Source organism: Hypanus sabinus, chromosome 2, assembly GCF_030144855.1.
Source record: "Hypanus sabinus isolate sHypSab1 chromosome 2, sHypSab1.hap1, whole genome shotgun sequence".
NCBI lineage: Eukaryota > Metazoa > Chordata > Chondrichthyes > Myliobatiformes > Dasyatidae > Hypanus > Hypanus sabinus.
In genome coordinates, this window is record NC_082707.1 from 179,218,342 (window position 1) to 179,705,928 (window position 487,587).

Here is a 487,587-nt window from a genome sequence, read left to right on the forward strand (position 1 = left end):
AATAGACAATAGGTGCAGGAGTAGGCCATTCAGCCTTTCAAACCAGCACCACCATTCACTGTGATCATGGCTGATCATCCACAATTAGTACCCCGTTCCTGCCTTCCCCCCATATCCCTTGAATCCACTCTCTTTAAGAACTCTGTCTAACTCTCAGAGGTTGGCTTTTATTACACAGAGAATGATGGGTATGTAGAATGTGCTGCCAGAGGTGGTAGAGGCAGATGCATTAGGGGCATTGAAGAACTTCTTGGATAGGTACATGGATGATAGAAAAATGGAGGGCTATGTGGGAGAAAAGGGTTAGATTGATCTCAAAGTTAAAAAGGTCGGCAAAATATTGTGGACTGTATTGTGCTGTAATGTTTTATGTTCTAAAACATTCACAGTATTTCATGATTCCAGATTCACACAGTTCTGCTCTTCAACTCAGATGTAAGCAAACATCCGTTACCCAAAGATGTACTCTCGAGTTCTAAATGTTCCAGCCACAGCTATAAACCTAACAAATCTGTGACACTTCACATGCTCTTAGTCTTTTCAATAATTTTAGTTCCTGACCCTGATCATCTTATTTTCACTATGGATGTCCAGTCCCAATATGCCTCCATTCCTCATCAGGAAGGCCTCAAAGCTCTGTTTCTTTCTGGACACCAAACCCAACCGGTTTCCCTCCATCACCACTCTCCTCCATTTGGTGGAACTGGTCCTCATTCTCAATAAATTTCTCCTTCAGTTCCTCACACTTCCTTCAAACGAAAGGTGTAGCCATAGGCACTCGTACGGGTCCCAGCTATGCCTGTCTTTTTGTCAGCCATGTGGAACAGTCTATGTTCCAAGCCTACACTGGTATCAGTCCCTTAACTTTTCTTATGCTATATCAACAACTGCATTGGTGCTGCTTCCTGCACTCATGTGGAACTCATCGACTCTGTCAACTTTGCCTCCAACTTTCAGCCTGCCCTCATATTTGCCTGGTCTATGTCTGACACCTCCCTCCACTTTCTCAATTTCTCTGTCTCAATCTCTGGAGAGAGCTTATCTGCTGATTTTTTTCATATATAAACCCACTGATTCCCACAATACCTGGCCTATACCTCTTTACAACCTGTTACTTGTGAAAAATGCCATCCCCTTCTCTCAATTACTCCATTTCTGCCACATCTGCTCTCAGAGGAAGGCTTTTCATTCCAGAACTATGGAGAGATTCCCCTTCTTGAAAGAAAAAGGTTTCCCTTCCTTCACCTTTAATGCTGCCCTCACCTGCATCTCTTCCATTTTGTGCATGTCTGCCCTCACTACATCCTCCTGGCACTCCACCAAGGATAGGGTTCCTTTTGTCCTCACCTACCACCCCACCAGCCTCCACATCCAGCATAGAATTCTCTGTAATTTTTGCCATCTCAAACAGGATCCCACCACCAAGCACCTTTCCCTCCCGCCCACTTTCTGCTATCTGCGGGGATCACTCCCTATGCGACCCCCTTGTCCATCCGTCCCTCCCCACTGATCTCCCTCCTGGCACTTATCCTTGCAAGTGGAAGTACTACACCACCTCCCTTGCTACCATTCAGGGCTCCAAACAGCCCTTTCAGGTGAAGCGACACTTTACCTGTGAGTTTGTTGGGGTCATCTTACTGCATGCGATACAACCAGTGTAGCCTCCTGTATATCAGTGAGACCTGATGTAGATTTGGAGACTGCTTTGCCAAGCACCTAAACACCATCCGCCAGAAAAAGTGGCAATCCTGGTGGCCAACCATTTCAATTCTACTTCCCATTCCCACTGCGACATGTCAGTTCATGGCCTCCTCTGCTGCCTTGATGAAGCCACACTTGGGTTGGAGGAGCAACACCACTATATTACATCTGGGTAGCCTCCGATCTGATGGCACGAATGTCGATTTCTCAAACTTCCAGTAATGCCCCCCCACCACTCCTTCACCATTCCAATTTCCCTCTCTCACCTCATCTTCTTACCTGTCCATCATCTCCCTCATGCTCTTCCCCCATCCCTTTCTTTCAAGGCTTGCTGTCCTCTCCTATCAGATTTCCCCATCTCCAGCCCATTATCCCTTACTAATTGACTTCCCAGCTCTTTATTTCACCCCTCCCCCACTCCCAGTTCCATCTATCACTTACTACCTTGTAATTCTTCTCAATTCCCTACCTTCTTACACTGACTTCTTTTTTCATCTTTTTTTCTCATCTTTTTTCTCTAGTCCTGATGAAGGGTCTCAGACCAAAACATCAACTGTTTACTCTTTTTCATAGATGCTCCCTGGTCTGCTGAGTTCCCTGAGCATTTTGTGTGCATTGCTTACAAATCTGATTGAGTTTTTATTGAAGAGGTAACAAAGATTATTGATGAGGGTATGTCAATGGACGTTATATACATCAATCTTAGTAAAATCTTCAACAAGATCCCTCTTGGTAAGCTGACCTAAAAGATTGTGGCACTCAAGATTTGTTGAGACTTGGCAGACTGAATTCAGAATTGGCTTGGTCATCGAAGACAGAAGTTAGTGGTGGAGGGATATTATTCTAGCTGGAGGCCTGTGACTAGTGGTGTTCCACAAACAATCAGTGCTGGGACTCAGACGTTTGTAATTTGGAAAAAAGTATAGCTAAGTTTATTACTAAGTTTGCAAAATAAGATAAAAATTGGCAGAGTTGGGGAAGGCTACTAAAGATGCAACAGGATATTAAACTGCTAGAAATGTCAGATGGATGTAATCTGGACAAGTATGAGATGGTGAACTTTTGGAGGTCAAATAAATAAAACATGGAATAAAACAGCATGTCCACACCAAACATGACAAATTAAACTAAACCACTTCTGCCTGTACATGATTCATATCCTTCTGTTGCCTGAGGTGATGGATTTTGGGAGATTAAATACAAGAGGAAAGTATGCAGGACATAGCAGATCCATTGAGAGCTCTGATACAGAGAGATTTTGGGATACAAGATCATAGCTCTCTGAATGTGGCAACATAAGTAGATAGGGTAGTTTAAAGGTGGCTTACAGCATGCATGCCTTTATCATGTGCTGTATAAATTGGCTTCATGGACTGAAAGGCCTATTCCTGCACTGCACTACCCTATATCACATTTTGTTAGAAACACAGAGTCATTCTGGAAACAGTTAGTAAATTAAATCTACACTCAGTGGCCATAGGTACCTCCATTGATTGTATGTTCATGGTTTTCTGCTGCTATAGCCCATCCACTTCAAGATTCGTCATGTTGTATATTCAGAGTTGCTCTTCTGCACACCACTGTTAGTTATTTGAATTAGCTTGAACTAATTTGGCCATTCTCTTCTGTCCTCTCTCATTTAACAAGGCTTTTTTCCCCACACAGGACTACCATTGACTGGATGTCTGTTTTTCACACTATTCTCAATAAACTCTGGAGACATGCAAACTCTAGAGGCTATTGTACATGAAAATCTCAGGAGATCAACAGTTTCTGAGATACTCAAACTACACTATCTGGCACCAATAATTATTCCATGGTCAAAATCACTTAGGTCACTTTTCTTCACCATTCTAATGTTTGGTCTGAACAATAACTGAACCTCTTGACCATGTCTGCATGCTTTTATGTATTGAATTGCTGTCACATGATTAACTAATTATACATTTGCAATAATAAGGTATACAGATGTAGCTAATAACCTGGCCACTGAATACATTCCATTTTTAGAATTCTAAGAAGAATATGGCCATCCTACTCAAAATCTTTGCACACTATGACTATTTTATCCCAGGAATCAGTCTAATCAATCTATTCTGCACCAAATCTAAGGTAAGACTTCCTTTAGAAGTCCAAAATTGTATACCAAATGAATTGATCAACAGGTGGAATTGTTGACAGTAAATAAAGTAAATAAGGATATAGTGAGACATATATCCGCTGGAAAATGAAGCAGGGTGGTGTCAGTTCAAATTTCATCTGGACAAGTATGTGGTAATTAACTTTGAGAAGCCAAATTTTGGTAGGACAAAGAGAGTAAATGGCAGGGCCATTAGAAGATTTGAGGTGCAGTGGGACCTTAGAGTGCAAAGTACATTGCTCACTGAAAGCAGAGACATGGGAGAATAGCGAAGTAAAAATTATGTGGGGTATAGACGGGGTAGATTGCAGGAAACATTTCCCCAATATCAGAGGTGAATAAAACCAGAGCATATAGATTTAGTGGAAGAGAGAATAAATTTAGATGGGATCTTGGGTGGGGCGGGTGTGAGAGTGGGATGGGAGAGTGATGAGTACCTGGAATACTTTGCCAAAGTAAGTTTTAGAGGAAGATTGACTGGGCATTGAATGCTACAGACCAAAATGGCTGCAATAATTGAATTAATGTAGACTTATGCTTGCTAGAGGGGACATGATGGACCAATACAACAAAATCTATAACTGGACACAAGGTTTACAATCCCCAAAACAACTCTCCACTATAATTTTCTGCCTCTTATTCCCAAGCCATTGTAGGATCTAATTTCCTGGATGGCATGGGCTCTACTTCTTGAATCAAGTTTCCACATGGAAACTTGTCAAAGACCATGCTGAAGTTTTGGCTGAATAAATGCAATAATATTTTTTGACTTCTCTACTTCAATTCCCTTGCAAAATGCACCAATTAGAACACTTACCTTCAAAATTGCTTCCGGTACCTGCAGGTTAATTTTCTCTATTCTAATTCCAGAACATCAAAATCTGATGTAAAACAGTTCTGAAGCTTTAAAAAAAGTTACCAGTTTTTCTGATAAAGTGAATAACCTTACAATGTCCACCCATCGAAATCTATCCTGTAATCCCTTATCCCACTACAAATTCTCTGCACTTCCCAATTAGCTCTATTTCAAGGCAATATGTTAGTGTTGTGCTTAGCATAATGCTATTACAGGGCACCAGTAACCCAGGTTCAATTCCCGCCGCTGTCTGTTAGGAGTGTGTACGTTCTTCCCATTACTGTGCAAGATTCCTGTGGGTACTCCAGTTTTCTCCCACACTCCAATGACTACAGATTAGCAGGTTAATTCATCATTTGTGTGTAATTGAGGTGGTTTGGGCTCATTGAGCCTAAAGGGCCTGTTACTGTGTTGTATCTCAACATAAATTTCTAGAAATTGATTTCTGAATGCCCAGGAGATGGCTTTTTTGAGCAACTCATGATTGAGCCCACGAGGGGATCGGCAACCCTGGATTAGGTATTGTGCAATAAACGGATTTGATTAAAAAGCTTAAGGTAAAAGAACCCTTAGGGGCAAGTGAACATAATATGATTGAATTCACAAGAAATTGTAGATTCTGGGAACTAGAGTAACACAGAAAAATTGCTGAAGAAACACAACAGATCATCTGTGGATGCAAAGACATAGATAAAATTGCAAACTGAAACTTCTGACTATACCAAGCAACACGCACAAAACTCTTTGGCCCAAAACATCAACTGTACTTTTTCTTCTCCATCGACGCTACCTGACCTGCTGAGTTCCTCCAGCATTCTTTGTGTGTTGCTCAGATTTCCAGCATCTGCAGATTTTCTCTTGTTTGTTTTTTGACTATACCTATATAAATGCTGCCTGACCCACTGAATTCCTATCAGTATGTTAACTGCTCATCATATGACTGTAAGAATCTGCAGAGTTGTGGACACAGCTGAGCACATCACAAGAACCTGCATCCCTTCCACGACTCTGTCCATAAGACCATAAGACATAGGAGTAGAATTAGGCCATTTGGCCCATCAAGTCTGTTCCGCCATTTAGAAATGGCTGATCATTTTTTGCCCCCTCCTCAGCCCTACTCCCTGGCCCTTTCCCCGTAACCTTTGATGCCGCGTCCAATCAAGAACCACTCTTTGGCTAAAGAAATTTATCTGCATCTCTGTTTTAAATGGATGGCCCTCTATCTTGAGGCTGTGCCCTCTTGTCCTAGACTCCCCAACAATGGGAAACATCCTTTCCACATCTACTCTGTTTCAGCCTTTCAACATTTGAAAGGCTTCAATGAAATCCCCCCTCATCCTGCTAAATTCCAATGAGTACAGACCCAGAACTATCAAACGTTACTCGTATGATAACCCTTTCATTCCCAGAATCTTCCTTGTGAAGCTTCAATGAGTCTTCTCCAATGCCAGCTAATCTTTACTGAAATGAGAAGCCCAGAATACAATATTCAAGGTGAGCTCTCACCAGTGCCTTATAAAGCCTTAGCATCACATCCTTGCTCTTGTATTCTGGACCTCTTGAAATGAATGCTAATATTGCATTTGCCTTCCTTGCCACCGACTCTACATACAAGCAAATCTTTAAGGTATTCTGCAAGAGGACTCCTAGGTCCCATTGCATCTCAGATTTTTTGATTTTCTTCCCATTTAGAAACTAGTCTGCACATTTATTTCATCTACCAAAGTGCACAACCATGTATTTTCCAAAATTGTATTTAATTTGCCACTTTCTTGCCCATTCTCCTAATCTGTCCAAGTCCTTCTGCAGCCTACCTATTTCCTCAAACCTACCTGCACCTCCAACAATCTTCATATCATCTGCAAACCTGGCAACAAAGCCAACTATTCCATCATCTAAATCATCGATATACAGCATAAAAAGAAGCGGTCCCAATACCAACCCCTGCTGAACGAGTCACTGGCAGTCAACCAGTCAAGGTTCATTTTATTCCCACTCGCTGTTTCCCACCAATTAGTTAATGCTTGAACCATGTTAGTAACTTTCCTGTAAAACCATGGGCTCTTAACTTGGTAAGCAGCCTCATGCATAGCACCTTGTCAAAGGCCTTCTAAAAGTCCAAATATACAACATCCACTGCATCCCCTTTATCTTATCCTACTTGTAATCTCCTCAAAAAATTCCAATAGGTCTGTCAGGCAAGATTTTTCCATAAGAAAACCATGCTGATTTTGTCCTATCTTGTCCCGTGTCACCGAGTACTCCATAACCTCATCCTTGACAATTGACTCTAACATCTTCCCTCCCGCTGAGGTCTGGCTAACTGGACTATAATTTCCTTTCTGCTGCCTTCCTCCTTTCTTAAAGAGTAGAGTAACACTTGCAATTTTTCAGTCCTCTGGCATGGTGCAATAAACTGGCAGAGATACAATAGATTAAATAGCCCTCCATATTTTCATGATCTTTAAGCTTAAGAAACGAGAACTTGGAGCTTGAAGCACATCATCAAAACTCCATGATGCACACCTGGAGCACACAAGGACAATCACATGAAACATGAAACGCAGGATGTGCCATTCAACTTTAGCTTGGCATATGTGAACTCAAGCTGAGGCCTGTAGGTTGTTCAATCTTTATCATGTGGTCTCAGATTCCGGTGCCAAATGAACCATTTCAAATAGGCCTGATAAGAAACATCCAAGTGCTGAGGGGAGAAAGCAACTGAACATACACTGTTCTTTTAACCCAGAACTTACCTCATGGAAGCCATGGGCTGTCAAAATGCTGCGCACCAGTCTACTCTCAGTGCGCACAATCTTATATGCCAAGTGATAACGCTCTACATCAAGGAAGGGAAAAAAAGACATGATATAGACTGTACTGGTATAATTGTAATTATAATATCCATAAAACAATCTTCCTCATTACCCACTATGTATTATATGGATTTATATTTTATATATAAAACAGGAACTAGATCATCTGGGTGAGTGGGCATTGGAATAGCAGATGGAATTTAATTCAGACAAGTAGTGATGCATTTTGAGAAGTCAAACCAGAGGTGGAGGGGTGGGTGAAGGTGTGGAGTTTTGGTACTATTGATCAGTGTGACCTTGCGATACAGGTACACATTTCCCTGAAAGTGGTCACACACACACGGAAACAGGGCAATGAAGGCAGCCAAAGACACATTTGCCTGTATCAGCAATGACAATGAGTGTGAAAGTTGTTGCAACATGTTACAATTGTATAGAACATTGGTTAAAGCACACAGAGCACTCTGCATATTTTTGGTAACCCAGCTACAGGATGGCTATGATTAAGCTAGGGAGGGTGCAAAAAATAGTCTCACAAGGATGTTGCCAAGATTAGAGCTTTAGTTATGAGGAGAGAATGTATTGGCTGGGTCTGTTTTCACTGGTGTAGGAAGCTGAGGAGTAGCCTTATAGAGATTTATAACATAATGAGGGAGATATATAGGGTAGACAGTCACAGTTTTATATCTTCCACAGGGATGGAAGCCTAATCCAGAAGGCAGAGTGAGGGGAAGTGGCAGAGTCAAGATAGAACTACAATGTTTAAAGAACATTTGGACAGGTGCATGAATAGGAATGTTTTAGAGGGATAGGTTCAAAGGAACCTGTCTGTGGAAGCTCAGGAGCATCCTAGGGGACTGAATGAAATAGCTGGGATTGCTTCATACAGCAGCCCACCCTGGTATAAATTTCTGTTCTGAGATAAATCTAGAAAAAGGAATTATTTTCAACATAAATGAACCATTTAACTCTAAAATTTATAATCAATAGAAAGATGTCTCTATGAAAATAATATGACTCACAACCTGTAATGTTGTTCATTTGGTTTGACAGATAAAAAAGTCTACACTCACACTGTCAATAGAACATAGCAAAAAGTGAACGCACAACTCTAGAGCTTCCTCTGAAGAAATGTTTATACTCAAGACAGGTGGAGCTGGATGAAAGCAGCCTCTGACACTATTCTGCACTGTTCTGAATTCTGGATTGAAAAATGGTCCTCACGGAAATGTTTACATACCTCCAATTAACCGCAAGCTGCTGTCTTTGGTCACAATACCATCTGCATAGAAAACCAAGGTAGGTACCATTCCATTGGTGCCTGCCCACCGAAGACACGGGTGCTCCCTGCAACATGAATGTCACTTTAGAAATGTATCATGGAACAGCTTCAATTCTGCTCCTTAGGCCCTCAACAAAATAGATTTTTATTTTTAATATCATCCATCCTTTCTTCATAATCTTTAAACTTCTGTGATGGATATTCATTGTCCTGGGGGCCTTTCTTTTTTGCCAAGCTCAGCTTTCTAAACACAGCAGCTGACACTTCTAAAGATCAAGGTTTTGTTTTTGAATAAGTTGAATTTTCAACTAGTATTCTTTGTTTAACTTCTTGTCATATATGGGAGCCAGTCTTCAGTTCATGATGCAAATGGAAAGCAGTGATCAGTTTGAAGTTAAAGACAGCATTGCAAACAAATACCTTCTATAGAGCAGACTCATTAGTGCCACAGTGCTTGGCTTATTGCTCAAGTTGTAGTGGAATATTTTTAAAAATTGAATATTTTAATTTGGCTTGTTTCAAACTAGAACATGTTGGTTAAGTCATTTAGTTAAATTAAGCTTGCAGACAAGAATATTATCATTTAGCATATCAAATTGCTAATCTGTTAATAGTAGGAAGGACAAAAGAGTCAGCTTCACTGCATTAATTGTCAGTACTTGGGACCTCTGTCTCCAGATGCTTTGAGACCACTAAAAGGCATCTGAAAAAATATTACATCAGCAGAGAAACAGTTTAAATGTAGAGAGCAGTTCAGATTTTTTAGGAATGGTCCTTGAACATCAAAATGAATGATAGAAACATGAGGTAAACTAGAATCTATCCTTTGGCCTTCGATTTCTGTGACAGATGATTGGTTTGTCTCTGGCTTGTGGGTATGTCTTTTCAGCTCATTGGAACTGTACCTTTGTTTTGAAAATCCTTTATGTTTTAAAAATGATTCATAATTTGGAAGTCTTTTATAAGACACAAATCCAATCTGAGTTTTAAACGTGTCTTAAGAATATTGTCTGGATTTTAATATGTATCACTAAAAATAAATGAATGAAATGTGTTTAAGCTACATTGTTGACTAGAAGTATCTCCATGGAAGTAAGCTCAAATAGTGGGCAAAGGCAGCTAAGCTCACTGTGGAGGATAAAGAGGGAAGTAAACTTCTTTTTAAAGATTGGGTAGTTACAGTATAATTTCCCCTTCGTGAGGGCACCCGTAGCTATCTATACCAATTAGGGCTTAAGATCTTCATACAAGTTTAAAACTTTGCAGTCAGCAAACCCAATATAATCACACTTCAGCAGACCAGAGCTTATAGCAATGGAAACAGCAATTTATCCCTCAGAGTCTTCTGGTTAGCATAATTTAAATGCAAGGAAAGAGTTAAATTTCATTCTCCTTGGCATATGCCTAAATGTATAATACAACATGGAAGTCTGTAAAACCAAATGGTATCACCTTGATAGCCTGCATAGATGCACATCCTTGAGATTAGCTATTGGTGAAGAATGCTTTCCTCCTTAGAGACATGTTGTCTCTGTTTCTATGTACCTTGGCCATACATTGCAAAATATTAGAAGGTACAGGCTGGTAGCACTAGGGGATGAAAAAGTAGTGGGGTAAAAGTTGTTAGATTTTTGAAGGAATCTTGAAACTTATTAACTCCTCAATAGTTGTTAAAATTTAGCAAATTTAGAAAGAACATTAAGGCTGTTTCAATTTTCTTTCTGTGACTTATTTCATATTGTACTGAGGTGAACATTGCAAAAGAAATCTTACATATTACTGCATTCTTCTAATACCCAAGTTACTGCAATCATTTTACTGCACCACCTAATCAATAGGGGTTCAATTCCTGCCATTGCCTGTAAGGAGTTTGTATGGTTTCCCCATATCCACATAGTTTTTCTCCAGATGCCCTAGTTTCCTCCCACAACCCAAAGAGATACAGGTTAGGATTGGTGTGTTGCAGGCATGCTACGTTGGTGCCCAAAGCATGGTGACACTTGCAGCCAGCACCCAGCACAATCCTTAGACTGTGTTGGTCACTGATGCAAACTGATGCATTTCACTGAATGTGCGGAGTTTCATTGTTGCACACTGTGCACAAACCTGAATTGATTAGAGAGCGTAAGGTAAAAGAACTCTAAGGGACAAGTGATCATACTATGATTGAATTCAGCCTGAATTTTGAGAAGGAGATTCTAAAGTCAGATGTATCAGTATTACAGAGTAAAGGGAATTACAGATACATGAGAGAGGAGTTGGCCAGAATTGATTGGAACACAACAGTGGCAGGGATAACAGCAGAACAGCAATGGCTGAAATCTCTGGAAGCAATTTGGAAGGCACATGATATATACATCCCAAAGAGGAAGATGTATTCTAAAGGCAAGATGACACAACCATAGCTAACAAGGAAAGTCAAAGCCAACATAAAAGCCAAAATGAAGGCATAAAATAGAACAAAAATTAGTGGAAAGTTAAAGGATTGGTAATTTTTTCAATATCAACATAAAGCAACAAAAAAGTCATTAAGAAGGTGTAGGTGTGGAGAGGATGTTTCCTCTGGTGGGAGCATCTAAGGCCAAAGGACACAGCCTCAAAATAGAGGGGTGTCCTTTAGAACAGAGATCATGAGGAATTTCTTTAGCCAGAGAGTAGTGAATCTGTGGAATTCATTGCCATAGTCTGCTGTGGAGGCCAAGTCTTAAATATATATAAGGTAGAAGTTAATAGATTCTCGATTGGCCAGGGCATGAAAGGATATGGGGAGAAGGCAGGAGATTGGAGCTCAGAGGAAAAATGGATCAGCCATAAAGAAATGGCAAAGCAGACTTGATTGGCCAAATGGCCTAATTCTGCTCCTACATCTTTTGGTCTTATGTGACAAATAAACTCCTCCACAACTGCATTATTAGGATAGTCCTCTTAAAATGGTGCACTGATGGGTGAGATATAAAAATGTCTATTATGCACAGTAGATTACAAGAGCAGATTAAATTGTCATGCAATGTCTCAGACTTCCCTTATACTGTGATGTATGCCAAAGGTTCATCCAAGTTACACGAACTGGAAAATAACAGAACAACATTTGTTCATAGAGTCATAGAAAACTACAGCACAGAAATAGGCCCTTTGGCCTACCTAGTCTGTGCCGAACCATTTAAACTGTCTAATCCCATTGACCTGCACCCAGACCATAGCCCTCCATACCTCTTAAATGAGAACCAGAAGATTCATCGTCTGCAAAGGGCTAGATCTGTGGCATTTAAGCCTGGTGAACCAGGACTACACAAGAAGGTTAAGTATGACTGACAATCTCAAGAGCAAAAAAAACAATTCTGATTGAAATCAGAGGTGAAATTGGAGACACATCAACTGTGGTAGTGTTTGTAGGCCATTACTTCCGACGAAGTGAAACCTAATATGTCGGACTTCCAGATGAGCTCAAAGCCTTTTATGCACACTTTGAAAGGGAGAATAAAACTACAGCCGAAGCATCTGGTGACTATGTTGTCTCGGAAGCCAATGTCAAAACGTCTTTCAAGAAGGTGAACATTTGCAAGGCGACAGGACACAATGGTAGGGTTCTGAAAACCTGTGCCAACCAACTGATGTGTGTGTTTAAGGACATCTTCAATCTCTCATTGCTACAGTCAGAAGTTCCCACTTGCTTCAAAAGGGCAACAATCATACCAAGAAGAGCAGGGTGAAGTGCTTTAACAACTAAGATCCAGTAGCACTCACATCTACGGTGATGAAATGCTTTGAGAGGTTGGTTATGCTACAATCAACTCCTGGCTCAGCAAGGACCTGGACCACAATCACCACAATCGGTCTACAGCAGATGAGATCTCTTTGGCTCTTAATGTAGCCTTGGATCACTGGATAATACAAATATGTCAGGCTGCTTAACTACAGCTCAGTGTTTAACATAATCATTCTTACAGTTTCTGATCAAAAAGCTCCAAAGCCTGGGCCTCTGTACCTCCTCTGCAACAGGATCCTCGATTTCCTCAGTGGAAAACCACAGTCTGTGCAGATCGGAAATAACATTTGAAGCTTGCTGATAATCAACACTGGCACATCTCAAGGATGTGTGCTTAGCCCACTACGCTACTCTTTCTATACTCATGAGTGCGTGGCTAAACACAGCTCAAATGCCAGCTTCAAACTTTCTGATGACAACTATTGTTGGCAGAATTTCAGATGATGAGGAGAAGGCGTACAGGAGTGAGACTGGTCAGCTAGTTGAGTGGGGTCACACCAACAACCTTGCACTCAACGTCAGTAAGACTAAAGAATTGATTGTGGACTTCAGAAAGGGGAACAAACACCAGTCCTCATTGAGGAATCAGATGTGGAAAGGGTGAGCAATTTTAAATTCCTGAGTGTCAACATCTCTGAGAATCCTTCCTGGGCACAACATATCTGTGCAGTTACAAAGAAGGCATGACAGCAGCTATATTCATTACAAGTTTGAGGAGATTCGTATGTTACCAAAGACACTCACAGTTCTCTACGGAAGTACTGTGGAGTGCATTCTAACTGGCTGTATCACTGTCTGGTACGGGGGTGGGCACACAGCAAAGAATCAAAATAAGCTGCAGAAAGTTGTAAACTCAGTCAGCTCAATCATGGGCACTAGCCTTCCCAGCATCCAGGACATCGTCAAGGAATGATGCTGTTAAAAAGATGGCATCCATCATTAGGGACCCCCATCACCCAGGACACACCCTTTTCTCATTGCTACCATCACCAAGAAGATACACGAGCCTAAAAGTAAACACTCAACGATTCAAGATTAGCTTCTTCCCTTTTGCCATCAGATTTCTCAGTGACATTGAACCCATAAACACCACCTCACTAGTTATTTTTTCTCTTTTTGTACTGCTTAACTTTTTAAATATACTTACTGTTAGTTAGTTTTTAGTATGCATTGCAATCCACTGATGCCAAAAAACAACAAATTTCACAACACGTGCCAGTGATATTAAACCTGATTCTAATTCTACTGCCTTGCCTTTATCAACTTTATGGTAACTCCTCAAAAAAATCTGAGATTGTTAGACACAACCAGCAAAGCCATACTGATTATCCCTAATCAGTCCCTGTCTATCCAAATACTCATATATCCAGTCCCTTACAATACTTTTGAATAACTTTCCCACTACTGACCTCAGGCTCACCGGCCTGTCATTTCCTGGATTATTCTTAGAGCCTTTCTTAAACAACAGATCAATTTAGCTATCCTCCAATCCTCTGGTCCCTTACTTGTTGCTAAGAATGATTTAAATACATATCTCTAGTATGGCCCCTGCAATTTCTGAACATGCCTCCCATAAGGTCTAAAGTAACACTTGGTCAGGCCTTGGGGGTCCACCCTGATTTGCCTCATCCTTTGTAATCTGTATAGGGTCCATGACCTCGCAGCTGCTTTGCTTCACTTCTATAGACACTGTGTCTGTAGCCCATTCCTTTTGACTCCATGCATAAATCACCATTCTGACCTCCCAGGGGACTTGGCCTTGTAACCATTTTGCTTTTCACATATCTGAGAATCTTTGGATTCCCTTTCACCTTGTTTCTAGACCAATCCCATTCTTTCTTTTAACCCTCCTGATTTTTTCTCAAGCATTCTTTTGCATTTCTTTTTCACTTCAAGTACTCCATTTGTCCCCACCTGCTTATACCTGCAATGCAACTCCATTTTTTTTTCTTAACCACGGCTTCAATATCTTTTGAAAATGAAGGTACCCTAAACCTGTTATCCTTGCCTTATATTCTGACAGGCACGTACAAGCATTATACTCTCAAATTTTCACTTTTGAATGCCTCACATTTACTAAGTACATCATTGCCAGAAAACAGCCTGTCCCAATTCACACTTGCCAGATCCTTTCTGATACCGTCAAAATTGGCCTTTCTCCAATTTAGAATTTCAGACCTATCCTTTTCCACAATTACCTTGAAACTAATAGTATTATGATCACTAAATGCAAAGTGCTCCCCTACTCAAACTTCTGTCATTTGCCCTGTCTCATTCCCCAATGGGGGATCTGGTATCACACACACTCTTGTTGGAACTTCTACATATTGATGATGGAAAACTTTCCTGAAAACATTTGACAAACTCTATCCCATCTAGTCCTTTATTAGTATGGGAGTCCCAGTCAAAATGTGTAAAGTTATAATCATCTAGCATCACAACCTCATGTTTCTTGCAACAGTCTGCAATCTCTCTACAGATTTGTTCCTCTAAATCTCAAGGACTGTTGGGTCATCTATAATATAGCTTCATTAATGTAGTCATACCTTTCTTATTTCTCAGTTCCACCCATGAAGCCTCACTAGACAAGTTATCCAGTCTGTCCAGACTGAGCACTTCTGTGACATTTTCCCTGTCTAGAAATGCCACCATTCTCCCCTTAATCCCTCTCACACTACCATATATAAAATAACGGAATCTCAGAATATTGAACTGCCAATCCTGATCCTCCTGCAACCAAGTCTCACTCATTGCTACAATATCATAAATCCAGGTGTTGATCCATGCCTGAGTTGATCTGCCTTTCCTACAATACTTCTTGTACTGAAGAATGCACAACTCATAACAATTGTCCCACCATTCTCAACCTTTAGCTTCATGACTTATCCTGAGCTTTTAACAACCTACTCCACACCTACTATATGTTCTCTGATTTCCATCCCCCTGCACCCCCACCCCATGTAGTATGAACAAACCTTCCTGCTAGAATACCAGTACCCCCTCCAGAGTAGGTGTAAACCATCTCTTCTGTACAAGTCCCACCTTCCCTGGAAGAAATCCAAATGATCCAAAAATCTAAAGCCCTATCTCCTGCACCATCTCCTGAGCTATGTGTTAAACTTTCTATTTCTGGCCTCACTAGTGTATGACACAGGTAATAATCCTGAGATCACAATCCTGGAGGTCCTGCCCTTAAATTTGGCACTTAACTCCCTGAACTCAATTTGTAGAACTTTGTCTCTCTTCCTACCTATGTCATTGGTACCACCCAACAGTCCAAGAGATTAGGGGAACAAATTTGTAGAGATTACAGACTGTTGCAAGAAACATTGGTTGTTATAGTAGATGATTTTAACTTTCCACATTTTGATTGGGATTCCCATACTATAAAAGGAGTGATAGGATATAGTTTGTCAAGTATGTTCAGGAAAGTTTCCTTAAACAGTATGTAGAAGTCCCAACAAGTGAGTGTGGGATACTTGATCTACTATTAGGGAATGAGACAGGCAGGTGACAGAAGTTTGTGTAGGACAGCAATTTGCATCTAGTGATCAGAATGCCATTAGTTCCAAACTAAATATGCAAAAAGACCTGCGGGTTCAGATTCTAAATTGGAGGAAGGCTAATTTTCGTGATACCAAGAAGGATCTGGCAAATGTACACTGGAAAAGGCTGTTCTCAGGGAAAAGTATACTTGGTAAATAGGAGACCTCCGAAAGTGAATTTTTTGAGAGTACAAAGATTTTATGTGCCTGTCAGAATAAACAGTAGAGATAACACATGCAGGGAACCTTGGTTTTCAAGAGATATTGAGGACCTGGTTAAGAAAAAAAAATAGAAGTTCTTTGCAAGTATTGGCAGGTAAGAGCAAATGAAGTGCTTATGGGGTAGAAGAAATGAAAGAAAACACTCAAAAGAAATCAGGAGGGCTAAAAGAAGGCATGAAGCTGCCCTAGCAGACAAGGTGAAGGAGAAGGGATTCTACTGATATGTTAAGAACAAAAGGATTACACGGGACAAAACTGGTCCTCTGGAAGATCAGAATGGTCAACCATGCTTGGAGCCAAAAGAGATAGTGGAAATCTTCAATGAAGTTTTTGCATCAGTATTTACTCAGGGGATGGACACAGAGTCTAAAGAAGTAAGGTAAAGTGCATCAATGTAGGGCCTCATACAGATTACAGAGGAGGAGATGTTTGCTTCCTGAGGCAAATTAGGGTGAGTAATTCACAGGAACCTGACAAGGTATTCCCTCAGACCCTGCGGGAGGCAAGTGCAGAGATGATTGGGGCCCTAACAGAGATAAGTAAATAATCCTTAGCGAGAGGTGAGCTACCAGAGGATTGGAAGGTAGCCAATGTTGTTCCAACATTAAAGAAAGGTTTTAAAGATAAACAGGAAATTATAAGCCTCCGAGTCCGACATCAGTAGTGAGAAAGTTATTGGAAGGTATTCTAATAGACCAGATATTTAAGTATTTGGATAGACATGGATTGATTAAGGGTAATTAGCATGGCTTCTTGTGTGGTAGGTCATGTCTAACCAAACAAAATTTTTTGAGGAAGTTACCAGGAAAGTGAATGAAGTAGTGGATGTTGTATACAAGGACTTTAGCAAGGCATTTGACAAAGTCCCACATAGGAGGTTGGCCAAAAAGGTTCAGTAGCTCGTCATTCAAGATGAGGTAGTACATTGGATTAGACAGTGGCTTTGTGGGAGAAACCAGAGAGTGGTGGTAGATGGTTGCATCTCTGACTGAAAGCCTGTGACTAGTGGAATGTCACAGGGATTGGTGCTGGGTCTGTTGTTGTTTGTCATCTATACCAATGATCTGGATGATAATGTGGTTAACTGGATCAGCATATTGGCAAATTAGGGTGTAGTGGACGGCAAGGAAGGCTATCATAGCTATCAAGGATCTGGACCACCTGAAAAAATGGGCTAAAAATGGCAGACAGAATTTAATGCAGACAAATGTGAGGTATTGCACTTTGGTAAGACCAACCAGGATAGGTCTTACACAGTGAACAGTAGGGAATTGAGGAGTGTGGTAGAACAAAGGGAAAGGGGAATACAGATCCAAAATTCATTGCAAGTGGAGTCACAGGTAGTAAAGAAAGCTTTTGGCACATTGACATTCATAAATCAAAGTACTGAGTACAGGAAATGGGATGTTACGTTGAAGTTGTGAAGCCGAATTTGGAGTATTGCATGCAGTTTTGGTCACCTACCTACAGAAAAGATAAGAAAAAGGTTGAAAGAGTACAGAGAAAATATACAAAGATGTTGCTGGGACTGGAGGACCCAAATCATAAGGAAAGATTGAGTAGTTTAGGACTTTATTCCTTAGAATGTAGAAGATTGAGAGGAGATTTGATCAAGGTACACAAAATTATGAGGGGTATAGATACAGTAAATGCAAGCAGGTTTCTTTCCACTGAGATTGGGTGAGGGTACAGCCAGAGGTTATGGGTTAAGTGTGAAAGGTGAAAAACCTAAGGGAAACACCAAGGGAAACTTCTTCACTCAGAGGGTCCTAAGAGTGTGGAATGAACTACCAGCACAAGTGGTTAAAACAAGTTCAATTTCAATGTTTACCAGGTGTAGATAGATACATGAATGGTAGGGGTATGGAGGGCTATAGTCGGTGCAGGTTGATTAGAGTAGGCAGTTTAAATAGTTTGGGACAGATTAGAAGGGCTGAGGGGCTTCTGTGCCAAACATTTCTATGACTATATGGACCACCACATCTAACTGCTCACTCTCCCACTTAAGAATGCTGAGGGCTCAATCCGAGATGTCCTGGACTATGGCACCTGGACCTGTCTATTTCGGGATTTTTCAGATCACGGCAGAAAGGTAGAGCAAATGTAACACAATGCAGAGTTCTTTCAAAAACCAAAAATATGGCATAAAACTGCAGGAAACAAGAAGTGTTGGGACTGAATCCACCAGCAAAACAACTGCAAATGAATTCCTACAAATTCCTCTGGAGCAACTGAAGTTCTCTTCACCAGTACTTTACGAGGGATGATTGATAAGTTCGTGGCCTAAGGTTGGAGTCAATTTTAGAAAACCTAGCACATTCATTTTTCAACATAGTCCCCTCCTACATTTACACACAGTGCAGTGGTCTGGAGCATATGGATCTTGGACCTCTAGAAAGTGTCCACAGATGGGTGATTGATAAGTTTGTGGCCTAAAGTAGAAGTAGATTAGTTATACAGCACATGCACATGCAGATCAACTCTTGAGTGATTATGGGGTGACTGCAAATGAATCAGAGAAGTTTGAAAGCAGCAGAATGTTAGTCAGACACAGAGAAATAAAATCATGAAGGGATTTAACCTGACTTACTCATGCTCCTCCCCGTCAGAGGAAGTGGGAGAATCCTCTGGAATGTGACTTACAGCAGGCATTTCTCCTTAGCTTGGCTCCAGACCAATCGGCAATATACGATGCACAAGCGCAAGTGAAGATGTTACCTTCTTAGCCAGATGAACACGTCCATCCTGCACCACTTCAGACCATTGGACCATCTTCACTGGAAAAACATTGAATTCAGATGAAGAATGAACACAAGGACAATGGCTTGGTTTTTATAGCACTTGCAGACCCATTCTCTACAAATTCCTCTGGAGCAACTGAAGTTCTCTTCACCAGTACTCTACAAGGGGTGATTGATAAGTTTGTGGCCTAAGGTAGAAGGAGATGAGTTATACAGCTCTCATTCCATTCACATGCAGATCAACTCTTGACTGATTATGCAGAAAGTTTGAAGTTAATAACTCATCTCCTTCTACCTTAGCCACAAACTTATCAATCACCCCTCGTACTACAAATCCTGACTGACCTCCTGTACATTTTTAAGAACTCAACTTTTGTGAATTTCTTTTTAGATTCGATTTCACATTCTCTTCTGGCCACCCCATTATAGGAAGGATGTCAAGACTTTGGACACGGTACAAGAGAGGTTTCTTAAAATGCTGCTGGTTTAGAAGGGCTAGGCTATAAGGAGAGGTTGAACAACTTGGGTTGTTTTCTCTGGAGTGGTGACAGCTGAGGGGAGATAGAGGTTTATAAGATTATGAGTAGACAGTTGGTTACCTTTATCATCAAGGTCAAAATGTCTAATACTAGAGGGTATACATTTAAGGTGACAGGAGAAAGTTCAAAGCAGAAATGCAGGGCAGACTTTTTTTTCCTCTGCACGGAGAGTGTTGGGTGCCTGGAATCAATGTTCCCTCTAATTTTTAATGACCGTGCATGCAAAAATCTTGTGCTGTGCAACTTTTTGCCCAGTGATAACGATATGTGTGCACTGAATGTTTAAATGGAAGTAAACCTGAAGCTATTTGAACGATAATATGCTATTCCACTTTAAATGAACTAGCAGTTCTTTTGTGCTTCATGCCCCTTGCTTCTTTGGAATTTGACACGGTGAATCAATAACTTCTTCAATAAAAACAGTATAAATAAGCTAGTTCTAAAAATCTGCAAATCATTGTAAGCTCCACCTTGTCAACACCTTTCACATCAGAAACAGGAAAAGGAAATGTGATTGTGTACAATCGTGAAATACACTTAACATGCCAACAAGGTAGAGGGTGATAACCTTTTGTGCACAGTTTAAATTCCTTTGTGTGCTAGTGGCAAAAGATGTGTGTGTGCATACATGTGCACACCTTGGAGGAAACACTGCCTAGAATGTGCTGTCAAGGGTGGGATTGGAGAGAAATTCAATAGAGATGTCTAAAAGGCTCCTTGTTAAGCACATAAACATGCAGTGAATGGAGGGATATGAACATTGTGTGAGCCGAAGAGATTAGCTTAGTTAGCTATGTAACTACCCTTTTAATTAGTTCCGCACAACATCGTGCACCGAAAAGCCTGTTCCTGTATAGTACTGTTCTATGTTCGATAAACAAGATAACTAATTGCTCCCTTAAAGTTGTCATAGCCGGGGTTTAGTTGGGGGGGGGGGGTGGGGCTAGAGAGGATAAGCTCTCACTGTCTCTTAACTGCTCACAATGGCATGCGTCTCAAACATCCTCTGACAATCAAGTCCAGCTCCTGGCCTTCACATGTAGCTTAGCATCTAAGCCTGGTGGAACTGTTTCTACTGATAAGAGAAGGAGCAAAGATGGGTTACTCATACCTTAAATCCAGTTGCTTCAGGCAGATGGGGCTCATCAGCTATGGTTGGCAGCCCAAACAAGAGAAGGAAAACCTCTGCTGCCTTGTGGCTATACCCACTCATGGGAAAAGCTTTGGAAATAAGCCCCGAGTAAAATTCAGAGCTGAATTCCAAAAGTTCAATGCTGACTGGCACCTCCTGTGACGCTGTTGGTACCAAACTGTATTGGTCTCTGCCATTCCTTTGGATACACCAGTTGAGCGGAGAGCAGCACGGGCAACAGCTTACTCTCTATATCAACTGTCCTGGCTTACGTAGTGGCTTGTGTATCAACACAGAAAGCTAGAAAACAACATCTGCAGTTGACCCTCACAAATGGAGGGCCTCAATGATAACTAATAGAGTCACAGAACGTGTCAACACAGACACAGGCTGTTCAGCACCCTAGTCAGTGCTGAACCATTAATCTTCCATCAATTATTTTCCCTTTCAGGGTTCTTTTGAAGATCCTGACCTGGAGTTACACGCTGACTTCTGTGCTTTGCGGGAATGGGACCCATTCTCAGGGTCTTGCAACTGTCTGCTATTTGATATACCAAGGACGCAGCCGAGAACACTAGCACATCTTCAGGGTTCCGGGATTTCATGGCTCTGGAGGCGAGTGGACTCGAGGTCAGTGCCTCTACAGGAATCTGATGTGTTGTGGGAGATGGAAGATCAAAAGCAGCAAGCTGGCTGCTGGCTTTGTGCCCAGAGACCTGAGTTCTTTGGGCACAGAGCTCAGAAAAAGCGATGCAACAGACTTTTAACATCATAAATCAGCGAGTTGTTTTGTTATGTCTCTCCTCTCGCTGTGAAATGAGGATACCCCTTTTCCTTTTATTAAGGAGAGAGAGCGCCTGCAGTATGTTGAATTACCAGGTGAACAAGTAGTCTTTGGGGTACTGCATCTTTAATGATGCTTTGTTGAACACTCGAGTGCCTGGTGTGATGTGCTGATGCCATATGCTGGTGGGGGAGAAGGACACCATCACTTTGCAGCTGCTTATTTGTGGGAGGGGCGCTGGGGGCGTTTAGGGGTTCTAACATTTAACTGTCATTCATTCTTTGGGACACTCCGTTTTTGCGGATGGTTGTGAAGAAAAAGAATTTCAGGATGCATGTTGTATACATTTCTCTGATATTAAATGTACCTTTGAAACCTGCACCCAGACCACAGCGCACCATCCCCCTCCCATCCATTTACTATCCAAATTTCTCTTAAATGTTAAAATCAAACCTGCATCCACCTGGCAGCTTGTTCCATACTCTCACCGCGTTCTGAGTGAAAATATTCCCCTTAAACATTTCACCTTTCACCCTTAATCCATGAACTCTAATTGTAGTCTCACCCAATCTCAGTGGAAAAACCAGCTTGCATTTACCCTATCTATACCTCTCATAGTTATGTATACCTCTATCAAGTTTCCCCTCAGTCTTCTATATCCTGGGAAAAAAAATCCTAACCTATTCAACCTTTCCCTATCGCTCAGGTCCTTAAGTCCCAAAAACATCCTTGTAAATTTTCTCAGCACTCTTTCAATCTTCTACTAAGTTGAACACGATTGGAACCTGTGATTTACAGAACATTTTGATGGTGTGTTTTTGGGCTGATTGAGCAATCCACCACTTTGTTGTGTCTGAGGAAGTTCAAGGAGTTTGGGAGCAGAGTGCAGCCTGGTGGCCTGGAAGCCTGGACGTGAGGCATGAGGCAATGATTTGCTCTATTGCTTCACTCTAAATGTGCAAGGTTGAAGTCAACGAAGACGAGAGCGGAGTGCAGGTGGGTGTTCGATGTTGCCTGCCTATGTTTGACCAGTCTTCCTCTCCTCTTGCTGGCTGCCGTTTTCCACGTTGCAAGCATTAATCAGCAAAGCTCGTGGCTGTGGACTTGTTTTGGGGACTTTGATATTCATGTTTCATGTATTTCTGGATTCTGGTCACTCTTTTTTGCTGCTTTTGAGTGGTTTGATTGGGGCAATTTGGGTGGAGTGGGCCACTCGGCGAAGACTGGCTCTGTGGTTCAGTGTTGTCCATTCGCTTTATGCTGTTTGCACAATTTTTTGTGCTTTTGATGTTTGATGTTTTCTTTGAACAGGTTCCATGGTGTTTCTATTTCATTGCTGCCTATGGGAGGACAAATCTCTGAGTTGTATACTGTATACATACAGTACTTCGAAAATAAATGTACTTCAAATCTTCATTGACATCTTTCCCGTAGGTAGGTAACCAAAACTGCACACAGTACTCCAAATTAAGCCTCACCAAAGTCTTAAACTATTTCAACATAACATCCCAACTCCTGGGCTTAATACATTGACTAATGAAAGCCAATGGGCCAATAACCCTCTTCATGACCCTATCTACCTGTGAAGCCACTTTCAAAGAACTATGGATCTGTATTTCCAGATCTCCTTTCTATCACACTCCTCAGTGTCCTACCGCTCACCATGTAAAACTTATCTTACTCTTGCAATATCTCACTGTTGTCTGCAGTAAATTCCGTCTTCCATTTTTCAGCCCATTTTCTGCTGCACTTTGATAGTCTTCCTCATATTTCACTACACCCCCAATCTTGGTGTCATCTGCAAATTTGCTGATCCAGTTTGCTACATTATCATCCAAATCATTGATATAGATGACAAACAACAATGGACCAAGCACTACTCCCTGCAGCATACCACTAGCCATGGGCCATTAGAATACCTTCAAATAATTTCTCCACTGTATCCGAGGGAACACCTTGTCAGGTCATGGATATTTATCCACCCTATTTTGTCACAAGACAGTAATCAACTCCTCCTCTGTAATCAGTATAGGGTCCATGACATCCCTGCAGCTTTGCTTCAATTCTGTAGACACTGCGTCTGTCCCTGAGTAAGTACAGATACAAAAAATCTATTTAAAATCTCCCCATTTCTATCAACTCCGGGCCTAGATTACCACTTTAATCTTTCAGAGGAGTAATTTTATCCCTTGCTATCTTTTCGCTCTTAATATATCTGTAGGAGCCCTTAGGATTCTCCTTCACTAGAGCAACCTCATGCCTTCATTTAATTCTCCTGATTTCTTTCTTAAGTGTTCTCTTGCATTTCTTATACTTCAAATACCTCATTTGTTCCTACCTGCTAAGTTCCTCCTTTTTCATAACCAGGGACTCAACATCTCTCGAAAAGCAAGGTTCCATAAACATGTTGTCCTTGCCTTTTATTCTGACAGGCACATGTAAACTCAGTACTCACTAAATTTCACTTTTGAAGGCCACCCACTTACCAAGTACACTTTTGCCAGAAAACAGCCTGTTCTATCCACACTTGCCAGATCCTTTCTGATTCCATCAAAATTGGCCTTTTTCCAAACTAGAATCTCAACCCAAGGACCAGACCTATCCTTTTCCATAATTACCTTGAAACTAATGGCATTACGATCACTAAATGCAAAGTATTCCCCTACACAAACTTCTGTCACCTGCCCTGTCTCATTCCCTAATATGAAATCTAGTATCATGCTCTCTCAAGTTGCGACTTTTGTATACTGATCAAGGAAATTTTCCTGAACACATTTGACAAACTCTATCCCATCTAGTTCTTTTACAGTATGGGAGTCCTAGTCAATATGTGGAGAATTAAAATCACCTACTATAACAACCTCATGTTTCTTGCAACAGTCTGCAATCTCTCTACAAATTTGTTCATCTAAATCCCTCAGACCATAAGGTGGTCTATAATAAGCCTCTTAACATGGCCATGTAGCGCCTCATTTCCTAGCGTATCCGAACCGACTCACAATTAGATAGCCTACGGGGGTTTGCGAGCACAGAGCTTTGGAGCCTCTTCGCCATGGGGGGCCGGTTGACAGAGGCTTAAAAGTGAGGCTGAAGTTTTCGAATAAAGTTTTTCCTTCGACTGCAGTTACCGACTCCGTGTCGTAATTTTAGCGCTGCTTGTAGCACACCGCTACAATTGGTGACCCCGACGGTCCAAACGATTTTTGGACCAGAAATGACCGACGCCGCCTCTGTTCATGCGGTTTCGTTGAAACTGCCGGGTTTCTGGACACAGCGCCCGGACCTATGGTTCCAGCAAGCCGAAGCCCAATTCCACGTTCGCCGGATCACCACAGAAGACACCCGCTACTACTACGTGGTGGGCTCCCTCGACCAGGACACAGCTGCCCAGGTCGCGGAGTTCGTACAGTCGCCCCCGGCAGACGGCAAGTACACGGAATTCAAAGCCCTGCTCCTCAGGACTTTCGGACTCTCACGGCGCGAGCGGGCTGCCCGTTTACTGCACCTGGATGGCTTGGGCGACAGACCTCCATCGGCTTTAATGAATGAGATGTTGTCTCTGGCCGAGGGACACACAGGCCTCATGTTTGAGCAGGCATTCCTGGAGCAGCTGCCCGAGGACATACGCCTGCTGCTGTCCGACGCGGATTTCAGTGACCCCCGGAAGGTGGCAGCCCGGGCGGACTTGCTGTGGAACGCCAAAAAGGTGAGCGGGGCGTCCATCGCACAGATCTCCCAGCCACGCTCCCGGCAGCAAACCAGTCCAGGCCCGGCCGCAGAGCCCACTAACCCCCGGCCCAATGACCACTGGTGCTTCTACCACCAGCGGTGGGGCGCAGAAGCCCGCCGTTGCCGCCCGCCCTGCAAGTTCCCGGGAAACGCCAGGGCCAGCCGCCGCTGATGGCTACGGCGGCTGGCCATCGGGATAGCCTCCTGTATGTGTGGGATAGAAGGTCGGGACGCCGGTTTTTGGTCGATACTGGGGCTGAGATCAGCGTTTTACCTCCGACGAGTTACGACACCCGCAGCAGGGCACCGGGTCCCCCCCTGAGGGCCGTGAATGGCAGCACAGTAAGGACCTATGGCACCCGTCAGGTGCAGCTACTGTTCGGCCCCAGCCAGTTCACGTGGGACTTCACACTGGCCGCCGTAGCCCAACCGCTTCTGGGTGCGGATTTTTTGCGAGCTCACAGCCTGCTGGTTGACCTGCCCAGGAAGAGACTGGTACACGCCGAGACCTTTCAGACGTTCTCCCTGGGCGCGGCCCAGTTGCCAGCCCCTCACCTCGGCTCCATCACGCTGTCCGACAACGATTTCACCAGGGTCCTGGCGGAGTTCCCATCGGTTCTGGCACCGCAGTTCACAGCAGCCATGCCCAGGCACGGCGTACAGCACCACATCCCGACACAGGGACCACCCCTCCATGCCCGTGCTCGGCGGCTTCCCCCGGACAAGCTCCGACTGGCGAAGGAGGAGTTCCAGAGAATGGAGGAATTGGGGATCATCCGGCGGTCCGACAGCCCCTGGGCTTCCCCCCTGCACATGGTGCCCAAAGCGACGGGGGGCTGGAGACCGTGCGGCGACTACCGCAGGCTGAACGAGGCTACCACACCGGACCGCTACCCTGTGCCGCACATTCAGGACTTTGCGGCAAACCTGCACGGCGCCCGGATCTTCTCCAAGGTCGACCTTGTCTGAGGGTACCATCAAATCCCGATGCATCCTGACGACGTCCCCAAAACGGCTCTCATCACCCCGTTTGGCCTCTTCGAGTTCCTCCGCATGCCGTTCGGCCTGAAGAATGCCGCACAGACGTTCCAGCGGTTAATGGACGCGGTGGGACGGGACCTGGACTTCGCGTTCATCTATTTGGATGACATCCTCATAGCCAGCGGCAGTCGTCAGGAGCATCTGTCCCACCTCCGTCAACTCTGCGCCCGACTGAGTGAGTACGGTCTTACAATCAACCCTGCCAAATGCCAGTTCGGACTTGATACCATTGACTTCCTGGGCCACAGGATTACTAAAGACGGGGCAACCCCTCTGCCCGCTAAGGTAGATGCGGTCCGCCACTTCCCCCGACCCACCACGATCAAAGGCCTTCAGGAATTCGTAGGTATGGTCAATTTCTACCGCCGCTTCCTCCCTTCAGCTGCCCGGATCATGCGCCCCCTGTTCGCCCTGATGTCGGGTCCGAGCAAGAACATTACCTGGGACGAGGAGTCCGCCGCCGCTTTCGTTCAAACGAAGGAAGCTTTGGCTGACGCCGCAATGCTAGTACATCCCAGAATGGACACCCCTACCGCCCTCACAGTGGACGCATCAAACACGGCAGTCGGTGGGGTGCTGGAGCAGCTCATCGCAGGTCGCTGGCAACCCCTGGCGTTTTTCAGCAAACACCTGCGGCCACCCGAGCTCAAGTACAGTGCTTTTGACCGGGAACTGTTGGCGCTCTACCTGGCAATCCGGCATTTCAGGTACTTCCTAGAAGGTCGGCCCTTCACCGCGTTCACGGACCACAAACCGCTTACCTTTGCGTTTACGAAAGCATCCGACCCCTGGTCATCCCGCCAGCAACGCCACCTGTCCTACATCTCTGAATACACAACGGATGTCCGGCACGTCTCGGGTAAGGACAATGTCGTGGCGGATGCGCTCTCTCGCCCTACCGTTCATGCCCTTTCCCAAGGGGTAGACTTTGAGGCACTGGCAGAGGCACAGCAGGTAGATGAGGAGATTCCGAGTTACAGGACTGCAGTCTCTGGTTTGCAGCTCCAGGACTTCCCCGTGGGCCCAGGTGAGAGGACCCTACTCTGTGACGTCGCCACCGGCCAGCCCCGTCCGGTCGTCCCCGCAGCCTGGCGGCGACGTGTTTTCGACTCCATTCATAACTTGGCGCATCCCTCCATCCGGACAACTGTCCGGCTGGTTTCCAGCAGGTTCGTTTGGCACGGTCTCCGCAAACAGGTCAGTGAATGGGCCAGAACGTGCATGCACTGCCAGACGGCCAAGGTTCAGCGGCACACCAAAGCCCCACCGCAGCAGTTCCATCCCGCCCACCGGCGTTTCGACCACATTCATGTGGATATCGTGGGCCCCCTGCCAGTGTCGCGCGGAGCGCGTTACCTCCTGACTATCGTGGACCGGTTCACAAGATGGCCAGAGGCGGTCCCGCTCACCGACACCACCTCCGAATCTTGCGCCCGAGCCCTGCTCGCCACCTGGATATCCCGCTTTGGTGTACCAGCCCACATTACCTCCGACAGAGGCGCCCAGTTCACCTCCAGCCTGTGGTCAGCTATGGCCAGCCTTTTGGGGACTCAGCTGCACCACACCACTGCCTACCACCCACAGTCGAACGGGCTAGTGGAGCGTTTCCACCGTCACCTGAAGTCGGCCCTCATGGCCCGCCTGCGAGGAGCCAACTGGGCGGACGAGCTTCCCTGGGTCCTTCTCGGCATCCGCACAGCGCCCAAGGACGACCTGCACGCCTCGTCGGCCGAGTTGGTATACGGCGCGCCCCTGGCCGTCCCCGGGGAGTTCCTACCAGCCCCGAGGGGGCAAGAGGAAGAACCCGCTGCAGTCCTGGGCAGACTTCGCGAGAAGCTCGGTAACCTGGCCCCCATACCCACTTCACAGCATGGGCGGCACCCGACCTGCGTACCCAAAGACCTACGGAACTGTAAGTTTGTGTTTGTGCGAAGGGGCGGGCATCGGCCACCGCTGCAGCGGCCATACGAGGGGCCGTTTACGGTGCTCCGGAACAACGGGTCCACGTTCGTGCTGGACGTTGGGGGGAAGGAGGAGGTTTTCACGGTGGACCGCCTCAAGCCGGCCCATGTGGACCTGGCGCAACCGGCCGAGTTTCCGGCGCCTCGGCGCAGAGGCCGACCTCCCAAGCAGGTTCTGGCCCAGGCTGTGGACATTGGGGGGTGTATCGCCGGTTCTGGGGGGGGGTTATGTAGCGCCTCATTTCCTAGCGTATCCGAACCGACTCACAATTAGATAGCCTACGGGGGTTTGCGAGCACAGAGCTTTGGAGCCTCTTCGCCATGGGGGGCCGGTTGACAGAGGCTTAAAAGTGAGGCTGAAGTTTTCGAATAAAGTTTTTCCTTCGACTGCAGTTACCGACTCCGTGTCGTAATTTTAGCGCTGCTTGTAGCACACCGCTACAGCCATATCTTTCTTATTCCTTAGTTCAACCAATAAAGCATCACTAGACAACATCTCGTATGCAGATCACAATTTAGGTGCAATGTGGGGAAATTAATAATATTTTGTAGGCCCTAATTTGGATAACAATGGCTGACATCAATTTCAAAGGATATTAGCACTCATTGCGCAGCAACAATGGAAGTAGTAGGTGCAGAAGACTATACAGCCCATTATCTTTGCTTCATCAATCAATAAAGTCATAGCTGATCTTCCTCAACACCATTTTCCTACAATATCTCTGTATTCCTTGCTTCTTCTAAAACCCAGAAATACATCAAGCACCATTTAACACAATCAATTGCCAAATTGCTGCACATATCAGAAGGCATTTACTTCAGACAATAAGGCAATGCATTTTGGGTTGTCTAATACAAACATGTGACATCCAATCCTGAGTAGTACATACACAGTAAACATCAGAAACCTTAGACACAGATCAATTGATTGAAAAACAGAGAAATATGGGCCAAATGCAGGGAAATAAAATTAACATAGGTATCCCGATTGGCAGAGATTGAATAGGCAGTGGTGTATAACTCTGACTCTATCTTCACCAGCATAAAACATTCCAAGGTGACCTACAGGGAATTAGTCTTCTCTCTGACACAGTGGTGTCAAGAAAACAAGCTCTCCCTCAATGTTGCAAAAATAATGAGCTGGGTCTGGATTACAGGAGAAATGGAGACATGCTAACCCTTATTGACATCAATGGATCTGGGGTTAAGAGGATAAACAGCTTTAAATTCCTCAGCATCCATATCATCCAGGACCTCAAGTGGTCTGTACGCACCAGCTGTGTGGTGAAAAAGGCACAGCAGCACCTCATTCACCTCAGATGGTTGAGGAAGTTTGGTATGGACCTCCAAATCCTAAGAATTTTCTACAGGGGTGCAATTGAGAGCATCCTGACTGGCTGCATCACTGCCTGGTATGGGAACGGTATCTCCCTTAATCGCAGGATTCTGCACAGAGTAGTGCAAACAGCCCAGCTCATTCGTAGTTGTGAACTTCCCAATATTCAGGACATTTACAAAGACGAGTGTGAAAAAAGAGCCCAAAGGATCATTGGAGACCCGAGTCCCCCCCAGCCACGATCTATTCCAGCTGCTATCACCCAGGAAATGCTATTGCAGCATAAAAGCCAGAACCAACATGCTCCAGGACAGCTTCTTCCACCAGGCCATCAGACTGATTAACTCATAATGATTTGAGTGTATTCTAGGTTACATTGACTGTTTTATTTATTATAAATTAGTATGATTGCACATTGCACATTTAGATGGAGATGTAATGTAGAGATTTTTACTCATATATGTGAAAGATGTAAAAAATAAAGTCAATTCAATTCAATACTCTGAGGAAACAATTTCTCCTCTCATCAATGCCAAATGGCCTATCCCTTATTTTAAGACTGTAACCCATGGTTCCTGACTCCACTGCAAGGGTAACATAATCCCTTTGTCTATCCTAACAGCTTTCTAACAACTTTGTTTTGTGACATCAGCTCTCTTTTTCTTCTAAATTCTAATGATAGATTGTACATAGATTTAAGACAATTGGTTGAAGGATTAGGAGAGTTTAGAAGGGGGGGGTCTGTATTATCTGTTTGAAATAGTGATGAAGGCAGAAATCCACATCACACTTACAAAGAATCTCAATGTCAAAACCTTAAAGGCTACACACCATGTAATGGGTTATGGGAATATCTTTTTTGGCTGGCATTACTGTGATGAGCTGAAGATCATCTGTGCTGGTCATTTAAAAGTTGCAGTAATAACTGAAGAGAATTTGCCTTTAAGGTATGTTGCTTTCTGCAATATTGCTTTCTACAATATACTTGAGAGAATTTGTCTGCGCTAAGCAGATGGTTCATTCTACATTCCAAAGCATTTTCAGTCTGGAGTGTTTTGGATACTTTGCAATAAGCCTATTTTTGTATTTATTGTCTATATCCAATCAGCATTCAGTATGACGAACACAGAAATATGTGGGAAGTTTGATGGTTTCAAACATTGTAGCAGCTAAAGTATCCAGTAACATCATATGATGAGCGATAAATAATAAATTATTACTTTAAAGACTTTAATCACAGAACTTAGAACAGCCCAACTGGTCCACGCCAACCAAGTTTCCTGCAATGCATGGATCTATTTCTTTTAGAACAGTAATTCCCTCCTCCCATCACCTTAGCACAGGCATGGGCAAACTACGGCCCGGGGGCCATATGTGGCCCGTTAAGCTTTTTAATCCGGCCCGCAGAACTTGATGAAATTATATTAATAAACCTTGTTAACGTTTTTTCCCTGCAATTCTGGCGTTTTCCCAATAGATGACACACTCTATATACATTTGTGGTGACCCATTTCCTGGCACATCCGAACCGGCTCACAATTAGCCAGCGTTCCGGCTAAGGGAGATAGCCTACGGGGGTTTGCGAGCACAGAGCTTCGGAGCCTCTGCGCCACGGGGGGCAGGTTGAGGGAGGCTTAAAAGTGAGGCTGGGCATTTCGAATAAAGTTTTTTTCTTCGACTGCAGTTACCGACTCCGTGTCGTAATTTTAGCGCTGCATGTAGCACACCGCTACACATTGACCTTTGAGGTGCAGCGTATTACTCCACATTTGCGCTTTACTCTTTGTTCGGCTCGACCTATTTGTGTGAACAGGTGTTCAGCGTCATGAACATCAACAAAGCCAGCCACAGATCCAAGTTAACTGACCAACACCTCAGATCCATCCTGAGAATCACCAAAACAAAACTAAATCCAGACTTTGATGCGCTGGCTAAAAAGGGAGACCAACAACACTGTTCCCACTGAAATTAAAAATAAGTTTCTTCGTTGTGTTATGTAAAAAATGCATTTGAAAATATTTTTTTCAATAAGCCTTACATGTTACATGTCATTTCTGTTAAGTGATGGACATGAGTAGTGCGCAGGTGCACGTATGTTCTCAAAATAAAAAATGCGCTCCAGATCAAATAACGTGCTCCCCATACTGGCACGTTGTCACTGTTCTGTCCTTGTGCTGGTCGTTGTTGAGTTTTGGCACAGGGGACAATTGAATAAGAAGGAGCAGGACAAGTAGACCTGCATCTCCTACCGTTTTTGAAATAAAGACAGGCAGGAGGAGAGTGATGATGATAATATCTTGAAGGATAACAGAATTTTCAGTGCTTTAAAATAATAACTGTTACTATTAAAAAAAGCTGTATTTTATTCATTTAATTTTCAGTGTTTTAAAAGTCATTTCAATAAATAGCTAAATACCATGGGACTTCAAAGACAGATATTTTGTTGTAATGCATTTGTTCATTTTCAATTGAAATTAAAGCACATGTTTTCTACATATCCCATGATATTTTATTTTCTCTTATGAGGTGTATTACCAAAACACTCCGTCCATCTGCTCCTGGTCCGGCCCCCCCTGTCAAATTTTAGAACCCTTTGTGGCCCACAAGTCAAAAAGTTTGCCCACCCCTGCCTTAGCACTACATATTGATCTGTTGTCTACGTATTAGCATCGTTCTCTTTTCTTCCTCTCTCACACTGCAATGTGAATACACGAGTTAAAGCTATCTCACGCAATCATGCTTTTAATTTATATGTAATTGTGCACAGATACAATAAACTGGCAACAAGTACAAACCTGAACGTCAAAAAACATCACAAACTGCACCCATACTTATGGAACAAAAAAGCACGAGAAAGCTGAAGGACACGTGAGTAACAGTGAAAGGCACGCTGAAATTAAAGTGAAAATAACGTGATGATGGCTTCAGTCAGGATAGTTGAAGAATTTGATAGCGCTAATGAAGACTAGGAGTCTTATATTGAGAGGGCTAAACTATATTGTAATGCGAACAATATAGAGGAGCAAAAGAAAGCCCTGCACTTCTCAACTTAATAGGCCAAGAACAATAATAGCAAGACCTTTGACGAAATTGTTACAATTTTACAAAGATGAAAGCCTTTCTGAATACATTGCAGAAATGTGCAAACATTCCCAGTACAGGCAGTCCCTAGGTTACATACGAGTTCCGTTCCTGAATCCGTCTTTAAGTCGGATTTGAACGTAAGGCGGAACAAGTACATCCGGTATTATTTAGTGTCAGTAAGTCAAACATTTGTCTTAGTATATAGTATATATTTTACCTTTCTATGCATATAAAACACTTAAGAAATGTATGTATTCCAATAATTAAACCACTGCGTTGCTTAGTAATAATTGTAGCTTTCATCGGGGCAGGGCCTTTCACATGCTCCATTAATATTAGTAATATGCTCCATACACTTCATCCTTTAAAATTGTTCCGATCGTTGACCGACTACAGCCTAACGATTTTCCAATGACCGATGACGTTTCACCTCTTTCCAAACGCTTTATTATTTCTACTTTATTTTCAATCGTGATCGCTTCCCGTCAATGGAACAGAAACACTGCTGATGGCGGGTCCCGAGCTCCACTGGCTCCCAAGGTCCGCTGGGTCCTAAGGACCACCGCACTGAATTCCCCGGGTCTGAAACTCCATCGCACTGAGACAGATTAAATGGGACAAGTGGGGGTTGTGCTGGGTTTGGGTATTTGATCCTCCATAATATTTCCTGTGAGAATTTAAACTGGAGGTGGCAGTGTTTTTTTTAAGAGGTTGAGTTGCAAGCTCGACATCAACCTGGCACGGATGGTACGGGAGTCACTGGACCGACATCAACCCGGCACGGGAGCAGTCTCTCACTGGATTGAACTCGAGAACCTCCATTCTCCAGCCTGGCACTGATCTCTTTGCGCCACCAGCCAACCGGAACGGGTGGGGGTGGGGGGGGGGGTGGGAGCCAGGTCAGGATGAATCTAACTAAGAAAAATTTAAATCAAATACAAAGTTAAACACTCAACAGCATCAATTGCGGATGGCGTCGCGATCCAACTTAAAATGGCAGACGGTGTTCTCCTTCCTCGGTTCGTAAGTACGAGGTGTCCATAAGTCGGACATTCTTAACTCGGGGACTACCTGTACTGTAACTTTAGAGATGGACTTTTTGATGATTAAGGGACAGGCTTCTATGTGGCATGCATTGTCAAAGCACTTAAACAAGGCTACTGGTAGAAAGAGACCTAAACTTAGAACAGGCAGAATCATTAGAGGCTCCAGTAAAGGATGCAGCCGGACCACAGAAAAGGAGTTTAGAATGTGAATTGCACAAAATGTCCCTCAATGGTGCAAAAAGCCAAAGAAAATTTATCAATGTGGCAGATCCTCCCATGATGCAGATGATTGTTGGTTCAAGGAAAAATCTGCAGTAAGTGTCACAGACAAGGTCACATAGAGAGAGTGCAAGGCAGACCAAAAGCACAACCGAGTGTAAAGTCTCAAACACAAAAATTAGCAAATGCATAAAGTTACCAAGAATCAGACAACACAGAGTCTGACAAAGGTGAACTGTTATGCCTAGAACTGCATAGTATTACTGAAGCAGATCACAAAACCCTTAGGATTATAATAAAGGTGAAAATGGAGCTAGATACAGGGTCAGCTTTGTCCATAATTCCGGAGTTTGACTACAATAGACTGTTTTCTAAGATACCATTAGAGAAGACCTCAGTGGTGCTAAAGACTCCCAAAGGCAAAGTGAAATTAAATGTGACATATGGAGGCCAAACACAACATTTAGAGCTTTATGTATTTAAAAAATGGAGAGCCAGCACTTTTCAGATGTGAATAGTTGTGAAAACTCAATCAAAGCTATCAGCGTGACATCAACAGGCAATGGCACCCCAAATAGCACTAATGAGACTAATATAGCTGCTTAATGCTAATGAGAAGGTGTTTGAGAAGGGGATTGATAAACTCAAAGGCATAAGGCCAGAATTGAACTGGATGAAACAGCAACACCAAGATTCCATAAAGCGCTTTCTAAAGTTTATTTAAAAGGCAAACACGAGAAAATCTGCAGATGCTGGAAATTCAAGCAACACACACAAAATGCTGGTGGATTTCTTTACTATCTTTCCTTTCAGTTAGTCCTGACGAAGGGTCTCAGCCCAAAACGTCGACAGTGCTTCTCCCTATCGATGCTGCCTGACCTGTTGCGTTCCACCAGCATTTTGTGTGTTTTTCTAAAGTTTATGTTCAACTGCAGAACGTCAGAAATTCTCTCAAAGGTTGAGTGGATGATTGGGCCACGCCTATTGTCCCAGTCATCAAAAAAAGGAAGGCTGGAGCCGTTCGCTTATGTGGGGATTTCAAGGTGAGTATCCCCTGCCACAAATAGAAGACATTTTTGCATCTTTATCAGGTGGGGAGAGGTTTCCAAAGACTGACTTGTCACAAGCCTACCTGCAAATGGAGATTGAGGAGACAAGCAGGAAGTTCCTCACAATCAACACTCACAAGGGGCTATTCCAGTATAATCATCTCGTCTTTGGTGTCACATCAGCTCCAGCAATTAGGCAAAAAGCAATGGACCAAGTGCTTCAAATTATCCCAGGAACTCAACATTACCTTGATTACATAATTGTGACTGGGAAAAATGATGAAGAGCACCTCCAGAACCTTGGTAAACTGCTTAAAAGACTGAGTGAGTACAATCTGTGTACAAAGAGAGAGAAGTGAGTTTTTCAAGAATGAAATCTCATATTGTGGACACATCATTGACAAGCATAGCTTACATAAGACACACGAGAAGACTGAAGCTGTGCTACAGGCACCCAAACCAGAAAACCAGTCACAACTCGGGTCTTTCTTGGGCCTTGTAAACTACTACCACTCAGTTTCTCCTAACATTGCTACAGCGCTGCATCTATTGAATGTACTGTTACAGACAGAAGCAAAGTAGGAATAGTTAGAAAAATGTGAGAATTCAAGGAAACAAAGAAACTAATAACATCTGATGAACTGCTCATCCATTATGACTCATCCCTGCCCATCAGACTGACATGCGATGCATCCCCTTGTGGCACTGGAGCATTTTGTCACTGACGAGTGCCAAATGCAACTAGGCCCAGGTTGACTGAGAAGCCCTTAATCGAGCATGGGGAATAAAGTAGTACCACCACTAGCACTACCAAGATTTTACATTAGTGACAGATTACCAGCCTCTTGTGTCCGTTTTCAATCCTAGAAAAGGAATTCCAGTGATGACTGCTACCCAGTTACAATGTTAGGCACCATCCTCAGAGCCCATTCTTATGACATAGAGTTCAAGGGTACCAGACGACACAACAACATTGATAGCTTGTCCAGTCTTACACTACTGCCAACTGAAGGAAAGTCTGAACACTGTAACCCAGCAGAGGTGTTCCACACCACATTGTTGGACCAGTTGCCAGTAAAAAACTCTGAGAAACAAGGAATGACCCAAGTTTCAAAAGTCTATGAAATCACCATGCAAGGATGACCAGCTCATGGTAACCTTATGTTTCCATAGTTCTCAGCGAGATGAGACCACTGTCAGTATGTCAAAGAACTCTGATGTGTGGATCTCATATTTTGGTTCCCTCTAAACTGCACACCAAGTGTAAGAACATCTGCACGAAGGATACAGTGTAAAAAATCTGCCGTGTATCATCTTTACCTTTCAGCTGTTGCTGATTTGTTTTTAATCTCACTTTGAATTGGATGGTGTTTCAACACACCTTGGGTAGTTCAACGCTAAGTTTACCTGCCACCATGATCACAAACGAAATACAAACTCTTGTAGCTGATTAAACTGGACACTTCATTAAAAACAGAAATAAGATGCATGGAAGGATTGCAATCAGAAATTCTAAAGCAAGGGTAATTGATGGTTAAACACTTCATCATCTGGAAGCTGGCCATCATGGGGCCTAAGGATGAGAATGTAAGACCAAAGCCAACCTGTAACACACTATTCAGTACTGGATCATTACACAAATGTGCAGTGCCCCAGGACGACTTCAATACAAACCAGTCTGCTGTAGTTGCAGCAAGGTCACAGCTGCATCTTTAATGACATATTACAAGTAAGCACCAAATTTTATCCTGCAAAACACATTATTTACCCATTAGTACAGGCTTCCAATATCCAAAATGACTTCTACATTTGAAAGCCTAGGCACTTGTGAAAACTTAATGATACAACAAATTAGATTTAAATAGAACATGCAGTAAAAACTTCTTCTATTTGGAGAGCCTATTTAACATAGTAATGCAAAACTAATTAGTCCATTTTGAAAATAAAGAGGTGAGAGGTGACTACAATTGTCCAAAGAAAACAATCAACATGATAAGATTCTTCAGCATCAGAATAAGGTCCTAAACTACAGCAAGGCTAATCTGCGAAACTTTAGGCAGGATCTTATAGTGGTCAAACGGGTGATATTGTTTGGTAGCAAAGAGGCAACTGGCAAGTGGGAAAATTTTAAAGGTGTGATATCAAGAGTCCAGAAGCATTTTCCTCTAAGGTGAAGAGTAAAACTGGCAAGTTTAGGGAACCCTGGCTGACAAGATACATTGTGGCTTGGGTCAGGAAAAAAAGGGAAGCATACATTGCATTTACGTATTTGTGATCATCCAAATCCATCGAAGCACTAAGTGCGGGAGTATGCTTTAGAGGGAAATAAAGGGAGCAAAACAAGGGGATGAGATGAATCTAGAAGTCAGGGTTAAAGAAAATCCAAAGAAATTCTACGGTATATTAAAAGTGTAGCTTGGGAAAGAATAGGTCCCCTTGAAGATCAGTATAGCCGTCCATATGTGGAGTTACAGATGACGGGCAAGAATTTCAATGAATATTTCTCTTCAGTTTTTCTTGTGGAGAAAACGATGGATGCCAAAGGAAAGAGGGAAATGAGTGATGGTGTTTTGGACCATATTTGAGTTACTAATGAGGAGATACTGGTAAAGTTATGGCCCATTACAAAGGATAGATCCTCAGGGCCTGACTGACTGCACCCTTGGACCTTGGAATCCAGGGAAGAAATCGAGAAGGCCTTTTCAGAGTTACTTGATGTGTTTATTTTAATGCGAAGAGTACTATGAATAAAGCCAATGAGCTTAGAGTGTGGATCAGCATATGGAGCTATGATGTTGTGGCCATTACAGAGACTTGGATTGTGCAGGGACAGGAATGGCTACTTCAAGTGCCAGGCTTTAGATGTTTCTGAAAGGACAGGGAGAGAAGCAAAAGAGGCGGAGATGTGGCACTGTTGATCAGAGATAGTGTCACAGCTGCAGAAAAGGAGGAAGTCATGGAGGGGTTGTCTACGGAGTCTCTGTGGTGGAAGTTAGGAATAGGAAGAGGTCAATAACTCTACTGGATGTTTTTTATAGACCAACCAATAGTAACAGGGCCATCAAGGAACAGATAGGAAGACAGATTCTGCGAAGGCATAATAATAACAGGGTTGTTGTGGTGGGAGATTTTAATTTTCCAACTATTGATTGGCATCTCCCCAGAGTGAGGGGTTTAGATGGGGTGGTTTTTTTTTAAAGATGTGTTCAGAAAGGTTTCTTGACAAAATATGTAAATAAGTCTATAAGCTTACAAGAGGAGAGGCTGTACTTGACCTGGTATTGGAAAATGAACCTGGTCAGGTGTCAGGTCTCTCAGAGAAAGAGCATTTTGGAGATAGTGATCACAATTCTAGCATTGGAGAGGGATAGGAACAGACAAGTTAGGTCAACATTTAATTGGAGTAAGAGGAACTATGAGGCTATCAGGCAGGAACTTGGAAGCATAAATTGGAAACAGATGTTCTCAGGAAAATGTATGGAAGAAGTGTAGCAAATGTTCAGAGTATATTTGGGTGGAGTTCTGCATAGGTATGTTCCAATGAGACAGGGAAGTTATGGTAGGGTACAGGAACTGTGGTGTACAAAGGCTGTTGTAAATCTAGTCAAGAAGAAAAGAGCTTATGAAAGGTTCAAAAAACTAGGTAATGATAGAAATCTAGAAGATTATAAGGCTAGCAGGAAGGAGCTTAAGAATGAAATTAGGAGAGCCAGAAGGGGCCATGACAAGGTTTTGGCTGACAGGATTAAGGAAAACCCCAAGGCATTCTACAAGTATGTGAAGAGCAAGAGGATAAGACATGAGAGAATAGGTCCAATCAAGTGTGACTTTGGAAAAGTGTGTATGGAACTGGAGGAGATGGCTGAGGTACTTAATGAATACTTTGCCTCAGTATTCACTACCAAAAAGGATCTTGGCAATTGTAGTGATGACTTGCAATGGACTGAACAGCTTCAACATGTAGATATTAAGGAAGCGGATGTGCTGGAGCTTTTGGAAAGCATCACGTTGGATAAGTTACCGGGACCGAACAGAATGTACCCAGGCTACTGTGGGAGGCGAGGGAGGAGATTGCTGAGCCTCTGGAGATGATCTTTGCATCATCAATGAAGACAGGAAAGGTTCTGGAGGATTGGAGGGTTGCTGATGTTGTTCCCTTATTCAAGAAAGGGGAGTAGAGATAGCCCAGGAAATTATAGGCGAGTGAGTCTTACTTCAGTGGTTGGTAAGCTGATGAAGATCCTAAGAGGTAGGATTTATGAACATTTGGATAGGCATAATATGATTAGGAATAGTCCGTATGGCTTTGTCAAAGGCAGGTCATGCCTTACGAACCTGATTAAAGTTTTTGAGGATGTGACTAAACACATTGATGAAGGTAGAGTCATAGATGTAGTGTATATGAACTTCAGCAAGGCATTTGATAAAGTACCCCATGCAAGGGTTATTGAGAAAGTAAGGAGGCATGGGATCCAAGGGGTCATTGCTTTGTGGATCCAGAACTGGTTTGCTCACAGAGGGCAGAGTGGTTGTAGATGGGTCATATTCTGCATGGAGGTCAGTGACCAATGGTGTGCCTCAGGGATCTGTTCTGGGACCCCTACTCTTTGTGATTTTTATAAATGACCTGAATGAGGAAGTGGAGGGATGAATTAGTAAATTTGCTGATGACACAAAGGTTGGGGGTGTTGTGGATAGTGTAGAGGGCTGTTAGAGGTCACAGCAGGACATTGATAGGATGCAATACTGGCCTGAGAAGTGGCAAATGGAACTCAACCCAGATAAGTGTGAAGTGGTTCATTTTGGTAGTTCAAATATGATGGCAGAATATAGCATTAATGGCAAGACTCTTGGCAGTGTGGAGGATCAGAGGGATCTTGGGGTCCAAGTCCATAGGACCTCAAAACTGCTATGCAGCTATATAGGACCCTGGTCAGACCCCACTTGGAGTACTCTGCTCAATTCTGGTTGCCTCACTGCAGGAAGGACATGGAAACCACAGAAAGGATGCAGAGGAGATTTACAAGGATGTTGCTTTGATTGGGGTGCAAGCCTTATAAGAATAGGTTGAGTGAACTCGGCCTCTTCTCCTTGGAGTGACAGAGGGTGAGAGGTGACCTGATAGAGGTATACAAGATAATGAGAGGCATTGATCATGTGGATAGTCAGAGGCTTTTTCCCAGCGTTGAAATGGCTAGCACAAGGGTGCATAGTTTTAAGGTGCTTGGAAGTAGGTACAGAGAAGATGTCAGGGTTAAGTTATTTTTATGCAGAGCGTGGTGAGTGCATGAAATGGGTTAACTGTGGCGGTCGTGGAGGCAGAAATGATAGGGTCTTTTAAGAGGCTCCTGGATAGGTACATGGAGCTTAGAAAAATAGGCTATGTAGTTCTAAGGTAAGGACATGTTCAGCACAGCTTTGTGGGTTGAAGGTCTTCTATATTCTAATACAATTTATTGCCTTTCTTAAAAAAACAGTTCAATCAGATTAGTCATTCTGGATCAGTCTTTAACAAAGCTATCAGACTCTGATCAGGCCCATGCCTCGTCTCATTGGGAACTTTGAAATCATTGGTGAGATTCTTGAGAGAACCACCCAATGATCTACACAGGCTACGCGGGTTTTGCTGTCTGGGACATGGCGTGCACAGCTTCAAGATCATCAATAATAAGCTGTAAGAAAAGAGTTAAATGTGATTTGTCCTTAATAATATGCTAAAATAAAATGGATGTCTGTAGGCAAAATGGTGTTAGCTTGGAATGGGATTGTTTTGAGAAAGTACAAGATAAGCAATGTTTTGATAAAGTTAAGGGAGTACAACTCTACAGCCATAATAGTGGATAATGGTTAAAAAACATGTTTGTCCGGGAAAGGTGCGGTCATTGTGCAGGTGCACGTACCAAATGCAAGGGCATTTCAAGAGAAAGTACTTGTGTAAAGGGTTTTGAAGAGAATAAAAATGGCAATTCCTTTGTGCAGGGGAGAGAGAGGAGGGAGGAGAGAGGGAAACCCTCTCTTAGTATAGTGTTAGTGATAGAGTTGGAGAAAATAGGGACAAGTATGTCGAGAGGGCAAGAATAAGTCAAAGAGAGAAAAACGGTTGCAATGAGTATAGATCAGCTCATTTAGTAGAAGTATTAAGCACCTCTGCTCCATCACCAAAAACACCATTTTAAAATGGCAAACCATATTAATTCCTATCACCATTCCTGTTTTGACATAGTGGCCCATAGCCTCTTCTTCTAAAATGATAAGACCATATTCAAGGTGGAGGAGCAACATCTCATGCCTCACTAATAGAAGCAAGCATTCCATAAGCCTAACTATCTTATCAACTTGAGTAGCCACTTTAAAGGAGCAATGAACTTGGATCCTGAGTTCTCTGCTCAGCTGCACTATTAAGGATCTTGTCCATAATAGTGTACTGTCTATGAATTGAATGACTGAACTGACTTTATTTCTTACATCCATGAATAAAAATCTTTACATTACATTTCCATCTAAATGTGCAATTTATAGTAATTTTCAATAAATAGTATGTACAACTGTCAATATAGCATAGAAATACAATTGTCATAGAAATACTATTAAATTAATCAGTCTGATTATCTGGTGCAAGAAGCTGTCCTGGAGCCTACTGGTCCTAGCTTTTAAGCTGAGGTACCATTTCCTGGATGGTAGCAGCTGTAACAGTTGTGGTTGGGGTGACGTGGGTCCCCAATGATGCTTCAGGCCCCTCTTATGCACCTGTCTCTGTAAATGTCCTAAATCATGGTAAGCTGGCATCTACAGATGTGCTGGGCTGTCCACACCAGTCTCTGCAGAGTCATGCGATTGAAAGAAGTACAGTTCCCATACCAGGCAGTGATGCAGCCAGTCAAGATGCTCTCAATTGTACCCCTGTAGTTAGTCCTTAGGATTTGGGAACTCATACCAAACCTCTTCAACAGTTTGAGGTGAAAGAGGCACTGTTGTGCTCTTTTCAGCACACAACCAGTATGCACAGACCACGTACATATCGCATCATATACATAAGCATCACTCAGTGATGCCTATGCCAAGGAACTTAAAGCTGTTCAACCTCTCAATTCCAGATCCATTGATGTCAATAGGGTGAGCCTGTCTCCACTCCTCCTGTAGTGCACAACCAGTACCTTTGTTTTTCCAACATTGTTTTCTTGATACCACTTTGCCAGGGTGATTACTTCTTCTCTGTAGGTTGCCTCATTATTATTTGAGATGAGGCCAATGTACTATCATCAGCAAATTTAATTAGCAGATTGAAACTGACAAAGGCAACACAGTCATGGGTCCTTGCACTTGCCCTATCGAGATGCAACACCTCACATTTATCTGGGTTAAACTCCATCTGACATTTCTGAGCCCATATCTGCAACTGATCTATACCATGCTGTATTCCTTGTCAGTTTTCTACACTATCCACAACTCCACCAATCTTGGTATCGTTCACAAATGTATTCACCATTTTCATCCAGGTCATTTATATACGTCACAAATAGAAAAGGTCCCAGCACAGATCCCTATGGAACTCCACTAATTACAGACCTTCAGTCCGTTCAACCACCACCCTGTCTCCTATGTGCAAGCCAGTTCTGAATCCAAGCAGACAATTTGCTCCGGACCCCATGCATCCTAATCTTCTGGATTAGCCTCCCATGAGAAACTTTGTCAAATGCCTTATTGTAATCAATGTACACAACAATTTACTGTCCTACCCTCATCACCTTGTCAAAAAACTCAATCAAGTTGCTAATGCATGACTTGACATACACAAAGCCAGGCTGGCTCTCCCTCATTAGGATATGGGTTTCCAAATGTTCATATATAACATCCCTAAGAAACTTCACCAGCAATTTCGCTACAATTGATGTGAGACTCACCAGTCTTTCATTCCCAGGTTTTTCCCTTCTTCAATAGAGGTATAACATTAGCCACTCCCCAGTCCTCTAGGACCTCATCTGTGGCTAGAGAGGACATAAAGAGACTGGCCAAGGGCCCAGCAATCTCATCTCTTGCCTCCTTCAATAACATGGGGTAAATCCAATGAGGCTCTGGGGACTTATCCACCTTAGTACTCATTAGGAAACTCAACACTTCCCCCTCCTTGACCTCTAAATGCCCTAATGTATTTATACAGTGTTATGAATGTACCACAGCTCTGAGGGGCCGAAGGGGCGGGAGCAGCCCCCTCCTTCCGGAGAATCGCAAGAGCACTATTAATTCGGGTCTCGGACCCAGGAAAATGAGAGACAATGTAACGGTTTTGGCCATTGCTATTAGAGACACCTGTGCGAAGTGCATGACCCTGCTACGTGACAGCTACCACGGATATGGACACCCCCGGGCAATGTGGGGGTGGGGATTGCATCACCCTACTTTGATGGGAATCTACAACTCTGCAAGCCAAGATAAAAGGGGACTGCAGGAGGCGGTACCCCAGCGACGCACCAGAAGGACTCCATCGCTCAGCTCCCGTGATAGCTGGAAGCCAGTCAAAAGCCACGTGCGCTCCGTAACTTCTTTGCCTGGGGAGCGGGTGGCTGATAATATCGAGAAGGACTTCGAACTAATAACAGGGAAACAACACTCCACTGATTCAACGGAGTTGCTTCATCAAAGACCCGGGCAAGTTTTTCCGTTTCTCCTCAATCTCTCTAAAACACGTGAAACCCAGCGATTCCCCAAAAAGACTGAAGCCTGCAGACTTCTGAGTGACTTTTATATCTCCAACGGACCTCTCTATCTTTGCTGGTAAGTTATCCAGTTACAGGATACATAACAACAGTCAACATTGATCTCCTGGTCCTGCATATCCTTTTCCTTGATAAATACTGAAGCAAAATATTCATTAAGTACCTCATTCACATTCTCTGCATCCAAGCAAATGTTCCCCTCTTTATTCTTGAATGGTCCCACCCTCTCCCTCGTTATCCTCTTGCTCTTGATGCATGTGTAGAATGCCTTGGGATTCACCTTAATCCTTCTTGCCACAGACTTTTCATGGCCCCTCCTGGCTTTCCTATTTCCCTTCATTAGTTCTTTTCTGGCTTCTTTATACTCCTCGTGTGCTCCGTTTGATCCCAACTCCTGAAGCTTTATATATTTTTCCTTTTTTTCTTTTAAACAGTATCTCCTTTATTTGCAAATAGAAAAGTGAATGCCTATTGCCAAATCAGGAAAGAACACAGTCCGAATTTTAAAATAATTTTTGTTACAGAAGCTGTGCTCTTTAGCCAACTGTCAAACCATCCACGGCTCAACAAGGGAAAAAGCATCACTACAGAAAAAAGGTGGAGCAACATTACAAGGCATTCAGCATGCCTACAGATGATAGGGGAACCTTGGAGCCTTACAGAGCCACCAGACTGATGCAAAAAGGCAGACCAGAACCATAAACAGTGAAAACCTGAAATTCTGGAAATAATGTCATGTCAGGTAACATGAGTTTGGTCATTTTGATGACTAGGTGCAACGTGAATGGAGGACTGTGCAACGGAAGGGGGTGAGATTAGAATAGGTGAATGGATTAGAGAAGTTGAGGCAGTTGATGTAATTCATGATTCAGGGTTTTAACCCAAAATGTTGACGACTCCTTTGAGAGTCATGGTTATTATTGATGACATAAACCATAAAATATATTTGGCAGCAGCAGTACAGTGCAATGTATTTTTTAAAATAACTAAGTTACAAGATACAATAAAAAGTATATAAAAATAAATTAGTATAAAAAAGAGCAAAATAGTGAAGTAGTGTTCATGAACCATTCAGAAATCCAATGGCAGAAGGTAAGAAACTAAAATAACTTTGAAACTTTTGCTCATGTTTCCTCCACAGTTGCTGTTCAACCTGCTGAGTTTCTCCAGTAGCTTGTTTGTTGCTATAAATTGAAGGAGGCTGAACAAGGGGCAAAAAAAAAGTGAACAATGAAGTAGGGTAGCATAGAATAATAACAGGCTGAGACAGGTGTGGAATTCTTTGTGTATGGAATGCCAAGGATTGGATATGAACACAGAGAGTTGTTAAGAAAGATAATGGAATGCTGGTCTTTATTACAAGAAGTGTGGAAGTAGAAAGTTTTGAAATAACCTTAGAGGGTGCTGATGAAATTATATTAGAAGTACTGCAAACAGTTTTGAACTTCATATTTAAGGAAGGTTAAGCTTGCTTTGGAGGAAAGGCAGAGAGAGTTCATTTGGTTGCTTCCTGGTGTGAGTCTGCTAGGGAAGTCAAAGCTCCGAACTCTGCTGGAATGCATACAAGCACAGGTGGGAGAGAGGAACAGGGCTCATTTTGCTTTTGCTGTATTGTTCTGCCAAGCATTCTGGGGATGCTATGTTGACACCAGAATGGGTGGCAACACTTTCAGGCTCCCCCAGCACAACATTGGATGCTGTTGGCTGTTAACGCCATCTATACACTTCACTGTATGTTTCAATGTAAGCTTGATAAATAAACCTGAAGCTTGGGATGAAGTGGTTGACATATGAAGAGAGGTTGACCAGATTGGGCTTACATCATCATATGCCAGCATTGAAGCATGGTCTCAAACCAGAAGTTGAACCGTCTCTTTACCCTCTACAAATGCTGCCTGGCCCGCAGTTTCCTCCAGCATTCTGATTATTTCTCCAAATTTCAGCCTCTGCAGTCGCTACGAAGTCCCAAAGACTAACTGACTATTCCGTTTCCTCATACAGTAAACGTCCCAAACAGTTTTGCAGACACAATTGTCAAAACAAAATTTAATGAAATGTCACGGCAGGTGACAAGCTGGACATTGCCCTGCATTCGGCGTTCCAGATTAAATTTGCCCCCGTTTATCGTGGCGAAAGATAATATGCGTGGTGGTTTAATGTGACCTACTTACATATTTAAAGCTGTAATTGACGTCCCTTGCCAGGGCATTCTTCATTGCGGAATACTCTGGTGGCAGCAGGCGGAATCCCCCGTCCTCTCGGATCTTGGGCACTGCGTGGAAGCAGGATGGAGTCGGAGCACGGTGTGGGTAACGGAGAGTCGTCTCACACACATACACCCTCACCCCTTACCCTCTACAGTGTCCCCCTCCCCGCCCGCTACCGAGGCCTAAGGCACTCCCCACCTGCCGAAACTTCAGCAGGAACTCAGAAGCAGTTTCAAATACAGTAGGCAGAGTGAGGGTATGCTGCCATCCTCCCCTACCTGCACGGGCCACCTTCCTTGTTGTCGCCACCGCTATCTGAAAGGGTGATCCATCGGGAACCTCTCGCCCCTCCAGAGCTTCGTCCGTCTCCCTTGGTAACTGCAACAGCCTCAGCCCGCCCGCCAATCGCAGCGCGCCTGCGCCGCGGCTGGGACGCCCCGCCCCTCTCCACACCGCGCCTGCGCCGAAGCAGCTCCGCGACTCGGCGAAGCACTTTGACACGCACGCGTCGAGGTGAACGTCAAAATCCTGGGCGTGCGAAACGTTTATTGTGTGCTCTAAAATTGTGTTATAAACTGGGAATGAGACGCGCTTTATTCAATAAAGTCTTTAGTCTGAATACATTTCCCATCGTGCATTGGAATTGATGATGCATTAATGAAGACGTGTAAAACTTCGAGCGTCGCGGATGTTGACAATCCGCAAATTTCCCCCCCCCCCAACAAAGTGGGAGTGCGCCGTTGTTTGTTGAATAAATGCCTAAGAATCAGCGGTGGGGGTGGGGGTGGGGTCCCGGCACTTCAGGCTCAGAGAGAGAGAGACTCTCGTTCAGGGTGAAATGGGACAGTGAGGGCAAGCTCTGGCGTCATCAGCGGCGCCAGCGACTGCGCATGCGCCGCTGAGGCTCCGCCTCCTGCCTTCGCCAGTCCAATGGGCGGGGCCAGGGCCCGGGCGCGGTTGCCGGGTGGATACAATGGGCCAGTAGTGATAGGCATGGAGGGGCTTTGCATCTTTCGCTCACCCGCTCCCTTAGATTTGTAATTGAACCACTAGCTTCTGTGGCATTTTATAAAAATTGCTTGGCCTAGTCGAGTGACCTTTAAATTGTTTTAAGCTATTTTGTAAGGAATATTTCAATGACAGTATTTTTAAAACTCTTTTCTGGGCAACTTCTTTTTTGGTTTACTTAATTTTATACAATTTAGTACCGTTGCACTGAATCATGATAGTCTTCTGTTGTAAGGCTATTATTTAAATAAGTGAAGGTTAGACAGTATTTTTCTTACGCTTCAATTTGTAACCATGCCCGGGGGAAACGGAGATGGTTCCTTTGTTAGGCGGAGGTCAGCCAGTGTGGGTCCTGTCAGCGTGGAAAGACATTCAGTGAGAGAAGTGGATCAGGATGAAGACGGTGACGAGGAATTCCACGACGGAGTCCCTTTCTATATAAACCGAGGGGGGCTCCCTGTCAATGAGGCCACCTGGGATAGGATGTGGAAGCACGTCGCTAAGATCCACCCCGAAGGAGAGAAGATGGTGCAAAGAATTCGAGGCATGCCTTACCTACCCAAGGTGACTCCATCGTCCCACCTTTACAAATCATATTCGTTGCTAAACAGCTTAAACCGCCAGTCCATTTGTAAATCGGTTTGGTCAGTGGAGTTATCTACGTAGTCAATGAAACACCGCACGTTATTTCGGTAGGATGAATGTTTTGAATGCCAAACGTAAGAGTTCTTACCAGGTTTAAGCTGTTTGGGGCTGAAGCCAAGCTTTCTCGTTGGTTTTAAATATTATCTGATTCTTTGCAGTTCGGTTGGTTCACGTTACTGTTCGAAAATGTATCAATGAAGCATGTCTTAAAATAACAAGCAGTAAATCAGAGGCAACGTAACGCTCCTGTGTTGTAAGTCTGGAGTGCAGCCTATTTGATGCCTAATGTATTTTCTCTATATTGAGTTTTATCCATTTTGTATCTCTTGTGGTATAGCAATGCAGTAAACTGTTTCCAGCTGTCTTGATGATCTGAAAGTAGCTTCTACCGGGAGAAGTCTCGATCTGTTTTTGATGTTTTCTTGATTTTGCAAAGTGCATCACTTTTGACGGTTACCGCACCCCCGCTGAACTAAAAGGTCGATAGTATGCAGAATGGCCGAACCTCGCTTTTTTCGTGTCCTCTTAATTTCTGGGTTCTGATACAGTGTCCTACAAAACTAAAGATGAGTTCTATAGCAAAATGGAATGTTGGATTATTTTCGTTAATGTTGTTCACTGAAGACTGAGTTCTCGTGCAAGGTCGCGCGTGTAGACACACACTCGATGTTTTAAAAAAGAGTGAACTTTTTATTTTACTCCTCGCTTAACGTTGCTTTCTGTGGTACTTAATGTTGATGGTGAAATGTTTAATTCTGCAACTTAATGAAGTTGTTTTAGAATGGTATTTGCTCTGTATCTATTTGCAATAAATCTGTCAAAAGAGCACTTCAGATTCTTAGAGCTGCTTGTGTAGTTGCAATTCTTTTCTGAATAATGAGACTAATTTTTCTTTTGGTATAATAATGAGTCCTATTTTACCTCGCTCTTTTGCTTTTCTCAGGCATGGTTTCTGTAGTGAGGGAGTCCAAGACCAGACAGTACAGCATCAGAATACAAGGATGTGCTTTTAGAACAAATAAGGGGGAACTATTTAGCTAGATGGTGGTGAACTTGTAGAATTTATTGTCACAGGCAGCTGTGGAGGCCAAGTCTTTAGGTATATTTAAAGTAGAGGTTGATAGAGACAGTAGATTGCCAACTAATTTGAATAGGTTGTAATTTCTAAAATTCAGGTAAAACACTCAACTATTGTGTTCATTTCTGGTTCCCTCATTATAGGAAGGATGTGAACGCTTTAGAGGAGATTTACCAGGTTGCTGTCTGGATGAGAGAGCATGCTTTATGCAGATAGGCAACCTTTAAGGTCTCCTACATTCCAATGAGGAGGAAAGGAAAGAGAATAATGAGGTGAAAACAGAAAACGTTGAATCTACGCATCAAGCCGAGCAGCATCTGTGGAAGGAGATGCTGAACAGTTCAGCTCCAGGACACCATCAGGTTTTAAGTGCGTTTAAGAATTTGTTTCTTCTGGCAGCAGCACGTTGTGATTGTAGTATGTATCCTTCACAAAGTGCAGGGCTGTCACCTCTAACAGCACCTTCCAAACCCCACAACCTCTGCCATCGGGAAACATAACAAAATCAGTCATACGGGAATGGCTTGTCAGCGAGTTCCCCTCTGTCACACATTTAATCACTGTTCTTTCCTTGCCCCTGATTTACCCTCCCCAGCAGCACTGCGGCGGCACCTTCACCATGAAGGCCACAATGGCTCAACCCTCACCCTTTCCCGGGGAAGTCTATATACCAGCTTTTCCAGTGCACTTGGATCCCAGGAAACATAATCATAATCAGGTTTATTATCACTGGCAAATGGCATGTAATTTGCAGCAGCAGTACGGTGAAAGACATTAAAAATTACTGTACGTTACAATAAGAAATGTATTAAAAATATAATTGGTGCACAGAGAGCAAATTAACAAGGTAGTGTTCATAGACCATTAATCTTTCAGCAGTGGAAAGAAGCTATTTCAAAAATGTTGTGTCTTCAGACTCCTGTATCACTTCCCTGGTGGTAGCAATGAGAAGATGTCAAGCCTCGATGATAAGGTGGTTAATGTGCAGTATGGGGAAACTTGCATTGTAATTTTTAAAAAATCTTAGAGTGGTGATAGAAGAGTTCAATAAAACATTGGTGAATATTACAGGGAGCTAATAGCTCAGGAGGAAATTGGGGAAAAAACTGGGAAAACTAGTGGTTGTAGAAACTGAGGTGATTGCAGGGTTAAAAGTGGACAGGAAGGGCTCATTTAAGTTACAAAAATATATCATGTAGAAGAGGAATAGAGGGGTAGTGTTGGTGGACTGTTCAGGAATCTGATGACAGAGGGGAAGAAATTGTTCCCAAAGATGCTGACTGGTTTATTTGTCACGAGGATTGATGTGTATGCATTCAGACTGAGAGTGTAGAGGGAAGGATGGTGGGCAGGTAGGGGCGGGGGAGGAATGGAATGGGTAGAACAAACTCAGGTAGGTGGATATGTGAGTGAGCAGGTGTGGAGGGAGAAGAGAGGGAACCAGCACAGTTTGGAGGATATGTAAATAATGGTAGATGAGACCAGATTAGGGAGAAAATGGCACAGGTAGATGAGCATCAGGGTGATGGCTATGGGTAAAAGGTGGGTGGAGAGGGAGAGTATGTTGGTGGAACACAGCTGAATTTGGAAAACTCTGTTCATTAAATTGGTCTCTAGGCTATGAGATATTGTAGTTGATGTTTGGCCTCTCTGTGGCTGTGCTGAAGGCTGATGACAGACAGGTTAGTGAGGGAATAATGAGTGTTGGAATGGTATGCATCAGAGTGCTTGAATTGGTGGTTGTGGACAGAGAAGAGTGCAGGTACCTTGTGCTTGGTCTCACTGACGTACGTTGTTATTTCAACTCTCCTTTGCTGTCTTTTAGATGCTGGAAAAGATCTTAAAAAAAATCATCATGATGATCATCCAGCATCATGAAAGATGCTGGAGTCAATTATAAAAGAGGAAATTACAACACATTTGGATAGCAGTAGAAGGATCAGTCCGCATCAGCATGGATTTATGAAGGGAAAATCATGCTTGACTAATCTTGAGTTTTTTGAGGATGTAACTATGAAAATGGACAAGGGAGAGCCAGCGAATGTAGTGTACCTGGACTTCCAGAAAGCTTTTGATAAAGTCCCACATAGGAGATTAGTGGGCAAAATTAGGGCACATGGTATTGGGGGCAGAGTACTGACATGGATTGAAAATTTTCTGGCTGACAGGAAACAAAAAGTAGTGATTAATGGGCCCCTTTCGGAATGGCAGGCTGTGACCAGTGGGGTACCACAAGGTTCAGTGCTAGGACCGCAGCTGTTTACAATATACATTAAATGATTTAGGTGAAGGGATTAAAAGTAACATTAGCAAATTTGCTGATGACACAAAGCTGGGGTGGCAGTGTGAAATGTCAGGAGGATGTTATGAGAATGCAGGGTGACTTGGACAGGTTGGGTGAGTGGACAAATGTATGGCAGTTGCAGTTTAATGTGGATAAATGTGAGGTTATCCACTTTGGTGGCAAGAACAGGAAGGCAGATTACTATCTAAATGGAGTCAAGTTAAGAAAAGGGGAAGTACAACAAAATCTAGGTGTTCTTGTACATCAGTCAATGAAAGCAAGCATGCAGGTACAGCAGGCAGTGAAGAAAGCTAATGGCATGTTGGCCTTTATAACAAGAGGAATTGAGTATAGGAGTAAAGAGGTCCTTCTGCAGTTGTACAGGGCCCTGGTGAGACCCCACCTGGAGTATTGTGTGCAGTTTTGGTCTCCAAATTTGAGGAAGGGCATTCTTGCTATTGAGGGAGTGCAGCGTAGGTTCACAAGGTTAATTCCCGGAATGGCGGGACTGTCATATGTTGAAAGATTGGAACGACTGGGCTTGTATACACTGGAATTTAGAAGGATGAGAGGGGATCTGATTGAAACATATCATTATTAAGGGATTGGACACGCTGGAGGCAGGAAGCATGTTCCCGCTGATGGGTGAGTCCAGAACTAGAGGCCACAGTTTAAGAATAAGGGGTAGGCCATTTAGAACAGAGATGCGGAAAAACTTTTTCACCCAGAGAGTGGTGGATATGTGGAATGCTCTGCCCCAGAAGGCAGTGGAGGCCTTTCAAGAGAGAGTTAGATAGTCTTATAGATAGCAGTGTCAAGGGATATGGGGAGAGGGCAGGAACGGGGTACTGATTGTGTATGATCAGTCATGATCACAGTGAATGTTGTTGCTGGTTAGAAGGGCTGAATGGCCTACTGCACCTACTGTCTATTGTCTTTGCTGGGGGACAGTGACACTTAGAAAGGAAGGTTTGTCCTGTCAAGGATCAACTTTATTTGCCATATACGTTCACATGAAGTAGAAATGTGATGTGTTGATGCGACGTGCAACAATAAACAACATTCAACTGTTGCAGGATTTTTAAAAAATGTATAAAACTGAGTTAGTACTAATGTGGAACAAAATGTGCATAATACAAGTATGTGCTTACAGTATTAAAAAGTGATCTAAAGTTTTTGCAGTGTGGTCACAGTGGTAATGGGGGTGGTGGAAATAACTAGAGTGGTTGATTAGGTTATCTGACTGGCAGAAGAAACTTTTAAGACGGCATGAAGTTTTTATTTTAATAGCCTTATTCTGGAAGGGAGCATTTGGAAAAGACAGTTTGCAGGGTGGGTAGTGCCTGTATTGATTTTTCCTGCCCACTACTTTGCCTTGGACACATACACGTCCTGCAGTGGTGGTAGACTGCAGCCAATGACCTTTCCTGCTGACCTGGCAGTTCGCTGTAGTTTTTCTATGTTCAAACACAGCTCAGAGTATGAAAAGTGCGATCACTGTGCTGAGGTTATTGTACAGGCCTCCCGATAGCCAGCAGGAGACAGAGGCGCAGATACATAGACTGTGGCAAGATGTAACAATATCAGAGTAATTGCAGTGGATGACTTTTTATTTTCCCTGGTGTTGACTGGGGCTTTGCAGAATTTGGTGCATTTTTATTTAGAGAAGGCGGCTGCAGAGATTAGTTGTGATCTTTCGAGAATAATTAGTTTCTGGAATGGTTCCAGAGGACTGGAAAATCAGAAATGTCATTCTGTAGCGGTGTGCTACATGCAGCGCTAAAATTACGACACGGAGTCGGTAACTGCAGTCAAAGGAAAAAACTTTATTCGAAATCCTCAGCCTCACTTTTAAGCCTCCCTCAACCTGCCCCCTGTGGCGCAGAGGCTCCAAAGCTCTGTGCTCGCAAACCCCCGTAGGCTATCTAATTGTGAGTCGGTTCGGATGCGCCAGGAAATGGGTCGCCACATAACCCCCCCCCCCCCCCAGAACCGGCGATACACCCCCCAATGTCCACAGTCTGGGCCAGAACCTGCTTGGGAGGTCGGCCTCTGCGCCGAGGTGCCGGAAACTCGGCCGGTTGTGCCAGGTCCACATGGGCCGGTTTGACCTCCTCTTTCCCCCCAACGTCCAGCACGAACGTGGACCCGTTGTTCCGGAGCACCATAAACGGCCCCTCGTATGGCCGCTGCCCGCCCCTTCGTACAAACACAAACTTACAGTTCTGCAGGTCTTTGGGTACGCAGGTCGGGTTCCGCCCGTGCTGTGAAGTGGGTATGGGGGCCAGGTTACCGAGCTTCTCGCGTAGTCTGCCCAGGACTGCTGCGGGATCTTCCCCCTTGCCCCCGTGGGGCTGGTAGGAACTCCCCAGGGACGACCAGGGGCGCGCCGTATACCAACTCGGCTGACGAGGCGTGCAGGTCGTCCTTGGGCGCTGTGCGGATGCCGAGTAGGACCCAGGGAAGCTCGTCCGCCCAGTTGGCTCCTCGCAGGCAGGCCATGAGGGCCGACTTCAGGTGACGGTGGAAACGCTCCGCTAGCCCGTTCAACTGTGGGTGGTAGGCAGTTGTGTGGTGCAGCTGAGTCCCCAAAAGGCTGGCCATAGCTGACCACAGACTGGAGGTGAACTGGGCGCCTCTGTCGGAGGTAATGTGGGCCGGTACACCAAAGTGAGATATCCAGGTGGTGATCAGGGCTCGGGCGCAAGATTCGGAGGTGGTGTCGGTGAGCGGGACCGCCTCTGGCCATCTTGTGAACCGGTCCACGATAGTCAGGAGGTGTCGCGCTCCGCGCGACACTGGCAGGGGGCCCACGATATCCACGTGAATGTGGTCGAAACGCCGGTGGGCGGGATGGAACTGCTGTGGTGGGGCTTTGGTGTGCCGCTGCACCTTGGCCGTCTGGCAGTGCATGCACGTTTTGGCCCATTCACTGACCTGTTTGCGGAGTCCGTGCCAAACGAACCTGCTGGAAATCATAGGTTCGGTTGCTGTGTCCAGAAACCCAGCAGTTTCAACGAAACCGCATGAACAGAGGCGGCGTCGGTCATTTCTGGTCCAAAAATCGTTTGGACCTTCGGGGTCACCAATTGTAGCAGTGTGCTACACGCAGCACTAAAATTACGACACAGAGTCGGTAACTGCAGTCGAAGGAAAAAACTTTATTCGAAATCCTCAGCCTCACTTTTAAGCCTCCCTCAACCTGCCCCCCGTGGCGCAGAGGCTGCAAAGCTCTGTGCTGGCAAACCCCTGTAGGCTATCTAATTGTGAGCCGGTTCGGATGTGCCAGGAAATGGGTCGCCACAATTCCACTCTTTCAGCAGGGGCAGAGGCAAAAGACAAACTATAAATTAGTTAGCCTGACTTTGGTGGTTAGCAAGATGTTAGTCCGTCATTAAGGATGAGGTTTCAGAGTACTTGGAGGTACATGAGGTGGCATGCTTACAATAATGGTTAACGCAATGCTTTCCAATATGATAGCTATAAGATCTGGGGTCAATTCCCATTGCAGTCTGTAAGGAGTTTGTACTTTCTCCCAGTGACACACGGATTTACTGAGTGCTCCAGTTTCCTCCCGCATTCCAAAGACTTGCGGATTAAGGTTAGTAAGTTGTCAGCATGCTATGTTAGCGCCAGAAGCCTGGCAGCAACTTGTGAAGTATCCCAGCATAATCCTTGGACAGTGTTGGTTGTTGATGCAAATAACACATTTCACTATATGTTTTGATGTACATGTGACATTAAGATCTTTATTTTTACGGTAAAATAGGTTTGTTCCTTTAAGGGAAAATCTGTTGAAATTCTTAGAGTAAATACCAGGCAGGATAGACAAAGGAGGGTCTGTGGATGTTGTTTACTTGGATTTTCAGAAGGCCTTTGATAAGGTGCTGCACATGAGGTTGCTAAATAAGAGCCCTGTAGTATTACAGGAAAGATACTTGCTTCAGCAGAGACGAGAAAATCTGCAGGTCCTGGCAGTCCAAGCAATGCGCACAAAATAACTGGAGGAACTTGGCAGGTCAGGCGGCACCTATGGAAAAGAATAAACAATCGACATTTCAGGTCAAGACCCTTCGTCAGGATTGGAGAACAAAATGAGAAGTCAGTATAAGAAAGTGGAGGGGGAAGTTGAGGAAGAATTACAAGGTAGTAGGCGCTAGGTAAAACTGGGAGAGGTGGAAGGGGTGAAGTAAAGAGCTAGGAAGTCCATTGGTGAAAGAGATAAAGGACTGGAGAAAGGAATATCCGATAGGAGAGGACAGAAAGCCATAGAAGAACGGGAAGGGGAGGAGCACCAGAGGGAGATGATGAGGTGAGAGGGAATGGTGAAGGGAGAGAGCATTACGGGAAGCTCGAGAAATCGACTTATGCCATCAGGTTGGAGGCTACCCTTTTGGAATATAAGGTTTTACTCCTCCAATCTGAGTGTGGCCTCATCGAGGCAGTAGAGGAGGCCATGTACTGACATGTCGCAGTGGGAAGAGTCTAGGCACAAAATGTCGACTGTTTACACTTTTCTAAGGATGCTACCTGACCTGCTGAGTTCCTCCAGCATTTTGTGTGTGTGTGTAGCATTAAGTGATTGGCTGACTGGCAGGAGGCAAAAAGTTAGAGTAAAGAGGGCCTTTTGAGGATGGCTGCTGGCTGACTAATGGTGTTCTGCAGGGGCTGATGTTGGGACTGCTACTTTCCAAGCTGTATGTCAATAATCTGGATGATGGAATTGATGGCTTTGTGACCAGGTTTAGGTGGAAGAGCAGGGGGAGACTGCAGCAGAATTCAGATAGATTAAGATAATGAGCAAAGAAGTGGCAGAATATAGTGTTCGGGAAGTGTATGTCATGCGCTTTGGTAGGAATAAAGGGCTTGTTGCTCGTTGTATGACTCTGCAATAAGGATAGGGCAGAACATGAGCAGTGGTGCACCAACTAAAATAAACTGGGACTTGTAAGCCAATGTCAGCTGTACGGTTAAGCCCCAGCTATCAAAGGGGGCTAGCTTCAGCTTGAGCAAGGAGGTGCAAAAATAAAGTTTTGCTGCTGATCTCTTTTTCAATGTGACATCAGGCTACAATGAAAATATTTCTACATTAATTCCTTGTTCTTTTCTGAATCATTAAGGGTATCAGCAAACTAAGGTGACACCACTACATGTGTTAAAAGTTATAAGAAATTACTTTATTATTTAAATAATACAGAATGAAAGAAAAATGGTAAATAAAGTAGAAGACAAAATAATACTTATAAGCCAACCACTAAGCCATGCCGCACGAACTGCAGGTACCTGATGGCTGTTAGAGTCAGTATCTCTCTCCCTAAGTATTTTTGTCTCTATCGCCAGCTTTTAGCACGAGTTGTAATCCAGCCTAAGAGTCCTCCCCTTGCACAAAGAAATTGCTCCTTATACCCTTCGAGAATCTTAACAACTTTTACCTCAGTAATTTTCCATCCCCTAGTTATGCCAGCCTCTATCTCTTGCGACTTCCAGTCTCCACACAAATTAGAAACCAAGATCTCATATCTGTAATGAAGAAATCATCCTTCACCAGTATTTAATCTACGGGCTGTGTCCACGCACAGCTGTAGGCCATTGCCACATTCCAAGCTGACACCATTTTGTTCTACAAAAGTACATTTTGTGTTACATGCTTTAGCATATACCAAGGAAGAATCGATTTTTAACTCTTTCCTTGCAACGGCAGAAAAAAGTGAGATTCATATCATTTGAGAGAATCAAGCAATGGGTTGTTGATGTTGAGTGCTGACTTGGACTGCACTGTGTGGACCACACTTTGGTAGAAGAAATAAAATAGTCGACTATTTTCTAAATGGGGAGCCAAAGGGACTTGGGAGTCCTTGAGTAGGATTCCTTAAAGGTTAACCTGCGGGTTGAGTCAGTGGAGAGGAAGTAAAAGGAAATGTAGGCACTTAATTTCAAGAGAACTTGAATATGAAAGCAAGGATGTAATACTGAGTCTTTATAAAACATTGGTCAGACCACACTTAGAATATTGTGACCAGTTTAGGCACCCTTATGCATGAAAGAATATACTGACATTGGACAGGAATGAAAGGAAGGTCGTGAGAATCAACTCTGTAATGAAAGGGTTAACGTAGGAAGGGCATTTGATGGTTCTGGCCCTATACGATGGAGTTGAGAAGAATGAGGGGGGAATCTTCACTGAAATCTATTGGATATTGAAAGATGGGGAGGATGGTTCCCATAGTGGGAGAATCTAGGCCCAGAATAGAATAGCGTCCTTTTAAAACAGAAGAGGAGTTTCTTCAGCCAGAGCATGGTGAATGTGGAATCCTTTGCTACTGACGGCTGTGGAGGCCAAGTCATTGGGTATATTTAAAGTGTTATGAATGTACCACAGCTCTGAGGGGCCGAAGGGGCAGGAGCAGCCCCCTCCTTCCGGAGAATCACAAGATCGCTATTAATTCGGGTCTCAGACCCAGGAAGTGAGATACGTAACAAAAGCATAAGTTGATAAGCTGAACTCGGGCCAGGTAGCATCTATGGGGGCGGGGGGAGTACATTCGACGTTCAGGCTGAGATCCTTTGGTAAGATTGGAGAAAAAAAGATGAGTAGATATAAAAGTTGGGGGAGGGAGAGTGAAACACACAGTGATGGGTGAAACCAGGAGGGGGAGGGATGAAGTAAAGAGCTGGGAAGTTGATTGCTAAGAAGAGCTGGCGAAGGTGAAGTCTGATAGAGAACAGAAGGCCATGGAAGAAAGAAAGGGGGAGGTGATGGGCAGGCAAGGGGGTAAGGTGAAAGAGGGAAAAGGTAATGGTGAGGGGAGAAGGGGAAGGCTATTACCAGAAGTTGCAATGAGATCATTCCCATTCCAATATGTCAGTCCATGGCTCCTCCACTGCGACAGTGAAATCTACTCATCTTTTTTTTCCTCCAGTCCTCCTGAAGGGTCTAGGCCCGAAACATCGACTGCACTCTTCTCCTTACGTGCTGCCTGGCCTGATGAGTTCCTCCAGCATTTTGTGTGTCGCTTGGATTTCCAGCATCTGCAGATGTTCTCTAGTTTATAAGTTGATATGCTCTTGATTTGTAAGGGTGTCAAAGGTTACAGGGAGAAGGAAGGAGAATGGTGTTGAGAGGGAAAATAATTCAGCCATAATGGAATGGAGAAGCAGACTCGATGGGTCAAATAGCTCTCCTATCTTAGCCACTCTGAGATTTACCTGGTGAGCTGAATGTCACTGGTAAATGTGTCGAAAGTGACTCGGAACTTGTATATTGTGCTGAGGGTGTAATGGGCAGGTGGTTCCAGTATAAGAGCAAGAAGGTGTTGCAGTGCTATCTCCGGAGAGGGATGACTGGATCCACACAAAGGGATGTGGATCCGGAGGGAGCAGATTGTGGCCTTCAGGAAGGTTACACACACCGGTCCTCATTGAGGGGTCAGTGGTGGAAAGGGTGAGCAGCTTCAGGTTCCTGGGAATCAGCATCTGCTAGGACCTATGCCGGGCTCAGCACATTGATACAATCATGAAGAAAGCTCGCCAGTGACTATGCTTCATTAGGAGTTTGAGGAGATGTCACCAAAGATTCTTGAATGTTTCTTCAAATGTAGCATGGAGAGCATTCTGACTGGTGCATCACAGTTTGGTATGGAGGTTCCAATGCAGGGGATCACAAGACACTGCAGAGTGTTGTGCATCAGCTATGTGCACAATCCTCCCCACCATTCAAGAGGTAGTGCCTCAAGAAGGCACAAACAAGACGGTCTGGCTATTTGGGCATTTCCTCTTCCCGTTACGTCCATTGGGGAACAGGTACAGGAGTCCTGAAGACCCACACTCAATCATTCTGGAACTGTTTCTCCACCTCCACTATCACATTTCTGAATGGCCCGTGAGCACTACCTTATTATTCCATTTTTGCATGGTTCGTTTATTGTGTAGCTTGTTTTTGTCTTGCACTATACTACAAAAAGATGCATTTGACAGCATACATCAGTGATAAATATGATTCTGATACCGGAACAGAGATGTGGGAGAGGTCATGGAAATTTATGGCATGGTCCAGCATAGCAACTACTGAGCAGCAGGTGTAACTGTGAGTTGAGCAAAGTAGGAGGTTTAGTGCCTCCAAGGAGTTTTAGAAAGGTAAGTTGTGATGGGATTAAAAGAGGGAGGGTTATCTGTTTGGGTGTAATGTCACTGTGCAAAGGAAGGTGAGCATTAACCTGGCAAGGGGATTTGTTTGTTGCTACATGGCACAGGCAGAATGAAGGATTTGTATCGTAGTAAGAAAGGATGTGGGTGAGGATTGGTACTTGTTGTATGAGCAGCTAGGGTTTCCAGAACATTGATCCAGAAATGAGTTCTAATGCCGCCACAGCTGCTGGGAAACATAAATTCAACTCGATCAAATCTGAGTAGTGGTAAATGTAAAATGAACAGATTATCGAGAGCACCCATCTGATTTGCTGGCGTCCATCAGAGTGCAAAGTGTGCTGTCCTTTTCTGATCTGGGCAGTAAATGCTGGCATTCACATCCCATAATTGACAAGCCAAGGTGCCAAGGGAGAGGGATGAATGAGGAAGGTGAATAAAGGCCATGGGATAGAAACCAGTCAGTAAGGTGGTGCAAGTAGAAAATTGCTGGGAGCAACAAATTAAACAGGAGATATTAGATCTGAAGTGGGCTTGCCTCTCTGCTTTCACTGCTGTCAGTTATGCAAGTCATGGATGAGGGGCTCAGGAATAGCGTCGCAATCAGATGTAGAAGGATTCTTCATCGCTGTTTCTGTAACAATTTTGTTTTACCAGTCGGTTGTTATTCCTGAGCTGATCCCCCAGACCTGGAGGATCCATGGACCACTCTTGGTCTGGCCTCTGCTGTTTGGTGTGGGTGACTCTACCAGGAGCCAAAGCAAAAGGCCCTGACGCCAGCCAACATAGCTCACCAGGTCATTGAGGCACACAAGCCTCCCAACCACAACAAGGTTGTGGTCCTCTTAGAGGTGGAGAGGGTTTGACCTGTACAAAAAGGACTGGTTACATATGAACTCGGGGACCAATATCTTTGCAGGCAGGTTTCCTAGAGTTGTTGGGGAAAGTTTAAAGTGATTTGGCAGGGAGGATGGAAGCTAAGTGATAGGGCTGAGGATGGGGCAGCTGATATACAACTAGATGCAGTGTGTAGTTAGACTGAGGAAGAACAGGCAGATGATAGGACAAAATTGTAGTCAATAAGATGAGTTAAAGTGTAACAAACACGGGCCGACATCAAGAAGTGTAGTGAATACAGGTCTGAAGGTGTTATCTTTGAATGTACACAGTATACAGAATAAAGTAGATGATCTTGTAGTGCAGTTAGAGATTGCTAGGTATGACATTGTGAAAATCGCTGAGTCATAGCTGAAAGAAGATCAAAGCTGGGAGCTTAACATCCAAGGATTCATGTTGTATCGAAAGGCAGGTAGGCAGAGAGGATGAGTGACTGTTGTTTTTATTTTTAAAAAATCAAATCCTTAGAGGCGATGTAGGATCGAAAGATGTAGAATCCTTGTGTGTGAAGTTAAGAAACTGCAAGACTACAAAGACCCTAATGGGAGTTTTGTGTAGGCCTCTGAACAGTTGCCAGGATATGGAATTCTAATTACACCAGAAGAGCGACTATAAGACATAAGAATATAATTGGGCCATTCGGCCCATTGGTTTTTCTCTGCTATTCTATCAGTGCAGATTTATTATCCACTTCAAACCCATTCTCCTGCTTTCTCCCTGTAACCTTTGATACCTCTACTAATCAAGAACCTATCAATCTTTGCTTTAAATACACCCAATGACTTAGCCTCCACAGCTATCTATGGCAATGAATTCTACATATTCACCACCCTTTGGCTAAAGAAATTCCTCCTTGCCTCTGTTCTAATGGGACATCCCTGATTCTGAGGCTATGCCTTCTGGTCCTGGACTCCCTCACTTTTGTAAGCATCCCCTCCACATCCAATCTATCGAGGTATTTCAATATTGGATAGGTTTCAGTGAAATTTTCTTCTTCCCCCCCCCCCCCACCCTCCAAATTCTTCTAAACTCCAATGAGAGTAGGCCCAGAGCCATCAAATGTTCCTCATATGTTAACCCTTTCATTCCTGGAGTCATTCTTGTGAACCTTCTCTGGACCCTCTCCAAAGTCAGCATGTCTTTTCTCAGACAAGAGGCCCAAAGCTGGTCACAATACTCCAAGAGCAGTCTGACCAATGCTTTATAAAGCCTCAGCATTACATCTTTTTATATCCTAGTCCTCTCAAAATGAGTGCTTACATTGCATTTGCCTGCCTTACCACTGACTCAACCTGCAAGTTAATCTTTAGGCAATCCTGCCCAAGTTGTTTTTCACCTCTGATTTCTGATGTTTTCTCCCCGTTTAGAAAAGTCTACGCATTTACACTTTTATCATTTCTACCAAATTGCATGAGCATGCACCTCCCTATATTGCATTCCATCAGCCACTTCTTTGCCCATTCTCCTAATCTGTTTAAGTCCTTCTGCAGACTCCCTGCTTCTTCAACACTACCTGCCCTTCACCTATCTTTGTATTGTCCGCAAACCTGGCCACAAAGCCATCAATTTTCTCATCCAAATCATCAACATGTTCGATAATGTGAAAAGACGCAGTCCCAACACAGACCCCTGTGGAACACCAGTAGTCACCAGCAGCCAAGCAGAAAAACCCCAGAATTTACCAGGGTGCTGCCTGGATTAGAGAGAATTTCTTATGAGGAAAGATTACATGAACTGGAGTGAAGGAGGGTGAGCGGTGACTTGGTAGAGGCATAGATTGAGTGGATGGCCAGTGTTCTTTTTCCCAGGGTGGAAATAGCTTATACCGGGGTATCATTTTAATGTCATCGGAGGAAGGCGGGGGGGGGGGGGGGGAATGTGACAGTTTTTTTTCACAGGTATGTGGATGATGGTAGAGGCAAGTACATTAGGGATATTTAAGAAACTCTTGAGTAGCCTTCTGTATATTTTTCTGTCATCCATTTACCTATTAGGAGGGAAGTGATCTTCGAGCAAGTTAAAAGATTGGCACATCATTTTGGGCTGAAGGGCTTGTACTGTGCTATAACGCTCTATGAAACTTGACTGCCGTGGGAGACGAGGGAGAAGATTGCTGGGAAAATTTAAAAATCCTCTATGGCCACAGATGACAAGAAAAGAAAAATAAATTTGCACTCCTGATGGCAGGATTTAATCATTAGTAACTGGCATGGCATTGTTTAGGGGAAGTCAGTTCTGTTCAATTAGATTAACTCTTTAAGGAGATGAAGAAGTGAGCAATGCTTCATTGACATAGTCCATATGGACTTCAGTAAGATCCCAGATTGAAACTGGTTCAGACGAATCCACAATCAGCTTGATGCAGGCAGAGCAAGGTGCTGGAGTGTTGTATTTGTGCAGGGAAGCTTGCGACCAGAGGTATTGTGCAGGGATTGGTGCTGGATCCCCTGCTGTTTGCTATTCACCTTGACAGGATACGAACATAGGGAGTGTCAGTATGTTCGCAGGTGTCACAAGCCTTATTAAAGGTCGTCTGAGTTGGAGAATGATACCGATCACTTGGAAGACAAGGGGAGATGGAATTTATTTTTTATTTAGAGTTGCAGCATTGTAACAGGCTCATTCGCCCAACAAGCCCACTGTGTCTCAATGCACTCGGGACCTATTAACCTCGTAACCAATGCACTTTTGGACTGTGGGAGGGAGCCAGAGCACCCACAAATCCCCCTTTATTATGGGGAAAATGTACTAACCCCTTAGAGATGGCGCTGGGCACGGAACACAGGTCACTGGTACTATGGTAGCATTAGGCTAACTGCTATGCTGCCGTGCTCCAAAGCATTCCAGACATGGATCAGGAAGAGAACTAGGGAGTGCGTAGAACCACGCAAGGATAACGGTCCTCCTGGGATGGCGGGGGTCACAGGTCGTGTGGTCTTGGCATCAGGATGCATCAGGTCAGGTTGCAGGGTTTGACTATAAGATGTAAGGAGGATGAGCAGGGATGTGACATGCACAATGAGCCGTGGAGCCCAGGGAGCGCTGAGGACCAGCGGGACCTCAGTGGGCACGTGCAAAGATCTGAAGGTGAAAACACAGGAAGGTCAGGTATTTAAGAAGGCGTGCCATATACTTCATTTACCCAGGTGTGTATATAAGAGCACAGAAATTATGATACAACTTTGCTGCGACCACAGCCAGAGTGCTGGGTACAGTTCTGGTCACTACAGAATTGAAGGGACATGTTCGAACTGGAGAGGGTTCTGAGGCTTTTCAGTTAAAAGGGGTTGCAGAGGTTGGGTTTGTTTTCCATGGAGCAGAGAAGGCTGAGGGGGTCGTAGTAGAGGGGCACAGAAGGAATAAGTCATGGGGACCATTCCCTATAGGCTGGGGGCATAGGTTTCAAGTTCCTGGCAGGAGGTTGGAGGGATCTGATAAGATTAACATTTGTGAAAGACTGGGTCGTCAGTATAACCATTTGCCTGATGCAAAGAACACAAGAACTAGGAGCAGGAGTCTTTCGTTCGGCTCGTCCAGACTGCCGTTGAATAAGATCGTGGCTGGTCTGGCTATGGACTCAACTCCACCCACCTGCCTTTTCCCCATTACCCTTAATTCCCCTGTGGTGCAAAAATCACTGTAACCATGTCATAAATATATTTAATGAAGTAGCCTGTACTGCTTCCCTGGGCAGAGAATTCCACAGATTTACCACTCTCTGGGAAAAGCAATTTCTCCTCATCTCCGTCCTCAATTTTTTCCCTTGAGTCTTGAGGTTATGTCCCCTAATTCTAGTCTCACTATCAGTAGAAACAACTTTTTTGCCTATTCCTTTCATAATTTTGTTTCCATAAAATCTTCTCATTCTGAATTCCATTGACTGTAGTCTCCCTGGTGATTCAATCTCTCCTCATTGGCTAGCCATTCATCTCCAGAATCAACCTGGTGAATCTCCTCTGTGCAGCCTCCAAAGTGGTTATATCTTTCATGAAGGAAGGGGACCAGACCTGCATACAATACGGGAGATCCAACCTCAACCGTACCCTGTACAGATGAAGCATTATATCCCTGTACTTCAGTTTAATCCCTCTAGCAATGAAGGTCGTTGTTCCATTTGCCTTGATAACCAGTTGCATCTGCAAGCCAACCTTTTGCAATTCATACACAAGTGTTCCCAAGACCTTTAGTCAGGATAAAACCCCTTGGCCACTATGCTTGGGAGACATTTAGTCAGGTAATTAGTCAAGTCACAAAAGGATAAGGAGCTAATGTGCTCAAATGGGATTGGTGTTGATGGGCAGTAACATAAGCAAAGGCATGGTGGATTGACTGGCCTGTTCCTGTGCTGTACAACTCTGACAACAGCAAGTGGAACATCTGCAAGAAGGCTGAGAGGGACAGGATCACAGTGGCGATTTCTGCTGTTCCAGTTTATAAACAAAGGGGTGCTTCTCAGCTTACCATGCAGGAGACAATCTAGTAGTTGCAGTGACGATGAAAGTTGCGTTGGTGAGGTTATTAAAGCAATTGTGGTTCTGTAGCCTGTGATCCTGTAGCCTGTGATCCATTCACAGCATTAAGCTCATTGTTTCTGTCTTTATATCATTTTATTTTTGCCCCCAGGGCTAAACAGCCCCATTTAATGAGTGTGCCAGCTCACCCACTTCCCCACTGCAGACTCTTTGGTTGGTTGTGTGTAACTGAACTTAATTCTGCACGTTTCCTGTGCTTTCAGATTCCGATACCATGTGTGCCTACATTTCAGCTGTCCACGCTTGTTCCTGACCGCCTGGAAGCCATACAGAGATACACCAGGGAGTTGCAGTATCCTTTCAGCCCCAGGGATGGGGGTGATGCAGAAGCACAGAGTAATACAGCAGAGCACCACGGATGCTAGAAATCAGAATTACCTTCTGGGAATGCAGGTCTTAATGTTTCTCATCAAAATCATGAAGTATAAATTCAGCCCTGTTGCAGATCTGTGTTGAGCCATGTAGAACATAAAACACTACAGCACAGTATAGACCCTTCAGCCCACAATGTTGTGCTGACTCAAACTGACTCCTCCCTCCCATATAACCCTCCATTTTTCTTTCCATATGCCTACCTCAGGCTCTTAAATGTCACTAATGTGTGTGCCTCCACCCCAAGCCCTGGCAGCACATTCCATGCACCCACCACTCTGTTTTTTTAAAACTAATTCCTTGTACTTATCCCCCAAACATCTTAAAGGTATGCTCTCTCGTATTCCGCATTTCCACCCTGGGGAGAAAGACTCTGGCTATCCACTTGATCTATGCTGCCTCATTTTGAATGTCTATCAAGTCATCTCTCATTGTCCTTTGCTCCAAAGAGAAAAACCCTAGCTCACTCAACCATTCCTCATAAGACATGCTCTCTAATTGAGGCAGCGGCCTGGTAAATCTCCTCTGCACCCCTTATAAAGCTTCTTTCCTATAATGAGACGAGCAAATTTAAGCACAGTATTTTAAGAGTGGCTAAGCAAGGGTTTTATAAAGCCATGATACAACATTGCTGCCCTAGAGCTCAATCCCTTGACTAATACAGGCCACCACACTCAACACCTTCTTACAACCTTATAAGATGGTTTCCTTCAGACATACTGTTTAGTAGGATAATTGGTCATTGTAAATTCTAGGGTTAAATGGGTGGGTTGTTGGGCTGAAAGGGCTTGTGTCCACTCTGTATCTCTAAATAACTAAACTTTGAGGGATCTATAAATATAGACTCTTAAGATCTCTGTTCTTCAACACTGCTAGGAATCCTGCCATTAACCCTGTATTCTACCTTCCAAAGTGAAACACTTCACATTTTTCCAGGTTTAGCTCCATCTGCCACTTCTCAGCCCAAATGCGCATCCTATCAATGTCCTGTTGTAATCTACGATAACAACACCACCACCAGCCTCCTAACACTGAGGAGTTGGCGCCTAACCTGAGTGGTCTAATTTTATTAGGGTTGACTCTCATGTCTTCATAATGTGACCCAGACCAGGTCACACGAATGTACCAAAGAGAAGCCACAGAGGGGCTCCTGAAAGCCCTCTGGGTACTTCTTGCAAGCAGACCAAGTGCCACACCTGCCCCTACACCACCTCCCTCACTACCACTCAGGGCCTCAGAGGCAACTCTTCACCTGTGAGTTTGGGGTCATCCACTGTAAGCAGTGCTCCGGATGTGGCCTCTTGTATATCAATGAGACCCGGCGGAGACTGGGCGATTGCTTCGCCAAACACCTACACTCCATCCACCGGGGGGACAAAAGGGATCTCCTGGAGGCCACTCATTTCATTCCTACTTCCCATTCACATTCCGACATGTCAGTCCAAGCCCACCTGCTGCTGCGATGGGCCCACACTCGGGTTGGAGAAGCAACACCTTGTATTCCATCTGGGTAGCCTCCAATGTGATGGCATGAACATTGACTTTTTGAACTTCCAGTAATTGCCCCCTTCACCATTCCCCATTCCTATTTCTCCCTCTCACTTTATCTCCTTACCTACCCATTGCCTCCCCCTTCCCTTCTTTCCATGATGTTCTACCCTCTCAAATTTCCTCTTCTCCAGCCCTTTATCTCTTTCACCATTTAGTTCCCAGTTCTTTACTCCCCCTCTCTTGTTTTCTCCTATCAGCTACCAACTTGTACCACATCTTCCCCGTACCTTCTTACTCCAATTCTCACATTTTTTTCCCAGTTCTGATGAAGAGTCTCAGCCCAAAACATTGACTGTTTACTCTTTTCGATAGATGCTGCCTGACCTAAGTTCCACCAGCATTGAGTGTGGGTTACTTGGATTTGTAGCCTCTGCAGACTACTTCCGTGTTTGAGCCACTGTGAGGCATGTCCAAACCATCGTGGCTGATATTAGAGTAACCTCGACTCACCGCTCCCATCCACCAATGGAAATCTTGTATTTTCTTGCTTCTCAACAATCCCTCCAGCTTTAAAACAAATTCAGACCCTCCCTCTCTGCGCTGAGAAGCAAATTTGTGTAAAGATTAGCTTTACTTGTCACACGCTCATTGAAACGTACAGTGAAAATTTGTATCAAAGGCCAACACAGTCCGAGGATGTGCTGGGATCAGCCCGTAAGTCTCACTTCTGGCGCCAGTGTAGCATGCCCACAGCTTACTGACCCTAATGCACCTGCCTTTGTAAAGTGGGAGGATACCAGAGCACCAGGAAGAAATCCACGTGGTCACAGGGAGAATGTACAAACTACTTGCAGACAGTGGCTGGAATTGAACCCCATATTGCTGGTGCTGTAAACGTTACGCTATCTGCTGCGCTACCTTGCTGCACTGGGTTATTTGCACAGCATGGGAAAAAGGGCCCTTCACCCTATTTTGTCCATGCTGGCTAAAATATCCATCTGAGCCTGTCTGTCTGCATGCATCTGGCCCACATCTATCTAAAACTATCCTGTCCAAGTGTCTTTTAAAAGTCTTTAACGTTATCAGCCTCAATCACTTCTCTGGCAGCTCATTCCACATACTGACCACACCCTGGTGAAAAGCTTGCCCCTTAGGTTCCTATTGAACCTCTCCCCTCTCATCCTAATCCTGTGTCTTGTCTCCTTGCAAAGACTCGCCACCCTTGCAGAAAAACAATCATCCCACAAGTGACCATTTTCAGACAGTGACCTTGGTCCTCTATTCTTCCAATGCAGGAAGCTCCCTCTGCACTTTACCATCATGAGTCCTTGCACCATTGCAATTGTACCTACCTCTGCATCTTCCTCCAGCAGCTTATTCCACATATCCAGCACCCTCCATGTGGGGAGGGGATGGAAACACTCCTAAAGTTTCCTTTAAAACTTTCCCCTCTCAACCTGAGATGTTTTGATGTATGTACATATGATAAATAAATCAGAATCTGCCCTAGCTTTATCTTCTGCTACATTGGGGAAAACAGTTACCATTCATATTGTCTATATTCCGAATGATTTGGTATACTTCCTGCTCATTAACACTCCTTGAGGCCCCACCATTTACTGCATACATTTTTTCTCTTATTTGATTTACTAAATGCAATGCCTGAATAACAAATATAACCTCTCTGCTTTTGTAATCAATTCCCCGAGCATTGTACAATAATGTTCTAAACACAAGAGATTGTGCAGATGATTGACATCGAGTGTTGGAGGAACATGGCATCAAGCAGCAATAATGTTCTGTTAACTCTCCTATTAATAGAGAAAACTAACTGATTCTTAAACCTCCATTAATTTTGAGGTAAAGCTTTGGGGATTGCATTGCTTTTCTCGGTTTGTCAGCTGCTTTTTCTGCATTTGGCAAAATGCACTAAACTCCTGAGCGAGCACAGTCAGTGTTAGTTCTGTTCATATGCAAAGCTGGAAATCAGTGTACCTTGACTTGCGTAAGTCTTCCTCCTTCCTGATTCCCAGAGATGAAGAGTTTTTTAAATTGAAGGGCAAACAGAGGGGAAATGAAGGCATCTCCATCTCTTTCCCCCTCACCCTGCTCTGCTCCCGGACGTTGTCCGTGACGTGATGTTACCAGGGTGCAGTTCAGTCCTTCCTGATGGACGAGGGAATGCAGATATCCTTCATACTACCTGTAGTCACGGGCACTCTCAGTTCCGTGAACACCCTAATGGAATATAAAGAAGGACGTGCGGTTTCCCTTTGTAGTTGGTTGAAAGGCCATTCACCTGCAGGCTTCAACTTCACCAAAAGCTGCCTGTTGAGTGGTGAGAACACCTCAGCATCTTACTCGACAGAAGATGCATCGAATATGGAGCAATACAGCACAGGCGCTTCGACCATTATGTTTTGCTGACCATTAAACCTACTGTTAAGATCAATCTTGCTGGCTGGTGGTGTTGTGGTATCAGCGCCAGACTTTGGAGCAAAGGCTCCCAAGTTTGAATCCAGCCGGCTTCTTTGCACGCTTTCCATCCGTGCTGGGTGAAGCGTCGAGCTAGCAACTCGGCCTCGTAAAAGTAAAGAAAGCCGGCTAAAAAATGCCATCATGACGGCGTCCCGATGACTCCACTCGGAGTTAAGGGCTTCTTCATTTCATCTAAGATTAATCTAATCCTTCCCTCAACAAAGTCCAATATTTTCTCTTTTATCCATGTGCTAACCAAGAGTCTCTCAAATGCCCTCAATGTATCTGTCTCTACCACCACCCCGTAGTGTGTTCCACACACCCACCATTCTTGGGGGTGGGGGGGGGGGAATATACAGCTGACTGACATACCCCCATACTTCCCTGCAATCACCTTAAAGTTATGCCCCCTTGTATTACCTAAGTGCAACTACAGTTAAAGCAAGGTTTATGTGTGGATTACACCAGCCTCTTTGCAAACAGCTACCTCATGTCAGGGCTCAGTGTATACTTCATGGATTGGATTGGGACGGGTGTCATGGGGTTAAATGAGCTTTCAGGTCCCGAGTCTGTACATCCAGTACTGTTGAGTTATTGAAGAATATTCACATGCACACCTTTCCCAACGTTGGGAGTAGTTGGGCCCAGTACGCTACAGTGTATCATCACTAGAGCGATTTTTGCCTCAGACATGTTGAAGTACATTGCTTAACTGTGCAATCCAGGTACAATCACACTGGGACCCAGTTCTTTGAGATTAAGAAGAATCGACCTCTAACTGGGTAAGTAGCACTGATCTGTTCATGTTCATCAATACACACCCACTTGGGCAATATTGTGTTGATTCAAAGAACCAGTTTATGCCACTTTTGTTATTAACCCATGCAAGCCAGTCATATGGTCCTTCTCCTGTGCCATGCTCAGTTTGGCCTCCTTCATGTGGCAAGCATTTCCCTCAATGGTATGTGCTGTGCTGTAATGTTCTGTTTGTTCTGAATGGAGAACTATAAAGCTAGTATAAGTATACTATTTTATATTCTGTGTCACTGCATCTCAAGCTCAAAATCTTCAGCTGCAGCTATTTTTTCCAGCCACGTTTGGGTCTTCCAAACATTGCACAAGAAAAGACACACCTCAATTAAAATAAACCTGCTGTTAAATAGACAATAATATAAACTCACAGAAGAATCACAATTAGGGTGACTGGTGTACTGCATAAATATTCAAGATTTGGGTAATCGTTGCCTTTTATTCTGCTTAACACAAAGGGGGCAAAAACTGATTTCAGAACTGATGTCCTGTCTTGTGTTGACGTAACTGTGAGCCGATGACATAATCTCGCGTCCCAAGCTAGTGAAACTTGTGACAGAAGCATCACATTACTGCCGAGTGAGAATTCATTTCTACCATAGATGACTGCCACAGAAATTTAGATGCCTTTATGTTGCTAGGGATACTGAAGTCCAAAAGATTCATCACAGGCAGTTGCTCTGAAAGTGTTTGAGTAAAGTGAAAGGGTATAGGAAGAGCATCTCAGAGCCTCTGGTTTGGGAACTAAAACTATGACATTATTCCTACTGTAGTGTCAAAGGCAGAATGTGTTTGAACTCAACAGTCCACCTTACAGAATTGGGATATTTTGTTGCAGTTGTACAAGTCATTGAGGTAGTGTACAGTTCTGGTCACCCTGTTACAGAAAAGATGTTAAACTGGAAACGTGCAGAAAACATTTCAGGATGCTGCCAGGAATAGAGGGTCTGAGTTTCATGAAGAGGTTGGCCAGGCCAGGCCTTTATTCCTTGTAGGAAGCAAGTGCAGAAATTGCAGGGGCCCGAGCAGAGATATTGAAATCATCCTTAATGACAATAAGGTGAGATGCCAGAGGATTGGAGGATAGCTAATGCTCTGTATAAGAAAGGCTTTTAAAAATAAACCAGGAAATTCTAGGCTGGTGAGCCTGACATGTGGATTAGGAGAGTCATTGGAAGATATTCTAAGGGACCAGATATGTATATTTGGGTAGACAGGGACTGATTTGGTATAGTCAACATGGCTTTGTGCATGTTAGATTGTGTCTAAACAGTTTTTCGAGTGAGTTACCGGGAAAGTTGATGAAGGCAAAGCTATGGATGTTGTCTACATGGACTTCCAAGACATTTGACAAGGTCCTACATGGGAGGTTGGTCAAGAAGGTTCAGTCACTTGGCTTTCAAGATGAGATAAATTGGATTGGATATTGGCTTTGTGGGAGAAGCCTGAGAGTGGTAGTAGGTGGTTGCCTCTCTGGCTGGAGGCCGGTGACTCATGATGTGCCGCAGGGATGGGTGTTGGATCTGCTTACAATGTACATCAACAATTTGGATGTTAATGTGGTTAACTGGATCAGCAAATTTGAGGATGACGCCCAGGTTGCGGTATAGTGGACAGTGAGGAAGGCTATTAGAGCTTGCAGTGGGATCTGGACCAGCTGGAAAAATGAGCTGAAAAATGGCAGATGGAATTTAATGCAGACATATGCAAGGTATTGCATTTCAGTAGGACCATCCAGGGTAGGTCTTAAACAATGAATGGTGGGGCACGAGGGGTGTGGTAGAACAAAGGGATCTGCGAATACAGATCCATACTTCATTGAAAGTGTCAGCTCAGTTAGATAGGGTTGTAAAGAAAGTTTTTGGTACATTGGCCTTTATAAATCAAAGTATGAAGTACAGGAGATGAGATGTTCTATTGAAGTTGGTACAAGATATTGGTGATGTCTAATTTGCAGTATCATGTGCAGTTTTGGTCACCTACTTAAAGGGAAGAGGAAAATAAGCTTGAAAGAATACGGAGAAAATTTACAAGTATGTCGCAAGACTGGAGGACCTAGATTATAAAGAAAGATGGAATAGGTTAGGACTTCATTCCTTGGAACATAGAAAATTGAGAGGAGATTGAGGTATAGATAGGGTAAATGCAAATGGATTTTTTCCATTGATTGGGTGGGACTACAAGTAGAATTATGGGTTAAGGGTGAAAGGTGAAATGTTTAAGGGGAAGATGAGGGGAAAGTTTTTTCGCACAGTGGATCGTTAGTGTGGAATGAGCACAGTCCAGGTGCAGGTCAATGGAAGTAGGCAATTTAAATGGTTTGGCACAGACTAGATGGGCCAAAAAACCTATTTCTGTGCTGTACTTTTCTTTTATTCTGTAAGAGAATGAGGGGGTGGCCTTGCAGAAATGTTGGAAATTCTGAGGAGCATAGATAAGGTGGGTGGTAACAGTCTTTTCCCCAGGGAAGGGGTGTCTAAAACTAGGGGGCATAGATTTAGGGTGGGAAGGGAAGGATTTAAAAAAGACCTGAGAGCTATGTTCCCTCTAAGCTGTGCGTGTGTGCACACACACATTTTTCAGTCAGCGCACAAGGAAATTAATGTGCACACAAAAGGTTAAATGCCTAAAATGTAGTAATTAGTAATTATACTTATTGAAAATAATCTTTGAGCTAAATGTTTCTGTTAACTAGTTAGTCGGTTTTTCAAATACTACAATGTTATTCTGTGCAGTTTTATGTCAAATATTTTGTAAACCTATGTAAACTCTGCTATGTGTGCATTCAGTGCACACATACTTTTGTCACAGAAAAAAAATTTGCACAATGTAAGATTTTTGTGCACACTGACTGCTAAAAATTAGAGGGAACATTGGCTGAGTGTCAGTTTTTCTTGCCCCACACAAAGTTCTGAGTACATCAAACAAGCTACCAGAGGAAGTGGTTGAGGCAGGTTCAATAGCATCATTTCAGAAAGTCTTGGATGGATACATGGCGGGATATGGGCTGAATGCAGGAAATTGGGACTAGCTGGATGGGGTACCATTAATGCTGGCATGGACCAGATAGACTGAAAGGCCTTTGTCCGTGATATTTTGCTCAATGACTCATTGTATTTAAGGGATCTTAAATCAGACTGGGCTTGGAGTATTGCATGCATTTCTGATCACTCCTTCACTAGACAGATGTGAAGATTGTGAAGAGGGTACAAAAGAGGTTCACCACCATGTTGCCTGAATTAGAGGATATGTGTTACAAGGTGAGGTTGGACAAACTTGAGTTTTTCTCCTTAGTGTGTTGCAAGTTAAGAGAAGACCTGACAGGTTTATAAATTTAGGAAGGCTTAGATAGACAATTTTTTTTTTCCCCAGAATAGAAATATCAGACACCAGAAGACATGCTCTTCAGACAGTTTGGTGGAGTTCAGAAGGCCTTTAGAAAGACTCATGAATATAAAGGGAGTGGATACTACACAGGAGGACAGTTAGTATAATTAGCATCAAGATTAGCACAACATTATGGGCCAAATGGCCTGTTCATTGCTGAACTGTTTGATATTTACTAAAACTTTAAAGTTATTATAGAGTTGAAGTCAGGAAGACAGTCGATGCAGTTAATAAAGGAATACCTGTATGTTGGATTTCTGCAAACATCATGTTATTTCCAAAACGTCGTCACTACCTCCTCCCATAGATGCTGTCTGGCCTGCTGAGTTCTGCCAGCATTTTGTGTTTATATGATTTCTATCAGATGGTTTAGGATTTGAATTAAAGGAAAAGAGTTGTCCAGTCTGGAAGGTGCTTCCCGTAAGAACATTGGAAGCTGTTGTCAGGTCCTTTGAATAGGGACTGGACATGCATGAGGAGAAATTATTTGTGTGGGTGCAGGGAATGTGTAGCATGGTGGGACTGAAGAGTTTGCTTTACTGGCAAACAACTAGGCATGTACTCAGGGACCTGTTGGCTTCCTGCTGCCATAATGAACAACCTGGTCTCCTAAACCAATTCCCTAGACTCCTGTTGGGGGAGAGAGAAAGGTGTGGCAGTCATCTGCTCTCACAAGGTAGCTTAAAGATTAAAGTGTCACAACCAAGGTGACAAAAGAGGTCATCCTATAACAGACCCAAACAAAAGTTCAAAAGAAATTTATTATCAAACAATGTGTATGTCTCCATATACTATCTTGAGATTCATTTTCTTGTGGGCATTTAAAGGAAATTAAAGAGATGCAATAGAATTTATGAAAAACTATAAATAATACTGATAAGTTGTGAAGTCATTGAATGTGAGTTGATGGTTTGTGGTGTCAGTTCAGCATTGAGGTGAGTAAAGTTATCATGCTAGTTCAGGAGCCTGATAGTTAGTTATAGTAAAGTCATAGTCATAGAATATTACAGCACAGAAATAGGCCCTTTGGCCCATCAAGACCATGCTAAACTATTATTCTGCCCAGTCTCATTGCCCTCCATTCTCCTCAGTACATTCTAAAGCTTTTGTTTCTTAGTTGTTTCTTGTCTTGCAGCCTAATGGATCTTGCACGGGAAATGATTCGGGAATCTCTGCCAATAAAGTGCTTGGAAGCTGTGATACTCGGGATGTATCCTTTTCCTTCTATGGAGAAAATTGGGAACAGGCTGGTAAACACTGGACCTCACTGTCCACTCCCTCTTCTTCACCCCCCCTCCCCCCCCCCCAGGCAGAAGGATCCCGTGTTTGTGTTTTCAGTGGAAAGGCCATTCTGCTCTCTAGCCCACTCCTCCGTTCAGTAGCTTAGAGGAACAACACTTGGTATGTGACAGTCTCCAACCTGCGAACTTCAATTTCTCCAGCTTCTGGTACTCTCTTTCCCCACCACCACCACCACCACCTTTTTTCCTTATCCCTCTGATCCCATAACCCCTTCTCTTCCACTCTCCCACCATTTCTATCTGCCCCATCTCCCCCACATTCCTCCCTCCAGTTCCTTTATTCTGTGGTCCACTGTCCGCTCCTATCAGATTCCATCTTCTTCAGCCCTTTGTCACTTCAATCTATCACCTCCCAGCTCCTGACATCATTCCCACTTCCCCCTCCCTGCTCACCTGTATCTGCCCATCAGCTCTTGCTCCAGCCCCTCCTCCCGCCATAGTTTGCCAACTGTCTCTCCTTTTGCCAATCCAAAATGGTGACTGTTCATTCCCCTCCACAGATGCTGCCTGATCTGCTGAGATCCTTCAGCACCTTGAGTGTTTCTCCTCAGTTCAGTAACTGACCAAATCTGGAGTTGACATCACACTGCTGGGAGAAATCAGCAGGTCAGGCAGAGTCTGTGGAGGGAGGTGGGCAGTCTGTTTCGGGTCAGGTCCCTTCATCTAGGGTCACTTGGCTATCCGTTACCCTCCACAGATGCTACCTGACCCATTGAGTTCCAGCAGCCTTGTCTTTTATTTCCTTTATTTGTCCTGCGTGCATCAAAACATACAATGAAATGCATCACTTGCGTCACTGACCAGTGCTGTCCGAGGCTGTGCAGAGGGGGCAGCCCGCAAATGTCACCACGCCTCTGGCTCCAACATAGACTGTGGGCGCCCACTACTTGCTAATTCTAACCCAGTCCTGCTGAAGGGTCTCGACCCAAAACGTCAACTGTAATTTCTTCCATGGATTCTTCCTGACCTGCTGAGTTCTTCCAGCATTTTGTGTCTGTTGCTAATTCTAACCCATATGTCTTTGGAATGTGGGAAGAAATTAACGAACTCCTTACAGACGGCAGCAGCAATGGCGCTGTACTAGTGTTACAAGGGGACATCTGTTTTAAGCTGATTGGAGGGAAGTACTGTATAGGGAGGAAGTCAAAAGTAGAGTTTTCTTTACACTAAATGGTGCGTGCATGGAACGCACTACAAGGGTGGAGATAGAGGAAGATACATTAGGGACATTTAAGAGACATGGATGAAAGAAAAATGGAGAGAAAGGTTTGATTGATTTTGCAGTAGGCTTTAAAAAGCCTGCACAACATCATGGGCAGGAAGGCTTTCGCTGTGCTATCCTATTTTCTATGTTACGTTAGCTGCTAAACTACTGTGCCCCAGAATTTGACAGATTCAAACTTGTGTGCCTCCAGTCGTCTCTGTAAGCAACGTGTGTTTTTTCCTTCATGACTGCGATCAGTTACCTCACCAACAGTATGCCGGATGTAGAGAGGTTCCCCATCAGTTTCAAAACGCAGTTCTCAGGGAATTACTTCCGTCACATAGTGCTGGGGATCCACTATGCTGGCCGCTTCGGCACGCTGGGCATGAGCCGGCGTGAGGAGCTCATGTTCAAGCCTCCCGTGAGCCGGACCTTGCTTGACCTGGTGCTGGAGTTCGAGGAGTCCTACAGAAAGTGCTGGCACACGCTGAAGAAAGTGAAGATCGGGCAGTATGTGTCCCACGACCCGCACAGCGTGGAGCAGATAGAGTGGCAGCACTCTGTGATCGACGTGGAGAGACTGAGCCGTGAGCAGCTACGCAGGGAACTGGAGCGTCACACCCGCGACATGCGGCTGAAGGCAAGGCTGGGGCAGGCCCCTCCCCTCCCCGTCGATCTAAAGCGGCACACCCACCGTGTGTTGCACAAGTAATACCAGAATATGCCTCTATGTTCCCTTCACCATAGACCACAGTGAGCTGTGGTCACATCTCAGCTGATCACCAGAAACAGTCTCACCTCCGTGGACTCTGTCTAAACATTTCACTGGCTCAGTAAAGCAGCCAGCACAATCAAAGACCCCACCCACCCAGGATGTTTCCCCTCTTCCGTTGGCCAAAACCCTGAAAGCACATACCAGCAGGCTCAAGGACTGCTTCTATCCCGCTGTTACGTCTATTGAATGGTTCTGCAATACAATAATATTAAAGATGAGCCTTATTTGTCACATGTACATTGAAACATACCGTGAAATGTGTCAACGTTGACCACAGTCCGAGGATGTCAGCGACGGAGGATGAGAGGTGACCTGATAGAGGTGTATAAGATAATGAGAGTAATTGATCGTGTGGATAGTCGGAGGCTGAAATAGCTAGCACGAGAGGGCATAGTTTTAGTGTTTGGAAGTAGGTACAGAGGAGATGTCGGATAAGTTTTTTACGCAGAGAGTGGTGAGTGCATGGAATGGGCTGCTGTCGATGGTGGTGGAGGAGGGTCTTATAAGAGACTCCTGGATGGCTACATGGAGCTTAGAGAAATAGAGGGCTGTTGTTAAAGGCTAGGTAGTTCTAAGGTAGGGACATGTTCGACACAGCTTTATGGGCCGAAGGGCCTGTTTTGTGCTGGGGGCAGGCTGCAAGGTTGCCATGTTTCATATCCACCACTTGCTAATCCTAACCTGTAAACCTTCAGAACATGGGAGGGACCTGGAGCAGAAATCCGTGTGGCCACAGGGAGAACGTGCAAGCTCCTTACAGGCAGCAGCGGGAATTGAACCCAAGTTGCTGGTGCTATAAAACGTTATACTAATTGCTGCGCTACTGTGCTGCTCTGTAAACTTGACTTTCCAAACTGCTTCTATGATGCACTTTGTTTCCTGCGCAGCATTTTCTCTGTAGCTACTGCACTTTGATTCTATATTCCGTTACTGATTTCCCTTGTTCTGCCTCAATGAAGTGATCTGTGTGTACAGCATGCATGGCCAGCTTTTCACTGCATCTTGGCGCGTGTGACAATAATAAACCCATTCCAGTTTGCTGGTGCTGCTGCCACAGTTTATCGGCCAACCCTTGTTACCCAGAGAAGGAAAGTTACTCTGGTTCCAGGGTGTAAATTGATGTCAGGGGCTGAGGAGCCACGTGCTGTTTAACAGCTGATTACTGGTAATTAGTTTGTGGTTGTCACACATCCGCAGATACGGGCCCCACCTGGAGCACCATGTGTAGTTATGATCTCCTCACTTGAAGGATATACAGGCTTCGGAGTTGGTGCGGAGGAGGTTCACCAGATAGATTCTGGAGATGAGGGAGTTAATCTAAGAGGAGATTGAGTCACCTGGGACTGTACTCACTGGAATCCAGAAGAATGAGAGGGGATATTACAGAAACATACAGAATTATGAAAGGAATAGATAAGATAGAGACAGGAAAGTTGTTTCCACTGGTGAGTAAGACTAGCACAAGGGGACATAGCCTCAAGATTTGGGGAGGAATAGACTTGGAATAGAGATGAGAAACTGCTTTCCTCAGAGTAGGGAATCCATGGAATTCTCGACCCAGGGAAGCAGTAGAGACAATCTCATGAAATATATTTAATACATAGATTTTTGCACAGCAGAGGAATTCAGGGTTTTGAGAAAAAAGGTAAGTGGAGCTGAGTTTGCAGCTAGATCAGCCACGATCTCACTGAATGACAGCGTAGTCTTAATGGATCAGATGGCTGGCTCCTGTTCTTATGTGCAGTGCAGGGCTTTTGTCTGCCTTCCACATGGATCATTCTATATCAAGGTATCAATATCATACCTACAGGAAAGATGTAAAAAAAAAGTGCAGAGAAAATTTACAGCGTTGTTTGCGATTTGAGGATTAATTAAAGGGCCTGTTCCTGAGCTGTTGTGTTCGGTGGCTCTACACAAAACAATGAAGTGTTACAGTAACAGAGGAAATGCAGGCCGACAAGAAGGTGCAGGGGCCATGGTGAGGTAGAATGTGATGATCAAGAGTTCATATTTATTGTACGAGAGAGCCTGATAACAGCGGGGTAGAAGCTGACCTTGAACCTGGTGGTGCACGGTCGCAGGCTTTTTGTAAGTTTCCCCGATGTTTAAAGCATTTCCTTGTGCATGGTGTGTGCAGTGCTGAGGGAAAGGGGCACAAGAGGTGAGGCTGTCCCTTTCCCTTTGCACGTTCCCTGGGGAACCATCAGTGCAATCGGATACAGATTGATTTATCGTGCACTGCAACGGTGAAATAGCTCGTTTGTGCTGGGGGGGTGCAGCTCACAAACGCCACCAGGTTCTGGAACCAACATAACATGCTCACACAGAATTCAACAAAACAGAACAAGCGAAGCAGCAACAACAAACCAAGCGCCGTTCTTCCCTCCCTCCTTTCTGGATTCCGGCCCAGGCCTGTGGTCGGCCCTTTGGCTGCGATCTGGACTCCGTGTTTCATTCTAGCAAGTGACGACGAAGATGTTGGCAGGTTGGGTTCGGGATGGGTAGCAGGTTAGTTCCTGTCGTGGTTTCTCGTGCCCCACAAATGACTAGGAGACACAAAAGATTCTTCAAGAAGGGTGAAACTTTCATTTGCAAATCAAAGCTGAGACAGTCATTGAGCTAGTCGCTGATTGCCCACCGATCCTTGGACATAGCATGTTTTATAGCAATCTCCTGGTTTAGTTGTATTAGCATCTGCAATCGGTCTATAGTTGTGTATCGCACGTACATCCGCCACTATTGTTTCTACCCATTGACTTAATCATGTTCTCATCTACATCTCTTAGCTACCTCTTATTAACACACCATTGTCTTCTACATTCTTAATATTTCATTCTCCTACTAAATTGGGTACATGCATAGCAAATTCAGACTACATAATTTACATCTCTTAGCTTCCTCTTATTAACACACCATTGTCTTCTACATTCTTAGGATTTCGTGACTTAATCATGTTCTAATCTATATCTCTTAGCTACCTCTCATTAAGACACCATTGTCTTCTACATTCCTAAGATCTCATTCTCCTACTAAATTGGGTACATGCATAGCAAATAGCAAACTCAGACTACATAATTTTGGTTACACAGCAAACAATCTCAACTTTTATACTCCAATATATCTCACACTAGAGATGTGGGCAATGAACTAGTTTTCTCCATGCAAATACTGACCCGCTCTCCTTCCCCTGATCCACTGCAGGTTGTGAAGGGAACAACTGTGCCCTCGTCTCCAACCCGTGAGAGGAAGAAAGACACCTCATCGCCCCAGCGGAGCCAGTCAAGCCCTCATCGCAGGAACGGCCGCAGCGAGAGACGGTAAGTTACTGCGACACAGGAAATTACCTGGGATGTCTTAGCCCCTTCCCATTCCTGGGTTAACTACACTCTCAAATACACCACCAACCCGTGTCATCAACTGTGTTTTATGTGCAGTTCTGGTCGTCCCAGAGTATTGTGGGGGGGGGTGGGGTGAGCTGTTGACGGGTGCCAGGAAGCTGGCTGGATTAACGTTTCAGCTATCAGGCAAGGGCAAACTTGGATTGGTTCCTCTGCAGTGTCAGAAGTGAGAGGAGATATGATAGAATTTTATAAATTTGTGAACTGTAAATAGAATTATTTTAGTCCTCGAACACTACTACACAGAAACAAGCCCTTCAGCCCATCTCGTCCATGCCAGCCTGGTCTTCTCGCTCGTCCCACCAATCTGCACCTGTACCATACCCCTCTTCTCCATGTACTTATCCAAACTTCTGTCTGCCTCTTCAGCTGGCTGCCCATTCCATACTCACACCACCTGTTTCCCTGGGTGGTATTGTCAGATACGAGGGGGCATAGGTTTCAGGTGAGAGGGGGGAAATTTAAAGGAGACATATGGGGCAACTTTTGTGTTTTTGCACACAGTAGGAGCAGCCTGGAGCACACCACCAGGGAAAGTGTTGGAAGCAGAAACAACAGTAACTTTTAAGAGGCATTAAGACGGATACATGAACGGCACAAAATGGAGGGATATATGCCACATACAGGCAGAAGGGATTTGGTTTGATTGAGCATCGTAGTCAGCGCAGATGTGGTAGGCCAAAGGGATGGTTCCTGTGCTGTACTGTTCAGTGTTCTATTAAAAGCCACGTCCCCAGACCCGCCATCAGACACAGGCTGTGCCCTGGTCTCCAGACACAGTACTGTGTGAGGAGTATTTTGTTTCCCTGACAGGCGTTCTATTGATTGCTACAAATGTGCTGACTGCTTTCAAAACGGCAGCTCTCAGTGGAGAATCGTTACTCAGAGATAACCAATCCTGAAGGTCAATCAGACACTGTCTCTCATTCTTTCAAACTAATTTGTTGCTTAATGCTCAAACAAGTCAGTTGTTTAAACATAAAACATAGAATATTACAGCACCGTGCAGGCTCTTCAGCCCACAATGTTGTGCCAGCCTTTTAACTTGCAACCATATCAATCTAACCTTTCCTCTCCTAAAGTCCTCCTTTTTTTGTTTCATCCATGTGCCTATCTGAGAGTTTGCGTCACTAACACATCTACTTCAAACACCAGCCTGGCAGGATGTTCCACGCACCCACTACTGTGTTTTTTTTTAAAAGGACTTACTTTGACATCCCAGCCCCCTATACTTTACTCCAATCACCTTAAAATTCTGTCCCCTCATATTAGTTATTTCCACTCGGGTGGGGGGGGGGAGGGGGAGATATCCCTGGCTATATGCCTTTCCTCATCTTGAAATCTTCTTTCAAGTTACCTTTCTTTCTTCTTCACTTCAAAGAGAGAAGCTGTCAATCATTCATCCTTGGCTGTCCTTGGCAGTATCCTGGTAAATCTCCTCTTCACTCTTTTACATCCTTCTTATAATGAAGCAACCAGAACTGAACACAGCATTCTAAGTGTAGTCTAACTAGGGTTTTATAGAGCTGTTTTGGGCCTTTTGAACTCAATCTCCTGAACACTGAAGGCCAACATGCCATATGCCTCAACAATCCTAAGAGCTTCTGCAGCAACTTTGAGGGAGTATGGATGTAGACCACAAGATCTCTGTTCCTCCAAACTGCCAAAAATTCTGCCATTAACCTTGAATTCTGCCTTCAAATTTGACCTTCCAAAATGAATCACTTTGCACTTTTTCAGGGTGAACTCCCATCTGTCACTCCTTAGCCCAGCTTTGCAATCTGTTAATGTCCTGTTGTAACCGATAGCAATCTACTGCTCTTTACACAACTCTGACGTGTATCATCTGCAAAATTTGTTACACCCCACTTAACCATTAGTTCCTTGAAAGTGACGTAGTTAGGATGGTGAAGAAAGCAATTTAGAGCACCGGCCTTCATCAGGCGGGACATTGAGTTCAGAAGTTGGGACATCATGTTACAGCTGTAAAAGTCACTGGTGAGACTGTACTTGGAGTACTGTCTACAGCTCTAGTCATCCAGCTATAGGAAGGATGTCATTAAGCTGGAGAGGGTGCAGAAAATATAGAGGATAATAAACACAAAGTACACTGCAGATGCTCTGGTCAAATCAACATGTACAGCAGGTCGGGCAGCATCCATTGAAATGAGCCGTCAACGTTTCGGGCCGAGACCCTTCGTCATAAAAAGAAGCGATCAACACGGACAAACAAGCTGGATGAACGTACAGCAGGTCGGGCAGCATCCGTGGAAACGAGCCGTCAACGTTTCGGGCCGAGACCCTTCGTCAAAAAAAGAAGCGATCAACACGTACAAACAAGCTGGATGAACTCAGCAGGTCGGGCAGCATCCGTGGAAACGAGCCGTCAACGTTTCAGGCCGAGACCCTTCGTCATAAAAAGAAGCGATCAACACGGACAAACAAGCTGGATGAACTCAGCAGGTCGGGCAGCATCCGTGGAAACGAGCCGTCAACGTTTCGGGCCGAGACCCTCCGTCAGGAGCAGATGGCTTGAATTACAAGGAGAAACTGGACAATTTTCTGGGGAGTGAAGAAGCTGAAGGGTTTATTAAATTAGGTACAAGGATAAAGTGGATGGTCATATTCCCTTCCTCCCCCCCCCTGCCCCCGCCCCAGGGGAGGGGAGTCTAAAACTAGAGGGCATAAGTTTAAAGTGTGAGGGGAAAGATTTAAAGGGGACTTGGGGCAACTTCCGCCTGCAGAGGGTGTTGGATATATGGAGCAAGCTGCCAGAGGCAGGGTACAATTACAACTTTAAAAGGTACTTGCTTGGACAGGTACACGGATAGGAGAGGTTTCGATACAGGCTCAGTGCGGGAATGTGGGGTTAGCTCAGTTTAGGCCGCTTGGTTGAAGTGACTGTTAATTGACAGAATCGGTTTTATTATCACTGACGTGTGTCATGAAGTTTGTTGTTCTGCAGTGGCAGCACAGTGCGATACATCAGAAATTACAATAAATTACAAGAAGAAATATAAAATCCTAAATTAGTAGTGCAAAAAGAGAAGAGTGAATAGAAGGGGTTTGATTGAAGATGATCGCAGGAGTAAGTAAGTTGCTCAGAGTTGTGGATTCATGGAGCACCCTGCTAGGGGTGATGGTAGATGCAGATACATTCAGGTCTTTTAAGTAACTTAGATGAACTCGTGGATCATAGAAGAATGGATGGCTGTGTAGCAGGGAAGGGTTAGACGGATTCTAGAGTAGGTTAAAAGGTTGGCACATCTTGGGCTGAAAGGCCTGTACTGTGCTGTAACATCCTTGTTCTGTCTGTTTCATTTAGTCTGTTTGGACTATTGTGCTGTTTGTGAATTATGGACAAGTTTTTTTTTTCCCCCCCTCTCTGTAGGTCTTCAGGAGAGAAGAAGTCCACAGAGCAGAAGAACCTCAATGACGTGGGTTATCAGATCCGTGTGTGAGCGCCCTGCTGTGGGACCGGACCGGTGTGGCCGGACTGCAGTGATTTCCACCATCTCGTGGAAGGCACCTGGTGTGCATGGAACTTCAGTGGACACGCGCAGAGGATGCCGTACAGTATTTCATAGTAGCAGTTATCAGTATTATATCAATTGTAACTTTTTTTAGATTTTTATTTTATTTTCTAACTTTCAAAGAAATGCTGTACAGTCAGTGTGATGGAAGCTCTTCAGTAAGGCTGTGAGTCACGGGATGGCAATTTTTATTGGCAGTCATCCCTTTTCTGTGTGAGCATTTGAGATCCTCACTTGGCCAGTGCTGATATTGTAGCCTCTCCAGCAGGTCCAGGGAATGCTGAGACTTACACAGGCTAGGAAGGTCCCGAACCCGTACACAGCTTTAGCTGATTGGAACTGGGGCATTGTCGGTATGCTACGATTACAATTAAGGTTTGATTTCAATGATCAATGTCCAGTGAAGGCTTGGTTGAAATCAATATCCAGCTGTAATGTTCAGTGGAAAATTCATCAGAGAATCACTGCAGGCCATGTGGTGCTGATCCTTTAACATACTCTAAGGTCAATCTACTCCCACACAACCCTCCATTTATTTATGACCCATGTGCCTATTAAATGTCCCTAATGTATCTGCCTCTCCCACCACCCATGGGAGTGTGTTCCATGCACCCATCACTCCCTCTTTTTTAAAAAAAAAACACACCTACCTCTGACATTTTCTACCTATACATCCTCCAATCACTTCAAAGTTATGCCCCTAGTTTGCAGGTGACGTTTGAATTATGGCCACTGGTCGATGCCCACACAGACTGTGTTTGTGTACAACACATTGTTTCTGTGTTTAAATTAGCATTGGAACAAGACGGATGCCTGAAATTCGCATTGCCCTGCCAAGCCTCTCATGGGTGAGCAGGCACCAGTACCTGCACGATGAGGTGACCTGACTGCCTGCAATCTTCCCCCCACAACTGTCCACATTGCAGGAACATTTCAGAAGACATCTTTATTCCCGATCCCAGTTTAACTTGAGAGACTGCACTGCATTTCTTTTGAGAAACATGTATTTAATTTGGGTATATTTAAAGCAGATGTTGATAGTTCGCTGATTAGTGAGGGCATCAAAGGTTACGGGGAGAATGGGGTTGGGAGGGAAAATAAATCATCCTTGGTGAAATGGCGGAGCAGACTCTGGGCCTAATTCTGCTCTTGTGTCTTGTGGTCTAAATTAGTTTGCTGCTTGTCATCCACTAAATAAGGCAACTAGGGAATTGGAAAGATTAAGTTTCCCCATATGTCAGAGGATCTGTGTAAAGATTTGTTGCGCATGCTGACCTTGTCTCTAGGGATGAGTGCAGTTTAAAGGGAAATGGAGCTTCCTTTCAATCAATATTCTGTAATTAGTCATAGAGCTATACAGGCCAGAAACAGGCCCTTCGGCCCATGTGGTCCATGCTCAACTATTAATCTGTTTGGTCCCATCGACCTGCAAGCAGACCATAACCCTTCATACCCGAAACATCCAAACTTCTCTTAAAAGTTGAAATCAATCCTGCATCCACCACTTCTGCTGGTAGCTTGTTCCACACTCTGACTGCCCATTAAAGTGAAGACGTTCCTCGTTGTGTTCCGCTGCTGCAGCTCCCTTCCCAAGTGTGGCTGTAGGTTGGTCAGTTTACTGATGTGCAAGAGATTTGCTGGTAATGCTCATTGTCCCTTTTGTCTCACTACCTTTTCTCTTCGGGGGGTAATTGTAGCATTATACAGCATGTACACAGGCTCTTTGGCCCATCTGGTTCATGCTGACCACAACATCCTCCCTGCTAGTCCCAGTTGCCTGCATTTGGCAACTGCAAGCTCCTTCCCTCCATGTACCTATCCACCTCTTAAATGTGGTGCTTGTATCCACCTGGACCACCTCCTGTGACAGCTCATTCAAAGTACAGAAGTTACCTCTCAGGGTAACACACAAAATGCTGGAGGAACCCTTCAGGTCAAGCAGCATCTTTAGAGAGGAATAAGAAGTCGCTTCATCAGAATCACGGTTATGAGCTTGGGCATGGGTCATGAAATTTGTTGTTTTGCAGCAGTAGTCCAGTGCAATACTTAATTTAAAAAATACTAAATTACAATAAAAATGTGTGTATAAAAGAATTAAATTAAATCAGTTCAAAACGAGGAGAAAAAATGGTGAGGTAATACACACAAAATGCTGGAGGAACTGAACGGCTCAGGCAGCATCTATGGAAATGAATAAACAGTTGACGTTTCACGCCGAGACCCTTCTTCAGCACTATAAACGAAAGAGGAAGGCACCAGAATGAAAAGAATGAGAGGGGTAGGAGGATAGACAGAAGGCGATGGGTGAAGCCAGGTTGGTTGGGAGGATAAAGGGCTGGAGAAGGAATCTGTTGGGAGAGGAGAGTGGACCAAAGGAGAAAGGGAAGGAAGAGGGGATGCAGGGAACATGATAGCCAGGTGAGGAAGAGGGGCTAGAGGTTAGAGTGGGGAATGAGAGAAGGAGATGTTTTTTACTGGAAGGAGAAATCGATATTTGTTTAATCAGATTGGAGCTACCCAAAGAGAGTATAAGGTGTTGCTTCTCCACCCTGAGGGTGGCCTCATCTTGGCACAAGAGGAGGCCATCGACCAACCTGTTGGAATGGGAATTCTATTAAACGGTTTATCCACTGGGAAGTTCCACTTTTGGCGGACGGAGCAGAGGTGCTCAACGAAGCGGCCTCTCAATTTACAACAGGTCTCATCAATGTAGAGGGGGCTACATTGGGAGCACCAGATGCAATAGATGACTTCAGCACATTCACAGATGAAGTGTTGCCTCACTTGGAAGGAATGTTTGGGAGATGAGTGAGCAGGTGTGGCATTTAGACCACTTGCAGGGATAAGTACCAGGAAGGACAAAGGAAATCAAGGAGGAAGTGATCCTTGCAGAAATCGGAGCTAAGGAGGTAAAGTTGTTTAGTGGTTGGATCCCTTTGGAGATGGCAACAATTGCGATGGATGATGTGCTGGATGTGGAGGCTGATGGGTAAGGACCAGATAGGATGGGTAGGTAAGGAGAAGAGGAACTCTGTCACTGTTAAGGCAGCAAGAAGATGAGGTGAGCACTGACGCGCGGGAAATGGAGAAGATGCAGGTGAAAGCAGCATCGATTTTGGAGGAAGGGAAACCCTGTTCTTTGAAGCAAAACGACATCTCTGATGTCCTGGAAAAGAACGCCATATCCTGAGGACAGATGCAGCAGAGCCGAAAGGACTGAGAAAAGGGGATTTTTACAGGAGATTGGGATAGTATGAAGTTTAGTCGAGGGGGCCATGAGAATCAGTAGGTTTATAAAGATGTCCGCTGATAGTTTGTCTCCAGAGAGGGAGGTGCCAGAGATGGGCCAAAGGGCAGGGTGTAAGTTAGAGACAATGTTGATGAAATTGACGAGCTTGGCATTGGTGCATGAGGCATGTAGCAGAGGAAGAACTGAGGAGCATAACTGGAGAAGACTTGGAACATGGGCTGTTCTACATAGCCATTGAAGAGTCGGGCATAACTGGGGACCAGTCGGGTACCCATGGCAACCCCTCGAGTCTGGAGAAAGTAGTCGGTGCTGAGGGAAAAATTATTGATGGTGAGGACCAGTTCTGCCAGATGGAGGAGGGTGGTGGTGGAGGGGAACTAGTTGTTTTTTTATTATTATTATTTGGGGGCGGGGGAGTAGAGAGTTTTGAGGCCTTGATGGGGGACAGAAGTGTACAGTCAGTCAAGTCAAGCTTTTTGTCATTTAGCTATATAGATGTATACCGCCAAACGAGACAATGTTTCTCTGGACCAAGGTGTAGAGCACAGTGGTAGACATAACACACCATAAGTTAGGAAAGCAAAAGCTAAATCAACAAATTAATTATACGTAAGTAAACAGTGAATAAATTAAATGTAGGGTACAGTACAAATTATCTGGTGGCACTTTGAATGCGATGTGGCAGAGAGTTTAAAAGCCTAATGGCATGAGGGAAGAAGTTGTTTCCCATCCTGACCGTTCTTGTTTTTATGCATTGGGGTCTCCTGCCTGGTGGTAGAACGTCAGACGATGTTGGATGGATGAGTGGGATCCTTAAGGGCCCTGTGTATGCAGTGCTCAGAGATGTCTCTGATGTATGGTAGGGAGATCCTATGATCCTCTCAGCCGTTCTCACAGTCCTTTGTAGGGACTTCTGGTCCAATGCTCGACTGCTCCCTTACCAGATGGAGATGCAGCTTGTCTGGATGCTCTCAGTGGTGCTCTAAATTCAGCTAAGGTGGAGTGGGGAAGCCTTGCTTTGCTCAATCTCCTGCACTGCCTGATATTGACCATGGTGTGACCTCGTCAGGAACTTGGTGTATTTAACTCTTTCTATGGAGGAGCCATGTAGGCACGAGGGGATGATTCATCTGCACCTTCCGAAAGTCCACAATCATTTCCTTGATCTTCTCCATGTTCAGACTTGGGTGGTTGTTCTCACACCAGCTGCTCCACTTCCTCTCTGTACTCCGTCTCATCACTGTTGATGAGACCAATCACTTGTGTCATCCGCAAACTTGATGGCGCGGTTTCAGCTGACTCTTGTGACGCAGTCGTGTGTCAGCGGTGGGCTGAGCCCAGGGGAGCACCAGTGCTCAGCGTAATGGGACAAGTGATGTTGCTGCCCACACAAACCGACTGTGGACTTTATGTTAAGAAGCTCAGGATCCAGTTCCAGAGGGAGATGTTGGGACTCAGTAAAGACTGTTTCCCTGCCAGTTTCCGGGGTATGATGATGTTAAATGCCAAAATGAAGTCTATAAACAGCAACCTGGCACATGAGACTCCATTTTCCAGGTGAGTCAAAACAGAGTGGAAGGTAGAGTTTATGGTATTGTCAGTGGATCGATTTAAGAGATAAGCAAACTGGAAAGGGTCCAGTGTAGCTGGGAGAAAGGCTTTAATGTGCTCCATGACCAGCTGCTCAATGACATTTCATAATGGTTGACGTTAATGCTGCAAGACGACGATCATTTAGGCAGGTGGTGCCGCCTTTGGCACTGGAATGATGGTTGCTGCCTTGAAAACCAAGGGGACAGTGGATTGTTCTAGAGAGATGTTGAATATATCTGTCAGCTCCTCAGTTAGCTGGACTACACAGTTTGGCAGAACCCGACCTGTATGTTATCGAGCCCCACAGCTTTTCATGGGTTGACCCTGGCCAGGGTCGTCTTGACCTCTGCTTCAGCCAGACAAGGTGTCTGCTCCCCTGGGGGAGGGATACTAACCTCACCAGCATCAAAACAGGCAAACAAGATATTTGGCCTGTCGGAGAGTGAGGTGTCATGGTCCCCTGCCACATACACCTCATGTCTCTGGTATCACTTACTGCCCGTTACGTCACTAGCATTTAGGGCAGCAGTGACGGTCCTATATCCCAGATGCAAACAGTTAGTGAACCCTTTGCAGTTACCTGGTTTTCTGCAATAACTACTCATAAAGTGTTGTCTGATCTTCATCTAAGTCACAATAATAGACAAACACAATCTGCCTAAACTAATAACACACAAACAACTGTACTTCTCATGTCTTTATTGAGCACATTGTTTAATCAGTCAGTCCAGACTGGAAAACACGGGTGAAACCTTGTATTTAATAACTGATCGAACCTCCTTTAGCAGCAATAACCTCCCCCAAACATTTCCTGTAGCTGCTGATCAGACTTGCAGAACAGCAAGGAGATATTTCAGACCATTCTTCCATACAAGGCTGTTACAGTGCATCAATATTTCTGGGATACTTTACATGAGCAGACCTCTTAAGGTCATGCCACAGCATCTCAATTAGGCTAAGGTCCGGACTCCAACTTGGCCATTCCAAAACATAAGTATTCTTCTGTGAACAGTCCATATTTCACAGCGGTAAATGAGACTGCTAACAACCACAATGGTGTACGTATTCACTTTGTGGATAGTGGAATTTCATCAAGCGTGACTGGCTTTCCAAATCTTGACATTGATTTCCTTGTCCAGGGAGCTATCTTTTTTTCTCATTTTCGGTCTTTTTTTATAGATTTTTTTAAAAATGAGATACACATCAGAGGAGAAGTTATATCAAATACATAATGCAATAAACGTACAAACAACAAAAGGGATGTATACTGTCAAAGTCATATAAATGTAATATTAGGCTATTGTGTATAAATGAAGAACCACAACTCCTCTTGGCAATTCATACAAAAAAAAGACGAAATTTTTTTATAGTAAAGAGGGAAAAAATCCACTAAACTAACCTGAAACAAAAATAAGGGACTGGGCAATCCACCTGAGGATAAAATTACAAAAGAAAACATCCTTCTGGTCAGGTCTGAACCTTCGCGGAGAAAGAGGGGAGAAAAAAGAAAAATATTTTACCCAAGAAAAGAGAAAGAAAAAAAAATTAAATCAGATGAAGATATTGAATAAAAGGTCCCCAGTTTTGCTCATATTTAAAAGATGTATCAAATGTCCGACTTCTAATTTTCTCCAAACTTGAACAGGACCCCTCTAACTTTATTAGTCGATAAAGAATGATATAAAGGTTCTTTCCAGAATTTGAAAAAGCGATCTTCATCCCGTCTCTATACATGAGTTTCTTGCGCAAAAATAGTATCTGTGTTGTGTTTTTAATTTCTTTAAAATCTTACTGCTGTTAGGTACTCCGTAACTGGGTGTCTAACCAGCACAGATAGAAGAATCCATTGGAGCCTGGTGGTACTATTTTCAAACAGTGTTTATTAGTAAAACATACAAATCAATATCAATAATGCACATATATAGGTAATGCACGTTAGCAATAATAAACCTAAAAGTGTGGGTATAATAATAAGCAATAATAAACAAGCTCTATCGATGTCTAGGGGATAATGAATTGTCATATGTGAATATAAAGTTCAGTTTAGTTCATACATGCTGAGGTAGATGTTGGTTGTTGTGTTGTAATCGTTGGGGAGAGAGCGAGCGAGCAGTAACAGCTACAGGCGGGCAAACCTTCCTTTACATTCTTGATCAGTCGTTCTGTTGTGGCCATTCAGGTATGACCCCTCTGTCCTTCAGCTAGACCATTCTTCTGTGGTGGACTCGTCACCTAGGCAAGGGTGGACACACACACAAGTCCCCACCGACCCTGCTATAACACTGAGTTTAACTGACCGATCCCTTGTTCGGTCTCCGATGCCCCACACCTTCCCGTGGGTTCCAACACTCAATCAATGCTCAATAGTGTCACTGAGGGGTGTCTCCCCAGACCTGACTTTTATCCCTACTCACGGGGTCTCAATTGTCAATCAATTTTGTATGGCTGTGTCCATCAGACCAGCCCACTCCAGCTGTCCACTGAGGAATGTTAATGAACAGAATGGTTTAAGATAAACAACCCTCTCAGAAGCCACAAGTCTTTCAGAAGTCATAATATGGTGAATCAACAAGTCTCTATCTCCCGTTTTATCTCTCTCTTATCTGTAGCAGATGTTCCAATTCCAGCATGTTTTCTTTTACATCTCTCTCTCTCTCTCATTAGCAGCATAGCAACAGTAACGTTTTGTGATCTCCTGGGGGGGGGACACATGGGCATTCTGCACCCTTCTGCCCATCAGAGCTGTTCATCCTTCATAACACCCCCATCCTTCCGAGAATTTTCACCAAGGTGAAAATTAACTAATACAGCGTCTTACAGAATCTAACAGAATACTTAACTACAAAGATAATACAGATATACATTCAACTTAGCATCTAGTCAAACAGTCAGTGATTACATTGTCACTCCCCTTAATATGTTGTATCTTAATATCAAATTCTTGTGGCATCAGACTCCAACTTAGTAACCTCCTGTTTTTATTTTTCATGTTAGCCAAGAATACCAAAGAGTTGTGATCAGTATAAACAAGAGTCTTTGTGCTGAACAAATGTAGACTTCAAAATGCTGTATTGCCAAGATAAGTGCTAACAATTCTTTTCCTGCAGTAGAGTAGTTCCTCTGGTGCCCATTGAACTTCCGAGAGAAATACGCTGCTGGGTGTTCCACCCCATCCCCTGCTTTCTGCAATAGGACTGCCCCTGCAGCCTCATCACTTGCATCAGTCGCCAGGGAGAAAGGTTGTAACAAGTCAGGTGCTTTTAACACAGGGCTATGGCACAGTATGGTTTTCAACTTTTCAAAAGCTTCCTGACAAGAATTGCTCCACACAAACTTTTTGTCCTTCCGTAGGAGTTTTGTAAGCGGGAGGGCGATATCAACAAAATTCCTACAAAATTTTCGATAGTACCCCACCATGCCCAAAAACCTCCTTGAGGCTCTTTTATTTGTTGGTACAGGAACCTCAGAAATAGCCTGTACTTTTGCCTGCACAGGAACCAATTGCCCCTGTCCTACCACATACCCCAAGTATGTGATCGTGGCATGGCCTAATTCACTCTTTGCGAGGTTCACTGTAAGATGGGCTGCAGACATTCTTCTAAACAGGTTTTCTACAGCCTCAATGTGCTCATCCCAGGTGTCACTCTGAACTACTCCGTCGTCAATATAAGCCTCAGTGTTTGTTAACCCTTTTATCACCATGTCAATCATCCTCTGAAATGTCCCTGGTGCATTTTTCATTCCGAACGGCAAGACATTGTATTCGTAAAACCCGGATGCGGTGACAAAGGCTGAAATTTCTCGAGCCCTGTCCGTTAAAGGAACGCACCAGTACCCCTTTAACAAGTCAATCTTAGTGATGTATCTCACTTTCCCCAGTTTATCAATACAATCGTCCACCCTCGGGATAGGGTAAACATCTGCGTGACAGCATTCACCTTTCTGTAATTGGTACAGAATCTTATGGTACCGTCCGGTTTCGGTACTACCACACAGGGAGAGGCCCACGCAGAAGAGGATTCATGAATTACACCAGCAGCTAGCATATGCTCAATTACTTTTTCCACTAGCTTGCTCTTTTCCAAATTCATCCGCTAAGGGGATTGTTTAATAGGTTGGGCCGAGATCCATTGGAAGTGTTGGCTTTGCTGTCCAGATCCTGAAATTACTGGTGATACATTGATTATTAAGGCCACTGTTCCTCTTTTCTCTGTAAGGGTTCATATACCAGATCTATATTGATGTGTGTTGATGGATCTTTCTGTAGAAAACCACGCTTTCAGAAGCTCGTGTTTTTGCTTGAGTCAAGAATCTGGCTGTTCTCCCGTTGAAATTCATATTAAGGCTTGCAGTGGTAAACTTCATGACAGGAGCACACTCTGCCTCTGAACCAGTACCTCAGAAATAGAGAGAGCAGTGAGAGCAGAGCTGCTCTTCCCTCTGCAGTCCCCCAAAGAAGTGAGAATGCTCTTTTCCCTCTTGGTTCAAGTGGCACCAGAGCCACCTTGTGTCCCGCTGTCCCCTGATGTACTCACCAAGTCATCCACAAAAGCTTTAAGCTGTCACCTATCATTCCCAGGCACAGCCTTCCCCTTCTACTTCCATCTGAGGATGACACAGTTGTAGAATACACCTTCTGGTGCTACTTGGACACTTTAATCCGGTCTTCCCAGGGGACAGTAAGTTCCAGCAGGACTACTTGCCTTGTAGACTCTGATGTCCGGGCACAGTGGAGTAGCTGCGATGATCTCTGGGAACTTGAGCTGCCTCCCTAGTCGACTTGGAGCTGCCAGTCTCGTGCAGTGGCAAGAAGCCCTCCCGTGGAGCTAGGCCAATGTTGAGCCTTCCCCCCTGCTCTAATAAAGGTGATGGACTGTTTGAGAGCATGCTGATTTTCGCTGTCTTGAATCACTGTGCTGATTGCGTCCGCCATAGACTTTAGGACTTGGTTACGGCGCCAGCGGTATCGCCTTTCCCCCAATGCCTTCGGGCAGCAACTGTGGATATGTGTCCTGGCACAATTGGCATGCTGAAGTGTTTGCCATGTCCCACCTGTGCAAAGATCCCATCAGCCTTGGCATACTTGGGAGACCAGTTTCAGACTATGTTTCACACTCTCAGAGATGAGAATAAAGTACTATGCAAATGTTATAGGCACATGTCAAAAAAATTACATAGAAAAATCAAATTTCAGACAATATACAAGAGAAAAATCACACAACAAATAGATGTGATAAATAGAAGTTACAGTGAAGGAGATTCTAATTCAAAGCTACAGCAAAGAAACGGTTTAAGCCTCAATTTAAAAGCTTAAAGTTCGGGCAGACTTCAGATCCCCTGGACGGTTATTCCAGATATGTGGAGCGTGGTAACTAAAAGCTGCTTCACCATGTTTAGTTTTGACCCAGGGGACAGCAGACAAACCTGCCCCAGACAACGGAGAGCTCGGGAAGGTTCATAATGCAGCAGGAGATCGGAGACGTATTTTAGTCCTGGACCATTCAGTGCTTTATAAACCAGTAGTAATGTTTTAAAATCAATCCTCCGATGGACAGGAGGCCAGTGTAGCGATCTGAGAACTGGAGCGATATGCTCTGCTTTCTTGGTCTTAGTGAAGACTCTAGCAGCAGTGTTCTGAATGAGCTGCAGCTATCTGAGGGTTTTCTTAACCTGTGAAAACACCATTACAGTCATCAAACCTACTAAAAATTAATGTATGGATGAGTTGTTTCAGATTTTGCACTAAATCAAATCAATATTTGGTGTGACCTCTATTTGCCTTTAAAACTGCATCAATTCTCTTGTGCAGTTTTAAGAAAATCAGCTGGTAGGTTGTTCCAAGAACCTTAGAGAACTTGCCACAATTTTTGCAGAATTTGGCTGTCTTTCTTGCTTCTGTCTCTCCAGGTAATCCCAGATGGCCTCAATGATGTTGACATCAGGGTTCTGGGAGGCCGTACCATCTGTTGCAGAACTCCTTGTTTTTTGTTTCGCTGAAGGTTGTTTCTTTTAAGACCTTGGCCACATGTATGGGGCAGAATGAAGTTGGGGCAGATCAGACGCCTCCCTGATGGTTTGCGTGATGGATGAGAATCTGCTTATACTTCTCACACTGAGGATTCCATTAATTCTGACCTGACCAATTTCATTTGCAGAAGTATTGCCCCAAACCTGCAGGGAACCTCCATCGTGCTTCACAGTTGGCTGCAGACACTCATCTATGTAATGTTTTCCAACTCTTCTACAGATAAACTGCATTCTGTTTGAGCCAAAAATTTCAGATTTCGACGAGTCCATCCAGAGCACTTGCTGCCATTGTTCAACACCCCAGTCCTTGTGTTTCTTATGCATGCGTGAGTCTCCTGGCTTTGTTTCCACTTTGGCTTTTTAGCACCAGTTCTCCCATGAAGACCATGTCTGCCAAGACTTGTCCAACTGTAGAGGGGTGCACTTGCATTCCAGTGGTCTCTGAGAGTTCTGAACTGATAGCAGTGCTGGACGTCAGATTGATGTATCTCTCACCTGCTGCATTCAGTTTCCATGGGTCAACCACTGCATTTCTAGTCCTCACCCTTGCCCGTTTCTCTGTGCCTCTTCAGAATCTCGTGGACAGTACATCTTGAAATTCCTGTCTACTGTGAAATTTCTGCCTGGGAGAGACTTGCTGATGCAGGATGACCACCTTGTGTCTTGCTATGTTCACGCTTGCCATGGTGTTAGAACTGATTATTTAAAGGTTAAATTGTCACATTTGCTACACCCTCATCTTTTAGTTTGGTTGTCCTTCTCCCAATTTAATTGCTTCTACTTTTGTTCTAATTGTGGCTTGCAGCTGTCAGGGAGGGGCATTATTATGGAGTATGACAGGAATCGGATCCTGCCTCCCAAACTTGTTTTAATTTTAAAAAGTTCACCAGATCTACCCAGTAATGGCCTGAACAGCTTCCAATATTCTAACGGATATCTGTGGCACACCATGATCACATGTTGCACTGTCTCTGGTCACACCACTCATCGAGGGCCAAAGTGGAGTATAAATCCAGATGTCCAAACCACAGTCCCGCCAACCACACATCTCCCTGCCTATTCTTTCCCCAAAGGAATGATGCAAACGAATTGTAAATACCACCTCCCTATCCCACTCCTATCCCAGAATTTCTGCCATGTCCTGATCTCAGCCAACCTAATACAAGATTTGACTTCACACTTTCCCATATAAACTATAATACCTACCTTAGTCTTAGTAAGTGCCTAATTTGCTTTAAGCAGCTGCCCTTTCATTAACAGATGCACCCACATGTTCAGGTACCCAACAAAACTGCACAACTATTCCCACACTCTCCAGAACATGTAGATGATAATACATTTCCATCAGCAGATCAGGTCTCCTTGAATGTTTCAATTCCAATTTCTGCAGTACCGAAGCAGAGTCTGGGCAGATCGCTACCCAGTGTAGCTTAACTTGATAGACCCATTGCAGACTAAAGATAATGGCCATAAATTCTGCTGTACAGACAGTCAACCCATCTCTCTGCCTTTTCCCCACCTCAACAATAACCAGGAGATAAATATCCCATAATTCACCCCATTACTAACAGGGTCTTTAGATAGGCAAAAGGAAGAATACTCTGCTGTAGATGATCAGACACCCTCTCATCACCCACAAGGCTCTGTCTATCCTCCAATAATGTCAAATCTTCCCACATCTGGAAATATCCACGGTGGAACTCTTGGCCAGGCCACGGTTGGGCTAATCCACAAATCCACAAGACCATACTCTTGCACATATTCCCTAATTTTCTGCCCAAAACATTTACCAATGTATATTCCCAACAATCCATTAAAGCAGCATACTTCAAATGGGATACCCCCACCACTAAGGAAATTCAGTATGCAAAGCTCAGTTTTTCTCTCCACAGATCAAAGCATCTCACCTCGTTCAACCCCAGTGCATCTCTAGGTGTGGTCTGAAATGCTCCTTTTCAGATTCTGTTCTGCCATGTAGAGCATCCAACCTATATAAAACTGAACGAGCTGCCTCCCCATAAATCATGCAACCATAATCCAGACAGGAGTGTACGAAAGCACAATAATTTGTCAATAGAACACCCCGAGAAGCACTTCGGTCATACCCAGCCACACAGCACATGGTGACCTGCTCACGTTCATCCTCCAAAAACAGTTTCTCCAAGTGAGTCTCACATCCAACCATAGCCCCAAATATTTAAACCCGAAAGAGTAAACACCCAGACAGAGTAAGGTGAAATATAGTTCACACTGTTTCCAAGGCCTGCTCTGTGGTGCTTTGACTCAGACTGCAGGAAGTGGTTCGGATAGTGGTATCCAACTTTCTTTAACAGTTGACTCTTCTCTCCTCAACTGATCGATGTGTTGTCTCCTGATGATATCAGATCCAGTGTGTAGGAGAATGGTCTACTTCTGTCCTTAATCTTGCCTAGTACCCACTTTTGATCACCTCTGTAGTCCCTCGCCAGGACTGCTTATCCAGGAGTGAAACCGAACCTCCTTGTTTGAGGAGCCTTCAGTTTGTCTCAACTGTTTGTCCTGCATCCTCCTGAGAAGATCCAAGCGTGAACACAAGGGACGACCCAGGAACAGCATGGCTGGTGAGTTGTTGGTTGTTGAGTGTGTTGTATTTTGATATGCAAGGAGGAAATGACAAGCTTCTGTCAGTGTAGTGTGTTCTGCTGACATTGCTTGCAGAGTGTTCTTTAGACTCTGGACAAACCTTTCCACCAACCAATTTGTAGCTGGGCTGATGATATCACAGATGGTATAGGGAATCTGGATGTGGCATTTTCATTTAACACTTTTGCCTTTGGCATGTTTGTTTTCCCGATGCCATCGTTGAGCATTGCTGTGGTGTCATCCTGTATCTTAATTTGCTTTCATATGGCTTCATTGCAGGGGTGTGGCATGCAAATTGTGGACGGATCTGCAATTAAATTGTAGTAGTCTCAGCCAATCATGCCTTCACAATGCTGGTCCTTCTGTTTTTACCACACACATTATCAATGTGCCTTGTTGGTTGTTGTATTTCACTGTTATGAAAGTTATCCCCACAGGAGTTATGTTTTTTCCAGTACAAGTTCTTAGCTGAATATCTGCAGGCTTCAGTTTGGTATCTTTGAAATGCCATTCAAACTCATTTTGTGGAATGACTGAAATAGCTGAACCAGTGTCCAATTCAATTTTAATTAATTTGCTGTTCGTTTCTGGTGTAAGCTGTGTTGCTTGTCTAGTGTTAGTTTTTACTTGGCAAATCTCAAGGCTGCACAGTCCTGTATCACTCTGATTATATTTTTCATCAACAGTATGCAGATTAGTGCTCTTTTTGAAACTGCAGCTTGACTTTTTGTCTTCCCTGTGCGGTCAGTTTATTTTGCCTGCCCAACGTACTCTTTGTATGTTTCCTACTTTGTTACATTTTCTGCAAGTTTCGCCTTTAAATCTGCATTTGTTTAGTATATTCAAGATTCAAGATTCAAAAACTTTATTGTCATTCCAACCATACATCAGCTCTGCAGGGCAGAATGAGACAGTGTTTCCCAGGGGCAAATGCAATCATAACATAACAAATGCAACAATAAATAGTAAACATAACAATAAATAGTAAAACACAACAGCCACATGTCGATTAAAATCAAGTTATAAGAGTCCAGTGGAAGTTAAAAGTGTCCAAAGCAGAGTCAGGTAGAGCAGCTATTTAGTGGTCTGACTACCTGTGGGAGGAAGTTGTTTAGTAGCCTTATGGTTTTTGTTTTGATGCTCCTGTAACGTTTGCCTGATGGCAGAAGAACAAACAGTTTATGGAGAGGGTGTGAGGGGTCTTTAATGATGTACTGTGTCTTCTGAAGGCATCGCCTCTGAAAGAGGTCTTGGACAGAAGGTAGGGAGACCCCAATAACCTTCTCTGCTCCCTAACCACCCTCTGCAAGGCTTTTTTGTTGGCAGCACTGCAGCTGGAGTACCAGGTTGTGATGCAAAAGTTCAGCACACTCTCAACCACGCCTCTGTAGAATGTAGTTAAGATGTTAGTGGGGAGTGATGCTTGTTTAAGTTTCCTCAGAAAGTGCAATCTCTCCTGGGCCCATTTCACAATCCCAGTGGTGTTTCTGGACCAGGTGAGATTGTCTGAGATCTGCACCCGAAGGAACTTGATGTTTTCCACTCTCTCCACTGTGGAGCCGCTGATGTTGAGGGGTGTGTGCTCAGGCTGAGACCATCTAAAATCAACGGTCATCTCCTTGGTTTTGGTGACATTAAGCATCAAGTTGTTGTCACTGCACCAGCTCTCTCGGTGTTTGACGTCCTCCCTGTACATTGTTTCATCATTTTTGCTGTAGAGCCCCACCACTGTGGTATCATCAGCAAATTTAATGATCAGGTTCCCCTTGAATCTGGCTGCACAGTCATGTGTTAGCAGTGTAAACAGCAGTGGCTGAGCACACAGCCTTGTGGGGAATCCAGTGCTCAGTGTGATGGAGCCAGAGATGTTCCTGCCAACACGGACTGACTGTGGTCTCTCTGTCAAAAAATCCAGAATCCAGCGTCACATGGCAGTGTTAAGGCCAAGCAGCAACAGTTTCTCCACTAGTCTCTGCGGGATGATGGTATTGAACGCTGAACTGAAATCAATATACAGGATTCTGGCATAAATGTCTTTATTATCCAAGTAAGAGAGAACTGTGTGCAGTGTGGTGGATATTGCATCCTCCGTAGAGCGGTTGGGACGATAAGCAAACTGTAGAGGATCCAGCGATGAGGGGAGGCTGGCTGTGATATGAGGCTTGACAAGCCGTTCAAAACATTTCATCACTATGGGGGTCAGGGCGACAGGACGGTAATCATTCAGACAGGCTGCAACTGATTTCTTTGCTACAGGGATGATTGTGGAGGTTTTGAAGCATCTGGGGACAATGGCTTGACTAAGGGAGATGTTGAAAATGTCTGTCAGGACATCTGCTAATACATCAGCACATTCCTTGAGCACACGTCCAGGGATGTTGTCGGGACCTCCCGCTTTTCGTGGGTTGACCCTGGCAAGGGTCCTCCGTGTTTGCTCTGAATCAATGATTGGAGCCGGCTGGTCAGATGGTAAGAAGGGACTGGCTCTCCCCCTTGCTGCAGTGTTTGATGCTTCGAAGCATGCAAAGAAATTGTTGAGCTTGTCTGGAAGAGAGCCATCACTGTGATCAGTTTTCTGCCTAATCTTGTAGTCTGTCAGAGCTTGAATTCCCTGCCACATCCGTCTGGTGTCACCTGTGTCACAGAAGTGTCCATGTATTTTGCCCGCGTAGGCCCTTTTCACTTTCCTGATCTCTAGTGAAAGTGCAGTCCTGGCTGAGCGAAGTGCACTCCTGTCCCCCGATCTGTAGGCTGTGTCACGGGCCTTCAGTAGTGAACACACCTCTGTTGTCATCCATGGCTTTTTATAACCACGTGCGGTGAAGATTTTCATCACAGTGACATCCTCCGTACATTTGGCTATGTAGCTGATTACTGCCTCCGCATACTCAATGTCTGTATGGTCATCATAGGAGGCTGCTGTCTTGAATATGTCCCAGTCTGTGTGCAAAGAACAGTCTTGTAGTGCTGAGGCTGCTCCTTTTGGCCAGACCTTTATCTGTCTTTTCTCTGCTCTCACACGTTTAAGCAGTGGTTTATATGCGGGTGTTAACAAGACAGATATGTGGTCAGAGTGGCCAAGATGGGGGCAGGGGCTGCTTTGTATGCCTGTGGTGTGTTTGTATAAACCAAGTCCAGTGTGTTGTCTCCCCTGGTTTTGAAATCCACATATTGCAGGAATTTGGGGAACACAGTCTTTAAGCTGGTGTGGTTAAAGTCCCCAGCAATCACCACAAAGCTGTCAGGATGTGTAGTCAGTAGCTCACTGATGGCTTCATGTAGGCCTCCCAGTGCTTTGTTAGCATTAGCCTTAGCATTGGCACTGGGAGCTACGTAAACAGCTGCCATGATGGTGAATTCCCTCAGCAGACAGAACGGCCGGCATTGCACAATGAGAAATTCAGCCAGAGATGAGCAGTGTTTAGCAGCTACTGTAGCGTTCGCACACCAGTCTTTGTTGATGCAGATACACAGACCCCCTCCCCGGCTCTTACTGGAGCTAGCTGCCTCTCAATGCAAACAAAGTCATTCCCTCTAGCTGCATCGCCGTGTCCGGTACATTGTCATGGAGCCAGGATTCCGTTAAGACATACACACAGCAGTCTTTAAACTCCTTGCGTGTTTCTCGCAGCAGACGCAGCTCATCCAGCTTGTTGTCGATGGAGCGGTCATTTGAGAGCAGGAGGGACGGTACCCCTGGCCCGGTGGGGTTAGCTTTTAGCCTGGCATGGATGCCGGCCCTCTTACCCCTCCCGTCTTCCCTCACAGCGCTTTCACTTCCTCCTCCCTCGGGAAGCAGCCGGCTGGGTAGCGGATAGTAGTCCGTAGCGGCGTAAACTGTCCATGTCATGCCAGAACCCGTCAGTTTCTCTGACATAGTATACCCTGATGTTAACGAGCATATTCCGACTGTATGTTATGCGTCCAGGACGAACAGAACAAACACCAGGTACACTTACTGGTTCCTGACGGGCCGCTGAGTCCATGCGAGCCACCATCTTTCTTCCTCGTCAAGGTGTGAGTCCTGACTATCTAAGTCCTGCCACAATAATGACACAGTTTGTTCATTCGGGCCAGTTGCTGTTTTGACGCTACAACTTTGTTCACACTATTTCGTTCCTGCCCGCAATTCAATTGTATCTGTCTGTGATTTCCATTGAAACAGCGATTTCAACTCTTTTCAATGTAAGTTGTGCTTCAATATGGAGTTGTTTTTGAATGCTTTGTCAGATTCCACAAAGTAAATTATCTCTCAGTGCATCGGTAAGACTATTGTTGAACTGACAATACTCAGACAACTTCAATTCCGTCACATATGCTGAAATAGACTCACTTTATTTTTGATTCTGCTTGTGAAACCTAAGGCATTCTTGTAGTCAACAGTGGTTTCTGTTCTAAATGTTCCTGTGTTACTATCACATTATCAGCAAAGCTTGTTTCAATAGCTTTTAATAGGTACATTTAATGCCAGAGAAATGTATACAATATGCATGCTGAAATTCTTTTTCTTCACATTGTTACGTACCCCGTAACTGGGTGTCTGACCAGCAGAGAAAGAAGAATCAGTTGGAATCTGGTGGTACCAAAATAAAGGTGTTTATTAGTAAAAATAAGCAAAACCATATCAATAATGCAAATATACATATAACACAAGGTAGCAGTAATAAACCTAAAAGTGTAGGAATAATAATAAGCAATACTAAACAAACTCTATCGATGTCTAGGGATAATGAACTGTCATATAAAAGTATAAAGTTCAGTTCATACGTGCTGAGGTAGATATGGTTGTTGTGTTGTAATCGTTGGGGAGAGAGAGAGAGCAAGCGAGATGTAACAGCTACAGTCAGGCAAACCTTCCTTTGCGTTCTTGATGCTTCGTGTTGTTGTGACCATTCAGTTATGACCCCTCTGTCCTTCAGCGAGACCATTCTTCTGTGCTGGACTTGTCACTCTGGCCTGAGTGGACACACACACAAGTCCCCACCGACCCTGCTATAACACTGTGAGTTTAACTGACCGATCCCTTGTTCGGTCTCCGATGCCCCACACTTTCCCGTGGGTTCCAACACTCAATCAGTGCTCAATGGTGTGTCTGAAGGGTGTCTCTCCAGACCTGACTTTTATCCCTACTCACGGGGTCTCAATTGTCAATCAATTTTGAATGGCTGTGTCCATCAAACCAGCCCACTCCAGCTGTCCACTGAGGAATGTTAATGAACAGAATGGTACAAGACAAGTAACCCTCTCAGAAGTCATAATACGGTGAATCAACAAGTCTCTCTCCCCTCTCCTATCTGTAGCAGATGTTCTTGTATGTTTTCTTTTCCATCTCTCTCTCTCATGAACAGCATAGCAACAGTAACGGTTTGTGATTCTCCCGGGGGGGGGGGGGGAGGACATGGGCAACTCTGCACCCTTCTGCCCATCAGAGTGGTTCATCCTTCATAACAGTGGTCATTCAGCTATGACCCCTCTGTCCTTCTGCTAGACCGTTCTTCTGTGGTGGACTCGTCACTGGCATGAGTGGACACACGCGCAAGTCCCCACCAGCCCTGCTGTAACACTGTGAGCTTTACTGACCGATCTCCTGGTTCGGTCGCTGAAGCCCCCACCTTTCTGTGGGTTCCAACCCTCAATCAGTGTCCACTGGCGTGTCTGAAGGGTGTCTCTCCAGACCTGTCTTTTTATCCCTACTAATGGGGTCTCAGCTATCCATCAATTCTGAATGACTGTGTCCATCAAATCAGGCCACTCCTGCAGTCCACTGAGGAATGTTAATGAGCAAACTATTGCCCTTGCAGCAAAACAGTAAATAATTCAAAAGGAGTCACAATACAGTTAATCAGCAATCTCCCTCTCTCTCTTGTCTGTCGCAGATGATCTTGCCTGTTTTTTATCTCTCTTTCTCATGGTCAGCATAGCAACAGTAATAGTTTGTGGTTCTCGGGGGGGGGGGGATGTTCCCCATTGTCCATCAGGTCTGTTCATCACTCATAACAGCAGACATCCACAAAAACAGAGGAGTGCCCCAAAGAATGAATGACAGTTAGTGTTGGAACCCCAAACCCCCCCCCCACCAGCTCTCCCCTCCATGTACAAGCAGCCGCAAGGCAACGACTCACCCCCACCAGCAAAAAAGCATCTGCACCCCCCCACCAACCACTCAAACGAGCAGCAAAGCATCAGCAAAGACATAGACTTGCAGTACTCCATACACTACTCATTCACCCAGTAATTCAACATACCACACACAGGCTCTCTCCCTCCCTAATAAGTGAAAAAGTGGTGTCACCATTTCACAGTGAGAGGGGGGACATAACAAACAACTCGTGGATTTACGATGCCTAAAGCCTGTTGCATTGCTTTTTCCGAGCTCTGTTCAGTTCAGTTTCAGTTTATTGTCATTTAGAAACCACTAATGCAATGCAGTTAAAAAATGAGACAACGTTCCTCCAGAAAGATATCACAAAAACATAACAAAACAGACTACACCGGAAAATCCACATAAAGTTTGGCAATCCCCAATCCAGAGTCTGGAGAGACTGCTGCATATTAATATCGCACTACCATCTTAGCGTGTTCCCCGGAAAGGAGCTCCAAATCCACCAAACAAAACAAGACCAAAATCTAAGGCTACAAGACCTGCACAAAACCATATAGTTACAACAGTGCAAACAATAGCATAATTGATTTAAAAAAAACAGACTATGGGCACAGTAAAAATAGTCCAAAGATGTTAAAAGACCATAAGTTCAAAAGAAACCACCACACAATTTCCAGAGGTCCTCAGGGTCCCGATAGACTCGTCATCCCACACAGGCGGCAGAAGGGAATACCCCTGCTATGGACTTCCACGGCGCCGCCGGACTCAGCCTCGCAGAACACAATGAAAGCTCCGTCGAACCCAGCCTCACAGACGCAGCACACAGTGAAAGCGACCTGACCACAGCGGACTCAGAGTCCGTCGAACCTCCAAGCCGCCGACCATCCCCTCCGGCACAGTTTCTCCAAGCACCATTCTCTGCCGAGCGCACTTCAACGCCCCCACCAACGGCCATCGGCAACGCGACCCCGAGAACTGGGGGCCTGTTCTTCTCAGCAGAGACCTGGACTTTGCAGCGGCAGCAGCAACGGAGAGGGCCTTCCTGGAGTTTTCCAGATGTTCCTCTGTGCTCCCACGTCCGTTTCTCATCAGATTAGGATTGTACATGGCACCCCGCTTAACAAATAACAGATATCGGCTCCGGAGTGGCCGCTGCAAGCTGCGTCGCGCCGCCATCTTGGCTAGAAATATTGCCCAGAGAGTCAGCATCAAAAAGGCGCAGCTCTCTGGGCACACAACCCCGGCAGCTAACCCGCTGCTCCCATATATTCCGTGTTCTCCTGCGATGCTTCAGTCAGGGGCACCGGCCTAGAATCAGCACGTCCCCAGAGCCAGGAAATTCTGGGACCCTGAAGTCATGATCATCTTCCAGACCGCGTCCTTGGGATATCAGAAAACGGCTGGACGTGAGGCCTTGAGAGCGGGTCCCATTCCCGCAGAGAACCGAAGTCAGAGAATAACTCCAGGTCAGGGTCTTCAAAAGAACCTTGAAAAGGGGGAGAAAAAGTTTCAAAAATAGAGATAGAGCTGTTTCCAAAGATGCAAGCAAAGGAATCGTCGTTTAGCACCATCTTGCCTTTGCCCCGCCTCTAGTCAGCTAGCTTGTTTGGAACAGACAAAACTTGGAAGCAAACTCTGTGCTTTTGGGCCCAATGAGTTCAGTAAAATTGGTACTAGTTTCTCAATGGCCTCAAAATATCACTGAATTCGGCTACCCAGTATATAATCAAACTCAATTTTTCCAATGCAGCCAGCCATTTCTGCTTTTTCATGATTATTATCATCCAGTACTCACGGTTTATGAATTCATGAATTATTGTATTTTGACTTTTTGAAAAAAAAAACTCTATTGTGTCTTCCCTTCCAAATGTTATGTGCTGAATAATTTTACCCACTGTTATCCCTAATCCTTCTGCAGTCAGTTCCTGGCCTGGATTATAAAAGTTCACAATTATGATTCCATCCTGTGGATGTACTAATTTAATAATTACACATTCTGTGTTCTCTGGAGAAGGCAGAATTCTGTACAATAAGCCCTCCTTCACAAAGGTGGCAGTCTCCCCCCACAGCTATACATCTATCACAGCTCACAGCCTCATAACCTGGAATCTTAAACAATAAATATGATCACAACTAAGTTTCTTACACAAATAACAGTCAAGGGAACACCAAAACCTAAAACATATGCTTTAAATTCTTGTCCTTTGGCAAAGTCTTCTCGCATTCCAATGAAGAACAGAAGAGTTGATTGGAGAAGATCAATGTGTACAATTGCCCTCCACCACCAGCCCATTCCTTCAACTATCATTCCCCAAAACTTCTCTCTGAAGTACATCATGTACCTGTTATGCTGTAATTCCCACTAAACCCAAATACCTTGATACTGCATCCACTACTATTCTGAATCTATCAGATCTCTTTCCCACCTGTACTGTTCCATTTACCATTGCACATAGAAATGCAAAATCTAAATTTTTTTTTAAGAATCAATATCTCACTAGATGCTCGCCTCCCACACTCTACCCGTGCAACCTTCCTCCATCTCTAGTCCTGTGTCTGTTTTAAGCTGATACCCATCAGATGTAGAGGAATCGGATCTCACAGCTTCAGCATAAGAAATATGTGTTATCATCATTTTCTGAATTTCCCAAGCATTTTGTGATATAAGCCTACCTAAAGCTGCTCCAAGCACCCACAGTTACAGCATCTTGCCTCTGTACCAACTTCACAAATCCCACAATCATGTTCACTTCGGCATCTTGCACACTGCAGCTCCCCCACCCCCCCCCCCCCAATAAGAAGCAGCAACATGTCCCACTCGTTGGCACTTAAAACAGTCACATTACAGGTGGTGCGAACCACCGAAACTTCACCCCTCCTTGTTGCCCTCGCAGATTTGCCTTGTACCCACAGATCCTCTAACTTTGCACCATGGCTCCAACTCGGAATCCTTGATGGAAGAAGTCTGTCCACCTCTCCCAGATTTGATTCCTTCTACATCCATTTCTGTTTCAGTTAATCAGTTTAGTTCATTCAGCTCTCTGCCATTGATCATTAGTATTCTGTTAATTATTTTTTAATTCAGATTTTTATTATTATTTATTCTTATTTTACAAAGCAGCACAGCATATCATAGAGCAGATACAGTACAGCATATTTATACAGCCCTCCCATGACAGGAAAACAAATAAGACTTAGAAACAGGAAAAAAGTTCCAATTTAAGTTTAAATTAACATACAACCAAAATTGATCCCACGTATCTTGCACTTTTCCCTCACTCTTAATTCTTCCCAACATGTGTTCATATGATGAAATCTTAATCATTTCATCCTAAACTTCATGCACACGTGCAAAAATATACATTTTCCAGGATGGCTGAGTCTGGAATGAAATAAAATGAAAACTCCAAAAAAAACCTGCTGTACTCCATCCCCATGCTCAATTATTACCAACAAACACTGCAGTGCTGCACTCTGAAATAACTAATAAACAACCAACATAACCCAAAAACATAGAGATAATATATTCCCGCCAGATTAACTAACAAATAAAAGCAAACAGGCAGGATAAACTCCACAAAGAAACAGAAAAGAAAAAGATGCCTGATATGTTCCGCAAGGTGCCGAGCCGGCTAGTAAGCCTCACCCTAATCAGACCGCTTTATCCAGCTCCCCACCCACACCCAAAAAGTTCTCTCCACCTATGACTGTGATCGTATCTTGTCTCTCAGTCAGTGCCAGCACCGCAGTTTTCCTGAATGAATTTCTCTGCTTCTGCAGAGGAACTTGTTTTTTCCTTTCCAAGCGAAGTGCAGAACTGCTGGATAAGCGAGTGTAAACCTCACGTTGACTTTTTACAGCATTTTCTGAGCTGTAGTAAATGCCCTCCGATTCTCAGCCAATTCTCTGGAAAGAAGGAAACTTTGCATCCATTCCACTCAACTCTTCTCTTTGCTTTGCCAGCTTGCAGCACTTTCTCTCTGGCCGAAGAGCACAAGAATCATATTAGGACCAGCCGTTGGGGGGGCGGGGGGGGTGATCCTCGCCCGGCCTAGGAGTCAGGGCCACGATGCGCCCTCTCAATCTCAAACTCTGCGTTCAGTTCGTTGCCAAATCCTTCGGACATGATTCTTTGCACACACTTAATCAGACCGCCCATTTCCACACCCTCCTTTAGACAGATCAGCCTGATGTTGCGTCTGCTCCTGCTCTCAAGCTCTTCAACACGGTTCCACAGCAGGTCCAAGTGTTTATTATTCTGCTCACTGGCACCCACCAGTTGCACAGTGATGTCCTCCACACTGGAGAGGTGGCCCTTGGTTTCCATCAGCCTCTCTTGAATGGTATCAATGGAGTTCTTCAACTCTGTTGTCGTTTTCTTAATCGTAGATACATCAGCAGCCTCCACGAGTAAAGTGGAACTCATACAACTAACCTCAGCCAGTAAATTCTCCATGTTGAAGCCTTGGTCCATCTGTGTCATTAGTGTGGCTTGAACTTCGGATTGTGGGCTCTGTCTTCTAGCCACGCAGCTCATTGTAGCACACTTAGGAGGTCTTGCCATCATACAGAGTTATCTCACAAAGTTGCTATTAGCACTTTTAGTGAAGAAAACAAACAGTTTCTAACTGCGGGACAGCTGTATCTGGACAAGGCGGGATAAATATTCTCTAATTAATAGAATTTCATGGTGGGTTGTCAGTGCTCTGCTAACGTTCAGCCGTCTTGCCTAGCACCCATGTGACTCCCAGTTATCATTTTTTAATCATGCATTGAGCACGTTTCTTGAGCATTCAGTGGCATGCAAAAGTTTCAGCACCCTGGTAAAAATTTCTGTTATTGGGAATAGCTAAGTGAGTAAAAGATGACCTGATTTCCAAAAGGCATAAAGTTAAAGATGACACATTTCTTTAATATTTTAAGCAGGATTACTTTTTTATTTCCATCTTTTACAGTTTCAAAATAACAAAAAAGGAAAAGGGCCCGAAGCAAAAGTTTGGGTAGTCTGCATGGTCAGTACTCAGTAACACCCCCTTTGGCAAGTATCACAGCTTGTAAAGGCTTTCTGTAGCCAGCTAAGAGTCTTTCAGTTCTTGTTTAGGGGATTTTCGCCCATTCTTCCTTGCAAAAGGCTTCTAGTTCTGTGGGATTCTTGGGCTGTCTTGCATGCACTGCTCTTTTGAGGTCTATCCACAGATTTTCGATGATGTTTAGGTCAGGGGACTGTGAGGGCCACGGCAAAGTCTTCAGCTTACGCCTCTTGATGTAGTCCATTGTGGATTTTGAGGAGTGTTTAGGATCATTATCCTGTTGTAGAAGCCATCCTCTTTTCATCTTCAGCTTTTTTACAGACAGTGTGATGTTTTCTTCCAGAATTTGCTGGCATTTAATTGAATTCATTCTTCCCTTTACCAGTGAAATGTTCCCCTTGGCACTGGCTGCAACACAAGCACAAACTATGATCGCTCCACCCCCGTGCTTAACAGTTGGAGAGGTGTTCTTTTCATGAAATACTGCACCCTTTTTTTTCTCCAAACATACCTTTGCTCATTGCGGCCAAAAAGTTCTATCTTAACTTCATCTTGTGTTGTCCATTCTGCACCAACTGCCACCGCTGGACTCTAAACGTGCAGTCCCTCACGCATGCAGTTGTAGATTAAATCGCGGTGTTTAAGAGCAGCGACTTGGAAGTTTTACTATCAGCAGCAGATTTAACATGTGGCGGCAGGGAGTTCCAAACTGGAATGGTCCTCGGGTACAGTGAGTAGCGGTAGCAGTCCTTGTTGGTCTGGATGGTCTTGTAGTTCAGGGATTGGTTTTGTCGGGTTGCTAGTCTGTTATTCTGGTTACACAAAAGGTGACTAATATTGGATGGAGTTAATGAATGAGTTTCCTTGTAAACTGTAGTAAGCCTGGCTATTGTGCAGCGTCTTTGGAGGGTATCCCATTTGAGATCGAGAAGCATATCTGTAACACTACTGGTCTTACTATAATCACTGGTTACAAACCTGGCAGCTCTTCTCTGGACTTTCTCAAGGTTATTGATGTGAATGGTTTGGTAGGGATCCCAAACGGCGCTACAGTATTCAAGTCTTGGACGGACGAGTTTTATAAGCAATTTCTTTTGTGGTTTTTGGGCAATTCTAAAAGTTATGCCATAGAAGGCCAAGGATTTTGTTGGAACTTGAAATGTTTTGTTGATGTGTTTTGCCCAGCTAAGGTTATCTGAAAGTTCAATGAAAGTGATGTTTTACTTCCAGGAGTGCAGCATTTCCTGTGAAGTACTGATGATGGTAAAAGTTTTTCTTGTGGGTCATTCTCATAATGTAACACTTTGAGATGTTAAATTTCATCTGCCAGGAGGACTGCCACTTGCACAGCGAGTTAATGTCTTGTTGAAGGGTATTGCAGTCATTTGGAGAATTTATGGGTCTGTACAGAATCAGGTCATCTGCAATCAGTCCACGAAACTTGTTTCCAAAATACATCAGGCTTGTTTATATGTTCCTTTGCAAACTTCTGACGCTGAATTTTGCAGTGAGGATGCAGGAAAGGTTTTCTCCTGATGACTCTTCCATGAAGGTCATATTTGTGTGGGTGTCACTGCACTGTAGAACAGTGCACCACCACTCCAGAGTCTGCTAAATCTTCCTGAAGGTCTTTTGCAGTCAAATGGGGGTTTTGATTTGCCTTTCTAGCAATCTTATGAGCAGTTCTCTCGGAAAGTTTTCTTGGTCTTCCAGACCTCAACTTGACCTCCACCGTTCCTGCTAACTGCCATTTCTTAATTACATTACGAACCGAGGAAACCTGAAAATGCTTTGCTATCTTCTTATAGCCTTCTGCTTTGTGATGCTTCTCATTTTCCCACAAGTCTTGCCATTACCCCCAATTCTTAACCCTATCAACCCCTTAGCTTCTGATTGGCTCAGTGGAAGGTCTATATCCACTGCTGAACTCCTAAATTTTCTTAGCTAAACAATCAGCTTCCCCATTCCCATCAGCACCTCTATGTGCTGGGACTCATAAACTATAAATATATAGTTGTCTATCGGGGTCTGAGGAAGACTACATTGTGCAGGGTGGCAGTGTTTTTTTTTACGAGGCCAAGTTGCGAGCTCAACATCAACCCGGCACAAATGAAGAGCACGCTTGAGGGAGGCCTGTCACTGGATCGAACTCAGGGACCTCAATGTTGCACAATGTAACCAGTGCGTAAAAGATATTAAAGTGGAAAAGCCTTGCACAGAGACGATCCCACTCTCTCGGCCTCAGAAGTCGGGATTCAGTTGCACAAAAAATCGTTACGTCTGGCAATTTCCTTTGCTGCATTGGACGGCCGCATCTTCTTAAACGCTCTGCTGCGCCCTAAGCACGCCAGTGCACTGCTGTGATGCCTCCTCAGCTGTTGAACCCCCAGAGTTTCTTCTGCCTGATCCACCAAAGCAGTCTTAGCGTGCTGGGATGAGCAAATTCCCATCTCACCAAGGGTTTCAGACCCGTCGGCTACCCTCACCTGGTTTAGCCAGCCTGTCGAAGCCGTTGCCCGGGGTGTGGCCACTGTCACATGCAAACAGCTACCAGGAGCCATGGGTGAGAGCTGGGCGTTGGTGGGGACCAATAGACACTCCAAGGAGTCTGACAAGCCCCCCCATCTAGAGGTGCCACCCCCCCCCCCATGCACCCTGGACATATAAACCAGTACTTTACATACAAAATAATGTTTGAGCTTCCAACAGTTTAACAGTCACATACTTGAAGATACTAGTTGCAACATTTCAACGGGAAACCCCACCGTCTTCCTCAGGCACAAGTTAGTCAAATGACTAGTCCCTTAAATAGAACCGAAGAACCATAGACCACCACAGAAACAGGCCTTTTGGCCCTTCTTGGCGGTGCCGAACCATTTTTCTGCCTAGTCCCCCCTGACCTGCATCTGGACCATATCCCTCCAAACCCCTCTCATCCATATACCTGTCCAAGTTTTTCTTAAATGCTAAAAGTGAGCCTACATTTACCACTTCATCTGACAGCTTATTCCACACTCCCACCCCTCGCTGTGTGAAGAAGCCCCTCCCAATGTTCCCTTTAAACTTTTTCCCCTTCACCCATGTCCTCTGGTTTTTTCCTCCTCTAGCTTCAGTGGAAAAAGCCTGCTTGCATTCACTCTATCTATACCCATCATAATTTTATACACCTCTATCAAATCACCCCTCATTCTCCTACGCTCCAGGGAATAAAGTCCTAACCTATTCAACCTTTCTCTGTAACTCAGTTTCTCAAGTCCCGGCAACATCCTTGTAAACCTTCTCTGAGCTCTTTCAACCTTATTAATATCCTTCCTGTAATTTGGTGACCAAAACCACAATATACCGATACTGGCATTTTAAATATATCTGCCAGGGCCCCTGCAATTTCAACACTAGTCTCCTTCAGGGTCTGAGGGAATACCCTGTCATGTCCTGCGGATTTATCTACTCTGATTTGCCTCAAGACAGCAAGCACCTCCTCCTCTTCAATCTGTATAGGTTCCATGACCTCACTACCTGTTTGCTTTATTTCCATTGACTCCATGCCAGTTTCCTTAGTAAATACAGATGCAAAAAACCCATTTAAGATCTCCCCCATTTCTTTTGGTTCCATACATAGCCGACCACTCTGATCTTCAAAAGGACCAATTTTATCCCTTACTATTCTTTTGCTCTTAATATACCTATAGAAGCTCTTTAGATTATCCTTCACCCTGACTGCCAAAGCAACCTCATGTCTTCTTTTAGCCCACCTGATTTCTTTCTTAAGTATTTTCTTGCAGTTTTTATACTCCTCAAGCACCTTATTTGCTCCGTTTCCTATACGTCATACATCTCTCTTCTTCATCAGAGTTCCAATATCCCTTGAGAACCAAGGTTCCTTATTCTTATTCACTTTGCCTTTAATCCTGACAGGAACATACAAACTCTGCACTCTCAAAATTTCTCCTTTCAAGGTCTCCCACTTACCAATCACATCATTGCCAGAGAAGAACCTGTCCCAATCCACACTTTTTTAAAATATATTTTTTATTCTTTTTTTCTACAAACAACAAAAATACAGCACATCCACAAAAACCATGACCATAACAGAATCAAATTAAATATTGAGCAGCAAAAGGGAGAATAATATAAAGTACCGTAAATTCCAGACTACAGAGCGCACCTGATTAAAAGCCGCACACTCTAATTTTAGAAAGAAAATCAATTTTGTACTTTTACAGGCCGCACCGGATTTTAAGCCGCAGGTGTCCCACGATGTAATATGAGATATTTACACAAAGATATTACACATGAGGATTTTTTAACTTTTAATTAAATCCGTATGGTAACATAAACAAATACATATTGCAAATGCTTTTTTTCAAACAGTGCCTGTAACACAGCTATTTTTAAATATACATACGTATCAGTAACACATAAATTACGTTGCGTATACTTTTTTACTGAACAGTGCATGAACAACATTCCAATATCTCCTAACGACTGGTAAAAAATATATATACTGCAGCCTACCAGGAAAAGTTATTGATCGCCTTCTTCATCTTCCTCCTGCGCACTAAAACCATCAAAGTCCTCTTCTTCAGTGTTCGAATTGAACAATCTCAGGATCTCGTCACTCACTTCAGTCTCTTCGTTGTCGCTCTCACTTGAGCGCACGCGGTCCTCTTCATCATGCAGCAGACCAGCCTTTCGAAACCCGTTGGTGATGGTGGATGTTGTGACACGGCTCCAGGCATTTAGGATCCACTGGCAGACTTGAGTTAAAGATGCTCTTCGCATGCGTCCTGTTTTGGTAAAGGATTTCTCACTGCTCGTCATCAAGCCTCCCACTCAACGCGCAGCGCCACTTTAAATGCCCGGTTCACGCTGATGTCCAGTGGCTGCAAATACTTCATGGTGCCCCCAGGAATCACAGCTGGAATTGAGTTTGTACTCTTGATGGCAGCTTTCACTGAATCTGTTATATGGGCCCTCATGCTCGAGCCCTCGAGCAATGCTTTTTTTCTGTGAAAAAATCCCCCTGGTCGCTTGGCGTGGCACTCTCTCAGCCAATCCTTCATTAGACTCTCCATCATCCAACCTTTCTTATTGACTTTCACCATGATTTCTTTTGGGAATTTTTCCTTTGGCATTGTCAGCCGCTTAAAAACTACCATCGGTGGAAGCTTTAGTCCGGATGCTGTGCAGCTCAGAACACAAGTAAAATGCGTTCTCTCATGGCCACTTGTTTTCAGTGTGATGGACGAGTCACCTTTTTTATTAACAGTCCGAGTGAGAGGTAGGTCAAACGTCAAAGGTACTTCATCCATATTTATGATATCATCTGGCCCAATGGAATTCTCCGCTATCTTTGTTTGAGTGAATGTGCGGAAGTTAGCAAGTTTTTCCTCGTGGTCGGGAGGGAGCTGCTGACACAGAGTCATGCGTACCCTGATGGACAGGCCTTTTCGTCTCATAAATCTAAAACACCACGATGGCCCACCTCTAAAGTCTTCGATTTTCATTTTGGTGGCGACTGCTTTAGCCTTCAGTCTGATCTGCACGGTGGAAACACTGCGGCCGCCTGCTCTCTGTGTGTTAACCCAGTCTTCAAGAAAGTTTTCAAGTTCGGGCCATCTGCTATGATTACCTCTGAAAGCTTTTGTCGTCTTTTTGCATTGACTCAGTTCTTCACGCTGGCGTCTCCACCATCTCACCATCGATTCATTTATGCCAAGATTATGTGCAGCAGCTCGATTTCCTTCTTCAACTGCCAGATTGATCGCCTTTAACTTAAAAGCTGCATCATATGCTTTTCTTCGAGTGTTTTCCATGTTGATGAGGGTGAGTACAAATGACTGATTTACAATAATTTAATTGTGAAAGTGCGCTTGATTTATTGTACAATTTCATTGGACCTCTGTGAACTACTCATCGATTTTATTGGTCTACTGTTACGAGGCAAAATGTTTTTGGCGGCATGAAAAAAAAACATGCATTAGCCGCACCGTAGTATAGGCCGCAGTGTTCAAAGCATGGGAAAAAAGTAGCGTCTTATAGTCCGGAATTTACGGTAAACATACACACCAGAGGTGCATCGCACCAAAAAAATCTCAGTCCTCACCCCATAAGAAAGTCCAATACAGGGCCCCATATCCTTTCAAAGATGTCCCCTGTGTCCTCATTACAGTCTTGGTCTCTCCAATCCACGCTTTTTAGATCCTTTCTCATTTCTTGAATTGAATGATCTTTATTGTCATTATACATAGATACAATGGAACTCTGTTTGGCTTCCTCTCAGGCAATTAAACAAAGCGGTAGATAAAAACAAGACAGTAATAGAAAAACAGTATTAAATAGATAAGTAGCAGAAAATAAGTTTCAGCAGCACCAGAATATCACAGAAATGCACAAAGTGCCATTAGTGCAAGTATTTGAGTCCTTGTGTGTGCTCACAGTTTCAGTCACTGTTCTGTGGGAGTGGTGTGATGGAGGCCACAGCTCTGGGGTAGAAGCTGTTCCTCAGTCTATTTGTTCTGGCTTTTAGTGTCCTGAACCTTTTGCTGGACGGCAGTGGATCAAACAGGGAGTGGCCGGGGTGTGTGGTGTCTCTGGTTACGTTGATTGCTTTCCTTCTGAGTCTGCTGGAATAGATGGTGTCCAGTCCTGGTTGCTCCATCCTGCCAATTCGCTGGGCTGCCTTCACCACGCGATGCAGGTCTTGTCGCTCAGCGGATGTGCAGCTGGCATACCGCACTGTGGCGCTGTCGGTCAGGATGGTTTCAGTTGTGCTTCTGTAGAAGTTAAGCAACAGCTTTTGTGGGAGTTTGGCCTGTTTCAACTTTCTGAGGAAGAGGAGTCTTTGTTGTGTCTTTTTTACAAGCAGCGAGGTGTTGGTGGTCCATGTCAGCGAGGTGTTGGTGGTCCATGTCAGCGAGGTGTTGGTGGTCCACGTCAGCGAGGTGTCATTTGGTCGTCCACGTCAGCGAGGCGTCGGTGGTCCACGTCAGCGAGGCGTCGGTGGTCCATGTCAGCGAGGCGTCGGTGGTCCACGTCAGCTGTTTTGACAACATAACTCCAAGGAACTTCAGGTTTTCCACACTTCCCACTACCTCTCCATGTTTATGGAGGGGAGTGTGTTCTCTGATCTCCTGAAGTCAATGATCATATGTTTTGTTTTAGAAGTGTTAAGGACCAGGTCATTGTTCTTACACCACTCCGCCAGATGATCCACTTCGAGCCTGTAGGCTGTTTCATCCTCGTCAGAGATCAGGCCAACCACTGTGGTATCGTCCGCAAATTTAATTATGGAGTTGGAGGTGTAGATGGGGGTGTAGTCACATGTGAAGAGTGTGTAGAGCATAGAGCTCAGCACACAGCCCTGCCGGGTGCCTGTTTTTAAGATGAGGGTGGTGGAGGTCTGCTGACCAACTCTGACTTGCTGTGGTCGGTCTGTGAGAAAGTCCATGACCCACGAGCACAGGGAGGAACCCAGGCCAAGAGTGTTCAGTTTGCTGACCAGTTAATGGGGGATGACTGTGTTAAATGCAGAACTGAAGTCCGCAAATAACATCCTCACATAAGTGTTCGGTTCCTCGAAGTGAGTCAGAGCAATATGGAGGGCTGTTGCGATTGCATCCTCTGTGGAGCGGTTTGCCCGGTAGGCAAACTGGTGTTTGTCCAGATCAGGTGGGATTGTAGCCTTGATGTGTGAGAGCCCCAGTCTCTCAAAGCACTTCATGGCAACGGGTGTCAGTGCTACAGGGCGATAGTCATTCAGGCACTTCACAGCTGATTATTTACACACTGGGATGATGGTAGAGGTTTTAAGGCATGTAGGAACAGCAGCACGTTGCAGTGAGAGGTTAAATATACTTGTAAACACCTCAGCAAGCTGGTCGGCACATGCTTTCAGTACCCAGCCGGGCACTCTGTCTGGGCCAGCTCGCGTTCACTTTCCTCAGGGTGGATCTCACCTGATGTTGCTTAAGGACCAGTGTGGACTCATCGCCAGGTGGGTTGATGAGTGGAGCAGCCTCCTCCCTCTGAGTATCAAAGTGGGCAAAGAACTGGTTTAGGACATCAGGCAGTGTGGCGTCATCATCTGGCAGCAGATTATTGGTTTTGTAGTCTGCCAGCGCCTTGGTGCCTTCCCACGTACTGTGGGGGTTGTTATCAAACTGACTTTTAATGAGCAATTTGTATTTGCGCTTTGCATCCCTGATGCCCCTGCGGAGATTCCCCCGTGCTTCGTTGCAGACTTGTTTGTCTCCTGACCTGAAGGCAGCATCGCGCTCCCTGAGTAGTGCCCTCACATTGCTGTTAATCCATGGCTTTTGACTGGGAAGCACCTTAATTGTCTTTGGTGTTATTACATTTTCTGTGCAAAACAATATATCCTAGGGCTGAACCAACATATTCCTCCAGGTCTGCTCCTTTTGCAAACAAGCCCCAATCTGTGTTGTCAGAACAGTCCTGTAGCATTGGGGTGGCTTCCTCAGACCACACATGTACTGTCTTGATAGTTAGTTTTCCTCTGCAGATCTGTGGTCTGTAAGCTGGGCTCAGTGTGAGGGAGATATGGTCTGATTCTCCTAGGTGTGCAGATAGGGTCACTTTGAAAGCTCCTGGAATATTTGTGTAGACTTGGTCTAGTATGTTATTTTCTTGTGTCGGGAAATTCACATTTTTGTAAAATTTGGGCATCACCAGTTCTGTGTGTTTGAAGTCCCCTGCTACAATGATCACTCCGTCTGGGTGAGCAATTAGCTGTTAGCGCAATCATGTAGCTTTTCCAATGCTAACTGGGCTTTAGCTTGTGGGGGAATGTATACAGCCATAATTATTATTGTTGTGAATTCCCTCGAGAGAAAGAACGGTCTACACCTTACCGCGAAGAGCTCCAAGTCCATGCAGCAGTGTTTATCCACAATGTTCACGGCTGTGCACCAGTTATTGTTTACATTGACACACAGTCCTCCCCTGCTGTTCCCGGAGTCCTCCGTGCAGTCGGCCCTGTAAACAGAGCAGCCAGCGAGCTCGATAACGGCGTCAGGTATGTTTGGGTTCAGCCAGTTCTTCGTGATGATAGTTGCACAGTGAGGAATGGTTCTTACTCTAATCTCATCCATCTTGTTGGTGAGGGATCTGGTGCTAGCGAGAAACAGGCTTGGTAGTGCTGGTCTGTAGGGGTTAGCCTTTAGCCTAGCCCCGTAGCCCGGCCCACTTTCCCCGCTTCTGTTTCCTGTCCCTCTGCCACCTCGCCATTAGGATGGCAATTCAGAAGGGCATCGGGGTGCGTAGAATCTCTGGCAGGAAGAGAGTTGTGTTAACTCTGGGATTTGTGTAGTGTCTCCAATAAACAGCAGCTGGAATCAATTGTAACTGGTGAGAGCTGCTACTATACTTAGGGTACTTAGCAGAACTAAGAAAAACACAAAGCCAAGAGTGAGCCGAGCCACTGCTGCGTCTGCAAGCACCGCCATCTTGGAGTCCCAAATTTCTTCAAATTTGGCCTTATTCCAGGTTAGAACCTCAAACTGAGGACCAGATCTGTCTTTATCCATCATCAAGTTGAAACTAATGGCATTATGATCACTGGAACTAAAGTGTTCCCCTACACACACTTCCGTCACTTGTCCTAACTCGTTTCCTAATAGGAGATCTAATATTGCATCCTCTCTAGTCGGTACCTCTATATATTGATTTAGAAAACTTTCCTGAACACATTTTACAAACTCTAACCCATCTAGACCCTTAACAGTATGGGAATCCCAATCAATATGTGGAAAATTAAAATCCCCTACTATCACAACTTTATGTTTCTTGCTGTTGTCTGCTATCTCTCTGCAGATTTGCTCCTCCAATTCACACTGACTGTTGGTTGGTCTATAATACAACCCTGTTAAGGTGGCCATACCTTTCCTGTTTCTCAGGTCCACCCATATGGCTTTGGTAGACAAGCCCTCTAATCTGGCCAGCCTGAGCACTGCTGTAATATTTTCCCTGACTAGCAATGCCACCCCCCCCCCCCCCACCCTTCACCCCTCTGCCTCTATCACATCTGAAACATTGGAACCCTGGAACATTAAGCTGCCAGTCATGCCCTCCTGTAGCCAAGTTTCACTAATGGCTACAATGTCATAATTCCATGTGTCAATCCACGCCCTCAGCTTGTCAGCCTTCCCCACAATACTCCTCGCAGTGAAATAGACACTCCTCAGAAGATTATTACCACCACACGCAACTCTTTTATTTTTGACTTTGCATGAACCTTTGACATCATTTATTTTCACCCCTGCTCCACTATCTGCTCTGGCACTCTGGTTCCCATCTCCCTGCAAATCTAGTTTAAACCCTCCCCAACAGCACTAACAAACCTCCCTGCAAGGATATTGGTCCTCCTGTAGTTCAGGTGTAACCCATCTCTCTTGTACAGGTCCCACCTGCCCCAGAAGAGGTCCCAATGATCCTGAAATCTGAAACCCTGCCCCCTACACCAGTTCCTCAGCCACGTGTTCATCCTCCAGAGCATCCTATTCTTACCCTCACTGGCACGTGGCGCAGGTAGCAATCCTGAGATTACCACCCTTGAGGTCCTGCGTTTTAACTTCCTACCAAGCTCTCTATACTCACTCTTCAGGACCTCCTCACTCTTTCTTCCTATGTCATTGGTACCGATGTGGACCATGACATCTGGCTGCTCACCCTCCCACTTCAGAATGCTGTGCACACGATCAGAGACACCCCTGACGCTGGCACCTGGGAGGCAACAAACCATCCAGGAGTTTCTTGTCATGACCACAGAAACTCCTGTCTATACCTCTAACTATCGAGTCCCCTATCACTACCGCTCTCCTCTTCTTTCCCCCTCCCTTCTGCACTGCAGAACCAGACTCAGTGCCAGAGATCAGGCTTCCACAGCTTGTCCCGGGTAAGTCACCCCCGAACAATATCCAAATCGGTATACTTGTTGTTGAGGGGAGTGGTCGCTGGGGAGCCCTGCTCTGCCTGCCCTTTCCCCTTCAGTCACCTGATGGTAACTCAATTACCTGTGCCCTGCTCCTTTGGCATAACTACCTCCCTGAAACCACTATTTATAATCTCCTCATTCTCCCGAATGATCCAGAGGTCATAAAGCTCCTGCTCCAGTTCCCTAACGCGGTTTGTTAGGAGCTGCAGCTGGATGCACTTCTTGCAGGTGTCATTTGTCGAGGACACTGGAGGCCTCCCTGACCTACCACATCCTGCAAGAGGAGCGTTCCAACATCCTGCCTCGCATTCTCTCCACTCTAAACGAACAGAACAAAACTTACCGGAACCTACCCTCACCTCTGCCTGTTCACACCGAAGCCTGTTGAGCCAAAGCCGTCCCACTCTGCTGCCCGCTGGATATGGTGGTCGCCCTATTAAACCTTTGGTGCTCTACGTCACGCGCCTACGCAGTCTTGCCTCTTTTCCCCGAGCAGTAAAATAAATGCCTTTTCTCCAAGATTTCTTTACTCCTTCACTCTCTGCCTCTTGCATTTCCTGTACCAGACAGTCATCAGTCATAGCTTGTCACACCAGACAGTCAGCCATTCTTGTCTGGCACATAGAGTCAGGATTGGTCTCCTTTCGGATTAACCTGGTCATGGTATGAATGTTCCTGACTCGACCCTTGTTTTTTACGAGGCCGCGTGGCTAGCTTGATGCCCAACCCGACACGGATGGAAAGCGTGCCCGTCAGTGAGGCAGCTGGTCAGGACAACTCCTGTAAAATTAGTTAGAGGGGGTGCACCTCACTTTCTTCAGTCTGCTCAGGAAATGGAGACGCTGCTTTGCTTTCTTGACCAAAGAGATGGTGTTGAGGGACCAGCTGAGATTGTTACGTGGATTCCTATGAACTCCCAGCTCTCCATGGAGGACCCATTTATGTGCAGTGAGGAGTGGTCAACCTGCACCTTCCTAAAAGCTACAATCATCACTATCATCATGTCCAAGTTGAGACTCGAGTTGTTGTGCTTGCACCATTCTACCAGCCGTTGTACCTCCTGTCTGTATGTGTTTTGACATCGTTTGTTGATGAGGCCAACCACTGTTGTGTTAGCAGTGGACTTGATGATCCAATTTGAACTGGATCTAGCAGTCCAGTCATACATCAGCAGCGTGAACAGCAGCAGGGTGAGCACACAGCTCTGGAGAGGTCCAGTGCTCAGCGAGATGGAGATGTTTCTGCCAAAGCAGACTGACTGTGGCCTTTCTGTCCAGAAGTCCAGGATCCAGTTACAGAGAGAGGTGTTGAAACCCAACGAGGACGGTTTACCCACCAGTTTCTGAGGAATGATCATATTAAACCCCAAGCTGAAGTCAATGAACAGCTTTTTATGAGGCAGCATTTTTCAGGTGGGACAGGATGGAGCAGAGTGAAGATGGTATGTGGTCATCATGGTCTGGACATGGAATGAAAGGCATTCCCTTATCTTAATATAACAATGGTCTAGTGTGTTGGGACCTCCGGTGCTACAGATTATATGCTGATGGTAATTGGGCAGGGTTTTCTTCAGACAAGCCTGGTTAAAGTTCCCAACTATGATTTGAAATGCTTTAGGATGAACTGTTTCTTGTTTGGAGACGGCATCATGCAGTATCTCAAGTGCTTGATTATAGTTATACTGTCAGTATGTGAACTGTGGTGTGGATTATGGAGGAGAACTCCCTTGGTAAGTAGAGCAGACAGCACGAGTTTGACATAATCGCCCCATGGGAGCGCCACCAAGAGTTAATTATAAAATGCCTTTTTGCCTTTTCCGAGTCAGTAGTTAGGTACATTCTGTGAACTGAGAAGACTTCAGGTTTGATCGCTGTATCTGGCATGCTTGGAGTAAGCCATGTCTTATTCAAACATGGAACAATAATCTCTCATTTCCCTCTAATACAGCAATTCCCTCAGGTCCTCATTTTTGTTCTCAGAACTACTGCACATTTACTAACAAAAGTGCTGGATAGAGGGGACCTCATGCCGCTTCATTTCAGCCTGGCTTGGAGTTCCCCTTTCCCTACTTCTGGCTGTGGTGATAAACCTTCGTCTACCTGCCTGGTCCGCTGAGCCCTTCATAAGGTTGTGAAATCTATAGATAATGTTGATTTTAAGGCAAGTTTATTTGTAGAGCACTTTTCAAACACTAGGCAGCTCAAAGTGCTTTACATAGAACTGTTACAAGGACGTTGGAAGCAAACCCAAGTGCAGGACACCAACACATAGGTAGTATTAACAGAAGTGTGTTAATTAATAGTTGCAAGGAAGGCCAGGGAACGAGGATTAGGCCAAGGGGAACCAAGGAATGAGCGAAACTGGACTGGGTGTCGAACCCGGGTCACTACAGCAAGACTCCGGTGTTTAGTGGCAGGACTTAGGCAGAGCGGGGATGTGGACCAGGGGATGAGTGTGGCTGGGAAAGAACAGAGGGCGAAATGCCCTACTATTAACACAGACAACTGGTGCGGGAATGGAACTTGGAATATAGAGCAGTCAGCGGTCGAGAGACAGTGCGGCTGGACAGAGGAGCAGTAGGCAGGCCAAACTCTTCTTGACCCTGGCCATTGGTGGAGCTGGACTTCTAACTGGAGACAGGCAGCAGGCAACACTCCTCTTGCCATGGAGCAATAACTGGAAAGGTAAATGGCTGGTAATCCTTATCTCGACACAGAATGGCACAGACAGACAGCAGGCAATTCTTATCTTGACACGGAGTAGCACGTGAAGCTGCAAATGGCTGGCAATCACTTAGCTGGACACAGAGAGACAGAGTTCCCAAAGCAACCTAGAATCCACCATTCTCGGTGGCCCGGCACGTGCATTGCCGCCTTTGGCTGAGGTGACAGTCCAGCTCTGAGTAGATGTAAGCTGGAGTTTTTATGCTGCCAGTTTGGATGAAAATCAGGTGCCTCAATCAAGGAGCCCGGTAGAACACAAGAAAAGGGAATTAAAAGTAGTAAGGAGTCACCAGACTGGACCGTGACAAGAACAAAATTTTTAAAAATCGACATCAAATTTCAGACAGTACAAAAGAGAATAAAATCACACAAAAAGAGATGATAAATAGATTAAGTAAAGGAATAAAAGTTACAGTGCAGGAAATTGTAATTACAAGCTGAAGTGAAAAGAAAAGTTTTAAGACTCTGTTTTTAAGAAGTTTGAAGTTGGGCAGACTTCAGATCCTCTGGAAGGTTATTCCAGATATGTAGAGTAAGGCAACTAAAAGCTGTTTCACCATGTGTAGTTTTGACCCTGGGGACAATAGGCAGACCGACCCAGATGACCTGAGAGCTCGGGAAGGTTTATAATGCAGCAAGATATCGGAGATGTATTTTGGCCCTAGACCAGGGGTGGGCAAACTTTTTGACTTGTGGGCCACAAAGGGTTCTAAAATTTGACAGTGGGGCCGGACCAGGAGCAGATGGACGGAGTGTTTTGGTAATACACCTTACAAGAGAAAATAAAATATCATGGGATATGTAGAAAACATGTGCTTTAATTTCAATTGAAAATGAACAAATGCATTACAACAAAATATCTGTCTTTGAAGTCCCATGGTATTTAGCTATTTATTGAAATGACTTTTAAAACACTGAAAATTAAATGAATAAAATATAGCTTTTTTTAATAGTAACAGTTATTATTTTAAAGCACTGAAAATTCTGTTATCCTTCAAGATATTATCATCATCACTCTCCTCCTGACTGTCTTTATTTCAAAAACGGTAGGAGATGCAGGTCTACTTGTCCTGCTCCTTCTTATTCAATTGTCCCCTGTGCCAAAACTCAACAACGACCAGCACAAAGACAGAACAGTGACAGCGCGCCAGTATGCGGAGCGCGTTATTTGATCTGGAGCGCATTTTTTATTTTGAGAACGTACGTGCACCTGCGCACTACTCATGTCCATCACTTAACAGAAATGACATGTAACATGTAAGGCTTATTGAAAAAAATATTTTCAAATGCATTTTTTACATAACACAACGAAGAAACTTATTTTTAATTTCAGTGGGAACAGTGTTGTTGGTCTCCCTTTTTAGCCAGCGCATCAAAGTCTGGATTTAGTTTTGTTTTGGCGATTCTCAGGATGGATCTGAGGTGTTGGTCAGTTAACTTGGATCTGTGGCTGGCTTTGTTGATGTTCATGACGCTGAACACCTGTTCACACAAATAGGTCGAGCCGAACAAAGAGTAAAGCGCAAATGTGGAGTAATACGCTGCACCTCAACAAAGGTCAATGTGTAGCGGTGTGCTACATGCAACGCTAAAATTACAACACGGAGTCGGTAACTGCAGTCGAAGAAAAAAACTTTATTCGAAATCCCCAGCCTCACTTTTAAGCCTCCCTCAACCTGCCCCCCGTGGCGCAGAGGCTCCAAAGCTCTGTGCTCGCAAATCCCCGCAGGCTATCTCCCTTAGCTGGAACGCTGGCTAATTGTGAGCCGGTTCGGATGTGCCAGGAAATGGGTCGCCACAAATGTATATAGAGTGTGTCATCAATTGGGAAAACGCCAGAATTGCGGGGAAAAAACGTTAACAAGGTTTATTAATATAATTTCATCAAGTTCTGCGGGCCGGATTAAAAAGCTTAACGGGCCGCATATGGCCCGCGGGCTGTAGTTTGCCCATGCCTGCCCTAGACCATTATAAATCAGTAGTAAGATTTTAAAGTCAGTCCTTTGATGAACAACAAGCTAGTGTAGTGATCTGAGAACTGGGGTGATGTGCTCTACTTTCTTGATCTTAGTAAAGACTCTAGTAGCAGCATTCTGAAAGAGCTACAGCTGTCTGAGGGATTTTTTACAGAGACCTGTGAAAACGCTATTACAGTAGTCAAGCCTCCTAAAAATAAATGCATGGACAAGTTTTTCTAGAACTTGCTGAGACATAAAGCCCTTTAACTCTTGCTATATTTTAAAGATGGTAATAGGCTGACTTTGGAATGGTCTTAATGTGACAATTTAGATGTAATTCAGAGTCCACCACAACACCAAGGTTTTTGGCTTGGTTTTGGTCTGTAACAACAGAGATTCCAAGTGAACATTGACTTTTAATTGTTCCTTTCAGGCACCAAAAGCAATTATCTCAGTTTTCTCTTAGTTTAACTTTAGGAACTTTTGCCTCATTCAATCAGTGATTTGTTCAATTTAGTTTTTCATTGTTTGTATGGGACCGTAGTCACTTGATGACACTGTTGCATAAATCTGAGTGTCTTCAGCATATTGAGTTTAAAAGTGCATTGCCTAAAGGAGATTTTCATGCTGCAGGTTGCAGTGAGAGTATTTCAAAAAGAGGTATAGTTAGAAGTATTGTACATAACCTGCGGAACGCTTGCTGCATGGGCAACAGCTTGATCTCCATATTGTACTGCGCTGGCCTGTGTTGAAAGCTGGGATGCAACATCCATGGTTTATGCTGATCAATGGAGATACATGCATCTCCTCTGTGGTTATCACCCTGGATCCTGGGAATTCTGTTGACCTGAAAAGAGATGACCATGTTACCATCAGGAGGAGCATGCAGTTGTTCTTCATCTCTTGCTGATTCCGTCTCAGAAGCAGGTAGTCTTGTTTACTTTCTAGCGATCAAATGTTTGAAAGCAGACTCGACGTGAGAGCTGGCCCGCAGGGTTTCACATTTCAGTCTTGCACGAATACCAGCGTGCTCTCCGCAATTCTGTTTGCTGGGGCACTGCCTCTGACAGTGTCTCCCCTGTAGCAGTTGACAACACGGTATGCAATGAATGAACCCGTGCAGCACTAGTGAGGTAGACCTGCAGTACATGGTGTTCTTGATATCCAGCAGTGTCTTATGATTGTCAGAAAGATGTAAGGAATGACAACTACACACGTTGGAGCTGGAGGGGTCACCCATGACGAGACATGCCATCATTTTGAAGAAGTCCCATGTTGCATTATTGAATGAGTCTTCCGCGCTGCGCAGCTCACACCTGCCAACTCCACCTCGGCCATATCCCCAGGAACAAAAAGAGGAGGGATTTCCCCCAGGAATATCAGCATGGTGAGTATATCTCTCACCTCAGGAGTCAGTCAAGAGGGAGCTAACCATTAAGCCCTGGGTACAGGGCTCCAGCACCATCTCAGTTGCCAGACCAAGAGCAACACCACCTTTGGTAACACCTTCCCCTATACACTCACTGGGTCCATTACTACCCACCACAGGGCTTGTGATTGGGACTGACCCCCACTGGGATTCCTATGACTCCTGCATATCTGTGTTCGCTCTTCTATTAGTAAAAGGGCTCCTTCTCTTCAGGCCAGAGAAGCACGCGGGTACCCTCTGCTTCCGTTACCCCATCCACCTGCATGCTTCCCTTAGTCTCCCAGTCATCTTCAGGGCAAGCGTGTTTCCCAGTACAAGGTGCAGGAGCAGGGATGAGCTACACATTGTCGAAGGCCTTCTCCCCAAGGTGCTTGTTCTTCTTCCTCACCTTCTTGTGCCACAGTGTATCCTCCCAGTCCCCGGGTATCCCCAACCTGAACCTTGTGCAGAGTTATTGGTGTTAGAGGTGAAATCCTTGGACCAGGAGTTGAACATATACTTGTACATCCAAAAGTGCCCCACCTCACTGGGGGCACTCAGAGCTCCAGTACACCTGGTGGCTTACCCCTTAGTAACCAACCCTCATCTCCCTCCTTGTGGCGGCTGCATAAACAAGCTGTCTGGCACTGGGAAGAGAATTCGCTGTGCGGGCTGCATGTCATGAAATTATGCCTGATGGTGGTTGTTATGGTTTGTAACTCCAGAGAAACACAGGATCCAAAATACTTGTTTACCTGGTTTTTCTTCCCTTGTTTTTGTTAGTGAGGTGTTCACATGTGACATAGCATAATGAACAGCCTTTTTCAAGTCCTGCCTCATATTCTCAATTGGGATTGAGGTCTGAGCTCTGACCTGGCCACTCTAGGACATTAACTTTGTTGTTTTTAGGCCATTCCTGTGTAGCTTTGGCTTATGCTTGGGGTCATTGTCTTGCCAGAAAACAAATCTCCCAAGCTGCAGTTCTCTCTGCAGACTGCATCAGGCTTTCCTTCAGAAATTCCCTGTATTTTGCTGCAATCATTTTACCCTTCACAAGCCTTCCAGCGCCTGTTGCAGTGAAGCAGCCACGGTCATGCTTCATGGTAGGGATGATGTGTTTTTGATGATGTGTGATGTTTGGGCTTTACACCAAACATAACACTTAGTCTGATGGCCAGAAAGCTCAATTTTGGCTTCATCAGACCACAGAATTTTCTCCGAGTCTCCCAGTTGCCTTCTGGCAAACTCTAGCCAAGATTTCATGAGGTGGTATTTTTTCCAACAATGGGTTTCTCTTTGCCATTACCCCATAAAGCTGGGACTAGTGAAGCACCCAGGCAACAGTTGCTGTACGCGCAGTCTCTCCCATCTCAGCCACAGAAGATTCTAACTCCTCCAGAGTTGTCATAGGTCGCTTGGTTGCCTTCCTCACTAGTCACCTTGCACGGTCACTCAGTTTTTGAAGATGTCCTGCTCAAGGCAGATTTACAGCTGTGTCATATTCTTTCCATTTCTTTATGATTGACTTAACTGTACTCCAAGAGATATTCAGAGACTTGGAAGTTTTCTTGGATTGTTCATTTGTCTTCATGCTGTAGTTTTTGCCAGGATACTGACTCACCAGCAGTTGGACCTTCCAGATACAGTTGTATTTTTACTACAATCTATTGAACCACTTTGACTGCACATGGTGATCTCCATTTAACTAATTATGTGACTTCTAAAACCAATTAGCAGCACCGATGATGAGTTGATGTGTCATATTCAAGGGGAGTGAATACTTATGCAATCATTTATTTTGTATTTTATATTTGTAATTCATTTAGATCAGTTTGCAGAGATCTGCTTTCACTTTGACATGGAGTTTTTTCTGTTGGTCAGTGTCAAAATGCCAAATTAAATCCACTGTGAATCAATGTTGTAAAGCAATAAAACATGAAAATTCCAAGGAGCTGAATACACAGTATATTATATATTACAGCTACTACATCGACATCCACAGCATAGTAAATTTTAAATAGTCCCATTAAGGTCTAAAGATTTAATTGCTATGGAGGATTTGATCTTTTCTCCAGTTCAAGTTCTTAGTTTTATATCTGCAAGCTTCAGTTCAGTCTCTTTGAAATGTCATTCAAACTCCTTTTGTGGAATAACTGAAACAGCTGAGCCAATGTCCAGTTCACTTTTAATTTGCTGTCACTTCCAGTCCGATATCACTCTCATCAGATTTTTCATCAACAGCATGCAGATTAGTGCTTGACTTGACTTTTTCTCTCTTCCTATGTAGTCTTGTTTAATTTTGTCTGCCCGAATTGTTTTTTGTTGGTGTCCTACTTGGTTGCATTTTTTACAAGTTTCTCCTTTGAACCTGCATTGGCCTGTATGTGAGCCCCGCCACAATTGTAACACAATTTGTTCAGCCAAGCACGTTTCTGTTTAGATGTTATAATTTTATTCATACTCACGTTCATTCCTTACTGCAACTCAATTGTGTCTTTGTTGTTTCCATTGATACAACAATTTCAATTGTTCTTTTAAATGTGAGGTGTGCTCAATTAGGAGCAATTTTTGAATGCTTTCTTGTAAGTGTAACACCTACCCAACAGGCTGGTATATGTCTAGGGGACAAGGAGATCCAGCCACTCACCAACCCCACCTCCCGTACATGCAGGTGCTGTGGGAATCAAGTTTATGCCGCGCGCACACACCAGATACCGTTATGAAATACACTTTAAAGATTTTACTAAAACTAAAAGAGTACTCTGCAATACAATATATATGAAAGAAAAGAAAAAGTAAAAGGCGCCAACTTATCAAAGTTCAGTCAGTTTAGTGCACATCGTTGGAGCTCAACCATCGAACCATTCGACCCCTCATCATTTTCCTCCGACCTCCACGTCCTCGCACCTGGGACCACCCCCGGTGGTCAACCAAGCAGTGCAGCGCACGTCCACCTTCCTCGGCGTCTTCTTCCTGACTTCCCTGAAAAAACCATGAAAACCCCCAAGCTCCCAGCCTCACCAGACAAAATAACATTCCCCATTGGTTAACAAATGAATAAAATCCCCATATCAGCAAGTCTAAAGCTAAACAACTGCGAGAGAAACACTTAGCAGGTAATGAAGCATTCCTACTCTTAACAAACCAAAGAAGCCATTTTGAGTAACATACACAGGACATTGTACATAAGATACCACAAACAAAACAATCTCTGTGTATCTATAGGCAGCCTTAAGCACCTGGGGGCCCGTTTCAAGAGTTAATGTGGGGCCCTACCCCTGCTTTCCAAAAAAAAGAAAGAAAAAAAGTGAATATTCAAGTTGGTTTGCATCAATAATGGTATAATTTCGGACTTAAAAGTTGATTCATTATATGCACTTTAAGTATAATGGACAGACAGCTCAACATAATCCAAACAATTCTCTTAATTAAAAACAGAAACAATGACATTTTTGCTTTGGAGTGAGAAGCTGCGCCCTTTTCAGCAACTAGTCTGCATTGAATGGCACTATATGTTCGGTATCAGCTGACATAAGAACAACTTAAACAATTTCCCTCTAATTAAATTAATAACAAAAACAACATCATATTTAATGAAAATTCACACTTTAGTTATTCAATGAACAGTGTCTGAAAGTTAACTACTGGAAGTTTACACCAAAATGCGTCTTGCGCTCTTTCAGCACCACAGACAGCTCATGTAAGGCCTTGAGAGCGAACAGGAGGAGAGGGAGAGAGAGAGGGGGGGGGATGCAAGTGGTAGAGAGAAATTACAATTTGTGGAAATTCCACCTAATCGCCTGTACACATTTTTAGTGAAATACGTGGATTATTTTAATTATAAACTTTATTTCTGCTAAAAATGTGTTAAAGACTTACCACTGGAACTTCGCCACCCTCCTGTGCTTGAGTGCTGAGAATGCTTTAATGAGCTCATCTTTGTCCAGTAATCTTGTTACTTCATGCTCAATTGATACCTGAGTAATAGCTGACACGCTCCTGGAGCATAGTTGTCCTCGGATGCATTTTGATGAGCTTTAGCCTCGCAAAACTTCTCTCTCCACTCACTACAGTCACAGGCACTGTCAGCATGAGTCTTAGAGCAATGGTGAGGTTAGGATGCAGCTCAACCAGATTGTTGCTGTAAATGTAGCTCAGAATCTGCAGGCCAGTGGTTTCTTTTGCAGGCACAGCACTGATAGCAGCCGACACTTCACGCAAAAGATCCTCAGCATCCACATCACCAAGTGTCCTCTCCATGTTTACGAAGCTGTTTTTCAGTGTGCGACTTTGGGAGGCTTTTTTAATTTCCTCTCTTCCATAAATGAAGCCAAACAGACTGTAAAATGACTCCATCAGCTTGAAGTGCTCAGTAAAGCCTGTGATGGCAGAGTCCGCTAGTGGAGGGAAAATTACTCTCTTGTACTGTTCCTCGGGTGCCACTGTCAGGGAAGGATCTGCACCTTGGGACTCGGACTGGAACTGGCATTTTGGTTTTCTGATTTGTGCAGTAGGAAAGACCATTGGCATCCCTATCTCTTCAGCTATGTCTCTGGCCTCTGTTTGGGTGGATGAAAGGCCGTTCTCTCTGTATTCCTTGAGAAATTTCGGAACACATTCCACCTCGCGCTGTAGCACGTCGATTCCCTCTTGTGGGCTCTGGAGCTGCTTGCTGACACGAATCACCTCGTAAAACGTTGTACCAGATGATAACAGTCAGAAAATTTCCATGACATGATCTCCTGTTCTAGGTCTCTGGCTGCAGATGTGGTTTCACTGTCACCTTTCTGTGTGGCATGTTCAATCAGTCAGAGGAGCGCATTACCACATAGGAGACTGGTGAGGAAAATCAGAGCTCATGGAATTGGGGGCAGGTTTCAACATGGATAGAAAACTGGTTGGCAGATAGAAAGCAAAGGGTAGCAGTGAATGGGTGTTTCTCGGACTGGCTGGAGGTGAATAGTGGGGTACCACAGGGCTCTGTATTGAGACCACAGCTCTTTACGATTTATGTCAACGATTTAGATGAGGGCATTGAAAACTATATCAGCAAGTTTGCTGATGATACTAAACTGGGTGGCAGTGTGACATGCGAAGAGGACGTTTGGAAAATACAGGGAGACTTGGATAGGCTGAGTGACTGGGCAGATATTTGGCAGATGTCATTCAATGTGAATAAATGTGAAGTTATCCACTTTGGAAGCAGGAACAAGAGGGCAGAGTATTGTCTGAACGGTGTAGAGTTAGGTAAGGGAGAAATGCAAAGAGACCTAGGAGTCCTAGTTCACCAGTCAATGAAGGTGAATGAGCAAGTGCAACAGGCAGTGAAGAGGGCAAATGGAATGTTGGCCTTTGTTACAAGGGGAATTGAATACAAGAGCAAGGATGTTCTTTTGCATTTGTACAGGGCCCTGGTGAGACCACACCTGGAAAATTGTGTACAGTTTTGGTCTCCAGGTTTAAGGAAGGACATTCTGGCAATTGAGGAAGTGCAGCGTAGATTCACTAGGTTGATTCCTGGGATGGCAGGGCTGTCTTACACAGAGAGATTGGAGAGATTGGGCTTGTACACGCTGGAATTGAGGAGATTGAGAGGGGATCTGATTGAAACGTTTAAGATAATTAAAGGATTTGATAGGATTGAGGCAGGAAATATGTTCCAGATGTTGGGAGAGTCCAGTACCAGAGGGCATGGATTGAGAATAAGAGGTCAGTTATTTAAAACAGAGTTGAGGAAGAGCTTCTTCTCCCAGAGAGCTGTGGAGGTGTGGAATGCACTGCCTCAGAAGATGGTGGAGGCCAATTCTCTGGATGCTTTCAAGAAGGAGCTAGATAGATATCTGATGGATAGGGGAATCAAGGGATATGGGGACAAGGCAGGGACTGGGTATTGATAGTGAATGATCAGCCATGATCTCAGAATGGCAGTGCAGACTCGAGGGGCTGAATGGTCTACTTCTGCACCTATTGTCTATTACCAACATCAGGAAGCTGGTAGTGCAGGACTTTCACACTTTCCATGTGGCACTCCCACCATGTGTTGGATATGGCCTTGAGGGTCATCTGTGGCACGTTCTCCTTGAAAAGCTCCCATGTCTATGTCGATGAGCTGAATAGTGTGTATAGACATTGCAGCACCCCAAAGAAGCTCACAGACTCCACTGTTGATTTTGCAGCATCGACAATGACTAGGTTTAGGCGGTGGCTGGCGCATGGCCTGAACATTGCTTTTTTGTTAATATCTAGCACCCTCTTCTGCACCCCGCTATTTTTCCCCCGCATATTGCTCCCATTATCATATGCCTGCCCCCTGAATTTTGAGATACCTAATCCTAACTTCTCCATTAAGAAAACGTCGGTTGGGGAGACGTCACGTGATGATGTAGGATCAAGACACTGGAACCCAGCCCACCCGTAAAAAATCAGTAAATTAATGTTTAAGTGAAGAAAAGTTAGTTAATACTTTCTAAAAGTTACTTATAAACTACTCCAGATTGTTTCAAGCTATGCCTTATAAACAGAAGATGAAGAAAACTACTACCGTGAAGACAATGCAAGTTGGAACAGAATCAAGGCCCACCTCTGCCAAAGAACCACGGGCTCAGGTACATTATACCACCAGCAATATAGAACAGGAAACTGCGGCAGCATCGACCATTTCTAAAGAAAAAGACCAACGAGAACTGCGCAAACGTGAAGGAAGGAGCATGCGCAAACGAGAACAACCTGAACTACAAATCCCAGTTATGACTGAAACCGAAAGTGAAAGTGAATCCGAGGGAGAGACAGATTCTCTGGAAAAATCAGATGAAGATGGAGGTAAAAGGTCTTCTGAAAATATAGAAAAGACCTTGATGCAAATAATGCGTAAATTAGGTGCATTAAAAGTAATCAAAAAATGATAAATGTGGAGATTGTGTTTGAGAAAATGACAAAAAGACAGGAAAAAATGGAAAAGAGAATTATAGATTTGGAAGCTACAATGGAAGACATGGTTGAAAGAATGAATAAAATGGAAGATGATATTACTGCCTGGACATCAGAAAGAAAACAAATATTGGAAAAAGTTGATAAGCTTGAAAATTCTAGTAGACGAAACAATATTAAAATTGTTGGACTTAAAGAAGATATAGAAGGAGAAGATCCAATAAATTTTTTTCAAAAATGGATTCCTGAAAAATTGGAAATGGAAGGAGAAACTCTAATTGAAATTGAAAGGGCTCATAGAGCCTTAAGGTCAAGACCTCAAGCTGATCAAAATCCACGATCAATTTTGATAAAATGCTTAAGATACCAAGATAAAGAAAAGATCCTGAAGGCGGCCGCCCAATGTGCCAAAAAGAGAAACTGGCCATTGATGATTGATGATAGCAGGGAAGGCAGTTCTTTTCTATCCTGCTATAAGTTATAACCTTTTGAAGAGAAAGAAGGAATTTAACCCAGCGAAAAGAATTTTTATGGGAAAAGCATTATATATTTATAATGCGTCACCCAGCAACACTGATAATTTTTTTGGAGGAGGGAAAAAGAAGATTTTTTACGGATTATCGAGAAGCAGAGGAGTTCGCACAAAAACTTCCAAATACTTCCTAATTACACATAGAGATTTCCAAGTGGCTGAAGACAGAGACAGTGAATGGAAGTGATGGACATTTAAGGATGACATAGGGGAGAAAGGCAAAATTTCAGATATACTAATTGAGAATAGTATTTTTTTTCTTTTATATACTTTTTTATGTTGCAGGGGGGCTGGGGAGCTTTGGATCGATTACTGCGGGATTCACGTGTGTAATCATGGCGATCACCATGACCCGTACAACAGAGGGGGGTAATGTTGTGTTTTTTTTCACAACATTAGTAGGGGGGTATTTTATTTTTTTCTTTACACTCTATTTTTCTTCTATCTTTCTGCCTGGATGATCGGTGGGAACACACATAGCAACATGGAGAATTTTAGGAAGATTTCCCAAGATACCACGAAAGTTGAAAGATTAGGTATTATTATAGATCGGAGTAGCATAATTGAAAATAATGACTAATTCACTGAATTTTTAAAGTTTTAATTTTAATGGGCTTAATGGACCGGTGAAAAGAAAAAGAATTTTAACATACATTAAAAAAATGAAAATAGATATAGCTTTGTTACAAGAAACACACTTAACGGAGATAGAACATCAGAAATTAAAAAGAGACTGGGTTGGAAATGTTATTGCAGCTTCATTTAATTCAAAGGCGAGAGGAGTTGCAGTTTTGGTTAATAAAAATTTACCAATTAAAATACAAAACGTATTAATTGATTTGGTGGGGAGATATGTAATAATACATTATCAATTTTTTTCAGAATTATGGACATGAATATTTATGCACCAAACGAAAATGATGTAACATTTATTCAAGTGGTCTTTTTGAATTTGGCTAACGCACATGACAAAATATTAATAGGTGGAGATTTTAACTTTTGTTTAGATCCAGTTTTAGATAGATCAACAAAGGTTGTCACAAAATCAAAAGTAGCAAAATTAACTATCATTGATGAAAGACTTCAATTTGATTGATAAATGGAGAAGAATTAACCCAAAAGAAAGAGATTATTCATTTTATTCAAATAGACATAAAACATATTCAAGGATAGATTTTTTCTTATTATCAACGAATATGCAAGATAGAGTGAAAAACATGGAATATAAAGCGAGAATATTGTCAAATCATTCTCCTTTGATAATGACAATGATAATGATAGATAAAGAGGAATCAATTTATAGATGGAGATTTAATTCAATGTTACTAAAACGTCAAGATTTTTGTGATTTTATGAGAAAGCAGATTCAGTTTTTCTTAGATACAAATTCACATTCAGTTGATAAATTTATATTGTGAGAAGCAATGAAGGCATATTTGAGAGGTCAGATAAGTTATACTTCTAAAATTAAGAAGGAATATATGATAGAATAGATCAATTGGAAAAAGAGATTACAAAATTAGAAAAAGAATCTCAAAGATATATGACAGAAGAAAAACGAAGACAACTTATTAATAAGAAGCTACAATATAATACACTTAAGACATATCGAACAGAAAAAGCAATAATGAGAACTAAACAGAGATATTATGAACTAGGTGAAAGATCACATAAGGTCCTTGCATGGCAGTTAAAAACAGACCAGACTTCTAAAACAATAAATGCAATTCGAACAAGAGTAAATAAAATTACTTATAAACCTTTAAAAATTAATGAAACTTTCAAGAATTTTTATTCTGAATTGAATCAGAATCACAAAATGATAATGTCAAGATAGAAAGGTTTTTATCATAACTCTTCCAAAATTAAATGCGGAAGAACAGAAGAGATTAGATATGCCTTTTACATTAAAAGAGGTTGAAGAAGCTTTAGGATCATTTCAAAGTAATAAATCTCCAGGAGAAGATGGTTTTCCGCCTGAATTTTATAAAAAGTTTAAAGATTTATTAATTCCTCCTTTTATGGAGTTAATGCATCAAGCGGAAAGAACGCATAAACTTCCAGAATCTTTTTCGACAGCTATTTTAATAGTATTGCCAAAAAAAGATAGAGATCTTTTAAAGCCAACATCATATAGACCTATTTCTTTGTTAAATACTGATTATAAAATAATAGCAAAAATCTTATCTAACAGACTATCTAAATACTTACCAAAATTAATACATACGGATCAAACAGGATTTATTAAAAATAGACAACCGGCAGATAATGTAACTCGGTTATTTAGTATAATTCATTTGGCTCAAAAGAGGGAGGAAATGAGTGTGGTAGTTGCTTTAGATGCAGAAAAAGCACTTGATAGATTGCAGTGGGATTTTTTATTTAAGGTATTGGAAAAATATGGATTTAGGGGTACCTTTTATAAAATGGATCAAAACCTTAAATATTAATACCAAAGCTAAGGTAGTGACAAATGGTCAAATTTCAACATCATTTCAGTTAACAAGGTCAACTAGGCAAGGTTGTCCATTATCACCTGCTTTATTTGTGTTGGCGATAGAACCATTAGCTGAATTAATTAGAATGGATCCAGATATTAAGGGTTTCAGAGTTAATCAGAAAGAATACAAGATTAACTTATTTGCTGATGATGTTCAGCTTTATTTAACAAACCCATTGCACTCATTGCGTAAATTATCCTATAGGTTAGAAGAATATGGGAAAATATCAGGTTACAAAATAAATTGGGATAAAAGTGAAATTTTACCTCTTACTAAAGGAGATTATAGTCAATGTTGATTAATAACTCAATTTAGATGGCTGGCAAATGGTATAAAATATTTAGGTATAAGAGTCGATAATGATATAAAGAACTTAAACAAATTAAATTACTTACCGTTATTGAAAAAAATTCAAGAAGATCTTGATAAATGGATGATATTACCAATAACATTAGTAGGTAGAGTAAATACCGTAAAAATGAATATAATCCCTAGACTACAATAATTATTTCAATCACTACCAATACAATTCCCCCAGAAGTTTTTTCAAGAGTTAAATAAATATGAGGAAGTTTCTTTGGAAAGGTAAGATGTCAAGAATATCGTTGGAAAAATTGACATGGAAATTTGACCTCGGAGGGCTACAACTTCCAAACTTTAAAAATTATTACAAAGCAAATCAACTTAGATTTATTGCATCTTTTTTTGATGAAGATAAACCGGCATGGATTAGAATAGAACTAGATAAAATGGGAGAAAATATACCAGAAGATTTTATATATAAGTGGGAATCTAAATGGATACGGGAAAAGAAAGAATCTCCAATATTAAAACATTTGATTGATTTATGGAATAAGATAAATATTGATGATGAGATAAAGAAATCTTTATTAGCAAAGAGATCTTAATTTCAAAATAAACTTATTCCTTTTACAATGGATAACCAACTTTTATATAACTGGCTTCAAAAAGGGATTAGATATATTGGAGATTGTTTTGAAGGAGGTATATTAATGTCATTTGATCAATTAAAAAATAAATATAAAGAATCAAACAACAGTCTTTTTTGTTACTTCCAACTAAGGGCTTATTTAAGAGAAAAATTAGGTCAAACAATGTTATTGCTGAAATCTAGTGAAATAGAAACTTTACTCCAAAAAGGAAAAACTAAAAAATTTATTTCTTGTATTTATAGCTTGATTCAAAAACAGGCAACTAAACAAGGAGTCCATAAGTCAAGACAAAAATGGGAAAGTGACTTGAATATTAAAATTGAAGAAACAAATTGGTCAAGACTATGTCTTGATAGTATGACAAATACAATAAATGTCCTGTTAAGATTCGTGCAGTATAATTTTTTACATCAATTATATATTACACCACAAAAAATAAATAAATTAAATCCAAATTTATCTGATCAGTGTTTCCGATGAAACCAAGAAATTGGTACTTTTTTACATTCTACTTGGTCTTGTTCTAAAATTCAACCTTTTTGGACAAATTTAAGAGTTTTATTGGAACAAATTATTGGAACACAACTTCCACATAATCCAATATTATTTTTATTAGGCGAAATTAAAGGGATAAAATCAAAACCCAAATTGAATAAATATCAGAAAGAATTTATAAAAATTGCACTGGCAGTAGCCAAAAAGGCTATTGCAGTTACTTGGAAATCGGATGCATATTTAAGTATAGATCGTTGGAAGAATGAAATTTCCAGCTGTATCTCACTTGAAAAAATTATTTATAATTTAAGAGATAAATACGAAACATTTTTGAAAATTTTGCGCCCTTATTTACAAAAGACAGGATGAAATATATAGGTGCTCTGAAGATAAAATAATTGTTACTTGGGGAAAGAAATAAATATATATACTAAAGTTATTACGAACTCCGTGGAGTAAGTGGGGATCTTCTGATATCCAGGCACTCTTTCTTTCTTTCCTTCTTTCTTTTTTACTTTTTTCTATAGGGATGTTAGGGGGGAGGGGGGAAGGGTATTATTTTCTTTCTTTCTGTAATCATCTGAAAACTTAATAAAAAAAATAGTTTTAAAAAAAACCAAAAAAAACGTCGGTTAGGCCTGCACCTGTTGTGTCAAGCACTGGTAGGAAACCGACAAAATGCTCACTAACAGTAGCTCCGACATTTACTTGGCATGTGACAATATACAGTGTCACAGAGAGCTGCTCTATGTGTGCAGCGTCAGTGGCGCAGTCCATTATCACCAAGTAGTAACGTGATTGTTTTACTCTCTCTTATTGCTTCTAGTGTCTTGTCACCAATAAGTGTGATTAACTCATTTTGTATGGTTTTCCCCATGTAGTGGTCAGCAATCTCTTTTTTCCTCTGCTCGTCTGACATGTTTGCTCATCACTGGGTCGAACTCGGCAAGCAGCTCCACCAGACCTAGAAACTTCCCATTATTTGGTTCATGTAGGGTGGAATTGTGGCCACGGAAAGCAAGGTTTTGTTCTGCAAGGTGACTGACTATGGCAATGAACCTCTTCATGACATCATTCCAGTGTTTTTTTTCCAGCATTTGCATTTCTTGGCACGTGTTGTTAATGGCACTGTGCGTTCTTAAGCGCATTTCCAGCTCGCGCCAGCTATCCATGTTGGCACGGCGCGCATTTGACTTCTCATGATCCTCGAGTGTGAGAGTGAGTGGCTCCCACACTCGGAAACTCTCAAGTGAGACTGTGATTTTGCTTGCCAAATAGGGTACAGCAGAAACAGAAGATTCTATCAGATGATTCTGACTATACTAACCATGACCTACGAATGGTTTCTCCATTTTTCATCTGCATAAGATATCTGTTCTTGGTAAAATGATGGCGTGATTGGTTCTGTGGAAAGTTAATGTCCTCTAACTGAACGGGACCTCTCCTAACAATGTCGATCCGTTGGTCAGTGGTAATATGCGTTGGCCAACGTGCCGGATCGGTCTCTGTGAATGTTAGCAGGGCTTTCTCTCTGTCTGGTGTGCTGGTGGTGGCATCTCCTTCACCTGTCTCAGTTGTAGAACTGTCATCATGCTGTGGTGCTTGTTCATCAAACAAAGTTTGGCCATCATTGTCACCATCTGTTTGAGTAGAATTGTTCCTCTCATTTTCATTGCTCTGATTATCAACATCTCCTGTACTGCTTAGACTGTCACTTGGCACTGCAGCCCCATGCTGCAGCAGCAACTGCAGTCGGTGGGCCTCAACATAGATGCTGGACCAAAGATGTAACTTTTGGGAGACTACTTAGATGTTTTGTTATGTTTTCTAATATTTTCAGTTTTTCAGCACCACTCGGATAGGAGCGTTTCATTTTCCTCTCATTGAAAAGTAGCCTTCTTAGCTAGGAGCAATGTTTACAGTATTTTCTCAGATGTCAGTCAGCGAGCGCACACTGGTGTTTCGGCTGACCAGAAGAATATTGTGGTGTCTGGGAGCTGTGCATTAAATTTTTGCATGTTAGTCGGGGGCCCCTGGGAGGGCGGGGCCCGTTTCAGTTGAAATGGGTGTGTTACATTCCCTGTAACTGTGTTAATAGACCAGCAGAAATGGATTAATACGTTGGAGTCTGGTGGTACTGTAACTAAAGGTGTTTATTAGTAAACTAAGCAATACAGTATCAAAAATGCAAATATACATATAAAACAGGTTAACAATGATAAATACAGAAGTGTAGGAATAAGAATCAAAACCAAGCTCTATCCAAGTAAATGAATTGTCATAAGAGAATATAGAGTTCAGTTCAGTTCGTGCTGAGGTCGTTGTTGTTGTGTTGCAATGTTGGAGAGAGGGAGCGAGCAAGAGATGAGCAGCTGCAGCAGGCAAACCTTACGTCGTATTCTTGTTCCATTGTACCGTTGGGGTCATCGGTTATGACCCTTCTGTTCCAGGCTAGACCATTCTTCAGTGATGGACTCGTCACCCAGGCAAGGGCGGACACACACACACAAGTCCCCACCGGTCTGCCTTCATCCACCTAGCTCCGGACCGATTCTCCTGAACTGATCCTCCAGGCCCCCACCTCCCTGTGGGTGCTCAACACTCTTTCAGTGTCCACTGGTGTGTCTGAGGGTGTCTCCCCAGACCCGTCTTTTATCCCCACTGACGGGGTATCAGCCATCCGTCAACTCAACATGTCCATGTCCATCAAACTAGGCCACTCCCTGCAGTCTCAGCAAGAATGTTAAGGAGCAAAGAAGTGTCCTTGTAGCAAGTCCCCAGGGTCGGAGCTTAGCGAGAATGGACACCTGATGGAATAAGCATGGATGCAACGCCCGCACTACGGGGTGTATGCATTGATGAAGTGCAGTGGCACAGTCAGGTGGAGTCAGTGGCTAAAACGATATCCTGGACTTTTATGACTTCCAGCTGGAAGGTTGGGGGCAACAGGATTGCCGCCCTGCTGGAGTGCAAGTAGCTCATGTCGACCCCTCCCTGCCACTCCTGGAACCAAGTGGACTCATTTCCTGAGATCTCACTGCATATCTCCCATCTTTAAGGTCTGAGAGATTATTAAACCTGTGGAGAGGACCCATGCTACCATTCACATTGAGAGTGGCTATGGTGAGCTTCATTTCAGGAGTAAACTTGTCCTCTGCACCAGCACCCTTCTTGGAGGGAGCAGAGCTGCCCTGTACCCTACTCTCCCCAAAGAGAGCAAAATTGCTCTTTGCTGTGCGGACTCAAGTGGTGCCAATGCCACCTTGTGACTCGCTGTCCCCCAAAGGAGTAAGGCTGATGTCTCTCACCAGGTCATCCAGAAAGGATTTAAGCTGTTACCTATCATTCCCAGACACAGCGTTCCACTTCCCCTTCTGTCTGAGGATGACATGCAAGGACTTAACCAGTTTTAGCATGCAAGACCAGTTTAGTAAGGTTTGCTTTAACCGATATTTCACACCCTCAGAGGTAAGAATAATCTCTTTGATCTCCTCGACGGGTATCAACAGGGACTTCTCAAGGGGTAAGGATGTTTATTGTCTAATTATCAAATGAGTCTCCCTCCACCCCCTCACTACACATGGAGCCTCGACCTTCCTCCCCATGCATAGTAGCAGATGGGAGCGCTTCCAACTTTTACCTGCAGACTCCATCTTCGCCTCAGCCCTACCCCAAGGAGCAACAATGGAGGGATCATCCCTTGGTGAACCAAGGGTTGATAGGGTTAGCACGGAGAATACTTTCCTCACCTTGGGAGCCAGGCCCACTCTAGCTCTCGGGGTCCACCAGGAGCCTGATTGGGAGTAAGAGAAGCTGGCTGCTGCTTTGCGATCATTATCCAGAGTACTTGCCTTTAGGGAGGCACTACTGATAAGTCCCGGGTGGAGGACTCCAGGGCTGTCTCAGTTGCCAGATCAGGGGCAACTACACTTTCCTGCGCGCACACTCCACCCACCATGTCTAAGGATTCAGATTTGGGGCTGACCTCCACCTGCATTCCCACCCTCTCCAATGACTCCCCGCTCCCCCCCCCCCCCCCCCCACATCTACACTTTCTTGGGAGGAGAGCCCTCTTCAGGCCAGAGGAGCACACAGGTAGACGGGTCACCGATGAAGTGGCACTCTCTGCTTCTGTCGCCCAGTCCACCTGTGCTCTTCCCTGAACTTCAGGCCAATTGGGTTCCTTGGTACAGGACACAGGAGCGGGTGTGATCTCTGCGTTCTCGGTGGCTTTCTTCCTGGGCTGTTTGGACCCCCGGAATCTCCTCCCCATCCCCTGCTGCACCCTATGCACATCATCAGCAATCACTCATAGTCGAGTATGATTCTTCTCTTGGTGCTCGATCTGGTCATTTGTGGCTCTTGAGATGACGGAGGAGGCCGATCCATGATCCACAAGCCCTTGCAGTGTTGGCAGGTGTAGGTCATTGAAGTGGTGGATGCAGCTGGTTGGGCCTTCCCAGTCTCTCCTTACATTGAAGCCATTTAGGCACAGTGGAGGTATTCTTCAAGCTGTGCAGACCCCTCACAGTCAGTCCTTCTCCAGCTTTTCCTGTCTTGTGCTAATTTCTCCCATCCATTTAGGTTGATGATCCAGTTAGGTTCCTCAGATGGGTCTTGATACTGTCCTTGAACTGTTTTTTCTGCCCTCCAGGAATGTGCTTTGCATCCTTGAGTTGGCCAAACAGGAGTTGTTTAGGGAGGTGGGAGATGGGCATAGAGATGACGTGGCCAACCCATCACAATTGGTGTTGAATCACAATTGTGGCAATGGAGTTAATGTTAGCTTCCTCCAGGATGCTGGAGTTAGTACACCTGTTCTTCCAGCTAACTCTCAATCTTCTGGAGGCATCTTTGATGGTAAGTTTCTAGGGAGTTTACCTGCCTGCTGTATGTTGTCCATGACTCCAGTCCATATAGCAAAGGAGGACTATACAGTGGCAAGCAAAAGTTTGGGCACCCTGCATGGTCAGTACTTAGTAACACCCCCTTTGGCAAGTATCACAGATTGTAAATGCTTTCTGCAGCCAGCTAAGTCTTTCAAGTCTATCCACCGATTTTCGATGTTTAGTTCAGGGAACTGTGAGGGCCATGGCAAAACCTTCAGCTTGTGCCTCTTGAGGTAGTCCATTGTGGATTTTGAGGTGTGTTTAGGATCATTATCCTGTGTCACGTAACCCGTGACCGGGTTACCAACCCAGCTGAAATGGAATGATACATTGGAGTCTGGTGGTACTGTAACTAAAAGTGCTTATTAGTAAACTAAGTAATACAGTACAATAAAATGCAAATACATATAAAACAGGTTAGCAATGATATATACAGAAGTGTGGAAATAGGAATCAAAACCAAGCTCTTTCAAAGTCTAGGGGTAAATGGATAGTCTTATGATGGTGCAGAGTTCAGTTCAGTTTAGGTCGAGGTGGTTGCTGTTGTACCATTGGGGGGGAGAGAGAGAGGAAGAGAGAGCGAGCGAGAGGTGAGCAGTTGCAGCAGGCAAACCTTCTGTTGTCGTCTTGTTGTGCTGTTGTGATCACCAACTGCGACCCCTCCATTCCCGGCCAGACCGTTCTTCAGTAGTGAGCTTGTCACCCAGGCGAGGGTGGACACACACACAAGCCCCCACCGTTCTGCCTTCACACACCGTGAGCCTCTGATGGATTCCCCCGAATCGATCCTCCAAGCCCCCGCCTTCCTGTGGGTGGACAACGCTCTTTCAGTGTCCCGTGGCATGTCTGTCTGTGTCTCAGCAGTCTCGCTTTTTATCCCCCCTGCCGGGGTACCAGCCATCCATCAACTGATCATGTCCATGTCCATCCCCTGGCCCCGACTTGCTGTGTCAGCAAGGATTCACACAAGCAGGCAAAAGTGTCCTTGGAGCAAAAGTAAACAGTTATCGAAGAAGCCATAATACTAAATCATTCTCTCTCTTCCTCATTATCAGCATCTGCAGCAGGAGGTCTTCCCCCTCTTCTTCTTCTTCTTCTTCTCCTCTCTCTCTCGTTAGCAGTATATTCACAGGGGGGTCAACTTTGGACCCCATCTTCGCTTAGTTTGCTCATCACACATCACACCTGTTGCAGAAGCCATCTTCTTTTCATCTTCAGCTTTTTTACAGACAGTGTGATGTTTTCTTCCAGAATTTTAATTGAATTCATTCTTCCCTCTTCCAGTGAAATGTTCCCTGTGCCACTGGCTGCAACACAAGCCCAAAGCATGATCGATCCACCCCCGTGCTTAACAGTTGGAGAGGTGTTTTTTTCATGAAATTCTGTAACCTTTTTTCTCCAAACATATCTTTGCTCATTGCGGCTAAAAAGTTCTATTTTAATTTCATCAGTCAACAGGACTTGTTTCCAAAATACATGAGGTTTGTTGAGATGTTCCTTGCAAACTTCTGATGCTGAATTTTGTGGTGAGGATGCAGGAAAGGTGATGACTCATCCATGAGGGTCATATTTGTGCGGGTGTCGCTGCACAGTAGAACAGTGCGCCACCACTCCAGAGTCTGCTAAATCTTCCTGAAGGTCTTTTACAGTCAAACAGGGGTTTTGATTTGCCTTTCTAGCAATCCTACAAGCAGTTATCTCGGAAAGTTTTCTTGGTCTTCCAGACCTCAACTTGACTTCCACGTTCCTGTTAACTACCATTTCTTAATTACATTACGAACTGGAGATCCACCATGGAAGTATTTGACACCCTGCTCTTTGTCTTGAACCTGTTAAGGTTAAAGATCCCCTCCCCACCCCCACCATCCGTCCTGTAGAGAATCTGGACTCCTTGTGGGAGGTCTTGGCCTGTGAGCTGAAGAATGGTTGTGTTGTGTATGCGGCCGTTTACACAACAATATCATTAATAAAAACATTGGAGACTGGAGCTATGTTAACAGGGTTCTTTACTAACTAAAAAATTGAACTGAACACAGATCAATATGCGCCCAATACCGCATGCTCAATAACATGTTACTACAACATAAAATAGTCTAGTATTATACAGTAGGGTATATGGTACACTCCTCCCCTTTTATTTAAAAAATGTATCAACTTTTTTAACGCTAAGTAAATGCTGTATGTGCCTTCATCGGTTGTCCATCGGAATCTGATGACGACGTCCACTCCTTTAACGGTGAGATCTTTGACTATACAGTCCTATCCTGGACCTGCAAGTTCTGATGCAGGTGGGACATGTGTTAGTGGTGGTGGGAGTGATGGCAACCCTGGCTGCATTTCTCCTGGCTCTCTTCTGTTGTCTTCTGATTGTTCTTTCCATCTCCAGAATGTGAACCCCATCCCTACACAGCTGTCGCCAAGTGGTACAGTCAGAGGCAACATCCTCCAGGTCCTCAGGTCTGATCTTGCACTTCCTTAAAGCATTCTTCATCTGATCCTTATAGCACTTCTTTGGCCCTCCAGCTGAGTGTCGACCATGATGTATCTGGCCATATAACACTCTGTGGGGTAGCCGACATGGGGGCATCCTTATCACATGCCCCAGCCACTGCAGCTGACGCTGGGTGATCATGGCCTCAATACTTCTACAGTTGGTCTTCACAAGTATTTCAGTGTGAAGCACCCATCACACCAAGTAATTCCCAGGATGCGCTGAAGGCAGCTTATGTGGAAGTGCTCCAAAGACTTGATGTGACGGCTGTAGGTTACCCAAGCTTCACAGCTATAAAGGAGGGTGGTGACACAGACCGCTTGGTATACAGCGACCTTTGTGGAGGGACGAAGGCTCCTGTTCTGAAAGACTCTACGCCGAAGTCTCCCAAAGGCAGCTGATGCCTGTTTAATGCGGCTCTGGATGTCGTTGTCAATGCTGCTCTCCTCAGAGAGAATGCTCCCCAGGTATTTGAAAGATGGCACCACTGACAGCTTTTCATCACCAACACTGAAGGCAGGTAGGGTGGGTGGGACTCTGGTACTCCATTGGCAAACCACTTCTGTCTTGGTGGTATTGACAATCAGCTCCATCCTGCTGTACGCTCTCACCGTCACCGCAAGGACAGTCTGAAGGTCCAGAGTATGGGCCACAAGAGCACAGTCATCTGCATACTGCAGCTCAAGGACCCGTTCTCTATGGAGTTTAGTGGTTGCGTGGAGCCTCCTGATGTTAAAGAGGTGCCATCTAATCTGATGTCCACTGCCACACCGCAGCTGTCTTCAATCTTGTTGTGGAGAAGCTTGGTAACACACAAGAGGAAGATGTTGAACAGCATTGGTGCTCGCACACACCCCTGCCTCACCCCTGTGCATACAAGGAAGGGCTCAGACTCTTTCCCTCCTATGGTCACCCGAGCAGTCATCCCATCCTGGAACTGGCGGAGGATGTTAACAAATTTATTGGGACAGCCAAACCTGAGGAGGACATCCCATAGGAGCTCTCTTTGCACAGTGTCGAATGTTTTGGAGAAGTTGACAAAGGCCGTAAACAGGTCCTGATGTTGCTCCCGGCACTTTTCCTGAAGCTGCCGGGCTGTGAAGATCATGCCGATCGTGCTCCTGTTCTTCCTAAATCCACACTGAGATTCAGGCAGCATTGACTCGGTGATGTTGCTGATGAGCCTCTGAAGCATCACCTTAGCCAGGACTTTTCCAGCAACAGAAAGGAGTGAGATGCCCCTACTACTGCCACAGGTGGCCTTGTCACCCTTGTTCTTACAAATTACAACGATGTTCGCATTTCTCCATTGCTGTGGGATGTTCTCGTCAGTCCAGACCTTGGTGATGTACTGGTAGAGGGTGCGCATACACATGTACCCTCCGTTCTTCAGTAACTCAGCAGGGATATTGTCGGTGCCAGGGGACTTAATGTTCTTGAGGGAATGGACAGCTGATAGAACCTCCTGGAAGGTTGGTGGTGGACTAAGGTCGTGGATAGGAGGAAGTTCGGGCAGTTCGTCCAGGATGGTGGGGTCTGCGTCAGAATCCTGATTCAGCAGGGTGTTAAAAATGCTCAGCCCACCTCAGCAGAATGGTATTCTGATTCTTCAGAAGTGTTTGACCATCTGCTGTTTTTAGGGGAGTAACACTTCGATTTATTGGGCCGTAGATGTTTTTTTATTATTAATTTATTTATTAAATTTTAGGAATTACAAAGAATAAATTTAATAGTAAAAAAGTAAGAAAGATAATACTAACCCTCCCCCCTCCCCTTAACCCTCCCGCCCTTAACCCTTATCTAAAGAAAAGAAGAGAAGGATTGCCTGGATATCGGAGGATCCCCACATGCTCCATGGAGTTCAAAATAATTTTGATATTTATTTTTTACTTTCCCCAATTACTATAATTTTATCTTCAAAGGACCTATGTATTTAATCCTATCTTTTGTAAGTATGGGAGCCAAATTTTCAAAAATATATCATATTCATTTCTTAAATTATACGTAATTTTTTCAAATGGAATACAACTATGTATTTCATTATTCCAACGATCCATAGTTAAATATAAATCAGATTTCCAACTAACTGCGATAACTTTTTTGGCTACTGCCAATGCAATTTTTATATATTTTTTCTGATACTTGTTCAATTTAAGTTTCGGTATTGTCCCTTCAATGTCTCCTAATAAAAATAATAGTGGACTATGTGGGAGTTGTACTCCAGTAATTTGTTGCAATAAAGGTCTTAAGTTTATCCAAAATGGTTGAATTTTAAAACAAGATCAAGTAGAATGTAAAAAGGTACCAATTTCTTGATTACATCAAAAACACTGGTCAGACATATTTGAATTTAATCTATTTATTTTCTGTGGTGTTATATATAATTGATGTAAAAAATTATATTGTATTAATCTAAGTCGAACATTTATTGTATTTCTCATACTATCTAAACATAATCTTGACCAGTTTTTCCCATCAATTTTAACATTCAAATCAGATTCCCATTTTTGTCTTGATTTATGAATTCCTAATTTAATTATTTGCTTTTGACTCAAATTATACTTACAAGATGTAAATTTTTAATTCTTCCTTTCTGAATCAATATTTCTATTTCACTAGGTTTTGGTATCAACATTGTTTGTCCCAGCTTTTCTCGTAAATAGGCTCTTAATTGAAAATAACAGAAAAGAGTGTTATTTGATATTTTATATTTATTTTTTAATTGATCAAACAACATCAATAGATAGAGATAGATAGATAGATACTTTATTCATCCCCAAGGGGAAATTCAACATTTTCCAGTGTCCCATACACTTATTGTAGCAAAACTAATTACATACAGTATTTAACTCAGTATAAATATGATATGCATATCACCCTCCCAAGAAGCATTGATAAATAGCTTTTAAAAAGTTCTTAAATAGTTTACTAAAGTGCATTGAGTGGTAACTTAAGCTCAGTCCTAACCCCGGCACTTTAACATGTCTTGCCCCTGGTGGTTGATTTGTAGAGCCGAATGGCGTTGGGGAGTAATGATCTCTTCATCCTGTCTGAGGAGTATTGCATTGACAGCATCCTGCTGCTGAAGCTGCTTCTCTGTCTCTGGATGGTGCTGTGCAGAGGATGTTCAGGGTTTTCCATGATTGACCGTAGCCTACTCAGTGCCCTCCGCTCTGCCACCAATGTCATACTCTCCAGTTCTGTGCCCACGACAGAGCCCGCCTTCCTTACCAGCTTATTAGGACGCTTAATATACCTCCTTCGAAACAATCACCTATATATTTAATCCCTTTTTGGAACCAATTATGTAAAAGTTTATTGTCCATCGTAAAAGGAATAAGCCTATTTTGAATTAAAGTGCTTTTTGCTAATAAAGATTTCTTTATCTCATCGTCCATATTTACCTTATTCCATAAATCAATCAAGTGTCTTAATATAGGAGATTCTTTTTTTTCCCCGTATCCATTTGGATTCCCATTTATATATAAAATCTTCTGGTATATTTTCTCTTATCTTATCCAATTCTATTTTAATCCATGCCGGTTTTTCTTCATCAAAAAAAGACGCAATAAATCTAAGTTGATTTGCTTTATAATAATTCTTAAAATTTGGAAGTTGTAACCCTCCTAAATCAAATTTACATGTCAATTTTTCCAATGATATTCTTGACATCTTTCCTTTCCAAAGAAATTTCCTTACATATTTATTCAGTTCTTGAAAAAACTTCTGAGATAATTGTATTGGTAAAGTTTGGAATAAATATTGCAATCTAGGAAATATATTCATTTTTACAGCGTTAACTCTACCTATTAATGTTATTGGTAACATCATCCATTTATCAAGATCCTCTTACTTTTTTTAATAATGGCAAATAATTTTGTTTATATAAATTTTTTACATCATTATCAACTCTAATACCTAAATATTTTATCCCATTCATTGACCATCTAAATTGAGTTGCTAATCGACATTGATTATAATTTCCTTTGGTGAGGGGTAAAATTTCACTTTTATCCCAATTTACTTTATAGCCTGATATTTTCCCATATTCTTCCAATCTAAAAGATAATCTTTGCAACGATTGCAATGGGTTTGTTAAATAAATCAAAACATCATCAGCAAATAAATTAATCTTATATTCTTCTTGATTAACTCTAAAGCCCCCAATATCTGAATCTGTTCTAATTAATTCTGCTAATGGTTCTATTGCCAATACAAATAAAGCAGGTGATAATGGGCAGCCTTGTCTCGTTGACCTCGTTAAGCAAAATGGTGTTGAAATCTGACAATTTGTAACTACTTTAGCTTGAGGATTAGTATTTAAAGTTTTAATCCACTGTATAAAAGATTTTCCTAACTCATATTTTTCCAATACCTTAAATAAAAAATCCCATTCCAATCTATCAACTGCTTTTTCTGCATCTAAAGCAACTGCCACACTCATTTCCTCTTTTTTTGTGCCAGATGAATAATACTAAGTAACCAAGTTATATTATCCATTGATTGTCTATTTTTAATAAAACCTGTTTGATCCATATGTATTAATTTTGGTAAATATGTAGATATTCTATTAGATAAAATTTTTGCTAGTATTTTATAATCTGTATTCAACAAAGAAATAGGCCTGTATGATGTTGGTTTTAAAGGGTCTCTATCTTTTTTTGGCAATACAGTTATGATCGCTGTTAAAAAAAGATTGCGGAAGTTTATGCATTCTTTCCACTTGGTATATTAATTCCATAAAAGGAGGAATTAATAAATCTTTAAATTTTTTATAAAACTCAGGAGGAAAACCATCTTCTCCTGGGGGTTTATTACTCTGAAGTGATCCTAAAGCTTCTTCAACCTCTTTTAATGTAAAGGGCTTATCTAATCCTTTCTGTTCTTCCAAATTTAATTTTGGAAGGGTTATTTGTGATAAAAATTTATCTATCTCAGCAGTCTTATTTTGTGATTCTGATTGATATAGTTCAGTATAAAAATTTTTGAAAGTTTCATTAATTTCTAAAGGCTTATCAGTAACCTTATTTACACTTGTTCTAATTGCATTTATTGTTTTAGAAACCTGTTCTGTTTTCAACTGCCAAGCAAGAATTTTATGCGATCTTTCACCTAATTCATAATATTTCTGTTTAGTTCTCATAATTACTTTTTCTGTACGATATGTCTGGAGTGTATTATATTGTAGTTTTTTATTAACAAGTTGTCTTCGTTTTTCTTCTGTCATATATCTTTGAGATTCTTTTTCTAACTTTATATCTTTTTCCAATTGATCTATTTCTGCTGCATATTCCTTTTTAATTTTAGATGTATAACTTATAATCTGACCCCTTAAATATGCTTTCATCGCTTCCCATAATACAATTTTATCCTCAACTGAATGTAGATTTGTATCCAAAAAAAATTGAATTTGTTTTTTCATAAAATCACAAAAATCTTGATGTTTTAATAGAGTTGAATTAAATCTCCATCTATAAATCGATTCCCCTTTATCCATCATTATCATTGTCATTATCAAGGGGGAATGATCTGACAATATTCTTGCTTTATATTCCACACTTTTCACTCTTATCTTGAATATTTTTTGATAATAAAAAAAATCAATCCTTGAGTAAGTTTTATGTCTGAATAAAATGAGTAATCTCTTTCTCTTGGATTAATTTTTCTCCATATATCAATCAGATTTAAATCTTTCATTAATGATAAAGTTAGTTTTGTTACTTTTAATTTTATAGCACCTTTAGTTGATCTATCCAGAACTGGATCTAAACAAAAATTAAAATCTCCACCTATTAATATTTTATCATGTGCATCAGCCAAATTCAAAAAAACTTTTTGTATAAATTTTGCATCATTTTCATTTGGTGCATAAATGTTCATAAAAGTCCATAATTCTGAAAACATTTGACAATGTATAATCACATATCTCCCCCCAGAATCAATTATTACATTTTGTATTTTAATTGGTAAAGATATATTAACCAGAATTACAACTCCTCTCGATTTTGAATTAAATGAAGCTTCAATGACATTTTCAACCCAATCTCTCTTTAATTTCTTATGTTCTTATTTCTTATGTTAAATGTGTTTCTTGTAAAAAAAAAGCTATCTCCTTTCATTTTCTTAATATATGTTAAAACTCTTTTTCTTTTCACAGGTCCATTAATTCTATTAACATTAAAACTTAAAAAAATAAGTAAATTAATCATTCATAGTACCTTGGGAATTCTTTAAAATTCTCCATATTGATATGAGTCTCTCCCCAATCATCCAGGCAAAGAAGAAGAAAAATAGAAGAAAGATAACTAATATATAAAAAAAACAAACCCCCCCCCACTAATGTTGCGAATAAAAAGAACACAACCTTACCCCCCCCCCCCCCATTTTACAGGTCATGGCAATCGCCATGATTGTACACGTGAAACTCGCAGCTATTGATCAGGAGCTTGCCCAGCTCCCCCGCAAAAAAAAAAGAAAAATATATCAATAAAGAAAAGAAAAAAAAATGAATGTCTCTACTCTCAATTAATACTCCTCGACTGTTTTTTTTTCTTTTAAATGTCCATCAGGTCCAACCTTGTTTCAGTCTTCATCATTAGTCCATTTCATTTCTATAACTCTTTAGTCCTCTTCATGGACATCAGGTAATTCTTGTACAAATTCCTCCGCTTTCCGGTAGTCAACGAAGAATCCTCTTTCTCCATTATCCAGGAAAATTATCAATTTTGCTGGGTAGCTCATTAATTTATAGCTCAAAAATTTATAGCCCTTTTCCCATAAAGATTTTTTCATGGGATTAAATTCCTTCCTCCTCTTCAACAGATCGTAGCTTATGTCTGGATAAAAAAAACTCTTTTCCCTTCTACTATCAATGGCCCATTTCTCTTTTTAGCACCTTGAGTAGCTGCCTTCAAGATCATTTCTTTATCTTGGTACCTTAAACATTTTATCAAAATTGATCTCGGATTTTGATCTTGTTGAGGTCGTGGTCTTAAAGCTCTGTGTGCTCTTTCAATTTCAATTACTTGACTTCCTTCTTTCATTTCCAAAATTTCCAGAATCCATCCTTGAAAGAATTTTATTGGATTTTCTCCCTCTGTACCTTCCATAAGACCAACAATTTTGATATTATTTCGTCTACTAGAGTTCTCAAGTGCATCCATTTTTTCCGTCATCCGTTTTCTCTCTGTTGTCCAGGCAAGATTATCGTATTCTATCTTATCTATTCTTTCCATGATTTCTTCTATTTTTACTTCCATCTCTTTAACTTTATTGTCCATCTTCTTTTGTTCTTCCACCACATTATCAAGTGTATTCTGTATGCTTCTTATATCTGTTCTTATAGCTTTTAATTCATTCATTTTATATATCAGGATATCTTTTATGTCTCCTTTAATCTCTTCCTTCTTTTCTTCTGGATTTCCCAAAGAGTCTGTTTCAACTTCCGACTCACTTTCAATTTCACTTCCAACCGTAGTTGAAGCTTGTAGTTTTGTGAACATCTGTTCATGCATACTTTTGCGCATGCATTGTTCTTGCCGTTTCTTCTTAGAGACCGCCGACATTGCTGCAACTTCTGTTCCCGCATCATCAGAAGTGCCATGCACTTTGTCGGGAGAAGATCCAACTTGAGTCCGAGGCTTCGCCTAGACGGCTAGGCCTTTTCCCCCGCCGATTTGCGCAGTCTTCGAAGTAGTAACTTCTGTTTCAGTTTAGGAGCCATATCAAAAGATAATCCTGAGTTGCTTATAAATAGTTTCTAATAGATATTTGTTAACTCTTCATTTAAACCCTATTTCATTACTTTTTGCGAGGGAGCTGGATTCCCAAAGTCTCGACCCTACGTCATCACGCAGCGCCCCCCTGTCGGCCGTAGATGGTTTTGACAGCATTGTGAGAATTGTGCATGTCATTATTATCGGCGAAGGACTGGATTTCATTTGCCTTTTCAGTCCACCACTCATTTTGTATGACCTGCATTGCCTTTTGCACTTTCCTCCGAGCTGCCTGCCAATGCTGCCTGATGCTGATGGATGATGGTTATCTAAACTTTGTGCTTTGTGCATGTCCGTAAGCAAGTTGTGGATGGTATCTGAGTTATCGTCAAACCAGTCTTGGTGGTTCCTGCTCTTACGGCCGATGGATTGGGCTGCTGCCTCAGAGAGCACAGAGCTGATATAGGTCCACTGTTGTTCCATGGTATCTTCTCAACTCAGATGAGGTTCCAGCTCCCTTAGTTTCTCATCTAGGATGCGTTGAAACTCACTCCTTGCTTCTGTGTTACTCAGGCGGTTGCAATTTAGCCACTTTTTATTGGTCTTTTGCAGCCACAAGAGGGGGGGATACACTTTCATATGGAGCTTGGCCACAATCATACGATGGTCAGTCCAGCACTCTGCACCTCTCATGGTATGGGTGATGAGAACATCCTTGATGTTACTATGTTTCACAATGATGAAGTCGATCATGTGCCAATGTTTAGAGCGAGGGTGCATCCACGAGGTCTTTTATTTTACCTTCTGCTGGAAGATGGTGTTGGTTATGGTAAGGTTATGCTCAGAGCAAAGAGTAAGTAGAATAATACAGCATAGTACAGGCCCTTCAGCCCACAATGTTGTGCCGACCCTTAAATCCTTCCTCCCATATAACCCCCCACCTTAAATTCCTCCATATACCTGTCTCGTAGTCTCTTAAATTTCACTAGTGTATCTGCCTCCACCACTGACTCAGTCAATGGCAGAAATTATATCCAGCTGCCACTTTTCAGTCCAGTAATCCCGTGCAAGAACTGACTGTCCCACACTGAAGCTCCGTGTGGATTTAGCATTCAAGTGTTTGAACTGTCTGTTCTCCACACCCCACTGTACATTTGGTTTGAGAAGATCCATGTGGAACCTCCGGTTCCTGTTCAGAAACATTGTTGCTGGAGTCTGGTTAGTGTGGTTGCATGTACTGCATTGCAGTAGGCAAGGAGGAAGTTGTCTATCCTGTGTTGCAGTGGTTGATTTTCACGGTCCCTTGCCTTGATGGCTTTCTTGAATGTCTGTACAAATCTTTCTGCCAAGTCATTTGTGGATGGATGGTAAGGAGCCAATTTAAAGTGTTTGATTCCAATGTTCTTCACAAAACTTTTGAATTCTTCAGAGTTAAATTGTCGTCCATTGTCTGTGCAGATTTGTTCTGGTATGCCATTGCTGGCAAACATGGCCCTCAGAACTGTGATGGTCTTTTCCAATGTGGTTGTCTTCATTTTGATGACCTATTGCCATTTGGAATGTGCACCCACAGCAATTAAAACGATAGAGTCCATGAATGGTCCAGCAAAGTTGATATGTACTCATTGCCGTGGAGATGAGGGCCACTCCCACGGATGGAGAAGGGCTTGTGGTGGTGTGTTCTGGATCTTTTGACATCCAGAGCACTTCTTGGTCAAGTCCGCAATCTGTTTATCGATTCCTGGCCACCACACGTAAGCACGGGCAAGACCTTTCATCTTCACAGTACCCAGGTGCCCCTCGTGCAGTTCCTCCAGCACTCTGCTGCATAGCTTGGAAGGAATCACAACTTGTGAACCACACATTAGTGTTCCCCGACACACTGACAACTGCTCCTTGCTCACTGCGAAGGCTGGAAACTGTTACCACGCGCTGGCCATCCCTTTACCGTGATGTCATACACTTTTGACAACATAGGGTCATTCTGCATTTCCCTCTAAATGTGACGACACGCAGACAGTGAGTTGAAGTGGCGTTAAAGATCTATTCAAACTTTGCGACCTCGCTTTTAAGCCTTCCTGTTTCTGCCCTCCCCGGGCGGGAATACTGTAGGGGGTGCGTATTCACAGTCCCTTCCCGCGCGTGGGCTTTTCCCCTTGCTGGTGAAGAAGGCCTGGCGCCCTTTTTGAGGCCGGCCTCCCTGCTGGTGCGCACCGTTTTGTGAGCTGGTTCAAGTGCACTGGAAAGTGGGTCACCACATAACCCCCCCCCCCCCACCCCGCCAGAACCAGTGATACACCCCCAGTGCCCAGTGTCCACAGTCTGAGTTGGTCTCTGTTTGGGAGGTCTGCCTCTGCGCCGCGGTGCCTGAGCCCCGACCGGCTGTGCCAAGTCCACATGGGCCGGTTTGAGTCGGTCCACCGTGAAAACCTCCTCTTTCCCCCCAATGTCCAGAATGTACGTGGACCTGTTGTTCCTAATCACCTTAAATGGCCCCTCATAGGGCCGCTGTAGCGGTGCCCGATGTCCACCCCGGCATACAAAAAACAAGTTTACAGATCTGCAGGTCTTCGGGTACACAGGTCGGGTTCTGTCCCTGCTGTGAAGTGGGTATGGGGGCCAGGTTACCAAGCCTCTCACGTAGTCTGTCCAGGACTGCTGCGGGTTCTTCCTCCTGCCCCCTTGGGGCTGGTATGAACTCTCCTGGGACGACCAGGGGTGCGCCGTACACCAACTCGGCCGACGAGGTGTGTAGATCCTCTTTCGGTGCCATGCGGATTCTGAGCAGGACCCAGGGAAGTTTGTCCACCCAGTCAGGCCCTCAGGCGGGCCTGAGAGGCTCCACTATGATATCCACATGAATGTGGTCGAAACGCCGGTGGGTGGGGTGGAACTGCTGCAGCAGGTCTTTGGTGTGCCGCTGCTCCTTGGCTGTTTGGCACTGCATGCACATTTTGGCCTATTCTCTGACCTGCTTGCGGTCCGTGCCAAATGAACCTGTTGGAGACCATCTGGACAGTTGTCCTGATGGAGGGGTGCACTAAGTTGTGAATGGAGTTGAAAACGCGCCGCCGCCAGGCTGCCGGAACGATGGGGCGGGGTTGGCCGGTGGTGACGTCACACAGTAGGGTCCTCTCACCTGGGCCTACGGGGAGGTCCTGGAGCTGCAAACTGAAGACTGCAGTCCTGTAACTAGGGATCTCCTCGTCTGCCTGCTGCGCCTCCACCAGCGCTGCATTGTCCACCCCCTGGGACGGCCTGTATGGTAGGTCTGGTGAGTGCGTCCGCCATGACGTCGTCCTTTCCCGAGACATGCCGGATGTCTGTCGTGTATTCGGAGATGTAGGACAGATGTCACTGCTGGCAGGACGACCAGGGATCGGACGCCTTCGTGAATGCAAAGGTGAGCGGTTTGTGGTCCGTGAACGCGGTGAAGGGCCTACCTTTCAAGAAGTACCTTAAATGCTGAATTGCCAGGTATAGCGCCAACAGCTCCTGGTCGAAAGCACTGTATTTGAGCTCGGGTGGTCGTAGGTGTTTGCTGGAGAGCACCAGGGGTTGCCAGCGACCCTCGATGAGTTGTTCCAGCACTCCACCGACTGCTGTGTTGGATGCATCCACTGTGAGGGCAGTAGGGATGTCTGCTCTGGGGTGCACGAGCATCGCGGCGTTCGCCAAGGCTTCTTTCATTTTAATGAAAGCGGCTGCAGCCTCTTCGTCCCAGGTAATGTCCTTGCCCGGACCCGACATCAGGGTGAACAGGGGGCGCATGATTCAGGCAGCTGAGGGGAGGAAGCAGTGGTAGAAATTCACCATACCCATGAATTCCTGAAGACCTTTGATTGTGTTGGGTCAGGGGAAATGGCGGACTGCGTCTACCTTAGCAGGCAGAGGGGTTGCCCTGTCCTTAGTAACCCTGTGGCCCAGGAAGTCAATGGTATTGAGCCCGAACTGGCATTTGGCCAGGTTGATTGTCAGGCCGTATTCACTCAGTCGGGCGTAGAGTTGACGGAGGTGGGACAGATGCTCCTGACGACTTCTGCTGGCTATGAGGATGTCGTCCAAATAGATGTACACAAAGTCCAGGTTGCGTCCCACCGCATCCACGAGCTGCTGGAACGTCTGTACGGCATTCTTCAGGCCGAACAGCAATCGGAGGAATTCGAACAGGCTGAACGGGGTGATGAGTGCTGTTTTGGGGATGTTGTCCGGATGCATTGGGATTTGATGGTATCCCCGGATGAGGTCTACCTTGGAAAAGATCCTTGCACTGTGCAGGTTTGCTGCAAAGTCCTGAATGTGTGGCACAGGGTAGTGGTCCAGTGTTGTAGCCTCGTTCAGCCTACGGTAGTCGCCGCATGGGCTCTCGGACCGCCGTATGATCCCCAATTCCTCCATCCTCTTGAACTCCTCCTTCGCCAGTTGGAGCTTGTCCGGGGGATGCTGCCGAGCACGGGCGTGGAGGGGTGGTCCTTGGGTTGGGATGTGGTGCTGTACGCCGTGTCGGGGCATGGCTGCCGTGAACTGCGGTGCCAGAACTGATGGGAAATCTGCCAGGACTCTGGTGAATTCGTTGTCCGACAGCGTGATGGAGTCCAGGTGTGGGGCTGGCAACTTGGCTTCACCCATGGAGAACGTTTGAAAAGTCTTGGCGTGGACCAGTCTGTTCCCTTGCAGGTCGACCGGCAGGCTGTGAGCCCGCAAAAAGTCTGCCCCCAGGAGTGGTTGAGCCATGGCGGCCAGTGTGAAGTCCCACATGAACCGCCTGGAGCCGAACTGTAGCCGCACTGTACGGGTGCCATAGGTCCGTATTGTGCTGCCATTTGCGGCCCGCAGGGTGGGTCCCATTTCTCTGTTGCGGATGTTGTAACTTATCGGAGTTAAGACGCTGATCTCGACCCCGGTGTCAACCAAAAAGCGGTGTCCCGACTGTTTGTCCCAGACATACAGGAGGCTGTCCTGATGGCCAGCCGCTGTAGCCATCAGCAGCAGCTGTCCCTGGTGTTTCCCGGGAAGTTGCAAGACGGGCTACCACTGCTGGTGGTAGAAGCACCATTGTTCGCTGGCCTCCGCACTCCTGCCTCTGGGTTACAGAAGAACATAAGGATAGGAGCAGGAGTAGGCCAATCGGCCCCTCAAGCCTGCTCCACCATTCAACAAGGTCATGGCTGATCCAATCTTAACTCTAGTTTTCACCGAATCCCACAAGGCAACAGTGCCAACCAACAGGGCACCATGCCACCCATTTTATTTTATTATTCATCCCGCCCAAACCCATGTGATCGCCCGGGGAAAAAAAAAACGATTTGCCACTTGAGAAAAAATCTGGAAAATTCCTCTCCGACCCATCCAGGCTATCGAAAACTGGTCCAGGAGATCACATGGCTGATCTAAACCTAGCCTCATGTCCACTTACCTGCTCGCTCACCGTATCCCCCAATGCCATTTTTATCCAGGAAAATGTCTATCTCCGTTTTGAATTTATTGAGTGTAGTAGCTTCCACAGCTCTCTGGGGCAGTAAATTCCACAGCCCCACTACCCTCTGAGTGAAGAAATTTCTCCTCATCTCAGTCCTGGAACGGCATCCCCTTATTTTAAGATTATGCCCCCTAGTCCTAGTTTCACCCATCATTGGGAACATTCTCCCCGCATCCACCCGATCAAGCCCCTTCACAATCTTATGTTTCAATAAGATCGCCTCTCATTCTTCGGAACTCCAATGAGTGGAGTCCCAATCTACTCAACCTCTCATCATACATCAACCCACCCATCCCCGGAATTAACCTAGTGAACCTTCTCTGCACTGCCTCGAGAGCCAGTATGTCCTTTCTTAAATATGGACACCAGAACTGCATGCAGTACTCTAGGGTGCATGTAGTACCCGGTACAACTGCAGTAAGACCTCCCTGTTCTTATACTCTATCCCCCTAGCAATAAAAGCCAGCATTCCATTGGCCTTCTTGACCACCTGCTGCACTTGCATACTAACTTTTTGTGTTTCCTGCACCAGGACCCCCAGATCCCTTTGCACAGAAGCACTTTCCAGTTTCTCTCCATTTAGATAATAACTTGCTCTATTATTTTTCCTGCCAAAGTGCAAGACCTCACACTTGTCAGTACTATATTTCATCTGCCAAATGTCTGCCCAATCACTCAGCCTATCTATGTCCCCCTGCAGGGTTTCAATGTCCTCCACACTCATTACACTCCCTCCCATCTTTGTGTCATCAGCAAACTTTGATACGTTGCACTTAGTCCCTTTCTCCAAATCATTAATATGGATTGTAAAGAGTTGGGGTCCCAACACCGACCCCTGCGGAACACCACTAGTCACCAACTGCCAGTCTGAGAATAAACCATTTATCCCAACTCTCTGTTTTCTGTTAGAAAGCCAATCCTCCACCCATGCCAGAATATTATCCCCAATCCCATGATTTTTTACTTTAAGTAATAATCTTTGGTGTGGCACCTTGTCAAATGCCTTTTGGAAGTCCAAATACACCACATCCACTGGTTCCCCTTTATCTACCCTATATGTTATATCCTCAAAGAACTCCAACAAATTTGTCAAACATGACTTCCCTTTTGTAAAACCATGCTGACTTTGTCCTATTAAGCTATGTTTATCCAAATGCCCTGTTACTGTTTCCTTAATTATCGATTCCAACATTTTGCCAACCACAGATGTTAGGCTAACTGGCCTATAATTCCCAGCCTTCTGTCTATTGCCCTTTTTAAATAAAGGAGTTACATTAGCATTTTTCCAATCTGCCGGGACCATTGCCGAGTCCAGCGAGTTTTGAAAAATTATCACTAATGCATCCACAATCCCGACCGCCACTTCCCTTAAGACCCTAGGATGCAAGCCATCCAGTCCAGGGGATTTATCCACCTTCAGTCCCATTAATTTATCAAGTACCATTTCCTTGGTGATTTAAATCGTAGTTAGCTTCTCTCCCCCTAGAGCCCCCTGTTTATCCAGTGTTGGGATATTTTGAGTGTCCTCTACTGTAAAAACTGATACAAAATATTTGTTCAGCATTTCCGCCATTTCCATGTCCCCTACCATTAATTTACCAGTCTCATCTTCTAGGGGACCAACATTTACTTTAGCCACCCTTTTTCTTTTTATGTAACTATAAAAACTCTTACTATCTGCTTTTATGTTTTCTGCCAATTTACTTTCATAATCTATCTTCCCCTTCTTAATCAATCTTTTTGTTATTTGCTGCTGATCTTTAAAAGCTTCTCAATCTTCAATCTTCCCACTAGACTTAGCTACCTTATATAACTTTATTTTTAGTCGTATACTTTGCTTTATTTCTTTACTTAGCCACGGATAACTATTTTTTCTTTTAAACCCTTTTTTCTTAAGTGGAATATATTTTTCTTGATAGTTGTAAAATAACTCCTTAAATATACACCACTGATCAAGTACCGCTCTACCCTTTAATCTATTTTCCCAATCCATCTTAAGCAATTCTGCTCTCATACCATCATAGTCTCCTTTATTTAAGCTCAGTATGCTTGTTTGAGATCCAACCCTCTCATCCTCTAATTGAATATGGAATTCGACCATGTTATGGTCACTCATTCCAAGGGGATCCTTTACTAGGACATTTTTTATTAGTCCTGTCTCATTACACAGGACCAGATCTAAGAATGCTTGCCCCCTTGTCGGCTCAGTAACGTATTGTTCAAGGAACCCATCCCGAATGCACTCAATAAACTCTTCTTCAAGGCTGCCATGTCCGACTTGATTAGTCCAGTCAATATGAAAGTTAAAATCCCCCATAATTATAGCTGTTCCCTTATTACAAGCCCCAACTATTTCCTGATTTATGCTCCGACCAACTGAGTTACAGCTGTTTGGAGGCCTATAGACTACTCCCACCACTGTTTTTTTCCCTTTACTATTTCTTATTTCTACCCAAATTGTTTCGTTATCCTGATCTTTTGAGCCAATATCATTTCACTTTATTGCAGTGATTTCTTGCTTTATTAACATAGCCACCCCACCTCCTTTTCCTTCTTGCCTGTCTCTCCTAATTGTCGAATACCCTTGTATGTTTAATTCCCAGTCCTGGTCATCCTGCAGCCATGTTTCCGTAATTGCCACAATATCATAACCATACGTAATTATTTGTACCGTCAACTCATCAATTTTATTCCTAATACTACGTGCATTCAAATAAAGGACTTTCAAATATGTTTGACAATTATTTCCTACCTTTTCCTTTTGTACAACTTTACGCTTATCTCTGTACATTCTTTCCCCCCCGACACAGTCTGTCTTTTTATTCCTCCACTTTTACCTACATCTATTACCTTCTCCATTGTCTTTTTAATTATTTGCTCTCTAGAATCCTCCCCCCCCCCCACACTAGTTAGTTTAAAGACCTCTCTGCAGCACTAGTTATATGATTCGCCAGGACACTAACCCCAGCCCGGTTCAGGTGAAGCCCGTCCCTCCGGAACAGTTCTCTCCTGTCCCAGTACTGGTGCCAGTGTCCCAAGAAGCAAAACCCACTTCTCCCACACCAGTCTTTGAGCCACGCATTTAACTCTCTAATTTTATTTAACCTAGCCAAATTTGCTCGTGGCTCAGGTAATCATCCAGAGATTATTACCCTTGAGGTTCTGTTTTTTAATTTGACCCCTAGCTGCTCATATTCCTGTAACAGAACCTTCTTCCTTGTCCTATCTATGTCATTAGTACTGACGTGTACTAAGACAACTGGATCCTCGCCCTCCCACTGCAAGTTTCTCTCCAGCCCAGAAGAGACGTCCTTAACCCTGGCACCAGGCAGGCAACATAGCCTTCGGGACTCTCGCTCTCGGTTGCAGAGAACCCTATCTATCCCCCTGACGATACTGTCCCCTATTACTACAACATTTCTATTGACTCCCCCCTCTGGAATGGCCCCCCACTCCATGGTGCTATGGGCAGGTTGCTCATCCTCCCCACAGTCCCCGCTCCTGCCCTCACAGGGAGTTAAAGCCTCAAATCTGTTGGACAAGAGCAAGGCCTGCATCTCCTCCAGCCCTACCTCCTGGATTCCCCTACTTTCCTCACTCATAGCCACACCATCCTGTGCCTGACTGCAATCTACATTAGTTAATCTATTAGGTGTGGCTATCTCCTGGTACACAGAGTCCAGGTAACTCTCCCCCTCCCTGATGTGTCGCAGTGTCTGAAGCTCGGACTGCAGCTCATCAATATGAAGCTGGAGTTCCTCGAGCAACAAACACTTGCTGCAAATGTAGTCGTCGTGTCCCTCAATGGGGTCTACCGGTTCCCACATCTCGCAGCAGTAACACATCACCTGCTGCATGCTATATAGTTAATTTAACGTACTAGTATTAGTTGTGCAAGAACCCTTTGCCCCAATACAGCTAACTATCACACTATTTAACAATACTTTTAAAGTTATAAGTGTAAAAGCAAGCAGGACGACTTACCAAGCAGCTAGCTGTGAGAGCTCTGCAGCTCCAGTCTTCCTCGCCTCACCCGGTTCCGCCGAAGCCCGTTGAGCCAAAGCCCTTAGGTCTCCACTCTACTCCCGGCTCACTTCACTGCCCGCTGTATCAGGCTGTGTTCCTTTTAAGTCTCCCGCACTTCACTGCCCGATGTCACACGCCTGCGCAGTCCCACCTCTCTCAACTCCGATGAAAACCGGTAAAATTCAAAATGGCTTCCGCCTCACTCTTGCTCCGATTCTCAGAAGTCCTTCTCCGAAATAAAGCTTCTGAGCTCTGCTGCCGGGCCTGGTCTGGTCTGCTATCGGGCGCATGGTCTGGTGATCTGTGCAACAGACGCCCCACTCTCCTTCTTGGCTTTTCACAGCACATCTTCCCGGGCCTCCACCTTCCGGGGGTCGCTGAAATCTGTGTCGGACAGCAGCAGGTGTACGTCCTCAGGCAGTTGCTCTAGGAACACCTGCTCAAAAATGAGGCAGGGCTGTGTCCTTCAGCCAGGGCCAGCATCTCGTTCATTAATGCTTACAGCGGCCTGTCTCCCAACCCATCCAGGAGCAGTAAGCGGGCAGCTCGCTCACGACGTGAGAGTCCAAAAGTCCTTATGAGCAAGGCTTTGAATTCAGTGTATTTGCCATCCGCTGGGGGCAACTGGATGAACTCCTCAACCTGGGCGGCTGTCTCCTGGTCGAGGGAGCTCACCACGTAGTAGTAATGTGTGGCATCTGAGGTTATCTGCTGAATGTGGAATTGGGCTTCTGCTTGTTGGAACCATAGGTGAGGTTGCAGCGTCCAGAAGCTTGGCAGTTTTAATGAAACTGCATGAACAGATGCGGTGTCGTTCATCTTTGGTCCAAATATCGTTTGGGCCGTCGGGGTCAGCAATTGTAGCGGTGTGCTACACAGAGCACTGGAATAATGACACGCAGACAGACGGTGAGTTGCAGTTGCGTTAAAAAATTTATTCAAACTTCGCGGCCTCGCTTTTAAGCCTTCCCGTTTCCGCCCTCCCCGGGTGGGAATACTACATATTCACAGTCCCTTCCCGCGCGTGGGCTTTTCCCCTTGCTGGTGAAGAAGGCCTGGCGCCCTTTTTGGGGCCGGCCTCCCTGCCGGCGCGCACCGTTTTGTGAGCCGGTTCGAGTGCGCTGTTTGTTACTGGTAATTGTTCAACTATTATCGTGTGAAAGATCTCTGTTGAGTCCAGTTGTGTCAGTTACCTCGGAAGTGGGCAGTGGCAAACATGACAAACCATCTGCGTTGCCATGTTGCTTGGTCCCCTTGTGTTCAACGTCATACCTGTGACGACCTAAGCGACCATCGCTGCAGCCTTTGTGCTGTCTGGAACACCTTTCCTTGGGTTGAAGATTGACACATTAGAGAGGCTGATGGTCCATCAACAGAGTAAACTTTTGGCCATACAGGTAGTGACTGAATTTCTTGACTCCCCACACGAGGCGTAGTGTCAATCTGTGCGTAGTTATGTTCAGCTGAAGTTAGCATTCTTGAGGCAAAGCCTGTTGGTCTTTCGGAGCCACCTGGAAACTTGTGCGATAACACAGCTCCTATCCCTTGGGGCGAGGCATCACAAGCTAATCAGATAGGTAAGGAGGGGTCAAAGTGTGCGAGCACCCCATCTGAAGTTATGAGTCTTTTAGTTTCCTGAAACACTTTCTCACTGCTCTCAGTCCACTTCCATTGTGTCCCTGTCTGTAAGAGTGGGTGTAGGACTGTGGATAGGTTAGGCAAGAACTTGTGGTAATAGTTCATTAGACCAAGATATGCTCTCAGCTGAGACTCATTCAAAGAGTCAATTTTCTTAATTATCTGATCCTGGACGAGCCCTCAGTACACTAAATTTTGCTTGAAGGAGGTTGGTCGGGAGGGGGATCAGCACCAGAACCTTATCTCCAACATGATACATCTGTTCTCTAGCTTTTCTGTCATACCAGACCTTCATTTTTCTCTGAGAGTTCTGCAAATTCTGCTTTGCAAAGTAACAAACCTTGTTAAGTCTATCTCTAAATTCCAAAACTTAATTGAGCATGCTTACACACACTTCCTGATTAGACCACTGTTCCCTGAGTAAAGTTAAGGGTCCTCTGGCCCTGTGACTGAAAACAAGTTCAAATGGGCTAAACCTTAATGATTCTTGAATCGAGTCTCTGACAGCAAACAAAAGTAAATACACACCTTCATCCCAGTCTTTTCCATTTTCCACATAATATGTTTTAATCATGGTCTTAAGAGTGGAATGGAACCTTTCCAAAGCTCCCTGGGACTCTGGGTGATATGCTGACAATACAATGTGCTTAGCTCCCAGTTCACCGACTATCTGCTGGAACGTTCTCAAAATAAAGTTACGACCTTGATCAGATTGAATCCCTTTGGGCAGACCAACCAGTGTGAAAAGCTTGATGAGAGCTTCTACCACAGTCTTAGCTTGGCTTCAGGGAACCTAGACGCAGCACACAGTTAACAAGTACTGATGGCCAGCTGCAGTCTTTGGCAATGGGCCAACACAATCCACTATGACCCTAGAAAAAGGTTCACCAAAAGCAGGTATTGGCCTAAGTGGTGCAACTGGGATGGCCTGATTAGGTTTCCCCACAACTTGGCAGGTGTGACAGGCCCTGCAAAAACTCACAACATCGTTTCTTAAATTAGGCCAGTAAGATTCCTTCATAATCCGGTGCACTGTCTTCCTCACTCCAAAATGTCCACCTAAAGGCATATTATGAGCCATGTTTAAAATTTCAGCCCTGTAAGCTTTCGGAACCACAACTTGGTGCTCAGTGGCCCAATCCTCACTTGCAGGCATAGTAGGTGATCTCCGCTTCCTCATTAACACCCTGTCCTTAAGATAATAACCTACTGACTCCATCTGAACCTCATCCTCGGAGACAGCTGTCTCCCTTTTCTTTTTTCCCTTTTCAGAGCAAAACAATTAGCCGCCACATGACCAGGCTTCTTACAAAAGTGACATGTAAAGCTGGAAAACTTTCCTTTTGTCTGGTTTCCTTCCTCCTTTTGTCACTAGTTCCCGACTTACTTTCCAGTTTAACCTGTTGGTTATCCTTGTTATCTCTGTTACTCTTTTGGTAGCTCTTACATGAGAAAAACTTAACCTTATGGGTTAAGGCATACTCGTCTGCTAACCTAGCAGACATAGAAAGGGTCATAGCCTCTTCCTCCTCTATGTCCTTATGTTAACAGGGACGCAGCTTTTTTTTTCTTTTTTATTAATGTATACAAGAATATATAAGAAATACAGAGTATATATATATATATATATATAAAAAAATTACTAACAGAATACAGACAATAGAAAAATTGAACTGTATAGGACTGAGTAACATATGTGTATATCGTACTCCAGTAATGATTATTAATACTGCAAATTTATAAAGAGTATACATTAGGAATTTTATATATATTTTAAAAAATCTAGCCCCTACCAAGGAAGCCAATGGGTAAGAACAAGGAAAAAAATTTTTTTTTAAAGTGTTGCTAAGTTGTTAACAAAGAATAACATAATTAATAACATCTACGTAGAAAAAAAAACCTTTCTCAAGTTGGAGTAGTAGTTCATAAAAGGACCCCATGTTGTATAAAAGTACTGTACTGAATTAGAAATATAACACCGAATCTTCTCCAAACTAAGTTGAGTCATAATGTCTTCTAACCACTGCATTTGAGTAGGAGAGACTGCTTCTTTCCATTTAAGCAAAATCCGTCTTCTCGCCATAAGTGAGATAAAAGCTAGAACATACAAGTCTGAGGGAGTTAAAGTTATATCTTGAGTTCTGAGAATACCAAAGAGAGCAGTAAGAGGATTAGGTTCAAAGTTAGTGTTAAAAAAGTTGAGAAAAAGTAGAAAATAAATCTTTCCAAAATTTTTCTAAGCTGGGACATAACCAAAACACATTAATTACCGAAGCATTGGCTATATTATATTTGTCACAAGTTGGAGAAATATTAGAATAAAAATGGGATAATTTCTCTTTAGACAAATAGGCTCTATGTACCACTTTAAATTGTACCAAAGAATGGCGAGCACTAAAAGATGACTTATTCACTAATTTCAAAATAGCATTCCAATCTTCATCAGAGATCTGCATATTCAGATCATGCTCCCAAGCTTGCCTACTATTCTGTAAAGAAAGCTGCTTAAACATAAGCAGTTTATTATATATATTAGACATTGATCCATCAAAAAAAGGTTTCAAATTTAAAATATCATCTAAGAGATTCTTATCTGAACTTGAAGGAAAGCTAGCCAATTCAGAATGCAGAAAATCTCTCATTTGAAGGTAACCATAAAAATGAGTTTGGGGTAAACCAAATTTGATGGACAACTGTTCAAATGACGCTAAGTTCCCATCAACAAATAAATCCAAAAATTGTTGAATACCCAATCTATTCCATTCTATAAAAACTTTATCAGTAGTAGAGGGTAGAAAAAAATAATTACAAAGAATGGGACTAGAAAGGGAAAAATGAGACAAACCAAAAAACTTCCTAAATTGCGACCAGATTCTCAAAGTATGTTTAAGAGCTGGGTTATCAGTGATTTTACTGAAGGGTAAAGGAAGAGAAGATCCAAGAAGAGAAATAATTGAGGCATTTTTAACCGATTGAGCTTCTATTAAAGTCCATGGTGGACAGTCGTCCCTCTTGATATAATATGACCAGAATGTGATATTCCTTATATTAGTTGCCCAGTAGTAGAATCTGAAATTAGGTAAAGCTAGACCACCATCTTTATTTTTCCACTCTTTCTTTATTCTCTCAATTTAGTCGATTCTCAGGTTATAAGTTGAATTTATATAAAAGTGAATTATTTCCTTTAAACAACCTGATACCAATAAACACCAATCTTCTGCTTAAAATTATGACTAATCAATTTACTTATCTTGGAATAACTATTACTAAAAATTTTAAACATTTGTATAAAGCTAATTTTATTCCACTACTGAGTTACCTTAAAAGGCTATTTAGTAAATGGTCTCCTCTTTCTTTATCCTTGTTAGGCCATATTAATTCTATTAAAATGAATGTGGTACCTAAATTCTTGTATCTTTTCCAAGCATTGCCTATTTTTATTCTGAAGAGTTTTTTCGACTCTTTGGACTCAATTCTCTCTTCTTGGAATAATAAACAACCCCGGCTGAACAAAGTCTTTCTTCGAAGGGACGCAGCTTTTAAGCTCTTCAACCAAGATCAACTCTTTTAAGTTGTTAATATCCTCATCTGCCCCTTTCGAGGTACACCTGTTTTTCGTGGGCAAACTCCACATTTGTTTGGTTCCAAGACTTCCTCAAATCTCGAAACTTTTGTCTGTACACCTCCGGAACCAACTCATAAACCTTAAGCACAGCATCTTTCACTGTGTTATAATTGTTTGCCTCTACCAGAGTCAGGGCAGAATACGCTTGCTGAGCCTTCCCCTTGATCACACTTTGTAACAGAACAGCCCACTGATCCCTTGGCCATTTCTGGTTCTGGGCCACCTTTTCAAAATGCAGAAAAAACCTTGGTTTCATCAAATGGAGGTACCAACTTACTATCTCATCTTTTCTAGCTCTCTTCAAAGCCACAGTGTCTGGCGATGCCAGAAAAACCCTAACATCCATTTCTGCTGTTTTCCACACACAGGCCAATCAAAGAGAAAGCAGCCAATAAGATTGATAATCACTCAATCAACGAGCCCCCAATTTTGTTCATATACCGGACATAAATTTGTTATATACCCCGTAACGGGTTAAAAGAACCAGCAGAAATGGAACACACCTTGGAGTCTGGTTTTGCTACTAGTTTATTAGTATCTACATAATATAGTAAATATAAAACCAGATAAATCAAACAGGTTAGCAGAGTTTATGCATATATAAAATATAAAACCCCAAAGTACTTCAAGCTCAGGTGGTAAATGATAAAGTCTTACGATGGTATAGGAACGAAGTCAGTTCAGTTCGTGATATTGAGTTGAGTAGAATTGGGGGGGAGAGAGAAGTGATTTGTTTTCCAAGTAAGCTGATGCTGTCGATCTTCCATGTTGTCCTCCGGAGTCCATTTAACGTCACCGACTGTGACCACACTATCAACCCAGGCAAGGGTTAAACACACCGATAGCTTTCCGCCAGTCACCCCTTTTCCACACTGCAAGCAAAACCCACCCTTTTGTGGGCACTCAAAGCTCATCCAGGGCTATTTCTTCTGTGTGTCTGTTGGAAAGTCAGCTGACTTTGTGTGTATATATGCTGAACACCAGCAGTCTATTATATAGCTCCGCCCTTCCATCACCATAGCGACTCGCCAGCTGCTCGGTGCTCTCTCTGAATCAGTGGCACACATTCTCTCTCTTTTTGAAGGCACAGTCCATAATGAATAAACCTTAGGATCTCGTCACAATAGGTTAGGCAAGAACTTGTGGTAGTGGTTCACTCAACCAAGATATGCTCTCAGCTGAGACACAGTTTCAGGTGGTGGTGCCTTAAGCACTACTTCTATCTTGTTGATCACAGACCCACAGTATGAGATTTCCGTTTTGGAAAAGCTCACATTTCTGTCAGTGAGCTCTGAGTCCATATTCTCGCAACCTGGTGAGCACTTGTTTTAGGTTAGAAAGATGTTCGTCATCATTCTTGCCAGTGACTAAATGATGTCATCCAGGTAACACTGAGTCCCTGGAATCCCCTGCAGGACCTGGTCCATTGCCCTTTGCCAGATTGCAAGAACTGATGCTATCCCAAACACCAACCTGTTGTACTGGTAAAGTCCTTTGTGTGTATTTATTGTCAGGTATTCCTCGATTTCCATTTGGAGGTAAGCCTAGGTCCAATCAATTTTTGTGAAATGTTCCCCTCCTGACAGGGAAGCAAAAATGTCCTCAGTATGGGGTAGGGATATCGTACTGTGCAGAGCAATGGGTTGACAGTCACTTTAAAGTCTCCACATATGCGCACCTTGCTTGGTTTTCCTGGTTTTGTGCTGGAAGTTTTCTTCATCACTGGAACAATGGACGTGGCCCATTCACTCCAATCCACCTTTGACAGGATCCCAGTCTGCTCCGGATTTTTCAGCTCTGCCTCTACTGTAGGACAGATTGCATATGGCACCAGCCTGGCTTTGTGAAATTTTGGACATGCATTTTCCTCAATCTCAATCTTTGCCTTCCTGCCCTGAAGTGTTCCTGTTCCTTTCTTGAACACTTGAGTCAGCAACTATTTGTGAGTCTCTCAGATGTAGCCTTGCTGCCCTCCTTTGCTGACACAACTATTGCCTTGATGGTGTGCCAATCCAACTGGATTTTCCTGGGTCATTCACGTCCCAGCAACGGTGGCCCTCCATTTTTCAGTACATAGAGGTTCAGCTGCTGTGTTTTGTCTCCGTGGGTCACTGTCACATTAATTTTACCTTTGGGACGCACTTTCTGTCCTGTGTAAGTCTTTAGCAGTAATTTAGTTCGTTTCAGAGGTATGTGAGAAAACAGTCGATTGTAGTCGTGTACAGAGATCACTGTTGAAGTTGAGCCTGTGTCCAACTCCATTTTCAGTGTCACACCTGCCACTTGCAGAGTGATCCATATTACTCTTCGATCATGTCTCCTTCACGCTGTGAAGTTGCAGACAAGACGATTCACTTTTGTCTAAGTAGTTTTCATCAGAACTGCTTGCTTTCATTTTGTGTACCTTGTTGTGTTTTCCTTTCTGGGGTTTCTTGTTTCTCTGTATTTTGTCCTTTTCCTGCTTTGCATACTCTGCCAGTGTGGCCCTGCTTACCACAGTTTCAGCATCCCTTGTCTTTAAACCAACAAACATCAGGGTCATGGAACCTGTTCCCATAACAGTAATATTTCTTCATTTCTGTGCAGTGACATTTTATTCATAGCATATTCCTGAGTTTTTCGTTGTATCTGTGAAGCACCTCATGCGGCTATTTCTAATGATATTGAGATGTTTAGCACTTTCTCAAATGAAAGGTCTTTTTCCCACAGGAACTACTTCTGTGTGGTTTTCACAGTACATGCCACACACTAACCTGTCCCTCAATGTGTCTGATAGACCAGCTCCAAATTGACAATGTTCTGATAATTTGCGCAATTCAGCATAATATTCAGAAATGATATCACCTTTGCTCTGATTTGATTTATGGAATTTCAATCTTTCAGCAATGACCAGTGGTTTGGGGTTTAAATGCTGTTAGAGAGTGTCTACTATTTGCTTGAACGTTTTGTCAGCTGGCTTTTCAGGGGTTAACAAGCTCCTTTGCAGCCCATATGTTTTCGCGCCCATTTCACTAAGTAAGACGCTGGCTTTCTTTTCTTCATTAACATCGTTAGCATCACAATATAACTATTCTTTCAATGTAAGTTGCCCAGTCTTCAATGCCACTATCAAATACTGTAATGGTTCCAATTAATGCCATGCTTGTTATGTGAATTTAGCCTCAGTCCCTTGTATTCTTACTGACTCACGTGACCTTTTTTTGCTAGCATCACGAGTGTACTCTGGCTAGATGCATGTGTCGCTTCTTTTCCTTTTCTCTCTCCTGGGGCTTGCGGACCCTCAGCCCTGAGGTCAGTGTCAGGTGGTCTCTTTCGGTCTCCCAACGTTCCCAACTCCGGCTGAACTCCCGCTTCTTTTCCAGGCTCGCGGCCTCACTCTGCCTCTTCTGAGTGCCGTTATCAATTAAAACATGGCATTCCAATATGATGCACGTTCATTAACCTTGTCGCCAATTTGTTGTGTATGTGGCTGTTTACACAACAATATCATTAATAAAAACGCTAGAGACTGGAGCTACGTTAACAGGGCTCTTTACTAACTAAAATTGAAATGAACACATATATACAGATCAATACGCATGCTCAATAACGTGTTACTACGACATAAAATAGTCCCATATTATACAGTAAGCTATATGGTACCGGTTGCAATGAAAACGGCAAACGGATTTGAGGTTGTTATGTATCCCATAACTGGGTGTTTGACCAGCAGAGAAAGAAGAATCCGTTAGAGTCTGCTGGTACTATATTTAAAGGTGTTTATTAATAAAAATAAGCAAAACCATATCAATAATGCAAATATACATATAACACAAGGTAGCAGTAATAAATCTTAAAGTGTAGGAATAATAATAAGCAATACTAAACAAACTCTATCGATGTCTAGGGGTAAATGAATTGTCATAGAATATAAAGTTCAGTTCATGAGTGCTGAGGTAGTTATGCTTGTTGAGTTGTAATCATTGGGGAGAGAGAGAGCGAGAGATTAAGCAGTTGCAGTCAGCAAACCTCCCTGTTGCCTTTTGATTCTGTTGCACCGTTGTTGTGGTGGTCATTCAGATATGACCCCTCGGTCCTTCTGCTAGACCGTTCTACTGTGGTGGACTCGTCACTGGCATGAGTGGACACACACACGTCCCCACCGGCCCTGCTGTAACACTGAATTTTACTGACCGATCTCCTGGTTCGTTCTCTGAAGCCCCCACCTTTCTGTGGGTTCCAACCCTCAATCAGTGTCCACTGGCATGTCTGAAGGGTGTCTCTCCAGACCTGTCTTTTTATCCCTACTAATGGGGTCTCAGCTATCCATCAATTCTGAATGACTGTGTCCATCAAATCAGGCCACTCCTGCAGTCCACTGAGGAATGTTAACGAGCAAACTATTGCCCTTGCAGCAAAACAGTAAATAATTCAAAAGGAGTCACAATGCAGTTAATCAGCAATCTCCCTCTCTGTCTTGTCTGTCGCAAATGTTCTTGCCTGTTTTTTGTCTCTCTTTCTCATGGTCAGCATAGCAACAGTAATAGTTCGTGGTTCTCAGGGGGATGGTTAACTCTGTACCCCATTGTCCATCAGGTCTGTTCATCACTCATAACAGGGTATTGATGCACCCCTATTTGACCCCCGTCTCAACCTTAAAAGGTGCTGTTTCAGAGCTGCTGTTGCTGATGACTGTACCACTTATGTCACGGTATAAGAGCTGCAGGATCTTGAGGTAGTTTTCCGGGCACCCGACTTTGGACAGTACCTGCCATAGGGCAGAACGATTTATAGAGTCAAATGGTTTTGTAAAGTCTATGAAGGCCTTATAAAGTGGGAGATTTTGTTCCCAGACTTTCTCTTGCAATTGACATGCTGTAAAAATCATGTCAGATGTTCCTCTGGCTGGATGGAAGCCACTCTGAGTCTTGGTTAGGAGATCTGTTGCCGGAGGTGAAAGTCAGTCACATAAAATTCAGGTGAGTAGCTTTCCTGTTGTAGAGAAGAGGGAGATGCCTCTGTAGTTTCCACAGTCAGCTTTGTCACCCTCTCTGAAGAGTGTGAAATTGGCATCCCCGAGTTCAGCTGGAATTTTCTGATCCCAGATCTTGATGGCAAGTCATGAATATGTAGTTCTGTGCCACCTGCTTTGAGTATTTCTGCTGGAATTCCTTTAGGCCCAGTGGCCTTGTGTTCCTCACTTTCTTCCAAGCCATCTACAGCTCCTTGATACTAGCAGACTTACTCATGTCCTCCTTCATGGGCAATTGTGGGAGCTGATTGATGACTTCAATGTCAACAGTGGTGTAAATGTCAGTTTGGAGCAAAGGGGGTTTGGGCCATATACTGCCTTGGTGACAATAAAGAAACCCCTGATATCACCAGAGTCACAAAGCTGCTGTATTTCCAGGGCCTTCTCAGTCCACCACTGATTCTTTTTTTGCCTTGTAGTTGATGTCCTCCCAGGCACAGAAAGCTTACTTTGTTGTTGATTTAAGTTCTATTTCATTGTCATATTCATCAAACCAATTTTGTTTTTCCTGGTCTTGTATCCAATTAAGTTTTTACAAGCATCAGGAATGGTGGTCTTCAGTGTTGTCCAGTATGCTTCAGTGTCCACTGGTTACTGCTTTGGGGGTCTTTTAGGAAGGGCCACGAGTTCTCCCACCTAAACTGTGGGCAGGAGTAGGCACAGGGATAGGGGCACTGGTGCCAGAGGTGGACTGCTTGGGCTGTGAGTTGGGACAGTCCCTCTGAAAGTGCCCCACTTCACCGCGGGCACTCTCAACTCCAGTATACTTGGTAGTTTTCCCCTTTGCACCACATGGTAAATCGAACCTCTACATCCTCCTCCCGGGCCAACTGTATGAACACCTGGCGCTGAAGGGAGATAACACTGCGGAGGGTGTGTCTCTTCAATTTGTGCTTTCTGGTGGGGATCTCACACCTTATTTGAGCCAAGCTGGCAAGTCGGGGAAGGAGGACCTCATTGGAGATGGAGGGCTTGAGCCCGAGGACAATCCGCTGAGTGGGAGCGGTCGCTAGCTCCAACTGTAGGAAGGTCTCCCCCCTCTGCTGCGAACCCGATGCGGCAACTCGACAGTTCTCATGTAGAACACCACCTTTCCATACTCCTCAGGCCAGCGTGCTGCTGACACCCACCAGGTCCTCCATGGCCTCCAACCTTTTAAGAGTCACTCCAAAAGGCAAAGCTCATTGCACCCCGCATTTAATCGATGACCAAAACAGAGCAATGTTTGAGATCTTAGAGGCAACAGCGTTAGGATACAACTGTTTAAAAAAATTGTGAAGCCTTTTTTTAAAAAAAGATGTGGTCTGATCTTCATCTAAATCACAATTAAAGACAAACACAATTTGCCTAAACAAATAACACATAAACAATTGTACTTTTCATGTCCTCATTGAACCCATTGTTTAATCATTCAGAGTCCAAGCTGGAGGAGCATTTGTTTAGACAGCGAGAGGAAGGTGTATCAGAATCTTCAAAGTTGGGGTGGGAGCAAAAACCCCCACACACCTGACAGTCCTTTTGGCAGAACACCAGTGAATTCCCACTCCAGGTAATGCTTTCAGTCCTGGAAAAAAATCCCCAATTCTCAAGGGGTCCAGGAAACACTCTTCCATTCACGCCGACCGAGATTCACGACTCGGCAGAGGGAAGGGATTCGTTCCAATGTTGGAAAACAAATGATGTATTTCTCCCTCCCTTAGGTGGCAATTTGCCAGCCACTGTGGCGAGAAATTGCATAGTTAGCAGCCACCAACAAGCGCCATGCTGACAGGAAAACTCCAGAAGAAGCTCCCATAGTGGAACAGTTACTCACTATGATATTCAGAAGTTCCACCACATCTTCTCCGATGCCTCAGGATAACTTTATCCAATAGCTTTTCCTTCTGTTTCTCTAGCTCAATCAGAACTGCTCCACAGTGTGTCTGACCCTGGGAGTGTGAGATGGGATGGTGCAGAGGGAGCTTAACTCTGTGTCTGACTACAGCAGTGTGTGATGGGCCAGTGTACTCTTCGTCTGACCGTGTGTTTGTGTGATAGGACAGTGCAGACACCTTGTGTCTGACCCTGGATGTGTGTGATGGGGCGGTGAGGAGGAAGCTTCACTCTGACTGACTGTTCCCAGGACTGTGTCATAGGGCAATGTAGTGAGAGCTTCACCTTGTCTCTGACTCATGCTGTCTCTTTTGTTTTCAATTAATTTTCCTTCCGCTCCATTTCACTTCTGCACTGACCTGCAAAGAGCTGTGCTGGAAACTTCTGTTTGGTGATGTACACAACAGCTGGATACGAATAGGCATTAAGGTTTGAGAGAATCTTTCTGATACAAGCTGGAGACTGGTCTTAGACGGTGGGAAAATGAATGAAGTTGAGAGTTAGAATTAATTAGGATTTGTGTAGTCTACCTCACCTAAGTTAGTTGAGCAAAATATTTGATGTTCCTGGGTGGGCTTGAAAGGAAAGAGGATCTGGGACCCTGTTTCAAGTTGAACCGCTCCATTGGTTCAGAAATCAAACTGGGGAAAGTACGTATGCAGTTATATACAAAGAAAATATGTTGGGGAGGAGGAGCTGGAGGAATGAGTTACGGTGTGAGAGGAAAGAAAATGAAATGCTGTGGGAGCAGGGGTGGGCATATTTGATGCACAAGTCTCCTTCAGGTTCAGTGTGAGTGTGACAAGGAAAAAGAGTGAAGAAGAGAGCCAAAAGGTGGGTATGGAAGTAGAGAGGTGGCAAAGTTAGTGTCTGTGTTTATGGATTTCAGTGAATGTGGCGCTGTACTTGGCACGGGATAGGAGAAGAATCCTTGCTGATCTCACCCAGTGTTTGAAACGGGCAGCGAAGCTGCAAGATTAACCCTCAGCTGAGTGGCAGGAGTCTGTCAAAGAGCTGAAGAAACTTGGTAAAACTGCTGCTCATGATTCCCAGCACTTGCAGATTCTCTCATTTATCAATCAGAATCATTGTGCTGCCAGTATGTGAAACATACCAGAATTGTGTTCGGTGCCAAGCATAAATCACAGGACAGAACCATCACACGCAACACAACAGCAACCAGCAATTTACAGGACAATAGGGCAAACAGCCTTGTGCAACCAACAATCAGCAGAACAGTCACGGGTTCAAATGTCAATAATCAAACATAAGTAAATGTGAACAGACTAAACGATTATCAACAGAACAAGGAGAGCAGGAGACACTATTTAATGGATGTTGTGTAGAGAGAGTTAGGGTATTACACTGGAGTGAGTTGTGTTGAGAAGCTGGATAGCTACAGGAAAGGAGATTCAGAGATGACGTGTAGTCCTGGTGGTGATGGACCTGTCGTGTTTCCCTGATGGATGGGTGACCACAGGATGGGTGGAGTCAGAAGTAATTTTTCAGCTCTCTTCTTCACTCTGACGATGAACAGATGTTTTATTGTCAGCAGCTGACAGCCAAGGATTTTCTTCACTGAGTCGACCACTCACTGCAACCTGGACTCGGAGAAGGAGGCGGCGGCCGAAAACCAAACGGTCACAGCACTCAATGGCTGAGTAAAACATTATCAGGATGGGTGCTGAGATGTTGAGTTTCCTAAGCTGCCACAGGAAGAACGATCTGCGCTGGTTTTCCTAGTGAGAGTCATGTGCCAGTCCCACTTCAATATTTTGGTAATGGTTGTCCCCAGGAGTTTGAATGGCTCAACTACAAGACATAGCCTGAACGTTAATTTCTAAGGGAGCGGGCAGGCTTTTTTTTATTACAAAATCCTTTATTACAAATATCGGTGCTATACAATATATACAAAACAGTGGCAAACACAATTACTGCACTACAAATAGACAATAGACATTACACCAGAATGTTGCCATCCCTATCCACGATGGCATTTACACCCCGCGGAGCCCAACGATCTCGAAACTCCTCCAAGGCCGCGTGTTCTTTATCAATAGTTACCCGGGCATGAACATACCCCCTAAACATTGCCAGGCAGTCTGCCCGGGGAGATCCTCCCGCCACCCGTTTCCAAGACCCACGGATGGCGGATTTCGCCAGCCCCAGGCTGGGGGTTGTCAGCGGAAGTCAGACCTCATTCCCACTGTCTTAATAGCATTGAGCTCTGAGTTATTACGTACATGCTGCAAGACAGTCTGCCTCTCTTTAGATAGTAGGTCACATCATTATTAGAGGTGAGACAGTCATGTCATCTGTGAACTTCAGGATTTAAATGTGTTTTGTCTGTGGAGGTCCAGTCATTTGTATCAAGTGAGAACAGGAGGGGTGAAAGAACACACCCCAGGGAGAGACTGTGCTTCTAGACATTGGATCGGACAAATGGGAGCCCTGCTTTATATACTGCTCCCTTCTTGTCAGGAAGCTTGTAATCCACTGGCAGATGCTGTAGTGGTTACGAACTTGTAGCACTGTAGGGATGTGTGCAGTTGGGGAGAGGACTAACCATGATGGTGATGTTCTGTGGAGATAGAGCCTATCTCCTACACCCCCCCCCCCCACCTGGACTGTTATAATGGCCAGAGTCAGGGACTCTGTACCAGTTGTAGCATGACTTTCTTCCCCTTTTAACGTGGCCCAGTTAAGTATTTATAACTTCAAACACAGCACCATTGGAAGATAGGGTTCATTTCCCACCGCTGCCTGTGAGGAGTTTGTACGTTCGCCCCGTGACTGCGTGGCTTTCCTCCCACGTTCCAAAGATGTACTGGTCAGGTTTAGTGAGTTGTGGACATGCGATGTTGGTGCCGGAATCATAGCGACAATTGCAGGTTGCCCCCAGCCCACCCTCAGATTGTGTTGGTTGATGATGCAAACGATGCATTTCACTGAAGCGATACTGATGAAGAGTCCCAGCTCAAAATGTCGACTGTTAACTCCCTTCATAAATGCTGCCTGACCTGCTGAGTTCCTCCAGTATTTTGTGTATGTTGCTAGGATTTCCAGCATCTGAAGAATTTTTTTTGTGTTGACGGTTCATTGTATGTATCAATGTAAATGTGACAAGTAAAGCTAACCTGACAAGCTGAGCTGTTAGCCCCCTCACCCCGGGTGGAAGAGGCTGCCCTGTGAAACTCTGGAGCATTAAACTTTAAATTTATAACATTTACTTAAAAAAATAAAAGAAAATTTGAAGTACCAGTTTGGGAAATGCGAAGTACCCATCTTTTTAACCGGACATTCATAAATTGGGAGCTTAACCCAACAGCAGAACATGTAGTTAGGGCAACTGAGTCAGCACCATTGTCATCCCAATCAACTTTTCAGTTACTGAGTCTAGGACATGTTTTGAGAAGAGATTTCATGAGGAAAAGAATTTTGGTCTGATTAAGTGTAAGATTTGGCAGTTTGATATGGATGGAGTGTAAGTGCTTTTAGACACTGGTCCGAACAAAGTGAGGAGAGGGTATTTACCACTGGGGAAATGAGGGTGAAGGTGGAGGATGGGTATTTGCTAAACACAAGTGTGACTGTCAGGATGCAGGGAGAGGTGTGTGTGTGTACGGCTAATCAGCCCTAATCCAAATTCCCAGAGGCAGTGTGGGTTTCTGAAACAGGCAGAGGCTAATGTAGAGAAAATTGTTCAGAGCTTGTTACTTATAGGGGGTTCTGTGAAAAATAACACCTATGAATAATTCACCAGCTGTTGGCCTGAAGAAAGTGAAACTTTGCAACACAGCTGCTGGAACAAATCAAGGGCAGGGGACACATAGACACAAAAAATGTCTTTGTTCCCCCCCCCAGTTGGTGGAAGAGTGGGGGGCGTTGTTATTGTGACCAACATTTTGAGAACTGGTTTCCCAAATTAACTCTGACAAAAGTGGACATAATAGAGGCTCTACTGACCGTCCACTAAACAAGTGTTTATTTCTAGATTTAAAAAGTTATTTTTGAGAGGTTCTTCCATATGGTAGATGAATCAACACAGGTTTGTAAGAAGAGTCTGTGAACCAGAATATCCTGAGCCCAGTGTCTGGCCCTAACTGGTATTAATAGAACAGTCAAGTTGCGAGATGTTTGAATTAATCAGGATTTGTGCGATTACCTACCCTAAAATAAGATTCTGCAGTAAGGGTTAAGAAAGGTAACCTGGTGTAAAAGTGTCCACTTTCTTTTGAATTCTCCAGGTATCTGCATGATGGTAGAACCAGACATTGATTTCTGAATCAATGTTGTGGCAGAGTGAGTCTGCTAAAGTAAGGCTCTTAACCCTTCTGATATATCCTGCCTCTGGCAAAAGCCACAGACAGGCCTTTCAGTCTGGACTAGACGTTGCTGTCCTCGCTGAGGTCAAGCCCATGGTACTGATAAGCAACAGATGTGACTGAGGATGGTCCCATTTAACTCTTAATCCATACCCACCCCCTTTGCCTTGACTCCTGCTATAATGGAATGTTAATTTGTATTTTCCTTCAATTTCATATTTACTTATGACAATGAAAGAGGACATTGGGGCTCATCGATTCCTCGCCAGCTCTGTGCTGTCCCTGTCCCCTACTTGCCTGCCTGCAATCTGTTCTCCATCACGTACCCATTAGCTTGTCCCTGATTCTCCTGCGCCCACCTACACTCAGGGACAACTAACCGTGCACACCTTTGGAATGGAGGAGGAATCCAGAACACGTGGGACTCCACCAAGTTGCAGAGCCAGATCAGCTGTTATCTTGTTGAATTGCAGAGCAAACTTGATGGACCAAATGGCTGATTACTTCATCCTGTCCCGTTTCCCCATGGCCTTTGGGTCTCCTCAACCGCAAGGGAACCCAACGCAGATCAAGTGACACTTCAATTCCCTCTAATTTGTAATGACCAGTGTGCACGTAAATCTTGTGTTGTGCAATTGTTGGCCCAGTGACAACAACATGTGCGCACTGAATTTTTCAGTGGAAGTAAACCTGAAGATATTCTACGGATAAAAATCCATCCAATTTAAATAAACTAGCAGTTCTTTTGTGCTTCATACCCTTTGCATCTATGGAATTCTTCAAAAAAAAACAGTATAAATAAGCCAGTTCTAAAATCTGCAGACAAGTCCTCACAAACTCTACCCTGTCAACATCGTCTGCTTTGGAAACAGGAAAAGGAAATGTAATTGTGAAATACTTAACATGCCAACGAGTTGGAGGGTGACAACCTTTTGTGTGCAGTTTAAATTCCTTTGTGCATTAGTGGCAAGATGTGTGCGCGCGCATACCTTAGAGGGAACATTGGCTCTAAGTTGTAGTTGGCTGTCATTTGACACTGTCCAGTTCACACTGATCCCTCTGATCTTTCTGTGTTTGGCCTCCTCAACTATTCTATGCAGCTGAACATGGGCTCAAGAAACATCACCCACTCTTCTGATGGGGTATGTTACCGCTTGTAGAGCCTCACCTTCGGAATCAACTCTTTCAGATAACCAGCCACTCCAGTTTGTTACCTCACAGATTCAAATTTTTTTACATTTTTTTCAGATTCCAATCCTAGCATGTTCTTCCAGTAAACTCCTTCCCACCCTCCAGTGTGTGTAGCTCCACAACCTATCCCTCTGTTCTGTCTGACTAGCCTCCCATTATTTCTCTGCTACTTGTTTTTCCACTCATCAGCTCCGAAATGTTGACTGCTTTACATTACTGTTGACTGACCCACCGAATAGACCCTGTGTTTCATTTTTGGGTTGATCAAAACCTCCTCAATTGTCCTTCCGGAAATGAACTCCTGTTGTAGTTTGGTTAACCCCTGCCAATGGTCTTATGTAGTGTGCGCAGCAGATCAGTAATGTTCCCGAGAGCGTGGGAGCCTGGACCAGTAACCCATTGGCAAGTAGTGCTGAGACACTGGCAAATTGGTGTTAATAGTTCAGCTTGGACTAAATGGGCTGAAGGACCTGTCTCTGAGCTGTAGTGCTCTAAGACTCTATGACTATGACACTCTATATTTTATTGTCCAAAATAATAATCATGTATTGATGTATAGTGAAAAATTGTCTTGTGTACAGGTCTGTTCATTCCAACAAAAAATGATATTGAAACAGAATGCAGAAAAAAGTGACAGTTGCAGACGGTGAGGTGCACGGCCATTACAAAGTAGACTGTGAGGTGTTACGTATCCCGTAACTGGATAACTTACCAGCAAAGATAGAGAGGTCTGTTTAAGTCTGATGTCACTATTTTCAAACGTTTTTATTTATAAAGGGGCACAAAAGTAAGGTTAATGCAAACATTCAGATAATGCACATTACCAATACGCAATCTAAAGCCCGGGTATAGTCATAATCATCATTAATCTCGGCTGTTGTCTAGGGGATAATATTTTTCTGTCCATTGGATATCTAAAGAGTCATTCAAAAGTCTTTCGAGGAATTGCTGGGTGTCATGTGTCTTAGAGGAATCGGTGAGAACGAAAAGAAGACTTGCGCGTATCTTTTTGACCACTCCGTTAAAATCCGGGGAGCGTTGGTCTCCCCGTTGTTAGTTCGAAGTCCTTCTCGGTAGTATCAGCCACCCGCTCCCCAGGCAAAGGAATTAGGAGCACACGTGGCGTTGAGTGGCTTCCAGCTCTCCCGGGAGCGTTGAGCGAGCAAGTTCCTCTGGTGCATCGCTAGGGTACTGCCTCCTGCAGTCCGCTTTTATCTTTACTTGCAGAGTTGTAGCTGTCCATCAAAGTAGGGGGATGCAATCTCCACCCCCACATGGCCCGAGGGTGTTCAGGTTCATGGTAGTTGTCACGTAGCCGGGACTTGCACGTGACATAGGTGCCTCTAAGAACAAATGGTCAAAACCGCCGCATTGTCTCTCACTTCCGAGTCCTGAATTAATAGCAATCTTGCGATTCTCCAGAAGGAGGGGGCTGCTCCCGCTCCTTCGGCCCCTCAGAGCTGTGGTACCTTCATAACAGAGGTCAAGAAACTATCTTATTGTTTCAGTGGTCCGTTCAAGAATCTGATAACTGGGATCGAAGCTGTCCTCGAGCCTGGTGGTATGTGCTGTCAGGCTTTTCTATATTCTGCCTGATTGTTGGGGAGAGAAGAGAGGACATCTAGGGTGGATGAGGTCTTTAATTATGTTGGCGGAGGCATTTAAAGAGTGCAGACGGTCAATGGAGGAGAGGCTGGTTTTGGCGATGTGTGAGCTCTGTCCACAACTCCCTGCAGTTTCCTATGGTCATACCAGCTGTGGTGCATCTGGATAGCATCGTGCTCCTGTCTGTGGTGCATCTGGATAGCATCGTGCTCCTGTCTGTGGTGCATTGTTAAAAATTGGGGAGGGTCAAAGTGCACATGCCAACTTTCTTTAGCTTGCTGAGGATGCAAACTGAATCTGGGCTGGAGTGAAATGTATCAGCTTCGAGTTGCCTGTGTGTACCGCACATTAGCATGTCTTCTGAACTTAGCACGAGCATGGTTGTCAGTCTCCCAGGAGAACCTATTTAAAAGGAAACTGTGTCTATTTTAGAAGCCAAGAGTTCTATACTCGAGCTGCTTTGTATGCAAGTAGTCTGGTCTTGGAGTTCCTCCAGCATTTTGTGTGTGTTCAGCATCTGCAGAATCTCTTGTGATAATAATTCATTGCCCCTTATTATTTCTAAGTTTACCCATATCATCTCACCCCTAAGATATCCTCTGTGACCTGCTGTGATTTTATTCCTCGTCAATAGTGCATTTGGAAATTCTGGAAAGTTTCTGTTGTGGCTAAGCCCTCCCAAAAACTGTGTTAAAATGCTTGGGACTGTCGTCAAAGCATTCTGACATCCTCCTTATCCTGCGCAGTTCAGGGACTGAAATCCCCAAAAAACAAACGCCAGTGCATTCTGGAAATGCCCTGCCTGCATGAAAGAATATCAGAAGCCCACCAGACCCACAGGATTAACCCCAGGATCTAGGTAAATCTCTCTCATCTTTATAATTGCTAAAACCTAATGCACAGCACCGTGAGCCACCCCCCTTTTGTGATTTCTTGAAGTGTACAAAATAGATGCCATTTTCCTTGTGTGTAGCTCAGCTCTACACTGTGGGAATACTCTGAGGAGGAATTTTATTTTATTATAGAGCACAGGAGCAGGCCCTTTGGCCCATCTAGTCCATACTGAACTGTTATTCTGCTTACTTCCTTTCGCCCAACATTCCCCTCACATCCATGTACTTATCCAAACTTGTCTTAAATGTTGCAGTAAATACTCCCCCTCAGAGCAGTGAGTGAGAACTCAGCTTGTTGTATCAGACCTGTCTAACTCCTCTGCCAACTAACACAGTGCATAAGAGTCTGGTGGACAATGTGCTCTGTTACAATTGTACTGATTGGCAGGAGAAAAGGCCCTTGTGTCTGTTCTATGCTCAGTCCACACAGAATACTTTATAATGTCTCCAACAGGCAGTGTGCTTTTTGCAGAGATTTTTAACTGGAACTGGCTCCTGCTTGGTCAGTGAGCCTAGCTTACCAGCAGATGCCTCACCCAATGAGCAAGTCAAGTCCTGAGTTCACAGGTTTGGGACATTATCGGGTCAGTGCAGAGTGAGTGCCCCTGGGTTTACCAGCAGTCTCCTCACAGAGTGAAACCCTGCGGACAGGGAAACTGCCAGGGTGGAACAGGGGAATGTTTCACAGATAGTCCTCTGGTTTGTTAATGTTTCTCACCTTTGCTCCTGTGGTGAGTCTGCCCATATGGAGGGCGAGGAGGTTTTTGTAGGAGCAGGATGTATTGACTGCATCTGTTACGTACAAACTCTGAGATTTCCAAAGTCCAGCACGGGCTGAGTTTTTTTTTGATGAATGGTTTGTATTTCCATTTTGTATGATTTTAATTGTACAAATAAATACCTGAATCAATGCTGACCTTGGTGTCTGACTCTTCTATCAGCTTCCAACCTTCCTGGGAGTCTCGCAGGGCCTTGTCTTTCCATGGAGTGATGGAGCTGCCTTCAGTGTGGGTAGATCACAAGGAACTCCCCTCCAACCCCACCCCTCACTGCAGGGGCAGGAGGAGAAGTTTAGCCCTTGGTGCTCAGTATACAAGCAGTCTCACACCATGGGCGAAGAACAGGTGTGTGTCTACAGTCACCTAGAAACCAGCGACGTCCAAAGTCAAAGTTGGGTTTATTGTAGGCACAGGAGGTGTAAAACTTTCCTGCAGCAGTACCATGGCATTGAATCTTAGAAATGCTATGTTCACAAGATAAACATAAATTATACAAAATTCTACAAGACAAAACACAGTTAGAACAAAATAAAGTCTGTTATATTGCAAAACAGTTGTAGTGATTAGGGTTTTGCCAGTTGACTTGAGCTGACTGGTTGAAGGGAAGTCACTGTTCCTGAACCTGTTGATGTGGGATTTCAGGCTTCGATGCCTCCTGATTGATGGTAGTGGCAAGAAGATGGCAAGGCCTGAATGGTGGGGATCTTTGATGAACATCATCTCCCTGAGGCAGAGAATAGTGATGGTGGGGGAGGAAGGTGCCCATGATATACTGGACAGAGCCCACTACTCTCTGTAGCTGCTTGTGCATTTGATTTGCTGGACAAGACCATGATGGAGACATTACCTGACACAGACACTGCAACACGCCCTCTCATACACAGGTGGAGCCACATGCAGACAGCTCCATGCCTGTGGGGCAGGAAGTGTGGGAGGGATGGAGGAGTTGTGGAGAGCAGTGGGATGGGAGGGAGGGAGTGAGGCAGCAGTTATGGATATCTCCTCCACCTTGTGTCCCTACAGATGTTTCGCTAGCTGAGCCACAACCCCAGAAATCTCAAAGATCTCTGCCGCCCACCATCCTCTGAACCCAGTCTCCCGGATTCTGCCGGTGGCTGAGGGACGCAGAGTGGTGGAGGTATGCCCAACTGTGGCAGTGGGATGCTCGCATGTGGACACCAGCATTCCAAACCCCAGGGCCTCTGACCCCACAGAGCTATGCACCAAACGCACAAGACCTGCGACCCAACCCACTGAGGACAGTTATCATCGCATAAAACTACACACTCCCTAGTTTTACCACTTGCTCCTGACATGGTGTGGAGACTATCCTGGGATTTGTTAATCCTGTTTTCAAAGGACTTGTCATGGCCCGTCTGCACTCTCTGAATTCTCTCTTCCAGCCTCATTACAGTTGTCAAGGGCTCCTTTTGATTGTTGTTTCCTCGCACTAAATTCACCATCTCCCCAATCATCCAAGAATTCCTCACCTTGGCATCCTTGTCCTGCCTGTTCAAGACTCTGCAAAAGGTGTCAACTATGGTGTCCCATCCTGGGCTGACCCCCCCAGCCTGAGAACCCGAGCTGATCAAGCCACATCTCACATCCCAGCCCCAGACTCATCAAGCCGAACATCTATTGCAAACCCCAATACAGGCAGGGATTTACAGAGGGGCAAAATCAAAGATTCAAGGATCTGCTCAAAGCTGCCTTGAAGAACTAAACTTCCCAAGACTCCTGGGAATCTCTGCCAGCACCTCTCACAATTGTGGAGGAGCGTTCGGGACAGGGCTGGGTCCAAGTGTCAAGAGCTCATGGAGACCCTGCATGAGTGGTGGACACCCACCTATCCCACCTCTTCACTGGAGTCTGCATGACCCAGATCAGCGGGAAAAAGCACAAAATAATATTAATGAGAATCTTGCCAGGACTTTAAAGACTCTTGAGTTAAACACGGAAAACCTACAGCACGATACAGGCCCTTCAGCCCACAAAGTTGTGCCAAACATGTCCCTACCTTAGAAATTACTAGGCTTAACTATAGCCCTTTATTTTACTATGCTCCATGTACCTATCTAAAAGACTCTATTGTATCCACCTCCACCACTGTTACCGGCAGCCCATTCCATGCACTCGACACTCTCTGAGTAAAACAACTTACCCCTGACATCTCTGTACCAACTCCTCAGCACCTTAAACCTGTGTCCTCTTGTGGCAACCATTTCAGCCCTGGGAAAAAGCCACACGAACAATGCCTCTCATCATCTTGTACACCTCTATCAGGTCACTTCCCATTCTCTGTTGCTCCAAGGAGAAAAGGCCAAGTTCACTCAACCTATTCTCTTAAGGCATGCTCCCCAATCCAGGCAACATCCTTGTAAATCTCCTCTGCACCCCTTCTATGGCTTCCACATCCTTTCTCTAGTATGGCGACCAGAACTGAGCACAGTCCTCTAAGTGTGGTCTGACCAGGGTCCTATACAGCTGCAACATTACCTCTTGGCTCCTAAATTCAATTCCATGATTCATGAAGGCCAATGCACCATACGCCTTCTTAACCACAGAGTCAACCTGCGCAGCTGCTTTGAGCATCCTGTGGACATGGACCCCAAGATCACTCTGATCCTCCACACTGCCAAGAATCTTACCATTAATAGTATATTCTGCCATCATATTTGACCTACCAAGATGAACCACCTCACACTTATCTGGGTTGAACGCCATCTGCCACTTCTCAGCCCAGTTTTGCATCTTACCAGTGTCCCACTGTAACCTTGACAGCCCTCCACACTATACACAACATCTCCAACCTTTGTGTCATCAGCAGACTTACTAACCCATCCCTCCACTTCCTCAGGAGATGTTGAGCAGACTTTATTCTCGGGAGTCTAGGAAATTGAGGGGGTATCTTATCGACGCACCATTGAGAGCAGCCTATCTGATGCATCCTGGCTTGATACGGCAAGCACTCTGTCCGTGTCCACGAGAAACTGCAGGGAGCTGTGAGCGCAGCTCAGGCCATCCCAGAAACCAGCCTCCCCTCCGTGCTGAGCAGGAGAGAGTGAGGAAGAGATTAGCGTCGTAGTTAGCACAATGCGTTACAGCACCAGTGACCTGCCGCTGCCTGTGAGGAGTTTGTACGTTCTCTCTGTGACCGTGTAAGTTTCCTTCGGGTGCTCCCGATTTCCGATCTACCAGTCAGGGTAATTGGTCATTGTTAGTTGTCCTGTGATTCGGCTCGGCTTAAATCAGTGGGTTGCTGGGTGGTGCGGTTCAAAGAGCTGGAAGACCCTGTTCCAGGTTGTATCTCCGGAAATAAACCCGAGATACTGCCTGGACTAAGGGCTTGAGTAACAGGGACAGCTTGGCCACTCCTTGGAGTTCAGAAGAATAAGATAAGTTCAAAGAAGTTTCTAAAACCACGCGGGTGTGGATAAGATGGACAGTCATAGGCTTTTCCTCCGGATTGGTGAGTCCAAACCAGAGGACACAAATATTTAGACAGAGGATAATGAGAACTGGAATGAGCTGTCAGAGGAAGTGGTGGAGGTGGACACAATTGCAACACCTATGAGGCATTTGGATAAGTACACAGAGGGCTTGGGGGTCCGTTATGGGTCAAACACAGGCAACTGGCACGAATGTAGGATGAATGGGTTGGCATGGACCATTTGGGCCGAATGGCTTTTTTCCATGCTGTGTTGTTCTATGACCCAAAGAGTTCTTCAAGCATTTTATTTCCCACTTAAAACATAGAGTCATGGGGGTGGGGGGCAAAAAAAGAGTCATAGAAAACTAAAGCACACAAACAGGCCCTTTGACCCATCTAGTCCATGCTGAACTGTTTAAACTGCCTAGTCCCACCAACTTGCACCCAGACCATAGCCCTCTATTATACCCTTCCCATCTATGTACCTATCCAAACTTCTCTCAAATGCTGTAACTGAAATTACAGCACTTGTGCTGGCAGCTTGTTTCACACTGGCATCACCCTCTGAGTGAAGAACTTTCCCCTCACATTTCCCTTAAACATTTCACCTTCCACCCTTAACCCATGACCTCTAGTTGGAGTCTCACCTCAGTGGAGAAAGGCTGCTTGTATTTCTCCTATCCATACCCCGCATAATTTTGTAAATCTCTATCAAATCAGTCTTCTGTGTTCTGGGGAATAAAGTCTGAACGAATTCGATCTTCTCTTCTAACTCGCATCCTCCAGACCAGGCAACATCATTGTAAATTTTCTCTGTAGTCTTGCAATCTTATTATCTTTCTTTTAGGTCAGTGACAGAACTGCAAACAATATTCTAAATAAGACCTCACCAACATCTTGTACAACTTCAACATCCCAACTCCTGCACCAATACTCTGATTTATGAATGCCAATGTGCCAAAAGCTTTTTTTACGACCCTATCTACCTGTGACACCACTTTCAACAAATTATGGACCTGTATTCCCAGATCTCTATGCTTTACCACACTTCTCACTGTATAAGCCCTACCCTGGTCAGAGTGCAATACCTCACACTTGCCTGCATTAAATTCCATCTGCCATTTTCAGCCCATTTTTCCAGCTGGTCCAGAGCCCGTTGCAAGAACTGTTTGTCTTTCTCGCTGTCTACTACACACCATTGTCATCTGCAAGTTTGCTGATCCAGTTAACCATATTATCCAGATCATCGATATAAATGACAAACAACGGACCCAGCACCGATCCCTGAGGCACACCACTAGTCACAGGCCTCTACTACCACTCTCTGACTTCTCCTACAAAGCCAATATATAATCCAATTTACCACCTCACCTTGAATGAGTGGCTGATGAATTCTTGACCAACCTTCCATGCATGACTTCGTCAAATGCCTTGATAAAGTCCATGTAGAGAATACTCTTATCGGCTTTCCTGGTAACTTCCTCAAAAACTCTAAGATTAGTTTTAGATACGACCCACCACACATAAAACTATGTTTCCTTAATTAGTGCATATAAATCCCAACAAGAGAGAGTGCAATACCTGATCTACTAGGGAATGAGACAGGACAGGTGACGGAAGTTTGTATAGGGGAACCCTTTGCATCTCGTGATCATAACGCCATTAGTTTCAAGGTAATTATGGAAAAGGACAGGTCTGGTCCTCAGGTTGAGATTCTAAATTGGAGAAAGGCCAATTTTCATGATCCAGCAAGTGTGGATTGGGTCAGACTGTTTTCTGACAAAGTTGCATTTGGTAAGTGGGAGGCCTTCAAAAGTGAAATTTTGAAAGTACAAAGTCAATATGTCCTATAAGAATAAAAGGGGAGGTTAACAGGTTCAGAGAACCTTGGTTTTTGAGGCCCTGGTTAAGAAGAAGGAGGTCCATTGAAGATAGGAGCAAATGAGGTAATTGATGAGTATAAGAAATGCAAGAGAACACAAATCAGGAGGGTAAAAGATGGCATGAGGTTGCCCCAGCAGACAAGGCAAAGGAGAATCCTAAGGGATTCTACAGATTTGTTACGAGCAAAAGGTACCATCAGGTAGGAGGTACAGAAGCCTAAAGGCACACACTCAGCGATTCAGGAACAGCTTCTTCCCCTCTGCCATCCCATTCCTGAATGGACTTTGACAGCTTTGGACACTACCTCACTTTTTTTAATATACAGTATTTATGTTTTTGCACATTTTAAAAAATAATCTATTCAATAAACCTAATTAATTTACTTGTTTATTTATTATGTTTTATTTTATTTATTATTTTCTCTCTCTCTCTCTGCTAGACTATGTACTGGATTGAACTGCTGCTGCTAAGTTAACAAATTTCACATCACATGCTGGTGATAATAAACCTGATTTCGATTCTGAATTCTTTGCATCTGTACTTTCTCAGGAGATGAACAGAGTTTCTTTAAAAGTGGGCAAAGTGGCATCTACTTCATGGATCCTATTCAGATCATGGAGGAGGAAGTATTTGCTGTCTTGAGGCAAATCGGGGTGGATAAATCCCCAGGGCCTGACAAGGTATTCCCTCAGACCCTGTGGGAGGCAAATGCAGAAATTGCTGAGGCCATAGCAGAAATATTTAAATCATCCTTCATGACAGGTGTGTGACCAGATGATTGGAGAATTGCCAATGTAGTTCTGCTGATAAAGAAAGACTGTAAGGATAAACCAGGAAATTATAGGCTGGTGAGCCTGACACCAGTAGTGGGAAAGTTATTGGATGGTATTCTAAGGGACCAAACATATGAGTATTTGGATTGACAGGGACTGATTCAGGATAGTCAGCATGGCTTTGTGCATGGTAGGTTGTGTTTAGCCAATCTTGTAGTTTTTTGAGGAAGTTACCAGGAGAGTTGATGAAGGCAAGACCGTGGATGTTGTCTACATGGACTTTAGCAAGGCATTTGACGAGATCCCACATGGGAGGTTGGTCAAGAAGGTTCAGTCGCCCGGCGTTCAAGATGAGATAGAAAATTAGATTAAACATTGGCTTTCTGGGAGAAGCCAGAGAGTGGTCGTAGATGGTTGCCTCTCTGACTGAAGGCCTGTGACTATTGGCGTGTCGCAGGGATCAGTGCACAGTCCGTTGTTGTTTGTCATCTATACCAATGATCTAGATGATAATGTGGTCAACTGCATTAGCAAATGTGCAGATGACACCAGGATTGGGGGGTTAGTGGACAGCAAGGAAGGCTGTGTTGGCTTATGCGGGATCCGGACTAGCTGGCGAAATGGGCTGAAAAGTGGCAGAGGTAATATAGTACGAGGTATTGCACATCAGTAGAACCATCCAGGGTAGGTCTTACACAGTGAACGGTAGGGCACTGAGGAGCGTGGTAGAACAAAGGGATCTGGGAGTACAGGTCCATGATCCATTGAAAGTGATGACACAGGTAGATAGGGTCATAATGAAAGGTTTTGGCACTTCACAAATTAAAGCACTGAGTACAGGAGATGGGATGTTATGTGGAAGTTGTCTAAGACATTGGTAATGCCTAATTTGGAGTATTGCCTGCAGTTTTGGGCACCTTTCTAAGGAAAGATGCAAATAAGATTCAAAGTGTACAGAGTAAATTTACAAAGATATTGCTGGGTCTGGAGGACCTGGGTTATAAGGAAAGATTGAATAGGTTAGGACTTGATCTTTTGAAACATAGTAGACTGAAAATAGATTTGATAGATGTGTACAAAGTTATGAGGGATATGCATACAGTAAATGCAAGCAAGCTTTATCCACTGAGGTTAAGTGGGACTGCAATCAGAGGTCAAGGGTTATGGGTTAAGTGTTAAAAATAAAAAGTTTAAGGGGACGATGAGGAGAAACTTCTTCACTCAGAGGGTTGTGAAAGTGTGGAATGAGCTGCCAGCACAAATGCAAGCTCGATTTCAACAATTAAGAGAAGTTTGGATAGGCGCATGGATGGGTGGGGTACAGTCTTGGTGCAGGTCAATGAGAGTAGGCACATTAAATAGTTTGGCATGGATGGGCTGAAGGGCCTATTTCTGTGCTGTACTTTTCTATGACTATCTACAAGGAGCGATGTTGCAGGAGTGCAGCACCCATCATGAAGAACTCCCACCATCCAGGCCATGCTCTCTTCTTGCTGCTGCCATCAGGAAGGAGGTAGAGGTGCCTCAAGTCCCAGTCCACCAGGTTCAGGAACAACGATTGCCCCTCATCCCTCAGGCTCCAAATCAAAGTGGATGACTTCACTCAACTCAACTCTGAACTGATTCCACAATCTATGTACTCACTTTCAATGTCCCAACAACTCATGTTTTCAATATTTTTTATTATTAACTTTTATATTTTGTATTTCCACTATTTGTTGCCTTTTGCACGTTGATTGTCCCTCTTTGTCTGCAGTTTTTCATTGATTCAGTGTGGTTTCTTTGTACTTACAGTTAAAGCCCACAAGAAACTGAATTTCAGGGGAGTATATGGTCACATATATGGGCTCTGATAATTGTGGTAACTTCTACTTTACAAAAAGACCACTCGACAACTTGATGGCCAAAAGAGCATCTTTATCTGGGACGGCAAATGATATTTACAATACAGAGGCTTCCAGGTACCTCGTGCAGCATGGGTAGAGGAACTATATACAATGCGTACTGGGAGTAAAACCCCACCAACCCCGGATCCCGCCTCTTGCTACCAACAGCTCCCCGATTAGTATTAACTTACTTTTAATAATGCTGACATTACAATACTTCTCCCCCTTTAAAATCCAACGTTCCCCAAATATAGAAGAACTGGGAAATAAAAACAGTGGTATCATTAGTAACAGGTTACCAATACAAAAACACCTAAAAAAACATGGCAAATTCAACATTCAATTTAACAACAAAAGCAACTATCCAATCAGAGATTCAGTCTGTCAGGAGGTTTGCGAGGGCGCTGCGATCTGCGCACTACCCCCGGTGAGCCAGCAGGCGTCGCTGGTGAGTGTTTTGGGTGGATCTACTGTTGGGGACACGAAAGGGGTGTGTGTCTGCATGAGAATCTCCATCCTCTTCAGGGGACTCTGCCCCCTCTGCCAGTGTGTCTCCCTCTAGCAAAGTCACTGGTGGACATGCTTTCCTGGTATGCATTATGTGGTCATTGCTCTTTTACTGTTTTGGATTACTGAGCTTCTTTGAAATCGGTGGCAAGCTATTCTCAGCATTATTGGGATAAACGGCATCTGCAGGTTTGCCACCTGGCTTGGAACGCACTGAAGAAGGAATTTTCGTTTGTGAACCATCGTCACGATGGTTTTGTGGCTCAGAATGGACCCAATTGCAAATTTCTCATAGAGTTCCTTGTTATAACTTGGAACTATCTGGAGTTCAACAGCAGGAAATCGCAATGCGTTTCGGAAAACCTCTTGTGCTTGAACAAAGGTCTTGTCTGTTAAATCACAGTCATCGATTTTGATGATACATTCATTCTCCTGGAGCAGGTTCTCTTTTCCTGAATGGCTGTTCTCTTCAATACCACGAATACTCAGGCCAAGGAATCTTCCACTCAGCGTAGAGTTAAAAGGCACCATGTGGATTCCCAGGGGGCCACCATCTCCGGAAAATTCTACCTTCATTGTCAATTCACTTAGAGTGCTTTCTGAATGCTTGTCTGGTGGTCCTGGAGGCTCTGTTCTTACATCGTCTGTGGGCGATGTTTGCTATTGTTATGATTGGGTTCCTGTTAGTGGGATCATCAGGCTGAGATGCACCTTGCTGTAACTGGGCAGGCGGTACAAGAGCTGGGTCACTGCTTCGCCGTACTAGAAGTGGCGTGCTGGCTTTCAGTGCCGAGGGGGTAACTTCAATTGCCCCTGTAATAGAGCTCACTCTCAAGTGTGTCCGGACTTTGTCTGTCACTCACATTGCCATCAGTGACTTCATCTGCACGCTGCACCTCACGCTCTTCCATCACGTGTGCATACTTAAATTCATGCCAGTTGAGCTGGATTTTGCGAAGCCAATCGCAGCCCAGAAGACTGGGTCCACTGCCCTTGGCTACCATCAGCCTGGCTTCAGCCTTCTGGCCCCCGGCCGAAATATCCACATATAACACCCCTAAATGAGGTATGGGCTGCCCCGTATAGGTCCTGAGTTGGAGCTTAGATGGTCAGATGGGAGGCAGGTTGGATCCCCATGTCCTCCTGTAGGTCTCTTCATTAATGACCGATGCAGTAGCCCCTGAATCAATCTCGAACTTAATGTCCTTTCCCTTGACAGTGACTGTGGCATAATATGGCTCAGGTGGTCCCTCATCCGCTTCCACCCCAAACATGTTGTAGGCACACGCTGTCTCCTCGTCTGCTTCCCCTCGGTGGTGTGTGGCTGCCCGAGTCTGTTGAGCTTTCCCCTGCCCAGGCTTAACCTCACCCTTTATGCTCCTGCACTTTTTAACCAAATGTCCCTTCCTGCCACAGCATGACAGACAGTACCTTTGAATTTACAAACATTTGCATTGTGCGTTCCTCCACACCGAAAACATTCCACCAGCTTTTCCTGTCCACCAGTCTCCCTCCTGACTTGGAGCACCGCTGCCGACTGCGAACCCCCATGTCCTTTCTGTATACCTTTGGCATTATTAGCATCCATCTCCATGCCTTGAGCAATCTCTAGGGCTGTCTTGAAAGTCAACGGTGGGGTTTCCCCCAACAAGCGGCGTTGTACGGCATCATTATTAATGCCGCATATTAATCTATCACGGAACATGTCATCCAACACGGCTCCGAAATCACAATGTTGTCGAAGCTCGGCCACAAAATCACCCACAGACTGACCTGGCTTCCGGACATGGCTGAGAAACTTGAACCACTGAACTATCACCGAAGGCTTCGGATTGTGGTGGTTCCACACGAGCTTGACCAGTTCATCGTATGGAATTTCTCCCGGTTTCCGCGGTGTAGCTAAGTTCCGTATCGGCTTGTACATCTTTGCCCCACACACACTCAGGAGAACAGAGCGCTTCTTAGCCTCCTCGGTAATTCCATTAGCACAGAAGAAGTGGCCCAACCTTTCCTTGTACACCGGCTACTCCTCGATTTGTTCGTCGAACACACCGACCGTTCCAAACGCAGCCATCCGAACACGAGGCTCCTCGCCCGCTCACTGCTCCTGATCGAAAACGGGGCCGACCCGTCCACAAAACCAGTCTACCTCGTCGCCAAAAATATGTGGTAACTTCTACTTTACAAAAAGACCACTTGACAACTTGATGGCCAAAAGAGCATCTTTATCTGGGATGGCAAATGATATTTACAAGTACCTCGTGCGGCCTGGGTGGAGGAACTATATACAATGCATACTGGGAGTAAAAAGAGCGGAAGTAAAGACCCCGCCAACCCCGGATCCCGCCTCTTGCTACCAGCAGCTCCCCGACTAGTATTAACTTACTTTTAATAATACTCACATTACAACAATAATAAATTTCCCTTTGAAGGTAAATAGGGCTTCTGTACCTCCTGCCCCATGGTAGCTGTGGTTGATGGAGAGGTCAGTAGTGACTGGCGGAGGGGGAGTGGGAGTAGGAAGTTATGTGATGTGGGGGTGTGGAGTGGCCAGACATGTGCCCGGTTGAGGAGTTACCCAAGGATGTTCCCAGTCAGCGTCAAAGAATTGAGGAGAGGCGTACCCGGAGGGCTATCTGAATGAGGGTGATGGCAGGAAGTGGTCCGGGTCGCGAACTGTGAGACCACTCTCCCCTTGCAGAGGGTAAAATGTTGCCCCCACCCGGGGTAAAAGTCAGGAGGCCCCAGCGAGGATCGAACTCGCGACCCCTGGTTTACAAGACCAGTGCTCTAACCACTGAGCTATGGAGCCACAGTCATAAAGAAGGCCTCCGCCCGCCTTCCTAACTCCGCTAACCGTCAGTTTGACTCGCCGGGGTCCATTCCCAATGCATTCTGTTGTCCGTGCCCTTCCTGCCCGATCGCTTCCCATCCCTGTCCGTGGTCCACAGGCCGCGGCCCTGGCCCCGCGCCGCCACTACCGACCACAGCCGGTTCCGCATTGGTTCAACGAAGGAAGCAGCATTTGCCTGTCGCCGCCCGCAGAGGGCGCGCCCGAGCCGCACTCAACCCCCAAAATCAAAGTCAAATTAAATATCAAAGTTTGTATACGCAGTATATTACCATATACTACTTTAGATTAATTTCCTTGCAGGCATTTATAGGAAAAATAAAGAAATACAACAGACTTTATGAAAAATATACATAAACAAAGACTGAATGACAACAAATGTGAAAAGAAGACAAACTGCGAAATAAAAATAATACTGTGAACGAGTTGAGGATCTGTACTCGCTGGAATTTAGAAGGACAAAAGGGGAAGATCTCATTGAAACCTACCGAATATTGAAAGGCTGCGTCAGAGTAGTTGTGTGACCAGGGAGGTGTCTTGCCGGTGAGGTCAAGAGTGACCGGGGAAACGGCGTGGGAGTGTCCGGGGAAGTAATGTGAAGGGTTGGGGGAGGTTCTAAGGATGTGCCCAATAGAAAAGTTACGGGGGTGGGGGCTAGGATGCTTTTGTAGTGGGAAAGTCTGGGGCTAGAGGGGATAGCCTCAGAATAGAAGGACGGCCCTTTAGAACAAGGATACGAATGAATTTCTTGAGCCAGAGGGTGGTGAATTCATTGTGTTATGAACGTACCACAGCTCTGAGGGGCCGAAGGGTGCGGGGTAGCCCCCTCCTTTGTGAGAATCGCAAGATCACTATTGATTTGGGTCAGGAGACCCAGGAAATGAGAGAGAGACGTGCGGAATGTCTTGTTCCCCCCCCCCCCCCACCCCGGCGATATAAAGCTACGGGAAACGGCCATTATCTCTTGAGGACGAACTTGTGTATTACAATGCTGTGCTTCGTGGAAGCCCTCAGGCAAAGTGGGCTGGTTGGTGGAGGGATTGCATCACCCCCAACCTGACTGACATCTGAGACCCTGTGAGTCAGGATAAAAGAGGGTCTGGGGAACAGCCCCTCCAGACGCACCAGAAGAAATGCTAGCGATCCCGTAATAGCGGAAGCCGGTGGGGAGGCCACTTGTGTTCGGTTCCATTTGCCCTGGAACCGGTGCCCTTTACCACAGAAAAACAGCTTTTAGCTAACAACGGGGAAATTAACTCCCAACGACTCGAAGGATTGACATCATAAAAGGATTGGGCAAGTTTTAAACCCGTCTTTCTCTCAAACCAAAACGCTGCAGCTTGAACGAACTAACAGTGACTTTTATATTTCCATCGGACAATACATTACCCCCTAGACAACGATAGAGCTATTTCTTATTGATTATTATTATACCCACGTGTTTAGATTTAGTATTGACGACGTATATTATCTGTTTGTTTGCATTGATATTATTTTGTGCATTTTTATGTTAAAATAGTACCATCAGACTTCAACGGACCTCTCTATCTTTGCTGGTAAGTGACCCAGTTACGGGGTTCGTAACAATTGCCACAGATGGCGGTGCAGGCCAAGTCATTGGGCATATTTAAAGTGAAGCTTGATAGGTTCTTAATTAATGAGGTTGCCAAAGATTACGGGAGAAGGCTGGAGAATGGTATTGCAAGAGAAAGTAAATCAGACAAGATGAAATGGCAGAGCAGACTAGTTGGGGTGAATAAGCTAATTCGGTTCCTATATTTTATAGTCTTATTGTAAAGAAGCCTTGAAAATGAGACTGTGAGTTGCAGTGAGTGACGTTATCCATGTTCCTGACCTGGTGGTATGGGACCTAAGGGTCCTGTACCTCCTCCCTGATGGTCATAGCCAAAAGAGAGCATGACCTGTATGGTGTCTTTGATGACCACCGTCCTCTGTTTAACCACAGAGGCAACTCCCACAGAATCAGGATCAGGTTTATATGACAAATGTTATTTTGTGGCAGTGGTTCAGTGCAAGGCATTGAGATTACCCTAAGTTACAAAATAAATAGTGTGAGAGAGGAATAAAAAGGTGGTGTTCAAAAGTTCATTGTCCATCCAGAAATCTGATGGTGGTGGGGGCGGGGGGAAGAAGCTGTACCTGAGTCATTGAGGTTGGGTCTTCAGGCACGTGTACCCCTTTCCTGGTCATGTTAACAGCATGTCCTGGATGGTGAGGGTCCTTAGTGATGCCTGCTGCCTGCCTTTTTGAGGCACTGGCTCTTGAAGATGTCCTTGTGGGTTGTGTCCAGGATGGAGTTGGCTGAGTCTTAATGAAAATGTTTTCTTTCTAGTTCTGATGAAGGGTCTCAGCTAGAAATGCTTTCTGTTTATTCCCCCTCCATAGATGCTGCCTGACCTGCTGCGTTCCTCCAGCATTTTGTGTGTGTTCTTCTAGATTCTGAGTATCTGCAGAATCTCATCTATCTCCTGTTCACCAAAGGACCACTCTGTCTTTGCCTCCCAGGCCCTTCTCTGTTTGGGGGCACTTTCCCTTACAACCTTAGGAGGTGCAGCACTGTCCCTACACTTCTGTGTCCCTGTGATCAAGTTTCAATTAAGTCCTTCATTGTACCTAAGCACACATGCATGTGACGATAAACTTCAATTTGATTTTCCTCCATCACTGTCATCAAATGACCTACACAGCTGTGTCAGGTGAGGCAGAGATTTGACATTACACTTTCTCCATTTGGTTCTGGCAATGTGGCCTCCTCTGCATCCAGAACAAATGCAGATTGTATGACTGGTTAGTGCAGGGACTCCCAACATTTTTATGCCATGGACCCCAACCATTAACTGGGTGTCTGTGGACCTGGGTTAACAGAGCCCACATGCTCTATCTGTATCGGCTATCTTAAGTTTCCGGCTGCACCTCATTTCAACTCATTATTGCAAACCAACCTGTCTGCACTGGCCCCTCCACTGCCACAGTGTGGCCTATACAAATTATAAGTAATGCTGCCTCATATTTGGCCTTTGTCAGATGATAACCATTTCATCTACAATCCAAATCACCAGGTAGTTGGGATTTATGTTTCAGGATTCTCTAGTTTTCTGATTCCTTTTACTTCTTCATCTGCACTGGAAACTTGAAGGTTTCTTTCTTCCTCTGTATATATGTGTAATCTCTCTGCTATTATAAATTCTCCCATCTCCTAATCTAAGGCAGTTCCATTTTGTCCTCACTAAACCAGGTGAGGGGCTACATTCTCATCCCTTTTCTTCTCCTTACCTGACCATCACCTCTTTCTGGTGCCCCTCCTCCTTCCCTTTCTCCCATGGTCCACTCTCCTCTTCTATCAGATAACTCTTTCTTCAGCCCATTATCTTTTCCACCAATTACCTCCCAGGTTCTTACCTCATCTCTCTTCCCCCACCCACAACCTTTCCCCTCACCAAGTTTCCACTATTACCTGCTAGCTTCCTCTCCTCCCATCTTCTTATTCTGGCTTCTGCCCTCTTCCATTCAAGTCCTAATGAAGGGTCTTGGCCCGAAACATAAACTGTTTATTCCTCTCTGTAGAAACTGCCTGACCTGCTGAGATCCTCCAGCATTTTGTGTGTGGTGTCCAATATTTCCAGCTTCTGCAGAATCTCTGTATTTATTTCATATTTTACTTTCCTTTCCACATACAATATTGACTGGATGGGATAGAGTTTGTCAAAGGTGTTCAGGAAAGTATCCTTCATCAGTACGTAAAAGTCCCAAGAGAGCGTGTGCGGTACTGGATTTGCAATGAGGCAAACAGAAGGTTTGTAAAGGTGAACACTTTACATCCAGTGGCCATTAGTTTCAAAGTAAATATACAAAGGGATAGGTCTGATCTGCAGTTTGAGATTCTAACTGGAGAAAGGCCAATTTTGATGGTATCATAAATGATCTGGCAAGTGAGGATTGGGGCAAGCTGTTTTCTGGCAAGGGTGTACTTGGTAAGTGGGGGGGCCTTCAAAAATGAAATTTTGAGAGTACAAAGCTTGTATGTGCCAGTCAGAATAAAAAGTAAAGATAACAAGTGTAGGGAGCTTTGGTTTTCAAAAGATATTGAGGCCCTGGTTCAGGAAAAAAAAGGTGCATAGCAAGTATAGGCATGAAGGGTCTTGGCCTGAAACGGTGCCTATAAAAATACAAGAAATGCAAGAGAACACTTAAGAAAGAAATCAGGAAGGCTTAAAGAAGGCATAAGGTTGCCCTGCCTAGCTGATAAGGTGAAGGAGAATCCTAAGGGATTCTACAGATATGTTAGGAGCAAATTAATTTTAAAGGACAAAATTGGTCCTCTGGAAGACCAGGATGGTAATCCTTGCATAGAGCCAAAAGAGATGGGGAGATCTTAAATGTGTACTTTGCATCTGTATTTACTTGGGAGACAGATACAGTCTATAGAAGTGAGACAAAGAGGCATCAACTTCATAGACCCTGTACAGATTACAGAGGTGTTTGCTATCCCAAGGCAAATTAGGTTCGATAAGTCCCCAGGGCCTGAAAAGGTCCTCAGATCCTATGAGAGGCAAGCACAGAAATTGCTGGGGCCTAGCAGAGATTTAAAACATCCTTAGTGACAGGAGAGGTACTAGAGGATTGGAGGAAAGCCAGTGTTGTTCTGCTGTTTAAAAAAGGCTCTGAACAGGAACCACAAAATGAAAAGCGAGTCTAACATCAGTTGTGGGAAAATTATTGGAAGGTGTTCTAAGGGACCGTATATATAAGTATTTGTATAGATATTGATTAAGGATTTTAAAAAACCTTTTCTTGGAAATTACTATTTTTAATTTCACTGGTAAAGCAGGATTGGAAGTTTGGACCACAATCCGGCCCTCTGCTGGTGCTGATGAGTATTGCAATATTGTGAAGGTTGCTGGAATAACTGTGTTCAAGCATCGGATTGATAATGCGGCTGGGGTTGGGGTGGGGGGTGGCGGTGGAGCATTGAGAGTACAGGTGGCTAGAATATGGAGGTGCAGGGAAGATGTAGGACAGGAATTGGTGGTGATGGGCAGAATCATCTGAGGGGGAAGAGAGGAAGTCGAAGGCTGAAGACAGTGAGTCCGTAAGTCAGAGTCCTGATGCCTGCAAGGCTGGTCCAGGGATTGGAGGCTGAAGGCCTGTGCATACCAGGGAGTCCCAGAGAGAGTGGTCCCTGCAGAAGGCAGGAAGGGGAGAGGAGGTGGTCATGTGACTGGTGGTGGAAGCCCTAAGCAGCTGGCAGAGGTGACTAACAATGATGTCCTGGATGTGGATTATGCAAGATCAGGGCAAAGGGAGCTCTGTCCCTATCCTATAAAGGAGGTTAATGAGTAAAGGACTATGGATGTTGCCAGAACTTGAGGACCTGAATTATAGGGAAAGATTGAATAGGTTAAGATTTTATTAGCATAGAAGATTGAGGGGAGATTTTATAGAGTTATACAAAATTAAGAGGGGTGTAGAGTAAATGCAAGCAGGCTTTTTCCACTAAGGTTGTCATAGTTAAGGGTGAAAGGTTTAAAGGAAACCTGAGGGGGATCTTCTTCGGAGGGTGCTGAACGAGTTGCCAGTGAAAATGGTGGATGTGGATTTCATTTCAACTTTTAAGGAAAATTTGGATAGGAACATGGATGGGAGGAGTATGGAGGGCTATGGTCCAGGTGCAGGTTGATGGAGTTTAATTCAACCAAGTGTAAGATGTTGCACCTTCGGAGATCAAATGTAGAGAGACAGTACACAATTAATAGCAAGACCCTTAACAGTGTTGATGTGGAGAAGGATCTTGGGCCCCAAAAGCATAACATGTTTAAAGTTGCTGCATGAATTGATAGGGTAGGGTGGTAGAGAAAGTGTACAGCATGCTTGTCTTTATTAATTGAGGAACTGAGTTCAAGAGTTGGAAAGTTATGCTGCAGCTTTATAAAACTTGTTAGGCCACATTTGAATTATTGCATTAGTTCTCACTGCTCCATCATAGGAAGGGTGTAGAGATTTTGTTGGTTTATCAGGATGCTGCTGTCTGAGGCTGTGCGCTCTGGTCCTAGACTCCCCACTATAGGAAACATCCTCTCCACATCCACTCCAGGTCTTCCAATATTCAATAGCTTTCAATGAGATCCCCTTTTATTTTTCTAAATTCCAGCAAGTACAGGCCCAAGGCCATCAAACACTCCTCATGTCAACCCTTTCATTCCCAAAATCATTCTACTGAACCTCTTCTGGGCTCTCTTCAATGTCAGCACTTCTTTTCTTAGATAAGGGGCCCAAAACTGCTCACCATACTCTAAATGCATTCTAACCAATACCTTATAAAGCTTCAGCATTACATCCTTGCTCTTATATTCAGGTCCTTTCAAAATGAATGCTAACATTCCATTTGCCTTCCTCATCACCAACACAACCTGCAAGTTAATTGTTAGTGAATCCTGCACAAGAACACCAAAGTCCCTTTGCAGCTCTGATTTTTAAAATTTTCACCATTTAGAAAACAGTCTATGCCTTTATTCCTTCCGTCAAAGTGCATGACTATATACTTCCCTAGGATATATTCCATCTATCATTTTTTTGCCCATTCTCCCAATTTGTCTGTGCTTCTGCAGACTGCCTTTTTCCTCAACATTACATGCCAGTCCACCTTTCTTTGTATCGTCTACAACCGTGCTCACAAAGCCATCAACCCCATCATTCAAATCATTGACGTATAATGTGAAAAGAATTGATTCCAACACCAACCCCTGCAGACTACCACTAGTCACCTTATTCCCAGTCTTTGTCTCCTGCCTGACAGCCAACCTACCCATGTCAGTTTCTTTCCCGAAATACCATGGGCTCTTATGTTGTTAAAGCAGCTTCATGTGCAGTACCTTGTCACAAGCCTTCTGAAGATCCAAGTATACATCATCTACCGTGCTGCTCGTTATTTTCTCAGAGAATTCCAACAGACAAGATTACCCTCAAGGAAACCATGCTGACTTTGCCCTATTTTATCACGTACCTTCAAGTACCCCAAAACCTCATCCTTCATTATGGACTCCAACATCTTCCCAATCACTCAAATCAGGCTAAATAGCCTATTATTTTCTTCCTTCTGCCTTCTTCCCTTCTTATAGTGGAATGTAATATGCAATTTTCCAGTCTTCCAGAACCATTTCACAATCTAGTGATTCTTGAAAGATTCTAGTGCCTCCACAATCTCTTAGTTACCTCTTTCAGAGCTGTGGTGTGTAGTCCATCTGGTCCAAGTGACATGTACCTTCATTCAGATCTTTCAGCATCTTAAGTACCTTCCCCTTGGTTATAGCAACTATACTTGCTTCTGCCCCGACACTCTCAAATTTCTAGCATGCTCCTGGGTGCTTTCCAGTGAAGCCTGACGCAAAAAACTTATTTAGTTTGTCTTCCATTTCTGTCTCCCATTAATATCTCTATAGGCAAACATGAGTAAATCTGCAGGTGCTGAAAATTCAAGCAACACACACAAAATGCTGGTGGAACGCAGCAGGCCAGGCAGCATCTATAGGGAGAAGCGCTGTCGACGTTTTTGGCTGAGGCCCTTTGTCAGGACTGCATTCCACCAGCATTTTGTGTGTTTTACTACCTCTATAGCGTCATTTTCCAGTGGCCTAATATTGCCTTATTTTTATTCTTTATATGGCAGAAGAAACTTTTGATATTTATATTATTGACTAATCTTCATATTTCATCTTTTCTCTCCTTACAGCTTTTTAGTTACCTTCTTATGGTCTTTGAAAGCTTCCCAATCCTTGAACTTTCCACTAACTTTTGCTATTTATGTCCTCCCTTTTACTTTTATGCTTTCTTTGATTTCGCTTGTCAGCCACGGTTGCCTCAATCTCCATTTGGAATACTTCTTCATCTTTGGTATATATCTATCCTGCACCTTCTGAATTGCCTTCAGAAACTCCAGCCATTTCTGCTCTGCACATCTTCAGACTATGTTGGTCATTGACCCAAACACATTTCACTGTATGCTTCAATGTAGCTGTGACAAAGAAAGCTAATCTTTATCTTTAATCTTGCAGTTGACTGTGTGACAGGTTACTGTTCGCTGTTTGCACTTCCATTGGCGACCACTGCAAGCTTCACTTATGTTCAAGGCCAGTGTCTCTGGGAGACGGTTGCCGCAGACTTCCTAGGTGCAAAAAAGTCAGAATCTTCAAACACCCACATCATTGGTAATTTCTGTGTGGTGTTCGGAGAATTGTCAGTTGACATTTTCCGAAGACCTGGGGTCAGTTACTTTCCTTGTTTGGTGGTGAATGGAGTGGACTCAAGAACATTAATCTAAAAAAAATTCACTATTGGTTCATGTCGGTTCAGCACAGGAAACAGCAAGGCCATGGCCAAAATATTTTATTTTATTTTGTGCACATTAACAATTGAAGTTGGATTTTTTCCATCAACTTGGAATCCGCAATAAACAATCACAGGATTTACTTCAAGCTCAGTAATTAAAACATGTTAACAACTCAAAAGACTACATGAAAATTTAAACTAGATTTTAATAACAAAATTGGGAGATGAGAAAGGCTATCAAATGCTTGGTGATGTAACTAAATACTTGTCATTGGTTTCTGTTCAACTTTATAACTTTGAAACTCCCCACTGCTCTTTTCTCTTTAATCATTGCTTGCATAGCAATCACAAAGAACAACCCATCCTTAAAGGATCTGTTCCATTTTCCAGCTGATTCAACAAGAGCACTTACAGAGACTGTAAGTAACTAACAGTAACACTGCATGAGCACAGAAGGGAACAAAGCACTTGTAAACTTTCTGCAGATTTCATGCAGCCTTTGGTTATGAGTTTGTGTATCTAAAGAAAGCACAGTGAGAAACGGGTAGTCAAAACGAGCTGTATACAGGGTTGCTTACTCCTGTGCATTTTTTAATGCTTCTAGTCTCTGGAGAAGTGCATTCCCAAAGGCATCACGATACGCAGGGCTGAGTGACTCTAAGAGGGAGTATATTGTCTCATGATACTGCATCGACAATGACTCATCAACCTGGTCAAAGCCATGAGCTACCACCTGGAAAACAAAAAGCAGGTCAGTAGTAAGTCAAGAATCACCATCTACCCACCAGTGCTGAAGGATGTCGCAAATGTAAAAAGTTACATACATTCTTCCAATGAAAAACCAAACCTCCCAGAAAAAGACAACACGCTTCTAAGCATCACCATAGATTATAATCTTACATTTAGCTGTAAAGCAAAATTGTTCAATCTGAGTTTAAAGTTTAAATGAATAAAACTAGATACAAGGGTCAAGGTGGCCATGGTTAACTTAGAAAATGCATTAAATATATTAGAAAGCAGGCAATGAATAACAAATAAACACACAATTTGCAATATAAAAAAGCTAACTTGAGATTTTAGGATACAGAATCTTCGGGTGCGATAGGAGATACAAGATATGGTTTTGCAATATCAAAGAATCTATAACTGCATAGGATATTCTAGAAAGTTCTCCCAATGAGAGCACAAGGGTGGAATACTGAAACAAAGAAAGTACAATCACTTGGAGATGCAAGAGACTGCAGATGCTAGAATCTGGAGCAGAACAAAAACAAACTACTAGAGGAACTTACTGGGTCAAGCAGCAATTGTGATGGGAAAGGAATGGTTGAGCTTTCAAACCAAGACAATGGAGAGGGAAGATAGCTGGATAGGGAGGGGAACGGATAAGATAGAAGGTAGTAGGTAATAATGTACCAAGAAGGGGTGGAATGATGGAAGGAAGTAGCAAAGTGGGTGAAGTAGAGTTAGAACACAGAGGCAGATGGGCGATAGGTGGAATCATACAGGCAAAAAAAAATGGAGTCACTTGGAGGGAGTGGATGGCAAAGGTGGAGATAAAGGCTGGAGGATGATAAGTAGGCATAGAGGCTGCAGGTATTGGAATCTGTTTAGGACCGAGATAATGGAAACCAATGGAGCAGATAAAGGGCAAATGGAACCAGGAGCGGAGGGAATTCTTTGGGTGGAGGATGGTTGGAACGAGGGTGGGGAAGGGGAACAAAAATAGGAGGATCACGGATGCATCAGAAGGAAAGGGGAGCACAGGAAGCAGGAATTAAATGAATTGAAAAAGTCAATGTTCATGCTATTGGGCTGTAGGCCACCCACGAGAAACATGAGGTACAGTATTGTTCTTCTTGTTTCATTCGGGCCTCATTCTGGCAGTGGAGACAGCCAAGGCCAGACAGGTCTGTGTGGAAAATGGTATGCAGTTGGGTTGACCATTACAGAGCTGATTTATTGGCAGAATGCAGGGATGTAAAATAGTAGGGTAATAATAGGGATTCCAACTTCCCATATATAAACAGGCTTTGAGTGGGCAGAAATTTTTAGCATTTTGATCCAGTGTATGAATAGTCCTGCAAGTCCTTTCCAGGGGGGTGGAGTTTCAAGATGGCGACGTAAGCATCTGCCTTTTAGGCGCTCTTTATTTTTTTAACTATAATCACCCTTTAATTAGATCTTTTCGAACTTAATCATATGAGTTGCTACCTTTGATTGACCCTTTTTTCCTAAAATAATAGTTGATCTAATCTTGTCAAACCTAAAATGGCTACAAGTAAGAAATCGGCTAAGGATCCTGTATCCATCGACGCAATTTCTGGTCTTTTGGACATTAAACTGGATGTTAAATTTGCGGGTATGGAAGGTAAATTGGACAATAAACTGGATGCTAAATTTGCGGGTCTGGAAGGCAGACTAGAAGGTAAATTGGACAGTAAACTGTTAAGTTTGGAAAGGAGGATTACTACGAAAATATCCGATTTTGAAGGAGTTGTTAAATCGCTTGAAACTAAGTTTCAGTCGCAGGCGTTAGTGGTTCAGCAGCTTGGAAATAAGATCACGACTCTTGAACAATCAATTTGTGAAAAAGCACGTACAATTGAAGTGTTAGAGAAGAAGATAGAGTCGATTGCTAAAACTTTAGATCAGTATAAGTTTAAAATTACTGATCTTGAAAATCGCTCTCGCAGACAGAATTTGCGCATCATCAGAATTCCCGAAAAAGTTGAGTCCGGTGATTTAACTGAATTTTTCTCTAAATTACTGTGGGAAATTTTCGGTGGTGAAGGTTTGAAAAATGAACCTGTTATCGACCGCGCTCACAGAGTTGCGAGGCTTTCGTCTGTGTCTGATAAAACCACGAGCGGTGATTGTTCGCCTTCATTATCCTCGTGAGAAAGAGCTTCTAATTCGGTTAGCTCGTAAAAAAGGTATGATCTCCTACAAAAATTACTCATTTCGAATTGTTGAGGACTATTCGTATGAAGTAATGAAAGCCAGGATCGCTTTTAAACCAGTGATGGCAGAGATTCATTCGATTGGATTTAAACAAGCTTTAATGTATCCAGCGAAGCTTAGAATTGTGCTGCCCGACAACAGTCTACACTTTTTTAACACTCCTGAAGAAGCGAAGAAATTTGTTGAAGAATATCGATCCTCTAGTGCAACTTGAACTATGAGTTACATTAAGATTTTTTTTTGGAGAGAGGATGCCATTTCATTTTAAGTTTTAACCCTGGAAGTTGGGTTATAACTTTTTATTTTGAACTAGGGGTCTGGGTCTTTTTTTTTACTACTATTATTATTGCTTATAGATGCTGTTTTAATTTTTATAATATCCTTTTTTATACACGTTTGTATTTTGTAATAATGAATTATTTTTTCAAAATGTCGTTTCTTCTTCCCATAAGTCTTTACTTTTTATAAGCGTTTATTTGCTTGCCTGTATTTAGAAATGGAACAAAGGTTTTGAATTCTTTTTTTTAGTCTTTTTTTTATATATGTTGTAGTATCTATTAAATCTTTTTTTTTTAAAAAAATTCTATTTTGATAACTTTTTTTTACTAAATTTTCTTATTAGATTGCTGAATTTATATTCATATTTTGTAATATGGCTTTCTCAAAATGTCGTTTCTTCTTCCCATAAGTCTTGGCTTGTGAAACGTCATCTTTGTATCTGAATATGGAATTTCTTTTTTAAAGGTGTATCACATTTTTAAACTTTAATGTTCATTTTTTTTTATTAATGATTTTTCTGGTTTTACTATTTTAGTTTTTTTTGACTTGTCTGATATGTGTGTGTATGTGTATGTATATATATATATATATATGTAGGTATATATATATATATATTTTTTTTGCAACTCTATATTTTAATTAGGGTGTTATATAGTTTTTTCTTAAAAAATTTTCTTATGGAGCTGCCATCTTGAAATGGGGGTAATATTAGTATTAGTTTATGCGCCTGCCGCTTGGCTTTCTTTCAAAGGGTGGGGGGAGGGGGGAGGGATCTTTTTTCATGCTTTTGCTTTTTATTTTTTTGCTTTTAGTTTATGGGCTGACTTTAAATTGTTAATATTGTTGAGGTGTCAGGATCTCCGGTTGCTCCTGAATCAATTTTCCTCCTTCCTAAATTGTGGGTTATGTGTCTTTTTAACCTTTTATGATACACACAATTAATATTGGTATGATGGATAAATCTATTAACTTTATCTCGTGGAATACTAATGGTTTAAATCATCCGATTAAACGTAAAAAAATATTTAAAGTATTCCTTAGATTGAACGCTAATCTTATTTTTGCACAGGAGACCCATATTAGGAGGGAGGATAATCAACGTTTTTTTAGGTTCTGGAAAGGACAACAATTTCACTCAAATTGTACCGCTAAAATTAGGGGTGTGTCTATTTTTATAGACGCCTCAATTTCGTTTACACATTATGAAATTATTTCTGATCCACAGGGTAGATTTTTGTTGATAACTGGTTCACTTTTTAATCGGAAAGTTGTTTTAGTTAATATTTATGCTCCAAACTTTGATTGTCCTGAATTTTTTAAGCGTTTATTTACTTCTCTTCCTAATTTGAATGAATATATGTTGATTATGGGTGGAGACTTTAATTGTTGTTTGAATCCTTCGATGGATAGATCTAAACCTATTCGAACTCTTCCGAATAGATCAGCTTTACTTATTAATTCTTTTATGGTTGATTCTGGAATTACTGAAATATGGCGGTTTTTGAACCCTAAAGATAAAGAATTTTCATTTTTTTCACATGTATATCATAGTTATTCTAGAATTGATTATTTCCTTATTGATCATCGTTTATTAGCAGATGTTATTGATTGTAAATACGATTCTATTGCTATTTCGGATCATGCGCCTTTGAAGTTATCTATTAAGATTCCGGACTCTTCTATCAATACTAGATCTTGGAGACTTAATGCTACTTTGCTTCAAGATCCAGAATTTATTACCTTCATAAAACAACAAATTGACTTATTTTTTTCAACAAACTATAATGAAGAGATTGACAAAGGAATACTTTGGGACTCTTTCAAGGCTTTTATTCGTGGACAAATTATTTCATATTCCGCTGGTAAAAGAAAACAAAGATATTCAGATATAGCTTTATTGGTGGATAAAATTAAAGAAATTGATAAGATTTATTCCGTTACTTCTACCAAAGAACTTTATAAGAAGAGAGTTGAGCTTCAAATGGAACATAGTTTATTATTATCTTCTTCAATTGAGAATCAATTAATTAAGACTAGGGCTCAATTTTATATTCATAGTGATCGAACTGGTAAATTGTTAGCTAATCAATTAAAAGCTATTTCGACTAAGCGACAAATTATTAAAATTCGTAAACAAGACGGTAATTTAACTACTGATTATAAAGAAATCAATAACACTTTTCAAGATTTTTATAAATCTTTATATCAATCAGAATTTGACGGTGACCGGTTTACGATGGATAATTTTTTTAATAACTTGAATATTCCTAAACTGATAGATGAAGATTGTAGCTTGCTTGATGCTCCTATTTCTATGGATGAAATAAGAGAGGCTATCTCATCAATGAATTCAGGGAAAGCTCCTGGTCCTGATGGTTTTATTGTAGAATTTTTTAAAACTTTTTCTTTATTGCTTTCTCCTTGGCTATGTGAAATCTTTAATGATGCGTTTGTTAAGAAGAGATTACCTCAATCGTTTTATGAAGCTACTATCTCTCTAATTCTTAAAAAAGATAAAGATCCTACTTTATGTGCATCTTATCGCCCTATTGTAGCGGTGTGCTACAAGCAGCGCTAAAATTACGACATGGAGTCGGTAACTGCAGTCGAAGGAAAAAACTTTATTCGAAAACTTCAGCCTCACTTTTAAGCCTCTGTCAACCGGCCCCCCATGGCGAAGAGGCTCCAAAGCTCTGTGCTCGCAAACCCCCGTAGGCTATCTAATTGTGAGTTGGTTCGGATGCGCTAGGAAATGAGGCGCTACATAACCCCCCCCCAGAACCGGCGATACACCCCCCAATGTCCACAGCCTGGGCCAGAACCTGCTTGGGAGGTCGGCCTCTGCGCCGAGGCGCCGGAAACTCGGCCGGTTGCGCCAGGTCCACATGGGCCGGCTTGAGGCGGTCCACCGTGAAAACCTCCTCCTTCCCCCCAACGTCCAGCACGAACGTGGACCCGTTGTTCCGGAGCACCGTAAACGGCCCCTCGTATGGCCGCTGCAGCGGTGGCCGATGCCCGCCCCTTCGTACAAACACAAACTTACAGTTCCGTAGGTCTTTGGGTACGCAGGTCAGGTGCCGCCCATGCTGTGAAGTGGGTATGGGGGCCAGGTTACCGAGCTTCTCGCGAAGTCTGCCCAGGACTGCAGCGGGTTCTTCCTCTTGCCCCCTCGGGGCTGGTAGGAACTCCCCGGGGACGGCCAGGGGCGCGCCGTATACCAACTCGGCCGACGAGGCGTGCAGGTCGTCCTTGGGCGCTGTGCGGATGCCGAGAAGGACCCAGGGAAGCTCGTCCGCCCAGTTGGCTCCTCGCAGGCGGGCCATGAGGGCCGACTTCAGGTGACGGTGGAAACGCTCCACTAGCCCGTTCGACTGTGGGTGGTAGGCAGTGGTGTGGTGCAGCTGAGTCCCCAAAAGGCTGGCCATAGCTGACCACAGGCTGGAGGTGAACTGGGCGCCTCTGTCGGAGGTAATGTGGGCTGGTACACCAAAGCGGGATATCCAGGTGGCGAGCAGGGCTCGGGCGCAAGATTCGGAGGTGGTGTCGGTGAGCGGGACCGCCTCTGGCCATCTTGTGAACCGGTCCACGATAGTCAGGAGGTAACGCGCTCCGCGCGACACTGGCAGGGGGCCCACGATATCCACATGAATGTGGTCGAAACGCCGGTGGGCGGGATGGAACTGCTGCGGTGGGGCTTTGGTGTGCCGCTGAACCTTGGCCGTCTGGCAGTGCATGCACGTTCTGGCCCATTCACTGACCTGTTTGCGGAGACCGTGCCAAACGAACCTGCTGGAAACCAGCCGGACAGTTGTCCGGATGGAGGGATGCGCCAAGTTATGAATGGAGTCGAAAACACGTCGCCGCCAGGCTGCGGGGACGACCGGACGGGGCTGGCCGGTGGCGACGTCACAGAGTAGGGTCCTCTCACCTGGGCCCACGGGGAAGTCCTGGAGCTGCAAACCAGAGACTGCAGTCCTGTAACTCGGAATCTCCTCATCTACCTGCTGTGCCTCTGCCAGTGCCTCAAAGTCTACCCCTTGGGAAAGGGCATGAACGGTAGGGCGAGAGAGCGCATCCGCCACGACATTGTCCTTACCCGAGACGTGCCGGACATCCGTTGTGTATTCAGAGATGTAGGACAGGTGGCGTTGCTGGCGGGATGACCAGGGGTCGGATGCTTTCGTAAACGCAAAGGTAAGCGGTTTGTGGTCCGTGAACGCGGTGAAGGGCCGACCTTCTAGGAAGTACCTGAAATGCCGGATTGCCAGGTAGAGCGCCAACAGTTCCCGGTCAAAAGCACTGTACTTGAGCTCGGGTGGCCGCAGGTGTTTGCTGAAAAACGCCAGGGGTTGCCAGCGACCTGCGATGAGCTGCTCCAGCACCCCACCGACTGCCGTGTTTGATGCGTCCACTGTGAGGGCGGTAGGGGTGTCCATTCTGGGATGTACTAGCATTGCGGCGTCAGCCAAAGCTTCCTTCATTTGAACGAAAGCGGCGGCGGACTCCTCGTCCCAGGTAATGTTCTTGCTCGGACCCGACATCAGGGCGAACAGGGGGCGCATGATCCGGGCAGCTGAAGGGAGGAAGCGGTGGTAGAAATTGACCATACCTACGAATTCCTGAAGGCCTTTGATCGTGGTGGGTCGGGGGAAGTGGCGGACCGCATCTACCTTAGCGGGCAGAGGGGCTGCCCCGTCTTTAGTAATCCTGTGGCCCAGGAAGTCAATGGTATCAAGTCCGAACTGGCATTTGGCAGGGTTGATTGTAAGACCGTACTCACTCAGTCGGGCGCAGAGTTGACGGAGGTGGGACAGATGCTCCTGACGACTGCCGCTGGCTATGAGGATGTCATCCAAGTAGATGAACGCGAAGTCCAGGTCCCGTCCCACCGCGTCCATTAACCGCTGGAACGTCTGTGCGGCATTCTTCAGGCCGAACGGCATGCGGAGGAACTCGAAGAGGCCAAACGGGGTGATGAGAGCCGTTTTGGGGACGTCGTCAGGATGCATCGGGATTTGATGGTACCCTCGGACAAGGTCGACCTTGGAGAAGATCCGGGCGCCGTGCAGGTTTGCCGCAAAGTCCTGAATGTGCGGCACAGGGTAGCGGTCCGGTGTGGTAGCCTCGTTCAGCCTGCGGTAGTCGCCGCACGGTCTCCAGCCCCCCGTCGCTTTGGGCACCATGTGCAGGGGGGAAGCCCAGGGGCTGTCGGACCGCCGGATGATCCCCAATTCCTCCATTCTCTGGAACTCCTCCTTCGCCAGTGGGAGCTTGTCCGGGGGAAGCCGCCGAGCACGGGCATGGAGGGGTGGTCCCTGTGTCGGGATGTGGTGCTGTACGCCGTGCCTGGGCATGGCTGCTGTGAACTGCGGTGCCAGAACCGATGGGAACTCCGCCAGGACCCTGGTGAAGTCGTTGTCGGACAGCGTGATGGAGCCGAGGTGAGGGGCTGGCAACTGGGCCGCGCCCAGGGAGAACGTCTGAAAGGTCTCGGCGTGTACCAGTCTCTTCCTGGGCAGGTCAACCAGCAGGCTGTGAGCTCGCAAAAAATCCGCACCCAGAAGCGGTTGGGCTACGGCGGCCAGTGTGAAGTCCCACGTGAACTGGCTGGGGCCGAACAGTAGCTGCACCTGACGGGTGCCATAGGTCCTTACTGTGCTGCCATTCGCGGCCCTCAGGGGGGGACCCGGTGCCCTGCTGCGGGTGTCGTAACTCGTCGGAGGTAAAACGCTGATCTCAGCCCCAGTATCGACCAAAAACCGGCGTCCCGACCTTCTATCCCACACATACAGGAGGCTATCCCGATGGCCAGCCGCCGGAGCCATCAGCGGCGGCTGGCCCTGGCATTTCCCGGGAACTTGCAGGGCGGGCGGCAACGGCGGGCTACTGCGCCCCACCGCTGGTGGTAGAAGCACCAGTGGTCATTGGGCCGGGGGTTAGTGGGCTCTGCGGCCGGGCCTGGACTGGTTTGCTGCCGGGAGCGTGGCTGGGAGATCTGTGCGATGGACGCCCCGCTCACCTTTTTGGCGTTCCACAGCAAGTCCGCCCGGGCTGCCACCTTCCGGGGGTCACTGAAATCCGCGTCGGACAGCAGCAGGCGTATGTCCTCGGGCAGCTGCTCCAGGAATGCCTGCTCAAACATGAGGCCTGTGTGTCCCTCGGCCAGAGACAACATCTCATTCATTAAAGCCGATGGAGGTCTGTCTCCCAAGCCATCCAGGTGCAGTAAACGGGCAGCCCGCTCGCGCCGTGAGAGTCCGAAAGTCCTGAGGAGCAGGGCTTTGAATTCCGTGTACTTGCCGTCTGCCGGGGGCGACTGTACGAACTCCGCGACCTGGGCAGCTGTGTCCTGGTCGAGGGAGCCCACCACGTAGTAGTAGCGGGTGTCTTCTGAGGTGATCCGGCGAACGTGGAATTGGGCTTCGGCTTGCTGGAACCATAGGTCCGGGCGCTGTGTCCAGAAACCCGGCAGTTTCAACGAAACTGCATGAACAGAGGCGGCGTCGGTCATTTCTGGTCCAAAAATCATTTGGACCGTCGGGGTCACCAATTGTAGCGGTGTGCTACAAGCAGCGCTAAAATTACGACACGGAGTCGGTAACTGCAGTCGAAGGAAAAAACTTTATTCGAAAACTTCAGCCTCACTTTTAAGCCTCTGTCAACCGGCCCCCCATGGCGAAGAGGCTCCAAAGCTCTGTGCTCGCAAACCCCCGTAGGCTATCTAATTGTGAGTCGGTTCGGATACGCTAGGAAATGAGGCGCTACACTATATCATTATTAAATGTAGACTCTAAGATTCTTACAAAAATTTTAGCCATTAGATTAGAAAAGGTATTACCACAGATTATTTCAGAAGATCAAACTGGTTTTATTAGGAATCGGTATTCCTTTTTTAATATTAGAAAATTGATTAACATAATTTATACTTCATCACCTACAACCCCAGAATGTGTTATCTCATTAGATGCTGAAAAAGCCTTTGATAGAGTTGAATGGACATATTTATTTAATGCATTGAGAAACTTTAACTTTAGTCCTAATTTTATATCATGGATTAAATTAATATATTATAAACCTGTTGCTTCTGTTCTTACAAATAATTATAGATCCTCTTTTTTTCAATTATCTCATGGTACGAGACAAGGTTGTCCTTTAAGTCCTTTATTATTTAATATTGCATTAGAACCTTTAGCTATTGCTATTCGTGAGTCTCCTAATATTTTTGGTATTACCCGTAATGAGAAGTTATACAAATTATCGCTTTATGCTGATGATTTGTTGTTATATATTTCTAATCCTAGTAGGTCTATTCCTGCTATTTTATCCTTGTTGGCTCAATTTGGTAGCTTTTCTGGTTATAAGTTAAACTTAGATAAGAGTGAGTTATTCCCTTTAAACGCGCAAACTTTATTGAGTGATAGGATGCCATTTAAAGTTGTTACTGATAACTTTATCTATTTAGGTATAAAAATCACCAAGAAATATAAAGATTTATTTGGACTGAATTTTTTACCTATGCTTCATCAAATTCAGCAACTTACTACTAGATGGTCTCCCTTATTTTTATCATTAGTTGGTCGGATTAATGCTATTAAAATGATGATTTTACCGAAATTTTTATATTTATTCCAAGCTTTACCAATTTTTATTCCTAAATCTTTTTTTGATAATATTGATTCAAAAATTTCCTCATTTGTGTGGCAAAATAAAAATCCTAGGTTAAGCAAAAGGCAATTACAAAAGTCTAAAAAAGATGGTGGTCTAGCTTTACCTAACTTTAGATTTTATTATTGGGCGAATAATATTCGTAACCTAATGTACTGGAAACTAGATTTGGATTCACCTGTGTGCCCACAGTGGGTAAATTTGGAATGTAGTGAGGTTAAGGGATATTCTATATTTTCCGTTCTTGGTTCTTTTCTTCCTATTGATTTAGCCAAATTCAATAAACAGATATCTAACCCTAAATGGTTAATTCCTCCTCTATTTGTGCTAAACATGCTTTAATACAATTTAAAATTGTACATAGAGCTTATATGTCTAAAGATAAACTTGCCCGATTTTATTCGCATATTAATCCTCAATGTGACAGATGTCACTTAGAAGTGGCTTCATTGACTCACATGTTTTGGACATGTCCCACTTTACATAACTATTGGAAGGACATTTTTGATGTCATTTCCTCAGTATGGAATATCGATTTACAACCCCATTTTATTACTGCAATTTTCGGTATACCAAATGAAGATGGCAATCAGCTTTCCCCTTCAATCAGACGAATGATTGCCTTTGTAACATTAATGGCCAGAAGGTCTATATTACAAAACTGGAAAGAAGTAAATCCTCCTACTACATTTCAGTGGTTCTCCCAAACTATTTCTTATTTGAGTTTGGAAAAAATCAGAAGCACTATCTTTGATTCTTCAATTAAATTTGAAGAAACCTGGGGACCATTTATTCGACACTTTCATATGAATTAATTTGGCCTATTTCAGATCCTTTTCTCTACTTATCCTTGTTCAGGTATGGAGTTCTGGAGTTCTTTTCTTGACACCTTCATATATTTATAAAGTACTATTATTGCCCATGTTAGTTATAGTTTAGTATTTTTTTTTCAATATATATTTTTTCTCATATATAATCTCAATTTTTTTTTTCTTTTTTTGATGATTATTTTTGTTTTTTTTTCATATATATTTATATAGACTTGATTGATTTATGTACCTTTTGTTGATGGATGTTTTAATAGGATATTATTATCCTATTACTAATGTAATTTCAAGTTTATTGAATCTGTAATCTATTCATTATTATGTGTTGTTTTTTTTATATATGAAATTTAATAAAAAGATTGAAAAAGAAAAAGAAAGAAGTCCTTTCCAGCTTACAGATGCCCAGAGAACAGCCTATATATGCAGATGAGCACATGGAAGACTGGCAGTGTGCACTTGTCAGCTGACACGGGGCTACAGTTTTAGGCATCGTATGCCACCTGGGAACTTAGTTTGTGTCATAGCTCCAACATGAACTGTGTGGGTTACTAACTTGTGAACTGGTCTGGGAGCAGCTACTTTCAAGCTAAGTCTGCAGGCAATCAGTGAGAGGCATTCAAGAAAATGGTGGAACTGTGGGGAGAGAGAAGGATACAGCAAGATACCGATCACCAGGAGAAACAGCAGATAGTGTTTGTTCTAGACAAGTGACAGGTATAGTACTTTGTGAAGTCAAATGTAAGGGAAAATTGCACAATAAATGGCAGGACTGTTACATTAATGTACAGAAATCTTATGGTGCATGACTATTGCACTTTAAGGAACAAGACAAGGCACATGACAGAAGTATGCGTCGAACAACTTGGATCCAGTGATCGTAATTCAAGATAATTATGGAAAAGGATAGGGTTGGTCCTCTGGCTGAGATTCTAAGGCTACGTCCACACTAGACCGGATAATTTTGAAAACGCTGGTTTCTTGTAAAAACGATAGGCGTCCACACCAAGCATTTTTGAAAATACTTCCGTCCACATTAAAACGGGTATTTGGGCAAATCTCCTCCTCCTCCTGGGCATGCGCAGGACAGATCTACAGAAATCAAGCGGCATGTTTGGTGTCGAATCTCACTGTGAAAGTGCGCGTTTGTCCATTTACAGACTAGAAAAAACAAAACTGGAGCGTATAGAGCCAACCGACAGGGAGTTCACGGACAGTATGCCCCAGCTGACGACAAACATTGAAAAAGTGACTAACTCTGTTGCATTAATAAAGCACCTTGTTAAATGTATAAAACATGTCTGCATCAGTGTTATTTTGTATTTCTAAACAATGTTACATTAGGCTGTTACATATCTATTGTCAGATAAGTACTCGCATAAATGGGTAAACCCCCTTCATACAAGCAAGGACAGAAAACAGGGCAAAGTGAGTATACTTATTTATTCAGTAAGTTATGGGTCAAAGTATTTGATGAGTACATTTCTAACTCTGCTGGCTTCAGTCTCGTTGCTATCTGTTCTGAAATTGTTAGGTTGTGTCGGGGGGGGGGGGGGGGGGTTGCATTCAAGAAAACAATGAAATGCCGCTATCTGTTCCGGCATGTCATGACAGCGTTTCTAGGTATCTCCAGTTACCCTGTCCACACTACTCTTGCCCAAGCGGCGTTTTCAAATTTACACACTCTGGAGAGCATTTTAGAAAAGCTCTGTTTTCGGGGACGGAAAACACCGTTTCAGTGTGGATGGAGGGTCAAAACGAAGAGAAAAAACCTTGTTTATGGATTTATCTGGTCTAGTGTGGACGTAGCCTAAATTGAACAAAGGCCAATTTTGACTGCATCATAAAAAAAAAATTGGGTAGGGGTGGATAGGATAGGTTGTTTCTGGGAAAGTGATGCTCGGTAAGTGGCATTCTTTCAAAAGTGAAATAGAAACATAGAAAACCTACAGCACAATACAGGCCCTTTCGCTCACAAAGTTGTGCCAAACACATCCCTACCTTAGAAATTACTAGGCTTACCTATAGCCCTCTATTTTACTAAGCTCCATGTACCTATCTAAAAGACCCTATCGTATCCTCAATATCATAAATATTGAGATTACAAAGTTTGTTTACTTGTAGTAGAATAAAAGGCAAGGCTAACAGGTTTAGGGATATTGAGGCCCAGGTAAAGAAACAAGGTGATGCATATCAAGGTAGTTGAGATTAAATGAGGCACTTGAAGAATATAAAAATATGCAAGAGAACACTTAAGAGGGAAATCAGGAGAGCTAAATGAGGACACAAGATTGCTTTGGCAGACAAGGTGAAAGAGAATTCCAAGGGCTTCTACACATATATTAAAAGCAAAAGAATAGCTAGGGACAAAATTGGTCCTCTTGAAGATCAGCATGGTAATCTATACATAGAGCCAAAAGTGATGTGGGAGATCTTGAAAGGAATTTTGCATCTGTATTAACTCAGGACGCAGACTATATAGAACTAAGGCAGAAGAGTGGCAGGTTCATGGACTGTCTCCAGATTACAGAGGAGATGATTGTTTTCATGGGTGAATAGGGGCAAATAAGTCTCTGGGGCCTGATGAGATGTCCTCTCAAACCTTGCGGGAGGCTCATGCAGAAATTGCAGAGGCCCTGGCAGAGGCATTTAAAGTGTCCTTCACCAGGTGAAGTGTCAGAGAATTGGAGGATAGCCAATATTGTTACACCGTTTAAGAAAAGCCCCAAGAGTAAGCCAGGAAATTATAGGCCAGTGAGTCAGATGCCAGTAGTGAGTAAATTATTGGAAGGGATTCTAAGGGAGCGGATACGTAAGTATTTGCACAGACTGGGCCTAATTAGAGATAGTCAACGTGGCTTCGTCCGTGACAGATCATGTCAAACCAATCTTATAATTTTGAGGTCATCAAGAAAATGGATATTGTCTATATGGACTTTAGCAAGATCTTTGAGAAAGATCTTGGAAGGCTGATCCTGTGGCTTGGTATTTAAGATAAAGTAGTCAATTAAATTCAATGTTGGCTTAGTTGGAGAAGCCAGAATGGTAATGGATGGCTGTCTCTCTGACTAGAGGCTTGTGATTAGTGGTGTGCTGCAGGGATCAATGTTGAGTCCATTATTGTTTATCATCTTTATTAATGACTTAGATGATAATCTGGTTAACTGGATCAGCAAATTTGCAGAAACAGCAAGGAAGGCTATCAAAGCTTGTGGGGGGGGGGGGGCTGAAAAATGACAGATGGACTTTAATGCAGCCGAGTGTGAAGTAATACACTCTAAGAGGACAAACCAGAGTAGAACTCACACTAAGTGGTAGGGCACAGAGGGATCTGGGAATACAGATCCATATTTCCTTGCAAGTGTCATCATAGGTAGATATGGTCATAAAGGAAGCTTTTGGGCTTCATACAGTAGTTGTGATGTAATGTTGAAGCTGTACAAGATATTGGCGAGGTTGAATTTAGTGTATTATGTACCTTTCTGGTCACCTACTATTGGAGTATAAAAGTTGCATTGTTTGCTGTGTAACCAAAACTATGTAGTCAGCTTTGTGTTTGCTATTTGCTATGCATGTATCCAATTTAGTAAGAGAATGAAATCTCTGTATTGTCTCTGTACTATTGAACACACCAGTGACTTAAGAATGTAGCCAAATAAGATAATGGTGTGTTAATGAGAGGCTAGCTAAGAGATGTAGATTATGTAGTCAGCTTTGTATTTGCTATGTATCCAATTTAGTAGAATGAAATCTCTGTATTGTCTCTGTACTATTGAACACACCAGTGACTTAAGAATGTAGCCAAATAAGATAATGGTGGGTTAATGAAAGGCTAGCTAAGAGATTAGATTATGTAGTCAGCTTTGTGTTTGCTATTTGCTATGTATGTATCCAATTTAGTAGGAGAATGAAATCTCTGTATTGTCTCTGTACTATTGAACACATCAGTGACTTAAGAAAAACAACCACACACAAAATGCTGGTAGCAGGCCCGGCAGCATCTATAGGGAGAAGAGATGTAAGAATGTAGCCAAATAAGAAGATAATGGTGTGTTAATGAGAGGTAGTTAGGAGATGCAGATTAGAACTTGATTAAGTTAATGGGTAGAAACAATAGTGGCTGATTACCAGTGATATGCAACTGTAGTGATATGCTAATACAACTAAACCAGGAGATTGCTATAAAAAATGCTATGTACAAGGATCGGTGGGCAATCAGTGACTAGCTCAATGACTGTCTCAGCTTTGGTTTGCAAATTAAAGTTTAATACTTGAAGAATCTTCTGCGTCTCCTGGTCGTTTGTGGGGCACGAGAAACCACGACACTACCTACAGGAAAGATACCAGTAAGACTGAAAGAATTCAGAGAAATTTTACAGGGATACGGAGAGGATGTTTCTTAATAGTGCGGAGTCTCAGATCAGAGGGCACAGCCTCAAAATACAAGGACATCCCTTTAGAACAGAGATTCTAAGAAAAAATTACTTTAGCCAGAGGATGGCAAATCTGTGGAAATCATTGCCACAGACAGTTATGGAGACCAAGTCACTGGGTATATTTAAAACAGAGTTCTTGATTAATAAGGGTGTCAAAGGTTACTGGGAGAAGGCACGAGACTAGGGTTGAGGGAATAATAAAACAGCCATGATAGAATGGCGGTGCAGATTCGATGAGCCGAATAACCTAATTCTGCTTCTGTCTTATGGTATTCACCATAATCATGTCATTACCCAATGTCTTCTCCACAACCAGCTCACCACTCACATTTTCTTTACCTTTCTTCAGCTACAATATGTTTAGCAATCATGATACACTTTCACACTTTTTTGCAAAGCACTCCAACATTTTTCTCTTAATAAATGGTTTACAGCAGAGGAATAGAATTACATAGCTTAGTTACTCTAGTTATTGACTTCAACACCAAATCCAAGTGCCAGTTACATTTTCTACCTCTAATTTTAAACTTACAGCCAAGAGCTGGGGAAAGAGATTAATGCTTCAGTAATCCAACATCACACATTCAATCTCAGAAGCCAAGACAACAAGAGCAACCAGCACTTCAGGATCTTTTAGCATAGGAGTCCGTCAGTTTTGTGTTGACTCTTTGAAAATTGCTGCTCAATTAGTCCCACTGCCTCAACCTTCATTTCACATTCTTCACGTTGCTAAATGCCAATGCACTAACTTGCTAAAATTATTAAACAGACTCCTTCAACTTGGAGGACATACAACATAGGAGTACAACACAGAAAGCAGTCCTTGAGCTGATGAAGTTATGCCAAACTAATTAAGATAATGATGCTTAATTACACTAATCCCACCTGCCTGCACATGGTCCATCATCCCTCCATTTTAACGTGCCTATTCAAGAGCCTCATAAATGCCTCTATTTTATCTGACTCCCATCACCTCTGGCAATGTGCTCCTGGCACCCATCACTGTGTTTAAAAAATTGTCCCATACATTACCTTTGAACTTTCTTCCCTCACCTTAAAAACATGCCCTCTAGTATTTGACATTTCAACCCAGGGAAAAGATAATGGTTGTCTGCTCTATACCCCTTATGAACCTCTATCAGGTCTCGTTCCAGCCTTCAATGCTCCAGGGAAAATAACTTCAGTTTGTCCAACCTCCCCTCTAATTCACAGTAATATGGTAAACCTCTTCTGCATCCTCTCCAAAGCTTCCATTGCACTAAAATTAAGTGAACAGAATTGAGTGCATTACTCTAGATGTGGCCTAACCAGAGTTTAAAAAGCTGCAACACCAACTTTGTACTCATTTCCTAGATCTAATACTTTTTCATGAATATACTCTTAAATACAATAATTATTCTCTCCCCTTGACCTACAAAATTCTCCCCATTTTAGTATTTATTCAAGTCTTTGCTATTAGATCTGATTTTATTGCCTTTCTGGTGATATATAAAATATGGTTTGATCACTCAAGAGGACTGTATGCATTTCTGATTGTCATGATACGAAGATGTGATGAAGCTAGTAAGGGTGCAGAAAACCTTCATAAGGATATTGCCTGGTCTAGAGGACTCAAGTTAAGAGATTGGATAGGCTCAGATAGAGTGAAAAAGGTCAAGGATTCACTTTGCAGACGTTTATAAAAATACAGTCATAAACAGGCTAGATAGTCACAGTCTTTTTCTCAGACTAGAGTTCAAAATTAGAGAGCAATGCTGAAAGATTTAAAAGGGGTCTGTGGGACAAGATTTTCCACACAGAGATTAGTGGGAGCATGTTCTGCAATATCTTGAAATCACTTGTAATGTGTCCAGAAATTAGCCACAACATACAACCTGGAGCCCAGATTGTAAAACTCTGCTTCACTAGACTAATAATGCAGTCATTACTTACAAGAGACAAGAGTTCAAATCCCTCCAGAACTGTGGAATTTAAATTCATTTAATAATCTGGAACTAATGATTAGATGATTTTAAAAAAATAGTCATTAGCAACAATGACCAGAAAATCACCTGATGATCGAAGGTAATAAAGCAATGCCTTTAATCTCAAAATAAAATAAATGTTACACTTACTCCCACCTTATACCCCTAAATTGACCTGTTGTGATTCCCCAGCCTAACTCCCTATTTTTATTGACTCTGAAGAATCTAACCAAACCACCAATGTGGTATATAAACTTAACTGATCTCTTCTCAAAGATTCCAGCCAGAAAGCAGTTGACATTTATTATGCAGTAATTTTCTGCAGAAGAATTTTCTTGGGCCGCAGGGAACATCTTTAACATAATAAAGCATGTTAAGAAAAGTCATCCACCTAAGGAGTTATTAGAGCAAATGGCCAAAACCAAATGGCAAAAAATATAGATTTTAATAAGTGTGCTTATTTTAAAAAGAGCTTTGAAGAGGAAAACTTGGAGATTAGATCCTTAAAAACTGAATAATTGGCATGATTGCTGATGATTGACTCCAAACAATAAGACGTGTTTAGGCCAGAGTGTAAGTGTGCATTGACTTCAGAGGGTTATATTACTGCAGACAGCCAGCTTCAGGAAGGGGCAACAGAGGGAATTGAAAATAACAATGAAAATCTAGTTATCACAGCACTACAAGATTGGAAGCCAATGCAGTTCAACAAGCACAGTCGGTGAAGGGTGAACTAGACCTGGACTGATTTAGGATAACTGCAACATGGTTTTGCTCTTCAAGTAAACTGGGGAGAGTTTTTGAGTCAGGGAACATTGACAACTCTTCTCAGCTCATTCTGAGAGACTGTGGAGGAAAACCTTGATCCTAGATTGTTTCACAAAAAAGCAGATAAAATTTACCCATGCCAATCTCAACAGTAATGGGAAGGTCCCTCATGTGCTTTTTGCCAACAAGTCAAAATAAAGAAAGCCATTGTTAAAGGTACCGGGGTGGGGGGGGGGGTAATTAAAATGTATGTAACAGGAAAGAATCTTTGCTCAGGTGAAGACTGTTTTATCATGATCTGGAATTAGTCGCTGCTCTCACCCGAAGTCCTGCTTCTGTCAGCTCAAGGCAGTATCGGTTTCTTTCTTTTGTTTCTACGTTAATGAAGGCAACATCTTCTCTTATTGGAAGCATTTTTGAGACAGCCATGTGGTTAACAGCAAAGTTGACATCATTGACCACTGCCTCAGCTTCCACTCTCATATCCTTCACGTCTGCCCCCTCCAAGTCTCTCTCTTCCCAATCTTCAAACTTGCTGAAATCATTAAACATTGACCCGTTCAACACCTGGGGATCACAGTCCATTTCCTGGTTGTAATACTTTGTTCCTCGTGATGAGACTGTAAATCAAATACAAGTGCAATGCACAATCATTTCAAAGGTAAGCTAACCAGTTAATATTGCCTCCTGACATGGAAAGCAACCGACAAACCCCACAAAACCACCCTGTTCCCCCATAATAAACTCTGGATCACTCTGTAAGACTGTTTACTATTAATGCAAGTTGGCTGGGGGGGGGGGGGGGGGAAGAACAGGGAAAAAATAACAACTCCCAGATATTCTGAGGAAATCTGATGATACAATAACTTGTCCAATAGGACAGAAATACTGCTAATTTGCAGAATTAATTTGTGGATTCAAATAAAAGATGTCATACTACAGAATTTTTCATCATCAAAACCTAGCTTTGCACAGTAGCTGTTCAATCCTAGCTGTGCTTCATTAAGTGATAATCGAAGTCGAGCAATGTAGAATCCATCTAGAATTAAAGAGTCAGAGAATGGCAGCCCAGTGACAAACAAATCTACTGTTCAGTTTATGCCAACTAACATATCAAACTCCCATGTCAGATTTTGAAATAAACTCTGAATTTGTATGCAGCATACATTCAGTGGCAAGTGTTTTCCAGAGATACTGTTGAAGCTTCAGATACCAACAGTCTGCATTCCAGGGTTTTAAGAGAAATGGTTGCTGAGAAACCAGATACATTGGTAGTCGATATTCTAAAATTTGCTTCATTCTAGAATTCCAGAAGACAGAAAGGGAGCAAATACAGCAACACTATTTAAGAATAGGGTAATGGAAAAGACAACAATTCAGGAGCTTTAAAAGATTTCAACTAACACACACAAAGGAGGAAAACAACAGGTCAGACAGCAACTATGGAGGGAAATGACGGTATGACAGTTGACATTTTGGACTAAAAGCCTTCATCAGGACTGGAAAGAGACAGGGCAGAAGCTAGAGTGGTGTGAGGGTGAGGAGTATGACCTGGTGGGCAATGGTAAATCCAGGTGAGAGGGGGAAGGTAGGTAGGTGATGGTGGGGGGGGGGAGAGAATGGAGGGTAAGTAGGTGAAGGGAATGAGGAAATGATTAAAAAAGCTGAAGGAAACAGGTGGAAGAGATGGATGAAGATGGGAGTCTGACAGTAGAGCAGGAGTGAAGTAAGGAGGTGCCTGCTAGCTCAGGCACCTCCTCCTCCTTCCACCATCTTTTTAAATTCTGTCTTTTGCTCTTTTACTTTTCAGTCCCGATGTAAGGTTTGTGACTGAAATGTCAAGAGATCATTTTCCTCCATAGAAGTTGCCTAACCTTTTGAGTTCCTCCAGCATTTCTTTGTGCGTTGCTCCAGATTTCCAACATCTGCAGTATTTCTTATATAACCATTTAACCTAAAATCATTTATTTTTACAAAATTCAGAATAGGATTAAATGGATAAGTTCTTGACAGCTGACACACCCACACAGTACTCATTTGCATTATGACTCCACTCTCCCAATTCCTTCCATATTCAGAAATTTGCTTTGAAAAGCAAAATACAACTGTTGGAGGAACTTTGGCAGAATCTATGAAGGGAAATGGATAGTCAACATTTCAGATCCAGATGCCAGAGCCTCAATTATCCACTTCTTCCCCAGATGCTGCCTGACCCACTGAAGGGGAGTGGCTAACCTAACACTTTGCAGTGCCAGTGATCTGGGTTCAATTCCTGTCACTGAACATACTGTAAGGAGTTTGTACATTCTCCCCGTAACCACATGGGTTTCCACCAAATGCTCTGGTTTCCTCCCATACCAAAGAATTTTAGGTTAGGGTTAGTAAGTTGTGGACGTGCTATGTTCGCACTGGAAGCATGGCTGCCCCCAGCACATCCTAGAACTATGTTGGTTGTAGACATAAACAACACACTTCTCTGCAGTGCAATTAATCTTAGACTCTTGAGCAGTTTCTTTTAAACTGCAACAGGTCTCAACATCTGCAAAATCAAGCGCCTCCAGTAATTTTGAACGAACTCACTATTTGAGCCGCACTCAGTCTCCGGGGCAGAGAACGGCCCAGATTCACCACCCACTAAGTGGAGCCATTTCCCCTTATCTCAGTCCCTCGCTGGAGTGACAGCGGCCCCAGAGCCTGGCCTGCCAAGGCGGGGGACGCGTCTTCCAGCCTCCCGTACCGCGCAGACCCCGAGTTTCAATGAGACCGTCATCGGTACCGGGAAGGTGGGGCCAAAAGGCCTACTATTGTTACCCATCTATGAGTCAAGAGTCCAGGCCGGCCGAACCCCGAGCCCGTCAGTCTGCCGGTCAGGATAGGGTTTTATCCCCCACCTTCACGGAGCATTACAGGGTTTTTGCTGTGTCCCGACTGGATACGACCATCAACGACTAAGACCAGGCACGGTAGTACATATCAGAGCAGGTCACTGGACACTTCTTCACCCGTCACCCTCGGTGCCACCCTACCGGATCGGACCGGCTAGTTCACCGGACATCTCCCCGTCCCTACCCGGAACCTGCAGTCCGGTGCTGGGTTTAACCCAACCTAGGACTCTCCTATCAAAGCGGCACATCGCTTTATCTGTTAAGGCCATCGTATCACATTGATTTTACCTCAGGGCGCCTCCAACACGGCTAGCGGATCGCCGCCATAACGGAAAACAGGGACCCCGCGCCCTCGCGATTCAAACCTAAACGGTTAATGGCCTGGTCGCGCCGCCGACGCTGCGCGTCACCACCATGCGACAAACGCGCCCACCATCTTTGTGACGGGCAGGTAGGCGGGGTTTGCGTCCGTTTGAAAGATGGCGGTGTGTTGTCAAGCGTGACGGTGCGCAGGGGACGTCAACGCCGGAGCCAGGCCTGGGCAGTGGGAGCGCGGTGTAAACAGAGACCGCTGACCGACCGTCGGCTCCGCTTCTCGCTTTCACTCCGGTAGAAGCAGTCAGCTGACTGAGGCCCGTCGCCTGCACTCTCTGTCGCCGTTGCGCGAGGGATGACAGAGATTGAGGGGTGCTGGACAGCGGCAGACCAATAGCTGGGAATGTAAAATCGGGGTAATTACTGTGAAGGGGTGAATATTTCAGGGTAGCGTAAGTATTAAGAGAGGAGGGGGAACTGGATAGAAAGAAGGGTGAGAAAAGTACTGAGGTCAGTGTGGAGGGGTCGTGGATAAGGCCAATAAATTTTGAGGGAAAAACATCAAGATAAAGATAAATCCTTTGCGTGAAGACAAAAGGGTGGATTCGGGAATAACAATATAACGGGGAATACTACTAATACTAAAATATTAAGGGAACAGGCCGTTGACATGTTCATGAATGTTAAAACTAAAAAGGGTAAACATTGTAAATAGGGGTTAGCGGGTGTAGTGATGAATCATTGTGGATTGGAGAATAAGTGTTAAAGGGAACCAGGATAAAATAGGAAAAATTATATTCCTCGGGAAAACACAAGTGGTGAAACCAAGGGGATTTGGTTGCACGTGGAAAAAAATGGGTATATTTTAAAAATACGATTTGGGCAAAGTGGAGACGGAAAGGGAGAGGATGCAAATTTTTTGTTAGGGTTTCTTTTATTACTGGGTCTGAGGTAATTCAACCAGGGTGCCTAGCATAGTTTATGGGTTGAAGTCAAGATGCCTTGGCCATTCTCTGAGTCGATTAAGAAGCGGGCTTGCAGGTACCTGCTGCACCGATACCTGGACCACTTCCTGGAGGAGAAGTTGAGCCTGGAGCAGCTGAGTGTGGATCTTTACCAAGGAACAGGCTCTCTCACACAGGTTCCATTGGACAAATCGGTAAGGGTTTGAGGCACTCTCTACACAAGTAACTGCAATAAAGAGGCAGCAAATGTTACCCAGTACAAATACAAATTAATTGGGGAGGGAGTTGAGGAAGCTGTAGCAGGCTGTAGACTGTTGGCAGGACCAACTTGAAGAGATGAGTAAGCAACTTGTAACAAGATGCTGCATATATTAATGAAATGCAGCATTGATCAGGTAAATTGTAATTTTGAAGCAGCATCTTCACAGGCTTTTAGAATCAGCTTATTGTCACTGACGTGTGAAATTTATTTGTGGCTGCAGTACAGTGCAAGCATAAAAGATTAAGTTATAAAATAAAAAAACTTAAAAATTCATACAAAAGAGGGCCATTCAGAAATCTGATGGTGGAGGGGAAGAAGCTGCTCCTGAAGTGTTGAGTTTGGGTCTTCAGGCTCCTGGTACCTCCTCCCAGATGGTAGTAATGAGGAGGAGGCACGTCCTGCATGGTGACAGTCTTCGTGATGGATGCTACCTTCTCAGTCATTGCCTTTTGAGGATGTCCTCAATGGCAGGGAGGCTTGTGTTCATAATGCAGCTGGCAGAGTTTATAACCCTTTGCGGCTTTTTCCAATCCTGTGCATTGGCATTTCTGAACCAGGTGGTGATGCAGCCAGTTAGAATGCTTTCTGTGGTGCATATGGAGTATGGTGACCTGCTTTCTCATCAAAGAGGTAATTTCGTAAAAGTTATTATTGTGAGATTTGTGGCCTCCCAGAGGAGGTGGTGAAGGCAACAACAGTAACAGGATTATTAGGCATCTACAGGTATTTGAATGAGCAGGACATTAAGGAATATTGAATTAATGCAGACAAATTGGACTTGTGTAAATAGGCACAATCAAGTTCAAGTTCAAACTTATTACTCATCCGTGTCCTTGGAAAGAACATTCCTCAAACCAAGGTCCATGCAACTCACACACAACAGATAAAGTAATATTACCAAAATAAGTTAAAAAGTAAACAGTATAACACTACTGGCGCTTCATACGTGATGAGACCTGTGTGGTGGTAGGGTGTTCAGTAGTCTCATGGCTTGGGGAAAAAAAGTCATTTCCCATCCTAGCACTTCTTGTCGTAATGCTACAGTACCTCCTGCCTGACGGTAGGGGTTCAAAGAGATTGTTGGATGGCTGGGAGGGATCATTGACAAAATACGAGCGGCCTTGCATATGCAGCTGTCCTGGTAAATATCATTGATGGGTGGAAGAGAGACCCCAGTGATCCACTCAGCAGTCCTCAGAATTCTTTGTAGGGACTTGTAGCCAGAGGCCTTGCAATTCCCATGCAAGACAACGATGCAGCACTCAATGGCATAGACACAGTGGGCTGAAAGGCCTGTTTTTGTGCTGTATACCTCCATGATTTTATTACAGCCAGCTGGTGCACAGCAAAGTTTCACAAAAGGCAATGAAATTAATCAAGTATTTATAATAAATGTTGGCTAGGACAACTGAACATTCCTGAAAAGAGTGTAGTGAGTTTTCTTCCATTAATCAGAATTGGTTTATTATTATTGCATGTATTGGGGTACTGTGAAAACTTTGTCTTGCATGCTGTTCATACGGATCAAATCATGCAGTGCGTTGAGGTAGAACCAGGTAAAACAACAGAATGCAGAATAAAGTAACAGGTACAGGGAACGTGCAGTGCAGCGAGGTAGATTGTGAGGTTAAAAGGCTATCTTGCTGTGCTAAGGAACTGTTCAGTCATCTTTTAACAGCCTTTTAGAAGCTGTCCTTGAGCCTGGTGGTATGTGCTTTCAGGCTTTTATATCTTCTGCTAGATGGGAGGGTGGAGAAGAGAGAATGTTAAGGTTTTGAGAGTGCCCAACCTTCCCTTAACACAGCCCTGACAATGTACTCCTCCCTCAGTACTGCCCTACAATTGTGTACATTCCTTCAGTGCTGCCCTGCTTATGGGGTAGAGTACCTATAGTGCTGACCCCTGACTGCTGGGCTCTGTTGCTGTTACTGTTGCTCTGTCAAGCCCACATCTCCCCATGTTATAAATGAAGAATCAGTCTAAATTTTGTTTCATGTCCACTAATACACATTTTAATCTAAGAATTTGAATTGCTGATGACACTTACTTATTATTAAGGTGTGAAAATTCTGTTGAAGGTATGTTGAATAATTAATAGGATAACATTTGTAACAGAGTTACACACACAAAACATTGGAGGAATTCAGCAGGTCAGGCAGCATCTTTGGAGAGGAATAAGCTGTCAGGAGTCACTTATGTGTCGGGCCGAGATCCTTTAACAGGACTGACCAGTGCTGCCTAACCTACTGACTTCCTCCAGCATTTTGGGTGCATTGCTCTTGATTTCCAGCATCTATTTTTTAACTTGCAAAATCAGTCCTGTTCTCATCAGCATTTTATCATTAGATCAGTTGTGAAATAAGCCCCTGATCCTAATCCTGGTTTCTGTTTCCATTGTCATTAGTTCCTAGATCATCTGGGAGTTTTTGCTAATCAAACCTACAGACTCACCTACTTACCACTGCGTCTAAGTGATTTATTAATTCTTGGCTACCCCACTGAGGCCTTTTTAATTAATTTGCTGAATCCTTCAGATTTATTCTTCCAAAATTACTTTTGCTGGAAAATATTTCTCTTCTTAATTTCATAAATAGCATTTGGATACTTTATAAGTATGAGATTTTGTAGATGCTGGAAATCCAGAGCAACACAGACAAAATGGTGGAGGAACTCAGCAGATCAGGCAACATCTATGGAGAGTAATAAATAGTTGATGTTCCTATTGGAAATATATTGCTTTTATTCTGGTTCATTGGAACATTATGTGATGGAATATAATAGGGTGGCACAGTGACAAAGCTAACTTGCTGTTTCAGCTCTGGTGACCAGGGATCAATCCCAACCTCTGGTGCTGTCTTTGTAGAGTTAACATATGCTCCCTGTTTTCATGTGGGTATCCCCCAGGTATTCCAGTTTCCTTCTATCTCTCAGATGCATGGATTGTTAGGTTAATTGGCCGCTGTCTACTGTTCCTGCCATGTAGGTGAGTGGTTGGCACAAGGGAATACAGATATGGAAATGTAGAGCAAAACAGAAACTGCTGGAATATCTCAGCAGGTTGGGCAGAATCTATGGGAGTAGTAAAATGGAGACTCAAACTGATATGCTTGAGGAGTAGATTCTAGTCACAGTTGATGGGGAATGTGAGAATAATAAGAATGGATTAGTGTAAAGGAGTGTTCGATGGCCAAGTCTGATGGACTGAAGTGCTTCTTTCTATGTTGTATAACTCCAACCATGAGAATTAACTTTGAACCAATTACAGCATTACAGTAGGTGACTCAAAGCTTAGTCAAAAAGGCAAGATTTAAGCATCTTAAATTGGAGGAAGGAGAAACAGTTGTAGAGTGATTAAATTTGGGTGTGGATCAAGGAGCCAGAATTGGAAGAACTTGGAACTATCATATTCACCCAGCTAGGAGAGACGAAGAGTGCCAAGGAAGAATATTTTAGTAAGGTGTTGGTGAACTAGGATGTGGGTTGACTCAGAATGAGAATGCTGTAGGGTTTTGCCAGTCCTTAAGATTATAGAAATAAGAATTAGGGAGACTAGCCAGACATGAAGTGTAATCATCAAATCCAGCGGAGAGAGGGCTTTGAAAGAAGGTTTCAACAGCTGAAGGAGAGACAGAATGGAGCAGTGTTTTCATTGTGGAAATGGGTACTCTTCATGATGGAATAAATACCTGTATGTTGGCAGAATGGTGGTAGAGAAAGGGGACCAGCATGTGTGATGGAGACTGAAGACTGTCCCAGTAGTATTCCTGACTTAAAAACTGACAGCTTTTTCCACCAGGAAGAACAAGGGCAGCAGGTGCATGAGGTCCACCACATGCAGTTCCGTTTTTAAGTTGCATACCATCCTGACTTGGAAAGCTATCACAGCTTCTCCAGTTTCACTGAGTATGCATCCTGCAACATTCCAGTCAGGATGGGCATTGGTCCTGTACCTGACATCTGCACTCTGAAAAATAAGTTTAAAAAAAAGTTGGAGACATGTCCTATGGAGACGCTAAAGTTTTCATTGCATTGAAATTATTTGGCTAAAACTATGGCTCTACCAAGGAGAGCACAGCTGGCTAGCATGCCTTACACTTTTGTACTGAAGTGTTGGTTCACCTTGAAGATGGGGTTTCTTTCTCTTAAGTCAAAAAATTATTGTGTAAGTATGTTTGTCCAGTTTCAGTTTTTTTGATGAGAGCTAATACCAAAATGAGAAGATATGCGTTTAAAATGAGAGGGAGTAAGTTCAAAGGAGATGTGCAGTGCAAGTTTCCTACACATAGTAATGTATGCCAGAGGTAGCAGGTCCCCAACCCATTGTTCACATAAATGAGTATTACAACCAGGGAGTAATTAATTTTAACTGAGAGTTTTTATTTGTGTATCACATGCTTTTTTTCCACAGTTGAGCCCCATAAAGGGAAGAATGTGAGGTATAAAAAAAACTACAAATTCAAAAACTGGAATGTCAGCACTTTAAAAGTATTAAACCCCCTTTGTTCAATACTTAGTTGAACCATCTCTCACAGCTATTACAACCAGTACTGTTTTTGGATAAGCCTCTATTAGCTTCGCACAATGTGATGGGGCAAGATTCGCCCTTTCCTCCTTGCAAAATTGCTCAAGTTGTGCCTTGTTTGTTGGAGAGCAGCAGTATATTGAGGTCTTGCTGGAGATGTTCAATTAGGTTAAGATCAGCTTCTCAAAGGCAACAATTTTCTTCATTTGAAGCCATTCCATGGTTGCCCTGGGGGTGTGCTTTTAGTTGTCTTCCTGCTGAAAGATGAACTTCCTCCCCACTTTAAGATTTCTGGCAGAGGCTAGCAGTTTGTTTTATCAAGGCTCGCTCTGTATTTTGCAGCCTTCATCTTCCCATCAATCCTTACCAGATTTCTAGTCCCTGTTGTTGAAAAGCATTCCCGTAGCATAAAGCTACCTCCACCATACTTTACAGTAGGGATGGTGTTACCTGGCTGACTCACCAAAGATGGCACCACGTATGGCAGCTGTGTTGCGAGCTCTGTACAAACTTTACAGTGTATTGCTAATTTCTGCAATTTCCTTCACATTTCTTGTCAAGAAGCTGATAGTCACATCAGATATGATGGACTGACTCTTCTGAACATCAGGAAGATAACCTTTACCCACAACGTGCCGCCTTTTCTACACTGAAACCCTAGCTGACCCGATCCATGGGAAGCTCATCTATCTCAGAAGTGGCACCGGAGGTGAGGGAGAAGGGCCAGCATGTAAACCTTTCTGGCTGCCTAGAGAGTTTGCGGCTGTTATTATCACAGCTGTGTATATTCTGCCGCAGGCTGATACTGACCTGGCTCTCGAACTGTAAGAAACCATCAGCACCCTGGAGACTGTACACCAGGAGGCTGTTTCCATTGTCGCCGGCAGGTACTCAGAGGGTGCGTGGCACAACTAGCTGGTGTGTTTGCAGACATTTTTAATCTCCCCTTCTACCAGTGTAGAGTGCCCTCCTGCTTCAAACCATCCATCATTGTCCCTGTACCAAAAAAAAATGTCCTCTCGCACGCTCGCCTTAGTAATAAGTATTGGAGTATAAAGTTGCATTGTTTGATGTGTAACCAAAACTATGTAGTCAGCTTTGTATTTGCTATTTGCTATGTATGTATCCAATTTAGTAGGAGAATGAAATCTTTGTATTGTCTCTGTACTATTGAACACATCAGTGACTTAAGAATGTAGCCAAATAAGAAGATAATGGTGTGTTAATGAGAGGCTAGCTAAGAGATAACTGTGGCCAGGGATGAGGTAACAAAGCTGTGCCAAACATGTCCTTACCTTAGAACTACCTAGGCTTACCCATAGCCCTCTATTTTTCTAAGCTCCATGTACCTAGGAGCCTCTTTTAAAAAAAACCCTGTTTCCGTCTCCACCACCGCTACCAGCAGTCCACTCCATGCACTCACCATTCTCTCTGTGTTTTTAAAAAAAATCTTGCCCCTGGCATCTCCTCTGTACCTACTTCCAAGCACCTTAAAACTATGGCCTCTCGTGCTAGCCATTTCAGCCCTGGGAAAAAGCCTCTGGTTATCCACATGATCAATGCCTCTCATCATTTTATACACCACTATCAGGTCACCTCTCATCCTCTGTTGCTCCACATTTCTCTCTCTTTGCATCTTTGCATGTGGACCGTACTCACTCAGCCTGATTAGCACTTTACCAAGCTTCTGGAGATGCTCATTTTTCCCAGTCATGATGATGTCATCAAGGTAACGTTGTGTTCCTGGGATAATTTGGAGCACTTGGTCCATTGCTGTTCGCCAAATTGCTGGAGCTGATGTGATGCCAAAGACAATTATACTGAAACAGTCAACAGTGTTGATTTTGAGGAACTTCCTGCTTGATTCCACTATCTCTATTTACAGATAGGCTTATGACAAGTCAATCTTTGAAAACCTCTCCCCGCCAGAAAAGATGCAAAATTGTCTTCTATTCGTGTCAGGGGATACTGCACAGTATGTAGCACCAGGTTGATACCTTGAAATCTCCCAATGCAATGGGAAAATGGCTGTGGCGCAATTGTACCACTCAACTGGAGAGAATTCAGACACCTACAAGCTCTACTGTTCACCATCCATTCTGAGACGTATTGTGTAAAGCACTGGATGTGCTTTTATGGAATCTTGGTGTTGCTGTTTCATCCAGTTCAGTTCTGGCCTTCATGCCTTTGAGTTTACAAATCCCCTTCTCAAACACCTTTTCATTAGCATTAAGCAGCTGTGCCAGTCTCTGGTTAGTGCTACCATTTGGCTGCTGTTGCCTGTCACACACAGCTTTGAGTGACAGTTTAGTTAGACTTTTCTCAGCCATTCCCGTCAGAGAAGTACTGGTCCTCGACTTTTCAATACGTAAAGCTCTAGCTGTTGTGTTTGGCCTTTATACGCCACATTTACTTTCAGTTTGTCTTTGGGGGGCACTTTTTCACCTGTGTAAGGTATCTTAGAAAACAGTCTGTTGTAGTCAGCCTCTGGAATTATGGACAAAGTTGACCCTGTATCCAGCTCCATTTTCAGTTTTACACCAGACGCGTTTATTGTGATCTGCTTCAGTAATACTAAGCAGTTCTAGGCTTGACAGTTCACCTTTGTCAGACTCTATGTTGTCTGATTCTTGGTAACTTTATGCATTTGCTTGGATTTGTGTTTGAGGCTTTTCACTTGGTTATGCTTTCTCTGCACACTCTCTATGTGACCTTGTCTGTGATACTTTTTTGAACCAACAGTTATTTGCATCATGGCAGGATTTGCCATATCGATAACATGTTTCGCTTTTTGCACCATTTAGGGACATTTCACATCCTAATCTCCTTTTCTGTCATTCTGCTGCATCCTTTGCTGCAGTCTCTAATGATATTGCAATAGTCAATGCCCTCTCTAAGGTTATGTCTCTTACAAGTTTGTACAGTCAGCCCTCCTTATCCACAAATTCCGCGTGCGCAAATTCAACCAATCGCAAAAACCCAGAAGTGCTCTTCCAGCACTTGTTGTTCGAGCATGTACACTTTTTTTTTCTTGTCATTATTCCCTAAACAATGCAGTATAACAACTATTTTACATAGCATTTACATTCTATTGGGTATTATAAGTAATCTAGGGATGATTTAAAGTGTACGGGAGGATGTGCGTGGGTTATTGTGGATCAGGATCGAAAAAATCAGAAGTTCTCTTACTCAGTAAGTGGAAAATGGTACATCCAGTATTATTTAGCGTCAGTTAGTCAAACATTTGTTTTAGTATATAGTATATTTTACCTTTCTATGCATATAAAACACTTAAGAACGTATGTTTCAGCGCCGGGCTTGGGAACTTCTTCCCGAGTTTGATTCAGTGACAGATGGCTATTGAGTGCGCTCTCCACCATGCCGGGTTGATGTGAGGATCAAAACCCCAAAACCCAGTAATTAAACCACTGCGTTGCTTAGTAATAATTTTAACTTTCATTGGGGCACAGCCTTTCTCACTTTATCCTTTAAAATTGTTCCGATCGTTGACCGACGTAGCCTAACGCTTTTCCAATAACCGATGGCGTTTCACCTCTTTCCGATCGCTTTATTATTTCCACTTTGTTTTCAATCGCGATCGTGATTATTTTCGTGAACAGAATCACTGCGGATTCAGATCTCTGCTGCTAGGTCCTAATACCCACCGCACTGAGGCAGGTTAAATAAGGTAGTGGTGGGGGGGGGGGGGGGGTATCATTGCTCTAAAGGAAATAGATCCATATATTACACTTAACTTCAGAACTGAGCATAACCTTTGTAAAATGGACATAAGAGGTATTTCAGAATCTTCGATGAAACAGACCTCTGCTGCAATCATTATGGTATTGGAGAGGAGTTGATTTACATAATTTTCATGAAATGACAATAAAGATTTACCATATACCTTAAGGAAAATTATTTAACTGTGTTCTCAGAACTGGTGTTGAAACTATTTCTTTTGTATTTCCAGTCCCTAAATGAAATCCTAGATTCACTTGATGCACCTTTGGAAATAACTGAAGGATTTATCCAAAACATTTCAGTTTCCATCCCTTGGTCTTCACTCTTACAAGACAACTGTGCAGTGGAGGTGCAAGGACTGGAGATAGTCTTTCGACCAAGGCCTCGTGTCAGTGAGTGTTCACCTTTTTCACAACATAAATTGGTTATTTAGTTATGGTCACATGTACCAAGGTACAGTGAAAAACTTAATTTTGTATGCCATTCATATAGATCATTTCATCACATCAGTATAACAGAATGGCAGAATAAAGTGTTACATAGAAACTGAAGTGCAAGCCATGATGGGGTTGATTATGAGGTCAAGAGTCCATCTTATCCTATTATCCTATTCAATAATTATGATCTTCTAACAGTGGGATAGAAGCTATCCTTGAACCTGGTGGTACATGTTTTCTTCTGCTCATTGTAGGGGTTGGCGGAGTTAGTAGGAAGAGAGTAGGAAGTCCAGGGTGAAGGGTAGACGGGGTCTGATGGCTGCTTAGTTGAGGCAGCAAGAAGTGTATGTAGAGTCTCTGGAGAGGAGGCTGGTTCCTGTGATGTGCAAGCTGTATCCACCACTATCCCCAGTACTTTGCAGTCTTGGGCAGAGCAGTTACCATACCAAGGTATTTGCCCATCAGCATATAAATGGTTAGAGGCCATTCAGCCCCTCAAAGGTGTTTTGGCATTCAAGCTGAACTAATATCTGGAGTTCAGTTTTTGATTGTCTGTTGTCTTGCAATTACAGCAACTACCTTAACCCGTAGTTATATTCCACTTAAGTATTCAATGACATTTTATAGAAGTATTATCAAATAAAATTTAACAGGTAAGTATAACATGAACAGATATTAGTGCAGCTAAAATAGGTTTTAATGTCTTTAAAGCGAATAGATAGAGAAGAAGATGCTTGAGTAGGGAACTTGAGGTTTGGTTAAGAAACAAGTTATAGCCTGGCCATCAAATTATCGGCCAGTTGGCCTGACCTCTGGTTGGGAAGATGTTGGAGTCCATTATTTAGGATGCGGTTTTGGGCTGCTTGGAGGTTCTTGATTAAAATAGGCCAAAGACAGCATGGTTTTCTGAAGAGGAAATCTTGTCTGACAAATGCGTTGGAATTCTTTGAGGAAATAACAGGGTGGATAGACAAAGGAGAGTTAGTGAATGTTGTTTACTTGGATCCTCAGAAGGCCTTTGACAAGGTGTTGCACCTGGGGCTACTAAACAACACAAGAGCCCCTGGTATTACAGGAGAGATACTAGCATGGATAGAATATCATCTGACTAGCTGGAGGCAAAGAGTGGAATGAAGGGGGCTTTTCCCAATTGACTGCTGATGACTGCAGGGGTCAGTGTTGGGATGATTTCTTTTCAAGTTGTATATCAATAATTTGGATGATGGAATTGATGGTTTTGTGGCTAAATTTGCAGACAATGCGAAGCTAAGTGGAGGGGCTGGAGGTGTTGAGGAAGCAGGGAGTCTAGAAGAACTTAAACATATGAGGAGAATAGTCAAAGATGTATCAGATGAAATATAGTGTAGGGAAGTGTGTGATCGTGCACTTTGGTAGAAGGAATAAAAGCATAGATTAATTTCTAAGTGGGAGAAACTTCAGAAATGAGAGGTCAAAAGGGATGGCAGTCCTCCTGCAAAATTCCCTAAAGATGAGCTTGCATGTTGAGTCGATAGTGAGGAAGGCAAATGCCATGTTAACCTTCATTTTGCGTGGACTAGAATGTAAAATCAAGGATAAAATACTGAGGCTTGGTGAGGTATTGGTCAGACCACACCTGGTCTGATAATGTGAGCAGTTTTGAGCATTTAATGATTGGAGAGATATGAGAGGAGGTTCAAGAGAATAATCCTGGGAATAAAAGGTTAACATAGGAGAAGTGTTTGATGGATCTGGGCCTGTAGTTACTGGAGTTTGGAAGAATTTGCGTGGGGGGTGGGGAATCACATTGAAACATCAAATATTGAAAGGCCTAGATAGAGTGAATCTGGAGAGGATGTTTCCTATAATGAGGGAGTCTAGAACTAGAGGGAAAAACCTCAAAATAGAGCAGGAGTTCCTCGCCCTTTTTATACCATGAATTAATAGCATTAATCAAGGGGTCCATGGACCCTGGGTTGGGAACCCATGGAGTAGAGGGATGTTCTTTCAGAAGAGGTTTTTCTTCAGCCATGGGGTGGAGAATCTTTGTAATTCATTGCCAGAAATGGCTGTGGAGGCCAAGTCACTGGGTATATTTAAAGTCGAGGTTGATAAGTTTCTTGTAAGGATGTTTCTAGTAAGGATGTCAAAGGTTACAGTCATAATGGAATGGTGAAGCAGATTCAATGGGCCAACTGGTTATATTCTCTTATGGTCATATGATGAGCTTGAAAGAGATTTTCAAGATGATATTTGAGAAGTTTTTGGAGCGATGGAGTTAGTGACTGGATAGAGATGTGCAAGATAAGAGGCATAGATCGAGTAGATAGCCAGAGATTTTTTCCTCAGGGCAGAAATGGCTAATACAAGGGGGTCTAATTTTAAAATTATTGGAGGAAAGAATAAGGGATGGATGCCGAAAGTAAGTTTTTTTTTACACAGAGAGTGGTGGGTGCGTTGAATCTACTGCCAAGAGTGGTGGCAGAGACAGATAAATTAGGGACATTGAAGAAACTCATAGATGAGCTCATGGATTATAGAAAAATGGAGGGCTATATGGAAGGGAAAAGTTAGAGTGATCTTAGAGTAGCTTAAAAGGCTAGCGCATCATTGGCCAAAGGACCTGTACTGTAATGTTTTATTTTCTATGTAAGATGAGAAGCATTAATAGAATAGATGAAGAAGACTACTCACTCTGTGAGTGTCAGTAATCAAAGGTTAGATAATCAGTTGTAGAAGATCCTGTAGGGAGCAGAAAGTTGTCGGGACATTGAAGTCTGGATGTCACTGTGACTCATTGTGCTGGGGTACTGTTCCAATGATCTGACATGTGGCTGTTCTCTGGCAGTGTCAGGCTCAGAACCCATGTACTGGTCCAGCTTTATGACGGACAGTATGCAGCTGGCCAAGGAATGCCTAAGCCAGAGACTGACGGATGATCAGGCTGAAGGGCCACAGCCACTCGAGGGGCTCGAGAAGTTTGCAGAGACCATCGAAACAGGTCAGTAATGGGTTGACATGTTTAATTGTGGGTGTTTTCCTTAAGGCAACTCTTATAGTGTCATAGAACTACACCACAGAAATGGGCCCTTTGAGATCATGTCAAACAGTTACTCTGTCTTGTCCCATCAACCTGCACCTGGACCATAACCCTCTATCCCTCCCATTCATGTACTTATCCAAACCTCTCTTAAAGTTGCAATTGAACCTGCATCCACCACTTTCACTGCTTGTTCCACACATTTATCACTGAAGTTGTCCTTCAGGTTCCCCTTAAATATTTCACTCTTCACCCTTAACCTATGGATTCCAGTTCTAGTCTCACCCAACCTTAGTGGAAAAAGCCTGCTTGCATCTACCATATTGTACCCTTCTATACTCTTATCTATAAATAACCATATAACAATCACAGCATGGAAACAGGCCATCTCGGCCCTCCTAGTCCGTGCCAAACTCTTAATCTCACCTAGTCCCACCTACCCACACTCAGCCCATAACCCTCCACTCCTTTCCTGTCCATATACCTATCCAATTTTACCTTAAATTACACAATTGAACTGGCCTCTACTACTTCTACAGGAAGCTCATTCCACACAGCTATCACTCTCTGAGTAAAGAAATACCCCCTCGTGTTTCCCTTAAACTTCTGCCCCCTAACTCTCAAATCATGTCCTCTCATTTGAATCTCCCCTACTCTCAATGGAAACAGCCTATTCACGTCAACTCTATCTATCCCTCTCAAAATTTTAAATACCTCGATCAAATCCCCCCTCAACCTTCTACACTCCAATGAATAGAGACCTAGCTTGTTCAACCTTTCTCTGTAACTTAAGTGCTGAAACCCAGGTAACATCCTAGTAAATTGTCTCTGCACTCTCTAATTTATTGATATCTTTCCTATAATTCGGTGACCAGAACTGCACACAATATTCTAAATTTGGCCTTACCAATGCCTTGTACAATTTTAACATTACATTCCAACTTCTGTACTCAATGCTTTGATTTATAAAGGCCAGCGTTCCAAAAGCCTTCTTCACCACCCTATCTACATGAGACTCCACCTTCAGGGAACTATGCACTGTAATTCCTAGATCTCTCTGTTCCTCTGCATTCCTCAATGCCCTACCATTTACCCTGTATGTTCTATTTGGATTATTCCTGCCAAAATGTAGAACCTCACACTTATCAGCATTAAACTCCATCTGCCAACGTTCAGCCCATTCTTCTAACCGGCATAAATCTCCCTGCAAGCTTTAAAAACCCACCTCATTATCCACAACACCTCCTACCTTAGTATCATCGGCATACTTACTAATCCAATTTACCACCCTATCATCCAGATCATTTATGTATATTACAAACAACATTGGGCCCAAAACAGATCCCTGAGGCACACCACTAGTCACCGGCCTCCATCCCGATAAACAATTATCCACCACTACTCTCTGGCATCTCCCATCTAGCCACTGTTGAATCCATTTTATTACTCCAGCATTAATACCTAACGACTGAACCTTCTTAACTAACCTTCCATGTGGAACTTTGTCAAAGGCTTTGCTGAAGTCCATATAGACTACATCCACTGCCTTACCCTCGTCAACATTCCTCGTAACTTCTTCAAAAAATTCAATAAGGTTTGTCAAACATGACCTTCCACGCACAAATCCATGCTGGCTACTCCTAATCAGATCCTGTCTATCCAGATAATTATTAATACTATCTCTAAGAATACTTTCCATTAATTTACCCACCACTGATGTCAAACTGACAGGTCTATAATTGCTAGGCTTACTTCTAGAACCCTTTTTAAACAATGGAACCACATGAGCAATACGTCAATCCTCCGGCACAATCCCCATTTCTAATGACATCTTAAAGATCTCCATCAGAGCTCCTGCTATTTCTACACAAACTTCCCTCAAGGTCCTTGGGAATATCCTGTCAGGATCCGGAGATTTATCCACTTTTAAATTTCTTAAAAGCGCCAGTACTTCCACCTCTTTAATTGTCATAGGTTCCATAACTTCCTTACTTGTTTCCCACACCTTACACAATTCAATATCCTTCTCCTTGGTGAATACCGAAGAGAAGAAATCGTTCAAAATCTCTCCCATCTCACTTGGCTCCACACATAGCTGACCACTCTGATTCTCTAAGGGGCCAATTTTATCCCTCACTATCCTCGTGCTTTTAATATAACTGTAGAAACCTTTCGGATTTACTTTCACCTTATTTGCCAAACCAACCTCGTATCTTCTTTTAGCTTTTCTAATCTCTTTCTTAAGATTCCTTTTACATTCTTTATATTCCTCGAGCAATTCCTTTACTCCATGCTGCCTATATCTATTGTAGACATCCCTCTTTTTCCGAACCAAATTTCTAATATCCCTTGAAAACCATGGTGCTTTCAAACCTTTAACCTTTCCTTTCAACCTAACAGAAACGTAAAGATTCTGTACCCTCATAATTTCACCCTTTAAATGACCTCCATTTCTCTATTACATCCTTCCCATAAAACAACTTGACCCAATCCACTCTCTCTAAATCCCTTCGCATCTCCTCAAAGTTAGCCTTTCTCCAATCAAAAATCTCAACTCTAGGTCCTGTCCTGTCCTTCTCCATAATTATATTGAAGCTAATGCTATTGTGATCACTGGACCCGAAGTGCTCCCCAACACATACATCTGTCAGCTGACCTATCGCATTCCCTAACAGGAGATCCAACACTGCCCCATCTCTAGTCGGTACTTCTATGTATTGTTGCAAAAAACTATCCTGCACACATTTCACAAACTCTAAACCATTCAGCCCTTTTACAGAATGATCTTCCCAGTCTACGTGTGGAAAATTAAAATCTCCCACAATCACCACCTTGTGTTTACTACAAATATCTGCTATCTCCTTACACATTTGCTCTTCCAACTCACGCTCCCCATTAGGTGGCCTATAATACACTCCTATCAGTGTTACTACACCCTTCCCATTCCTCAGTTCCACCCAAATAGCCCCCCTAGAGGAGCTCTCTAATCTATCCTTCCAAAGCACCGCCATAAGATTTTCTCGGACAAGCAATGCAACACCTCCTCCTCTGGCCCCTCCTACTCTATCACACCTGAAGCAACTAAATCCAGGAATATTTAGTTGCCAATCACACCCTTCCTGCAACCATGTTCCACTAATAGCTACAATATCATAATTCCAGGTATCAATCCACACTTTAAGCTCATCCACCTTTCTTACAATGCTCCTAGCATTAAAATAGATACATTTAAGATACTCTCCACCCCTCCTCTCTTTTCATCCCTAACAATGCTTTCAAATTTATTATCCTTTTCTTTCTTCTCCCCTACATCTTCGGGCTGAGCGCATCCCTTCTCCATCACCTGCCTTTCCTCCCTCACACACTGTCTATTTACTTGCTCTACTGGTGAACTAACCTCCTCTCCCATGGTTTCCACAAATTGATTCCCGCCCCCCCATCTTACTAGTTTAAAGTCTGCCCTGTAGCCCTAGCAAACCTCCCCGCTAGGATATTGGTCCCCCCAGGATTCAAGTGTAACCCGTCCTTCTTGAACAGGTCACGCCTGCCCCAGAAGAGGTCCCAATGATCCAGAAACTTGAATCCCTGCCCCCTGCTCCAATCCCACAGCCACACATTCATCCTCCACCTAATTCCATTTCTACTCTCACTGTCGCGTGGCACAGGCAGTAATCCCGAGATTACTACCTTTGCAGTCCTTCTTCTTAACTGCCTTCCTAACTCCCTATACTCTTGTTTCAGGACCTCTTCCCCTTTCCTACCTATGTCATTGGTACCTACATGTACCACGACCTCTGGCTCCTCACCCTCCCACTTCAGGATATCTTGGATGCGATCAGAAACGTCCCGAACCCTGGCACCAGGGAGGCAAATTACCATCCAGGACTCCGGATCACCTCCACAGAACCGCCTATCTGAACCCCTGACTATCGAGTCCCCTATTACTATGGTCCTCTTTCTTCTATCCCTTTGTAATAAACCATTCATAATTTTATATACCTCTATCAAATCTCCCCTCAATCTTCTACACTGTGGAGAATGAAGTCCTAACAGAATCTTACCCTATATTCAGGTCCTTTTCACAGCAATCCTTGTAAATTTTCTTGTAGTTATTCAATCTTATTGATATCTTTCCTATAGGTATAGTAGGTGACCAGACCTGCACATGATACTCCAAATTAGCCCTCACCAATGCCGTGTACAACTGCAACATAACATCCCAATTCCTGTACAGAATCCTGAGTAAGAGTTTTGCCCCAAAACATCCACTTTAATTTCTTTCTTTTCAAAGAATGCTGCTTGACCTGCTACATTGCTCCAGCATTGTGTGTGTGTATGTGATCCATAAGATATAGGAGCAGAATTAGGCCATCTGGCCCATGGAGTCTGCTCTGCCATTTCATCATGGCTAATCCAATTTATCTCTCAGACTTGAGTCCTCCTGCCTTCTCCCCTGTGTCCCTTCATGCCCTGACCAATCAAGAATCTATCAACCTCTGCCTTAAATATACATAAAGACTTTGTCTCCACAGATGCCTGTTGCAAAGAATTCTACTAATTCACCACTCTATGGCCAAAGAAATTCATCTTCATCTCCATTCTAAAAGGACACCCCTCTATTCTGAAGCTGTGCCTAAGCAAATCTTGTTGTGGTTCTTCTGCCTCAGGGTGCAGTGAGGTGGACAATGTTGCCTTCCTGCTGTGATGGAAGTAAAAATAGTAACTTTAAATTCCCTCTGGAGTGAAACCAGTCAGGGCTAACGCCTCTTGATCAAGCTTGTGACATCTGCTTCAGAGTGCTTACGTTTGGGCAAGAGATCGCTTCACTGTGCCTATCCTGAAATTTGAAATCTTTCATCACTGAAATGTAAAGTATAGCTGTAAACTGGATATTTTTCATTTAGCTGTATCTTTGTACCTAAAAGTCTTGGCAAAGAAATGCGTATTAATCTAATTGTAAACAGGAGATTCTGCAGATTCTGGAAATCCAAAGCACAGACCCGAAATGCTGCAGGAACTCAGGAGGTCAGGCAGCACCTATAGAAAGGAATAAACAGTCACTATTTCAAGCCAAAACTCTTCATCAGGACAGGCAGAAGCCAGACTAAGAAGGTGGGAGGGGAGGGGAAAGAGTACAAGTAGGCAGGTAATAGGTGAGACCAGGTGAAGGGGAAGTTAGGTGGGTAGGGGAAGCAAGATGCTGAGTGGGAATAGGTGTAAGAGATAAAGGGGCTGAAGAACAAGGAATTCGATAAGGGAAGAGCGTGGACCATGGGAGAAAGGGAAGAAGAAGAGTAACCAGAGGAAGTAGCTGGGAAGTATGGAGAAGAGAATGAGTGAGAGGGGAACTAGAATGGTGAATGGATAAATGGGGAGGGGGGGAGAAATTATCAGTAATAATAGAAATCAATGCCATCAGATTGGAGGGTACCCAGATGGAATACAAGGTATTGCTTCTCCAACTTGAGTGTGGCCACATTGTGGCAGTGCAAGAGGCCATGGACCAACATGTCAGTATGGAAATAAAATTGCAACGAATGGCCATCAGTAAATTGTTTCTTTTACGGTAGACTGAATGAAGGTGCTCATCAAAGCGGTCCCCTAATCTACAGTGGGTCTCACTGATGTAAAGGAGGCCACCCCAGGAGCACTGGATACTGTAAGTGTCTGCAGCAAACTTTCAGCTGAAGTGTTGCCTCACCTGGAAGGACTATTTAGGTTCCTGAATGAATTGTAATTGCTGGATGAATTGTACTTGCAACTGTAATTGTGTCATATTGGTGGTGACCTTAGTGAAGAAACAGGCAACAGATTGAGCTTGACTTTGCTCATACCAATGGAGATGTTATGATAGGTATTGTAACTCTATATTAACGGTTACCCATTACCAACTTCACTTTTCAACCAGTGCTCCGTTTGTGGTTGGAATAGATTTAGCACTAAGTAAATCTCTGACTGCCTTTACTTGCTGACTATGTTGGGTAGCTTCCGAGCTGCCCTTTGGTTAGAGAGGGAAATCCTTTAGTTAGGAATCCTTAACCTTCTGAAGCTAACATAAAATATTCCTTTTCTGTTGTTCAGTTCTAAGAAGAGTCAAGCTTACATTTCTAGACAGCGTTCTCAGGATTGAGCATGTTCCAGAGAATTCAAAAACTGGGGTCGCACTGGAGATTCATATCCAGAGGTAAATAATATGGCTTCTTTCTCCCACCACCCCTACCCCCGCAAACACCCTGCCCACTTTTTGTCTGTAACACCTTTGGCTGTTAGTGACTGAGGTTTCCAGCAGCTAGAGCTTGTCACCAGTATGTTCCAGACTTTTCTCATTGGTTTATAGGGCTGTGATTGCATAAAACAACAGCTAACGGATTTACCAGCTTCCTCATTTGCAGTGTGAATACCACAAGTCAGGAGGTATGCCAACACCTGTCTTAGGACAGATGGACTGGAGAGACATTATTATAACAAGATGGGTTAGAAAGGCCAATATTTGCTTCTGCTCTACTTTTCAAATCACTTTATGTTTGTAGATAAAAGCTATCTCTTCATACCAGTGTAATTTCTCAGTGCCACTGTCCTTACAGAATCGAATATTGTGATGAGTCTGCAGCAGAGTGTCCAGACATCAGCATTCATCATCCCACAGCTTTTGCCCACAAGAACTTGCAGCTAAGTGGGATCTCATTATTCTGGTTTGAGTTCTCTGAAAGTGCAAAAACTTCACCTAGGATTTCTCCGATGCAGGTGAGAACCTTATGGGATGATGTTCAAAGTGACACATGGATGACAGTAACTCACGATTCAGTCAGTACCTTACTGTAGAAATGTAGTAGACTATATTGACCTCACCTCTTTAAACAGTCCTGCATAGGAATTCTTCATTAAGGAAATCTACCCTAACATGCCAGTAATGTATATCCCGGATTGGCCTCTATAGCTACTGAGGACAACTCTTTTGGAGAACGTCATACTGTATTCGAGTAATCGCACTGTTGCTACTATTAGACTACATTTTATAAAAGTGTTATAGGACAACCCAACTAAAGAAAATATTTAAAGAAAGACAATGGTGCAGCAGTTAGCAGTGTAACAGTGCCCTTGACCTGGGTTCAGTTCCTACCATTGTCTGTAAGTAGTTTGTACATTCTTCCCATAATCATATGGGTTTCCTCTGGGTGCTCCAGTTTCCTCCCAAATTCCAAAGATATACAAGTCAGTAGGTTAATTGTTCACATGGGTCTAATTGGGCGGCACGGGCTCATAGGGCCAGAAAGGCCTGTTATTAACTCTAAAAATAAATAGATTTGAGATAAGCAGTTTGGTTAAAGATAGGAGGAATTCCAGAGTTCAGCTTTAGGGAACTGACTGAATGTATCTGTATTTCTTGGAATTTGCTTTTTTGGTTCTTTCTTCAGCTCACTGTTACTGCCTACATGTGGAATTCTTCTCAATTTCCACCTAAATTTGCTCCCTCACCTAAAATACAGCTCCTTTATCAAACACTTTTTATCACTGTTTCAATTACTTCCATTATTTCTGACTACATTTCTTTGAAGCACTGTGTAGCACTTTTACTTTATGTTAATAGAACTTTTCAAATACAGTCAGTACGGTCATCTCGCAGGCACAGTGTCTCAGTGCTTAAGCCCCTTTATTATAAGGGCATGATGGTCATTTTTGTTAAGTCTTCCTTGTTATTGGATTTTTGATTTGGACAATATCTGCACGGCTGCAAAGTGGCAATTCTGGACCAAACTGAATCACTGAAAGATGTTCAACAACTGTGGCATTTACCTCATGCTAAGTGAAACCAACAACAACAACAAGGCTTCACTCCCAGATGAGCTCAATGCCTTCTGTGCTCGCTTTGACCGTCAAAACATGGAGGAACCTTCACAAAATTCCAACAGCCCTGATGGCCCCAGAGACTGAAGTCACAGAGTCAATGTGAGAGCATCCTCCAGGAGGGTGAACCCATGGAAAACATTTGGTACAAAAGGGTACCTGGCTAAGTACTAAAGACCTGTGCTGATCAACTGGCTGAAGTGTTCAGCAATATCTTTAACCCCTCACTTCGGTAGTCTGAGGTACCCACCTGCTCCAAGCAGGCTTCAGTTACACTGGTGTTTAAGAAGAGCATGGTATCCTGCCTTAATGCCTATCATTCAGTAACACTTGCATCTAGTGTGATGAACTGCTTTGAGAGATTGGTGATGAAACATACCAACTCCTGCCTAAGAAGTGACGTAGATCTGCTCCAATTTGCTTACTGTCACAGCAGATGCTATTTCATTGGCTCTTCACTCAACTCTGGAACATCAGGACAGCAAAGATACATGCATCAAGATGCTCTTTATTGACTATAGTTCATCATTCAGTACTATAATTCCCTCAAAACCAATCAATAGCATGTGAGACCTTGACCTAATTATTCCTTGTGCAGTTGGATCCTCGGTTTCCTCACTTGCAGAACCCAGTCAGTTTGGATTGGCAACAAGATCTCCACAATCTCCCATCAGCACAGGTGCATCACAAGGCTGTGTGCTTGGCTCCCAACTCAGCTTTACCTGATTTATACTTGTGACTGTGAAGCTAAGTACAGCCCCAATGCCATGCTTAAGTTTGCTAAGGACACCACTGCCATTGGCTGAGCGAAAGGTGATAAAAATCAGCGTCAAGGAGGGAAATTGAAAATCTGGCTGAGTGGTGCCACAGCAACAACCTCTCACATGATGTCAGCAAGAGCAAGAAGCTGATCATTGACTTCAACTGGAGGAAACCAGAGGTCCATGAATGAGCCAGTCTTCACTGGAGAGAGTCATCAACCTTAAATTGCTTGGTGTTATCATTTCAGAAGATCTGAAGATCTGCCCTGGGCCCAGCATGTTAGAGCCATTATAAAGAAAGCAGACAGTGCCTCTGCTTAGCATTTTGCAAAGATTCTGCATGACATCTAAAATTTAAAAACTTCTATAGATGTGTACTTAGTTACAAGTTGGGCCTTTGGCTCCCAAGTGTAGTATAAGTCATTGATGACCTTGCATCTCCATTGTCCTCTGAAGTCATTGGTGTGGTCGGAGTTCATCAGTGCTTCTGCAATCCGTTACATCCACTGTACACGGGATTGGCCTGTACAGCTTCACCAGAGCCCTGTTGCCAGCTTGGCCCATTTCCACCTCTCATGATGAGGACATAGGGCTGTACTTTGAGAGGCCTATTAATGTGTGGTAGAGAGTATGTTGACTGGTTGCATTACAGCCTGTTATGGAATCACCAATGCACTTGAATGGAAAATCCTACAAAAAGTAGTGGACATGGCCCAGCCCTCCCCACCATTGAGCACTGTTCAGAAAGGCAGCAAACATTATCGACCCCCACCACCCAAACCATACTCGCTTCTTGCTTCTGCCATCAGGAAGAAGGTACAGGAGCCTCAGGGCCCAAACCAGGTTCAGGAGCAGTTATTACCCTCAACTGTCAGGCTTTTGAGAGCCAGAGGGATAACTTTATTTGCCTTAACAGTGAACTTTTCCACCACATGCTGATCCCACTACAAACAATAGACCGGCTTTAAAGAACTCTTCATTTCATGTTTTCTGTATTTATTGCTAATGTCTTATTATTTTCTTTTGCATTTGCACAATCTGTTGTCTTTTGTGCACTAACAATTTGTTCATCCTGTTTGGTGTGGTCTTTCATTGATTCTGTTGTGTTTTTTGGATTTATTGAGTATGCCCATGAGAAGGCTAATCTCAGAGTTGTGCACAGTGACATAAACTTACTTTGAACCTTAGTCTTTACTGATTCATCCTTCCTTGATAGCTGTTGCCTTAGTTATCCTGCTTGCATTATACTTTGGTGCTGAAAACCCCTATAGAGGAAAAGATAATGATTCGCTTTACATGCATCATTTGCATCAATGACTAATACAGTCTGAGGATATGCTGGGGGCAGTCCTGGAGTGTCGCCATGCTTCCATCACCAACATAGCATGCCCGCAACTTACTAACCTGAGTGCATGTGCCTTTTAGGAATGTGGGAGGATACTGTTGTGGTTTTTCGTGCCTCACAAATGACCAGGAGACTCAGAAGATTCTTCAAGAAGGGTTAAACTTTAATTTGCAAATCAAAGCTGAGACGGTCATTGAGCTAGTTGCTGATTGCCCACCATCGACACACACAGGCATTTTTTATAGCAAAATCCTGGTCTAGTTTCACACGTACAGTTCTAATCTACATCTCTTTAGCTACCTTCCATTAACACACCATTGTCTTTTACATTCCTAAGATTTTATTCTCTTGCTAAATTGGGTACATGCATAGCAAATAGCAAGTTTCAAAGCTGACTACATCTCCTTGCTACCTCTCATTAACATATATTAACACACCATTTGTCTTCTACATTCCTAGGATTTCATCTTGGGTACATGCATAGCAAGCTGACTACATAGTTTTGGTTACACAGCAAATAATACAAGTTTTATACTCCAATAATACCAGAGTACCTGGAGGAATCCCACGCGATCGGGGGGAGATTATACAGGCTTCCTAAAGACAGCAACATCAATTGAACCCCGATCAATTCAACTAATGTTGTAGAGCATTACACAAGTTGTTGTACTACTGTGTTCAACTCTAGGAAATCCAAGCAAACCCTATAAGCAACCTATTGTTAGTTGCAGAGCTCTGAATGATTGATTGCTTTCTTCCCACTGTTCAGTTTTATTCCTGGTTGAGGATCCACTGTAAGTCCAGCTCAGTTGCTTCTGGCTGCAGGGTGGCCACAGTGGCATAACGTTAGTGTAACTCATCACAGTGCCAGCGATCAGTGATTTTCCCACTGCTGTCTGTGAGGAGATTGTATGTTCTTCCAGTGACGACATGGGTTTCCTCCAGGTGCTCCTGTTTCCTCCCACATTTCAAAAATGTACAAGTTAGGGTTAGTAAATTGTGGGCATCCTATATTAGTGCCAGAAGCCTGACGACACTTTTGGGCTGCCCCCAGCACATCCTTGGACTGTGTAGTGGTTGATGCAAACACCACATTTTACTGTATTGATGATTCAATGCACATGTGAGAAATAAAGCTAATCCAATCTTAATCTGATCTACTTTAAAAATTGGCAGTTAATTTGTAGATTCTTTGTGTTGGTGGTCTATACTCACAAAGATAGTAACAATATGAGCAACAGTCTGATAACATGTATCCCATCTACGCAGAGAATTTATGTTGCCTTTTTGCTATGTTGCTGATGGGAGGCCAGTGGATTCAGATGATTTATCATAATAGTGGTCAGTGGTTCTGTGATAATGATCCACATGCCTTGCATTTAAATGGTGAGGACAAAGCCCACAGTAGCTGCTGAATTGTCATTCCGGCAGTGCAGCAATGGCAGAATTTGCTGGAACAATTTGGAAGGCACAGGATATATGCATCCCAAAGAGGAAAAAGTATCCTAAATGCAAGATGACTCAACTTAGGCTAACAAGAGAAGTCAAAGCCAAAGAGAGGGCATATAATAGAGCAAAAATTAGTGGGAAGCTAGAGGGTTTGGAAGCTTTTAAATGCCAACAGAAAGCCACTAAAAAGTCATTAAGGTAAAGATGGAATATGAAAGTAAGCTAGCCAATAATGTTAAAGAAGATACCAAAAGTTTCTTCAAATATGTAAAGTGCAAAAAAGAGGCAAGAGTGGATATTGGACTGCTGGAAAATGATGCTGGAGAAGTCACACTGGGGGACAATGAGATAGTGAACAAACAAAATAAGTATTTGCATCAGTCTTCACTGTGGAAGTCTTGCCGTATGGTGGAAATTTGAGGTATTATGAGTCATAAAGAGTGTGAAGACACACACTGGACATTTCATAAGGCAAGACTGAAGGATTACCATGACCTTAGAAGGGTCACAGAAACCGGCCTTTTGGCCCACTATGTCCATGCTAACTGTCAAGGGTAGAAAGTACTTATTTTCCCCAGGCTGGAAATATCAAATACTTTAGGACTTAGATTTATGGTGAGAGGGTAGAAGTTCAGAAATGATTTGCATGGCAAAGAGAGTGGTGGTTGCTTGATGAAGTCATGATAACAGACACAATAGCAACATTTTAGGGTCACCTTTTGACACATGTGCAAGATAAGGTCAAATGAATTTATTATCAAAGTGTGTGTGTGTGTCAGTCATCGTATATGAGATTCATTTTCTTGCAAGCCCTTACAGGAAAAGATGCAATAGAATTTATGGAAAGTTGTGCATAAATAAAAATCGACAAACAACCAATGTGCAAAAGCATGGAATTTATTAAAATTGGCATTGTGGTCTGTGAGGGTCTATTTCTTTGCTGTACTGTTTTAGGTAGCTACTTGTATCTACACTCATCCCATTAACAGCACTTGATTGGTGCTCAAAATGTCTTTGATCTGAGATGTTACCTCTTCTGATTCTGCAGATGCTGTCTAATTTCCCGAGTGTTTTATGGCACTCCATGCTTTTATTTCTGAATTCACCAACTTCAGTTCCTGATTTGGATTTCATTAGCCAATACTCACTGGCTAAGGAAAATGAGAGGTGATTACATTGAAGCATGTAGATAGATAGGTACTTTATTGATCCCAAAGGAAGTTACAATGCAACAGTCATATTACAAGTGCACACATATACAAATATTAGAAGAGAAGTAGAAAGAATAAAAAATAAGTTACCACAACCAATCTAACAGGAAGGGGTCATCACTTCCCCAGCTATAGGTTGACTCATTATGGAACCTAATGGCCGAGAGTAAGAATGTCCTCATATAGCGCTCTTTGGAACAGTGCAGTTGCCTTAGTCTATTACTAAAAGCGCTCCTGTTCAGCCAAGGTGGCATGTAGAGGGTAAGAAACATTGTCCAGATTTGCCAAGATTTTCTGTAGGGTTCTTTGTTGTACCACAGCCTCCGCTGTGTCCAGTTTGACTCCTATAACAGCCAGCCTTTCTAATCAATTTATTGAGCCTGTTGGCATCACCCTTGTTGATGCCATTGCCCCAGCACACCACCACATAGAAGGTTGTACTGGCAACAAAAGACTGGTAGAGTATGTGAAGGAGAAGACTGCATACTCCAAAGGATCTCAGTCTCCTCAGGAATTAGAGGTGACTTTGGTCCTTCTTGTACACAGCCTCTGTGTTGGTGCTTCACTCGTCTGTCACCCAGGTGAACCCCAGCTAGTAGTAGGTCCTCACCACATCCATGTCCTCACCATCAATAGTAGTAGGGAGCAGTGTAGGCTTAGTCTTCCTAAAGTCCATCAGTATCTCCTTTGTCATACTGATGTTGAGCTGCAAATGATTCAGCTTGCACCATTTGATAAAATCCACCACCAGGACTCTGTACCCATCTTCCCTTTTTACACCCAACTATTGTCGAGTCATCAGAGAATTTCTGTAGATGTCATGACTCAGATACTTTGTATCTAAAGTCTGAAGTATACAGGGTAAACAGGAAGGGAGCCAATACAATCTCCTTTGGGGCCTATTGCTGCTTATAGCCATGTCTGATACACAGCTCTGAAACCATACTAACTGTACTCTGCCAGTTGGGCAGTCCAGTATCCAGAAAACAATGGAGGTGCCAACCTGCACTGAATGGAGCTTTTCCCCCAGCAATGAGAGCTGCATAGTATTGAAGGCACTTGAGAAATCAAAAAACATGATTTCTGCAATGCTGCCCTGCTTATCCAAATGGGAGTAGGCTCTGTTCAGCAAGTAGATGACAGCATCATCAACTCCAATTGTGCTCTAATAGGCAAACTACAGGGGATCAAGAGCTGATCTGACCAGGGGTCAGAGGTGAACCAGGCCCAGTCTCTCGAGTCTTAATGATGTGTGATGTCAGGGCCATGTGCTTTAGTGAAAGGAAATGATGGGGTAAATTTTGAGAATTATTTCCTCAAGTTTCAGAGGCTGTAATTAAGGTACATGGTCTCAGGATAAGGGATTGAGCATTTAGGCCTGAGACTAAAGAAAATAATTTTCTCAAGAGGTTTGTATATATAGGAGTTTCTACTTTTAGGATATTTAGTCATTAAGTATTAACAGAACAGAAATTTGTAGATTTTTGGACACTTCCAAGTGAATAGGATCAATTGCAATTTTATTAAATGAGAAACAAGGGAGCCAAATGATCTATTGCTGATTCAGTCTCTGAAGTTCTAATGCAATCATCTTGGTAGTTAGGTTTTCTCAAAATATCTCAAAAGAAAAGTTTAAGTTTAATTTTTGAAGAACCCATTCAAAGGCATTATTAGGGCAGTTGGCTACCCTTGAATTGTTTTTTTTCTCCGAGTTAAAAGAAAGATAAAGGTTAGATTTATTTGTCATGTGTGCATTGAAGCGGTGAAAAGTACAGTGAAATGCATCATTTGCGTCAATGACCAACACAGTCCAAGATGTGCGAGTGAGGGGAGCCAAAAGTGTGGCGTTGCTTCTGATGTCATGCCCACAATTTACTAACCCCTACTAAGCCATACGTCTTTGAAATGAAGGAGGAAACTGGAGGAAACATATGCAGTCATGGGGAGAACTTATAAACTCCCTGTAGACAACTTCAATCACTGGCACTGTAAAATGTTATGCTAACCATGGTGCTACCATGCTACACTTAGACTGTATTAATCCCTATTTCAAATTTATTTGATGTTTTCTTTGTCTCAGTGAAATCTATTAATCTCAGTCTGGGGAATTATTTGACCCCCCCCCCCCCCCTCCAGATCCATAGATTTTTGTTTTGACAGTTGTGTATTTTCACAGAATCAGAATCAGGTTTAATATCACTGGCATATGTTGTGAAATTTGTTGTTTTGTGGAAGCAGTACATTGCAATACATAACTAATACTATGAGTTGCAGTTTTATTTATATATATATATATACACATACACACACACACACACACACACAAAATTAGTGCAGACAGCGACTTTAAAAAAAAGTAAGGTAGTGTACAGGGGGTTCATTGTCCATTCAGAAATCTGATGGCAAAGGGGAGTGGGAAGAAGCTGTTCTTAAAAGACTGAGCATATGTCTTCAGGTACCTGAACCATCTCCTTTGAGGGCAGCAGTGTGAAGTGGGTATGTCCTGGGTGATGGGGGTCTTTAATTTCAGTTGATGCCTTTTTGAAGTATCACCTTTTGAAGATGTTCTTGAACCCGGGGAAGCTAGTACCCATGATGGAGCTGGCTGAGTTTTCAGCTTTGTGCAGCTTTTACCGATTCTATGCAGTGGCCTCTTCAGACCAGACAGTGATGCAACCAATTAGAATGCTTTCCATGTTATATCTGTAGAACTTTGTGAGTCTTTGGTGACGTACAAAGTCTCCTTAAACTCCAAATGAAATATAGCCGTTGTGGTGCTTTCTTTGCAATTGCATCAGTATGTTGGGCCCAGGATAGATCATCAGAGATGTTGATACCCAGGAACTTGAAACTGCTCATCCTTTCCACTGAAGATTCCTTGATAATGACTGGTGTGTGTTCCCTTGATTTCCCCTTCCTGAAGCCCACAATCAATTCCTTGGTCTTATTGACATTGAGTGCAAGGCTGTTGTTGCACCATCACTCAATCAGCTAATCTATCTCATTCCTATATGCCTCCTCATTACCATTTGAAATTCTGCCAACAATCGTTGTGTCATCTGCAAATTTATTGATGGCACTTAAGCTGGTGTGGGTGTAGAGAGCTCTCTGTGTCCAAGAATTTAAGTGGAATGAGGCCATTTGGCCTCTTGTGCTTGTTCCAATGTTCAGATCAAGCTTTTAACTCAATGCCACTTATTGGTATTAACTCCGTATCTTTTGATTCTCTTATTATATTTTTGCGTGAAAATGTCCTTTCTGAACAGCCTGACTCTAATTTTCAGGTTATACTTCTGCTAAAACAAAAATGAGTTTTCTTTATTAAAGTTAGGAACTGTGTAATTATATTGACCTTGATGAGATAACTTTTCAGGCTTCCATATTCAGATCACAGAATGGTTGCAGTGTGGAAAAAAGCCATTCTGTTCACAAAGCTCTAAAGATTATCATCTTCCTCACAATTTATTACACCCCAACCCCAAGTATTGTGTTATCTAAAAGTTTTAAAATTAATTATTAAGAAAACAATGGTCTGGCAGCACCACTATTCATTAGCAAAGCAACTATTCACCACAGAAAATGCTATTCTTGGCCTGGCACCTCTTTTCTCACCATGCAGGGTCCCTAGCAGTCCTAAGAGAAGCAGTGATCCACCTGTACTACATCCAGCTGGTTTTGGGGTTTGTGATGTGGGTGGCATGGTAGCATAGTGATTAGTGTCAGCTGTAAGATTGGGGTTCAATTCCTGCTGCTGACTGTAAGGATTTTGTACCTTCTCCATGTGATCACTTTCCGGGTGCTCCAGTTTCCTCCAACATTCCAAAGACATACAGGTTAGGGTTAGTAAGTTGTGGGTATGCTACGTTGACGCTAGAAGCATGGTGTCACTTGTGGACTGGCCAACACAATCCTTACCGATTTGAATTGACACAAAAGACATCTTTCAATAAGTGTTTCAATGTAAATGTGACAAATAAAGCTGATCTCATTTCATCTCATCTCTCCACTGGAGAAACCAAAGAAAATTGATAATATTTCTTTAGGATCACCTGTGTTCAGCTTAAGAGGCACTTTGAAGCTCCTGCCACTTTAATTCTCTGTCCCACTACCAATCTAACCTTTCTGTCTGTGGCAGCCATAGCTGCAGGAGTCTCTTCCCATGTCTCCAAATGAAACCTGGGAGAAGCTTTGTGTAGTCTTGGGTTACTTAGTTCAAAGTAAAGTTTATTATCCAAGTATGTATGTTAACATACATGATCTTGAGATTCATTTTCTTGTAGGCATTTGCATGGAGGATAAAAGAAATACAATAAAATTCGTGAAAAGCTATGTATAAATGAAGACTGACAAATACCTTTATCCACCTTTAAGCCTGCTAACTATTAGGGAGGATCAAGGATCAGCTTTATTTGCTAGAAACATTTATATGTATTAGGAATTTGCTGTGGTGTGTTGGTGCAACTTCAACAAAACTAACATTCAACAATGACAAAAAAATGATATAAAAATAAACTGGTTAAAGCATGAATATAGAATAAATTGTGTATAAATACATAAATAACAGCATATATACATTGAGTATAGTTTCTATTTGTAAAAACATGCTCTTGAATTTCATCTTTGTCTTCCCTGAGTTCTCCAACAACAAAGAATGGTTCTTTTGTGAATACCAATGAAAAGTATTCATTTAGAACCTTGGCCAATAACTTCTGGCTCCATGCTCATATTGCTGCTTTTGTCCCTAACATGTCTTGCTCTTGGTTGGGTTATTTGTTTGTCTTCCATATGTTTGCAATTTTTGCAGTTTTCAGTCTTGCAGTAGCATGAATGTATGGACCACCCAGGACTTCAGTCAATTTTCTCCCTTTGTTCCCTCATTTATCTAGGGTACATGCCATCTGGGCCAGGTGATTTATTCACTGCAAGTGCAGCTAGGCTTTCTGGAACCAACTATTGATGCATTTTTAGCCCATCCAAAACCCAGCCACAGTTTGCTTTACTGAGCCTCCAGCAGTGTCACTCTTCTCAGTGAAAACAGATGTAAATTACTCATTACTGCAGCCTTGTCTTTTGCCTCTGTGAGTAAAATTCCCTTATGGTCTGCTTATCCCCACTTCTATTCTTACAATTCTTTCCTGTTCCCATTTACTAAATATTTTTGGATTCCTGTTGCTGGTCTGTGGTGTCTCTTCACTTCTCTTATAACCTGTCTCACTTCCTCTCTGAACTTCCTGCAATGAGCCTCGATTTCATTTGTGTTAACAATCTGTAGCCTGTTGAGCTGTTTTGCCCAAATCTACAATTTCCCTTTAAGTTTGCCCCTTAATATCCTTTCTGTTAGTTGGAATAGTTTTGGTAGTGTATTCACAACTATTTTTTCATAACTTTACACAAATAATGGCCCTCCTCGTGCAGGCCATTAGTATCTATAAAGTTCATCCAGTCCACAGGTTTACTCCCGACAGCATCTCCACCCGACAAAACCTTACCATCATTAGGAGTGAGGTGGGATTACGGCATGTGATCTGGGAGGGGTATCCTGCGGGTGATGGTGTACTTTTGTCCTTCTGGGTGAAAAAGGTGGTGGGTTGGAAGATTCTGTTGGGAGTTTACAAGGATGCTACCAGGAATTAATGACTGAGTTATAGGGAGAGATTGGACAAGCTAGGACTTTATTCCTGGGAGTGTAGGAGATGGAGGTGATCAGTGTTTTTTACTTTTCAGTCTTTTTCTCAGGGTTGGGGGAATCAAGCAGGGAGGGGAAGGATTTAGCAGAGACTTAAAGGGCAACTTTTTTTTTACACAAGAGTGGTGTTATGTGGAATGAGCTGTCAGAGGTTGGAGCAGCTAGAATATCAGCATTTAGACATTTACATGGACAGGAAAGGTTTAGAGCAGGTATTCCCAACCTTTTTAATGCCATGGACCAATACCATTAAGCAAGGGGTTCATGGACCCCCGGTTGGGATCCCCTGGCTTAGAGGGATGTGGTCTAAATGTGGACAAATGGGACTAGTTTAGATGGGCATCTTGGTTGGCATGGACCAATTGGGTTGACTGGCCTGTTTTGATACTGTATGGCTCAGTGACATTCTCTTTCCCCTGCACAGCAATATTCTCATTAATCAATGCTGCCATTTCTCCTCGTTTCTTCTCACCTGAGGCCTTAACAATGTCCTGTACAGATACACTAAGTGCACCCTCATTTGTGTAGTGTGCAAGCAAAACTAATATAATCAAATATCATGACTGAACCTATAAAATCCTGGTAGAATCTATAATACCCAAAAAATTGACTGAGAATAATCTTACCAGAAATATAACTCATCTATAGATGGCGCAGTTGTGTAGGGGTTAGTGCAATGCTTTATAGCACCGGTGATTGGGGTTCAATTCCTGTCACTGTCTGTAAGGAGTTTATAAGTTCACTCTGTGACTGGGTAGGTTTCTTCCAGGTGTTCTGATTCCCTCCCACATGTAAAATAAAAAGACAAATAGTTAAGATTAGTAAGTGTGGGCAGTGCTATGTTGGTGGCCAAAGTGCTGTGACATTTGTGGGCTGTACCCAGGAAATCCTAAAACTGTGTTGGTCATTTGCAGAAGTAATGCATTTCACTGTGTTTCGGTATTTTGAAGTATGGTACATGTGACAAATAAAGCAAAGGTTATCTAATCCAGTCTGTGCAGGTAACACACTTGTGCTATAAATTGGACACAGAACATCTGTCAGCCAACTCATATTGAGGCCATTACTAAGCAAGCTAAGGCTAACTAACCTGAGGGACAGCACAGTAGTGTAGCAGATAGTGCACACTTTATGGTGTTACCTGTAAAATCGGTTCAATTCCTGCTGCTGTCAGTAAGGAGGTTGTATGTCCTCGCCTTGACACATGGCTTTTCTCCTTCATTCCAAAGGCATATGGGTTAGAGTTAATAAATTGTGGCCATGCTGTTGGTGCAAAAAAATCCTGCGGGCTGCTCAGCACAATCCTGTGTTTGCTGTTGACACCCAATGACTCATGTTACTGCATGTTTCAACGTACTTACATGGGACAATTATTATCTTGTGATTCTTTTACAATAGCTCATTCTGCTAATGGTGTCTTTTTTCACAGGAAATGGAGCCAAAACTTTCTCCAAGCTGGAATCCAAAGATAGTTTCTGAACCGCACCCCCAGTTCACAAGGAAAGCATCTGATGCCATTCACTTTGATCCAGTCCAGATTGGGAGCTGTGAAGGGAAGATGGAGCTGGAATTCACCTTAAAGCAGAATGAAGCACTTCCGGTTGCCAAGGTCAGAAGCTGCCAAGTACCCCTATCCTTCTTGAACAAATAGAATGCACACAGAAAAATTGAATGCCTAATTGCCATCAATAGCATAAGCATTCCTCAAAGATCAGAACTTGAGCAATCTGTAACCCCATATAAAATAATGTCTACAAACATCTTCTCCAGTATTATAGTTAAGGACTATAATAGAAGTTTTGACAAAAAATAACCCTTCAGTGGGATATACAGTATTATATTTTATCACTTAGGCTCTGTTAGAAACTGCCCATCCCCAATGGGATCCTACTTATAAGCACATCTTTATGTCCCCACCACCACCACCATTCTCTGCTTTCCTTAGGAATTGCTATCTATGTGACCCCATGGTCCATCCATCTCTCCCCAATGATCTCCCTCTTGGCACTTATTCCTACAAGCTGGACAAGTGTTACACTTCCCCCACCAAGTCCTTCCTCTCCCTTATTCAGGGCCCCAAACAGTCTTTCCAAGTGAGGTGACATTTTACCTACAAGTCTTTCAGGGTCATCTAATGTTTCTGGTGCTTCCAGTATGAACTTGTCCACTGCCACATTTGGCCATATACAGGTTGGAGGAGCAACACCTCATATACCATCTGGGTAGCCTCCAACCTGATGGCATGAATATTGATTTCTCTAACTTGCAGAAATTTTTTGCCCCTGTATTCATTCTCCATTCTGGTTCCCCTCCTTCTTTCCTTTCTCCTCTGCTATTTGATTTCTTCTTCTTTACCTCTTCCATCTATCCCTTCCCAGCTTCTTACTCCCTCACGTCCCATCTTCCCCCTCACCTGGTCTCACCTACCATTGCCAATTTGTACTTCTCCCCTTCCCCCTCCCCCCAGTGCTGATGAAAATTTACTCCTCTCCATAGACCTTGCCTGATCTGCTGAATTTTTCCAGTGTTTTGTTTGTCTAGCATTTTTACTGCCTCCAGGTCTGTGGTACAAAGTTGTAGGATTGAGGCAGTCACCTGCCCTGCCAATGATAGTGTAGAAATCCCAAGTTTGCTAAGTCATGGCCAAAAAAAATTGCTTGACTCACCAAAGTCAATAACTGCATATAGATGTTGTATAAATTATTCTGCCATGGCCTCTAGCCATTTAGAGATAAATAACGTTAATTTAAATGACTTGGATTGCAAATATTTGGGAGTAATTCCCAAAAATTACTCAATGTACATTCCAGAATAATTCAGTGGCAGTGAAAGAAATTTTTGATTTTATATCATAATGAATATAATCTCCAACTTCAAAGAGGAGGGTGCAGAAGGTTAATCAGGGGCACTTTTCATTTGTAAATGTAGAACTGAGGGGTTGCTTTAGAGGGCATGTTAATTTGATGGAGGGGGGTAACAGTAGCATAACACTATATTACACCGCCAGTGACCTGGGTTCAATTCTGTTGTTGACTGTAAGGTGTTTGTATATTCTAACTGTGACTGTGTGCATTTCCTCTGGGTGCTCCAGTTTCCTTCCCAAATTTCAGGTTACTTGTTTAATTGGTCACACGTGTGTAATTGGGTGATGCAGGCTCATTGGGCTGGAAGCGCTTGTTACTATGCTCTATCTCTTAATTAATTACAATAAATAAAAATGTAAGTTATTTTCGCTAGTTAAAATAGGTGTTTCCAACCTTTTTTTATGCCATGGACCAATATCATTAAGCTAGAGGTCTCTCAATCCCAGGTTGGGAACTCCCGAGTTGGAATGTTAGTTACTAACAACAGATGTGTTTGCAGGTGTATTTTTATCCAGATAATTATGAGCACATTGAATCCTCACCAGCAATCCATAGGACCAAAATCATGTGCACCTTAATTTTGGAAGATAGTTAAGTATTTGAAAAAGCAAACCTTTAATGAGTAAGGAAAAGTTAAGCAGATTGGGACACTGCTTCATAAATGTTGTAAATAAATTTCCTTGTGAGATCCAGTGGGCCAAGGCTTTGCATGCATGTGCCTACACAGAAGGTTAGAGATCTGCTCTTGATCATATCTCATTAGCTGGGGTTAGTTGAGGTACCTCTATTGCCTTCTCATTGCCTTGATCTGTGGGGTGGGGGATGAGAATAATTCTTCACACGGGCTTGCTAATGTTTTTCATGCCTCACAAATGACAGGAGACCAGAAGATTCTTCAAGAAGGGTTAAACTTTAATTTGCAAATCAAAGCTGAGACAGTCATTGAGCTAGTCGCTGATTGCCCACCGATCCTCGGGACATGGCATTTTTTATAGCAAAATCCTGGTCTAGTTTCACATGTACCACATGTACAGTTCTAATCTACATCTCTTTAGCTACCTTCCATTAACACACCATTGCCTTTTACATTCCTAAGATTTCATTCTCTAGCAAATAGCAAGTTTACATTCTTATTACTTCCTGACTTAATCACGTTCTAATCTATATCTCTTTAGCTACCTTCCATTAACACAACATTGACTTCTACATTCTTAATATATCATTGTCTTGCTAAATTGGGTACATGCATAGCAAATAGCAAGTTTCAAAGTTGACTACATCTCTTTGCTACCTCTCATTAACATATATTAACACACCATTGTCTTCTACATTCCTAGGATTTCATCTTGGGTACATGCATAGCAAGCTGACTACATAGTTTTGGTTACACAGCAAATAATACAACTTTTATACTCCATAATATTATACTCCAATACTAATCAATTCTGGTATCTGTAGATGTTCTGGACGAACAGGAATGGTACTGATAATTGAATCTTCTGCCTACATTTGCTTATCATTACTGGTGAAAGGTAATTAATAACACTAAGTGAAACACAAAGGACCATGTATCCTGGGTTCCCACCATTGCAGACTCCCAACACCCAGAAAGAACCAACTCAGGAAAATCAAAATTAAACCCTGCAGATGATGGAAGTCTAAAACACAAAACAAAAATGCTAGAAGCAGTGAGCAGGGAAGTGGGAAGTGAAATAGATAATGTTTCAGTTTGGAGACCTTTCATCAGACCTGAAGAAGAGACAAAAAGAATCTTGTAAACCTGCTACATTACCATTAGAGAGGGAGAACCTAGACAAAACCTGACCTTAGCCTAAGGTTAATGGCAGTGTGGAGGAACAAGAGATCTTGGGGTTCACATCCATTGATCCCTCAAAGTTGCAACACAAGTGGATTGAGTGGTTAAGAAGTGTATGTTTGGTCTTCATTATTTGGGGGATTGAGTTCAAGAGCTGATATGTGATGTTGCAGCTCTATAAAATTCTGGTCAGACTACTCAGAGTGTTGTGTTCAGTTCTAGTTGCCTCATTATAGAAAGGATGTGAAAGCTTTAGGTAGGATGCAGAAAAGGTTTACCAGAATGCTGTCTGGATTATGTGGAATAGAGCAGGAGAACATGTCTTATGCGGAAAGGTTGAGTGAGCTGTGCCTTTCCCCTTTGGAAAGAAGGTGGATATCAGTTGATGTACAGTAATCGAGGTTTTTATTTCATCCATGTGCCTATCTTTTAAATGTCCCTAAAGCTTCTGCCAGCACTCCGGCAGGTTGTTCCATGCACCCACCGATCTGTATGTAAAAACAGAAAACTGCTTCTGCCATTCCCCCTCTACTTGCCTTCAATTACCTTAAAATTATGCGTCCTTGTATTAGTGATTTCCACCCTGGAAAAAGTCTCTGGCTGGCCACTCGATCTATACTTATTATTTTTACACCTCTAAAATGAGAAGAAGGACCTTTATCCAAGGAGTTGTGAGTTTTGGAAGTCTCTATACTGAAAAGTTGAAACTTAGTCGCTGACTGTGTTTAGGAAAGTGATTGTTGTTTTAAATTAAATCTAGTGATATAAAAATAAGGAAATAACACTGAGGTAAAAGAATATCCGTGACCTTATTGCATTGCGTGTTCAGGAGGCTGAATGGCTTCCCCTTGCTTCTGATATTCTTGTGTTTAAGAGAATGTGTCTGAACTGTTTTTATCTTCTACAGCTGGATGTGGAGGGACAGTTAGAATGCATCAAATTCTTCCTGTCTCCACGACAGGTCCACCTGCTCCTGGATATGTTTGGAACCATCCTACTGCCAGGTCAGTCCTTGAGGAATTTTTTGTTTGTACTTGGATTGTATGAATTTCTCTTCCTGATTTTCATCTTTCCTTCATGTGTTAACCATTGCATCATTCATTCTCAGGCTGTCTGCTCTGTGACTACTTGCCTGGCGATCAGTCTGTAGTTACCAAAAGGGTGACTTACCCACATTCCATCCCACTCTCGTTCACTCTCCTCACACCCACCACTTAGTAAGTTGTGAGCTTGCTCTTCTGGCGCATGAAGCATGGCAACACTGGCACATTCTCAGACTGTGTTGGTTGTTGACACAGAATGTACATGTGACAAATAAAGCTAATCTTTAATCTGATATGTTTTTCCCACAAAGTTAATTCAAATTATTTAACAGGCCATGACAAGATTTTATTTTCTCTTATTTCCAAGATTTAAGATTAGTAAACTAATAAAATACTCAATTTCATTCTTTAGCCTGTTGTATTTTACGTTTTATAAAGTATTTTATTCCAATGTGGAGACTTACTGTCTTAATTCAAGTCAGGCAGATGAGAGCAGATCAGTCAAGGAAAGCAGCATATGCTTTGCCTTCCAGAGACCCAGCACTGTCACTTGAGTTGTTATCTTCCTGAACTTGTGTGTTGCTGCTTTCTCATTTCCAGTATTAGCTTCTGATGGTGAAAGAGCTGAAAAATACAACATAGTAAATGCTGGAAGCTGATAGCTGATGGGTTGCAGAATGATATTGATGTGCTGGGCTCTTGGATGAAATCTACCAAATATTGAAAGACCTAGATAAGGTTGGATGTAGTAAGGATTTTTCCTATTGGGGGTGGGGGGGGGTAAGTCTAGGACCAGAGTGCACAACCTCAGAATAAAAGGAGATCCCTTCAGAACAGAGATGAGGAGGAATTTCTTTAGCCAAAAGAGGTGAATTTGTGGTATTCATTGCCAATGACAACTGTGGAGACAGTCATTGGATATATTTAAAGTGGAGATTGTTAGGTCCTTAATTAGTATGAACATCAAAGATTACATGGAGAATGGGGTTGAGAGGGAAAATAAATCAGCCATGGTCAAATGCAGAACAGACTCAATGGACCAAATGACCTAATTCTACTCCTAAATCTTATGGAAACAATGGCAGATAGAACTAAGTTCCAATGTATGCAAGATGGTAAGTACTGTCATGACATTTAAAAAATATCCAGATGAGATCTTGAATCATTTTGACCAAATGCTCAAGTCAATTCAAGTTTATTGTCAAATGCATAAGTATGGTAAAGTACAGGTACAATCTAGCTTGCAGTAGCATCATAGACACTTGGATTCCTACAATGTAAATTATTCAAGATGGTGGAGAAAAAGGACTGTAGATTGTTTAATTTTGCACCAAAACTCCCCCACAGTCACAGACAGATCCATGGCAATGGTAGGACTTCAGACTTCTATACGTCCTGCTCGGCAGTAACAATGAGAAAATCTGAATATGCTGGTAAATGGGATTATTATAGATGAGTAATGGATAATTCAAGTGGACTGAAGGCTCTGTTTATATGTTGTATGATTCTATGACTATAACATTTCAAATGGGCAGGTAGCAAGGCAGGGATGGTATCACGATCCTTTTGTAGAATTTCAGTGCTATCACATCTGCTAAAATGATCTATCATCATGTAAGCTTCCATGATCCTTTACATTGTTACCTCTTGAAGTTAACATGGGTTCTCTTGATCCATTCAGCTGAATATCAAAGATTACACGGCAATCTCAAGATAGGCACAACATTTTCCTGAGGTCCTCTAACATGTTTGACTTAAACTTATTGCAGTTATGCACAAAGTAAAATAATTGTCTTCTGGAAATTTGAAGTATAAAAACAAAATAATGGAAATACTCAGGAAGACTCTGATGAAAGATCTTTGTCTTGTCATATTTCTATCTCCACAGATGCTGCTTGATCTGTTGGAGTATTTCTAACATCTTATGATGTTATTGCATTTTCAGAGTGACTTCAATGTGGCAATATCCCAAAGGTTATCAGATGCTTAAATAGAGAATTTGACATCCAAGCCATGCAGGAGGATGGTAGAAGTGATTTGATTACTTCAGAAGGAAGGTTTTCTGAAGGAATAAAAAGGAACAGAGGGTTGTTGAGATTTGGAGGTTTGAGATGGTGTTCAGGAGCTGTTGGCACAGCCAGCAACAGTAAGCAATAAAGGGCAGGGATGCAGAAGAGTCAGAAATGGAGGCGTGCAGAGATCTAAAATTGAGCTGCCCGACTGTACCTAAGGCACACAAACTGATCATTCAGGATAAGGTGCTGTATATATGTAGGTGATTTTTGTCTTTAGTTGGTTGAAATTAATAGTCTGTTGAAGATGGATCAATTATATAGCTGTCTGTGGCTTGTTCAGGATGTACAGAGGCAACAGCTCTCCAGTTGAAAAGCCCGAAGAATCGGCCGATGCAGCAGGAGGACCAATATCTCATTCAGATGGAACTCAATCGATACCTGCAGAAGGAGACGGTTTCCACTGGTATTACAGCAGAACAGAGCTATTACGAGACTGAAACAGTTCGAACAACTTCAAGTCGTGGTATGGAACACACTCAGAGATGCAGCTTCAAAGCAAAAGCTGATCCATTTTCAAATGCACAGCTTGTTTCGAGTTCTGGTCCTCGCAATCTTTTCACACTGGCTTTTCATACATATATGACTGCCATCTTTTAAAGAAAGAGCAGTGAGATCTCATACCCTGTTGATCAGTGGCTTGAGTTTCAGATTCATTTATCTATCACATGTACATTGCAACATACAATGAAATGTGTCATTTGCGCTAGCACCTAGGGATGTGCTGCAGGCAGCTTGCAAGTGTCACCACACATTCTGGCGCAAACATACCACACTCAAAATGCTTGCAAAATAACACAGAACACTACAAACCAGGCCACAGCAGGCAACAGAATATCAGCAAAGCTAGCCCCATTTCTCCCTCCCACCCACACACCTACCCATCTACATGCAAGGACAGTCATCCAACTCAATGATAGGCCTCCAGTCTCAACTCCAAACTTGTGACTTCTAGACTACCAATTGATCTTCAGGCTCGTATCTTCAGTGTTGACCCCTGGATTAGCAAAATATGGATCGACAGTTTGAATCCCACTTTGCCAATTGAGGAATTTGAATAATTAAAATGAAAGTAATTAAATTTGGAGTTTTTTTAAAAAGTTGCTCATCACAGTGGTGCCATGTAACTATTGCACAGTCAGAAGCCCACCTGGTTCACTAATTCAATCCAGTCTATATGTACTCCAGACGTACAACAATGTGGTGGAATTTTAATAGCCTTCTAAAATGGCTTGTTGAGCCACCCAGTGTGGGGGCAAGTAGGAATGGACCTGCCTAAACCCGCAACCTCCAAGTCACATAGATGAATTAAACATGGAAGACAAATCACACTAATCCCTCAAATTCACTCGCAGCCACACTCAAACAAAACACCACACTGAAGCAACCATCTCGGCTGTTATTCTTCCTGGCCTGTTGCGAATCTGAGTAAGTAGATGGGTTCTCAGTTATATTTCTGCTGTTTGACTAAACAGGCTGTGCTGCTGTGGCTTTGGTTGATGAAGCCAGTCTCAAGTGATCAGAAAAAAGTTGAGCCATTACCCATTCACAAACTCAAGAGACTCTGCAGATGCTGGAAATCTAGAGCACCATGCACACATTAGTTTCAATCAATAGTTTCATTTAATTTCAAAGAAATGTATACAGTATACATCCTGAAACTTGTCCTTCGCAGACATCCGTGAAGAGTGACAGTAAAAACATTAGAACCCCAAAGATGCCCGCTCCCACACACAAGCAGCAGCAAAGCAGTGACCCTCCCCCTCCCCCACTTACTTCAGCAAAAAAGCATCAGCACCAACACCCACCAAGCATTTAAAGGCAAAGACCACAATCTGCAGATCAACAAAATCTAATTGTTCACCTGACAATTCGATATACCGTAGGTGCTCTTGCTCCCAATAAAGGAAAAAAGAGGTGTCCCCTTCCACAGTGAGAGGGGAGACATAACAAAATAACTCACTGATTTATGATGATAAAGTCTGTCGCGCCACTCCCTCCCCCCCCCCCCCCCCCGCCACATTCTCCGACTGGAGAATCAGAAATGAGAGAGGGTGGAGAGCAGGAGAGACCCCAGAGGGCTGTGAAACCTGAGAACCTTGAAGACAATACTGGAGGAATTCAGCAGGTCAGGCAGAACCTAGGGAGGGAAATAAACAGCTGATGTTTCAGGTCAAGGCCCTTCATCAGGACTTATCAAATGTTTATTCCTTTCCATAGATGCTGCTTAACCTGCTGAGTTCCTTCACCAATCTGTGAGTGTTCCATTGTTATCACTCAACTCACATATTGAGGCAAATCCTTCTGGATGTGATTGGAGAACAGTTGTTGGATAGCTGACATTAGCATCTCACTCAGATGCCTAACGCATTCTGCTCTCTTGATTAGTTGAGCAGTAGGTCTAGTGATTTGAAGCTGAAAAGCTTAGGGAGACTGCACCTCATCTAAAGTTTACTTTCTGACTATAGGGCCAGTTTTATGCCTTAAACAGAGGCACATTGGGGGGTGGGGGAAGTAAATATTTAATAATATGTTTGTCAAATATATAAGGAAAGACAGAAGAGTAGAAGTATGTGAGTGACACCTCCGATTTCTTGCCTTGATGGCAGGTTACCTCCTGAAGTGTTTGGACGATGTTGGATTTACAAATTTGATATAACAGTAAAATTTCCAAGCTTGATATGGCAATCAATGAACAGACACATTTCTGTGATTGTGATTTTGCAATGGTATATGAAAAGAATGAACTGGGGGAGATAAAGCAAAACTGTTAGAGGAACTCAGTGGGTTGGGCAGCATCTGTGGAGGGAAATGAACAGTTAACCTTTGGGTTGAAGCATTTCACCTCTTCTGGATAGGTTGAATAATTGGGTGAAAACCTGGCAAATGATAGATAGATTGATTGATAGATAGGCAAAACAAGACAGACAGATTGGGCAAACAATAGATTGAGTGATTGGTTGAGTCTTCACAAAATGTGTTGAATGTAGGGGTGTGTAAGGTCATGCACCTTAGAGAGAGGAATTAAAGCCAGATTATTATCTAAAAGGAGAGACACTGCAAGTGAGTGAAGTTCAGAGGGATCTTGGTGCTCTTGTTGATGAATCACAAAAAGTTATCTGGCAGGTCTAACAGCTAGTTACTAAGGCAAACAACATGTTGGCCTTTATCATGAAGCGATTGGAGTTTAAGAATAGGGAAGTTTTGTTACAATTGTATAGGGTGTTGGTGAGGCCGCACCTGAATATGTGAACAGTTTTGGTCTTGGTCTCCTTATTCATAAAGAAGATAATGACATTGAAGACAGTTCAATGGAGATTCTCCAGGTTATTTCCTGGAATATGTGGGTTGTCATTACCAAGGAGGAATGACCACTTTGGTTTTGTATTCATTGTAGTTCCAAGGAATGGATGATGACCTTATCCAAATATTTAAGATCCAAAAGGAGCTTAAAAGGGAGAGATGTAGTGATATTTCCACTGGTGAAAGAGACCTGAACAAGATGAGCCATATACATTTAAAGTAGTTGTGTAATTATTTTTTTTCTCTCAGATTGTAGTAACTCAATGAAATTCTCCACTCCTAAGGGGTGGTGGAGGACAGGTCATTATATTTAAGCTGAAGATAGATAATTATTTTAGAGATCGAGAAATTAAAAGTTATGGGGAACTGGAACATTAGATGTAGACAGGTTAGGTCATCCATTATCATGTTGAATAGTGGGGTAAGCTTGTGGAACCTAATAGCCTATTTTTTTAAAATTTTAAGAATCAGACCCTTTAAAATAGGATGAGTAGTCCTGTTCTTGATAAGACCAAAATGTGTAGTGATTAAATGGGCAATGAGGAAAACAACTAATCTATGAGTAATACTTTATTCCCATCCCTTGTACCTCTTCACCACCACATTCCAACCTTCACAAGTTTGCATTCTACTCTTCCTATTCCAACTGAGGTTGAATGAATGCCGCTGCTGTTCATCCATGACCTTTAAACAGTGAGAACTGGCCATATGTAACAAGATAGCTTCAATATTACTGAATCCAAACTGAACTCTATTTAGCAGCAATATTTGCTGGATATTGTTCCAGAGCAGATTCTGAGATTGTCCATCCCAGTGTGGCAGCACTCACCCCAATTGCTTTTTTCACCCAGACTGAGAGTGTGGGGGTGGAGGGTTAATACTCATCCTCATCTAATATCCCTTGACAATTTCAGCAATGTGCTAGATACTGTACATAGTTTGTCATTTAGCTTTTCATTTCTCTCAGCAGAAGATGACGTCTTTTTCTCAATGGCAGACATGGAAATGTCAAACAGTGTGGCATCCCTTCCACCTCTGGGAGAACCATCTGTAGATATGGAATTATCACTGAGCAGTACACATATCAACTCAACAGACAGCTCGCCACAGAGCGCCACAGGGGTAAGCAGAGTGTTTATGATAAATCCAGAAATGTTCATGCTGAATGTTCATATTGGGAATGAAAGGGTTAATGGATAAGGAGCATTTGATGGTTCTAGACCTGTACTTGCTCGAGTTTAGAAGAATGAGAGGGAGGATCTCATTGAAAACTATTGAATATTGAAAGGCCTAGGTATTTCCTATAGTGGATGAGTCTAAAACTAGAGAAAAACAGCCACAGAGCAGAAGGATGTCATTTTAGAACAGAGATGAGGAGGGCGGTGAATCTATGGAATTCATTGCCACAGATGTCATAGGGTGTATTTAAAACTGAGTTTGATAGACTCTTAATTAGTAAGGGCATCTGGGGTAAGGGGAAAAAGCAGGAGAATAAGTTGAGAGAGATAATCAACCATGATGCACTGGCAGAAGAGAATTGATGGGCTGAATGGCCTAATTCTGCTTCTATGTCTTATGGATTTATGCTTTTATGCTTTTGGCCATCATTTCATCCACAGCCATGTTGAGAAATATGTAGTACAAGGTTATAATGCAGTGTATTACATGTCACATTCCTAATCATGCTGACAAAGTATCCTCACCATCTACAGATGGTTCTCCCAGAGGTGGAAGGGATGCCACACTGTTTGACATTTCCACCTTTTATCCTCACCTGTTTCTGATACCCTTCGTCCTTTCTTCCATGGTTCACTCTCCTCTCCTATCAGATACCTTCTTCAGCCTTTATCCTCTGCCATATATCACCCCTCAACTCCTTGCATCATATCCCCTCTCCCAAACACCTACTTTTCTCCTGTACCTGGTTTCACTTTTTGCTTGCTAGTTTGTACTCCTTCTCCTCCCTCCCTCCCCCCGCCCCCCAATCATCTTCTGACTTTTGCCCTTTTCCCATTCAGTCCTGATGAATGGTCTTGGCCTGAAATGTTGACCGCTTATTCTCTTCCATAGATGCTGCCTGATCTGCTGAGCATTTTGTATGTGTTGCTGTGGATTTCCAGCATCTGCAGACTCTCTTATGTTTATAATTATACTGTTATAAATCAGCAGCGCTTTGTTCATAACTCCAGGCTCGGAATAGTGTTGTATGTGTTGTGTTGTAATGTTAAGAACTAGAACTCTAATGTCAGAAGTTCAGCTCCACAATGGCAAAGCTATAAAATGAACCAGTAAATTTGCTCACTCGTTGCTGGTATCAGAAAGATTGATGGTCTGTCATGAACTTCCAACTTGTTATTAATGTGCATCTTGTACTCCTCTGAGCAATAACTCATTCAAGTCTCACACTTAAAAGATTTTTTTTATTGACTATAGAAAGGTGAGTCTTGGAGTGGGAAACACTGATAATAAAGGAGGCCTTTTCTGGTTGGCTGCTAGTGACTAGTGGTGTTCTGTGCAGTTCAGGTTATATGCTAGTGATGGCTTTTTGGCCAAGTTTGCAGCTGAAATGATAGGTAGAGAGGCAGGTAGGGTGAAGGAATCAGGGAGTCTGCAGAAGGACCAGGGCAGATTAGGAGAATGGGGAAAGAAGTGGAAGTTGGAATACAGTATAGGGAAGTGCTTAGTCATGAACTTTGGTAGAAGGAATAAAGGCATAGATTATTTTCCTAACCCTAAGTAAGTACAGAAGGCAAAGGTGCAGAGGGACTTGGGAGCCCTCATGATTCCTCAAGGTTACCTTGCAGTTTGAGTCAATTGTAAAAAGGAAAATACAATATTAGCATTCATTTTCAAAGGACTAGAATATAAATGCAAGGATGTAATGCTGAGCCATTATAAGGCATTTATCATATTGCATTTGGAGTATTGTGAGCCGCATTTTGTCCCATATCTAAGAAAGGATGTGCTTACATTAAAGTGGACCTGGAGGAAGATTACAAGAATGAACCTGGGAATTAAAGAGTTAAAATATGAGGAGTGTTTGATGACTCTGGGTTGGTACTCACTGGAGTTTACAAGAATGAATTCTTATTGAAGTCTACTGTATATTTAAAGACCTAAATAGAGTGGATGTGAAGTGGATGTTTCTAATAGTGACTGAGTCAGGACCAGAGGACACAGCCTTCAAATACAAGGATGTCCCTTAAGAACAGAGCTGAGGAGGAAATTCTTTAGCAAGTAGGTAGTAAATCTGTGGAATTCATTTATGGGAGAAGACTGGAGAATGGGGTTGAGAGGGATAATAGATCAGCCATGATTGAATGGTGGAGCAGACTCAATGGGCCAGATGGCCTAAGTCTGCTGCTATGTTTTATTAGCTTATTATGATGGACAAAAGGGTCAACATGGATGTGGTAGACTGAAGGACCTGTTTCTGTGCTACACAACTCTATTTGACTTCAGACCAGAAATGATTCCAGAAGTGAAGCAACTTCTTCACAAGTCAGATAATAAAGTCCACAATGTTCAAGTTCTCTATCAAGCTTTGTTGTTTTGGAGAATGCAGTTTTGTCTTGTTCAGTCTTTCTGGACAGGTATAATATCTCAATGGGAGCATCAGTCTGTTTTTTTTTGCTACTTCTCCGTTGTTTATGGTTTTTATAGCTTGGAGCCTCAACTGTTAACTCTTTCCAAGATTTTATGCAGGTTTTGCAAAACCTTGTCACTTTTCATTTGTAGCTCTCTAGAAGTCAACCCTAGTGTTGGTTGCTGCTTGATGTAATTATGTGTAACCTTGTCAATGTCCCTTGTGTTCCAATATCAAGCAAAAGTCCCTTTTAATTTTAAGCATGATACAGAAAGAATATATAAAATTAATCTTTCTATATTTCAGTTTTCGACACCATGGGATGATTACGTGGATCGTTCTGGACCAGGAAGCCAAACCATACGGGAGTCACCATTTAACTCCAAAGAGTTACCAATAATGCAGAGGCCACTCCGACCAAGCAGTAGGTTGAACAGTGAACTGTCAAATCGGACTGTGCCTCCATTCATTTTAATGGAAATTGAGTCACATTTAAACTATTGCGAAAATTTTAACAGACTTTTGCAGACAGCAATCAGAATCAGGTTTATTCTCAGACAAATTTGTGAAATTTGTTGTTTTGCGGTGCAGTACAGTTAAATAATAAATTCCATAAGTTATAATGGAACATATAAGATGTAGTACAAAATGAGAGCAGAGTAGTGAGATGATTTTCATGGGTCCTTGGACTGTTCAGAAATCTGATAGTGGAGGGAAAGAAGCTGTTCCTAAACATTTAGTGTGTGTCATTAGGCTCCTATACGTCCCTCCTAATGGTAGTAATGAGAAGTGGATGTGTCCAAGGTGGTGGGGTTCCCTGACTATGGATGCTGTCTTCTTGAAACATCAGACAGAAAATGATGAAGGAACTCAGCAGGTCAGACAGCATCTAAGGAAATGAATAAACAGTCAACGTTTTGGGTTGAGATTGAAAAAGCAGGGAAAAGTTGCCAGAATACGGAGGTTTGGAGAGGAGGCAGAGGACAAGCTTAGAAGGTGATAGATGAAGCCAGGTGGGTGGACGAGGGGGTGGAGTAAGAAGCTGAGAGGTGATAAGCAGGAAAGGCAAAGGGCTGAAGAAAAAGGAATCTATTATGAGAGGAGAAAGGGAAAGAGGAGGGAGACCAGGGAGAGGTGATAGACAGGAGAAGAGAAGTATGAAGCCAGAGTAGAGAAATGAAGCGGGACAGGGAGGGGAAAAGTTGGAGGCTACCAGAAGAAATATGAGGTGTTATTCCTTGAACCTGAGAGTGGCCTCATCATGACAGAGAGGAGGCTGTGGGCCAACATGTCAGAGGAATAGGAATTGAAATGGTTGGCCACCGTGAAATTCTGCTTTTTGCAGACTGAGCTGAGGTGCTCAACGAAGTGGACCCCACCTTCTTATTCTGGCATCTTCTCCCTTCTTCACCAGTCCTGATAAGGGTCTTGATCCAAAATATCAGCTGTTCATTCATTTCCATAGATGGTGACCAAACTGCTGTGCTCCTCCCACATTTTGTGTGTGTTGCTCTGGATTTCCAGCACATGCAGGATCTTTTGTGTTCTTGACATATCACCTTTAGAAGATGTCCTCGAAAGTGGGGCGGCCAGTGCCCATGGTGGAGCTGGCTGAGTTTACAACCCTTTGCAGTTTTTTTTTACAATACTTTGCAGTGGCCCATTCATACCAGACACTGATGTAACCAGTCAGATTGCTCTCCATGCTACATCTGTAGAAATTTGTAAGAATCTGTAGTGACATACCAAATCTCAAATGCCTAATGAAATATAGTCATTGGCATGCCTTCTTCATAATGGCCTCAATATGTTGGGCCCTGGATAGATCTTCTGAGAGCAAAATAATTGTGTGAGTGTCACCATCAATGATGAATATTTAATAGATAGGCCACACTTGAAATATTTCATACAGTGTTGTCTAATCAGTCTTACAGGTTTTCAAGGAAGTTAATAGGAAAGTTGATAAAGGCAAGGCAGTGGATGTTTTATACGTGGACTTTAACAAGGCCTTTGACATCCCACATGGGAAGTTAGTCAAGAAGGTTCAGTTGCTTGGCATTCAGGATGAGGTATAAATTGGATTAGACATTGGCATTGCAGGAGAAGCCATAGAGTGATAGTAGATGGTGGCCTCTTTGACAAGAGGCCTGTGACTAGTGGTATGATGCAGGGATTGATGCTGCATCTGCTGTTGTTTGCCGTCTATATCAACGATCTGGATGATAATGTAATAAAATTGATCAGCAAATTTTGTGGATGACACCAAGATTGGGGGGTGCAGTGGACAGTGAGGAAGGCTATCAAAGTTTGCAATGAGATCTGCAAGTGGTGAAAAAATGTTCAGAAAAATGGCAGATGGAATTTAATGTAGACAAGTGAGGTGTTGCACTTTGGGAGGACAAACCAGGATAGGACTAAGGGTACCGAGGAATGCGGTAGATCAGAAGGATCTGGGAATACAGGTCTCTAATAACTTGAAAATGCCATGGGTTAAGGGTGAAAAGTGAAATATTTAATGGGAACTTAAAAGAGACCTTCACTCAAAGGGTAGTAAGAGAATGGAATGAGCTACCAGCAGAAGTGATGGATGTAGGTTTGATTTCAAATTTTAAGGGAAATTGGATAACTACATGGATGGGATGGGAATGGAGGGCTGGGTCCGGGTGCAGGCAGATGGGACTAGGTAGACTAATAATTCAGCGCAGTGTAGATGGGGCGATGGGCCTGTTTCTGTTCTGTAGTACTCTCTGAGACAATTTCATTCCAGGATGTGCGTGGTTGTGCTGCAGAGAATATTCACCAGGATGCTGTCTGACCTGGAATATTTTGGTTATGGGGATGGGGGGGTGGGGGGGAGGTTGGATAGGCTGGGATTGTTTTTCCTTGTGGTGAAGGAAGCTGAGGGGTGACCTGAGCGGGGTATTTAAGATTTTGGGAAACATAGATAGAATAGTTATTTTTTTTCTTATTTTAAGGTTATCAGAAACAAGAGGACATTGATTTAAGGTGAGAGAAAGGAGTTTTAAAGTGGAGCTGAGGGGTAATTTTCTTTTTTTGAACACTGAGTGTTTGATATCTGGAACTTACTGCCAGAGGAGGTGGTAGAATCAGATGTAATCATTATGTTTAAGACACTCTTAAGACAGTCTGCATCTGCCATCTATTTTCCCACTCACACAGTTTATCTAAATCACCATGAAGCCTGTTTGCATCTCTATCCCACCCAGTATAATGTTATCAACAAGCTTAGAAATGTTTTTCCAAATCATTGATATGGAATGTAAATAGTTTAGGCCCAAGCACTGATTCCACACCATACCCTATTAATCATTGCCAGTTCTAGCCTCAAGAAGGAGATTGGCTGTTCCATTTCTGTTTCTTGTCCTTTGAAACCAATTCTCATCCAGAATATTGCAACGTCCCCATCCCATTGTATTAATTTAATGGAATCCTAAAGCACTACAACACAGAATCAGGCCAATTGGCCCGTCTAGCTCATGCTGTAATATTCTGCCTTATCTCTTCAACCAGCACCTGGACCACAGCCCTCCATCACCCAATCATTCATATACTTATCCAAATTTGTCTTAAATGTTGAAATCACACCTGCATCCATCACATCTTTTCATACTCACATCACCCTCTGAATGAAGAAGTTCCCCTTCAGGTTTCCCTTAACCATTTCACCTTTCACCCTTAACCTTGAATTCAAGTCTTGCCAAACCTCAGTGTAAAAACCCTGCTTGCATTAACCTTGTATATACCTCTCATAAAGTTGTATACCTCATACCAAATTTTGTACAATGAGTTAGATCATAAGACAGGAGAAGAATTATCACAATTGACCCAGCGAATCTGCTGTCCCATTCCATCATGGCTGATTTATTATCCCTCTCAATCTCATTGTCCTGTCTTCTCCCCATAACCTTTGACAGCCTTACTAACCAAGAAACTATCGACTTTAAATATACTCAATGACTTGGCCTCCACAGCTGTCTGTGGCAATGAATTTCACAGATTTAACACTCTCTGGCTAAATAAATTCCTACTCTAAAGGGATGTCCTTCTGTTCTGAAGCTGAACCCTCTGGTCCTAGAGTCCCCCCACGATATGAAATACCCTGTCCATGTCTACTCTATGTATGTCTTTCAATATGCCATAGATTTCAATGAGATAACACCCCGCTCCTGTTCTTTTAAACTCAAGTGAGTACAGCCCAAAGCCATCAAATGTTCCTCATGCATTAACCCTTTCATTCCAAGGATCATTATCATGAACTCCCATTGACCTTCTCCAATGCCAGCATATCCCTTCTTAGATAAGGGTCACAATGCTCCAAATGCGGTCTGACCAATCCCTTACAAAGCCACAGCGTTACATGCTTTTTTAATATTCTAGTCCTCTTGATGTGAATGCTAAAGTTCTTGCATGGGATTTTATGAAGTGCCTTCTGAAAATCCAAGTGCACCACATCCACAGTTCTCCCTTGTCCATTCTTACAGTAACATTCTCAAAGAAATTCCAGTAAGTTTATCAGTCTGTGGCCAGGAGTGAGGAAGGAAGTATTGGTTTTACATTCTGTTGGAAATAGTGCAAAAAACAAGTTTTAGTTTGGAAATAACACAGGCCTTAAGAGAGCTCATCTGCATCTCCTCGTTTTAACTCTGTCACACTAGGAGAGGCATGTTGCTTGGTCAGATTAATGAGGTGTGAGGTAAGAGATCCTGGGAAGCTCACTAGGTATACTGAACGTGATGAGCCTTGGTTCCGACAGAAGGGATACCAGGGACGATCAAGTCTAGGAGTAATAATAAGAAAGACTAGTAGTTGGATGTAGTTTTGATAAACTAAAGTCTGGGGTAATTTGGAAGAGTGTGATTACCTTATGGTGTTTTGTTGCTTGCTCTGTCCAATATTAAGGTTCAGAAATTACCAGCAAAGTTTCCCTTCCTTGTTTTTCAGGTCTACCTTCCAAACCACACTCTATTGATGAATCCCGACCTGAGGTTGTTCTACGGCTGGCAATTGGCAGTCTCTCTGTATCAGTGCTGCACATCGATCCACTGCCGCCACCTGAAAGCCCATTGCACCTTGAACCCCTGACAAGGATGGCGTCCCATTTCTTTGAGCATTTGAAGACCATCAATCTCTCTCAGTTCCCAGTGAGAGATTTCCACATTCTCCGAACCAAGTTGGCCACAGCCTGTCCCCATGACCACCTACGGTTTGTACAGCATTTCACATTAATCTACATTACTCTCTTCAGAAAACCGCTTCACTTTAAAGTCAAAGTTAAGTTTATTGTATGTACAGGTGCAGTGGAAAAATTTACTTACAGCAGCATGACAGGCACATCACATCTGATAAACAGCATTTACAAGAAAAAAACTTTTTACAAGAAAGGACGCAATTGGAACAAAAAAGCAAAATTGATTTTAATGCAAACTAAGTCTTTGAGCAATATTAATTCACCTCTACTTGCAATTTGATCATAATCATAGAGAAGTAGACCAGAGAAGCAGCCCCTTTGGCCCATCTAGTCCATGCCAAAACCATTTAAACTGCCCATTCTCGTCGACCTGCATGAGAACAATAGCCTTCCATACCCCTACCATCCATGTAGATAACCAAATTTCTCTTAAACTTTGAAATCGAGCTCACGTGCATCACTTGTGCTGGCAGCTCATTCTCCACTCATGACCTTCTGAGTGAAAAGTTTCCCCTCATGTTTCCCTAAACTTCTCATGTTTCACCCTTAACCCATGACCTCTTTTTGTAGTTCCACCTAATCTCAGTGGGAAAAACATGCTTGCATTAACCCTGTCTATACCCTTCATAATTTTGTATACCTCTATCAAATCTCTCAATCTTCTACATTCTAAGGAATACAGTCCTAACATATTCAATCGTTTCTTATAACTCGGGTCCTTCAGACCTGGCAACATCCTTGTAAATTTTCTCTGTACTTTTTCAACCTTGTTTACATCTTTCCTGTAGGCAGGTGACCAAAACTGTACACAGTACTCCAAATTAGGCCTCACCAATGTCTTCTACAACTTCAACATAACATCCCATATCCTGAACTCAGTGCATTGATTTATCAAGGCCAGTGTGCCAAAAGCTTTCTTTACAACCCTATTTACCTGTGATGCAATTTTCAACGAATTATGGACCTATATTGCCAGCTCCTTTTGTTCCGTCACACTCCTCAGTGTCCTACTGTATAAGACCTACCCTGGTAGGTCCTCCTAAAGTGAAAACCTTGCACTTGGCTATATTAAATTCTGTCTGCCATTTTTCCAGTTGATGCAGATCCCTCTGCAAGCCATGATAGCCTTCCTCGCTCTCCACTACACTCCCAGTCTTGGTGTCATTTGCAAAGTTGCTGATCCAGTTGATCATCTTATCAACCAGATCATTGATATAGATGACCTACGACAAAGGACCCAACACTGATCCCTGCAGCACACCGCTAGTCACCAACCTCGAGCCAGAGAGGAAACCATCAGCTACCATTCTGTATTTTCTCCCAAAAAGCCAATGTCTAATCTAATTTATTACCTCATCTTGAATGCCGGGCAACTGAACCTTCTTGACCAACCTCCCATGCAGGCCTTTGTGAAGTGCCTTGCTAAAGTCCATCCACTGCTTTGTCTTCATCCACTTTCCTGGTAGCTTACCATAGAGGTTCATGCACCAGTTCTCAGTGGTGCAGAAGGTCAGCAAATTTAAGTTCCTCTGTTATTTTTCAGAGGACCTGTTCCTGGGCCCAGCATAGTAGTGCAATTACAAATAACGCACACAGTGCCTCTACTTCCTGAGGAAGCATCAGCATGACATCTGAAACTTTGACAAACTTCAGTATATGTGTGGTGGAGAATATGTTGGTTACATCACGGCCCTTCAACAGAAAACACTACAAAAAGGAGTGGATACAGCCTAGTCCATCATGGCTAGAGCCCTCTCCACCATCTACAGGAAAGCTACATCCATCATCAGGGGCCCCCACCACCCAAAACATGCTCTCTTCTCACTGCTGCCATCAGGATGAAGGTACACAAGCCTCAGGATTCACACCACCAGGTTCGGGAACAGTTACTACCTTTCAACCATCAGGCTCTTGAACCAAAGAGGATAACGTCATGCCCTATCGTTGAAATGTTCATGCAACCAGTGGACTTGCCTTCAAGGACTCTTCATCTCATGTTCTCAATACTTACTGCTTACTTAAATATCATTCTTTTTCCATTTGCATGGTGTTTTGTCTTCTATAATCTGGTTGAACACCCAAGTAGTTGCGGTCTTTCATTGATTCTGTAATGGTTATTATTCTATAGATTTATTGAATATCCCCTTAAGAAAATTAATCTCAGGGTTGTATATGGTAACATATATGTACTTCAATAATAAATTTTCTTTGAACTTTGAGTGTAAATACAACTTACTCCCCACAATCTAGATTTTGAACCTCGGGCTAACTGCCCCATTGCTCTTTCATAGACTGTTTGCAACCGATGTGAAGCTGAACTGTGAACAGCGACGGAGCACCAGCTCACGGAGCCTGAATACTGATATCTGCATTAATTGGATGGAACTATTGGAATGTCTGTTCCCTATGGATTCACCCACTGTCATACCCCAGTATACAGAGGTACGAGTTGCAGATACATGGTTGTTAGCATAGGCAGGAGGTAACGTCCTTACACTCTTGAGGCACTGCCTAATACACATGACCATTTACTTCCCCCTCTGTATTCATCTTTGTCCCTTAAATTGGTTCATAAGGTAGAAAGCATTTCTTTCGATGCTTTCTCCTATCATTGGGATACTTAAATAGAAGGCAAACACAAGGAAATCTTCAGATGCTGGAAACTCAAGCAACACACACAAATTGCTGGTGGAATGCAGCAGGCCAGTCAGCATCTATAGGAAGAAGCACTGTCAACGTTTTGGGCCAAGACCCTTCGTCAGGACTAACTGAAAGGAAAGATAGTAAGAGATTTGAAAGTAGGAGGGGGAAGGGGAAAATGCGAAATGATAGAAGACCGGAGGGGTGGGATGAGACTGAGAGCCAGACAGGTGATTGACAAAAGGGGTACAGAGCTAGGGAAGGGAAAGGATCATGGGACGGGAGGCTTAGGGAGAAAGAAAGGGGGAGGGGAGCACCAAAGGGAGATGGAGAACAGGCAGAGTGATGGACAGAGAGAGAAAAAACACTAAATATATCCGGGATGAGGTAAGAAGGGGAGGGGCATTAACAGAAGTTAGAGAAGTCAATGTTCATGCCATCAGATTGGAGGCTAACCAGCCGGTATATAAGGTGTTGTTCCTCCAACCTGAGTGTGGATTCATCTTGGCAGTAGAGGAGGCCATGGATAGACGTAACAGAATGGCTTTCCCTGGCAGACAGAGCATAGGTGTTCAGCAAAACGCTCTCCCAGTCTGCGTCGGGTCTCACCAATATATAAAAGGCCACACTGGGAGCATTGGACGCAGTATACCACACCAGCTGACTCACAGGTTAAGTGTCGCCTTACCTGGAAGGACTGTCTGGGACCCTGAATGGTGGTGAGGGAGGAAGTGTAAGGGCAGGTGTAGCACTTGTTCCGCTAGCAAGGATAAGTGCCAGGAGGGAGATCAGTGAGAAGGGATGGGGGGGATGAATGGACAAAGGAGCCGCATAGGGAGCAATCCCTGCGGGAAGCAGAAATGGGGGTGGGGGGGGGGGAGAGATGTGCTTGGTAGTGGGATCCTGTTGGAGGTGGCGGACCACCCCACTAGCCTCCGGATCCAATGTATAATTCTCCGTAACTTCTGCCACCTCCAATGGGATCCCATTACCAAGCACATCTTTCCCTCCCTCATTCTTCTATGCTTCAATGAGAAAGGTCCCAACCTAAGACCATAAGACATAGGAGCAGAATTAAGCCATTTGGCCCTTTGAGTTTGTTCACCATTATATCATGGTTGATATATTGTCCCTTTCAACCCCAATCTTCTACCTTCTCCCTGTAACCTGCTCAACCTCTTTCTATAACTCAGTCTCTCATCTCCTGGCAACATCCTCGTAAATTCCTTCTGTACTCTTTACAGTTCAATGACATCTTTCCTATAGCAGGGTGACCAGAACTGAAGCCAGTATTCCAAATGCTGTCTCACCAATGTCTTGTCCAACTGTAACATAGCACTTCAACTGCTATACTCAATGATCTCACCAAAATTCATGTATACAGGAGTCATTGATACATCAGTATTGACTAGCTTTCAGCTTGTATTTCCTCTTGTCAAGAATGCATCTTCTAAAGCTCCTTATATGGTGATGATGCTACCAGCATTAAAGGAGGAAAAGTTAGTCTTTGGATTGGCACAACTAATTACATAATGCAATGTCATCATGCCCATGAAATTGGGGTCCAGTACCTTCAGGATAACTAGTTTCAGTAGAGGATGTCTTATAAAATGTTTGTGGCACGAGTGATCCAAGGAGAACATCGCTTTGGGATGTTTAATTTTTTTTATTTAGAAATGTAGTGTGGAAAGGGCCCTTCCAGTCCAGTGAGCCACACAGCCCAGCAATCCACCTGCTTAACCCTAGGCTAATCACAGAACAATTTACAATGACTACTTAACTTACTAACTGGTGTGTTTTTGGAATGTGGGAGGAAATTGGAGCACCAGGAGGAAACCCACATGGTCCTAGGAAGGATGTACAAACTTCTTATAGATGGTATTGGAATTGATCTCCAAGCTCCAATGCCCTGACCTATAAAGGCATTGCGCTAACTGCTGCACTATCGCGGTATCCAAATTTTATCTGAAACTCAATAGTTCAAGGCAGCTACTTTCTGTCTACCATCAGATTTCTGAACAGTCCATGAACCCACAAAAAATACTTCGTTATTCCTTTCCTGAACACTATATATTTTTGTAATTTATGGACTTTTATTTCTTCTGCTGCCACAAAACAACAAATGTGATGTCATGTGTCAGTGATAATAAACCCGATTCTGATTTGCTGCTTTTTGTTTTCGCAGCTGATTACCTTTCAATCTATGTATGAGACGGAAGCTCATCCTGCACCTTCTGTGCAAATTCATTACAAGCACATTGACCGAAGAGGAGTCCAGGTATGAAAAGGAGGAAGGATTTCTGCTGCACTTGACACAGCCTTATGTTGCTGAAACACCCTACAGCTAGTGAAGTGTAAAGCAAGGAAAGCCTCATCTAATTTATCTACAACAGACTCAAACGAACGACAGTCCGATAATTACCAGAATCTAATTAATTGTTGCTAATTGAGGAATTACAAAGTGGACCCAAGACAGTGGAAGCCTTCTCCAGTTTTTTTAGCATTGTGGAGGAACAGAGGGATCTTGGGGTACATGTCCATAGATCCCTCAAAGTTGCTGCGCATGTTGTTAGTGTTGTTAAGAAGTTGTGCTGGCCTTCATTAGTAGTGGGTTTGAATTCAAGAGCTGTGAGGTAATGTTGCCAGTGGTGTGACTTTTAAACCCTGGTTTGACTAAGCTTGGAGTATTGTGTTTGGTTCTGCTCACCTCATTATAAGAAGGTTGTGGAAGCTCCAGGGGGTGTGCAGAGGATGCTGTCTGGTTTAGAGAGTACATCTTATGAGGAAAGGTTGAGTGAGCTGGGCTTTTCTCTTTGGAGTGATGAGGGGTTACTTGATAAGGATGTTATAGATGATAGAACGGTCAAAATTTATTTTTAATCCAGGGCGGAAATGGCTAATACAAGGGAGCCTAATTTAGAAGTGACAGAGTGGTGGGTACTTGAAACAGACTAGCAACGGTGGTGATGGTAGCAGATACATTAGGGGCATTTAAGTAGCTAAGAGCTAATGTGTTCTTAGGTGAATGGAATAAAGAATGGAGGGCTATGTGGGAGGAAAAGTTTAAAGTAGGTTAAAAGGTCAACGCAACATCATGTGCTGGAAGGCCTGTACTGTACTGTTCTATGTTCTACACCCAGGACATCTTTTGATTCCCTCTGGGAGAGTGAACAAAGTTCGTATTATTGTCTGATTTGAAAGCTGTCGTGTTCAACATGGCAGCAGAATGGCTCAGTTAGTCGAGCAGCTGCCTCTCAGCTTCAGAGACCTAGGTTCAGTCTTCCCCTTGTGTGCCTTCGTTGTGGAGTTCGCAAATTCCCCTGGTACTGTTTTCCCCAGGTCTACTGGATTCTTCTCACATCCCAAAGGCATTGTGAGCATGCTGTATTGGTGATGGAATGTGTGATGACACTTGTGGGCTGTCCCCTTGGGTGTGAACACAAAGTACACTGCAGATGCTGTGGTCAAATCAAGACGTACAAAAAAGCTGGATGAACTCAGCTTTTTTGTACACCCTTGGGTGTGTTGGTTATTAACACAAGTATGCATTTCAATGTATTTTTGCCATACATGTGATAAATAAATAAATTTGAATGTAATTCTGATTGGCCAGTATAAGTTGGCCCTAATGTGTGGCAGAATCAGGAGGGAAACTAAAACAGGATTAGAGTAAATGGGTGCTAATATCTGCATGGATGTTGGGCTTGAAGGACCTATTTCTATGCAGTGTGACTGTCCTAACACTATGGCATCCTGTCAGTGGTGCACTTGATGTTGCCCTTGATTGTTGTGCCTGAATCTCTAGTGTGAGATACCAACCGATGTCCATGTTCTTTCCCTTGTTCTGAGACTAATGTTCCACTGCCTTAAGTTTGCTCCTATCCTCTGGCAGGAAGCTGAAAATCTACCTCAATGTCTCCAAAGTGTAAACCTGTCATTAGAAAATAAATGAAAATTGGAATTGTACAAATTTTGAGTGCTGTTTTCCAATTCAAAATTTTCACCTACACATCAAATTGAACATGTACTCAGAGTATAGAAATTTCTGTTGCCATAAGACTATAACAGGTAGGAGTAGAATTGGGCTATTTGGCCCATCAAGCCTTTTTTGCCATTTCATCATGGCTGGTCAAATTTTCCTCAGTCCCTATCTCCTGTCTTCTCCCCATATCCCTTCATGTCCTGACCAATCAAGAATCTGTCAACCTCTCCCTTAAGTATATGAAAAGACTTGGCTTCCATAGCTGCCTGTGGCAAAGAATTCCACAGATTTGCTGCTCTCTGGCTAAAGAAATTCCTCCTCATCTCCATTCTAAAAGGAAGCCCCTCTATTCTGAGGCTGTGTCCTCTGGTCTTAGACCCTTCCACCATAGGAAACACCCTCTCCACAGTCACTCTGTCAAGGCCTTTCACCATTCGACAGATTTCAATTAGGTCACCCCTCATTCTTCAGAACTCTAGTGAAGGTAGCAAATAAGGACATGGGTTTTGCCAATAGAAAGACAGGCAAGCCAAGCCATGTTAGAATTAGGTGGACTTGACTGGAGGATACAGTCCTAAGCTCAGCTTGGGGTCACCACTATTGCAAGGAATGAGGATAAGAAAGGTTTCTCTGTTCTGGACAAATTCCAGATTGGTAAGAGGAGAATGAGGCCCCCAGAGCCTTGTTATCTAGGTAGATTTAGTATTAGATGTCTGCACCACAGCTCAGAGGGCAGATGTACTCAAATATGTGAAAACTAAGCAAACTTTCATAAATTCTATTTTTTTTTTAATTTTCCCTTGAATGCCTGCAAGAAAATGAATCTCATTGTAATATATGGTAATATATATCATACGTTGATGATAAATTTACTTTGAACTTTGAGCATTATTGTGTTCAGGTCACAGTAAAGTATTTTAACCGAGTAAACCAGTGAAAAGATTTTTTTAAAATATTTGGTATGACAGTTAAAGTGTTGTCTGTTTTCAGGGCAGTCAAGGAAGATTAGCATCAGTACCACAGAAGGCGGAACTACAGATTGAGCTTGGCCCCATCCAGTCGGAATTAGACATCAGTATCGTGGACAGACTTAACTCATTGCTGCAGCCGCAAAAGCTCGGGACAACAGAAATGATGGCATCACACATGTACACATCTTTTAACAAGCACATTAGTCTGGTGAGTTTGTGAGAAAACTACGTTTCAGCACATAAGATCAATGTCCTGGTGATATTGGTATTGGTTTATAATTACCTCTACCGAGATACAGTGAAAGGCTTTTGTTTGCCTGTCGCGCAGACAGGTCATTCCAAATATTCTATGCTCGATTTGATCACCAGAACAGGGAGGAACCATTGTGCACCCCCATATCTCCCAATGACCCTTTGGCCTCAGTATCTGAAGCTGACATACAGTCTGCCTTCAAGAGAGTGACTCCAAGGAAAGCATCTGGTCCAGGCAGATTACCTGGCCTAGTACACTGGCTGGTGTATTCACGGGTATCTTCAACCTCTCTCTCCTACAGTGTGTGTTAGTCACCTGTTTCAAGCCATCTTCAAACACACTGGTATCCAAGAAGAGCATGGTAACCTGCCTCAATGACTATCACCCAGTGGCACTTACATCCACAGTGATGAAATGTTTTGAGAATCTGGTGTTGAAGCATATCAGCTGCTGTCTGAGAGGTAACTTGGATCCGCTCCAATTTGCCCACTGAAGAAAAAGGTCTACAGTAGGTGCTATCTCATCGGCTCTTCATACAACCCTGGAGCATCTGGACAGGCAGCAAAGATGCATACATCAGGATACTCTTTATCGATTACAACTTGGCATTTAACACCATCATCCCCTCAAAACTGATTAGTAAACTCCAAGACCTGAGCCTCAGTACCACCTTGTACAATTGGATCCCAGATTTCCTCACTTGTAGACTCCAGTCAGTTCGGATTGGCTAAAATGTCTCCTCCACAATCTTCATCAGCTTTGGAGCACCACAGGCATGTGTACTTAGTCTCATGCTCTACTTGCTTTACACCTATGACTGTGTGACTAAGGACAGCTCCAACACCATATACAAGTTTGCTGATGACACCACTGTTGTGGGCTATATCAAAGGTGGCAATGAATTAAAGAGCAAATGGGAGATTGAAAATTTGGCTGAGTGGTGTAATAACAACGGCCTCTCACTCAATGTCAATAAGTCTAAGGAACTGATAGTAGACTTAAGGAGAGGGAAACCAGAGGTGTATGAGTCAATAGTCCTTGGAGGATCAGAGGTGGAGAGTGTCAGTAACTTTAAATTCCTGTGTGTCGGTATCTCAAAGGACCTGTCCTGGACCTATCATATAAATATAATTGCAAAGAAAACACAACAGTGCCTCTACTTCCTTGGGAGTCTGTGGAGATTGGGCATGTCATCAAAAATTTTGGCAAACTTCTATCGATGTGTGCTGACTGGCTGCATTACACTCTGGTATGGGAACAACAACGCCTTTGAGTGGAAAATCCTACAAAAAGTAGTGGATTCAGTCCAGTATATCATGTGTAAAACCCTCCCAACCATTGAGCACATCTACATGAAATATAGCCAGAGAAAATAAGCATCAGCATCTATTATCAAAGATCCTCATCACTTAGGCCATGCTCTTTTCTCATTGCTTCCATCAGATAGAAAGTACAAGTGCCTCAGGACTCATACCACCAGGTTCAAGAACAGTTACTACCCCTCAACCATCAGCCCCTTGATTAAAAGGGATAATTGCATTCATTCTTTTTTTATCCTGTTATTTAATGCTCATTATTTATTGCTACTTATTTATTAACTGCATTGCAGTTCATTTAGTTTACAGTTCCTGATGTTAACAGATCCTGTGTACAGTTACTGTTCTATAGGTTTGCTAAGAATGCCCACAGAAAAAGAATCTCAGGGTTTTATGTGGTGACATGTATGTACTCTGATAATAAATTTTACTTTGAACTTTGAATACATAAGTAGATTAAGGGAGTAAAAAGGTAAAACAAAGCGTAGTATATACTATAACAATTACAGAGAAAGTGTAGTGCATGGAGACAAAGTGCAAGGGTCAAGACAAGGTACTTTGGGAGACTGGGTTTCATATTTTAATATGCAAATTCAGGAGTCAAAAGTTCAAAGTACATTTATTATCAAGTTATGTATACCATACACAACCTTGAGATTTGTCTCCTTACAGGCAGCCACAAAACACAAACCCAAAAGAACCCATTAAAAAGGACTGTCAAACACAATGCACAGAAAGAAAAGCAAAATCGTGCAACTCATAAAATAAGCAATGGCATTCAGAACTGAAGTTCACAAAGCCAGTCATCACTGCAGCTGATCCTAGTTGCAAGCCACAGCCTCAGTTCAGTGCAAAGACGAGTAAACCTTGCAGAGCAGTGATCTGATCCTCTCCTCTAGCCCTGGTGCATATCAGCTAAACCTTGGGTCATTCCTCGCTCTCAGACCCAAGCCCTGCCGTTCCAATATGCACTTGGGCTTGGACACCACAGCCTCAACTCAGTCCATACTTGATATTTTCGATATGGCCTGATGCTGGGTCATTCTTTGCTCTTGGGATTGGGCCCTGCTGCTTCAGCATTCACAGGAATCTGATAACAGTGGAATAGAAGTTGTCATTGAGCCTGGTGGTACAGAAGCCTTAGGTGCCACGCCACCAGGTTCAGGAACAGTTATTACCCTACGACCATCAGGCTCCTGAACCAGCATGAATGACATTGCTCACCGTAACAGTGAACTGATTCTATGACATGCACAATTCCCTTAAACTTTCCCCCCTCACTTTAAAGCAATTTCCTATTTATTTGACATCCACTCTACCTAGGCCTTTCAATATTTGATAGATTTCAATGACATCCCCCGTCATTCTTCTAAACTCTAGCAAGTACAGGCTCAGAGCCATCAAATACTCCTCATACGTTAGCCCTTTCATTCTCAGGATAATTCTAGTGAGATTTCTACCCTGGAGAAAGAAACGACTACCTGACCTATCAATGCCTCTCATAATTTTATATACTTCTTTCAGATCATGCCTCAGCCTCTGAGGTTTAAGAGAAAACAATTGGAACATAAAACATTATAGCATAGAAGAGGCCCTTTGGCCCATGAAGTGTCAACCTTTTAACCTACTTTAAGATCAATCTAACTCTTCCTTCCTACATAGCCCTCCATTTAGCTATCATCCATGTGCCTAAGTGTTTCTTAAATGCTCCTAATATATCTGTCTCTACCATCACCTCTAGCAAAAAAAACTTCTGACGTTCCCAATATTTTCTATCAATCAACTTCAATTATGCCTCCTCATATTAGCCATAATTGTCCAACTTCCCCTTATAGCTCATGCTCTCCAATCCATGTAGTATCTCAGTGAACAACTTCTGTACCCTTTCCAAAACCTTCAAATTCATTCTATAATGCGGTTACCAGCATCTTATTTAATATGCTAAGATGTCGCAAAGCATTTCACAGGGTATCATTTAGCAAGTTTGAAAGCAGGGAAGCAGGTGCTGTCCAAAATAAAACAATGTTAGAAGTGCTCAGGCAGATTGGGGGGGGGGGGGGGGGGGGCAAAGATTTGTGTGCACTATCTCTAGCGGAGCACTGTTCATACTGTCAGCACTGCTTTTTAACCCCGTATGATGACATTGTTTCTGCTTCCTTTTGCAGCAGAGAGCTTTTACTGAAGTTTTCCGGGATGATTCTGGCTCACCTGCCAACTACCGAACATCCGTGCAGCTCACCACACCTATTTTCAAGCTGGCCATCCGCTTCCCAATCCCAGACCTTCGATCTGACCAGGAAAGAGGGCCCTGGTTCAAGAAGTCGCTTCAGAAGGAAATTTTACACTTGGAGTTCAGCGAGATGGAATTTAAGACCGAGTTCTGTGGGAGTTTATCTCACGAGCAGCTCAAACTTGAGCTAACTTTTAAGGAGCTCCTTGGTGAGCTAAGTGGCTTTTATTACACCTTTTCTCTGGCAAGTCCACATCAAACATATGGAGGGTATTTAAAGCTCAATTACAGAGTACAGGGAAGGTATGTTCCTGTTAGAAGAAAGGACAGGGATGGAAAGATAAGAGAACCTTGGAGGTCTAAAGAGGTGATGAATTTAGTCAAGAAGAAAAAAAGAAAATTACGTAAACCTTCAGAAGTCAGGATCAAATGGAGTACAAGGAAGCCAGAAAAGAATTAAAGGAGGGGCCATGAAAAATCCTTGGCAAGTAGGATTAACGTGAATCCCAAGGCATTCTATACATTAAGAGCAAAAGAATAAATAGGGAGAGGGTAGGACCACTCATGGATAAAGGGGGGAACATTTGCTTGGATGCAGAGAATGTGACTGAGGTACTTAATGAGTACTTTGCTTCAATCCTTTACCGAGGGAAAGGATATGGAGGACCAGGAGATCAGTGCTGACTATATAAATACATTAGGGTGTGTAGAGGTCAAGGAGGAGGAAGTGTTGGGCCTCCTAGTGAGTATTAAGGTGGATAGGTCTCCAGAACTTCATGGGATTTACCCCATGTTATTGAAGGAAGCAAGAGACGGGATTGCTGGGGCCTTGACCAGAATCTTTGTATCCTCTCTAGCCACAGGCAAGCTCCCGGATGACTGGCAAGTGGCCAATGTTGGACTTCTATTTAAGAAGGGAACAAAGGAAAATCCTGGGAACTATAGACCAATGAGTTTCACATCAGTTGTAGATTAAGATGACATGCATCATAATCCAGAAGATTAAGCTGCATGGGCTCCACGGCAAATTGGCTGTTTGGATTCAGAACTCACTTGCGCATAGAGGACAGAAGGTAGTAGTTGAAAGGACTTATTCAAGCTGGGGGTCTGTGATTAGTGGAGTTCCATAGGGATCTGTGCTGGGACATCTGTTTGCAATGTACAGTTGCAAGAAAAAGTTTGTGAACCCTTTGCAATTACCTGGTTTTCTGCATTAATCGCTTAAACACAATCTGCCTAAACTAATAACACATAAACAATTGTACTTTTCCTGTCTTTATTGAACGCATTGTTTAATCATTCACAGTTCAGGCTGGGAAAAAGTATGTGAACCTTTGTATTTAATATCTGGTAGAACCTCTTTTAGGTTCTCCACCAAACATTTCCTGCAGCTGCTGATGAGACTTACATAACAGTGAAGAAGAATTTTAGATCATTCCTCCATACAAAGCTGTTTCTGTTTATCAATATTTCTGGGATACTTTGCATGAACAGTTCTCTTCAGGTCGTGCTACAGCCTCTCAATTGGGTTAAGATCTTGACTCAAAACATGAATTTTCTTATTTTTAAATCATCATTTGATGGTTTACTGTTGTGTTTCAGATCATTGTCTTGTTGCATCATCCAACTATAATTAAACTTTAGGTAACAGACTGCTCCCCTGACATTCTCCTGTAAAATATCTTGATGCAATTTTGAATTCATTATTCCCTCAATGATTGAATGCTGTCCATTTCTTGAGGCAGCAAAGCAGCCCCAAACCATGATGTTCCTTCTACCTTGCTTCACAGTTGGGATGAGGTTTTGCTGTTGGTGTGCAGTGTTCCTTTTCCTCCAAACATAGCAGTGCATATTTTGACCAAAAAGTTCAACTTTTGTCTCAAGTGTCCACAGAACATTGTCCCAGAAGCTTTGTGGAATATCCAGGTGGTCTTTTGTAAACTTCAGAAGTTTGTTTTAGAGAGCAATGGTTCCTTCTAGGAACACCATTCCTGTTCAGTGTTTTTCTTACAGTGAAAAGAGCTTTTAGCAAGTTATAGAGATTTCTGCAGGTTTCTGCTGTTATCCTTGGGTTCTTCTCACCCCCTTCAGCATTGCACGTTGTGCTCTTGGTGTGATCTTCGCAGGACCTCACTCCTAGGGAGAGTAGCAACAGTTTCCTCCACTTGTAGACAGTTACTCTTACTGTAGACTGATGAACACTCAGGTCTTCAGAAATGCTTTTCTAGCCTTTTCCAGCTTCACGCATCTCTACAATTCTTCTAAAGGTGCTCAGAAAGTTTTAATCGAGGCATGATACACATAAGCAGATCTTTCTTGAGAAGAGCAGGCTCTGTCAGAAACTTGACTTTGTGTGTCTCATTTTTTACAGGGCAGGGCACCACTGCAACTCACAGTTCCAATCTCATCTCATTGAATGGAACACTTGACTCCTTGATTGTTTAAGTATTCTCCTCAGTATTGCCAAGAAAAACCATTTCAGGATGTATATTTTATACATTTCTCTTACATTAAATGTACCTTTGAAACCTTGAAGAAATACAAATATGTTGTTAGGTTAGGCAGATTGTGTCTATTATTATGACTTAGATTTAGACCACATTTTATGAGTATTAATGCAGAAAACCAGGTAATTGCAAAGGGTTCACAAACTTTTTCTTGCAACTGTATATCAATGACCTGTATGAAAATGTAGATGGGTGAGTTTGCAGATGATACCAAAATTTTTAGAGTTGTTGATAGTGTAGAAGACCAGCAAAGAATACAGCAGGATGTAGGCCATTTGGGGATAATGGCTGAGATATGGCAGATGGATTTTAATCCCGATTAATATGAGGTGTTACCCCTCCGTAGGGCAAATACAAGGAGACAGTACACTGTTAAGGACCAGTTCTCTAACAGTGTTGCTGAGCAGAGAGATCTTGGGACCCAAGTTCACAGCTCTTTGAAAGTGGTTACACAAGTAGATAAGGTGGTCAAGAAGGCTTATGTGATGCTTGCTTTTATTAGTTGAGGCAATGAGTTCAAAAGTCAAGAGGTTATGTTGCAACTTTATAAAACTGGTTAAACCACACCTGGAGTATTGTATGCAGTTCTGGCTGCCCCACTACAGGAAAGATGTTGAGGTTTTGGAGTGGGTGCAGAAAAGGTTGACCAGGATACTACCTGGTTTAGAGGACGTGTGCTATGATGAGAGGCTGAATAATCTTGGGTTGTTTTTTCTGGAGTAAGGAGGCTGAGGGGAGCTCTGACAGAGGTTTACAAGATTATGAAAAGCATGAATAAGAGTAGACAGAGCATCTTTCTCCCAGGGTTGAAATGTCTAATACCACAGGACGAGCATTGAAATTGAGATGGGGTATGTTAAAGGGGGTGTGAGGAGTAAGTTGTTTTACTCGGGAGAGTTGTGGATTCCTGGAATACACTGTTTGATATGGTGGTAGAGGCTTTTAAGAGATGTTTGGATAGACACGTGGTATAAGGAAGATGGAGAGGTTAGTGTTAGAGTGCTTTTGATTTACTTAGCTGATTCAGCACAACTTTATGGTCCAACTGGCCTGTTCCTGTGTTGTACTGCTCTATGTTCTAGTTATATCTATATTGCTGTAGAGTAATAATTGTGTTTGGATACGAGGGGACAGTACTGAGTACTGAGTCACCCAGTGAGTTCAAATCTCACTATGGTGAGCTGGTAGTTTGTCTAATTTTCTGGTGTTTGCAGCTTCTCTGCAAGCTCTGTCCACTACTTATAGAGTCATAGAGCATGTCAGCATAGAAACAGACCCTTCAGCCCATCTAGTCTATGCCATGCTGTTATCCTGTCTAGTACCATCCACCCGCCCTTGGACTATAGCCTCCATTCTCTTCCTATCAATGTACTTATCCAAACTTCTCTTCAATGTTGCAATTGAACCTGCACCCATCACTTCAACTGGCATTTTGTACCCCTATGATAATAATTTTATATACCTCAATCAAATCTCCCCTGGCTCTCCTATGCTCCAGGGAACCACAGTGTGGTGGGCCAGCTGAGTCATATTTTCACTGGGCACTTACTGGTGTTTGCTTTACATTAGGTAAATTTCAGGAAGATCTGGGGACTCCATCATTCACCTTTCTTAAAGTTTCACATGGTGCTGATGGAGACATGTCTACCTCTGACAGTGGGAAGTTTGATTGGCCAAGGTACGTGTAAATATATTTGGGTATATTACAAAAATGCGCTTTTTTTCAAGCTCTTTGGGATTAAAGGTATTTTGGAATATACTAAGGTTGTGAACAGTGTGGTATTTTAAAGAACAGATTAAAGATTAGCTTTATTTGTCACATGTACATCAAAATATTTAGTGACATGCATGCTTGCGTTAATGACCAAAAAGGTCTGAAGATGCGCTGGAGGCAGCCTGGTGCCAGCAGTGCATGCCCATGACTCAGTAAGCCTAACCTGTACATCTTTGGAATGAGAGAGGAAACTGGAGTACTTTGGGGAAACCCATGCAGTCACAGTGAGAACAAACGATCTCCTTATAGACAGTGGTAGGAATTGAATCCCAATAGTTGGTGCTGTAAAGTAATACACTAACCCTTACGCGACCATACCACCCTAGTTCCTGATGATGTTGTGTGCGAATCTTGAACACCTAGTCTGAATTGCAGTACATAGGAAAGTTCAAGTCTACAGTTTTGAATTACAAACTTAAACTTACTGTAACCTGTATTTTCACAGCGATACAAAAAACGCCAGGAAGTAAAAAGCTGTGATTTGGTTTTAGATTGCAGTCAGTTTGGAATGTGTACAAGCTGTAAGTGTTTAGAGCTTGGGGGAAATTAAATGTTTGGAAGTGTGTAAACATTGCAGAGTTCAGCTGTGTTCAACCAAACAATATTGCGAGGTAACCAATGGAGATGCTGGTTATCAAATTTACATATCGTATGGTCCTGTTGTTCTATCCCACTGTTTATATTTCACACTCATTTTCCCCAAAGCTACTTCATCTAACTTTTCTATCTAGAAAGATTATATTTTGGTTTTTATTTATCATCATGAAAAGACTTATTGCTTCAGAGGCAATATCTTGCATTTGTTTTGTATCTTTTAATATAGTCGAACATCCTACATCTCTTCACAGGATCATAATTGGGCAAAGTTTGACACTCAGCCTTGTAAGGTAAAAGGACAAGAAACCAAACAACTGATCAATGAAGTAGGTTTTAATATGCTCCTCATGAAGAAAGCAAGGCAGAAAGGGCAATTCCAGAATTTGTTGAGTTCCTAGCTCTCTGCCAACTAAGCTCCAGAGTGCTGAGAAATCTTCCCACCTCTTTCTGCTCCAGAAAATATCCTGTCCATGTTCACTCTAGATCTTTCAATGAGTTTCCACCTTATTCTTCTAAACTCCATGAGTACAGGTCCAGAGCCATCAAATGCTCAGCATACGTTAACCCTTCCATTCCTGAGATCATTCTAGTGAAACACCTCTGGACCTTCTCCAATGCTGGCACAGCCTTTCTTACGTGCTTGACTGGTATGGTGATTATGTTCCCTTTGTACTAATTACAAGGAGGTTTTGTCTCTCTAGGGTTGTGCTAAAGGTTAATCCAACAGCCGTGCATTCTATCTTGGAACGGGTAACGAGTGAAGATGAAGAGCCTGGAAATCACTTGTTGGAGGATGAAGAAGGTGGAGGCCATTCACTAAAAGATGTCTGTGATTTAGGAAAGCATGAACCCTCACCTTTCTCCTCCCGCCGAGTCATGTATGAAAATGAGGAGGTAAAATCAATTCTTTTACACATTAAAGAAATTGCTAAGTTTTCATTTTTGAATTGCCAGAGCAATAGGAAAGAAACCGTTTATATATCATTATTGCCATGTTATTATTCTGCATGATGAATTGGAAAGAGTGACACTGTTGGTTCTCATTTCTTTGTTTAATCAAGGCAAAGGAGGTTTTTTAAATTTTATTTCAGGTATCCAAGTTAATGTTCGTTGTTTCTAGGGTAAAGCTCTCTCAGATTCAGATTTATTTATTTATCAAAACATACAGTGAAATGAGTCATTAGCATTAACAACTAACACAGCCTAAGGGTGTGCTGGAGGCCATTCTGGTGCCAACACAGCATGTCACAGTGCTCAACAGAAGAACACAGAACACAATAAAAAAAACAGCAAAACAACCCACTTTCCTCCCTCTCTCCCACCCATGCAGTCAGTCCTCCAGCCCCGGTACAGGCCACTGGGTCTCCAGTCCCAAGGCTTTGGACATCAGGTTTTCACTTCTGCATTTCCATTCGACCTTCAGGCTTCGATTGTTGGTATTGATGCCTGGACTTGCTGATACTGGGACCCCAAACTTCAGGCTCACCAACTCAACGGCCCTTGTTCCTTCTACTTGCACAGTCTTCAGACTTTATCAGGGCAGGTATAGCAGGACAGGTTTGATACAAAGAAAGTATAGAAGGGCTCAGTAGTTCTGAAGTTCTTTGATTTCCCACATTTACCTGCATGTATACTTTCTAAATGAATCTGGCAGTTAGGTGTTGACTTTCATCGGAGTAGGTACATAGACAAAAACGAAACTAAATCACAGGAGCACACACAAAATACTGGAGGAACTCAGCAAGTCTGGCAGCGTCTATGGAAAGAAATAAAGAGTCGATGCTTTAGTCAAAGACCCTTTATTAGGATTGGAAAGGAAGGGGAAACAAGCTAGAATAAGAAGGCAGAGGAGAGGATGGAGTACAAGTTAGCAGATGATAGTGAGACCAGGTGAATTGAACCCCAATTAGTGATCTCTGGCATGGTAAAGCATTATGCTGACTTCTACGCTACCTTACCACCCTTAGAACTGTGATTGTGCATAAGGTCATAGGTGTCTGTAAAATTTTTAATTGTGTGGCAAATTTATTCGTTATGCACAGAAATTGTGGCATCAACTCAATACTTGTAAACTTGTAACATATGAAGACAGGCAAATCTTTTGCCATCATCTTGCTCAAGGCAGCTATCATCTGTAACTTGAAAACTGGTATAGTTCCCTGGTGCCATGATGCTGTGTAATTTACTTGATCTCTGTGCTCTCTACAGATGGTGATGCCAGGGGATCAACTGGAAATGGGTCAGTTCCAGGATAAAACCATGAGCACCTCCCATTACGTACTAGAGCTTACGTTACCAAATCTCAACCTTGCATTGCCAAACAAGGCATTCTATGAGAAAGTGTATAACAGGTAAGTCTTAAGTCATTACTGCTGTAAGCATAGAATAACTTCTGGTTATTTCTCCCTCCCCTCTCTTTTTTCCATTCCCCATTCAGTCTCTCTACTTGCCCTTTCTCTTTTCCTTACCTGCCTGTCACTCCTCCTGGTACCCCGCCTCCTTCCCTTTCTCCCACAGGTCCATTTTCCTCTCTTATCAGATTGATCCTTTTTCAGCCCTTTACTTCTTCCACCTTCTAGCATCTCAATTCATCTCCCCACCCCCCCACCCCGCCCACCCATCTACCTTCCCATTCACCTGGTCTCACTGTCACCTTTCTGCTTGTACTCCGTCCCCTCCTCTGCCTTCTTATTCTGGCTTTTTATCCCTTCCTTTCCAATCCTAATAAAGGGTCTTTGACCAAAGCGTCGACTCTTTATTCCTTTCCATAGATGCTGCCAGACTTGCTGAGTTCCTCCAGCATTTTGTGTGTGTTACTGTGATTTAGTTTTGTTTTTGTTTATATACCCTGATGTTAGTATTGAGGTATAGCAGTGTTTTCCAACTTTTTTTTAAGCCCAATGTCCCCTAAAGCATCTTCATACTTGCCAATGTCTCTCTTAGGCCGAATATATATTTCGGTGCCATATTTACCTTTAATATATTTTATTCCTTATTTTTAAAATGAAGTCTTTTAACAATGCCTCTTCTTGCATTTTACTCTGCAAGTTCAAGTTCATTGTCATTCAACCATATGCATGTAAAGATAGATATATAGACACTTTATTGATCCCGAAGTAAATTACAGTGTCACAGTAGCATTACAAATACAAAATAATACAAAAATATTAGATAATACAAATATTTGAAGTGAAGAAGAAAGAATAAAAATAAGTTGCTACAAACTGTCCGGGGGGGGGGGGGGGGTGGAATTATCACAATCTACAGCCGGAGAAGAGCCTAGTAGCCAAGGGTATGAATGACCTTACATGGGGCTCTTTGGAGCAGCACATTTGTCCCGGTCTCAGTCTATTACTGAAAGTGCTCCTCTGTTCAGCCAAGGTGACATGCAGAGGGTGAGAAACATTGTCCAGAACTGCCAGGATTTTCCTGAGGGTTCTTTGTCCTACCTCAGCCTACAGTGTGTCCAGTTAGACTCCTATAACAGAGCCAGCCTTTCTGATCAGTTTAATGAGCCTGTGTTGATGCCATTGCCCCAGCACACCACTGCATAGAAGATTGTACTGGCAACAACAGACTGGTAGAACATATGAAGAAGAGACCTCTGGACCAAGGTGCACAGCCCAGTACCTATAACTCACATACAACACATAAATTAATATTACCACAAATAAGTTCAAGAACATAGAATAGTACAGCACATTAAAGGCCCTTCGGCCCACAATGTTGTGCCCCTCAAACCCTGCCTCCCATATAACCCCCCACCTTAAATTCCTCCATATACCTGTCTAGTAGTCTCTTAAACTTCACTAGTGTATCTGCCTCCACCACTGACTCAGGCAGTGCATTCCACGCACCAACCACTCTGAGTGAAAAACCTTCCTCTAATATCCCCCTTGAACTTCCCTTACCCTTAAAGCCATGTCCTCTTGTACTGAGCAGTGGTGCCCTGGAGAAGAGGTGCTGGCTGTCCACTCTGTCTATTCCTCTTAATATCTTGTACACCTCTATCATGTCTCCTCTCATCTTCCTTCTCTCCAAAGAGTAAAGCCCTAGCTCCCTTAATCTCTGATCATAATCCATTCTCTCTAAACCAGGCAGCATCCTGGTAAATCTCCTCTGTACCTTTTCCAATGCTTCCACATCCTTCCTATACTGAGGCGACCAGAACTGGACACAGTACTCCCAAGTGTGGCCTAACTAGTTAACAAATAATAAAACATATTCCAGAAGATTAACATTTAGCATACGACACATGATAAAAAGTAAACAGTATAACGTTACTGGTACTTCATAGCAATGAGACTTGGTGGTGTCAGGGAGTTCAGTTGTCTTGCGGCCTGGGGGAGAAGCTATTTCCCATCCTAACAGTACTTGTCCTAATGCTATGGTACCTCCTGCCTGATGATAGGAGTTCAAAGAGACTGTGTGACAGATGGGAGGGATTCTTGACAATACTAAGGGTCCTGCATACACAGTGGTTCTGATAAATATCTTGGATCAGTGGAAGAAGGTCCCCAATGATCCTCTCAGCAGGCTTCACAAGCCTTTGTAGGGTCTTGCAGTCAGATGCCTTGCAATTCCCATGCTAGACCGTGATGCAGCAAGTCAGGACATTCTTGACGGTGGTCCTATAAAAAAAAATAGGTTAGAATAGGAAGGGGGGTTGTTGAGGAGGAAGCTCGTGCCCATCTCCCCAAGAAGTGGAGATGCTGCTGTACTTTCTTGTCTACGGGGGTGGTGTTGTTCATCTGTTATGTGAAACTTGGTGCATCTCTTTCCATGGAGGAGCTGTTTATGTGCAGTGAGGAGTGGTCAGCCTGCACTGTCCTAAAGTCCACAATCATCTCTTTAGTTTTGTCCACCTTAAGACTCGAGTTGTTGTGCTCGCACCATTCTACAAGCTGCTCTACCTCTCATTGACTGTCTCATTGATATTGTTGATGAGGGTTATCTCTGTTGTGTCATCAGTGAATGTCATTCAGTTTGACCTGGATCTAGCAGTCTAGTCATGCTTCAGCAAAGTGAACAGCCCAGCAGGCTGACCATGCAGCACAGGGGGATGCTGATGCTCAGCATGATGGAGCTAGAGATGTTGCTGCCAACGCAGACTGACTATCTTCCTGTCAAGAAGTCCTTGATCCAGTTGTGTAGAGGTTTCAAGACCTAATGAGGACAGTTTACCCATAAGTTTCTGAGGGATGATCATATTAAATGCCGAGTTGAAGTTAATAAACTGCATCTTGACATATGAAGCACCATTTTGCAGGTGGGACAGGACAGCACATGGTATAGTATTGTCAGTGGTCCGATTTGAGCAATAAACCAACTGGAAAGGGTCCAATTTATCAAGAAGATGGTACTTAATGCGGTCTATACCAGCCATTCAAAGCATTTCATTACTGATAAGGTTAGTGCCACTGGACAGTAGTTGTTAAAGTAGCTTACTGTCGCCCTCTTGGACACCGAGATAATAGTGGCTGCCTTGAAATTTGTGGGAACAGTGGACTGCTCCAGAGAGATGTTGAAGATGTCTGTTAGAACCTCTGTTAACTAGGCTACACAATCCCTTAACACCCGAGCAGTTATGTTATCAGGCCCCATAGCTTTACGTGAGTTGACTAGGGTCTTCCTCACATTTGCTGTGTCCAGACAGAATGCAAGCTCCCCAGTGTGAAGGGGGTCTTTTCTTGCAGGCATGTTGTTCTGTGCATCAAACCATATGTAAAAGACATTTAGCCTATCAAGAAGAGGGGCATCACTGTTGTTGTCGCACAGTGCGTGGGGCTTGGAGCTCATGCAGTGCTTCCCTAACATAACATTGGCGGGGTGTGGGGTGGGTGGTGTATACAGCCACAATCAGAATGGCAGTGAAGTCCTTCAGTAAATAGAAGGGCCTGCACTTCACTGTTTTAAAAACTCTACCAGTGAGTTGTCACTACTGAAGTGTTCACATCTTGCCAGAGACTGCGGGATTTCTATCTGCCCAAAAAGAGATAAAGCCCTTTAGCTGGAGGACCACTTCGGGATGGTATCCCGGAGCCATATTTCCATCATGATGAGTTGCACCAGTCCTCCATCTCACGCTGATTCAGTTACGATCACTAATTAATAGTTTATTTTCTTGCAATTGAATGTTTGAAAGCTGTATCAATGAGAGAGCCAGCCTGCAGGGTTTCACACAAATGCCAGATCACTCACTGTGCTTCTGTTTCCTCACGCACCACTTCAAACCCTTTCTTCCCTCAGTGGCTGTAGCAGGCAGTGACATTGTATGCAATAAGCGTATGCTGTGCAGTTCCTCTGCTATCCAGCAACTCACTAGTGAGGTAGACTTGCAGTAGTTGGTGTTCTTAATATCCAGCACTATCTTGCAATCATAAGAAGTAGCAACAGAATTAGGCCCATTGAGCCTGCTCCACCATTTAATCATGGCTGGTCCACTTTCCCTCTCAACCCCATTTTCCTGCCTTCTCTCCACAACCTCTCAAGTCCTGACTAATCAAGAGCCCATTAACCTCTGCCTTAAATACACCCAATGACCCGGCCTCCACAGCCACCTGTGGCAATCATAAGAAAGACATAGAGGATGAATAATTACACCATTAGCTGAAGCCAGATTGGCTGCTGTGACTGGGTGTGTCACTGTCTTTGGAATTTGTCTGTTATCTTGAGAATTTGAGAATACTGTTTACTTAACTGTTTTGCTACCATTCCACCTTGAGGAAATATTGAAGCTGTTACAGGTTTACTAAGTACACTTTTTTTGGCTACAAAGTCCTATGTGTTAGGTGGGTAAGGTAAGGGATTTTATTAATTCAAGTATGCTTTTTCTATTAAATAATTGTTAATGTGTGGTTCATTACTCTTACTACAGAATAAACAATGACTTGTTGCTGTGGGAGCCCACTGCACCATCTCCAGTTGAGACAGTGGAAAACATTACCTACGGAGTTGGATTGTCTGTGGCCAGCCAAATGATCAATGCATTCAGCAAAGAAAGTCTCACTCCATTCAAGTCTGCCCTCCTCCAAGATGGTATAGTATCATTTTGATATTTTGTCTATTGTCACTGAACCTGTTTAACTCCCAACTTGTTCTAGGTTTGAAGTCTGAGAGTTGAACAGCTAAGTGCTTAATATATTGAATGTTTCCTATCACTTCACCACTATCCCCTCTCCACAGAACCAAGATTAGCAGAGGCTGACTGTTGTGTCTGCTTTCCAATCCTGCACATTGAATATAAGTGGATAATATACTGTTGTATGGCCTTAGTCATAAATCATACAACACAGAAACAAGCCCTTCACCCAAATTGTTCATATTGACCAAAATTCCCATCTAAGCTAGTCCCATTTGGCCCATGTTCCTCCAAGCCTTCCATATCTATGTACCTTTCCAAGTACCTTTTAAAATGTTATTAATATACCTATCTCAGCCACTTTCTCTGGCAGCTCATTCCATATATGGACCGTCCTCTGGATGGAAAGGTTGCCCTTCAGGTTCCTCTCTTTCTCTTTAAACCTGTGCTCTCCAGTTCTTGGTTCCCCAGCCCTGAGGAAGTAAGATTGTACGCATTGACCATATCTATAACCCTTGTGATTTTATGCCCTTTTCTAAGATCATCCCTTCTTATTCTACATCCAATAATAAAAGTCCCAACCCTGCTCAACTTCTCAATAATTTAGTTCCTCAAGTCCCACCAACAGCTTCATTAATCTCCTCTGCACTCTTTCCAATAATGGCATCTGTCCTATAACAGGTGACCAAGCCTGAACCCAATATTCCAAATGCGGCCTCATCAGCTTCTTTTCTAACTGTAATATTATATCTCAACTGCTATATTCAAGAGGTGTGCTTGATGAATACAGCATGCAAAAAGCCTTCTTTGCCACCCAGTCTACCTGTGATATCACTTTCAGTGAATCATGTACTTATACTCTTAGGTTGCTCTGTTCTACAAGACATTCCAGGACCCTACCGTTCACTGTGGAAGTCTTGTTCTCATTTGTTTTCCCAAAATGCAACACCTCATACTTAACAAAATTAAACTCCATTTGCCATTCCTTAGGCCACTACTCAGCTGATCAAAATGCCTTGGTATATCCTGATTACCATCTGCACTGGTCATCTGCCTACCCGCCAGTAATATCATGAAGGATCCCACCCCACCCTGCTTATGGACTGTTTGTCCCACTCCCATCAGGAAGGACGCTATGTTGCATCTATGCCAGGACTACTAGACTCAAAAATAGTTATTTTCTCAAGCAGTAAGGCTGATCAACACCTCCACCCACTAGTACACCCCTCGACACCCCCAACCACTAGTCACCTTACTTCTATCACTCCTATGCCTAATGTCACTTTATGGACATACAATCAATCTATGTATATAATCTATTTTATGTATTTATATTTATGGAATTTTTAAATTGTATTCCTCATTATTTTTTTTGTGCTGCATCAGGTCTGGAGTAACAATTATTTCATTTTCCTTTATATTTGTGTACTGGAAATGACATTAAATGATCTTGAATTCTAGGGTTAGTTCCTTTAGAACAGTGGTTCCAAAAATTTTGGCTTACCACACCCTTGTCTCCCAGACCACATCCCCAGCACCTCCTCTCTGTTTCCAGCCATTACATAAAAGCTATAAAGATTTTTGATTTATTATACACAGTGAAGGATAATAGGAATGACAAATTCAAAGCAACAACAAATAATTGCAAAATTTAATCAAATCTATTGAAAGCTACAAATAAAATTATTTAATTACAGTAAAAACAAATCTCATCAACAATTTTAGAGCATACATTGGTAGTCCAACTATTCATTACTTAATTGCTTTTTCACCTTTCAATGAAATCGATTAGCTTGGTGCAGTTATATCAGCTTCTCAACATCAGGCTAAATGTCACTGAGAAGGAGTCTCAGTTCCCCTTGTTCAGTAATTTGCAGTCTGTTGTGTTGCTTTGAATAAAACTGCACCAAAACCACGCTCCACTAAATATGATGTTGACAAGGCAATAAAGAACATCTTGACTTTTTCCACAGTTCAAGATAGCGTTCAGTGATTTCTTTCTGTACTCTGTTTTTCTATATCGCACAATATGTCTTCCACATTTTCACATATTTCATCTTTTTGTATTTGAACAGAGTTGTCTGCTGAACAGAATTGCTTTTCTTTGTTTCGTGGCTATCTAGAGAAGAATAATCTCAAGAGTTGTGTACTGCATACATCAATAATAAATGAAACTTTGCAGATAGCTACAAAGACCTTAGTCGGCAGTGCAGCCTAAAGCCTGTTGATATAGAGGTTTAATGAGGGGTACAGATTGGGAAACTGAAAGCATTCTGAGGTTGGGTGAGGTTAAGACTAGAGGTCATAAATTAAGGGTGAAAGGTGAATTGTTTCAGAGAAACCTGAGGGGGAGCTACTTCATTCAGTGGGTGGTGAGAGTGTGGAACCAGCTGCCAGCAGAAATGGTGGATGCGGGGTTGATTTCAACATGTTTGGATAGGTACATGGATGGGAAGGATACGGAGGGTTATGGTCCAAGGTGTGGGTCAATGGTTTGGCGTGGACTAGATGAGCCAAAGGGTTTGTTTCCATATGCAGTGCTTTATGAGTATAGAAGTCATTAAATGTTATAAGATATCCTTGACAGGGAGGAGAAACATTTTCTAATGCCAGATGTAATGGTAACCAGAAAGGGTCCATTTAAGAAAATCTAAAAGATGAGAAGTTTAACAGTGCGTGAGTTATCATTGGGTTTATGCACTCTGAAAGCTGGTGAAAGCAGATTGAATAACAATAGACACCACAGGGGCCAATTTGTAAGGATAAAGGAAAAGAGCAGGGGGTTGGGAACAACTGGAATTGTTCTTTTAATGGTAAAAAGGGCTGCAGGCCATATTACATGATGTAAAGATTTTTTTATAGCTGGCAGTGTGGTAAACAAACGAAAGAAATAACTGGGTATTGAGATGAGAAATAAAGTAGTGGGCGATGGTGCATAATTCTTTGTTGTCTTTCACCTTCTGTTTAAGTGCTGTGCACCTGGGCTTTCTACCCATCACGCGGACAGCCAGGGTGTTTGGATGAGTGCCTTTGCGACTGCCAGGCATGATTCCTTTCCTGTGTTTCTACAGATGACGAGAGTGGATCTGACGAAGAGTCTCTGCAGTTCCAGTCCACCACTGATCCGGCACACAGGTCACGGCGCAAGAAGAAGGTTGAACAGCTGAGCAAGACTTGTCAAAGTTTCCTATCGATACTCCTGAATGTGTCTCATGGGTTGGTGTCAGTGCATACAGATACCAAGGTGAGTTGATTAGGAACACTGTTGGTTCACGTGTGTGTCAGGTGAGTATGGGTACCAGAGTGGGCGGCATCTCAAATAACGATGAGTTGAAATACAGAAAGGAGATCGAGACCCTAGTGACATGATGTTATGACATCAACAAAACAGAAAAACTGGTCATTGACTTCAGAATGGTGGGGTGATGCGCATGCTCCTGTATACGTCAATGGTGTTGAGATTAAGATCTGCAGTTCCAATGTGAGCATTACCAGTAACCTGTCCTGGTCTAATCACATTGATGAAGGATATAGACATTGTGTAGGCAGAAGGGATTAATTTAATTGGTTCAGCACAATATTGTGGGCCAAAGGGCCTGTTCCTGTGCTGACCTATGTTCTATGTCCATAAGACAGGGAAACAGAATTAAGTCATTTGACCCATCAAGTCTGCTCCGCCATTTCATCATGTCTGATTTATTTTTCCTCTCAACCCCATTCTCCTGCCTTCTCCCCGTAATCTTTGACACCCTGTCTAATCAAGGACATTTCAACCACTGCTTTAAGTATTCCCAGTCACTTGGCCTCCACAGCCTTCTGTGGCAATGTATTCCACAGATTCACCACCCTCACCTCTGTTCTAAAGGAACATCCCTCTATTCTGAGGCTGTGCCCTCTAGTTCTAGACTCTCACACTATAGAAGACGTATTGTCCACATCAACTCTATCTGGATCTTTAAATATTTAATAGGTTTAAATGAGAACCTCCACCCCTCCCCAGCCATTCTTTTAATCTTGAATGGGTATAGGCCCAGAGCCATCAAAGGCTCCTCAAGCATTAACACTTTCATTCCCAGAATCATTCTCGTGAATCTCCTTTAGACCCTCTCCAATGCCTGCACATCTTTTAGATAAGGAGCCCAAAACTAATCACATTACTCTTGAGTGCAGCCTGACCAATGCCTTACAAAGACTTAGCATTACATCCTTGCTTTTATATTCTGGTCCTCTGGAAATGAATGCTAACATTGCTTTGCCTTCCTTACCACTGATTGAAGTTAACCTTTAGAGAGTCCTGCATGAGGAATCCCAAGTCCCTTTGCAACTCTAATTACAGAATTTTCACTCCATTTGGAAAACAGTCCAAGCCTTTATTCCTTCAAGTAAAGTACATGACCATACGCTTTCCTACACTATATTCCATGTGCCACTTCTTTGCACATCCTTCTAACCTGCCTATGTCCTTCTGTAGTCTCTGTGCTTCCTCAGCACTACCTGACTCTCCACCTATCTTCAAATTGGCCACAAAGCTATCAATTCTGTCTCCAAATCATTGACATAAAGCATGTAAAAGGAGTGTACAGAAGCAAGATATGCCAGCTAGTTGAGTGGTACTGCAGCAACAACCTTGTACTCAATGTAATTAAGATGAAAGAGTTGATTGTGGACTTCGGGAAGGATAAGATGAGGGAACACAAACCAATCCTTATAGAGGGATCAGCAGTGGAGAGAGTGAGCTATTTCAAGTTCCTGGGTGTCAATATCTCTGAAGATCTAACCTAGTCCCAACATGTCGATGCAGCTATAAAGAACACAAGACAGCAGCTATATTTCTTTCGGAGTTTGAAGAGATTTGGTTTATCACCTAAAACTTCTGTAAATGTACTGTGAAGAGCATTCTGACAGGCTGCATCACTGTCTGGTATGGGACAGGGGCTTCTGCACAGGACTAAAAGAAGCTACAGAAAGTTGTAAGATTAGTTGCCTCCATCTTGGGTATTGGCCTCCATAGTATCCAAGACATCTTCAAGTAATGGTGCCTCAGGAAGGTGACATCCATTATTAAGGACCCCCATCATCCAGAGCATGCCCTCTTCTCATTGTTACCATCAGGAAGGAAGTACAGAAGCTTGAAGGCTGTGATTCAGGAACAGCTTCTTCCCCTCTGCCATACAATTCCCAAATGGTCATTGAACTCATGAACACTACCTCACTTTTTAAAAATATATATTACTTCTGTTTTTGCGCTATTTTGATTTAATATACTCACAGTAACTGATTTACTTTTATTTCCATCCTGTATTATCATGTATTGCATTGTACTGTTGGTGCTAAGTTAACAGATTTCACAACACATGCCAGTCATAGCAAACCTGATCCTGCTCCTGATTCAACACTGAGCCCTGTGGAATGCTGTGGGGCACCAGCAACCAACAAATAAAAGGCCCCCTTTATTCCCACTCTTTGCCTCCTGCCAGTCAGCCAATCTTCTATCCATGCTGGTATTTCTCCTGTAATATCACGGCTCTTATCTGAAATCCAAGTAAACAACATTCATTGACTCTCCTTTGTTTATATTACTTACTATTTCCTCATAGAATTCCAACAGATTTGTCAGGTAAGATTTCCCCTTAAGGAAACCATTTTATTATTTTACCATGTGCCTCCAAGTACCTTAAACCTCATCCTTAATGGACTACTACACCCTCCCAAACACTGACATCAGTCTAACTGGCCAGTAATTTCCTTTCTTTTTGCATCCCTCTCTCTTAAAGAGTGGAGTGACATTTGCAAATTTCCAGTCCTCTGGAACCATTTCAGAATCCTGTGATGTTTTGAAAAATCACTACTAGTGTCTCTGTGATCTCTTCATGTACCTCTTTCAGAACTCTGGCATGTAGTCCATCTGGTCCAGGTGACTTATCCACCTTTAGATCTTTCAGCTTCTCAAGCACCTTTTCCTTACTAATAGCAACTACACTCACTTCTGCCCTCTTATACTCTCAAATTTCTGGCATATTACTGGTGTCTTAGACAGTGAAGACTGATGCAAGATACTTATTTAGTTTGCTTGCTATTTCTTTGTCCTCCATTACTATCTCTCCAGCACAATTTTCCAGCAGTCCAGTATCCATTCTCACCTTTGTTTTACTCTTTATATATTTGAAAAATCTTTTGTTATCCTCTTTTATATTATCGGCCTTCATATTTCATCGATTCCCTCATTAATTCTTTTTAGTTGCCTTCTGTTGGTTTTTTAAAACTTCCCAATCCTCTTAACTTCCCACTCATTTATGCACTATTATATGCCCTCTCTTTTGCTTTTATGTTGTCATTGACTTCCTTTCTCAGCCTCGGTTGCCTCATCCTCTCTTTAGAATACTACTTCTTTGGGATGTGCCTTCCAGAAACCCCAGCTGCTGCTGTTCTGCTGTCATCCTTGCTATTGTCCCTTTAAAATCAACTCAGGCCAGCACCCCTCTCATGTCTTTGTAATTCCCATTACCCCACTGCATTACTGATTTTAGCTTCACCCTCTCAAACTGCAGGGTGAATTCTTTCATATTATGATCATTACTTCCTAAGGGTTCCTTTACTTCGATCTCTCTAGTCAAATCTGGTTCATTACTTGATACCCAATCCAGAAATGCCTTTTCCCTGGTGGGTCAATTACAAGCTGCTTTAAAAAGCCATATCATAGGTATTCTATTCCCTCTCTTGGGATCTAGCACCAACCTAATTTTCCCAATCTGCCTGCATATTGAAATCTCCAAGACAATTGTAACATTGCCTTTTTTATGTGCCTTTTCTACTGTTGTAATTTGTAGCCCACATCCTGGCTACTGGCCTGTATATAGCTCCCATTTGGATCTATTAGCTGTTGCAGTTTCTTAACTCCTCTAGCGAGGATCTTCTAGTCCTATCTTATCTCTTTCTAATGGTAAAAAGTTTGATTTAATTTTTTTACCAACACAGCCACGCCACCCCCACTCCTTTCAATACAACGTGTAGCCTTGGATGTTAAAGTTCCAACTATGATTTTCTTTCAGCCGCACCTTAAGTGATGCCCACAATGTGATGCCTGCCAATCTCTAACTGTGATACAAGATCATTTACTTTATTTCAAATTCTATGTGCATTCAAATATAACACCTTCAGTCCTGTATTCATCCCATTTTTGATTTTGGCCTCTTGTTACACTTGAACTCATCTCTCTGACTGCAATTTTCTCCTATTATCTGCCTATCTTTCCTCACAGTCTCACTACACATTGCATCTACTTATATACCAACTGCCCCATCCTCAGCTATATTACTCCAGTTCTCAACCTTCTGTTAAATTATTTTAAACCCTTTCCAACAACTCTAGCAAACTTAAGTGCAAGTATATTGCTCCCTCTCAAGTTCAGATGTAACTCGTCCTTTTTGTACAGGTCATACAAAAGACAGAAGAGTTCTTCTCAATGAATCATAAATCTGAAGCCCTACCTCCTGCACCAACTCATCAGCCATATATCCACCTGCTAAATTAACCCACTGGCACATGGCGCAGGCGGCAATCCATAAATTACTACCCTTGAGATCCTGCTTTTAAGCTTTTTACCTAACTCCCTGCAGTACATTCTCTCTTTAGAATGTCTTTTCCCACGCCTATGTTGTTGATACCAATATGTACCGCATCTTCCAGCTGTTCATCCTCTCTCCCTTTAGAATGCGGTGGACCCAATCTGAGACATCCCTGAGTCTGGCACCTGGGTGTCATTGTACCACCTACGTGTCTCTTCACATCATAGAATCTCTCTCTGCTCTCCTAACTATGTAATCCCATATCACTCCTGCACTGCTCTTCTCCCCAATTCCTTTCTGAGCCACAGATCCAGTCTCTGTGCCAGACACCTGGTCGCTGCAGCTTCCCCGGTAGGTCATTCCTTTCCCAGCCCCCCCCCCCCCCAACAGTACGCAAATTGGTATATTTATTGAGGGGAATGGCCACAGGGATACTGCGCACTGCACACGTTGACTATTCCCTTTCCCTCTCCTGGGCGTCACCTAGCTACCTGCCTTCTGCAGTTTTATGATGATTTCCTCCTTATGTCATGGCTAAGAAAGCTCACCATCTCCTCTACTTCCTTAGGATCCAAAGAAATTTGGCAAGTCTCAGTTGACCCTTACCAATTTTAATTGATGCATACTGTCCGGATAAATAACAGCATTGTATGGCATCTGTTCTGCATGCGACCACATGAGAGTCCCCTCCATGAATTCTGTCTTGACTTCTTGCTTCCTTGGTAAAGCAGCCAGCATAATTAAAGATTCTACCCATTGAAGACATTCTCTCTTCTTTCTCATTGGGTAGAAGATACAAAAGTACTGAAAATAAGTACCACTAGGTTTGAGAATGTCTTCTATTCCACTGTTAGCAGTCCTGTTGTGAGCTAAGATGAACTTTTGTCCTCTCAATTATCATTTACCAGCACTGCACTTTTTCAGTAGCTTTTACAATTTTTATTATGCATTGTTATTGCTTTACTTTATTGTAGCTCGATGCACTGTGTGGTGATTTAATCTGTATGAACAAAATGCTCTGTATCTTTTCATTGTATCTGGGTACATGTAACAATAATAAACCAATACATGCAGTACAGACTCAAGAAGGCAATATGCCTCATCAAAGATCCCCACCATCTAGGTCATGCCATCTTCTTGCAGCTCCCATAGGGCAGGAAGTACAGAAGTGTGAAGTCCCACACCAACATTCAGGAATAGCTACTTTCTTTCAACCATTCGGTTCTTGAACTATCAAACACAACCATAACCTACCAACCTCAGCAAAGGGACAGTATGCATCCCTCTCGCTACCATGGATATTTCTGATAGTGTTTTTCTTTGTGTACTGATATTTTGTCAAAACAAGGGCACGGTAATTTTTTACCTTCACTGTGGTGCATAATTTGTGTTCAGTGAGTTGTTGTTTGAACCTATGTTCCTGTGATGCTGTTGCAAGTTTTACATTGTATCTGTACCTCACTTCCATGGTACACCTGACAATAGACAGACATACTTTTTGATCCCAAGGGAAATTGGGTTTCGTTACAGTCGCACCAACCAAGAATAGTGTAGAAATATAGCAATATAAAACCATAAATAGTTAAATAATAATAAGTTAATCATGCCAAGTGGAAATAAGTCCAGGACCAGCCTATTGGCTCAGGGTGTCTGACACTCCAAGGGAGGAGTTGTAAAGTTTGATGGCCACAAGTAGGAATGACTTCCTATGATGCTCAGTGTTGCATCTCGGTGAAATGAGTCTGTGGTTGAATGTACTCCTGTGCCTAACCAGTACATTATGGAGTGGATGGGAGACATTGTTCAAGATGGCATGCAACTTGGACAGCATCCTCTTTTCAGACACCACAGTTAGAGAGTCCATTTCCACCCCCACAACATCACTGGCCTTACGAATGAGTTTGTTGATTCTGTTGGTGTCTGCTACCTTCAGACTGCTGCCCCAGCACACAACAGCAAACATGATAGCACTGGCCTCCACAGACTCGTAGAACATCCTCAGCATAGTCCAGCAGATGTTAAAGGACCTCAGTCTCCTCAGGAAGTTGAGATGGCTCTGACCCTTCTTGTAGACAGCCTTAATCTTGCTAGATTAAAATTGAGTTCAAATCCTACACTTAAAGGATTTTAATTCAGTATACATGAAATTGAGAAATTAAGAACTAGCCTTACAAGTTATCATAAAGCTATTGGATTCCTGTAAAACCAGTTGGTTAATGTCCTTTAGTGGAGGAAGTTTGTCTTCTCTACCCAGTCTATATATGAACTGGTCTCACACCAACTCTTAACCCAGTCTATATATGAACTGGTCTCACACCAACTCTTAACTATACTCAAGTGCCAAGCAGACCACTCAACTGCATCATAAAATTACTGTCAACAATTTATTTCCTGCATGTGTAATTGAATCTGCACTCTTTGTTCTCTTGTAGAGTGAAGACGGCTCATTGTTAATGGGAAAACACGGTGAATTCTGGTTGGAGATTGAAAACGGAAACTTATTCACCGTGGGGAGGTATCAGGGCTGTGATGACCAGCATTATTTTTGTCTCCAGGCCAACAAAGTTTACCTTTGTCACCAAGGTACAGATGGATTCCAGTTATAAAGTTGAAGAACAGTTATAATTTTCACACATTCTTGCAAGGAAGGGAAAATGACCCTCTGTGACTCTGAACTGATTCCACATGCCTGCTGCGGTTAGATTTGTTGACCATTATAATTCATTCATAAATCTCCTCCTGCAACTAGTAGAAAATGATGTGTTTATCCATCAGATTGCCTTTGTACCTCTATATACAGGGCATTTATGCCCACTACCATTTGTATTCAAAGTTCAAACTAGATTTATGATCAAAGTATGTGTATGTCACCATTTATTTTGCTGTCAGTGTGGTAGTACAAACAGCAGAACAAAGAAACACAATAGAATCACTGAAAAGCTACAAATAAAGAAAAACTGACAAAAAAAAATACAAAAGAGGACAATATGTGCAAATACAAACTATTAAATAAATATGGATAAATAATACTGAGAACTGAGTTGCAGAGTCCTTGAAAGTGAGTCCATGGATTCTGGAATCAATTCAGAGTCACAGAGTGTCTCTTCCCCTCATTAGAGTGCTGCATCTCACTAATGTACAGGTTTTCCTCTCTTCCCTGGGTGCCAAACCTCACTGGGGTATGACCCCTCCCCCGGGATGCTCACCCTCTTTGAGATGCATGTTGTTTTCTCTCTCCCCACAGTGCTGACACTGAGAAAGATCTGTGGATAGGTAAGTTAATTGACCAATGTAAATTGCCTGTTGTATGTAGGAGAGTGGTAGAATCTAGAGAGGAAGCTGATGCAAATGTGAATGAATCTGTTTGTAAAGAGTTTGTACATTCTTTCCTTGATCACATGGGTTTCCTCTGGGTGCTTAAATTTCCTTCCACATTCCTAAGATGTGTGGGCAAGTAGGTTAGTTGGTCACATGAGTGTAATTAGACAGCGTGGGCTCATTGGGCAAGACAGCCTGCTACTGTGCTGTATCTTCAAATAAAAAAATGAAAATGAAAAATAAAGAAAAGAAATGGGATTTGTACAGAATTAGCATAAATGGCTGCATGGACACAGTGGGCAAAAGTTCATGTTTCCTTGCTGTATGACTGTCATTCCATTATCCTCCACTGGGTCTGCCAATGCTTTAGCATCTCCGATGGTGGTCCATGCAGCAATGCAACCAAAATGTTGGAAAACCCTATGGTGCTGTTCAAGGAAGAGCAGAGAGCAGTCCACCTTAAAACAGACCAGCTAGTCATCAGGTTGTGTGGTGGACACTTCCAACAGAGAATGACAGCGAATCAGTTCACTGCAGAAGTGCTTTGTCATCTTCTGACATGACTTTACAATAAGCCTTTATTCCTTTCATGGGAACTTGTAAACAAAAAGACAGCACACAAAATGCTGGGGGAATTCAGCAGGTCAGTCAGCATCTATGGAGAGCAATAAACAGTCAATGTTTCAGGCCAAGACCCTTCATCAGGCCTGAAACATCGGCTGTTTATTCCACTCCATAGATGCTGCCTGAGCTACTGAGTTCATCCAACATGTTATACGTGTTTCTTAATTTTAATACCTACAGAATGTTTTGTGTTTAACAAAAGGAAAAGTTTTCCTGATTACTTCATAACTAGCAGAGCAGAAAGCCTCCTCTGTTTCTCTCAAGCCTTTCCCTCTGGACTTCTTCAGGTATGGTGGAGGATGTGTGCGCCCCAGGTGATGTGAAGCTGCCCAGCAAGTCTCGGCCCTTATGGCTTGAACCCACAATCTACCAATCTGAGGAGGGTGTATGGATCAAGCAGGGTGCTACTTCAGTGGGAAGTGGCGCAGAGAGTTCAAACATGTTGTCTGTTGCAGTTAAAGTTCATCACAACAAAAGCGAGAGCAACATGAAGGTAACTGCCACCTAAACCTCCGTCACACGTGTACCTTTTCAATTTGTTCTAGTGCAGAGGTTCCCACCTGGGGTTCACAGACCCCTCAGTTAATGGTGGGGGGTGGGTGGGTCTATGGCTTAAAAAAAGTAGGAACCCCTGTTCTAGAGCCTTGTTAGGTAGTCACAAGGCTTGATATCTCAACATCATTTTCTCAGCTGAAGGCCCCAAGCCTTGTACATTGCAATTGCATTTATGAAATTGAGTTGATTATGAGTATGCTACAGTATTTTGCCATTGGAAGTGTTGTTCTTTGTGTAAAATTGGATAAAAAGTACATTTTCTGTGATGACATCATGCAGGTACAGAATTTGCTAAATGGCCACAGTTTGACGAATAAGAACCCTACAAGGTTCCAGGACGCCTTTAATTTTGGACTCTTGTGTTTCCCAATCACACTGTCACGCCATTGGTTACCATGTCATCAGCTCCCAAGAACTTAGAGCAATGGACAGCACACACTCAAGGAGCTGGAGGAACTTGGCAAGTCAGACAGCATCTGTGGAGAGAAATAAACAATCAATGGTTATTTCTCCACCTCAGTCCATCTCCTCTTCTTAAAATTATGTGAAACATCTCACATCAAAGTCTTTGATCATCTTTTAAAGCATCAGTGTAGTTTATTGACTGATGCGTCTTGTTCGGACACATGAGGTATTTAATCTGTTACGAACCCCGTAACTGGGTATCTTACCAGCAAAGATAGGAGTATCCGTTGAAGTCTAATGATACTATTTTTAACAGTATTTTTTAGTAAAATTACACAAAAATAATATCAATGCAAATATACAGATAATATACATCATCAATACTAAACCTAAAAGTGCGGGTATAATAATAATAAGAAATAAGCTCTATCGTTGTCTAGGGGATAATGAATTGTCCGATGGAAATATAAAGTTCAGTTCAGTTCATGCAGGCTGTGGTAGTCTCGTAGCATCTCTCCTGGTGCGTCTGAGGGGTATTTCCCCAGACCCTACTTTTATCCCCACTCACGGGGTCTCAGGTGTCAATCAGGTTGGGATGATGCAACCCATCAACCAGACCGCTCTGGTTGACCCCTGAGGGGTTTCAATGAATAGAACAGTACTCAATACACAATTCCTTCTCCAAGAGACAATAGCAGTAATCAGTGGTTCCGTTCCACTTTTGTTAGGAGGAGACATTCCACTTTTGTGTATCCCTGCGTGTTCTCTCTCTCTCTCTCTCTCTCTCTCTCTCTCTCTCTCTCTCTCTCTCTCTCTCTCTCTCTCTCTCCTCTCTCTCCTCTCTCTCCTCTCTCTCCTCTCTCTCCTCTCTCTCCTCTCTCTCCTCTCTCTCCTCTCTCTCCTCTCTCTCCTCTCTCTCCTCTCTCTCCTCTCTCTCCTCTCTCTCCTCTCTCTCCTCTCTCTCCTCTCTCTCCTCTCTCTCCTCTCTCTCCTCTCTCTCCTCTCTCTCCTCTCTCTCCTCTCTCTCCTCTCTCTCCTCTCTCTCCTCTCTCTCCTCTCTCTCCTCTCTCTCCTCTCTCTCCTCTCTCTCCTCTCTCTCCTCTCTCTCCTCTCTCTCCTCTCTCTCCTCTCTCCCTCTCCTCTCTCTCTCTCCTCCTCTCTCTCCTCTCTCTCCTCTCTCTCCTCTCTCTCCTCTCTCTCCTCTCTCTCCTCTCTCTCCTCTCTCTCTCTCTCTCTCTCTCTCTCATTAACTGACATGAGCTGTTTATCTCTCTCATTTCCTGGGTATCAGACCTGAAATAATAGTGATTTTGCAATTCTCAAAAGGTGGGGGGGAGCAACCTTGCACCCTTCTGCCCATCAAAGTTGCGCCTCATTCGTAACACCCCCATCCTTCTAAGAATTTTCACCCAAAAGGGGAAAATTAACTAATACAGAGTCTTACAGAATTTCAGAATCTAAAAGAGTTTTTAACTACAGAGTAATACAGTTATACATTCAATTTAGCATCTAGATAAACAGTCAGCAAGTACATTAGCACTTCCTTTAATATCTTAATATCTTGTACCTAATAAAATTCCTGTAGCATCAGACTCCAATTTAATAACCACCTATTTTTTTTTATTCCTTTTCTTCAGCAGAAACAAAACTAAAGAGTTGCGATCTACAAAATGTAAATCAATACATGTGTGATTATTCTGTAGTACATTACAAAAGTTTATGCAAATACTAATCTATATTTTACTTTTAAACTTAACAGTCAATCTTCCATGGTGTTGTCTTTATTATTTACATGCTTTGTCGAAATCCCTTAAAACCAGATCCTGTTATTTAAAGTGGCTTTTTTTTCAACCTTCATCTCTTTTCCACTTAACTCTCACGTGGTTAGCTTGCTCACTAGAGTGGAATAGGTTTTCACATACTCCTTTCATAGGAGGTATTTTATCAACAATGTTTTCCAAACTTAGCCCATCTTCTGAACTTCCACACAATTCTTTATTTTTAAGCAAGTTGTTAATTTTATCTTCAGGACCCTTCATTCTATTAGTTTTCAGTTTAATATCTGCAAGCGATCCCTCTTTGTCCAAACAACATTTCAAATTCTGCCTCTTCACAGCACACCTTTGAATAACATTAGCAAGTGGGGTACCTTTACATTCCAAATCAAACTGTAATTGATTCGTCGGCACCTTGTTAAGCCATTGTTCCTTCAGCCTGGTTACTGCTTCTGAAACCAATCCAGACTTTAAATTTTCTTTATTCAATTTAGGAACTACACTTTTCCCTTCTCCTTCAATAATAATATTCACATGACCAGCTTCCATCTCCTCACTAACTTTTAACACACCTTCTAACACAAACAACTGGGAATTCTCACTTCCCACTGGTACCAAGGTTAACCCTTTCTTCACTGAACCAAGTCCATCTGACCCAAAAGGACTGCATTCCTTTTTAACTGAATCAGATACCTCAGACTTTTCCTGAGTTTCATTACTAGGTTCAGTACCACGTGCATCCACATCTTGAACACATTCAAACGGGACATCTGCCTCTTCCAAGCTTTCAATACCTGTCCCTTTTTCAAATTCTAAATTCCCCTGATCCTCCCCAGTTACTCAATGGGCAACTCCCTTCCGGAGTAAACTCAACCCTGCGGGTTAAAACAACCTCATCTGCTAACCCAGCAGACTCCTTCAAGGCATGGATTGAGAATAAGAGGTCAGTTATTTAAAACAGAGTTGAGGAAGAGCTTCTTCTCCCAGAGAGTTGTGGAGGTGTGGAATGCACTGCCTCGGAAGACGGTGGAGGCTAATTCTCTGGATGCTTTCAAGAAGGAACTAGATAGATACCTGATGGATAGGGGGATCAAGGGATATGGGGACAAGGCAGGGACTGGGTATTGATAGTGAATGGTCAGCCATGAACTCAGAATGGCGGTGCAGACTCGAGGAGCCGAATGGTCTATTTCTGCACCTATTGTCTATTGTAATGGCATCCTTTTCATCTAGGAATGCCCTTATTTCATTATCAGGAACACCTTTAAATTCTTCAACTTCTTCAACCAGTTCTATCAAGCCAGACAGATCATCCATGTCCAACCCTGGACCTTCTAACAGCCTTATCTGTTTCTCATTTTTACTCCATGCCTTTATAAATTCCCTCCTGTGTAAGGGTAGGTCTACCTCCTCTCCTTTACTCTCATTCACCTCCTTATTCTCTGTTTTACCACCCCCTAACCCCTCTTGGTACAGGGTCGGTAAAAATGTCTCAGCCAAATCAACACAGGACTCAGTTAAACTGGTCTCTTTCTCAGCTGCCTTTCTCGACATGCTGCGAGTGATCGCGCATGCGGGATAGATCTTGAAATCTAGGGGCGGGTCCTCAACACTTACAGGCTGGCTTGTCAGCTTCATTGCTGACCACACCTCACCACCTTCTAAATCGTTACCAAGAAGGACGTCCACGTCAGCTCTCGGGAATTCTGATCGCACCCCTATTTCAACTGGTCCAGATACCAGATCACAATTTTTAATTATCCTATGCAAAGGCACAGCTTCTGTCCCTTTTCCGATGCCTCTCAAAACTACCTCTCCCGTCTCAGGACCAAAATCTAGTACCTTACCGAGAATCAATGACTGCTCAGCTCCAGATTTGCACTGGAACTGGTGTTTCTCCCTCTTTCACAGACACGGTCCTTTCTGAAATAAATTTCTCACGCCCCTCTCGTATTTTATCTACCTGGGGCTTTCTCGTCGATTTGCTGATCGACACAATACACCCTGTAGGGACTGCTGCTTTCCCTTTTCCTGTCTCCTTCCTCGGAGCAAAGCACTTAGATGCAATATGACGCACCTTTCCACAATTAAAACAGGTCAAGCCAGGAACCCTCCTGCCAGCTTGCCTTTCCTCCTCCTTACTTTTACCACTAGCTCCCGGCTGAATTTCTGCCTCAGCTGGCGGGCTTTCTTTACCGTTCCTACGGTCTTTCTGGTAACTCTTATTCGAGGAAAACTTTGTCTTGTGGGTTAGGGCATATTCATCTGCGAACCTGGCAAACTCTGATATGGACTTATTCGGCTTCTCATTCAAAGACATCTGGATATCATCCGAAACACAACCTTTAAATTCCTCAATCAGAATTAACTCTCTGAAACGCCGAAAATCCTCTTCCACCCTTTCTGCCGCACACCAACGATCCAAGAGCACACCCTTCTCATAGGCAAACTCTGCATACGTCTGATTCCACACTTTCTTTAAATCTCTGAACTTTTGTCTATATGCCTCAGGTACCAATTCGTAGGCCCGAAGAATGGCCTGTTTTACTTCCTCGTAATTCTCATACTCCTCCACAGACAACGCCGCATATGCCTGTTGTGCCTTCCCTTTTAACACACTTTGTAACAACGCCACCCACTGATCTCTGGGCCACTTTTGATTCACTGCCACCTTTTCAAAATGCAAGAAATAACTATCAACATCTGTCTCCTTGAATGGAGGTACTAACCCAGGCATGGGCAAACTACGGCCCGGGGGCCATATGCGGCCCGTTAAGCTTTTTAATCCGGCCCGCAGAACTTGATGAAATTATATTAATAAACCTTGTTAACGTTTTTTCCCCGCAATTCTGGCGTTTTCCCAATAGATGACGCACTCTATATACATTTGTGGCGACCCATTTCCTGGCACATCCGAACCGGCTCACAATTAGCCAGCGTTCCGGCTAAGGGAGATAGCCTGCGGGGATTTGCGAGCACAGAGCTTTGGAGCCTCTGCGCAGGGGGCCAGGTTGAGGGAGGCTTAAAAGTGAGGCTGGGCATTTCGAATAAAGTTTTTTTCTTCCACTGCAGTTACCGACTCCGTGTCGTAATTTTAGCGCTGCATGTAGCACACCGCTACACATTGACCTTTGTTGAGGTGCAGCGTATTACTCCACATTTGCGTTTTACTCTTTGTTCGGCTCGACCTATTTGTGTGAACAGGTGTTCAGCGTCATGAACATCAACAAAGCCAGCCACAGATCCAAGTTAACTGACCAACACCTCAGATCCATCCTGAGAATCACCACAACAAAACTAAATCCAGACTTTGATGCGCTGGCTAAAAAGGGAGACCAACAACACTGTTCCCACTGAAATTAAAAATAAGTTTCTTCGTTGTGTTATGTAAAAAATGCATTTGAAAATATTTTTTTCAATAAGCCTTACATGTTACATGTCATTTCTGTTAAATGATGGACATGAGTAGTGCGCAGGTGCATGTATGTTCTGAAAATAAAAAAATGCGCTCCAGATCAAATAACGCGCTCCGCATACTGGCGCGCTGTCACTGTTCTGCCCTTGTGCTGGTCGTTGTTGAGTTTTGGCACAGGGGACAATTAAATAAAAAGGAGCAGGACAAGTAGACCTGCATCTCCTACCGTTTTTGAAATAAAGACAGTCAGGAGGAGAGTGATGATGATAATATCTTGAAGGATAACAGAATTTTCAGTATTTTAAAATAATAACTGTTACTTTTAAAAAAGCTGTATTTTATTCATTTAATTTTCAGTGTTTTAAAAGTCATTTCAATAAATAGCTAAATACCATGGGACTTCAAAGACAGATATTTTGTTGTAATGCATTTGTTCATTTTCAATAGAAATTAAAGCACATGTTTTCTACATATCCCATGATATTTTATTTTCTCATGAGGTGTATTACCAAAACACTCAGTCCATCTGCTCCTGGTCCGGCCCCCCTGTCAAATTTTAGAACCCTTTGTGGCCCACAAGTCAAAAAGTTTGCCCACCCCTGTACTAACCTAAACTCCCTACTAACATTAAACCTCTCCTCTCGGTCCACCCCTTGGATCCTTCTCTCTTGCTTTAACTTCTCCATGTCCAGCTCATGCTGCCTCTGTTTCTCCTTCTCCTCATACTCCCTCTGTTTTTCAGCTCTTGCCTTCTCCTTTTCAGCTGCTTCCAGCTGTTTTAACCTAATTTCATGCTCTCTGCTTTTCAGCTCTTTCCTTCTCCCTTTTCACCTCTAACTCCTTTAGCTGGAGCTTATACTCCCTTTTCCTCTATTGCACGTCCAACCTCAATTTTTACAACTCTAACTGAGCCGTCCCAATAGCTGGTACCTTTTCAGGGATCTTGTCCAATACCTCAGGTGAAAACACATTCTTCTCAATATAATACTGAGTTATGGCCCTCCGCATCTCCCACTTTTTCATTGACGACCTCACCTCTGTGAGATTTAGTCCTTTCGCAATATTTACCAAGTCCATCTTTGTGGCCTCCTCTAACGCCTTCAGAGTCAGGTTTTGTGTAAATTTGTCTACGTTCATCTTTGCTGGTTTCCCGTCTGGTTACCAGATCCAAGTTTGGACTTAAAAGCCCGATTCACTGGCCTTCCAATTTGATATCAAATCCAGGACGAGCCCCCAAGTTGTTACGAACCCCGTAACTGAATATCTTACCAGCAAAGATAGGAGTATCCGTTGAAGTCTGATGATACTACTTTTAACAGTATTTATTAGTAAAAATACACAAAAATAATATCAATGCAAATATACGTCATCAATACTAAACCTAAAACTGCGGGTATAATAATAATCAATAAGAAATAAGCTCTATCGTTGTCTAGGGAATAATGAATTATCTGATGGAAATATAAAGTTCAGTTCAGTTCATGCAGGCTGCGGTAGTTGTTGATCACTGTGTTGCAATTGTTGGAGAGAGAGAGAAACAGCTATTGACTTGCCAACTTTCCTTTTATGATCTTAATCCGTCAATGCGTTGTTGTTGTGGCCATTCACGTATGACCCCTCCGTCCTTTAGATAGACCGTTCTGAGGAGGACTCGTCACCCAGGCAAGGGTGGACACACACACAAGTCCCCACCGGTCTCGTAGTGTCTCTCCTGGTGCGTCTGAAGGGTGTTTCCCCAGACCCTACTTTTATCCCCACTCACGGGGTCTCAGGTGTCAATCAGGTTGGGATGATGCAACCCATCAACCAGACCACTCTGGTTGCCCCCTGAGGGGTTTCAATGAATAGAACAGTACTCAATACACAATTCCTTCTCCAAGAGACAATAGCAGTAATCAGTGGTTCCGTTCCACTTTTGTAGGGAGGAGACATTCCACTTTTGTGTATCTCTGTGTTGTCTCTCTCTCATTAACTGACATGAGCTGTTTATCTCTCTCATTTCCTTGGTATCAGACCCGAAATAATAGCGATTTTGCGATTCTCAAAAGGGGGGGGGGGCGACTTTGCACCCTTCTGCCCATCAGAGTTGCCCCTCATTCGTAACAAATCTATTATAATGATTCAATAGCTGGTTGAAAAATTATGAGCTTGCTATTTCAGTGGGTAATTTTCTGTAAATGTTGATGACTTTCCCTCATTGTTCCAGGAGATTCTCATGGCTATCGGTCTGCGTGCAGCTACTCTTCGGCACCGCAATGTATTGCTAGGTCAAAGCTGGCATGAGCAGGTAGGTTGCTTGTCAATCGCCAGTTGGTAGAATATATAAGAACATAATGAATGAGTAAAAGTTGGCTCGCAAGCCTGTTCCACCATCTAATAAGGTCCTGACTGATCCAGTCTTGGCATCAGTACCACTCTCCTGCTCCCCAGACTCTTTGACTCTTCCAGTTTAACTATCTTTTAACTTTTGCCTGGAATGTTTTTGTACTCTTTCTTCCAAATCAGATAAATATCGAACATCTCCTGTAGAACAGTGCAACACAGTGGAAGCTCTTCTGCCACAATGTGCTAGCTCTTCGTCTACTCCAAGATCAATCTAACCTTCCCTCCCACATACCCCTCTATTTTTCTATCATCCAACATCAATGTGCCTTTCTGAGAGTCTCTTAAATGTCCCTGATTATTCTGTGTCCACCACTTCTCTCTGTGTAAAAAAAAAACGCTTACCTCTAACATCCCCCGATACTTTACTCAAACACCTTAAAATTATGCCCCATCATATTAGCCATTTCCACCCTGGGAAAAAAATCTTTGGCTGTCTACTTGATCTATGTCTTATCATCCTGTGCACCTCTACTAAGCCAACACTCATCCCCCTTCACCCCAAAGTTTGCTAACCTATCATCATAAGACATGCTCTCTAATCCATGCAGTATCCTGGTAAATCCCCTCTGTAACTTCCCTCCATTTTTTTTCATCCATGTGTCACACATAACCTCACATTTTCCCCACATTGTATTCCATCTGCCAACTTACTGCCCATTTACTTAGCCGGTCTGTATTCCTTCACAAGGTTTCATGTAGGTTCCTGATCAATGCTGAGTATCAGTGTTTACGTTTGAGGTGTACTGCTCAGAAAGATAGAACCAGTTGTATTGGGGTTTATACACAGTGGCTGTTGTTTTGAGTGGATTAGACAGCTATTCCTTGTGTACCTATGCAGGGATTGTTTCTGAAAATGACACAGCTGCTGCTATTGCCCACTATGTGTATCAGCTCTTAAGTTTCCTAAAGCTTAGAAGTTGAACACAGGTTATTATTTCCTTTAATGTTCTGGGAATATTTTGCTCATATAAACTTTGTATAAATGTATATCAATATTGAACACAACATGATCTCAGGGCGGGAATTCATTTAGTCAGAACTTGAAACCCCAAACTGTTCATTGTAATACTTGATTTCACTTATATAGTTTCAGTTCTTGTACAGTTCTGAAAAAGATTGAGCTTCCTAAAATTTTCTTCTCGTTGTTCAAAGCTCACAGGCAATTAAGAATAGCTAGCTGTTAAGCGTCTGCGTTGTAGCACAGAGCAGTTAGCTGAGAACAGAATGAAAGATTAAGAATTAAATTGCTACCTAATATTCTCTCCATTAAACTTGTCTGCTACCCTACATCTCTCCAGAGGGGTAAACTGCAGGGGAGTCTAAAATTGCAATATGCCTTTCTCTGTGACGCTGTTTCTTGGTACTTCAAACAGTAGGGCGATTTCTGCCTCCTGGACATATTGATGCAGATATCTGCAGTTGCTTATTGTAAATCCAGGTAGGGGGTTCACAAACAACTTTTGTAGGAATAAAAATATTGGTATTGTTCGATGATGTTGACTTGTATTCACAAGAGGTTCTGCAAGTGCTGGAAATCTTAAACAATGCAATCAAAATGCTAGAGGAGCTCAGCAGCTGACTTTTTGGGTTGAGACCATTCATCAGGAGTGGAAAGAAGCCAGAATAAGACAGTGTGGGGACTAGAAGGAGTACAAACTGGCAGGTGACAGGTGAAACCAAGTGAGGTGGGGGGGGGGGGGAGAATGGGAAGCTGGGAGATGGTAGGTAGAAAAGGTGAAGGACTGAAGAAGGAATCTGATAGGAAAGGACAGTGGACCAAAGAAAAACAGAGAGAAGGATGGTGGGAGGGAGGTGATGGGCAGGTGAGAAGAGACATTCAAAGTTCAAAGTAGTGAGAGGGGAACTGGAATGGGGAATAGAAGAAAAGAGGGAGGGAAGGGAAATTACCGGGAAAATGCCACCAGGTTGGAGGCTACCCAGATGAAATATGAGGTGTTCATCCTAGAGTTTTGCCGCAATAGAGGAGTCTGCGGACAAGCGTGTTGGTATAGGAATGGGAGGTTGAATTGAAATAGGTGGCCATTGAGAGATCCTGCCTTTTGTGGGGGATGGAACACAGGTGCTGAATAAAGCATTCCCCTATCTACATCAAGTCTCACTGATGTAGAGGAGGCCGCACCAGGAACACCAGGTACAGGGCTTGCTACTGATTTCCATTAATTGCTTGATGTTTGTGTAGATCCTGGATTTCATGAATATTGCTGAGGAACCTGTGTTGGGCTATGCTCGTCCAGCAAATGCAACCACGTTCCACCTACACCTCTGGAGCTGTGCCCTGGATTACAGGTGAGTAGCACCTCAACAGAACATTTCTCCCCATTTGTTTCATTATGCATGATGATTCAGTGATGCGGATTCAAGTTTATTTATCACATGTACATCAAAATGTACAATTGTGTAAGCAAGCAACACACCCAGTGATGTGCTGGGATTAGCCAGCAAGTGTCACCATGCATTTCAGCACCAAACTAGCATGCTCATAATGCTCAACAGAACACAGAACTGCACAAGCAAGCTTCTTTCCTGCCCTCTCACTCTCTCACACACACTGCCCTCCTGCCCCAGTTCAGGCCCCTTGCGGGCCTCCAGTCCTTGACCCCAGACTTGCAGAAACTGGGCCTTCAAACTCCAGTCTCATACAGATTTGATCTTCCAGCCTCTACCTCCAAACTCACTGACTTAGGTCTTCAACTTTTCAGATTTTCTACCTCCTGACTTTGACCTTTGGCATTGTCCTCTGGACTATGTTGACCTCTGGGTATTGACCCATGGATTTGCAGTCGATGTGTGATGTATGGCACGTTTAAAGGGAATGCAGACTTCTGCATTGCCCAGGGAAGGGAAAACACAAGTTAGAGTAAAGCTCCCTCTCACTTTAAACACGCAAGACAGCTGTAGTATTGGCTAGATACAATAAAATGTTTTCTCTTTGCTGATACACTATTTCAAATAAACCTCTGTGATCATATATATGATGTCCTCCCGGGCAGGGACGGCACAGGTTAGATGCAGAATAATGTCCTGGCTGGTTTGCTTTTGAACAGTCTGATTCTAACAATGTAAGCTGAACCCGTTCTCACATCCTGATGTTTGTTCATATTCACTTGTTTAAAAGTTTATTGCAAAGTGAAGACTGATTCATTCAGCAGTCCTCAGGTCAAAAGATTGTCATTTATTTGTCATATGTACATTGAAACATCAAAACATACAGTGTCGTTCTGCATCAATGTCGAACACAGCCCAAAGATATGCTGGGGGCAGCCACATGTGTTGCCTTGTTTCTAGTGCCAACATAGCATGCCCGAATTGAACCCCGACTGGTGATTGCTGGTGCGGTAAAGCATTGCACTAACAGCTATGCTACTGTGCTACCCTGGCCTACCAAAGTCATTGTCCTGTTCCTTAGTTCAGAGAAGTACAAGCAACTAAAGTGATGTCAAGAACAGTTTTAGTAGAATATCAAGAAATTGTCTGAAGTTTATAACAACATGACTGAGATGAAAGGGTTGGCTGAGAATGTAGGGGTAGATGTTAGGCATAGCTTTAGTATCAGTTTGTTGGAGGTAGAAGAGAAGATGTACTGATTAAAGTTGTAGGAAATGATTTGAACTTGGAAATGCTCATGAACTGTTTTATATTGATTGTGTCTCAATTCTAGGCCACTGTATTTACCTGTTCGAGCAGTGGTGACTGTTGAAACCTTCACCATATCCAGTAACATTGTCCTGGACAAGTACTGCTCTACACTCAGGTACTGACTGAGTCCCTTTCAGTGATTGTGTCTGTTTTTTATATGTTTCCACCAACTAACTGCTGTAATAATCAATCTCCTTTATCTTCCAGAATAATTATTGATGATGCTGCATTGTACTTGTCTGAGAAATGTCATAACACACTGGTAAATTTAAAGAAAGGTGAGATCTTTCATTGTGTTTCAAAGGTACATTTAATGTCAGAGAAATGTATACAATGCACATCTTGAAATACTTTTTCTTTGCAACCATCCACAAAATCAGAAATGCCCCCAAAGAATGAATGACAGTTAAATGTTAGAACCCCAAAGCACCCCCCCAGCACTCGCTCCCACGGGTAAGCAGCAACAAAGCAACGATCCCCACCCCCACCAGCAAAATAAAAAGCATTGGCACCCTCCACCAAGCACTCAAGTGTTCAGCAAAGCATCAGCAAAGACACAGACTTGTAGTACCCCAAAGACTACTTGTTTACCTGGTATTCAACATACCACAGGCTCTCTCGCTCCCCCTAAAAAAGGAAAAAGAGGTGTCCCCGTTTTACAGCGAGAGGGGAGACATAATAAATAACTCGCTGGTTTACGATGTTAAAAGTCCGTCGCATTACATTTGGGCATTCTCTGTGCCCAAAGAACTCAGGTCTCTGGGCACACAGCCAGCTTGTTATTTTCGATCTTCTGTCTCCCACAACACACGAAATTCCTGCAGAGGCATCGACCTTCGGTCCGCTAATCTCCTAGGCCGCATCCTTGGCATATTGAATAATGGCCAGTCGTGGAATCCCGAGAGCAGGTCCCATTCCCGCAAAGAACTGAAGTCAGCTTGTAACTCCAGATCAGGGTCTTCAAAAGAACCCTGAAAGGGAAAAATAGAGAATTTAAAGAGAAATAGAGCTGTTTCCGAAGATACAGGCCAAGGGGTCGTCATTATGTGCCATTGTCTCTCCTAAGCTCCTCCTCCTGTTTGGTTAGGGAGTGGCTGATTAGTGTCTCCAAAGGTTGGGTCACTGGAATTTGGGTGCTCCCAGGGATACAGAATATAGAAGAGTGTATCACAGCACAATGTTGCTGACTCTAACATCAGTATAACCTTCTCTCCCATTTATTTGTCATCTAAGAGTCTCTTAAATGTCCCGAATTTATCAGTCTTTGTCACAACCTCTGGCACCTTAATCCACGCACTCATTACTCTCTGTGTTAAGAGAGAAAACTTGCCTGACATCCCCTTATACCTGTGTCCAAACACCTTAAAGTTATGCCCTCATTTATAAGCCATTACATCCCTGGGAAAAAGTATCTGGCTAGAACTATACCACTTGCCTTACTGTACACCTCTATCAAGTCCTCCTTTGTACCCAAGAGAAAAGCCCTGACCAAAAGGGTGGTTCATACGAAAAGGTCACCTACATTCCTATGAATAGCAACATAGAACAGTACAGCACAATTCGGCCCCTTTGGCCCACAACATGGTGCTGACCTTTTAACCCACTTTTAATATCAGTCTGGTCCTTCCCTCCCTCATAGCAATACATTTTTCTATCATCTATGTGCATATCTAAGAGACTCTTAAATGTCCCTAATGCATCTGACTCTACCACACACTCACCATTCTCTATGTTTAAGAAAAAACAAACTCTGACAACTCTTTCATGCTTTCCTCCAACCAATCACCTTAAAATTATGCTCTCTCATATTAATTTCTGTCCTGGGGAAGAAAAGTCGCTGGCTGTCCATTCTATCCATGCCTCTTATCATCTTGTACATCTCTATCAAGTCATCTTTCATCCTCCTTTGCTCCAAAGACGCAGAGGTCAGTACCTGGTTGCGTTACCCATCAAACATCAGGACATAGAACAATGCAACATAGTACTTGTCCTTCGCACAACGATGTTGTACGAATCTACTCTCAAGATCAACCTAACCCTTCCATCCCACGTAGCCATATTGACTCCACGTCACATTGAGAGTTAAAAACTTGGGGAAAGAAGGGGAACCCTAATCCTTAAAGTGATACAGAGTTATAGAGTCATAGAACACTGCAGCACAGAATCAGGCCCTTCTGTTCATCAGTCTGTGCCAAACTATTATACATAGTGCCACCTGAGTGGCTGAAAGTGTGGAAGTGTACAGAAAGTGTTCAAAATGTCTGTAATGGATTGAATGTCATTCAGTGGTTCATTGTAAATAATTTTATTTTTGAATAAAGTATATTTTGATTTTAAAAAGTAATTCTGCCTAGTACCATGTAGCTGTACCGGGACCCTAGCCCTACATATCCGTCCCATCCATGTACGTACCCAAATTTCTCCTAAATGTTGAAATCAACTCCGCATCCATCACTTCCACTGGCAGCTCATTCCATTCTCATCATGCTCTGAGTGAAGTTCCCCCTCGCGTTTCCCTTAAACATTTCACTTTTCACTCTTAACCTACTACCTCCAGTTATAATTTAACCCAACTTAAGTGGAAAAAGCCTGCTTGCATTTATCCTATTTAAACTCATGATTCTGTATATATCTGTAAGATCTCCACTCATTCTTCTGTCCTCCAGGGCATAAAGTCCTGGCCTATTCAGCCTTTCCCCATAGCTCAGGGCCTCAAGTTCCAGCAACATCCTCATAAATTTTCTGTAATAAAATAGCTTTCCTCTATAGAGGGATTTGGGGGTGTGTAGGTGGATTCTGATATGGAATGAAAAGAAGCTATGTGACAGATTAATGTCCATGCTAGCAAAATGGACTTCAAGTTAATCACACTTGCTATTTCCCTGGTATTAACTATTTATTCTAGATTACGTACGAGTTCTGGACATGGGGCTGTTGGAGTTCCGCATCACTGCGTCAAAGCAGAAGTCAGAGGGAGAGCGGGTGAGTGACAGTTTACTCATGTGAACCTTGCCATTTTACATACAGCTCAGATAGTTGCACTCAACTTTACTTCTCTCTGCAGCCTCGGTTTGAGCTCTGCTGCTCCAGCGATGTCATCCACGTCCGCACGTGTTCTGATTCTTGTGCTGCCCTCATGAACCTTATCCAGTACGTGGCAAGTTACGGAGACCTGCATCCCCCTCCTAAGTTCCAAGGAACCCCTGGAGCCGCAGCACAGAGGAGCCGGGTAATGAAAGATTGACACATGGAGATTGAGATTACTCCTGGGTTGGGCGCACTGCTGGTAATGTCAGGCTTGGTAGTAAACCTCCTTCACTGTGGCTAATATATTGGTATTATTCACTATGTCTGTGGTACTCCTGAATATTTAGCACAGGAATTATACCTGATTATCCTCACTTCATCTAGTGTTTACTGTTGACTTCCCTGCCTGACATTGACTAAGCCCTTTGATCTGGCATTTCCTCAGTTGAGACACTCCATAAAACCCATTTTCTCAATAACCTTGTGTAGTGCATCTTGACACATTGAAAAGATACCCTTGTAACACAATGCACTATTGGATCAACTCTTACAGTATTTAGAATCAACAGCACAGAAATCAGACATTTGGCCCAACTATTTTGTGCTGGAGCCTCCTCTCACCCTACTTGGAGCATAGAAGCCAAAATGATTTTTTTTAAATGTATGGTGGGGTGGTTAATTGGGTAAGTAAGTATGCAGATGATACTAAGGTAGGTGGCATTGTGGATAATGAAGTAGGTTTTCAAAGTTTGCAGAGAGATTTAGGCCAGTTAGAAGAGTGGGCTGAACGATGGCAGATGGGGTTTAATGCTGATAAGTGTGAGTTGCTACATTTTGGTAGGAATAATCCAAATAGGACATACATCATAAATGGTAAGGCATTGAAGAATGCAGTAGAACAGAGTGATCTAGGAATAATGGTGAATAGTTCCCTGAAGGTGGATAGGGTGGTGAAGAAAGCTTTTGGTGTGCTGGCCTTTATAAATCAGAGCATTGTGTATAGGAGTTGGGATGTAATATTAAAATTGTACAAGGCATTGGTAAGGCCGAATTTGAAGTATTGTGTACAGTTCTGGTCACCGAATTATAGGAAAGATATCAACAAAATAGAGAGAGTACAGAGAAGATTTACTAGAATGTTACCTGGGTTTCAGCACCTAGGTTACAGGGAAAGGCTGACAAGTTAGATGTTTATTCTTTGGAGCGTAGAAGGTTGAGGGGGGACTTGATAGAGGTATTTAAAATTATGAGGGGTATAGATTGAGTTGACGTGGATAGGCTTTTTCCATTGAGAGTAGGGGAGATTCAAACAAGAGGACATGATTTGAGAGTTAGAGGGCAAAAGTTTAAGGGTAACATGAGAGGGAATTCCTTTACTCAGAGAGTGGTAGCTGTGCGGAATGAGCTTCCAGTAGAAGTGGTAGAGGCAGGTTTGGTATTATCAGTTAAAGTATTGGATAGGTATATGGACGGGAAAGGAATGGAGAGTTATGGGCTGAGTGCGGGTCAGTGGGACTAGGTGAGTGCAAGCGTCGGCACGGACTAGAAGGGCCGAGATGGCCTGTTTCCGTGCTGTAATTGTTATATGGTTAATAATAAGTCTACAGATGACACAAAGAGAGGGAACTCTCAGCTTTGGAAACCTTTAGTCTGAAGTTAGCTGATGGACTGGTTATAACTCTCTTTATTCTCAGGCTGGATCCGGTGACAGCACTCCCTGCAGAACGTCAGGCCTTGCTGAGGCTGAGCAGAAGATGCTGCGGGACCTCATGATCGATGCAATGGAGGAAATGGATGTCCTACCATCATCGCCTCCTTCCCCTCCTGTCACACCACAATCAAATGGTCAGTGAACACAGTCAGGAAATCAGAGGATAAGCTCAGAGCGTTAGAACACCTGAAGGATTAAGGGAAGAAAGAGATTTATTAAAAATTTATGTCAGGTAGTGAACTCCTTTGGGAAAAGATACAATGACTTTAGAGAGAGAAGCTTTTTGGCCCATTTCGTGCTCAGCTGAGCAGTTAGATCATGACTGATGTTTTACTTCAGCTCCACTTCCCTGCACGAGTTCATTGCCTCTTGATATATTTAATATTTTAAAGTACATCGACCTCTAATCGTTCAGAAGCCCATTGCAGAGAGATTCCCAAAGATTCACTACCTCTTGGATGAATAGCTAATCCCTTGTTTTGATTTTCTGACACCTGGTTGTTGGCACACCAGTCATTAGAAATGTCAGTTCCACATCTGTCTTGCCAAGCCTCAACTGACCCCTATCCTCTGCTGTCTGTGAGGAATTTGTGCATTCTCCCCGTGACTGCATGGGTTTCTTCCAGCTGCTCCGGTTCCAAAGACGTATGGGTTAGTAGGTTACTTGATCACATGGGTGTAATTGGACAGTGTAGGCTTGTTGGGCCAGAAGGGCCTTGTATCATGATGTATCTCTAAATAAAATAAATATAATTTTAAATGAGTGAGAGGAAGATTCAGTGTAGCAATAAAAGGAGGTCAAGGATATATTATCTCATTTTACTAAGAGTAGACACTGGTTTAATAGTAATTCATTATTTTTTTAAATCTGCAAATACTGAAATTTGAAATAAATTTCAAATTTATTTTGAATATTCTGCTGACCTGCTTGAGTACCTTTTACTCTGTGCAGTCTCTCCAATGCAAAATAAAAATATTTTTTTAAAAACATGCAACTTTCTATCTGTACATCCTGCAGCTCAAAAACCTTCCAAGGCCTCTGTGCTCCTCAATGCCAGGTCATCCCTGATATCTATTGGATTATTGTTGATTGGTGAACCTTTAAGGTCCAACATGTTCTTTACACCTAATCATTAATCAAGCTTTTGGTCTTGTATCATCTAAAATGTTAAAGTTTGTTCTATAATTTTAGACCATATGATATTATTCGTGGTGGTATTTTTCCCAGGGAAGGGAAGTCTAAAACTGGCATGTATAAAATAATGGCAGAGAAATTTAAAGGGAACTTCAGGGGCAAGTTTACCTGCATAGAGGATGTTGCATATGTGGATCAAGCTGCCAGGGGAAGTAACATAACATAGAAACATAGGAAACCTACAGCACAATACAGGCCCTTCGGCCCACAAAGTTGTGTCGAACATGTCCCTACCTTAGAAATTACTAGGTTTACCCATAGCCCTCTATTTTTCTAAGCTCCATGTACCTATCCAAGAGTCTCTTAAAAGACCCTATCTTATCCACCTCCACCACCGTTGCTGGCAGCCCATTCCACGCACTCACCACTCTCTGCGTTTATATATAAAAAAAACTTGCCCCTGACATCTCCTCTGTACCTGCTCCCCAGCACCTTAAACCTGTGTCCTCTTGTGGCAACCATTTCAGCCCTGGGGAAAAAGCCTCTGACTACCCACATAATCAATGCCTCATCATCTTATACACCTCTATCAGATCACCTCTCATCCTCCATCGCTCCAAGGAGAAAAGGCCAAGTTCACTCAACCTGTTTTCATAAGGCATGCTCCCCAATCCAGGCTACATCCTTGTAAATCTCCTCTGCACCCTTTCTATGGCTTCCACATCCTTCCTGTAGTAAGGCGACCAGAACTGAGCACAGTACTCCAAGTGGGGTCTGACCAGGGTCCTATATAGCTGCAACATTACCTCTCAGCTCCTTAATTCAATTCCACGATTGATGAAGGCCAATACACCGTACGCCTTCTTAACCACAGAGTTAACCTGTTCAGCTGCTTTGAGCGTCTATGGACTCGGACCCCAAGATCCCTCTGATCCTCCACACTGCCAAGAGTCTTACCATTAATACTATATTCTGCCATCATATTTGACCTACCAAAATGAACCACTTCACACTTATCTGGATTGAACTCCATCTGCCACTTCTCAGCCCAGTTTTGCATCCTATCAATGTCCCACTGTAATAGAGGCCTTTTACAATGTTTAAAAGGCATTTGGACAAGTAGATGGATAGGAAGGGTGCAGGCCAAACTCGGGGAATAGGACTAGTGGGGAGACAGTTTAGTCAGTCTGGATGAGTTGGACTGGAGGGTTTTGTTTCCATGTTGCATTACACTATGACTATGCCAAGCCAATGCTGTAGAGACTTGCTGTGAACTGACTAACTTGTGAATAACCTCCAATGTATTATTCCAGTTACCCAGCGCACGTACCTGGCAAGCTCTTGGTGCTCTGCAGTTTATGTTGTCAGCCAGTGGGTGCTGAAATTACCCATGGTTGCTGCAGGAACTTTGGACACAACCAGCCTGTGTGACTGTGACAGTGGGAGGGTGCTCCAGATGTCATGTTCCTGCCCCAGGGATGTGAGGTCATACCAGAGCTCATTTTGTATTGGTGAGGAAGGCAGGAAGGAGCTTAAAATCCATGTGCTACAGTGGTCTTTCCTTGCCCAGTTTTTATCCTTTTACCCCCTCCAGGGTTCTATCTGCTGTACTCTCCATTTAATATGGGCTGAGTGATGTTTGTGTTTTCTGTTTTTCTTCAGAAGAAGGCACTTGACCTCTGGCTGAGAAGAGAAATTAATTTATGTGTCCTGCAAACAAAATGCTGGAAGAATTCAGCAGGTTAGGCAGCGTCCATGGAGAGGAATAAACAGTCAATGCTTCAAGCCGGGTCCCTACATCAGAACTGGAAAGGAAGGGGGAAGAAAACCAGAATAAAACCAGGGGAAAGGGGAAGGAGTACAGGTTGACAGGTGATAGGTGAGAACAGATGAAGGGTCTCAGCCTAAATGTCTTGGGGTCATTTGTTGCCCCCCCCCCATGGCCAGTTACATCAGTCATCTTACATCCATGCATTATCTTCAGGGCTTCACAGAAACCTCATCCAGGAGCGAGAGCCTGCACAGTCTGATCTTTTCCTCTTCCCCGATGAGAGTGGAGGCTCTTCCCAGGAGCAGAGCCCAAGTTCCACCATGTTTCTTCCAGAGCATCATGCAGCCTGCACCCCATTACCCAGCGAGCAGCCCGAAAGTGATGATTTCTGCATCCTAGATGCACCAAAGCTTGCAGTCACGGTGAGTTGTAAAGATACGGTGCTACTGGAATCTGAAGCAAATGAAAGGCTTTGTTCAGGTTTTACAGTCAGCTGACATAACGCTCTTATGGATTAACTAACCAGCAATTAAACTATTTTCTAAAAGAGGAGCCAATTCAGAGATCAGAAGTGCAAATGTACTTGTGTGTCCTAGTTTTGGTTTATTATTGTCGCATGTACCGAAATACAGTGAAAAGCTTGACTTGCGTACTGTTTGTACAGGGTAGCATGGTCGCATAACGGTTAGCGTAACACTTTACTGTGCCAGTGATAAGATCGATGTTCAATTCCAGCTACTGTATGTTGTCCCATGACCACATGGGTTTCCTCCAGGCATTCCAGTTTCCTCCTACATTCCAAAGATGTACGACTAGGGCAGGGGTCAGCAACCTTTACCACTGAAAGAGCCACTTGGACCCGTTTCCCACAGAAAAGAAAACACTGGGAGCCGCAAAACCCGTTTGACATTTAAAATGAAATAACACTGCATACAACGTTTTGTTTTGCCTTTATGCTATGTATAAACAAACTGTAATGTGTTGCATTTATGAAATTGATGAACTCCTGCAGAGAAAACGAAATTACATTTCTGCATGCAACAAAAACATTTTGAACTCCGAAAAAAAGACGTTGGGTTGAAGGTTACTTTTAAGTAAAATACTCAACGTCTATTTGAGTCCTTCTTGTATTTATGAAAAACGCCAAACTTAAATTTGCCGCCAGCAGCAAACCAAAAATAACGTCAGCCAGCTGTCAACCTGAAAAATAAAAGGACTATTTCACTGAACAATGAAAACATATGAATATACGTAAAATAATACGCAATTAAAATATTTATCATACTTCTTCCGGTTGACTCACACCTGACAATGCAGTCGTATTCAGTAGGGATGGATCGATGCTTAGGGGAGTGACCGGGAAGGATAATGTGTTTTTTTCCTCTCTGAACTCACAGAAGCGTTTCCCAAACGATGTTTGCATTGCGATGATTGCAGAATGTAAATACTCCGAATTTATCATGTCGTGACATTGTTTGAACTCTCTCAAATTGGGGAAGTGAGACAATGTGCCTTTCTGTAAATCTCTAGCAAGCAACGTCAACTTGCGCTCGAATGCAAAACATCCTCCAACATGTGCAGGGCTGTACGTCCTTACCCCGTTGAAGAGCTGTGTTCAGCGTGTTCAGGTGCGCTGTCATGTCTACCATGAAGTGTAGCTTTTCCAGCCACTCTGGCTGTTCCAGCTCAGGAAAGTTGAGCCCTTTGCTGCCCAGGAAAGTTTTCACTTCTTCCAGACGCGCGACAAAGCGTTTCAGCACCTCCCCTCTGGACAGCCAGCGATAAAAACACGTTGTAGCGGTTGCTACACGCAGTCAGTAAACTGCAGTCAAAGATAGCTTTATTCGAACTAAACAGCCTTGCTTTTAAGCCTCCCTCAACCCGCCCCCCATGGGCGCGGATGCTGCAAAAGACACGTACTCACAAACCCCCGTAGGCTATCTCCCTTAGCCTGAACGCTGGCTAATTGTGAGCCGGTTCGGATGTGTCAAATGGGTCGCCACAACATCTTATTTAGATTGTACAAGATCACCATAATCTTCAAATTTAGATTTACATTTCAAAAACTAACAAACTAACATAAAATACATATTAATTAAATACTGACCATGTAGCGGTGTGCTACACGCAGCGCTAAAATTACGACACGGAGTCGGTAACTGCAGTCGAAGGAAAAAAACTTTATTCGAAATCTTCAGCCTCACTTTTAAGCCTCCCTCAACCTGCCCCCCCCCCCCCCCCCCATGGCGCAGAGGCTCCAAAGCTCTGTGCTCGCAAACCCCCGTAGGCTATCTTATTGTGAGTCGGTTCGGATGTGCCAGGAAAAGGGTCGCCACAACCAATTATTTCCCAAAGCAACAGGGAGCCGCAGCACAGACGTAAAAGAGCCACATGTGGCTCCGGAGCCGCGGGTTGCCGACCCCCGGACTAGGGTTAGGGTGAGTGGTGGGTATGCTTTGTTAACACTGGAAGCATGGTGACACTTCTGGACTGTCCAGCACAATCCTCATTGATTTGATTTAACACAAACAACGCATTTCACTGTATGTTTTGATGTTCATGTGACAAATAAAGCTAATCTTTATACAAATGAAGTTACTACTCAGTGCATAGAGCTATAATAAGGTAAAAGAATAACAAGCGCAAAAGCTACTAGAAAAAGTGCAGTACGGGTAAACGATAAAGTACAAGGTAGGTCAAGATTCTCTAAAGGGTAACTTGCAAGCTGAGTCGGTGGTAAGGAAGGCAAATGCAATGTTAGCATTCATTTCAAGAGGACAAGAATATATAGAAGTAAGGATGTACTGTTAAGCCTTTTAAAGGCATTTATTGATCACACCACATAGAGTATTGTGTGCAGTTTTGGGCCTTTTATTTAACGATGGGCTGGCCCTGGAGAGGGTCCAGAGTAGATTCACAAGAATGATCCCAGGATGAAGGGTTTCATGTCTCTGGCCTTGTTGTTAATGTTTAGAAGGATAGGAATGGCGTTTGGTGTTGGAGTATCATTAAGCATACTGATAGGTTAAACCACTGTATTGGCAACATTCTACAGCCAACCCCAAATAGCAGCAGGGACACTATAAGCAGGTTGGGACGCAGGTATTGGAATGGTGCAAACATAACAGGTTGTTGTCATGGGTGGCTTTGATGTCCCTAATATTGGCACATCCTTGGTGTAAGAGATTTAGATTTAGATGGAGCAGAAAGGATTCCTGACACAATAAGTGGACTATTTTGAATCAGGGTGGCAGTGGCTAATATGAGAGGATGCACTCTTATGGTGAATGGAGGGAAGGAATGGGGGTGATGACCAGTAGGATTATTTTTTCAGAGAATGGTGTGTGCATGGAACATACTGCCAAGGGTTGTGGTAGAGGTGTTAGGGATATTTAAGAGATTCTTAGATGGTCACATGCTACGCAATTTCTTTATCAGTTTATTATTTATTTTTAATATTTTGTTACTGGGGTGTGGAAGCTCCTAATAAAGTTCATAACCATCTCCATTCCCCCCCAGACAAATGGTGGGAATCTTCTTTGCTGTAGTGCATGTGCTGAATATATTCCTACAAACTAACTGCAGAAAGAATTCTTGGATTCAGATCCATATACAGAGCTAGTAATATTTCCATGTCAAAGTGATATGTGGAGAGGTACTTGCAGGTGGTGATGCTCTCATGTGCAAGTTGTTCTTGTCCTGCCTGGTGATGATATCTGAAGATATTGTTACATATCTTACTCAGCAGAGAGAGGCTGAACCTGTAGTGAAGATGCTGATCCCTGGACCCATTCTCATCAAAGACGAACATTTCACCTTGCCAGTCAAGAAGGTGGACAAAGGCAAGGCACCCATGCACCTCCCGATCCCAGAGGTCCGCTATGTGGTGAAGGAGATCTCAGTTGTGTGGCATCTGTATGGAGGAAGGGACTTCGGAACAGCCGTCACCACACGTTCCCCTGTTAAAAGCATACCGTGAGTTTCCTTCCACCACTCTCATCACTGAGCTTGTTTACATTGTTAGTAAATTCTGAGACCATTGTGGTTGAGTTCAGAATCTGAAACAGAGCCATTTCGTTATCGCTGTCTTATATGACATGAAAGTTATTATTTTGTGGCAACAGTACAGTGCAAAGATATAAATTTACTATAGATTACAAAATAATGCAAAAAATGAAATTAATGAGGTTGAGAACAAGGGTCATAGACTGTTCAGAAATATGATAACGGAGAGGAAGAAGCTAAATTTGTGCTCTCTTGTTATTAATAGTCTCCTTGTGAGTCTTTGTTTATGTAGTTTTTTTGTAAATTTGATTGCATTTCTTTATTTTCCTGTAAATGCCTTCAAGAAAATATATATGTAGTGTACATTGATGATAAATTTTCCTTTGACTTTGACTCACTGTAACTGGAAACATGGAAGGTAGTTTGCCTCCCTGGTGCCAGTAATCTTGGGATTACTGCCTTTGCCATGCAACAGTGAGTATAGGAATAGAGTGAGGTGGAGAATAAATGCGTGGCTGAGGGATTGGAGTGGAGGCAGGGGTTCAGATTTCTGGATCATTGGGACCTCTTTTGGGGCAAGTGTGACCTTACAAAAAGGACGGATTGCACTTGAATCCAAGGGGGACCAATATCCTGGCAGGGAGGTTTGCTAAGGCTATTGGGAGAGTTTAAACTAGAATTGCTGGGGGGTGGGAACCTAACTGAAGAGACGGAGGAAGGAGCAGTTGGCTCACATATAGAGAAAGCTTGGAGATAGTGCAAGAGGGAGGATAGGCAGGTGATAGAGAAGGGTTACACTAAAACCAATGGTTTGAGTTGTGTCTATTTTAAAGCAAGAAGCATCATGAACAAAGCTGATGAGCTTAGAGCATGGATCAGTACTTGGAGCTATGATGTGGCTATTACTGAGATGTGGATGACTCAGGGGCAGGAATGATTACTTCAAGTGCCATGCTTTAGATGTTTCAGAAAGGACAGGGAGGGAGGCAAAAGAGGTGGGGGAGTGGCACTGCTGAGCAGAGTTAGTGTCACGGCTGCAGAATAGGAGGAAAGGATTGTCTATTGGGTCTCTATAGGTAAAGTTAGGAACAGGAAGGGGTCAATAACTCTACTGGGTGTTTTTTATTGACATCGAGGAGCAGGTAGGGAGACAGATTCTGGAAAGGTGTAATAATAACAGGGTTGTCATGGTAGGAGATTTTAATTTCCCAAATATTGATTGGCATCTCCCTAGAGCGAGGGGTTTAGATGGGGTGGAGTTTGTTAGGTGTGTTCAGGAAGGTTTCCTGACACAATATGTAGATAAGCCTACAAGAAGAGAGGCTGTACTTGATCTGGTATTGGGAAGTGAACTTGGTCAGGTGTCAGATCTCTCAGTGGGAGAGCATTTTGGAGATAGTGATCACAATTCTATCTTCTTTGCCATAGCATTGGAGAGGGTTAGGAACAGACTAGTTAGGAAAGTGTTTAATTAGAGTAAGGGGAAATATGAAGCTATCAGGCAGGAACTTGGAAGCATAATTTGGGAACAGATGTTCTCAGGGAAATGTACAGCAGAAATGTGGCAGATGTTCAGGGGATAATTGTGTGGTATTCTGCATAGGTACGTTCCAGCGAGACAGAGAATGGATAGTAGGGTACAGTAACCATGGTGTACAAAGGCTATTGTAAATCTAGTCAAGAAGAAAAGAAAAGCTTACAAAAGGTTCAAAAAATGAGGTGATGATAGAGATCTAGATTATAAGTGTATCAAGAAGGAGCTGAAGAATGAAATTTGGAGAACCAGAAGGGGCCTGAGAAGGCCTTGGCAAGCAGGATTAAAGAAAACCCCAAGGCATTCTACAAGTATGTGAAGAGCAAGAGGTTAAGACATGAGAGAATAGGTCCAATCAAGTGTGACTTTGGAAAAGTGTGTATGGAACTGGAGGAGATGGCCGAGGTACTTAATGAATACTTTGCTTCAGTATTCACTATGGAAAAGGATCTTGACGATTGTAGGGGTGACTTGCAGTGGATTCAAAAGCTTGAGCATATAGACATTGAAAAAGAGGATGTGCTGGAGCTTTTGGAAAGCACCAAGTTGGATTAGTCTCCAGGACCGGATGAGATGTACCCCAGGCTACTGTGGGAAGCGAGGGAGGAGGTTGCTGAGTCTCTGGCAATGATCTTTGCATCATCAGTGGGGACAGGAGATCATTTTGATTTGGCTGGGGATAAATGTATTTTAAGATTATATTCTGCTGTTTCTTCAATTAAAATGCTCATTAAGGCAGAATATCAGAGTTCAAAATAAATTTATTTATTCTTAACTATAATTTATTGTTAAAGTACATTTATGTCACCATATACCTCCCTGAGATTTGTTTTCTTGTGGGCATTCATGGTAGGTACAAAGAAGTACAACAAAATCATTGGAAAAACTAAACACAAAGACTGACAAACAACCTATGTGCAAAAAAAGACATTGTGTAAATACCAAAAACAAATAAATAGTATTGGAAAACATTAGTTAGAGAATTCTTGAAAGTGAGTCTATAGGTTGTGGAAACAGTTCATAGATAAGGTGAGTGAAGTTATCCATGCTGGTTCATGGCCCTGATTGTTGAAGGGTAATAGCTGTTCCTGAACCTGGCAATGCATCGATGCTAATTTTTATGCTTCTGTTTTTGTAGCACGAGAAGTGGCTCCAGCTCTTCCCAAAGTTCCCCATCTCAGCCTTCTGCACGACACAGCCGTTCGACCAGGCGCATTCAGGGTGGACCCGGAAGGAACCACGACATCCTGATGGAGATTCAATTCAGTAAGGTGAGAAGCTGAAGTATCCTCGATCTGTCCTTCTGTGAGCATCTTCCAACCCTTCTTTGTATGTTCTCCCCATGACCACATGAGTTTTCTGTATCTGTAACACATTATTCTGTATTCTGTTATGCTTTACCATATTCTATCACTATGCATTGTAATGAATTGATCAAGAACATATCAACCTCTGCTTTAAATATGCTCCATGACTTTAGCTTCCACAACAGTCCATGACAATGAATTCCACAGATTCTACACCCTCTGGATAAAGAAATTCCTCTTCATCTCTGTTCTAAATGGATGTCCCTCTATTCTGAGGCTGTACCCTCTGGTCCTACACTCAACTACTATAGGAAACATCCACATCCACTCTATCTAGGCCTTTCAATATTCCCCCTCATTCTTCTAAACTCCAGCAAGAACAAGCCCAGAGCCATCAAATGCTCCTCATTCGTTAACCTTTCAATCCCACAATCATTCTTGTAAACCTCTAGCCCCTATTCATGGCCACTAGATCTTTTCTTAGCTAAGAAGCCCAAAGCTACTCACAATACTCAGTGTGATCTGACGTATGCCTTATGAAGCCCAGCATCACATTCTTGCCCTTGTATTCTAGTCCTATCGAAATGAATGCTAACATTGCATTAGCCTTCCTTACCATTGTCTCAACCTGCAAGTTAACCTGTACGAAATCATGCACAAAGACTCAAGTCCCTTCGCACCTGTGACTTTTTTGAATTTTCTCCCCATTTAGAAAATAGTCCATGCTTTTATTCATTCTGCCAAAGAGTATGATCATGCACTTCCCTAGACTATATTACATCTGCCACATCTTTTCCCATTCTCCCAATCTGTCTAAGTTCTTCTGCAGACTCCATGCTTCTTCAACATTACCTGTCACTCCACCAATTTGTATTGTCTGCAAACTTGGCCACAAAACCATCTATTCCATCACCCAAATCGTTGACGTATATGTGAAAAGCAATTCTAGTACTGACCCTGCAGATCACCGTTAGTCACCAGCAGCCAACCAGGAGAGGCCCCCATTAGTCCCACTCTTTGCCTCTTGCCAGTCAGCTATTCTTCTATTCATGCTAGTATCTTTCCTGTAATACTCTAGGCTCTAGTTAATCAACCTCAAGTGCAGCACCTTATCAAAGGCCTTCTGAAAATCCAAGTAAACAACATCCACTGACTGTCTTTCGTTAATCCTGCCTGTTATTTCCTCAAATAATTCCAACAGCTTTGTTAGCCAAGAATCCCCCTTCCACAAGGAAACCATGTGGACTTTGGCCTATTTCATTATGTGCCTCCAAATACCCCAAAAACCTCATCCTTAATGGACATCAACATCTTCCCAACCACTGAAGTCAGGCTAACTGAGCTATTATTTCCTTTCTTCTGTCTCTCTCCCCCACCCCACCCCCCCCCACCACCAAAGAGCGGAGTGACATTTTTGCAATTTTTCGGTTCTTTGGAACCACACCAGAACCTGGTGATTTCTGAAAGATCATTACTAAAGCCTCCACAATCTCTTCAGCTACCTCTTTCAGTACCCTGAGGTGTACTCCATCTGGTCCAGGTGGCTATATCTATCTTTACCCCTTCAGCTTCCCAAGTTCCTCCTCCTTGGTAATGACAGCTAGGTTTACTTATGCACCCAGACACTCTCAAATTTATGGCGTACTGCTATTGTAAAGACTGACACAAAATACTCCTTAAGTTTGCCTGCCACTGCTTTGTCCTCCATTACTACCTCTCCAGCGCCATTTTCCAATGGTTCAATATCCTCTCTCGCCTCTCTTTTACTCAATCTATAACTGAAAAAACATTTGGTATTCTCTTTTGTATTATTGGCTAGCTTACCTTCATATTTCATCTTTTTTCACCCTGTGGCTTTTTAGTTGCCTTATTTTGATCCCAGTCTGCTAACTTCCAATCACTTTTGCAATATTACATGCCCACTCCTTTGCATTTATCCTGACTTTGACTTCACTTATCAGTTATGGTTGCCTCATCTTCCCTTTAGAATACTGCATCTTTCTGTCCTGCACCTTCTGATTTGCCCCAGGAAACTCCAGCCATTGCTGTTCTGCTGTCATTCCTCATAGTATCCCCTTCCAATCAGATTTGGCTATCTTTTCTCTCATACCTCTGTAATTTCCTTTACTACACTGTAATACTGATCCATCTGACTGTATCTTCTACCTCCCAACTATGATCTTCTTTCAGCCACAACTTAGTGATGCCCATAATGCCAATCTCTAACTGCACTACAAAATCTACCTTATTCCATATACTGTGTGCTTTCAAATATAACTCCTTCAGGCCTGTATTCATCACCATTTTCAGTTTTCCTTATATGTTACACTTCAGCTCATCCCACCAACTACAATTTTGCCCTACCATCTGCCTGACCATCCTCAATGCATCCACTTACATACCAACTGCTCCATCCTTAGCCCTATCACTCAATGCCAATCTCCTTGCCAAATTAGTTCAGTACTTGTGACAATAATAAACCAGATCACCATTTACCAAGTTTGTCTCTTTTTATTCCCAAAGGTGAAATTTCAGCATGAAGTTTATCCTCAGACAGGCCACCCTGTGGATCCAGGTTCGGCAGAGAGTCCTATCTCAAGACAAGTCTTCATAGTCCAGGACCTTGAGATCCGAGACCGCCTTGCAACTTCTCAGATGAACAAGTTCCTATACTTGTACTCCAGCAAAGAGCTACCGAGAAAAGCTCATTCCAACATGGTGAGGCTGAGTCTGAGGCCAGGTTGTTCAACGAATCCTTTGGTTGCGGACAGGGAGGGATCAACAGCAAGGAACTCTATGGCTGCTTCCAGTAATGTTGAACAGAGTAATATTTTATTATGAGTTAGGCACATCATATTTCAACCAGTCCTGATTAAAGGTCTCAGCCCATAACATCAACTGTCCATTGGCTCCATTGGTGCTACCTGACCCGCTGAGTTTCTCAAGAATTTTATGTGTTACTATACTGCACCTGTTTGGTCTGGTTCACATTTTATGCTTTTGTTCCCTTGTTCTGGATTCCCAGTCAGAGAAAATATCAACGCCACTGAAATTCTACCAACTGTTTAATTACCAGGACCAGATCATCCTGACATCTTTTAAAATTGGGAATATGGTTCATTTTACCACACATAGGCCCCCTTATAATCAAACCTGAATATGTTTTGGTGACCTCTGATAATTTCTCTTTCAGCTGACCATTAAGGCACTGCACGTGAGTCCCGATTCCACTCGGATGCCTCAGGAATGTTGTCTCCGCATTACACTGATGCCCCTTCGACTAAATATTGATCAGGTCAGTAAAACACAAGACTGAATGTGACCCCAACCCAAACTCAAACTTGCTCTTCCCAGCACATTACAGATAACTTTGACAAAAGCTCCCTGGAGTTTAACTTGGATTGAGTAGAACTTTCTATTCCTGCTGCAACCGTACACCTGAAAGGGCAAGAACCCATGGCCCAGCAAAAATCAGTTCTATCAGAATCCTTAAAAGATTAAAGGTTAGCTTTAATTGTCAACGTACATTGAAACATAGAGTGAAATGCATCATCTACGTCAATAACTAACACTGGAATATGTGCTGGGGAAGCCTGCAACTGTTGCCATGCTTATGGAGCCAAAAGAGCACACTACAACCTACTAACTAACCCTTGTTAACCCATGTGTTTTTGAAATGTGAATGTGGGAGGAGATCAGAGCACCTGGAGGAAACCCACACGGTTGTGAGGAGAATATATAAATTCCTTACAGACAGTGACAGGAATTGAACCCAGGTAACAACCATTGCACCCTAAGTTCATGCTGGAGACAGCCCTCAAGTATCACCACACATTGTGGTGCCAACACAGCATGCCCACAAACTTCAGCAGAGCAAAACAGAGCACAACAAGCCCCTTTTCTCCCTCCACAAGACAATAGATTTAAGCTAACAAAGGAAGTAAAGGATAGTGCAAAATATGAGGAGGAAACTTAACGACTGACCAGAAATACCAGTGGACTGGGAATATTTTAGAACTCAGCAAAAAAAGACCCAAGAATTTGATAAAGAAACCAAAGGTACCCTGTGTCTAGAGAGAAACATAAAAATGGACTGTGAATGTTTTTTATAAGTACATAAAGGCATAAGTAGACAAATAATTGGTTTTCAAATAGTAAACAGAATGGGAGTAACCTGAGCTTGGCAGGCAGTGGTTAGTGGGGAATTACAGGCATCAGTGCCAGCGCCCTCACGATTCACAATCTATAACAATGATTTGGCTGCGGGGACCTGACAGTATATTTCCAAGTTTTCAGAAGCAATTCATCTTGGTGGGATGGTGAGTATGGAGAAGTGTGTAACTGAGTTTCAGGATGATACTGACAAGCTGAATAGGTATCCAAGTGCACGGTAGGTGGAACATCCTAGAAAACGAGGTCATTCACATTGCACGTAACAGAAAAAACAAAGTAATTTTTTAAATGGTGAGAGATTGGAAAATCATAGGGTTTGTTGGATTAAAGTGTAAATTGTTATTTTTCTTGTAGTTTGTGCTTGTTGGTATGTTTACTGTATATGTGAATTTTTCAGTAATTGTATAGCTGAATCTATTTTTCTAGAAGTTTCTCTGTAGCAGGTGTCATGCTACTGAATCTGGCTATTTCATAGGATATTCTTATTTCTGCAATGTTTTTGTCATCTTTGAGCTAGTTTTTAGTATTAGATGTTCGTGTCTTTTATTTGTTCATTCTTCATTTTTGTAACACTTACCGTAAATTCCGGTGTATAAGCAATTCAGAAGGCACAGGATATAAACATCCCCAAGAGGAAAAAGTATTCTAAAGGAATGATAACACAACCGTGGCTAACAAAAGATGTCAAAGCCAACATAAAAGCCAAAGAGAGGGCATATAATAGTGCAAAAGTTTGTGGGAAATTAGTTGATTGAGAAGCTTTTAAAAACTAACAGAAGGCAACTAAAAACACCATTAAGAAGGTGAAGATGGAATACAAAAGTATGCTGGCCAATAATATTGAAAACGATACCAAAAGTTTATTCAGATGTGTAAAAGAGAGGCGAGAGTTGGTCTCAGAATGCTGGAAAATTATGCTGGAGAGGTAGAAATGGGAGACAAGGAAATGCTGGACGAACTATATAAATATTTTGCGTCAGTTATCACTGTGGAAAACTCTAGCAGTATGGTGGAAATTCCAGATGTCAGTGGTCATGAAGGTTGCTGGCTGACGAGAAAGTGGAGGCATTAGATCTTTCAAGAATCACTAGGTTCTGGAATGGTTCCCGAACACTGGGGAATTGCAAATGTCACTCCAAGAAGGTAGAGAGGCAGAAGAAAGGAATTTATAGGTCAGTTAGTAAGATGTTGGAGTCAGTTATCAAGGATGAGGTCTCAGTGTACTTGGAAGCGCATGACAAAATAGGCTGTAGTCAGCATGGTTTCCTCAAGGGAACCTCATGCCTGACAAATCTGTTGGAATTCTTTGAAGAAACAACAAGCAGGATAGACAACGGAGAATCAGTTGATGTTGTGTCCTTGGATTTTCAGAAGGCCTTTGACAAGGTGTCACACATGAGGCTGCTTAACAAGCTACAAAGCCCATGGTATTACAAGAAAGATCCTAGCATGGATAAGGCAGTAGCTTATTGGCAGGAGGCAAAGAGTGGGAATAAAGCAAGCCTTTTCTGGTTGGCTGCATGTGATTAGTGGTGTTCCACAGGGATCTGTGTTAGAACTGATTCTTTTTATTTTATATATCAATGATTTGGAAGATAGAATAGATGGTTTTGTTTCAAAGTTTGCAGAGGATACGAAAGTAGGTGGAGGAGAAGGTAGTTTTGCGGAAGTAGAGAGGCTTAGACAGATTAGGAGAATTGGCAAAATGATGCCAGATGGAATACAGTGTCAGGAAGTATATGGTCGTGCACTTTAGTAGAAGAAATGAAAGGGTTGACTACTTTCTAAATGGAGAGAAAATACAAAATGAGGTGCAAAGGGACTTGGGAGCCCTTGTGCACGATTCTCTAAAGGTTAATATGCAGGTTAAGTCTGCGGTAAGGAAGACAAATGTGATGTTAGCATTTATTTCAAGAAGACTAGAATATAAAAACAAGGATATAATGTTGAGACTTTATAAAGCACTGATGAGGCCTCATGTGGAGTTTTGTGAGCAGTTTTGGGCCCCTTATCTTTGAAAGGATGTGCTGGAACTGGAGAGAGTTCAAAGGAGACTCATGAAAATGAATGGCTTATCATATGAAGAGCATTTGATGGCTCTGGGCCTGTATTCACTGTAATTCAGAAGTAGGATGACCTCATTGAAACCTTTTGAATGGTGAAAGGCCTTGATAGAGTGGATGTGGAGAAGATGTTTCCTATGGTGGGAGAGTTTAAGACCAGAGGACACAGCCTCAAAATAGAAGGGAGTACTTTTAGAAAAGAGATGAGGGGGAATTTTTTTTAGCCAAAGAGTGGTGAATCTGGAATTATTTGCCATTGTGGCAATCCCTCAAGGTCAAGGATAATGGTCTTCATTCTGTTGATCTATTTATGGGCTCTCAAGTGACTTATGTCCAATCTTGGCTTTGAAAGTTCTTCTGCATTCAGGACAGGTGGTTCCAGGTGGCAGATCGGGCTTTGGTTGTTGTTACCTCTCTTTCCATTTTCTTCTCTTCTAATTCTGCACATCTGTTGGTTTTGAAAGTTCCTGTTCCTTCTCGGATGATGGCTTGCCAGAGTTTCCTATCCTTGGCATTGGTTTCCCAATTGTTGATGTTGGTTACATTTCTTCATGTTGGCTTTTAAGATGTCTTTGAATCTCTTCTGTTGTCCGCCTCTTTTACATTTGCCTTCTTTAAGCTGGGAGTAGAAGATTAGTTCCGGCAGACATTCGTCTTTCATCCAAACAACATGACCACTCCATCTTTGTTGGTTCTTGATGACGTAGGCTTCAATGCTTGTTGTTTTTGCTTCATTTAGCCCACTGACGTTGGTTCTTCTATTTTCCCAGCTGATTTTTAAAGTGTTTTGAAGACAGCATTGATGGAACTTTTCAAGTGCCTTCAGATGTCATTGGTATGTTGTCCAGGTTTCTGATGCATACAGGAGCTTTGGGATTACCACAGTTTTGTACACTAACATTTTGGTGTCTGTTCGGATGTCATGATCATGAAAGACTCTTGTTCACAGACGTCCAAAAGCTGTCCTAGTGCATTTAAGGTGATGTTGGATCTCATCATTAAGGTCGACATTGGAGGAAAGGTGACTTCCAAGATACAGAAGGTGGTCCACATTTTCCAGGGTTATTTTGCCAAGTTGAATTGATGGTTCTATCCGATTTGTCTCAGTTGTTGACGATTGGTAGATGATCTGAATCTTCTTGGAATTGATGGTAAGTCCAAGTTTTGTGTATGCACAGTTGAAGGCAGTCAGAATCTGTTGTAAGTGGTTTTCTGAAAGAGCTGCAACACTGTTATCATCTGCGTATTGGAACTTGATGAGGGAACCTGCAGATATCCTGTTTTTGGACTTGAGATTGGCAAGATTGAAAAGTCTGCCATCTGTTCTGTAGATGGTTTTGATTCCTGGGGGTCTGTCGTCCTTGATAACGTGGATGATTGTCGCAATGAAGATGGTGATCCCTGTTTTACTCCTGATCTATCTTGAAAAGGCTCACAGTTACTGTTGCTGACCATGACTGTGGCAAGCATGCCAATGTGGAGGAGTCTCAGGATTCGAATGTACTTTTCAAGGCATCCATAAGTGGATAGGACATCCCATAGGAGTTCCCTTGATACAGAGTCAAAGGCTTTGGTGAGGTCGATGAATGCCAGGTTGAAGTTGTCACATTGTGAAGGTCATGTCAGTTGCTCCACATGATGGTCTAAAACCGGCTTGTGTCTCCAGAAGGATCTTCTCAGCTGAAGGCTTGAGCTGGTTGTTCATGATGCGGCTGAGGATCTTTCCTGCAGTTGCTAACAGGGAGATTCCATGATAGTTTCCGCATTCGGATCGATTGCCTTTTGTAGATGGTAACAATTGCTGAGACTCTAAAGTCTGCTGGTACGTCTTCATTTATCCAGATCTTGATGAGAAGTTGATTCAGTTGATACCTCCAATTTTGTAGACCTCAGTCGGTGTTCCATCGAGTCCAGCGGCCTTGATGTTTTTCAAGGTTTTGATGGTTTCCTTGACTTCTTCAAGTGTTGGTATTTTGCTTAGGGAGTCATCAATGGGCTGTTTTGGAATGTTGTTAATCACATTGCTGTCAAATGAAACGGTTTGTTTTAGAAGATCTTCAAAGTGCTCCCTCCATCTAGAATTGATGTCAACATTGCTCTTCAGGATGGTTGAACCATCTTTGCTTTTGAGAGGGGCTTGACCATGAGTGGATGGACCAAAAATAGCTTTAGTTGCATTGAAAAAGCCTGGAGTGTCATTGGCGTCTGCTAGTTGTTGGATTTCCTGAGCTTTCTTCCTCCACCATTGGTTTTTCAGGTTTCAGGTGCTCTTCTGGACTGCAGCCTTGCATTCCTGGTAGCATTTCCTTTTGGTAGCCGATAAGCAGCGGTGATGGCCAAGTGTTTATGTACAGTATATTTAAGGCAGAGGTTGATAGATTCTTGATTAGTCAGGGCATGAAGGGATACAAGGAGAAGGCAGGAGATTAGGGCTGAGAGGAAAACTGGATCAGCCATGTTGAAGTGGTGGAGCAGACTTGATGGACCAAATGGCCTAAATCTGCTCCTGTATCTTGTGGTTCGGGTGAGGGTCCGGGTCTGAAAGCACTATAGTGAGATCAAGTTTAATGACCTGGTATAAAAGATCACGATGCCTCTTGGATCTTTGATCCGCACTCAGTGCCACTTTATTAGGTACCTTCTGTTTGTGCTGTTGCCCATTCACTTCAAGGTACAGTGTGTTGTGCATTCAGAGATGCTGTTCTGCATACCTCTGTTGTAACACATGGTTATTTAGTTACTGTCATTTTTCTGTCAGCTTGAACCAATCTGCCTATTCTCCTCTGACGTCTCTCATTAACAAGGCATTCTTGCCGAGAGAACTGTTGCTCACTGGATGTTGTTGTTCTTTTGTCGCATCATTCTGGATAAATTCTAGAGACCTTTGTGTGTGAAAATCCCAGGAGATTGGCAGCTTCTAAGATACTCAAACCACCCCATCTGGCACCAACAATCATTCCACAGGCAAAGTTACTTGGATCACATTTCTTTCCATTCTAATGTGAACCTCTTGAACCCTGTCTACATGCTTTTACTCATTGAGTTGCTGCCACATGATTGGCTGATCAGATTTTAGTTTAACGAGGAATTAAAATGGCCACTGAGTGTGTCAGAACATGAGACACAAGCAGGAGTCGGCCAATTGGCTTCTCAGCTCTGCTGCACCAATCACTATCATCAAACCTGATCCAAACTTGGCCTCAGCACCATTTTCCCACGCTCTACGTTCAAAGTTCAAAGTAAAATTTATTGTCAGAGTGCCTATACATACATGTCACCACATCCAACCCTGAGATTCTTTTTCAGTGGGCATGCTTAGCAAATCTATCGAACAGTAATTGTAAACAAGATCAATGGGCAACAAACTGCAAATGCAGATATAAATAAATAGGAATAAATAACAAGCATGAAATAACAATACAACAGAGTCATTAAATGAGTCCTTAAATTCGTCTAACTATCCCCTTTTGTTCAAGAGCGTGATGGCTGAGGGGTAGTAACTATTCTTGAACCTGTTGGTGCGAGTCCTGAGGGACCTGTACCTTCTACCTGATGGCAGCAGCGAGAAAAGAGCATGGCCTGGGTACTGAGGATCCTGCTTTTCTACACCAATGTTTAATTAGGAAAGGTTAATGGTTGGAAGAGTTTTACCTGTGATGCACTGGGCGGAATCCACTACCTTCTGTGGGATTTTCCATTCAAAGGTGGTGTTGTTCCCATTCCAGGCCATAATGCAGCCAGTCAGCACACTTTCCACCACACATTTATAGAAGTTTGCAAGGTTTTCAATGTCATACTGAACTTCCAGACTCCTGAGGAAGCAGAGGTGCTGTCGTGCTTTCTTTGCAATAATATTTGTTGATGGGTCCTCTGAGATAGTGACCCATCATGAATTTAAAGTTACTGACCCTCTCTTCCTCTGATCGTCTGATGATTACTGGCTCATGTACTTGTGGTTTCCCTCTCCTGAAATCTACAATCGGTTCTTTAGTCTTATTGACATTGAATGAGAGGTTGTCATTACACCATTCAGCCAAGTTTTCAGTCTCTCTCCTGTATGTTGATTCATTACCCCCTTTGATATAGCCCACAACAATGGTGTCATCAACAAACTTGTATACGCTGTTCGAGCTGTACTTAGTCACACAGTCATAGGTGTAAAGTGAGTAGAGCAGGGGGCTAAGTACACATCCTTGCAATGCTCCCGTGCTGATGGATGTTATGGAGATGTTTTTGCCAATCCACCCTGACTGAGGTCTGCAAGTGAGGAAATCCAGGATCCAATTGCACAAGGGAGTATTGAGGCCCGGGTCTTGGAGTTTACTGATTAGATTTAAGTCTCTCCATACTCCTGACACCCTGTGTCCTTGGAATTGGGGAGGAATGTTCCTGTTGTAAATTGAAATGTGACAGCTCTCTAAAATATTCAGTTTGAAATTTGTCCTTTACTATCTGTTAATGGAGTGGTTCTTTGGAAAATTCCTTATCACTGTGTCTCACTTTTATTCCTGTTTTTAGGATGCCCTGTTTTTCTTAAAGGACTTTTTCAGTAGCCTTGCTGCAGAGGTTGAGCTGTTAATTCCTCCAGATCCTGTGCAGGAGGGTGAGTAGTAGCTCACTATTGTTGTGTCCTAGGCAAACATCAATGTGATTTTACAACTATGATCACTTTAGAATTCCAGTCACTACTAGAGTGGATATGGAGAGGATGTTTCTAATAGTGGGAGAATCTAGGTCCAGAGGGTGGTGAATCTGTGGAATTCCTTGCCACAGATGGCTGTGGAGGCCAAGTAATTGGGTATATTTAAAGAGAGGTTGATAGATTCTTGATTAGTAAGGAAGTCAAATGTTGCAGGAAGAAGGAAGGAGTATGAGGTTGGGAGAGAAAATAAATCAGCCACGATGTTGTGGAAGTTGCAGAAAGACGAGGGTTAACATAATATCCAGGCAAGGATGGATAGACTGTAGATCGAATGCAGACAGCCCAGACAAGAAAGGTCTTTGAAGAGCATAGTTTCCCTTTGCACACTAGGAGTCTGGAGACAAGTTAAGTGATCCACGGTGCACACACCAAGTAAGGGACCAACTAAGTTTTACTAGTTTCAAAGTAACCTTGGTTGTCAGCTTGTAGTTTTTGTTGACTTTTAACACTTGTATTATGAATGGTGATTATTCTTGTGGGTGAGAAATTAAAGCATACATTGATTAGCAAGTAGTCAATATCCATAACTGCTGGCTAGTTTTGTATAAATATGGCATTTCTCTGTTCAGAATTCAGAGCAGCATGGTGACAGGGACCATGCTGATCATCTTGTGCACAAGTAAAATAAAGTATGGTTGAGCAGTAAATGAATGTGTGTTCTGATTCCAGTTATTGGTGATGACAGTGGAATGGCAGAGCGGACTTAGTGTGTTGAATGGCCTAATTCTGCTCTGATGTCTTTGGGTTTTACGATTTAACCTCCTTCCGCTATGGTTCTGTGTGACTATGTTGTGACAATGTAACAGAATTCACTAATGAAATAAAATGACCAACAAAACCCACACATTTTACCCAACAGATGTAGGAATCATGTGTTGGTTTCAGGAGTTTGGTGAGGAGTGTACAGACTGTGTGGCTTGCCCTGTGCATTAGGGCTTCAGTGCTAGGAATGTTGGCCTAGATGAAAATACTGATTTTGGTATGCTTATCCTGCTAGAAGGTTTGGAGAATCTTGGAGGGACACCATTAACATTAGTTGTTTGAAATGCCTGTACGTCAGGGTCTATGTCTCAAAAACTTGTAGGAGACCAAAATCACAAATGTTCTCAAGACCATGAGCACTGGGCTGGGGAGAGGTCTTGATCTTCAAATCTCATTTTTCTCAAATGAGTGCATTTGTTAAGCTTTAGTTTAAAGGGAATTGATATGTTAAATCTGAATTTGTGCCATTCAACCAGAAAATGCAAAGACAGCCTCTGGGTCAGAGGAACAATGTGGGGAGAACTAGTCTAGTTGGGTTCCATTTTCTGACTAGTAGAACATGATAAAATAATAAACTAGTATGCAAAGAATTTATTGAGACACTCTGTGTTGATTGTGGTGATAATTGCCTAGTACTCGTAAAGTTCAAGAAATTAATATTAATTGTTGCACAAAAGTGAAATGAAGTTGAACAGCAAGATGCTGTCCTGTGCTAATTACACTCTCTGCGTGTCTTCCCACAGTGAGAAAATCTCCTGGGTCAGATGCCGCCAGCAGCCTTTCCAAAAATGGAACCACTGCTGCAGATCATGGCCCCATAATTACCCTTCCAGGTCAGAGCAAACACCGACTGGGACGTTCGACTGCTGCGGCTACGGTCCCAATCAGCGAGGCAGAGGGAACTGCAGCAGCAGCTTTTGCAGACCAGCCGATCTTCTTCAGGTGAGCTTCAGATGTGGGAAAGTGACAGTCATTAGATGCAGTGTGGCAGCAGGCCTTCCTTCTCTACCTTGTGGACCTTTACGGGGCAGCACAGCAGCCTAGCAGTTAGGGTAATACTTCACACTACCAGCAATCAGGGTTCAATTCCTGCTACTGTCTGTAATGAATTTGTATTTGCTCTGTAGATTTCCTGCTGTTTCCTCTCACATTCCAAAGATGTATAAGTTTGGATTAGTAAGTTGTGGGCATGCTAGGTTGGTGCCAGAAGCATGGCAATACTTGTGGGCTGCCCCAGCACATCCTCAGACTGTGATGGTCATTGACACAAAGTATTTCACTGTAAATTTTGTTGTACAAGTGACAAACAAAAAAGCTAATTTTTAGAAGGTATGAAAAATATTAGGATCATCTCTAGAGGATTGATCAGTTAATATAACTGTACTAAATTTTGCTTGACCACATGGAGATATTGTAAATATGGTCTGGTTTCTATTTTGTTACAGAAGATTCATATCTTGATATTTTCAGAAAAGGTATTGGGGTCTGGATCCATAGATCGCAGAAAGTGACTATGCAAGTAGATACGATGGTAAAGAGGGTGTATGACAAGCTTGCTTCATTGGCAGGGGTGTTGAATATATGAGTAAGGAAGTCATGCTGCAGCTGTATAAAACTTTAGTCAGACAGCACTGACTATAGTGTGCAGTTCTGGTTGTCCCATTACAGAAAGATATAGAGACCATTTATGAGCTGTAAGGAGATGTAGGATAAACTTGGGTTGCTTTCTCTGAACTGGCAGAGACTGAGGGGAGACCTGAGGTTTTTGTAAATTATGAGGGTCATAGGTAGGGCAGACATTCAGAATCTTTTTAATAGAAATGTCAAATACCAGAAGACATGCTTTTAAAATTGGGGAAGTTTTGGAATTTAAAAGTGATGTGAAGGGCAGGTTTTTACCGAAGAGCGGTATGTGCCTCGATTGGGTTACCAGGAGTAGTAGTGGAAGCAGCCAGTTTGGTGAAATTTAAGAGGCTTTTAGATAGATACATGAATACAAGGAGAAATGAAGGATATGTATGATACACAGGAGGAGGACATGTAGTATAAATTAGCATCAAGAGCACCATAGCACTGTGGATGGCCTGTCCAATGATGCACTGTTCTGTGAGGGAACATGAGAGGTGTGACAGTGAAAGATTAACAGGGTCTCTATTTACTGGACATTTAAATCAAGAAAAGTAAGTGCAAGGAATTTGAAAGAAAAGCAAAGTTGCTTGAAATGCATCAAGATGTTGCTGGGACTTGAGGACCTGAGTTATCGGGAAAATCTGAATAGGTTAGGAATTTATTCCCTGCAGCACATGAGAATGAGGGGAGATCTTCTAGAGGTATACAGAATTATGAGAGATTTAGATATGGTAAATGCAAGCAAGCTTTTTCCCCTTAAGCTGTGAAACTAGAACTAGAGGTCATCGGTTTAGGGTGAAGAGTGAAATATCCAAGGAGAACTTGAGGGGAAACCCCTTCACTTAGAGGGTGGTGCTTATGTGGAACGAGCTGCTAGCAGAAGTAGTGGTACATGGACAAGAGGGGTATGGAAGGCTATGATCAGGGATTCAGTAGGTATCACTTGGCAAAAAAACAGTTCTGCGTGGACTAGATGGGCTGAAGGGCCTGTTTTTGAACTGTATTGCTCTGTGACTCTATCTAACTCTCGCTTTCCTTGGTTAAATTAAGGACCGTCAGCAGAAAATGCTAGAGATCCTTAGAGGTCATTGATCTGTTTTCTCTTGCCACATGTGCTACTTGACTGACTAAACTTTACCTTAGCTTTACAAATAAAATCTGCAAACCATGCAAAAGGCTTCCTCAAAATCAGGTTGGCACGTGTTTGTGTTTAGACTAGCCTCATTGATGCAGTGGATATTGTTTCAGTGGTCTGGTTAGAGCTGTCCACGCTGACTCCAACACACAAATATATTATTTCCAAACCTCAAAGATGTTTGAACAGTAATTGAATCATAGAGTATTTATTGTACTATGGCACAGAAACAGGCCCTTTGGCTTTTCAGATTTAGTAATCTGTATTTGCATATTGAGTTTATTCTTCATCTAGGGTTGCATTCTGTATTATTGCAACCAGTGCTGTGTTCCAAAGTAAAAATCATTCTAACTGTAGAGTTAGAATGAATCACTGCAGTTCCTTCTACATTGAAGTTTAACAGATCCTACCATTTGTATTATGTATGTTGTTGAGTGCTGTCAGGTCATCATCATGTATGGATAGTGTAGTTGTCCATAGGGCTTTCATGGCAAGATACAGAAGTAGATTGCCAGGCCTTTCTTCCACACAGATACTGCTGCTGCCCAGGTTGGAACCCGACTGGATTCGAACTCAGAACCACCTGCCTTGAAGTCCAGTGCTGATGCCACTACACCACCAACCAGCGCTCCTAAACATGAAGCATTCCTGTATCTGTACTTTAATAGTTTTTGATTAGATTTGCGCTTATCCATGTCAGGCTGCTATTTATTAAGTATAGCTCAGCATTCAATTTAAACATACCCTTAGTTCTAATCAAGAAGCTTCAAAACCTGACTTCTGTACCTCCCTCTGAAACTGAATCCTTGTCTTCCTCACCAGAAGACCACAATCTGTGCAGACCAGAAATACCATCTTCTCCTTGCTGACAACCAACACTGGCACATCTCAGAGATGTGTGCTTAGCCCATTGCTCTACTCTTCTTTACACCCACGAATGTGTGGCTAGGCACACCTCAAACACCATCTATAAATTTGCCAATGACACAGCTGTTGGCAGAATTTCAGGTGGTGATGAGGAGACATACAGAAGCGATAGATCAGCTGGTTGAGTGGCATCGCTAATACAACATTTCACTCAACATCAGTAAGCCCAAGGAATTGATTGTGAGCTCAGGGAAGAAGAAGTCGAGATAACACACACCAGTCCTTATTGAGGGATCAGAAGTAGAAAGGGTTGAACAGTTTCAAGTTCCTGAGGATCTATCCTGAGCCCAACATATTTGTGTAATTACAAAGGAAGCAAAACAGTGGCTATATTTTATTAGGTTAAGGGTATGTCACCAAAGGTGCTCTCAATTTTCTACAAGTGTACTGTGGAGAGCATTCTAACTGGTTGCATCACTGTTTGGTATGGAGGGGCTACTGCACAGAATCAGAAAATTTTGCAGCTCTGCCAGTTTCATCATGGGCAGTAGCCTCTCCAGCACCCAGGACACTTTCAAAAGACGATGCCTCAGAAAGACATGTCCTGGTCCCATTACCCAGGATGTGCCCTCTTGTCATTGCTATCATCAAGAAAGAGGTGTAGGAGCTTGAAAACATATACTCAACATTTCAGGAACAGCTTCTTCCCCATCGGCATCAGATTTCTGAATGGACAATGAACCCATGAACACTACCTTAGTATTTTTTTGCACTAATTTTATTTAATTATATGTGTGTGTGTGTGTGTGTATATATATATGTGTATTATAACTTATAGGCTTTATTATTTATCAATGTATTGCTGTTACAAAACAGCAGATTTCATGATACATCCTGATGATATTAAATCTGATTCTAATTCTGAAATCCATTTTTATGATCAATGGAAATACTTATTTAGAGATTCAGCATGGTTACAGGCCCATCGTGCCAATGGCACAATCTAATTACACCCATGTGACCAATTAACCTACTAACCCATATGTCTTTGGAAAGTGGAAAGAAACTGCAACACCCTGCAGGAGTTCATGTGGTCATGGGGAGAAAGGACAGAACAAACTCCTTACAGACAGTGGTGGGAATTGAAGCCAGATCGTTAGCACTATAATAGTATTACACTAACTGCTAAGCTAAAGTGCTGCCCGTAAAAAATAATTAATCTTGGATATTCAAATTTACTCTCCAGGTTACATTGGCTTGGAAATATGCCAAAGCACAACAGAATTTTTTTTTAAACCAAAGCTTTTGTCGTTCCAGGGAATTTCGCTTCACATCTGAGGTCCCCATTCGATTGGATTACCATGGCAAGCACATGTCTATGGATCAAGTAAGTTGTGGAAGGAATGGGGTACTACCAGCTGAGTGCTGTTTGTGCAATTCGATTCAATCAGTGAATAGATCTCGAATGGAAGCAATCTGCTCTGTCCATTGCGCCAGGTTACATTCTGTTTCTAGCTAATGGAGGAACATCCACAGAGGTTCTTATCCCGTTCCTATATGAATGAAGCAATTGAATTTGTCTCTATCAAGGATCAACTTTATTCACCATAAACATTTAAGTGTGTTCGGAATTTATGTGGTACGTTGGTCAGGGTGCAATGTTTAATGAGTAATTACATTTAACAATTAATAAAGAATGAAAAATTATGTAACATATAAAGTTAGAGGTTAAAGTACAGATATAGTAAAAGGGCAAAGAGACATTAAATTTCTGCATGTACTTACAATGTAACCAGCGTTACTCCCAAAGTGCCATGGTTGCAAAGCGGTTAGCACAACACTATTACAGCTTGGGGCATGGGAGTTCACAGTTCAATTCCGTGCCGTCTGTAAGAGGTGTGTATCTCCTTCCCATGAGCATGTGCGTTTCCTTCGGGTGCTCCAGTTTCCTCCAGCAATCCAAAGATGTACTGGTTAGAAGGCTAGTTATCATTGTAAATTGTCCTATGATTAGGCTAGTGTTAAATAGATGGGTTGCTAGGTAGTCTGTCTCGTTGTGCCAGAAGGGTGTATTCCTTGCTGTATCTCTAAATAAATAAATATGAAAAGTGGTTTAAAGTGTTTTACAGTGTAATACAGGAGTAATAGATGTAGAGGATGTAGTAGCTAACTAAAATGATTAATCAGATTTATTGCTTGGAGAATGAAACGTTTAACTTGGCATAGTTTTCGTTTTAATAGCCCTATAGTGCTCTCCAGAAGAGAAGTTTTAGAGAAGGCAGTTTGCAGGGTGGGTAGTGTCCACTATGACTTTTTCCTTCATATAAATGCACACAATATTCCAAATGAGGTTTTACCAATGTCTTGTACAGCTGTAACATGACATCCCAGTTCTTGACCAATGGAGACCAGTATATCAAGCACCTTCATCATCTTGTCTACCTGTGTTGACACTTGCAATGAACTGTGTACCTGCACCCATCTGAGCTACAGCACTCTCCAGGGCCAGGGAGTGATCGATCCTCTTTCACAGAATGCCTGGTCTCTCAGGCTGAAGTGTGTGAAACCTGTGGTTACTGGAATAAGCTCATTGCCACATGGAAGCAGCACGGCAGACTGATCACAAGGTCTCCTTACCATCTTTCTTATTGCAGGGCACCTTGGCAGGAATACTAATTGGACTGGCTCAGCTGAACTGTTCTGAGTTGAAGTTGAAAAGATTGTGCTACAGACATGGGTAAGCACAGTCAATCTGAATAATGGCTCTTCTAATGCTGTCCTTGTTGTCCTGAGTACATAAGGCCTAGGAGAATTCGGCTATTTGCCACATCAAATTTGCTTCGCCATTCAATCATAGCTGATTTATTTTCCCTCAAACCTACTTTCTTGCCTTTTTCCTGTAACCTTTGACACCCTTATTAATCTAGAACCTACAGTATCAACCTGCACTTTAATAGTACACCCAGTAACTTGGCCTCCACAACTGGCTGTAGCAATGATTTACACAGATTCACCACCATCTGGCTGTAGAAATTCCTCCTTATCTCTGTTCTAAAAGTATGTTCTATTTTGAGGCCATACTCTCTGGTCCTAGACTCCCCCACTATTGGAAACATCCTCTCTTTATTCACATTATCAAATCAATATTCAGTAGTTTTCAGTGAGAGCCCTCTCTTCATTCTTCTAAACTCCAGCAAGTACAGTCCCAGAGCCATCAAATACTCCTCGTACATTAACCCTTAGCCCTGACTTGAATTTGACACAGAGTGTAATAGGCTTGATGATTGCTGGAATTACCCTTTAGGTGAGGAGGAAGTGGGCTTTGAGACAGAGCTGCCCAATGTAAGGCCATGGATCTCAGAAAACTCTCACTCAGAGGATGGTCCCATTGTGGATAATCTTGAGGCAACAGTGAAGTATTCAAAAAAACACAAGGTTTGTTCAGGTTATGGCCAAAGTGACTCTGATAGCTACAAATAAAACGCTGAAGGAGTTCAGTGGGACAGCAGCATATATAGAGAGAAATGGACAAATAGGTTGAGATCATTTAAATCTAGATAAAGATTCTTGACCAAAATATTGACTTCCGTTTCTTTCCACAAATGCTGCCTGACCCATTGAGTTCTAACCAGCATCTTGTTTGTTGCTTCAGGTTCCACCATGTGTGTTCTCTTTTGACTCTAGCTCTGATAACTTTTCATTCTGCTCCCAGGAGGCCTTTTTTATCCTCCTGTCTACGAGCCTGTGCTGATCAGCTGGCTCCCTCTTCACTCAGCTCTTTAATAGATCTCTGGAGCTGAGTGAGGTTCCGACTTGCTTAAAGCGCTCTACCATCATCCCGGTCCCCAAGAAACCCACCATCACAGGACTGAACAACTACAGACCTGTCGCATTGACATCTGTGGTCATGAAATCCTTTGAACGCTTGGTGTTGAACCACCTGAAGACCCTCACCAGCAGCCTGCTGGATCCCCTGCAGTTTGCCTACCGGGCAAATAGGTCAGTAGACGATGCAGTCAACCTGAGACTGCACTATATCCTGCAACATCTGGATCGTCCTGGGCCCTATGCTCGGATGCTGTTTGTGGATTTCAGTTCAGTGTTTAACACCATTGTCCCTCATACCCTCTGCTCCAAATTGTCTCACCTCACTGTGCCACCTGACCTCTGCGATTGGATTTACAGCTTCCTGACCAACAGAAGTCAGCAGGTAAGGATGGAACAGGTCACCTCGGATACTCGAATCACCAACACCGGCGCCCCCCAGGGGTGCGTCCTCTCTCCACTGCTGTTCTCCCTCTACACCAATGACTGCACCTCCTCCAACCCCTATGTGAAGCTTTTGAAGTTTGCAGACGACACCACCGTCATCGGACTCATCCAGAACAATGATGAGTCTGCATATCGACAGCAGGTGGACCAACTGGCGCTCTGGTGCAGTCGGAACAATCTGGAGCTGAACACGCTCAAGACAAAGGAGATGATAGTGGATTTCAGGAGACATCCCCCCCATTATGTCCCCCCTCACAGTCCTCGGCAGCCTTGTGTCCACCGTGGAGAACTTCAGGTTCCTGGGAACCACCATCTCTCAGGATCTGAAGTGGGAGCAGAACATCAGCTCCATCCTGAAGAAGGCCCAGTAGCGGATGTACTTCCTGTGGCTCTTGAGGAAATATGGTCTGCCTCAGGAATTGCTGCTGCAGTTCTACACTGCAGTCATTGAGTCTGTCCTGTGCACCTCCTTCACTGTGTGGTTTGGAGCCGCCACCAAGCAGGATAGAACCAGACTACAGCGCACAGTGAGGACTGCCGAACGCATCATTGGAGCCTCCCTGCCCTCTATTGTGGACCTGTACTCTTCCAGGTTGAAGAAGAGGGCGGGCAACATCATAAAGGACTCCTTCCATCCTGCGCACGGACTGTTTGAACTGCTTCCGTCTGGTAGGCGCTTCAGATCCCTCCAGACTAAGACTGATGTTTTTTTCCCTACTGCGGTCACTTTGCTGAACAGTTAACTGTCGGCTAACTATTACTTGGATTGCACTACCTGTATGTATAATCTATATTTTCATTTATATTTAGCATTATTATTGTTATGAGCAGAGAGACAACATCTGCCAGAAGTAAATTCCTTGTATGTGTACAGGTACTTGGCAATTAAAGTCTGATTCTGATTCTGAGACATACAACAGTACAGCACAGAAACAAGCCTTTCATCCCATTTAGTCCATGGCAAACTGTTGGTCTGCATAGTCCCATTGAACTACACCTGACCATATCCATCCCATCCATGTACTTATCCAAACTTCCCTTGAAAATTAAGATCAAACCCAGATCCACCACTTCCACTATCAGCTCATTCCACACTCTCAGCACCCTCGTGACAGATTCCCCTTAAATATTTCACTTTTCACCCTTAACCTATGTCCTCTAGTTCTAGTCTCACCCAGCCTCCGTGGAAAAAGCTTGCTCGCATTTGCCCTTATCTATACTCCTTACAGTTTTGTATACCTCTATCAAATTTGCCTTCACTCTTCTATGCTCCAAGGAATAAAGTCTGGAGAACCTATACAACCTTTCCCTTTTATTATCAAACTAATGAGTGCATTTTTGGCATTGTCTGTGTATCTCTGTTCTCAACTCCTCTTTCAGCAGCAAGCTTCCATCTGACACTGAACTTTACTGGTTATTCTGCAGGTTGTTGGGCGTGGACAAGCTCGTGTCATATGCACTTAATGAATGGCTGACTGACATCAGAAAAAATCAGCTACCCGGTATCCTTGGTGGCGTTGGACCCATGCACTCTTTTGTCCAGTTGGGTGAGTATTTACAGTGTGGTGTGTGGGATTTCAAACATGCATTGTCATCAGCAAGAAAAGCATTTTCTTCCAATTCCCTAAATAACTGAAAGAAAATTGCTATGAACTACTTACTTCATCTGCTACAGTGCATGTAGTGAATTCCACAGAACTGCTGGGGAAGGAGTCTGTGAAGGAAAACTATTTTAAAGTTTGTTATGTGGTCTTTTCTATTTCAGCTCAGGGTTTTTGCATGCAGTATGTATTCATAAACCAAGGAGATGACATACTGTTCAAGGCCACAAGAAAACACTTTATTAGCACTCTCACAAATCCATTACAAAAAGAAAATAGAAATCTCTTCAGCAGCAGTACAGAAATCTAAATAATACTATCATTCATTAAGTAAGCTGATCTGGAGTGAGCAGCAGATCCAACAATCTTACACGCAGCCTGTTTTCTCTCCTTCTCCCTGTTTAGGTCTAATTCTGCCTCTCTTGATGTACTTAGCGTTCCCTGTCTCAGCAGCAGCTGTGATCCAACCCTCGACAAAACTCTGTTCCCTGCTGCACCAAGGAAGTGCTCCTTTTTAAACCCTTCAAAACCCCTGACACTGGTTCTTTTCCATACAATTGATATCTGCACCTGCACAATAACCTCACCTTTCCCAGAAAAATGTTTTTCACCATTTTCCACTGTTATGGCTGTAGACTTGTATTCCCTTAACTTTATCAAGACATCCCTGTAGACTTGTTGTCTTGTACTTTCCTAAACAATCGCTCTCCAAGCTAACAGCATTTAGACTTCCATTTTATTTTAGCATACACCTACTGTAGCTATAGAATTCAAGTGTGCAGTTCAAGTTTTGATCAATTAGGACCCACCAAAATACTGAAAGAATTTGGTAATAGATGGTTAGGTATTCTCTTCTGTCAAAGATGGCTATTGTATGATGTAACCTAGCCAGTAGTGCTGAAGAGTTTTAATAAATTAATTTATTATTAATTCTGTATTTTTAAGCATTTGACATACGTTGTGCAAAAAGAGAGTAAAAATAATGAAGTAGTGTGTTCAGGAACTGTTCAGAAATCTGGTGACAAAGGGGAAGAAGCTGTTCTTAAAACATTTCAGTGTGTGTCTTTAGACTCCTGCACCTCCCCCCTGATGGCAGTAGTGAGAATAGGGCATGTCCTGAATGGTGGTGGTCCTGAATGATGGATGCTGCCTTTCTGAGGCACTGCTCTTTGAAAATATCCTTGATAGTGGAGAGGCTGGTGACTGTGATGGAGATGGCAGAGTTTACAATTTCTGTAGCTTTTTCTGATCCTGTGCAATGGCCACTCCATACCAGATGGTGACATAGCCAGTTAGAGTGCTCTCCATTGTATATTTGTAAAAATTTGCTCATCTTTGGTACATACCAAATTTCCTCAAACATCTAATGCAGTAGAGCCACTGGTGTGTCTTTTTCATTATTGCAACAATATGTTGGGCCCAGGATAGATTTTCAGAGATGTTGACACTCAGGAACTTGAAACTCTTTGCCATTTTCCTATAGGACAGGCAGTTCTGCGAATCTGCACGAGGAACTGTTCTGCACAGTCGTATATTGACACATCATCATATCCTTTAGGGCATGGGCCAGAGTAATGCCAAGCAGTCACAGAAAATCAGTCGTCAGGTAAAATGGTATAAAGTTTCAGTGGGTACCAAACAATCTGCTTTTTTTCTGGAAACTATGGAACTAGAGATTGCCCCCAGGTTACGATGGTGTTCCCATTCCTGACAACTGTAGGTCAGAAATAAAGAAATGCATTGTGTCACAGGGTCACAGAAATGGCTGTGACAGGAGAGTTAGAAGACGTGGGAACAGCAGCCAACCAGCCTCACTGTGAGTCAGGTCAGCATTCCCAGCTCTGGGGGGAGAGGTCCCATAGAACAAAGTGTTGTCACTCAGTGGGGGGGGGGGGGGTGCTGCTGGAGAGAAGGCACTCAGAAATGTCCCATTCCCACCTGGCACAAGTTAGCTGCAGAAGCCGGCAATTCTGTCCTCATCCATCCTGTGGTTCGTTCGTGATTAGTTGGCTATTTATATCCCAGGGAGGAGCTGTATGTAAGGTACAGGTAGTTGCTTATTATTTCTATAAAACAAAGTAGTCAAATGGACATTTCATGTTTTTGAGGATTATGAAAAAATTTTAACCATTGAAATTCAGAGTATTAGCCTGATTAGGAAGTTGCAGGCATGCTATATTGGCGCCAGAAGCTTGGTGACACTTGCGGGGTGCCCCCACCTATCCTTGGACTGTGTTGGGTATTGATGTCAATTGCGCATTTTTGATGCACATGTGACAAATAAAGCTAATCTTTATCTTTAAATCTGGTGTGTTGTTGACTAATGCTGTTGTTGATCAGTCCAAGGATTGAAGGATCTGGTCTGGCTGCCTATTGAGCAGTATCGCAGGGATGGACGTATCGTGAGAGGGCTGCAACGGGGAGCAGCCTCTTTTGGAACCTCCACTGCCATGGCTGCCCTCGAACTGACAAATCGACTGGTGCAGACTATACAGGTAAAGGGGACCATCTCTCATGAACATAAAAGCATCTTCACTACAATTACATGGGAACTCGTGATAGTAGGGAAACATGCCTTTTGGCCCAACTCTTCACTATGTTGCCGAGTAAGCAAGTTCCATCTGCCTGCATTTTGGCCCATGGCTCTGTGTGAGAATAGCTTAGCGAGCTAGGGCTTTTCTCTTTCGAGCGAAGGAGGATAAGAGGTGACTTGAAAGAGGCATAGATTGAGTGGACAGCAAGAGACTTTTTCCCAGGGCAGAAATAGCTAATACAAGGGAGCATGATAGAATTCATCTTACAATTTGAGAAGGAAAAGCTAAAATCATTGGAGTAAAGGGAAATACAGAGGCATGAAGAGGAGCTGGCCAAAATTGATTGGAAGGGAACACTAACAAGGATGACAGCAGAACAGCAATGGCTAGAATTTCTGTAAGTGCAGGATATATACATTTCAAAATAAGTAGAATCATAAAGGCAGAATGACGCATCCATGACGTCAAAGTCAACATTAAAGCCAAAGAGAGGGCATATAATAGAGCAAAAATTAGTGGAAACTTAGAGGCTTGGGAAGCTTTTAAAAACCAACAAAAAGCAACTAAGAAAAGTCATAAAGAAGGAACAGATGGAATACAAAAATAAGCTAGCCACTACTATTAAAGAGGAGACCAAAAGCTTCTCCAGAAATATAAAGTGTAAAGGAGGCAAGAGAAGATATTGGACCACTGGACAATGGGGACAAGGAAATTGTGAATGAACTGATTAAGTATTTGCATCATTCTTCACTGTGGAAGACGCTAGTAGTATGCTTGAAGTTTGAGAGTGTGATGGGGCAGAAGTGAGTGAAGTTGCCATTACTGAAAAGAGTCCTTTGGAGACTGAAAGGTCTGAAGGTAGATAACTCACCTAGACCAGATGTTTACACCCCAGGATTCTAAAAAAAAGGTGGCTGAGGAGACTGTGGAAGCATTAGCAATGATCTTTCAAGAATCAATTGATTTTGGGATGGTTCCAGAAGACTGGGAAATTGCAAATGTCACTCCTCTTTAAGAAGGGAGAGAAGCAGAAGAAAGGAAATTTTAGGCCTGTTAGTATGAGCTCAGTGGTTGGGAAGATGTTGAAGTCAATTGTTAAGGCTATGGTTTTGGGGTACTTAGGGGGTACATGATAAAATAGACCATAGTAGGCATGATTTCCTTAAGGGAAAATCTTGCCTGACAAATCTGTTGGAATTCATTGAAGCAATAGTAAGCAGAATAGACAAAGGAGAATCGGTTGATGTTGTGTACTTAGATCTTCAGAAGGCCTTTGACAAGACACCACACATGAGGCTGCTTAACAAGTTAAGAGCCCATGGTATTACAGAAGAAATACTAGCATGGCAGAGCATTGACTGACTAGCAGGATGCAAAGTGTGGGAATAAAGGGAGCCTTTTCTGGTTGGCTGATGGTGACTAGTGGTGTTCCACAGGGGTCTGTGTTGGGACCACTTCTTCTTACGTTAGATGTTAATGATTTGAATGATAGAATTGATGGCTTTGTGGCCAAGTTTGCAGACAATATGAAGGTAGGTGGAGGAGCAGGTAGTTTTGAGGAAGTAGAGCATCTACAGGTTGACAGATAAATTAGGAGAATGGGCAAAGAAATGGCAAATGGAATACAGTGTTGGGAAGTGTATGGTCATGCACTTTGGTAGAAGAAATAAAAGTGTAGACTATTTTCTGAATGGAGAGAAAATTCAAATATCTGAGGTGCAAAGGGACTTGGGAGTCCTCGTGCAGGATTCCCTAAAAGATAATTTGTAGGTTGAGTTGGTGGTGAGGAAGGCTCATGCGATGTTAGCATTGATTTTGAATGGACTGAGATATAAAAGCAAGGTTGTAACATTGAGGCTTTGTGAAGCACTTTTGAGGCCTCACTTGGGGTAGTGTGAGCCATTTTGGGCTCCTTATTTTAAGAAGGGATGTGCTGACATTGGGGAGGGTTCAAACGTTCATGAAAATGATTCCAGGATTGAAAGGCTTATTATATGAGGAGTGTTTGATGGATCTAGGCCTCTACTCACTGGAATTCAGAAAAATGAAGGGTGACCTAATTGAACCATCTGGAATGTTGAAAGGCCTCAAGAGAATGAATGTGGAGAGGATATTTCTTATGATGGGAGAATCTAAGACCAGAGGACAGTCTCAGAATAGAGGGTGTCCTTTTAGAACGGAGATGTAAGGCAGGAGATTAGAACTGAGATGGTAAAATGAATCAGCCATGATGAAATGGTGGAGCATTCTCAATGGGCCAAATGGCCTATTTTGCTCCTAAATCTTATGGTCTTGTGATCTTATTATTTATAAGTATTTGAGAGAACGTATAGAGAGAATATCAGAGGTAAGTTTATTTATACAGAGAATGGTGGGCATGTGGAACACACTGCCAATGGTGATGGTAGAGGCAGATGCATTAGGGGCATTTAAAATAATCTTTAGGCACATGGATGATAGAAAAATAGAGGGTTATAGAAACATAGAAAACCTACAGCACAATACAGCCCTTCGACCCACAAAGCTGTGCCAGCCATCTCCTCACCTTAGAAATTACCTGGGGTTACCCATAGCCCTCTATTTTCCTAAGTTCCATGTACCTATCCAGGAGTCCCTTAAAAGACTCTATCATATCCTCCTCCACCACCGCCGTCGGCAACCCATTTCATGCACTCACCACTCTGTGTGTAAAAAAAATAAATAAATAAAAATAAAATAGAAATAAAAAAAACAACAACTTACCCCTGACATCTCCTCTCTACCTACTTCCAAGCACCTTAAAACTGTGCCCTCTCATGCTAGCCATCTCAGCCCTGGGAGAAAGCCTCTGACTATCCACATGATCAATGCTTCTCATCATCTTGTACACCTCTATCAGGTCACCTCTCATCCTCCGTCACTACATCCAAGTTCACTCAACCTATTCTCATGAGGCATGCTCCCCAATCCAGGCAACATCCTTGTAAATCTCGTCTGCACCCTTTCTATGATTTCCATGTCTTTCCTGTCATGAGGCGACCAGAATTCAGCACAGTACTCCAAATGGGGTCTGACCAGGGTCCTATATAGCTGCAACATTACCTCTCAGCTCTTAAACTCAATCCCATGATTGATGAAGGCCAATGCATCGTATGCCTTCTTAACCACAGAGTTAACTTGCGCAGCAGCTTTGAGTGTTCTATGGACTCGGACCCCAAGATCCCTCTGATCCTCCACACTGCCAAGGGTCTTAGCATTAATACTATTTTCTGCCATCATACGTGACCTACCAAAATGAACCACCTCACACTTATTTGGGTTGAACTCCATCTGCCACTTCTCAGCCCAGTTTTTCATTATATCAATGTCCCACTCTGACAGCACTCCACACTATCCACAACACCCCCAACCTTTGTATCACCAGCAAATTTACTAACCCATCCCTCCACTTCTTCATCCTCAGAGTTATGTTGAGAGGGTGGGGTAGCTTGATCTTAGATTAGCATTGTGGGCCGATGGGCCTGTACTGTGTTCTAAATATCTTGTCTCTGATCTATGTTCTAAATCTCTCGTGTCTGATCTTAAACCTATGCCCACTTTTTTTAATATTTTGCACCCCTTCCTGGGAAAAGGCGTGCAGATCTCTGTTTCCATTCCCAAAATGCATCACCTTGCAGCGTTGAAATTAAATTTTATTTTGTGCTGCTCTTTCAAACTTTCCATCTGAACAATATACTACTTTTAGTGCTATCCACAACCACAGTTTTCTCATCACTTGCATACAGGAGTTGACAAGACCACAAGCTCCCATAACAGTCATCAAAATAAATCTAGATTCTAAACCTATAACTGCAGAATTGCATCATACGTGAACAATTTTATTTCCTTCAGGCAGCAGCTGAGACCGCCTATGATATGGTTTCTCCGGGCAGCAATTCGCATGGTTTGATGAGGACAAAACGGATTTCTCAGCATCGGCTGGCTCATCAGCCTGTCGATCTCCGTGAGGGAGTTGCTAAGGCATACGACCTGGTGAAAGAGGTATGAGAGTTTATGGCATGGAAAAGGGTGGTGGATGTGCAGTGTATTTGCTAACCAACAGAAAACAGAAAAAATTAGTTTGGAGTAAGATTCAGCCTTTGAGAAGATAGTTTATGCTGAGTAGTTTATTCAGCAGTAGAGCAAATTGTTTAAGGAAGTAAGCATGAGGATTGATGAAGGTAGGGCAGTTGATGTTGTCTACATGGACTTTATAGCCAGGTCTTTTACGTTCCCAGTGTCAAATTTTTGTCCATTCCTTTGGCATATCAATATCCCTCAGTATGTTTTCACGTTAGCAAGTTATAGGTAATGGGCCACAGATTTAGGGTCATTACTTTTGGAAGATTTTTTAAATCATAAATAATATAGCTTATAATTGTGGAAGCACCATTCAGTAATGGCTAGCATAGTGCTTTATAACGGCAGTGATTGTGATTCGATTTATGCTGCTGTCTGTAAAGGGTTTGTACATACTCCCCATGACCATGTGGGTTTCCAGCGGGTGCTCCAGTTTTCTCCCACATACTGTACATTCTAAAGACCTGGGTGGTAAGCTATGGGCATGCTATGTTGGCACTTGTGAGCTGCCCACAGCACAACCATCGAATGTGCTGGTCATCGATACAAACAATACATTTTACTTCAGTACACCTACTCATTCATGCAAATACCTAATCAGCCGACCATGTAGCAGCAATCAAATGTAGAAAAGCATGCAGGCATAGTCAAGGGGTTTATTTGTTATTCAGACTAAATAGCAGAATGAGGAAGAAATGTGATCTAAGTGACTGTGACTGCAGAATGATTGTTGGTGCCAGATGGTGTGGTTTGAGTATCTCAGAAACTGCTGATCTCTTGAGATTTTCACATACAACAGTCTCTCGAGTTTACAGAGAATGGTGCAAAAACAAAGAAAAATCTCGTGAGCAGCAGTTCTGTGGACTAAAATGCCTTGTTAATGAGGGAGGTCAGAGTCGAATGGTCAGACTGGTGGAAGGTGACAGAAACTCAAATAACCACACTTTACAACAGTGATGTGCAGAAGCGCATGTCTGAATGCACAACGTGTCAAACCTTAAAGAAGATGAGCTGCAGTAGCAGAAGACCAGGAACATACAGAAATTCACTCAGTGGTCACTCAGATACCTCCTGTACTAATACAGTGACCTCTGTGTGTATTTCATGTGGTATTTTTCCTGTTCATTCACATGCAGAATGGGTCCTTTTGTCCTGTTCCCTATTTTGCAGGATGTTATTCCTTGTTATCCTTGTTTGCTTTTTTGCACACACATTGTTTTAGTGATGTGGCTGTTTGGATGACTCGGCGTCTGGTTTGTCTTTATTTTTTTCTCAGTGTTCTGTCCCCACTTGTTTTAAGCGCCGTACTTCGGTGAGTAGGTGCTTCAGTCTTACAACTCCACCTTCCCCCCTCCTGCCTCCTTCTGCCCATCGTCCTTGGTCCACAATTCACATACTGGGTCCTGCCTCACCATCTTTCCTCCCACAGACATTGTTTAACCTGCTGAGTCCCTCTAACAGTTTGAGTTTGCTCCAATTTCCAGCATCTGCAGCCTCTTGTTTGTCTAAATTGGTGCTCCGGCTTTCATGTGCAGTGAGTTTTTAAAACAGTTTAAAGCAGTTAGCATGACTTCTGACTCTAAAATGCCATTGTGCTTTGCCTTGTGACCTCGCACTACTTCACTACATATTTAACATGTATTTACTTAAAATAATCTTTGCAACGTTGTTCTATTGCAGCAACAATATTAAATATCATAACACATCAGTGTTTAAAATATTTTACAATTTGTTGAAGTTACTTTTTTCCTCTCATATTACAATTTATATGAATGAATAGATTGCATGTACTGTAGCCAGACTTGCTGCTTACATGGGTGAAAAGTTGTGAGGATAGATCAAGGGATATGGATATGCCAAATGGATGGAAGCGTTTGACAGTTTAAAAGGCCTTTGTATGAATAAGTTGAAAGGCCACATGGAGCTGGTGTTCAAAATAATGGGTGAGTTATTAAAAACTGGTGCGCACCAGGAGACCAGCCAAAGCTCATCCATCTGAGCATGAATTTGGTACAACTTTTACATTCTCAGTTGACAAGATTACCAGTAAAACTATATTTTGATAACAGGATGGTGACTACGGGAAGACTTAATTAAGTAGCAGACTAGGTCTTGATTACAGAATAAAATTATTATCTATAGGTCTAACAATAAATCCGATTTCTATTACAACAATGTGTGGACGCTATAATTAGTGAGGTTCCTGACACTTGAGTGTTGTCACTGCTGCATTCCATACCTCTACTTTTGTCTGTGGTTCCCTGTTATTTATGGTTTTATATTGCTATATTTCTTCACTATTCTTGGTTGGTGCGGCTGTAACGAAACCCAATTTCCCTCAGGATCAATAAAGTATGTCTGTCTGTCTGTTTGTTACCAGATTAGCACAATCCACATCCCTATTTACTGGTTATTAGCCCTCAGTATTCTTTACCCTACAGTAGCATGGAAAGTCCATGTAGACAACATCTACCACCCTGACCTTGTCAATCTTTGTCGTATTGCTGAAAAAATTATCAGCACTATACTTAAATCATCTCAAAGACTGCCTCTCACTCCCCACCCACTCAGACCACCTTTGTCCTTTTATTATTTACTCTTCCAAGTATGCTCCTGGTCCCTTTGTCCAGGGAATATTCCCTCCAGTCCTTGTGGGTAATAGCTAGATCATGAATGTGTTGAAGATCAGCAAATAGAACTTATAACAGTACAGCATAGTACCTGCCCTGCAGCCCACAATGTTGTGCTGACCATTTAACCTACTCCAAGACCAATCTAACCCTTCCCTCCTACATAGCCCTCCATTTTTCTATCATCTATGTGGCTATCGGTAAGAGTTTCTTAAATGTCCCTAATATATCTGCATCTACCACCACCCCTGGCAGCACGTTCCATGCTCCCACTGCTCTGTGTTTTTAAAAAAAATCCTAACTCTGATATCTTTTTCTTCCCCCCCCCCCCCCCCCCATACATTCATCCAATTATCTTAAAATTGTGCCCACTCATATTAGCCATTTCCACTCTTGGAGAAAGTCTATGGCTATCCACTCGATCTTCCTAATATACCTCTATCATTTTACCTCTCATCATCCTGTGCTCCAGGAGAAGAGCCCTAGCTCACTCATCCTTTCTTCATAAGACGTGCTCTCTAATGTAGGCAGCATTCTGCTAGATTTCCTTTGCACCGTCTCTAAATGAAAACCATTTCAGTGACTCATCCTTCCCTGGTACTTCAGCTGCACTCTTTATCCCATCTTTCTGAACTGTGAGCAAGTTGCAGGCTAGGAGAGAGTGAAGCTGCTGTTGCTGAATTTAACATTTTCTACAACTTGTCCTCTTGTGCAGGGATTCACGGACACGGCACACATGATTTATGAGACAGCAACACGGGAACACGAGCAGCGGGGGATGACTGGAGCAGTGGGAGGAGTGCTGCGGCAGATCCCTCCGGCCGTGGTGAAGCCATTGATTGTGGCAACTGAGGCCACCTCTAATGTCCTTGGCGGGATGCGAAACCAGATCCAACCAGACGCGCGGCAGGAAGAGTCTCAGAAGTGGCGGCTTGCTAACCAATAATGCTTCAGGATTGTTCCCTGAGACTTTCAGCATTTGGGAGAGAGAAGCCGGTGTACCTCAAGGTCCCATGTTGGGAACCGACTGAGTGTCACTACACATTACACTTTGCTGCCTGTTTATTTTGGCCTCATCCAGATCCCCAAAAAACAAAAACTTTGTGTCAATAGGAGAGTTTATAGTATATAATTAACTTGATTGATCTGGTGACTTCATAGAAGAAACTCTTAGGTTCATTTTCAAGTGGCCTTGGAGAATGATTGTTTTAAAAAGCAGGGTGGTGACTGGAATCCATCTTCTTGCTGTGATCTGTGGGGTCAGCTTCGTTTGCAGTTTGTTAACTAATATGGATTATAAACCCTCCAACTGCAAGGGATGCAGTGTGTTGCCTGGAAGCAAAGATGTTAATTATTCTTCCTTGTCTTAGTCCGGATATTCTTCATGGTCACACTCCCTGAGCCTGCAGCCTGCTTCAACAGTTATAAGTATAATCATTAACTGACTCAGCAGACTCCCTGAGGAATTCATTGACCAGACCCTGGCAGCAATAGGTTTAGATTAAATGGAAGGTGCCTGCTAAGTTCTTGGTTTCTGTTTCTTCTCTTAAATGTTTTCACATTCAAGTTGGGTTGAGTGTCCATGATATCCAGTGCAGAAACACTGCAGCACATTGAAAACGTCATGGAGCACGATGTGCTGAACTTGAGTGGCCATAGTATTCGTTGAAGTGTCAGAATAAGTGACTCAGGATGAGCATAACAAAAATGGAAAATGACATGCTTATTTTCGGGATATATACACAGGTTCAGGTGGCTGTGCAGTACCTGCCAGTTCCAAAACATGCTGGTTCTCTCTGTGAAAAGCCACTTTTATGATTCTACTACAGGAGCTCCCAACCTTTTTTATGCCATGGACCCCTACCATTAATCAAGAGTCCGTGGACCCCAGTTTGGAAACTCCCGCCCTACAACAAGAATTTCTCCCATTACCCACCTCAGTTCTCCAACATACTCATCCTGCCCTCTCCACAGTGCAGCACTGTATCAGTCCAGCACTTCCCTCCTTTCTGCACTGTACTTTCAGTTTCTTACTTGCTCAATTCTGATCAAAGGCTCAGTGTTCTAGTGTTCTACATTTTATAGCTTTTCCTAAAGATACAACACAAAAACTGATCCTTCAGCCCACCAAATCTGTGCCAACCCTTGAACACCAATATCCACCTCACCCATTTAATTCTCCCTACATTACACAACTACCTTTCAGATTCAACCCCACATACTGCTGTGGTTAACCCATTGACCTGAGGAAAAGAAGCCAGAGCAGCTTGGGGAATCCCGTGCAGTTACAGGGAGAAAGTGCAAACTCCACACAGCACCAGATGTTGGGATTGAACTGGTATCACTGGTGCTGCAAAGCAGCAGTTCTACTAGCTGTGCCATCAATGCCCAGTTTAAAACTCATTGCCTCAGAACATTAGATTAGAATCAGTTTTTTTTTATCACTGACATGTGACATTTATTGTTTTAGAGAAACAGGCTCTTTGGCCCATGTAGTTCATGAAAACTGTTATTTTGTCTAGTCCTATCGACCTGCACTTGGACCATACCCCTCCCATCCACCTACTTATCTAATTTCTACAATCGAACCTGCATCCACCACTTCCACTGGCAACTTGTTCCACACTCTCAACACCATCTGAGTGAAGAAGTTCCCCCTTAGGTTCTCCTTAATATTTCACCTTTAACCCTTATCCTCTGACCTGTAGTTCTAGTCACATTCAACCTCAGCAGGAAAAAGCCTGCTAGCATTAACTCTAACTATACTGCTGATTCTCTCTCACATGATTTAAGAACAAAATTCTAAGGTACTCAGTGGGTTAGATAGCATCTTTAGAGAGAGGAAGTTAACAAATCAGGTTTGTTTTGGGTCGTCTCCCCCTCCATGGCTGATTATTCTTGTTCTCCATGCTTTAAGTATAACTGCAGATAGAAAGCAGATGGCTCGCAGCTTCCCCCACCACCTTTTTCTGGCTTCTTCCCCCTTCCTTTCCAGTCCTGATGAAGGGTCTCTGCCTGAAACATCGACTGTTTATTCACCCCCTCCCCTATAGATGCTGCCTGATTTGCTGAGTTCCTCCATTGTTTTTGTGTGTGTGTGGAGTTTGTAATTTCTGTCTATGATCATATGTGTTTCCCCCTGGTATTCCAGTTTATTCCTACATAATCCTCCCTTACACTCCTGTGTCCCCTCCCCCTTCTCCCTGTATCTGTGAGAAGACTCCTGGCATGTCAAAGCATCTTCACTGACATCTAGCATCGTTACACCTGAGATTGGAGCTGTGTTGGCAAGGCAGGATCAAATCCCTGATTTCCCCTGGTAGACAAAATACATCTTAAAATCTATAGTGACAATCAGATTCTCAACTAAACTCCCTGAATTTGGCTCTGTAAGTTTCCACATAAAATTGTTTCTCCTCAATGTCACTGAATCAGATTTTTTTTTTAAAACATTGCCTTGTATAAAGTTTTAGTTTTTTTTGTACAGCAGTTTTAAAGCCTAATTTTTGTGAATTGATTAACATTTTTTGGTTGCTCTCAGTGTACATATTTCTAAGTAATGTTGTTGATATATCACAGAGGGTTGTGAATGGATCTACCATAGACAGTGAACTTAAGAAAGGGAAGAAATAAAGAATACACATCTTGTGTGTACACTATCCTGCTTTGCTTCTAATAGATGCGAGTTACAAGACACTGTATGACATATTCTCTTTCTTCAGGCCTTCGATTTCAACATGCAGAGCCAAAGTCTCATAGGCACAGAAATGGGTAATTTATCCATAAATCCACTATAACAGTAGTATCAAAGTTGAGTTTATAGTCAGATGCACAAGCCAATGTATGCACAGGTGCAAAGAAAAACTTACCTGCAGCAGCTACACAAGCACAGAGCAACATAAGCAGCATTCACAAGAAAAACATAAACACAGTTTTTATAAGAAAAAGCAATTAGAAAAAGGTTTTGTTCTAAGGGTTTTTTTTTACTGTACCTAGGTATTTCAAAGTTAATTTACTGTCAGTGTGTATTTATGTTTATATGGCATCATATCCTGTACAACTGAGATTCAATTTCTTACAGGCATTCAAAGTAAATACAAGAAACACAGTAGAACTCACAAAGACCACACCCATCAAGGACAACCAATGTACAAAAGTCAGACTTCAAATTCAAAAGAAATAATAACATAATTAAACAATAAAAAGCAAGAACGTGAGATGAAAATTAGACATCGGATCAGACGTTGGCTTTGTGGGAGAAGCCAGAGAGTGGTGGTAGCTGGTTACCTCTCTGGAGGCCTGTGACTAAGTGGTGCAGGGATTGGTGCTGGATCCTTCATTGTTTATGATCTGGATGAAAATGTGGTTAACTGGATCAGCAAATCTGCAGATAACACCAAGATCGGGGGTGTAGTGCATAGAGAGGAAGACTATCAGTGCTTGCAGAAAGATCTGCATCAGCTGGAAAACTGGCAGATAGGATTTGATGCGGACAAGTGTGAGGTTTTGCACTTTGGGAGGACCAACTAGGTAATTCTTAAAACAGTGAATGGTAGGAAGAACAAAGGGATCTGGGAATACAGGCCCATAATTTGTTTCAAGTGGCATCACAGTTAGAGTTGTAAAGAAAGCATTTGGGACATTGTCCTTTATAACTTAATGTATTGAGTACTGAAGATTGGATGTGTTGGTAAGGCCTAATCTGGAGTATTGTGTGAAGTTTTGGTCATCTACCTACAGGAAGGATGTAAATAAAGATGAAAGGGTACAGAGAAAATTCACAAGGATGTCAGTGGGTCTGGAGGACCTGAGTTATAAGGAAAGATTCAATAGGTTAGGACTATACATATTCTTTAGAACATAGAAGACTGAGGGGAGATTTGAAAGACATTTACAAAATTGAGGGGTATAGATAGGGTAAATGCAAGTGGGCTTTCCCACTCAGGTTGGGTGGGACTACAACTTAAGGTTATGGGTTAAGGATAAAAAGTGAGAAGCCAAAGGGGAACATGAGGGGAAACTTTTTCACTGAGAGGGTCATGTAAGTGTGGAATGAGCTGCCAACAGAGTGGTGCATGTGAGCTCAATTTCAACATTTAAGTAAAGTTTGGATGGGTACATGGTCCCCGTGCAGGTCGATGGGAGTCAGCAGTCTAAATGGTTTTGGCATGGACTAGATGGGCCAATGGGCCTGTTTCTGTGCTGTACTCTCTATGACTGGATGAAAAGTCCTTGATATTGAGTCCATAGATTGTGGCAACGGTTCAGTGATGGTTGAGTGAAGTTATCCCCTGTGGGATAGCAATAGCAATAAATAAGGAGCAAGAAATAACAAAATGGAGTCCTTAAAGTGAGACCATTGGCTGTGGGAACACCAGAAGCAGAACAAGTGTAGTTATTCCCTTTTGTTCAAGAGCCTGATGATTGAGGAGTAATAACTCCCTGAACCTGGTGGTGTGGGTCCTGAGGCTCCTATTGCACCTTCCTGATGGCAGCAACAAGAAGGAGCATAGCCTGGATGATAGGGACCTTAAATGATGGATGCTGCTTTCTTGCAACAACACTTCATGTGGATGTGCTCAAAGTTGGGAGTGCTTTAGCCAGAATGGACCCGGTCATATTCATTACTTTCTGTTGGCTTTTCTGTTCAAAAGTATTTGTGTTTCCATACCAGGCCATGATACAACCAGTCAATATACTTTCTACCACACATCTATAGAAGTTTGTCAAAGTTTTAGATGACATGCTGAAACTTTGCAAACTTATAAGAAAGCAGTGAAGCCACTGTGCTTTGTTAGGTGCTGGACCCAGGGTAGATCCTCTGAAATGGAGGCTGGAATTCAATATCTGCTGACCTTCTCCACCACTGATCCCATGATGAGGACTGGTTCATGGACCTCTGCTTTCCTCCTCCTGAAGTCAGTAATAAGCTCCTTGGTCTTGCTGACATTGAGTGAGAGATTGTTGTGGTATCACTCAGCTAGATTTTCAGTCTTCCTTCTATATGCTGATTCATCACCACTTATGTGACAATAGTAAACCAATTTACAAGGGTGTTACTTGGACTGGAGTGCTTCAGTTATAAGAAGAGGCTGGTGCTCTTTAGAGCACAGGAGCTGAAGGCTGATCTATAGAAGTTTATAAAATCTTGACAGGCAGAGATAAGCTGCATGGTCATAGTCTTTTACCCAAAGTAGAAGAGTCTAAGACTGGTTTAAGGTGAGAGGGGAAGAAATTTAAATAGGACCTTAGATGGTGGTGGGTATAATGAAGCCAGTTGCCAGAGGCTGTTGTGGAGGTATGTATAATTACAAAGTTTAAAAGATGAATGGATAGAGAAGGTTTGCAGAAATCTAGGTCAAATTGAGGCAAATGGGTCCAACACATAAAAGGTTGAAGGAACGTAATAAATTTCTCCCCCCTAGCCGCTGAGTCCCTCCAGCAGATTTCGTGATGATCCAGATTGCAGTACTGTAGCTGTCGTCTCCTATGTCTCCCTCATCACTGAGCCTGTCTCCATTTGGTATTCTGTCTGAACCCTCTCTAACCCCTCTCCTCCATTTCAGGTTTTAAGCTGTAACCGCTTCAGCCTCCCCTTCAGTCCTGGAGAAGAGGCCTGACCAAATATTGACGGGTTTTCTCCTTCCGTGAAGGAGGCTTGATTGAGTTCCGTTTGGTGTCATTACTGCAGCAGCTGCGGGGTTATTCGCTTGCCGGTCTCCCGTCAGTTGCTATGGTGACGGAGCAGCCGCGGCTCTTCTGGTGACGGAACGGTCGTTGCCCGGCGACGGAGTTGTGGAGGCGAGGCGGTGGCCCGGCGGTAACTATGGTTAGGAAGAGGCCGCAATCAACTGTTGTTATGGTAACGGATCGGCCGTCGGCGCCAAGGCTCAGTCGGTCATGGCGGGCTCTGGGCACCTGGATTTGATGCATGGCCTCCCGTCGCTTCGCTTCGAGGCGCCGCTGAGTGAAGGAGAGAAAAAATTCAGTAAAATGGTCAGGGTCCGCGCCTGGGCTCACACCATGTGCAGTTGTGCTCACGCCGCTTTCTACTGCAGTCTTCTGACAGCCGTCAGGTAACTGGTTAGTGTGCAAACCCCGCGGAGAACCACTAATGAATGAGTGACCAACTCAACACCTTGGGGTACTGCTAGTCAATGAGTAGCCAACAATAAACCTTCACTTAAACACCTGGGGAACTGCCAGTCGAGTAACCAACAATTAACCTTCGCTCAAACACTGCAGCCTGCTATGAGTAACGTTAAACCATCACTCATCAATAATCAATCATCAATTCACTAGTCAGTAATTAACTTCATTCACATACTAAGGGGTACTGCTAGTTAATATAATAATGAACCTTCATTTACCAGTAAACCATTAATAATCATTTACTCAAAATCACAGTAACAAACAATAATTTTTCACACAGAACTCAATAATCACTACAAACATCATGTCCAGCATTTCTCAAATTTCCATTAACTTTATGAGTAATAGTTTTTCACTGATCAACTTTATCAAATAGTACAAAGATGAAAATATCTGCAGATACTGGAAATCCAAGCAACACAGACAATATGCTGGAGGAACTCAGCAGGCCAGGAAGCATCTATGGAAAAGAGTACTGTCGATGTTTCAGGCTGAGATCCTTCATCAGGACTGGGAAAAAAGATGGGAAATTAGAGCAAGAAGGTGGGGGGGGGGGAGAGAAGAAATACTAGGCGATGGGTAAAACCGGGAGTGGGGAGGGGTGAAGTAAAGTGCAGGGAAGTTGATAGGTGAAAGAGATACAAGGCTGGAGAAGAAAGAATCTGATAGGGGAGGATAGAAAGGTGAGGGAGAGAAGGGAGGTGATGGGCAGGTAAGGAGATAAGGGAAACGGGAATGGCGAAGGGGGCAATTACCAGAAGTTTTAAGCAATCGATGTTCGTGTTATCATGTTGGAGGCTACCCAGACGGAATATCAACATTAAACATTAAAACATCAATTTTTAATCCATAACCTAATTAATAACTGTGCAATAACCTGTAAAAATCGACAACCAACAACTTGGTAACATGGCCAAAAGGTACAAAATTAGTTGCCACCGTAAAGTGATTTTCTGGCCCCTTCCTGCCCATCTGATTCCGCCTCTGGACTAAGATTGTGACCAGGTCTGGAGCCTGTTGTCCTGGTGAGACCCACATTGGACATCAACAAGCAGGTTATGGTCAGGATGTGCTGTTTGCTAGTATTGTGGCAATGCATTCCATCGTACACTCTACAGCTGGTTAACAGTGAACTCTGGTCAGTACAGTAAAGCTCCAATAAACCAGCACTTGTAACTCAAAAGAATAGCAGTTTGGAATGGACTAGATGGGCCAAAAAGGCCTGTTTCTGTGCTGAATGACTCTAACCTTGGGAATTTGGCAATGTTAGACTAATGGATTTTCTAGATTATTGGTTGTTTAGATTTCAGATTCAGAATTAATCTTAGGCACATTTTACGCACTACAGTTCCCAAGGGGACACCGGATTGCATAGAAGGAAGAGAGTTTAAAAGGAGCGAGTCGCTTCTTTTTGTAGAAAAGAACTCAGATTGTGTAGAGGAAGGAAGTTTAAAAGAAGTAAGTGTGGGCATCGGTGCATGCCACAGTTCCCAAGGAGACATCAGATTGTATAGAGCGAAAGAGTTTAAAAGAAGAGTAGGGCTGTCAGTACTTTTTGTGCACCACAGTTCCCGAAGAGACATTGGACTGTGCGTAACTAGGCACTTGGCAAGATCCAATCCAAAGAAGTTAGGTTTAAGCAAAGTGGCCATTGTGTGATTGGGCCAGTGTTAGAGTGGGGACTTAAGACTTTGGCTGATTGGGACTTCAGTGAAAAGAGGCATAGGCTGTCGGTAGATTTTTTTTTGTTATTCTTTCTTTTTATTGCACATTTAGAGCAATGGGGATGTCAGGCAGGAGAGTATAATACTCTAGTATTATCGAGGGTCTAGTGAGATGGAGGAACTGAGGGAAATACATGTTAGTAGGGAAGTGGTGTTAGGTAAATTGAAGGGATTAAAGGCAGATAAATCCCCAGGGCCAGATGGTCTGCATCCCAGTGCTTAAGGAAGTAGCCCAAGAAATAGTGGATGTATTAGTGATAATTTTTCAAAACTCCTTAGATTCTGGATTAGTTCCTGAGGATTGGAGGGTGGCTAATGTAACCCCACTTTTTAAAAAAGGAGGGAGAGAGAAACTGGGGAATTATAGACCAGTTAGTCTGACATCGGTGGTGGGGAAAACGCTAGAGTCGGTTATCAAAGATGTATTAACAGCATATTTGGAAAGAGGTGAAATCATCGGACAAAGTCAGCATGGATTTGTGAAAGGAAAATCAAGTCTGACAAATCTTGTAGAGTTTTTTGAAGATGTAACTAGTAGACTGGATAGAGGAGAGCCAGTGGATGTGGTATATTTAGATTTTCAAAGGCTTTTGACAAGGTCCCACACAGGAGATTAGTGTGCAAACTTAAAGCACACGGTATTGATGTGGATAGAGAATTGGTTGGCAGACAGGAAGCAAAGAGTGGGAATAAACAGGACCTTTTCAGAATGGCAGGCAGTGACTAGTGGGGTACCGCAAGGCTCAGTGCTGGGACCCCAGTTGTTTACAATATATATTAATGATTTAGGCGAGGGAATTAAATGCAGCATCTCCAAGTTTGCGGATGACACGAAGCTGGGCGGCGGTGTTAGCTGTGAGGAGGATGCTAAGAGGATGCAAGGTGACTTGGATAGGTTGGGTGAGTGGGCAAATTCATGGCAGATGCAATTTAATGTGGATAAATGTGAGGTTATCCACTTTGGTTGCAAGAACAGGAAAACAGATTATTATCTGAACGGTGGCTGATTAGGAAAAAGGGCAGTGCAACGAGACCTGGGTGTCATTGTACACCAGTCATTGAAGGTGGGCATGCAGGTACAGCAGGCGGTGAAAAAGGCAAATGGTATGTTGGCATTCATAGCAAAAGGATTTAAGTCCAAGAGCAGGGAGTTTCTACTGCAGTTGTACAAGGCCTTGGTGAGACTGCACCTGGAGTATTGTGTGCAGTTTTGGTCCCCTAATCTGAGGAAAGACATTCTTGCCATAGAGGGAGTACAAGGAAGGTTCACCAGATTGATTCCTGGGATGGCAGGACTTCCATATGAAGAAAGACTGGATCGACTAGGCTTATACTCACTGGAATTTAGAAGATTGAAGGGGGGGATCTTATTGGAACGTATAAAATTCTAAAGGGATTGGACAGGCAAGATGCAGGAAGATTGTTTTCGATGTTGGGGAAGTCCAGAACGAGGGGTCACAGTTTAAGGATAAAGGGGAAGCCTTTTAGGACCGAGATGAGGAAAAACTTCTTCACACAGAGAGTGGGGAATCTGTGGAATTCTCTGCCACAGGAAACAGTTGAGGCTGGTTCATTGGCTATATTTAAGAGGAAGTTAGATATGGCCCTTGTGGCTAAAGGGTTCGGGGTATGGAGAGAAAGCAGGTACAGGGTTTTGAGTTGGATGATCAGCCATAATCACACTGAATGGCGGTGCAGGCTCGAAGGGCCGAATGGCCTACTCCTGCACCTATTTTCTATGTTTCTATGTTTACTCATTTTGTGGGATGCAGGATTTGGGAATCCAATGTCCCTGATGACTACATCTGTAAGAACTGCATCCAGCTGCAGCTTCTTACGGACAATGTTAAGGAGATGTAGCTGGAACTAGATGAACTCCAGATAATTCAGGAGGCTGAGAGATTGGTAGACAGGACATATAGGGAGTTAGTTACACTCAAAGTACAGGACACAGGTAACTGGATAACTATCAGGAAGGGGAAAGAGGATAGGCTCTCTAAGTAACCCTGTAACTATTCCCCTCAACAACAGTTATACCACTGATTGGGGTTGGGAAGGTGTGGCATGACCTAACAGAGGAAAGTCACAGCAGTTAGATCTCTGGCACTGAGTCTGGCTTTGTGTCTCAGAAGGAAAGTGGAAAGAAGAAGCAAGCTGAAGTGATAGGGGATTAGTTGGTTCAAGGAACGGAAATAAGGTTTTGTGGATGAGAACATGATTCCTTCATGTTACTGTAATGTTCTGCTTCCTATTTTTATTGTTATACTGTATCTACTTAATTTAGCAGTTCCATAAGAGCAGTCAGTTCTGTTTACAGCCTGTTTGGGTTACTGTTGAAGATAAAGGATGAGAAGAAATGTGCGCTGTCTGATTAGGATGGTTTCTCTGCTGAGGGACACTGAGGTTAGGTTTGGGGGTCTTGTTCAGTGGAAGACTCTGGGGAGAACCGGTCGTAGGATACGACCCTGTGGGAGACCCGTTTGTTGGAGATAGATTGTGAGTGATGTTCAGAAGGTAGTATGCACTTTAACACTGACCGAGGACCCAGCGCTTGAGTAACAGAGAAGTTCAAGATGAGCTCCAACTTGTGCATATTTGACTGTTAATTAAAATGGGCCCTTTTCTTTTTGTTTTTCTTTACTAACCCTTTAAGATTCATAAATATAATTCCTTTAGTTATATGCAGTATGCTGTCTGTCATTTTGTAGTGCTAATTTGTAACAGGGGAGCAATTTATACAGCATCCACACAAACCGGGTTTGGGGTGGGAGAACCATCTCAATCTCACGAGTTTGGCGGGACCAGAGAGTATCTTCCCTACACTTATGCAGTCACAGAAACAGGTAATTTCATTATGTGGCTTGTCCGGGATCAATTTTGTTGGATGCTGTGATTGCCTTGAGCATTGACCTAGTGGGTTGTGTGTTTAATCCTGTTTTAAACTACTGTGCAGTAAAGTAATTACATGGTTATGGGTGCTGCAGGGGTTGAGTGTGGTGCGAATCCACGGGGTTACAAGTAACGAATGCGTGTGCATTAAGTGGGGTAGACATTCGTATTCTCGATGAGTTGTTAGTTCGAACTTTTAAGTACCATTAAAGCAGTTGGAATAGTTATGATTGTGGAGTGGAGGTTTGATAAAATGGCTGGCAAAGACTTTGTTTTAATTCAGACTAGCACTGACGTAATGGCAGTGGAACTGCCTGGTACTATTGGGGCCCCAGGGGTTGAGGGGCGTGGGCTGTCCATGCTTTCTGGAAGGAGGGGAGTGAAGGCGAGCAGGCAGAATCACAAGCTGTTTCCCGTAGTTGTGGGCGGAGACTTCAAAGATAGGTTACTCTCGTTTTTGCGGAGCAAGGGGAGGAGTGATCTGATTTGAAATGTCTGATGAGTCCCCCAGTGAGGAGTGAGAATTCTGAGTTAGTGTCAGCCCTTACCTCTCTGGTGAATAAATGGCCCAACGCACAGGCGGAGGGTCCAAGCTATCGAAAGCTGAGAATATTCTTAGCGAAGCCCACATCTGAGGGGGAAAAAGAGTATGAGACTTGGGTTGAGCAGACCCTTCAGATACTGGAGTGCTCTGCTGACATAAAAAGACAGCGAATGATTGAAAGTTTGACGTAGTGAGATTTGTAAAGACACAGAACCCTTTTGCTACTTTAGTGGGATACATGAAAGTACTAGAAAATATGTTTGGCGTAATGGGGAGCCCAATGGAGCTTATGACATATTTCAGGAAAAGGGTGAGAAACTTCCCACCTACTTTTTTCAGCTAGAGAGGCAGCTGAGGTAAACACAAAATGCTTTGCAGATGCTGGGGTCAAAGCAACACACACAACACGCTGGAAGAACTCAGCAGGTCAGGCTGCATCCGTGGAAGTGAACAGTCAACGTTTTGGGCCGAGACCCTTCGTCAGGACTGAAGAGGGAAGGGGCAGGGGCCCTATAAAGAAGGTGGGGGGAGGGTGGGAAGGAGAAGGCTGATAGGTGCCAGGTGGAGGGGATAGGCATCCTCCCGTCACCACAAAAGGGACAAAGCACCCCTTGTCCTCACCTACCACCCCACCAGCTCTGGATCCAGCACGTTATCCTCCGCAACTTCCGCCACCTTCAACAGAACCACCACTAAGCACATCTTTCCCTCTCTACCCCCTCCACTTTCCACACTTCCCTCCGCTAAGCCTGGTCCACATGTCCCTCCCAAAGCTTCTCCCACCTGACACTTATCCCTGCAAGCGTAAGTGCTACACCTGTCCCTACACCTCCTCTCTTACCACCATTCACGGCCCCAAACTGTCCTTCCAGGTGAGGCAACACTTCACTTGTGAGTCTGTTGGGGTCATCTATTGCATCCGGTGCTCCCGGTGTGGCCTCCTCTTCATCGGCGAGACCCAACGCAGATTGGGGGATTGCTTCATCAAGCCACAACAGACAGGATCTCCCAGTTGCCACACACTTCAACTCAACTTCACATTCCCATTCAGATATGTCCATACATGGCCTTCCCTACTGCCATGATGAGGCCAAATTCAGGTTGGAGGAACAACACCTCATATACTGTCTGGGTAGTCTCCAGCCCCTTGACATGAACATTGAATTCTCCAACTTCTGGTGATTCCCTCCGCCTCCCTTCCCCCCATCCCAGTTTCCCTCTGCCTCCTCCTCCAGCTGCCTATCACCTCCCTCATGGTTCGGCCTCCTTCTACTACCCACACTGTTTTCCCCTTACATTCCTTCTTCACCTCTCCTGCCTATCCCCTCCCTGCTCCCCCTCCCCCACCCCTTGATCTTTCCTCTGATTGGTTTTTCATCTGGCACCCTCCACCCTCCCCCCACCTTCTTTATAGGGGCCCAGTCCCCTCCCTCTTCTGTCCTGACCAAGGGTCTCAGCCTGAAATGTTGACTGTTTGTTTCCACGGATGCTGCCCGGCCTGCTGAGTTCCTCCAAGTACATTTAATGTCAGAGGAATGTATACAATATACATCCTAAAATGCTTTTTCTTCGCAAACATCCACGCAAACACAGGAATGCCTCCAAAGAATGAATGACAGTTAGAATCCCAAAGGCTCCCCCCAGCTCCCCTCCCACCCGTAAGCAGCAGCAAAACAATGATTCTCCCTCCCCCACCAGCAAAAAAAAAGCATCAGCACTCACCACCGAGCACTCAAGTGTGAGCAAAGCAGCAGCAAAGACACAGACTTGCAATATCCCAAAGATTACTCGTTCACCCGGTATTCAACATACCACAGGCTCGCTCTCTCCCTAATAAGGAAGAAGGAGGTGTCTCTGTTGCACAGCAAGAGGGAAGACATAACAATCAACTCACTGACTTACCATGTTAGAAGTTCATTGTGTCACTTTTTCCGAGCTCTGTGCCCAAAGATCTCGGGTCTCTGGGCACACAGCCAGAGATCTTCTGTCTCCCATGACACACTGATCTCCTGCCGGGATACTGAACTTTGATCTGCCCATCTCCAGAGCCACGAGATCCCAGTCCTCCGAAGGCAAGCTGAGGCCGCATCCTAGGCATATTGAATTATGGGCAGTTGTGAAACCCCGAGAGCGGGTCCTGTTCCTGCAAAGAACCAAAGTCAGCGTGTAATTCCAGGTCAAGGACTTCAAAAGAACCCTGAAAGGGAAAATTAGAGATATTAAAGATGGAAATAGAGCTGTTTCTGAAGATGCAAGCAAAGGAGTTGCTGTTAGATGCCATTTCTCCTCCTAAGCTCCTGAGGTACTGGTGTATCTGAATGATCTGATAGTGTTCGGGTCCACTTTGGAGGATTATGAAGCAAGACTACTGAAGGTGCTGGGCTACTTGAAAGCTGAAGGGTTAAAACTTTTTCTGGACAAATGCCAGTTCTGCAAGATGTCTGTCAGCTATGTTGGGCACATAGTCTCCCATACATGATGGAGTAGCTACAGATCCATCCAAGATAGAAGTGGTAACCACATGGCCAAGGCCCTAGACAGTGAATGCCTTGCACTCGTTCCTTGGATTCTGTGGGTACTATCAGAGGTGTGTAAAGGACTACTCTAAAATGAGTCACCCCTTAAATCAGTTTCTCTGTGGTTACCCTACCTTGGGGAAGAAACGGAAGACGAAAGGAGAGGATGGTAAAGATGATCTTAGCCCTTCAGTACATTTTGGAGCAAGCTGAGATGCGAAAAGTGAAGAGGCCTTTCAGTTGCTGAAAACGCCTGTGTTGGCTTTTGCAGACCCCCCTCCCTCCCCCGATTGCCGTATGTACTGCATACAGATGCCAACAGAGAGGGCTTACAGGGTGTTCTGTATCAGGATCAGTGCACAGGGTTGAGACCTGTTGCATTTATCAACCGGAGTCTGTTACCCTCTGAAAAAAACAATCCCACACAAAGGGTGGAGTTCCTGGCATTGAAATGGCTGTGGTGGATAAGTTAAGTGATTACTTCTATGGTGCCAAGTTTAGGGTGAGAATGGACCAACAATCCCCTAACTTAACTCCTGACCTCAGTGAAATCGAATGCCACAGGCCCTCAGTGGATAGTGGTGTTGTTTGCCTATGATTTCAGCCTGAAGTACCAGCCAGGAAGAAAGAACATTGATGCCGATGCGTAGTCCTGACATGTTCATGAAGGGCTGGAGAGGGATGGAGAGTAGGAGAGTGTTCCTGGCCCTGGAATGAAAGCCATGTACCAGTTTCTGTCACAGGGAAGGCAGAGGAAAGGCAAGGGCAGGATCAAGCGGTAGATCAGTTGGGAGCTTCTGATGATGCCATCCCACAAGCTTACTGCAACCTGCCTGCTCTGAAGACAAACCAATTGCCGGAATTGAGTCCTGGGGAAATGGCAGCTGCTCAGTGAGATGACCTAGGCATTGGTACCATTTGGTCAGCAGATGGGAGACATAGCCCAAGCAGACAGGATGAAATTTGCCGCAGTGTCCCAATTACTGAGAGAATAGCCCGGATTGGAGTTGAGGAACCAGATCCGATAGCGGGCCATGTCATCTCCAGACCGGCCTTGGCATTCTCAGCTGGTTCTGCCTGAGAAGTATCAGAGGATTGTGTTGAAGTTACTTCATGATGATTCCAGCCATTTGGGGGTTGACAGGACCTATGGGTTGCTCAGAGATCAGTTCTACTGGCCCCAGATGAAGCCAGAGGTCGAAGAGTACTGCAAGTCATGCATCGAATATATATGGAGGAAGCCGCTCCATTGTCCCACTTGTCCTGGTGTGTACGGATTTCAGTCCTGATGAAGGGTCTGGGCCCAAAACGTCGACTGTTTACTCTTTTCCATAAATATTCCTGGCCTGCTGAGTTCTTCCAGCATTTTGTGTGTGTTGCTAGGGTTGTGATCCAGTTGTAGTTGAGTTTGTGGCCAGACCAGCCCAAGTACACATTTATACACTTATCTTTCACCTGTTAGCTGCACTATAATAAATTTTCAAGTGAACTATGTGAGTGTAAGTGGAACATAAAATAAACGGACCACATCACTGACCCTAGCATTCTGGACCCCAAACACGCTTCTAGCCACACTCCCGGTCAAATTCTGGTTACACGCTGGACCCCGTTCTGTCCACACACAGCATTTGCATTGTGAATCCCCTGCTCAGACTCTACTAATGAATGAGTCAGGTGGCACACCATCGTGACACAGTAGTATAGTGGTTAGCTTAACACTTTGGAATGCCAGTGATCAGGGTTCATTTGCTAGTATGGTCTGTAGTGAGTTTGTACATTCTCCTTTGACCACATGGGTTTCCTCTAAGTGCACTGGTTTCCTCCACATTCTAAAGACGTACGGATTAGGGTCAGTGAGTAGTGGGCATGCTATGTTGGCGCTGGAAGCTGGCAACACTTGTGAGCCGCCTCCAAAACATTTTTGAACTGGGTTCATTGACACAAAAAAGACACGTTTCAGAATAAGGTTTATTATCACTGGCATGTGTCATGAAATTTGTTAATTTAGCAGCAGCAGTACAATGCAATGCATGATAATATAGAATGAAAAAAATAAGTATATATATATGTATATTGAATAGATTACTTCTATTTTTGCAATATTTTATATATTTTTTAAAAAGTGAGGTAGTGTTCATGGGTTCAATGTACATTTAGGAATTGTATGGCAGAGGGGAAGAAGCTGTTCCTGAATCACTAAGTGTGTGCCTTCAGGCTTCTGTACCTACTTCCTGATGGTAACAATGAGAAGAAAGCATGCCCTGGGTGATGGGGGTCTTGGATATTGTCGAGGTCAGTACCCAAGATAGAGCTGATGAATTTTACAACTTCCTGTAGCTTCTTTCAATCCTGTGCAGTAGCCCCCACCCCACCACCCCATACCAGACAGTGATGCAGCCTGTCAGAATGCTCTCCATGATACACTGGCATCAACACTGGCGCACCTCAGGGGTGTGTACTTAGCCCATTGTTCTACTTTCTATATACACATGACTGTGTGGCTAGGCATAGCTCAAATACCATCTATAAATTTGCTGATGATACAACCATTGTTGATAGAATCTCAGGTAGTGACGAGAGGGAGTGAGATATGCCAACTAGTGGAATGGTGCCGCAGCAACAACCTGGCACTCAATGTCAGTAAGACAAAAGAGCTGATTGTGGACTTCAGGAAGGGTAAGACAAAAGAACACATACCAATCCTCACATAGGGATCAGAAGTGGAGAGAGTGAGCAGCTTCAAGTTCCTGGGTGTCAAGATCTCTGATGATCTAACCTGGCCCCAATATATGGATGTAGTTATAAAGAAAGCAAGATAGCAGCTATACTTCATTAGGAGTTTGCAGAGATTTGGCATGTCAACAAATACACTCAAAAACTTCTATATATGTACTTGTGGAGAGCGCTCTGACAGGCTGCATCACTGTCTGGTATGGAGGGGCTACTGCACAAGACTGAAAGAAGCTGCAGAGGGTTGTAAATCTAGTCGGCTCCATCTTGGGTACTAGCCTACAAAATACCCAGGACATCTTCAAGGAGCGGTGTCTCAGAAAGGCAGCGTCGTTTATTAAGGACCTCCAACACCCAGGGCATGCCCTTTTCTCACTGTCACCATCAGGTGGGAGGTACAGAAACCTGAAGGCACATACTCAGCGATTCAGGAACAGCTTCTTCCCCTCTGCCATTCGATTCCTAAATGGACATTGAACTCTTGGACACTACCTCACTTTTTACTATACAGTATTTATGTTTTAGCACGTTCTTTAGTCTATTCAACATACATATACTGTAATTGATTTACTTATTTCTTTTCTATATTATGTGTTGCATTGAACAGCTGCTGCTAAGTTAACAAATCTCATGTCACATGCTGGTGATAATAAACTGATTCTGATTTTAATACATCTATGCAAGTTTTCAAGTATTTTAGGTGACAAATCAAATCTATACAAACTCCTAATGAAATATAGTCACTGTATGTTTCAATGTACACATGACAAATGAAGCTAATCTTTATCTATAAATCGTTATGATATCCAACCACTCTGATGCCAGATTATTTATTAATGAGCTACATGGGTTGGTCTTGCTTTTTGCAGGCAGACACGCTTGGGCAATATTTCTCTTTGTCAGCTAGATACAGGTGGTGTTACTGCACCTCTGTGGTGTAATTGTAATTCTGTGTGATTCACTACTTAAAGCAAGTTAACTATACTGTGCAATTCCTGCAGATGCCATGTGCTGGAAAACACCTGTTTTCCCCATTCCTGGCTCGCAAAGTTCCAGATACTCCAATCCAGCAGTGATTGTCTGCGCATTGGAATCCTGGGTGAGGGCCACCTTGTGAAGCAGCTGGTGTTGGTTTTGATTCAGCATGGAAATGTGGCCCCAATGCACATCACCATCTCCACCAAGAGACCAGAGACATTCGGTACGTGTATTTGTTAACGCGTAAAATAGTGATTATTCTTTACATTGAGCACAGAGAATGAGAACCCACAATCTAGGCTGAAAGCAGAGTAAAGAAGGATTTCTGAATAACTTTACAGAATTGACCTCTCGCAGGAATGTAACCATGCTGACTCTCCCAGTACATTATTGATGCAGTACTTAATTTGGAATTAGAATTGGTTTAATATTGTCACATTTATCAAGATACAGTGAAAAGCTTGTCTTGCATACTGTTTATACAGATCAATTCATTGCACAGTGCATTGAGATAGAACCTTGGCTTCTGATTCCTTGGTCCCAGTGACAACAGCTTTCTGCCTGCTCTATCACACTTCCTATTTTTCATTAGCAGTGACTCATGTAAGACATCTCAGAGTCAGATCCAAATTCAATTATTGATCATAGGTACATTAAAAATGTTAGCAGACAATGCAAAGATAGTGTTGAGGAAACAGGGAGTCTGCAGTAGAACCTAAACTAAGACAGATCAGGAAAATGGGCAAACAGGTAGCAGATGGAATACAATGTCGGGAACTGTATGGTCATGCATTTTGGAAGAAGGAATAAAGGTGTAGATGATTTTCTAAATGGGGAGAAAATTCAGGAATCAGGATTGCAAAGGTGCTTGGAGCTTAAGTGCAGGATTCCTTAAAGGTTATGTTGCAGAATGAGTCGATGTTAAGGAAGGCAAATGCAATGTAATGTTAGCATTTCTTGAGAGAACTAGAATGTAAAAGCAAGGATGTAATGCTGAGGCTTTATAAGGCATTGATTAAACTGTACTTGGAGTATTGTGAGCAGTTTTGGGCTGCTTAGCTAAGAAAGCATTTGATGGCATTGGAGAGAGTCTAGAGAAAGTTCACAAGAATGATTCCAGGAATGAAAGAGTTAACATTATGAGGAGCATTTCATGGTTTTGAGTTGTATTCGCTGGAATTTAGAGAATGAATGAGGATCTCATTGAAACCTATCGAATATTGAAAAACCTAGATGGAGAGGATGTTTTCTGTAGTGGGAGAGTCTAGGATCAGAGGGCATAGCCTCAGAATACAAGGATGTCCTTTTAGAATAGAGATAAGCAGGAATTTCTTTAGCTAGAGGGTGCTGAATTTGTGTATTTCATTGCCACAGACGGCTGTGGAGGCCAAGTCATTGGGTATATTTAAAGCAGAGGTTGATAGGGACTTGATTAGTAAAGGTGTCAAAGCTCATGAGGAGAAGACAGGAGAATGGGGTTGAGAGGGATAATAAATCAACCGTGATCAAATGGCAGATGAGACTCAGGGGTCCAAATGGTTTAATTCTGCTCCTATGTCTTATGGTCTTATGGAAGCATACAGTGAAATGCATTGGTTGTGTCAACTACCAACACAATCAAAGGATTGTGCTGGGGTCAGCTCACAGGTGCAGTCACTGGGAGAATGTACATACCCCTTACAGACAGAGGTGGGAATTGAAACCTAATTGCTGACACTGTAAAGCATTGCTTTAACTGCTACATGCTACTGTGCCACCTACATGAAGCCAAGTAAAAGCAGGAAATGCCAGAAACCTCTAGCTTCTTCCCCTCTGCCATAAGATTTCTGAATAGTCCATGGACACTACCTCACTATTTTGGACTGATTTATTTTTTATATATTCTCATTGTAATTTATTTTTTAATATATTCTCATTGGTCCAGCCAATTGGTTTTAGAAGTCACATACTTAGTTAAATAGTGATCACCTGTCAGTCAAGCTGTTTCAATTCATTGTGGTAAAAATACACATGTACCTGGAAGGTCCAACTGATGGTAAGTCAGTATCCTAGTTAAAAACTACACCATGAAGATAAAAGTACAGCCCAAGCATCTCTGCAAAAAGGTCATTGAAAAGAACAAATCAGGAGATAGATACAAAAAAATTTCCAAGTCACTGAATATCCCTCGGAGCACAGTTAAGTCAATCATCAAAAAATGGAAAGAATATGGCACAGCTGTAAACCTGCCTAGAGTAGCCCATCCTCAAAAACTGAATGTCTGTGCAAGAGGGGGACTAGGAGGGAGGCCATCAAGAGACCCTTGACAACTCTGGAGGAGCTATAAGCTTCAGTAGCTGAGATGGGAAGACAATGCATTCAAACACTGTTGTCCGGGTGCTTCACTAGTCACAGCTTTATGGGAGAGAGGCAAAGAGAAAGCCACTGTTGAAAATAATTCACATGAAATCTTGGCTAAAGCTTGCCAGAAGTCTCTGAAATCAGTTGTACAAATAAAGGAAATATAATACTGAGAACATAAGTTATAAAAGAGCCCAAATTGGTCTAAATTTATTATAATTATTAAACACTTAATGGTTCTACAGTTTGATGAAACCAAAATTCAGCCTTTTGGCCATTAGACTAAACGCTATGTTTGGCGTAAGCCAAATAATGCATACTCATCATCAAAAACACACAAGAACTGCGAAATGGGAGAAGATTTGTTTTCCAGCAAGACAATGACCCCAAACATAAAACCAAAACGACCCACACAAAATGCTGGTGGAACGCAGCAGGCCAGGCAGTATCAAAAGGAAGAAGCACTGTCAATGTTTCGGGACGAGACCCTTCGTCAGGACTGACTGAAAGGAAAGATAGTAAGAGATTTGAAAGTAGGAAGGGGAGGAGGAAATCCGAAATGATAGGATAAGACCGGAGGGGGTGGGGTGAAGCTAAGAGCTGGAAAGTTGATTGGCAAAAGGGATACAGAGCTAGAGAAGGGAAAGGATCATGGGACGGGAGGCCTAGGGAGACAGAAAGGGGGAGGGGAGCACCAGAGGGAGATGGAGAACAGGCAAAGAGTGATGGGCAGAGAGAGGAAAAAAAAGGGGGAGAGGAGAAAATAAATAAATCACGGATGGGGTAAGAAGGGGAGGAGGGGCATTAATGGAAGTTAGAGAAGTCAGTGTTTCATGCCATCAGGTTGGAGGCTACCCAAACGGTATATAAGGTGTTGTTCCTCCAACCTGAGTGTGGTTTCATCTTGACAGTAGAGGAAGCCATGGATAGACATATCAGAATGGGAATGGGACATGGAATTAAAATGTGTGGCCACTGGGAAATCCTGCTTTCTCTGGCGGACAGAGCAAAGGTGTTCCGCAAAACGGTCTCCCAGTCTGTGTCAGGTCTCACCAATATATAAGAGGCAGCACCAGGAGCACCTGACGCAGTATACCACACCAGCTGACTCACAGGTGAAGTGTCGCTTCACCTGGAAGGACTGTCTGGGGCCCTGAATGGTGGTGAGGGAGGAAGTGTAAGGGCAGGTGTAGCACTTGTTCTGCTTACAAGGATAAGTGCCAGGAGGGAGATCAGTGGGAAGGGATGGGGGGGACGAACAGACAAGGGAGTCATGTAGGGAGCGATTCCTGTGGAAAGCATAAAGAGGTGGGGAGGGAAAGATGTGCTCGGTAGTGGGATCCCATTGGAGGTGGCGTAAATTATGGAGAATGATACGTTGGACCCGGAGGCTGGTGGGGCGGTAGGTGAGGACAAGGGGAACCCTATCCCAAGTGGGGTGGCAGGCGGATGGGGTGAGGGCAAATGTGTGGGAAATGGGAGAGATGCATTTGAGAGCAGAGTTGATGGGGCAGGAAGGGAAGCCCCTTTGTTTAAAAAAGGAAGACATCTCCTTCGTCCTGGAATGAAAAGCCTCATCCTGAGGGCAGGTGGCGGAGACAGAGGAATTGCAAGAAGGGGAAGGCATTTTTGCAAGAGACAGGGTGGGAAGAGGAATAGTCCAGGTGGCTGTGAGAGTCTGTAGGCTTATAGTAGATATCAGTAGATAAGCAAACTCCAGAGATGGAGACAGAAAGATCAAGAAAGGGGAGGGAGGTGTCGGAAATGGACCAGGTAAATTTGAGGGCAGGGTGAAAGTTGGAGGCAAAGTTAATGAAATCAACAAGCTCGCCATGCGTGCAGGAGGCAGCGCCAATGCAGTCATCGATGGAGTGAAGGAAAAGTGGGGGACGGATACCAGTATAGGCTTGGAACATGGACTGTTCCACAAGTGCTGCACCTGCCCTTACACTTCCTCCCTCACCACCATTCAGGGACCCAGACAGTCCTCACAGATGAGGCGACACTTCACCTGTGAGTCGGCTGGTGTGGTGTACTGCGTTTGGTGCTCCCAGTGTGACCATTTATATATTGGTGAGACCCAACGCTGACTGGGAGACTGTTTTGCTGAACACCTATGCTCTGTCCACCAGAGAAAGCAGGATCTCCCAGTGGCCACACATTTTAATTCCACGTTCCACTCTCATTCTGATATGTCTATCTATGGCCTCCTCTACTGTCAAGATGAAGCCACACTCAGGTTGGAGGAACAACACCTTATATACCGTCTGGGTAACTTCCAACCTGATGGCATGAACATTGACTTCTTTAGCTTCCGTTAATGCCCTTCCTCCCCTTCTTTCCCCATCCCTGATTTATTTCTTTTAACTCTCTCCCCCTTTTTTCCCCCTCTCTGCCTGTTCTCCATCTCCCTCTGGTGCTCCCCTCCCCCTTTCTTTCTCCCTAGGCCTCCCGTTCCATGATCCTTTCCCTTCTCCAGCTCTGTAGTGCTATCATGTTTGCTGTTGTGTGCTGGGGCAGCAGGCTGAGAGTAGCAGACACCAACAGAATCAACAAACTCATTCGTAAGGCCAGTGATGTTGTGGGGGTGGAACTGGACTCTCTGACGGTAGTGTCTGAAAAGAGGATGCTGTCCAAGTTGCATGCCATCTTGGACAATGACTCCCATCCACTCCATAATGTACTGGTTAGGCACAGGAGTACATTCAGCGAGAAACTTATTCCACCGAGATGTAACACTGAGCGTCATAGGAAGTCATTCCTGCCTGTGGCCATCAAACTTTACAATTCCTCCCTCGGAGTGTCAGACACCCTGACCCAATAGGCTGGTCCTGGACTTACTTCCACTTGACATGATTAACTTATTATTATTTAATTATTTATGGTTTTATATTGCTATATTTCTTCACTATTCTTGGTTGGTGCGGCTGTAACGAAACCCAATTTCCCACGGGATCAATAAAGTGTGTCTTTCTGTCTGTCTGTATCCCTTTTGCTAATCACCTTTCCAGCTCTTAGCTTCACCCCACCCCCTCCGGTCTTCTATTATTTAGGATTTCCCCCTCCGCCTCCTACTTTCAAATTTCTTACTATCTTTCCTTTCAGTTAGTCCTGACGAAGGGTCTCGGCCTGAAACGTCGACAGCACTTCTCCCTATAGATGCTGCCTGACCTGCTGTGTTCCGCCAGCATTTTGTGTGTGTTGCTTGAATTTTCAGCATCAGCAGATTTCCTAACGTTTGCTATAAAAGTAAAGCTACACAGAAGTGACTTAAAAAGAACAAAGTTAATGTCATGGAGTGTCCAAGTCAGAATCCAACCCTCAATCCAATTGAGAATTTGTGGCTGGACTTGAAAAGGACTGCTCACTCATGATCCCCATGCAATCTGACAGAGCTTGAGCGCCTTTGTGAAGAAGAAAGGGGAAAAATTGCAGTGTTCAGATGTGAAATGCTGATAGAGACCTATCCACACAATGTCAAGGATGTAATTACAACCAAAGGTGCATTTACTGACTTGAAGGGGGTGAGTAATTATGCATTCAATTATTTGGTGTTTAATAATTGTAATAAATTTAGACCAATTTGGATTATTTTATAACTCATGTTCTCAGTTTTATATTTCTTTTATTTGCCCAGTTTATCTTCTTTCACACGGTGATTGTTTAAGTCTTTGCTTTAGTATGGGTTTTCATAGATTCTATTTTATATATTTATTTTCCTATAAATGTTTGCAAGTAAATGGATCTCAAGGTAGTACATGGTAACATATATGTACGTTGATAATAAATTTAGAACATGGACATTGTAGCACAGTACAGGCCCTTCAGCCCACGATATTTTGCCTACCTCTTAAACTACTCTATAAATCAATCTAACCCTTCCATCCTATATAGCCCTCCATTTTTGTATCATCTATGTACCTAGTGAGTTTCTTAGAGATAGAAAAATTATAGATTTACTTTGAAATTAGAAGATGAAAAGCATTCTTCCTCTGTAGCCCATTGTATAACAACCTCATCCCTTTTTCTGTTTCAGAGGAGCTAATGGATCTGGGAGTCCACTGCACCTATGACAACCAACAGCTGGCTGCTTCTGTAGACGTGTTATTTCTCTGCTGTCAGCTATTTCAACTGACATTGGTTTCCTCTCAAATACGGGGCCACATCTCCAAGACCTGCATTGTGTACAGCCTGGTGACTGCAGTACCTGCAAAGAGGTCAGTCAAATCCAGGTCTTCCTATTCCATCTCTCACACACCCAGATCATCGCCCGCAGAGGTCAGTCTCATAGCAGTTACGACAAATGGTCAGATCACCTCAAGTTGAGATCTGTCTATGTCCAGATCACATCAAGCCCATGTCTGTCTGTAGCTGGTTCACCTTAAACTCAGATCTGACCATGGCCAGATCAAAGTTTCAAAGTTCAAAGTAAAATTTATTATCAGAGTACATACATGTCACCATGTACAACCCTGAGATCCTTTTTCAGCAGGCATGCTTAGCAAATCTTTAAAATAGTAATTTTAAACAGGATTAATGGACAACAAACTGTGCAAATGCAGATATAGCTAAATAACAAACATGAAATAACAAGATAAAGAGCCCTTAAAGTAAGACTATTAGTTTTGTGAACACCAGAAGTAGAATGAATGTAGTTATTCCCTTTTGTTCAAGAGTCTGACGGTTGAGGTATTGCAATTGTTCTTGAACCTGTTGATGCAAATCCTGAGGCACCTGTACCTTCTACCTGATGGCAGCAGTGAGAAAAGAGTACTGCTTGGGTGGTGAGGTTCATTAATGATAGATGCTGCTTTTCTACACTAACATTTCATGTCCCTGACACAGTGGTGTCAAGAAAACAACCTCCCCCTCAATGTAGCAACAACAAAGGAGCTGGTTTTAGACTGCAGGAGGAACAGAGACAGGCTCACCCCTATTGACATGAAAGGATCTGGGGTTGAGAGGGTGAACAGCTTTAAGTTCCTCTGTATGCACATCACCGAGGATCTCATGTGGTCTATACATACCGGCTGTGTGGTGAAAAAACTACTACAGTGCCTCTTTCACCTCAGGCAGTTGAAGAAGTTTGGCTCGAGTACTCAAACCTTAAGGACTTCTACAGGAGCACAAATAAGAGCATCCTGACAGGCTGTATCACTGCCTGGTATGGGAACTGTACTTCCCTTAATCGCAGGACTCTGCAGTAAGTGGTGCGGACAGCCGAGCACATCTGTGGATGTTGACTTCCCATTATTCAGGACATATGCAACAACACGTGCGTAAAAAGGGCCCGAAGGGTTATTGGGGACCTGAGTCACCCCAACCACAAATTGTTCCAGCTGCTACCATCCAGGAAACAGTACCGCAGCATTGCAGACAGGACCAACAGGCTCCATGACAGCTTCTTCCACCAGGCCATCAGACTGATTAATTCACGCTGACACAGTTGTATTTCCAAGCTATATTGACTGTTCTGTTGTACGTACTATTTATTACAAATTACTATAAATTGCACATTGCACATTCAGATGGGGATGTAACGTAAAGATTTTTACTCATGTATGTGAAGGACGTAAGAAATCAAGTCAATTCAATTCAATTCATTCAATAGATGTGCTCAATGGTTGGGAGGATTTTACCCATGATGTATTGGGCTGAATCCACTACCTTTTGTAGGATTTTCTGCTCAAAGATGTTGTTGTTCCTTTACCAGGCTGTCAGTCAGCACACTTTCCACTACACATATGACCATAAAATATAGGAGCAGAATTAGACCAATCGGCCCATTAAATCTGCTCCACCATTTCATCTTGGCTAATCTATCTGTAGAAGTTTGCCAAGATTTTTGATGACGTGCTGATGAAGTAGAAGTGCAGTCGTGCTTATTTGCAATTATATTTATATGATGGATCCAGGTCAAGTCCTCTGAGACAGTGACACCTAAGAATTTAAAGTTACTGACCCTCTCCACCTCTGACCCTCCAAAGATTACTGGCACATGGACCTCTGGTTTCCCTCTCCTGAAGTCTACAATCAGTTTCTTGGTCTTATTGACATTACTTGAGAGGTTGCTGTTATTACTCCATTCAGTCAAATTTTCAATCTCCCTCCTGTATGCTAATTCATCACCACCTTTGATACAGCCCACAAACAGTGGTTTCATCAGCAAACTTGTATATAGTGTTGGAGCTGTATTTAGCCACATGGTCAGAGGTGAGTAGAGCGGGGGCTACGCGTTCATCCCCATAGTACTCCTGTGCGATTGTGGAGATGTTTTCACCAGTCCAGGCTGACTGGGGTCTACAGTGAGGAAATCCAGGATCCAATTGCACAAGAGGGTATTGAGGCCCAGCTCTTGGAGTTTACTGATTAGTTTTAAGGGGACGATGGTACTAAATGCTGAGCTGTAATCAATAAAGAGCATCCTGATCTCTTTGATACCTTATGCATCTTTGCTGTCCAGATGTTCCAGGGTTGTGTGAAGAACCAGTGAGATGGCATCTGCTGTAGACCTGTTGCTTCGGGGGGGGGCGTCACATGATGACGTTGGGAATCCAGCTCCCTTGTAAAAAGTAATGAAATAGGGTTTAAATGAAGAAGAGTTAACAAATATCTATTAGAAACTATTTATAAGTAACTCAGGATTATCTTTTGATATGGCTCCTAAACTGAAACAGAAGAAAGCTACTACTTCGAAGACTGCGCAAATCGGCGGGGAAAAAGGCCTAACCGTCTCAGCGAAGCCTCGGACTCAAGTTGGATCTCCTCCCGGTGAAGTGCATGGCACTTCTGATGATGCGGGAAAGGAAGTTGCAGCAATGTCGGCGGTCTCTAAGAAGAAACGGCAAGAACAACGCATGCACGAAAGTATGCATGAACAGATATTAACAAAACTACAAATCCCAACTGCGGCTGGAAGTGAAATTGGAAGTGGATCGGAAGTAGAAACAGACTCTTTGGGAAGTTAAGAGGAAGAAGAAGAGGAAAAGAAGGAAGAGATTAAAGGAGACATAAAAGATATCCTGAGATATATGACGAATGAATTAAAAGCTATAAGAACAGATATGACGAATAAATTAAAAGCTGTAAGAACAGATATAAGATGGATGCAGAATACACTTGATAATGTGGTGGAAAAACAAAAGATGGATAATAAAGTTAAAGAGATGGAAGTAAAAGTGGAAGAAAACACTGAAAGAATAGACAAGATAGAAGAGAATAATCTTGCCTGGACAACAGAAAGAAAACGGATGACGGAAAAAATGGATGCGCTTGAGAACTCTAGTAGACGAAATAATATCAAAATTGTTGGTCTTATGGAAGGTACAGAGGGAGAAAATCCAATAAAATTCTTTCAAGAATGGATTCCGAAAATTTTGTTAATGAAAGAAGGAAGTCAAGTAATTGAAATTGAAAGAGCACACAGAGCTTTAAGACCAAGATCTCAAAAAGATCAATTTTGATAAAATGCTTAAGGTACCAAGATAAAGAAGGCAGCTACTCAAGGTGCTAAAAAGAGAAATGGGCCATTGATAATAGAAGGGAAAAGAGGTTTTTTTTTAATCCAGACATAAGTTACGATCTTCTGAAGAGGCGGAAGGAATTTAATCCAGTGAAAAAATCTTTATGGGAAAAGGGCTATAAATTTTTGTTGAACTACCCAGCAAAATTGATAATTTTCCTGGATAATGGAGAAAGAAGTTTTTTCATTGACAGCGGAGAAATTTGTACAAGAATTACCTGATGTCCATGAAGAGGAGTAAAGAATTATAGAAATGAAATGGACTAATGATGAAGACTGAAACAAGGTTGGACTTGATGGACATTTATAAGGGAAAAAAATAGTCGAGGAGTATTAATTGGGAGTACAGACATTAATTATTTGCTTTTTTTTCTTCATTAATATACTCTCTTTTCTTTTGCGGGGGAGCTGGGCAAGCTCCTGATCGATGGCTGCGAGTTTCACGTGTACAATCATGGTGATTGCCATGACCCGTAAAATGGGGAGGGGGGTAATGTTGTGTTCTTTTTATTCGCAACATTAGTGGGGGGGTATTTTGTTTTTTTTTATTATATATTAGTTATCTTTCTTCTATTTTTCTTCTTTTTTGCCTGGATGGTTGGGGAGAGACTCATAGCAACATGGAGAATTTTAAAGAGTTCTCAAGGTACTATGAATGATTAATTTACTTAATTTGTTAAGTTTTAATGTTAATGGAATTAATGGACCTGTGAAAAGAAAAAGAGTGTTAACATATATTAAGAAAATGAAAGGAGATATAGCTTTTTTTTACAAGTAACACATTTAACAGAAACAGAACATAAGAAATTAAAGAGGGATTGGGTTGGAAATGTTATTGCAGCTTCATTTAATTCAATATCAAAAGAAGTTGCAATTTTGGTTAATAAATCTTTACCAATTAAAATACAAAATGTAATAATTGATTCTGGGGTGAGATATGTGATTATACATTGTCAAATTTTTTCAGAATTATGGACTCTTATGAACATCTATGCACCAAATGAAAATGATGCAAAATTCATACAAGAAGTTTTTTTTAAATTGGCTGATGCACATGATAAAATATTAATAGGTGGAGATTTTAATTTTTGTTTAGATCCAGTTTTGGATAGGTCAACTAAAGTTGCTACAAAATCAAAAGTAACAAAACTAACTTTATCATTAATGAAAGATTTAAACCTGATTGATATATGGAGAAAAGTTAATCCAAGAGAAAGAGATTATTCATTTTATTCAAATAGACATAAAACTTACTCAAGGATTGACTTTGTTTTATTATCAAAAAATATTCAAGATAGAGTGAAAAGTGTGGAATATAAAGCAAGAATACTGTCGGATCATTCCCCCTTGATAATGACAATGATAATGATGGATAAGGAGGAATCGATCTATAGATGGAGATTTAATTCAATTCTATTAAAACGTCAAGATTTTTGTGATTTTATGAAAAAACAAATTTGATTTTTTTTGGATACAGATCTACATTCAGTTGAGGATAAAATTATATTATGGGAAGCGATGAAAGCATATTTAAGGGGTCAGATTATAAATTATACATCTAAAATTAAGAAGGAATACGCAGCAGAAATAGATCAATTGGAAAAAGATATCATAAAGTTAGAAAAAGAATCTCAAAGATATATGACAGAAGAAAAACGAAGACAACTTGTTAATAAAAACTACAATATAATACACTCCAGACATATCGTACAGAAAAAGTAATTATGAGAACTAAACAGAAATATTACGAATTAGGTGAAAGATCACATAAAATTCTTGCTTGGCAGTTGAAAACAGAACAGGTTTTTAAAACAATAAATGCAATCAGAACAAGTGTAAATAAGGTTACTTATAAACTTTTAGAAATTAATGAAACTTTTAAAAAAATTTTACACTGAACTATATCAATCAGAATCAAAAATAAGATTGCTGAGATAGATAAATTTTTATCACAAATAACCCTTCCAAAATTAAATTTGGAAGAACAGAAAGGATTAGATAAGCCCTTTACATTAAAAGAGGTTGAAGAAGCTTTAGGATCACTTCAGAGTAATAAACCCCAAGGAGAAGATGGTTTTCCTCCTGAGTTTTATAAAAAATTTAAAGATTTATTAATTCCTCCTTTTATGGAATTAATACACCAAGTGGAAAGAATGCATAAACTCCCACAATCTTTTTTAACAGCGATCATAACTGTATTGCCAAAAAAATAGAGATCCTTTAAAACCAACATCATATAGGCCTATTTCTTTGTTGAATACAGATTATAAAATACTAGCAAAAATTTTATCTAATAGAATATCTAAATATTTATCAAAATTAATACATATGGATCAAACAGGTTTTATTAAAAATAGACAATCAATGGATAATATAACCCGGTTACTTAGTATAATTCATTTGGCACAAAAAAGAGAGGAAGTGAGTGTGGCAGTTGCTTTGGATGCAGAAAAAGCATTTGATAGATTGGAATGGGATTTTTTATTTAAAGTATTGGAAAAATATGAGTTAGGAAAATCTTTTATACAATGGATTAAAACTTTAAATACTAATCCTCAAGCTAAAGTAGTTACAAATGGTCAGATTTCAACACTATTTTGTTTAACGAGGTCAACTAGACAAGGCTGCCCATTATCACCTGCTTTATTTGTATTGGCAATAGAACCATTAGCTGAATTAATTAGAACAGATTCAGATATTGGGGGCTTTAGAGTTAATCAAGAAGAATATAAGATTAATTTATTTGCTGATGATGTTTTGATTTATTTAACAAACCCATTGCAATCTTTGCAAAGATTATCTTTTTGATTGGAAGAATATGGGAAAGTATCAGGCTATAAGGTAAATTGGGATAAAAGTGAAATTTTATCCCTTACCAAAGGAAACTATAATCAATGTCGATTAGCAACTCAGTTTCGATGATAAAATATTTAGGTATTAGAGTTGATAATGATGTAAAAAATTTATATAAACAAAATTATTTGCCATTATTAAAAAAAAATAAAAGAGGATCTTGATAAATGGATGATGTTACCAATAACATTAATAGGTAGAGTTGATGCTGTAAAAATGAATATATTTCCTAGATTGCAATATTTATTTCAAACTTTACCAATACAATTACCTCAGAAGTTTTTTCAAGAACTGAATAAATATGTAAGGAAATTTCTTTGGAAAGGAAAGATGTCAAGAATATCATTGGAAAAATTGACATGTAAATTTGATTTAGGAGGGTTACAACTTCCAAATTTTAAGAATTATTATAAAGCAAATCAACTTAGATTTATTGCGTCTTTTTTTGATGAAGAAAAACCAGCATGGATTAGAATAGAATTAGATAAGATAGGAGAAAATATACCAGAAGATTTTATATATAAATGGGAATCCAAATGGATACGGGGAAAAAAAAGAATCTCCTATATTAAGACACTTGATTGATTTATGGAATAAGGTAAATATGGACGATGAGATAAAGAAATCTTTATTAGCAAAAAAAACTTTAATTCAAAATAGGCTTATTCCTTTTACAATGGATAATAGACTTTTACATAATTGGTTCCAAAAGGGGATTAAATATATAGGTGATTGTTTTGAAGGAGGTATATTGATGTCATTTGATCAATTAAAAAATAAATATAAAATATCAAATAACACTCTTTATTGTTATTTTCAATTAAAAGTCTATTTACGAGAAAAGTTGGGACAAACAATGTTGATGCCAAAACCTAGTGAAATAGAAATATTAATCCAGAAAGGAAAAATTAAAAAATTTACATCTTGTATGTATAATTTGATTCAAAAGCAGACAATTAAATTAGGAATTCATAAATCAAGACAAAAATGGGAATCTGATTTGAATGTTAAAATTGATGGAAAAAACTGGTCAAGATTATGTTCTGATAGTATGAGAAATACAGTAAATGTTTGACAGATTAATACAATATAATTTTTTACATCAATTATATATAACACCACAGAAAATAAGAAGATTAAATTCAAATATGTCTGACCAATGTTTTCGATGTAATCAAGAAATTGGTACTTTTTTACATTCTACTTGGTCTTGTTTTAAAATTCAGCCATTTTGGATAAATTTAAGACTTTTATTGGAACAAATTATTGGAGTACAACTCCCACATAGTCCATTATTATTTTTATTAGGAGATATTGAAGGGACAATAATGAAACTTAAATTGAATCAGAAAAAATTTATAAAAATTGCATTAGCAGTAGCCAAAAAAGTTATCGCAATTACTTGGAAATCTGATCTATATTTATCTATGGATCGTTGGAATAATGAAATACATAGTATTCCATTTGAAAAAATTACGTATAATCTAAGAAATGAATATGATATATTTTTGAAAATTTGGTTCCCATACTTAGAAAAAATAGGATTAAATACATAGGTCCTTTAAAGATAAAAATTATAGTAATTGGGGAAAGTAAAAATAAATATCAAAATTATTTTGAACTCCATGGAGCATGTGGGGATCCTCCGATATCCAGGCAATCCTTCTCTTCTTTTCTTTTTTTTTCTTTCTTTAGATAAGGGTTAAGGGGGGGGAGGGTTAAGGGGAGTGGGGAGGGTCAATATTAATTTTCTTACTATTTTATTACCATATTTATTCTTTGTAATTTCTAAAATTTAATAAATAAATAATATATTTTTTTTAAAAGACCTGTTGCTTCAGTAGGTGAGTTGGAGTGGATCCAAGTCGCCTCTCAGACACGAGCTGATATGCTTCAACACCACCCTCTCAAACACACTTCATCACTGTGGATTTAAGTGCCACTGGGCAGTAGTCATTGAGACAGGTTACCATGCTCTCCTTGGACACCAGTACAATTGAAGCCTGCTTGAAGCAGGTGGATACCACATACTGCCAGAGTGAGAGGTTGAAGATATCTGTGAATACACCAGCCAGTTGGTCAGCAGAGGTCTTTGATACTCAGCCTGGTACTCTGTCCAAACCGGAAGCTTTCTTTGGATTCACTCTCTTGAAAGCAGCCAGCACGCCATCTTCAGAAACTGAGACCAAAGGATCATTGGGATACATGATGGTGTGGGATTGTTCCTCCCTGTTCTGGTGGTCAAAGCAAGCACAGAAGGCATTGAACTTATCTGAAAGTGAAGCTCTCCTGTCCCCTATATTACAAGATTTATTATTGTAGGGAGTTATGGCATTAAAACCCTGCCACAGCTGTCGAGCATCCCTAATTGATTCCAGTCTAGTCCAGAATCTCCATTTCGCCTGTGAAATGGCTTTCTGGAGATCGTACCTGCACCTCTTGTAGCATTCTCAATCTCCAGCCTTGAATACTTTTGATCTGGTTCTCAGCAAATTCTGGATTTCATTGTTCATCCAGGGCTTCGGATTAGGGTAAACCCTGAATTATTTTGTGGGGACACACTCATCCACAGCTGTTTTAATAAAGTCTGTTATGACCCCGGTGTAGTCATTCAGATCTTTGGATGAGTCCTTGAACACGGCCCAGTCTACTGACTCAAGGCAATCCTCTGCCTCCCGTAACCACTTCTTAGTTGTCTCAATCTCTGGAGCCTTGCTTTTTAGGCTCTAAGTCTATATGCAGGCAGCAGGAATACAGCCAAATGGTCTGACTTGCCAAAGTACAGTCTTGGGAAGGAACAGTAGACATTCCTTAATGTAGTGTAGCAGTGGTTTAATGTGTTGGGCCCTCTGTTGCAACAGGCTACTTGCTGGTGATAATTGGGCAGGGTTTTCTTCAAACAAGCCTGGTTATAGTCACTGACCATAATTTGAAATGCATCGGAGTGGGCTATTTCTTGCTTGCAGACAACATTGTTTAGTTTTGCAAGTGCTGGCTTATAATCTTCTGCTGGTGGTATGTAAGCTGTGGTCAGGATCATGGCTGAGAACTCCCGAGGCAAATAGAATGGTCTACATTTAATTGTTAGGTGTTCTAAGTTGGGGACAAGAAGTCCACATAACCCCAACACCTGTGCACATGCTGCCATCCTTTTCCTTACCAGAGCTTACGGTTCATCACGGCATCCTGAATATTCACCGCTAACCAAGTTTTAGTGCAACGAACAATTGAAATCTGCTTCATCTCCTTCTGATACAGCAGACTTGGCTTGAGATTGTCAGTTGTATCTTCCAGCGACTGCACATTCGCCAACACGATTCTGGATAATTCCACCTCTCCTGCCATGTTTTTGGCCAGGTATTGACTCTTAACTGCTCCACAGCTCATGATTTCTGCTCCTCATGTAGCCGTTGAACATGATATCCAAAGATCATTGATGTAATTTTGAGTTCTGTTATTAAAAGAAAAATATACATGCTGCAGATTGCAGTGAAAGTACTTCAAAAGGAGTATACTTAAGAGGAAAACTAGTACAATTTTCTGCAGCCCACAGAGACACTGATGTATACCCATGCCAACTTAAGGAGCATCTTGAGGAGATCACCTCAAGGTCAGGTCTGTCCATGCCCAGGTTACCTCAAATCCAGGTCTGTCCGTGGCTAGATCACCTCATGCTTATGTCTGCCCATGCCCAGATCACCTCAAGCCTCGGCTTGTCCATGTTCTGATCACTTCAAGCCCAGGTCTGTATTTTATGTCTTTCTTCACTTTAGAAGGCACTAGCAGCATGCCTGAAATTTGAGAGTGTCAGGGGCAGAAGTGAGTTTAGTTGTTATTACTAAGGAGAAAGTGCTTGGGAAGCTGAAAGGTCTGAATTTAGATAAGTCACCTGGCCCAGATGGACTGCACCACAGGCTTCTGAAAGAAGTGGCTAAAGAGATTGTGAAGGCACTAGTTATGATCTTTCAAGAATCACTATTTCCTAGAATGGTGCCAGAGAACTGAAAAATCACAAATGACACTCCACTCTTTAAGAAGGCAGGGAAGCAAAAGACAGGGAATTAAAGGCTAATATTGGAAATTAGACTCCTGATGAAGGTCTCGGCCTGAAACACCAACTGTTTACTCTTTTCTATAGATGCTGCCTGGCCTGCTGAGTTCTTCCAGCATTTTGTGTATGTTCCTTGGGTCTCCACCATCTGCAGATTTTCTGGTGTTTGTTTTTCCATTGAGGTTTGGTGACACTAGAACCAGAGGTCATAGATTAAGGATGAAAGGAGAAATGTTTAAGGGGAACTTGAAAGTGTACTTCTTCACTGATAGGATGTGAATGTGGAACGAGCTGCCAGCAGAAGTAGTGGATGTGGGTTCAGTATTTAAGAGAGGTTTGGGTAAGGATATGGAGGCTTATGGTGCTGGTGCCGGTCAATGGGAATAATATTTTGATATGAACTAGATGGGCCAAAGGGCCTGTTTCTATGCTGTAGTTTTCTGTGATTCTATAACTGCTGACTGCAAGTTACTACTTAGTGTAAGATAATGGCAAAGAGAATCAAAGAGAATTGATGAGCATGTGTGCACAAGAGGATAAGGTAAGAGGAATAGAAGAGATTCAGACTAATGGTATTTCAGACCTTTGTGCCTCCATGGGTTGGTAGCCTTCTTCTATGCCATTATGAGTTTTTGTCTATTCCACTGAGTTCATCCTCATAGATTACTTCCCTCACTCCTGGAAACAGTTGGATTTGGTGCTTACTATGTTGGAATTGTTATTGTTCTCTCTCTTTTCACAGGCTCCAAAATCTCCTAGGACACAGCAACATAGTGAGACCACAGTATATTATTCAAGAAGATCCCTGGCTTTATCTGTGGGAGAAGTATAGAAGTGTTGTTGAAGGCCTGCTTGTTCAGGAAGTGGTCGAAGAAACAAGCCCATTTAAGTTGAAAAGTAAGCAGTTTGGAAACTAGCTGATTTTTTTCTGCTTCTTTCAAGAACACTGTGGTGGTCAGTGGGTAGGCCAGCATTTATTGTCTGTCCCGAAGTACCTTTCAGCTAAATGGTTTCATGATAGTCTGGTGTGGAGTCACATTGATTGGAGGAGATTAGTGCTCCCAATGGGTTTAAGAACCTGTAGTAAAAGGAGTTTACTTTAAGCTGTCTCTTGTGTTCTGTTTACATGCCATTTCAACCAACAGTCTGGAGGAATTCAGCTGGTCGAGCGACATTTGTGGGAGGAAAGGAATTGTCAGCATTTGTTCAAAATCCTGCATCTGGACTATTTATTTTGTCATTTATAGTAATTTTTTTGTCTTTGCACTGTACTGCTGCCCCAAAACAACAACCTTAATTTCATACAAGTCAGTGATAATGAACCTGAATCTGATTCTGACTCTGAAAGTGTTAACAATTCCTTCCCCACCACAGATGCTCTATGAACTTTGGTGAGACTGCTCTTGGACTAGTGTATGCAATTCTGGTTACCTAGCTATAGGAAGGAAATCATTGATCTGGAAACTGCAGTAAAGATTCACAAGGATTAGTGGGACTGGAGAACTTCAGTTATAAGGAGAGACTGGACAAGCTGGGACTGAGTGAAGAAAACTGAGGGGTCATTTATAAAAGTATATAGACCATGAGGGCCAAAGCTAAGGTGAATGATCAGGGTCTTTTACCCAGGGTTGGCACCAGAATGTATGGTGACACTTGCAGGTCCCCAGCACACCCCTGGGTTGGTTGTTAATGCAAATAACACATTTCACTATGTTTCAGAATCAGAATCAGCACCAGGTTTATTATCACCGGCATGTGTTCAATGCAATACCTAATCTAGCAGAAACAGAAAAAAGTAATAATAATAAATAAAATAAAATAAAATAAAACATAATAATAAGTAAACAAGTAAATCAATTATGTATATTGAATAGATTATTTAAAAATGTGCAAAAACAGAAATACCGTATATTTTAAAAAAGTGAGGTAGTGTCCAAAACTTCAAAGTCCATTCAGGAATGGGATGGCAGCGGGGAAGAAGCTGACCCTGAATTGCTGAGTGTGTGCCTTCAGGTTTCTGTATCTCCTACCTGATGGTAAGTAAGAAAAGGGTATGCCCTGGGTGCTGGAGGCTGGCTTTCTGAGATAACACTCCCTAAAGATGTCCTGGGTTCTTTGTAGGCTAATGCCTAAGATGGAGTTGACTAGATTTAAATCTTCTTTCGATCCTGTGCAGTAACCCCTCCATACTAGACAGTGATGCAGCCTGTCAGAATGCTCTCCACGGTACAACTATAGACATTTTTGAGTGTATTTGTTGACATGCCAAATCGCTTCAAACTCCTAATAAAGTATAGCTGCTGTCTTGCCTTCTTTATGACTACATCAATGTGTTGGGACCAGGTTAGATCCTCAGAGATCTTGACACCCAGGAACTTGAAGCTACTCACTCTCCCCACTTCTGGTCCCTCTATCAATGTACACATTGATAAATAAATTTGGATTATGAATCTTTTAGAGTCTAAAACTAGAGGGCACAGGTTTAATGTGAAGGAGGAAAGATCAATATGGACCACAGAGGTGGTGGTATATGGAATGAGCTTCCAGCAGAAGTGATAGAGTCAGGTATAAGTGCAACATTTAAAAGACATTTTTAAAGTGTATAGGAAAGGTTTAAACTCCCAACTTGGGGTCCACAGACCTGTTGCTTAATGGTATTGGTCCATGGCATAGAAAAACATTGGGAATCCCTGGTTTACAGGGATATTGGTCAATAGCATGCAAGTGGTCCTAACTCAGGTAGGCACCTTTGTTGGTATGGATGAGTTAGGGTGAAGAGATTGTTTTCATGCTGTATAACAAAATGACTTCCTACTGAAAGATTAAAGAGGAATATTTTAAATAGTGCATCATGGGAGATTTAGGGAAATATATATTACAGTTTAGGGCCCAGGCAGTTGGAGGCATGGCTGCTCATGGCCAAGCAGTAATACTTTGATCTTCATGAGAGATCAGTATTGCAAGAGTACTTTATGTGTGTAGCTGTAGGGAAAGGGAAGATTTTCAATGCATCTTAAATCAAGAATGTGAATTTAATTAAAACAATGCTCAGGGAAAAATTGAAAAGTAGAACCAATAAGGGTGATTATCTCCAGATTAATACCTGAAAGATCAATTTATTACCATGGTGCTTTGAGGTAGTAAAAGGTCAAATAATAACTCAATGCAGAATGAAGTGTTGCTTAGAGTGAAAGTGCAATGCAGGTAAACAATAAGGTGGAAGGTATATTGAGAAGTCAAAAGTACGTCTTATTGTACTAGGGCACCATCACATAGACTTATAACAGCAAGTTGAAGCTGTCCTTGAGCTTGGTATGTTCTTTCCGGCTTTTGTATCTTCTACCCAATGGGAAAGGGGAGAAGATCAAATATTTGTCATAGGTGTGGTCTGTGATTATGCCGGCTGCTTTACTGAGCCACAGGGAAGTGCTGACAGAATCCATGGAGGGGAGGCTGGTTTCCATGATGTGCTGAGCTGCATCCACAACTCTCTGCAGTTTCTTCCGGTCACAGGTAAAGCGGTTGCTGCATCAAGCCATGATGTATCCATGCAGAATCCTTTCTATGGCGCATCAATAAAAATTGGTGAGGGTCAAAGGGGACATGCCAAATTTCTTTAGCCTCCTAAGAGAGATGCTGGTGAGCTTTCTTGTCCATGATATATACTTGGTCGGACCTGGACCAGCTATTAATGATGCTTACTCCTAGGAACCTGAAGCTCAAGTCCAAACTCAATACCATTGATGTAAACCAGAGCATCAACGCTTCCCCTCATCTCCTGTGGTTAAAGACCTGCTTTTTTTTTTTGATGACATTGAGGGAAATGTCATGACACCATGTCACTAGACTCTCTACTGTGGTTGGCACCAACTTGATGGGCTGAAGAGCATATTCCAGTGTAGTTATAGATGTGGTGACCACAATATGATAGAATTCCAGATGGATTTTACAGATGAACATTACCAAACTAAAACCAGTGTCTTCAACTTAAGAATATAAAACATAGAAACATAGAACACTACAGCACAGAACAGGCCAATGATGTGCTGATATTTTAACCTACTTTAATGATCAATCTAACTTCTCTCCGAAATAGCTCCTTATTTTTCTATCATCATATACCTATTTAAGATTCTCTTAACTGTCACTAATGTATCTTCCTCTATCACTATCCCTGACAGGGTGTTCCACACACCAGAACTCTCTGTGTAAAGAAAATAAATAATTGTAGCGATGTACTACATACAGAGCTAGACAATGGGGCGACGTTGGCTGGTAGCCACGTCGCACAGGAGGGTCCTCTCAGCTGGGCCTACGAGGAAGTCTTGCAGCTGCAAACCCGAGACTGCGGTCATGTAGCTGGGCATCTCGTCATCTTCCTGCTGCGCCTCCGCCAGTGCTGCATAGTCCACCCCCAGGGACGGGGCCTGGATAATTGGTCTGGAGAGCGTGCCCGCCACAACGTTGTCCTTTCCTGAGACATGCTGGATGTCCATCATGTACTCGGAGATTAGGACAGATGTCGCTGCTGGCAAGCCGACCAGGGATCGGTCACCTTTGTGAACGCGAAGGTCAGCGGTTTGTAGTCCGTGAACAAGTGAACAGCCTGCCTTCTAAGAAGTACGTGAAATGCCGGATTGCCAAATACAGTGCCAACAGCTCCCGGTCGAAGGCACTGTACTTGAGTTCAGGTGGTCATAGGTGCTTGCTGAAGAATGCCAGGGGTTGCCAGCGCCCCTCGATGAGTTGCTCCAGTACCTCACCGACTGCTGTGTCAGATGCATCCACTGTGAGGGCAGTTGGAACGTCCGTTCTGGGGTGCACCAGCATCGCGGCATCTGCCAAGGCTTCCTTGGCTTTAACGAAAGCGGCCACGGCCTCATTGTCCCAAGCAATGTGCTTGCCTTTACCCAACATCAGGGTGTACAAAGAGCGCATGATACGGGCTGCTGAGGGGAGGAAACAGTGGTAGAAGTTAACCATATCAATGAACTCCTGCAGGTCTTTGATTGTGTTGGGCCGGGCAAAGTAGCAGATCATGTCTACCTTGGCGGGCAGAGGTGTTGACCTGTCTTTGGTAATCCTGTGGCTCAGGAAGTCGATGGTGTCAAGACCGAACTGGCATTTGGCCAGGTTGATCGTGAGGCTGAAATCACTCAGGCAGGAGTAGAGCTGGCGGAGGTAGGACAGATGCTCCTGACGACTACTGCTGGCTATGAGGATGTCATCCAAATAGATGAACACAAAGTCCAGGTCGCGGCCCACCGCATCTATTAGCCGCTGGAACGTCTGTGCGGCATTCTTCAGGCCGAACGGCATTCGGAGGAATTCGAACAGGCCGAACAGGGTGATGAGTACATGTTTTGGGGATGTCTTCAGGGTGTACCAGGATTTGATGGTATCCCCGGATGAGGTCTACTTTAGAAAAGATTCTTGCCCTTTGCAAGTTTGCTGCAAAGTCCTGTATGTGTGGCAAGGGGTAGCGGTTTGGAGTGGTAGCCTTGTTCAGTCTGCGGTAGTCGCCGCATGGTCTCCAACCCCTGGCTGTTTTGGGCACCATGTGCAGGGGGGAGGCCCATGGGCTGTCAGACCTCTATACGATCCCCAATTCCTCCATCCTCTTGAACTCCTCCTTCACCAGGCGGAGCTTTTCCAGGGGGAGCCTTCGTGCACGGGCGTGGAGGGGTGGTCCCTGGGTTGGGATGTGGTGCTGTACTCCATGTCTGGGCATGGCTGCCGTGAACTGTGCTGCCAGAATCGATGGAAAGTCCGCCAGGATTCTGGTGAACTCGTCCGACAGTGTGATGGAGTCCAGGTGTGGGGCCGGCAACTTGGCTTCACCCAGGGAGAACATCTGGAAAGTCTCGGCATGTACCAGTCTTTTCCCTTGCAAGTCTACCAGCAGGCTGTGAGCTCGCAAGAAGTCCACCCCCAGGAGTGGTTGGGCCACCGCGGCCAGTGTGAAGACCCACGTGAAGCGGCTGGCGCCGAACTGCAGCTGCACTGTGCGGGTGCCATAGGTCCATATCGTGCTGCCGTTTGTGACCCTCAGGGTGGGTCCTGGCATCCTGTTGCGGGTGTCATACCCCGTCGGGGGTAAGACGCTGATTTCTGCTCCAGTGTCGACCAAGAAGCGGCATCCCGACTGTTTGTCCCAGACATACAAGAGGCTGTCCTGGTGGCCAGTCACCATAGCCATTAGCAGCAGCTGGCTCTGGCCCTTGCAAGGCGGGCGACAACGGCGGGCTTCTGTGCCCTACCGCTGGTGGTAGAAACACCACCATTCCCTGGCCTCCTCACTCCTGCCTCTGTGTTGTGTGCACCCCCTTGCCGAGCCTGGTCTGGTCTGCTGTTGGGTTGCGTGGCTTGGTAATCTGACTGATGGACCCACGCTCTCCCTCTTGGCTTTCCACAGCACATCTGCCCGGGCTGCCACCTTCTGGGGGTCACTGAAATCTGCGTCGGCCAGCAGCAGATGTATGTCCTTGGGCAGTTGCTCCAGGAACACTTGCTCAAACATGAGACAGGGTTTGTGTCCATCAGCCAGGGCCAGCATCTCGTTCATTAATGCTGACGGCGGCCTGTCTCCCAAACCGTCCAGGTGCAGCAGGCGGGCACCTCGCTCACACTGTGAGAGGCCAAAGATCCCAAGGAGCAGTGCTTTGAACGCTTCATATTTGCCTTCTTCCGGGGGCGACTGTTTGAAATCCGCAACCTGGGCGGCAGTCTCCTGGTCAAGGGTGCTCACCACGTGATAGTAACGCGTGGAATCAGAGGATATCTGCCAAATCTGGAACTGGGCGTCTGCCTGGCTAAACCACATGCGTGGTCGCAGCATCCAGAAAGTCGGCAGTTTTAGCGAAATTGCGTGAACAGATGAAGAGTTGGTCATCTTTGGTCCAAATCCCGTTTGAACCGTCGGGGTCACCATTGTAGCGATGTACTACATACAGAGCTAGAAAGTCGTTCTGAGACTAGTTTATTCAAACTTCACGCACTGGCTTTTAATCCCTAGATTCCGGCGGAAATGACGTCAGAGGTGCATTACCAAAGTCTCTCCCCGTGCGCGGGCTATTTGTGAGCCAGTTCGCCTGCACAGAAAGTGGGTCGCCACATAATTTCTTCTAACAGTCCCCTACACTTTCCTCCAAACTTCTTAAAATGATGTCACTTCATATTAGCTATTCCAACCTGGGAAAAAGTCCATAAGACATAGTAGCAGAATTAAACCATTCATCCCATCGAGTCTCTTCCATCATTCCATCATGGCTGATCCCAGATCCCATTCAATCCCATACACCTGCCTTCTCACTATATTCTTTGATGCTTTGACCGATCAGGAAATGAACAACTTTAGCCTTAAATATATGCACGGACTTTGCCTCCACTGCAATCTGTGGCAGAGCATTCCATAGATTTACTACTCTGTGGCAAAAAAAATTCCTCCTTTCTCCTGTTCTAAAGGGTCACCCCTCAATTTTGAGGCTGTGCCCTCTTGTTCTGGATGCCCTCACCATAAGAAACATCCTCTCCACATCCACCCTATCAAGTCCTTTAAATATTCCATAGGTTTCAATGAAATTTCCCCTGCATTCTAAATTCTAGTGAATACAGGCCCAAAACTGCCAAATGCTCCTCATTCAACATTCTCTGACCTTATGTCACTTCTTTCTAAAGATGTAATTCCATCTCTTACCAACAAAACCACACCACCACCTATACCTTCCTGCCTGTCCTTTTGATACAAAGTGTATCCATTGATGTTAAGCTCCCAGCTATGGCCTTCTTTCAGCCACGATTCAGTGATGCCCACAATGTCATACCGACCAGCCTCTAATTGCGCCATGAGTGTGCCCACCTTATTCTGAATGCTATGCACATTTAAATACAGCACTTTCAGTCCTGCATTCTTCGCCCTTTTAAATTTTGCCTCTGTAGTATAATTTAACTCTTTTCCCTGTCTGCATTTGTACTCGATCATTGGATTGACAACCTTCCTTACATTCAGGAAAGATTAAAAAATTTATCTCCTGTATGTATAACTTGATTCAAAAACAGGCAATTAAACAAGGAGTCCATAAGTCAAGACAAAAATGGGAAAGTGATTTGAATATTAAAATTGAAGAAACAAATTGGTCAAGACTATGTCTTGATAGTATGACAAGTACAATAAATGTCCGGTTAAGATTAGTGCAATATAATTTTTTACATCAATTATATATTACACCACAAAAAATAAATAAATTAAACCCAAATTTATCCGATCAGTGTTTCCGACGTAACCAAGAAAACGGTACTTTTTTACATTCTACTTGGTCTTGTTCTAAAATTCAACCTTTTTGGACAAATTTAAGAGTGTTATTGGAACACAACTTCCACATAATCCAACATTATTTTTACTAGGCGATATTGAAGGGATAAAACCGAAACCCAAATTGAATAAATATCAAAAAGAATTTATAAAAATTGCATTGGCAGTAGCCAAAAAGGCTATTGCAGTTACTTGGAAATCGGATACATATTTAAGTATAGATCATCGGAAGAAAGAAATTTATAGCTGTATTCCACTTGAAAAAATTACTTATAATTTAAGAGATAAATATGAAACATTTCTGAAAATTTGGCACCCTTATTTACAAAAGACAGGATTAAATATATAGGTGCTCCGAAGATGAAATAATTGGTTATTTGGGGAAAAAAATAAATATATATACTAAAGTTATTACAAACTCCATGGAGCATGTGGGGATCTTCCAATATCCAGGCACTCTTTCTTTCTTTTTTTTCTTTCTTTCTTCCTCTTTTTTCTAATATAGGGATGCTAGGGGGGAGTGTTTAAGGGGAGGGGGGGATGGGTAATATACATTTTTTTCTATACTTTATTTTGTAACTACTTGAAATACAATAAAAAAAAAGTTTATTAAAAAAAAACCTTCCTTACATTCATGTTACACCCATCATCTACTTGTAAACCTGCTGGCTCATCCTCAGCTCTAACATCCTGGTTCTCATTCCCCTGCCGTGTTAGTTTAAGTCACTCCCAATAGCTCTAGTAAATCTTAAGCCTCTGGCTATCCATTAGATCTAATAGTTTTTTTTCCTGAGCTTTTTCTTGCTTTAGTAGGGCTTTTTTACTTTTCTTTTTTTTGTGTCACCATATTTTTCAGTCCTTAATATTGTTTTTTTTCTCTTTTGAGACATTGTAAGTGTTACTTACTTTGATGTACCCTTGTATTTTGGATAATAATAATAATAAAAAGATTTGAAAAGAAAGATCTACGCCTCTTATTATCTTGTACACTTCTATCAATTTGGCTCTCGTTCTCTTTCACTCTAAAGAGAAAAGCCCTGGCTTGCTCAACCTATCTTCATAATACATGTTCTCCAATCCAGGCAGAATCCTTGTAATTCTCCTCTACAACGTCTCTAAGGCTCCCACCTCTTCCTATAATGAAGCAACCAGAACTGAACACAATATTCAAAGTGTGATGTAACCAAGGTTTTACAGAGCTACAACATTACCTCATAGCTCTTGAATTCAATCTCCTGACTAATGAAGGCCAACACACCCTACATCTTCATAACAATCCTGTTATCAGCTAGCGCAGCAACATTAAGGGTGTCAACTCCAAGTTCCCTCTGTTCCTCCACACTGCTAAAAATTCCACCATTAACCCTGTTTTAATCCTTCAAATTTGACCTTCCAAAAAGAACTATTTCACACTTTTCTGGATTGAACTCCATCTGTAACTTCTCAGCCAAGCTCTGCATCCTGTCACTATCCCATCATAACCTATGACAACTTTCTATACTATGCGCAGCTCCGTCAATCTTCCTGGAATCTGTAAACGTTCTAATCCACTCTTCCACTTCCTCATTCAAGTCATTTATAAAATTCTGAAAGAGCAGTAGTCCCAGACAGATCTCTGTGGAACAGCACTGGTCACTGACCTCCAGGTAAAATACTCTATCTGAATGACTTTTGCCTTCTATATGCAGACTATACATTAGAGCTTAGCCATTCAAGACCATAGACAAAGGAACATAATTAGGTCATTCAGCCCATTAAGTCTGCTCCGCCATTCTATCATGGTTGATTTATTATCCCTCTCAACCACATTCTCCTGTCTTCCCTTGTAACCTTTGATATCCTTACTAATCAAGAACCTACTTTAAATATAACCAGTGACTTGCCCTTCACAGCTGTGTGTGGCAATGAATTCCACAGATCCACCACCCTCTGCTTAAAGAAATTTCTCCTCAACTCTGTTCTGAAGGGACATCCCTCTGTTCTGAAGTTGTCCCGTCAGGTCCTAGACATCCTGTCCATGTTCATTCTATTTAGGCCTTTCAATATTCGATAGTTTTCACTGAGGTTTCCCCTTGCTGAGAGATTGTTCTGAATTTGCTTTTAATCCTTACAGGTCAAAAATGTGTGAAAGCAAAGTGGTTTGAGGAAGTTTTGTACTCGGTCCTGAATGCATGCAACTTTCTGAAAGTGCCTCACCTGAGCACATTGAGGATTCTCAACAATCTGCTGTTTGGTGTCACACAAGGTCTGGAAGCTTTGAGTGATCCAGATTTATTCGTGTGTGAAAGCTTCGTTACTGAATTGTGTGCACAATCACTGTCACATAACAGGTATGTCATAGCACACCAGTAACCAGTTGCCAAATTGGAGTGCCATAGAATAGGACTGCATAGGAACAGTCCGTTCGGCCCAGTATCCATACCTATCATCTGCCAGTTGGTCCTTAAACCTCTGCCTAAGCAATACGAGTGTTTACCCAGACAAATGTTGTTAGCAACCCAGCTTTTCAAACATTCTCTCCAGCAGTGCATTCAGATACTTACCACTCTCTGGGTGAAAAAGATCACTCTGAATCTCTTTCCTCTTACCCTAAACTTAACTCCTCTAGTTCTATCTAATTCTGATATGGGGAAACAAACCCCTCATAATTTTGTATTCCTCTATCAAATCTCCCCTCAGTCTTCTATGTTCTAAGGAATAAAGTCCTAACCTATTTCAATCTTTCCTTATAACTCAAGTCTTCCAGTCCCAGCAACATCCTTGTAAATTTTCTCTGCATTCTTTCAACCTTATTTATATCTTTCCTGTTGGTAGGTGACCAAAACTGCACACAATACTCCAAATTAGGTCTCACCAACATCTTATACAACTCCAACATTCTATCCCATCTCCTGTACACAATACTTTGATTTATGAAGGCCAGTTTTCCAAAAGCTTTCTTTATGACCTGATCTACCTGTAACTCCACTTTCAATACACCCCCAATCTTAATGTCATTCGCAAATTTACTGATCGTGTTAGCTACATTATCATCCAGGTCATTGAGATAGGTGTCAAACAACAATGAACCCAGCACAGACCCTGCTGTGCTCCACTAGTCACAGACCTCCAGTTAGAGAGGCAACCATCTACTACCACTCTCTGGCTTCTCCCACAAAGTTAATGACCAATCCATTTTACTACTTTATCCTGAATGCCGAATGACTGAACCTTCTTGACCAGCCTCCTATGTGGGACTTAGTCAAATGCTTTGCTGAAGTCTATGTAGACAACATCCACTGCCTTCATCAGCTTTCCTGGTACCTTCCTCAAAAATCTCTAAGATTAGTTAGACATGACCTACCAAGCACAAAGGCATGCTGACTATCCCTAATCTGTCTGTGACTATCTAAATACTCATACATTTGATCCCTTAGAATAAGTTCCAATAACTTTCCCACTACTGATGTCATGCTCACCAGCCTTTAATTTCCTAGTTTATTTTTAGAGCCTTTCTTAAACAGCGGAACGTTAGCTAACATCCAATCCTCTGGTAGTCCACTTATTGCTAAGGATGATTTAAATATCTCTACTAGTGGCCCTATAATTTCTGCTCTTGCCTCTCATAGGGTCTGGGGGAACACCTTGTCAGGCGCTGGGGATTTATCCACCCTAATTTGCCTCAACACAGCAAATGCTTCCTCCCCTCTAATCTGTATACGGACCATGACCTTGCTGCTGCTTCACCACACATCGGAGTAAATACAGATCCAAAAAATCCATTTAAAATCTCCCCCATCTCTTATGGCTCCACGCATAGACTACCATTCTGATCTTCCGGAGGACCAATTTTTTCCCTTACAATTCTTTCGCTCTTAGCTTATCTATAGACTCCCTTAGAATTCAACTTCATCTTGTCTGCTAGAGTAACCTCAAGCCTTCATTTAGCCCTCCTGATTTCTTTCTAGTGTGTTCCCTTGCATTTTTTATACTGCTCAAGTACCTCATTTGTTTCTTCCTGCCTATACCTGCTCTGTACCTCCTTTTTTTATTTAACCAGGGCTTTAATATCTTTACCTTTTACTTTTGACAGGCATATATAAGCTTTCTACTCTCAAAATTTCACTTTTGAAGGTCTCCACTTACCAAATACACCTTTGCCAGAAAACAACCTGTCCTAATCCACATTTGCCAGATCCTTTCTGATAGCATCAAATTGGCCTTTCTCCAATTTAGAACCTCAACCCACAGACCAGACTTATTTTTTATAATTATTTACTTTGAAACTAATATCATTATGATCACTAGATGCAATGTTCCCCTACACAATCTTCTGTCACCTGCCCTGTCTCATTCCGTATTAGCAATTCATATATCACAAACTCTCTGGTTGGGACTTCTACATACTGAATAAGGAAACTTTCCTGGACATATTTGACACCCTTTTACGGTAAGGGACCATCTAGTCCATTTACAGTATGGGAGTCCCAGTGAATATGAGAAAAGTTAAAATCACCTCCTGTAGCAACCTCATGTTTCTTGCAGCAGTCTGTGAACTCTTTACAAATGTTGTTTCTTTGTTGGGTGGTCTGTAATAAACCCCCATTAATGGGGTCATACATTTTTTATTCCTCAATCCCACCCATAAGCCTCACTAGACAAGATTTCCAATCTGTATGACTGAACACTGAATTGACATTTTTTCATGACTAGTAACTCCACCCCTCCTTCTTTAGTCCCTCCCATTCTATCGTGCCCCTCTTGCAATCAAGTCTCGTTAATGGCTACATTATCATAATTCCATGTTTTGATCCATGCCTTGAACTCATCTGTCTTGAAGGGTTGAATATTTACACAATCAATTATTTTGTGTTTAAGATTTGCAATTAATTTAGATCACTTTGTGGAGATATTTTTTTGACACGAAAATCTTTTTCTGTTGATCAGAGTCAAAAAAAGTCAAATTAAATCCATGGTGATTCAATGTTGTTAAACAATAAAACATGGAAACTTCTAAGGGGAGGAATGCTTTTTATAGGCGCTGTATATATCTATTAGTCTATAATGTGCATGCAGTCATTGGAGCTCATTATCATGTAATCAATCCGGTTTGCTTCACTTTGTTTACTCACGATACCAAAACGATTCTGTGCTGAAAAACCAGTCCAAGCAGAAAAAATAAGATCCACACAATGTCCAGAGAAAAAGGCATCGAACTTTCTTCAATGTCACATACAAGCTGGCTAACTTGAAAGTTATCCGCACATTCTTCGTGAGACTATAGTCTTCTTGAGCATTTTCTGATATCTGTACCTGTCCTTCCAAGTTTGGTTGTGTTAGCATTTCACCATATTCTTCTGCTATGTTCAATACCCGTTCCATTCTCCATCCTTCAATCCTGCACTCTTTGTAGAAAAAAATGGTCACCCCTCTTTTCTTGCACTTTCTCTTAAAAATATGTTAACAAGACAAATCTTATTGGCTAATTCAACAAGCCTAACTTATCAAATGAATTTTTATTTTAAACAACAAAAATAAAATACCCGATTATATAATGTAAATAAAGGAGCACTTTTTAATATGTAGTTTTGCATTTTGAAAAAAATTTGCAAAATAATAAAATCCCCAACAGTATATAATGTATTAATAAAATAAAGCATTGTCTTAAACCGGGGTACACTACACCAGAGATCACAATCCTAGAGGTCTTGCCCTTTAACTTAGCACATATGTCTTTGGAATGTGGGATGAAGCCCATGTAGTCACGGAAAGAACATACAATCTCCTCTCAGAAAGTGGCAGGAATTAAATTCTATATAATCAAAGCTCATCCTCCTTCTCAAGCCCTTATTCATGTGCTCTCCTTACTTCATGATAGCTTTGTGTCTGGAAATCTCCCTTTCTTAACTTTAAATCTATTCAGCAACTTGGTGGCCACAGCATTTCACGGCTACCCCATTCTCTGCAAAATGTCTCTTCTTTTTTATCAGTCTTGATGAAGGGTCTCAGCCTGAAACATTGTCTGTTTACTCCCTGCTGAGTTCCTCCAACATTTTGTGTGTGTTGCTTGGATTTCCAGCATCTGCAGTTGTCCTCATGTTTGTGCTCATAAATGTTTCATATCTCAGTCCTAAATTACTTGTTCCATATCCCAAGATTGTGAGCTCTGACCTTAGGTGTTGGTCCTAAAGAAACATCTCCCTTCAATGCAGCCTATCAAACAGTGGGAATAAAGCACTGTTTCTCATTCGCCTGAACTCTAGTGAATATACTCTCCCGAGTTCCTCCTGAAACAACAACACTGCTGAGCCTTGAATTACTCAACCTTTGTTTCACTCTATCTATGTCAAATATGTCCCCTGCTCTATTATTGTAGTCAAAAGTATTTACTCATGAGAGGTGACTTGACAGAGGTGTATAAAATGATAAGAGGCATACATAGAAAGCCAAAGACTTTTACCAGGTCTGAATGGTTAATATGAGAAAGCATATTTTAAGATGATTGGAGAAAACTCTCGGGGAGAAGGGTGGGGGGGATGACAGAAGTAAGTTTTTTTTAACACAGAGTGGTAAGTGCGTTGAACACGCTGGTGGGTTAGTGGTAGATGCAGATATATTTGGGGCATTTAAGAGACCATTAGATAGGCACATGGGTAATAGGAAAAATGGAGGGCTATGTGATAGGGAAAGGTTAGATTGTTCTGAAAGTAGGTAAAAGGTTAGCACAATATTGTGGACCAAAAAGGCTGTCCTGCTCAACATTTCATATTTTGCTTTGAACTTTGGTAAGTGTTTGCTTCAACAGCATGTCTACATGCAGTAATGGGTGTACATGAACACCCAAATATTTTTGTACATGAACATTTCACAAGTCTGCCAACATTTAATACTTGAAGTACCTGGGCTTTGCAATTTTTCTACAAAGTGGATAACTCTGCCATGTATTTTACCACTAACTCAATCAGAATTGGGTTTATTATCACTGATTTCTATAGAACACAGAACACTTCAGGACTCATCTTTTTTCCTACCCATGTCATTGGTACCAATACGTATCATGAATTCTGGTCGCTCACTCTCCTCCTTTAGAATGCTATGGACCTGCTCTGAGATGTTCCTGACCCCTGGCACCTGGGAGGCAACACGACATCTGGGTGTCTCTTTCAACATCCACAGAATCTGTCTACTCCCCTAGCTATTGAATATCCTTTCACTACTGCACTCCTCCCTTCCCTTCTAAACTACAGAACCAGACACAGTGTCAGAAGTCTGGTTCCTGCAGGTCCCCGGTTCCCCAGTAGGTCATTCCCCCCTCCCCACAACAGTATCTAAAATGGTATACTTATTATTGAGAGGAATGGCCACAGAGTTACTCTGCACTGGCTGCCCATTTCCTTTCCCAGTCCTGACAGTTACCCTGCCAGCTGCCTTCTACAGCTCAGGGGTGGCTACCTCCCTGTACCTCTTCATTCTTCTGTTAAGTTCATTCAACTGCACCTCCAATTTCCTAAAACAGTTTGTGAGGAGTTACAGCTGGATGCACTTCATAAAGAAGTAATTTGAGGGAGACTGGTGGTCACCCAGAATTCCCACACCTGAACCATTGTGAATGTGACATGAAATGTGTTGTTTTGCGGCAGCAGTAGAGTGCAAAGACATAATGATTACTTTAAATTACAAATAAAGTATTTAGCGCAAAAAGACTGTTCCTAAATTGTTCTGAACATGGACTGTTCAGAAATCTGATGGAGAAAGGGAAGAAGCTGTTCCTAAATTGTTCGATGTGGGTTTTTGAGTTCTGTACCTCCTTCCCGATAGTAGTAAAGAAAAGAGAGCACGTACAGATGGTGAAGGACCATGGTGATGGATGCCATCTTCTTAAGGAATTGCATCTTAAAGATGTCCTTGATGCTGGGGAGGCTAGTGCCCAAGCTGGTGATGGCTGAGTTTGTAACCTTCTGCAACTTTTTCCAATCCTGTGCAGTAGTCCCTCTGATGCATCTGTTAGAATGCACTCCATGGTACATTTGCAGAGTCTTTGGTGACATAACAAATCTCCCTAAACTCCTTCTTTGTAACTGCATCAATAGGTGGGGCCCAGGGTAGACCTTCAGAAATGTAGACACCCAACACTTGAAACTGTTCACCCTTTCCACTGCTGATCCTTTGATGAGGACTGGTGTCTATTCCCTCAGCTTACCCTTCCTGAAGTTCACAATCAATTCCTTGGTCTTACTGACATTGAGTGCAAGGCTGTTGTTGCAACACTATTCAGCCAACTGATCTATCTTACTCCTGTATGTCTCCTTGTCACCATCTGAGATTCTGCCAACAATAATTGCATCATCGACAGTCATATATATAATGCTTGAGCTGTGCCTAGCCATACAGTCATGGGTGTAGAGAGAGTAGACCAGTGGGCTAAGCAAGTATCCTTGAGGGGTACCAGTACTGAATGTCAGTGAGATGTTATTTCCTTTCAGCACTGACTGTACTTTATTCCTGCTATCTTCGCAGTTCATTATAGAACATAGAACAGTACAGCACAGGAACAGGCCTTTCAGCACATGATTTTGCTCCGACCTGTTAAATAACTCAATCTAACACTTCTCTCCCGCATAGACTTTCATTTTACTTTCATCCATGTGCGTCTCTAAGAGTCTCTTAAATGTCCCTAATGTATATGCTTTTACCACCACCACCACCCTTGCCACCCACTGCTTCTGTGTTTAAAAAAAAAACTACCTCTGACATATCTCCTATACTTTCCTCCCAACACCTTAAACTTATGTCCCCTCATATTAGCCATTTTCCACCCTGGCAAAAAATGCACTGGCTGTCCACTCTCTCACAAACGAGAAAATCTGTTGATGTTGGAAATCCAAGCAACACACACAAAATGCTGGAGGAACTCAGTCCTGCCGAAGGGTTTTAGCCCAAAATGCCGACTTTACTGTTTTCCATACAGCTGCCTGGCCTGCTGAGTTCTCCCAGCATTTTGTGTGTCCATTCTCTCTCTGCTTCTTAACATCCTAGACATTTTAATCCTGGGGAAAAGATACCAGCAGCTGTCTATTCTTTCAATGCCTCTTATAATTTTATAAACTAATTTTTTTGGAACTTTGTAAATTGTGCAATATACACTCGTATGAAAACCAGTACATTGAAAAGGGCAGTGCTTCTAGTACAACCTGTTGGTGTTTACAACAATTTCTGACTGTTACTGCTGAAGTCACATATTTTTAATTATTTGCAGCCCTTTCCCCTGGATCGACTTATCTTCAGTGTCTGCGCAGGCCACACCCCTTACGAAATTCTTCAACGTACACCCACGGCTTCAGAGCCATTTCGGCTTTGTGTATCGCATGAAGATGTTAAAGAAGACAAACAAACCTGATGATGACGGATGCTGTAGACTCCGGACCTCTGAAGAAAGATGGATGATGGATTGGAATTGATCTATTGAATCCATTGTTGCTGCATGCTTTCAACTTGAAGGCATACAACTTTAAAGAAATTATAGAATGACTACTCTGAAGTACAACAATGTCATACTGTGCTTCTCTAACCCTTGTTTTTAACCACCAACATTGTTCCATCTCCTCCTTCAAACAGTTATCACTGTTCACCTCTTTGTGCTATCTTCTCCATAGCTGCATTATTCACCTTTGTAAGAAAAGGATGTGAGTGCTTAGGACTGCACACTTTTCCATTCTGATCAAATACTTACCCAGTTGGGATAAAATGGGGTAGATACAGAGTAAAGTCCTCCCATCACTGTCCCTTCAAAGAAAAGAAATACTAGCTTTATTTGTCACTTGTACATTTGAAAATATATAGTGAAATGTTTTGCTTACATCAATCAAATCAGTGAAGATTGTGCTGGGGGAAGCCCGCAAGTTCTGGATCCAACATAGTATGCTCTCGACTTACCAACCCTAACCTATACATCTTTGGGATGTGGAAGGAGACTGGTGCACCTGGAGAAATCCACGTAATCACAGGGAGAACATACAAACTGCTTACAGATAGCAGCAGGAATCAAAACCCGGTTTTTGAGCTGGTGCTATAAAGTGTTGCCGTAACCACTATGCTGCTCTACTGCCCCAACATTTCTAAAGCAGAAACTACAAGTGAGATTCAGAGAATGCCACTCACACAGCTCCTTTACTATTCAAACCTATCATGACTTTGAAAACATCTATAAAATCATCCTTTAACTTGCTCTACTCTAAGGAGCACTCCTCCGGCTTTTGTAATCTCGTCACAGAACCAAAGACTCATCCCTAGAACCATCCGGGAGAACATCCTCTGTAGTCCCTCTCAGCTCCATTAGTTGGTAAGTTAATTAAAAGTTCAAAATAACTTTATTTTCAAAGTACATATCTCTCATTATGTATAACCCTGACATTTGTTTTAGACCATAAGGCATAGGACCAGAATTAGGCCATCTGGCCCATCAAGTCTACTCCGCCACTCAGTTATGACTGATCCTTTTTTCTATCTTGTCTTCAACCCCAGTTCCTGGCCTTCTCCCCATAACCTTTGATGCCATGTCCAATCAAGAACCTCTCAATCTCTGCCTCAAATACACCCAACGATCTGCCCTCCACAGCTGCATGTGGCAATAAATTCCATAAATTCACCACCCTTTGGCTAAAGAAATTTCTCCGCATCTCTGTTTTGAAAGGGCACCCCTCTATCCTGAAGCTGTGCCCTCTTGTCCTAGACTGTTTCATCATGGGAAACATCCTTTCCACATCTGCTCTGTCTAGGCCTTTCAACATTCAAAAGGTTTCAATGAGATCCCCATCATCCTTCTGAATTCCAGTGCATACAGACCCAGAGCTATCAAACATTCCTTGTGTGATAACCATTGCATTCCTAGAATCATCCTTGCGAACCTCCTCTGGACCCTCTCCAATGCCAGCACATCTTTTCTAAGATGAGGGGCTCAAAACTGTTCACAATATTCAAGGTGGGGCCTCACCAGTGCCTTATAAAGTCTCAGTAATACATCCTTGCTCTTGTATTTTAGACCTCTTGAAATGAATGCTAACATGGCATTTGCCTTCCTCACTACCGACTCGACCTGCAAGTTAACCTTCAGGATGTTCTGCACAAGGACTCCCAAGTCCCTCTGCGTTTCAGATTCCTGAATATTATCCCCATTTAGAAAAAAATCCATACATTTATTTCTACTACCAAAGTGCATGACAATGCATTTTCCAACATTGCATTTCATTTGCCACTTCCTTGCCCATTCTCCTAATCTGTCCAGGTCCTTCTACATCCTACCTGTTTCCTCAACACTGCCTGCCCCTCCACCAATCTTCATATCATCTGAAAACTTGGCGACAAAGATGAACTCTGTCATCTAAATTACTTATATACAGCATAAAAAGAAGCGGTCCCAACACCGAGTCCTGAGGAACACCACTAGTTACTGGCAGCCAACCAGAAAAGGATCCTTTTATTCCCACTCGCCTCCTACCAATCAGCCAATGCTCTAACCATGTTAGTAACTTTCCTGTAATACCATGAGCTCTTAACTTGGTAAGCAGCCTCATGTGTGGCATCTTGTCAAAGGCCTTCTGAAAGTCCAAATATACAACATCTACTACATCCCCTTTATCTATCCTACATGTAATCTCCTCAAACAATTCCAACAGGTTTGACAGGCAGGGTTTTCCATAAGGTTTTCTTGCAGGCATACACAGAAACACAATAGAATCACTAAAAGACCACACCCAATAGGACAGACAAACAACCAATGTGGGAAAGACAATAAACTGTGCAAATACAATAATAATAATAAATAAGTATTGAGAACATGAGAGCCCTTGCTTATGGGAACAGTTCAGTGATGGGGCAAGTAAAGTTGAGTACAGTTCAAGTAAACTTATTATCAAACTACATACAGTATATATCATCATATACAACTTGAGATTTGTTTTCTTGGGGGCATAAATCCAAGAAACATAATAGAATCAATGAAAGACTACACCCAACAGGACAACCAACCAACCAATGTCTAAAAGATAGCAAACTGTGTAAATACAAAATTTTAAAAAAGAAATAATAATACTAAATTAATAAATATCGAAAACATGAGATAAATCCTTGAAAGGGGTTTGGGAGGAGTTCATTGATGGGATGAGTGAAGTTATACCCTCTGGTTCAAGAGCCTGTTTGTCGATGGGTAACATCTGTTCCTGAACCTGGTGGTGTGGGTCCTAAGGCTCCTGCACTTTCTCCCTGAAGGCAGCAGCGAGAAGAGAGCATGTCCTGTCCATTGATGATGGATGTGCTTTCCTGCAACAACGCTCCATGTAGATGAGCTCAACGGTGGGGATAGCTTTACCTATGATGGACTGGGCCTTATCCACTACCTTTGGTAAAATCCTACTATGATGCAACTAGTCAATATACTATCCAAATTTTGAAGTCTCTCAAAGTTTTACATGTCATGCTGAATCTTAGTAAACTCCTAGGGAAGTAGAGGTGTTGCCGTACTTTCCTTGTAATGGCACTTACGTGCTGGGCCCAGGACAGATCCTCTGAAATGATAACTGAGAAATTTAAAGTTGCTGACCGTCTGCACTTCAGATACCCCAAAGAGGACTGGCTTATGGACCTCCGGTTTCCTCCTCTAAGTCAATAATCATCTCCTTGGTCTTGATGACATTGAGTTGTGTCACCACTCAGGCAGATTTTCAAACTCCCTCCTATATGCTGATTCATCACCACCCTCGATTCAGCCAATGACAATGGCGTCGTCAGCAAACAAATATGGCATTGGAGTTGTGCTTAGCCTCACAATGTAAAGTGAATAGAGCCATGTGGTGCACCTGTGCTGATGGAGGTTGTGGAGCAGATGCTTTTGCCAATCAGAACTGACTAAGGTCGGTATGTGAAGAAATAGAGAATCCAATTGCACAAGGAGGTATTGAGGCCAAGGTCTTAAAGCTTATTGTTTAGTTTTGAGGGGATCATAGTATTGAATGCCAAGCCATAATTGATGAAGAACATCCTGCTGTATGCATCATTGCCATCCAAATGTTCCAGGGTTGAGGGAAAAGCATTTGCTGTGGACCTGTTGTGCCAGTCGGCAAATTAGAGCAGATCCAAGTCACTTCTCAGGCGGGAATTAATATGTTTCATCATCAACCTCTGAAAGCACTTCATTACAGTGAATGTAAGTGCTACTGGGCAATAGTCATTGAGGCATGTTACCATGTTCTTCTTAGGCACTGGTATAATTGAAGCCAACTTGTATCTGGATATCTCAGACTGCCGAAGTGAGAGGTTAAAGATATTGGTGAACACTCTAGCCAGTCGATCAGCATGGGTTTATCCACTTCAAGGAGGCTCTTGTGTTGGCCTCAGTATCTGAAATCACAGGATCACTGGGGACTGTGGAAGTTCATGAAGGTTCTTCCTTGTTTTGGCAGTCAAAACGATCATAGAGGTGTTGAGTTCATCTAGGATCTCAATTGGCCACTGTAAATTGCCCCTTGAGTGTAGATAAGTGCTGAATCTGAGGTGGTTGGGGGAGAGGGTTGAATGGATGGAATTGTGGGGATTAGTGTAAGGGTAATGTTTCACAGCGCAAATCTGGTGGGCTGAAGGGTCTGTTTCTGTGCTGTCAGACTCCATGACAAACCTAATCAAAACCTTTAAGACACGAAAATCTGCAGATGCTGGAAATCCAAAGCAAATAAAGACTTGAAGAAGGGTCTTGGTCCAAAATGACAATTGTTTACTCTTTTCCATAGATGCCACCTGGCCTGAGTTCTTCCAGCACTTTATGTGTGTTGCTAATCAAAACTTTAGTAAATCTTAGTATGGTTGCCCAGTAACACTGGGAACAGCTTTTACAAAGAATTAAAGTAGTTTTAAGTTCAGACCTCAGCCTTTACACCATAATCCTGTATAGTATTCCTCTGGTATAATTTATGTCTGGAATATCTTACTGCTTTTGAACTGTTACTAAATATGTAATAACATTCTGTTAGCTGCCTTTTCAATTTGTGCCATTGGCAAAGTTTAAGGTTTGATTTTTTTTTAAAGTCTCTTCCTTCTCGATATCTAGACAATTTTCCAGCCCACTGGGAGGGTTCCCTATTTCCTGCACTCTGGCCTTGGCAGTTATGCCCAGATCCCGAAAAATGAATAAAAAAGGACTAGCTCTGGCTGAGTGTGGTGTACTTAAAAGGGGCAGCTACTCTTTTTGTTCTAATTGCATACAGCAGAAACTTTGGTTTGCTCAGCTAACATCAAATGAAATACCCTCTCAAGAAAATGTTTTAAATGAAGGATTTCAAAAGTGATTAATATTGTTCCTGTCCCCCTCTAAAGCGGCATGCATACCTCTGATAGTGTGTGAATACTGGAAACTTGGGTGCTGATCTTTGTGCCCCCCACCCCACTATTAGGAACTTTTGAAGCTGAAACCAACCTATTCACTTCAACCTTCAGCTTCCCACCTTTTCATCAATTTATTGAATCTAATATATTCCTCTCCAATTCCCAGAGTCTTTATTTTAAGTAACCTCATGTGATCTTTTTAGAGATACAAAAAATTCTGCAGGTGCTGGATATCTTAAGCAACACACACACAGTACTGGAGGAGCTCAGCAAGTTGTGCAGAATCCAGGGGGGGAAATAAACAGATGCCATTTTGGGCTGAGACCCTTCACCAGTCCAGATGAAGGGTCTTGGCCCAAAATGTTGATTGTCCATTTCTCTCCATAGATGCTGTCTGATCTCTGAGTTCCTCCAGCATTTTGTGTGTGACCTTTTCAAATGTATTTTGAAAACCCTGTTCTACCTCTACACTGATTACTCCTATTCTCCCTTCCAACTATAGCCTCAAAATCTTAGATTTATCAAATACATTCTTTTGCTCAAAACTCAGTTGATTCTGTTTGATCATATTATCGTCCTCCATTTGCCCTTTTATTAAATCTTTTTAAAAGAGGGCAGATTTTCTCCATTAATTCCACATTCCCCCACCCTCACCTCTGCAACAACTCCACCTCCATTTGTGTAACTCTTAATATCATCCCTAAATGCTCCCAATGGATTGCACCTCCAAAAGCCTCTGACAACTAAGTTCAGATCCTGGCCTTCACATGTGGCTTAGTTACTAAGCTCGGCGGAAGTATTTTTACCGACAGGAGATGGGGCTCATCAGCTGTGGTTGGCAGCTCAACTCAGATAAGGAAAACTCTGATCTCAAACTTCCGCTACATTATGGCTATGTTATCCACCCATGGGGAAGGCTTTGGGAGTAAACCCGCGGGAAGAATCCAGAGCTGGAGTCCCTAAGGCAGTCTTATGTTGAGTTCAATGCTGATTAGCAATTCCTGCAACACTGCAGGCGCCAAACTGTATTGGTCCCAGTGTTCCTTTGCGTGGAGAGGGGGAGCCTGCTGCATGGACAACATCTTGCTCACCATATCGTATTGTCTTGGCTTGCACATCAATTTTGATGTGAATAGTTAGTATACAACATCCATGGTCAACCGCAATCAAAGGAGGGCTTTAAATACTCTCTCCTGAAACTGATCATGACATTTACTGAAAATCTTTTATCTTAAATCATAAAATACTTAAGGTAAGATGTTTTTAACCTTGTATATTCAACCATTAACCAACAGTTATGAATCCCTTACAGAAGATTTTACATATGAGGGGAAAGGGAAATTCTCCTCTGTAATTCCATCTTGCACAATACTCAATGACACTGCTCCTCCCGTTCAATCCTGATGCTTTTTATCCCTTTTCTACAAACCCAAGTTCTTGGAGAATTGTTCTTCTGTTGCCTATGGCAGGGTTCCCAACCTGGGGCCCCACAGACCCCTCGGTTAATGGTAGGGGTCCAAGGCATAATAAAGGTGTGAAGTCCTGCCCTATGGAATATCAAGAGCAGGACTAGAAAGATATTTACTGAAATTCTTTTATTTTAAATCATTTTGATAGTGCAACTAGTAACATCACATTATTCAGAATCAGTCTAAATAAGCCTTGATTGTACAATAATCTAACAGTTTTGCAACATCAGTGTTGGCTGAAATTCACCAGAGTATGTAACAATGTCAATGTCAGCATAATAGTGAAGTTCTGCAGGGTTAACAGTTTGTGTTGGAGTACATTCTCGAGATTCCAGTTTATTCTCCATAACATGACACAAGGTGTACAACCTGATGGGTCTGGGCCATTTTTGGTGAGTTCCCTTTATTTATCGAGGAGTTTTTTTGCTGAAGTACACTTGCGCACATTGCATATATTGTTTTACCTTTAAGATTTAACCATTAATCCCGTTACAGAAGATTTTGCATATTGTGGGAATAGGAAATTTGTTATCCCTCCCAGCCTCATTTTCTAGCCTTTTTTGATGCCCTGACTAATCAAGAACTTATCCTCTGCTTTAGATGTACTCATTGATTTGACTTTCACAGCTGTCCATGGCAATGAATTCCACAGATGTACCACCCTCTGGATAAAGAAATCCTTCATCTCTGTTCTAAATGGATGTCCCTCCATTCTGTGGCTGCTCCCTCTGGTCCTAGACTCATTCACTATAGGAAACATATTCTCAATATGCACTCTATCTAGGTCTTTCAATATTTGAAAGGTTTCAATGAGATTTCCCCCCCCCCCCATTCTTCTAAACTCCAGTGAGTACGGGCCCAGAGTCATTAAACACTCCTCGTGGGTTAACCCTTTAATTCCTGGAATAGTTTTTTGTGACCCTCCTCTGGCCCTTCTCCAATTCCAGCACATATTTCCTTAGATAAGAGGCCCAAAACTGTTCACAAAATTCCAAGTGTGGTCTGACCAATGCCTTATAGAACCTCAGCACTACATCTTGTCTCTTATAGTCTAGTCCTCTCAAAATGAATTTTAACTTTGCATTTGCCTTCCTTACCCGTTTAGAAAATAGCCCACACCTTTATTCCTTCTACCAAAGTGCATGACCATACACTTTCCCTACACTATATTCCAACTGCCACTTCTTTGCCCATTCTCCTAATCTGTCTCAGACATCCAGCTTTCTCAATACTCTCTGGCCCTCCACCTATCTTTGTATTGTTTACAAACTTGGCCAGAAAGCCAACAATTCCATCATCCAAATTGTTAGCATATCATGTGAAAAGAAGCAGTCCCAATACTAACCCATGCAGAACACCACTAGTCACTAGCAGTCAACCAAAACAGGGTCCCTTTATTCACACTTTTTGCCTCCTGCCAGTCAGCCAATCTTCTATCCATGCTAGTATTTTTCCTTTGGGACCATATCTATCTTACTTTTGCATAGATGCAGCACAGTAGCAGGCCCTTCCAGCCCAATGAGCCTGTGCCATCCAATTACACTTCTGCAACCAACTGTTATATGCCTTTAGAATGTGGGAGAAAACTAGAGCACTTTTCTGGAGGAAACCCACATGGGTCATGGGAAGAATGTACAAACTCCTTACAGACAGCAGTGGAATTGAACCAAGTTGTTGGCACTGCTGTGCTGCCTCGTTTATTGTAAGGCTATTTGTAAGCAGAAAAGCTTGCATTTCTGGAGCTCCTTTCACTATCACATTATGGCCCAGACTACAGGAACAGACAATGTATATGTAGCAAGCTCCCACAAACTGCAGCAATAATCTGCAAGAATGGAGAGGTTTTCTGGTGAGGATGCCAGGAACTGCTCCTGAACCCCGGCCTGCCACTCAGTGTTTGACAAATAGCAGGAATGGGGAGATCTTCTGGCCAAGAGTCCAGAGACTGTTCCTCGCCCCATTGAGTCTCCCACCTCTCATTCGAGAATTTCTTCTTGGGCCTCTGAAATGGGCTTGAAACTGGAACCTCAGATGTAAGGATAAAAGTGACCTTCACTGAGGACGGCTGGCAAAATGGGCCAGTGAAGGCAGAAGCCTTTCCCAAGCTCACAGCCTGTATGTCCGGCATTTCAAACTGTACTTCAAATACACTGCCACATTTATGCACCAAGCCTCTGTTATGAATAATTATTAAATTCACCTTCCATCGCTTGAATTATCCAGTTCCTTCTGTTCTGAGGCAATGTTCTCTGGTCCTAGACTCCCCCACTACTGGATACCTTATACTTTGTTTGCTCCTCAAGGTTGTTGACATAAATTGGCTGATTGGTAGGAGGCAGTGAGTGGGAATAAAAGGATCCTTTTCTGGTTGGCTGCCAGTGTAGGGTGTTCAACAGGGGTTGGTGTTTGGACCACTTCTTTTTATGCTGTATATAAATAATTTAGATGATAGAATAGATGGCTTTGTTCACAAGTTTGAAGGTGATACAAAGATTGGTGGAGGGGCAGGTAGTGTGGAGAAAACAGGATGCAGAAGGACAGATCAGGAGAATAGGCAAGAAAGTGGCAAATGAAATACAATGTTGGAAAATGCATGGTCATGCACTTTGGTAGAAGTAAATGTGCAGGCTGTTTTCTTAAGAAGGAGAAAATCCAGAATCTGAGATGCAGAGAGACTTGGGAGTTCTTGTGCAGAAAATCCTGAAGGTTAACTTATAGGTACACAACACTGGAAGAACTCAGCAGGCCAGGCAGCATCCGTGAGAAAAGAGTAGCCAACGTTTTGGGCCGAGGCCCTTCATCAGGAATGGGGGGGAAGAGAGGGCCGAAGCCCAGTAATAGAGATAGGGGAGGGGGTAGGGCCTAGAGGCGCCAGGTGGAAACCAATCAGAGGAAAGATAAAGGGTGGAGGGGGAGGGGATAAGCATGAAAGAATTGTAGAGATAAAGAAGCAGAAAGCTGAAAGGGGAGAGAGGGACCTGGGATAGGGGAAGGGGGAGGGAATTACCGGAAATTGGAGAATTCAATGTTCATATCACCAGGCTGGAGGTTACCCAGACGGTAGATGAGGTGTTGCTCCTCCAACCTGAGTTTGGCCTCATTGTGGCAGTAAAGGAGGCCATGTATGGACATATCTAGATGGGAACGAGAGGCAGAGTTGAAATGGGTAGCAACCAGGAGGTCCTGTCTATTGTGACGGACAAAGCTTAGATGCTCAACGAAGCAGTCCCCCAATCTGCGTCGGGCCCCTTCGATGTAGAGGAGGCCGCACTGGGAGCACCGGATTCAATAGACTCCAGCAGACTCACAGGTGAAGTGTTGCCTCACCTGGAAGGATTGTCTGGGGCCCGGAATGGTGGTAAGGGGGGAGGTGTGGGGACAGGTGTAGCATTTGCGCTTGCAGGAATAAGTGCCAGGTGGGAGTTCTGTGGGGAGGGACATGTGGACCAAGTAGCCGCGGAGGGAGCGATCCCTGTGAAAAGCTGAAAGGGGTAGGGAGGGAAAGATGCGGTGGGGTCCTGTTGAAGGTGGCGGAAGTTGCGGAGGATAATGTGTTGGATCCAGAGGCTGGTGGGGTGGTAGGTGAGGACAAGGGGAGCCCGGTCCCTGTTGTGGTGACGGGAGGATGGGTTAAGGGCTGAAGTGCGGGAAGTGGAGGAGATGCGGATGAGGGCATCTTTAATGACACCAGAAGGGAAACCATCATCCTGAAAGAAAGAGGACATTTGAGAAGTCCTGGAACGGAAAGCCTCATCCTGGGAGCAGATGCGGCGGACATGGAGGAACTGGGAATAGGGAATGGGATTTTTGCGTTGGGCAGGGTGGGAAGAGGTATAGTCAAGATAGTTATGGGAGTCAATGGGTTTGTAGAATATGTCAGTGGATAGTCTGTCTCCAGAGATGGAGACCGAGAGATCAAGAAAGGGGAAAGAAGTGTCCGAGATGGACCAAGTGAATTTAAGGGCTGGGTGAAAGTTAGAAGCAAAATTGACGAGCTCAGCATGGGTGCAGGAAGCAGCACCAATGTAGTTGTCAATGTAGCGGAGGAAAAGTTGGGGAGTGGTGCCAGTATAGATCTGGAGCATAGATTGTTCCACATAACCCACAAAGAGGCAGGCATAGCTGGGGCCCATGCGAGTGCCCATGGCTACGCCCTAGATCTGGAGAAAATGGGAAGAACCAAAGGAGAAGTTATTGAGAGTTAGAACAAGCTCCACCAACTGGAGGAGTGTGGTGGTACTGGGGAACTGGTGGGGTCTGTTATCCAAAAAGTAGTGGAGGGCTTTGAGGCCTTCTTGATGGAATGGAGGTGTAAAAGGATTGAACATCCATGGGAAAAATGAAGCGGTCGAGGCCGGGGAATTGGAAGTTATTGAAGAGGTGAAGGGCATGGGATGTATCCTGGATGTAGGTGGGGAGAGACTGAACTATGGGGGATAAAATGGAGTCCAGGTAGGCAGACACAAGTTCAGTGGGGCAGGAGCAGGCTGAAACTATGGGTCTGCCGGGACAAAATTGGAGTCGGTGGTGAGGAAAGCAAAGAGGGTGCAGAGGAGATTTACCAAGATGCTACCTGGATTAGACAGCGTGTCTTATGAGGAAAGGTTGAGTGGCTATAGCTTTTCTCCCTGGAGTGAACAAGGATGAGAAGTGACTTAATAGTTGACTCTTATCATCTGATATAAGAGTCTGAGATAGAGTGGACAGCTATATACATTTTCATAGGGCGGAAATGGCTTATACAAAGGGGCATAACTTTAAGGAGATTGGAGGAAAGTAGAGAGGGGGATATTAGAGGTAGTTTTTTCACACAGAATGGTAGGTGCGTAGTATGCTCTGCCAAGGGTGGTGGTAAGAGCAGATACATTGGAGACATTTAAGAGACTCTTAGGCACATGGACGAAATAAAAATGTAAGGTTATTTACGAGGAAGGATAAGATTGATCTTAGAAAAGGTTATCATAACGTGGTGTGCTGAAGGGCCTGTACTGTTCTTTTAATGGAGGAAATGGTTTAGTTTGTGATGGGTGATCTACATCTGACTGTCAGAGATGAAAATAGAAATGCTGTAAACTCTCCATAGGTCAAGCACCATCTGTAGATAAAGAAAAAGACTTAATGTTTCAAAACTGATTGGGCAAGGAAGATAAAACTGATAATTTTAACATATTGGGAAGGATGCTGAAGGGATGGTGAAGAGGAAGGGAATATCTGCGATAGGAGTTCATTTGAATGTACCTGTATGTTTTGAATTATGAAGATATTAGAAATGGTTTATTATTTACATGTATTCCGAGATACAGAAAAAAAGATTGTGTTTGTATGCTAAACCGACAGATCATTCCATACTTAAATACCTTGTTAGTGAAAAGAAAACAATTCAGAATATAGTGTTTCAGATGTAGAGAAAGTATAATACAGGGAGACAAATAAAATACAAGGACCATGATGGAATAGATTAAGCATAGAGATCCATTCAAGAGTCTGATAAAAGTGGGGTAGAAGGTAGTGATTTGTGCTCCCAGGCTTTTGTATCTTCTGCCCAACTGGAGGGGGTAGAAGATAGGATAACTGGGGTGGGACTAATCTTTGATTATGTTGGTTGCTTTCCTGAGGCAGTGGGAAGTGTAGGTGGAGTCAATGGAAGGGAGACTGGTTTGTGTGATGGAGTGTGAGATTTGAGTAGAAATCTGTGTTGGATGTTAAGAGCAAGAGACGTTTGCTAAGAGATTTGACTGTGGAAGTGAGAACTAATTTGAATATACCTGTGATCATTTTTCACTGACAGAGGTTTGTATTTTATAGAGCCCCAATATGTGACTTAAAGCCACCTTAATTATCAGTAGGAGCAATAATTACAATCAATAGGGTCTTTTTTAGACTGGAGACTGAGTTCAAACGTTACCAGGTAATGTTGCAGCTCTAGCAAACTCTAGTTAGACCACACTTGCATTCAGTTCTGGTCACCTCTTTATAGGAAAGATGTGGAAGCTTTAGACAGGATGGAGAGTATGTCTTATGAGCTAGGACTTTTTTCTTTGGAGTAAAGGAGGATAACAGGTGACTAGATAGAGATGTGCAAGATGATGAGATGCATTGAAAGAGTGGCTAACCAGAGACTTTTCCCCAAGGCAGGAATGGTTAATACCAAAGGACATTCATTGAAGGTGGGTGGAGGGAAGTTTAAGGGAGATGTCAAAGGTAGGTTATTTTATGCAGAAAGTGTTTGGTGCCTGGAATACAATGCAGGGGTGGCTGATACACTAGGGGCATTTAAGTGATATTTGAGATAGGGGCATTTAAGAGGAATTTTAGGTAGGCACATAGATGTAAGAGAAGTGGAGGGTAATGAACTATGTAGGAGGGAAGGGTTAGATTAATTATGGAGTGCATTGAAAGGTCGGTACAACATTGTGGGCTGAAGGGCCTGTACTGTTCTGTTCTAACAACAAATGTTTTATTCCACTCATGACCAGTTTTCAGGTAGCTAGTGTCAAAACATTTACATTCCTGAACTGAATGATGGATAATATGAAATAAGCATTTGGCCTGGCCCCTCAGGACACTTATGGTTTTGGATATTTATAGATATTTGCAACTAATTTGCAAGATTGATTATGCTACTTTGAACAAAAACATTGACCTAGGTAAATGCCATCAGATTCACAACGTTACACATTGTGACAGAAATCTAAGAACTAGCAATGTCCCAGAGTCTGGGACATCATGTTGAGATACCAATTTCTTCAGAAGGATTTTGAGAAATTCAGGCATCCAGCTCTTTCAAGAATTCTTCCAATGTTAGCGCATCAGCCTTGGGTCCTGTTGGAGCCTTGCACTCTAGAAACAAGCCCATGGGATCCCTGCGATGGTGCGAAATGCTGCGATTCCAGGCAGGCTCTTCAATATCAAGTAGCTTGTGAATCTCATGGGAAATCACCTGGAAACAACAACTTGTATTTATATAGACCCTAAAGGTGGCAAAACAAGAGTACCTGCATTGTTAAATGGAAGTTAACACCAAGCCATATAAAAAAACATCAGGGGAGGTGACCAAAAGGCCAAAGAGGATCTTAAAAGAAGAGAGAAAAGTACAAAAAGCGGTGGGGAGATTTAAGGAGGGAATTCACAGATTCACAGAGTTATACAGCATGGAAACCGGCCATTCTGCCCAACTAGTCTATGCTAACCAAAATGTCTAAGCTAAATGAGCCATATGTAGTGCTTATATAAGACACATGCCAGCATTTGGTCCATACTTTACATATCTATGTATCCATCCAAATGTTTTTTAAACATTGTAATTGTTCCCACTTCTACTACCTCATCTGGCAGTTCATTCGTTATAGCAACCCCCTCAATGTTGATAAATTTGCCCCTCAGATCCACTTTAAGTCTTTTCCTTCACAATGCCCTTAAGTTACAGACTCCCCTACATTGAGAAAAAAGACTATTGCTGTCATAATATTCATGCTTCTCATAAATCTTTATAAGGTCACCCCTCAGTCTCCTTCACTCCTGTGAATTCAGGGCCAGCCTATCTAATCCCTTCTTGTAACTAAAGCCCTGCAATCCAGTTAACATGCTTGTGAATCATTTCTGCAACTTCTTTAGCAAGTATTATTTCATGGTTTAACTTGAACAACTTGATTCACATGTATTTTATAACATCTTCCATCTCTTCACGATATCCCAAATCTTTGTATCCAATTTAAGGATTTTCATTGAAGCTCCAATTTGAAATAGTTTTGTTGTAATCTGCTCAACTAAAAACTTTGCTAAGAAACTTGGTCTTGTGGCTCAGTGTTTATCTGTGCGTTAACTGAAATTAGGGACATATCAAGGGGCTGAAAACACTTACATTTTGTTTCTCAATGTACATATGGATCCCTCCTTGCAAAAGGATATCCAGAAATGTGGGCCATTCTCCAAAAGCCAAACCTTCACAATACATGGCAGATCTCCCTTAAGGTAGGTTACAGGGGATCCCTGGAGGTGATGACACACTCCCCCAAACTCAAGATATCCTTGGCAGATTTTGTATCACTGGTATCCCCTATCCATCTCCTCCCACAACCATCTTAGCAGCTGATGGAAACCCGAACCCAATTCCCTCACTTGGTGTCACGATTCTTCCCCACTTCCCACTGACTGCAGCTCTGACCTACCCCATACACCACTGTGCTGTTCTCCCCAAAACATCCCATGGTGGCCTGTATATGTAGCCATAGTTAAGCGCAGAAAGAATTACCTTTGAGCACATTAGACATGATGATGGTGCACTGGGGTATCAACAGTGGAACCGTTCAGCAGTGATCTCTTGTAGAAAGCATTTACCAGCCTTCATTCTACTCCAGAAACCAAAGAATTCTAGTCCTTCCTGCCCTTTTAAATACCCATGTGTGAACAAGAATGAACAAACTGCAGATAATGGAAATCTGGTATTGAGTCATCAAACCATACAGCATAGAAACAGGGCCTTCAACCCAACACATACTTGCTGACCAAGCCTCCAATCTAAGCTAGTCCTATTTTCTTGTGTTTAGCCCATATCCCCCTAAGCATTTGTTGTCCATGTACCTATCCAAATGTCTTTTAAGGGTTGTTATTGTATCTGCCTCAATCTCTTCCTCCAGCAGCTTGTTCCAGCCTCTGCAAGAAAGAGTTGTCCTCAGGTATCTACTGAATCTTACCCCTCCCATCTTAAACCTCTCGTTCTTGATTCCACAATCCTGGGAAAAAGACTGTGTGGATTCATTCACCCTACCTATACCCCTCATGATTTTGTACACCTCTATAAAACCATCCCTCTGTCTCTTATGCTCTAAGGAATTAAGTCCTGTCCTGCCCAACCTCTCCCTATAACTCAGTCCCTTGAATCCTGGCAACAACCTTGCAAATCTTAAGTCCTCATTGAAAACAAAAAAATGCTGGAAACACTCAGAAGGTCAGGTAGTATCTGTGGAAAGAGAAGCAGAGTTGACCTTTCAGATCAAAGGTCATTTATGTGCATACACACATAGATTAACAGAGGTTCCAGAGGATCAAATTTTCCATTTGTTAATTGGTATATATGCTTCACAACAAAGTTGGTATTCTGCTCCTTTTGTTCTGGTGCAGCTATCAAAAGTGGCACCAGTCCAGCTTCAGAAGATACAGCAAGAATCTCTAGTATGTTACCACAGTAACTCATTTGCTTTACTTGCAATAAATTGCTTATATGAAGCAAATGAGACAAAAGCCAAAATTGTAGATGCAATGAAATATTAACAGTTCAAATGATAAGAATTGTGTAAGCAATCTTGCATAGTCATACACTTGTACAACAGTTACAGACCTTTTGGCCCATCTTGTATGCATCAATCATCACACACCCATATAGCACTAATCCCTTTATCAACTCGACACTCCCTTCAAGTTTCCTAAATTCTACCACTCACTATGGGCAATTCCCAGTGGCCAATTAGTGTATCAATTGCACATATTTTTAGGATGTGGGAGAAAACCAGATCACCAAGAGGAATTGTTGGTCTCATGGTCTTGGCTGCTAAAGGCATGATCACTTGTGTTGGGGAAATAAAAACTGGCAATGTGTAAAATATTCCTGGTACATGAACAGTCCAATTGACTGAAAATTGTACCATGCTTGACAGATAGTAATTACAGTAAATTAAAACAATTATAGGTCAGTTAATTTAACTTTTGTGGTTGAAAAATCATTGCTATCAACCTTCATTAAGAAAGACACAGGATGGCAGTACAAATGTGTTAAGGGAAACTCGTGCTCCAATTTAGTTATTTTAACCCATCACCCTTAATGAGGCACAGGCGGCTGACAGTAGCTCGCCAGAGTCCTCTGCCCTGTGCCAGTTTTTCAAGCAACTGAAGAACATAGGGCATTACAGCACAGCATCGGCCCTTCAGCCCACAATGATGTACCCAACTTGTAACCTGCTTTAAAATCAATCTAACCCTTCCCTCCTACATAGTAGGCACATGGATGATAGAAAAATAGAGGACTATCTAAGAGACTAATATGTCTGCTTCTACCACTATCCCTGTCAGTGCATTCCACGCACTCACCTCTGTCTGCGTAAAAAAAAAACATACCCCTGACATAACCCTATAATTTCTGCTAATCTAAAATTTTACCCCCTCATATTAGCCATTTCTGCCCTGGAAAAAAAGTCTCTGGCTATCCACTTGATCTATGCCTCTTATCATCTTGTACAGCTCTATCAAGTTAATCAACTTGACTGAAATTTTTGAGGAATGAGACTGCACTTGATCTCTGTATACCTGGACTTTAGCATGGTATTTATAGATAGGCATATGGATGGTAGCAAATTGGAGGGCTATGTGGGAGGAAAGCATCAGATTGATCTTAGAGTAGGTTAAAAGGTCGGCACAACACCGTGAGCTGTCAGGCCTCTACTGTGCTGTAGTGTTTTATAAGTTTCCTTTTGATCTTTCAGGGGTGTATAAAATTTTGAGAGGCAAGATAAGGTGGAATGCACACAGCATTTTTCACAATGAAAAGAAATCAAAAACAATGTGGCAAAGGTTAGGCCCAAAAGGGGGAAGACTTAAAAGAGACCAGAGTGATAAATTCTTCACACACAGGGTGGTGGGTGTATTGAATGAGCTGTCAGAGGAAGTGGTTGAGACAGATACAGTAACAACATTTAAAAGACATTTGGGTAGGGACAATCCTTGCAGAGAATGGGAGGATTTTGATCATATGGGATTAGTTTAATTTAGCAGCATGCACGGCACAGATGTTGTGGGCTGAAGACCTGTTCCTGTGCTGTACATTTCTATGTTTATCAAAGCCTCACGTGTCAGGCTGGTCAAAACACTCAAAGATTGGGTGATTCCACGGGAAAGTGACAAATTGGATCCAAAGTTGAAAGAGTAATATTTCATGGGTGTTTTGTGACTGAGAAACGTTACTAGTGGAAATTCAGTACTCAGCACCTTGCTTTTTGTTATATAATGAAATGATTTGGGGATGTTAAAAGTTTCCGTATTACAGAATATAAACCTTGACTATGCAGAGGAATACTGTAGACTGCAGTAACATCAATGGTCTGGGCAGCTCTGTGAATGGAATGTAACCAGGGACATGAGATAATGTGCCTGAGAAGGTACTACAAAATAGATGGGAGGATGTTCCAAAGGGGTGGAGGAACAGAGAGACTTTGAGTTGTATGTCCACAGATCCTTAAAGGTAGCAGGACTGGTCAGTAAACTGGTTAACGTGGTTGCACAGTAGCGTAGCAGTTTGCATTACGATTTACAGCAGCAGAGATCACTGATGGGGGTTCAACCCCCACTGCTGTCTGTAAGGAGTTTGTACTTGCACCCTGTGACCACGGGGGTTGTACGAGTTGGGGTTCATAAATTGTGGGCATGCTATGTTGGTACCAGAAGCAGAACAACTCTCGGATTATGTTGGTCATTAACATAAATGACACATTTCACTATAAATTTCAATGTACGTAGGACAAATAAAGCTAATCTTTATATTTATTTAAAAGAAAAGGTGGGTTTTCTGAGTCATTGAACAGCAGTGCAGACTGCAGTCTGAAGGGTTCATACTGTTTCTACGTTCCCCAGATCTCATTTCTACATTCTCTGTGTAAAAAACCTACCACTATACTTTCGTCAAAACTATACCCCCCTCATATTAGCCATTTCCACCCTGGGGATAGGTCTTCATCAAGTCAACTCTCATTCTCCTTCGCTCCAGAGCCCAATCTCTCTTTATACGCTGTCTAATCCAGACAGCATCCTAGTAAATTGCCTCTTAAGCTTCCACATCCTTCCTATAATTAAGCAACCAGAACTGAACACAATATTCCAACTGGAAAGCTGAGCCTATTGGGCCTGAACACCTCCCTCTGCAACTGGATCCTAGACTTCCGGACTGGGAGATCTCAGTCAATCTGGATCGGGAGCAGCATCTCCAACACCATCACACTGAGCACGGGGGCTCCCCAGGGTTGCATGCTCAGTCCACTGCTGTTCACTCTGCTGACCCATGACTGTGCTGCAACACACAGCTTGAACCACATCATCAAGTTCGCCGATGATACAACCGTGGTGGGTCTCATCAGCAAAAACGACGAGTCAGCTTACAGAGAGGAGGTGCAGTGGCTAACGGACTGGTGCAGAGCCAACAACCTGTCTCTTAATGTGAACAAAACAAAAGAGATGGTTGTTGACTTCAGGAGGGTACAGAGTGACCACTCCCCACTGAACATCAACGGCTCCTCGGTAGAGATTGTAAAGAGCACCAAATTTCTTGGTGTTCACCTGACGGAGAATCTCACCTGGTCCCTCAACACCAGCTCCATAGCAAAGAAAGCCCAGCTGCGGCACTACCTTTTGCGAAGGCTGAGGAAAGTCCATCTCCCACCCCTCATCACATTCTACAGAGGTTGTATTGAGAGCATCCTGAGCAGCTGCATCACTGCCTGGCTCAGAAATTGCACCATCTCGGATCGCAAGACCCTGCAGCAGATAGTGAGGTCAGCTGAGAAGATCATCGGGGTCTCTTCCAGCCATCATGGACATTTACACTACACGCTACATCTGCAAAGGAAACAGCATTATGAAGGACCCCATGCACCCCTCATACAATCTCTTCTCCCTCCTGCCGTCTGGGAAAAGGCTCCGAAGCATTTGGGCTCTTACGACCAGACTACATAACAGTTCCTTCCCCAAGCTATCAGACTCCTCAGTACCTGAAGCCTGGACTGACACCTTTCCCTATTATCCTGTTTATTATTTATTGTAATGCCTGCACTGTTTTTGTGCACTTTACGCAGTCCTGTGTAGGTCTGTAGTCTAGTGTAGCATTCTCTGTGTTTTTTTATTACGTAGTTCAATCTAGTTTTTTGTACAGTGTCATGTAAACCATGGTCCTGAAAAACGTCTCATTTTTACTATGCACTGTACCAGCATTTATGGTTGAAATGACAATAAAAGTTGACTTGACTTGACTAGACTTGAAAAGGTCAGCATTTCAAGCCAAGACCCTTCATCAGGGTTGGAAAGGAAGGGAGCAAGAGCTAGAATACAAAGGTGAGGGTGAGGGGAAGGGGTACAAGCTAGCAGGTGATAGGTGAGACCAGATGAGGTAGAAGGTGGTTGGGTGGAGGAGGGAGGCTGAATTGAGAAGCTGGTGGGTGGGGGTGCAGATGGTAGATGGAAGAGGATGTAGTGCTAATATTACAGTGGAAGTGCAGGTAGTTAAAGAAGTGCCGAGGGCCATGACGAAGAACGAAAGATCAAGAGTTCATTTTCATCATATATGATGACTATTTCAGAATCTGATGTATAGCTCAAAGGGCAAACTTAAAATGGTTCATCAGGGGAAAATAAACTAGTGTTTTCTATTTAACCCAAATTACTGACCTTCATGTGTTCAAAATCTGTAATTCCCATACTGGGTAGAGTAGAGCAGTTGACAAAAATGAGTTTCCTGCCTGAGATTCTGTTTGAAATGAAACAATCCTGGAAAGGACAAATTAAAAGCATTAAACAATTGTTATTTTGGAAGAGGGAGGGGAGTCAAATATCAAAGTAAAGCTTGTTGTCATAGACACAAGTACATGCATGCACAAGTACAATTAAACACTTACAGAATGACGGTCACCTCAGATTAGATGCATTCACAAGGAAAACATAAACTACATGTATTTTTTATTAGAAAGAACACAATCAAAACAAATTATGTCAATTTTAGTAGAAGTAGTCATGGTGTGCTGTAGTGATTAAGATTGTGCCAATAGGTTCAAGAACTGAATGGTTGAAGGGAAATAGCTGTTCCTGAATCTGGTGGTGTGGGGCTTCAGGCTTCTGAACCTCCTGCTCCAAGGGAGCTGCTAGAAGATGGCATAGCTGGAACGGTGGAGATGATGGAAATGGAGCTTACTTAAGCTTGGATGCTGGAATTATTTCAGTGAAAATGGGTGTTCAATGAATGCTGTCACAGACTCCTCCACCCACACTCCACAACTCCTCAATCACCACACTTACTCACACTCCACGCCACCTCATTCCTGTTACCCACACACACACACACACACACACACACACACACATCACCTACCTTTCACCTCCCCGTCTCCACACCCTCACTCCCCACACGATTCTCACAACCCCTTCACTCCCTCACTCACACCTCACAGTCCTGTCACCCATACCCCGCCATCCACAGCCCCCTCACAAACCCACATACCCTCACCCCCTTACTCACAACTCCTCGCCCACACCTCATCACTCACAAACCCCACTCCCCACTCACCATGTACTGTGGGAAGCCGAGCTTCTCGATCCAGTGGGCCACATGCCTCTCCTGCCAGTCCTGGCTGAGCGGCACCTCCAGCGGGTAACAGCCGCAGCGACATTCCCTGCCGCAAGAAGCCCAGGCCTTCGCCATCCCGCTTCGCGCCGTCACCCTGGCAACCGTTACCAGGCTTCTGCTGTCGCGGGCCCGCGTCACCACAGCAACGGTTGCCAAGACACCGCCACATCTCCTTGTCACAATTACATTGATGCATCATTCCCATCATATAATTAACATAAATTACACCTAGTGTGGTACCCTTAGCTCTTTTTTGTGGTATCGCGTTAAGTTTGTGTGATTTTCCACTCCGCAACCGCGTCTAATGTTCGGTAATTTCCGGCTCCCATCGGGACCACGAATGGAATTCAGTTTTCAACATCGGCAATCTCCGGAACGAGCTCGGCTCCCGGTCCTGGCCGTCAGCGCTCGGCTGTTTCCGGAAGCCTCCGCTTCTGCCGTGCCAGTGACGATGGCGAGCGTCCAGGCCGCTGAGCAGCAGCGCCTTGTCCCCGAGGAGCGGCGGGGCGGGTGCTCGGGCACGGCGGGCATCGGAGCCGAGAATTACTCGGAGGCGAGCAGGCTATCCAACGAGCTCGGCATGAAGATGGGGGTGAGCCTGGGCCTGCCTGGGGCCGAGAAGCAGCAGCAGGAGCATCAGGGGCAAGGTAGAGTAGCCGGAGACCGCGCTTCTCCTCTCCCCGGTACTCCCACATCTCTCCCCGTCCGGGCGCCCTGCATCCCTTGCTCGGGCACCCGGGCACCCGGGCTCCCGGCTCTCCCTCCTCAGCCTGGCAGTGTGGTTGAAGCTGAGACTTCCAGCGGGCATCATTCCGAGCACGGAACCGTCACTTACTGTTCTCGTGAACGGGAGAGGACTGACTACAGATGCCCAGGTCAGGATGCAGTGTCCGGATCTGAAATGCCGAGCCAGGAGCTGGCTTATTCTTGGCTTCCCAGATCCCAGCATCTGCAGCCCCTGATTCCAGATGTTGACCTGGTGTCGCTGGCCGTTTGCAGCCCATTCTTAATTGCTTTGGGGTGAATTGGTGCAGCTCTTGTTGATGTATTTGGGCACTAGGCCCCAAGTATTTACAACCGGGGCATAGAGGAAAGTGATTCTCTTACACTTCAGAGTTGTCTGTCTCTTCGTAGGGAGTCTGCAGCGTTGCCTTTCTGCTGGTGTGTCTGGGAATGGTCTGGGTATGTAACTGCGGGGCATTGTCAGCGTGCTGGAAGTGAATAGGGAGTCAGTCAGGTCAACACCTATGTGTCCTAGCATGGAGGACATTTTCAAAAGGCAATGCCCTCAAGAAGGCGGTGTCCATCATTAAGGACCCCCATCGCCCAGGGCATGTCCTCTTATTATTGCTCGCATCGGGAAAGAGGTACAGGATCCTGAAAACCCACACTGAACGTTTTCGGAATCGCTTCTTCCCCTCTGCCGTTAGATTTCCGAGCAGTTCATGAACACTGCCTCGATATTTTTGCTCTCTGTCTGCACTACTTATTTTATTTATACTACTTACCGTATACTGTATATTTCTTACTGTAATCTGCGGTATTGCACCAAACTACTGCCACAGAACAACGTATTCCACGACATATGTCAGTGATAATAAACCTGTTTCTGACTTCGTACTGTGTAAGTGTTTCTGGAGTTGTGTATGTACATATACCATAAGCATTACATTACTATTTTGTTATCACCACTTATTATTATAACTTATAGTATTTTTTATGTATTACGTTGTACTGCTGCCACAAAAAATAATTCCAAGACATATCAAGCAGGAGTAAGTCAAGGCAACTGAACTGATTTGACTGGAAGATGTTTTGCCACTCATCCAAAAGGTTTCTGTTCCGATCCATGGCAGGTAGTTTTCCGGCTTATAGACTCGGGTGAGTTGTTTAAAGATATAACAATCACATGAGAGTCATTAACAGTTGTAGAGATAATTAGTCTTATCTTTGCATGAATGAAGGTATGAAGTGTTGTGGGAGACGCCAGGGTAAAGATGTTAGGACTGCATTGTAAGTAGCTGATAGGTGGTGTCGTTCCCCACCTTCTCTGTTCGGGGATGGGTTTTCTAATTTGACAAAGATGGCTTCTTGAAGATTAGAACTGACGAAGTCTCTTGGATGAGTGGCGAAACACCTTCCAGACAACATAACATCCAATTGCCGTGATTTACTCCTGCTTGATTTGCAATAGTCTGGATGACTGAGAACCTTCACAGACAAATTTCAAGACGTATGTCTGTGATAATAAACCTGAATCTGATTCTGACATCCAGATAATGGAGACTTGGGTGGGCAATCGTACTTTGCTTGCCTGACTCGGTAAGGTGCTTGCTGTTCAACAGACAGCTCTGTTCAAACGGTAAGGCAAGGTGTGGACTGTGAAGTCTGCTAGCCTCTTCTCATCCTGTGAACAAGTGCGTTAGAGAAAATGTTTTCATGCCTTGCGCTTTTGTAAACAGTGGAATAATTTTAAAATCCATTTACACTTTCTGCTTTTAAGCCTTAAAAATGTGAGAGACATGTGAAATATGTATCTGCAGCCCAGTTGTCCAACTGAATTTTTTATGACTGTATTTTGATTGTGACTACCATGTGTTGAAATGGAGGCCCTTGTGGGAGGGACAGGTTAGACTGATCCAAGAGGAGGTTAATCAGAATTAGAATTAATCAGAATCACTGACATATGTTGCAAAATCTGTGGTTTTACTGCAGCAGTACAGTGCAATACATAAGTGTACTATAAATTACAATAAAATACAAGCACAAAAAAATAGGTAGTGCAAAATGGCAAGGAAATAAGATCGACACAGCATCGTGAGTGGAAGGGACTGTACTGTGTTGCAATTTTCTATGTTAAATGTATAAGAACATACAGCACAATACCGGTCCTTCTGCCTGTGATGTTGTACTGACTTGCATAAATCTACTCCACCATCAATCTGGAGCAACACACACAAAGTGCTGGAGAAGCTCATCAGATCAGGCAGTATCTATGGAGAGGAATAAATAGTCAATGTTTTGGGCCAAGACCCTTCATCAGGTCTGTTTATTCCTCTACTTGGACACTGCCTGACCTGCTGAGTTCCTCCAGCATTTTGGGTGTGTTGCTGTAGATTTCCAGCATCTGCAGAATCTCTCCCTGTTTATAATTTGTTCTGCCATCAACCTAATTTTTCTCTCCTACACCATCCATAACCCTTTATTTTTCTGTTATCCATGTGTCTGAGAATCCCTTGTATGTCCCTAATGTATCTGACTCTATCACCATGCCTGGCAATGTGTTCCTGGCACTGTCTGTGTTTTTTAAAAAAAAATATACCTCTGACATCTCCCCTAAACTTTTCTCCATCCATTTTAAACAGATGTCCTTTGGTATTGGCCTTTGCAGCTCTGGGGAAAAAGGTGCAGGCTGTTCATTTTGTTTATGCCTCTCATAATCTTAGACAACTCTATCAAGTTGCCTCTCATTCTCCTTCATTGCTCTAGTTGAAAACTTTTTTTAAAACCCCAGCTCGCTCAACCTTTCCTTATTAGAAAGTTAAATAATCGTTTGCATTTCGTGAAGTTCATGCAGTTCAATATCATCAATTAAGATGTAGCGCGGAATTGGCTCTTCAGTGCCGCCCGGGAATCCCCCCAAATTAATCCTAGCCTAATCACAGGACAATTTACAATGACCAATTAATTTGCCAACCAGTACACCTTTGGACTGTTGGAGGAGACTGGAGCACCCGGAGGAAACCTACATGGTTACAGGGAGAATGTACAAATTCCTTACAGGCAGCAACAGGAATTGATCCCGGGTTTGATGTTTATTTTCAAGTGAACAGTTTAATGTTCAAAATAAATTGGATGAATCTATGTTCAATCACTTTAGCCGTCAGAATAATAATGGTAGCAGATTCTGGTGTTTCTGCACAATCGCTGTGTGGACTGTGGAGAGGGTGCAGAAGAGGTTCACAGGATGCTGTCGGGATGAGAGGGTATGAGCTGTAAAGAAGATTAAAGTTGAGTTTATTGTCACTTGCGCGAGTATGTGTGTGCACAGGTGTGATGAAAGCATACTAGCAGCAGCATTAGACACAAACTGGGGTTGTTTTCCCTCGAGCTTTAGAGGCTTGAGGGGGAACCTGATGGAGGTTTTTAAAATTATGAGAGCCACAGATAGGTTTGTTGTTACACGTCTCCGTGCCTTGTGGCGCATCGAGCAGCAACCTTGCCGTTTCTCCTAATATTTGTCTGTCTTTACGAGGCCAAGTAGCTCGCTCGACTCAACCCAGCACTGGCCGGATTCAAACTCAGGACCATGCACCTGGAAGTCCAGTGCAGATGGCACTGCATGGACAGGATAGACAGTCTTTTTCCCCAGGATTGAAGTGTCAAACACCAGAGGACGTGCTTTTAAGATTAGAGGGGGGAAGCTTAGATGTGACATCAGTGCTAACGCACACAAAATACTGGAGGGTCTCAGCAGGTCAGGCAACATCTATGGAGGGGAATAAAAAGTTGACATTTTGGGCCAAGGTCCTTCATCAGGACTGGAAAGTCAGAATAAAAAGGGAGAGGGAGGCTCATAAGCTGTGTTTGTTATGCAGAGAGTGCTAGGTGCCTGGATTGGGTTACCGGGGCAGTAGTGAAGCAGGCAGATTGGTGGAGTATAAGGCTTTTTAGATAGACACACAGAGTCATAGAGCACTGTAGCACAGAAACAGGCCCTTTGGCCCATCTATTGTGCCTAGTTCTATTGAACTACACCTGAATCATAATCATAATCCCGCTTTCATGTACTTATCCAAATTTCTCTTCAATGTTGAAATCAAACTCTGCATCCACCACTCCTTCTGGTAGCTCGTTCCACACTCACCCCACCCTCTGAATGAAGAAGCTCCCCCTCAGTTTCCACTGAAATATCTCGCCTAAATATGAAGAAAAGAGAGGGATATGGATAATACACAAGTGGAGGACATTTAGGATAAATTGGCATCAAGATCAGATATGAGGAATGCCTGTCCAGTGCTGTACCATGTAGGTAGTGTTTATTTGGGGGTTTCTACCCTGTGGGATGTCTTGGGGCTGTTGTAACACTGCAGGATATATCAGATTTTACAGATGCTGGAAGTCCAGAGCAAGACACAAAAGAACTCAGCAGGTCAGACAGCATCTATAGAGGGGAATAAACAGTCAACATTTTGGGCTTACACCCTTCATCAGGACTGCAAAGGAAGGGAGGAAGAAGCCAGAATAAGAAAGTGGGGAGAGCAGAAGGAGTATGTGCTGGCAGGTGATAGTTGAAGCTGTTGTTTTAATGTGGAGATGGCAGCAGGAGGCTGGTGGTTACTGAGGCTATGTCAGCTCAACCTTCAAAGTCAAGTCAAATTAAATTTATGACCAAAGTGCATATCTCACCATTTGCTATCCTGAGGTTCATTTTTCTTCACAGTAAAGAAACACATAGAAATTATGAAATGCTATACAGAAGCAAAGACTGACAGCCAATATGCAAAATAAGACAAATTAAACAAAAATAAATAAATAATCCTGAACACATGAGCTGTAGAGTCTTTGAAAGTGCGTCGTAGGTTGTAGAATCAGTTCAGAGTTCAGGTGAGTGAAGTTATCCACATTCACACCGGTTCAGGACCCTGATGGTTGCAGGATAAAAAACTTCATGAACCTAAGATTCCTGTTCCTTCTGCCTGATGGTAATGAGAAGAGAGCATGGCCTGGATGGTGGGGGTTGTTGATGGATGTAGTGCTCCTTGTGAATGTGCTCAATGGTGGGAAGGCTTTTTCTGAGATGAATAGGCTTTTCCTTCCGGATCTTTGTAATATGTTGTTTAGCTTTGGAACGCCTCAGCTGTTTGTCTAGAAATTTACCAGACTTATCACCATGAATGTAAAAGCAACTCTTGCTTTCGAGAAGTTGGCGTTCAACAGGTTGAGTAGACAGAAGATTAAATTTAGTTTGGAGTTCTACACACTTCTTGTATAGTTCAGGGTTCTTAGTTTGAGCATCCATTTCTTTAATCTGGTTAATGAGGTCTAATCAATCTGCACAGGACCTTCTGTTGAGATTTGCTGTGTAAGAGATTATTTGACCCCTCAGATATGCTTTCATGGCATCCCAGACAATCTGGGATGACACTTCAGGTGATGTATTGGTGTTAAAATAAAAGGTTATCTGATCCTTAATAAATTTTAGAAAATCATCATCCGATAATAAAGTCGAATCAAACCGCCAGTGTTTATTCCTCTGAGGGAGACCAGGAAAGTTTAAAGACAGATTAATTGGGGCATGGTCAGAAATCAGTATACTCTGATAGTCACAAGAATAGGCAAATGGAATAAGTTGGTTATCGAGTAAGAAATAGTCAATTCTAGTGAAGGTATGGTGAACATGTGAAAAAAAAGAATAATCTCTCTCAGTAGGATGAAGGAAACGCCATATATCAGAGATACCAAAATTAGAGAGAAACGATTGGATAGCTAAGGCAGATTTAGTAGGTGGTCTGGTAACAGAGGACGATCGATCCAAATTAGGATCTAACCAACAGTTGAAGTCACCACCCAGTATAAGAGAGTATGAGTTTAAGCCTGGTAATGAGGGAAAAAAACCATTCAAAAAAGTTAACATCATCAAAGTTGGGGGCATACAGGTTTGCTAGTACAAATTTAGTGTTATATAGTTTACCAGAAACAATAATAAAATGGCCATTTGTATCAGATATTTTATTATGGAGTTCAAAAGGAATATTTGAATTAATAAGGATGGAGACCCCCCCCCCCCCCCCCCCAGCTTTAGCGGCAAAGGATGAATGAAAATGCTGACCCGCCCACTTTGACAGAAACCGGGAGTTATCAAAACAACGAATATGAGTTTCTTGAAGGAAAGCAATGTCAGCTTTGAGTTGTTTAATATGTGAGAATACCTTCCTCCTTTTAACAGGGTGATTCAATCCCTTTACATTCCAGCTCACGAATTTAAGTGCACTAGCCATTATCAATTACTAATGCATAAAAGGCAGCAGGCATATAAAAAGTCAAGCAATACAATAACAGTCTGGGAGCAGAAATGTAAACATAGATTCGTAAAATCAAAACATAAACATGTCATGAGCAACAAAGGAAAACAATAGATACAGTGAGTGATGTTAGAACTGGAAAACGCACCCCACCCACACAACCCAAAACTAGATGGCTACCAAAAAAAGCAGCTAGCTCTACCAAAAAAATTAACCCAAATATAACTTCCAGATCTGTGTCATTAACAGCAGTTGTGTATAAATACTATAGCAAATGGTAACTAGTTTATGCACTAGAAAACATAACTACAAATTGGAACATCTTCTGCAGAAATATAAAACTTAATACAAAGAAAATCAGAAGAAAACCAAAACTAACCCACCCGCGAAAAATTATAGAAGGTTAAAGGAAGAGAAAGGGGAAAAAAAGGGAGGAAGGGGAAAATTGTAGATTCAAGGAGAATACTTATCAACCATTTACAGAGGAAAAAAAAATCAAAAATAAAAAAAGTGAAAAAAAATAGATTAAAAAAAATAATAATCAGCAGTTAAACTGTGAATCAACCAACAAGGAGGCCTTCAATAAAGACTTCAAACCTCCAAAACAAGTTAGAGTCAATTGTAGAACTCTATAGATAAAGTTATACAAGAATAAAATAGATTACACAAGTCCAATTTAAACATCCACAGGGAAACATTAAGCACAGAATGTCTATTTAAAAAAAAAAGAAACACCAAACCCAGGGAGAGATTGTCAACAGAGTTTCAATAATGTCTGAGTGATTCAAGTCAGGTCTGAGTCCGGAAAAAGTAATTTTACTACAGGAGGTACTTATCCACCATTTTAGGAGGTCCGATCGGGTTCCGAAGATGGCTGGATAGCCGGAAAACTTCTAACAATTGCCTCAGCCTCCTTCACTGACTTAAACCACTTATATTTTCCAATAGTAAGCGTAATTCGTAAATCGGCAGGATTGCGAAGAGAGGGTCTAAAACCACGATCAAAAAGCACTTTCATTACACCTTTAAACTCAGCACGCATCTTTAAAACCTGAGGGGGCAAAATCCTCCACAAGGCGAATGACTGTATTTTGAAAAGCAAAAGTACCTCTGCGACGTGCCTCCATAATCAAACGGTTTTTTACCCGGTATTGATGAAAGCACAAGATTACCAGTCGTGGGTGGGAGCCCAGAATTGCGGGGGGAACATAGACCCTGTGTGCCCTTTCGAGCTCAGGTGGATTAGGAAGCAAATCTTTCCCAAACATCTCACAAAGGAACTCAGAGAAGAACTTCACGGGTGATCCCTGTTCGGTGGCCTCTGGCAAACCAAGAATTCGTAGATTGCAACGTCTGCTCTGGTTTTCAAGATCCACCATTTTGGAAAAGAGTTTGTTATACTTTTCCTCTAGGCTGGAACAGAGAGTCTCCAAGTATCGAACACGACTTTTTAAATCTTCAGAAGTCAAATCGATGCGAGATAAGTGTTCAGCATGTTCGTCCACTCTAGTGTTGATCCGATCCAGTTTGGCGTCCAGCTGGTTGAAAGCAGTTCTAAATTCCTTTAAAATATCGTCCCGATGTTGTTCCAGAACAACGAGGGTCTCGGTCGGCAGAGCCGTCGCTTCCTTTTTCCCGGATTTAGAACTCTTGTTAGACATTGTAAGGTAGATGTGTTCGCAGGCGAGTGAAAGAGACCAAATAAAGTTCCTAACTAAGGTTTAAAAAATGGAGACATTTATTGCAAAGATAGCAAAAATAATGGAACCAAAGTTCGGAGCAGCTAAGCAATCGCCATCTTGCCGGAAGTCCATGAATAGGCTTTTCCATTCCTGAACATTGGTGTTTCCATACCAAACCATGATACACCTTTAACTGAGTGCGACAGGTAAGTTTGCAGTTTTTGGGAGCAGGATCCAACATGATGTCATGATTGCACTGAGCGATTGACTGAGCCCGCAAGACAGGTGCTAAGTGCAAGTGGGTTTTCCAGAGAGGCTGGAGTAGTTGATTGTGGACTGTGCTGTTGAAAATCATGGATGGATTGTGACAGAATAGACAAGTACTTTTTATAAATTAGTTCCTAGAGGGCACTGAGGTGGCGATGTGAAATGTTGGATTCAACCGAACCTTACAAGATGGAATTGAAACTTGCACTCAACTTCATTAAGACTAAAGAGCTGATTGTGGACTTCAGAAAGGGTAAGAGAAAGGAACACACACCCTTTCTCAGAGGGATTAGAAGTGGAGAGAGTGAGCAATTTCAAGTTTTTGGGTGTCAGTATATCTGAGGATCTAACCTGGTCCAAACGTATCAATGCAGCTATAAAGAAGGCAAGATAGTGGCTGCATGTCATTAGGAGTTGAGGATATTTGGTTTGTCACCTAAGACATATGAAAAACTTTTACAAGTGTACCGTGGAGAGCATTCTGACAGACTACCTCATTGTATGGTATAGTGGGGCTAGTGCACAGGACCAAAAGAAGTTATAGAAAGTTGTAAAATTAGTCAGCTCCCATCATGGGTACAAGCCACTGTAGTATCCAAGACATCTTCAAGGAGTGGTGTCTCAGAGAGGTAGCATCCATTATTAAGAACCCCCATCACCCAGGACATGCCCACTTGTCATTGTTACCATCAGGAAGGAGGTACTGAAGCTTGAAGGCACACACTTGGCTTCTTCCCATCTGCCATCCAATTCCTAATTGGACATTGGACCCATGAACACCAACTCAGTTTTTATTATTTCTGTATTTGCACTATTTTTAATTTAACTATTTCATGTGTTTGTGTGTGTGTACACACACATACACCTACTGCAATTTATTGATTTTCTCTCTATTATCATGAATGTACTGTTGCTGCTAAGTTAACAAATTTCACAATATATGCTGGTGATATTAAAACTGATTCTGATTCTGGATGAGTAAAATGCCAGGAATCCTTTGACTTGGTGGCAAGTTTGTATGGGGAGAGGAATAGTTAATGCTACAGTTTGGTGACCTTTGAACTGAACTGGAGAAAGCAATGTAACCAGTTTGAAATAATGACAATGGTGGGAGGAGATGAACAAACAACAGGGAAGGGAAGAACATACGACCTCGTGGTGGAATTGAACCTGGGCTGTCCTGATGAAGCCTCCTCATGCTGAAACATTGACTGTTCATTCCTCTTCATTGATGCTGCCTGACCTGCTAAGTTCCTCCAGTGTTTCATGTGTCTTACTCAAGAATTAGGACATCGGTGAAGTCTCTTGTGTCACGCACTGTCCTGGTATGGCAGGATGGAATGTCTTGAGGGAAATGAGAGAGGGCAAGGAAACAGGAGCCTGTGAAAGCAAGAGAAAGCATTCAGGTATAGACTTAAGTGGAAGGGAACTGGACAAGCCAAGTGGAAAGGAAATTAAATGTACTGCTGGTTGAGCGAACAGGCTGTTGCAGTGGGCTCGTAGGACAGTGGTACTTCAGATTTAGATTTATTTCAGATCTAGATTTAGATTCAGTCTCATGAACATCGAGAGGTACAGTGAAATGCATAGTTTCCGTTTAAATCCGAAGTTGTGCTGGAAACAGCCCACAAGTGTCACCATACTTACGGTGACAACATAGCATGTCTACAACGTTCAGTGGAATAACACAAGCAGCGACAACAACAATAGCAAGACAGGCCCCTTTCCCAGCCACCCACTCACATAGACTTGTGTGAAGGAGGACAAGAGGACATGGAGAACTTAGTTGGTTTATCTTGATCTGAGTTGTGATTCGTGCATTCGACTGGTTTCAAGCCTAGGAATAGAATGTAATGCAATTATTTCATTGTGGGTGTGAAAATAATTCTAATTACTACTAATTCTAATTACTTCTCATTAATAATTAACCCCCACCTCCCTTAGCTCTTTCTTTGCACTTGTGTCTGTGCCTTGAGAATTGCAGAACCACAAATAACAACTTGTTTTTATATAACAGCTTTTAGCACAGTAAAATGTCCCAAGACAGTTCACGGGTATGCACTCTTCACTAAATCCAGCTCTGAGCCACAGGGAGGCATCCAAATATCTAACCGTTAACAGGGTGTATTCATAAACACAAGAGATTCTGCAGACACTGAAAATCCAAAGCAACACACAAAATGCTGGAGAAACTCAGCAGGCCTGGTAGCATCTGTGGAAGGGAATAAACAATTGATGTTTCAGATGCTTCATTAGAGCTGGAGAGAAAGGGGGCAGATTGCTACAGGGAAGGATAGATCTTCACAGCACGGGAGGAGGCCCTCGTTCCTGAGGTAGTTACAGTGACACATAGGCACAGGCACATAAATATAGCTGTGGTGCCTAAGGTTTTTGCACAGCACTGTAGTAATTTTATGTATTGCACTGTAGTGTTGCCACACAAAAAAAATTTCAAAAGTTCAACGTTCATTTATTATCAAAGGTATACATCCTTGAGATATGTCTCCTAACAGACAGCCACAAAGCAAAGAAAACCAAAATAACCTGTTTAAAAAAATAGAAGACCATCAGACATAGGACCAGAATTAGGCCATCTGGCCCATCAAGTCTGCTCCGCCACTCAGTTATGGCTGATCCTTTTTTCTATCTTGTCTTCAACCCCAGTTCCCGGCCTTCTCCCCGTAACCTTTGATGCCACGTCCAAACAAGAACCTATCAATCTCTGCCTTAAATACACCCAACGACCCGGCCTCCACAGCTGCATGTGGCAACAAGTTCCACAAATTCATCACCCTTTGGCTAAAGAAATTTCTCCACATCCCTGTTTTGAAAGGGTGCCTCTCTATACTGAGGCTGTGCCCTCCTGTCCTAGACTCTCCCACCGTGGGAAACATCCTTTCCACATCTACTCTGTCTAGGCCTTTCAACATTCAAAAGGTTTCAATGAGATTCCCCCCTCATCCTTCTGAATTCCAGTGAGTCATCAAACATCCAGTGTACAGAGGGGAAAAAAAATCATGCAAACAATAAACACAAGCAAATGGCATTCTGAACTGAAGTCCTCAAAGACAGTCTGTCCACAGAATGTTAGTTCAGCGGAGAGCAGAGCAGTGATCTGAACTGACTAGTCCCTCGTTTCAGGCCCTGACCTTTTCAATCTGACCCGGTGCCTAAATTGTCATCCAAACCTTGGGTTCAGTCACTTTGATACGATCTGGGGCCTGGATCCCACCACCTTAATTTGGCCTGTACCTGACCTTTCCTATTCGGCCTGGTACTTAAATCATCATCCAAATATGAAGTTAAGTCACTCTGGTATGCTCTGGAGCCTGGATCCTGTCACCTCGATTCGCCCTGTACCCAATCCTTCCAATTTGGTCTGGCATTTCAATCGATCGAATCTCCAGTCTTCTTCACTTCTGGCAACAGGCTCACTGCCTCGCCTCGGTTCTGCATCATTGAATTGCCTCCAAGTCCAAAGGGAGGTTACAGGCTATTGTTTGTGATGATTGCGTTTTTGGTAGAATCTCAGGTGGTGACGAGAGGACATACAGGAGTGAGATATGCTAACTAGTGGAATGGTACCGCGCCAACAACCTGGCACTCAACGTCAGTAAGATGAAAGAGCTGATTGTGGACTTCAGAAAGGGTAAGACGAAGAAGAACATACCAATCCTCATAGAGGGATCAGAAGTAGAGACAGTGAGCAGCTTCAAGTTCCTGGGTGTCAAGATCTCTGAGGATCTAACCTGGTCCCAAAACATTGATGTAGTCATAAAGAAGGCAAGACAATGGCTATACTTTATTAGGAGTTTGAAGCGATATGGTATGTCAACAAATACGCTTGAAAACTTCTATAGTTGTGCTGTGGAGAGCATTCTGACAGGCTGTATCACTGTCTGGTCTGGAGGGGCTACTACACAGGACCAAAAGAAGCTGCAGAAGGTTGAAAATCTAGTCAGCTCCATCTTGGGCACTAGCCTACAAAGAACCCAGGACATCTTTAGGAAGCGGTGTCTCAGAAAGGCAGCATCCATTATTAAGGACCTCTAGCACCCAGGACATGCCCTTTTCTCACTGTTACCATCAGGTAGGAGATACAGAAGCCTGAAGGCGCACATCAATGATTCAGGAAAAGCTTCTTCCCCTCTGCCTTCCGATTCCTGAACAGACTTTGAATCTTTGGACACTACCTCACTTTATTAATATACAATATTTCTGTTTTTGCACATTTTTAAATAATCTATTCAATATACTTAATTGATTTACTTGTTTATTTATTATTATGTTCTATTTTATTTTTTATTGTTTTTTCTCTCTCTCTCTGCTAGATTATGTATTGGATTGAACTGCTGCTGCTAAGTTAACAAATTTCACATCACATGCCGGTGATAATAAACTTGATTCTGATCTTTTACCATAAAAAAAGTGATTAACAAATATATATATCTGAGACTTCTACACAGTACTGTGCAATCTCAATCAATAAAACAGTATTGAACTGTACTGTTCCATGTAAGTTCTGTTTTTCTCTCCACAGATGCTGCTTAACATTTTGACCCTGTGGAAAAGATACTGACTTCTACCTATGCCTCACATAATCTTATAAGCTTCTACCAGGTCTCCCCACCCCGCCTCCACTGCTCTAGAGAAAACAACCCAAGTTTGTCCAAACTCCTCCAATCACACTTGCCCTCTTATCCTAACATACTGTACCTCTTCTGCACCTTCAGTCAAATCTGGGTGGCATGGTAGCTTTGCGCCAGCTGTAAGATCGGGGTTTGATTCGAGCCACCGTCTGTAAGGAACTTGTATGTTCTCCTTGTGACTGAGTGTGTTTGCTCCAGTTTCCTCCCACGTTACAAAGATGTACAGTTAGGGTTAGTGAGTTGTGGGCGACACTTGCAGGCTGCTCAGCATAATTCTCACTTACTTGATTTGCAGCAAAAGATGCATTTCAGTATATTTTTCTATGTGGATATGACAAAGCTAATTTCTTATTTGTGTGTTTCTAGATTGTAAAAACTCTGCGTAAGAAAAAGCTTTCCCATCATGTCCCTTCTGTCTGCTTTGTTAATTATTGTAACCGTTGTTGTTGGCTATGGCTTCGCACATCTCCTTCTCCCGATCCATGTCGCTGAACAGCTCTCTACGACCTTCTGAGTCATCGACGACATAGACTCAGACTCTCTGGTTTCTCTACGTACATTCCTCATCCAGAGCTATGTGTAGTTTGTTCTGAAACTGTGAAAGAAGTAGAAATGTTTCTGGAGAAGACACACTTTAATCTGGGTCATCACCCAGCAGGTGAACTGATCAAAAGAACCCTTTGATTCCTTCACGGGGTATGAGGCAGATAAGGGCAAGCATTTATTGTCTGCCTTGAGGTGGTCACGATCCACTTGATACACCTGTACTCTGTGCGTGGACTGCTGATTTGAATTTCTTGACCATTTCTGTTAAGTCTGGATTTTTCTTCACAGCTATTGATTGGCCTGCAGAATAATTCCAGCATTTTCTGTTTTTACTTCAGATCAGCAATAGCCCAATATTCTTATTCTTACCGTCTCCCTACTTTCTTATTCTGGCTTCTGTCCCCTTCCTTTCCAATCCTGAAACATCGGCTGTTTATTCCTCTCTATAGACGCTGCCTGACTATCTGAGTTCCTCCAGTATTTGTGGGTGTTGCCTGACATTTCCAGCATCTGCAGAGTATCTTGTGTCTAGTATTACTTTGCTTTTTCACTTACACAGTGTAGTGGTGGTGGGGGGAGTTCCAGCACCCAGTGGCAATGGAGGAGCCAAGTAATATGTATATCTTTTTCCTAACGCTGCCATCAAGACGGAGGTACGGAAACTGAAGACTCACATTTAACAATACAACAGCCACTTCTTCCCACTGGCATCTAAGTGCTCCATGAACCCATGCATGCCACCTTGTTAATCTTACTGGTTTGCACTGTTTATTTATAATTTATATTAATGTTTGACTTTGTACCACAATCAGATAGAAAATAACATATGTCAGTGATGATAAACTTGATTCAGAGATTCGCCAGGATGGTGCCTAATTACCAAGAATTAGCAATAAGGAGAGCATAAGTATATTAAGAGAAATTTATGTATGTGTAAATTTGTAAGTGAAATATTTTTTTAGCAGTAGCAGTACTGTGTAAATCATAAAAATTACTATAGGTTACAAAATCAAATACCACTAAAGAGAAATAGCAAAGTAGTGTTCATGGGTTTACAGGCAGTTCAGAAATCTGATGGCAGAAGGGAAAATGCAGTTTCTAAAACGTTGAGTGTGTGTCTTTGGAGACCTGTACCACCCTTCTGATGGTAGTAATAAGAAGACGACATTTCCATAAGACAAAGGAGCAGAATTAGGCCATTTGTCCCATTGTGTCTGCTTCCCATTCCATTATGGCTGATTTATTATCCCTCTCAACCCCTTTTTCCCACCTTCTCCTTCTGACCAGCATAATAATAAAGAACCTCTGCTTTAAAGAAACCAAATGACTTGATCTCTACAGTTGTCTGTGGTAATAAATTCCACAGATTTACCACCCTCTCATTAAAGAAATTCCTCCTTACCTCTGTCTTAAAGGAAAATCCCTCTATTCTGAGGCTGTGCCCTCTCATCCTGACTCTACCACAAGAGGAAACATTCTCTCCACGTCCACTCTTCCAAGAATTCAATTGCACAAGAAGGTATAGAGGCCTAGGATTTGAAGTTTGGTTATTAATACAGAGGGGATGTTGCTGTTATGATCTATAAACAGCGGCCTGATATGTGTATTGCTGTTGTACAGATGATCCAGGACTGAGTAGAGAGCCATTGAGATTGCATCTGATGTAGACCTACGTCTGTCTGTCAAATTGCAACAATTCCAGGTCCTTGCTCAGGCAGAAGTTAATTCAGGCCATGACCAGCCGCTCAGGGCCCTGCATCACAGTAGATGTGAGTGCATCCTGCTCTGCAACCCCAGCAAGTACAGACTCAGAGCCATCAAACACTTCTCGTTTGTTAACCTTTTTATTCCTGGGATCATTCTTGTGGTCCTCTCAATTGTCAGCACATCCATTCTTAGATAAGGGCCACAAAACTGTTCACAATACTTCAGTTGCAGTCTGACAATGTCTTATAAAGCCTGAGTAGCAGAATACAAAAGCATCTTTGCTTTTGTATTCTAGTCCTCTGGAAATGGATGCTAACATTGCATTTGCCTTCCTTACCACTAACTCAAGCTGTAAGTTAACATTTAGGGAATCCTGCATGAGGACTCCCGTCCTTTTGTTTGAAGTCCTTCTGCAGATTCCTTGCCTCCTTGACATTCTCTGCCCCTCCACCTATCTTTGTATCATCCACAAACATTAAGGAGTACCTCTTTAACTGCAGAGGCTGTGGGATGTCTTGAGAACTTCTCTGGAAGTTCTTGTCCTTTGTCGTTTTAGAGAATTTCCAGTTGCTCCTATGTTGTTCCACTTGTTGACCTGTGAATCTGGCCAACCTGCACCAGATCCCCCTTCAACTTCTGATGAGCTTGAACTGGTTTCTCCCACGTGGATACTGCAGAGGCAATGGGAGAGGGGAGTGTTATTCTGTTAATATTTAATGTGTTTGCGTGATTGTTTGGAGGGTAATTGGCAATTTTTTTCCAATGCAGAACCTGAGCAGGATGCACAGGTTGGCGTGACCTCACAAATGTCCAGCCTACAAGTGTCGGGTGGAGGGGACAAGAGTCAGACAGAAGGAGGCAGCAGGTAAGGAAAGAACCTGGTGTTTCTGGTGTAAATGGACATGCAAGGACCATGCTGTTCCATGGTGGTTTTCCATAGAATCTCCTCCCACTCCTGTACTTCTCACCCTATTAACAGCCAGTCCATTCCTGGGTTATGAATATCCAACTTATAAACTGCATACATTTGTGCAAGACCTGCAATATTAAAAGTCCATTGTACATAAATATGATTGAATGAACAGTAGAACTAGTTTCCTCTCTTTCCACATTCATTACTTGTTCTTATCAATCTTCGTAACTGATCATTGTCACATGACCCAGATACAGTGGGAAAAACTTCATTTTGCATGCTAAACATACAGACCATTCCATACATAATTACATTGAGATAATACAGAGATTAACAGAATGCAGAATAAATGTTACAGTTACAGAGAGTGAAGAAAAGAATGTTCCCTAGACCAGGTAGCTTGAGGTATAAGGACAGAACTGGAACTGTTGTCCCTGGAGTGAAGGAGGCAGTGGGATGAAAATTATAAAATCCTGAGGGGCATAGGTAGGTGGATGGACACAGTCTTTTCCCCAGGGTGGGTGAGTTTAAAACCAGAGGGTACTTGTTTATGGTGAAAGTGGAAAGATTTAAAGAGGACCTGAAAGTCAGTTTTTCATACAATGGGTATATGGAATGAGCTGTCAGAGCAAGCTGTAAGGAAAACCTTGTGAAAGGAAAATCATGTCTGACAAATCTTATAGAATTTTTTGAAGATGTAACTAGTAGAGTGGATAGGGGAGAGTCAGTGGATGTGATATATTTAATTTTCAAAAGCCTTTTGACAAGGTCCCACACAGGAGATTAGTGTGCAAACTTAAAGCACACGGTATTGGGGGTATGGTATTGATGTCGTAGCGAATTGGTTGGCAGACAAGAAGCAAAGAGTGGGAGTAAACAGGAGCTTTTCAGAATGGCAGGCAGTGACTAGTGGGGTACCGCAAGGCTCAGTGCTGGGACCCCAGTTGTTTACAATATAAATTAATGATTTAGACAAGGGAATTAAATGCAGCATCTCCAAGTTTGCGGATGACACGAAGCTGGGCAGCGGTGTTAGCTGTGAGGAGGATGCTAAGAGGATGAAAGGTGACTTGGATAGGTTAGGTGAGTGGGCAAATTCATGGCAGATGCAATTTAATGTGGATAAATGTGAGGTTATCCACTTTGGTTGCAAGAACAGAAAAACAGATTATTATCTGAATGGTGGCCAATTAGGAAAAGGGGAGGTGCAACGAGACCTGGCTGTCATTTTACACCAGTCATTGAAGGTGGGCATGCAGGTACAGCAGGCAATGAAAAAGGCAAATGGTATGTTGGCATTCATAGCAAAAGGATTTGAGTACAGGAGCAGGGAGGTTCTACAGCAGTTGTACAAGGCCTTGGTGAGACCGCACCAAGAGTATTGTGTGCAGTTTTGGTCCCCTAATCTGAGGAAAGACATTCTTGCCATAGAGGGAGTACAAAGAAGGTTCACCAGATTGACTCCTGGGATGGCAGGACTTTCATACGAAGAAAGACTGTATCGACTAGGCTTATGCTCACCGGAATTTAGAAGATTGAGGGGATATCTTATTGAAACGTATAAAATTCTAAAGGGATTGGACAGGCTAGATGCAGGAAGATTGTTTCCGATGTTGGGGAAGTCCAGAATGAGGGGTCACAGTTTAAGGATAAAGGGGAACCCTTTAAGGACCAAGATGAGGAAAAACTTCTTCACACAGAGAGTGGTGAATCTGTGGAATTCTCTGCCACAGGAAACAGATGAGGCCGGTTCATTGGCTATACTTAAGAGGAAGTTAGATATGGCCCTTGTGGCTAAAGGGATCGGGGGTATGGAGAGAAAGTAGGTACAGGGTTTTGAGTTGGATGATTAGCCATGATCATACTGAATGGCGGTGCAGGCTCAAAGAGCCGAATGGCCTACTCCATCTATTTTCTATGTTTCTATGTTTCTCGAGGTGGGTACAGTTACAACGTTAAAAAACATTTGAACAGGTGCCTAAATAGGAACGGTCTAGAGCAGTGGTTCCCAACATTTTTTTGGCCATGCCCCACCTAATCACCTCTAAAATCCTGATGCCCCCTGTGGTGATATATAATTCTTATTATTCAAAAAGTGAACTCCTATTCACCTGGAGGAAGCCTAAAAGACCATTAACTTGGTTTAAACAAGCTTCCAAAGAACATGGCATTCATGAAAGAGAAAAATAAAAGAACCAAAGGACTGTTAAAGTTCTGAGGAAGAAATTACTAAGAAATTGTAAAAAAAAAAGAACATTAAGTGATATTAAAATAATAATAAGAATAAATAAATAAAACAATGCAGATTCGTTTCTACAGCATACAAAGACAGATACACCGTTTAAAAGAGATGACGCAATATACACACCTTCACACCACCAAGAACCGAAAGCTACTGCAAAAGACAGCATTGGCGCGACCTCATACGAGTTTCTTACGCGTTTGGACTTGTTCATTCGTTCCTTCCTACATCAGTCAGTTCATTAATTTACTTATGAAAGCCATTTGATGGTTGTAATGATGGTGATTCACTATACAGTACATACGCAATTACACATGTACATACACAGAAGTATTTTTATGTATGCATACTGTACATACACATATGTATTAACTCGAACACACACTCATACTCACAGACTTACTAGAAAAAATTCACTGTTAATAACTCATTCTCAAATTGCCTCCCTTAAAAATCAAATTACCCCCCTGTGGGGTGTACACCCCACGTTGGGAACCACTGGAGAAACCTGCTAACGGGACTAGCTTAGGTGGACATCTTGGTTAGTGTGGATGAGTTGAGCCTGCTTCTGTTTTCTTTGAATCTAAAATATTACCCAAATAAGGTGACAGCCGAGAAAGTGTTGGATTGCTGTATCCACAGTGGGCTGTGACCGCCAGTCCACGGTTTCCACCAAGATTTTCTATCTACTGATTCTGGAAGGGAACCTCTAACAACCCAGACTTGTAACACACTGTTAACTGTGGAGCTCTGAGCACTACCCAGGGTAATGCTGCATAGAGCTAGCATATAGGTTGGTTTCGGGGACTAGGCTTATTCATCTCATCAGCACTCCCTCAGTAAGGCGTTAATCTTCAGGATCAGGTTTATTATCATTGACGGTGCACTTTATTTGCTTAGAGATTCAGCACAGTAACAGGCCCTCCAGTCCAGCGAGCCCGCACCTTCCATTTGTACCCATGTGACCAATTAACCGACTAACTGTGCATCTGTGGAATGTTGGAGGAAACTCACATGGTCACAGGGAAAGCATACAAACTCCTTACAGACGATGGGGGCAATTAAGCCCAGGTTGCTTTCACAGTAATAGCATTATGATGACAGCAATTAAGGAGGAGGTTCTGAAGAAAGAGTAAAGAGAGTTAGACAGAAAGCTCTAAATCAGGATCTCCAGAGTTATAATCAAATGGTAAAAGGCCTTGATAGAGTGGATGTGGGGAGAATGTTTTCTATGGTGGGAGAGTCTAAGACCAGACAACACAGCCTCAGAATAGAACGGGCATTCTTTTAAAACAGAGATGAGGAATTTCTTTAGCCAGAGAGTGGTGAATCTGTGGAATTTGGTGCTGCAGGCCAAGTCAATGTATATTTAAGGCAGAGGTTGATAGATTCTTGATTGGTCAGGGCAAGAAGGGGAGAAGACATGAGATTGGAATTGAGAGGAAAGATGGATCAGCCATGATGAAATGGCAAAACAGACTCGATAGGCCAAATGGCCTAAGTCTGTTCCTATATCTTATTGTCTAATCCCTGGATGGCTGCCATGCCACACGCCAGAGAGGGTAAAAATAGGATGATTTGGCAGATAAATGCACAGTTGAGGAATTGATGCAGGAGACAGGGTTTCAGATTTCTGGACCAATGGGATCTCTTCTGGAAAAGGTATGACCTGTACAAAAAGGACCAGTTAACACCTGAACCTGAGGGGGACCAGTATCCTTATGGGCAGGTTTGCTAGAGCTGTTGGGGAGGGTTTAAACTAATTTGGCAGGGGAATGGGATCCAGAGTGATAGGAATGAGGATGGGGCATTTGGTATACAATTAGATGCAGTGTGTGGTGAGACTGTGAGGAAGCAGAGGCAGGTGATAGGGCAGAATTATGGTCAGTGGGATCAGTTGAAGTGTAACATTGGAGCAAAATTGAAAAGGCTGATGAATACAGAACTGAAGGTGTTTCATTTGAATGCACATAATATATGGAATAAGGACGATGATCTTGTAGCACAGTTAGAGATTGACATGTATGATGTTCTGCACATCACTGAGTCGTGTCTTGAAGGAGATTGTTGGGAGCTTAACATCCAAGGATACACATTGTATAAAGGACAGGCATGTAGGCATAGGAGGCTCTATTGGTTAAAAGATAAATTTAAATCCTCAGAAAGAGGTGGCATAGGATCAGAAGGTATAGAATCCTTGCAGTTAGAGCTAAGAAACTGCAAGGGTAACAAGACCCTGATGGGAATTATATACAAGCCTCAAACAAAGCCAGGATGTGGGGTGCAAAATAGAAAAGACAGGTAAAAAGGGCAATGTTACAATAGTCTTGGGGGAATTTCAATATGCAGGTAGATTGAGAAAATCAGGTTGGTGCTGGATCCCAAGAGATTGAACTTGTAGAATGCCTACAAGATGGCTTCTTAGAGCCGTTTGTGATTGAGGCCACTAGGGGAAAGGCAATTCTGGATTGGTGTTGTATAATGAACCAGATTTGTTTAGGGAGCTTAAGGTAAAGGAACACTTAAGAGTCTATGATCATAATATGATGGAATTCACCCTGCGGTATGAGAATGTGAAGTTACAACTGGATGCATCAGTATGACAGTGCAGTTAAGGGGTTTACAGAAGCACGAGACAGAAGCAGGCCAAAGTTGATTGGAAAGGACACCAGTACGGATAATAGCAGAAAAACAATGGCTGGAATTTTAGGAGCAATTTGGAAGGTGCAGGATAGATACATCCCAAAGACGAAGAAGTATTTTAAAGGAGAATGATGCAACCGTGGCTGACATGGGAAGTCAAAGCCAACATAAAAGCAAAAGAGGGGGCATATAATAGAGCAAAAACTAGTGGGAGGTAGGAGAACTGGGAAATTTTTAATAACTAACAGAAGGCAACTACAAAGACCATAAAGAGAAAAGATGAAATATGAAGGTAAGCTAACCAAAAATATAAAAGCTGATACCAAAAGGTATTGCAAATATATAAGAGTAAAAGGTGAGAGTGGATCTTGGACTGCTGGAAAATGACGCTGGAGAGATAGTAATGGGGGATGAACTTAATAAGTAAGTATTTTGCTTCTGTCTTCACTGTGGAAGTCACTTGCAGTATTTCAGAAATTCAAATATGTCAGGATGCTGAAGTGAATGTAGGTTACTATTACTAAGGAGAAAGTGCTTGGGAAAATTGAATGATCTGAAAGTGGATAAGTCACCTGAACCAGATGGACTATACCCCAGGGTTCTGAAAAAGGTAGCTGAAGAAATTGTGGAGCAATTAGTAATGATCTTTCAATAATGACCTGATTCTGGAATGGTTCCTGAGGACTGAAAACTTGCAAATATCACTCCACTCTTTAAGAAGAGAGGGAGGCAGAAGAAAGGAAATTATATGCCATTTAACCTGACTTCAGTGGTCGGGAAGATGTTAGAGTCCATTATGAAGGAGGAGTTTTCAGGGTACTTGGAGGGACATGATAAAATAGGCTAAACTCAGCATGAATTCCTCTTGCCTGATAAATATGTTGGAACTCTTTGAGAAAATAACAAGCAGGATAGACAAAAAGTGGATGGTGTATACTTGGTTTTTCAGAAGATCTTTGACAAGGTGCCACCACATGAGGCTGCTTAACAATATAAGAGCCCATGGTATTACAAGAAAGATACTAGCACAAATAGAAGATTGGCTGACTGGCAGGAGGCAAAGAGTGGGAAGAAAGGGGCCTTTATCTCGTTGGCTGCTGGTGACTAGTGGTGTACCACAAGTGTTGTTGTTGGGACAGCTTATTTTCACATTATATGTAAGTGATTTTGGATGTTGGAATCGATGGCTTTGTGGTGAATGTGTGGATGATATGAAGATAGCTGGAAGGATAGGTGGTCCTTACCTCTGGACGCTGTCCTGAATGGTAAGAAAGGTTGTACCCATCATGCAGCTGGTTGAGTCTATAATCCTAGCAGCTTCTTGCGATCCTCTTCATTGGGGCTTCGATACCAGTTAGAATTCTCTCCATCATATATCTTTTCTGGTGGCCACCCATTTTAATTTGATCTCCCATTCTGACATGTCGGTTCATGGCCTCCTATGTAGCCATGATGAGGCCACTCCCACATTCTGCTTGGATAACCTCCAATCTGATGGTATGAACATCAATTTCTCTCATTTCTAGCAATTTCTTCCCCTCCCCCTTCTCTCTTTTTCCTTTCCCCATTTTGGTTCCCACCTCACCCCTTCCTGCTCACCTACCCATCAACTCCCTCTGGTTCCCCTCCTCCTCCTCTTCCTACCATGGTCCACTGTCCTCTCTGTTTAGGTTCCTTCTTCAGCCGTTTACCTTTTCCATTTATCAGCTCCCAGCTTCTCACTTCATTCCCCCCCACCCATGCACCCCCTCACGTGGTCTTATCCATCATCTGCCAGCTTGTAACCCCCACCAGTCCTGATGGGGTCTCGGCCCAAAAAGTTGACTCTGTATTTCTCTCCGTAGATGCTGCCTGACCTGTTGAGTTATTTTTTATTCAGAGATACACCACAGTAACAGGTCCTGCTAGCCCATTGAGCCGTACCACCCAGTTACACCATGTCAGCAGTGGACCTACTTATCCGTACACCTTTCGGAATGTGGGAGGAAACTCCAGCACCCAGAGGAAACCCATGTGGTCACGAGGAGAACATAAAAGCACCTTACAGACAGTGACAGAATTGATCCAATTTCACTGCGCTGTAAAGTGTAACGCTAACCACAGTGCCGGCCAATAAATTCCATGAGTTCCTCCAGCATTTAGTGTGTGTTGAAATTTGTACCAGACTCTGGTAACATGAATAGAATCTTGGTAACAACTGCATCTTTCAGGTGTGAGCTGGGAGGTGGTTGGGGAGTTGGCCTTGTTTCTGACCAGTGAAGCCCCAGCTGCGATTGAGGAATTCTGCTGTCTTGGGGCTAATCGCAGGCGAGAGATACCGTGCAGGCAGAAGGGGTTAGTGGCAGCAGCTGTGATTTAATTCTCTGTGATTTTGAGCCAGTTGTGATTGTAACCTGAAGTTTGCTCTAATTACCGCAGTGTTCCCAGAAGCATTGGTCGCTCGGGGAGTGATTACTGTGGGAGAGGCAATTGTGATAATGCAATTACTGGATTTTGTGCAACTCCCAGCAGCCAGCCGGACTCATATATGAAGTATGTTTACTCCCAAAATTAGGAGCTTTTTATTCCCTTGGCTTCTTCTGATTTTGGTCGCTGGAGTCTAGATCCACAGGTTCAGCAGCAGTTCAGGTAAGAAGCATAGATTGAGTGGACGCCAGAGACTTTTTCCAGGTTGAAATTGGCTAATGCCAAGGGACATAGTTTTAAGATGATTGGAGGAAAGTATAGGGGCTATGTCAGAGGAAAGTTTTATACACAGAGAGTAGAGAGTTTATGGAACACCCTGCCTGGGTTGGTACTGGAGCAGTTACATTAAGGGGGTTTAAGTGAATCATAGGTAGACACCTGATGATAGCAAAATAAGACCATAAGACATAGGAGCAGAATTAGACAATTTGGCCCATTGAGTCTGCTCTGAAATTTCATTATAGCTGGTCTACTTCTCTCTTAACTCCATTCTCCTGCCTTCTGCTTTCTTGATAGATTATCAAGGACCTATCAATCTCCGCCTAAAATACACCCAGTGACCTGCCCTTCACAGCCGCCTGTGGCAGTGAATTCCACAGATTCACCACCCTCTGGCTAAAGAAATTCCTCCTCATTTCTGTTCTAAGTGGACATCCCTCTATTCTGAAGCTGTGCCCTCTGGTTCTAGACCCTCCCACCAAAGGAAACATCCTGTTCATATCCACACTATCTGGACCTATCAACATTAGATAGGTTTCAATGAAATCCTCCCTCATTCTTCAAAAATTCATTTCGGGGAGGTAGCGCCATCAATTTGCGGGAGACTCCTGGGAGAGGTGGGATGTCTGCATTAGAGTGGCTCCTTAGCAGGTAGCCAGCTAGCTTAAATAAGATTAGCTATGGTAATGAAGAAATGACACCTGTTAAACTCACCTCTCCCTCTCCCGCTCTCGCCCTCCCAAATAACAATTTCCGGGATATTGTATATCATTTGCGGGTGTCAGGGAGCCACTATCAATTTGCAGGAGACTCCTGGAACTTCTGGGAGACGTGGGATGTCTTCTTCTAAATTTCAGTGAGTACAGGCCCAGAACCTTCAATGGCTGCTCATATGATAATCCTTTCATTCTCGTGAACCTCTTCTGAAACCTCTCCAATGTCAGCACGTCCTTTCTTAAATAAGGGGCCTAAAACTGCTCTCAATACTCCAAGTGAGGCCTCACCAGTGCGTTATAGTGCCTCAGCATTATGTCCTCTTGAAATGAATGCTCACATTGCATTTGCCTTCCTTACCACCAGTTCAACATGCAAGTTATCCTTTACGGGATTCTGCACTAGGATTCCCAAATCCCTTTGCATCTCTGATTTTTGAATTTTCTCCCCATTTAGAAAATAATCTCTGCTTTTTATTCCTTCTACCAAAGTGCACGACCATACACTTTCCGACTGAATTCCATCTTCTTTGCCCATTCTCCTAATCTGTTTAAATCCTTCTGCAGCCTCTCTGCTTCCTCAACACTAACTGCCTCTCCATCCATCTTGTATCATCTGCAAACTTGACAACAAAGCCATCAATTTCATCATCCAAACTATTGACATACAGCACAAAAAGAAGTGGTCACAAAACAAATCCCTGTGGAACACCACTAATCACCGGCATACAATCCAAAAAGGATACCTTAATTCACACTCTTCACATCCTATCAATCAGCTAATGCTCTATCCATGCTAGTATCTTTCCAAAAATACCATGGGCTCTTATCTTGTTTAGGAGCTTCGTGTGTGGCACCTTGTCAAAAGGTCCTCTGAAAATCGAAGTACACAACATCCACCAATTCTCCTTTGTCTATCCTGATTGTTATTTCCTCAAAGAATTATAATAGATTTGTCAGGCAAGATATTCTCTTAAGTAAACCATGCTGACTACGGCCTATTTTATTGTGTGCCTCCAAGTATCCCAAACCACATCTGTAACAATTGACTCCAACATCTTCCCAACCACTGAGATCAGACTAACTGGCTTATAATTTCCTTTCTTCTGTATCCCTTCCTTCTTGAAGAGTGGAGTAACATTTGCAATTTCCCAGTCCTTAGGAACTATGCCAAAATCTGTTGATTCTTGAAAGATCCTACCTGTTTTAGAACCCCGAGAGTGTAGTCCATCAAGTCCAAGTGACTTATCTACCTTCAGACCTTCCAGTTTTCCAAGCACCATCTCCCGAGTAATAGTTACTGCACTCACTTCTAGCCCTTGACACTCTCAAACCTCCGGCATACTATGTGTTTTCCATTGTGAAGACGGATTCCAAATAATTAGTCAGTTTGTCAGCTGTTTTTGTGTCCCCGTTACTATCTCTCCAGTGTAATTTTCCAGAGGTCCATTGTCAACTCTTGTCTCTCTTTTACTCTTTATATACCTAAAAAATGCTTTTGGAATCTTTTTTAATATTATTTGTTAGCTTGCCTTCATATTTAATCTCTTCTCTCCGCCCCATCGTGTTTTTGATTGCCTTCTGTTGGTTTTTAAGTATTTCCTATTCCTCTAACTTCCCACTATTTTTTGCACTATTATATACCCTCTCTTTTGCTTTATGTTGGCTTTGACTTCCCTTGTCAGCTATGGTTGCATCACCCTGCATTTGGAATACTTCCTCTTCTTTATGATGTATCTATCTGTGCCTTCTGAATTTTCTCCCAGGAACTGCAGCCATTACTTCTCTGCCATCATCCCTGCTAGTGTCCTCTTCCAATCAACTTTGCCCAACTCCTCTCTTGTGCCTCTCTTCATTCCACTGTAATACTGGTACATCTGACTTTATCTTCTCTCTCTCAACCCCCTATTAACAAAGGGCTACGTAGGAGGGAAGGGTTACATTGATTTTAGAGTGAGTTAAAAGGTTGAAAGGGCCTGTGCTATGCCGTTTTGTTTTACAGTCTATAATATCCCAGCTCCCTGTAATGCCTGACTGATACAGGCCAGTGTACCAAATGTTTTTTTTCCGCTACCCCGTCTACCTATGATGTCACTTTCACTTGTACTCCTAAATCCCTCTGTTCCATGGCACTCATTAATGCCCTACCATTCATTCGTAGTTTATGTCCTACATTGGTCAGATGTTCCAATATGCATAACATCATGCATTGGTCCACATCCCCAGCATGCACCAGACTATGCATTATACATATGTTAACAGACTCTTCTATGTCCGCTGCGCTTTCACTGTAACTGTAACACTGTTCTGCATTCTTATTGTTTTACCTCGTACTGTAGGGTAATGTATTGTGTAACAGATGACATATTGTTCATAATGGAAACTGTTCTATGTAATTCACAGAAGTTGCTCTGTATTTACTTTAAGAGATGGTGTCTGACGTAATGATGTCAGTGTAAGATGACTGCTTTTAAGACCATAAGACATAGGAGCAAATTAGGCCATTCAGCCCATCAAGACTGCTCTACCATTCCATCATGGCTGATCCTGGATCACAGTCAACCCCATACACCAGCCTTCTTACTATAACCTTTGATGCCCTGACCAATCAGAAAACTATCAGTTTTTGTTTTAAGTATACCCACGGTCTTGGCCTCCACAGTTGTCTGTAGCAGAGCATTCCACAGATTCACTACTCTCTGGCTGAAAAAAAATTCCTTCTTACCCCCATTCTAAAGGGTAGAGGTTCCCCTTTTAGTTACCCTGTAGCCCCAGTAAGTTCTCCACAACGGCTCTTGTCTAGCGCATGTGCCACCATGTGTGAATTCACTCGCCCAAAATTCACCAAGCCCTCATTTTCCACTACAGTCCAAAGCATGGGTTCAAGCACCACATTTCCACAATTGGCTCTCTGGTCCATGACCCTGAACGTGGACTGGACTCCGAAAATCTGGCCAGCATGAAGGCTGAGCTTGCTAACATGGAAATGCTTGGCATTGTATGCAGGCAAAGCATACCTGCATATCCTTGGTCTGCATGGCAGCAGCACCATATGGCCTACATTATGGAACTCATGACTGACATTCAGCACATCGAAGGGAAAAGTAATTCTGTGGCTGATTGCCTCTCCAGCCTGCTGTTGATGCCGTACACATCGGGGTTGACTGCTGGTATGGTAACCGACCGAGCAGCCGACCCAAAGCGCCAGGCTCACAGGACAGCAGTCACTGCTCTGCAGTTGGCTGACGTCAAGCTTGGAGACGCAAGAGTTTCTGTCCTGTACGATGTCTCAATTGGTCGCCCTTTCCCCATAGCGCCTGCAAACCGGAGGCATACTGTTTTTAACTCAATTCACAGACTTTCACATCCCAACAGTCTTCACAGAAGCTGGTTGCTTTAAAGTTTGTGTGGCACAGCCTTAGAAAGGACGTGTGAGACTGGAGTGCATCCTGTTTGTGTGTCAGTGGGCGAAAATTAACTGTCACATTTGGGCACCATCAGCTCCTTTTGAGGTCCCTGAGTGAGGGTTTGACCATGTCAATGTGAACCTGGTTGGTCCTCTGCCTCCCCCTGGTTACATGCATCTCCTTACCACGGTGGACTGTATCACCAGGTGGCCAGAGGTTGTCCCTCTAGCGTCGCAATGGCTGCAGATATGGTTTGGGTCTTATATTTCTTCTGACTCTGGTCCCTAATTCATGTCAGACCTGTGGGCCGCAATGGCCCAGAACCTTGGTGTTAAATTACATCACACCACAGCATATAACTTGCAGTCTAATGGCCTAGGGGAGTAGTTTCACCTTAAAAGCTGCTCTGAGGACCTCCCTGATGGACAAGTATTGGCACCGTCGTCTCCCATGGGTCCTGCTAGGGCTCCGGATGACTCCAAAAGTGTATGGGTTTTATTCCTGACACCACAATGGCTTGGTCAGCATCTCAGTAAACTCAATTCTTTTACACCAATTCCTTCCTCCCATCGTGGTACAGCAGTCTTGGGTTCCAGTTGACCCACATCCTACCTTGTTTGTTTTTGTCTGCCATAATGCACATCAGTACCTCCCCATGATGGCCCATTCCGAGTTTTATTGTAGATAGGAAGGGTAAATCTGCATGTATTTCTGTAGATTGCTTTAAACTGGCCCACCAAGATCTGGAAGGTTCCACTACCATTACCCCCTGCATCATGACTTGACAATGTGCATGTCTACACACCCATGGACAACCCAGAGACACGCGCTGTTACTCCAGCCAAAGCACATAAGACCAGAGCCGAGCAGCTCATTTGAGCTCCAGACAGACTCTTGATACCTGGGACGGGTGCTGTGTAGTATAATGTAATGAGTGACATGATGCATGTTGTTCATAATAGAAACTGTCCTACATAATTCACAAACGCCATCATTGAGTTATTGTGTTTAAGAGATGGTGTCTGACATCAGTGAAGAGCGACTGCTTTTGGTTTGTTCGTAATGGAAGTAAATGGCTGCAGTTTTTGTTAAACACATCAAAAGACTCTTGCATAAAAACACAAAATGCTGGCAGAACACAGCAGGCCAGACAGCATCTATGGGAGGAGGTAGTGTCGACATTTCGGGCCGAAACCCTTCATCAGGTCCTGATTTTGTGTTTTTATTTATTTCCAGCATCTGCAAATTTGCTCGTGTTGCCTTTGAAAAGACTCTTGCATGTTTTATTCATAAAATACCACAGTACTACTCCAAGAGAGATTAGCTTTATTTGTCACATATTGTCCAATGGTAACAATTCCAGATCAGGCAGATTCTCCTCTCTTAACATTCCTAAAGTCCTGACACCGTAGCTAACCCTGTTGTGGTCTAGTCACCAGCCTGATCCCTGCTGACATTGGGCCATAAGACATCAAGCTCTGCCATTCGATCATGGCTGATTTATTATCCCTCTCTATCCCATTCTCCTGCCTTCTCCCCATAACCTTTGACACCCTTACTAATCAGGAACATATTAAACTTCACTTTTAAGTGTAACCTGCTCACCGTAGGCTTGTGATGAATTAGCTACTTCTGTGAATACAACCTAACAGCAATATTCTGTAACTCTACAATGCATGGGGAATGGTCATTTCCAATAAGTAAACAGGCCTAGGGTAAATATGATTCAAATGAACACAAACATAAAAGTTTGAATGTTTCTTCTAAGGAAAATAAGACAATTACCCGTATGAATACTGACACATCCATGCAAATTTACTGTTCACCAGGAAGCAATAATTTAGCTCACATCAATATAAACTTAGATTGAAATTGTATTGACAAAATATTTTAAGCTATAGCAAACAAAATAATACTACATAATACAAAATAAAGAAAAGGCCCATCGGTCAATCTATAGTATACGCTATTGTTAGAGTTCATTGCTGCGTAATCAATCCAGTTTGCTTCACTTCATTTACTCACAGCACTGAAACAGTTCTGTGCTGAAGAACCAGTTTAAGGAAGAAAAATCAATCCAGAGCCCTTAAATGGGTGTCAAATTTTAACCCTTTCATTCCTGAGAATATTCTCATGAACTTTGTTGGCATGTAGGACTGAGTGTTTGTGTGACTTACCCCCACTTCAGGCTCTCCTCTTTACACTTTACCTCCAGCATTTCAGATAACACAGATACTGCTACTCCAGCTGTGCACGGCTCTGCACTCACTTAGGGCAGCCCTCATTTACAGCACTTCCTGCCGGGGGTATTTCCACTCAGCACGGGGATGGGCAGCTTCTAGATCGGCATTTATTTTTGACTGAGGATTTCTTTTTTCCTCGAGAGGCCACAGAATGCCAAACTGGTGACAGCGGAAACGGAAGATGGTTCTGGAGAAGGTGTGGGAGATCGACTGGAGCAGCTGACAGCACCTGTGGATGAACAATCACAGCAGGTGTGTAGTGTATGCTTCTGAACCAGTTTCCCTCAACACTCTCTACTGTTTTTAACTGACGATACATAATGTGGCCAGGGATCCTTTCTCCCTCCCCTCATCAGGGAACACCACACGGCTGGGTTCAGATTATTTTAGATCCTTATCAGAATCAATTTCACTGACATTTCATGAAATTTGTTTTGTGGCAACATGGCATATAAAAAAAAGATTAAGATTACTTTTATTTGTTACTTGTGCACCAAAATGTACAGTGAAGTACATCAATTACATCAGTGACTAACAGTCTGAGGACGTGCTGGGGGCAGCCCACAAGTGTCGCCAACACAGCATACCCACCACTTACTAAACCTAACCCGTACGTCTTTGCAATGTGGGAGGAAACCAGAGTGATCTGAGAACGTACACAGTCATAGGGAGGACATACAAACTTAGAGATAGCAGCCGGATTCGAACCTACGTTAGTGATTGTTGGTGCTAAAAAGCAATTGTGCTGCTACGCTATGTTGCCTTTATTATTATAAGTTACAAAGATAAATAGTGTGTACAAAAAAAAAGGAAAAACAAAGTAGTGTTCATGAGTTCATAGACTGTTCAAAAATCTGGTGGCAGAGGGGAAGGGTCATCAGTCTCCTGTACCTCTGCCCTGATGGTAGTAATGAGAAGAGGGCATGTCCCAGATGCTGAGGCTCCTAAATTAAGGTTGTAGCCTTCTTGAGGCGCCGACTCGTGAAGATGTTCTCTGGCCAGGGGGTGTAGTACCCATGATGGAACTGGCTGGGTATGCAATCTTCTGCAACTTCTTGCGATCCTGTGAATTGGAGTCTTCATACCTGTCAGTGACGCAACCATCTCTAGAAATTTTTTTTAGACTCCTTGGTGACATACTGAATTTCCTCCAGCTCCTAACAAAGTAAACCACAGATGAATTGAGGACAGTGTACACAGACCAGTTGAATGAAGTTCATAGACAATAGACATTAGGTGCAGGAGCAGGCCATTCAGCCCTTCAAACCAGCACCACCATTCACTGTGATCATGGCTGATCATCCACAATCAGTACCCTGTTCCTGCCTTCTCCCCATATCCCTTGACTCCGCTATCTTTAAGAGCTCTATCTAACTCTTTTCTTGAAAGCATCCAGAGAATTGGCCTCCACTGCCTTCTGAGGCAGAGCATTCCATAGGTCCACAACTCTGGGTGAAAAAGTTTTTCCTCAACTCTGTTCTAAGTGGCCTACCTCTTGTTCTTAAACTGCGGCCTCCGGTTCTGGACTCCCCCAACATTCCTGCCTCTAGCGTGTCCAATCCCTTAATAATCTGATATGTTTCAATCAGATCCCCTCTCATCCTTCTAAATTCCAGTGTATACAAGCCCAGTCACTCCAGTCTTTCAACAGTAACTTGCATTGAGGTTTCTATTGAGGTAAAGTCAGTGTGGGTACTACCTTGGATTTTTAGCACAACTTCTGCAGAGGTTCCGCATGGCAGATTGATCAAGAGAAAAGAACAGAGTCCAAAGGGAAGTGACATGCTGGACTCGGTCTGATTTTAGGTGGGAGAAAGTGAAGGGTAATGTCTTTGTGCCAGAAGAGCATTATTGTATCTCAAAGGGACAGACCAGGATCTCCGAGGCACCCTTTCCTCCTTGAGGCTCCAGTGTTTTCTTGTCCATGAGACTTCAGATCTAAGTGAGGATTGTGTTACTGATTCTTTAACTTGTTGACAACATTTGCAGGCTGCTTCCAGCACATCCTCGGACTGTGTTGATCGTTGACACAAACAATGCACTTCACTGGATGTTTCGATATACATGTGATAATAAATTTGAATCTTGAACATGTACAGTCTTTTGGAAGAGGAATTATAAGTGTCCACTACCTTTGTATAAGGAATTGCATTCTTACACAACAGATTTTCTGAAGGTCACCTCTTCCATTTAAATCTCCAGGCAGGCAAAGGAAACCTCTCTTTTTGCCCATTTATTCCCATTTACTGATTTGAGCAACTCAAAAAATTTTCTCTCATTTTACGTTTGTAAAGAAACAGCAGCTTAGTCATAGAACACTACAGCAAAGAAACAGGCCCCTCAGCCCACCTAGTCGGTGCTGAACTGTTATTCTGCCTCCTCCCATCGCCATTCCTGAACTGCAGCCCTCCAATCCATGTACTAATCCAAATGTTGCAATCAAACAGGTATTTACCACTTCCACTGGCAGCTCATTCCACCCTAGTGCCGCCCCACTGAGTGAAGTAGTGTGGTGCCTTTCACCTTTAATCCATTATCTCTAGTTCTAATCTCACTCAATCTCTGTGGGGAAAGCCTGCTTGCATTTACCCTATTTATGTCCCTCATAGTTTTGTACAACTCTATAAAATCTCCCCTCCTCTCCTTGCGCTCCAGGGAATAAAGTCCTAACCTATTCAACCTTTCCCTATAACTCAGGTATTTGTGTCCCAGCAACATCCTTGTAAATTTTCTTTCAATCTTATTCATAATCTCTGGAGAATCTTGCAATTAAACCTGTGTTATTCTGGTGAATCTCCATGGTAGCTCTGTCCTCTGTGAGGTTCCTGTTGTCTGGTTAGGAGTGAGAAATTGAAGCATCGTCCTCACCCCTCTCTGGTAACAGACCTTTTAGTCCAGCTTGTCCATGCTGACCAAGGTGTATCTTTTCATATTCTGTGGGTGGAAACATGCATATTTCTGGTATTTTGTCCTTTCTTTTTTATTCTGTTATCATAATATTTTGCCTCTTAAGCCCACTGAACTGCCCCTGTTACATTTACCTCCGGCACCAGGAGGTGAATTGATGGTCTGTCGTAAATACCTGGTAACCCTGGGAAGATTTGGGAGCCTTGGTGATGCCTGATGTATGTTGTGTTTGCTTTGAGGGGTTGCCCTGTGGTGGGAATGCACACCCTCCCTAAATCTTCACTCTCTACCCTCTACTGAGGGGATTTGTTTTCATTTATAGGAAGGATGTGGAAGATTTAGAGAGGGTGCAGAGGAGATTTACCAGTATGTTGTCTGGATTAGGGAACATACCTTATGAGGAAAGGTGGTGCGATTTAGGGATTTTTGTCTTTAGAGCAAAGGAGGATGAAAGATGACTTGATAGAGGTGTATAAGATGATAAGAGATAATGGCTAATATGGGAGACATACTGTAATTTTAAGATGGTTGGAGGAAAGTATAGGGTGTATGTCGGAAATAGATACTTTTACACAGAGAATTATGGGTGCATTGAACACACTGCCAGCGATGCTAGTAGAGGGAAATGTATTAGTGACATTTAAAAAATTCTTGGATGGGCGCATGGATGATAGAAAAATTAAGGGCTATGTGGGAGGGAAGGGTCAGATTAATCATAGAGTAGGCTAAAGGTTGGCACAACATTGTGGGGGTGAAGGTCCTGTCCTGTGCAGTACTGTTTTATGTTCTTTGTTCTATGTTTAGCATGCCCAGCTCAGCACGCCCTGCGAGGTGGCTAAGACTGCCCTTGCTGCTTATCGGGTTCGCAAAGTCAGCAACGACTTTATGATCATTCAGTCTGACCACGGAGGCCCAGAGAAGTTACCCCCTGATCCACTGGATGGTCCTGGCAGAGGTGTGTACTGTTTCAATTTTTGTAAAATAAATATGTTTACAACACTTAAGCTGCAAAGAGATGTTGCTGGGACTCAAGGGATTGAGTTATGGAGAGAGGCTGAGCAGGCTGGGACTTTTTTATTTGAGCATTGGAGAATGAGGGGTGATCTTATAGGGATGTATAAAATCATGGGTGATCTTATAGGGATGTATAAAAACATGAGGGTGATCTTATAGGGATGTATGAAATCATGAGGGTGATCTTATAGGGATGTATGAAATCATGAGGGTGATCTTGTAGGGATGTATGAAATCATGAGGGTGATCTTGTAGGGATGTATGAAATCATGAGGGTGATCTTGTAGGGATGTATGAAATCATGAGGGTGATCTTGTAGGGATGTATGAAATCATGAGGGTGATCTTGTAGGGATGTATGAAATCATGAGGGTGATCTTGTAGGGATGTATGAAATCATGAGGGTGATCTTATAGGGATGTATAAAATCATAAAATGATGAGGAACATAGATCAAATAAATGAAGATGGTCTTTTTCCCAGGGAAAGGGAATCAAGAATTAGAGGGCATAGGTATAAGGTGAGAGAGGAAAGATTTAATAGGAAACAAAGGGGCAACCTTTTCACCCTAAGGGTGGTCAGTACATCGAATCAGCTGTAAGAGGATGATTGAGGCAGGTATGTTAATGAGATCTAAAAGACACCTGATAGGAAAGATTTAAAGGGATACGGGCTAAGTGCAGACAAGTCACACTAGTTTAGATGGGGATTTTGGTCAGCATGGAACTGCTGAGCAGAAAGGCCTGTTTCCATGTTGTATGACTTTGTGAAAAGCAATTCCAGCTCTCTGAAATGTACTCCAGCCCCTGCACTGCCCACTGGTTCTCAAGGGCCTCCAAAGAGTCAGTGGACACCACGTGCCCCCTCTATGATCAGAATCAGGTTTATTGTTATTAAGATAGTTTGTGAAATTTGTTTTCTCAGGGAGACCCTGATAGAGATGTATCCTTGAGAGAGGGGTAGGCATTCAGACTCCCCCACATTGCACAGCCTGACCCAGCCCTCGGAAGGAGTGATGGGATGCTGTGGAGGGAGCTTCTCTCTGTGTCTGAATATGGGAGTGTCTGATGGGACAGTGTAGACTCTGTATCTGACCCTTGGAGTGTGTCGTGAGATGGTGCAGAGTGATCTTTACCCTGTCAAACCCATGCTGTTGCCTAGCTTGGGAGTGTTGCTGAGACAGTGTAGATAACTGTGTATTGGACTTGTGCTGTGCATGCCAAGAGGATGTTTTACGCTGATAATGAATGCTGTCCTGGAGGAAATCTCCCATTCCTTTGATGTTGCTCTGTGCACCTGGTTCAATGTTCTCCTCTTCCGTCTGAGCTTCCTGTGTCACAGGAGTTGCTTGATCCGTCCAAGTTGATAGGTTGGGAAGATATATGGTGTGTTGGGTGTGTTAGCCTTCGTTAGTTGGGGGATTGAATTCTAGAGCTGTGAGGTAATGTTGCAGCTCTGTAAAAGCCCGGTTCGACCACACTTGGAGTATTGTGTTCAGTTATAGCTACCTTGTTTTTAACAGGCTGTGGAAGCTTTGGAGAGGGTGTAGAGGAGATTTACCAGGATGCTGCCTGGATTAGAGAGTATGTCTCATGAGGATAGGTTGAGAGCTTCTCGCCCTGAACATGTGCATCTCCCCTCCTGTCGAACATTCAGTAAAACCCACCCATGTGGCGAGAAGTGATAATTTCTCTTCATTGAGAGGTAAACTGTTTCATTATTGTCACGTGTGCAATGAAACATGTGCCAGTAGTGGGTGGTGGGGTGGAGATGCGTCAAGGCTCTCCTTCCCTCTGCTAGCATGAAGGTCACCCTTGGGCAAGGTGTAGCACCTGCTCAGCCTCGCGATTATGGTTATGGGAGCAGGTGGTAGATGGTCGTATGAGCAGCTGGTACATGTCCCAAGTCCTGGATATGCAACCACTAATGCCAGGCAGATAATCTGAAGAGTATTGATAATGGTGGGAGTCGCCCGTCTTATAGAGACACTGCCCAGAAGAAGGAAATGGCAAACCACTTCTGTAGAAAAATGGTTAAGGCAATGATCACCCACATCATTGACACAGCATAAAATGATGATGATGCTTGTCTTGCATGTTGTTCATACAGATCATTTCATTCCACAGTGCACTGGGGTAATTCATGGGAAAACAGTAACAGAATGCAGAATAAAGTGTAACAGCTAGAGAGAAAGTGCAGTGCAGGTATACTGTAAGGTACAAGGGCCATGATGAGATAGATTGTGAGGTTGAGAGTCCATCTATTCATACTAGGAGACCTTTCAATAGTCTTATAGTAGTGGAGTAGCAGCTGACCTTGAGCCTAATGTTTTCAGGCTTTTGTAATTTCTGCCCGACGGGAGAAGGGAGAAGAGGGATGGTGGATGGTCCATGGTGTCTTTGATTATACTGGCGGCTTTTATGAGGCAGTGAGAAGTATGGACATAGTCCGTGGAAAAGAGGCTGGTTTCTGTGATGTGCTAGGTTGTATGCACAACCCTCTGCAGTTTCTTGCAGTTCCGGACGGAGCAGTTGGCCAGAAGTGATCACTTATCTGCTTAATTTCTTTTTATTATCATCTTATCAATGTATTATTAGATTATATATAACTATAATAAGATTCCATAACATATTGATGTTTCTTCTCATTTAGCTGGGGGTCAGATTTTTTGCTCATCATGCTTCTATCTTGCCCGGGTGTTGGTAAAATCCTTGATACTTGTGGCATTGTAGGCGGTCGTCAAGCCAATGTAAGTAAAAAAAGGAACCAAATCTGTTTTCCTGCTTTGCCTTGCAGTTGTTCCCGTCATCGACGCTGCTGCTACCTGGATTTCCACAGAGCTTGAAGAATTTAAGGAAAAGGTGAAGCGGGAAAAGACGGGAGTGATGACGGTGCGGCGTGGGAACGTAGTCACTGTCCGGGTCCCCACCCACCCTGAGGGCACCTGCATCTGTTGGGACTTTGCTACGGACACCTATGACATTGGCTTTGGGGTTTACTTTGAGTGGGGGCCCGTGACCGACACAGAGGTCACCGTGCTGGTCAGCGAGTCCAGTGAAGACGAGGATGATGAAGACCCAGAAGGTAATGACCTCCGTTCTGTCAAAAGAGAATCACAATCCAGGGGGAGCCTCACACACCCACACGTGTGTTTGTTTTACTCACAGTATCTGCAGGAATGTCCGTAAGACAGGCAAGCAGAATTAAGTCATTCAGCCCGTTCAGTCTGCTCCGAGCTTCCATCTTGACTGATTTATTATCCCTCTCAACCCCATTCTCCTGCCCATAACCATTGATGCTTTTACTAATCAAGAATCGATCAACCTCAGCTTTAAATATACCCAGTGACTTGGCCTCCACAGCTGTCTATGGCAATGAATTCCACAGATTCACCACCCTCTCAGAAAGGCAGCGTCCTTTATTAAGGACCTCCAGCACCCAGGGCATGCCCTTTTCTCATTGTTACCATCAGGTAGGAGGTACAGAAGCCTGAAGGCACACACTCAGCAATTCAGGAACAGCTTCTTCCTCTCTGCCATCCGATTCCTAAATGGCCATTGAAACTTTGGACGCTACCTCACTTTTTTTTAATATACAGAATTTCTGTTTTAGCACTTTTTAAAATCTATTCAATACAGTTGTTCCCCAAACTGATGCATGGTATAATTCTTTCCCATGGAGAATTTTGCTCCTGACTACATTTGATTTTCTTTTAACTAAACTGTTCATTGCCGTGCTTGGTGGAACACCTCTCCTCTGAAATCCAGATTTGGGCAGAGGGCCATGATGGGGGCAAGAGCAGTATAGTCCTGGCAGAACTCTTAACTTTGCTGAATAACGTATTGTGGCAGTGACACATCCCGCCATCTTACTGATGGCTGAGAATAGGCAAGGAAAGAAATTGGTTAGATTCGACCCATCCTGCTTGTTGTGCACTGACTGTACCTGAAAGACAGAATGTGATATTATTTTGTTTTTGTTTTGAGTCCACTCAGTTTTTCCTCTTGTCAGACAGATTCAGGCCTTCAGCCCAACCAGTTCTTGATGACCATGATGCCCACCAACTGGTCTCAATTTCCTGCATTTGACCCACGTCCCTCTAAGCCCTGTCTCTCCATGTACCTGTCCACAAGTGCTGCTTAAATCGTATAATCTCACCTGCCTCAACCACTTTCCCACAGCTCATTCTATATACTCACCACCTTCTGCATGAAAATGTCATCCCTCAGGTCTCTTTTGAATCTTTCCCCTCTCACCCTAAACCTATGCCCCCTAGTTTTGTTCTCTTCCCCCCCCCCCACCTTATCTGTTACCATCCACCTCATCTATGCCTCTCATAACTTTAAGCATTCCTATGACATCACCACGCATTTGCCTTCATTCCAGTGGATCAGGACCCGTCCTGGACAACCTCTCCCTTTAACCCAGGCCCACTAGTCCTGGCAAAATCCTCGTAATCTTCCCTGCAGTTTTTCCAGTTTACCCACTTCTTTCCTGTAACAGGGTGACCAGAATAGTACACAATACTCCAACTATGGCCTCACCAATAATAACCTGGCTGAAGGTGGCTGCAAGCATTTCACTGTTGGCGTTGCGCTGACGTGTCAGTATTGGCAGTTGTTGGAGAATGAGGGGTGTTCATAAAGTCGCCTCGCCATGTTGAATTTCCTTGTCCCATTGGGGGTAGCACAGCAGAGTAGAGGTTACGTAATGCTTTACAGCGCCAGCGATCAGGGTTCGGTTCCTGCTGCTGTCTTTAAGGAGTTTGTACGTTCTCCTCCGACTCTGGGTTTCCTCCCACATTCCAAAGACATGTGGATGAGGGTTAGTAAGTTACAGGCATGTTATGTTGGTGCCAGAAGTGTGGCGACACTTGTGGGCTGCCACCAGACTGCGTCGATCATTGACACAAACAGTGTGCGTCACTGTATGTTTCAATGTACATGTGACAAATAACACTAATCTCTTTACTGTCATTTATTTATAATGGGATGTGATAGGGCAGCAGAACAGTTAATGATGGTCATGCCTATCGCAGGCTGCTCTTTCTGCTTAGCATGCTCATAGTCCTATGTTAGGGCTTTACTTGAATGGTATTTAAGTTATAGGGTTGTTATGGCTACTGAAATGCTGATTGAGCCAGGGCTGGTCCCGTGATGATTGCAGTGGTGGGATGTTTGTATACAGGCTGGGCATCAGCTTTATGCTGCTACCCCTAGAAACTGACAGCAACCTGCGGCTGCCTGGATCTCAGAGTCAAAAGTGGAAGTTCAGTCTATTGTCATATGCACATCCATGTGTGCACAGGTGCAGTGAAAAACTTGGAGCAGCATCGCAGGCACACAGCATCAGAGTCAGGTTTATCGTCGCTGACGTGCAGCAAGTCATAATGTTTATTGCTTTGTGGCAGTACAGGCTTTACAGATTACTATAAGTTAGAATAAGAGTAAATTGTGCAAAAGAGGAATAGTGAGGTAGTGTTCATGGGCTGTTCAGAAATCTGATGGCAGAGAAGAAGCTGTTTCTAAAACATGAGTGAGTGGGTCTTCATGCTCCTGTACCCCTCCCTGTAATGAGAAGAGGGCATATCCTAGAATGTCAGGGTTCTTCCTATCCTGGATGGCGTCTCCTTGATGTATTACCTTTCAAAATGTCCTGAATGGTGGAGCTGGCTGAGCTTACAATTCTCTGCTGCCTCTTATGATCCTCTGCATTGACTCCCTGCCGGATGAGAGCTGTGAGAAGGTGGGGTGACCCAGATGGTAGAGAATCACTGATGATGGATGTTTCCTCCTTGAGGCAGCGCTTCCTGTAGATTCTACTGATGGTGGGGAGGAATGTGTCCGTAATGTATTGAGTTGAGTCCACTGCTCTCTGCAGCTTGTCACATTCCTGTGCATTCGAATTGCTGCACCAGACTGTGGTGCAACCAGTCAGGATACTTTCAACTGTACATCCGTAGAAGCTTATTACAGTGTTTGGTGAAGGGCCAAACCTCCTGAGAAGATAAAGATGCTGATGTGCTTTCTTTATGATTGTATCTACGTGCTGAGCTCATGACAGGCCATTTCCAGGGATTAAAAGCTACTGACTCTCTCCACTGCTGATCCCCCAATATAGACTGCCACATCTTCACCCTCCTTCACTTTCCTGCAGTTAGCAACCAGCTGTGTAGTTCTCCCAGCACTGAAGGAGAAATTGTTGTGGCACCACTCACCCACCTGAGCTGTCGGGTCCATTCTGAGCACGTGCCATTTCACACACCTGTTTCTTCATGGAACACCGTAAAGTGATCCTCAGTATGAAGGTGGAGAGTCCTTAATAATGGATGCCGCCTTTCTGAAGCACCACTCTTTGAAGATGTCTTGGATACTACAGAGACTAGTACCCAAGATGGAAGTGACTGATTTTACAACTTTCTGTAGCTCCTTTCGGTCCTGTGCAGTAGCCCTCCCCCTGAGCCCCCCCATTCCAGGGGGTTATGCAGCCTGTCAGAATGCTGTACATGGTACATCTATAGAAGTTTTCGCATGTTTTAGGTGACAAACCAAATATCTTCAAACTCCTAATGAAGTATAGTCACTGCATTGCCTTCTTTATAACTAAATTGATACGTTGGGCAAACACGAGGAAATCTGCAGATGCTGGAAATTTAAGCAATACACACAAAATGCTGGTGGAACACAGCAGACCAGGCAGCATCTATAAGGAGAAGCACTAGTCCTGACGAAGGGTCTCGGCCTGAAATGTCAACAGTGCTTCTCCCTATAGATGCTGCCTGGCCTGCTGTATTCCACCAGCATTTTGTGTGTATTGCTTGATATGTTGGGACCAGGTTAAATTCTCAAAGATCTTGACACCCAGGAACTTGAAATTGCTCACTCTCTTCACTTCTGATCCCTCTATAAAGATTAGTATGTGTTCCCTCATCTTACCCTGAAGTCCACAATCAGCTCTTTGGTCTTACTGACATCGAGTGCAAGGATGTTGCTGTAACACCACTCAACTGGCTAGTATATCTCACTCCTGTAACCCTCTCATCTCCATCCGAGATTCTACCAACAGTAGTTGTATCATCAGCAAGTTTATAGGTGGCATTTGAATTATACCTAACCACACAATCATGGGTATAAAGGGAGTGGAGCAGTGGGCTAAGCACACACCCCTGAGGTGCACCAGTGTTGATTGTTGTCAAGGAGATATTATCACCAATCTGCACAGATTGTGGTCTTCCAGTTAGGAAGTCGAGGATCCAATTGCAGAGGGAGAAACAGAGACCCAGGTTCTGTAGCTTATCAATGAGGAATGTGGGAATGATGTTGTTAAATACTCAGTTGTAGTCAACGAACAACATCCTGACATAGGTGTTTATATTGTCCAGGTGATCGAAGGCTGTGTGAAGAGCCATTGAGATTGTGTCTGCCGTACACCTATGTGGTGATAGGCAAATTGCAGTGGGTTCAGATCCTTGCTGAGGCAGAGTTGATTCTAGCCATGACCAACCTCTCAAAGCATTTTGTCACTGTAGATGTAAGTGCTACTGGATGATAGTCATTAAGACAGCTGACACTACTCTTCTAATCACTCGTATAATTATTGCCTTTTTGAAAAAGGTAGGAGCTTCTGATCATAGCAGTGAGAGGTTGAAAATGTCCCCTTGACACAAGTTTTCAGAGCCTTACCAGGTACTCCATCAGGCCTGCCGTCTTTCAGGTTCACCCTCCTGAAAGACATTATGACACCGGCCTCCGAGACAGAGATTACAGGGCCACCAGGTGCAGCAGGGATCTTCACAGCTGTAGTTATATTCTCCCTTTCAAAGTGGCCATAGAAGGCACTGAGCTCATCTGGTAGTGAGGCATTGCTGCCATTCATGCTTTTGGGTTTCGCTTTTTAGGAAGTGATGTGCTGCAAACCCTACCAGAGCTCATGTACATCCAATGTCACCTCCAGCTTGGAATCGTTTCTTTGCTCATGAAATAGCCCTCTGCTTTTAGCCTTCAATTTTATTTACTAGAGACTGTACATTTGCCAGATTGGGGGGGGGGGGGGGGGGGAGGTGGATTTAGTAGGAACTTCAAGGGCAACTTTTTTCACACATGGTATGGGATGTATTTGGAATAATCTACATAGGAAATGGTTGAGACAGGCACGGTAATAACTTTTAAAACATAGTTGGACAGGGACAGGGTTTGGAAAGGTGTATAAGGTTATGAGCCAAATGCTGGCAAATGGGACTAACTTGGAAGGGATATGTTGGTCAGCATAGACCAGTTGGGCTGAAGGACCTGTTTCTGTGACTCTAATTATCCCATTGACAACCTGTCCTTGAACTTTTCATTCCTGAATCTGAGCCTTGATGTTCATCTGTGAGTCGATATAAACATAGAAACATGGAAATGTAGAAAACCTACAGCACAATACAGGCCCTTCGGCCCACAAAGCTGTGCCAAACATGTCCCTACCTTAGAAATTACCTAGGGTTGCCTAAAGCCCTCTATTTTTCTGAGCTCCATGGACGTGACCAGCAGTCTCTTAAAAGACCCTGTCGTATCTGCCTCCACCACCATCGCTGGCAGCCCATTCCACACACTCACCAGTCTCTGCATAAAAGAACTTACGCCTGACATCTCCTCTGTACCTACTTCCAAGCACCTTAAAACTGTGCCCTCTCGTGCTAGCCATTTCAGCCCTGGGAAAAAGCCTCAGCTATCCACACAATCAATGCCTCTCATCATCTTATACACCTCTATCAGGTCACCTCTCATCCTCCGTCACTCCAAGGAAAGAAGGGCTGAGTTCGCTCAACCTATTCTCATAAGACATGCTCCCCAAATCAGGCAATATCCTTGTAAATCTCCTCAGCACCCTTTCCAGTGTTTCCACATCCTTCCTGTAGTGAGGCTACCAGAACTGAGCACTGTGCCCCAAGTGGGGTCTGACCAGGGTCCTATATAGCTGCAACATTACCTCTCGGCTCCTAAACGCAATCCCATGATTGATGAAGGCCAATGCACTGTATGCTTTCTTAACCACAGAGTCAACCTGTGCAGAAGCTTTGAGTGTCCTATGGACTTGGACCCCAAGATCCCTCTGATCCTCCACACTGCCAAGAGTCTTACCATTAATACTATATTCTGTCATCGTATTTGACCTACCTATATGAGCCACCTCACACTTATCTGGGTTGAACTCCATCTGCCACTTCTTAGCCCAGTTTTGCATCCTATCGATGTCCTGCTGTAACCTCTGACAGCCCTCCACACTATCCACAACCTTTGTGTCGTCATCAAATTTACTAAGCCATCCCTCCGCTTCCTCATCCAGGTCATTTATAAAAATCACGGAGAGTAGGTGTCCCAGAACAGATCTCTGAGGAACACCACTGGTCACCGATTTCCGTGCAGAACATCTTGAAGTAACATCTTGAGTCATTCCCTTGAGTCATTCACTTTCAGTTCTGGAAGTTCAGTCTAGTTCACGTGGAATCATCCCTTTTAGCTGCGTATGAGCTTGGTGATTGGAAGAAGGCCAGATGCCCATGCATAACAATTACTAAATGCCACTGGGTAAGTTGGAAAGTGGTTTGAGTGGTAGAGTCAAAATCAGGTTTATCATCAGTAACCTATATAGTACCTTATGCACCTAAGACTTTTGCACGGTAACTGTATGTGGTGAAATTTGTTGTAGTGCAGCAGTACATACAATGCAGTACATAAAAATAAATTACTATTAAGTTACAATAAGAAATGTAAAAAGTAAATAAGTAGAAAGCAAAATAGTGAGGTAGCGTTCATGGACCGTTCAGAAATTTGGTGGCACTGGGGAAGAAGCTGTTCCTGAAGTGTTGTGTGTGCCTTCAGGCTCGTGTACCTCCTCTCTAATGATATTACTAAGAAGAGGGCATGTGCCAGATGGTGAAGATCCTTCATGATGGATGCTGCCTTTTTGAGGCATTTCCTTTTCAAGATGCCCTCCTTGATGGAGAGTGTTGTGTCCATGATGGAGCTGGCTGAGTTTACAGCCCTCTCTAGCTATTTCCGTTGCTCTGCAGTGTCCCTTCCATACCAGATAGTGTCAGAATGCTCTTCACAGTACATCTGTAGAAATCTGTAGACTCTTTGGTGACATATAGATGGACTGTTGGGCATGCTGGGGACCACAATGCAAGGAGTACAGGTAACTCGGAGTACAGACCCTTCAGCCCACAATGTTATGCCAGCCTTTTAACCTGCTTTAAGATCAATCTAACACTACCCTCCCACATAGCTCTCCATTTTTCTTCCATCCTTGTGCCCACCTAAGAGTTTCTTAAATGCCTCTACCACCATCCATGGCAGCACATTCCACACATCATCACTCTAAGTGTAACTTACCTCCAACATCGCCTCTGTACTTTCCTCCACCATAAAATTATATCCCCTGATATCAGCACTGTTTGCCCTGGGATAAAGGCACCAGCTATTCACAATCTATGCTGCTTGTTACCTTGTACACCTCTGTCAAGTCACCTCTCGTCCTCCTAGGAGAAAAGCCCTAGCTCACTCAACCTCTCCTCATAAGACATGCCCTCTAATTCAGGTAGCATTTACCAGTATGCTTCCTGGATAGATGTTGCCTTTTTGAAATGACACCTCCAGCAGATACTACGGGGAGGGATGTGCCTCTCCCTCCCTCCCCACCTCCTGTGGCAATAATAAACCAAATGTGTTCCGTGTCTGCAGGCAGGAGTCCCCACATTTCACTTGGCTGGTTTGCCTAATGTTTGATCAGATGGTATCAGATGCTAACTTGGTAGAAGACCATCTAAGAATAGCCCATCCCCTGGTGTAGCTGCTTGTGTACCCAACCGTGCTAAATCATCTCCCTCCGGCCCAGCCATTCCTTGCCTGTTCCTCCCTCTTCTGCTATTAATATCCTCCTGCGTTGTTCCTTAGCACCCCCGATCCACGGAGACATCGAGAGGGGAACTAAAGACTTCGTCCGCTCTGACCTGGAAGAGATCCTGCCTGTCTACCGAAAGGACAGTCACTTGGAGGTGCAGTCCGGCAGTCACAAGTACCCGGGCCAGGGAATCTACCTCCTCAAATTCGACAATTCCTACTCCATATGGAGGCACAAAACCTTGTACTACCAGATCAATTACAGCTCGTAAAAAGGTGGTAGAGGGACGACAGCGTGGAGGAGCGCCTCTCCCACCTCTCCAGGGATGCCTTTGCTCGGAGTTGGCTGCTTTGTTTTCTCCCTCTGACGATTGTTTTCCTTTGCAAGGATCTGACTTGGGCAATCTGCAAACCTGCGTACCGTCCCCTGTCCCCAGCTCGTGTGTGGTTCACTGTTGGTTTGTTTTTCCCTACGCTATTTATGTGCTCCCGGTAGCACTGAAGTTTTATATATATATATATGTATATTATATAGTAAAATTTGAAGCTTTGCTTTGTATTGTATGCCACTTTATACATTTAGTGTCTGTATTCTGTTCAAGCCGCAAGGATGTTCACTGGTGCAATATTTGATTTCACCTTGCTTTCGGGATGGGTTGTAGCTGTTTTTGGATTATTTCCAAGTCCCCTGTTGCACAACCCTATCCCTCAGCTCAACATCCTCCCCACTTCCCTGCACACCCCTGGGAATGCCAGCAAAGGTTAGATTTTTTTTTAATTGCAACCATTTGCAACATATTCTGAGCACAGGAGCCTTGGAAAGAGAATCTAATTGGGAGGGGAGGGGAATGAATGTCGAAAGACTGCATATATTTTGTATTTCTATGTATTGTCTGTTTTAAAAAAAAAAGATAAATAAAGCTAAATTTTAACCTTGGAGGTTGTGTTGTGGAAAGGGCCCAGAGTGCAGATGCTGACTGACTAATGGGAACAATGTAGCACACAGACCAGTACAGAAACAGGTCCTTTGGTTCACCATGTTATGCCAATTTTTTAACCTACTCGCAGCAGCATCAGAGGTAAATAGCATCACATAACATTGATTTCTCTTAACTTCCAGTAAATTCTAACTCCTCCCCTTCTCTTTTCCTTCATTCCCCTTTCTAGTTACCATGTCACCCATTGGTCCATCAGCACCCCTGGTTCCCACCCTCCCCTTTCTTCTATGGTCCACACTCCCCTCCTATCAGATTCCTCCTTCAGCCCTTTTCCTCCTCCAGCTTCTCACTTCACCCCCCACATCACCCAATGCACATTGCCCCTCACCTGGGCTTACCCATCTCCCGCCTCCTTCCTTTCTCCAGTCCAATGAACCCACAACACCCAGACCAAGATTCAAGATTGTTTAATGTCATTTCCATTATACAAATATCAAGGGGAACAAAAAACAATGAATATAAATACATAGATAGCTTGTATACATTG

At 43.0% G+C, this 487,587-nt stretch overlaps 6 protein-coding genes, 2 long non-coding RNA genes and 1 other non-coding gene across 26 annotated transcripts in view; 4 read left to right on the top strand and 5 right to left on the bottom strand.

The window, feature by feature from the left end:
• Positions 1–46,322, bottom strand: part of ttll5 (tubulin tyrosine ligase-like family, member 5) — a 439,573-nt gene extending 393,251 nt beyond the window's left edge. For 7 of the 11 annotated variants that reach the window (XM_059960284.1, XM_059960272.1, XM_059960320.1 and 4 more), the window contains exons 1-4: positions 46,189–46,296; positions 18,919–19,105; positions 8,754–8,860; positions 7,454–7,536 (exon numbers count right to left, since the gene is read on the bottom strand). In XM_059960284.1, coding sequence (XP_059816267.1) covers positions 7,454–7,536; positions 8,754–8,860; positions 18,919–18,980 — 252 coding nt within the window. In that variant the 5' untranslated portion in view covers positions 18,981–19,105; positions 46,189–46,296. Of the gene's footprint in view, positions 1–7,453; positions 7,537–8,753; positions 8,861–18,918; positions 19,106–45,874; positions 45,976–46,188 lie in introns of all 11 variants that reach the window. The other 4 variants (XM_059960292.1, XM_059960277.1, XM_059960287.1 and 1 more) reach the window with 4 other exon arrangements.
• Positions 46,323–46,866: 544 nt separating this feature from the next.
• On the top strand, positions 46,867–84,306 carry vash1 (vasohibin 1). The gene is made up of 7 exons (XM_059960403.1): positions 46,867–47,482; positions 64,700–64,788; positions 69,563–69,619; positions 74,170–74,244; positions 75,798–76,179; positions 79,516–79,631; positions 83,104–84,306. The coding sequence occupies exons 1-7, from the start codon at positions 47,213–47,215 to the stop codon at positions 83,171–83,173; spliced, it is 1,059 nt and encodes a 352-aa protein (XP_059816386.1). The 5' UTR covers positions 46,867–47,212; the 3' UTR covers positions 83,174–84,306.
• Positions 84,307–193,079: 108,773 nt separating this feature from the next.
• trnat-ugu (transfer RNA threonine (anticodon UGU)) lies at positions 193,080–193,152 on the bottom strand. Its single transcript has one exon. It is a non-coding gene; the product is annotated as a tRNA-Thr (tRNA).
• Positions 193,153–201,574: 8,422 nt separating this feature from the next.
• gskip (gsk3b interacting protein) lies at positions 201,575–223,762 on the bottom strand. 3 transcript variants are annotated; one of them, XM_059960486.1, is made up of 3 exons: positions 223,608–223,756; positions 220,756–221,054; positions 201,575–202,267 (listed from the first exon to the last, which is right to left on the bottom strand). In XM_059960486.1, exons 2-3 carry the CDS (start codon positions 221,017–221,019, stop codon positions 202,109–202,111), a joined length of 423 nt encoding a protein of 140 aa, XP_059816469.1. In that variant the 5' UTR covers positions 221,020–221,054; positions 223,608–223,756; the 3' UTR covers positions 201,575–202,108. The 3 variants fall into 3 exon arrangements, 2 of the variants coding, with proteins under 2 accessions (XP_059816469.1, XP_059816460.1); XM_059960477.1 differs by lacking the exon at positions 223,608–223,756 and adding an exon at positions 223,246–223,466; XR_009510147.1 differs by lacking the exon at positions 220,756–221,054 and having other exon boundaries at positions 202,128–202,267; positions 223,608–223,762.
• Positions 223,763–223,817: 55 nt separating this feature from the next.
• LOC132388055 (autophagy-related protein 2 homolog B-like) lies at positions 223,818–370,437 on the top strand. Of its 5 annotated transcripts, none has more exons than XM_059960415.1 (42): positions 223,818–224,793; positions 233,354–233,516; positions 236,389–236,541; positions 242,662–242,764; positions 243,165–243,324; positions 256,307–256,486; positions 260,465–260,561; positions 262,956–263,138; positions 266,943–267,097; positions 269,868–269,985; positions 274,524–274,785; positions 277,062–277,212; positions 279,596–279,688; positions 282,383–282,571; positions 286,098–286,371; positions 290,239–290,347; positions 291,742–291,934; positions 293,249–293,391; positions 297,918–298,078; positions 301,193–301,365; positions 308,119–308,269; positions 309,916–310,121; positions 317,985–318,065; positions 320,364–320,470; positions 321,843–321,935; positions 322,028–322,098; positions 324,726–324,802; positions 324,885–325,049; positions 326,542–326,692; positions 329,678–329,886; positions 333,210–333,439; positions 336,142–336,274; positions 338,834–339,028; positions 339,504–339,605; positions 347,065–347,149; positions 348,754–348,952; positions 352,959–353,028; positions 354,296–354,378; positions 357,339–357,460; positions 359,855–360,009; positions 363,919–364,068; positions 367,492–370,437. In XM_059960415.1, exons 1-42 carry the CDS (start codon positions 224,632–224,634, stop codon positions 367,720–367,722), a joined length of 6,288 nt encoding a protein of 2,095 aa, XP_059816398.1. In that variant the 5' UTR covers positions 223,818–224,631; the 3' UTR covers positions 367,723–370,437. The 5 variants fall into 5 exon arrangements, with proteins under 5 accessions (XP_059816398.1, XP_059816404.1, XP_059816409.1 ...); XM_059960421.1 differs by having other exon boundaries at positions 266,946–267,097; XM_059960426.1 differs by having other exon boundaries at positions 266,973–267,097.
• A 247-nt stretch (positions 370,438–370,684) lies between these two features.
• On the bottom strand, positions 370,685–379,431 carry LOC132388137 (uncharacterized). The gene is made up of 2 exons (XR_009510152.1): positions 379,090–379,431; positions 370,685–373,739 (listed from the first exon to the last, which is right to left on the bottom strand). It is a non-coding gene; the product is annotated as an uncharacterized LOC132388137 (long non-coding RNA).
• On the top strand, positions 373,677–453,774 carry noxred1 (NADP-dependent oxidoreductase domain containing 1). 2 transcript variants are annotated; one of them, XR_009510141.1, is made up of 7 exons: positions 373,677–373,852; positions 385,333–385,532; positions 391,686–391,866; positions 402,818–402,972; positions 412,500–412,716; positions 419,622–420,704; positions 453,077–453,774. XR_009510141.1 is itself a non-coding variant. In XM_059960466.1 (6 exons), exons 1-6 carry the CDS (start codon positions 373,677–373,679, stop codon positions 419,821–419,823), a joined length of 1,131 nt encoding a protein of 376 aa, XP_059816449.1. In that variant the 3' UTR covers positions 419,824–424,520. The 2 variants fall into 2 exon arrangements, 1 of the variants encoding a protein (XP_059816449.1); XM_059960466.1 differs by lacking the exon at positions 453,077–453,774 and having other exon boundaries at positions 419,622–424,520.
• On the bottom strand, positions 426,298–440,785 carry LOC132388131 (uncharacterized). The gene is made up of 3 exons (XR_009510148.1): positions 440,519–440,785; positions 439,627–439,725; positions 426,298–433,144 (listed from the first exon to the last, which is right to left on the bottom strand). It is a non-coding gene; the product is annotated as an uncharacterized LOC132388131 (long non-coding RNA).
• On the top strand, positions 440,904–487,039 carry tmed8 (transmembrane p24 trafficking protein 8). Its single transcript, XM_059960457.1, has 6 exons — positions 440,904–441,225; positions 457,223–457,319; positions 471,444–471,552; positions 475,012–475,162; positions 478,016–478,303; positions 486,157–487,039. Exons 1-6 carry the CDS (start codon positions 440,919–440,921, stop codon positions 486,372–486,374), a joined length of 1,170 nt encoding a protein of 389 aa, XP_059816440.1. The 5' UTR covers positions 440,904–440,918; the 3' UTR covers positions 486,375–487,039.
• Positions 487,040–487,587: the final 548 nt, after the last annotated feature.

Coding starts and splice junctions, on each gene's coding strand:
- tmed8 (XM_059960457.1), top strand. CDS start 440,919: ATGGAATTCAGTTTTCAACATCGGCAATCTCCGGAACGAGCTCGGCTC. Junction 441,226..457,222: donor GCAGGAGCATCAGGGGCAAG/GTAGAGTAGCCG, acceptor TTTCCAATGCAG/AACCTGAGCAGGATGCACAG. Junction 478,304..486,156: donor GGATGATGAAGACCCAGAAG/GTAATGACCTCC, acceptor GTTGTTCCTTAG/CACCCCCGATCCACGGAGAC.
- noxred1 (XM_059960466.1), top strand. CDS start 373,677: ATGGCGGGCTCTGGGCACCTGGATTTGATGCATGGCCTCCCGTCGCTT. Junction 385,533..391,685: donor CAAGAGACCAGAGACATTCG/GTACGTGTATTT, acceptor TTTCTGTTTCAG/AGGAGCTAATGGATCTGGGA. Junction 412,717..419,621: donor CAATCACTGTCACATAACAG/GTATGTCATAGC, acceptor AATTATTTGCAG/CCCTTTCCCCTGGATCGACT.
- vash1 (XM_059960403.1), top strand. CDS start 47,213: ATGCCCGGGGGAAACGGAGATGGTTCCTTTGTTAGGCGGAGGTCAGCC. Junction 64,789..69,562: donor AGATACACCAGGGAGTTGCA/GTATCCTTTCAG, acceptor TGTGCAATCCAG/GTACAATCACACTGGGACCC. Junction 74,245..75,797: donor GAAGCTGTGATACTCGGGAT/GTATCCTTTTCC, acceptor GACTGCGATCAG/TTACCTCACCAACAGTATGC.
- LOC132388055 (XM_059960415.1), top strand. CDS start 224,632: ATGCCTTGGCCATTCTCTGAGTCGATTAAGAAGCGGGCTTGCAGGTAC. Junction 224,794..233,353: donor AGGTTCCATTGGACAAATCG/GTAAGGGTTTGA, acceptor TTGTATTTCCAG/TCCCTAAATGAAATCCTAGA. Junction 329,887..333,209: donor CACCAAAGCTTGCAGTCACG/GTGAGTTGTAAA, acceptor TATCTTACTCAG/CAGAGAGAGGCTGAACCTGT.
- gskip (XM_059960477.1), bottom strand. Junction 202,268..220,755: donor TGACAGAAGCAGGACTTCGG/GTGAGAGCAGCG, acceptor TTTGTTTTCCAG/GTGGTAGCTCATGGCTTTGA.